This window comes from Dendropsophus ebraccatus, chromosome 1 (assembly GCF_027789765.1).
Source record: "Dendropsophus ebraccatus isolate aDenEbr1 chromosome 1, aDenEbr1.pat, whole genome shotgun sequence".
NCBI classification, from domain to species: domain Eukaryota; kingdom Metazoa; phylum Chordata; class Amphibia; order Anura; family Hylidae; genus Dendropsophus; species Dendropsophus ebraccatus.
In genome coordinates, this window is record NC_091454.1 from 139,382,241 (window position 1) to 139,900,746 (window position 518,506).

The window sequence follows — 518,506 nt, forward strand, 5'->3', positions numbered from 1 at the left end:
ATACACTATTATGTTATGAAACTATTTCCTCATTACAGCTGAGTGGACAATTCTTTTCATCCTGTTACACTGCTCAGTTTACTGGGAACTGGTGGAGGGAAAGCTGTGAAGACAAAGTCACTATTTACTACTGACATGACTGCTGTGTTCAGTTCCCTCAGTTGTTTCTGGCAAAATATGTTGTGTATAGTGTACTGCCCAGTAATTAAAACAGAAAACACTGCATATATATATATATATAATATCTATATCTGCCAGCAGTGTCAGACCGGGGTACCTTGGGCCCACCAAGGAAATTGATTCTCGTGGTTCACCCTACATACATAACTATAAAAAGACCTTTCATGTTAGTACAGCAACTTTGTCTAGAGCTGTCTATAATACCAGCAATGCTAGCACACTGCCAGTCAGTTATACAAAAGTTTCTGTGGCACCATATTCAAACAGCATAGAGTGCCGCATAAGTTGCTTAAAGGGATTTTCTCACCTACATAAAATCGCTGCATCCTGCTCCCACTTCCTGGTTTGGTGGGTGGTTGGGCGAGGGGAACGGGGAGTGAGGACAGGACACTGCAATGCATTACAGGCATTCCTAGGACATGTAGGGAACACGGAACGTGTGAATGCAGCCAAGGACTCCCAGGTGGAGTGAAACACTGACTTGAAAGGAAAGAGCCCTCCGGTGAAATAAACACTCCTTTGATTTGAAGTGCTGTCTGTTGCTGCATCCTCTGGATTGATACAAACCTGGGTCTGGTTTGGTGAGGCGAGCACTACATAATTATCTTCCCATTTACCTGTGCTGCTGCTACTGCTGTATGTGACTTGAAAGGAAAGCCACCAGGGCCGGGAATAAGGGTAGGCCAGGGTAGACAATGGCCTAGGGCGCCATCTCCTGCTGAATTACAGGGGGCGCAATTTTCACCCCCAGCCCCGCGGCGGCAGGCACCTGCTCTTCTTCTCTCTTCTGCTTGGTTCTGAAGCTGAAGATAAACTTCTGACCAATCTCACATGACGTTCAAAGCCAAGCAGGAGAGGGGAGAAGTGCAGGGACAACTGAAGTGAGAGATGCCCAAACCCCCGCCCCCCTCCCGACAGAGACAGATGAGGCATATGTTCTCCGCCCAGAGACAGTGTCATTTTCCACTGCTACTGCTGTGTGGGGGAGTATATGTATGTATCTGTGTGTGTGCTAATGGAGTGTGTGCATGTGTGTTAGTGGAATGTGTGTGCTAAAGGAGTGTGTGTGTGTTAGTGCTCATGTGTGGCTGAGGTAGAACTACAACTCCCAGCATGATCCTGTGTGGCTGAGATAGAACTACAACTTCCAGCATGATCCTCTGTGGCTGTGGTAATACTACCGCTCACAGCATTCCCCTGTGTGGTTGTGGTAAAACTACAACTCCCAGCATGATCCTGTGTGGCTATGGTAGAACTACAACTTCCACCATGATCCTGTGTGGCTGAGGTAGAACTACAACTCCCAGCATGATCCTGTGTGGCTGTGGTAGAACTACAACTACCAGCATGATCCTGTGTGGCTGTGGTAGAACTACAGCTCCCATCATGCTCCTGTGTGGCTTTGGTAGAACAATAACCCCCAGCATGCACCTGTGATGCTGTATTAGAACTACAACTCCCAGCATGCTCCTGTGTGGCTTAGGTAGGACTACGGTTCCCAGCATGATCCTGTGTGGCTGTGGTAGAACTACAACTCCCAGCATTATCCTGTGTGGCTATGGTAGAACTACAACTCCCAGCATGATTCTGTGGCTGTGGTAGAACTACAGCTCCCAGCATGCTCCTGTGTGGCTGTGGTAGAACTACAACTCCACCATCCTAAGCCACCCCCAATGCTCCTCTCCTGGACCAGAGACAGATGAGCAGTATGAGCTTCCACTCCACCTCCTCCTTATTGGTAGAGACAGTGTCATCCTCCAGCGGCAATGGCTCCCTGCGGACCAGATATAGCAGCAGCATATAGTCCGGCCCTCCACCACTCTGAGGGATAGTCAACTGTCTCTCTGTGTAAAAAGTTTAGGGACCCCTGCTATACACTATGTGGAGGCAACCAGGAGGCTATACTGTATGTGGGGCTATACACTGGGGGGCACCATTTGCCTTCTCTGCCTAGGGCACCAAAACTCCTTGTCCCGGCCCTAAAAGCCACCTTTGCATATTCTTTCTTTTCAGAAACTGCCAGTGTAGCATGAATGGCCTGTAAGTCTCCATATGTCTTTATGGTACTCTCCTCAAGGAGAACTTATATCCCTTTGCATTCCATAAACATTTTCTGAGAGGACAATAATTGATTAAATCAGAATTGTTTATTCACCTCCTTCCATTTTACATACATATATATGATTTCTACACTGCCTATTATTTCAAATACTTTTTGGATAGAAAATTCTTTTTTATCCTAATTTTAGACAAGGCAAAAGGAAAATACTTAAATGGCCAAATAAATTAGACAGTGTGTGACACACATTGGGTTTCTACAGTATAAACAAACTTGTCTCATAATACAATAACAGGAAAGAAATCTGAAATAAAAGTGTGTTGATTTCAGTTTAAGGAATGTTATGTTCCAGGCAACCAGTTTGTGCCAGGAACGGTACATTGGTAGAACTGTTGTGCTAGAACATTTAGAACCCTTAGGGCAGTCTGAATTGTACTTATAGAAATGAAAGAACTTTCACAACAAATCTTGTGAAACATTTGTTTTTTACACAATAAATGACACTTCAAGAGGAGAAGCTCTGGGTAATGTTCACCAACAGGAAGCAATTTTTTTATGATGAACACCTTATAGATTTTTTAAATATTAATTTATGCATTCTCTTATTTATTAATTATATTGTGCAGGGTGAATAATGTGAATAATTGCATAAAATTAATGCAGTACTCTGGAAAAAAAAATTAAATTAACATGTGTTAGAAAGTTACACAAGTTTCTAAATTACTTAAAAAACAAATCTCAAGCCTTCCAGTATTTATCAGCTTCTGTATGTCATGCAGGAAGTGCAGTTTTTTTTGTCAGCATGACTCAGAGCTCTCTGCTGCAACCCTTGTCCGTGTCAGGAACTGTCCAGAGCAGGAGAAGTTTTCTATGGGGATTCGCTACTTCTCTGGACAGTTCCCGACAGGGACAAAGGTGGAAGCAAAGAGCACTGTGTCATACTGGAAAGAATGCATTCCTGCTGGACATACAGCAGCTGATAAGTACTGGAAGGCTTCAGTTTTTTAAATAGAAGTAATTTACAAATCTGTATAAGTTTCTGGCACCAGTTAATTTGAAAACTTTTAAATTAAAAGCTATAAAGTGGGAAATATAAAAAGGGGATTCAAGGAATGGTGGGCACATTTTGTATAGTAATTTCAGTGAACTGTTTTCTAATTTTTCTAAATTTGCCCATTATGAAGCTTAGTTTGGTAATGATATTTGTCAAAACCTTTAGGCAAGAGTAGAAAAAATGCAGCAAAATGAGAATGCTTTAGATATAAAAGTGTTAATATTATTTGTATCGATTAATAAAATGCTACTTAATGAAAATGGAAGTTTATCCCAGCTGGTAATGCAGTATCGGCCGGCATAAACTTCACTGACACATGGCCGGGTATGGCTGGTGTCTTACATAGTGTGAACCCGGCCTAACAATGTAAACCAAAGTTTATAGGGGAAAACGGTACAATTAAAAGAAGGCTGTGGTACCCTGTTGGGCTACCTCTAAGAAGAGAGGCACTTGGGTATGGAGTTATACAGGTTCTGTGTGACATTCTGCTCCACATTTAGTGGTGTCCTTACCATTGATGCTTGATTGGCGATAAATCTTGTGACCAGGCAGGCCAAGGAAGTGTTTTAAGCTGGAGAAGACATTGCTTGGAAGGCCTTTTTGTGTGTGGGTGAGTATTATCCTTCTGTAAAAATGCTAGCTGAAAGACCTGGCATGAGAAGCAACACATTTGACTGCAGGATGTCCTGCTCATACCGCCGAGCTGTTTGTGTTCCTTGTATTACTACACAGAGTGACTAACTTTTGTATGCGATGGCTCCCCATATCATCACAGCAGCAGTTAGGGCAGTGTGTGGCTAAGAATAAAGTGCTTACTTACCACAAGACTGCCCATTATTGTACCTGACTGCCATTGGAGATATGGTTTGAGTCAGTTGCAGTCCAGGTTTCTCATTCACAACACCACTACAAATGAAGGTTGCAATAATGGGCAATGTGACAGCAATTTTAAAGGGGAACTCTGAGAAAATTATTTTCCATTAAAAAAATACAGTAAAAGTTATATAGATCGGTCTGTATTCTGTATTACTGTGTCTGCGCAGTTCGGCCACACTGGCACTTGATTGACATCCAGTAAGTGAAGAATGAAGAAAACAGGCTTCCCTGTAATCCACTCTGTCCTCTGCTCCCGCTGCCCCCCCCCCTCAGGAGACAAAGCTCATGTGACCTCCGTCTCACAATAATTTTGATTGCTGAGCACAGACTGAGGTTGCAGATCTGACAGGTGGCGGATATATGGTTTAGCTGTTTTTTTTTGGCATTTGGAATTTTTTTAGACATTTTTTAAACTTTCCCAAAATTTGCCTCTATGCAATTGAGATGTTTTGTGGGATGTTTTATATGCCAAAATACAGACTCATTTTGACAAACAGTCCAAAAGAAGCCCGTCATATATCCCTTTTACATATCTGTAGTGGCCAAAAGGAGTGTTATCTGTAAAATGAATGGCTCTGTGCAAATACAGACCGGGACAGATAAATAACTGAATCCTGTCCGCAGTGGTGGACAGAATTACTGATGTGTGAATAGGGCCTTAGTGACGGTGAACTTAGTATTGTTTCCCTCATTTATTAACAAAGATAATAAGGATTCTGAATGCTGTTATTTTTTTTTAGTGAACTGTGCACACAGGGGGCACACATTACCAACATGATCCAATTTGTTCCATACAGTGCATTACAAGATGTGGGAACAAAACACCTGTCCACTGCATGCGTCAAAATTCAACAATTTGTCCAGGTTTGAAGGAGTTGGAGTTGGTTGTGTGACGTACCATAAAGCCTAATGTACAGTATGTGCAACACTACAGCCTTACATTATAAGTCCCCTATCAGAAGGACAAGGTATAGCTTTACACAAATAAGATGTCTTTCGATCAACAGGAGTGTCTCCTTTGCCACCAGAATAAATAATCTTGTACACAGACAAAAAAATTATGATTTTTTTTGAGTTGGTAATTCATATATTGCACAGTTATTAATGAACAAATGGTGGTGGGGGGTGATATTTGCAAGTGGGAACTCTGTAATATAATCTTAGGAAAAACACATACAAAAAGCCATGTAAGAACACAGCCTTAATGTCCCAATGAAGATATATATTATGTACATATGTGTATATGACAGGGAGATGGTGATGTAGGCTGGAGGGGCTGGTCAGAGATGGTGACATCACTCAGGGAGGTGGGAATAGAGCTCAGAGACAAGATCCAGCCAAGCCTCCTGTGACATATACATTGTCTACAAAGAGAGGGGGAAGCTGGGGAGCTGTAGACAATACATATTTTCTAGTTGTGCTATTTTCCATTTCCTGTCACCAGTTTTATTTGAATACAGATTTTCTTTACCAGAGTACCCCTTTAAGGAAGTGCGCAGCTTAATGACATAAATAGATGAAAGAAACAAAGGACATCTGGCTCACTTCAGAACAAGTATTCAACTACTGTATGAGTTTTGGAATAGTAAATTAGCATTGGGCACATTCTTTATGCTAGCAAAATTGTAAACCCAAAGATTTACTTCTAGCTTTATTTCTGGACCCTACATAGAGCAGTCCAATACTAGAACATTAAACATTTTAGGTTTTCTATTCTCCATTTGACATATGCAGTTTTCTATAATTTTTTTTATTCATCTGAATTTTCATTAGATTAATATAATATTATCCATTTATAGTTGTGTATTAAATAGAATTTCCAGATATGTTTTACAGATTTTCTCCAAGTGCACTTTATTAACCCTAATCAAGGAATCTTACCTCCGTGCTGTAAGCCCTCGCGGGCACGGTCCTCTTCCCCATGTATAAGTCTGCCATCTGCCTTCATGTAATGTGTTTTGATCTTGTAATGTTCTTGTTTGTTAGGGCCCTATTCCACCGGACGATTATCGTTAGCATAATCGTTAACGATTAACGATCTCAAACGACCGCTATTGCGAAAGACCTGAAAACGTTCACTCATTTCCATGGAACGATAATCGTTACTTATGATCGTAATTGCGATCGTTTCTTCTTCCGTATTTCTTCGCTATTGCGTTCGTATCTATTGCGAACGACCGAACGATGTCTTATTCAATGCGAACGATTTGCGAACGTTTTGCGAACGAGCAACGATAAAAATAGGTCCAGGTCTTATAAAGCGATCAACGATTTCTCGTTCGGTCGTTAATCGTTAACTGCATTTCAACCGAACGATTATCGTTTAGATTCGAACGATTTAACGATAATCTGAACGATAATCGTCCGGTGGAATAGGGCCTTGTCATCTGTATAGCGCTTTGGAATTAAGTGCGCTTTATAAATAAATAAATACATAATAATAATAATAATAATAAAAAAGCATATATGGCTTCCTCATGACCTTATGACTCTTCATATTTGCAAACTGGTATTACTAAGCTTTCTTAAAGGGACAGGTCTTCAATGTGTTCCACATTGGCAAACTGGCATGGTGCACATCCATCTGGTGCACTATTCAGAAAATTAAATTACAAGACATCTTACATTTCTGGACCTCACATAGAGCAGAGAAGTACTAGGACATTAAACATTTTATGTGAACTTTCCACATCTGACATAAGCAGTATTCTATTATCTTTTATTCAGAAGAATTTTCATTAGAATAACATTCCATTATCCATTCAGTTTTTCTATTTAATAGTATCTCCAGTCACATTTTACAGCTTAGCTCCAAGTGCATTTCATTGACCTTGTTCTGGGAATTTTACCTTCTTTCTGTATAACACTTTTTTCCTCTCTGTGCTCTATAGTTAGAAAATTTGATTATTAGCAAGTCATCTTAAAGAGACAGGTCATCTAATAGACTGGTGGTAAAAAAAAGTTTTTTGTAGAGGCACAAGCATGGCGTGACAAGTTAGACTACAATGGCAGTTGTTTTACAAAACACAGGCATGATAATTTTTATGAATCTACAACTCTTAGAAGGACCCGATAAATAATAATTAGAGCATGGTTAATGGTATCGCATAATCCAAAAGCCACATAAGTGAAAAATGCTAAACAAGGATGATGATCTGGCCATGTGTCCACACATCTGGTCCGTTCACAGCAGTTTACATTTCTTCTTACCTTTGAAAAAAATCTGTGTTAGAGCCCTATTACACAGGGCAATTATCTGCCCAATCAGTCTGATTCAAGGTGCAATAATTGACCCGATCGTACGATTAACAATGTCGGAGTAACGATTTTTTTTTCATAACCATCAGCGTTTAGACGGTACGATATATTGTATGGAAAATCGTTTTGCGATCGTTTTGCGATCGCTTAAGCCTATCTCACACATTGGTTAAATCGGCGAACGACTGTTCACACGGAACGATCTGCAAATTTTTTGCGAACGACGAACGACAATTTGATAACATGTTGAAAGATCAAAATGAACGATTTCTCGTTCGTCGTTTGATCGTTCGCTGCGTTTACATGTGTGATTATCTTTCGAATTCGATCGTTATCGCGCAAATTCGCACAATAATCGTTACGTGTAAACGCACCTTCAGGCAGATATTGCTTTGTGTAATAAAAACAACAATCAGCTAATCGTTGTCTTTCAGCAGGTTTAAAAATCATCAGTCACCGACACCATCGCTCTGTGTAATAGAAGATGCTTGTTAAAGTGTAGTGACCATAGGGGCTCCAGGTCTTTGTTTATCAGTTGCTGATAGTGCCTTGCAATGCGTCCTGTACATCAAGATGCTTGCATTTGGTTTATCTTTTTTAGGACGGATGTTGATAGTCCTTTCCTTAACATGCTCTCAAGAAGTGGACAGACCTGGCCGCACCATGTGCTTTAAGATGTCAGCCATTAGGTTTTCGCTCGGCCATGATGTTGTGTATTTTTGTTAAAACCACATGCTTGTTTTCTAATTTGTATTGCGGATGTACTGGCAATCTCGCTTGTGTCTTTGTGTTAAAACTTTTGGAAAATCTCTAATAAACTCAGAGTTAACATAAAGTGTAGTGACCATAATAAAAGCTATACTTTACCTCTCCACATTCCCCGGTGTCCTTCCAACCTCTCCCTCTTACTGCAAGCACTGCTGACACTTCTGAAGCAGTCTCTGCAATAAAAGGCCAGTGATTGGCCGAGTAGCTTGTCACACCAGAGATGCCTCAAATGTGCCAGCAGCGGCTGCGAGGAGAAGCCTGAAGGATAGAAGGAAGGCGGAGAGTGTGGACAGGTAAAATTTTGCTTTATTATTTTCTATATATGCAGCAAGGGCTGCATAGACATCACTAATGATGTCCGTACAGCCCTTGCTGCATGATCGCTGAGTCGTGTAAAAGGCTCAGTAAGCTCATTTACATAAAATATCAGACCATGTAATATGGCCCTTAGGCAAGTTCTAGACAATTGTAACATGGATTAATTTTTTGTCAGTTTGGGACAGGATTTGAGAAAGTACAGTATCTTCCTGCGTATAAGACTACTTTTTAACCCAGGAAAATCTCAAAAGTCAGGGGTCGTCTTATAGGGTGGATGTTGAAAAACTTTGGAACCGGACTTGAAAAACCTACAGTTGCCACACACGGTGGGAGGAGCTAAAAAATGGCTGCAACCCCACTGTATGTGGCGACTGTCTAAAGGGCAGAGCAAGCTGCAGGTGTCCGGGGTATGAAAAAAAGAGATATGGTAGAGTGGCACTGTGCCCACAAAAACACTGGTATTACTGGACCTCCTTCTCTGCCTCTCAGATCTCGCTGCTGCGTGATGTTTTTTTAATTAATTTCTATTTGGTGCGCATTGAAAGAGAGGTATTCTTATACAAAGAGTGTATCCCAAACACTATATTTTAACAGGAAAAGTTGGGGGTCGTCTTATGCACACAGTCATCTTAAAGCGTAACTGTCATGTTTTTTTTTTATTGCAGAAATTAGTAGTATAAGCGATTTTAAGAAACTCTGTAATAGGTTTCATCAGCCAAAAAAGCCTCCTTCTGTACTCAAGAAGCAATTTCCCAGCCTCCCCCCCCCGACTTCTTATCTGTGCATTATCAGGCAAACACGTCTTCATTACAGAGAAGCCAGTGAAGACGGGTTCTGCTCTCTCCATTGTAAGCCTATGAAGGGGGGAGGGGCTGAGGGAGATGAGGGAGCAGGAAGAGGTGACATGAAGGTCAGCTGTTTGTAGACTCTCTGGGCACCTAAAACGCTAAATTTAGGTGTCAGAAAGGTCAGTGCTTATCTATGAACTTACTGAGAAAAGATTGCAGGGTGTTGTGCTGTGCAGGACTGCTCCGTGCTCAGTCACTCCTAACAGCCCCTCCCCTCTCCATAGCCACATAATGGAGACAGAAATCCTGCTTCATTTGATGTGAGGGGGGAGGCTGGGAGATTGCTTTTTCAGTCCAGAAGGAAACTCTTTTAGTACATAAAACCTATTATAGAGTTTCTTAAAATCGCTTTTACTGTTGATATTTAATGTTTTCAGAAAAATGACCCTGAAATGACAGTTACGCTTTAAATGAAAAATATGGGTAATCTCCAGTGGCCTAACGTGTGGCTTCCCCATCTATCGAACCACAAGTCTTTACAAGCTGAGTGTCTGGGAGACATTTACTCCCAGAACATGTCGAAATATTTAAAGGGCAACTCTAGCAAAAAATTCAAAACATTCAAATTAACTGGTGTCAGAAAGTGAAAGAGATTTGTAATATGCTTCTACTGTATTAACAAATCTTAAGTTTTCCAGTACATATCAGATGCTGTATGTCCTACATGTCTATATCTAGGTCTATGACATACAGCAGCTAATAAGTACTGGAAGACTTGAGACTCATCACTTAAAGAGACTCTGTCAGCAGGTTTATGCTGTCCTATCTAAGGGTAACATAAACTAGTGACAGAGAAGCTGAACAGAATGATGTATCACTTACATTGTTCTGTGCAGCTGATTCTGAGATTACCTGGACAATAAGAAGTCCTCTCCATTATGTGTGTGAGCCCAATCTTCTTCAATATTCATGCTGTGTATAGGCAGTCAACTGTCAATCAGCAGCTGGAGGGAGGGGTGAGGCAAGAATCCTATTCTCCTGCATATTAGGAGAACAGTTGAACAAAATGATGGAAGTAATACACCGATTTGTTTAGCATTTCTGTCACTAGTTTATTCTGCCCTCATTGAAGGCAGCATAAACCTAGTGACAGATTACCTTTAATGATTTTCCTTAGATAGTCCATCTTTTCGGTCCATTAATGTATTACTTTAAGATGGTAAAACCATGCAATACCTACAGTGCTTTGAAAAAGTATTCATACTTCTCAATTTTTGTTACACTTACAAACTTAAATATATTTTATTTGGATTTAAAGGGACTCTGTACCCACAATCTGACCCCCCAAACCACTTGTACCTTTGGATAGCTGCTTTTAATCCGAGATCTGTCCTGGGGTTCTTTCGGCGGGTAATGCAGTTATTGTCCTAAAAAACAACTTTAAACTTGCAGTCCTGTGCCCAATAAAAGCAGCTATCTGAAGGTACAAGCGGTTTGGGGGGGGGGGGTGTCAGATTGTGGTTACAGAGTTGCTTTAATGTAATAGACCAACACAAACAAGCCAGCAATTGTGAAGTGCAATGAAAATGGTAGGACAATTTTTTACTGCAATTAAAGATGAGGGTCTTTTGGGGTATGTTCCCACCAGCCTGGGGCTGAAATTTGTGCCTATTCTACTTTGCAAAATAGGTCAAGCTATCAGATTGGATGGGGAGCATCTGTAAACGGCACTTTTGTATTGCCATAGATTCTTAGTGAGATTTAGGTCTAGACTTTGATTGAGCCATTCTACAACATCAATATACTTTGATGTAAACAATGCCATTGTAGCTTTGGCTAAATGTTTAGGTCGTTGTCATGTCTTCCAGATGAACTTCTGCCCTTCTGCGGCCCCTAATAGTTTTTACTTGAGGCTTATCTATCTATCTATCTATCTATCTATCTAAAGCAAAAACCCACAGCACACGGATGCAGTATGAGTGAACGGGTGCCACCCCAGCACTATGGATAATTAGTGCGATATCCAGAAATCCAAAAAATGGGTAACGGCACTCCGATATAAAGTGATTTATTTCAGCTCAAAGGAAAAAATAGCAATGTTTCAGTGACACAATCAGCACCGATTTCAAGCTATGAACAGAACCCTGCGAGCAGGGTATTTATACACATGTGCATAGTTACAATTAAGTAGTGCATACACTGCGTGTCAGTAAGCAGTGCGCATGCGTGAGATGTAGAGCAATCTCGTGATATCGCGGGAATATAGATAATAAATACATAAAAGAAAATAAATAATAAATAAATAAAAGAAAAGAAAATATAGAGACATAAATAGCAAAATATGGTGATAGTGTGGTCCCTGGGGCCCGGCAAGGCACCTCAGCAGCACTAAGGGGGACAAACGGAGCACACGTCATTAACACCGATCAGTGTGAATACTGTCAAAGAGAAGAGAAGAGTGCAGCCAACCAATTAGCACAGGAAGCACTGCTGTGGTGATAAACACTTGACAGTTGGATTTCTCAGTTGGATTTCCTACATACCTTGCTTCTACAGATTGAGCCCTCCAGTTCTGAAGTAGCCACCTTTTTATGAATTTGAAAACAAGCTCCAAAAGCCCAGGGGCTGTTCCCCGTGGACACAAAAGCCCAGTTATGATATCGCACTGCTTTCCTGCAACACCCCTATTGACCCCTAGTTGACATCCACTAGGCTTTAATTTGAAATTCATCTACAGAGATGCACTCCTGCTAGGTTATATTCTTTGGAAGACAATCTGTACAAATTACAAAAATAAACCTTCCATTTTTCTCTAATGCCACAAATGGACTATTGTAGTTTTGGTGCACTTTGTTATTGTGGAGAAATATTTTAAAATGCTCCAAATGTACAAATTCTTCTAGATTCGTATTTTGTTTTATCTTTTCAGACAAGATATTAATTTATATTACAAGAAGAGTAATATTTATGATCTGTTGTGCAAAATGTATTTCACCTTTTCGCATTTGTCTTCCTGTGGTTAGAAGGATTATTTGCAGGAAAACTGTGTCTTTATGATTAGAAAGAGGTAAGCCTCCCCAGTGGTATGATTGACTTTAGTGCAGTGACTGCCAGCTTAGTAACTCTTTTAAAGCCATCTGGCAGGTTATTGTCTAAGGACAATGGGCTAGGTTTGTACATTTTTTGTCGCTTCTGAAGTATGTTCTGCACCTTGAACAACATATTGTATAAAACTGTGAACTAATAATATTTTCAGGAAGGTCTAAGAAGTGCATTATACAGTAAAGAAAAATATTGAGAATGTATCACTGAACTCCTTACATATACAGCATAAAGTTCATTGCTGTCTCAATGTAGATGTGTTTCATCCTATACAAAGATGAGTGTATACTGGTAAAAATCAATTTATTTTAATTATGAAGAGTTGTCCATCCTGGTGAATACAAACCAGAATGTATTGCTATCCAAAAATATAGGAAATAATATATAAATAAGGACCACATGTTTCTGTGTTTCTGATTTAATGCATTACCAACTGGAATGCTGTGTTTTGTAGCAGACCTCTACTCTGATGGTAAATGAACTTAAGAATACCAGTAGACAGTAAGGGGGAGATTTATCAAAGGGTGTAAAATTTAGACTGGTGCAAACTGCCCACAGCAACCAATCACAGCTCAGCTTCCAGATCTGGTGAAAGGAAAGAGGAGCTGTGTTTGGTTGCTGTGGCCAGTTTGCACCAGTCTAAATTTTATACCCCTAAACCTTTAATCTCCTGAGATCAGTATTTAGGAAGTATGTAATATGGAATGACCTGTGTACTGGGGGCAACCAACATCCAATAAAGTAAGTAGCTCTCTGGCAGCCATATCATTTGATACAGTTATTCAGAACAAAAACAAACAGCAAAAAGAAGTTAATGGGGCATTTTTAGAAGCATACTAAATGGATCTGTGAACGACACATACCCTCTGGGAACAAACATAGTAAAAACAGATGAAAATCAACGTGGTTAACAACAACTGTTAGGGATGTGATAAAAAAAACTAAGCATTCAGCAACACTAAAGCATGGGGAAGCATTAAAAACTTAGAAAAATATATTGTGTAGACATATAAAAAAGCAAAGATTGCAACAGCAGTGAAAATAATCTCTGTATATTCTTCATATACTAATGTTGATCAGGTTCACTGAAGTGGTCAGGTATAGACTGGACCTGGGGGAGGCTGTGGACTCTGTGTATCTAGTTTTTTCAAGGGCATTTGATATTGTGCCGCATGAAAGGTTGGTCCATAAAATGAGGATGCTGGGACTAGGGGAGAATATATGTAAACGTTTAACTGGAGTAATAGGACACAAAGGGTGGTCATTGATGGAAAATACCCTGAATGGGTCACAGTTACTAGTGGGCTACCGCAGGGGTCAGTGTTGGGTCCACTTCTTTTTAATATATTAATGACCTTATAGAGGGGCCACAGAGTAGAATCTCCATTTTTTGCAGATGACACTGGGTAAAGTAATCACCACAGAGGAGGACAATAAAATATTACAGAGGTATTTGGAGAAGCTCGAGCCTTGGGCAGATAAATGGCAAATCAAGTTTAATGTGAACAAATGTAAGGATAAAAATGTAGTTATGTATCTGGACCACAGAAAAAAAATGTACAAATAATAAAACTGCTTCTGAAAAGGACCTGGGGGTATTGGTGGACAGTAAACTAAACTTTAGTGACCAGTGCCAGGCAGCAGCTGCCAAGATTAATAAAATAATGGGATGCATCAAAAGAGGTATAGATGCTAACATCTTCTGTACAAATCACTGGTCAGACCACACATGAAATATTGTGTACAGTTTTGGCTGAAATAGAACGGTTGCTAAGGAGCGAGACCAGGGTCATTAGGCAAATGGGTGGGTTACATTATCAAGACAGATTATCAAGCTTGGGGTTATTTAGATTAGAAAAAAGACATCTTAGGGGCGATCTAATTGCAGTGTAAGACTATGTTCATACTTGATAAGAGACTTGCCGTTCCGTGATCCGGCCGGGTCATGGAACGGCCGGTCTCAGAAGAGATCATCCCGGCCGGTACTGCAGTACCGATCAGATGATCTTTAGCGCCGCTGCGTTCTGATGCAGGCGCATCAGTGCGTGCTCGCATTAGAACTCCTCACTGCACACAATGGAGCGTGCAGCCGAAGCCGCTCGCTTCATTGTGTGAACTCACGGTTTTCTGCGGCCGCTATTCACTAAATAGCGGCCGCAGAAAACTGACATGTCAGTTTTCTACCGCGCCACTAGGAATCCCGGCCGGAGTGTATACTATGTGTATACACTGCGGTCGGGATTTCCTTATGCGTGCAGTAAGTACCTCAGAAATCACGGCCGTTGTAATGAATTCAGAAACCTACAGCTGTAGTGGTCATTGAACACATGAGCTGTAAGTTTCCGAATTCATTAAGTTCTATTGATTTCAATAGAACAACGGCTGTTGTTGTGCACACAGCGCTACAACTACGGCTGTTGTTTTTTGCAATTGTATAAAATAAGGAACGTCTATTTTCTTCGGCCGCAGTTCGTAATCAACGGCCATAAAAAATAGACTGTTCACACACTGTGTGGTCATCCTGCTGGCCATAGTGTGCATGAAAGTCAATGGTTAATTGATTCTCAGTCACTCCCAAATGGCCAGCAGATTTCTTTGGGGGGAAAAAGAATGTTCCTATGGCCGATAATGCATAATTATCGGCCAAAAGAAATCTTAATACAGCGGCCATTGTTTGACACTCAAACCAATGGCCATGTCAAACAATGTCTGTTGTATTACACTCTCTGAACATAGCCTAAAAATATACTTATGGCCAGTACAGAGATCTTTCTAGTGTAGTGATCTCTTTATACCTTTTGCACCTGTAACCATGACAAGGGGTTATCCACTCCCTTATGTCTAGAGGAAAGAAGGTTTCACCATCATTATCTTGGGGGGGATTTATCAATCCTATGTCTGATTTACATCTGCAAAAAGTCACTGATTTTCGTGCAAAGGACTTTTTGCCGATGTATGCTGATGTACAGAAATGCCCATCTTGATAAATGCTTATTGTTTTTACTCACAACAATTTCAGCAGAAAATCTGCTACATGAGAATTCTCCTTAAGGCTATGTTCACACAACGTATGTGTTGTACAAATCCCGGCCTTAACAACGGTTGTGATTTATACAGCACACGCGTTGTATGTGAAAGCATAGAATCACATAGTATACGCTCCGGCCGGGATCCCTAGCGGCACCGCAAGAAACTGACAACTGTCAGTTTTCTGCGGCTGCTATTCAGGGAATAGCGGCTGCAGAAAACCTGTCCATTGTGAGCAGCGGGGGAATTCTGATATTGAGAAGACAGTTTTTATATATTTTTACATATATTCTTGTAATAAAAAAAAAAGTCAATTACTAGGATAAACTAAAGTATATAATTTAAGCTACAGTACCCATCAGTGGACAGCATTCCGAACGTCAGCCCAGTTCTGAATTTAAAGATAAGCACATTACTGTAGATTTAAAAGGAGGCATTATTTTCTCTGCTTATGCCCTTTTTTCTTTATAATGAACTAGCTTTTTCATTCCAAAAAACAAAGCAAAACACTGAATAATATGTTTTTTTTCACCATGTTATAATTAATTCAGTGGTCCCTCTGGAACGTAGCTTGGCCAAGACAGCATGAACAGGAAGTGCTTTCTGTCTTATCCTGTGCTTAGGTTGTGTCATTTCAGCTTAACTCCTACACTCTTCTTCTTCCAAAATACCCAGTCTTAAAATGTATGTTCACAGTAATGTGTTCGAGAATTTATTACATGTACAGCAATTTATTAATATACTTTTATTATCATATCACTTAGAAGCAGAACAATTCCATAACAGAGAAGGGAAATAAATTAATAAAATTGGACACATAATGATATACCAGAGATCTGCATATCATATACAAGATGGGATTTTGTTGCTCTGCTCTATTATTGGATTCCTCCAGTAAAGAAGCTATTACAACTGTGGTACTGTATAAATTTATAATTGTGATGCAAATAGTAAAGTAATACTATTCACCATTAACATACAGTACACTCTCAGCAGTTCACCAAGATGAAAGCATCATGCTCCGTATGTTTAGTTGCCTTTTTACAAGTGATGTTTGTATGTTTTGCAATGTTAATCACTGTTATTCATGTCAACATGCCTGATCAGGTAATGTATTGTGTATTGTTAACCTCTTCAGGAGCGGGCTAATTCTGGCCTTAAAGGAGAAGTCCAGTTAAACTCGTATTAAAGTATAAAACAAAGACACAGACGGCACAGCCAGATAAGCCTCATGGCCGATTGGCGTCTTGTCTTCGATTTGATGGTGGGTTCTTCTTCATATTTAGTGATTTTATTGAAGTATTGTATTGCCCCCCCCCCCCCCAAATTTATACAAATCACCACTTATTACAGGAAATAAAGTGCTTTTTCCCTGCACTTACTACTACATCTAGGATTCACTTCCTGGATAAAATGGTGATGTCACGACCCGACTCCCAGAGCTGTGCGAGCTGTGGCTGCTGGAGAGGATGATGGCAGGGGGACACTGGGCACTGGAGGGACACTGAGCATCCCCCTGCCATCTCCTCTCCAGCAGCCACAGCCCGCACAGCTCTGGGAGTCGGGTCATGACATCACCATTTTATCCAGGAAGTGAAGCCTTTATGCAGTAGTAAGTGCAGGGAAAAAATAACTTTATGTGCATTTCCCATAATAATTGTATATTGGTGATTTGTATAACTTTTGGGGGGCAATACAATACTTTAATAAAAATTTTCACCGTACTTCTTCTTTAAGGACAAGGGTCATTTTTCAAATCTGACCTGTCTCACTTTAAGCTGTAATAGACGTCCGAAAAAATATTGTCATGATCATTATATTGACTTCCCCGCAGACAACGTCCACAATTTTTTACACTGTGTGCATTGGAGGTCTATCATTCCATTGACTTCAATGCATTGCAAAAACGTGGCAAAAACATTTTAAATAAAAAAAAGCGGATGCCTTTTCTATTTTTTGAACGTAGTGCGAACATAGCCTTACATTGACAGCAATAGCAGATCAGACTCTGCCATAAGGTAGAGCCTGATCAGCTTCCATATTCAGGACATCGGTGGCCTCAGTGAGACCTCCGGTATCCATGGCTACCATGGATGCTGGAATTGCTTCACAGAGCCCTTCTGAGAGCCCCTCTGGTGAATATGGAGAGTTTTCCCTTTGATATTCCTGAGAGATACTGTGGTCATTTTGACCGAAGCATCTGTAAGGTCAACTGTCAGGATTTGCGGATTTGCGATTGACAGTGGTTGCCTGGCTATGATTGATCTAGTCCCGGCAGCTAGGGGGGGTACCGACAGCTAGGGGGGCGCCTGACACCACCCAAGCCTCTGCACTAACTGCTCCCCTTCCCCTACCAGCTAGCACCCACCAAACCCTCCCTCCAGACCCCACTGATCTCGACGCTGCCGGTGCTAGCCCCCTCTGACCCCCACCTCAGCAGGAGGCATTATTACTATGGGGACACATCAGGGTATCATACATTCAGGGGGCAACCCACATACCTACTGATTTTGGTGCAGAATTATTACTGTATGGAGCCTATTGGTGGGAAAAGAGGAAGGAAGTTGCTGGAAAAGTGCGGAGCCTAATGCTGCATTTACACAGTCAAATTTATCTCACAGATTTCTGAAGCCAAAGCCAGGAACAGACTATAAACAGAGAACAGGTAATAAAGGAAAGACTGATTTCTCCTCCCTTCAGATCCATTCCTGCCTTTGGCTTCAAGAATCTGTCAGATAAATCTGTCTGTGTAAATGCACCATAAGATGTTTGTCTGGCAGGTTCTGAAGAGATGAATTGTAGCTTCAAAAAATCATCATTGAGCCCTGAGCCAGGTGGAGAGGAAAAAGGAAAGTGACGTCTCAGATCAAAGAAAACGTCATCTGTGAGTCATTGAATTGTATTCAGTAGAAGCACACACTGCTTCTTCCTAGCAACCCGAATATAGATAAAAGCTCCCCTTCCTTCCCCAGGGTTGAACTGAGTGAGGTCCAGGGGAGCGCTTTTATCAAGATTCGCCCTGTTGCCAAAAAGATCTAAAAACTGCCCTGCCCCATGCCAGCATATCCAAATGAAGGAAGAGGTTAATACTGTAACACTTTATTATATTGCTTGTTGCCATGTACCCACAGTACCATCTGGGCTCCCTTTTGCATATATAGTAGTACCTGGCAAACCATCGCCTCGTAGTGTCTCTGTTCTTGCCGCTATTGTTCAAACAACTTTAAAAACAAATAAAGTAATTTAGGATTATGGCAATGACAAGTAGGCGATACAGTAGGATATCTTTACGCATTACACTTTTGTTATTTCGTACATCTCAATGTATGTTTTTGTGGCATGTGCATGGATTTTCACAAACCCTATTCAACAGTCTCTGCAACATATCTTTTAAGTGTGAACATAGTCATGGTCTTTTCTAAAAAATGAACAATTGGTAATAATAACTGGCATCCACTGTGAAAGTATTGAGACAATAGAACAACTGAGAATAGAATGCATCAGAAAAGGCTGCGGGAAAACCAGTTGGCCAGGAAGTGGCTTCATCAGAAGGAAGACAAAACTGGTGCTGGTTTGATGAAATAGATAAATCATGTACTATTTTAAAACTCACATTGACTGTCTAGAGTCCCAAATGTTCTTTGATTTCAACCAGTATACTTCCTTTTCCTTTCTTAATACCGGAGACAAATGATTAGCTATATTTGCATAAATTGTCTGAATTTGCTTTTTTTGTCAATGAATGAAACAGCATTAGTTCAGTAATATTAGGTACACCCACTGTCAGATCTTAGCTTTATTTATCGTGTTTAATCATATAGTGCCAACATAGTCTGCAGCATTGTACAAAGATTGTCATCACTGACATTTCATCTTGTCCCCAATGGAGCTCACAATATTAACCCTTTAAGGACAGAGCCTAAAATGACCTTAATAAACAACAATATTCAATTTTGCGGTTTCAGTTTTTCCTCCTGGCCTTCTAAGATCTATAACTCTTTTATTTTTTCATCTAGTAAGGGCTCGTTTGTTTTACAAATAAATGTACTTCATGATGGCGCCTTTCAATCTACCATAAAATTAATGATGAAACCCACAAAATATTATTTGGGGGGGGGGGTCTGTGTTTATATAATACACTATACGGTACAACTGACAGGTTATGTTTATTGTATAGTAGTATAGGGATAAGACAGCACTCTGCAGTAGATGTGGTGCTCGTGGTAGGCAATAGTCGAAGCAAGTAGTAAAGGAAAATCCCGGCACTCACTCACTTATTGCAGTGCCACATCATACAGGTACAAACAAGGAGGACGTGGGGTTTCGGCCTGTGGCCTTCATCAGCTGATGATGTGACACTGCAATAAAAGTACACTAAGAACTTGGTGAGTGCCAGGATTTTCCTTTATAAGATTAAAATGGTCCTATTATGACTCATATCACTTTCATCTTTTCATCTACAGGGCTGTATAGGATGTTTTTTTTTGTGCCATGATCTCTAGTTTTTATTAATACCATATTTGTGTAGATGAAAAGTATTGATCAGTTTTTATAAAAAAAATTTATATAACCTGTAATACAAAATGCTCACTCCTGGCTTTTTTTTTTTTACTGCTTTTTGTTTACACCGTTCACTGTGTGGGAACAATATTGTTTTATTTTAATAGATCAGGCAATTACGCACACTACATTATATAATGTGTTATTATTATATATTTATTTATAAAATGGGAAAGGGCGGTGATTTAAACTTTTATTGGGGGAACGGCTATGGCATGTTTTTTAAAAAGTTTTTTAATTTTCACATTAGATTACTGACACTGATCAAAGCTAAGCCATAGCACATCATTGATCATTGTTCTCTGCGATCATTACATAGAGTCTGCCTGTGGCAGACTTTATACATTGATCGCCGAGCTGACTGGCAGGAGGAAGGTAAGAGACCTTTGGCAGTTAGTTTAAAAGATTGGGACCCACACAGTCACACTGCGGGCCTGATCAGATAGTGACAGGAGCTCTGGTTTAAATGCTGCAGGGGTTTTTGGCGGACGGCCCATCATTAACAGTAAGGACCGACTCTATGAAGTGAGCTCAGCTTAATCTCACTTGATAGTGCCGCTGGACCCACGGTACATCATGGGTCCTTAACCTCTTAAGGACCCATGACGTACCGGTACGTCATGGATCACTGTCACTTAAGGACCCATGACGTACCGTTACGCGGGTCCTTTAAGTCCGCCGGTGGGTGCCAGCTGCGGAATGCACAAAGGGTTATCCTTTGCCATTCCGCAGTGTGCACGTACCCTTAGAGTGTATGAAGGAAGGGACACCCAAATCCAGCCCCCAGATGCCTCCCCCCCCCCCCATCCTCGGAGTTAGTGGGAAGATCGTTTGGGAACTGATCTTCCCACTGCTGGATAAAGGTCACCACCACCAGTACGGGGATAACCTTTATACCAGCACCCCCTCTTCCAGTCCCTCGCTGCCCGAGCTACTGTAGCTTGCGGCACGATCCGAAAATATCAGAAGCCGTAATAAAGCCTTAATATTTAGCAGCCATGGAGCGGACCCAGCGCTTCTGGATATGAAGGACCCCGTATTGCACCAGGACAACATTTTCCAGGTGACGTCCCCCACACTGGAGAACGGGAGACCCCAGAAGAAGTGCAGAGTGTGGCGTAACAGGGGGATCAGGAAGGACACCATTTTCCAGTGTGCCACCTGTCCTGATCACCCCGGCCTCTGCATACTGGATCGCTTCAAGGCGCACCACACGTCATTGGGGTTCTACATTATCTAAATTCTGTCCCTTATTCCTATTTCAGGGGTCACGTTGATCCAGGGATTATTCTGATCGCCATTATGGAGTCGGGAAGGAATTTTTTTCCTGTGATGAGGCTACTGTCGTCTGCCTTACGAGGGTTTTTTTTGCCTTTCTCTGGATCAACACAGGTTGATGGACACCTGTCATTTTCAACCTTATAAACTAATAATTGGCCAAATACCCCCAAATAAATTAGAATTGTCCCTTTTCCCCAGCTTAATAGGCATGGCCGCCATTCCAATTAGAGGATGCCACAATGCAATTACAAAGCCTCTGTGCGGCCAGGACAGTAGAAACCCCCCACAAGTGACCCCATTCTGGAAACTACACCCCATAAGGAATCTAACAAGGGGGGCAGCGGGTATATGGCCCCCTAGTGACGGCCACATTTGGGACGTGAAAATGAAAAAAAAATTATTTTTTATTTTCACGGCACATGTTCTACACATGTGCCCATCACCAGTGGGGTCCATATGCTCACTGCACCCCTTGTTAGATTCCTTATGGGGTGTAGTTTCTAGAATGGGGTCTCTTGTGGGGGGTTTCTACTGTCCTGGCAGCACAGGAGCTTTGTAATTGCGACATGGCCTCCATCCTCCATTCCAGCCTCTAAATGGCGCTCTGTCCCTTTGGTGGCTTGCCCTGTGCCCATATGGCACATTATGTCCACATGTGGGGTATTTTCCTGTAGGGGTATTTACCCTACACGTTTTGCTTTTATTTTCTTTTTTAACCCCTTGTGGAAATGGAAAAAAATCAAGGCTAGACCAACATTTAGTGTAATTTTTTTAATTTTTTTACTCTAAATCATTGATCTTGTCTTGATTTTTTTATTTTCACAAATGTGTAGAGCAATTTCCCCTGAGTACAGAAATACCCCACATGTGGACATAAAGCGCCATGCGGGTGCAGGGTAAGCCTCCAAAGGGAAGGTGCGCCATTTGGTTTTTTGAGGCTGGATTTGGCTGGAATGGATTTCGAGGGGCCATGTTGCATTTAAAAGGCCCCTGTGTTGCCAAGACAGTTGAAACCCCCCACAAGTGACCCCATTATGGAAACTACACCCCTCAGGGAATGTAACAAGGGATGTAGTGAGCATATGGACCCCACTGGTGACGGGCACAAATGTGGAACAATGTGGTGTGAAAATGAAATATTACATTTTTAACACTATAATGTTGGTCAAGCCTTGAATTTATCATTTTCACAAGGGGTTAAAAGAGAAAAAAAAACATAAAATGTGTAGAGCAATTTCCCCCGAGTCCGTAAATACCCCACATGTGGACATAAAGTGCCATGTGGGTGCAGGGCAAGTCTCCGAAGGGAAGGAGCGCCATTTGGATTTTAGAGGTTGGATTTGGCTAGAATGGATGATGAACGCCATGTCGCATTTAGAGCCCTCGTGCTGCCAAAACACTGGAAACCCCCCACAAGTGACCCCATTCTGGAAACTACACCCCTCAAGGAATCTAACAAGGGGTGCAATGAGGATATGTACCCCTTGATGACAGGCACATTTGTGTCGTGAAAGTGAAAAAATGAAAATTTTCACTTTCACGTCACATTTTTCCACATTTGTGCCCGTCACCAGTGGGGTCCATATGCTCACTGCACCCCTTGTTAGAGTCCTTAAGGGGTGTAGTTTCCAGAATGGGGTCACTTGTGGGGGGTTTCCAGTGTCTTGGCAGCACGAGGGCTCTGTAAATGCGACATGGCCCTTGAAATCCATTCCAGTGAAATCCAGCTTCCAAAAGCCAATTGGCTCTCCTTCCCTTTGGAGGCTCGTACTGCGCCCGCTTGGCACTTTATGTCCACATGTGGGGTATTTCTGTACTCGGGAGAAACTGCGCTACATGTTTTGTGTTTTTTTTTTCCTTTTATCCCTTTGTGAAAATGAAAAATTGAAGGCTAGAACAACGTTTTAGCGTAAAAAATACTTTAGTCTTTTTTCACGCCATATTGTTCGGAAAATCTGTGAAGCACCTGTGGGGTCCAGATGCTCACCGCACCCCTTGTTACATTCCTTGAGGGGTGCAGTTTTCTAAATGGTGTCCCTTTAGGGGTGTTTTTTAGGTTTCGGCACCCCAGAGCCTCTGCCAACCTGAAGTGGTACAGTCAGAAATGACCAAATGTAACGGAGCCATTGAAATGCGCTAGCCGCTCCTTTATATCTGAGGCTTGTGGTTGTGTCAAATAGCGCAATAGGGCCACATATGGGGTATTTATATAAACTGCAGAAATGGGGCAATCAATATTGGGGTGCATTTCTCTGGTAATAAGTTTATAATTATGAAAAATATTGGATTACAATAAAATCTCTGCACAGAAAATTAAAATTTTCAAATTTCTTACACAATTAGCTTTTATTTCTGTGACTCCCCTAAAGGGTTAAAAAACTTTCTGGATGTGCTTTTGCAGAGTTTAGGGGGTGCAGTTTCTGAAATGGGGTGCTTCGTGGGGCTTTCTAACATACAGTCCCCTCAAATACACTTTAAGGCCAGGTTCACACTATGTAACTGTGCGGCTGTATTTGCGGCTGTAATTGTGCGGCGGTATTTTTGGTGGTTCATGCGTACGCTGGAAAGTATAGGATATACGGCTGCACAGTGCACACTATGTATGAATCTACGTCCCGATCGTAAACGGACCCGTAAAAAATGAACAAGACCATTGTTTGCGGCTGGAAACGCGGCCGTGGATTGAAAGGCGGTCCGTACGGAGTACTTCAAAAATAGCTGGCAATGATGCCGAATGCCGATGCCTCTAATAGTTAATATATTAAATTAATAAAACACATTTTCTTTGTAATAAAGTCCCTTTCGTTGGTCAATAATTAAATGTAAACGATTCCATCATTTTGCAATTAAATATACTGTTAAAATAAATAGATATATAAATAAATGTATATTTATATATATATTTATTTTTTGACAGTATATTTAATTGCACAATGATGGATTCGTTAGAATTAAATTATTGAACAACGAAACTGAATTTAGTTCATCGAAAATGTGTTTTATTAATTAAATATTAATTAGTACAGGAAGCTCCATAAGCCGTTAATTCATATTGCCGGCAAAAGAGCATTCTGTACTAATCATCACTTTACTTTAATGAAAACATCAAATGTTTCTTCTAATTATGTTATCACAATAGCATTATTAGAAGAAACATTTAGAATTATATGTGCGCTCAGCTGATTGGCTGATCGGCTGAGCGCACAAATAATTAGCGGGTCCGCAGCACAGTGACTTCATTGTGCTGCGGACCAGCGAAGAGACAACATCGGGGTGAGTATACAGCTCTCCCCACCCCCTCCCCAGCACTGCACCCCTCCCAGCAAGGAAGGGGGGGTCAGTTAACCCCTTCCTTGCTGGGATGGGTGCAGTCTGACATCAGTCTGGCGCCCAAGGGGTTAAGGGGGATGCAATACATCCTCCCTTAACCCCTTGGGGTCCAGACTGTAAGCAGTGATCTGTAAAGATGCTGCATACTGTAAGGTGCACAACACCGCTCACAATGATGGGTGTTGTGCTCCTGTTTGTGTGTTTTTTGTGTGTTTCTCCCTTTTTGTTTTTCAGATATCGGTATCCTGGGGATTACGTCGGATTCCGTGGACTACGTCGATGACCAGCGTTTTTTTTTTTTTTTTTAAATAAAATGGTCAATGAGGGGTGTGGGGGTGTTTTTATTTGAATAAAAAATTTTTTAACTTGTGTCTTGTCTTTATTTCTTTACTTTATAGACTTAGTAGTGGAAGCCGTCTAATAGACGGAATCCATTACTAAGTTGGGGCCTAGTGTTAGCCGGTATAAAATGGCTAACACTAACCCCCTATTATTACCCCAGTACCCAATGCCACCATGGGTACTGGGAAGAGCCGGGTGCCAGTGGTCCCGGAGCGTCAAAATTGGCGCTCCTGGACCGGGCGGCAGCAGGCTGATAAGATTTAGGTTGGGGAGGGCCTAAACCAATGGCTCTTCCCACCTTGGTGTTACCAGGCTGCTGTCGTTTGGTTTTTAACCCGGCTGGTTATAAAAATAGGGGGGACCCTATGCGTTTTTTTTAAATTATTTATTTATTTAAAAAAAACCCGCATAGGGTCCCCCCTATTTTTATAACCAACCGGGTTAAAAAACAAACGACAGCAGCCTGGTAACACCAGGGTGGGAAGAGCCATTGGTTTAGGCCCTCTTCAGCCTAAATCTTACCAGCCTGCTGCTGCCCGGTCCAGGAGCGCCAATTTTGACGCTCCGGGACCACTGGCACCCGGCTCTTCCCAGTACCCCTGGTGGCATTGGGTACTGGGGTAATAATAGGGGGTTAGTGTTAGCCATTTTATACCGGCTAACACTAGGCCCCAACTTAGTAATGGATTCCGTCTATTAGACGGCTTCCACTACTAAGTCTATAAAGTAAAGAAATAAAGACAAGACACAAGTTAAAAATTTTTTTTATTCAAATAAAAACCCTCACACCCCTCATTGACCATTTTATTAAAAATAAAAAAACGCTGGTCATCGACGTAGTCCACTGATTCCGACGTAATCCCCAGGATACCGATATCTGAAAAACAAAAAAGGAGAAACACACAAAAAACACACAAACAGGAGCACAACACCCATCATTGTGAGCGGTGTTGTGCACCTTACAGTATGCAGCATCTTTACAGATCGCTGCTTACAGTCTGGCCCCCAAGGGGTTAAGGGAGGATGTATTGCATCCCCCTTAACCCCTTGGGGGCCAGACTGATGTCAGACTGCACCCATCCCAGCAAGGAAGGGGTTAACTGACCCCCCCTTCCTTGCTGGGAGGGGTGCAGTGCTGGGGAGGGGGTGGGGAGAGCTCTATACTCACCCCGATGTGTCCTCTTCGCTGGTCCGCAGCACAGTGAAGTCACTGTACTGCGGACCGGCTCTTTATATGTGCGCTGAGCCGATCAGCCAATCAGCTGAGCGCACATATAATTCTAAATGTTTCTTCTAATAATGCTATTGTGATAACATAATTAGAAGAAACATTTGATGTTTTCATTAAAGTAAAGTGATGATTAGTACAGAATGCTCTTTTGCCGGCAATATGAATTAACGGCTTATGGAGCTTCCTGTACTAATTAATATTTAATTAATAAAACACATTTTCGATTAAATAAATTCAGTTTCGTTGTTCAATAATTTAATTCTAACGAATCCATCATTGTGCAATTAAATATACGGTCAAAAAATAAATATATATATAAATATACATTTATATATATATATTTATTTTAACAGTATATTTAATTGCAAAATGATGGAATCGTTTAAATTTAATTATTGAACAACGAAAGGCACTTTATTACAACGAAAATGTGTTTTATTATTTTAATAGATTAACCATGAGAGACATCGGCATTAGTGCAGAGGATCGCAAACCCCGGTAATAGCAATTCATGTAAACTGTGTTCCCTGCTTTCCCAGATGCATCCAGAGGTGTTTGCATCACTTTCTTAAGATTTTATTTGTTATTTTTAGTTGAACCAGATTTCCAAGTAAATGACCGTATGTTTTGAGCCGCATGTCTATTTTGGGTTAAAAAAAATACAGCCGCACAGTTACATAGTGTGAACCTAGCCTAAACCTGAACAGGTCCCTAAAAATATCTGATTTTGAAATTTTACTGAAAATTTGGAAATTTGCTGCTAATGTTTTAAGCTTTCTATTGTCTAAAAAAAATGAAATATAGTTTAATAAATGCCGCCAACATAAAGTAGACATGTTGCTAATGCTATTTAATATATCATTTATGTGGTATAACCATTTTCTGTATAAGCAGAAAAGTTTTAAAGTTGGAAAAATGCATTTTTTCACAATTTTTCATGCTATTTTGGTTTTTTTCATAAAGATTCGTTATGAGTATCGACTCCAATTTACAAGAAATGTAAAGTACAATATGTCACGAGAAAACAATCTCAGAATCAGCCGGATAGGTAATAGCATCCCGAAGTTATTAATGAATAAAGTGACACTGGTCAAATTCATAAAATTTGCTTCGGTCCTTAAGGCCATTTCAGGCCTGGTCCTTAAGGGGTTAAGTGAAAGACTTCCATGACCCATGGGTCCTTAAGGGGTTAAAGGGGTATCTGTCCCTCCCCTTTTTTCCCCAAAATTTCCATGGCGGGTGGGTGAAAACAATTACATCCACTTACCTCCCTGACTCCAGCGCTGCTCCCAGCATCCAGCTGCTCCTGTTCCCGTTCTCTGGACGCCTACAGGTCTGAGATTTATTTTGCAATTAAATGGAATACTCTAAGAAAACTGAACAAATGGGAGGAACATATTAATGTCATATATAACGATTCAGAAATAACATTGTGGTATCACAATGTCAAATGTCAAACTTGGTGATACTGCATTAGTCAACCTGAACCCTGCTACATCTGTATACACTGTCGTACTAATAACTTCTTTATGGATTCTAACAATAGAATAGAATAGTTACTACAGAACAACTGTTATTTTTCACAAGGATCTTTTTTAATTGTTGTTGTTGGGATGGATATTATGTAGATGGAGATTTTTTGTGTTACTCCCACAACACACGTCTAGTACACAGTAAAGGCACACCCAGCTAGACACACAAGTTGTCGGATACACAACAATAGTGTATGGAATCATCTCCGGGAAACAGGAAGAGCGGCCATTTCCTCCAGAGGAAATGTGGGGAGGCTGGCTGTATCTTTCATACAGAACTCTGTAAATCCACACTTGTATCACAGTATGCACATTACATAGTAGAGCAACAACTCTCTCAACGTGCTGTCCACTTGCTTAGTTTTAATCATAGACTGGAATACACAAGGATCTCCAGAGTTTCTAACCAGGGATGTGATGTAAGGTGAGGATACGTAGTAGAATCAGGCTACTTAGAGCTTTTTATTCATTTGCTTGTGTAGTGCATATCACACTGCTTAATATGTTTGCTTATTAGCTCAGGTTGGTCCTTTGCAGAACTGTTCAGGCCTGTAGATTGTATGAAGGGTAAAATGCTTTGTACTGTGTATATGTGGCAGGTCCAGTCTGCAGAAATAGAATATATATGTTCATGTAGTTTTCGTTCTTTAATTGATGTGAATCTTTTATTCCTTTTTATATAATAATCTTTGTTTTGTCAAAATCCATAACGATATATTGTGTCTGGGTCTGTAAGCTGTATTTTGATTACAGGCCCGCTGAATGCTGGCAGTGTCTTTGGTACAGATTTGTTCTACAAAAGCAAGTTGCATGTAGAATGTTATCTGTGATTTACTGTTTTCTCTGTCCATAAAATATATCAAGGGGTTTAAATCAAACATTAAAGGCCTATCTTAGTATTTCACAAATATTATTGCCATTTATCAAGTGTAGTCCTATTAGATTATAGCTAATAAGAAGCAATGTCTTACATCAAAGAGCTTGAACTGTGAGGCTGACAATAATCACAATCCAAGGTCACAGTCTGTCTATTATACTTATATAGACAATACAACATCTATCATCTTATCACATTCCAGGAAGTTTCTAGATCTCAGTAGTTATGATTTGACAGTACAGTCTAAAAACCACATATTTGCTGAAATAAAACAGGGCTTAACTACTAAGCTTACATACATCAGTTAGAAGAATTTTGCCCTTATAAAAGTCACAAGGGGCACTATGGCTATGTTCACACAATGTCAAAAATATTGAAAAGACGGCCGATATTCATTTAAAAAAAAGGTCTGTTTATGCCGCGATTTAACTGACTACAGTGGCAATGCATTGAAGTCAATGAGAATACGGCCGTCCAATGCACACAGCGTATTGAATAACGGACATGTTTGCCGCGGAAGTCAAAATAATTAACATGATCATTATTTTCGGACGTCTTTTGCAAACAGCGGACGTTTTTTACTTGTAGTTCACACACAGTTTTCCTTTTGTCACTGTTCTTTCTCCGTCTTTACTATTAAATTCAATGGCTTTTTAAATTAAGTTCAATTAGTAACCCCAAACTAGAATAATGTACAAACAACAGTCATTGCAGGAGAGGCCAGGCTGCTAAATAACGTCCGTTATTTTAGACCCAAAATAATGGCCGTCATTTTAAACGGAGCTGAAAAAACATTGGGTGAACATAGCCTATTTCTTTATTCTTCATCTGCACTGATTTCATCTGTATAAAAACAGAAAACAATCAGTGTACACTCACAGTCACGCCTACACGTGATTGTTATGTCACGGGTGTGTTATTGACTGCGAGAGGGTGGGGGCAGAAAGTCACGAGATATGACAATATATTACATTTAGAAATGGCATTCATGAAATATAACAATCATTTTAAAAGGAAACCTGTCATTACTCTCATGCTTCTTTATCACAAAGGAATCATCAATGTAACTTCTGCCAGGAACTGGGCTCCAGGTCATTGTGGTGGTCCACCGGCTGACAAATCTCCTCCTTTATGTAAAAAAGAGAGCTTTTTCTATCAAGCCAATGAGGACTGGCCTAATGACTTAAAGTCCCGTCCTGGAAGAAGGAATGGGAAGTGCTGGGGGCCTTATAAAAGTAATAAATACAACAAAATGGGCCAAACAACACATTAAAGTACTTAGTAGTTACATGATAACGGTACGGTACACAAAACATTGCCTGTTTCTTGCCTTACATTTGTTGCTTGTATACTTGCCAATACCACACTGAAGATTACATATAGACTTTTTAACTAGCTAGTATCCTGTGAGAGGTTGTCAAATGAATGAGATGTACAGTAGGCTGAGAGATGCAGATGCTTTGTTGTTGGATGCTGGGTAAGCATAACTGTCTGTAATGTTAGAGGATTTGCATTGTTTGTTGGCTTACAGTATTTCATTTTAATTTAATTAATTAGGTAGGTTTGTAAAAACATTTTTTTTATTATATTTTTAATGTTTTGCAATGTATTATGATGTGCTATCTTATGGGAGATGTATTTAGAGTCTGTCTATTATCTAGCTAATATTTTTCAGTATTGTTACACAGGGCAGTTGTTAGTGGAATATGCTGATTATTGACCTTTGCAAAAGATCCAGCGATCAGCTGATGAAGGAGCAGACAGCTTATCACTAGGCTCATATGGACCTAAAATGATGCAAATGATTGGCTGAACAAATGATCCAGCAATCAATTGCATGGCCGCAACCACACAATCATTGAGCCATGTAAAAGGCTCATTAAACAAGCACCAATCTGCTAGACATTAGTATAATATTTGCAGAGTGGCCAATAATTTATGGGCTGCTTAACAGTCCCCTGATGTCTGTCTTGGGGATGGGGGGAATCAAGCATGTTGAGAAGGCACTATTTATGAACATAGGTTTTATTATTGGATGGAGTCCACAGACACTCACAATTGATGGTGCCAGCCTTTGCAGCTGCCCACCTGCGGCCTCAAGTATCAAAAAGGCATCTAACATTGTCAAGTACACACATGAAATGTGTTTTTTTTTATTGAAACTTGTTGCTATTTGTAAGCATGGTTTATAAAAAGAATCCCTGTGGACTTTAAACACAATACACAGGAAGTCCATCGCTGTGACTGCAGAGAACAGGAATTTTTGAGAGAAACACCCCAATTATTCTGTTTTTCCCAGCATGGTCAGACACCCTTTCTTACAAATATCACACGGTCATTGGATTGTTTCCCTTTCAGTATATGTATATGCTTATATGTATAGGCACAGGCATATCATAGCTATATGTCGTTTTGTAATGAACTAACCAGTCATACTTTCCATGTGCGCAGTTACAATAGCATGCAGCATCTCACATCACTCGCTTGTCTGAAGCTAGCTCTCATTCCTCCTTATTTATCATATACTTGCTGTGTATTGCAGTTTCTCTCCATATGTAATGAATAACACTGAGCTTCTAAAGTGAGCATGTTGTGCAGCTTAGAAAATAAAATTAAGCATTTATACCCCAGTTTGAGTAGAAGGCTAATAGCAATGTACAGTTGTGCTTTTTGGAGAGAAATCACATGTACTTTGCATCTCTCGCCTATCACATTTTAAATGCCTTAGGCATTATTTAAATAAGCTGTGGGCTGACCTGTGAGCTGAAGATCCCATTTTACTGTAATCAAACGCCATCATACAGAGCTAATGTGCTGAAACGTGCCAGACTTTCCACTTTTTGATAATATCACAGTTCTGTACTGAGCGCTTGCTGAGCGTGCTTGTCAACGATAATATAAGACATCAGTGGGCCCAAGGCAAAGATCCTGCTTTTGGGCCACATAAGCTCTTACTCAGAAACATGAAGTAACCTACACATGTTTAATGCCTATGAATAAGTCAGGTTTTTCAAAACAGTAAAGAAATGATTTATTTATTGATATACGCCCAATAATCTATTAGGAACAAAGATTCTATAGAGATATGTACATTTCTTTTTCATGTTTGACAGATGACCTAGTTGACACATGGCAGTTTCTATGCAGTGTTCATTTGCAATCTACATGTAAAGTTAGGCCACATTCACACAACGTATGATACTGGCCGTTCTGTGACCTGGCCATGTCACAGAAGGGTCAGTGTCGGTGAAGTTTATCCCAGCCACTACTGCAGTACCGGCCGGATAAACTTAATTTCTATTGAATTGGGATGCAGGCGCATTTGTGTGCACCCGCATGCCATTTCACCATTGCACACAATGGAAAGTGCATCAGGAGCCGCACTTTCCATTGTGTGAACTGTCAGTGTTGTGCAACAGCTATTCAATGAATAGCGGCTGTACAAAACTGACATGTCAGTTTTCGCTGCGGCCGCTAGCAATCCCGGCCGGAGCGTATACTATGTGTATAAACTGCGTCCAGGATCCCATTGACTGCAGTGCAACATAACTTTTCTATTAATCACGGCAATTGTTGCAAGTCGTCAGTAACGACCGTAATTAATAGAAAATGTATCTTGTGTGAATGTGGCCTAAATGTTAAATCATAGGGGATGACAAAAATAAGTAAAATATTTAGGGTATATTTGCATGCACCATATTTTTTAAAGGAATGTCTATGACTGTTCCATTTAGCTAAATTAGAAACCAAAAATCCATGTACTTGCTGCTGAAAACCATATTCAGATTAATGGAACAGATTTTCTATGAAGGAGTAGAAACAAGGATGGTATAATGTTTACACCTGCCAAGAAGACTGTCTGCTGCAACAATTGCAATTTATTAGTAACAATTTAAGTTTGTGCCCATCCTAAAGAGTTGAAGGATCAGTTGCATATTTAATATATATGAAATTATAAAGGGTTCCTCTTATTTCACCTAGAGCAAAAACCTGTCAACTATGTTCTCTGCTGACAAAGCAAGCAATTGCAGAGTTGAGTTGAAATCATTTTGAACGTGGATCCTACAACCTAAGTGATATGAGTCTTAAGACCCTATTACACCTTTCAGTCCGATAATTGTTCAGTGTAATAACACATGTTGAAAGGCAATGATGAGCCTATATGCACGAAGTTGGATGACTGTGGTCTTTTAACATGTTGAAAGATCAGCAATGGTCTGCAGCATGTTGCTTTATGTAATAGGAATGGTGGCAGCAGACAGATGCTTATTTCAATAGGATGTCCAAACGATCTAAGGATTGTTTGGGTGGCCCCTCCCGCTGCTCCCCATTTGCTGTCTGCGTGTGTACACAGTAACACAAAATTGGCTAAATAAACACATATAGCAAATACAATGGTTACTGTTATATATAGCTTCTGGTGGCCATGAACATATACTACATTGTCCCAAGATACATACTGTAGATTATATGCATCATTGCCAAACATTCAGGGTGCCTTCACACATACCGTATCCGCAGCGGATTTCACGCTGCAAATTCACAGCGAAATCCGCTGCGGATCCAGTGTCATTCAACCCTACTGACAATACATACTCGTGTATGTAAATTAACCCCCCAGCGGCCGGAATGTAATATTGACAGCGGCCAAAGCGTACTGACAGAGGCACCCATCCTCCTGCACAGACCGATCGTGCAGGCTTCCCACCGCTGTGCTGCTGCTGCCGGACACGGCTCTCTCCTCACGGCTCGGGACTCTGCACACCCCGCTCCAGCTTGCTTTGGGGGAAGGGGGCATCCCAAGCCGTGAGGAGAGAGCTGTGCCTGGCAGCAGCAGCACAGCGAAGGGGAGCCTTCTAGATCGGTCTGTGCGGGAGGATGGGCGCCTCTGTCAGTACACTCTGGCCACTGTCAGTGTTACGCTCCAGCTGCCGGGGGGTTCATTTACATACTTGCAGCGGGATGTCAATCAATCTTTTTTAGAAGGGTCTCTTAACAATAACTCAGAATGTCATAATAGGATATATAAGAATCAGCTTTCTAAACTGTACAACCCCTTTATATGCAGTGAGATCAGTGAGTCCCTCTTGTGTTCAACATACCAATACTGTTAAAAGCTACAGTAAAAGCACTTAGTACTCAAATCTAAAACTTCATTTGCTGATATAAAAAAACAGAAGCATTTTGCTATAATATGATTGTTAAACTGCTATCATAGTTTTATGCTGTGGCATTCCTGTTACTTTCTTTATAAAGTACGCAGGATTTAAGTACATAAGTGAGGTGTTTTATAGTTATAGTAACAACTCCAGAGGTTTTGACTCAATTCAAATTCAAGGGGTATTCTAGCTCTTAAATAAGGGCATATTGCTGGCAGACCACAAAAAGTGAGAATAAAGGGGATTGGTGCAGTGCTGCATCCTTTTCTTAGTTGTCCCTATCGAGAGTGGCATTCTTGTCACTTTTGATAAGGGACAGGTTTTTCGGTACATAACTGTATATACCCATTTTAAACAACAATACAGTGTATTCTAATGAAGTGAAGCTCTGGGATGTATTCATGTCAGCCATATGCCTATATACGTTCCTACTGCCGATCCCCCATGTATAAACCTTTCTGACAAGAAGAGTACTTTATTGTGGGCAGGCCTGCTTCAGTGTGAGCACACAATAATGTCCTCGGAGCTGTGGATAATGACAGGCAGCAGTAATCACACAGCTTCCTTTAATTAACCCCTTAAATACTGCGATCTATGGTGATTGCAAAGTTTAAAGTAGTCAGCAGACTGTGGGGGTCTTGATCACTTACACTGACAGAGGACGAATATTTAAAAATACATACCTAGGCCAGGTTCACACTACATAAAAACAAGGCCGTATTTCATAAAACCGTCCGTAATTACGCAAACAACGGCTGTTATTAATGAAATAACGCCGGTTGTTTGCACAATTACGGCCGGTTTTATGAAATACAGCCTTGTTTTTTACGTAGTGTGAACCTGGCCCTAAAGTGTAACAAAACAATGTTTTAAAAAATATTTAAAAGCCTATTCCCAATAAAAGTTAAAATTAACCCCTTTTTTATTCTACAAATAAAAATATGGGGGGAAAAACATTTTTGGTATTGTAGCATGTGGAATTGTCTAATCTATTAAAATATTACAATATTGTTCTCACACGGTGAATGGAGGAAACAAAAAGAAAAAAACACACCAAGATTAATAAAAAGCAATCAAAAATGTTATTTTACATCAATATGATACCAAAAAAAACTATAGATCATGACACAAAAAATGAGCCCCCAACTAGCCCTGTAGTTAGAAAAATAAAAGCCTTATAGCTCTTAAAAGGCAAGGAGGAGAATATGTATGAGACCGGCCGTTCCGTGACCCCGGCCGGGTCACGGAACGGCCGGTCTGTGCCCGGATCATCGCGGCCGGTACTTAAGTACCGGCCGGGTGATCTTTCCGGCCGCAGAGCTCTGATGCGGGCACATCAGCGCGCGCCCGCATCAGAGCTTCCCATAGCCCACAGTGAAGCAAGTGGCCGGAGCCGCTCGCTTCACTGTGTGAACTGACAGGTCTTTCTGCGGCCGAAATTCACTGAATTCCGGCCGCAGAAAACTGACCTATCAGTTTTTTCCGGCGCCGCATAGATCCCGGCCGGAGCGTATACGATGTGTGTACGCTCCGGCCGGGACCCCATTGAAAGTAAGGTTATGTTCCACCCCGCAAAACTACGGCCGTAGTTCTGCGGCGAGAACTACGGCCGTATTTTTATGTAATGTGAACATAACCTTAATGTGACCTGGATATCTGTGCATCAATGACGCTTAGTATCGGCCCCATTCCCCTTATCAGATATTTCTAAATATACGTTTAGGTAGAGAACCTCTATAAAGCAGGCATGGGCACATTTACTTTTTGAGCCCATTTACTTAAAATCAGTATATGTGGTGCATGACTGTGATACATCCATAGCTTAGTTGCTTCCAGTATGCTGACAGTTATACATCATTGCCTGTCAATACATTTCATCATTATACAATGGTGTAGTTAATACATATTGCTGCTTTGGCTGGGTTCACTCATACATTATTCTAGTTAAGGTGGACTAATTAGCCTTTGGGCGTGTTTTTAATTAAAAAGTCCATTGAGTTTAATAGTAAAGACAGTGAAAGGAAAAAAGAAAAACTGTGTGTGAAAAACTAAAAAATAATGTCCGCTGTTTGCAAAAGACGTCAGTGAGTAATTGTTAGAATCATTATTTTGATGTCTGCGCAAATAATGTCCTTCATTTTATACACTGTGTGCATTGGGTGGCCTCATTCCATTGACTCCAATGCATTGCATTGAGGTCAATTTAAATACTGTAATAACGGACGTCTTTTTTTTTTTTTTAAAGCGGTTATCTTTCTCCTTTTTTTTGTTCACTTAGTGAGAACATAGCCTTACACTTTTATTTTGTGACACTCAAAAGCTTTTGAATCCCACAAAATGTTCAGGAAAGGGACTGAATGTAGTCACAGTCATATTAGACTACGTTCGGTCAATACAGTGAGTGAACAAGTTGAGGTCAGATTTTTATTTGTCATCTTAATATTGAAATGTGCGACCTGTGGCTTTAAACTGGACTGCAACTATCAAAAATCACTATACTGCAAAAACAGTATAGCAGAACAGATTAGATGAGAAAATTAGCTCTGCTTAATCTATATTATGTTCTTCATGCAACCTGCATTTTAGTGACAAGAACAGGGCACGGTCGTGGTCGCAGCCATGCCTCCTCCTCTCTATTCTGGTTCATAAGCTACTACACACTTCACAGAATCTACATAAAATCTAACTTTATATAATTGAACTTTCCTGCATAGTTTCCTCAAACAGAACAGTCCCTTCCCTCCTCATCCCCCTCTATCAATTCACACAAATCCTGTGAAAAGCATTCTAACACATGCATAGCCTTCCTCCCAGCGCACGCAGCCATACACCCACTGACTACACACCCCCTTTCTAATCATTTCCTCAACCACTATTTCTTGTCCATCTCACTCTTATCCTCCTGTGGGTGCCTCTATTCCCATTTCCCTTTTTTATTTTCCACTTCCCCCCATCCTTTACACCACCTCTGCTCACACTTTTCGCATTCTCTCTCTCTCTCCTTCTTTAGCAATCCACAACCTTATTACCATGGTGATGTCGTTCTGAGCTCTCTTTCTGAAACTGAAGAGAAGGTAAAAAAGAGAAGAGAATGAGAGAGAGGTAAGAAGAGAGTGCCAGAGAACAGTCAAAGAAAGAATATAGGAGGACAGGGGGGTAGAAAGCATGGTGGCTATATGGTAGGACCAGGGGGTCTTGGAGAATGGAAAGGTGTACTGGGTTGGGTTTGATGAGGCAAGACAGGTGAACAGGGAAACAGGAGAGAGTGGCGCAGAAAGGAGGACTGAAGAGGATGGGTATACAGAAGCGATGAGGAAATATGTGTATATGAGGGAGAACAGGACAGCAGGAGCAACATCTGAGAGGCCCAGATGCTCTCCCCTCTGTCACATTGTGCAGCCTCTTCTTCCCTTGCCTGTCGCATTATGGGATGTATCACACAAATGATTGTCTCTCTTTATGTCTCCTGTGTTTTTTTTTTGTATGAATTGTGTAACTGAAAATGTGTCTTGTGTTGTCGATGTGTGCAGCACTGTGTATGTGGCTGTTAATAAAGCAGCAGTGTGGGAAGGTTCTGTAGCTGCGTGGGGCATGCATGTGTGCGAGTGTGTAGGTGTACAGTATACAGCATCTACGCATATAAATACACGTCATTGTTCACGTTAAACGTCTATAAGTATGTGATTTTAGTCTGCATTTTTATGTCTGCATACAGAATACCCGTTCAATGTGCTAATATACTTGGATACCATTGCAGAGAAAATCAAATGATAGGCACTTAGACTAAGATCAGCGATGTTGACAGGGACTGAGTTCATCACCATTTGAGATTACGTTTTTCCTGTGATGCTATAATTCTCTCCACTATATTGCCATTTCGCCTGCATACTTTTAGTATATTTTTAGTGCTTTAAGACATCTGGGGGGAGATTTATCAAAGGGTATAAAATTTAGACTGGTGCAAACTGCCCACAGCAACCAATCACAGCTCCTCCTTTCTTTCACCAGAGCTGGAAGCTGAGCTGTGATTGGTTGCTGTGGCCAGTTTGCACCAGTCTAAATTTTACACCCTTTGATAAATCTCCCCCCTGGTGTCTTTAAAGCATATGTCCACCATTTAACAGTTTCCGTACAGTAGTAATCTACATAAAAAGTTTGTAAAATAATTTGATTTCTTACTTTGTAATAAGCCCGAGTTACTGCCTCTATTATAGCTGCATTCAAAATTATGCTCCGGAGCTCACCTTTCCCAGCATTCCTTGGGAATCAAAGTCTACACAGAGCTTTCTTTGGACTCTTTTGTGTGTAGTCTACCAGGTAAAATGCATTACAGAAGCTGTGCAGCATTTTGTCCAGTATTTTGGGCAGTATTTGTAGTCAGAATCAGGAGTGGAACTAACAGGAAAAACTATAATGGAAAATTTGCCCAGTTCCTGTGTGTTCATCCCACACCTGGTTTTGGTTGAGAAGAAAAAAACCGAGCAAATATACTGTGAGGAGCAGTCACGGATGGGAATTTATCAAAGCTGCACCTAGTGTAGACCTGGATAAAAATTAGCACCTTTTTGCCAGGTTTGCGCTGTGCCTGCCAAGTGGGTGGGTAAGTAGCACAGCATGCAATGAAGGGGTCTTTCCCTCCCCATGCACCAAATTTACTACAAAATCTACACTAGCTTGGAGCCGGTGTAGATTTCTGACAGCAGCCTTAGATATGCTAGAGTTATTTAGTGGTAAACCTACAGTGGTAAACCTACAGTGGGTAAGAGGGACAGCACTTTACTTAAGATAAATTACCCCTCACTTTCCTTTTTACATGTCCCTCATTTATGATCTGTTCCTGACTTTGCATTCAATAATTGCAGTTATTAACCTGAATGTGTGAACACACCCATGGGCATGTGTCTGATTACAGGTTTGCTCAGCAAGGTGACTAGCAGGACAGTGAATGCAGCTCAGGGCTATAGTACAGGCTGTGGCTATGTTCTGACACTATATTTTAAGGTTCAAAAAGGGCTTGTTTTATAATAAGTAAAATAATTAACAAATTTACAGACTTTTTTTCTGCAAACAGCCCCAAAAATTAGAAAACAAGAAACAAATGGCACAATACAAATCCCTGGCACTACATTTTACAAATGTCTGTAAATTTTGCAGATCTGTAATTTTTGTGGAAGAAACGTCTGTAATGTCCGCAAGATCTGTTAAAAAATATGGCTGAGTAATCATTTTAAACCATTTTCACTTATTTAACGATCACCCTTCCCTTCTTTGCTGATACGGATTACAGATGCAATATGGATAAATTTTTTGCAGATTGCGGATGATTACAGACATCATACACAGTCCTGAAAAACTACTGAACGTGTGAATGTAGCCTAACACAGGAAGATGACTGATCATGGCAGGTGGCAGAGATGATTGTGACTGGCAGCTTAGTGCCAGTCATAATAAGCCATATTCCTATAGAAAAGACTGTTTATTTTGTCATTCTTTTTGGATGAGGAATCATTTATAATTAACTTGTATTTAACGCTCACTGGTTCTGTTCATAGCTCGAAATTAGCAGCTTAGAGAAATTAGCATTCACTGACGCAATGAGAGCAGGAGAGAATGCTTTAGTGATATGTGTACTGTACGAGATCCATTGTCATTCTGAACATTAAGGTCAATGTTGAATTGAAATCTGACCTTCAACACAATAGCCAATTACATGTCATTTCAGAGACTGTAGATTCTGCCAGTGGGCTTTTTCAATAGAAAAAGGGCCATATAACATGATCAGAATAATCTGTTAATGCATGGCGTCGTAGGACATTAGAATGTATGTAAATGTGGAGGTGCAAGAAGCTGGTACTATCCTAAAATAGAATCTAAGTGCAATACATTGGGCAATTGTAGATGGTTTTAGCCTATGCAGCTGCCACAAAGTAGTCTCTAAGGGGTCATTCACATGTGCTGTAATTCATTGACCCTACGGAGCATTAAGCTGTGCAGTGGACTAGCAGACCTCCCGGCATCATGAACTGTACTGATACAGCCAGGACAAGTTTACTAATGTACACAAAACAACATATGTTTGTCTAAAATGAATCCATGAGTATCTGAAACACCAATTGCAGAAAATCTGGCAGTATTGGTGAATTCCCCTCACTGAGGCAATACTTTGGCCTCCATACATCATCACAATGCATATGAACCAAAGCCATCACTATATAATTGTAGACTTGTAGCTCAAGGGGTTTAACAAAAACTATTGTATTACCTGTTATCAGTCGTAGCTATTTTCTACATAGACTCTCCATAATCATAGAAATAAAAGAGGCTGCACAATTGACTGGATTGGTTTGAATAACGGGACATGAGTGGAAAATCCCATGGGCCCCAATTGGATCTGTAGGGCTCCTTCATGGCCATTGGTGAAGCGGTCCAGCCAGCTGTGTTTGCCAGTGCTGAATGGAAATTGTAGTATGCCCTCTGAACCTAGCCTAAGCATTTCATATTCTGGTGCAGCCAATTATTTTATAATTTTATGACAAGCTGAGGAGATAAAACGTCTGGAGTATTGAATTTACATTAGCTGTTCATGTGAATTCTGAATGCGTGGTCCAAAAAGGTATCAGTGAAGGTAAAGGAGGAAATCATTAGGCTGAAAAAAGCATCAGAGAGATAGCAGAAACTTCAAGTGTGATAAATGCAACAATTCTTAAAGGGGTACTCTGGAGAAAAAGAAATGTGTTTTTTTTTTAAATCAACTGGTACAATGAAAGTTAAACAGATTTGTACGATACTTGTAGATAAACAAGCGGCACTCGTATATTCATGCAGTGAGGTCCTTTATTATAGCAATCACCGACACATCACAGTGGAGTACACACAGTGGGAGCAGGGATATTCCACAGGCGACGGCCCGTTTCGCGCTTCACGCGCTTCTACTGGCCTGGTATAACGTCATCACGTATCTGTGCAGGTATTTGTACCTGCGCAGATCACGTGGACCATGCTCATATACATAAAGTGATATAAGTGAAAAACACATACAGTACATATACAAAAACATGTATATAATAATAGTAATGCTGGAGGGTTATACAGGTGTATGCATTAAATTTAGCAATATAGAGAGTATATATATCTTTATACAAAAACATGCATATCGACACGGTCATTTAGACCAAGGGGGCCCATTGCATCAGTTTTTAATATCCATCGAGATCCACGTTGTAACAATATGCGATGGCGATCTCCGCCTCTTTTTGGAAACGCTACCATTTCCAGCCCTGAAAATTGCAACACAGTGTGATCAGCACCATGAATTTGTCTAACGTGCTCAATTAATCTCGGAGCTCCCACACCGGTCTGTATAGACCTGCAATGCTCCCTGTATCTTACATAGAGTGGACGGATTGTCTTACCTATGTAAAAAAATCCACAAGGGCATTGTATCACATAAACAACAAATTTTGTTTTGCAAGTGATGAATTGATGGATTCTATAGTTATCTCCCCCCAATTGTATCCATTTAGAACACATAATGAAGTTACACTGTTTACATTGCCCACATTTATGATTGCCTTTTGGTAAGGCGTTTTTTAGCCAATTATTGGAATCTGTACAGACCATTGTATTGGATAAGATGTCACTCAGTGTTCTCACTCGGCGATAGGAAAGTAAAGGTTTTTCAAGGGTAATGTCTCTGAGGTCGGGATCGGCTTGTACTATATGCCAATGTTTCATTATAGCTGATCTGATGGTATTATTCATTATGGTATGTCTAAAAGAAAAATTAAATCTTTTATTATTGTTCTTAGCTCTGGTGTTATATACAGTAGTGGCGTCCGCCCTATCTCTAGCTTGATCTAATAGATCCCTGGGGTAACCCCTTTCCCGTAATCTAGATTAAGGGAAAGGGGTTACCCCAGGGATCTATTAGATCAAGCTAGAGATAGGGCGGACGCCACTACTGTATATAACACCAGAGCTAAGAACAATAATAAAAGATTTAATTTTTCTTTTAGACATACCATAATGAATCATACCATCAGATCAGCTATAATGAAACATTGGCATATACTGTAGTACAAGCCGATCCCGACCTCAGAGACATTACCCTTGAAAAACCTTTACTTTCCTATCGCCGAGTGAGAACACTGAGTGACATCTTATCCAATACAATGGTCTGTACAGATTCCAATAATTGGCTAAAAAACGCCTTACCAAAAGGCAATCATAAATGTGGGCAATGTAAACAGTGTAACTTCAATATGTGTTCTAAATGGATACAATTGGGGGGAGATAACTATAGAATCCATCAATTCATCACTTGCAAAAAAAAATTTGTTGTTTATGTGACACAATGCCCTTGTGGATTTTTTTACATAGGTAAGACAATCCGTCCACTCTATGTAAGATACAGGGAGCATTGCAGGTCTATACAGACCGGTGTGGGAGCTCCAAGATTAATTGAGCACGTGAGACAAATTCATGGTGCTGATCACACTGTGTTGCGATTTTCAGGGCTGGAAATGGTAGCGTTTCCAAAAAGAGGCGGAGATCGCCATCGCATATTGTTACAACGTGGATCTCGATGGATATTAAAAACTGATGCAATGGGCCCCCTTGGTCTAAATGACCGTGTCGATATGCATGTTTTTGTATAAAGATATATATACTCTCTATATTGCTAAATTTAATGCATAGACCTGTATAACCCTCCAGCATTACTATTATTATATACATGTTTTTGTATATGTATGTGTTTTTCACTTATATCAGTTTATCTATATGAGCATGGTCCACGTGATCTGCGCAGGTACAAATACCTGCACAGATACGTGATGACGTTATACCAGGCCAGTAGAAGAGCGTGAAGCGCGAAACGGGCCGTCGCCTGTAAAATATCCCTGCTCCCACTGTGTGTACTCCACTGTGATGTGTCGGTGATTGCTATAATAAAGGACCTCACTGCATGAATATACGAGTGCCGCTGGTTTATCTACAAGTATCATATACCAGATCTATTCCTGCGGCAGAGCACTGTATTGGTCCACCGACATACAGATCCATTGAGTTGGCTCCAGACTCCATGCGCACTTGACCCAACTGATCCGTGAGTAGTGCCGGATTTTCTTTCTTCTCATTGTTAGATTTGTAAATTACCTGTATTAAAAAGCTCAACAGCTTATCAGCTGCTGTATGCCCGGCAGGAAGTGGTGTATTCTTTCCAGTCTGACATAGAGCTTCCTGCTGTCACCTCTGTCCATGTCAGACACTGTCCAGAGGACAGGAAAGGATTGTTATGGAGATTTGTTACTGCTTAGGACAGTCCCTTACATGGACAGAGGTGGCAGCAGAGAGCACTGTGTCAGACCGGAAAGAATACACCACTTCCTGCAGGGCCTAGGTTTTTTTTTTTTTAAGACGAGTAATTTACAAATCTATATAACTTTCTAGCACCAGTTGATTTGATTTTTTTTTTCTTTTGAGTACCCCTTTAAAAAGAAGAACGGTGCTAGCTAGCTCGACAACACAAAAAGGACAGATCGAGCATAAAGTTGATGATTGCAACAACAAACCCTTTCACAACATCTTGCAAAGTCATGAACACTGTTAAGGATGTAAGGGTATCAACTTTAAAGTCTACAATCAAGATACATCTTTATGAATGTATATATAGAGGGTTTATCCGAAGATGCAAACTTCTGACAATAAAAACAGACAGGCTTGATCAGACATGTAATAAAGTTATGGAAAGAGAACTACGAAGAAAAAGAAGAAAGGTTTGTTATATACCACATGGCCTGTCCAACATAACAGAGGCAGTGTTATAGCATGAGTTTTTTTTGCTGCCTATTGAACTGGGTCACTGGGTTTTGATAGATGATGTGACTGCAGACAGATGCAGTAGAATGGTGCAAAATGTACCGCAAAAAGGATCACAAGCTTTAGGCAAAGCTAACTTTAGGGCCCTATTACACGGGACGATTATCGTGCGAAAAATTGTTATATTGTTCGAATTTAAACGATAATCGTTCTGTGTAATTGCAGGCAACGATCGAAAAATCGTTCGTATGTCGTTGATCGTAGATTTAGATCTGAACCTAAAATTATCGTTACTCGTTCGCTAATCGTTTGCTGTAATACCACGTTCGTTCGCTCAAGTTACGCATTTTTTCACTAATCGTTTAGTGTAACAGCACATTGCCCATTGTTTTCCTGAGATCAGAAGGAATAAACAATCGCAATAACGATCGTATCTAACGACCATCGTTCTGTGTAATATGAAAATTCTAATGTAAGAACTCGACCTAATAGTACAGTTATGGTGTGGGTGTATAGCGAGTGCACTACTTGGTTGGCACCAAGAGACCGGTATGTATAAATATTATTAGTAGGCTCTCTAGCAAAACCCCCTTTAAAAAAAGTGGATTGATATGTTCGATGTTGGATATATATTGTTTCTAAGGGCAACGGGAGTAATATAAATGGAAAACAGTAACATAATATATATATATGAGTCAAAGTTGCAAAGAAAAACACTTTTTATATTAGTAAAATAAGGTTTAAATTCATAAGAACATACGTATCTATGAACATATAAATCTCTGTGTGTAGTTCATAGGATGATCATGGAAATATATATAGTATAGTTCATAATGTAGGCATAAACAGTTTTTGTATGGTATAGTTCATAAAATGGTCAGAAAGATATGGTATTTTGTCCGTATGCGACTTTGCAGGGCCCCTATAAGTCACTGTAATTTATGACCACTGGGCTTAAATTATATTAGTTATCATTCCTCTGTTTATCAATCTGGTATATATTGCAACAGTTAGTAACAGGTGATACACTTGAACAATATATGAAATTGGTGGCAGTCCACCTCTCACCAGTCCGGAGGCTTTGTGTCTGCAGTGTCTGCGGCCGCAGGTTGGGGTGAGCATATAGATGATTATTTAGCTTCCCCTGCTTGAAGATGTTTCAATCCGGAGCTCTCCTCGGATGATGCGTCAGAAATCTTATCTTGAGCGCTGTTATGCTCACAGCGATACACTTAGTATCTGGTTGTCTCTCTCGGTACAGCTGGGCGTTCACCCTTGGCTGGGCGCTACTCCCGTGGTTGCTGTCGGAATAGGAGTGCTTTTAATGCATCCAATATGCAAAGAAAAAGGTAGGTAATAAGGACTGGTGATAGTAGTTTTGCCACAGTGCGTCTTTGTATTGTATTCAATAGATATTGCGATATTGCGTTCAATAGAACGATGCTCCGTTCTTTTTTCAGTAATGGGTTGCAAATGAGTTGCATTTGCAACTCATTACTGAGGAAAGAACGGAGCATCGTTCTGAAACGCGTCTAAGAGTTGCAATATCTATTGAATACAATACAAAGACGCACTGTGGCAAAACTACTATCACCAGTCCTTATTACCTACCTTTTTCTTTGCATATTAGATGCATTGAAAGCACTCCCATACCGACAGCAACCACGGGAGTAGCGCCCAGCCAAGGGTGAACGCCCAGCTGTACCGAGAGAGACAACCAGATACTAAGTATATCGCTGTGAGCATAACAGCGCTCAAGATAAGATTTCTGACGCATCATCCAAGGAGAGCTCCCGATTGAAACATCTTCAAGCAGGGGAAGCTAAATAATCATCTATATGCTCCCCACAACCTGCGGCCGCAGACTCTGCAGGCACAAAGCCTCCGGACTGGTGAGAGGTGGACTGCCACCAATTTCATATATTGTTCAAGTGTATCACCTCTGTTAAAACGGGAATAATTACTACTAACTATTGCAATATATACCAGATTGATAAACAGAGGAATGATAACTAATATAATTTAACCCCTTAAGGACAGAGCCTGAAATGGCCTTAATGACAGAGACAAATTTTATGAATATGACCAGTGTCACTTTATTCATTAATAACTTCGGGATGCTTTTACCTATCCAGCTGATTCTGAGATTGTTTTCTCGAGACATATTGTACTTTACATTTCTGGTAAATTGGAGTCGATACTCATAACAAGTCTTTATGAAAAAAAACCAAATAATGTGAAAAAATGTGAAAAAATGCATTTTTCCAACTTTGAAACTTTTTTGCGTATACAGAAAGTGGTTATACCACATAAATTATATATTAAATAGCATTAGCAACATGTCTACTTTATGTTGGCGGCATTTATTAAACTATCTTTAATTTTTTTTAGACAATAGGAAGCTTAAAACATTAGCAGCAAATTTCCAAATTTTCAGTAAAATTTCAAAATCAGATATTTTTAGGGACCTGTTCAGGTTTAAAGTGTATTTGAGGGGCCTGTATGTTAGAAAGCCCCACAAAGCACCCCATTTCAGAAACTGCACCCCCCAAACTCTGCAAAAGCATATCCAGAAAGTGTTTTAACCCTTTAGGGGAGTCACAGAAATAAAAGCTAAGTGTGTAAGGAATTTGAAAATTTTAATTTTCTGTGCAGAGATTTTATTGTAATCCAATATTTTTCATAATTATAAACCTATTACCAGAGAAATGCACCCCAATAATTATTGTCCCGTTTCTGCAGTTTATAGAAATACCCCATATGTGACCCTATTGCGCTATTTGACGCAACCACAAGCCTCAGATATAAAGGAGCGCCTAGTGAATTTTAACGCCTCCGTTATATTTGGTCATTTCTGACTGTACCACTTCAGGTTGGCAGAGGCTCTGGGGTGCCAAAACCTAAAAAACACCCCTAAAGGGACACCATTTAGAAAACTACACCCCTCAAGGAATGTAACAAGGGGTGCGGTGAGCATCTGGACCCCACAGGTGCTTCACAGATTTTCCGAACAATATGGCGTGAAAAAAGAAAAATTTATTTTTTACACTAAAACGTTGTTCTAGCCTTCAATTTTTCATTTTCTTAAAGGGATAAGAGGCAAAAAAAGACAAAAAATGTGTAGCGCAGTTTCTCCCGAGTACGGAAATACCCCACATGTGGCGATAGAGTGCCAAGGGGGCGCAGGACGAGCCTCCAAAGGGAAGGAGCGCCAATTGGCTTTTGGAAGCTGAATTTCACTGAAAAGGATTTCAAGGGCCATGTCGCATTTACAGAGCCCTCGTGCTGCCAAGACACTGGAAACCCCCCACAAGTGACCCCATTCTGGAAACTACACCCCTCAAGGAATCTAACAAGGGGTTCAGTGAGCATATGGACCCCACTGGTGACGGGCACAAATGTGGAACAATGTGACGTGAAAGGGAAAAAATTTCATTTTTTCACTTTCATGGCACAAATGTGCCCGTCATCAAGGGGTCCATATCCTCACTGCACCCCTTGTTAGATTCCTTGAGGGGTGCAGTTTCCAGAATGGGGTCACTTGTGGGGGGTTTCCAGTGTTTTGGCAGCATGAGGGCTCTGTAAATGCGACATGGCGTTCATCATCCATTCTAGCCAAATCCAACCTCCAAAATCCAAATGGCGCTCCTTCCCTTCGGAGGCTTGCCCTGCATCCACATGGCGCTTTATGTCCACATGTGGGGTATTTACGGACTCGGGGGAAATTGCTCTACACATTTTGTTTTTTTTCCCTCTTTTAACCCCTTGTGAAAATGATAAATTCAAGGCTAAACCAACATTATAGTGTAAAAAATGTAATATTTCATTTTCACGCCACATTGTTCCACATTTGTGCCCGTCACCAGTGGGGTCCATATGCTCACTACACCCCTTGTTACATTCCTTGAGGGGTGTAGTTTCCATAATGGGGTCACTTGTGGGGGGTTTCAACTGTCTTGGCAACACAGAGGCCTTTTGAATGCAACATGGCCCCTCAAAATCCATTCCATCCAAATCCAGCCTTCAAAAACGAAATGGCGCTCCTTCCCTTCGGAGGCTTGCCCTGCACCCGCACGACGCTTTATGTCCACATGTGGGGTTTTTACGGACTCAGGGGAAATTGCTCTACACATTTTGTTTTTTTTTCCTCTTTTAACCCCTTGTGAAAATGATAAATTCAAGGCTAAACCAACATTATAGTGTAAAAAATGTAATATTTCATTTTCACGCCACATTGTTCCACATTTGTGTCCGTCACGAGTGGGGTCCATATGCTCACTACACCCCTTGTTACATTCCTTGAGGGGTGCAGTTTCCATAATGGGGTCACTTGTGGGGGGTTTCAACTGTCTTGGCAACACAGGGGCCTTTTGAATGCAACATGGCCCCTCGAAATCCATTCCATCCAAATCCAGCCTTCAAAAACCAAATGGCGCTCCTTCCCTTCGGAGGCTTACCCTGCACCCGCATGGCGCTTTATGTCCACATGTGGGGTATTTACGGACTCGGGGGAAATTGCTCTACACATTTTGTTTTTTTTCCTCTTTTAACCCCTTGTGAAAATGATAAATTCAAGGCTAAACCAACATTATAGTGTAAAAAATGTAATATTTCATTTTCACGCCACATTGTTCCACATTTGTGTCCGTCACGAGTGGGGTCCATATGCTCACTACACCCCTTGTTACATTCCTTGAGGGGTGCAGTTTCCATAATGGGGTCACTTGTGGGGGGTTTCAACTGTCTTGGCAACACAGGGGCCTTTTGAATGCAACATGGCCCCTCGAAATCCATTCCATCCAAATCCAGCCTTCAAAAACCAAATGGCGCTCCTTCCCTTCGGAGGCTTACCCTGCACCCGCATGGCGCTTTATGTCCACATGTGGGGTACTTCCGTACTCAGGGGAAATTGCTCTACACATTAAATGTTTTTTTTTATCTTTTAACCCCTTGTGAAAATGAAAAAATCATGACAAGATTAATGATTTAGAGTAAAAATTTTACAAAAATTACTAAATGTTGGTCTAGCCTTGTTTTTTTTCCATTTCCACAAGGGGTTAAAAAAGAAAATGAACACAAAACGTGTAGGGTAGCGTCTCCTGAGTACGAAAATACCCCACATGTGGGCATAATGTGCCATATGGGCACAGGGCAAGTCACCAAAGGGACAGAGCGCCATTTAGAGGCTGGAATGGAGGATGGAGGCCACGTCGCAATTACAAAGCTCCTGTGCTGCCAGGACAGTAGAAACCCCCGACAAGTGACCCCATTCTGGAAACTACACCCCATAAGGAATCTAACAAGGGGTGCAGTGAGCATATGGACCCCACTGGTGACGGGCACTTACGTAGAACATGTGCCGAGAAAATAAAAAATACAATTTTTTTCATTTTCACGTCCCAAATGTGGCCGTCACCAGGGGGCCATATCCCCGCTGCCCCACTTGTTAGATTCCTTATGGGGTGTAGTTTCCAGAATGGGGTCACTTGTGGGGGGTTTCTACTGTCCTGGCCGCACAGAGGCTTTGTAATTGCATCATGGCATCCTCTAATGGGAATGGCGGCCATACCTACTTAGCTGGGGAAAAGGGACAATTCTAATTTATTTGTGGGTATTAGGTCAATTATTAGTTTATAAGGTTGGAAATGACAGGTGTCCATCAAATTCAACCTGTGTTGATCCAGAGGAAGGCAAAAAACCCTCGTGAGGCAGACGACAGTAGCCTCATCACAGGGGAAAAATTCCTTCCCGACTCCATATTGGCGATCAGAATAATCCCTGGATCAACGTGACCCCTGAAATAGGAATAAGGGACAGAATTTAGATAATGTAGAACCCCAATGACGTGTGGTACGCCTTGGAGCGATCCAGTATGCAGAGGCCGGGGCGATCAGGACAGGTGTCACACTGGAAAATGGTGTCCTTCCTGATCCCCCTGTTACACCACACTCTGCACTTCTTCTGGGGTCTCCCGTTCTCCAGTGTGGGGGACGTCACCTGGAAAATGTTGTCCTGGTGCCATACGGGGTCCCTCATATCCAGAAGCGCTGGGTCCGCTCCATGGCTGCTAAATATGAGGGCGCTATTACTGCTTCTGATATTTCGGATCGTGCCGCAAGCTACAGGGCAGCGAGGGACCGGAAGAGGGGGTGCTGGTATAAAAGTTATCCCCGTACAGGTGGTGACCTTTATCCAGCAGTGGGAAGATCAGTTCCCGGACGATCTTCCCACTAACTCCGAGGATGGGGGGGGGCCTCTGGGGGCTGGATTCGGGTGTCCCTTCCTTCATACATTCTAAGGGTACATGCACACTGCGGAATCGCGACAGATAACCCTTTGTGCATTCCGCAGTTGGCACCCGCCGGCGGACTGATGCGGGCGCACGTCTCCACACGTGTCATAGACTCCATTCTATGCACGGGCAGATTCCGCTCTCCATCCAACGTGTTCATTCTTTGAATGGACGACGGAATTCGCCCGTGCATAGAATGGAGTCTATGACACGGGTAGAGACATGCGCCCGCATCAGTCCGCCGGCGGGTGCCAGCTGCGGAATGCACAAAGGGTTATCCTTCGCCATTCCGCAGTGTGCACGTACCCTAAATCTGTAAGTGTACCCTGAGGTACGCTCACAGAGTTTGTAGAATTTCACGCCATACCGTGATCTCTTATTGGGACGGTACTGGCGGAAAAGACGTGTCTGGGGGGCAGCGTACGCTACGCTAGCCCCCAGACATGTCACTGGATGATGAGGACGATGAGGATGAATGGAGGAAAAAAGGATCCCCCCATTCATCGTCACTGGCTGTTTCGGTGTCGGAGGCAATAATAACGTATCCCTCTGACGCCGAAAACACCCTGGGGGCCATCTTTATACGGGGACTAGTATATGGGGTATGTAGTGGTGTAGTGTCAAACTTTATTCAATGTAGTGTGGTGTAATGTAGTGTTTTTTACGTGTTTTTTTACAGTAAGTATAAAAAAAAAACCTACGCCAACAAAGGAGTTGCTGATAAATGCCGCACTTATGTGCGGCACTTATCAGCAGACCGTGGCAGTAGGATATAGAAAAAAAACACCCTACGCCAAAAAAGAGGAGTTGCTGATTAGCAGCGCACTTTCGTGCGATGCTGATCAACACTCAGCGGCAATAGGGTGCGGAAAATAGAAGAAAAAAAAATTTGAAAAAAAAATAAATAAATTTTCTACATTCTGAACATCCCTGTAGCTGCTGATAAGTGTATTACACATATCAGCCGCTAGAGGGCAGCAGAGCGCAAAATACGGAAAAAGCCGACGCTGGAGCAGAAAATAGCCGAGAGAAGCCGAACGTGACGTCACTGAAGAAGCCGAAGACCCGAACGAAGACGAGGACGCCGCGAACCCGGAAGACGCCGATCAGGAGCCCGGGACAGGTGAGTAATGTACAAATACCTGCTCTGGACCCCTCGGCTACCTAGCTGAGGGGTCCAGGGCAGGTATTTACTATTTTGTGGGACTCTGATCGCCGTGCCACCGGCCCGATCGCCGTGAACGGCCGGCCGGCCGTTCACGGCGATAGGGCCGGTGGCACGGCGATCACCATTACTTTTTACAGTAATGGCGGTCGGTGCCGTCCTCGGACAGCACTGACCGCCATTTTTTTCCGGGTCATCGGGTCGCCGATGACCCGGAAAGGTTCCGATCGCCGCTATTGGCTGATCTGAATTGATCAGCCTATAGCGGCGATCGTAAGCACGGGGGGTGTTAACCACCCCCCGTGCCGTGAAGCTACGATGGCCTGCTATGATTTATAGCAGGCCATCTTCCCCGACCGCTGTGTGTGAACACGCAGCGATCGGGGAAACATCGGGCGTAAATTTACGCCCTGATGCGCCAAGTACCAGGGCGCGAGGGCGTAAGTTTACGCCCGATGTCGTTAAGGGGTTAAGCCCAGTGGTCATAAATTACAGCGACTTGCAAGGGCCCTGCAAAGTCGCATGCGGACAAAATCCCATATTTTTCTGACCATTTTATGAACTATACCATACAAAAACTGTTTATGCCTACGTTATGAACTATACTATATATATTTCCACGATCACCCTATGAACTACACACAGAGATTTATATGTTTATAGATACATATGTTCTTATGAATTTTAACCTTATTTTACTAATATAAAAAGTGTATTTCTATGCAACTGTGACTCATATATATTATGTTACTGTTTTCCACTTATATTACTCACGTTGCCGATATATATCCAACATCGAACATATCAATCCAGTTTTTCTAAAGGGGGTTTTGCTAGAGAGCCTACTAATAATATTTATACATACTGTTCTGTGTAATATGGTGAACGATTTCAGGTTAACAATAAATACTCTTGTTTGCAATCGTTTATCGTTAGTCATTAATCGTTAAAAATCGCTCCATGTAATAGGACCCTTAGATGAGTCAGTCATCTAAAGTCAACCCAAATTCACCATGCTTTTTACTTTCTGAAGACAAAAGGGAAAGCATAAACATCCACAAACAAGCAGCAGCTGGACGTAATAGAAGCAAAGGTCTGGAAAATAATACAAAGGGAGAAAACTCAGCTTTTGATGATGGTCAAATTTCCATGTTCAGTATGTGCACCCAGGTATTACAGGGATTTTCTAGTCTCCAATTTAAAATGGTCTTAAATACAGAAACAAGTAATGGTCACTTTACCAATACTCTGCTGTTCACGTCCAACCCTTATTGGGTCACCTGTCAGTCTATTCTTCCCAGTTCCTCATGATATGGACATGACTGCTGTAAAGCGTCACTGCTTCCACCAATGACTGGCTGTAAGTCACTTCGGGAGAGATTAGGAAGAGGACCTGGGATGTGTTGAAATGGGTTGGAGTATATCTTCCATCATTCTAAACTTTAAAAAAAAAACAAAAAAAAACAACATTTTTTTTAAAAGCGGAAAACTCCTCTAAAAATTCTTATACTGTATTTATAAATACTTGAGTTTAACCAATAGCTTTTAAGCTTGTGAATAGAGAAGGAGTATGTACAAAAAATGGCTTAATTCCTTAATGGCTAAGACAATATTTTTATTAAACCCCTTAAAATAGAGCTGTAAGTAAGTCTACATATCTATCACATATTGATGGCTTGGTTTCATATTGTTTGACCTTTTGGATTGCTGCACTCTGATGGGAATGTGAATATTTTAATAGGGTAATTTTATTTTGTCTCTCTCTACTGTGTGCAATGTTTTTCTTTTATGAGGACAGATGGAAATTGCTTATGATACCATATTAGAATCAATGCACTGTATTTTTATTTTGTAAGGGCAATTAACTCAAGGGAAATATGAAAAAATATATCTCAATATGTCTTTGATTCAAAAGCTGCAATTACCAAATAATTACTCAAAAGTAACAGTATCTAAGGCACCAGCGATCTAAAACTTTTTTTTTTAATATGGCATAAAAACAAGAAGACAACACCTCAGCCCCCAAAAGGCCCTTTTCAATTTTGCATAGGCTATGTTTACACACAGTCAAAATGACAGCCGTGTTTATTAGATGGCCGTCATTTAAAGTAAAATAACATTGTCTGTGTATAACCACGGCTGTTATTTTAAAATAACAGCCTTTATTTTCCTTTAAATGACGGCTGTCCAATAAAAAACGGCTGTCATTTTGACAGTGTGTAACATAGCCATATAGTGCATCTTAAAAGTTTTCAGGCCCTTTTACTTTTTCTTTTACTTTGTTCTGTTGCCGGCCTTGTCCTATAATTAATAAAAAATCAAGCTTTGTGAGCAAAATTTTAGACATTTTTTCTAAATTCATAAAAGGAAACCCTAAAATTAATGACATAAGTAATCAGTATTTAGTGATTACAGGGTATGCACACCAGGATTTGGGAATTTTCCCCTCAAGCTCTGTCAGGTTGGATAGGGACTGCCAGTGGAGCCTTTTTTAGGTCTCTCCAGAGATGTTCTATTGGGTTTAGGTCAGGGTTCTGTCCCTCAAGGCCATTCACAGAGTTGTCCCTAAATCACTCTTCTGTTGTCTTGGCTGTGTGCTTAGAGTCACTGGGGGACAATTATTAAGACCAGCATAACTGTATGCCAGTCTTAAATAAGGCCCTGCCCCCATTCAACCTGCCAGATTTACCAAGAGGTACACGCCTCTTCTCCCCCAATTTCTTAAGCCCTTATTACACGCCACAATGTGGAAAAGAAGTGAGTACCGACCTGTCGTATTCAGCGGCATGGACATGGACACATTTTCCTATAACTACAAGATATCAATTAAAAATAAATCTTTTCTATGCTGTATGGTCAGGGTCATATTGACAGCTTGTGGTGCCCTAGGCACACGGATTGAATCAGACTCCCAATAGGGCACTTTCACATTGGTTACAAATTTGTCCTGCAAATCTGTCACAAATATGCAGTAAAAATGCATGCATTATAGGTAAATTCTGTTGCAGATACACCATGGATCTTACCCTATATATAGGAAGTGGTGAAATCAATATCAGTTCGCATCATGGCAGCCACAGTTAGATCGAAAGTATTTACCATTTTTTCACTGGTGCTGCCTCCCTCAACACTGCTACCCTGCAGGACCTCAGGTCTCTAGTGGAAAATACAGCCCTGGGTATGGGATGACCATATGTTAGATGAGGGAGATTTTTTAGGTTTTGTTTTGATTTTATGTTTTTATATTGTTTTATTTTTAGTTAAAAATTTTTATAAATTTTTTTTATTTCAAAAATTGAGACATATTCCATGTTCCTCTGCTTTTAATATGTACATCTATATATTATATTCTACATATATTGTATTGCTTCACAAAACCAATGCCACCTTAACATTTAAGCACTTAACACTTACAGGTTGAGGCTATGTTCACACAATGTGCATTTTATGACAAGAATGGCCGTTGTTTTCAATTAAACAATGGCCATTCTTTTCATAGTGAAATAGGTTGCATATCAATGTAAACAACGGCAATGTTGTGAACAACGGCCGTATCAAACAACGGACAATGAGCATGTAATTTATTTATGGCCGTTTTCACTGCATACAACGGCCATTGTTGTGAGTGCCAAATAATGGGCGTTGTTTATACGTTGTGTGAACATAGCCTATAAGTAAATATAGAAATGCATGGAAAACACAGGCTGTTTCCTCTGCTGCTACTCTTTTTAACCTAAGAATAAAATGTAATGCAGGGAAGACATGGTTTCTGTCTTTCCTGCAGCTACTTTTTTATATAATGTAAAACATAGATGATGTAGTTATAGCACAGGAATAAATACATTATGAGGGTCTCTCCTGAACCATCATTGGAAGGACACTCACAAAGGCTAGTTTCAGCAGGGCCGCCGATAGGGCAGTACAACTGGTACTGCCGTATGGGGCCCGGACCCTAAGAGACATGGGGGGGGGCCCCGCCGGCCGCCGCCCCCCGTCCGCTACGCTAGGGGGGCCCGCACGGCCCCCCTTGCCACCTGTTTTTGAGCATCCCGAGAAGCTGCGGCCGCGCAGCTTCTCGGGATGCACTGATCACTTTGATGTTCCGCCCGCACATTGAGCGGGCGGAACATTAAAGCGATCAGAATACAGGAGAAGGACCTGTCAGCGTCCTCCTCCTGCATTCCCTCCCATAGGCTGCCGGCACTTCATACCAGCAGCCTGTGGGAGGCCGGGACGTGACCTCTCCGGCAGGCGTGATGATGTGACGTCATCACGCCTGCCGGAAGTCCTGTCCCTGCGGCTCGCAAGATGGAGCCCGAAGAGGAGGAAGAGCTGCTGCCTGCACAGCGCAGATTAGGTGAGTAGGATGTTTGTATTTTTAGGGGCACCTCTGGGGGCATTATTAGTATATGGGGGCACCTCTGGGGGCATTATTAGTATATGGGGGCACCTCTGGGGGCATTATTAGTGTATGGGGGCACCTCTGGGGGCATTATTAGTATATGGGGGCACCTCTGGGGGCATTATTATCTCATGGGGCACCTCTGGGGGCATTATTAGTATATGGGGGAACCTCTGGGGGCATTATTAGTTCATGGGGGGCACCTCTGGGGGCATTATTAGTATATGGGGGCACCTCTGGGGGCATTATTAGTGTATGGGGGCACCTCTGGGGGCATTATTAGTGTATGGGGGCACCTCTGGGGGCATTATTAGTATATGGGGGCACCTCTGGGGGCATTATTAGTATATGGGGGCACCTCTGGGGGCATTATTAGTGTATGGGGGCACCTCTGGGGGCATTATTAGTATATGGGGGCACCTCTGGGGGCATTATTATCTCATGGGGCACCTCTGGGGGCATTATTCGTATATGGGGGCACCTCTAGGGGCATTATTAGTTCATGGGGGGCACCTCTGGGGGCATTATTAGTGTATGGGGGCACCTCTGGGGGCATTATTAGTATATGGGGGCACCTCTGGGGGCATTATTAGTTCATGGGGGCACCTCTGGGGGCATTATTAGTGTATGGGGGCACCTCTGGGGCATTGTTAGTGTATGGGGGCACCTCTGGGGGCATTATTAGTGTATGGGGGCACCTCTGGGGGCATTATTAGTATATGGGGGCACCTCTGGGGGCATTATTAGTTCATGGGGGCACCTCTGGGGGCATTATTAGTTCATGGGGGCACCTCTGGGGGCATTATTAGTTCATGGGGGCACCTCTGGGGGCATTATTAGTATATGGGGGCACCTCTGGGGGCATTATTAGTTCATGGGGGCACCTCTGGGGGCATTATTAGTTCATGAGGGCACCTCTGGGGGCATTATTAGTTCATGGGGGGGCACCTCTGGGGGCATTATTAGTATATGGGGGCACCTCTGGGGGCATTATTAGCTCATGGGGGCACCTCTGGGGGCATTATTAGTATATGGGGGTACCTCTGTGGGCATTATTAGTTCATGGGGGCACCTCTGGGGGCATTATTAGTATATGGGGGCATCTCTGGGGGCATTATTAGCTCATGGGGGCACCTCTGGGGGCATTATTAGTATATGGGGGCACCATTAGCTCATGGGGGCACCTCTGGGGGCATTATTAGTATATGGGGGCACCTCTGGGGGCATTATGAGTTCATGGGGGCACCTCTGGGGGCATTATTAACTCATGGGGGCATCTCTAGGGGCATTATTAGTGTATGGGGGTACCTCTAGGGGCATTATTAGTTCATGGGGGCCACCTCTGGGGGCATTATTAGTTCATGGGGGTACCTCTGGGGGCATTATTAGTTCATGTGGGCCACCTCTAGGGGCATTATTAGCTCATGGGGGCACAGCAGGGAATCCTACATACAGGGGGCACAGCAGGGTATCCTACATACAGGGGGCATCCCACATTCCTACTCGCTTTACTGCACATAACACCAAACAGCGCAGTTACTATGGGAGCCTACAGGGGGGAGAAAGGGAAGGAAGTTGCTAGAAATGTGCGGAGCCTAAATTGTTTGTCTCGCAGGTTCTGAAAAGATGAAACATATCTGGAAGAAATCATCATGGAGGTCTGGGCCGGATGGAGAGGAAAAGGGAAAGTGACGCCTCAGATCAAAGAAGACGTCACCTGTGAGTCCCTGTATGACACTTTTCTTATTTTGTAGAAAATTATTTAGTAGGGGCGCCCCGAGGTGACAGCTACTACATTATCTGTACTCAGACATATCACTGTGTTATCTGTGGTGTTACATAGGACTGCAGGTGACTACTACATTATCTGTACTTAGAGATATCACTGTGTTATCTGTGGTGTTACATAGGACTGCAGGTGACAGCTACTACATTATCTGTACTCAGACATATCACTGTGTTATCTGTGGTGTTACATAGGACTGCAGGTGACTACTACATTATCTGTACTCAGAGATATCACTGTGTTATCTGTGCTGTTACATAGGACTGCAGGTGACATCTACATTATCTGTACTCAGAGGGATATCACTGTGTTATCTGTGCTGTTACATAGGACTGCAGGTGAAATCTACTACATTATCTGTACTCAGATACCACTGTGTTATGTGGTGTTACATAGGACTGCAGGTGATATCAGGTGATTTCTCCAGGTTGCAGAAGTTCAAACTTCATCGTGCCCTGGTGTGCTGGTGTCTGTATACATGTGTGCTGGTGTCTGTATGTGTGTATACATGTGTGCTGGTGTCTGTATACATGTGTGCTGGTGTCTGTGTGTGAGATCAATTCTAGAGAACTGGCTCATATATCCCATTTTCCCCAGTGGCTTAAAATGTAACCTCTGTTATACAGTTATAAAATTGTAGAACCTAAATGTGAACAAGGTGCAATTCAAATAGACACTTACTTGTATAGCTGTCTCTTGTGCTCTGTATGCAGTGTGTTATATTCACCCTTGCAACGTACAATTTATAGCGTGTCTACAAGCCCAGCGGGGCTCATTATGATGGAGACTAAAACTTATACAAGAGTGAGGTAGGGGTTCCCCTGTATTCAGAATGCTGTTGAGTGCTAGGCAATGCCCCGTCTGGGATTATTGAATTTCGAGGGTCTATGCAGAGCAGGATAAAGACACCTCTGCTGCACAAACAGGATCTCCTAGAAAGCGTTCTCACCACCATGTATTCGCTATCACTGTCTTGGGTGAGCTAAACTAGTCTGCCTGGGGGTGGGTGGGATTTGTATATGCTCACTAACATGGAACAGCCTCATTATATTAGCCGTATCAACATATTCTATGTTAGTGAGCATACCGGGGGGGGGGGGGATATTGGTGAACATATACAAATCAAACAGCCCCCCCAGACCCTCGAAATTCAAAAACCCCAAACGGGGCATTGCCTAGTACTCAACAGCATTCTGAATACAGGGTAACCCCTACCCCACTCTTGTATAAGTTTTAGTCTCCATCATAATGAGCCCCGTTGTACGTTGCAAGGGTGAATATAATGCACTTCATACAGAGCACAAGAGGCAGCTATACAAGTAAGTGTCTGTATGGTGACATTTAAATTGCACCTTGTTCACATTTAGTTTCTACAATTTTATAACTGTATAACAGAGGTTACATTTTAAGCCACTGGGAAAAATGGGGTATATGAGCCAGTTCTCTAGAATTGATCTGAACCAAATTGTACCTCCCAGCAAGGCGTGGGGCGAACACACATTTTTTTTTTTTAATTAATGTGGGGGGCCCAGACACTTTGGTTGTATGGGGCACCGAAATTCCTGATGGCGGCCCTGAGTTTCAGAATTCTCTTTTGGTCAAGATGTTTCTAGTTCATGTGTCATTTGTTACTCATTCCAGACGTACATTTCTTATTCATGAAGACTCTAAAACTAGAAATATGGACATGCACCCACACATGTCTTTTTCAAATGTACAAAACAATATAAGCATACTGTACATATAAATATAGAGAGCCTTTAGTGCTGGTACCTTCTGAATGCAGCATATTTCCAGGAACCAAAAGGCATGATGATGATATACTAGGTTTGGTCTTTTCATTGCTATAATTTAAATACCTTGCTTTGTTTTTATATGTCAGACATTAAAAAGATAATTTATTTGCTCAGATGAAATCATGACTCAGGAACTGAAGTCATGACTGTATAATTAAAGGGAGGAACATCCCTATTATAAAAAACCCAACAGCAAACCTAACACCGGCACCAATGACTGCCCCCCATAGGGATGGGTATCAGGGAACCCTGTTCTGTATCAATAGCGCTGTGCAGCAGTACCTGATCAGAGTAGTGGAAACAAGTGTTGGCGGCAGCAGAGGGGGCCGTGTCGCCCGTTACTGCTGCCATGTACAAAAAAGTATACATTCATTTTAAGTTATATTACAAAGTCTTATTAAAAGCAACGTATGTAAACAAAAATCATTAAGTTCCTTTAAATCCTTTGCCGCCAACATTCCTCCTCTCATAACCTCCCCCTCTACACCCTACATGTATGCATTTTAACCCATTCCTTCCCTGGGTTTGGACCTTTTTTATATGTTTGGTCAGCTCTCCTAGAACACCATTCACACTAGGCAGGAGCACGTTGCTATGGCTGAAATTGCAAACACAAAAACACAGAAAAATGCAACAGCTCACCGCAATGGCAAGATACAGACCCACTACAGACATGAAAATAGTTAAAAGCAGCCCCCCCCCCCCCCCCCCCCCCCCCCCCCAACTGCCAAAAAAAACTTCTACAAAAATAATGAGGCTCTTGGTTACCATTTGCAAACAGTGTAAACCACCCCACCACGATAAAGTCGCCTCATATCGGGGCGGACCCTACACTGTACTATGGCCTCTCCATGGCGTGTAATACGCCTATGCTCTAGGTATGCAAGATCCATCATATACCGGCAAAAGTAATTACACCACCTGGGTGGGATAGGTGGAGTGCGCAACCAAGTAGAGGCAGCCTCTCCTCCCATCTGGAACACACAAAAAAAAAAGACAAGTTTGGTCAGCTCTCCTAGAACACCATTCACACTAGGCAGCCTCTACACCCTACACTTATGCATTTTATCCCCTTCCTTCACTGGGTTTGGACCTTTTTTTATATGTAAGTTCAAATCTATTTTAGGGTACGTTCACACTTACCGGATCCGCAGCGTATTTTCTGCTGCGGATCTGCAGCAGATTCGCAGCAGATTTCATTTGAATAACTGAACAGAGCATCAAATCTGCACCATCAAATCTGCTGCGGATCTGCTGCAGATCTGCTGCGGATCCCGTAGGTGTGAACGCACCCTTAAAGGAGAAGTCCGGCCAAAATTATTTTTTTATATGTTATATATGTTGTTCAAGAACCTAGACCACTTTCAGAACTTTGTAATTATAGCAGGCAATTTACCCCCAACCCATAGCTCTACATAGTAATATTACAATGCCCATGCTGTAAATAATACAAATAATATAGGATAGTTATATGTTATATTCTGAAAAGTGGGGTCTGGTTTCTCAGTGGCTGATAATGGTGTAGATGCCACAGTTCCCTTTAGTGCCTTGTTGAAAGATAGTGCCAGCCACAAAGGCGCAGACAATGACTGAGGAGGAAAGACATAGGCCAATCACCCAAATAATTTATTCAGGCTAACATGATAAACTACAGGCCCTAAGAGTGGGGCATATTCTGATATTCCTGCCTTGGTTACCAAGAGAACTTGTCTCCCTGTGTTGCACATGGGTGCAGGTGCAAACCATAACTCCTATTGATTTGTGCATAGTAATAGAATGAAGCAGGTATGTAATAGAGTTGATACCACACATCTGCAGCTATTTAGACAGCTGCAAAGGAAATCTCAACAAAGATAGAAATGTTCTGTAATTGTTTCTAATTTTATGTTTTTTTCCTGGATGGTTATTGCATCTCTGTAAATAAACAAAGCTCTGTAATGCTCTGTGGAAGTAGCGATACCTATCTATATATGTGCAGTGATATATAACTCCAGTCACTGCAATGCCAGTACAGTAGCATTAGGTGGGCATGGGCTATTACTACTGCATAGCTTCATGTAACAAATCGGCTGCTGCTGTGATTGTTATCTAGAAAATGGAATATGGTCTGTGGTCAGTAGATAAGACGTGTAGAAAAACACTGTCCACATGATTGCTATAATGGGGTAAAGCATATACCGCATCACATTTTAAGGGGAAAATGTCTTTTAGCTACATTTATTTAAACAATGTTTATAGATATGTTAATTACAAATGATAAGAGACAGATTGAGATGCATCTACCTGTCCATTCCAAGGTCAAAATGTTAAAAAAGGTCACCACAGCTACATCTTGCTGTTTATTGTTTTGTCTGTGAGTTTTTTGTTGTTCCAGCATTAAACGTTAAATGATCACGTGCGATAATGATCATGAGTTTGACAATGAAACCAGAAAATGCATGTTTAAAAAGCGCAACAGACTGCTCAGTGTGAACAGAGTCTAAAACCACTGACAAGTGAAGTACCATTACTTATCTTGTTCAGTGCCCCATGTCGAGGTGGAATACATAATACAGTCATTGAACAGTAAGCCCCTGAAGTCAAAGTGTGCTAAGCAGAAAAAATGGGCAGGCGAGAGAATCTGAGTGACTATGACAAAGGCCAAAATGGGACATTTTGTGGGTTGCTCCCGATATACAGTGAATAGTACTAATGAAAAAAAGTCTTAAAAAAAAAAAAAAAAAAGAACAGCAGGCGACATGATTATGGGTGCTCAAGACTCACTGATGCATGAGGAGAGAGAAGGCTAATCTGTCTGGTGGGATCTTACAGAAGAGTGAGTGTAGGACAACATGTTTAAAAAGTCAATGCTATCTATGATAGAACAATGTCTGACCCCTGTCCACCTCTGAATGTGCCTAAAATGGGCTTGTAAGTGTCACAATTGTACCATAATGCAATGGAAGAAAGTGGCCTCTTCTGCTGAGTGGCATTTTCTTTTATATTATGTGGATGGCCAAGTGCATGCCTATTGCTTACCTTGGAAAGGGATTATACCATGATGCAAGCAAGGGTGAGCGACCTAGATACCTACTTGCTAATGGTGTGGTGCCACAGGCTACTTTAAGAGATCTTGAATAGGCTATGTTCACACACTGTCAAAGTGAGTGTTATTTCTTTTCCCACATTGTAAAGATAGGGACAAATAACAGCTGTAATTAATGTTCATGATCATTAATAGCGGATGTTGTTTGGTAACAATGGCAGTTATTTGCCCTTATTTTTACATTGTGGGAAGATAGCCTTAAAGGCACTGTGGGGACCTGGCCTAGGAGTATTTCCATCTCAACTACCAACTATAGTTAAACTTGTAGGGTATGTCATGTTACATATTTTTGCAAATTCATTCAATTAGCATTCAAACCAGATAATCAGCGGCACTCACTTTCTTTATTTCAGCATAAAACGCAGGAGTGTTCCAATGATAGGAGGAGGCTTATTTTGTGGTACACCTAATATGCAACGTTTCCACCGGTGTGGTATGCATGATAAAGATCATACCAGTCGAAACATTGCTTATTACCTGTATGCTATTAGACTCTGCCTTTATCTTGATGTCATAGAGAGATGTCAAAAGTTTTAATTAGTCTGGGTCTGAGTGTTTAGACCCTGACCGATCATTAGAATGAGTGGTGGAAGGACTGCACTCTCTGTGTCAGAGAAAAGACGGCCTCATGGACTTTCATTATGAGTTCCCTTTATCACATGGCATATAGCTGGGAGAGGATCATGCTTCTCCTGGTCTTCTCCCGGCTTGCTCTCACAATCGGTCAGGGACTGAACACTCAGACCCAGACCGATCAAAATTTTTAACATGTCTCTCTGACATGTCAGATTTTTTTTGAAATTACACTAACACTATAACCTGTTAATTATGGACATTTTAGGCGGGCCTAGAATAAGGTATTATGGCTCCCCCGTGCTGGAATCGCGGGAGCTCGGTTTTCAGTTCCTGGTAGATTAACATTAACAAGATCATGACTGCGACATGTAAAAAGTGGCACAAGAGACTTACAAATTGTCTTTCAGATGACAGGATCTTTAGTCCAATGCTTCTCCATTGCAACCGGGGAGCCTTCTAAAGGTCTCTGGGCTTACCCTTGACACCTGAGTACCTAGCCTTGTCGACAGCATGGCTCAATATGCTACACTAGAGGAATAGTGCAGTGTATTATAGTCCCCTTGTGGGACAAGACAAAAAAAGGATGTAAAATAAAACGTAATATAAAAAACTCCCCAGGCTCCAAAAACATAAAACCTAAAAAAAATACACATATTAGGTATCACCACATCAATGACAACCTGAACAATATTGAAACAAAAATTATTTAAAAAGTACCACATGTACATGTATGTAAATTTGTACCACAAAAAAAAAAAGCCAAAAACCCTCATATAGCTATGTAGATGGAAAAATGGAAAAGTTACACAGCTTGAGACGCAACCATGGAGAAAGGAAAAAAAATGTTGGCATTAAGGCCCAGTATGTATGCTAGGGGAAGGGGGTTAATATAGCTTATGATATTGTTCTTCTGAGAAAACCTATAACTTTTCTAGGTCCTCCAAAAGGTGGACAGCTCAACAGTGACAAACACTGGCCCTGTGTTTTGATACCCCAATAAAATCCACTGTGTGAGATCATGTTTATATTGCAGTATTTTGGTCAGTATTTTTCATTAGTATTTGTAAGCCAAGTGCTTATGCAAGGTACTGGACCAAAATACTATTACTATGACTCTACTAGTTCTAATTACAGTTTAGTACATAGTAGATCTAAGAATAGATTTATATGTACCTACTAAACTGTACAGGGAGTGCAAATTCTATGGAAATGCTGTCCCAGATGCCCAACATACTTGTGCTCTTTATAATACCGAGTATGAATTGTATCATAATATATCATATTTGTCAGTATAAATGGATTTGTAATTTGTTCTAGAGGGTTGTAATTACTTCTTGTGTGGCTATGTCTCCTGGGTTTACAATGTTAATTGTGCTTACTGCTGTTAGCAAATTTAGTGCAATGTTCATAACTCCTCTCCTTTGTCTAAATTCCTATTCCCATAGCTTTGTTTTTTTGCATGTACATGACAAACAGCAATATTTTGGGCCAATATATAATTAGATTTTTTTCCACCTGTTTTTTTCCTTATGCCTAAGTTTAAGTTGTCCCTCAGCTAGCAGGCGGGGACAAGCTGATAGGATGTCTCCCATTAACTGCATACAGAACAGGGGATACTGCCTATTGCTCTATAGCTCACCCTCAAAAACAGCAGCAGCATGTAGGAAATTACAGAGCAGTACAGAACAGCATAAGCTGTGGACCCAGCATTCGGCTCATAGATAACAGTTACTAGATATTTCAGCCTTGCCTTTGTTTCTCCCTCTCTGCCTATGTCTCATTTGCCACTAACTCCCCCTCCCCTCTTCAAAGTCGTCTATGATTAGAATGTACTTGATCTCTTAAAGGGGTACTCCTGCCCTGATAAAAAAAAAACTCACTCTTTTTAGAGTCAATTATGAGTTTGGAAGGGAGGGGTTTGCAAGAAGGGAGTCTGATATTACATTGTTTTGTATATTTAAAGGTTCTATTGAGTCTATTGTTAAAATTGCTGTGTCTAATAATTAATTGTGGTGTAGAACATGTCATGCCATGCCTATACTGCTCAACATACTGATTATACTAAAAATGTTATCACTTCTGACATTCGTGTTAAAAATTATACTGATCCTATTTGTCCCCACTGTGAAACCTAGTCCAGACATTATCATTCCACATAACATTGGCTATTCACTACACATTGGGAAAAGTCCCACAAATCACATCACACAATCTATCATTCTTTCATACCAGGTGGCCAATTTTAACACTTCATATTTCATGTGTACACTGATCCACTTAGGTTCGTATTCTATCATAACTGAATGCACAGGCCTTATTTCAATATGCGTTCTTTTACTTTTTATGCCATGTTTAGATTGCTTCTTTAATTTGTAGACAATAGCTTACAGTAAAACCTGTAGAATGGTCCCTCAACATATAATATGAATTGTTTCTGGGAGGACCATTGTATATTGAAACCAGTGTATGTTGAGACCAAAACTCTATGGAAAACTGGTAATTGGTTCTGACACTCCTTTTATAGCATCCAAAAAGAAAGTAAAAATAAAGATTTAAAAGAAAATAAGCAGATCACTAATAATTCTTACATACAATAGTCAGAAAGAGCTACTGGTGATTATAAATAACTTTCTATGTAGAGGACAGGAGCATTTTTAGGGTCCTGTACAGATCACACAGCGTCCCAGAGATATAATATGAAACTGCCCCCACCTGGTGCCCAAAAGAGCAGCTCATCCTTACCACAGGTATGCAGCTCCTCCTTTACCATAGGTAAAGAGCAGTACAGGACATGTAGTATCAAAATGTTCACACAATGTAAGTTCCATACTAATCACGGCCGTTGTTGCAACAGCCGTGATTGGTACAGAACCTTGTTGTGCTGCAGGCCGAGGGAATCCCGGACGGAGTGTATACACAGGGTATACACTCTGGCCGGGATCCCTAGCCGTGCTGTAGAAAATTGACATGTCAGTTTTCTGCGGCCGCTATTCAGTGAATAGCGGTCGCAGAAAATCCTGTCAGCGCACAGTGTGGAGCGAGCGGCTCCGGCCGCACGCTCCATAGTGAGCAGTGGGGAGTTCTGATGCGGGCGCATACGGATGCGGCGCTACAGATAATCCGGCCGATACTGCACTGCCGGCCGGGATTATTTTTTGTGAGACCGGCCATTCCGTGACCTGGCCGGGTCACGGAACAGCCGGTCTCATACCAGATTTGAACATAGCCTCACACTGTACTGTAGAGAGATGCTACTAGACAGTCCATCTCTGCATCCACTTCGGTAATACTGGGGTTTTACCATCAAAATGGCCCATTTTATTGGTCGACTGTCTAATGATTAAATTCTGCAGCAGATCTGGACTGTCTGTAGCATTGTATGTTGAGTTTGAGATGGTCCAGAAAGGAACATTGTATGTTGAAAATAATTTACCTCAGGCAATTGTAAGTTGACAAACCACTGTATATTGGCCATATCTTATAATTAAATATTACCTTGAAGGAGAACTCTGGCCAGGGGAAACAATTTTCTAACATCAGGGGCAGGGGAGAACATAAAAAACTACACCAACTCACCTCTCCTCGTGCTTCTCTATTGCTGGATTGCCGATCTTGGACCCCTGTTGGGCTACGGGATCTCCTGTAGAGCCGACGTCACAACTATGCAACATGATTTTATGTATATTGTATACACTTCCCTCATTCCATTGGAAACGCCCCTAATGGGTGTTTCTTTTTTGTACCTGAGCCTATTTAACCCCTTAAGGACAGAGCCTGAAATGGCCTTAATGACAGAGACAAATTTTATGAATATGACCAGTGTCACTTTATTCATTAATAACTTCGGGATGCTTTTACCTATCCGGCTGATTCTGAGATTGTTTTCTCGTGACATATTGTACTTCACATTTCTTGTAAATTGGAGTCGATACTTATAACGAATCTTTATGAAAAAAAACAAAATAACGTGAAAAATTGTGAAAAAATGCATTTTTCCAACTTTAAAACTTTTCTGCTTATACAGAAAATGGTTATACCACATAAATTATATATTAAATAGCATTAGCAACATGTCTACTTTATGTTGGCGGCATTTATTAAACTATATTTAATTTTATTAGACAATAGAAAGCGTAAAACATTAGCAGCAAATTTCCAAATTTTCAGTAAAATTTCAAAATCAGATATTTTTAGAGACCTGTTCAGGTTGAAAGTGTATTTGAGGGGACTGTATGTTAGAAAGCCCCACAAAGCACCCGATTTTAGAAACAGCACCCCCTAAACTCTGCAAAAGCACATCCAGAAAGTTTTTTAACCCTTTAGGGGAGTCACAGAAATAAAAGCTAAGTGTGTAAGAAATTTGAAAAATTTAGTTTTCTGTGCAGAGATTTTATTGTAATCCAATATTTTTCATAATTATAAACCTATTAACAGAGAAATGCACCCCAATATTTATTGCCCCGTGTCTGCAGTTTATAGAAATACCCCATATGTGGCCCTATTGCGCTATTTGACGCAACCACAAGCCTCAGATATAAGGGAGCGCCTAGTGAATTTCAATGCCTCCGCTATATTTGGTCATTTCTGACTGTACCACTTCAGGTTGGCAGAGGCTCTGGGGTGCCAAAACCTAAAAAACACCCCTAAAGGGACACCATTTAGAAAACTACACCCCTCAAGGAATGTAACAAGTGGTGCGGTGAGCATCTGGACCCCACAGGTGCTTCACAGATTTTCCGAACAATATGGCGTGAAAAAAGACAAAAGTATTATTTACACTAAAACGTTGTTCTAGCCTTCAATTTTTCATTTTCACAAAGGGATAAAAGGAAAAAAAAACACAAAACATGTAGCACAGTTTCTCCCGAGTACGGAAATACCCCACGTGTGGACATAAAGTGCCAAGCGTGCGCAGGACGAGCCTCCAAAGGGAAGGAGCGCCAATTGGCTTTTGGAAGCTGGATTTCACTGGAATGGATTTCAAGGGCCATGTCGCATTTACAGAGCCCTCGTGCTGCCAAAACACTGGAAACCCCCCTCAAGTGACCCCATTATGAAAACTACACCCCTCAAGAAATCTAACAAGGGGTGCAGTGAGCATATGGACCCCACTGGTGATGGGCACAAATGTGGAACAATGTGACGTGAAAGTGAAAATTTTCATTTTTTCACTTTCACGGCACAAATGTGCCCGTCATTAAGGGGTCCATATCCTCATTGCACCCCTTGTTAGATTCCATGAGGGGTGTAGTTTCCAGAATGGGGTCACTTGTGGGAGGTTTTCACTGTCTTGGCAGCACGAGGGCTCTATAAATGCGACATGGTGTTCATCATCCATTCTAGCCAAATCCAACCTCCAAAATCCAAATGGCGCTCCTTCCCTTTGGAGGCTTGCCCTGCACCCACATGGCGCTTTATGTCCACATGTGGGGTATTTACGGACTCGGGGGAAATTGCTCTACACATTTTGTGTTTTTTTTTCTCTTTTAACCCCTTGTGAAAATGATAAATTCAAGGCTAGACCAACATTATAGTGTAAAAAATTTAATATTTCATTTTCACGCCACATTGTTCCACATTTGTGCCCGTCACCAGTGGGGTCCATATGCTCACTACACCCCTTGTTACATTCCTTGAGGGGTGTAGTTTCCATAATGGGGTCACTTGTGGGGGTTTCAACTGTCTTTGCAACACAGGGGCCTTTTAAATGCAACATGGCCCCTCGAAATCCATTCCAGCCAAATCCAGCCTCAAAAACCAAATGGCGCTCCTTCCCTTTGGAGGCTTACCCTGCACCCGCCTAGCGCTTTATGTCCACATGTGGGGTATTTCTGTACTCAGGGGAAATTGCTCTACACATTGTGTTTTTTTTTTATCTTTTAGCCCCTTGTGAAACTAAAAAAATCAAGACAAGATCAATGATTTAGAGTAAAAATTTAAAAAAAATTACACTAAATGTTGGTCTAGCCTTGATTTTTTTCCATTTCCACAAGGGGTTAAAAAAGAAAATGAATGCAAAACGTGTAGGGTAATTTCCCCTGAGTACGAAAATCCCCCACATGTGGACATAATGTGCCATATGGGCACAGGGCAAGCCACCAAAGGGACAGAGTGCCATTTAGAGGCTGGAATGGAGGATGGAGGCCATGTCGCAATTACAAAGCTCCTGTGCTGCCAGGACAGTAGAAACCCCCCACAAGTGACCCCATTCTGGAAATTAAACCCCATAAGGAATCTAACGAGGGGTGCAGTGAGCATATGGACCCCACTGGTAACAGGCACATATGTAGAACATGTGCCGTGAAAATAAAAAATACCATTTTTTTCATTTTCACGTCCCAAATGTGGCCGTCACCAGGGGGCCATATCCCAGAATGGGGTCACTTGTGGGGGGTTTCTACTGTCCTGGCCGCACAGAGGCTTTGTAATTGCATCATGGCAAGTCTCTAATGGGAATGGCAGCCATACCTATTTAGCTGAGGAAAAGGGACAATTCTTATTTATTTGGGGGTATTAGGCCAATTATTAGTTTATAAGGTTGAAAATGACAGGTGTCCATCAAATTCAACCTGTGTTGATCCACAGGAAGGCAAAAAACCCTCATAAGGCAGACGACAGTAGCCTCATCACAGGGGAAAAATTCCTTTCCAACTCCATAATGGCGATCAGAACAATCCCCGGATCAACGTGACCCCTGAAATAAGAATAAGGGAGAGAATTTAGATAATGTAGAACCCCAATGACGTATAGTACGCCTTGAAGCAATCCAGTATGCAGAGGCCGGGGGGATCAGGACAGGCGTCACATGGAAAATGGTGTCCTTCCTGATCCCCCTGTTACGCCACACTCTGCACTTCTTCTGGGGTCTCCCATTCTCCTGTGTGGGGGACGTCACCTGGAAAATGTTGCCCTGTTGCGATACGGGGTCCTTCATATCCAGAAGCGCTGGGTCCGCTCCATGGCTGCTAAATATTAGGGCTCTATTACTGCTTCTGATATTTTCGGATCGTGCCGCAAGCTACAGTAGCTCAGGCAGCGAGGGACCAGAAGAGGGGGTGCTGGTATAAAAGTTATCTCCATACAGGTGGTGGTAACCTTTATCCAGCAGTGGGAAGATCAGTTCCCGAACGATCTCCCCACTAACTCGGAGGATGGGGGGGGGCATCTGGGGGCTGGATTCGGGTGTTCCTTCCTTCATACACTCTAAGGGTACGTGCACACTGCGGAATGGCGAAGGATAACCCTTTATGCATTCCGCAGCTGGCACCCACTGGCGGACTGATGCGGGCGCGCGTCTCCGTCCGTGTCATAGACTCCATTCTATGCACGGGCAGATTCCGCTCTCCGTCCAACGTATTCATTCTTTGGACGGACAATGGAATCCGCCCATGCATAACATGGAGTCTATGACACGGGTGGAGACACTCGCCTGCATCAGTCCGCCGGTGGGTGCCAGCTGCGGAATGCACAAAGGGTTATCCTCCGCCATTGCGCAGTGTGCACGTACCCTAAATCTGTTAGTGTACCCTGAGGTACTCTCACAGAGTTTGTAGAATTTCACGCCATACGTCATCTCTTATTGGGACGGTACTGGCGGAAAAGACGTGTTTGGGAGGCAGCGTACGCTACGCTACCCCCAGACACGTCACTAGATGATGAGGATGAGGATGAATGGAGGAAAGAAGGATCCCCCCATTCATCCTCACTGGCTGTTTTGGTGTCGGAGACAATAATAGCGTATGCGTCCGATACCGAAAACGCCCTGGGTGCCATTTTTATTTAGCGATAGGTATATGGGGTATGTAGTGGTGTAGTGTAAAACTTTATTCAATGTAGTGTAGTGTAATGTAGTGTTTTTTATGTGTTTTTTTTAACATTCAGTATAAAAAAAAACCTACGCCAGAAATGGTGTTGCTGATAAATGCCGCACATATATGGGAGCGCCGGAAATAGCCGAAGAGGACGACGCGAGAAGAGGACGCCGCAGACCCGGAAGACGCTGATCGGGACCCCGGATCCGGTGAGTATGGCCCAAATACCTGCTCTGGACCCCTCAGCTAGGTAGCTGAGGGGTCCAGAGCAGGTATTTTACACCTTGGGGGCACTTATATCGCCATGATCGGCCGGTCGGTCCCGGCCGGCTGATCACGGCGATCTGGACCGTGGCACCGGGCCACCATTACTTTTATCAGTAATGGCGGTCGGTGCCGTCCTCGTACAGCACCGACCGCCATTTTTTTCCGGGTCATCTGGTCACCGATGACCCGGAAAGCTGCAGATCACCGCTATTGGCTGATCTGAATCACCCCCCGTGCCGACAAGCTATGGTGGTCTGCTGTTAGTAACAGCAGCCATCATTACCCGATCGCCACGTGTTTACACGCAGCGGTCGGGTAAACATCGGCGTAAATTTACGCCCTGGTGCGTTAAGTACCAGGCTGCGAGGGCGTAAATTTACGCCCGATGTCGTTAAGGGGTTAAGTGCTATCCTATGTTATGCACTCTGTTTTATCTGATGAAGAGGACATATGTCTTCGAAACGCGTCATATTTGTGCTACACTAAAGAATTTTTTTATTATATTATATTCATTTATTTAAGCTTTCGGCTACTCAGAAAAGCATGTTAGTGACAACTTCCTGGTCCATTTGTCAATGTTTCTGGACTGATAAGAAATTTCTGGATTGACTGGTCACTATGGATGAGACCTTGATCTATTTGTATGACCCTGAAACCAAGGAGCAGTCAAAAGAGTGGTGGCACAGTGGTTCTCCTGGTCCAAAGAAATTCAGGGTGCAAAAATCTGCTACTAAGGTGATGGGGTCTGTGTTCTGGGGTAAGGAGGGTATTCTGCTAGTGGACTACCTTCAAAATGGTTCCAATATTAATGCAAGGTATTACACTGAATTTTTGGCCTACTAAAGGCAGCTTTGAAGTCCAAAAGGAACGGCAAGCTGTCCAAAGGGACCTTGTTCCTGCAAGACAACGCCTCTGCTTACACTGCACAAGCGACCACTGCAAAACTGGTGGAGCTAGGCTTGCAACTGGTTGACCACCCACCTTATTCACCAGATCTAGCTCACTCTGACTATCATCTGTTTCCAGATGTGAACCTCAAGTGAACCAAATTTCACACCATTTTTGATGCCATGGCTGCAACGGATGAGAAGTAAAATCCACGGCACACAGGATAATGCAGAAGTGATGGTTTATTATACAGTGATAAACAGAAGTTGTATACTCCGACCAATGTGAAACATTTAAGCAGTAGAGATCATAACTATCAAGCGAGCTTTCGGCCCTTCCCGGACCTTCTTCAGGCTAGTAGATCTCAGTAGTAGTGGATACGTCTGTGGTCTAGGTGGAGTGTCACACTTGACGAGTAAAGATAACATTTTAGAAGATAGAAGAAGATAGAAGCAAGTGTGTTTATTCACACATCAGGGTACAACAAAATTGCAACGTTTTGACCTATTGGTCTTTATCAAGCATGTAAAGATACCATGTCATATGTAACTTATAGTAAACAGTGTAAAAAAAATAATGAAAAACAGCTGTTAAATTGTGTTTTTTATTTGTACCACCTCATAAAAAATTAAATAAAAAATTATGGTGTCACATGTCCCCCAGAACGGTACAAATAAAAACGTCAACTTCTCTTGGTAACATTTTTGGCACCCCAAGGCTTCTGTGACTTGATATAATGGCTATAAAAAACCTGAAATAAAAAAAGGCCTCAAAATTCACTAGGCCCCTGTCATGGCTACATCCACATATGGAATGAGTGAGTTATATTTCTCAGTATTTGCTGTGTAAGAGGAAAAAATGGCTAAAAATAGATTAAAATTAAATAGCTGCCAGAAAAAGGACATTTTTAAATTTCCCCTCCAACATGCATACATTTCTGTGAAACACCTAAAGGGTACAAACCCACTTGGCGGGTCTGCAGGGAGTCTCCATGCTGCGTTTTTGCAGCGAGACTCGCTGCAGATCCCGGCCCTATACTTTTAATGGCAGACAAACACGCAGCAGGGATGTACATCCCTGCTGCGAGTTTGTCTGCAGCCCGCCCCATTAACCCCCCGGCCGCCGGAGCTGATACTTCACCTGATCCCGGCTCCGGCAGTTCCCGATGTCTTCAGCAAGCTGTACATCCCTGCTGCGTGTTTGTCTGCCATTAAAAGTATAGGGCCGGGATCTGCAGCGAGTCTTGCTGCAAAAATGCAGCATGGAGACTCGCTGCAGATCCGGCAAGTGGGTTTGTAACCAAAGAGTTAATAGATATTGCAGTAATAATTAGTTCATTTTTTAAATTTTTGCGCAAATGTGTTTTTTACAAAAAACTACTGAGTGTATAAACAAAGGTTTACCATAAACATAGTTAAAAGCATTGCACAGTTATTACTTCATAAGATCCCGTTCACGCTGAGTAAAACAGGCGGAATTCAATGTCAGGTCAATGACATGTCAAATCTTTGAGTGGAGAGAAGTGGAAGCGAAGGCTTGCGACCCATCCCATTGACACACAGAGGCAGGCAGGATTCCGCAGCGGGGAGTTCTCCTGCAGAATTCTGCCTGAACAAGAACATACCCTAAATAGAGATAGGTCAGATTTGAAAAATAGGCCCTGGGCATTAAGGCCAAAAAAGGCTGCAGAGGCAAGGGGTTAAAAAAAACTTTTGTAAGAGCTGCACCAATAGGCCTGCTACTAACTCCTCATGCTTGTGTGCCAAGTTTACCTGCTGCTTTGGGGGAAACTAAGTGCTATGCAACCTGCCAGAAACATAACTCATTCATGCATATGTGACTTTTACAAACCCACATGCAAATATTTGATAAATTGGTCGCTTACTGCACTGCTTAGTGGCAGAAGAGCCTTGCTGCTAAAGAAGCAATTTGTAAACTACCCCCAATGTTTGTAACTTTACTGGCATTTAATAAAAATGGACACTACTCACTCCCCCTCCCATTACCATCCCCACCTATTATCTCTTCATAGATTTGTATTGGCAGCTTGTAATATGATCTCTCAGTGAACTGTAGGCCAATGTTGTAAACACAGAAAAGAAGTGCACAAGCCTGGAGAACATAAATGGCTGCACATCGCACATTGTTAATACTAAAGCTTGTTCAACTACATTAAAAACCAACATCAGAAGTTAGTATAATTTGATTAAACCATATTGCCTCATGTACCATGTGCAGGTCTTTTGATACACATGAGTCCCTACACTAAACAACACAGTATGACAGCGATCGCCAACCCCGCAAAGCAAGCGCAAGCAGGGGAGGGGGGCCATAGAATGGCTCTGCAACCCCACTAGGCTGCTTTTTTATCCAGAGTAGTAAACAGTTTTGTGGAGGGGGAGAGCTTGAGAAGGAGGCATTTTTCTCTGCTAAGATATGTTACTAACTTTCCAATATTTGCTTGTACTATTGATTTATGCAACATTTGTTGAAACCATGGTAACCATTTAACTTAACTGTTCACTTGCTGTCCATTGTCATGGGATAAACAATCTTATCTCTCTAGTTGTTTTGACTTCTCTCTGGGCCCTATTCCACGCGCCGAGCAACAATGTAAACGAGCGCCGATCTGCTAGATTGGCACTCGTTTACTGGGCCTATTCCAAGGCCCCAATGATTGTTTAGCGAGGGCTGCAGGGACATCGTTACCGATGTCCTTGCAGCCCTTGCAGCATACATTACCTAGCAGGTCTTCTCCAGCGCTCCGTCTTCCTCCCCGGGTCACGCGGCGCAGCATCAGCTTCGGTGCGGCCTGACTGAGCTGATGCTGCGCACGGGACCCGGGGAGGAAGATGGAGCGCAGGAGAAGCCCTGCTAGGTAATGTATGCTGTTTTAATCGTCAGTCGCCGCCGCACACCACTATTCCACCCTAGCGATGTGCAGGTGGCGAACAACGATTTTAGGTTTGAACCTAAATAAACAATCAGCCGATGACACGATTATCGGCTGATCGTTCTCTCTATTCCACCGAGCGATAATCAGCCGAATCGGGCCAATTCGGCTGATTATCGCTCCCGTGGAATAGGCCTCTCTCTCTCTCTCTCTCTCTATATATATATATATATATATATATATATGTATATGTAGATATTACTGGGGTGGGGCTTTTACATTGTGTAAAGAATATTTAGTATCTATTCTTTAATGCCATCTAGAATTAATAAAATAATTGATAGGGAATAGCTTTTAGAAGTTATTGTTAGCAGTGAAACTGAAAAAAGAGAATAGTAATATTATGTGACAGAAAAGCAGAAGCCATTACCAGAACAAATGGCTATTGTCATGTGTGGTAAGGTAGTTTTTTCTGTAATTATGAAATACAATTTTAGCCTACATGATTGTTAAATAATTATAGTGGTTTTTATTTTAATCTCTTTTATTAGTGCTGTTGTAAAGAATCTGTATCTGTATATAATTACAGTGCTGGGAAAAAGTATTGACCCTCATTATTCCATATTTGATTTGCCAGTGTAAATGGCCTCTGATCTACATTAGATTTTTTGAATAAACCCATAGCATATTTTTGTAAATTATTACCATATTTTTTCGTTTTATAAGACGCAGCTTTTTAGCCCCAGAGAACTTACCTAGAGGAGCTGTAGAACCTGCAGGACCTTTAGTGATGTCACAGTCATATGATTAGTCACATGGCTGTAAAAAAGGGCTCCCTGGAGGCCCCTTTCAAACGTCCAGAAAATCTGTACAGATTTCTTATTAGGAAATTTAGATGGATTTCCAGACCCATAGAAGGCCTACTACCTGTGGTTAAACCCCCCACCCCAAATAAATAAGTAAGTAAATAAATAAATAAAAAATAAGACAATATATCTGACAAAATCAATGTTAATCACAGCGAACCACTCAGTGTGTGCTCAGTAGTCTGTGATTTTCATGAACTGCTGCTCCGGCCCACCCACCAACTGATGAGTGGCAGTGTCCCATGTTTTCCAGGACTCCCCAACTTCGTTAGCCCCCAATACTCAAATGATGAGTGATCCGACTCAAGCATGCTCGAGCTGCAATCATCTCTAGTCACACACACTCTTGAAGCTTCAGATGGTTCTGCTTGCATTAGGGGTGATTCTACTAGAAATTATAAATGGACAAAAATACTAAAAAATATCCTCCTCTTCCTCCTTACTTTCCTTTCCTTTGATGCTGTTTTATCTCACATTACAAAGAATGTAAAAAGAAACCTTCCAGGAGCTAAGGCCTTTTAACATGGCCTATTACTGGTTGGTGGAGCATTCCTAGAAACACTAGTTCCCAACAATCACATCTTAGTGACTAATAAAATTATTATCATTATCCACTGAACATCACCCTGTGTAGCCTGGCCAAGGGATTGCTCAAAGCCTTATGAGCCTCACATGCTGCGAATGTCTAGTATTTTAAGAGGACCATACAGTTCATATAAAAAAGCTGTTGCTATTTCTGCCACAATAAACATATTAAAGATAAAAAATATTATGAATGACATCCGTAATCGCTATATGTCAGTATACTTAGGCCCCTCTCACATATCCACTTGTTCTGTACGCATTTGCAGACCCACAAATGTGGGCAGAATAGGGACCCATTCATTTCTATGGTTCCATACACACATCCATAGATGTTAGGGATCTGTTTTGGGGCAGAGATACATGTGGCCCCTTATTTGCGGTGACTTATTCTGACTTATTCTGAATGAAGGGATCTTGCTAATGTGGACGGCAGTTATTCATAGTCCTGTACATAGCTGTCGGTCTGGAGTCTGGATTTGTACATGAGGACTAAATATGAACAGCAACAAATTTTTGTTAACCTTCCATAAGGCTATAGTACTGGTTTGCCTGAACATTCATAATGGATAAAGCAGCCTTTGCCCATTCAGCAATTCTCACATTCTACATTATGGAAAACCATGGATGGACATCCACAGTGCAGTCTGCAATTGCAGGTTCACAATTACAAGCCTTACTACAGATGGGAGAATGAGGCCTTAGGCCATGTTCATACAACGTATGTTTTGTATAAATCACGGCCATTGTTGCAGTTTGCAACAATGGACGTGTTTTTACAAAACATCCATTGTATGTGCTTAAATGGAATCCCGGACGGAGCGTATACACATAGTAACCTTCTGGCCGGGATTCTACCCATCCGAATGAAAAACTGACATGTCAGTTTTGTGCAGCTGCTATTTCTTAAATAGCGGCCGCACAGAAAATGTCAGTTCACACAATGGCTCCGGCCGCACGCTCCATTGTGTATAGTGGTAATGCACCCGCATCCCAATTCATCAGAAATGAAGATCATCCGCTGGTACTGCAGTACCGGCCGGGATGATCTTCAGTAACACCGACCATTCTGTGACCTGGCCAGGTCACAGAACGGCTGGTGTTTCACAATGTGTGAACATGGCCTTAGAGTGGATTTTCCGCCTTTCATTCCTCACAGACTCCCCCTTAATCTTTATAGGGAATGTTTTTTCATGACCTATTGTTTATATAAATTTTTTTTAAAATAATTTTCCAATTTTATTATCTATATTATAAAATAATACTGAAATCTTGTAAAAATCTTACCATTTTGGGCACTAAGCCTAATAATAGACTGATGCTTCCTATTCTATAGATAAAACATGACAGTGTTCGCCTGTTTATCTTCAAAGGCAGGATTACAATGAAAGTTATATATATATAAGATGAGATTCGGCCAGACACAATAGGCGATGGCCACTGATACCTCTACACAGGTCATAGATCATGCTTAGAAAACTTCTCTATAGAAGTTCAAGAAGTCAACATGTCCCCTTCAGTCTATTGTTCCCTATAGTCCATGTGACTGCTGTAAAGCATCTCTTCAAATGTTGTTAACAGAGCAGGGCAAAACTCAAGCCATATGGTTGCCTCAATAATAATCTACAAAATTTAAATAAAAAAATCTAGGTGACACATTCCCTTTAAAGAGGATATGTTATGAAGATCTATTTCTTCTAGTAAATTCACAGTATTTCGGTATTTTTTCAACCAAAACACAGAACCTGTGCAAATCTTTCCATTATCATTTTTTTCTGTTGGTTCCACTCCTGTTTTTGGCTACAAATACTGACAGAAATTCTGATCAAAATACTGGTGTAAACATTGCCTTAGGCCTTAGTGAGTACTGTAAAGTAACCAGTTGGTATTAGATACCTCAGCTTAACCCCTTAAGGTCAAAGCCAATTTTCGTTTTTGCACTTTTGCTTTTTCCATTTTATGTTTAAAAGTCCATAGCGCTTGCATTTTTTCACCTAGAGACGTATTTGAGCACTTATTTTTTGCGAAACCAATTGTACTTTGCAATGACAGGCATTATTTTTCCATAAAATATGCTATAAAACCAGGAAAAAAATCATTTGCGCTGTCAAATTTTTTTAAAAAAAGGAATTTGTTTTGATTTCGGGGAGTTTTGCATTTACGCCGTTCGCCCTATGGTAAAACTGACTAGTTATGCATGTTCCTCAAGTCGTTACAATTACAATGATATGTAACATGTATAACTTTTATATTATCTGATGGCTTGTAAAAAATTCAAACCATTGTTAACAGATATATTTTCCTTAAAATCGCTCTATTCCCAGGCTTATAGCGCTTTTATCCTTTGGTCTATGGGGCTGTGTCAGGTGTCATTTTTTGCACCATGATGCGTTCTTTCTATCGGTACCTTGATTGCGCATATACGACTTTTTGAGAACGGATCTCCCCCCCCCCCCCGCGATCGCATCGGGGGGGAGATCCGTCCCACTAGACACCAGGGATGTGTTTATCTAAGCATCTAAGTGCAGCTGTCAGGTTTGACAGCTGCACTTAGAGGCTTAATTAGCCGGCGCGGAAATGGAACCGCGCCAGCTAATAGCGGCACTGCCCGGCTGCACATGTCAGCCGGGATCAGCGCCGTTCAGAGCGGGTTCCCGGTGGGACCCCACTCTGAACACCCCCCGCGGCACCATGACATATCAGATATGTCATGGGTCGCTAAGGGGTTAGAGGAAACCTATCAGCCCTGACAGCGGGCCAGAACCCACGATACCCTGGGATACAGCAGTGGACACTTACCCTCTGTTGGCAGTCCTGCTCTGGATGCCAATCCTGCCGCACTCATTATGCAAATGAGCAGAGATGAGTCCGATGCCCATAGGACATATGGACATCGGACTTCTGTCTACACAACATAATCTGCAAGGACAAATCATATCCATGAACAAATAAATGCAGAGATAATCCATAAGTGAACAGCCAGATGGATAATCCACGAGGAAGGCAGACAAGCAATGTCCATAAAACAAGCAGTCATTAGGAATTAGCAGCAAAATGTAGCAACATGAATTAAAAGGAGTGCATGTAACCTTTGATAGCTGAAATTGTAAGATTAGTGTAAGAATATTGAGGATTTCAGAAATGCTCAATCATAATGTAAAATAGTTGAAGAGGTAACGCAAGGATACATTAACAATACAACACGGGAAGTAGGTTTTGTGTGAATCTCAATTTTAAAAATAGACTCATTGGAAGACCTATACGTACTATATCCTCCTTTGCTGTCAGTATCTTTATTCCTCATTAGAGCATTGTATATCTAGATTTCTGGCCCACCAGATGAACTGAACACCAAAGATCACTGCGTAATATCCACTATTAGATCCCTAACCCACTACATACACTAACTCAAACATGTTCTATTTTTCAGTCATGCCATGATTGGACATGATCAGGGACATTTATGAAGGCTGCTCCACTGGCATATGCCAGGGAGAAGGCACAGGTTCGCCCCTTCTCCCTGGGGTACGCCAGTAGTAGCCCATCGGGGGTCGCAGCAAGGTGGGGAGGAGGTGTGGCCTCCTTGCAGGTGTAAATCATGGCAGAAATCTACACCTGCCCAGGCGCAGTTGTAGATGTGTGTGCCGTACAGCAGGCGCAGGTCAGGCTGGTTTCACTGAGAGGCGTGCTTTTCTTATTGAATCTGTCAGGGCATTTGGTGTCAGGGCCTATTTTAAGATCTGAGTATGAGTCTTCATAAATGTCCCCCGATGTGTCTTGGGTGGAACACAGGGTTGGCCAACCTCTCTTAGTGGATTCCTGGCATATTCCATTTTTGCCTCACCTACCTTAGCCAGTACAGATCCCTGACTTCTAATCCATTGCTTGCATCTATATTTCTGTTACACTTTTGTAATGTCATGGTTGTATTTGTGTCTACTCTATCAGCATTTGTGTACAATATTTAGCCTTTATTTCATGATGGGCACAATAGTGTGGCTGCAGGTTATAGAATCACTGTACTATGTGGCCTTAGTGTCAGGACAGTCTGCAGTACAGCACTACTATTTGTAATACTTAAGGCGATGTTCACACAACGTATACTTTCATAAAAGTACGTCCGTTGTTGCGATCAGCAACAGCGGACGTATTTTTACGAAAATATACGTTACCTTGCTGTCTATGAAGCTCCGGCCGCACGCTCCATTGTGTGCAGTGGGAAGTTCTGATGCAGGCGCGGGCCCTATTATGAGTCAATTGACATCTACCTCATAGAAGTTTTCGCCTTCCTAGGCTAGGTTTTAGGCTAGACTTGATAGACCTTTTTCTTTGTTTTAACCTAATCAGCTATATACCTATGTTACATAGGTATATGGACTTTTTAGCTGGTTGTATTTGAAGAGGACCTGTAAACTAACACCCAAAAATTAGATGCTACTATCATGAAATAGCTTAGGGGTGCCCTGACTACACATCTTATAGTTTCTTGATACGCACTTCTGGGGGTGTGGGTTTATAATATGTCTAACAAGTTAGTTATTAGTCACATGGGCGGGCACTCAATTGTAATAACGTTAGTGCATATTAGATGATGGGCATGATTATATAGTCATAGGGTGTGTTTTATTTTGAATGGTGTGTATGTCTAATAGATACCCCATTGACTACACAAGTATGCCAATCACTTGATATTCATGCCCTTTATAAAAATTAAAAGAGAAGTCCGGTGAAAATTTTTTATTAAAGTATTGCATTGCCCCCCAAAAGTCATACAAATCACCAAGTTACACTTTTTACAGGAAATGCTTATAAAGTGCTTTTTTCCCTGGACTTACTACTGCATCAAGGCTTCACTTCCTGGATAACATGGTGATGTCACGACCCGACTCCCAGAGCTGTGCGGGCTGTGGCTGCTGGAGAGGATGATGGCAGAGGGATGCTCAGTGTCCCTCCAGGGCCCTGTGTCCCTCAGTGTCCCCCTTCCATCATCCTCTCCAGCAGCCACAGCCCGCACAGCTCTGGTAGTCTGGTCGTGACATCACCATTTTAAACAGGAAGTGAAGCCTTGATGCAGTAGTAAGTGCAGGGAAAAAAGCACTTTATAAGCATTTCCTGTAATAAGTGTATATTGGTGATTTGTATAACTTTTGGGGGGCAATGCAATTTTCGCACCACTCCTTTAAGTTCACACCCATGTGGCTATTACCTGAATTGTCAGTGAAACTATAAAGCCACATATCTTAGGAACTGGGCGTATCAGGAAATCAAGAAACTGTAAAATGGTGTGGAATCAGAGCACCCTAATCTGTATAATGACAGTAACATGTAATTTTTTTTTCAGATAAGCTACAGGTCTTCTTTGAGGGAGTTAAATGCAAGACTGAGCTTTAAAAAAACAACAAAAAAGCATTTAAAGTTTTGTTGTTCAATTTGGGAAAACACTATTATTGTACCCCATGCATTAAAATTGTAAAATAGTCTTTTTTTTTTTCTTTCCAGGCACCAAAGTCCAGAAATATTTGAGCAGAACCTTAAAGAGGTAATGTTATTTAAAATAGTTACAGTAGTGATATTAAAGTGACTGTAGTGTTGTCATTTGTTCTTTTATAGTTGTATCCATAGTTTCATTCTAGATCTGACACCAAGCAGAACTCACCATGATCCACAAACAGACAATATGTACTGTAGGCCTCAGTTGCTCTGTTCATTCAGTTCATTAGAAATTTCTTTACCAAGTGAAAACAGATAGCTATAATTAACAGCGATCATTGTACTGGATTTTAGAAGATTAAAGAGTAGTTAAGAGGAAACTATCAGTGCTCCAGTTTTTTAGACAGTTTTTTTTTGTAAAAATAGAAAAACAATAGCACTTTAAGGCTATATTCACACCTGGTATTTCCATCAGTCTTTTGGTCAATAATTTTTCAATCAAAATCAGGAGTGGAACTGACAGAGCAAAACTACAATAGGAAGATTTGAACAGTTTCCCTTTTTAAACCCATTCCTTGCTTTGGTAGAAAAAATACTGACCAAAAGACTGACAGTGGGTTCACACTGCTTTGTGTAATCCAAATAATGTATCCATTTTTAAATGATTACTTTTAATGTACACAAAAACCTGGTCAATCATTTTGTTGTATACGCTAAAAAAATCCCTTTTGATCCTTTTTTTTTTATAATGGAAGTCGGAAAAATAGATTACACACAATTGCATCCGTTTTTTCATCCATTTTCCCCCCATAAAATATATACCGACTATATAAATATATATAACTATATATATATAAAATATAAACCGACTGGAAAAACGCAGTGTGAATCCAGCCATGTCTCCTCCTTGCCAGGAGCCCGGGCCCCATAGCAGCTGCCTGATCTGCCTACATTGTACCATTAAACATAGTGGTTCTCAGACTTTGCTCTACCAGATTACCCTGCATTATGGTCACTGCACAGTCTTTATGCTACTCCACTGTCAGATACTCAGATGCCACACTCCTTCTCCAGGAGTCTTCTAGCTTCAGCTGTCTCCTTGGCTGTCTTCACTGAACTCTCTGGAGGTGCGGTCCACTACCTCAGCCGTTTCTGTCAATGCTGCAAATCACATAGCACACTTATTTCCACTGCCCAAACCACAGTCTCACAGGGCAGAACATATATCTGCAGCCACAGTGCCACACACTTCACTTGTCACAGCCCAGCATACACTTTGCTTGCCAACGTTTCTGCTGCACCAACAGGCTTCTCTCTTACACACTAGCAGCTCATCACACACAAGCCATGAATGCTGATGCCTGTATCAATATCAATCATAGCTTATATTCTGCTCCCCACTTGGTGGGAAACTCACCATTTTCTAACGCATGTTCTCACATGTATATTCAGACAGTCCTTTCAAAACCACACAGACACCACAGCAAATGACAATAAAATATACATTTAACTACAAAGTTAATATAATAAAGTGTACAACATAACCATGCCTTAAATGCCTACTGAATAACATAACAATCACAGTCAGAGGGCACCATACTGTCGCAAGAGGATATTTAAGGCCCCTTTCACACATTCGCTAAAACTGTCCAAATGATTTATTTCTATGGGCCGATACACACATCTTTGTGTATTCTGATTTCTTGTCCAAGGCTCTTCAAAGGGTCAAGCATTAACCTGCAAGGATGCTACCTCCAGTAGGTGACACCAGAGTATAAGCTGTCTTCCTTCCCGAGTAAAGCCACTTTGCTTTTTTTTCCCAGTGGAGTCTTTAGGGCCAATAACTAACCAAGTAACTGTACCCCTTTGGGCCCCTCCTTGCAGCAACTTTACACACAACACATACTTACCTTTTGAACTGTCACAGCTTGCTATCTAACATGCTATCTGCAAACAATCACCCTCAACAGTGCTGCTTGAATCAGGTCCCGATAACTGGTAAGAAGATTTGCCTGTAACTTAGGGCCCTATTACACCAACAGATTATCTAAAAAATTTTGAAGCCAAAGCCAGGAATGGATTTGACAAGAGGAGTAATCTCAGCCTTTCCTTTATGACCTGTTCTCTGTTTATAGTCCATTCCTGGCACTGGCTCAAAAAAATCCGTTCGATAATCTGCTGGTGTAATAGGGCCCTTAAAGGCGTTGTCCAGGGGGGAAAAAAATTAGCTCCAGAGCTGGGGCTTCCAGGCTCCTTTGATGTCCGAATTCCCCCCAAAAATGATCTGCTGGGTGGGCCGGTCCCGGTGGGGTCAGGACATCACAGAAGCCCAGTTGAAGCAGAGACCACTAGGATACTGCTATGATATACAGTAATATTTGATTGGTTGGTAGGGGGTTCCATCTGTAGGACCCTGTCTATTCTCACACTATAGAGCTTGCTATGTAGGGAAGGAGCCCAGCTCTATTACAATGTATGCCCCCATGAATCAGAAAGTAAGAGCATATCCTAGTAAAAGCCATTACTTACTATGATAGAAATAACCCGTTATTCCACACAAGTAATACATAAAAAGAAATGCTATAAGCAATACATTTATTGGTTGGCACACACATTCTCATTTTTTGAATATCATTGTATGGGGATGGGGTCTTGAATATTGTTGAGAACAAGTTTCTTCTTAAGCTCCTGTTTATCAGGGGTTTCATGTAGAAAAATGCACTGGTTACTGAATAAATAATGCTAGGGAAAAAACTATTGACAGAAAAATGCTACTCCTGGGTTTAGAGGAAATATGAAAAACTTAAGGGTGCCTTCACACATCCTTTTTGTATGGTGTTTTTAAAGGTCTCAAAAAAAACTGCCAATGTACTTTTTTTCATGCATTTACGTTTTTCTGGTATTTTTCTAGTGTTTTTGACTTTACGTATGAATGATCTTTTTTTGTGGTTTAGGCGTTTTTGTGTGTTGAACTTTTTTATTCCCTCTGCCATCTCATGCCCTACTTGCTGGACTAGAAAATGCCATGTATGTTAGGCAGATTATAAACTTCCATTGACCTCCAGTTAATATCTTGGCGCTGGCGTTTCTGGTGTTTTTATTGGCATTTTCCCAAAATTTTAAGGCAGTGTGAAGCCTAAATGGGCCTAAAGCTGAGAAGGAAGGTTGCAATCCCTCTTCCATTTCTCCACAATAAATTAATCAATCACAATAACAATAAAAAAAATCTTAGTTATACTTTACCTTGTTCTAGGAGATCAGAATGCCAAGAGCAACCCCTATAGCGGTATGTACAGCTCCTGCAAGGTTCATCACCTAGCTTCTAGCTTCCCAGACTAATGAATTGCAAATGGGCCAAAATTGGTGCTGACCTCAATAAGATGAGCTGTTGTACATAGAAACATACACTTGCAAATAATGAGATCCTAATGCTAATGAGATGGTAAGATCCTATGGTTTGATAGTTCAGTGGCAGGGGGATGGTAGGAAAAAAAATATTTTAGCTGGAACTGCCCTCTAAGCACAACCAGAATTGTTAATAGCTGGTATTAAGAGACTATTTCTTGGAAGAAATATATAAGCAAGATTGTTCTACACTCATCGCAAAGCACTTATTAACCTTCACCCTCCAGTGCAACTATTATTAAAACTATTTGTCAGTATCACCCATTCTATTCTCCTATATGGCAGTGAGGTTGAGAACCCAGTATTGCCAATAATAGAACAAACACCCTGGAGACAATATAAACTTACCTACTGATACAAACATAAATTCCTTCCCTGGTTTTCTGAGGAAAAAAAGCAGCTAAACCATAAGGGAAATCAAATTGTTGTACATTGGAGGAACTGAGATTAAAAATGCATATATAGATCCATTTACAAGTCTGGATTTCAGTCTGTCTGGATTACATCTAGTGCTAACAGACACAAAAAATTACAAATCACCCCCTTGAAATGCGTGTGCTCTTAGAGGGAAATTTTTTAGCCCCTTGCTGACATCTTATATGTACAGTGGAAATACAAAGGACAGTATGGCATGGGCTGAGAGCCTAAGCCTTTTCCATATGCAGTGGGTGGCAGCTTTACTATACAGCTGATTTCTGCATGCATCTCCAGTCCCAGCTATTTAACCCCTCAGATGCCTTGGGCAATAGCTACCATGTCATCTTAAGGGTCTACACACTAAATTGCCCTCTTTCCACTCCCCACAATGTAATGGAAGGGTTCTTTGGAGATATCAGGGCAACTTGTGTTCCTTCATTCCCTGGATCAGTGCTGGTCCCAGAGGTCTGACCCCATGGTTCATAAAATAACATCTTAGCAATATGCCATCCTATTAAGTTTGTATTCTGCATTGCTGACACTATGCACTCAGTAGTCAGCAATGCATTGAAATAATAGCAGCTAGTGTAATGGCAAGGAATATAAAATTCATTGCAAACCTTTAGCATTACGGGGTCATTCTGTATTGTAAATGGAATGATGCTGGTTATGCAATAGCCATATATATCATTAGAGTAACAGGGGCTTCACTGTGAGACCAAGGCTTACATAAATTGAAATTGTTTGCCTCTGGAAATCAATTATAATCAGCATTTGGAGATCAATCCTTACAGATTTGTGTTTTATGAAAACATTTACTTTAAATGGTAAACTTGTATATCTGATTTTACCTTTCATTGTTGCATATTTTAAGGCACTTCATGAAGATAATCCAGTGTTAATCTGACATACACATGGTAAGATAGTTCCATTCTTTCTGCGGTGAAAAACACCTACCTCTAATGGAGTCAGTACTAAGCTGGACCTGTTTGAGACTCCAGTGTGCAATTTATAAAGTAGATTATACTAAGCTATATACCTCTCACTGAACAGCAGTGGGTATGACATCACCATGGAGAACTCTTGTGCACAAAAGCCCATCTCAGCACTTAAGCTCCCAGTAACTGTTGCTAGTTGCAGTCATTTCTCCAGCAACATGATTTATAGTAATTAATACATAGAGAAGGAAGGAGAGCAATCTTTGCGAGGTACATGCGCTGTGTCTTCATGGTGCTAGCTCTTTAAGAAATTAATATCCTAATAAATGCTGCATCAGTAAAGCACATGCTGTAATATTACAGGCTAAATTGGATGAAATTAGGTCAACAAATGACTGGAGATCAGAGCACTCACCATTCCTTCCAGTAATTCAGAACATGAGATCTTATCTTATCATTATGGTCTTATAGTTCTTCAGGAGCTGTACCGTGTCTCCCAGAGTCTCCTGCTATGAAACATTAAGAGTCGTATAGGAATTAAAAGGCTCTGTATAAAATTCAAAGCAGTCAGAGATATAGTAAGGAGCCAAGCACCTCCATAGGGGCCCTTTGACTGCTCCATAAAACACTGCACCACATTATGGTAGTACTGTAAGGGTCCTATTACACGGATAGATTTTTAACGATTAACGACTAACGATAAACGATCGCAAACGAGATTGTTTATCGTTAACCTGAAATCGTTTACCATATTACACAGAACGATGGTCGTTATTGGTATCATTACTATGATAGTTTATTCCTTGTGATCCCATCAAAACAATGAACAATGTGCAATTACACTGAACGATTAGTAAACAAATGCGGAATTAAGCGAACAAATGTGGAATTACAGCGAACGATTAGCGAACGATTAACAATAATTTTAGGTTCAGATCTAAATCAACGATCAACGGCATATGAATGATTTTTTGATCGTTGCCTGCAATTACACAGAACGATTATCATTTAAATTTGAACGATATAGCGATTTTTCGCACGATAATCGTCCCGTCTAATAGGGCCCTAAGGCTTTATTCAAAGTGGTCAGAAGAAATCCTCATCTATGCATTTTGACCTGCATTTAATTAAAAAAAACACAGCATAGCTGTTCCCAATTAATTTTATATAGCATTTATGACCTGCTATTAAAACACACAATAAATTATTTATTTTCAAAGAAAACAAAAAGAAACAGTGAATTTTCACAGAAATACATCTAGTTTCAAGTTTTACATACCCAGGTACCCAGTGTTGAGCATGGACACTGTTATTCAGAATGGGACCAGTGAACCATACTCACTGGGTGTCAAACAGCTGCCTCAACAACTCAACAATGCAGCACGCAGTTGCATCTCTCCACACTTGCTAAAAGGGGAACTATCAGCAGGTTAGACTAATCTAACCTGCTGATAGCCCCCTATAGCCCCCGGGACACTGAGGTGAAAGGTATGTGTCATACCTTTCTCCCTGGCTCCGATCCCACACTGTTAGTTGGCGTAATCTTTGGCTGGGAGCACTGTCCCACCCCTACAGTGTCATCCAGCCCGCCCTCTCCATTGATGTAAATGGAGCGTGCAAGCCAGAAGACGCTGTGGGGACAGGGCCGTGCTCGTAAACTACCTATTACACAAAACGATTATCAGCTGTATAATCGCCTTGTTTAATAGAAGACAACGATCAGCCGACATGAACGATGTCGGCTGATTGTTGTCTGTCATCGCCTTTCAACAAGTTGAAAGAGAAACAACTTAGATGGCAACGACATCACTCCGTGACATAGGAGCGGCGGCGGCGGCAGACCGCCGCCATCTTTTACGGGCTGCCGGGACAATCTAGCAATCACCTAGGCAGCCCACCCGCAGCACTGCGCGGCCCCCCTGCTTATACCTGCTCGCTGTCAACACGTGTAATAGCACCGGCAGTGAGCCAGGTACCAGGAGCAAAAGAGCGCTGATCGTCCCGTGTAATAGGGGCTTAACAGTGGCCAATAGATTACGCAGACTAACAGCACTGGACTGGTGTCATACCTTTCTATTCAGCGTCCCAGGCGCTATAGGGGGCTATCAGCAAGTTAGATTAGTCTAACCAGGTGATAGTTCCCCTTTGAGGGCATCTTACATGGGAAAATTATTGTCAGAACAGGCTAATTACTGCACTGTGTAAAGACGCAACGATCAGCCAATGAATGAGCAATAGCATGTTTGCTGGCTGATTACCAGAATTGTGAGTCCCTAAAAATCATCATTGATTGGCCCCACATCTCCTTGCGTAAACATGTGATGTGCACGGCCATGTAAGTGAATTATCACATGTTATGTAAAAAGCATGTTAAGTGTTTCGGGCACAGGTCAGCTAAAAGAACCCCTACTTGCTATTAAAACAACTATAGTGTAAGTAAAATCGGAGGAAAAAATGTAAACACATTAGTGAGAAACAAAAGCAATTAGAAACAACAACGTGGCCTGAAGGCATAAATTATGAATGACATAAGTAATATGATCTAAAGGTGAACTACCCTTTGGGGGATTAGGGTCAATACAAGCATTTGTAGTGTCAAAACACCGCAGTATAAAAGATGCCAATAGCTATAATGATGAGCAGCAGTATCTACCATTTTCTATACGTGCAATAACCTTATAGCTGTGTACACTATCAGCCCTTAAATCACCACTTGTTCAATTAACTCATAATCCTTCAAGAGATCATTAGGACTCTCTGAAATCACAATTTAGAAGTAGTCTTCTGAAGATCCACAATGTGATCTTACAAGAAAATCCCATCAGCTTTGAAGGGTCATTGCAGTGGACAGAGACCTATGACTTCAGAATCTTCTCTTTCCCTCCACTTGCAGTATGCTAACATTCCTTGGTGGCTCTCTGCATTACTACACATTCATCTTAGAGGACATGGGAACTAGATATGTTAAATCATGTATTATTTACTGCATTTAGCTGCCTGTTAACATTTTGGTGTACGGCTGAGTTGTTTTCATGATCAGAAATGAACTCTTTCATATGCACAATGCAGCTCTTATTCTATTTTCTTGTGTTTGCAGAACACTGCAATGTGTCAATAAATCAGGAGCATTCTATATGAAAGAGAATGTATTATGTTCCAGGAGGCAAAGACCTTATAAAATGACACCGAGCCTCCGTTACCACATGATTTCAGCTTTATCACAAGCTTTCCACCAAAGGATGGGGCCATAGGATGTTTTAATGTTTCAAAGCTAGTATAGTTAATTCATGATCATGTGAGTTTGCATAGTAGAAGGATGGAGAGAGGGAGACAAAGAAAGAGCTTTAATAATTCAAAAAAATGCTCACGTTACAGGCATGCATGATGCTTCCTCTCTCCACTCTCTCTATTCAGCCTAGCCGTTCTTTCGTCTATGTTCTTCTGTGCTTTTTACTAAAGGTATTTCAGAGCTTACAAAGATACACAGCTTTGTCTGTTTACCCCAATTTTTTTGCAAATGGTCAGTCTTTCTGCCCTGCTTCATGCTGGCTTCACACTGCCTTATAATCCCGATAAGCGCCAATAAAAACACCATGGCATTTTTTTTTTTTTTGCAAAAACACCAGCCACCAGAGGTTAGCTGGAAGTCAATGGAAGTTTATGATCTGCCTGACACACATGGCGTTTTGTGGGGTGGTGTTTTCCTCTCCTTACTGGTGTTTTTGAGGCTCTTTGGCAGTGTTTCTAAAACGCAGCATGCTGAGTGTGTAGCTTTTTTCTGCAAACTGTGGCATTTTTTTTCCATTGACTTCAATGGGATTGTTCTGATTGTCTCAAAAACACCATTGCTGTTTTTTTTTTTCTGGTGTTTTTTTTTGCAACTTTTGTGGTCCAGTAGCTAGGTCATGTGATGAGGAAAAAAGCTCAGCCCATAAAACACCTAAACCACAAAGAAGATCATTTACACATAAAGTCAGAGATGCTCGATGCTTGTGTACTTTTTTTTTTTTTTTTTGGTTTAAAAACACCAGACAAAAAGTGTTTCTGAGGGCACCCTAATACTGATCCTTTCTCCTTTAAGGCAAAATAGCTGACTGTGGTAAAGACAGGACAAAAATGGCAAAAGAATGACCTCTAATATTATTTAGGGAGCAAAGTTCCTTTTTACTTTCGCCAATAATAACAATTGAAAGATTTTTCTTCTACAGTAAAAAGAAAAATAAGCTGACCAATGCACCTGCAATGATGCGAAATTGTCAAAAATCACAGAAAAATGGCAATATTTTACCCAGATTTAGCAATTATGTCACCATGTCACTTGGAATACCAGCAAAAAGGTATTCTGACAAATACTGTGGCATACCTGTGATGTGCTCATGGGCTTAAATAGACCAAATCCAGTCTACTAGTAAATAAAAAGGGGCTGCTTCCCAGTGGCATTTCTCTTTGTGGGATAGACTAGTGCAGTCTACTATTCTATTCTGCCCGCAAAATAAAATGCTATAAGTGCATGTAACAAATTACGCATGTGTGGGCTTACCTTTAGGTTTCCCTCAGAAACAACTTTTGAGGTGAAAAAATGCAACATAAAATGCCCAAAAAAACACCAGCCATTTTTCCTGCTTTTCTTTTCTTTTTGCACTTTTTCTGGAGTTTTTTCATTTTAGTTTAAATTACGATAGGTATTTTTTTTATATCTGGTGTTTTATCCCCAGTACAGGTCATGTGATTCTTCTCATGTGGTTCCAGGATTTCTACTTAAGAACTGGGGAGGAAAAACGGCAGAAAAAAAATGCGTATGATTTTTTTTCTGGTGTTGTTTTTTTAGTCCCCTATAGAAGTCTATGGGGTTAAAGTACCAATGTTTCTGTAGAAAGATGCAGAACACAGGCCCTGTTTCAACGTCACAAAACTGCAAGCACACTTAAAAACAACAAACTGTGTTTATTTTTTCCCCATTGATTCTCAGATCAACAGTTTTTTTTTACTCCCAAAAATGCCATGCACCAAATTTGTTACATAATACAGTCACATTTTATGTTACACCCAGAGGTCAAGGTCTGACAGAGAGTTTTTTAAGTATAGATCCCTATAAGGCTGTCAGTTTAGATCATTAGATCCATGGTCAGGCCAAGACCTGAAGGTTCTATTTTTCTGCTACAGAGCTTCAAATTGGCTAAAAAAAACCCCTTTCAAATGCAGAACATAAAAAAGCTGCACTGTTGATTGGTTGTTTTAACACAGCTTTTAAGAGGTTTTCTCATTTATGCCCCTTCTGGCCAGTTTGCAGCAACTGGAAATTAGTGGAAAACTGAAAACAGCTATGTCAGCTCTTTTATTCTATTTGCTTACCTATTACTATATATATATATGCTATTTGGGTATACCCCTTTGACATTAAAGGGAATTGTGTAAATTTGCTCCATTGTGTGTGGCTGCAGCAGCCGTTAAGGGCAGCTTACTGCATTTGGAGTTATACACCTTCATTTAAAAAAAGGGGCTGTATATATCTATATGCTGTGTGGCCAATAACGATAACGGGAAAATACAGCACAGATATGTATATATATCTGTGATGTCAGTTTCCAACTCACATGCAGTGTATACTTAACATCAGTGCTGCTTGTGATCCAGCGTCCGGCTCTCCCGTTTTTGGCCACTGCTGTATCTTTAGGTCGCCACCTCATCCAGAACTATTGACAGTCAAAGGAGGTGGTGGCCTGAAGATACAGCTGGTGGCAGGAGGAATGGGGAGCGGGATGCCGAATCACAAGTATTGTGCATGGTAAGTATACACTGCTTGTAATCTGGAAACTGACAGTACATACTGTGTGTGTATATATATATATATATATATATATATATACTGTCAGTTTCCAAGGTTGCTCGATTTTTCGTCCTGTGTAAAGGTAAACAAATGCCGATCACGCTGAACAACTCTTGTTTTCACACAATGACACACATATACACACACAATCACACGGATACAGTACACACATCTATATAGGCAGATCTGTCAATCATTAGACAACAATTTGACAACAAGATACAATATATGGGAATACTGGGAATACTGGGAAGCATTCTCTTTTAGTAGTGGGAGCCCAGCATTAATAGAAGCTGCTGCAGAACATTTTTGAGAGCAAACTTGACAATCACTTGAGACACCACTGACATGCACAAACACACACACACCACTGTTGCAGACACTACTGATACAGACACACGATAGATACATACACACACACACACACAAACACCCTCTAGCTTACAGACTTATCTAAAGTAGATAAACACACACAAACTCTGACATATACATCTATACCCACAGATACAGTGCCCATATCTCCACACTGTAAAATTGAGGACCTACATGTCATGTGATTCAGGTCCTTCATCCCTCTCCTCTGTGTGCAGGATGCTGGAGGCTGATTTGCTGACTGAGTGGCCCTGAATAGAGGATGAGACTGACTGATCATTGATTACAGTAAACTGAGGGCCCTATTACTCCAACAGATTATCTGACAGATTTTTTCAGCCAAAGCCAGGAACAGACTATAAACAGAGAACAGGTAATAAAGGAAAGACTGAGATTTCTCCTCTTTTCAAACTCATACCTGGCTTTGGCTTAAAACAAATCTGTCAGATAATCTGTTGGCGTAATAGGGCCCTTAGTCTGGGGACTAGAGGAGCAGACGCTGCCAGGTCCTGATCCTCTTTTCTGTTCCTTTTGATGTTCAGCCCGCTCACCCTGCACAACAATGATTGGGCTTAACAATACAGTGGTGGGCCCCTCTTCCTGTCAATGCCCCTGTGCAGCCGAAACGGCTACACATGCGGTATATCCGGCACTGCTGTAATGTGATGTATAAAGAATTTAACACATTTTTGCACATTTTTGTCTTTGGGATGTCTGTGCCACCCACAGAATGAAATGAGATTGCACAAGAATTTTACAACTTTTTACAATGCTTCAAATAAAACCCTATGACAACTTAAACACTCCCCCTTTTTAGGCCACAAAAGACAATGGTGGGTATGCCAAATAGTCTTAAACAAACAAAAAAATTGAGAAACGTGTCCAAAATGGACACAAAGACATTAGTAGATTTCTTTCTATGTCTTCTATAATATCCATCTGCATTCTTCTTCTTTCCGAGGGGCTGCGCTGATCATGCCATCAGACCCTTTTCTGTTTAGTGACACAATCTAGACCTTTCATCTAATTGTACTACACTTAATAGTTAGAACTGGGTTGTTTTCTTGGTTTGCTTTTTCTTGCCTTTTGACTAAATGCATCCTATCACTGCATTTCAATCTATTAATACTGCCCTCATGCTGTTCCTATTGTGTGCCGTTTCTTTTAGCGCCCCCTCAATAGTACATAAAGGGAGATATGTAATAAATGCTGCAGCCTAGGCTAGGCTAAAACTTAGACATCATTCTAAATATTATAATGTTATTATACATAATCGGGCTATGTTCACACATAGTATTTCCATCAGTCTTTTTTGCAACCAAAACCAGGAATGGATTGAAAACAATGAAACTGGGCAAATCGTTCCATTATAATTTTAGCCTGTCAATTCCACTCCTTATTCTGGTTTAAAAAAAACTGACGGAAATACCATGTGTGAGCACAGCCTAAAAGTTATTTAGGATAACTACTTCATAACCAGTGGGTTCACCCCTTTGTGACTATTCCTTTACAACACCCCATGTTTTCAGCATTTTTACACTTCTGTTTAAAAAGTATAATTGTCATTTCCAAAAAATTTTGACATGTCATTGTCATGTGTCAAAAATTGTGATCAGTGGGAATCGGGCACTCAAGCCCTCAATGATCACTGAAACACTGAAACAAAGGTGCAGAAGCACTCAGCAAAGCACTGTGCCTCATGATATGTCTGTGGGGCACATTTACTACTGCACATTTATATATGACTGCAACACATTTATTATGAATTTTAGACATGCCTTGTGCAACAAAGGTCCACGTCCTTTGTAAAAAAGAAAAAAAAAGTGCATAGTTTGCACATGGTCCATATGGTCCAAGTGTTGCATAAAATTTCACTCAGAGGGTGGCATAAAAAAAAATTAGGCAAGAAAATGCATTGAAAATGTGTCATATTCATCATACATTGCAAGACAATATGATAAATGTGGTGCATTGTATATTGACATAAGGGAAAAAGTGCAAGCTACAAAAGGGACAAATGATAAATACCCCACTAGAAGTCTGCACACTGCTAACTCTGTCTCCTTGAGGAGGGCCAAACAAACAAACAGTCTTTTAATAAAGACGGACCTCATAAATGACCTTGATGATTGCCACCGCTCCTCTCTGTGCTCGTTATGCTAATGAGCTGAGGTGAGTCTGATGTCCATAGGAAATCACTTTGGCTTAGGTCCCACTCTCCTGGGTGACAGGTTCCCTTTAATAATGGACATTGTTTTGCCGAACCCAGCCTACCCTCAAGAGAGTGCCCGATAGTTACTACCTCCTACCGGTCCTGCCCTGGATGCCAGTCCCATTGCCAGGAAATTGCAGCTGCTCCTTTTTGTGCTTATTATGCTAATTAGCTGAGATGAGCCTGATGTCCCCACCTACTTGGTTTTGCTGTCTGCACCATCAAATAAAGTATAAAAACTGCAAGATATAAAAGTACAAAATGTCTTGCAAAAAAACCCAACAACAACAAAACACAGTGTTCACTGAAATCAAGGAGATCAGTGAAAAAAGTTACAATGAAGTACTCAATTAAGAGTCTCCACTGATACCCCCAAAAATTTAAATATGCAAAACAAGAGTCCTTGGAGCCTCGGTTGCGAGTCTCAAAACACAGGAATAGCCAGATATCTCTAGCCTGTTGCCACAGGGTGCCTCCATGATGGGGAGAGCACCACACCACCCTGATACGTAGCCCCTTAAGTCCCACTCGGTTGCGAGTATTGGAACATAAATAGGGAAACTACAGGCTAGAGATATCTGGCTATCCCGTGTTTTGAGACTCGCAACCGAGGCTCCACGGACTTTTGTTTTGCATATTTAAAAAAAAAACAAAAAAAAAAACAACAGGCCAGTATTCCAAAATAGTCCTTAACCCCTTAACGACATCGGGCGTAAACTTACGCCCTGGCGCCATGGTACTTAGCGCATCAGGGCGTAAATTTACGCCCGATGTTTCCCCGATCGCTGCGTGTTCACACACAGCGGTCGGGGAAGATGGCCTGCTATAAATCATAGCAGGCCATCATAGCTTCTCGGCACGGGGGGTGGTTAACACCCCCCGTGCTTACGATCGCTGCTATAGGCTGATCAATTCAGATCAGCCAATAGCGGCGATCGGAACCTTTCCGGGTCATCGGTGACCCGATGACCCGGAAAAAAAATGGCGGTCGGTGCTGTCCGAGGACGGCACCGACCGCCATTACTGTAAAAAGTAATGTTGATCGCCGTGCCACCGGCCCGATCGCCGTGAACGGCCGGCCGGCCGTTCACGGCGATCGGGCCGGTGGCACGGCGATCAGAGTCCCACAAAATAGTAAATACCTGCCCTGGACCCCTCAGCTAGGTAGCCGAGGGGTCCAGAGCAGGTATTTGTACATTACTCACCTGTCCCGGGCTCCTGATCGGCGTCTTCCGGGTTCGCGGCGTCCTCCGTCATTCCGTTCGGTCTTCGGGTCTTTCCGGCGGTCCTCGTCGTCTTCTTTCGGCTATTTTCGGCTCCAGCCTCGTCATTTTCCGGATTTTGCGCTCTGCTGCCCCCTAGCGGCTGATATGTGTAATACACTTATCAGCAGCTACAGGGATATTCAGAATATAAAAAAAAATTATTTTTTTTTCCCAAATTTTTTTTTTTCTATTTTCCGCACCCTATCGCCGCTGAGTGTTGATCAGCATCGCACGAAAGTGCGCTGCTAATCAGCAACTCCTCCTTTTTGGCGTAGGGTGTTTTTTTTCTATATTCTACTGCCACGGTCTGCTTATAAGTGCCGCACATTGCGGCATTTATCAGCAACTCCTTTGTTGGCGTAGGTTTTTTTTTATACTTACTGTAAAAAAACACGTAAAAAACACTACATTACACCACACTACATTGAATAAAGTTTGACACTACACCACTACATACCCCATATACTAGTCCCCGTATAAAGATGGCCCCCAGGGTGTTTTCGGCGTCAGAGGGATACGTTATTATTGCCTCCGACACCAAAACAGCCAGTGAGGATGAATGGGGGGATCCTTCTTTCCTCCATTCATCCTCATCATCCAGTGACGTATCTGGGGGTAGCGTAGCGTACGCTGCCCCCCAGACACGTCTTTTCCGCCAGTACCGTCCCAATAAGAGATGACGGCATGGTGTGAAATTCTACACACTCTGTGACAGTACCTCAGGGTACACTTACAGATTTAGGGTATGTACACACTGCGGAATGGCGAAGGATAACCCTTCGTGCATTCCGCAGCTGGCACCCACCGGCGGACTGATGCGGGCGCATGTCTCCACCCGTGTCATAGACTCCATTCTATGCACGGGCGGAATCCGTCGTCCATCCAAAGAATGAACACGTTGGACGGAGAGCGGAATCCGCCCGTGCATAGAATGGAGTCTATGACACGTGTGGAGACGTGCGCCTGCATCAGTCCGCCGGTGGGTGCCAGCTGTGGAATGCACGAAGGGTTATCTGTCGCGATTCCGCAGTGTGCACGTACCCTTAGAGTGTATGAAGGAAGGGACACTCGAATCCAGCCCCCAGATGCCCCCAGATGCCCCCTCCCCCCCCATCCTCGGAGTTAGTGGGGAGATCGTCCGGGAACTGATCTTCCCACTGCTGGATAAAGGTTACCACCTGTACGGGGATAACTTTTATACCAGCACCCCCTCTTCCAGTCCCTCGCTGCCCTGTAGCTTGCGGCACGATCCGAACATATCAGAAGTAGTAATAGCGCCCTAATATTTAGCAGCCATGGAGCGGACCCAGCGCTTCTGGATATGAAGGACCCCGTATCGCACCAGGACAACATTTTCCAGGTGACGTCCCCCACACTGGAGAAAGGGAGACCCCAGAAGAAGTGCAGAGTGTGGGGTAACAGGGGGATCAGGAAGGACGCCATTTTCCCGTGTGACACCTGTCCTGATCCCCCCGGCCTCTGCATACTGGATCGCTCCAAGGTGCACCACACGTCACTGGGGTTCTACATTATCTAAATTCTGTCCCTTATTCCTATTTCAGGGGTCACGTTGATCCGGGGATTATTCTGATCGCCATTATGGAGTCAGGAAGGAATTTTTCCCCTGTGATGAGGCTACTGTCGTCTGCCTCACGAGGGGTTTTTGCCTTCCTCTGGATCAACACAGGTTGAGTTTGATGGACACCTGTCATTTCCAACCTTATAAACTAATAATTGGCCTAATACCCCCAAATAAATTAGAATTGTCCCTTTTCCCCAGCTAAATAGGTATGGCCGCCATTCCCATTAGAGGAAGCCATGATGCAATTACAAAGCCTCTGTGCGGCCAGGACAGTAGAAACCCCCCACAAGTGACCCCATTCTGGAAACTACACCCCATAAGGAATCTAACAAGGGGGGCAGCGGGGATATGGCCCCCTGGTGACGGCCACATTTGGGACGTGAAAATGAAAAAAATTGTATTTTTTATTTTCTCGGCACATGTTCTACGTAAGTGCCCGTCACCAGTGGGGTCCATATGCTCACTGCACCCCTTGTTAGATTCCTTATGGGGTGTAGTTTCCAGAATAGGGTCACTTGTCGGGGGTTTCTACTGTCCTGGCAGCACAGGAGCTTTGTAATTGCGACATGGCCTCCATCCTCCATTCCAGCCTCTAAATGGCGCTCTGTCCCTTTGGTGACTTGCCCTGTGCCCATATGGCACATTATGCCCACATGTGGGGTATTTTCGTACTCAGGGGACACTACCCTACACGTTTTGTGTTCATTTTCTTTTTTAACCCCTTGTGGAAATGGAAAAAAATCAAGGCTAGACCAACATTTAGTGTAATTTTTGTAAAATTTTTACTCTAAATTATTAATCTTGTCATGTTTTTTCATTTTCACAAGGGGTTAAAAGATAAAAAAAAACATTTAATGTGTAGAGCAATTTCCCCTGAGTACGGAAATACCCCACATGTGGACATAAAGCGCCATGCGGGTGCAGGGTGAGCCTCCGAAGGGAAGAAGCGCCATTTGGTTTTTGAAGGCTGGATTTGGATGGAATGGATTTCGAGGGGCCATGTTGCATTCAAAAGGCCCCTGTGTTGCCAAGACAGTTGAAACCCCCCACAAGTGACCCCATTATGGAAACTGCACCCCTCAAGGAATGTAACAAGGGGTGTAGTGAGCATATGGACCCCACTGGTGACGGACACAAATGTGGAACAATGTGGCGTGAAAATGAAATATTACATTTTTTACACTATAATGTTGGTTTAGCCTTGAATATATCATTTTCACAAGGGGTTAAAAGAGGAGAAAAAAAACAAAATGTGTAGCGCAATTTCCCCCGAGTCCGTAAATACCCCACATGTGGACATAAAGCGCCATGTGGGCGCAGGGCAAGCCTCCGAAGGGAAGGAGCGCCATTTCGTTTTTGAAGGCTGGATTTGGATGGAATGGATTTTGAGGGGCCATGTTGCATTCAAAAGGCCTCTGTGTTGCCAAGACAGTTGAAACCCCCCACAAGTGACCCCATTATGGAAACTACACCCCTCAAGGAATGTAACAAGGGGTGTAGTGAGCATATGGACCCCACTGGTGACGGGCACAAATGTGGAACAATGTGGCGTGAAAATGAAATATTAAATTTTTTACACTATAATGTTGGTTTAGCCTTGAATTTATAATTTTCACAAGGGGTTAAAAGAGAAAAAAACACACAATATATGTAGAGCAATTTCCCCCGAGTCCGTAAATACCCCACATGTAGACATAAAGCGTCATGTGGGCGCAGGGCAAGCCTCCGAAGGGAAGGAGCGCCATTTGGATTTTGGAGGTTGGATTTGGCTAGAATGGATGATGAACGCCATGTCGCATTTACAGAGCCCTCGTGCTGCCAGGACAGTGGAAACCCCCCACAAGTGACCCCATTCTGGAAACTGCACCCCTCAAGGAATCTAACAAGGGGTGCAGTGAGGATATGAACCCCTTGATGACGGGCACATTTGTGCCATGAAAGTGAAAAAATGAAATTTTTCCCTTTCACGTCACATTGTTCCACATTTGTGCCCGTAACCAGTGGGGTCCATATGCTTACTGCACCCCTTGTTAGATTCCTTGAGGGGTGTAGTTTCCAGAATGGAATCACTTGTGGGGGGTTTCCAGTGTCTTGGCAGCACGAGGGCTCTGTAAATGCGACATGGCCCTTGAAATCCTTTTCAGTGAAATTCAGCTTCCAAAAGCCAATTGGCGCTCCTTCCCTTTGGAGGCTCGTCCTGCGCCCCCTTGGCACTTTATCGCCACATGTGGGGTATTTCTGTACTCGGGAGAAACTGCGCTACACATTTTTTGTCTTTTTTTGCCTCTTATCCCTTTAAGAAAATGAAAAATTGAAGGCTAGAACAACGTTTTAGTGTAAAAAATAAATTTTTCTTTTTTCACGCCATATTGTTCGGAAAATCTGTGAAGCACCTGTGGGGTCCAGATGCTCACCGCACCCCTTGTTACATTCCTTGAGGGGTGTAGTTTTCTAAATGGTGTCCCTTTAGGGGTGTTTTTTTAGGTTTTGACACCCCAGAGCCTCTGCCAACCTGAAGTGGTACAGTCAAAAATGACCAAATATAACGGAGGCGTTGAAATTCACTAGGCGCTCCCTTATATCTGAGGCTTGTGGTTGCGTCAAATAGCGCAATAGGGTCACATATGGGGTATTTCTATAAACTGCAGAAACGGGGCAATAATTATTGGGGTGCATTTCTCTGGTAATAGGTTTATAATTATGAAAAATATTGGATTACAATAAAATCTCTGCACAGAAAATTAAAATTTTCAAATTCCTTACACACTTCGCTTTTATTTCTGTGACTCCCCTAAAGGGTTAAAACACTTTCTGGATGTGCTTTTGCAGAGTTTGGGGGGTGCAGTTTCTGAAATGGGGTGCTTTGTGGGGCTTTCTAACATACAGGCCCCTCAAATACACTTTAAACCTGAACAGGTCCCTAAAAATATCTGATTTTGAAATTTTACTGAAAATTTGGAAATTTGCTGCTAATGTTTTAAGCTTCCTATCGTCTAAAAAAAATGAAAGATAGTTTAATAAATGCCGCCAACATAAAGTAGACATGTTGCTAATGCTATTTAATATATAATTTATGTGGTATAACCACTTTCTGTATACGCAAAAAAGTTTCAAAGTTGGAAAAATGCATTTTTTCACATTTTTTCACATTATTTGTTTTTTTTTCATAAAGATTTGTTATGAGTATCGACTCCAATTTACCAGAAATGTAAAGTACAATATGTCACGAGAAAACAATCTCAGAATCAGCCGGATAGGTAAAAGCATCCCGAAGGTATTAATGACTAAAGTGACACTGGTGATATTCATAAAATTTGTCTCTGTCATTAAGGCCATTTCAGGCTCTGTCCTTAAGGGGTTAAAGTGGGTTTCCGGGCAAAGTGGATTGCTGAGCTATCCAAAGGATACCTAGCACCAGCACCATTCAGCTATCTAGCGCCCGCACTACAGTGATTTGTCTTCAAATCAGGTGTCTGAACCTCATCTATCAGTGACTGATATCCTTAGGATAGCTAAGATGAATATTTTGCCATGTAAACAGGACCCACGGCATCTGCTCCACAGGTTTTTGCAGTTTTTTTTTTATAACCCCCCCCCCCCCCCCCCTCAGTTTCTTATATACCACTGACATTAGTATCAGCGCCTGATACACTAATGACCACAAAGACCAAAAACTGTCACCAATCATTTCTTAATGGGGAGAGTGCTCAGGTTCCTGCTTTATTTACAACTGAACAATCCATTGTCTGCTGCCACCTCTGTCCATGTCAGGAACTGTCCAGAAAACAGCCTCCAACCATCCAACACGGGTCATAGGGCGCAGGTCCAACACAGAAGGTGTATATCCGAATAAGAAATGTTTTATTGTTAAAAAGACCCAACGCGTTTCAGAACCGTATCGGTTCTTTTTTTAAGAGTCATTGACTTTTTAAAAGTAAAACATTTCTTATTCGGATATACACCTTCTGTGTTGGACCTGCACCCTATGACCCGTGTTGGGTGGTTGGAGGCTGTTTTCTTCTATTATTCCCTGGTGGAGATCGGGAGTGGCTGTGGTCCGCTGTATATGTGCTTACGAGTGTTGTGCCTCCTTGTTAGCACAACTCAATTAGGTGAGGGTTGCCTTGCATCATGCTCCTCACTCCTGTCTAGTTGATCCTCGCCATGGAGCTCTGTCCCTCTTCTTTTTTTCTAAGGAACTGTCCAGAGCAGTTAAGTTTTTTAGGGGGATTTGCTACTGCTCTAGACAGTTCCTGTCTGGCAGAAAGATGTCAGCAGAGAGCACTGTGTCAGACTGAAAAGAATAAACCACTTCCTGCGGGACATACTGCAGCTGAAAGCGTAACTGTCATTTTTTTTTTTTATTGCAGAAATCAGTAGTATAAGCGATTTTAAGAAACTCTGTAATAGGTCTCATCAGCCAAAAAAGCCTCCTCCTGTACTCAAGAAGCAATCTCCCAGCCTCCCCCCCCTGACTTCTTATCTGTGCATTATCAGGCAAACACGTCTTCATTACAGAGAAGCCAGTGAAGACGGGTTCTGTTCTCTCCATTCTATCCTTATGGAGGGGGGAGGGGCCGAGGGAGATGAGAGAGCAGGAAGAGGTGACATGAAGATCAGCTGTTTGTAGACTCTCTGGGCACCTAAACCGCAGGATTCTGGGGTCAGAAAGGTCAGTGCTTATCTATGAACTTACTGAGAGAAAATTGCAGGGTGTTGTGCTTTGCAGGACTGCTCCGTGCTCAGTCACTCCTAACAGCCCCTCCCCTCTCCATAGCCACATAATGGACACAGAAATCCTGCTGCTTCTGAAGTGAGGGGGGAGGCTGGCAGATTGCTTTTTCAGTCCAGAAGGTAACTCTTTTGGTTTATAAAACCTATTACAGAGTTTCTTAAAATCGCTTGAACTGTTGATATTTAATGTTTTTAAAAAAATGACCCTGAAATGACAGTTACGCTTGAAGACTAGGGATTTTTAAATAGAAGTAAATTACAAATCTATATAACTTTCTTAAACCGGTTGATTTGAAAGAAAAAGATTTTCGCCGGAGTACCCCTTTAAGGAGATCAGATTGAGCACTAGAATAAAACAGGAAATAAATCAACTAGTGGATCCTTCAACTATCAATTTCTCAAACCCATAAGTGTTCATTAATACTATCACACTGTATCGGTTTGCAGTTGGTTCACACCTATCCAGCAAAAAATTCAGTGGTGCAAGCCGAATGTAGTCCGTAATTAAGCCTACACTATTTATTTGTGGGAATCCCACAGAAAAACAGTACACGCTCACAACTGTGGCAACAGTAGCCACTAGTAGAGATGAGCAAATCAGATTTGTTTTGCTTGGTATGATGCAGAACTGATCTGCGCTGATCTCAGGCTATGGTCTCCATGCAGAGGGAAGATACTGCCCGGGGCTGTATCCATGCCATAGCTGTATCCATGTTTTCCAGGTGGTTCCTGGGCTGTATCCTCCCTCTGCATCCTATACCTATACAGGATATCCTATACCTATACACTCTGGCTTTTTTTTTTGTACCAAACTAACATATGGGCCCAGACTTATAAGTCTGTCTGAGGGAAAACACTGGCTAGTTTTCCTATAACGACCAATTATACATTAGCTTTACTTTCTTAGGCTACGCCCACACAGAGCAAAAGGGGCGGATTACGCGAGGAAATATTTCCGCCTGAAATCAACTGACGCTGAATTCCGAGCAGAATATAAGCAGAATGTAAGCAGAATCCCTGCGTATTCCGCTAGGAAAGTGTTCAGCTCGTAATCAGCTCTTGACAAATTCAGCGCGGAATACTCGAGGAATCCGCGCTGAATCCGCATGCATTCAGCGCTGAAATTCAGCGAGTATTTGGCGAGTAAACTAGACTATACCAGAATATATACTAGAATCCTCCTCCCCCCCTTTTTTCCCCATTTCCGCGCTGATTCAGCGCGTAATTTCCCCTTGTATTACGCTTGTATTCCGCGCTGAATACGCGCGTATTCCGCGCTGAATACGCGCGTATTCCGCGCTGAAACAGAAAATCAGAGCCCTATTGGTTTGTATAGGCTTCCGCTAGCGGAAGAATGAACATGTTCATTCTTCTGGCGGAAAGCAGATTAGTTCAGTGCGGAAATTCCACTGTGTGAACTGCAGAGCAGAATTTCTATTCAACACAATGGAAATTAGCTCTGCACCTATTTTAACGGCTGAAATTTCAGCGCTGATTCAGCGCAGAAATTCAGCTGCTTTTGCTCTGTGTGAACGAGCCCTTAGTGAGCTTGGTAAAATGAAACATGAGCTCTGATTGGATATTGTGGGTAAAATCAGACATTTTTGGCTTCAGACAGGTTTATAAATCTGGGCCTATATGTCTTAACATATACCTCTCTATATTACATACACATTTAGGTATGGTTGGCCCTTTCCTATGTCTCCTATCAAATATATATATATATATATATATATATATATATATATACGCAGCACTTAATTTAGTGGTGTGTGCTGGGTGCCAGCAGTTCCACCCCGATCCTCGGGTGTCTACGAAGATAGATACAAATATAACTGCAGCTCCAGACTTAGTGGCAAAGAACAATGATAGCGAAACAGCAGTAGCGACGTTTCAGTCTTTCTGTTTGGACCTTTCCCCAGCTTGAGAAAGGTCCAAATAGAGGACTGAAACATCGCTACTGCTGTTTCGTGTGTTTCCTTATGGAAAAAATATCACTGTTCTTTGTCACTAAGTCTGGAGTGCTGTAGTTATATTTGTATCTATCTATGTATCTATCTATCTATCTATCTAGAAATCATTGATATGCAGACAATTGGTTCCCCAAAAATAAAGTTTTTTTTTTTTTTTTTTAAATTCTGAATACATGTAGAAAAGATGAAACAATGAGAAAAAACTGAATATGTGATACTATAAGTTACTGTACAGTATAGCAATCAGTATGTGGAGTATAATGTATAGTAACTGCATAAACCTGAAAAAACAGCAACAGTTGGTAGATACAGGATGGAACTGCAGATCCCCATAATGCAGTAGCTAGAAGAGAGAAGCAGGGCTGCTGACAGAGGTCTGTGCTGTCATATGAGCATAGGGCAGTGTTTCTCAACTCCAGTCCTCAGGACCCACCAACAGGTGATGTTTTGAGGATTTCACAGGTGATATAATTATAGTCAGTGCACCAGTAACTGCCACAGCTGTTCGTTGTATGAGATATCCGCAAAACATGACCTGTTGGTGGATCTTGAGGACTGGAGTTGAGAAACACTGGCATAGGGGAAGGGGTGTGTGCTCAGCATGGACCAATCAGGAAGTGAGAATCACAGAGCTGTGCAGGAGGACAGAGTCAGAAACTTTATATACAGCAGTGTGAATGGCTGAGAGTAAGTGCAGGCACTTTTTAGCACCAGTGTGTATAGCTGAGTGTGAATGCAGGCACATTATAGCAGGAATGGAGAGGATGGGACACACAATGGCTGACAGAGACTGCAGGGAGTATGAAGGAATGAGCAGGGCAGATGTGGGCACAGTATAGCAGCACTCTCTGTCCGGAGAGAGAGGGGTTAAAGCTATAAAGGGGTTACCTCCACAGTCCCGTACCCTGATGCAAGCCCCAGCCAAGGTACCACACTGTAATATAGTTCTCTATACATACCCCTCCCCTTATATTACATACACGTGATGCAGGTACACTCAGCCATGATATCGTAGACTCCTAGCAAATTTTCAGTTCTCTATATTACATACACTTACAGATATGCTCAGCCCTGGTCCTATAGTCTATGCTTTCTATTATATATACAGTTCTCTGCCCCCCCACCCTTTATAACACACTATAACAAACACACGTATGTCCAGCCCTGGTACAGGGTACATCTCCCATCACATAAATACAGTTCTCTGTATCCCTCTCCTCTATATAACACACAGGTATGTTCAGCCATGGTACAGCAGTGTATGTCTCCCATCATATATATAGTTCTCTATATGTACACACCCCCATACAACACACAGTTATGTTTAGCCCTGGTACAACGTACCTCTCCCATCATATATACAGTTCTCTATATCTACACCCCCACCCTCTTTATAACACACAAGCACATTCAGCCCTGGTACAGCAGTCTATGTCTCCCATCATATATACAAATTATCAGTATCCTCCGCCCACCTTCTATATAACACAAAGGTATGGTCCAACCCTTGTACAGCAGCCTATGTATCCCATTATATATACAGTTTTCTGTATTTCCCCTTGCTATATAACACACAGGTACGTTCAGCTAGGGGCACAGAAGTCTATGTCTCCCATATCATATATATGCAATTCTCTGTATCTAATGCCCCCCCTCCATCATATAACTCATAGCAGCCTACCTATCTCATTACATATACAGTTCTCTGTATCCCCCCCTCCCCCTCTATATATACCACAATACTACACAGGTATGGTCCAGCCCTGGTCCAGCAGTCTATGTCTCCCATCATATATCACATATGCAGTTCTCTGTACGCCCCCCCCCCCCCTCCAAATTACACAGAGGTATGTTCACTCCAGGTATAAGTACAGCAGTATATGTCTCCCATCAAGCTTTACCAGTGCATGTCTCCCATTATATATATACATCTCCCCCGTATATAACATACAGGTATGTTGAGCCCTGGCACGCAGTCTATGTCTCTCATCATATATACAGTTCTCTTCTATGTCTCCCATCATATATACAGTTCTCTTCTATGTCTCCCATCATATCTACAGTTCTCTTCTATGTCTCCCATCATATATATACACTGTTGTCTTCTATGTCTACCATCCTATATATACAGTTCTCTTCTATGTCTCCCACCATATTTATACAGTTCTCTGTATCCCCCCCCTCTATATACCCCACAGGTATGTCCAGCCATGGTACAGCAGCGTATGTCTCCCATCATGTATATACAGTTCTCTGTATCCCCCCCCCTTCTCTATATACCATACAGGTATGTCCAGCCCTGGTACAGCAGTGTATGTCTCCTATCAGATATATATATATATATACACATACATACATACAGTTCTCTGTATCCCCCCCCTTCTATATACCCCACAGGTATGTCTAGCCTGGTACAGCAGTCTATGTCTCCCATTATATATATATATGTACCCCTCCCTCTATATAACACACAGGTCCATTGGGCCCCGGCCCAGCAGTCTCTCCCGCTGTGTACACGATGCGGTATCTCCTCAGTATCACACTGCCTTGCTGTTGCAGTCTGTGAGGTGGATGCCAGTCACACACAGCTCCCCTCCGTGTTCCATGCGGTTCTCCCTGCAGGAGGTGCAGACCTCCCCCCACCCTCACTGGAGATAGTTGCACTGTCCGTGCTGCGTTTCCCCGTGTGACTTGTCGCAGTGTCCCCCTGATAGTATGCCGCCTCCATGTCTTCTCCCCCTCCGGCCCTCATGCAGCCCCCCACTCCGCCGCTCTCCCCCTGTATTGCATGCAGTCTGTGCTCTCTCTCACCCCCCTCTCTCCCCCTCTCTCTATTAGATGCAGTCTCTCCGCTCCTCCCCCTCTCCTGCTCATGTTGTGTCTCCGGTTCCTGAGCTCCCGGAGCGGACCGGACCCCCCTCACCCAGCCCCCCCAAGGGGCCCCCGAGGGATCTCGGGGCTCCCCGTACCCCCCGCTCCTCTCCTGGGGGAGACCCGAAGAGCCCGGAGCCAGTGGGACAGTCCCCCCAGAGAGGGAGAAGCCCCAGCACCAGGCACAGACACCCCAACATCTTCAGAGACTCCCCAGACTCAGACAGCGGGGAAGAGCCCGGGGACACCGAGAACGGAGAGCACCGAGCCGCCGGCACGCCAACCTTCCGCTCCTCCATTGACATTGATCCCCTGGCCGGAGACAGAGACACCCCGATTCCAGACAGCAGCCACCCTGCCGGAGACACCCCGAGCAGCAACTCCCCGACAAGTGACGGCAGGGATCCCAGCAGAGACTCCTCGGCGGAGCCACTGGGCAGAGACAGAGAGCCCGGCACCGCGAGAGGCAGAGACCCCCCTGGCCCAGACAGAGACCCACCCGGCCGGCGGATGGAAGAGACATCGGGGAACGCGGTGATCATCAGGATCGGCATCCCGGACCTGCAGCAAACGGTAAGAGGCGGAAGCCTGCCCGGTATACGGGGTGTCTGTGTGTGTGTGCATGGGTGTGTGTGTGCATGGATGTGTGTGCGGCTGTCACCGCACCGGATGGTCTGCACACGCTGCCTGCATGGCTGTGCGTCTGCATGTGTGCGGGAGATGTGCGAGCTGCAGGCAGCGTGTATACACCTGGTGTGCCCGCCATCCCTATAGCCAGACACTCAGGTCTGCACAGACCTCCTATCTATCATCTGTCTATCATCTATCTATCATCTATCTATCTCCTATCATCTATATATCATCTATCTATCTCCTATCATCTATATATCATCTGTCTATCTCCTATCATCTATATATCATCTATCTATCTATCTATCTATCTATCTATCTATCTATCTATCTATCTCCTATCTATCTATCTATCTATCTATCTATCTCCTATCTATCTATCTATCTCCTATCTATCTATCTATCTATCTATCTATCTATCTATCTATCTATCTCATATCTATCTATCTCCTATCTATCTATCTATCTATCTATTATCTATCTATCTATCTATCTCCTATCTATCTATCTATCTATCTCATATCTATCTATCTATCTATCTCCTATCTATCTATCTATCTATCATCTATCTATCTATCATCTATCTATCTATCTATCTATCTATCTATCTATCTATCTATCTATCTCCTATCTATCTATCTATCTATCTATCTATCTATCTATCTATCTCATATCTATCTATCTATCTATCTATCTATCTATCTATCTATCTCCTATCTATCTATCTATCTATCTATCTATCTATCTATCTAATATATATATATATATATATATATATATATATATATATATATATATCTTTCTGATCTATCTCTCGTCTGTCCATTGATCCTGGCTCGGTCCTGGATTAGGGATGACTATACCCCCCCCCCTGTAATATTCTTTATTGGTGGGCCCCCTGTGGGTGCTGGAGTGGAGTGGGTGTTGGGTGCTGGGAGTTGCGGTGTCCTCAGTGAATGGTAAGTGCAGTAGTTGGCAGCAGCTGGCCCAGTTCAGTAGTAGATAGTAGAGCTGTGCCAAGGAGGGGGATAGTGCAGTAGATGTGGCTGCCAGGCCATTACACATGCAGTCACTATAGAATCATCTAACATTGATAGCAGCGCTCACTGTGCACTAGACCTGCTGGAGGTGCTGCTGAATCCTACTGAGCTCTCGTACACATTATGGCATGTGTGGGGCTAGTCATGCCAGCTTGGGGTAAAGGATAGAAATCTAACAATTAGTCTAAATTCTGTCCATCCTTTGTGTTATAGCAGCGATCAGCTTTGTCTCCTGCAGTAGCTTGCTGCATAGCTTGTGCTGGAGAGGGCGACACTAGTCTGCTGGAGAATTCACTGTGTTACTGTAATGCTTGCAGCTGACTACTAATATGTGGATGGCAGGAACCATATAGTGCTATGGTTTACTGTGGTAGAACAGAGAGGCATACAGGTGGCGGTGCTTGTCATGCTGGCTACCTTTCCTTATCATACAGTTTTACCATGATTATATTAAAGCTTTGACCTGACACTGCATATAAATGTGCATCTCTATAGATGGCAGATCTTAGTACATACTAGGAGGTAGCAATGCTTCACTGGGATTCCATATGTAGATGGTAGTGCTTCATTAGGACAGTGACAGTGTTTCCCCACAATACAATCAGTGGCTGCTTTACCATTCTACTGTAGGTGGCAGTGCTTCCCCATGGTACCATGGACAGCGCTGTATAATAATACACTATAGATGGCAAGGCTTCAATATGATGATACTGAGAACCTCTAGCCAGAGGGCCACCTGAAATCAATCTCACCCAGGGGGCAGTGCGTACATGTAGTGTAAGTCCATCGAAGTAAGCCTTTGCTCATCTAGGGGGACCAGTTCTGTTTCTATAAGATCCATTCCATTCTATAAGATCCACTATGATCCATTTAGCAAGAAATTCTATCATTCCCTAATGACACATAATGGGTATGTCAGGTTTCCATACATTTGCTGGGTAGAACAACACAGAAGACTACACTATTCTGCACAGTAACATCTAAGAATGGATCAGACATTCATGTGAATAGAGCCTTACAGCATGTATGGGCTGGGGTTGTTGTTGGTCCTTATTAACTATGCTCACACATTAACAAAAGGGTATAGAGTTCTTCTAGTTTTGGGAGTCATGCACACTGCTACAGTTCTGTATAGAATGGATATGTAATGTGGTGTTCCTTGCTAAAGATACTGTAGCTGTATACCTTGCTTTGGATGTCTTGCCATCTGTGCACAGAATCTTCAGTGTATTGCATATGTGTAGCTACAGACGTCTACTGATTTCCCTTATGTAATTTTTTATACAGTAAAGAAGCAGTCCAGAAAATTATAAAGAGGAGTTCAGTGTTCTGAACTTGTTATCTAAGATGCTTTTTCAGCAGCCACACTTTTTATTCACCCACCATTTGATTCATGCCTCCACCTTCCAACATGGTGGAAGCTGTGAACACTGTAAGGCACCAGCTGTTTCCCAGACTGCCTCTGTGAGCAGTAATACATGGACTCATCTCCACCATAACATGTCAGGGAACTCTCCAGTGGGTAATAACTGCTATTATATTGTATAAAAGGAAATGTGAGGTGACCCTGTCCTGCAATATATATATATATATATATATATACTAGAAAATGTACCCGGCGCTGCCCGGGTATAAAGTGTCAGTGTGTTAATTAGATTTGTTCTAAGGTGCCCAGGAGGCCAAGCTAAAGGTATTGTTTCATCTGAGTTAATCAGTGGAATTAGTGTATACCTGTAGTGCATAGTTGAAGGGATTCTGTATACCCACAATGTATAGTTTTTAGGGGTCTCGCATATCTGTAGTGCATAGTTGGGGGGGCTGTATACCTATAGTGTATAGTTGAGGGAGGTCCTGTATACCTGCAGTGTACAGTTGGTGAAGGTCCTGTATACCTATACTGTATAGTTCGGGGGTCCTGTATACCTGTAGTATATAGTTGGTGCTGTATACCTGTAATGTATAGTTGGTGGAGGTCTTGTATACCTGTAGTTTATAGTTTGAGGGTCCTGGATACCTGTAGTGTATAATTGGTGGAGGTCTTGTATACCTGTAGTATATAGTTCGGGGGTCCTGTATACCTGTAGTAAATAGTTTGAGGGTCCTGTATAACTATAGTATAGAGTTGGTGGAGGTCCTGTATACCTGTAGTGTATAGTTTGGGGTCCGATATACCTGTAGTATATAGCTGGTGGAGTTCCTGTATACCTATAGTATATTTGGGGTCCTGTATACTTGTAGTATAGAGTTGGTGAAGGTGCTGTATACCTGTATTATAGAGTTGGTGTAGGTCCTGTATACCTGTAGTGTATGGTTTTGAGGTCCTGTATACCTGTAGTGTATAGTTTGGGGTCCTATATACCTGTAGTATATAGTTGGTGGAGTTCCTGTATACCTGTAGTGTATAGTTTTGGGGTCCTGTATACCTGTAGTGTATAGTTTGGGGTCCTGTATACCTGTAGTATATAGTTGGTGGAGGTCCTGTATACCTGAAGTATATAGTTGGTGGAGGTCCTGTATACCTGTAGTATATAGTTTTGGGGCCCTGTATACCTGTAGTGTAAAGTTTGGGGTCCTGTATACCTGTAGTATATAGTTTGTGGAGGTCCCGTGCACTTGTAGTGTATAGTTTTGGGGTCCTGTATACCTGTAGTGTCCTGTATACCTGCAGGGTTGTATTTACCCGTATGGCAGTGTTATTCAGTCACAGAGTGTCGGTATTGGTCATGTCTGGTATGGGGGTGTTATCCAGTCACAGTATGGCGGTATTGGTCAGGTCTGGTGTGGCGTTGTTATCCAGTCACGGTATGGTGGTATTGGTCAGGTCTGGTATAGCAGTGTTATCCAGTCACAGTATGGCAGTATCGGTCAGGTCTGATATGATGGTGTTATCCAGTCACAGTATGGTGGTATTGGTCAGGACTGGTGTGGCGGTGTTACCCAGTCACAGTTTGCCGGTATTGGTCAGGTCTGGTATGGCAGTGTTATCCAGTCACAGTATGGCGGTATTGGTCAGGTCTGGTGTGGCAGTGTTATCCAGTCACAGTATGGCGGTATTGGTCAGGTCTGGTGTGGCGGTGTTATCCAGTCACAGTATGGCGGTATTGGTCAGGTCTGGTGTAGCAGTGTTACCCAGTCACAGTTTGGTATATCTGTTGTGCCCTGTATATACATGTACTGTATGGATGGAGTAGGGGGTCCTGTATATACATGTACTGTATAGATGGAGTAGGGGGTCCTGTATATACATGTACTGTATAGATGGAGTAGGGGGTCCTGTATATACATGTACTGTATGGATGGAGTAGGGGGTCCTGTATATACATGTACTGTATAGATGGAGTAGGGGGCCCTGTATATACATGTACTGTATAGATGGAGTAGGGGGTCCTGTATATACATGTACTGTATAGATGGAGTAGGGGGTCCTGTATATACATGTACTGTATAGATGGAGTAGGGGGTCCTGTATATACATGTACTGTATGGATGGAGTAGGGGGTCCTGTATATACATGTACTGTGGATGTTGTGAGGCAGCTTCCCTAGCAACCATTGCTCCCTGTGAAAATGAAAGCAGTAATCCTATTGGTTGCTAAGGCTCCAACTGCCTTGTCTGCTGCAGCTAATTATATCACCTGTGTTTGCAGTGAGGAGATTTTCCCATTCATCTCTATGAGGCGCCTCTCTTTCCCCTCCCCCTCCCCTCCTGTACATCTGGCGGGGACGGGAACTTCGCAATAACCTTCCCGGGCACCAGGCCCGGACTGGTAATCTGGCCAGCCGGGCAAATGCCCGCTGGGCTGGCCGGATTACCAGTCCGTGGGCCGCCCGGACTACAAAAAAAAAAAAAAACACATTATTTAAAAAAATCGCCGCTGCGGCCCGCTCCCCTCTGCCCACTCCTGCCACAGCAGCCCGCCTGTCACGCTCGGCCCGCTCCTGACGTGCAATGCAATCCTCCAATGCAATCAACGTGGAGGAGGAGCATGGGGCCGCTGCGGCCGGACGTGATGCACGCGTTGAACGTGCACCACAGCCGGCCGCAGCGGCCCCACGCTCCTCCTCCACGTTGATTGCATTGGAGGATTGCATTGCACGTCAGGAGCGGGCCGAGCGTGACAGGCGGGCTGCTGTGGCAGGAACGTGCTGAGCGCGCAGAGGGCCACAGCTGCAGGAGCTCTACTACGGCCAGGCAGCGGGAGCAGTGTGTGTCTGTGTGTGTGAGTCTGTGTGTGTGAGTCTGTCTGTCTGAGTGTGTTTGTGTCTGTCGGTCGGTCGTGAGGGTAGTGTCACCCTCACCGCCTTGCAGCTCTGCCATCCTCCGCACTCTTCTCCTTCCATGTACCGGCACAGGCAGCAGTGACAGAGACGCTGCCTGTGCCCAATGCGTCCCGCAGGGGCATCTGTAAGGGGGGGAGGGAGAGAGAGGGGGCCATCTATATGTGGGGGAGAGAGAGGGGGGCCTTCCATAAGGGGGGGCATCTATGAAGGGGGACATCTATATGTGGTGGAGAGAGGGGGGGCCCTTCTATAAGGGGGGGGGCATCTATATGGGGGGAGAGAGGGGGGGCATATATAAGGGGGGAGAGAGAGGGGGCATCTATATGTGGGGGAGAGAGAGGGGGCCCTTCCATAAGGGGGGGGCATCTATGAAGGGGGACATCTATATGTGGGGGAGAGAGGGGGGGGGGCCCTTCTATGAGGGGGGAGAGAGGGGGGCATATATAAGGGGGGGAGAGAGAGGGGGCATCTATATGTGGGGGAGAGCGAGGGGGCCCATCTATAAGGGGGGAGAGAGAGGGGGCATCTATAAGGGGGGGAGTAAGGGGGGAGAGAGTGGGGCATCTATAAGGGGGGGAGAGAGAGGGTGGCATCTATAAGGGGGGGAGAGAGAGTGGGGCATCTATAAGGGGGGGAGAGAGAGGGGGGCATCTATGTCAGGGGAGAGAGAGGGGGGCATCTATAAGGGGGGGGAGAGAGGTGGGGCATCTATGAGGGGGGGAGGAGAGAGGGGGGCATCTATATGTGGGCGAGAGAGAGTGGGCCCTTCTATAAGGGGGGGCTGGTGATGTTAGTATATGGTGGTATTAGTGTGTGGTGGTATTAGTCAGTGGCAGTGGTATTATTAGTCAGTGGTATTAATCAGTATGTGCCGGTATTATTATTATAGTGTGTGTATACACTCACCGGCCACTTTATTAGGTACACCATGCTAGTAACGGGTTGGACCCCCTTTTGCCTTCAGAACTGCCTCAATTCTTCGTGGCATAGATACAACAAGGTGCTGGAAGCATTCCTCAGAGATTTTGGTCCATATTGACATGATGGCATCACACAGTTGCCGCAGATTTGTCGGCTGCACATCCATGATGCGAATCTCCCGTTCCACCACATCCCAAAGATGCTTTATTGGATTGAGATCTGGTGACTGAGGAGGCCATTTGAGTACAGTGACCTCATTGTCATGTTCAAGGAACCAGTCTGAGATGATTCTAGCTTTATTAGCTTTATGACATGGCGCATTATCCTGCTGAAAGTAGCCATCAGATGTTGGGTACATTGTGGTCATAAAGGGATGGACATGGTCAGGAACAATACTCAGGTAGGCTGTGGCGTTGCATCGATGCTCAATTGGTACCAAAGGGCCCCAAGAGTGCCAAGAAAATATTCCCCACACCATGACACCACCACCACCAGCCTGAACCGTTGATACAAGGCAGGATGGATCCATGCTTTCATGTTGTTGACGCCAAATTCTGACCCTACCATCCAAATGTCGCAGCAGAAATCGAGACTCATCAGACCAGGCAACGTTTTTCCAATCTCCTACTGTCCAATTTCGATGAGCTTGTGCAAATTGTGGCCTCAGTTTCCTGTTCTTAGCTGAAAGGAGTGGCACCCGGTGTGGGCTTCTGCTGCTGTAGCCCATCTGCCTCAAAGTTGGACGTACTGTGCGTTCAGAGATGCTCTTCTGCCTACCTTGGTTGTAACGGTTGGCTATTTGAGTCACTGTTGCCTTTCTATCAGCTCGAACCAGTCTGCCCATTCTCCTCTGACCTCTGGCATCCACAAGGCATTTCCGCCCACAGAACTGCCGCTCACTGGATGTTTTTTCTTTTTCGGACCATTCTCTGTAAACCCTAGAGATGGTTGTGCGTGAAAATCCCAGTAGATCAGCAGTTTCTGAAATACTCAGACCAGCCCTTCTGGCACCAACAACCATGCCACGTTCAAAGGCCTCACATCACCTTTCTTCCCCATACTGATGCTCGGTTTGAACTGCAGGAGATTGTCTTGACCATGTCTACATGCCTAAATGCACTGAGTTGCCGCCATGTGATTGGCTGATTAGAAATTAAGTGGTAACGTGCAGTTGGACAGGTGTACCTAATAAAGTGGCCGGTGAGTGTATATATATATATATATATATATATATATATATATATATATATATATTACACCAGTAGCATCACTTGGCCGTGAAAGGGGGGAACAAGTTGACGTCTCGCACCAGGGCCCAGAACACATTAGCTACGCCCCTGAAGGGGGCTATGAAATCACTGCTGTATTCTTTTCTATAGTCTGCAGGGTGTAATACTCTGCAGCATTTGTATCTGGTGGCTATATGGTCAGTGTATGGCGGTATTAGTGAGTATATTGGTCGTGTACACTTACTTTTCTTCTGTGATAATTTTGGGCGTTATATATGTAAGAAAATAGTGTGACATAGTAGAACTTTGCAGTGGGGGGGTATTTATATGTGGGCTGGTGGGGTTTGTGTGCCAGGGCTGCTTTTCTTCCCCAGTCCGGCCCTGCCGGGCACCCAATGTATCTGTGTGCCAAATTTGGGGTCAAACGGTTCAGGCGTTTGGAAGTCTATAGAGGACAGACAGACAGACAGACAGACAGAAGGACAGACAGACTTTGATTTTTATGATATAGATATATATATGTGTGTGTTTTCTGTCTAATCATTGTGAGCTTTTCTAGATACTCAGGAGTCAGATACATGTCTCCTGCTGCCCTCTTTACTCACAGATCTTCACCTGATCTATTAACCTTCATTGTCGTAAGTTACTGTCTCTGCTGTGTACCCAGCCTAGGTGTATCTAGCCCAAGGCAAGTTCCTAGTCACCATGCTCCTTCTCTTCCCTGGCTCATTATTCTGTCTATCCTCACACAGCACAGCTTTCTTGTCACCTCCTTCCTTCATAATCTCTAGCTCACCTGTCATCTCTTTGCTTTACAGTCTTCCCATTTCCTTCCGCCACACAGCTTCTCAGTCCTTCCTCTCTCTACTCACTTCCTTCCTCCATCCAGCTCCTGTTTATCTCCTTTCTTTGCAGACTTCCTGTCACAACCTTTTCCATGCACTTTAGGTGTCAGCCCTTTTTTTTCCTCAATCCACACTGTCACTACCTTCTTCTGCGGACTCCATAATATTTCATCCATACATTTATAAATGGCAACACCTTACTCCACTATTCCCCTGTCATTTGCTTCCTACACTCATTCCATTGTCACTTCTTCACTCACACAGCTTCCTGTAGAATACCTATCACTACTTTTTTCACACAATTTAAAGGAGAAGTCCAGTGAATTTTTTTTTATTAAAGTATTGTATTGCCCTTCAAAAGTTATACAGATCACTAATATACACTTATTACTGGAAATGCTTATAAAGTGCTTTTTCCCTGCACTTACTACTGCATCAAGGCTTCTCTTCCTGGATAACATGGTGATGTCACGACCTGACTCCCAGAGCTGTGCGGGCTGTGGCTGCTGGAGAGGATGATGGTAGGGGGACACTGAAGGACACTGAGCATCCCTCTGTCATCATCCTCTCTAGCAGCCACAGCCTGCACAGCTCTGGGAGTCGGGTCGTGACATCACCATGTTATCCAGGAAGTGAAGCCTTAATGCAGTAGTAAGTGCAGAGAAAAAGCACTTTATAAGCATTTCCTGTAATAAGTCTATATTGGGGATTTGTATAACTTTATTTCACCGGATTTCTCCTATAATTGTCATCTTCTTCCTCCCCAGTTTTCTGTCACTTCCTTCCTATACAAAGTCAGCTCTTCCCCTTCCAGTCTCCCATCTCCCCTTCTTCCTCCACACACTCCCTGCCCACTCCGTCCATTGCAATCTCACTGACCCTTACTCCCTTCACACAGTTTACATGTCAACTGTTTGCCTCCCCTCTCTCTTCCTTTATTACTACTGTTGGACTCCTTAATCCAGTCTCCTGTTATTTCCTTCTTCTGAAGACTCATTGTCATTTTCGTCATTTACACAGATTATTTGTCCTTTCCCCAAAGTTTTTACCGTCACGGTCCATTCTTCATAAAACTAAGGGTACTATTACACCAAGCAATTTTCCGACGACTAACGCTTAACGATAAACGATCTTAAACGACCTCTAAGGCAAATGACCCGAAATCGTTCGCCCAAGTACATGAAACGATGAACGTTATTTATGATCGTTCTTGCGGTCGTTTAGTCGTCGCTATTGCGTACGTTTCAGCTGTGAATTTTTATTCCACCGAACGATGTGCGAACGATGAGCGAACGATAAAATGATAAAAATAGGTCAGGATCCAATTAACGATCAATGATTTCTCGTTGGTCGTTTAATCGTTGCCTGCTATTACACTAAATGATTATCGTTCAAATCCGAACGATTTAACGATTTTTCGAACAATAATCGTTCCATGTAATACCACCCTTACTTGTCATCTCTTTCCTCTCCAGTCTCCCCGTCTCTTCCGTCCACCATCCTGCTTTCTGCTCTCCTCCTTTCTTCATTCATTTACTTTTTACTTCCTTCCTCAAGCATAATTTACTTGTCTCTATCTTCCATTGTTTTCCCTGTGACTTCTTCCTCAACAAATTCTACTTGCCATCTACTACCTTTGCAAACAGTCTTCCTAGTCACTTCATTGTTCCACATAGCTTTTTTTTTGTTATCCTGTACGTGGCCTTTCCAGTCTCATCCTCCCCGTCTCTTCCTTCCTATGCATATATCTTCCTTTATTCACTTGGATCTCCATACACATTCTAACCTATCTTGAGTCCCCATGCTCAGTCCTCCCCGTTCCCCAAAACCATATTCCTCTTTCCTTTGCTATGACAGCATTGGGTGGCCATATATTTAATAATAAATTTTTTGGGACATGTCTGGTAATACATTTAGGGTGGTATCCTCTTTGTAATGAAAAAACATATATTTTATTAAAAATTCCACCACTCCTGCCTCATTGACGGTAACCATGGTGGCATGGAAACATTGGATCGGCTGCACTATGCTGTGACAAGGAATTCACCCTTTACATTTTTTCTGTTATTGTACAGTGTTTTTTACATTCACTTGTTACTAAGCAAAACTAAAAAGCTTCAACAAAAAGGCAGAAGTATCCATGTTAGTGTCTGTACACATCAGGCCTATACTTTATGTTCAGTGCATATGCCAGGAAAATCTCCCAACATATGCAAATGTATAACATTGATTTCAATGGTATTCTATACAGTGGGTTATGTGGCACAGTTTTTTTCTGTCATAGACTTGAAACCCACCTGGTGGGAAAAATAAAGTTTTAATACAGGATCCAAAGTGGTTAGCCAAGGCATATCACACAACAAAGGGGCGCTAGATGTAACAAGAGTGTAATGTAAGGCTGCGTTCACACTACGTATATTTCAGTCAGTATATGTATATTTCAGTCCAAAACCAGGAGTGGATTAAAAACACAGAAAGGATCTGTTCACACAATGTTGAAATTGAGTGGATGGCCGCCATTTAATGGCAAATATTTGCTGTTATTTTAGAACAACGGCTGTTGTATTGAAATAATGGAAGTTATTTACTGTTATATGGCGGCCATCCACTCAATTTCACCATTCTGTGAACAGATCCTTTCTGTGTTTTTAATCCACTCCTGGTTTTGGTTGCAATACTGACTAAAATAAACGTAGTGTGAATGCAGCGATAAGCTGGATCCATACAGCAGCTTTAAAGGAAATGATGGCAAACAATAAAAGAAATCTGAAAAAGTAGCTTCCTGCATCAGCCTATGCTAGCAGAGATGAGTGCAGGAGAAGCTCACATGTTATGAGACAGCAGCTCATGAGACAGGTTAGCCATGTTGTGGGTGGACAGAGGTTAGCCATGTTGTGGGTGGACAGAGGTTAGCCATGTTGTGGGTGGACAGAGGTTAGCCATGTTGTGGGTGGACAGAGGTTAGCCATGTTGTGGGTGGACAGAGGTTAGCCATGTTGTGGGTGGACAGAGGTTAGCCATGTTGTGGGTGGACAGAGGTTAGCCATGTTGGGGGTGGACAGAGTTTAGCCATGTTGGGGGTGGACAGAGGTTAGCCATGTTGGGGGTGGACAGAGGTTAGCCATGTTCCTTTGTAGTGCTGGAGTCCTGGGATAACAGCTGCAAGTATGTCCCCCAATGTTTGCATGTATGTTATCACAGTTTCCTAAACATTGTGAGCCCCCATTGGGGACAGTGACCAAGATGGGTGACTACATCCTCTGTGCAGGACTGCGGAGCCGTTGGAGCTGTATACCTATAGGAGCTATGGGGGACGATTTATCAAAACATGTGCAGAGGAACAGGAAAACAGTTGCCCATAGCAACCAGTCCGATTCTAGGTTTCATTTTTAGCAATCTGATTGGTTGCTATGGGCAACAGCTCCACTGTTCCTCTGCACAGGCTTTGATAAATCTCCCCCTATATTGGTTTTATTGTACTGTAAGGATCCTATTCCACGGGCAGATGGAGGCCCGATAAATAATGTAAACAAGCGCTGATCTGCTATACGGCCTGACAATCATTTAGCAAGGGCTGCAGGGACATTGTTACTGATGTCCTTGCAGCTCTTGTTTAAACACAATACTTTACCTAAGCATGTTGCAGTGCTGCTCCTGCGCTCCTTCTTCCTCCTGGTCCCGTGCGCAGCATCAGCTTTGGTGCGGCCTATCTGAGCTGACAGACCGCTCAGCCAATCTTTGACCACAGCGGTCGTGGCCAGTGATTGTCTGAGCGGTCTGTCAGCTCATACAGGCTTCTCCGCAGCTGCTGCTGCGCATGGGACCAGGAGGAAGAAGGAGTGCAGAAGGAGCACTGCAACATGTTAAGGTAAAGTATGGTGCTTGTGGAATTGTCAGTTGCCCGCCGCGCATCGCTATCACTTCGCTATCGATGTGCTGTCGGTGCATGATGATTTTAGGTTTGAACCTAAATAAACGATCACCCAATGACTCGATCATCGGCTGATCATTGTCTGTATTGCACGAAGCGATAGGCCTGATTTTACGATTATTGCTCCGTGTAATAGGGCCCTAAGGCTGTACAGTGTTAGGGCAGTGCTGCTGCTGTCTGTAATATAGAGCGGAGAGAGGAGACTTCACCTCATGGCAGTCACCATTATATCTATTTCTTGCTCAGGTAAACGTGCAGCAGAATCCTGGCTCATTGAGACGCCACCCACCAGTAGGATGGCTACTGTAGTGTATATGTAACCCAGGACTACAACTCCTATCATGTAAATGTGTGCTGGGGGTTGTAGTCCTACAACAGATAAAAGATAAAAATACTAGTTTATTTGATAATATAAGTAACTGGCAGACACTGAGCCACCATGCTGCTCAAAAGACACTTGTAGGAAGACAGACATTTCCTGCCTATGGGTAGCGTAGGCAGGGCAAGATTCAGAGAGGAGGGGGTGGAGCTATATGCTTTCAGAGCTGTGATGTCACTGCTGACCCCTGTGACCTAGAAGTTCTTAATGTAAATAAACATAAATCCAAAAGGCAGCAACAGAGGATGTACGGGGACACAGGGGTGACAACTAAGGGCACTATTACACACAGATATCTGACAGATTTTTTCAGCCAAAGCAAGGAACAGACTATAATCTTTTCAAATCCATTCCTGGCTTTGGCTATAAAAATCTGTCAGATAATCTGTCAGACATCTGTTGGTGTAATAGGGCCCAAAGGGGGAGGGACAGATTACAAATTATTCCCTTTTCCAATAAGAAAAAAATGTTGGACAACCATTTAAATGTTAGACTATCTATTAGTTCACATAGTATGCCAGACACTTCCAGCAAGTCCTGGCCCTTTGTTGAGCGAGGCAAGCCAGTTTTGTGGTAAAAATGACAACATTCTTGCTGCGCACAGTACTACCACTTTGTGCTGTTCTGCCATGTAAGTGCGCTGTTACACAGTAGACGTGAAGCCAGTTGCTGTCAGTGGTAGCATCTGGTTCCATGCAATTGGCTCTGGGAGGAAAGGGCAGAAGCTACAAACTCACTGGCAAGTCACCATGGCAACCTGGTTTTGCACAACCATGTAAAAGAGTCTTGTATATTTTAAGGGATAGGATTCACAGCATAAATGTAGTTGCTTTTTCGGGCCACCTTGTCGCCAACCCTAGGACAGAAAAGGTCAGCACTTGTGTGCTATTCTTTTCTGTGCCTTATGCAAATGCAGCATAACCATAAGACTAACTCTCTTCTCATTGGCTTGTAAAGATGGGATGATAGAGAGGCCTGTGACCCTAGAGGGGGGATGTAAGGTTCATGTGGGGATCCTCTGTATGGGGACACTCCATAGTAATGTCTTCTCACATTTAACCTAGAATCAGCAGTCAAGCTTGAATGTGTTTTAGTTTTTTTGTGTAAACATGATATTGTTGTGGTCATCTGCTGTATATAGGTTGTTACTATGAAGCAACAGGGTCCTTGTTAGGGACACATCTAAATAGTGGCAATGTATGTGAAAATTATGGGCAACTGGCACATAGTTAAAAAAGATGGAGGAAAGGCCTAAGGTTCACTGGAATGCTATAAGAACCACAGGATACAATGTTCACATAACAATTCAGTATACATTATGTTGCCAGATATAATATAACTGCTATTCAGGTATAGGAAACCAGCATCAACAACCATTCATTTCACAGGCCACAATCTGGGAAAGCGGGCTTATAAGTATCAGAGGACTTGTAATCTACCCTACTAAAGCGAGTCTTGACAAAAACATCATATTTTTCACAATGGGGAAGAGTAATTTCTTCTATTGCTCTCGTCTTTCCAAAGCCATTAAACCACAAGTGTATAGTTGGGAACTTTGTTTTCTTCCAAGGCTCTATGAGCTGATGCTCTGTAAGCATTTACCTCTCTTGTATGTGATTGTGACAAAGAAGAAGCCATCAGGTGTCCCAAGCAATATCCCCTTCTAGCACAGATCTCAGGCTGTGTTAACTAATTGTTTAACTATTACAAAGTGTCCAAATACAGTTTTTTCCAACATTTCCTTATTGGATTGTAAATAAGAAAAACATTAACATGGGAAAAGGATGTTCCTTGGACATCAGTAGATAGAAGAAAAGGATGTCATTGTTACCAAATTTGGAAAAATCATTGTACAGTAAATAGTGCAGGATTTGAGAATTCTGAGTGTGTGATACTACTGGATCTATAAACAAAGTCCTCATAGGGAAGTTTACATTAAGAGGTCTTCCCATCTCAACTAATATAGTTAATCTCATAGGGCTTGTCAAGGTAGATGTTATTGAAAATACATTCATTTAGCAATCTTGCCTACTTCTCCTGATTTGCTGCTCTTTCCCTCCCATCGGTGACAGCTTCTTGTCTGGGTTACTGACCACTCTGCTCTAAAAGCAGTGGTCAGGATTATATATGTATTATAGAGGTGTAGAGCTATAGGGGGACATCTATCAAGACATACTTGTGCACCATTACAGCCGGATTTCCAAAGACGCATGCGCCTCCTAGTAAAGCCGGCGGTACCTGACCCCCCCCCCCCCCCCTCACCCCACCCATCTGGCAAGTAGAGGTTACAGCTGGAAAAAAAGCATCTTTATTCCAGGCAGACTCTCACAGCACCTGCCTGCACAACCAGCAACCAGCTTTCAATTACTCTGGAGGATGTGGATGGCGGTGGCCTAAACATGCAGTGGCGGCTGGAGGCTGTGCAGGTGCTGACAGTGTCAAAAAACACACCTCTGTGACACTTCTTTTCCCCAACATGCTTTTCCCCTGAAGATGCCGGATTACAGAGCATCACTGTATAGCAACATATGTATACAATGCTTCTTTGATCTCTGTCTAGGAACTGGCAGCATGGATATATGCATATCTGTGCTGTCAATTACACTTTAAGGTTTTAATATGAAGTGTCTAGTTTGTTTTTCCGTGATACTGTCACCCCCTTTCTGTATAAGGACTTCTCTACACAGCTGTAAAGCCTAAATTCTGCATTTTTTTTATACCTTAATTTATAATATATTTCTTGGTGTTGAGTCCAGTGAAAACTGCTTTTTATCGTTGGTGGATTATGCCACCTGGGTGTGGCTTCATGGCTACTGTGCCACTTTGTCCTGTCCTCATCAGCACCGTAGGCCCCACCCCTCCAATGGCCACTGAGGGGACAGACGCAGATGATGTCATGGAGGGGGGTATACAACACCGATGTGGGCGGGGTGAAGAGGCAAAGTGGTTGCGAAGCCCCAGGCAGGTGGCACAATCCACCAATGATAAGAAGCACCAAACAACAAGAAATCTATAATAAAGTAAGAAATGAAAACTGCAATTTAGGCTTTACTGCTGTGTAGAGAAGTCCTCATACAGAAAGTGGGTGACAGTATCACTTTAAGGATATATGGATAATAAGGAAATGATCATCCCAATCTTTGTCTGATAAATGTCTTATGACAGTATGAACATAACTGAATATAAGGAGATGAATGGGCTCCCACCATACCATTATCTGTGGATGACTGTGAGTGGGGTAGACAGGGCTGTGGAGTCGCAGTCAGTGTAGGAGCTGGTTTTGGTTGGAGTTGGAGTCAGAAAAAATGTACTCCAACTTTAAAAAAGTTATTTTAAAGATCTTTTAAAATTATTAACTTTCATATGAGTTTTATAAATTGGAGTAATATATCAGTAATTAAGCACTGGCCCTATTAGATAGGTGATGGTAAGGGAAAAGTTGGTGATCACTATTTGGCAGCTTGATTCTAAACTGTGGGGGAGATCTGTGCTATTCTCTTCCTGGATGCTGGATGATTGAGTAGTGTAGCAGTAAACTCTGTCCTCAATGTGGTGTTTTCTCTCTGGGAGAAGATTGTGGAGAAATTATAATTAGGCCCCGTCCCCATTCACCCAACCAAATTTGCTAAGAGGTGCATGCCTCTTAGTGAATCTGGTGGGACGGGCACAGAAATCTACACTTGCACCAGAGCAGGTGTAGATTTCCGCCACGATTTCTGTCTGCTAAATCAGGTGTAGAAAGAGATCACGCCTCATCTCCGCTCTGCCGCACCTCCTAGTCTGCCCATCAGGTGAGCATGCCACATGCTGCAGAAAAAAACAGAGTTCTGCAAACCAACAAAAAGCTGTTCCTTTTCCATACACCAGGGGTCCATTTAATATATGTGTCCCTGTGCGCTTTTCTTAAGTGTGGTCTGGCTACAGCAGACTGCGTGTGTGTCTGAGAGAAATAGAGAGAGGGGGGCAGAAATTAAAGGGGTATTCAGTGAATAATCTAGGGAGGACAGGGGGTGGTGGGATCATAATAAAGAAGTCCTATTTACCCGTACCCGTGCCCCTGCAGCAGAGCATCACCGCTCATGTCCCCCCACAGGGCTTCCAATCCTGTGATGTCACAGTCCTACTCAGAAATGTGCACTCAGCCAATCAGTGAATGAGGTGGGACACAGCTGCAGTCACTGACTGGCTGAGTAGGTAGTTCCTTTGGGGCAGTGATGAATCTGGAGCGCAGACACTGACAGAAAGCTGATAAATCTGGGCCTATGTCTGACCTCTTTATCACAGGTATCTGGCATTGTTAGCAGTGTTTCTTTTTGTATATTCAACATTTAGTTTGTAGTGAGTTCTTTAGGACATGGGGGCACACACACAGAGGAGAATCTGCTTTATATCTTTCCTTATTCACTCAGAAGTTGCCCCAGGATCATGCAGGACATTATGAAGAAGCTGTTGAACCAGTTCTACTTCACCAGTTTGATAAAGAACTCCCCGAGTTTCTGACTGTCCAAAGTCAGAGTCGTATTTGGAGTTGGTGCCCAATAAAATTCAGCAATCGGAGTCAGAGGTGAGTATGTTATGTCATCCGCTGTATGATCGCTTTCATCTGATCGTTGTCTGTATTACATGGAGCAATGATCTGCTGCATTGGCCTGATTTGGCAAATTATCGCTCCTTATAATAGGGCCCTAAGTTTTAACTTTACCCTGCACAGCTATTGTTATTCCAGTTTGGTAGAGAATATTACCGGAGACCACAACACCCCTTCTGTGTCACAGGTAGATACAGGGACATGTTAAAAGTCCTCCCTTGTAGGACCTACCGTGACATGCATAAATCCATGTGAACAACTGCAGCCAATCACTGGTCATATGCCATACATGCAGTGCTACTGAGGTTGGTGAATGGTCACAGTGGTCTCCTGCTGGTACACCATATCATTGCTTCAGGAGCAGGGCCTAAACTAGAAATGGCTGGGCCCAATAGCAAACTTTGCTATTTCCTCTACGACTGACCACTAAGCTGTCAAGTGTAGTCATAACTGTGTAACTGCAAGCTCTGGTCAGGAGTGCTTTTAGTTAAAGGGACATTTGCAGAACCCGGGAGGCCTGCTCGGGCACTGGTCCTGCAAACGATGTCAGCTCAGGGGGCCCAGTGTATTGCAGGAGCAGGCCCCTTGATGCAGCAGGCCCCATAGCAGCTGCCATGGCTGATACAGTGGTAGTTATGCCCCTGTTCAGGAGGTTGAAAATAAAGACCTGCGGGGCAATCAGAGCATAAACACTGAAGCAGTGGGGGATTTAAAGGGGTAATCTATATTTTGAAAAGTTATCTCCTATTTACAGGATAGGGAATAACACCCCTGTGCGGTTTTACCACGTTGATGAGCCAAGCCCTGACCTATGTCCCAGCAGTTGGTTAAAGTATCCTATACAGTCTTTTCCAGCTAGCTAAGTTGATGATTAAATAGTTCTTGGTAATGTAACAACGCGTTTTGTTCAGTAAATGGCATAGCTCAAGTATTCTAATTGCCAAATGTAGTCATGTAACGCACATCTGTTAGTCTGTTATTCATTGTGAGCTCCAATTTATCATCTTCTACACATCTGCTCTGTCAAATTTCCACAGTGCCGTCATCCACAACAATAATTATTTTTCTGCATCTGTAGAGTACTTTATGTCATGAAAGAGGATCTAGTTGTGTGCTGAAGTGTGAGCTGGGCTGTGTGGTGAATCGCTATCTATCCATTAGGCTATGAAGTGTGCATTAGCAGTATTAATGGGTTGTTTTAATAAGGTGTGCTACAATGTGATTACATTGGCTTCTTTGGTGTTTTGTATGTTATATGTTTATATGTTATACTTTGATTTCCATTCAAGAAAAGGCTGTGTATGATATTATTAGTTATGTAATAGTTATACTATATATAACATGATAATACCTTTTGCCCTTTTTTATACGCCACGAAAAAGGGGAAGCCTTAACCCCCACTTGCCTGATGGCCGGGTGGGGGTGCGACAAGGCGGGGAGGAGGCGTGACCTCTTCCCACACCTGATTTATTAAGGTTTACGTCTGGAAAGGTGTAAACAAGGCTTCAGAGGCGGTGTAGATTTTTTGCACAATGCCTATGCAGGACTGTCCGGCTCTACCAAGAGGCATACACTTCTTAGTAAATCTGGCCGGGGAAAAGGGGGCAGGGCTTTATTTAAGATTGGCATACTCATACACTATTTTTGATTATTGTCCCCCTTTGTCTTTCGCCTTCTTTATGGTTAGTAGTTGGTTAGTTGCAGTTTTGTTATGTTGTTAAGGACTATTGCTGTTCTATTCATTATTTTTGTACTGTTGCTGTGTTAGGGAAGTGTTACACCGGCCCTTCAGTCTAGATATTGGATTGATGCAGTGACAGTTTGGGCAGCTGAGCTTCTCACTTGTTACCTTGTTATCCTCTCACACATGATGCTTCATCGATTTTCTATTGAAACAATATAGCTCATGTTAGGCTTTTCCTGTAGCTGTGAATTATAGCACGGCCTACAGCATACTTGTAAGAATATAAATGAACCCAAAAGTAGCGGTCAGTGTTAGGTGACTCTTCTCATACGTGAAATACAATCTTACATAAGTTGAATCAAAGTCAGATGCAGAATCAGAACTAGAATAGTCAGTATTGTATTTATTAGGCGTTCCAGATGCCCGGCCCCCTCTAGTGCTTAGTACAGATTCTTGTAAACTGAAAATCCTTGCTCTGTGGCACCGAAGCTAATGAAGACATCATCAGTAAAATGAAGAATTCTATAAATGAACGTTACTGGAGCCCGGGAATGAAGTGTTTGGAAGCATATAGCATCTTTGTAAGATACATGGACATATGTGATGCAAAAGCTGTATTGTTAAAACACATGGGGGCATCCCATACGCCAATGTTAAAAAATCCCCCATCAATGCACAGGCATGCAGAATCTATGTAGAGACGCAAGCCAGCTCACTGTTGATTGTTTAAATGCACGGCTATGCCCCCTCTGTGTGCCAATGCCGTGCCCATTTCCCACCTCTATGGTTAAAGGAAGAATCTGTGCTCTATGAACAGTATTTATTTCCATGGAAAACTATTTGGATAAGTCCTGGGAGCAACTTTTCTTTTGGAAATGTGGTTTCACTTGCCATTTTTATCTCAGTTGTACTCACCAGGAAACATGCAGTGAACGCAGCAGAGCTCATTGGGAAGCATATTTTACTTCTACCTCTTTATTTACCCCCTAAGGGTATGTGCACACTACGGAATCCCAACGAAAAACCCATCACGGATTCTGCAGCTCACACCCGCTCGCAGACTCTGGTGGCCACACGCATTAGCAGCGGTCTGTGTTTCAGCCTGTTTAAAAACGATCAGCCGACATCGTGCATGTCAGCTGATCGTTTTTTTTTATTACATAAAGCGATTATCGGCTGCAACAGCAGATATCGCCAAATATGGCCGATAATTGCTTTGTGTAATAGGGCCTTAAAGCGACTGTACCCACAATCTGTCCCCCCAAACCACTTGTACCTTTGGATAGCTGCTTTTAATCCAAGCTCTGTCCTGGGGTCCTTTCGTCAAGTGATGCAGTTATCGTCCTAAAAAAACAACTTTTAAACTTGCAGCCCCGTGCCCAACAGCCGTGGCCTAGAGCATCTGTGCCCTAACTTTGCACCACCCCTCCGTCCCTCCTCCACCACTGTCTTCATCATTAGAAATGCCACTGGTAGGATTTTTCCTATTCCTCTGCACAGGTGCCTTAACGATCCAGCCCATGTGCCGTATTCACACAACTGATGAATAAGAGACACTTTTAGAATGCAGCTGGAAGCTCAATGGCCATCTGCATGTAAACAGTACCCCCAGAGTGAAAACCACTCCAACTTGGGAATACTGCCCTATGAGGTCAATATTCTTTATTAAGGACATTACAGCTCTTTTAGGGGTTGTCACCTATATACTGCACTGCATATTGGTATTATTTCTTAGGATTATTGTCCTTCGCTTTGTTAATGTAAATTTGCTCATCTCTACTTGTGTGTGGTTTTTCCACATGGACCCCACTGATGAGAACAAAAATGTTGGTGACTATATCTAATAATTACAACTCTCTAATTAAGAAGCAGTACAAGATTTGGTAATGCCATACATTTTTGATAACCTAACAACTGACACCAATCAATATGGGTTATGTACACATGGTGGCAGTGCCTTCAAATCTGCAGATTCCTGCTATGGATTTGTACTTTGTGATGCTGTGGATATGCATGAGAGAAGTCCTATTGTCATTCGGGACCAATCACAGTTTTTTTGCATATTTTGTTTATGATGACAGTAATAACCTAGGCTTTATGTCAAGCAGATGCACAATGCCGTCTGATTTGATGCAGATTATGAGGCAGAAATTGTGTCAGGTCCAAAGCATATGAATAGAGCCTTTCATTAAACTTTTATATGCATGACATAAAAACCGACATTTATTAGAAGTATTCCTCTTAAACTTAACTTTTCATATGTTGCTGCCCATGGTGAGACTGACAGTTCATTCCATACTTGTTATTATCTATTCAGTCTCCTTCCCCCAGTTCTGAGCTGCTTCTTTTTGCTGAAGACACAGAATGCTGTATGTGAGTTGTTCTCTCAGTCTCTCTCTCCGCTCCCTCCTTTCCGAGACGGCTGATCAATTTGCTGATAATCTCACAGTGATTAATTCTCTGGCATTACAGAGTTGCTATAAAGTTGCAGATAGAGACTTGTTTACATCAGTCGTTTTAGAAGGGCTGGTGGAGGAGGGGAGGGGGATACAAAGAAAAGCTCATATTAGCACACAGATTTTTGTGTCTTCAGCATAAAGCAGTAGCTCAGAACTGGGGGGGAGACTGAATACATAATAACAAGTATAGAAGGAATTGTTAGTCTCACCATGAGTAGCAACATATCAAAAGTTATGTTTGAGCGCAATACCCCTTTAAGGCCAGTGTTACTGTACGCCAGTCTTAAATAAAGCCCTGCCCCCAATTATTCTGCTGGATTTCCTAAAAGGGGCATACCAGAGCAGATGTCAATTTCTGCATAATTTACACCTGTTTCCGGATGTGAACTATGATTGAAATTAGGAATGGGAGGAACCAGCCTGCCTGCCCATTAGGTGAGCAGGGCTTCTTCCCGGTGTGTGCCATGGAAAAGGCAGAAATATACATGTTGGCTGTGGCATACGCCAAGGGCGCATTTTTGATAAATGTGTCCCCCCGATTCTATTTAATTTTTGATAGAAATAAAATAGAGACAGAATTCTTTTTAGTGGTCAAGTATGTCCTATGTCTCTTGTACTACCTATGTTTGTCATCATACAATAATCTTACTTTTTAGAATGAATTTAGATTTATTTATTTAGATTGATTTATTTTCTTTCAACACATCAGTTAATCTGTTTTATTGGATACATTGGTTTTCAATTGGATTCCATCATGGTTAAAAGTGATCACTTGGGTCCACTTAAGAGTTCCCATTGGCATTTTTTTAACATGACAAACAGATCCAATCCATATGGTTTTATTATGTTCAGAGGAAACATCCAAAATGCCTCTCTATCGTGCAAATGGCTTCTGATGTCACCATCCCTGCGTGTAATTTGCGTCTAATTTGTTCAATTGCTGATTTTGTTAAACTGCCAATTGTATTTTTCTATGCTGTATGAAATACTAGATGGATTACAAGTAGAGGTTTTTACCATATCATTAATATGTTCCAATGCCTGCACTTTTAACGTACATGTAGTGCTGCCCACATATTTCAAATGACAGCAAACACATAAAGTAACATTGTAAACAACTTTGTGTGAATTACACCCAAGATGTTGTTTACTGCAGTTAGCACTTTGGGGGTGCCTCCAGATACAGCTTTTTTATGGCGCTTTTCTGGCCTCCAAAAAAATACCAGAAGCACTGCCAAAGATTACCTTGGCATGCTTTTTGGTGTTTTTGACTTGAGGTGTCACTTGCTTTTACTTGCCTTTGACATTTTTGAGAAAAATAGAAGAAATTCTATGGAACTTTATGGGAGAGAAATGCCACAATTTGCAGAAAAAAATGCCAAACCCTCACCATGCTACATTTAGGAAATACTGCCACAAAGCCAAGAAAAACAACACATAAAAATCCAAGTAAGTATGGCCTTTCGTAAAATTCTGGCCATAGAGTTTTCGCTTAAAAAAGCCATGGAGTTTTGTTTTTGGTGTCTTTGCAAAAAGTTTAGCCAGTGTCAAACCAGCCTGGAAGGGATGTGGCCAGGAAATAAATACATTGCTGATCTTATTTATTTACGTAAATGTACATTTTGTCTCAGATTGATAAATCTGGGCCGGTGTGGATAAATCAAAGCCAGACATGGGTCCAAAACATGATAGAGGTCTTTTCTTTATTCTGTCCCACTCCTGGTTTTGGCTTACAAATACAGAAGCAAAACAATGATTAATATATAGCATACTGTGTTAGGAATTTATTCAGCACAGTATTCATGTTCTTGTTCTTATGTCAATGCAAATGATGGTGGATAGAGAGATGTGCAATAGATTAGTGTACAATGCTATGAATTCGCTAACACTATAACGCAGTTAGATGGCAGTGCTCTGGCAACAGCGATGGTATAATGAGAATGAGTCTGTACTATAAACCAGTATGGCTGTTGATATAGCAGGCGATAGGAAAAATTATATTAACTGTGGCGTTCGAAGAGAAAATGTGAAAAATGAGGAATCAAGCAGCTTTCTGCTTTCCCGACTCAGTGTGACCACATTATAACTGCTGGAGCTTCCAATATGTAATGCAGGGTTTGTTCCAAAAGTCATAGTGCGAGTAGTGTTCTTGGTTTTTTCTTCACCGTGACATCAATTCATCAGCTTCGGCATTTTATGATGAAAATGTTAGAATATGGTCCCTGTTATTTAGTATATCCACGTAGAATATTGTCCCTGTTATTTAGTATATTCACATAGAATATGGTCCCTGTTATTTAGTATATCCACGTAGAATATTGTCCCTGTTATTTAGTATATTCACATAGAATATGGTCCCTGTTATTTAGTATATCCACGTAGAATATTGTCCCTGTTATTTTGTATATTCACATAGAATATGGTCCCTGTTATTTAGTATATCCACGTAGAATATGGTCCCTGTAATTTATTATATCCACGTAGAATATGGTCCCTGTTATTTAGTATATCCACGTAGAATATGGTCCCTGTAATTTATTATATCCACGTAGAATATGGTCCCTGTTATTTAGTATATCCACGTAGAATATGGTCCCTGTTATTTAGTATATCCACGTAGAATATGGTCCCTGTAATTTATTATATCCACGTAGAATATGGTCCCTGTTATTTAGTATATCCACGTAGAATATTGTCCCTGTTATTTAGTATATTCACATAGAATATGGTCCCTGTTATTTAGTTTATCCACGTAGAATATTGTCCCTGTTATTTAGTATATTCACATAGAATATGGTCCCTGTTATTTAGTATATCCATGTAGAATATTGTCCCTGTTATTTAGTATATTACCGTAGAATATGGTCCCTGTTATTTAGTATATCCAAGTAGAATATGGTCCCTGTTATTTATAATATCCACGTAGAATATTGTCCCTGTTATTTATTATATCCACGTAGAATATGGTCCCTGTTATTTAGTATATCCAAGTAGAATATGGTCCCTGTTTAGTATATCCACGTAGAATACGGTTCCTGCTATTTAGTATATCCAAGTAGAATATGGTCCCTGTTATTTAGTATATCCACGTAGAATACGGTTCCTGTTATTTAGTATATCTCCCTAGAGTATGATGCCAGTTATACAGTATATCTGCCTAGAATATGGTTCCTGTTATACAGTATATCAACCTAGAATATGGTCCTTGTTATTTAGTATATCCACGTAGAATATGGTCCCTGTTATTTAGTATATCCACGTAGAATATGGTCCCTGTTATTTAGTATATCCACGTAGAATATTGTCCCTGTTATTTAGTATATCCACGTAGAATATTGTCCCTGTTATTTAGTATATCCATGTAGAATATGGTTCTTGTTGTTTAGTATATCTCCCTAGAATATGGTGCCAGTTACACAGTATATCTACCTAGAATATGGTCCCTCTTATACAGTATATCTACCTAGAATATGGTCCCTGTTATTTAGTATATCCATGTAGAATATGGTTCCTGTTTAGTATATCTCCCTAGAATATGGTCCCTGTTATACAGTATATCTACCTAGAATATGGTCCCTGTTATACAATATAACTACCTAAAATATGGTCCCTGTTATACAGTATATCTGCCGAGAATATGGTACCAGTTATACAGTATATCTACCTAGAGTATGGTCCCTGTTACACAGTATATCTACTAGAATATGGTTCCACTTATACAGTATATCTGCCTAGAATATGGTTCCAATTATACAGTTTATCTGCCTAGAATATGGTCCCAGTTATACAGTATATCTACCTAGAATATGGTCCCTGTTATACAGTATATCTACCTAGAATATGGTTCCAATTATACAGTTTATCTGCCTAGAATATGGTCCCAGTTATACAGTATATCTACCTAGAATATGGTCCCAGTTATAGAGTATATCTGCCTAGAATATGGTCCCAGTTATACAGTATATCTACCTAGAATATGGTCCTTGTTATACAGTATATCTACCTAGTGTCATGACTGGCAGGCGTAGACAAGACAAAAGACAGTGGGCCCTAGATCTGAACCCACCCACTGTCACCTGCCTACTTGCCTCAGTCGACCCTAAACGGTCGTGGACAACCACGGAGTCGGTCCCTACACTGCGTAGGTGAATACACAAAACGTAGACAGACAAAGAAAACACAATAGAGGATAGTACTAGCAGGGTCAAAACCAAACAGACAACGCAGTACAAAATCAGAAGGAGAGCGGATAGTCAAATGTTAGGCAAGAGGTCAGAACACGGGTAGAGCAATAGCAAGGGGATTAGGACAGGGAACGCTGGGAAAGGAGCAGGGGAGCTGGGACTAGTAACAACTAATAGCCAGCAGGGAACTGAGGGATCTTACTGCTTTTTTCCTGGATCAGAGACTAGGTCCAGCAGCTGATTGGACCAGCCCTGATCCCAGCACCAAGCTCAGCTGAACAGATCTAGCAGTGCAGTAACCCCTGCACAGCCAGAAGTCTGACAGGCAAGGTAGGTGTGGCTGGAAAGTAAAACACAGTTCATTCAGTGCAAACACAGACAGAAATTCAGCGCTTCCTCGGCCGCCCGGCACGGACTGAGGAGCGCAAAGTCACATTTCTAACACCTAGAATATGGTTCCAGTTTTAGGCTATGTTACACTACGTAAAACTACGGCCGTAGTTCTCGCCGCAGAACTACAGCTGTAGTTTTGCGGTGTGTGACATAGCCTTATGTTGAATGGGATCACGGCCGGAGCGTACACACATCGTACACGCTCCGGCCGGGATCCCATGCGGCGCCGGAACAAAACTGACAGGTCAGTTTTCTGCGGCCGGAATTCAGTGAATTCCGGCCGCAGAAAGACCTGTCAGTTCACACAGTGAAGCGAGTGGCTTCGGCCGCTCGCTTCACTGTGTGCTATGGCAAGCTCTGATGCGGGCGCGCGCTGATGCGCCCGAAACAGAGCTCTGCGGCCGGAAAGATCACGGAACGGCCAATCTCATACGTAGTGTGAACATAGCCTAACAGTATATCTACCTAGAATATGGTCCCTGTTATAATGTATATCTACAGTACCTAGATATTCCATGAATGAGAATTGACTAATAAATAAATTCTGATATTCTGTAATGTTTTGGATCTCTTTGCTGGTGAAGACTGGTTACCGAGGACTTGTTATTTGACAGCATCATAGAAATTATGTTTGTTTGTTTTTTTGTCTCTTTGAGAACATACCTAAACATAGATGCCCAAATAATATAGTCCAGAACGCACAAAAGAATATAAATCGAAACAAAGATCCACGAGGATCATACAAAGTGCAGGACAATCATAGAAAATTATAATTCAATTCTTTATTCAAATGATTACATTTAAAATACACAACAATAGATCATAAATGAGAAAAAATAAAAAACAGGGAAAATGAAACTAAACCAAATACATAGATAAGTGAGGGGACATAAAAGTATATTTTATGGAATCATATATTGCACTTGCCTAACAATTGATGAAAATTATAATGACCGTGGCAATGCAGGCAACCTCCACTGAGAAATAAATATTGTACATATGGATAGATAGCAACAAAAAATGGGTTTGTAAACAGACAAAGTCCTATTTAGAACTACAGTTGCTCAATAAAGAAAATACACTGGTGAAATCACCAACAAATAAAGTAGTGTAAAATCTAGGAGGAAACATGCATTGCAACAGGTCCCACTCACCCACTCACCCTACGCACGTTTCGCGTGGCTCGCTTTGTCAAGGGATATGAGTAGTGGGGGAAAACCTCATCCTTTTATCCTGGATGTAGCTAATTAGAGCGCCTCAACACAGGTGAAATAACTCACCCTAATCATAACACCAGAACCGGAGAGTGGAACAGGACGGAGAAGCCCGGAAATACGCGCCGATCATGTGACACTATGGGTCATACGTGACCGGAAATGACGTCACTAAACTTCGGTCACCTGACCGAAGAGTGGAACAGGACAGAGAAGACCAGACCGGACCTGTTGCAATGCATGTTTCCTCCTAGATTTTACACTACTTTATTTGTTGGTGATTTCACCAGTGTATTTTCTTTATTGAGCAACTGTAGTTCTAATTAGGACTTTGTCTGTTTACAAACCCATTTTTTGTTGCTATCTATCCATATGTACAATATTTATTTCTCAGTGGAGGTTGCCTGCATTGCCACGGTCATTATAATTTTCATCAATTGTTAGGCAAGTGCAATATATGATTCCATAAAATATACTTTTATGTCCCCTCACTTATCTATGTATTTGGTTTAGTTTCATTTTCCCTGGTTTTTATTTTTTCTCATTTATTATCTATTGTTGTGTATTTTAAATGTAATCATTTGAATAAAGAATTGAATTATAATTTTCTATGATTGTCCTGCACTTTGTATGATCCTCGTGGATCTTTGTTTCGATTCTTTGAGAACATAGTGGCTCAGGCCTTGTTTCTCACCTACTCCAGGATCACAGGATCATCAAAGGTAAACTGAGATCATGTTATTTTCCCTCCACTGCGACCTTTTGCCTGCTTATACATGAGGGACGTGTTTTGCCAGCAATACATCATACTATCTATGACTCAGACCTGTCTTATATCTACTCACTGCTGCCCTAAATGAAAGACTCTTCTATATTGATAATGCTTTCAATTCTTTAGCCTTTTTGAAAACTCCAGTAAAGACTGAACTGCAGTTAGGCAGCTGTAAGGCCTCCATGTGCTGCTGTACCAATTCCATTAGGTGCTATATATGCACCAAAGCATGCAGGAATCAGTGGAAGGCCCATTTTAGCACTTTTATACAACAACACCTTAAGGCTATGTTCACACTGCGTATGTTTCCGGGCGTAGTGCGAACCGCGAATATACCCACGTAGTTTTGAGGTTGATGCGTTCGCTTGAAAGTATACGATATACGCCCGCACAATGCACACTACGTATGAGCTTACGGCCGGATCGTATACGGCGCCGTGAAAAATGAACAAGACCATTGTTTGAAGATGGAAATGTTGAAACTCATGGCCGTGGATTTCCATGCGGTCCCGTACAGAGTACTTATTTCAGCCAAATTGAATTAGATTTTTAGATCCAAAAGGTTCTGTGTGGTTTACGGGGCTGGGCGAAGATTTCCAAGTAAATGACCTGCCTCAGATCGCTTCGAAACAAGCTAGGGAAGCATAACTGTACTACGGGCGTATGTTCGCGGTTCGTACGCATCCGGCCGTATGTCTATTTTTCCCACGCCCGTAGTTTCAGCCGCACATGTACGGCGGTGTATGAAATGCGGCCGGACTCATATGCAGTGTGAACATAGCCTAAAGGTAAGACCACAAAGTGTGTGTGTGTGTGTGTGGGGAGGGGGGGGGGGTAAGGTGAGTTACTGGTGGTAAACCCAATCAACCTAAGTATACACACTAAGGGCCACATGTATCATCCTGCGAACGGATGATTTTCGGCGGAAAGTGCCGATTTGTGTATTTTATACGCAAATGACCTATTTGCGAATAAAATATTTGCAAATCGGCACTTTCCGCCGAGTACGCCAGGGGGGCGGAAAGGGGGTGTGTAGTGGGCGGAACGGAGGGCGCAGACTCAGAGTCCGTGCGATTTACCATCCGTTCCGCCCAAATATACGCCGAAAACCTACTCCAGTCCTCAGGTGGCGTAGGTTTTCGGTGGTGCGCTCCGGCGCACGGGATTTATGTAGAGGCAGTCCGCCTCTACATAAATCCTCGTAGCGCCGGAGCTGCGGGGGCATTTTTAAGTCCGGCGTAAAAAACGCCGGACTTAATAAATGCCCCCCTAAGTATTTTATCCTTACAAAGCAAAAAGATGAGCTGATGGAATCTGCAGGAAAATAATTTCAGTCCAGAAGAAATCAGGAATTAACATAAGTGGAGAAAACATTTATGCACAGGGATCCCCCACCCCCATAATTTTTCCACTGGCTGCCATCCACTAGGTGGATTGGAGAGTGCCAGGGACCGGAAACCCTAAGAAATTTCCTCTCTTATTAATATAAATAGGCATCTGTCACCTTTTAGATACATTTACACTGTATCTTTTCTGTCCTTTAAAGCGCATTTGTCATTTCGATTTTTTTTTTAACTGATTAGAGTCAGATATTAAAACATTCTTGTTTTCTAACCTGTTTCTATTTTTTGGTTGTAATTTTTTAATATAATTTTATGGACATTTTTCTGGGGACAGCCATCTTACCTGAGTTGTTTTTAACATTACCTAGTAAGCTGGTGATGCAGGTAGAGCAATTTCCATGGACAAAGACAACAATGGGCAGGACCTCTCTTATTGACATGAATGGGAAACATTACTGAGCATACTCTGTGACCATTAAAGAGGTAATTCCACAAAAAGGCGGAGGGGGAGCTGTAAGCGTCACCTATTGAAATGTTCATCTACTGGTATTACTTTTCATTGTAATTCTGTAGAGATTACTTTTTAACAGTCTCCTTAGAAATCTCAGCTAAGGGTTTGTTACACTACCCAAAGGGAAGCAACAAACAAGCACTGATCAGCGAGATCGGTACTTGTTTGCAAAGTCATTATAAGGCTGAATGAATCGCATGGCCAGTTTAATTTCATTGTTATTGGTTGCACATTCTCGGTTTAGACACAAACCAAGGGATTGTGCAAAAAACTTGGGACTTTTTGATAACAAAAACAGGCATACGCTTTGTCAAATTTCCTTTTTGGTCTTCAATGTAAATTCTTGTTGTACTTAGTATAGCTTATACTTATATAACATTTTTTTTTAGCTCTGTTTAAAATAATGTCCGTCATTTAGCAGCCTGGCCTCCCCTGCAATGACTGGTGTTTGTACATTATTCTAGTTTGGGGTTACTAATTGCTGTTTGGGTGCGGCTTAATTACAAAGTCCATTGAATTTAATAGTAAAAATGGAGAAAGAGCGGTGACAAAAGAAAAGCTGTGTGAACAACTAATAAAAAATGGCCGCTGTTTGCAAAAGACGTCGGAAAATAATGAACATGAACATTATTTTGACGTCCGCGGTAATTCAGTACATTGTGTACATTGGATGTCTGTCTGTCCATCGACTTCAATGCATTGCCATTGCAGTCAGTTAAATCGCAGCAAAAATGGACGTTATTTTAAATTGCAAAAGCGGCCGCTTTTTCTTTATTTTTGACGTTGTGTGAATATAGCCTCTAATCGTAACTAAATGTTTCATTTATCTCAAAAAGGTTCTGTGAGAGAGCCAAAACTTCACCTTGTTGTTTGCAAATTTGATGGAATAAATGCATTTTATTGACCTCCTACCTATTGGATTGTTGCAGTGAATTGTTTCTTTTTTAGGTAGTAAATGACTTGGATAGCTACAATATGTTTTCAATCCCCCTTGAGTAATAATACGTGCTCCTGGCTTCAATTGAGCATGGGTATCAGGCATAGGTACCAGACAAGGTGTGGTCATCTTAATGCAAATATGCTGATAGAAGTTTTTCATACCCACTAATCGGCAGTGCCGCACTGATTCAAGCAGTGCCAATTAGCCGTAAAATTCACTGCCCCATTCTGCAGGTATGGCAGTTTTTTGGTATATATGATTGAGCTGTTCAGGTACACTGGAGGTGGGCCAGTGCACTGATATCTCCACCCATCGTGTGACGTGGAGGGAGGGGGGGAGAAATTGGAGAATATATCAGTGCACTGGGGGAGCTGGTCCCACCTCCATTGCACCACAACAGGTCAAATACATATACCAAAAAATGGATGTATCTGCAGAATGGGGCGTTTGATCTCCAGATGAATGAAACCACTTGAATAAGTCAGGCACCACTAATTAGTGAGCTTGAAAAACCTCTATCAGCCAATCTGCTGATAGACTTGCTTTAAGGTTCAAAAACGTAAAGTAATTCTCCTGGTCTTTCCATACATTTAAAGAATCAGCACCATAGTCTTGACTATTCCAGACAAATCAGTCTTCATTGTCTCTGCCGGATCCTTCAGCTATGCTGCAACATATTTGTATTTTTATTAATAGATCATTTCTTTACTTTTAGCATTTCCTAATTTTAGCTTTCATTTCTGCTTTAATAACCTTTGTTTTCTGTAATTTTAGCCAACGCCAAATTTTTACTAACTAATTTATCTTTTTCCGTAAAGGCCTTTTGTATTTTTCCATTTTATGAGTGAAGTCATCTGCATAACAAAGGTTGTTCATGTTTTCTTTCACTGGATCATTGATCATCAGTCAATGTGCAGAGTGAATATGTGTGCCAACAACTGGCTACTAATTCTGGGTCTTAAGCTGACCATATATTTCATATTTCAGATAGCTGGCTTTATTTGACAGATATCTCCTGATCCCCTGCTTGGCCTAACACGCTTGTATTGTATATGGGGAAAAGAAGTAAGGACCCTATTACACAGGGCAGTTATATGCCGAATAGAATGAGTATGTTACAGCTCAATCAGACCACAACGCATAGAGCCCTGGGAGAACTCTAAGTGCACAACTTGTTTCTTGTACCTCTGAGACAAAAAAGTATAAATAGCCAAAAAAGGTTGGCTCTAAAAGGGTTCTCCTAACATATATTTATTAAATGTGACTAATGACACAGTAACAGCACACATATACATATACATTAACATAAAATCATATGACAAGTTGAAACATCCGAAATCATGTGATAGGCTGAGAATTGTGGTTTCTCAGGAGATGGTAAAGCGGGTTATTTAAAGAGGATATACCATCAGGTACACTCTCTTTAAAATTACAGATGAATCGAATGGCGCTGGCACAGGGAAGCCAGTGCCGTGGTCCTTTTTTTTAAACCGTGACCCAGTTCCCGCGTACGGTGCCATTCTATTCAGTGTTACTGGCTCGGGGTAAAGCACTGGAGGCGGGCCAGCCCGTCCCCAGTGGGAGGAAACCCCCGCCCCTCCATGCCAAATATTTACGATCGATGAATTCTGAAATGCTCGTCAGTACCATACAGAATGGATAAAATGCAAGTGCAGTGAGCAATACATTCATTGCAGAGACTATTGCTTCCTCACTCTGAGATGGGAATACCCCTTTAATCCATTTTGTCAGAACTTTCATTGGAATTGTTCATTTGGAAGACCCATTTTCACCCAGGGGCTCTGGCCATTTAACATTTTTATATAGTGCTGGGGCTGCATAGAAAACAACATACATCCTATCCTCCCTAACCATGCTCTTTCGAGGTCTTTGGGTCACATCTTTAGGTCCCCGCCAAATGCTTTGTACAGTACTGCTAAGACAGGCTCATCTCAGCAGTAAAAGCCCGCTTAGCCAATCACTGTTCACGGTGCTGTCCCAATTCAGTCAGTGATTGGCTGAGTGGTTTGTCACTGCTGAGACAAGTATGTCTTGGAAGAAGTGGCTAGAGTGTTTAGACAACAGGAGGACCCTGTGGAAGTGTGGCTAGGTAATAATAGGCTTAAATATTTTTTAGGGTAGCCCAGCACTATATCTCAAATTTTAAATAGTCTAAATACCCTCTTAACTTCCTGGCTTACTAAATACCCTCTTAACTTCCTGCCTGACTTTAGCTGTCGCTTTAATATCTGCACATAATGTCCCTTTCTCATAATGACATTTTTCTTTGTGTAAATGTACACTGTGTAATTCCTTCATACATATCCATGGACAAACTGTACCATTTTTGCTTCATCAGACCATAGAACATTTCTCCAAAACGTAAGATCTTTGTCCAAATGTTTTGGCTTTTTATGGTGGTTTTGTAGCATTGGCTTCTGCTTGGCCTTTAAGGTCATCTTGATACACAACACGCTTTACTGTTTCTATAGATACTTGTATACCTGTTTCCTCCAGCATCTTCACAAGGTTTGTTTTTACTATTTTTTTTACACTTCTCTGTTAGAATATGTGTTTTATGAAAAGAGTGTAAATACAATTTGAACATTTATTCATTATTTTAGAGTACCATGGTTCTGTACTTCTGGTTTATGGAACCTTTAACCTTGAGAGCCACATGTCACATGCAAAGTAAACATCTGAAACAACTTACTAAAACTGAAACTTGCTGCCATGGAATTTGTAGAGGGATAAATACGAGTTTTTATGACTTCAACCTAAGTGTACATAAACTTATGATTTCCGCTATAGTTGCCAGAAGGTGTGATTCACACATTTTCATTAGTTCATTTTCATCAGTTGGGATTACATACAGATTAAGGCTATGTTCATGTGCTGAAATGGCCAAAAAAAGATGGTGTGTGAACATCAGGGCTGTGGAATCAGAGTCGGAGCTAGGACTTTAGCTTTGAAAAAAATCTTGCAAAATTTTATAATTAAATTGTCATATATTATAAATGTTCCTCATCAATATAGTTTATGTTCTATCAATCTAAGGACCTTATTTATAAAAACCAGAAAAGCCCTTTCTCACATACATTTAGTTCCCTCCATATATCAGTAATAAAGCACTGGCCCTATTAGATGAGGGTGGTAGGGGTAATATATCAGTAATAAAGCACTGGCCCTATTAGATGAGGGTGGTTGGGGTAATATATCAGTAATAAAGCACTGGCCCTATTAGATGAGGGTGGTTGGGGTAATATATCAGTAATAAAGCACAGGCCCTATTAGATAGGTGATGGTAAGGGAAAATTGTCAGGTCACTATTTGGCAGTATTGTTTCTGAGCTGGAAGAGTCCATTTTGTGTTGTTTCTCTTCATGGATGCTGGTTGATTGTACTGTATATGACATCCTAACACTAATACCCCCCAAAAATGCAGGACAAATATTTCTTTGAAAAAAAAAAAAATACCATGCTTTATTGGCACACAATTCATGAGATAAAAACTACAGAATAAAAGAGATTTGCTTTATCGCCCTTGATAAAGCAGTACACACAACGCACGTCAAGTGGGTTGTGCGGTGGTAAGATACCAAGGACACATTTGTGGGCTAACACATAGGAGGAGATTTATCAAACTGGTGTAGAATTGTCTTAGTGGCACCTAGCAACCATTTAGATTCAACTTTTCATTCCTCACAGATACTTTGAAAAATGAAAGGTGGAATCTGATTGGTTGCTAGGGGCAACTAAGACAATTCAACTTTACACCAGTTTGATAAATCTCCCCCATAGTCCTCCTTTGATTCGGGTCTGCATATTTGTAACTGTGGGGAGGCCTTCAAGCTATTGCACATATTTATGTATACTGTATGATGTAGCCCCCCTGGTGTGTAGGCATAACTTTGTAGCTGTGGTGCGCAGCAAATACACGTAATCTATGCCTGGCGTCCATGGTATGTAAATTGTTTATCTAAATGCATGCCATAGTATTTATTGATTCTGTTTCAATTTACCCCCACCCACCCCATAGTGGTCTGTTATTGTTTCATCTCTTTTATTCTTTAGTTTTTAACTCATGAATTGTGTGATAATACAGCGTAATATATATTGTTTTTCAAAGAATTGTTTGTCCAGCATTTTGGGTTATTAGTGGTAGGATGTGAGATAGTGTTTATGCATATGGACTCAGTACATATGGGTCTTTCTATATAGGTTTAATGATTGTATATTAGCAGCAGTGTTATATGAAGATATCCTCATATAATAAAGAGAAGCAGGAGGAGAAGAAGAAGAAGCCATGAGTAGTGTAGCAGTAAACTCTGATGTTCTGTCTCTGGGAAAAGATTGTGTGTTTTTCTTCAGTGTGCTATTGCTGCAGCAGGCTGTGTGTGTTACCAGAAGTTGGGAGAAGCTGGGAGTTGTTACCAGAAAAGACCACCTGCTCCATTTAGTCTAGTTCTGAGTTGTTCAGGACATGGAGGCTGGAGACTGGCTGCATCCACTGCGCACACACACAGGAGAAGCTGCTTTATTAGTGATGAGCGAATACTGTTAGATCGAATAGATATTCAATCGAATAGTGAGATATTCGATTTTCATACGAATATCGCACGAATATTCAATAAATATTTGATAAGCGTTCAAGTCCCCCAGCTTCCGGTTTCACCCTCCAAATGGTCAAATAGATGTTTTTCACTAATCGAATACTTGTTCCCATAGACTTAAATGGGATCGAATATTCGAATATTCGCGGGATATTCGTACGAATATTCGAATATCTCACTGTTCACTCATTACTATGCTTTATATCTTTGCCTTATTCCCTCAGAAGTCGCCCCAGTATCATGTGGGACATTACACTGAAGCTGCTGAGCTAGTTGTACTTTATTACACCAGTGTGATAAATAACTCCCCTGGTGTCTGACTGGCTATTTATGAAGGAGATAGAATCGGAGTTGGAAGTCGAAGTTGAAGTCGGTCCCTGATAAAATTCAGGAGACAGAGTTGGAGACAGAACTGTGGTTTTTCGACTCCACCGCCTTTTAGGCTGTGTTCACCTAAAGCAGTTTTATTAAGTCATTGCGTCCCGTAATCTGGGATTTGCTCTTTTATCTTCCATGGCATTAGCCTCATCACTGGTTTAGTTTGGTGCTGTCATCTGTCAGAAAAGTGCAATTCAACAGCTGCGTTATCTAAAGTGGTGTCAGTATGGCTGTTGTTTGTATGATACTTTAGACACAATACAGGAATGATGAATGATAGCTCAGTTGCTGTGCAGTATATATAAACCTCAGGGTCGGTCTTGGCATTTCTGGGGCCCCAAGAGAAGTTATGTCTGGGCCCCCCCCCCCTCGACACGCACTCCACAACAATAGACCGCTGTGTGCTGCCCCCAGTAGTATATACCCCTTGTGCACAGCCGCCAGTAGTGTATAGACGCCTGTGTTCCCCTAGTTATATATAGCCCCCCGTGTGCTCCCCCAAAAGTATATAGACCCCCTGTGTGCTGTCCCAGTTGTATATAAACCCCCTGTGTGCTGCCCCCAGTCGTATATACCCCGTGTGCTGCCCCAGTTGCATATACCCCCTGTGTGCTCCCCCACTAGTATATAGACCCCCTGTGTGCTCCCCCACTTGTATATAGCTTCCCTGTGTGCTCCCCCACTTGGATATAGACCTCCTGTGTGCTCCCCCACTTGGATATAGACCCCTGTGTGCTCCTCCAGTAGTATATAAACCCCCTGTGTGGTTCCCCCAGTAGTATATAGGCCCCCTGTGTGCTCCACCAGTATTATATAGATCCCTGTGTGCTCCCCCAGTAGTATATATACCACTGTGTGCTTCTCCATCAGTATATAGACCCCTTGTGTGCTGCCCCCAGTTATATATAGACCCCCTGTGTGCTCCCCCAGTTATATATAGACCCCCTGTGTGCTCCCCGTTATATATAGACCCCTGTGTGCTGCCCCCAGTAGTATATAGACCCCCTGTGTGCCCCATCAGTAGTATATAGATCCTCTGTGTATTCCCCCAGTAGTATATAGACCCCCTGTGTGCCCCACCAGTAGTATATAGACCTCTGTGTGCTCCTCCAGTAGTATATAGACCCCCTGTGTGCTGCCCCAGTAGTATATAGACCCCTGTGTGCCCCCACAGTTATATATAGACCCCCTGTGTGCCCCACCAGTAGTATATAGACTCCTGTGTGTGCCCCCAGTAGTATATAGACCCCCTGTGTGCGCCACCAGTAGTATATAGACCCCTGTGTGCTATCCCAGTAGTATATAGACCCCCTGTGTGCTGCCCCAGTAGTTTAGACCCCCTGTGTGCTCTCCCAGTAGTATATAGCCCCCCCCTGTGTGCTCCCCCACTTGGATATAGACCTCCTGTGTGCTCCCCCAGTTGTACATAGACCCCATTCTGCTGCCCCAAGTAGTATATAGACCCCCTGTGTGCTGACCCAAGTAGTATATAGACCCCTCTGTGAAGCCCCAGTAGTCTATAGCCCCCCTGTGTGCTCCCCCATTTATATATAGCCCCCCTGTGTCTTCCCCATTATATAGCCCCACTGTGTGCTCCCCCTCCCATATAGTATATAACACAATAAAACAAACACTTATACTCACCTGGGTCCGGGTGTCTCCTCTTCTCTTCACTCTTGTAGCCACAAGGGTTTTCCCTGCGATCACAAGAGGCCGCGCTCCCCTTGTCCTGGCGCCGATGCTCCAGTGATGTCACTGGAGCACCGGCACCACAAGGACAGAGCGGCCACTTATGACCGCAGGGAAAACACTTCCTGCGGCCACAAGAGTGACTGACAGGAAGGGAGCCAGTGGCTCCCGCCCTGTCAGTGCTGCTGACAGGGCGGGGCGTGGGGCCCCCCCTGGATGTTGGGGGCCCCAAGCGATTGCTTGGGGTGCTTGGTGCCAAAGACCGCTACTGATAAACCTTTCACAGACCTCTAAAGTCATGAGCCTGTACTCTAAGTTTGATGTCTTCACCAGGATTCTTTTTATTCATAATACACCACAACATATACAATTTGGCTCAGGTTGAAGTCTACCATCCAAACACCGTTATCGATGTCTAAAGTGTCTACAAGACTGAACATGGTGTTTGGTTATTCGGAACTGCTCATTAATTCTACAGGACAGCTTGTTGGACCTTGTTTGTGTGATACATTTTATCTTAAAGGACTTTTTTGTAGACTCCTGGTGAACTGCAACTTCTAAGGGGAAATGCACTGAGACTTATTATCACATTTGTATGTCACTTGTGTGGTTCCAGTTTTTGGACATTTCTACCCTTTTACTCCCTATCTGAAACATTGGTGAACTCTTTTACTCACATGGGGATCAAAAATTATATGTTTTGTTTATGCTTTTATTGATTAGGTAGATTTGTGGTACCATTTTATTGATTGGTAATAAAAGATATGTTTAGCTTCTTGTTCTATGGTATTGCTTTTTGCACCATTACTGAATCCCCTGCTAATTTGCTGACCTTTTCAGTAAGTTCATAACCAAAGCCCTCTGTCTAGGTGGATAACTCTGCCTTTTTGTGGCTTTTTGTCATGTTCTGCCAATTGAGGCCATGTTCACACGCCGGAACAGACCGGCCTTTCTCTGCAAAGATCATCCCAGCCAGTACCGCAGTACCGGACAGATGATCATTCTGGCCGCAGAGTTCTGATGCGGATGCATCAGTACGCACCCGCATCAGAACTCCCCATAGCACACTATGAAGCAAGCAGCCGGTGCCGCTCGCTTCATAGTGTGCACTGACATGCTTTTCTACGGCCGCTATTCAATGAATTGCGGCCGCAGAAAACTGACATGTCAGTTCTTTGCAGCGCGGCGAGGGATCCCAGCCGGAGCGTATACTATGTGTATACGGGATCCCATAGAAGAATATGCAGGGTGTCTTGGCGTACAAGGTACGGCCGTTGTTGCTGACTGCAACAACGGCTTTACTTTTACGTTGTGTGAACATAGCCTAAGACTGTAAATTCCAAATAAAGGGTCCTGACTGCCATTTTCTTCTCCTTGTCATCCAGTTTCATAAAAGCTGGAACAAGTCTGAATATTGAGTCTTTGGATGTCATTTTAATGTTTGTGGCAACACTTGATTTTTTGGCAAAATTATACAACTGCAGTAAAATTATGCATACACACGTGCAGGCAGTAGTGATCAGCAAATCTCCTTAGAGAGACAGTAGTGATCAGCAAATCTACTTAGTTGCTTCTGTGGTGTACCCCCCAGTGTGATGTTATATTGGAGGAGCAGCCGGTCACCTGCCAGGTGTTGAAGTTTGACGCCACTCCTGTAGTGCTTGGCCAAGATACAGCCAGACCTTGTAGTGTTGTCGCGTGACACCAGTACCTGGAGGGCACACAGGTGTGATGGCACGCCTGCTTTTAGTTTTGAAGGCCGGTTTTACCCTTTTTCCCTGTGGTCAGTGTCCTGCCGGGTTGCTACCGGGTCCCTTAGGATAGTATCACGGATGGCCAGAGTGGTGTAGTGACCCTCCCGGATGATAGGACCCACCACCCACAGAAAGGGGAAATGTCCCAAGGTTGCGGTGTGTGCTCTGTTGGTGGATTGCGAATAATCACAGAATCTTTTGAATATAGTTGAGCTGGTTTACTACTTGTAAATGTGCAGCAGGTAATACAGAGTAGAGCGAATGAGGTTTCTATGGATAAAGCACTGGAAAACACACTTGACAATAATTCCAAATAAATACTTGACAATCTGATCTGTAGTGAAAGTACAACATAGGAGACAGTCGTGTTGACTGAGTAGTGCTGAGTGATACGAAGAAGAGTAGCAGAGAGGAGGATGCCGTGAGAGTCTCAACCCATGTAGTACTGTGCTCAGCTGGGATGTTGGAGAATGAGGTAGAATTCTTAGAAGAAGAACAACAACAACATCAACACCTGTGCCCATGTATTGACTCTGAATCAGTCTTCACATCACCTTATTGCCACTAGACTCGGCTGAACCTTCCTAATGGGTGACATAGGTCCCAGACCTTGTTACCTGGGATGAGCGGAATGCTGAGGGTTCCCTGCTGACACCCGCTGCGAGACAGAGTTCCTAGGCTTACTGCAACTTTGCTCTGTCCGGATCAGTTCCTAGCCCTTTGGCTCTTTTGTGGATACTGTCCTGCTCTGTGACGTCTCCTTGTCCTGGGCGTGGGTTGAGGTTATCTCTGGCTAGTCCTCTCCTAAGAGGAGTTTAACAGTGCATATAGTGTGGAAAGTTGTGAGAGGAGTACTGTCTTGCGTCCTTCCCATGCAGGGTACTAGCTAAGATTGCTGAAGTACGGGGACCTGGCAGAGGGCCAGGGCCCAGATAGGACCACTGTGGAGAGCTATCTGGCTTGTGTTCTTCCTTCACAATGTCCAGAACAAAAAACCTATGCTCCTCCTACACCCATGTGACTTACTTCCTCCCAGCATGTAAAGTGCACTGGGAGTGGGTGGAAGAGTGCAACAGAAGAAGAAAGGAGGGAGATGATAGGAAAGAAGAAAACAAGACTCCTACTGGTCTACAGATTCAGGTGACAAACAGAAAACAATCACCCTTTACAATCCTTCAGCTGTGCAGCTTCCATATACATATACATAATACAGCGACATCTAGTGGTGAACTTAGTACTTCCTTCATCACCATTATAATACAATAAGTACAGACTTTTGCGAAGGGTGTACATTTACGTAACACCCGTGGTAGGACACCGCACTTCTAAACCAGGGAAAAACTAAAGTCCTGTTTATATCACTGTATAGTTTATCCATGAATTCCATGATACAGATGATACTAAAAGTCATAGAACAGCCCTTTGCTGGCCATACCTCAGTTCTGTATATGCTATACTTATATGGGTTTATATGGGTGTATAATATCCTACAGCCATTATGTTGTCCCTTGCAGGATTATGAACTAGGGCATAATGCTGTCTTGTGGATTCAGCTTCTCTTCTTGTTCTGTTGTAGCTAGTGCTTGTCACTTTCTGTAAGGACGCTCAGTTCCTGCATGTGTTTGTGTCACCTCTGTACTGCTTTACAGCACTGCCTACACCTGGAGCTAAAGAATTGTCAATGAGGGATCATTACTGATCAGTTGTCTCTCCCAGCTTTGGATGCAGATTACATACACAGACTGATTAATCTAGAGAAGCAGTTCATGTTCTATAAATCAGTGTATGTAGGATGCAGCTAGGGACAGGCGTATTGCCAAATGCTGGAGTTTTGTGGGATCTGGAGCTCTGTGAATCGGTTTATTTTTGGATTGATTGATAGATGGGGGCTATGGAAGAGCGGTGCATTCTTCCTTCTGTTTTCTTTGTGCTACAGAGGCGTCAGAATATGAAGTATGTCATTAAGTCATGATAAGGAGTGGATACTATGACACACTGCGCTTGCTGCTGGAGCATTATACTGGCAAGGCTGCCGCTGGCTCAGGTGTGTGGGCGGCTGGAAGTCTTGCTAATCTAAGGATTGCTGTGATTCTTCGCTCCAAGGTAGCTCTGACCTGTCTCTCTATATGAAAAGAGTGAGCTTTATAAGGTTACAAAAACCATTATAAGATCGTCAGAAGAGATGCCAAACAATATTAATTAAACTATTATAAATGCTGTGAAATACTGTGTAAAATAATGGGATGTGTACCTACTATTCAAGATCCAGTTGATACAGATGGTTTATTCTAACACAGTATTGTCTAATAGGAAACTCCATGAAAAAAACAGAATACTGCCCCCCCCCCCGACTAGGTATGCTAACACTGACACTTCTGTCATTGAGTTACAGCAAATCACTGAATATTGGTAGCCAGTGGGCCTGTATACTGTGTTTGCCACAGTAAACTGTTCACCTCTGCTTTATCTGACATCTATGCCGTGAATAAGCCACCATAGTTTGCATTTATGCTTATGTTTAATGTATAACCACATAAGCTGATGGTTCATAGGTCTAGTTAAAGGGATTGTGCATGATCCATACTTTATGCAGTTCCATAATATACATAGTAAACACATATGTTTTTATAGCCATTGTGATTCAATGTCACTCCGTATCGGTGTGGCATTGGCATCTCTGTATGTCACTCCCGATTCTTTACAAGAAAGGGGCAGTACATTCAGTTCTAAGTGATCATCACTGGGTTTAATTTTAGTAAAGTACAGAGAGAACACTGCTAATTTTAGAACCTGGAAACACTTAGCTTCAGTGAGATTTTAATGTATTGTACTATTCAGTTTTATTGTAACATGTAATTGTGAAGTACAAATAAAAGGCTATGTACAGCAATGTTTTTTTTTTCTTTTACTGTAGTTAGTATTTTTGATCTATTCATAGCATTTATGGCCATAAAATTAGTTGTTCTCCAACACCCAAAAGTCACAGTGCTTTGTGTTGTGGAGATCTTTAGGCATCCGCACATAGTACTTTCATGGTGCACCTTTCATTCTCTATTTAGAGATGTAATTCCCTTCCTCAGCTCAAATTGGCAAAAAATTGTCAGGTAAGCTTGGCAGCATCTAGCCCATGTTTTCTTCCTATCTTTTACTGGTCTATTAACAGTGCTGAGTCAGTCAGGTTGCGGAGTTTATAGTAGGTATATCCTCTTCATATAGAGTCTGCGGTGGCTTGATAATCATTGCTTTGGAAGAGATCTGATGTAAGACAAGTTGTCTTATTTTTCCAAACTGCAGGATGCCAAAGCCTATGCATGTATTTAGCAAAACCAACAGCAAGAAAAGTACATGCACAATGACAGGCTGCACATCAGAAACAATCTTTATTAGAAAAAACACAATACAATGAAATATTAAACGGAAAGTCACTGAGGGAGACAAGACTCACCTAGGCCACCACAATAAAAAAAATGAAAATACATGGATCTCATTCCTCCTTGCACCCAAGCCCCCACACATGAACACAAGTAATAGAGTGTGTGGCTATAACAATGAAGGGTTCATGGGAGGAAAAACACTCAACGCGTCCTGCTGACTCCTCAGCCTTCTCAAGAGTGAAAATTGGTCAATGATAGCAAGTTTATACACAAACGACAAGGATATAGGACAAGCCCAGTTGTACTTAAACATACCATGTGCTGAGGAGCAGCTGATAAAGCTTTATGTAGATTGGTGCCATGATGGATTTATCAGCAGATAGTGTAGTGGTGTATAATACCAATGGACTACAAGAAAATGGCGATTGGACACTGTGCATGCATGAAATAACATATCATCTGCCCAAAGGACTAAAATCTATCACAATATCCCACGTGTTATAACTGATCACGTAGGAGATAATGTTCACATACATATGATGTGCTTGCACAGATCTGCGCCATTACACATAGGTGTTTAATGAAGCCCATGGACTGCAAGAAAATGGCAATCGCAACAAGCAAACTATGCGCATGCGCAGGTTGAGATATCAGTATCTTCTACCTGCGAAACGAAGTATCGTTGCATATGTTGTCACTAATCACGCAGCAGATTAAACCCCCATAGATGTACATATATATATCTTACACAGATCTGAGCCGCTACGAATTACCTAGCACATGCACATAGAAATCTATATAAAAAAACCAATGCATAGTATATAGACAACTAAGAGATGGCCATCGATCATGACAAATGTGCAGATGCAGAAAATCCTGAAAATGAAAATATCTACCCTGAAACTATAAGTTTTTGCACATATCTTTTCCAGAATATTACACTCACTCAGGTGATCATATCCCATGTATAACGCAATAAATATTCATGTCAAGTACTTGCACAACATATATATATATTTATATATAGAATAAAGCAGGTAGACGGCACTCCAATAAAGTAAATAGGTGCAGGTTTATTCACCCGTATACATACTGCTGTACGTATACGGGTGAATAAACCTGCACCTATTTACTTTATTGGAGTGCCATCTACCTGCTTTATTCTACATTCTGTGGAGTTCACACTTGGTGTCTCGGTGTGACATATTAGCAGAAAAGTATATGTATAGGATAGGATGCTTGCATCCATACATGCATATGTGAGTATACACAATAGATCCATCTAGTGATGCAAATCCAGGTACCATAGTTACTTGCAATTTAGGAGTACATGTAAAAAAAAGTGGAGAGATTATTTCCGCATGTACAGAATCCCCATAAATACAAAGGGTCCAATACAGAGTTAGAGCACTCCTATATATGTATGATGAAATGATGACAAGATATGTATATAACCCAACCACAGGAGTGGTGCACTATAAGTGGTAGTGGGTGAGTGCCATCTGTGAAGAGTCTGATCCCAGCTCTTACTACAAAACAAGTAATATATATCCTATATAGACCAAAATTATCAATTGTGGATACCCTATGCCACAGAAAAATCCTACAAAGAAAAATGTATCACTCAAAATTTATTCGTATCAAAAGAATTCCTTTATTGAACATATTGAAAAGCATATCATGATAAAAACCACATAAAAACTATGTATAAACAGAAATGCAGAAATGGTATGGGTACACCACAGATCCCAACCAGACACTTGGGTTAAAAAGGAAGCGCATAAATAACTAGGGGGAGTATGAGAATAAATATAAAGTGCAAGTGCTCAAGTATACCTCCTATAGTCTCCCTCCCCACAACTACTATTCCTAGGTCCAACCTAAAAAGGGCAATCAGCTTCCAAGAAAAAGTAAGAAACAAAGTGCCGGTGCAATAAATTATATACCTCAATGTCTGATGGTCCGTGGGTCCCTTCCTTTCCCCTAAAGAAAGCTCTCGGCACTCCAAAAGATAAGGTGTATCAAATTGTGTGCTTTATTCCATGAAGGGATACAGCCAAATGCAACGTTTCAGATCCCAACTGGAGCCTTTCTCAAGCATGCTATATATTACATTTGAATCCATATAAAAGTTGATAATGATCAAGTTGATTATGCCACTATGATCAGTATGGTTTAGAAAGCCCCACCTAGAGGTCAGAGTGAATGTGTTTATAGGTATTGGTTTGCTTCCTGTGTGAGCGCATGGATTGTGGTAATGACTGTACTGATTATTCTGGTAAAGTCCTACATCTAAAAATACAACCTAATGACTTTGCTTCTTCTCAATATTTAGAAGTGCCTCCGGCTAAACCCTGATGCTCCAGTTTGGGTGTCCAAACAGCGCATCTTGTGCACCCTCAACCACAGCCTGAAAGACGTTCTGAATTATGGACTCTTCCAGCCAGCATTTAATGGTAGAGCTGGGAAATTCCTTGATGAAGAGCGTCTACTACGGGAATATCCACCTTCTTTGGCCACACCTGTACCCTACCTGGAGGTAAGATTGCTGCCTATTTTACCTAACATCTGATAAGGTCATGGTATAGTATAACTTAATCAGAGAACATACAGTATCAGAAACAGAAACACTTTGGGGGTAGGAGGGGGGGGGGGTTATTAAACCATATATACCTGTTTCCTGGCATACAAATGTTAAGCATTTATGCACACCATGAGGCTTGTGTAACTTTCTCCAGTGTTCTCTTCATTCTCATAATGTTCAGGAATCCCACATATGCATTGCAATACCCACATAAAGGTGCTGAAGTATACCATGGCATGCATTGGGACCCCTGCATGGAGCTAAATATACTGTGGTATACCCACAGTAAACATGTTCACTCTGATGGACCAAATGTAGTCCTCTAGTGACTATGTTTAATCTATTTTGCAAATGTATAATCTATGGCACTTTTGAGTCCCACAAGCTAAAAGTATGTTTGGGAAATGGACAAAATACAGTTGTAAAAGGAAATATACAACTGTATTTGTTATTTAATAATGTGCTTAAGTCTATGGAAACATATCTGTGCAACAAACATTTTTTTACAAAGACAGCTGTTTTTTTGCATAGAATTTAAAATAGAGTTGTATCTGGAACATATCCAGGTTTTGGAGATTCAACTAACAAAGTTCATGGATCTTACATTCTATGAGGCTTGTTCACACATTGAGGGAGATTTATCAAACTCATTGCTCCTAGCAACCAATCAGCATCCACCTTTCATTTTTCAAAGACTCTGTAAGGAATTAAAGGTGGAACCTGATTGGCTGCTAGGCGCTACTAAAACAATTCTACTGTACACCAGTTTGATAAATCTCCCCCATAGTGTTTAATTAGCACTATTGTGCAGCAAATTGTGCAGTTGTGGTAAAATAGTTCTATTTTTGCTGTGATTCCATCAAAATTGAGGCAAAAATAGATTTATTTTATCGTGAATTTAGCAGCAAAATAGTGCTAATTAAAGCCTATGTGTGAAGGTAGGGTAATATTCAGACTTGGATTATATTGGTGAACCTGCTTTTTAATAAGGAGGGGAAGGTTTCCTGTTACATAATGCAGTAATAAATAAGGATGTTCATGCAGAGATTCATAGTTCGCTTTTCTTTGTGTTTTCCATGGCCCTTGTATGGTACAGTTTAGTCTTTTCAGGTAGTTTTAAAGGACAAGTGCCATGAAAAACTTTTTCCCAGTAATTGAAGCACATTACAAAGTTATATAACTCTGTAATATGCTTCAATCACCTATCTGCCTCCCTTCCCTGTCTTTTCCCCCTCCACCCCCCACCAGGAAGTGTCCTAACTCACACAGACCTGATTACTGTCGTCACTGTCACCAGGCAGCTCCTTATTGTAAGGATGAGTCATCAGCAAGAGGGCTGCTCTAGGTCCTGTTACACCAGCCTCCCCCTCCCCAGTCCAAGTGATGGCTTGCAGTTGTTCAGCCAATGGGAGCTGAGCAAGCTGTCACCTGACAAGGCAGGGGAGGGGGGAGGCTAGTGTAACAGGAGAAGGAGCTGAGAGAAGAGCTTGGTGACGGTGACAACAGTAATCAGGTCTGTGTGAGTTAGGACACTTCCTGGTGGGGGTTGGAGGGGGGAAAAGACAGGGAAGGGAGGCAGATAGGTGATTGAAGCACATTACAGAGTTATATAACTTTGTAATGTGCTTCAATTACTGGGGAAAAGGTTTTCATGGCACTTGTCCTTTAAGGGTACTATTAGACTGAACGATAATCGGCTGAATTGGCCCGATTATCGCTCTGTGTAATAAATGCAACGATCAGCCAATGACAACGATCATCGGCTGATCGTTGAGATAGGTTAGACCCTATTTTCGTCGGGCGCCGACCGCGCACCGCTGCGTGTAATAGTGGTGCGGCGTGGCCGGCGACTAACGATATACATTACCCATCCACGTTCCAGGGCTGCTCCTGCCGTCCGCTTCTCCCGGGGTCCCGTGCGCGCTGTAGCTTCACAGCGGCCTGTCAGCTGATAGGCCGCTCAGTCAATCACAGGCCGCGGCGGTCCCGGCCTGTGATTGGCTGAGCGGCCTACCAGCTGACAGGCCGCTGCGAAGCTAGAGCGCGCACGGGACCCCGGTAACGATGTCCTTGCAGCTCTTGTCAAACAATTATCGGGCCATGTAATAGGCCCAGTAAACGAGCAACGATCTAGCAGATCGCTGCTCGTTTACAGTTATTATCGGGCCCTGCTCGGCCCGTGTAATACCACCCTTAGTCTAAATAATAAAATAGGAAATAAACGTGTTTTGTTGTTTAATTAAAGCGCAACTATAAAATATTTTTACAATTTAGTTTTAGTTAGTTTAGGCCATTATAAGAATTTTTGCAATTTAGATTAATTACGTAAATTGAACCGTTTTTTAAATATATGAAGCAGAATGTCCCCTTAGCTGTGTGTTTGCCTCTCTGCTACTTGTGCAAAACTGTCCAGTCCTGCTGAAAATCCGTACATTGCCTGAGGAGCAGTTAGGTACGGGCTGTCAGCAAGTCACATGACAGGCAGTGAGGAGGAGTCTCCTGATCATGCTGCTGTCTGTGCTAGAGCTGGGTGATTGTTACCAGGCTGTGTGGTAAGCAGCAGACCCCAGCTCTCCTTCCTGACATGTGCTCCAGTGTCTGGTGACAGGTCAACACCGGAGCACACAGAAGTAGGAGAGCTCCAGTCCCCTCCCGCCCCTCCCCTGCTTCCTCTCACCCTGCACTGGACGGCAGCCCCCTCCTCCGCAGCTCAGGCTCCTCTCCGGTATCTCTGAGTGTTATGGCCCCCTCAGAGCACATAGAGGGAAGAGTGCTGTGCTCCCCCAGCCCCCACTCCCCTGCATAGTGTCCCACACCTTACTGTAATGCAGCCCTGTATCTAATCCCACTGTGTGGGATACCACCTACAGGGGTGCTGTATCTAATCCCACCGTCCAGTGTGTGCGATACCATCTGCTATGATGCTGTATCTAATCCCACCGTCCAGTGTGTGTGATACCATCTGCTATGATGCTGTATCTAATCCCACCGTCCAGTGTGTGTGATACCATCTGCTATGATGCTGTATCTAATCCCACCGTCCAGTGTGTGTGATACCATCTGCTATGATGCTGTATTTAATCCCACCGTCCAGTGTGTGCGATACCATCTGCTATGGTGCTGTATCTAATTCCACCATCCAGTGTGTGCGATACCATCTGCTATGATGCTGTATCTAATCCCACCGTCAAGTGTGTGTGATACCATCTGCTATGATGCTGTATCTAATCCCACCGTCCAGTGTGTGCGACACCATCTGCTATGATGCTGTATCTAATCCCACCATCCAGTGTGTGCGATACCATCTGCTATGATGCTGTATCTAATCCCACCGTCCAGTGTGTGCGATACCATCTGCTATGATGCTGTATCTAATCCCACCATCCAGTGTGTGCGATACCATCTGCTATGATACTGTATCTAATCCCACCATCCAGTTTGTGTGATACCATCTGCTATGATGCTGTATCTAATCCCACGGTCCAGTGTCTGTGATACCATCTGCTATGATAGTGTATCTAATCCCACCATCCAGTGTGTGTGATACCATCTGCTATGATAGTGTATCTAATCCCACCGTCCAGTGTGTGTGATACCATCTGCTATGATACTGTATCTAATCCCACCGTCCAGTGTGTGTGATACGAACTGCTATGATAGTGTATCTAATCCCACCGTCCAGTGAGTGTGATACCAACTGCTATGATGCTGTATCTAATCCCACCGTCCAGTGTGCGATACCATCTGCTATGATGCTGTATCTAATCCCACCGTCCAGTGTGTGATACCATCTGCTATGATGCTGTATCTAATCCCACCGTCCAGTGTGTGCGATACCATCTGCTATGGCGCTGCTCAGCAGCCAGTGGATGGAGGTACCCAGCAAGATGAGAGAGATAGGGAGGCCACGCCCACTTTCAGACAGGAGGAGACCACGCCCACTATCTCTCAGCCAGGAGTAAAATTCATTTATTATTCTGAGCCAAACAACTGGGAATATCTCAGCAACCGCACAAGATAGGAACGCAGTTTAGGGCTCTTTTTAAAAGGTAACACGTGGGCTTTTTATTTGAGAAATTTCATTTTTTGGCTACTGAAATTATAGTTACGCTTTAACTAAACTCATCTTAGGGCTTTACAATAATAAAAAATGGCGTATTACACGTTATTGCTTCAATGTATGAACTATGTATTTTGTATTGCATGACAATCATTGGACACATATCATACTTACTGCTTACTTGGGTCTGTTCTCTGTTTTTCCATTTTTATTTAGTTCCGCTATAAGAGAAGAGTTTACACACAGACACTACTGGATGACAAGCAGTTTGCCAAACTTCACACCAAAGTAAGTAGGAGAATCATTTATAATTCAGACACTGGGTTTATCAAGGTGAACAGTTTTCCATGTCACCTATAGTCTTGTATAGTGTCAGTCAAATCAAAGGAAACCTGTCATGGCTTTTCTTTCTAGCTGTACCACAAGTCATTTGGGTAGGGCCTGGTAGCTTCTCACCGCCTTACCAACCTTGACTGTTCTCTCTGTATACCCAAACAAGCAGAGATCTATTAATCAAGACTGGTGAGGAGAAGCTGCCAGGGATTGCCCAAATTGTGGTTCATGCTGCGGTGATGACAGGTTTTCCTTAATGGCCTCAAGAACATTTCCTTGTCTTTACAATGGCAAAGTCCTGAAGTCGCTTCCTGCCAGTTTCTGACAGTAACTGGGTTTATGTTACCAGCATAAGTACAATAAGTGTTTTTTTTTCGTAATCAGATTCACCAGCAGTCTCATGTGGCGAAAGGGTCTTCCATATTACAATCATTTTTGTCATTTGCAATGTATGATAGAACGTGTGATATTTTCTTCTCACCTTCTTTTAATCTATTTACTGTTTTCAATGAAAAGTGAATGTCATGTAAAGAATGGGTGAACAAATGTGCCAAAGATTACAAGAAAATGAGGTACATAATTACAACATAAACCTCACAATAGTCCTTACCCCCCACTTGTAGCCATGTTTTTAACAAGAATCAGCAATTAATCCACATCAGACTGTGGAGTCTTCAAAGGATTACGCCCACACAACAATTCAGTCATATAGAAAATGGTACGTTAAAAGAACTGCATACATCTCACTTGTATACGTTTGGACTTAAATTGAACGGGTGCCATAAAGGAAAAGGCTTAGGGGGTGAGACATATTTTATCTCTACGAGTGTGTCATAGGTAATTGGAGCAAGCAGAGAAGCCTGATTACGTATCTGTACAGGATGACGAGGAGATCCACTACAATCATGTTGTCATACGGAGTGTTTAGTCACAATGTACTCACACTACCACATTTTTCAGTAGTCAATCCTAGACATTTTTTTTTTCATTCTTGGCGTCCCCAAAACGTTTGCTGTTGTACAATGTATATTGTTCCAGTTGGAGCTGATAGCTTTTCATTTCAATTGGACTTTAAATATGGAAAGTTCACAAGAAAATTACATTTGTTTTAATAAAAGTGGGTTGTTAAAGGGGTATTCCAGCAACAACAACAAAAATTCTTTCAAATCAATTGGTTTACGAAAGTTATATAGATTTGTTATTTACTTCTAATAAAAAATATCCCCAGTCTTCCTGTATTTATCAGCTGCTGTATGTCTTGCAGGAAGTGGTGTATTCTTTCCAGTCTGACCCAGTGCTCTGTGCTGCTTTAAATATAGAGAATTCACAAGAAAATTAAATTTGTTTTAATAAAAGTCGGTTGTCACACTGTTAAAGGGGTACCTCAGCAAAAAAAAACTTCTAAATCTGTTGGTTGCAGAAAGTTATATAAATTTGTAATTTACTTTAATTAAAAAATCTCATTCTTCCAGTACTTATCAGCTGATGTTTGTCCTGCAAAAAGTGATGTATTCTTTCCAGTCTGACCTAGTGCTCTCTGCTTACATCTCTGTCTATGTCAAATAGCAAATCCCATAGAAAACCTCATGACTAAAGGTACACTTTAAATACCAAAAATGAGCATGTCAATTAATAACGCCCGCTGTTTCACGGAAATCAATGCTTAATTGATTTCAATACACACCCCGAATGGGTCTTTGGAAATAAATATTCCTGCGGCTTTCAGAGCTCTGACGGCTGCAGGAACATAAAAACACTGACCGGTGTTCGGCAAGTATAACAACGGCCATTGCTAAGCCATTGTTATATAGACAGGGCCGTACTAACAGCTGCTGCTGCCCTAGGCACTAAACCTGAAGACGCCCCATCTTGGGGAGCGTGAAGGAGAGAGGTTTCGGTCACATGCATTTCTCTACATGTAGAAACATTGTCTGAATCACGTATTTCATGGTTTTTAACTGCTTAAAACATAAATTGAATCAATGATTAGAGCAGTCTGCATATTGTGTGAAGGAATTCTCACCACAGGATTGGTAGATTGGTAGGTAGTAGCTCCAGACCTGAACAATTCCATCATACCTCCCCCCCCTCCCCCCTCAAAAAGACAACAAATTTAATGGCAAGTGTGAGTGGGAGGTGGGAGACCAAAAAAATAAAAACAAAAAAAAAGTTGTTTCTTTCCCCCTGCTCTTTGGTGCTGCCCCCCTGCAAGGTGCTGCCCTAGGCACCGGAACCACGGGTGCCTAGTGGTAAATACGGCCCTGTATATAGAGATTGTGAACATAGTCTAAAATTGATCCAATGAAGAGTAGTGAACAGTTTCTTATGTACTGAGTGTAAGGGTGGCTTTACACAGAGAGATTTATCTGACATACTTTTGAAGCCAAAGCCAGGAATGGATTCGTGATGAGGAGAAATCTCAGTCTTTCCTTTATGATCTGTTCCCTGTTTATAGTCTGTTCCTGGCTTTAGCTTCAAAAATCCGCCAGATAAATCTCTCTGTGTAAACGCACCATAAGGCCATGTTCACACAACATAAATTATTAATCGTGGCCATTGTTGCTTATTTGCAACAACGGCCATGATTAATACTTAAAGGAGGAGTCTGCCGAACATTAAAATATTGTATTGCCCCCGAAAAGTTATACAAATCACCAATATAGACTTATTACAGGAAATGCTTATAAAGTGCTTTTTCCCTGGACTTACTACTGCATCAAGGCTTCACTTCCTGGATAACATGATGATGTCACAACCCGACTCCCAGAGCTGTGCGGGCTGTGGCTGCTGGAGAGGATGATAGCAGGTGGATGCTCAGTGTCCCATAGGAGTAGAATAAATCCTGGCACTCGCTTGTGTTAGCTGTTTCAAAGAATGTTTATTACATCAATGCTCAGTGCCCCTCCAGTGCCCTGTGTCCCTCAGTGTCCCCCTGCCATCATCCTCTCCAGCAGCCACAGCCCGCACAGCTCTGGGAGTCGGGTCGTGACATCACCATTTTATCCAGGAAGTGAAGCCTTGATGCAGTAGTAAGTGCCGGGAAAAAAGCAGTTTATAAGCATTTCCCTTAATAAGTGCATATTGGTGATTTGTATAACTTTTGGAGGGGAATACAATACCCTGCAGCTTTAACTTACATTGTGCTGCAGCTGAGGAAATCCTGGCCGGAGAGTATACAATTTTCTGACATCAGTTTTCTGTGGCCGCTATTCATTGAAAACATATCAGTGCACACAATGGAGTGTGCAGCTCCCGCCGCATGCTCCATTGTGTGCAGAGGTGAATTAGGATGCGGGCGCACACTGATGCGCCCACATGCCAATTCATCAGAAAAGAAGATTGTTCAGCCGGTACTGCAGTACCGGCCAGGATGATCTTCTCGAACATCGGCCGTTCTGTGTTTTACAAAGTGTGAACATGGCCTAAGAAAGCATTGTATAAGTGATCAATTGATGACATTGTAAGTGTTGTTTCTTGGAGGGAATACAAAATAATGGAGGGTGAAATAAAGTTTGAGTACTTAATGGACTATTTCTCCTATCTACAGAATGGGGGATAACGAGGTGATTGGTGGTCATTGCACAAACATTCTCTATACTCTATATTGCCGATGAACATTTCAGAATTTCTTAATATAGTTTGTTTTTCATTAGTAAATCTTCTATTAGCAGTGTTTAATTCTGGTACTGAACAAGTGACTGCAGAATCAACTGCTGCTATTAGATCACTTTCCATTACATACAGGGACATGCAATCATTCACATGGGACAGAATAGTTGCAGAATTGCTTGCAACTGAAAATCGATTCAATTCTGTTCTATTCAGCTAAATGGGGATGCTTTGGGGGACAATCGCTTTGATATTTGTAAACACTGTTATTATCTATGTACCGATTAAAGAAATTTGCGCAACAAATCTACCATGTTTGAAGTCACCCCCTAAAGCATATTCCTTAGCCTATAGGTAACCTAACAAGAACCAGGTTCCAGAAAAACACAGTTAAAATAAACTCAGTAGACTAAACATGTGAAAAGAAGAACAATCATGGGAAACAAACAAGGAAGCAGAGGTGGCGGGTATGGGGGAGGGGCGCAAGAAGGGTATAAAGTGTGAATATGACTGGCATATGGGCCAAATGCTACATGTGAATGAACAGAGAGTGGAGTTTGCTTCTGCAGTATCTAGACATTAATGCTTTGATCCATATGTTCATTGCATATTTACAGTTTTAATTCCTTGTTCTATAATCCTGTACTTTGCTTGTGCTGGTGCCAGCGTTTACACGGCACAGTTATTTTTCCTCTGCTTTTTTTGTTGTTGTTGTTGCATTGCATATCTCTGTATTAACAGCTCCTCTTCCTATTCACCCCTCCTTGCACCTGCTGCTTCTGTGACAGTGGTGCTCACATTAGACTTGTCAAACATGCTCCCATTTTCCCAGCAATATATGCACAGCGCTAATTACCATAAATACATTTCTGGCAGAAAACACATACTTTGTTATCTGTGTAATGCACTGCCTTATTATAAGGAAGGCTAAGTATTTAATATTCAGTTTGAATAAAGTGGAATCAAATATTTAACGTGGTTACATTTTTAGCTGATATTCATTTATGGAAAATTGCCAGCTGTTTAGTGGTTGATGTACAGTGTACTCTTGACCTAATCACAGTGATAGTAGGCAATATTCAATAACCTGTTACTTCCCATATATAACAAACATGCACATCATGTGCGCATTAAGAAAGTATGGTTTGGACAGAGCCCACTCTATAGTCAACAGATGTCGGTTGCTAGCTGCAATGAAAACTCACCATCAGATGTAAGGATTTAAAGCGACTCTGTACCCACAATCTGTCCCCCCCAAACCACTTGTACCTTCGGATAGCTGCTTTTAATCCAAGGTCTGTCCTCAGGTCCGTTTGGCAGGTGATGCAGTTATTGTCCTAAACACCAACTTTTAAACTTGCAGCCCTGTGTCAAATTGGTGTGGCCTAGAGTACCCATGCCCTAGGATTGCAACGTCTCTCCGTCACTCCTCCCAACCCTCCATCATTGGGAATGCCCCTAGAACAATTTCTCCTATTCATCTCCTGTGTAAACATGAGCTGGCTCGTTAAGGCACCTGTGCACTGATGAGACAGGTGATGAAAAATCCTGCCTGGGGCATTGCTAATGATGAAGAGTGCTGGGAGGAGGGACGGAGAGGTGGCGCATGGCATACACCCTCTAGGCCACACAAATTTGACACAGGGCTGCAAGTTTAAAAGTTGTTTTTTAGGACAATAACTGCATCAACTGCTGAATGGACCCCAAGACTAAAGATTAAAAGCAGTTATCTGGCGTAACAAGTGGTTTGGGGGCGGCAGATTGTTTGTACAGAGTCACTTTAAGACAACTCTAATCCAGGCCATTTAGCCCCATAGAGGCCACAATCAATAGCAATCATGGCATTTAGGAGATGAGTTGAGGGCGTGAAGAGTGCAACCCAACCCAGTGCCGTCCTGAAGAATGCAACCCAGAGCCGTTTTAAAGAGTCACTGTCGTATTTTTTTTTTTTTTTTTTTTTGCAGAAATCAATAGTCCAGGCGATTTTAAGAAACTTTGTAATTGGGTTTATTAGCCAAATCTGCCATTATCTTTATGTAAAAAGCCTTTTCCCAGGTCCCCCCCTCCTTCCTCTTTTTCATCCACTCTGAAAAATCTGAAAATTGTGACTTGTTGCAGGAGTCCTACCCTGTCTGCTCTAGGGAGAGGGGAGGGGGGAGGAGGAAGGAGGGAGTTAGCCGGCAGCAGAAAGCAGATAACAGAGGATTACAGGCACGGAGCTGGGTGACAGCTGTAATCTGAGCTCAGACAGGTCACTGGTGATGGTCAGAAGAGATAACGGGTGAGGGATTTGTAGATTAACTCTTTGTTGTCCTGTTTTGGTCTTTTCTTTAGCTCTCTCCATAGGAGAACAATGAAGACAGAGGGGAGAGCTTCAAACTGCTTTTTCATGATAAAAATGCATTTTTCGGATAATAAACCCAATTACAAAGTTTCTTAAAATCGCCTGGACTATTGATTTCTGCAAAATAAAATTTCACGACAGTGACACTTTAAGTTCCAGTGAGGTGCCAGGCCTACAGTAGGCCACAGTAAAGAGGAGGGAAGGGGCAGGCATTACTATTTAGCCCAACAATGGTATGGCAGGATAACTGGCCTTTTCAGGGCTCTCCCAGAAATCTATCTATATAGAACAGGTTCCATAGAAGTTAGCCTGACCATTGTTATTAGGCGAGAGGGACACTACCTGTTGGAAATGCCTGAACTATTAAAATCTAACCTTAAACTGAATGTACCATCTGGTACATTCGCTTTAATTTGACCCACGGATAGATCGGCGCCGGCGCGGGGAATCTGGTGCCGCGGTGCATTTTTTGCACCACAGCCTGGTTCCCGTGTACGGCACCGTTCAAAAAATGGACAGCGGCACCAGCTTCTCCACGCCAGTGCCGATCTACTCGTGGGTCAAATTAAAGTGAATGTACCTGATGGTACATTCACTTTAATTATCCCAATGCTAGAGTGTTTTTTGTCACTTGGTATAGCAGAAAATACAGTATAAAAATAATAAGAAACTTCCATCTCTCCTAAATCCCTATGAATAAAAATGACAGTGTAAGTCTATGTTCCCAACAATGTCTTTTTAAGGCAAAATAATAGTGTCCATAAATACACAGTTCCAAAAACAGAACAGGGTCAGAATATGGTGGTACAAAACAATTCAGGATTATGTTGCAGCCAATAAATTTAGCAAGAACCTATGAGGCATGAGATATGTTGTGCCTCATACTACAGTACAGTACACTACAAAAATACAATCTGTATTACTACTGCAATTATAATCAATGGCATATGCAGAAAAGTTTCCACTAGATATATTATCAGGTCTTCGTCATAGTTAACTTTGTGATCTGTCCTCCCATTAAACTTTCCATGCCCAGTATAATAGTTAGGAGGAGAATCAAGCATTGTACTGGGAATACAATATTTCATGTTTTAGATGAATGATATATTTACAGAAATTTCTGCTAAAAATCTGCAATACATGAATGGACCCACAAAAGAGCAGTCACGTGTTGCCTTTTAATAAAATAGTAATGTGCCCTTGTGTCCCATGTAGATGTAATGTGGCATTTTGTAGACTTGTTTGTTTAGGCTCCCATTCATAAATTGGTGCATACAATTAGACTTAATTGCTTCCTATTCCTCCCCCTCCTCCAGTGTTTGCCTCATTATTCATTCCTTCCTTGGAGCTGTGTTGTCAGACTGTTGCTTGTAGGTGAGAGCAGGAATAAACCATGTGTTCATTTACATTTTTTAAAAGGTTTTTGCTTCTTTTCCTGGCTGGTAATATTGAGTTAATGGCAAGTAAATGGCAAGCATTAAAAATGATGTAACTACAATAATAATGACTTATAATCTGAGCAAATATACTGTACATGCAGAATGTGTCATTTAAAGGGCTTGTCCAGATTTAGTTTGTTGACTGATAGCTGTGAGTACACCCAGTATTCATTTGGTTTTCAGGGCAAAGCTTTTTGCTGCGTTTACACGTAACTATTATCGTGCGAATTTGCCCGATAATGGTCGAATTCGAACGATAATCGTACGTGTAAACGCAGCGAACGATCGAACGATGCACGTACATTTTGATCTTTCATCAGGTCATCAAATCGTCATTCATCGTACGCAAAAAATTCGCAAATCGTTCCGTGTGAACAGTCGTTCGCCAATTTAACCAATGTGTGAGATAGGCTTAAACGATCGCAAAACGATCGCAGTGCGAATTTTCGTACGATATATCGTACCATCTTAACGCTGATCGTTATAAAAAAAAACACGTAAATCCGACATCGCTAATCGTACGATCGGGCCAATAATCGTTACGTATAAACGCAGCATTTGGCAGCCAAATATGTAGTATTACATGGCATTCATTCAGATAGTTCCACCAAGTTTTGTCTATTTCAGTTAACAGAACAATGGATTATAGTTGATAAAGTAAAGTGGAGTTAGGGTCCTATTACACGGAGCGATTTTTAACGACTAACGATAAACAATCGCAAACAAGAGTGTTAACCTGAAATCGTTCACATATTACACAGAACGATGGTCGTTAGATACGATCGTTACTATGATCGTTTATTCCTTCTGATCTCAGAAAAACAATGGGCAATGTGCTATTACACTGAACGATTAGTGAAAAAATTCGGAACTTGAGCGAACGAACGTGGAATTACAGCGAACAATTAGCGAACGATTAACGAACGATTAACGATAATTTTAGGTTCAGATCTAAATCAACGATCAACGACATACGAACGATTTTTTGATCATTGCCTGCAATTATGCCGCGTTTACACGGAGCGATAATTCACCCGATCGTACGATTAACGATTTCAAAGTAACAATTTTTTTTTTAGAACGATCAGCGTTTAGACAGAACAATATATCGTACGGAAAAATTTTTTGCAATTGTTTTGCGATCGCTTAAGCCTATCTCGCACATAGGTTGACTCGGTGAACGACTGTTTACACGGAACGATCTGCGAATTTTTTTGCGAACGAGGATTTAAGAACATGAAAGGTCAAAATAAACGATTTCTCGCTTGTCGCTTGATCATTTGCTGCATTTACACGTACGATTATCGTTCGTGTAAACGCAGCATTACACAGAACGATTGTCAATTAAATTTGAACAATATAACGATTTTTCGCACGATAATCGTCCCGTGTTATAGGGCCCTTATATTTGCCCACACAGGCCCAGAGTAATCAATCAATGCATCCGATTTTTGTCTCAGACAGATAGGAACTAGAGACGAGTATCCTCGAGTCTGATCCATCGCTTTTAAATCCCGGTGGCTGAAGAAGTTGGATGCAGCCCTAGGGAGTCCGGTAAAACCTATAGCTGTATCCCAAAAAACTATGGCTGTATCCATGTATCCATGCAGCCCTAACTTATCTAGATACCAAGAGTCAAATGCTGAATGATCGCCTCAAGCTGCACTCATCTCTAATGGTGTATTTACACGGAGCGATAATTCGCCCAATCGTACAGTTAACGATTTCGAAGTAACGATTTTTTTTTAGAATGATCAGCGTTTAGACGGAACGATATATCATACGGAAAAATCGTTTTGCAATTGTTTTGCAATCGCTTAAGCCTATCTCGCACATAGGTTAAATCGGTGAACCACTCTTTACACGGAACGATCTTCGCATTTATTGCAAACGACCAACGACGATTTGAGAACATGTTCAAAGGTCAAAATGAACGATTTCTCGCTCGTCGCTTGATTGTTCACTGCGTTTACACATACGATTATCGTTCGAATTTGATTGTTATCATGCAAATTCGCACGATAATCGTCCTTGTAAACGCAGCATAATAGCAACTAATCACAGCTCAATAACAAAAGCTGACATGTCTGATATATCTGGACAAAAACATGCACACAATTTCACTGACTAAGCAACATGGCAACCCCTGGATGAATTTTCTGCGGCTACTGGGGTTGTGGCCTGTGGTGGGCAGTGAAAGCCTATTCACTTGTATGAGTGAAGGGGTCCTGCGACCAGGCACTATTTCTTGAAAGAAAAAAAAAAAAAGTAAACAGAAAATGCTCAGCATGCTGCAATTTTGCAAAACTGCCAAAGAGCAAAAAAGGCAAACACAAAAACATAATGTGGATATGACGTTTCATATTTTCCTACTGACTCCTAGCTTACACCTGGCTGCAGCATTTTTATGTAAAAAAAACGCCATGCACCAATTTTGGCATTCCCATTGTTTCCTATTTTCCTATAACGGCTATTGTAAAATAAAAGCTGTTATTTTATAATGGTGAAAAAATGCCTTATTTTTTGCCTAAAAAAGCTGTTGTGTGAATGTACTGTAGCCTAAAGTTTATGAATGCATTTTTTAATAAATAAAAAATAAATGAAATAATTGTACTGACTTTGATATATCACAGTAGATACAGTAGAAAGCCGTAAAAGACCATTCATAAAAAAATGTGCCTGAGAATTCATTTGACGACTGACTCTCCAGCCACCGCTGCCTTCTCCTGAGCAAATACACAGCAAATTCCATATGATACATGTAAATTTTGCTATGTAAGCCTACTTTTTATGGTTTGTAAATGTTGCAAATGTTTGTAGTGCTCTCCACCAAAGGTACGGTCAGATCTCATTATAAAGAAATAAACTGCAATTTAAAGGGCTGTGAAGACCAAAAACTTATTTCAAATACATTGCTTTAATAAAGTCATATTACTGTGTAATAAAACTATATTAAAAAAGTATGTCTTTTTTTAACCTATATACTAATGTTGAATGGCAGCAAGGGGTGACGCGGCCTCTTCCTCTTTAAGAAACGTTTGTGTTATGGCGGCAGTGCTAAAAAGGCTGCGTTTTGGCGCCAAGATGATGGCCGTGGGAACATAGCCTTACTGTGAAGACGGCATTTTAAAATCTAGCCTTGATGCTATTTTAAGATGGTAACATATTGGTTGAAATATGGACATGCTCGCATCTGAACCTCAAAATTTCTTATGTATTGTTCTTATAGATTTGAAAATGTAATTCCCATCTTTATAATTCTGTGTCTGTTTTGGTCCCTGATTTTTTGAAATTTACTTTGTAGGGGAATCTAAAGAAATTCATGGAGTACATTCAGCTTCAGAATATTGAGAAGGTGACCAGGTTGCTTGAGAGGGGTCTGGATCCCAACTACCAGGATCCAGATACTGGGGGTAAGAGACTTTAAAATGCATTTAGATCTTTAATCTGGTAATCTTTATCAAAAGCCTAAAATCTAGACATCTTCTATGTGATACATTTCTGTGGGAAAATGATTAGGGCATGCAATATTTATACACTTATACTCTTATTCCCTTGTACACATACTTTTTCTGTATTGTAAGAATGGACTTCTGAAGTTCCATTCAATTTTTATTTAACTGTACATTTGTAGAAAAATATTTGTAGATTAGGGCATGTTTTTCACAATCTAGCATGCCTTCAAAAGTATTGACTAGATGTTACTTCACACCTGCATTTGTATTGCCTGCACAATCCCAGGATAATTCCCCAACTGCTTACATGGCTGCCATCTTCTCTAAGGGTGGGTTCACACCGAGGTATCTGCACAGAGAAGTTCCCCTAGATTCTGTCGCTCGCGGCCACGCGCATCTCCACCTGTGCCATAGATTCCATTCTATGAACAGGTGGATTCCACCGTCCGCCTTTTGGCGGTCAGCGGAACTCATGCGACCATAGAATGGAGTCTATGGGACGAGTGGAGATGCGGGCGGCCAAGAGCGGGGGCGAGCAATGGAATCCGCAGGAACTTCTCTGCACAGATTCCTCAGTGTGAACCCACCCTAACAGGACATAATATTTCAAACCACCCTTGGAATGCGCTTCCCTTCTTCATATTTAATACCAAGACTATGAGATACATTAATTACCTTGTATTTGGTATTGCATTTTGGTTGTCTTACAAACTGTTGCCTCCCAGCTGGAAGCCCTTTTTGGAGGTCAAAAGGCACCTCTACTGGTATAATGGAATGAGATAGTCACCTCTGCTCTAATGAACAAATAGGTTAGGTTCCAACGGACGTGGTCCAATTTATCGCCTAAACAATCCTCATCGGGTACAATTAGTTTGGCTCTGCCTGGTGGAAGCTTTCGAATCCTTCCTCCCCCTTCTCCATCCTCCAATCCTTTATTCTTCTAATTTATGTCCATAAGACCCAGTTGGGCCATGTCTTTTTTCTACTTTTTATCCTTCAGCTTAGGTCACACCTTTGTCCATTGCCTTCCCCTTCTGTAATCCCTGTGTAGTGTTCAGCATTCTCGGTTCATTTGCGACCCAATTTATGATGTTCATTTATTTCCTCTTTTTTTTTTTTACATAACACAGGAAATCTGATCAATCTGTATGTTCCCATACACTTTTATAATACTGTACATTTGTTGCTGAGTTTTAACGTGATCTGAATAATAATAATAATTTTTATTTATATACCGCCAACAGATTCCGCAGCACTTCTGGGGGTACCTACATAGACAAAAAATAGACATTACAGAGATATACATATAATTATCCATACATGAGGAGTGAGGTCCCTGCTCGCATGCATGAGCTTACATACTACTAGATCTACTACTAAAATCTTTTTCACATTCACCACACGTGAACCAGGCTTTAGGGTGAATTTACAAATTATGTTTTTGTTGCAGGTTTCAAGTTCGATAGTGAAACTACAGTGTTAATGTGTGGGGTTTAATGCACCCCATTCAATCACAGCAGAAAAAATTGCAATAGATTGTAGACATGCTATATGTATCAGACATCCAGGTCCAGTCTCCTGAAGGCAGCTTTTTAGTCTTGTGCTGGTTGCAAAAAAAGAGACTAAACACATGAAGTCTGACCAGTACAGAGAGTCACAGCTCAAAGTGTCCATCAATCACATGACTGCCTTCTCTGTGAGCGCTCAGATCACCTGGGAAACACAGGACTTCCTGTGTTTAGACTCTTGGGGGAAAAAAGGCAGAATACAGGAAGTTCAGTGTTTTCCATGATAACTAAGAAAAAAACAATCATTTAGCAGCCTGGCCTCCCCCTAGTGCACTGACTGGTGTTTGCTCATTATTATAGTTTGGGTTACTAATTGGTCTTTGGGTGTGGCCTAATTGAAAAGTCTATTGAATTTCATAGTAAAAACAGAGAAAGAATGGTGACAAAAGAAAAACTGTGTGTGAACAACTAATAAAAAACGTCCACTGTTTGAAAAAGACGTCTGAAAATAATTGTCATGATCATTATTTTGACGTCCGCGGTGATAACGTCCGTTATTCAATACATTGTGTGCATTGGATGTCCGTCTTTACATTGACTTCAGTGCATTGCATTGCAGTCAGTTAAATCGCGGCAATAATGGACGTTATTTTAAATAACAAAAAACAACCGCCTTTTCTCTAATTTGACGTTGTATGAACATAGCCTAAAGGAGGACCTTTATCTCCACACAACTTCTTTTTTTGCCTGTTTGACAGCAATCTTTTTGGACAATCGTCATTTTGAGCTCAAATAACGTTTGTTATTGTTATTGTTACTGACAAAAACACTGATGGAAATGCTGACCAAAATACTATGTGTGAACATAGCCACAATGTAAAAATGAAGGCGAATTACGTCCGTTATTACAGAACAGTGGCCTTCATTAATGAACTTGATTATTTGTTCTTATTTCTATATTGTGGAAACATAGCCTTAGCTTCTGCGTTTCTGCAGTTCGTTTAACGTATATATTTTTGTAAAATTATTACTTTGAACGTACACAAAAACATGCTCAACCGAATCCATCCGTTTTGATCCTTTTTTTTTATAATGGTCGTCGATAGAAAAAGGGATCCAAACGGATTGCACACAGTTGCATCCGTTTTTGAGTCAGTTTTTTCATCCGTTTTCTCCCCCCATAAAACATATACGTTAAGCGGACTGCAAAAATGCAGTGTGAACCCAGCCTAAAGCCACACAGTTTGGCATTTGTTTACTTTTTTTATTTTACATTTAGTTGAGTATACATATTTTCTTGGGAAAAAAACACATGTAAACATATATATTTTTGTACAACATGCTATGTTTATCTCCCTTTTGCCTATAATCTTTATTTCTGTGTTTGTTGCCGTTTCATACCGCTCATGTCATGCTTTAATACACAACTCATTAGCGTGTCATCAGTCTTTACCTGTCACTTTAGCTTAGTGTGAATTTCTATACCTGTCTGAGCAGCTTGTATTCTTTTCTGCACATTTAAACCTTTATCTTGTTGAATATTTTAGATGTCTATGATGCTTTGATCATTTGTTTTTGATACTGTTTGTTTTATACCATTTATGTTTTTAGTAATAGATTAGTATTTCCTAAAATATTGTTTTAAGTCTTCATGTATTATTTATTCATGCTCTGATTAAGCCGCTGTGCAGAAACACAGTACCAGGTGCACAGTATTCAGTGTAGATCTCTGACAAACCTCTTTTTATTGAATCCCATGATCGTTATACTTTGAAATATGTTGCGTGGTGTTTTATAGTCTTTAGAACTGTTAATGATGTCGGCTGCATTCATCTGATGTGTATTTAATCTTCCCAGAGTGTCCTCTCACCCTTGCTGCGCAGCTCGAGGGAGGAGCAGAACTGGTTAAGGTTCTGCGGAGCGGTGGTGCACACCTGGACTTTAGAACACGTGAGGGGCTAACGGCTCTGCACAAAGCGGTGCGATACCGCAACCATGCCGTATTAATGGTGAGCCCTTGTTTACATTTTCCAGAAATATAACTTGACAAGAACGATTATTTGTTTTTAGTTGTTTATATTTTTAAGACATTTTGTTTAAAAAAAATAAAATATTTCCTATCTTACATACAGTATATTTGCAGCACTACCTAGATATATCTATCCTTTACTACACAGCTTATCAGAGCTCTTTCCCAGTTTCAGCAGTTTTCACTTATGCCGCAGGGGTGGCTCCATAGTTACATTACTGTGCATGAAACATATATAGTCCAAATAGGTTTGAGACATTTTTCTTTTTCTTTCTTTTTTTTTTTTTTTAGTTAACTAATCTAATTTCTGTCTGTCCACTTTCTTCTCAAATCGAAACACAAACCTTCAGACCCTTTTGGATTTAGGTGCTTCTCCAGACTACAAGGACAGCCGTGGCTTAACCCCACTCTATCACAGTGCAATGGTAGGGGGAGACCCATACTGTTGTGAGCTGTTGCTCCGAGACTACGCTAACCTTGGGTGTGAAGATGAAAATGGATGGCAGGAGATCCACCAGGTGAAACATTGTACTGTTATGGACTACTGAATGTAATATAGTTGCAGCACAGTGTTGCACACTTTAAAGTGTACCTATCATTCTACTTAGTACAGGAGAGTGGCACCATCCTCACCTTTTGGCAGCCTGTAGTTCCCTTTTTCTCTATAAACGTCCCCCAAAAATGCATCTAGAATAAACAGCAATTACTGTAGTAGATAGGGAGGAGGTGGTTGGAGCTGCAGCTTTTCATGTAGTGTTTCAGTCAAAAGGCACACGTTGGAGATGGAAGGAGTGCAGTTCATTGATTAGAGAACAGCAAAACTTTGACATCACACCAAGAAGAGTATACAGAGGAGAAAAAAACAAAGAAACAAAATAAGGAGCTTAGAGGCAATATTTCTGGCGGCACTGGATCTAATATGTATCTGTAGCTGCCCCAGGAGTGATAGCATTCTGCTGTTAGGTTGTGATCATCATACCATAAATTACATCCTGGGTGAGATCTTGGCTGTATGACAGGTCTGATGCTCTATGATAATATTTTCATACATATATAAATAAATATATATATAAATATATAAATATATAAATATAGATGTATATGTATACTTTGCTTGTTGTTTTATTTGAATTGTCTTAAACCTCTCATTGTTTCATTGCTTATTTTACCTACAATTCTCATCTCTTTTTTTGTACGTACTGTGGTTTCATCCTCTGGCCATTTGGACTGTCTACAGTGCCTCACATGTGTGGATCACTGTGCACATCTATCATTGTCTTTCTCCCTTTTTATATGTTGTCTGTATTTGCTGGACATTTTGAAATAGGTACCTATTTTCTTTGTCTCTTCTTGAAAGCCTGCCCTTCTTCTCACTTCTTCATGTGTTTCTCAGGCCTGCCGGTACGGACATGTTCAGCATCTAGAGCATCTCCTCTTTTATGGAGCAGACATGAGAGCACAGAATGCATCGGGGAACAGTGCTCTACACCTTTGTGCTCTCTACAACCAGGTGACAGAATTTTACATATAAATTTGCATATAAAACTGATTCTATGGACACCTATGGACAGTTTGCTTTTTTTCTTCTTTACAGCCTTTACATTTGCTGTGTGAGCTCTATTTCCTCTTTACACTGGTGCACATCCCATGTGGTTCTAGCCTCCAACTGGCTTTTGTGTGGTCTCTTCTCTGCCTACAGCCAGTGTCTGTTCTTTAAGAATTCTCTTCCTTCTTAGAGTATGTTAACACATGCCATCTGTGGTCTAAGCTCATATGATACAATGACTTTAGCTTACTCTCTGGGTTAGGTCATCATATACAGTATAGGGGACATTTATTAAGTCCGGCGTTTTCTGCGCCGGACTTAAAATGTCCCCGCTGCTCCGAGACTACGGAGATTTATGTAGAGGCATAAATCCCATGCACACCAGTGCGTGCGCCAGGAAACCTACGCCAGCTCAGAGCTGGAGTAGGTTTCCTGAGTATTTTTCAGTGAAACAAATGCTGAATTGAGCAGACTCTAAATCCGCGCCTCCCGTTCCACCCCCTCCACACCCCCGCCCCCCTGGCGTACCAGGTGGAAAGTGGCCAGATGCGAATATTTTATTCGCAAAACGTCCATTTGCAAATAAATTTATTTGCATCTGGCCATTTTCCGACAAAAAATATGCTTTTTTAACTAATAGGATAAATGTCCTCCTAAATGTCTCATGTTTATAATGAAAAAGTACTTTTATGTTTTATGTACAGATCATGTTATTCTATGAAATGGTAACCCATAGGACATTGATGTCTTAGGGATCTCACTTACTCTACGGCCAATACTGCAGGGAAATGCTCACATACAGAGTCATTCTAATTGTAAGATGTACTAATAGAATTGGAGCATACATGGTCAGCTTATATATATATCTATCCTTGGGCTGCCTTAGTAACTACAGATGTAAATTCTATATGGATCCTAGCTATTGTGTAAGTACGTGTCACTAGAAGGAATGTCAGTTGTAATGGCTGGGTACTTCCAGTTGTGTACACAGATTTTTTCCAGTTATATCACCCAGCCTGTCCTGCCTGGGGCTCTTCTAATCTACTGTGCATGCTGCTTATCTGTAGCTGCTGGAGATCACAGGTGGATGCAGAACTTCCACTGTGCACCATGTAGAACGGCTGACTGAGCTCTGATGTTTCTCTGAGTAATTACCAGGGGAAAGCTTTATTCATGTGAACAGTTTTCTACAGACTCACAGGGGATTTTTACACATCTGCTTCTTGGCTTATCTCTTTATAGACCTAGTGGTGCAGAAACATATGTGAACTTGGTGCATGTGCTGCCAAATTCACTGATGGAAACACAGGGCATGGGGCACTGCAGGAAAGGGGTGCTACATTTCCCTCACATACCTGTCTAATATAACATGATAATTGAGATATCACACCATACAATGCAAGAGCACATCATTTTTCTCTGTAGAAAAATCCTCATCTGATAGATCTGACCAACAGCTTTAAAACAAGAAATTATTGTACATCATTTTATTAAAACTCACAAAGGATCAAGTAAGTGTGAAATGGAGGAAAGACTCTGGTGCATATTGAATGTTTAATACATAACACATATTGGGATTTTGCATCTAGTTTCCCTTTTCTCATCTTTTTTTTGCTGCTCTGCAGAATAATACCATATTCATTTTTTTTTTTCAAGATGAAATGTCACATCCAAGTATTGTAGAATGTAGGTACTGTAAATTGTGGTTCTTAAAACCTGATGGACTTGCTGGACAATGGCAGGGGATTTGATTTCCACACCTGTGTGCAGAATGTTTGGCCATTAGAGCTTGTGTATTTTGTATCTGCCCTCATCTCACTCTGTTTCTTCCCTAGGAGAGCTGTGCACGGGTTCTTCTCTTCCGTGGAGCAAGTAAAGAGATTAGGAACTTTAACAACCAAACAGCATTTCAAGTAAGGACAATTACTATTTTGTATTCAGACTTGAAGTAGTATTATATTGTTCGAGTCCCATAATAAATATACTTAGAAAAGCTATTGATACCTGGCTGAAGAAATAAATGGATAGCATCAGCTGTATTGTATTGTTCTTCACAGTAGGAAAGTAAATCATTAAAAAATATTGATACAATTGTTAAAGCCTAATTCCGCCTAAAACCTGGAAATTTAAGTGTGACAGCTGTTTACCAAAATAACCCCCACTTCAATTTGTCATGTCCCACCTAGAGCTGTTTAAACAGGGCATATAACAGGGATGGGGAACCTTCGGCCCTCCAGGTACAATAACCATCATGTATGGACAGCCAAAGCTTTAGCTTCGGCTGTTCAGGCATGATGGGAATTGTAGTTTTGCAACAGCTGGAGAGCCGAAGGTTCCCCATCCTTGACATACAGGAACATTCACACTTGGCAGATTTGTTGCCAAAGTATTTGCAGCTGGGAATCAGTTACATTCGTCTGTATGGGGTTGTTTCAGCAATCAGCAAATCCCAACATTCACAAAAATTACTGCTGTGTGTGACTATACCTTCATATAGGAACATCAGGATTCCATGATGCTCTACTCAGTTAAGCTTAACTCACTGTGGAGGTCTGTAATGATGTAAGTGTGGTACAGTAACACCAGTATTGGTGTCATAACATAGGCCCAAATCTTATTGTTATTGATAAAAAATGAAAATCTACATTAGTTTGATTCCACATACAAGTTACTAGGATCCTCCACCTTACAAAGGTCCAGGAAGCTCAGATACGAGGAGCTGTTAGACAGGGTCCTTACACAGTGGTCCATTATTTAGTGCCATTTTTTTATCTTGTTTAGAAAAATAGCCAGTGTTAGTAACAGAAAGAAATCATTGGCAACCACACACTCTACAGCATGATCAGCTTCCTGCGTCTCAGCAGTGTTAGGCATTGAGCACAGAGTTCTATACTTGGCCAAGTGCTTACCTGGAAATAGAATTTAGTGCTTCTAGAGGAAAACATGATCTGTGAAACAGGATCTCACTGAGAAATACTGTATAGAGCCACAATTTGGTCCCATTTTACTAATCTCATTACAAGCCAAAATAGACTTGCTCATGTGCATTAGGCTTAGGATGCTTTCACACTAGCGTCACATGGATGCATTTTTGTTTCCATAATACAATGGGAAGTCCTGACCTGACTGCGGGGCTGATAATTTAAACTGAATCCTGTCTTTAGACCTGTGATCAGGCCGTATTGCGCTAGTTCAAAACTGGCCTTAGGCTATGTTCCCACCAGTATTCTTGCTCAGTATTTTGCTCAGTATTTTTCAACCAAAACCAGTAGTGGATTGAAAACACAGTAAACACACTGCTGAAATTTAGTGGATGATCTTAATTTAATGGCAAATAATTGCCATTATCTTGAAACAACTGCCGTTATTTGCCGTTAAATGACAGCAATCCACTAAATTTCAACGGTGTGTGAACATAGCCTTTCTGTGTTTTCAATCCCCTACTGGTTTTGGTTGCAAAATACTAAACAAAAATACTGTGTGTGAACATAGCCTAGGCTTAGCTCACAATGTGTATGGGTTTTAAAACAATGCCCAGATGCCACAGAAATCCGAATATTTGCCAAAATCTCCAGAGGATTTTCAGGGCTGTCTTTTCTGCAGTTCTGAGTCTTACTTCGGAGACCATGACTGTGCTTTTAACATGCAGTACGGTAGTCAGGATAGAACATTGATACACGGAACACATTTTTTAATCATATTTTAAAGATTAAAAAGTCTGACTTGGAAAATGCCTTTAAAAACACTAGGTTTACAATGCAGGGTCAAGGGTATATTTCTGTATACCAGAATTAAGTATACAAAGATAAACTCTCCAATATCCACAGGCTTACATCTGTCAGCCTTTTGTCTGGTTACATTTTGATGATAGCACTAAAAAGCATATAAGGTAAAGGTACTGTCATTTTATTTATTTATTTTTTTTTTTTTAATAATTGTGTTATAATAGTGGTGGATGCCATCTCTTTTTATCTGCCTTTTTTACACATACTCCAGCTATTTTACATATATATTGCATATATAGTTCAATGACAATGAATTCATTCAATGAAATCCCACAACTATTAAATAGGTATTTGTTGCTCATGAAGTGCCACCATATCTAATATCAGATGAGACATCCAGTAGTAGCGATGCTTGAAGTGCAGAGTGATACTAGTGGCGGAGAGGGTAGCACTGCAGGTTGTTACAAGGACACCCGTGATGTCCCTGTGATGAGCAGATAATCTCTGCCTATCTATATAATCCTTTATTAATCTGGATTACTGTCAGTCTAGTGTCAGATCCCCTCCCACACTGAAACCATCTGTTGGTACACAGCAATATGTGTCATATATTGTTTATTTATGTGTCACAGCTTAATTGAAGTGCTTAATAGTTTATTATGTGAAGAATCAATGGTGCAGAATTTTGGCTTATGACCTGTCACTTGGGGGAGTTCTCTTGAGTTTGGTATTTGCAGAATGAATGCAGGTAGATTATGCACAGGTATATTAGATGCATTTACAGCTATCTGAAGAACAGAAATCATGATCTGCAGTAATTCATAGCTGTTGTTTTACTTCTGTTATCTTATATTGCTGATCTTATTCTGGCTTCATAGGGATCTTAGTCTTATGTCTGTCTAATGTATGGGAGATTTTAACTGAAAACCTCCTCCCCACCTAAGAAAGATGGATTTGTGCAGAAATCCCTGTTAAATCCATTTCCTTAGAATTACTATTTGGATTTAGAACTGTATATTTCAATCAAATTTCTCAAAAAATACTCCCTCCTCCCTACGTTAGAGACGATTTTTTAGCCATTTGTAACACTTATTTTTAGGCTATGTTCCCACACAGTATTTTTGCTCAGTATTTTGGTTAGTATTTTTTAACCAAAACCAGGAGTGGATTAAAAACACAGAAAGGCTATGTTCTTACACTGTTGAAATTCCCAGGGAGCAATGCACCTAGGATTTAACTGCATTGAGCGCTTTTACCGGCAGCTGACAGTGTTATCATTTGGCTGGTCTCCCTGAGATCAGCGATCTGTTTCTCTTATGGCTTTACTAGGCATTGCTCCCACCTAGCCAGTATCCTGCTCCACACTGATGAGGGGCAACACGCCGAAACAACTGTCTGTGGATGGTTACCTAGCCTTGGTTTTTCCCTTGTCATTACATTGACTTATAGGGCCACTTAATATGGTGGTTTTGGTGGTTTCCCTACAGGAGCCACCCCTTGGCTGGGTCCTTCCCAGAGGGATATCTGGCTAGTCCTGTGTTTCAAGACTCTTAATTGAGGCTCCACAGGCTCTTCTTTTGCATACTGTTAAAATTTAGTGGATGGCTGCCATTAAATGGCAAATAATTACTGGTATTTTAAAACAATGCTGTTATTTGTCATTAAATGGCGACCATCCACTCAATTTCAACATTGTGTGAACAGAGCCTTTCTGTGTTTTCAATCCACTCCTGGTTTTGGTTGAAAAATACTGAGCATGAACATAGCCTTAATCTGCACTGCTGTTGTCATAGTACAGACCTCGACTATATACCTGGTGCATAGGCTAGTTCTTGTGCAATCTTTAGGGTGCCCTCACGCAGCAGGCTTTTTTGACATTTTTTTACCCCCCCCCCCCAAAAAAAAAAAAAAAAAAGTCAATGCAGCACATGGCTTTTTCATGCGGTTGCGTTTCTTCCTGGGGGTTTTGACTTTGGGGGTCGGCATTTTTAGCTGAACGTAGACTTCACTGCTAAAGTCCATGTTCGGTTCAAAATGCCGACCCAAATCCATCCGCTCCAGAAAGAAAGAGGTTAACTGACCCCTTTCTTGCTGGAGCGGTTAGCAGACATGGCACACAGAGTTTTCTGTTTGTGTGTTGCTGGGGGGGGGGGGGGGGCATAACACCACAGTCTGGTCCCCAGGGACCGCCTGTTAACCGCCAGTTAACCGCCTGGGGACCAGACTGTGGCATTTTTCTCCCTAAAAAGCGCCATTTGCATAGGCTATGGCATTTTTTAGTGGAGCAGAAGACTTCCATTGAGGTCTATGGAAGAAAAATACCACAGTTTGCCAAAAAAAACACCAAACTCTCAACATGTTTTATTTTGCAAAGAGCCACAGAGCAGTAAAAAAACATCAAGGAAAGAAAAATGCCAAAACAACAACAACAATAAAATATTGTGTGTAAAGCAGATAAAAAAAACTTCCATTGACTCTCAGCTAACATCTGGCTGCTGGCATTCTTGCAAAAAAAGGGGAAAAAAAACACCATTGCATTTTCATTAGCATTTTTAATTTAAAAAAAAGGGGCAGTGTAAAGGCAGCCTTTTGGTGTGTTTACACAGACCGAATATGGTTTGAATTTTCACAATAACGATTGCAATTGAGTAATAATTGGCTTGTGTAAACACAGCAAACGATCAAGCTACAATCGAGAAATCGTTCATCATGATCTTTCAACATGTTCTTAAATAGTCGTTGGTCATTTGCTAAAAATTCGCAGATCGCTTCGTGTAAACAGTCTTTTTAAAGATTCACCCTATATGTGAGATAGGCTTAAGCGATCTTAAAAACGATCGCAATAAAGATTTTTTTTAACGATTTATCTCTTTGTATAAACGCTGATCATTATAAAAACCAAACCGTTGCTTCAAAATAGTTAAACGATCGATTGGGCGAATTATCGCTTCATGTAAACGGATCATTAGTCTCTCTAATATGTAACTATGCTTTACATGAATGCTGGTGAGCTCTAGATCAATTTTTTTTATTTTTTTTATTTCCAGTCCTTAAAGGACACCTGTCACCCCCCGTGCCAGGGTGACAGGCTTCCGACCCCCTGTTAGATCCCCCTATACTCACGTGATCCCGCCGGGTCCCGCTTCCTGAGCCGGTCGGGTCACGGAGATATCAGCGCCCGAAGCCTGGCGCGCGCGCTGACAGCAGAGTCAGATGCCCATAGAGAATGAATGGGGAGTCCGATGCTCCGGCACGGGGGGGGTGACAGGTCCTCTTTAAGTCTGTCAATGGGTCATGATTTTAGGATATTTCAAAAAGAGAACACCTGCACTGACTATATATCACCTTTGAAATACTAAGGACATCCTCACATTATGACCTGCTGGGGGGACCTGAGGACTGCAGTTGAGAAACACTGAGATATCTTTGTTCATTGATATCTTGTTTGAAAGGCTGCCTTATGTCTTCAGTGAAGGTATCACATGACCTCTATAGGTAGAACTTGCTCATTACAGCTGTTGTAGAAAGTAGAGTAGATGCAGATAGCCGCAGATGTCAGGATACAGAATAACTCAAGATTGTGGGAACTGTTTAAAGGGAATGCATCTAGGTTAATTTATTTTCCGTTTTTTAAGACATTATAGATACTGAAATGTTTATAGTTTTTATAGTCTCTAATTTCTGATTTTAAATGTATTATCTTACTTTTTTGTACACTAAGATGGCTACCATATTGCCTGAGGTCATCCTCTGTGTTGTTAAAAGCATTTAGAAACGTGCTTTATATCAGCTACATGGGCATTGGAAACTATAGAATATAGGGGATTCAGTGGAGGTTTTTTGGGGCATACTCTTTCACTTGTGTAGAGGTCAGTATGTAGGAAAGGAGAGGGGCTTAGCTCTGTCCATCACCTATTGTGAATGGCCTGGTCATTTCTTACATGCAGAACACATTACCAGTTGGTCAAATGTTTGTGTGTTTGGGGTGAATGGGAAAGATGGTTGTCAGCTAAATGAATGTTTGGAAGGCAGCTGTTGAAGTGTGTATAGACATCTTCGCTAGACTGAAAGATACAAAATTCCTAGATTATTTTAAAATACACGTAAGAAAATGAAAAAGTAGAAATGATTTTTCTGGTGACATATTCTCTTTGAAGAGGCCTCAAGACCAAGAGATAGATAGTGACATGGGATGTAATATTATCATATTGCAGCATTACATCACGTGTGACCAATAGATTTGCTTCAGTGTGCAAACAAAACACATCCGTTTTTTTATTGGCCACATTTTTTTGTGTACGCAAAAAAGGATGCATTTTATTTATTTTTTTATAATGTAAGTCTATCAACAAACTGATCAAATCGGATGCACACAAATGCATCAGTTTTTTATCTATTTTTTTTTCTTTTTTTTTGCATAAAACTGATGGAAAAAAAATGCAGTGTGAACCCAGCCTAATTGGAGAGATGCTAGATTTTCTAAGTACTGGCTTTATAAGAAAGGATAATCAGCTTGGTGTATGCAGCATCATGCTATAACTATGATAGAAAAAAGACCCCTTACTCCTTAATATAAAATCCAAATCATATGGACGTCGACCATGGGCCTATAGACTTCTATGAGTGCTTTATTATTGCTCTGTACAACTTGGAAATTGTATGGAAACATAATATGAATGTGTGTGCAGAAGGTATCGGAGGGATCCTTCTCCTAGCTTCTATGTACTCAATTTACAATCCATGGACAAGATTAGTGGTGTTGTATGTTTAAAGACAATCCCTTTTCTAAGTGCCTTATAACACTAGGTTCACGCTGCGTTTTTGCATCCGTTTTACTGTATGTATTTTGATTACAGAAAAAGGTGGTCAACCATGTCTTTGTGCACAATGAAAATTTTTTTACATTGTGTGTACAGCTGTTTTGCCGAACTGCGGCCATAAAAAATGACCATCTGTTTTTGCATCCATTTTTCCCTTCAATCGTACACGTTAAATGGACAGCAAGAATGCAGTGTGAACCTAGCCTTAGAGTGCAGGGCAGTTCTTGTTTGATTGCTATAGGCATCTTTTTGTTTCTTTGCACTAGCTTTGATAAATCCCAATCCTGTACTATATATTTTTGTTATCTTAGTTTTGTTTTTATCTCTCTGTGTTAAACCAAGACATGTATCCTCCCCTTTTCTTGAATCACAGGTTGCTATTATCGCAGGAAATTTCGAACTTGCTGAAATCATCAAAACTCACAAAGAATCCGACATTGGTATGTGACAAATCCTCACCATCAGACAATGGAATAAATGGCTCTTTTACAGTTTTATTGCTTTGTGTCTTATTGCATATTTAGATTCAATTCTTATGATGTTTTCACTGATTATATATTTTTTTAGATTGAAATTAAGCTTAGTATGTGCAATTCTACATGTCAAAAATTCCACATTTTATACATTTTCTTTCTGTGTATTTTCTCAATATTTGAAACTGGTGTAAAATCACAGTATTGAAAACTACTATGTTTGACTGAGAATTTCATACAACATTTTCTGTTCTGGTTCCTTTAATTTTTACTTCCCTGCATACCACATACTACTATTTTATTGTGAACTTTTACCATGTCCAAATGACAACGTTTTCTTTTTTTTATTTACTTGTCTAGTGCCTTTTCGTGAGACTCCAAGTTATACAAAGCGCAGACGTGTTGTGAGCTGTGTGGGTCTTTCATCGCCGCGTTTTCTACAGCGTTCTGCCAGTGACAACAACCTCAATTCAGATGGAGCTCATTACTCTCCAGTGCCATCACTCCGTGGTCTACCCCCTCAGCTGCTCTCCCAGGGGCCTGAAACCTCCGGAGGGGCAGCTGTGGGGGATAGCAGCCTTGCGAGCACTGCCAGCTCCCGCAGCACACATAGCCGATCTCCATCGTTACATCGTGCAAGAGAAGAGAGGGATACTGACAGTCACACGCTGCGGAGGGGAAGAGGAAAGAGCAGGTAAATTTATACTTATTATGTTGCTAAATATATAAACACATGCTAGCTACAGGCAGTGCTGCCTACAGGTAGATGTATTGTTAAAGGCTATAGACCCCTTTGCACAGATTTTTTTATTGTTAATTTGTTTCCTAAATGCAAAGTAAAGCAACTAAATAGACTTCCTTAAAAATTTCCTACCACTCAGCTGTTAGTCTGACAAAGATAAGATAAATCTATCAGAAGTACCTTCTGCTCTCAGCATTAAAAAATAGGTGAGTGAGTTACACTCCAGAGGAGTGTAGAGAGAGGAGAGCGGAAACAAGGCTGTTTACTGGGAAGAATCATATAGATTGCACACAAGAGAGAAAGCAGTCTGCAGAAGCTTTAGAAGCAAAAGTAAACCAAATTTTTAATAAGAACCTATGGAGATTTTTTTTTTTTGCAACATAGTACAGTACAAGTACAAAAAATGATTATGGCTCTTTTTAAAAGTGTCTATAGCCTTTAACATTTAAAGGGGTACCCTGGCTCTAAAAAACTTTTTATATTGCTGTCCTTCTGTACAACATAATAAACATGCTATTCTTACCTCACAACGCCCCTTTGGTGTCCTTCTGCAGTGTTTTTGGGTCCCCTATTGAGAAAGACACTGCCACCTCTGAGATGGACTGGTCTTGGCAGTTACAGCCACCTCAGCCAATCCATGACTGAGACAACACAGCGCCAAGGCTAGTGATTGGCTAAGATTGACTGACGAGATTATCCATTTCAGAAGTAGCAGTGAGAGCATTTAGCAGGGTATCCGAAGACACCAAAGGAGGACACTGAGGGAGCGTGGTGAGGTAAGAATAGCATGTTTATTATGTTGTACAGAAGGGCGGAAATATACCAAATGTTTTTCATCAGCGGAGATCTCCTTAGGCTAGGTGCACACTACGCATAAATTCATTAAACAAAGGCCATAGTTGCAGGTTTGCAACCATGTCCGTTATTTAATGAATTTACCCATGCCATTCATTAATATGGAATTCCGGCCAGAGTGTATACACTTTGTATACACTCCGGCCATGATTCCTTGTGGCCGCACTGAAAACTGACATGTCAGTTTTTTGCGAACGATATTTATTAAATAGCAGCCGCACAAGACTGACAGAGTAGACAATGTAAAGTGCGGCTCTGGCCACACTTTACATTGTTGGCTATGGTTAATTGGAATGCGGGCACACCTGAATGCGCCCACATTCTAATTAAAAAGAAATGAAGTTCATCCAGGATGTCCAGGATGAACTTCACTGACACCGGCCGTTCTGTTACATGGCCGTGTCACAGAAAGGTCTGTGTCATACATAGTGTGAACCCGGCCTTAAAATGTTTGTTTTCCTAACAAGCACATTTGAATATTTGATCTTAATCAAAGTAAACAAAAATAGGGGGGCTAACAGAGACAAGAAGCACAGCGGCGCGATCATCAGGTACTGAGCTGCAGGGAGATATCAGCAGGTTCGTTTTCACAAACCTGCTGATAGTTCTCATTTAAAGTATTCCATTTCTTTACATGTTAATGGAATACCCCTATAAAATGTTATCAGTGTGTGATATGTGATGACTTGCCCAGCAAGACTGGAAAAAATACACCACTTCCTGTAGGACATACAGCAGCTGACAAGTACTGGAAATTCTAAGATTTTATAATAGAGGTAAATTACAAATCTCTGGCACTTTCTGATTTAAAAGATTTTTTTTCTGAACTACCAATTTAAAGTAATATGCACATGATTGTGAACCTACAGCATTTAGATTTTAGAGACAAACTACAATAAATTAGTGATTTCAAATAGATTATTGTTAATTGAATCCATACTGGTCAAGCTTAGTAAGCATTGTTATACCTCACAGAATATCTCACTGTATGCCCAGTACAACAATTTCGTCTTTGCAAAAGAAGTCATTTCCAAGTGATAAAGCAAGTTAAACGAAAAGCCCCATGAAACAAAAAAATCTGAGGCAGGCATGGGGGTTGTAGGAACATAATAAAGAAAGTATACTTACCCATCCCCGTGACCTCGCAGCAAAGTCTTTCCAATATCTGCCAGTCACCGGTCTTCAGCAGCTCCTGCTTTTGCAATGTCACGTACCTGGCTTAGGGCGGCGCGGAGATAGGTAAGTATACTTTCTTTATTATGTTCCCACATCTCCTTACTGCCTCTGATTTATTACTTTCATGGGACTTCTTCTTTAATACAATGGCATATAGCTTTTGAGTTATTTAATCTTTATAGATTTGCAGCCTACACTTTTTAGAAATGGCTGTCAAGAATGATTAAATAGCTAACAAACATATTGGGAGTTTATTAAAGAACATAGGTAAGCAAAAAATAAATAGTCTTTAAACACATGTTTTGCAGATAGATAGATAGAATAGGAGGGTAGATAGATAGATAGGAGATAGATAGATAATAGATAGATAGGAGTTAGATAGATAGATAGATAGATAGATAGATAGATAGATAGATAGATGTGTATATTACTTTAGGTCCTCCACCATTATCATATACATATTTAGTTTTTTCCTCATTTGTCCATCATAAATATTATAATGCCAAAAAAAATTGTGCTAAAAAAAAGTCTTACATGACCTGTACTACATTTCAATGTGTTTTAGATGCTACTGTGTCTAGTCCAGCAAGGGACAATATGCAAAAAAATGCTCCATGTGTTGCGCACATTTTTAGCGTAAAAGCAAACAATCTAATAAATGGTGTAGTCGTAGACTAGACAGTCTAAAGATGCACTGGATGTTTAAACCTTCTAAGCCACTGTGATAAATCTAGAGCAGTAAACACGGTCTAACAATCAGGCAGTTTTTATTTGTCCACCCAACTGTGTGTAATGTATGTGGCGCCTGTATCATAGCCTGCTGAGGGTATATCTCTTGTAGAAATGCTTTTTCCTGGATTAGAGCAGGAGCAGTGGAGTTTAGCTTCTTGCATTATCACAGAAATCAGCTTGAATGAAGTTAGGCTTTGTTCACACCGTTGAAATGACAGACATTTTTATTGGATTGCTGTCATTTAACAGCAAATAGTGTCTGTTATTATATAAGAATAACCTGTTGTTATGAAATAACATCCATTATTTACCATTAAATGACGATCGTCCACTTAAAAATGTCTGTCATTTCATTGGTGTGTGATCATAGCCTGATTCTGTCAGAGGACAAAGTGGGAAGCCAAGCGCCACTGCCAGTTTAGTCTAGCATTCAGCAGGGGTCATAACAGTTGTACCCTCCTTGGACATGGGTGACATATCATAGGGATATGCCACCAATCACTGTGATGAGACAGCCTCTTTGTCTGTTTTACATCACTTGAATCCATGTGCCTAAGTGGGTCATAGGGATCTAATAGAGTGTAGAGTATTAAGCTGATTCTAAGAGCCACTTTTCAAGGATGGCCCATAGATTTCAGTGGGTGTAAGTGGGCATCATAACTGCTGCAGAAGTGAACACTAATCAGCTGCCTTTAAAGACATATACGAAAGATTAAGGGTTCAATTTACACATTGTAAATTTGATATGTATTATACCTGTGGAATTTCACCGGGATATCCACTGCAGCTTACAGTACAATACATGCGGATGAGATTTTTCCACACGGAAGATGCCCTGGTGTACAAGTTTTAAAATCCACAGTCATTTTTTGTTATAGATTTGTATAAGGGATTTAATGTAGCAGGGGTTAAATATGGTGGATAGAGGATAGATATAGAAATAGCATAGATTTGTGGTCATGGATTGCTGAGTGGATTTGCAGTGGAAACCTGCCTGTAAATTTTAACAATTTAATGCTGCTGACTTACCTTGTAAGAAAACAGTTGACCACACTGATGATATTTTTGTATTTTGATGTTGCTGTAGACCATAGTACTAGAACAAAGTATTTACAGGAGGCTTAAAGTGTCACTGTTGTTAATTTTTTTTTTTTTTTTTGCAGAAATAAATAGTCCAGGCGATTTTAAGAAACTTTGTCATTGGGTTTATTAGACAAATATGCCATTATCTGCATGTAAAAAGCCTTTTCCCAGGTCCCCCCCCCTCCTCTCCTTTCTGTCATCCACTGCTTAGAATCAGGAAATCTCGACTGTTTTTTCATCAGTCGGATCTGTCAGCTTTATGAAGAGGGGAGGGGGGAGGAGGGAGGAGCGAGATTATCGGGCAGCAGAAAGCCGAGAACAAAGGATAACACAGCGGGGAGCTATTCAGAGCCCTATTCAGAGGTCAGAGAGGTCAGTGAGGTCAGTGGTGACTGTCAGAGGAGAGAGACCATGATGTGGATGTAAATTAACTCTTTGTTGTCCTGTTTTGCTGCCTCTACTTTCTCTCTCCATAGAAAAACCATAAACACAGGGGGAGAGCTTCAAACTGCTTTTTCAGGATAAAAAGTCATTTTTCGGCTAATAAATCCAATTACAAAGTTTCTTAAAATTGCCTGTACTATTGATTTTTGCAATAAAAATTTTAACGAGAGTGACATTTTAAAGGGAACCTGTCTCATCAGAGGCGTAACTTCTAGCTTTTGACCCCAGTGCAAACTCTATAATAGGGCCCCATGTCTACCATGTGTCAATTTAAATACTGGTATCTTCTGAAGGGACAAAGGTGAACTTGGGCTCCCCTCAGGCACCTGAATCCTGATGCTGCAACCCTTATAGTTACACCTATGAGGCTTATAGCGTATGCCTCCCTGGCAGAGTGCAGCATAGGGTAGTGAATTGTATGTTTCCAGTGATCTGTCCCTTATGTTATGACATACAGGCGTTGCATGGCCATTGAAGTCACTGCTGCTCCCACCCCCTCGCTGATGATTGACAGATTTTACTCTATCACTATGCATAGGTGGTGGCTTTTTTTTTTTGTAGTGTGCTAACTGCTTCCAGGTGTATACCTACAGTATACTGCAGCATAAGGGACAGATTACTGAAAAGAGTGTGCCATTCCCTATAATATGCTGCCAGGAAAGAACTATGCAACATATTTCACATATGTTCACATCTATATTCTTTTTGTAGTAAATTGATATACAGAAGGTTTTCACATGCTTCTTTATAATTTATTGGGAATGGCCATCCACACAAATTTCTCGTATGCCAATTTTACAGAAGCCCTGCTTCAGCATATAGAGTACTGTGAGATAAAAAATGATTACATTCTGGATTACAATCAATACTGATGCATTCTCTCACTACAAAGACAAAGAAAAGATAACAAAGAGAGTAAATAGAAGTCCTTTGGCATCATATACTTTTTAGTTTTTTTCAGGAATTGTCTTGTAAATAATTAAAATTGAATTTACTTTTTTTTTTTACTAGTGGGGAAGCAATATCCTGCACTTCTAGCTTCCCGTTCTGCAGAACAGTCTCATGCTGAGTTTTTCATTAGCATTCCTATGATAGACTCAGCAGGACCTTATGCTTGAGACATGCAGGGGAAATTGTATACTCAATTAGCTAATACAATCGTATGTTATTTTAGGTATATGGAAAGGGTCTGTTTCTAGGAATACCTGTAGGTTTAGCTGGATTCAATAATTCAGTAAGGTTGAATTCATTGATCAATCTTAAAACTATTCGGTAAGGCAAGAAACTGATCAAGCACACCCCATGCTTTAGATTTATATTGGTGTAGTCTGTTGTTACAAAGATATTTCATTTATTTTACAGTCAATCCTCAAACATTTATCCCATATGGAATTAGGCCTTTCATGCACATAGTAGATCTGTCTGATAAATATAAAATGTCAGTTTTTAGTGCCTTTCATCTGCAAGTATCTGCCCCATATTATAAGGTTCAGATCTGTTCCTGCGGGTGGTCAGCATCACACTGTCTTTCCTCCTATGATCAACTAATACTGTATCTACTAAAGGACAAGCAGTAAGGAAGAAATATCCCTAAAATAAGATTCTTAGAACAATACCCCAGCCAAAATACTAATAGAATGTTATTTTCTGTTGTCCTGCCTTGTGCTGATCTTAGTAAATTAAGTAGCTAAAAATACAGTACTGCATTTATTCTTAGGAAATCCTCTCCTGTGTCTTGCCAGGATTACCACCATGTTGTCTTAATTACTTTCCTGTTAAGATATTCAAAGACTGGACCAGTACATCCACCATATTGATTTTAGGAGAGTGCAGCGCCAACTATGCATGCTGATAGCCTTGATCTGTCTCACTGTATGAAATAGCTACAATTCATTAAAGAGAAAAGCTTGCCTACTAATGTAAATTGTACAATACACCAATACATGGGATAAACTGTAATAGTTTTAAATAAATATATTAAAAGGTCAATACCTGTATAAACACATGCTTTGTCACTTTTCAGAAAATATAGAATAACCATTACCATACATTTCTTTTCTTCTATATTGTTAATATAGGTGACAGGTCCTAGGTGACGTGACCCAAATGCTTAAAGGGGTTGTGAGAGGCTTAGAGAAATAGCGTGACCCTGACTCCAGTTTGGGTGCGGTTTTGCAGCGAAATTCCATTGTAATGAATTGTGCTTAATTGCAAAACCTCACCCAAACAAAACAACAGTGGTGCTGTTTTTCCATGAAAGCAGCCATGTTTTCTAAGCCTAGATAACCCCTTTAACCTGCACTTATTTGTCCATTGTTTTCAAAATAGTAACTAACAAAAAGCAAATAAATTAATTATGAATTGAACTTGTAACAACCTTGTAAATACACCTAAAAATAGTAATAATAATAATAATAATAATTATTATTATTAACACCTTACTAATATCAGCCAGAATTAGGGGGAGTGCAGAGGGTAGCTGAGGTTACACCAGCCGTTATATGTTTTTCTGAAAGGTCAATCTAAGGGGTGATTTATTGGAATTTATTAGAATTTATCTGCCATGCCATACCTCTTCAGCTACCATTTGCCACTTTTGGCTTCGTTCAAGAAAGATGCTGTTGGATTATCATAGCCTGGCAGCATCTTTCCTAAGTGGAGCAATTCATCCTGGTAAATGGTTGGTGTCTGAACCCCAGATACTATGTTTTTCTTCACATTGTACTGGCTTATTATAAAAAGTCTCAAAATATTACCTCATACATTTACAAAACTAAGGTATTTGTAAATATCTTTTATATAACAAATATTAAACAAATTTCAATTAAAGTGATTAGTAGCCTTATAATATGAAATTTTAGTATTTATTTTCTATTTTAAATATTTACATTTTACTTAGTTTTCTTGGCAAACCAATGCGTAGTAATAATAATAAAAGTGTACCATTCTGTGTCATTACCCTCCAATCCATTCTGTTTCTCTCTGAATACCTTAGTTGTGATGTTGCTTTAGATTTTTCTCGATATGCCTCTGGAGACATCCAAGTTAAGGGAATCTAGTCAAGAAAATGACATGGGTCACGACCTTTAAAACTCATCAAAAAATTCCAATCTATCTAAAGCTGGGTCTTAAGCATATGAAACACAGAGGCAATCAATATCTTACAGAAGGGGAGGGCAGAGTACAAAAAGATTGACTTTTTTAACCATTTGACAATTCTCCAATAAATACCTATCTATCTAGATATGCTCACACATATAAACATTACTGAGACTTTATGGGTGCCTCACATGCAGTCCTTGACTGCATAAAAGGCTCACACATGTTCAGTCAGGACTGGGACTCTTGCGTATATGACGAAGATTTACAGTATTTGTGGTTTGCACTTGTCTAGATAAGAACAGGTTATGAACCAGAGAGATTGAGAGAGAGAGAAAAAAGACTTATCTACTCTCCTTAAAAAGTTGTTTGGCAAACAGACTGCAGATCCAGCCATATAAACACACTATGCTTCAGTATACTTACATAAATGTATATACACATACAATACCTTACTATATTCAGGCAGAGGTATCACCCACATTATTTAAGGGGGTTTTCTAGGACTTTGATATTGAAGAATCACCTTAAGGCATAGGTATTAACATAGCCTCAGTGTGTTCACATGTAGCGAGTTTTGCAATAAATCCGCTGCAATACTCATTACTCTAACACTCTTTGGCTCTGCATTCTTGCAGTGGATTTCCTTTCTGCTGTGGGAATGCAGGGAAAGAAAATCTGCTGTGAGACTTCAGGGCCATAGACTGCAATGGTACCAAGTAATGCAGCAGAATTCACTGTCAAACTCTCAGCGTGAAATTTTCTGTGAAGAAGCACTTCAGGATTTTTTTGATGGAGCATAAGCTTTTATGGTTACTTTTACCATACACACAAACGTAGTCAATCCCATTTTTGTGTGTGCTAAGAAATAATTTAAAAAAAGGATCCGTTTTGATCTGGCTGGCACTGTGCTAGAGGATTTTTTACACTGTACGGTACAAGATGGAATTTGGAGGAGGAAGGAAAGTTTTACACTAAGCATTGAGCTGTGCTACTATTGGTTATGAGAAGCTAAAGATAGGGGGAGAGGGGATATTACCCTGCAGTACTGTGGACTTACATCAGTAGGTAAACTGTTATTTACTGAGCAGTCAGCTGCCCTAAGTTTTGTGGGTGGTCTTAGATAAGAAGGAACTCCTAATTTACTTTTCAGGAACACATAGCACAACCTAAGCCCTGCCCCTTTTAAATGTAATTTGGCCTGTTATTAGAGACAGATTTTCACTGACAACAGGCAGTGGACAGCAGAATGCAGAGAAGTGAGACCTAGTGGCTAAGACTTTAGAGCAGTTTTCTGGGTTAAGGAGTCATTTTGGTAAATTAGGTAAAGGGGAACTATCTGCAGGTTACACTAATCTAACCCACTCATAGCTCCCATAGTCTCTTACCTTCATGCTCAGCACCTTTCCTGTGTAGTTTTAATGTAATCCTGTGTCCGGCTAGGCTATTTGGAGCAATGCCCCCAGAACGCTGATCCGTACCCGACCAGCCCCTCCCTTTTAATGATTTTCAGTTGAGCGGATCGGCGATCTAGGGGGGCAAGAAGAAGGCCTTGTCAGACACTGGATTACATTAAAACTGCATGGGAACAGCATCAAGGATAAAGGTAAGAGATTTAGCTTTATCCTCAGCGCACTGTGCGCAGTAGGGAGCTATCAGCAGGTTGAATTCATCTATAGAGCTGCCTTTAGTCCCCCTTTAAGTGGTTTACAAACATGTTAGAAATAGCACTGGCTATCAAATGGCAGAAGTTGTTTGCAACAACAGTTCCCATTTGGTGCTTGCCCACTGCCATTGTGAATTTTCAGAAAAGGTTTTACTTGGGAGTCATGGCCTCCAGTGGAAAGTATAAAAATTGGTGACAATGATGGGTGAAATCTATACAAGTGTAGATTTTAGTTTGTGATTATAGACAGTCGGACAACCCTTATTTATTAAGGCACTCCATTAGGAATTCAAAGCTTCATTAGCAGAATTCTTTTAAGACTGGAGTTTTGTACTAGTCAATCTCTCTTTTTTTCTTTGTTGCTTGTTTTGCTGCTGGAATGTGTTAACATTCTTCACTATTATATGTTTAACCCATAGCTGCACCAGGATGTTACTGAATGTCCTCGTGTCGCTATGGGAGTTCAGAGGGGGGTCGCGCGGCGACCCCCCTCTGAACTGCCGCGATCCCGGGTGCCGCATGTAGCCCGGGATCGCGGCTAATTAAGTACTTAGAAGCAGCTGTCAAAGTTGACAGCTGCTTCTAAATACTTGCTCATATCCATCCCTGGTGGTCTAGTGGGGGGGATCGCCCCCCGCGGCGCGATTGCGGGGGGGCGATCCCCGCATCCATCCCGGGCGGGGGTCTGCGCCGTAATGGCGCTGATCCCGGCTTGGCATTCTATTGCTTTTGGCTGCAGCAGCCAAAAGCAATAGAACACCGATCTCATGGATTCATGCAGTATAACTATACTGCATGGATCTCTATGAGAGATCAGAGTGCATATACTAGAAGTCCCCCAGGGGGGCTTCTAGTATATGTGTAAAGTAAAAGAAAAATGTATTTTTAATAACACAAAATCCCCTCCCCTAATAAAAGTCTGAATCACCCCCCTTTCCCCATTTTATAAATAAAAATAAATAAATAAACAAACATGTTTGCTATCGCCGCGTGTGTAATCGCCTGAACTATTAATTAATCACATTCCTGATCTCACACGGTAAACGGCGTCAGCGCAAAAAAAATCCTAAAGTGCAAAATTGCGCATTTTTGGTCGCATCAAATCCAGAATAATTGTAAAAAAAAAAAAAGCGATCAAAAAGTCGTATATGCGCAATCAAGGTACCGATAGAAAGATCACATCATGGCACAAAAAATGACACCTACACAGACCCATAGACCAAAGGATAAAAGCGCTATAAGTATGGGAATGGAGCGATTTTAAGGAACATATATTTTCTTTAAAAGGTTTTAATTTCAAATCAAATAAAAGTTATACATGTTACATATCGTTGTAATCGTAACAACTTAAGGAACATGTATAACAAGTCAGTTTTACCCCAGGGCGAACGGAGTAAAAACAACCCCCCCCCCCCCAAATAAAAAAAACAAACATATTTTTTTTCAATTTCACCACATATAATTTTTTTCTGGTTTCCCGGCACATTTTAGGCAAAAATTACATTAGCCATAGCAAAGTACAATTAGTTGCGCCAAAAATAAGGGCTCATTTGGGTCTCTAGGTGGAAAAATGCAGGCGCTATGGCCTTATATACACGAGGAGGGAAAAACGAAAATGCAAAAATGAAAACTGACTGTGTCCCCTAAGGGTTAATGTTTAGCTCCATAAGTCAGTATAAATTTGGCTCCAGGACACTGTGCAAGTACTGTAGCATTTCTTTCTGCCATACTTGCTGTCATACTGTTCTTACAGATTATTCTGTTTATCTGGATGAGCTAGTACATGTACAGATGTTGTCTCACTTAGAAAAGCAGTGTCATACATGCTGAGAATGTTACAGTGTGAAGGCCCTGAGTTGGCATGTTCTTTTTCGGTAGAATATGTTTCAATAAATTAATGTTTTGTTGTTTTTTTTGCAACTTTGCACAACTTTCTTTTGTAACACAGAAACATCCCTTTAAGCACAGTTTACATTTTGTAAGCATCATGAGGTCTGTTGTGTTTTTTTCATTGCCCCTTATTCAATATCTTAGTAATTAGGCTTATCACAGACAATAATACCCAATAGTGTGTGTATCTGCATGTGATCAGTTAGCAGATTTTGGTAGCTTAAAGGGCTTTTCCAACCCTCGTATTTTATACCCTTTTTTCTGTAGCTAAAGTCATGTTATTGTAGGTGATTTTGCACTCAAAAACATATTGAACAATTGGCTCTCAGGCCACATTGGCTGCACTGGTGCACTGAGCATTCCATTCATTCTGGGGTGATTCCCCATTTTCCAGATTAGTAAGGGTCCTGGTGGTCAGACGCCCAAGGATCAGCTTGTTATCCTAGGGGATAACAAGCCCAGATGGGAATACTAGCTTACGAACATAAGAAGTTGCGGCACTCACCACTGTAGTATGAAAAATAGTGCTTTTATTCACAAGTATTCATGTCGATACTGCGATAGATCTGCAGGAACAGACGCCAGGATCACAGCAAACAAACAGGTTACAGCTGTTTCACCCTTACAGGGCTTCTTCTTCAGATGGGAATATGCCTAAAAGGATATATGAATTTGAACACATTTCTTGCCAGTAACTGGTGCTTCAATAAAAATTCTCATTAATGACCCCATAATGTAAAAAAATATTTATGATTAAAGGGAACCTGTTATGTTCAACATGCACATGCAGTCTGATCTGTCAGCAGCATGTTATATGGCAAAAGGGGCTGAGCAAATATATTGTGTGAGAAAAGTTTCACTGTAACTTGCATTTTATTTGTAATAATTTCTATATCTGTTTATGCTAGGTTTAAGAGTCCAGTTGACGGTCCCAATCCAAACTAACAGGGCTCTCTGTATCCATACACAGAAGGCTATCACTTATTGACTAAGTCCACTCATTTGAATCCTAGGCATAGAAAGAAGTCTCAGTCACTAAGTCCCAAGTTATCACAAAACAACAATTTAAAGTGCTCAACTCCTAATGTCCTACATAATGCCTGTAGACTAGATTTTTAGTGAAAGGTTCCCTTTAAGTAGTGATTAATGATCAAACAGTTTATGACATGCCCAATAAAAATATCATGGGCTTCAATTCACTGTGATGAAGTATTACAGATTATATTATTATTATTATTATTATTATTATTATTATTATTATCTCTTGCCAGGTTAAATATCTCTCCAAATGTCTCTGAGTATCAGGATAGCGTATGATGGTTTACAGCAATGGAGCTATGGCAGCCAAGTGCCCAGTGTCCATTCTAGACAAATATTATTGCGCTATACCTTCCCTGATTGTTCTACATAGTGACAAATATATTATTCCTTATAATGATGGGACTTCTTTTCATGCTGATATATTTAATCAAAGAGCTGAAAGGAGTTCATCTCTTCTCTGCAGACTTATATATCACTACTTTCCATGTATAATGATACTTTTTAAAGGTTTTTATACAATTATTTATGCATAATACGTTGAGTACCGAACACTTTTATATAAAGTATCGGTTTCCATTTTGATTTGTTACAAAATAGAACACCTCTTTTCATATACCCTTTAAGAGATCTGACAGGCAATCCATTAGCCTTGCTGCTATCTGTCCTCAGCAGGTGCTTCAATTACCTAGCGCCACGCTTTCTGGTGACTAGCACCATTGATATTGTGTTTAGGTGTCCTCTTTTTAGTGGGACAGTTTATTCAATTAGAAAGATGTCTACACAACATTTAAATGCTGGATTTCAGCGGCAAGTGAGTAGGAAAAACACAGCCTTTTTAAAGTGTCTAGATAACAAAAAGAGGGCTATATTTCAACAAGTTAAAAAGTTTAAATGTAGTTTTTTTATTTGAACAGTATTCCAGAAAATAGTATGGGATTCTTGTGAATAGGACTTAATTCCTTGGGCAGGGCATGGTGTGAGCTGTGTGATTATTCTTTTTGCACCATGATGCTGGTAAAATTTAACACATCAATAAAGAAGACGTTTGTTTCTTCTATCAGTTATGCTTTCATGCAAAAAGTACACACTGAAGCAGTGACTTCTGTCAAATTCTGTACTTTCTGTGCCTGTAGAGTGAGCAATAAAGTATACAATATTGTATGCCTCACCCCTTAACATTTGCTTGTTTGGGTACCAAGCACTGGTCCAGCAAGTGTGTATTAGTGAGTTGCAGTTTACTGTATATATGTATACGTTGAGACACACATTCTTGGTGGCAGCTATATGCATATATATTAATAATGTTATTCTCTAGAAGCTTTTCCTGTGCAGCAACTGTCTGCTTTGTGCTATCCTAACTTAGTATTTTAAATCATTGTTTTTCCACCTTTTTTAATTATCCTCTGAAGTTCCAACCGACTTCTTCAAAGGCAGTCACTTGTAAATGTGAGAAAATTAAGGATAAGTTCATATTGGGCATCAGGAGAAGGGTATGGATGATGATGGCAGCTTAAGTTAGTCAGGGTAAACTCCATTCCGGAGCACTGTAAGGAGCACTGCTGCATCTACCAACTGGACCCTTCTAATGATAATCAATGGAGGGGGGCCGGACGGATGGTGTGGCAGTGCTCCTAACTGTGCTTGGGAACGGAGTTTACCTCAACTAACAGGGCGGGAACGGTACAAAGGATAAAGGTGAGACACATGTCTTCCTCCTCAGTGTCCCCGGTGATATAGGGAGCTATCAGCTGGTTAGATTTGTCTAACCTGCTTATTGTTCCCCTTTAAGGAAAAAGACCTAATGTAGTCATGTAGTCATGTAGTCATGTAGTCATGTAGCTGTATCTCCACACATGCATTTGTAATGCGTTCTGAACAGGGTGAAAACCATGCCCCCATTTCTCTTCCAATAGCCATGCGATGTTGCTGATAATCCTGGCAATATTGTGTGGCTATTTGCCGAGAACTAGGTACACTGTTTCCACCATGTTTAGAATGCATATGTGAAAACACAGCCTAAAAGCAAATGGGTCTGCCATTATATATAAAAGCATACTATACTATATGAATACCAGTGATGTGGAACAAAAACACAGTGTGAACAATGTCTTATATAAACAGATTACAATGGCAATATGACCTGTACAGATTATAATACTGATATTTCCTAAACAGGTTTTTACAATATTAGCTATGACTACAATGTTAGCATTACCTAATATGGATTACAGTGTCAACCTTTTAATCAGATTACAATGTTAATGTTAAGGTGAATGTACTGAACCACTATCACTAGATATCTCCACGCCACCTGATTGGCGCTACCATGCACATTGTAATGGTGTCATTCGTTCCTCCAATTAATGTCCGGTTCCAGAGATCTCTTGCGTTTTGTACTTATGCAGATGTTCGGTTTGGTGCACTGGAGGCAGGCCCATATCCCCTCCCCCCACCGTCCGAATCAAGTCTGTTAGTCTGCTGGCCTGATGCACCACTGAGAGGAGGAGATATCAGCCCATCTCCAGTGCACCAAATCATACATTTGCATAACCAGAGGAGATATCATAAATCGGGCGGTGATTAGAGGAATGCATGGCACCATTACCATGTGCGTGTTGGTGCAATCAGGTAACATGGGAATTATTTGTGTTAAATATTCTAATTGTAGCTCAGTCATGGATACCTTCTAAAGCAGTTACTGTTCTCAGTGACCTCTCACAGAGGTTACTGGCTATAAACAGATTTTCCCCTCTCCAGTCATTTGCATTGGGAGCTTTATCCATTGGTTTGACACTTGTTGCATTCAGTAGACTGGAACAGCGTTGTAATGTAATGCTGTTATCTAGCAGAAACAAATGTCTGTGCCTTTAAACCTGGGTTGTCATGGCAACTAAACAGCTGTTGTCTAATAAAGCCTACATTATACAGAATTTCCATTGTAAATACGGGTTTTAAATAAATTCATTTTCTGTCTACTGTTATTATCGATCCCAGTTTTCACATTTGCGACGGACAAGCTAGAATTAATAGACTTTATAAGAAAATTAATCGACTTTATAAGAAAATGTACAGATCTGCATCAGTGGTCAGATTGGGTGTATATCTTCCCTGATCTCCTCCTTGTCTGATACCACCACTGCGGTCACATAAACCAGCTCTCCAATTCTTGCCCTTTTATCAGTACAGCATTAGTTAGGTTCTGTTTGCATTGGCATAATAGCTTCCATTTTAATGGGAGTCATGTAGGATGTGGCAGATTATGATTATGATTCGATTTTTAATGGATCTTTAAGTGTCACTGTCGTTTGTAAAAACTTTTGACATATCATAGAGACATACAGTGGTGCCTTGGATTACGAGCATAATTCGTCCCGGGGCTGTGCTTGTAATCCAAATCACTCTTAGGGGTGTGTTTACACGTAACGGATCTGCAGAGGATTTCTCGCTGCGAATTCGCAGCGAGATGCGCTGTGGATCCCTGCCCTGTACACTTACGGGCAGACAAACTCGCAGCGGGATCATCCCGAGTTCATCCCGCTGTGAGTATGACCGCAGCCCGCCCTGTTGACCCGCCCCCCCCCCCCTCCCCACCACTGCCAGAGCGCATACTTCACCTGGTCCCCGCTCCAGCTTGCTTCAGGGCTACCTGCGGGGCAGCGCACTGATTGGCCAAGCGGGACATGCCGAAGCAAGCAGGAGCGGGGACCAGGTGAAGTATAAGCTCTGGTGGCTGGGTGGTTAACGGGGTGGGCTGCGGACATACAGCGGGATATGCATCCCACTGCAAGTTTGTTTGCCCATAAGTGTAAAGGGCAGGGATCCAAAGAAAGTTTTCCCAAAAGAAATCACTGATTTGCAGACAATTATTACCACACCACAAAATAATATATATATTTTTTATTCTGAATAACATGTAGAACAGATTAAACAAACTATGAGAAACAGCTGAATGTGTCATATTATAAGTTACTGTACAATTTAGCTATCAGCATGTGGAGTATAATGAGTGCATAAACCTGAAAACCAGCAGCAGTTTGTAGATACAGGATGGAACTACAGATCCCCATAATGCAGTAGCGTAGTACAACAGGCTAGAATAGAGAAGCAGGGCTGCTGTCAGAGGTCTTCTGTGGTCACATGACAGCGATGGGGATGGGGTGTGTTCAGCATGGAGTGTGTGGAGTGTTCAGCACTTTTCTATACAGCAGTGTAAATGGCGGAGTGTAAGTGCAGGCACATTATAGCAGTGTGAATGGCAGAGTGTAAGTGCAGTCACATTATAGCAGTGTGAATGGCTGAGTGTAAGCGCAGGCACATTATAGCAGTGTGAATGGCTGAGTGTAAGTGCAGGCACATTATAGCAGTGTGAATGGCAGAGTGTAAGTGCAGTCACATTATAGCAGTGTGAATGGCAGAGTGTAAGTGCAGTCACATTATAGCAGTGTGAATGGCAGAGTGTAAGTGCAGTCATATTATAGCAGTGTGAATGGCTGAGTGTAAGTGCAGGCACATTATAGCAGTGTGAATGGCTGAGTGTAAGTGCAGGCACATTATAGCAGTGTGAATGGCTGAGTGTAAGTGCAGGCACATTATAGCAGCAGTGTGTATAGATGAGTGCAGGCACATTATAGCAGCAGTGTGTATAGCTGAGTGTGAGTGCAGGCACATTATAGCAGCAGTATGTATAGCTGAGTGTAAGTGCAGGCACATTATAGTAGGAATAGAGAGGATGGGAAACACAAGGGCTGACAAGAGACTGCAGGGACCATGAAGTAATAAGCAAGGCAGATGTGGTCACATACATGCAGCACTCTCTGTGCGGAGAAAGGGGTTACAGCTATGGAAAGATTACCTCCACAGTCCTGCCGCAGCCTGAAGTGAATCTGCTATGATTTGGAAGGTGAGGGAGACTTCCTGGGTCCAGTGCTGTAGACCACCCTATGCAGACCCTGCCCCTCCCCCACTCCCGCTCCCACCCAGTAGAGAGCTCTTAAACCAAAGCAATGCTCTTAAACCAAGTTACAATTTTGAAAAACTTGAGTTTTTTCCAAGTTACTCTTAAACCAAGGTATCACTGTACCATAAAGCAAAAAATTGTCCAACAGCACCTGGTCAAATGTATAATGCCTCTTGTGGTAGTAAAAATAAGACACACGTCAGATGGCCTCCAATCCCAAACAGAGACTGTTAAACATCACAGAAGAACTTGGTCCAACAGCATCCAGTAATGAAGATATGGTGGATCTTTATTGAGGGTATAAACCCACACACCGTATATGCAGCAGATATGCAACAAATACGCAGCAGATTTGTTGGTACAGATTTGATGCTGTGTTCAGTTATTTAGATCTAATCTGCTGCGATTTTGCTGCGAGTTTGCTGCGTATCGCAGCAGTAAATACGCTGCATATACGGTGTGTGGGTTTATACCCTGAAACAACATACACAATGGCTATGTTACGACCCTATTGGATCTCCTCACACAGAGCCAGGAGTAGATCGCAGTTAACACAATCTGCTCAAAGCTTGTTCTCCTGATGGGTACAGGTCTTAACACTCAAACCCGGACTGATCAAGGCTTTTGACATGTTTCTATGACGTGTCAAAAGTTTTTGCAAACAACAGTGACACTACTAGACTACTACAGATCCCATTGGCTTTTACGCACTTAAAGGTTCTATTTGCATAGAACAGCAAAGCATGCCCCACTATTTTGCTGTTCATCAAGCAATACAAATGGTGAAGTGTAAACCAGACCTAAAGAGGCCCTGTTGCAATTTATTTTTTAAAGAAATCAACAGGGGTTGTGATTGCTAGCAGTTTTGCAATGTACTCAATTTTTTTAGTTTTCTATGTTTAAATCAACTTTATATATACAGCCACTGGCTGGGTTCACACTACGTATATTTCAGTCAGTATTGTGGTCCTCATATTGCAACCAAAACCAGGAGTGGATTAAAAACACAGAAAGGCTCTGTTCATACAATGTTGAAAAACTGAAAAAGAAAAAAAAGGACAAGGCACCGGCGCCTGGTGGGATACCAGAGGGTGGATGAGAGAGTGAGAGAGGTAATGCGCTCACCCGGTAGCCACTTGGGCTTGAAGCGTATCACCCTACTTAGGGGTACTGGATACGTTGCACCTTACGGCTGGAGAAAGTGGTGAAAGCAAACAGTGGCTGCCAAAGCTAGATGAACCCACGGACGGGATACTCCCGGATTGGGGGCCCGTAGTGACAGTGTTGCTTGGAGAGAGGAGAGAAAAATCGGGTACAAAGATCCAGCGCTGCCACTGTATGCAGACAATTGCACCAACGTGTAGGAGAACAGATTGCACTTTATTCAGAAAAGCACGAGGTTAACATGTTTCGGGAGACACTCTCCCTTCCTCAGAACAGCATGCATGCATGTGGATGGAACAGTCAGAGTTTAAAACAGGAAAAACCCACCAATCCCGCCCACCAGGGGGAGGGAGGGGGAGTCAAATGACAGAGTGTCAGTAACATAATCAATGAAAAGATGAAACAAAGTTAAAAAACACTAAACATTCAATTGATGAGTAAAATTCATATAAAGATAAAACTATTAGATAAAAACCATTCAGAAATTGGTACATACAGTTCATGCGGGTGGTAGAATGGACGGCAGGGCTCAGGGAGCCAGTATATTGATACCAAACGGCTGTTGCAGTCGCGCAATGTTGAAATTGAGTGGATGGCCGCCATATAACAGTAAATAACTACCATTATTTCAATATACCAGCCGTTGTTTTAAAATAACAGCAAATATTTGCCATTAAATGGCGGCCATCCACTCAATTTCAACATTGTGTGAACAGATCCTTTCAGTGTTTTTAATCCACTCCTGGTTTTGGTTGCAATATGAGGACCACAATACTGACTGAAATATACGTAGTGTGAACCCAGCCACTAAGTGTCTCCCTTCCTGCAAAACTGCAGTACATGCAGTACCGATATTTGGTCGTTTCTGTCTTCAAAAAGAAAGACCAAAAACAGGAAGTCTCAATCCTTTGCACGCTCACAGACATGGTTTGGTATTGATTGACAGCCATTCCTGAGCTCGCACTGAGCGAGACAAGTCTTCACTGCTGCGTGTCCACATTCAGAGAATCCAGGGGGGGATCGCATTGTATGGTCAGCTCTCCTGTTACACAGCACCAAAACCTCTGTAACCACACAGTGACATTATACTGACTTAATTGTTGCTTAAAGGGAACCAATCACGCCGAAAATCCATCTTAAGATAAGGAAACGTGCTGGCACATCACCCAGCACGTTTCCCAAACATCCCCCTGTAACCTCCGTGCCCCCCTCCATCAGTCAGTTATCTTACTTTGAAGAAGTCCCGCGCTGTATGTAATTTTCTGGCAAGTAGTCACGGTGGGCGGAATTAGTCAAGGTGGGCAGAATCAGTCACAGGTCCTGGGCGTCTGTAATGGCGGTCACGTGGATGGAAGGCAGACCTAAAGCACGCCCCTCTGGGCGTGATTACAGCCATTACAGACGCCCAGGACCTGTGACTGATTCTGCCCACCTTGACTAAATCCGCCCACCGTGACTACTTGCCAGAAATTTACATACAGTGCGGGACTTCTTCAAAGTAAGATAACTGACTGATGGAGGGGGGCACGAAGGTTACAGGGGGATGTTTAGGAAATGTGCTGGGTGATGTGCCAGCAGGTTTCCTTATCTTATAATGGATTTTCGGCGTGATTGGTTCCCTTTAACAAAGAGCATTGTCTCCTTGTAAGCTGCATAGTTAATAATATAATTAACCTAAGGGCCCTATTGTATCTGCTGAATCAGGCTGATTCTGCTGCCGGCCGCGCATCGCTACGTGTAATAGCCGTTAACTGCCCTAAGTTGATATACAACCTGCATGATGGACAGGTGTCTTGTCTCGTGTGCGTGTACAAAGGACTGGACTGGCTGATGACATGTCATGTTATTTTTAATGACAGTGACTTTTTCATTAGGTGTTTTAGAAAAATCCCATAGCTCACATGACAAAAAGCCAGGCTTAAAGTGAAAGGGAGTGTGGCATCACGGGATGCGCCAAGATGTGCCAAAATGTTGCTGTAGATTTTTTTGAAGAAAAGTAAGACAAACTCTAGTCTAAAGAGGTGCCAAATTTACCAAACAGTCTGAGCCAACTATTAGCCCACATTGATAAATCTGGGCCACCATACACATTGCCTGTTAGAAATATGCAGCCATTAAAATACCATTTGTAAAATATCAGTTGCAAAAATATACCCTATTAGCTAACCATCTCATTCTGTATAGAAGTCATGCATTTTTATATTTTGATAGGACATATTTTATATAATAGTGGGTCCTTAACATTCCTTCTAGGCTGTTCTTTACTGACAAGTGTTGCAGGATCTCTATCATGTGATGCAATAGAACATTTGCATTGATTGGATCATTTGGTTCTTGACATGACATGCCATGCAGCAGCAGCAGATTATCTGTCAGACCTGTAGATGACCATCCTGTTTTTCACCTTGGAATATTTATGACTTTTCACCAGCAATCCATTATGATCTTTGTTGTTTTGCTCTTATACCACAGTGCACAGTAGAATTTCCTTGAAAATGTACCATGTGTGGGACAGCAGAGGCTCAAGTGACCTGCAATAGCTGTTTATTTTCTGCTCAATGTCACTTCACCTAAGCAAAAGCACAACCTCTTTAGCAGCATACCTCAACAGTCTTCCATTATCTCACTAAGACACATACTGTGATCCAGTCCGGCAGCTTCCTGTAAGCAGTATCCTTGTATCCTAAGCATCATATGAACAAGTCACTTTCTGCCATGCCTGCTAGTGCAGTCTGTACATACATGTGTTGACTCTAATGTGGAGCGGTCTCTCTGCTTCTAGGCAGTCTCTTTCTGTCACACATTTTGCATTAATATTCAGCTCCCATCACACTCTCTCTGCAGTAATTCAAAATCTGTCAGGCAGCCGAGAGAGGAGGGAGAGAGAGTGAAAGTCAGAGGGAGGGAGGTAAGAGAGAGGGGAAGAGAGAAGGGACAAATATTGTTTGAGAGGGAATAAAATAATGATGAACATACCTACAGTATGTGCTAGGAGAAGTAGTCCCCATGGAATAGTGGGCATAGTTAGCAAACACTGGCAAAGAAACAATGACGTGATAAAGAAATGATAGGAAGAAAATACATACGTATGTTACTGGAGATGAGAACATGTTATGCAAAGCAAGGGAAGAGGAAGAAAGTATGCAAGGTAAATCAAACAGATGCATAGCTCAAGTGAGACACTAAATGCTAAGTACATAGGAAAGAGTCTGCCTGGTCAAGAGGAATTTGGGTCCTATCTGTATTGAGCATAGAACATAAAGGATTGGGTAGGGAATAGAGTAGAGGAGGAGGATGAAGAAGCTGTGAGGTTAAACAGGGAAGAATAGATGAGAGAGAGGCCACAGAGATAAGACCAGTGATAGACGATAAAGGGCTGCCTATTGATCAAGGTGAAGATTGGTGAGTGTGGGGCGGGGGTTAGCAGGTCTGGGGATTGTAGAATACTGGGGGGAGAGGGAAGCATGAATGGACAGCCCCCCCTTCCCCTCCCTCTGTCCTCCCTCCTCACTCTCCCCCTCCTCTGCTGCTGACAGTTTAACTGAAACGGCAAAAGAACAGGGAGAACTGCAGACAGCCGTGCATTCCCTCAGCTTCTCCATCCGTTGCTTTGACAGTCCCTCCATCCCTTGATCTCCCTATCCTTGTGTTTATCTTCTTGTATTCCCGTCTTGCTTGTCTCCCCACATCTTTATTTATATCCTGTCCATTCCTCATTGCTCCTCCTCTGCCCTTTCCTATCTCCTTTGGATTGCTACTCCCCATCATTCTGACTCACTATATCTCTGAACAGCCCTTCTGGATCCCTCTTTCAGCCCTTTTACAGTTTGATCTTGTTATTTTTCTCCATCTTATCTTATTCAACAATCACTTTCCTTACCTTATTGCTTTCTTTCTCAAAATGCCCTTTTTTATTTTGATTTGAATTTGATGGGCTGGGTGGTTGGGAGAGGTGACTTAAGGACAAGTAGAGAGCAAAGTAGCCCTCTTTAAGGTTGGGGTAATACACTGAAGGGGAGAAAGTCTTGAAAAGGGTCTTATGAACATTATGAAATTGGGGGAGTGTCTGTGGCCGGGTATGGTGGTCTGGGAGCCCATGACAACTGTTGATGGGTACCACTCACCCACAAAGTTGAGATGTCAGTAAAAGTTTGGAGAAGTTGTGAACTACTGGTCACCCACATGGCACGCCCACATCCACTCAGCACCATCACCTATGTGTTTGTTTACAGCCCCGGGCCCCTGGATACGAGGAGCACCGGCCCTCGGGGGCCCAAAAGAAAACTGTACAGCGCGGTACCTGGGAGAACATTCATAGCAGTGAAGTCATACGAACCACAAGGACCTGGAGAAATCCAACTCAACAGAGGGGAGAGAGTGAAGGGTGAGTGTAAGACTCAAACATTTCATAGTTTAGAGGCCCATGAAATACAGTAATCTTATCGACAGATAAGAGTTTGCCTTGTGTCATACACCAGACTGCATTAAAGAGAATGGCAATAATTACACCAAAGAAGTGACACACAACCATATGGTCCAATTATTGGATGAAATTCAAGTTTAATGCATGGAAATCTTATATGAACACATATTAACAAGAGAAGAGAAACAAATGTACCCCAAAGATGAATGTCAGGGTTTTTGGATAGACTGCATTACATACATTATATGTTAAAGTTGTGACAGCAATGCACAGATGTCCATTGTATGTTATAGAAGCCACATTGCCTCTCCTTTTGAGGTATGTGTGTCACAGGAGCCACTTGCTGCGGTGGAGGCCGTCATATCTCTGAGGTGGATGTACTATAGAAGTTACACCCCCACCACCTCTGTGGTCTGTATAAGAGAATCTTGATCAAGAGATGTGTGTTTAGTGACATATGGCCTTCCGTGAGATGTCACTGCTATAAGCCAGCCTGCATTTCACCAGTTTGTGTGTGTGTGTGTGTGTGTGCATGCACTATATAATATTTTATAGTGTTTTATAAAGTGTTCTTTGCCTTTATAAAAATACGGGTAAAGTATAAGAGCAAATGTGATGCAATAGCTGTGTAAAAAGAATCTGTATTTATATGTGGTTTCTAATATTTGGTCTGCAGTTAACAGGTATAGTGTGTAAATGTATACTTTTCTATAAGTCATTGTGATGTTTTTGTAAATCTGATCACCCATCACCCCCTTCAGATCAACTGTCTGACCTGTGTACTAATCCAGTAAATAAGCAAGAATGGGCTGCACCTCATAATTATTTGTGGAAAATGAGTCCTTTGTTAACATACAACCAATGACCACAGAACATTTAAAACCACTTAAAAAAGAAGAAAAATTCATACACTGGTCCCAATAAGACTGTTAACCGAATGACAAATGTCTGGAGCATAACCACTACTTTTACAAGCATATTTTTACCACATAATTACTTATATCTCCAAATGCTGACTAATGCCACCACTTTGCTACTGAATAAAATCCATTGTACAAATATCACTTTATGCAGTGACCTTATAGGAGGTAGATACAACTCTACACAGACTCTGCAGACCATATACATCACCACAGTGCAGTTACATCCAGTGATTTGCAGGGAGCGTCTTTTCTGAGTAAATCACAGGATGTCTTCTCATAAATAAATCATTGGGGGCTCCTTCTCTGACCAGAGTCACTTACTTTACCTTTTCTTTTCCATTGTGAGGATTTCTGCCAGTCATGACCCGTATCTGCAGAATCTGCCAGACAAACATTTTAGGGTCATTACTTTTGCACCATCCTCATCTCTTTACAAACTTCACATCTGTATTGCCCCTTTGTATCTCATATAGTGGGTAGACTCACCTCGGTTCCCCGTATTGTATGAAGACCCCACTATGCCCCATACAGTATAAGGCCCCTCTATGCAGCCCTCATATAATATAAGGCCCCCCTATGCTGCCCTCATATATTATTAGGCCCCTCTGTGCAGCTCCCATAAAGTATTATGCCCTACAATACTAGGCTTCTCTGTGCCGCCACCACCCCATGTAGTATTTAGACCCTCTGTGCATTTCCAATTTAATATTAGGCCCCTCCGTGCATCCCAAATACAGTAGAAAGCCCGCTCTCTACAGTGCCCATATAGTAGGTGGCACCCTCTGTGCCATCTTAAAGGCGCACACAGGATGGTGTGCAGCAGCCCAGCAGCAGAGCTGAACAGCCTTCTGGGTCCACTGAAGGAACTTTTGGTCCTCCAGAGGGCCAGTCCAACACTGCATACACTATAAATATGTCACATATATGCATACATGTCCAACTTGTCAGAGTTTTCATGTTTATTTAAAATGGAACATGCTCTATCCAACTTTGAATTGCCATGCGCTGTCGGGGATGGTTCTATGCCTACAGTACACATTAGATCATAAGCTGATACAGCTAAAATTGTCTAATGTGTATTAGAGCATTAGAGACCACCCTTAGTGTCCAGGCTGTGTCATCCTGCTCTTCATGCTGAACAATGACCCTGTCCATAAGATGGCCAAACATGGAGGAGCATGTGACCATGCCCACTCTCCAGTGACCTCCATGGGCATATACAGGCTCAGTTGAGGACACTCAGTGGTGGGGGGCATGGTCACATGCTCCTCCATGCTCTGCCATCTTATGGACAGATTCAACATTCTGCATACAGGCCAGGACAGCACAGCACAGCCAGGAGGAGGGCTGCCTAATATCAGCGCTGCAAGGCTCACAGGGAGCGATTATCAGTAAGTGCAGTGTGTGTATTTACTGATAGTATACACTGACCAGTTTTACTGTGACGTGGCCAACATCTTAAGCTGTAAAAAGAAAAAAAATTATATTATTAACCAATATGTTTTTTTTTACTGAGTAAATGGACCTGTTTTTTTGTTCTTTTTTACAGAAGAGGACCTGTGGTCAGGCCACACAAATTAATTTTTATATAATTTTATAGACCTGGGTGCTCTGTTTCCATTGGTGGTTTTAGTTTTACATGATCTGTTTGTTGGGCAGGTAAGCCCCCCTAGGAGCTTTTATTCCAGATAATTGTCACGTTTGTTGGTCGATTTTTTTGTGTTGGCAATAAAATCATCATTGTGGGTGCATATAGCCTGAGATCTAGGGGCTTTACTATTTGGTGAACAATTTGCACTTTACACTGAATTCGCAGATGGGTGCTAACTTTATTGTTAAATAAGCTAATAAGCTCTAAATGCTAGGCTCAGGGAGGGTAATTAGAAATTACATAACCAACCCCCCCCTCCCCCCAAACATGATTCATGCCTCCTGAGCATTATTATTCAAACCCTCCTAAGCCTAGCACACATAATTTTTCAACAGAGTTTCCACCTGTCTGTCGTTTTAGTGAACACTACCATCAACCAAATAGAAAAATGCCTTTAAATTGGGAACAGGGGGCATAGCAATGAGGCAAAAACACAGTGGAATCAATGCAACCAAGGCTATAAAACGATATTTAAAAAATTGGACTCATTTTTTAAAGGGGTTGTACTGTGAAAATCGTGTTTTTTTTTCTTCCCAAATCAACTGGTGTCAGAAAGTTATATAGATTTGTAATTTACTTCTATTAAAAAATCTTATACTTATTAGCTACTATGTTGTTTTATTTTCAGTCTGACACAGTGCTCTCTGCTGACATCTCTGGCCAAGGAGCTGTCCAGAGCAGGAGAGGTTTTCTATGGGGATTCATAGAAAACCGAGACGGAGTTCCTGTCTCAGCCAGAGATGTCAGCAGAGAGCACTGTGTCAGGCTGAAAATAAAACAACATTTCCTGCATGACATATACTGTAGGAGCTAATAAGTAGGGAAAGACTTGAGATTTTTTAATAAAAGTACATTACAAATCTATATGGCTTTCTGACACCAGTTGATTTAAAAGAAAAAGATTTTCACTGGACATCACCTTTAACCACAACCAAAAAAATCCCCTATCCACAAGATTAGGGATAAAAAACTGATTGATCAGCGGTCAATACGCTGGGAACCCATAATTCCTAAGAACAAAAGAAAATTGCTTCCTGAATGAAAAAAATGCTCCCAAAATAAATTAGGTGTCCTTTCATTCTCTGTGGGGCTTACAAGGTCAGTGCTTGGCAGTGTCCTGTAGCCCCATGGAGAATTAGTGTGCGCTGGCTACACACACACACTACATTTCATTAATTTGGAGGACAATGGATAAGTGGAAACACTTCATAGTAGTCATTGATTGTGTTGCTAGAGCTGCCAGGGAAGCATGAATATAGCTTGAGGCTGGGTTCACACTACGTACATTTCAGTCAGTATTGTGGTCCTCATATTGTAACCAAAACCAGGAGTGGATTGAAAACACAGAAAGGCTCTGTTCACACAATGTTGAAATTGAGTGGATGTCTGACATCTAATTGCAAATATTTGCTGTTATTTTAGAACAACGGCTTTTGTAATGAAATAATGGCAATTATTTACTATTATATGGCGGCCATGCACTCAATTTCACCATTGTGTGAACAGATCCTTTCTGTGTTTTCAATCCACTACTGGTTTTGGTTGCAATATGAGGACCCCAATACTGACTGAAATATACGTAGTGTGAACCCAGCCTATGGCTGTATCCATGTTTTCCAGCATTACCTGCGGCAACATACAACTTCTGCAGCTGCAGGAAGTCAAATGTCGAGCCTTCGGGTTCGGAGAACGTTGCCGAACCCAAACAGTTTGACTGGTCCAATTAACACTACTCACCGATTTTAGTGGGCAACATATAATACATTATTTCCTGCAGGGCAATTGAGGAATCGACAGCCTGTTAACAGGCCAATTGTAAAATAGAAAATGTTAAAGGATATCTTGTTTTTTGTGACCAGTCTTGCTCAACTGCATCTAAAATATTTACAGTTTCTATTCTGCTGCTATGTAGCTATATCATTTCTGTTCATCATTGACCCATTGCCATTTGCTAATCTTAAGACAGAGAAAGCAATAAATGAAGGGGAGTCATGAACGTTACTAGCTGGTTACTGATAATCCAAACTTTTTCGAAGGGGAGGGGGTGGATGAAAACAATTAGATCTACTTACCTCCCCATCTCCAGAACTTCAGCCTGCATCCAGCTGCTTTGGTCCCCTGGTCTCCTGCCATTCATCTACTGTAGGGGGGGGGGTCTCGCCTGGGTCTGAAACGTCATGTCTCAAGCCCAGTCTCAAACCAGGAAGTAGCAGGAGACTGGGGGACCGGAGCAACTGAATGCAGGCTGCAGTGCTGGAGCCTGGGAGGTAAGTATGTAATTGTTTTCATCCAGAGAAAAGGCATCCACTTATTCTTTTTAAAATGACGTCCACTATTACAGCATTTTAATTTACCTGAATGGAATGCCTTGAAGTCATTGGAATGACGGTGTATTAAATAACGGACGTTGTTTGCGCAGACGTCAAAATAACGATCATGACAATTATTTGCAAACAACATGTTATTTTTTAGTTCACACACATTTTTTTCAATATCCTTTCACCGTCTGTACTATTAAACACGTTGTTCACAAAAAAGTGAACCAATCACATATTGAGAGCATGTCCAGAAACGTACACCCTATGGCTGTAAGAAGTAAAGCAGAGCAGTTGGAAATATACAAAGGGGTAGTTCAGCAAAAAAACAAAACATTTCTTTCAAATCAACTGGTGGCAGAAATGTGTAATTTACTTCTATTAAAAAAATCTTGTCTTCCTGCTGGCAGTTGCTGGGACTAGGGATGGTCCGAACCGAGTTTGTACGGAGTTCGTACGAACCCGAACCATCCGCAATGATTACCACTGTCTGCCCGCTCCGTGCAGCGGGTGGATCCAGTGGGAGGACCGCCTGGAAAACAGGGATACAGCCATAGCCATAGGCTGTATCCCAGTTTTCTAGGCGGTCCTCCCGCTGTATCCGCCCGCTGCACGGAGCGGGCAGACAGCGGTAATTCGATGCCGAGCGTTCGGGTTCAGCCGAACCCGAACCGCGGCGGGTTCGGACCATCCCTAGCTGGGACCACTTGATTTGAAAAAAAAAAAAGGTTTTTTGTGAACTACCCCTTTCAATTCAATGGATTTGTCAATTAAAGACACATACAAAGGGCAATCAGTCCACATGAACTAGAATAATGTATCAACACCTGTCATTGTAGTGACGAGTGTCCAAAACACATTTTGAACTCAAAGTGACACGTCATATTAAAAAAATGAAAGAAAAAAACTTTATTTGAACATAGCCATTGAGTACACTACAACTTTATTTGATTGGTTTTGTATTTTTTCTGTATATATACTATACAAGGTTGCTATAAATGTAGTGAAATACTTTTTAAGGTCAGCTTTAAAAAAAATCTCTCTTATTTACTCTGTAGGATCTGCGTTTGTGTTGTTTGTTTTGTAAAATGTTGCATTTGTGAAGCCTCCTACAGTATGTATTTCACTGTATATTGCTATTTTATCTTTGTATGATGATTATTTCTATTATCATGTAGTTCTTGTGTGGCTTGATAATTTTTGAATGACTATTTTACTGTGAGAGTGCTGGATGTTCTTGTGTTTTCATCTCATGCTTTTTGTCTCACCGCCTGTTTTATTCTCCATGCTCCATTGCAGATGCTCTCAATCATAACGTAGGTAACTATCATACTCTTGCACAAGTGGATGGTGCCCCTCACCCTTTGTAGTCGTTTATTGCCCTTACCATCTTCCCCTGACCCTGTTTTCTGTTGACAGTTCCCATGTAAAGAGACAATGGGGAGAATTTATCATATTGGGCATGCATAAAAAATTTGCACAATTTTGCACAAGTATGAACTTTGGTACTACCTGCCTATTCAATTTGGGCAAGTGTATTAAACAACACGTGTAAGAAAGAACCACTGTACCTTGTAGCAGATATTTTGGTTTTTGGAGGTCAAAATATAATCTGTTGTGTGCTAGGAGTAAACAGGATTCTTGTTATCAGTTTATCTCTCAGGTTGCACAGAATGGAAGAACATAGCAAAACTTTGGCAGAGTTGACCTGTTAAATGTTTACGTTTTGCAATATTTCAGTTTTGTCACGTGACTTTGTGGGAACAAAAATGAAAAGTAGAACCAGAAATTGTAAATTGGACTCACTGTTGTTTTAGATAATAGGGCTTTATTGGTTTTCAGTCTCTGTATTTTAACATGAATGCTGTCATTTTACGGCAAAGCATTCCATTTATCTTTTTTAATATATGTATTTTTAAAAGAATTGAAGAGAGATGGACATGAATGAATATCAAGCTGAATTTCAACAAATGTAATCCCATTTGTTGTAGTCTTCCTTTTTTGTTACATGTATTTTTTTTTATTATTATATTTGAAACTCCTGCACTGCTATCTGTGGCTCAAATTGTCACCTTTTTAGCTTTTTTTATCCCATTACCCATAAAGGCAGAAAAGATTCTGAGTAGTTTTTATATTTATGTGCACTATAATTTTTCACTTTAACTGAGTCTGCCATAGTTCCTATCAGTGAAACACAAGACAAATTTTAAACCCCTTTTCTTAGTCAGGGACACAGTCATAAAGGGGCATTGCATGCTAAATGCTTCATTACTTAACCACCTAAATTTTTTTCAGAATCGTTATATTCTGGGTAGTCTATGGGTGAAAGGATTTATAGTAATTATCGTAGGGGGGGCCTAAGTGAGGTACGGGGAAAATGCCAGCAACACAGACATGTTAGAGGGGACCAGCAGAAAATTTTAATTATAGAAAAATCAGAGGGTGTTTCTACAAGATATTCCAAAAATGTCTGATAGACGCAGCTCCAACTTGCACCTGTGTGGAGAATAGGGTCCTGCCGCCCATGCACCAGCTTCTTTCCAGGGAATATATCCCTCTGTTTGATGTCTATAAAAACACAGATCCAAGCTAAAATCTCTGCGCCGAGGAGAATAGTAGCCAATCCCATCTTAAAGAGGTATTCCACTCAAACATAACTTTTGATATGTTGTTGCCCATGGTGAGACTAACAATTCATTTCATACTTGTTATTATCTATTCAGTCTCCTTCCCCCAGTTCTGAGCTGCTGCTTTTTGCTGTAGACATAAAAATCTGTATGAGCCTTTCTCTCTGTCTCCCCCTTCCTTCTGAGACCGCTGATGTAAACAAGTCCCTGACTGGCTTTATCTGCAACATTGTAGCTTCTTTGTAGTGCTGAAAGGGTTATTCTGAGTTCAGGTTGCTAAAGAACTCACTGTGATTAACCATCCCAGCATTACAAAGAAGCTTCAATATTGCAGATAAAGTCAGTCATGGACATCAGTTGTCTCAGAAGGGAGGGAGGAGGAGGGGCAGACAGAGGCTTACACACAGATTTGTTTTTTTTCCAGCAGAAATCAACAGCTGAGAACTGGGGAAAGGAAACTAAATAGATATTAGCAAGTATGGAATACATTGTGCCTAGAGATGAGTGAACCTCAAGCATGCTCGAGTCCATCCTAACCCAATTGTTTGGCATTTGATTAGCTGGGGCTGCTGAAGTTGGATAAAGCTCTAAGGTTGTCTGGAAAACATGGATACAGCCAATGACTATATCCATGTTTTCCACATAGCCTTAGGGCTTTATCCAACTTCAGCAGCCACCGCTAATCAAATGCTGAACGTTCGGTTTGGGTGGACTCGAGCATTCTCGAGGTTCACTCATCTCTAATTGTGACACATGTGACCATGCCCCGCCCCCTGTGTCCTCCATAGACATATACAGGCTCAGTGGTGGACACTGGGGGGGGGGGGGGCTTGGTCACATGCTCCTCCATGCTCAGCCATTTTATGGACAGGAACACCACAGAGCAGGGCAGCACAGCCTGAAGGAGGGGAGTCTGATTTCTGCTGTATGAGGTACACAGGAAGCTGCTGTCAGTAAGGGCAGTGAATATACTTACTGAGGCTATGTTCACACTACGTATATGTCCGGCCGCATATTTTACGCGGCCGGACATATACGTGTGAAACTCCAGCCGGGGATTTACGTAAGTTGTGGCCGGCTACGCGATCTGACAGCGGTCTTTTGCTTGATATCTTCGGCTAGCCCCGGACACCCCACAGAACCTTTTGGATCGGCAAATCAAAGTGCAAAAATGAAGAAATCACCACTCCGTACGGGACCGCATGTTACGCTACGGGCGTAAGTTACAGCATTTCCGTCCTGAAACAATGGTCTGGTTCATTCTTTACGGCGCCGCATACGATCCGGGCGTAAGTTCTTACGTAGTGTGAACTGTGCAGCCGTAGATCGTATACTTTCCATTGTACGCAAACTACGTAAATATCCGGCCGCTTATTCACGGAACGCGCTACGGCCGGAAACTTACGTAGTGTGAACATAGCCTAATACTGTACACTGAACTATTTTACTCTAAAGTGTCTAACCCCTTTAAAGGGGTTGTCAATAAACTAGCATTGCATTGAGTTCTATGGGTGTTTTATTTTCTATGTACAATTTCTGTTATTTATGTTCTTCGGCTCAGTCATATGACCACTTTAATGGTGATTTACTTACTTCCTGTGATGTCACATTTAAGACCTATTTCCTGAGTCATCAGGTTGGCAGGGCAGGTGTCCTTCCCATGGGCTAGCTGGAATTGCACATTTATTTTAACCCTGCCCATATAGGCAGCACTAATATTGGAGCTCAGTAGAAGTTGTACAAGAAAGGGGAGCATGAAAAGTAGGAGAGCAGGGACTGATAGCTACCTTGGTGGGTGGCTCAGTGGTTAGTCTAGTGTGGGAGTCCAACAAGCTAGCGATGAGCCCATGATCTGCATGTCATGCTGCCCTTTCTGTGGCAGCTTCTACTGAGCTCCAATATTAGCTTTGCCAGCATGGGCAAGGCTAAAATCAGTGTGGAATTCCAGCCAGCCCATGGTAGGGACACCTGCCCCACCCAAACGATGACTCCACCAGTGATCATGTTCAGTAGATGGAACAGGAAACAGATATTGAATGTGGCATCGCAGGAGGCAGAATGATCATGTTACTGAGCTTGAGGACACGAGAGGAGCTAGAAGAAATATAAATAATGAAAGTGTATATAAAATATACTGTATAACACCCACAGAAGTCAATGCAATGGTATTTTTTGAAAAGGCCCAGACAACCCTTTTAGGTTGGGTGAAAACTAGAGATGAGCGAACCTTGAGCATTCTCGAGTCCATCCGAACCCGAACTTTCGGCATTTGATTAGCGGTGGCTGCTGAACTTGGATAAAGCCCTAAGGCTATGTGGAAATCATGGATATAGTCATTGGCTGTATCCATGTTTTCCAGACAACCTTAGAGCTTTATCCAAGTTCAGCAGCCCCAGCTAATCAAATACCGAACGTTCGGGTTCGGATCGTCTCGAACCCGAGCCCGGTTCGCTCATCTCTAGTAAAAATGGACGAAATACAAAAACGTTTTTTTTAAATTCAATTTGAATAAAATTGCTTTTTACAAAAGAAACTATTTTTACTGCTACAAGCATACCTTAAAAATACAGTTTGAGAACATAACTAAAAGGGATTTTTTGAGACATTATGAATATGAAATAGGATACACTGATATCTTCATATTGGTGCAATAATGAGTGTGGATTGTACAGCTTTTAGCTTACATGCTTACAAGATTTGAGCTAGTTTCATGCACTCAGCTAAAATGCAGTTCTCCAAGGACGTGGCTAAATATGTTGTTCTGAGAGGCAAAAAGTGCTTTGCTGTTCCCTTTATAACAAAACAACATCACACCATGATTACGTTTTTTACAAGGTCCTACAAACAAAAAGCTAATCTGGTTGGAGCATATCTAAGATGTAAAGAAGAAATGTGGCACTCACTGAAGATCTTCTAACCACTTTGTTGCATTCATATCTTTGTGGATGTGGACCCAGGCGATGGCTGTTCTGCTCAGCAAACACACTTCCACTTGGCTCCTGGTTAATCTGGTTGCAAGGTTAGGGGTAGTCAAGGCTAGGATTACGTGCACCATGTGTAGGGGCTAATGGTATCTTCACCTTATGCACCACCTTAGGCTACATGATATAATCACCTATAACTACATTTACATGCAGCATAAAGATTATGCAGGGGACTGTGGGAAGGTTATTATAATTTTCCAATCATTAGAGAGAAATCTGCAGTTAAATCTGCATCAAAATCCAAGAAACAATCCAAATTTAAGGCTGTGTTTGCACATTGTTTTTGAGCCTAATTTTGGCTTTTAATGAGATGGTAGAATTTTTGATTTTTCAGATTTTTTTTTGTGTCTTTCAGGCATTTCAAATGCTGCAGCCCAAAATATACCATTTGGGCTCTTAATGGTCCAAAATACAGGCCAAACAATTAAAAACATAAACATAAAGGTTCATAAACAAACACTCGTTTTACTCTGAAATACAATACAATTTAGTAGTAAAAACATTCTACCATTTTTGTGGCCTTTTTATGAATGAAAATATGGACCAAAATAAGTGTGGCACAAATTTTGTTTTGAATTGTTATACTACTTTTACACAAATACAGAACCTATGATGGAAATAACATTTTAAGAAAAGAACATTTTAAGAAATCTCTTTTATTCACTGCTGAAATAAAATAAAAAAAGTCCTGTGGAAAGATATCTGTGCCGCGTTTTGGTGACACTTTTGGTTTTGGCATATAAATACTAATGCATTATCCAAAATACTGCTGTGTGAAAGACATGAGGCATTTGTGATATGTAGTATACTTTTTTGGCACTGGATCACAAAAGGCATCTTGCAACTTCTGGACTTATTCAGCAATATTCTAAAAACATGACTGCCAAAGTTTATTCTTATCTCACAATAAGAGATGGAGTTAAAGGAGAAGTCCGGCCAAGATTAATTTTTGATATGTTGTTGCTTATGAAAAGTTATACAAATTTCTAATGTACATTAATTATGGGAAATGCACATATAGGGCTATTTCCCTTAATTTAGTAGATCAGGAAGTATTAGAATTCTCTCAGATCCAGTGACGTAATTCCCATGGAGTGTCCAGCAGGGGGCGCTCTCTATATAGAAGTCTATGGGACTTTATTGTTTCTATGGATTTCTATGTAATGTAATGTAATGTAGTGTGGTGTACAGTGCTTTATTGAATGAATACATCTATGGAATACTTTGGGGAGCAAGTGTCCCTGCTCCCCAAAGTATTGCATAAATGTATTCATTCAATACATTAGGATATCACAGTAAGCCCGCCGACCCGCCGCACTCCCGCCGATCCGCCGCATATACACTGAACTACAGCTCCCATCATCTGCAGTATGAACAGGTCATGGGAGCTGTAGCTGGGTAATGGATATCACTTGCCTGCGATGCCACTGCTTATGCCGCCGGGCGCAGGGGGGAGCCGCTCAGTACGCAGGAGCACTCCCCCCTCCTCCTCCTTCCTGGATACCTTCTCCCTATAGCACTGCTGACTCCCCGCCTGGCCGCCGCTCTCCGCTCTCATAGACCGGCTCCCGATGCATCCTGGTGTCCGCACTGATGCATTGGGAGCCGGTAAGCAGTGGCATCGCAGGCAAGTGATATCCATTACCCAGCTACAGCTCCCATCACCTGTTCATACTATAAGCAAATGATGGGAGCTGTAGTTCAGTGTATATGAGGCGGATCGGCGGGAGTGTGGCGGGAATGCGGCGGATCGGCGGGCTTACTGTGATATCCTAATGTATTGAATGAATACATTTATGCAATACTTTGGGGAGCAGGGACACTTGCTCCCCAAAGTATTCCCTAGATGTATTCATTCAATAAAGCACTGTACACTACACTACATTACATTACATAGAAATCCATAGAAACAATAAAGTCCCATAGACTTCTATATAGAGAGCGCCCCCTGCTGGACACTCCATAGGAATTACACCTTTCGTCGTGACGTCACTGGATCTGAGAGAATTCTAACACTTCCTGATCTACAAAATTAAGGGAAATAGCCCTATATGTGCATTTCCCATAATTAATGTACATTAGAAATTTGTATAACTTTTCATAAGTGACAACATATCAAAAATTAATTTTGGCCGGACTTCTCCTTTAAAGGGTTTATCCGGCACTTTTTATATGTTATATAGTGGTGCCTTGCATTACAAGCATAAATCATTCCGGGACTGTGATTGTAATCCAAATCCATTCTTAAACCAATGCAAATTTTTCCATAAGAAATCATTGATATGCAGACAATTGGTTCCACACCCCAAAATAATGATTTTATATTCTGAATAACATGTAAAACTAATGAAACAAACATTTAGAAACAGCTGGATATGTCATATTATAAGTTACTGTACAGTACAGCAACCAGCATGTGGAGTATAATGTAAAGTAAATGCATCAACCTGAAAATACAGCAGCAGTTTGTAGATATGGGTGAGCTGCAGATTCCCATAATGCAGTAGCGTGGTACAGCAGGCTAGAATAGAGAGGCAGGGCTGCTGTCAGAGGTCTGTGTGGTCACATGACAGCAATGGGGAAGGGGGTGTGTTCAGCATGGACCAATCAGGCCTGACAGAGACTGTAGGGAGTATGAAGGAAGGAGCAGGGCAGATGTAGGCACAGTATAGCATCACTCCCTTCCGGGGAGAGAGGTTTACAGCTATGAAGAGATTACCTCCACAGTCCTGTCCCCTGATGTAAGCCCCAGCCTGAAGTGGATCTGCTATGATTTGGAAGGTGCGGGAGACTTCGTGGTCAGAGTACAGTGCTGTAGACCACACTATGCCAACTATGCTCCTCCCCAACTTGCCCTTCCATCCAGTACAGGGAGCTCTTAAACCAAAACAATGCTCTTAAACCAAGTCACAATTTTGAGCTCTTATGTGAGCTCTTAAACCAAAACCAAACCAAAAATCCAAGTTACTTTTAAATGAAGGCACCACTGTAAATATTTTATATGTTACTCTTTTACACAGCACCCCCTCCAAAAGGCAGAAAATAGGATATTTTCAGGGGTATTTTATATATATATTTTTTATTACATTAAAACTCCTATAGCGCTCCTCATGCAGTGACATTTGTATCTATTAGGACAGTACAATGTCTAGTTAATCCCAGGAGATCCCTTTTCTCACCGACAGAATATTATAGGCTGATTTTTGCTGTGACACATATGGTCAAAAAGTGCATACAGTGCAAAGAGCGTATTTAAATTGTGTTCATCAATATAGTGCCTAAACATTTAGCCCAGACAGTATAAGGCTGGTGGCCTGGGCAACATAATGAGAGAATGCTATGGATGCTTAACCGCAGCTTACAGCCCCGGCCCCCTTAAAGCCCCGCACCGCCCGCACGCCCGATCGCCACCCCGCACACCCGCACACCCGATCGCAGCCCCGGCCCCGAGAATACATCACCTGCTCGGGCCGTGGCTGTGTGATGCTCCCAGCTCCCCTGCAGGTGATGTATGCTTGGGGCCGGGGCTGTAAGCTGCGGGCGGCCGGGGGCGGTGCAGGGGTGTATCCGCTGCGTGTATGGGACCCATTGAGCTTCACAGTACAGGATCCGCAGCTGATTTCGCTGCAAACTCGCAGCATGAAAATCCACTGCGGATCCTGCAGGTGTGAACGCACCCTAAGGCTGAGTTCACACTGTGTTTTTTTTTTTTTTTTTTTTGCTCAACCATGTTTTTGTGTACACTAAGAAAAAGAATATGTTTTGATTCATCTTTTCATAATGAAAGTTAATGGAAAAATTGATCAAAACGGATGCTCACAAATACTGTACTTCTGTTTTTTCATCCGTTTTTGCATAAAACGGATGAAAAAAATGGACTGCAAAAATGCATTGTAAACCGGTGTAACTCTTTGTTCTGAGTAAATGTTATCATGTTAGGAACCCTATTCACAGTATTGTCACAGTAATTATGGTGGTTACTTTGATGTGAGTATCTGCTGGACATCATGTCTAGTGAAATTTTGGTTGTGACTTTTTAGGATTACAGCTGTCAACAGAGAAAATGAATGTCTGCCAGATTAATATTTCTGCTGTTTATCATGCGCTCAGTTTATTTTCATTGATGTCTTCCCTTTCTTTCAGTCTATACTAGAAATTGCATTTGTCTTAACAGGCAAATAATTACACTGAAGTATAGCGATACATATATCTATTTTTTTTATTATGCTCTCGTAGTTGTCTCATGCTATGTCTGAGCATTTCATAATATAGTCAGAATGACATGATGTGCATGATCATGTTAAAGTGCCTGCCCCTTGTTTTTGAAGATGTTTTATTTACATTAGGAGGAAGCTTTTGGATTCTTTAAATTCACCCCCAAAAATAATATACATAAGGAAACAAGTAACCACCGAATAAGAAAACACATGCAGAGATTAAATGCTTTCAGTGTATTTTCTTCCTTAGGTTGGAAAAAGCTGTAGACAAACGTTTTCCACAACATCTTTTCATGTACTATTTTTGTCTCAGTCATATTGATTGACACAGAAAATACAATTAAAAAGTCTATAGCAGTGGCACCAAATAATGGCATAAATATGTATGCAACTATGTGACAAAAGCTTTAGTGCTAATGGCTCTATAAAACAGTCAAGGAGAGGAGCATGACCAACAAATATGGAGGACAATAGCAGGGAGAATAGGATGGTAAGTACTTTGAATCAGAGGGAGATGGAGCGAAGATGGTTTGTGATAGGGGAGTCGAATATGGGGCAATGAAAGGATGCAAACGAGTGTCAATCAGAAATATAGGCGCTTGCTTGGAAAGATACGATAAATTGCCCGGATAGGTCACATGAACAATTGCTACATTGTTCATGTGGCTATTAATATTCATTGCTATCAGCAGCACATCTCCTTTTCACACAGAGAGATATGGGACCGATAACGATAGATTTACCGTCACACAGAAGATGCAGTCAGTAATGAGTGGGGATTTGCTCAGTCATTGTCTGATCGTTTACCATGTTACAAAGGTTGGTTATCGGCCGAATAATTCTTTCTAGAAACGTTCGTTGTCGATAATCGGACTGTGTAAGAGGTCTGTAAGGCTATGTTCACACAACGTCAAAAATATTGAAAAGTCGGTCGATTTTCATATTTAAAAAAAAGTCTGTTTTTTGCTGCGATTTAACTGACTGCAATGACAATGCATTGAAGTCAACGGGAAGACGGACGTCCAATGCACACAGTGTATTGAATAACGAATGTTTTTACCTCGGATGTCAAAATAATGAACATGATCGTTATTTCCGGACGTCTTTTGCAAACAGCGGACGTTTTTTTTTAGCAGTTCACACACAGTTTTCCTTTTGTTACCGTTCTTTCTCCGTTTCTACTATTAAATTCAATGGACTTTTCAATTAAGCCGCACCCAAAGTCTAATTAGTAATCCCGAACTAAAATAATGTACAAACAGCCGGCATTGCACTAAGGGAAGGCCAGGCTGCTAAATGACGTCCGTTATTTTAGATTCAAAATAACGGACGCCATTTTAAACGGAGCTGAAAAAAATGTGTGAACATAGCCTAAATCAGGCTGTTACCATTTAACCATATCTGTATAGCTTACTAGTGTCATGTGGTAGGAGGCTTCCTTAACTCCAAGAATGCTTTTTATAAGCCCAGCTAGGGCTTTTTAAGATAATCAGTCACCTGAATGATTTATTTCTATTTGAAAAAGGTCATGTTTTTCTGTAATAGTGTCACCTTTTTGTAAAGGATACTCCACAGAGTATTCATTTCTTCAATGGAACATGTCTATTATTTCTCAGATATAATCTAGCCTTCTTTTTCTTTTATTTATTAATCAGAATATCATTGTGTGATATTTTCTATGTGAAGGTCATCTCTCCTTGAAGAGCTCACAGGATTTGTTCAATGAGTGGTCTAATGCCTGTCCACCAGGACATTTTGGTTATTTGCTTTTCAATCTTTGTGGATTAAGAGATATAGATATTCAGTTGAACAACATCTATATTAGTTCCCAGTAGAGAAGTCCATGGGGTATCTATCAGTCATCATAAAATGCCAGATTAATGAAATTCTGTTTATGATATTATTGTCTGGAATTTAAAAAATAACGTTTTCTGATTTGGTTAGGTGCAGAGTACATCATTTTAAACAATATACAGTATATAAATTTTTTTGGACGGACCTTATTTGAGGTATTTCCCACTAGGTAGACTTACAGAAATAACTTTTGACTAAATTCTCACACAATGACTGGAATGATGGTGTAGAAGGTATTAAACAGTTTTGATCTATGACATTACTATTATTTTAAAACTTTAGGCCTTATTTACATATTCTGTAATTGTGTACGCAATTGCGGATCCGCGGTGATGTACTTGAGTTATTGCCCATTGGTTTCTATTGGGCTATTCACACAATCAGTAGATTACAAGTTCGAAATCTGATGAAAAAAACGCCCCCAGTGCACCAAAGGAGCTAATTTATATATTTTATTTAGATGACATTTCTCTAACACAACAAGACACACAAAGATAACTAAAGCGGTGCCAGAAAGAGGAGGTAGGGGGCTACAGGGACATCAGCAGACTCATGTGCACAAACCTGCTTCCCTTCAATAAAAAGTTATGTAGCTTTCTAATTTGCCCCTCCCCTGTCCATTTTCAAGGCATCTACCTACTTTCAGTGTATTAAAGGGAACCTGTCACCCCCGCGCCGGGGTGAAAGCCGCCCGACCCCCCGCTAGAGCCCCGGATACTTAACCCATCTCGCCAAGTCCCGCTCCTGGAGCTGGTCTCGGGACGAAGATATCCTTGTCAGAAGCCCCACGCACGCGCTGCAGAGATGAGTCTGGTGCACATAGAGAATGTTGGCTCCATTCATTCTCTATGGGCATCGGACGACTCATCTATGCAGCACGTGCGCCGGGCTTCCGACAAGAATATATCCTTCCCGGGACCGGCTCCAGGAGCGGGACTTGGCGAGATGGGGTAAGTATCTGGGGCTCTAGCGGGGGGTCTGGCGGCAGGTTCCCTTTAAAGTAGTCTTGTTTATATCCGAAAGCTGAAATCCTGCATTGTCCTAATACTAATATATTTAACTATTAAAGGAGAGGTCCGACAAAAATTGCTATTTTAGTACTTTATTGCCCCCCAAAAGTTATACAAATCCCCAATATACACTTATTACAGGAAATGCTTATAAAGTGCCTTTTTTCCCTGCACTTACTACTGCATCAAGGCTTCACTTCCTGGATAACATGGTGATGTCACGACCTGACTCCCAGAGCTGTGCGGGCTGTGGCTGCTGGAGAGGATGATGGCGGGGGGGGGGGGGGACACTAAGGGACACAGGGCACTGGAGGGACACTGAGGATCCCCCTGCCATCATCCTCTCCAGCAGCCACAGCCCGCACAGCTCTGGGAGTCGGGTCGTGACATCACCATTTTATCCAGGAAGTGAAGCTTTGATGCAGTAGTAAGTGCAGGGAAAAAAGCACTTTATAAGCATTTCCCGTAATAAGTGGATATTGGTAATTTGTATAACTTTCGGGGGGCAATACAATGCTTTAATAAAAAAATTTGCAGCATATTTAAAATACTCTAGAATCTACATCTATGCCCTTTTTGTTTGTCATTTAGTTGATACATTGAAACTAAAAGGAACCTGTCATCACTTTCATGCTGCCAGAAGCACACATTATCCTAGGGGGTGGGGGCGGGTGTCACCAGTGGCTTCTTTCTGCCCCACCAGCCTTGATTAATAGATCTTTCCTTGTTTGGGTATCGGGAGAGTTCTGAGACACCTAGTAATTGTCTAAAACCAGGAAAACCAAGCAGTAAATATTCCGTTTTTCTGCAGCGCCACAGGGAAGATTAGGGGTCACTCAGGATAAATGCATTGTCTATATAACACAGAACCTAATGGGTCTTCCAGAGTGAGACACAAGCATTGTTGCTGCTATTCAGTCTGGGCAAGTGATCAGGGGATCCTTTCTATTAACACATAATTCCCTTTTGGAGAATATGAAAAATGTTTTTCTTAACTGAACACCAGGGTTACAGAATGATTCATATTGTAGAATGTAAGCAAAATATATTGCAGCATCTCTCCAATTCTTATTCTTACAGAGGCTATTGATGTGTTCTGATACCTTACAGTCAGCTGTGGTGGACATGGTGGGCTGAGCAGTTATTTGTTATGGTGCTGTACATTGCAAGGAACAGAGGAAAAGGAAAATGTTTTTTATGAACATGTTCTTCTTTTTTTATTCCTATTCTCTAATGTTTAATCCAAATGTGTTTCCCCTTCTGCATGTTATTATAAGATACCTTTTCCTGTACTCTCCTGTTTGCTCTACTGTCCTAGTCTTCTCCCTTCAGCATTTGTCAACCAAACAGCATATTACTCACATAAATAACACTTCTCTCCCTTTGATACCCTTGGCCTTGTTTGTAGTAACAATAAGCCCCTCCACCCAAGTCTTATTTATGTGAAGTTTCATGAAAGTCTGAATTTCATCGAAGTATTACTTTCCATAAGAACACAAGATCTTTGATTGTAGACACATACTACTATGAAGGACATTATATGGCAGTAACAAAATCAGACTACAGTGCACCTTTGACATCATTATTTATAGTCGGACATTAATAGATATTTATATGTAATTGTTGTTGTTTAATGCTGAATGTACAATAAAAAGTAAAATGGAAAACTGTGTATGTTATATCTTAAAAGGTGAGCCCCTGAAATAGATGTTTTAGTGGGATTCAAGGTTTTCAACATATTATGGTAATTTTTGGTCAGCGAATGAGTGTGTTGTCATGCTAAAAATATTCATGCACGGCAGATAGGAGATGGCAGTAACGTCCAGATTAACTGGTTAATCTGATGGGTGAAAATATTGCATATAAGATCATTTGCAGTGTCTGTCTCCTGACAGATCTCCACATAAAATGAGGTTAGAGGTTTGGAGTAGTTAGGCTGGGTATCAGAGTAACAGTGATTGTTGGATAAGGATACACATATACAGTCCTAGTGTTGTTCTACTGTAATGCCATTGCTATCTTTACTTGCAGCAAGGATCTGCTTTACAGCAAATCAACTGTGTATTATCAGCTTTTGATGTAATGTGCATGGCTAAATGAACTGCCTAGTGCCAGATATGCCATAAATGTCTGATAGATGGGGGTCCCACCTCTGGGATTCATCCCTGTCTCTAGAATGGAGAGATGGGCACACATATCTGTTTATGTCATTGCCGTCTAGGTCCCGCCTCTCTGCAGCCATTGGAAAGGGCCAGCCTAGAGGTCTAGGCCCCACCTCCTCTAAGTAAACCCATTCCAATGGCAGAGGTGGCGAGGGGGTAAGTGGTGCTGTGGACGTGAAGCCCCGCCCAGATGGCACAAACCACCAACAATAATAAGCATTTTTCACTGGACCAAGCACCAAGAAATCTATAATAAAAAAGGTATGAAAACTGCAGAATGTAGGCTTTAAAGCTGTGTAGAGAAGACCTCATACAGAAAGGGAGTGACAGAATCACTTTAAGTGTGTCCAATAGAAATCACTGTCTTTGATTATGACTGACATCTGACTCTCACATTTTAACTAAAATTGTAGATTAAAGCTCAAAAACACATTTGCAGAGATGAATGTTGTCTGTCATAAACGTACTCTCTGGTACATTCAGCAGTTTACATGTGTGTCCCTTTTTAAGGAATATGTCATCAGAAAGTGACCTATTGCTTAAATCAAGGGAAAGATTTAGCCCATGTCCCCACAATGCCTTTTTTTTGGCCATTTTATGGCAGCCTTTTTGAACAGCTACCTTTTCTAGGTCAAATAACGGCCATTATTTCATAAGGGTGGCAGTTATTGAAATAATTATTTGGACTTAAAATGACAGCTGCCCTAAAAGACGGCCGTCCTAAAAGGTGGCCATCAAATGTCTGAATGAAGACTGTGTGCGAACTCAATAATATTTAAATGCTGAGCTGTGTCTGATTGTTAGGGGCAAGAAACATTCTTAATACTGCTTGATAAATCAGTGGTATGTAAACATTTTTTACGAATGGTGATTTTTTTTTTCTCTCAGCTTTGATTCTGGCCAGTAAACCTGATAATAAGCTGACACTTCCTGTTATGTAGAGATTTACAACACTTTACAACAGTTTCCTCACTATGATCACAGGCAGGATTACAGAAACGGGTGACACCATTGTATTGATAAGACAAGATCAGGTTATTCACAGTAGATGATAGTCAAGCTAAGCCCTCCCCCACTACACACTTTCTGAATAGGTCTCAAAGCGTGCCTTGAAAACTCTCCCATGCAATTTTGTAGGGTTCCCTCCAGCCTACTGTGTCTGTATCCATGGGGCTTGCTGTAAAGCATATCTCAATTCTGTTATAAGCAGCTCAGGAAAGATAGCTTTTGCTCATAAATAAAAACAAAATAATAAAACAGATTAGAAAATAAGTATACCATTTAGAATCCAAACATGCAGCACCCACCCTTATAGATCACTTGCCTTCCGTGCTTGGTAAACAGATTTTTAGAGGAGCAGAAAGCCTGGCCTACAGCCCTCTCACCGTCATACCCATGATTACAAAAAAGACCTTGTTTAGGGATCTGTCTAAAATGTAGATCATAATTGTGGGTTCACATGCATGTATTATAACTGCCTTATTTTTGACTGCCTTTTTATTTACAGTGCTGAGTATTGGTGAAGGCGGATTTTGGGAAGGATCAGTGAAGGGTCGGAGTGGATGGTTTCCAGCAGACTGTGTAGAGGAAGTGCAGATGAGGCAGCCAGATCCACGTCAAGGTATGACAAACAGTTGTCTATGGGAAGGCCTAATATGAGTTATATGGAAAATTTGCCTTGTATCAGTTTGTGCTTCAAAGCTATACAGTGAAATTTGGTAGGACTCACACATGCCCTGTCTTTCAGAAACTCGTGAAGATCGGACAAAGCGTCTCTTCCGACATTACACAGTTGGATCATATGACTCCTTCACGTCCCATAGGTAGAGTTATCATATAGTTATTATCATGTAAAAGCCAAGGAGATATATAAGCCACCATGCTGTAATAACATTTCACTTTGGGTTTTTAAAGTATGACTGGATTGACAGCAAACCGAGTCTTGATCTAATCATACTGTATGTGTGGCCTGCTAAGCTTAAGAGTTGTAGAAAAAGAGCTATGTGATGTGGTCATTACTATTGCTCTGTTGTTTTGGATTTTTACAGCGATTATGTCATCCAGGAGAAAGTTGCGCGACTTCAAAAGAGGGAACTGGAAGGATTTGGTTTTGTGCTGAGAGGAGCAAAAGGTAAGTTCATATTGAATTTGCTGTTATACGCTATGTTCACACAACGTATATTTTGAAATCGCGTATATTGAAATCGACAACAATGGCCGTACATTTTACGGAAATATACGTTGCCTTGTCTTGTATGGGATCCTGGCCACAGCATATACACATAGTATACGCTCCGGCCGGGATCCCTAGCGGCGCCGCCAACAACTGACATCTCAGTTTTCTGTGGACGCTATTCATTGAATAGCTGCTGCAGAAAACCATGTCAGTGTACACTATGGAGCGAGTGGACACGGCCGCTCGGTCCAAAGCGTGCAATGTAAAGTTCCAATGCGGGCGCGCACTGATGCGCCCGCATCAGAACACTGCGGCCCAAGAGATCATCCAGACGGTACTGCAGTACTGGCCGGATGATCTTTTGGGCCGCAGTGTTCTGATGGGATGATCTTTTCAGAGACCGGCCGTTCCGTGACCCGACCAAGTTACGGAACAGCCAGTCTGTTACGCTATGTGAACATAGCCATATACTGTATTTTCTGTATTGACTGGGCGTGTTAAGACGACTTCTGACTCTCAAGAAGATTCTTAGGGGTTCGCCTTATACTCCAGAAGATGTTAACTCTTGCCTGACCGCAGCAGGGTTTACTAGCCTGAGCCCTGCTGCAATCAGGCAGGGGTTAATTAAGGCTAAAGAAAAAAAAACAACAATCAACTCACCTGTGACCTGTTCCCAACAGTCGCGTGTCTCCAGTCCTGTTCCCGGAGCAGACAGTTTGACATGCACTGCCTATGCCAGAGGTCCCTGAAGCATTCAAGGACAGCTGAACATCTCACCGGAGATGCCGGGAGAGCTTCGGAAGAATAGCAAAGGCGCCGGAAGTTCCTGAAGCCTCTGTCATTCTCCTAAAGCTCTCCCGGCAGCTGAGCCTCTCCGTTGAGACGATCGGCTGCCCGGGAGAGCTTTGGGGACCTGGAGAAGGGACTGGAGACACGCGGCTGCCAAGAACAGGTCACGGGTGAGTAGAATAGTTTTTTTTGTTTTTTTTATAGTGGTTGCCCCATACGGTGGGGATGCTGCCATTTCTTAGCTCCTCCTTAGGCATATAAGACGACCCCTGACTTCAAAGAAGATTTTTCGGGGTTAAAAAGTTGTTTTATATGCCAAAAAATACAGTAACTTCTACATCATTGTTATACATGAGAGTAGTGTTCCCACTATATTTAAAATCGGTCTGCCTGGTGGCATTATCATACTAAAGTTCTTATAAGGTTGAGTTTTTGGTCAGTATTTGGTCCTTATTTTAATCACTAATTTGGTCAGCATTTTTAGCCTAAACCAGAAGTAGGCTTAAATCTTTCCACTATAATTTTTCTCCATGATGGTTCTACTCCTTTGGCTAAAAATACTTTGAATATTTGGCAATTTACGCTGTCCTCAGTACTTTTAAGCATGTGGCTGGGGCTTAGCGTAAAGGTCCGAATTTACTACAAAATACACAAGTGGACTAGTAATTGTAATCGAAATCTAGCCTAGATTAGGGATTTTAAAGCTCAGCAAACTGGCAACCCCAAAGTAATGTGGCAGATTTATTAAGAGGCGTGTATCTCATAATAAATCTACAGCATTATCTAAGGTGGCCATATACATAAGATAATTATTTGATCCTTTGCTGATTTTGTAAGTTTGCCCGCTAACAAAGACATAACATTTTAAGGGTAGGTTAATTTTAACAGTGAGAGATAGAATATAAATGATATAAATTTATTAGCATTTTGCATAAAAAAATACGCATTTGATTCCCTACAAACCATTAGGAGTTCTGGCTCCTACAGACCAGTTAGGTGCTCCTAATCAACTCATTAGCTGCATTAAAGACAGCTGGTCTTAAATTGTCACCTGTATACTCCTGTAGACTCCTGTCCACAGACTCACTTAATCAGTTAGACTCTAACCTCTACAACATGGGCAAGATGAAAAAGCTTTTTAAGGATGTCAGAGACAAGATCATAGACCTGCACAAGGCTGAAACAGGCTACAAAAGCATAGGTAAGATGCTGGGTGAGAAGGAGACAACTGTTGGTGCAATACTAAGAAAATGGAAGAAATACTAAGTCACTGTCAATTGACATTAATCTGGATCTCCGCGAAAAATCTTACCTAATGGGGTATCCTGGTTCATGAGGAATGTGAGAGCTCAGACTAAAATTACACGGGAAATTTGTTAATGATCTCAAGGCAGCTGGGGCCACCAAGAAAACTTTTGGCAACACATTGGATTAAAATCCTGCAGCGCTCACAAAGTTCCACTGCTCAACATATCTGGAGGAAGAGAAATGCTGCCTATGACACAAAAAACACCGTCCCCACTGTCAAGCATGCAGGTGGAAACATTATGTTTTGGAAGGTGTTTCTCTGCTTAGGGCACAAAACTACTTCATTGCATCAGTCAATGGATGGAGCCATGTTTGGTGACAATCTCCTTCCCTCTGCCATTAGGCCTGAATAGCCAAATCCAAAGCTTTAGCTGTCCGGGCATGATGGGAATTGTGGTTTTGCAACAGCTTTAGGGCAGCAGTTTGGAGACCCATAAATTAGAGGTTATGCGCACAATAGAGAAGTCTACGAAAGGATTTTTCAGAGATTGGAAAACTTTTAACTGATTAGCTTGTTAGGATCAGGAGTTCTCTGACAATATAAGTTCTTGTTAGTGGTAGTCGTTCTCCAGGTCGTGGGCACAGGTGGTGGGTGGGCTAGGGGGAAGGGGGTTGAGTTCTCAGATTGTATATATTGTACCAGTTTTTATTAGATCCTTGTTGATCTCTGTTTGTCCCCATTGTGAGACATTGGGGGAGATTTATCAAACATGGTGTAAAGTGAAACTTGCTCAGTTGCCCCTAGCAACCAATCAGATTCCACTTTTCATTCCTTACAGAGTCATTGGAAAATGAAAGGTGGAATCTGATTGGTTGCTAGGGGCAACTGAGCCAGTTTCACTTTACTCCAGTTTGATAAATCTCCCCCATTGTGTTTTGAGCTTTACACTATGCCTTTATTGATCGTGGAATGTCAGCCACTGTAACGTATGTATACTTATTTTTTAAGATCGAATCAAATATGGTTACAAAAAAAAGAAGCACATTAAGGATTAAGGTCATTGAGTGGTCCAGTTAGCTAGTTAGTCTCCAGGCCCTAATCCCATGGAAAACTTATGGAGGGAGATGAAATTCCAAGTTGCCAAACGACAGCCTCAAAATCTTAATGATTTAGAGATGATCTGCAAAGAGGAGTGGACCCAAATTCCTCCATATATGTGCACAAACCTTATCATCAACTACAAAAAACTTTTGACACCATGTATTGTCTTGTTTGCCAGAGGGCTCAAACACTTATTTCTCTCTACAAAATGCAAATAAATGTATAAAATTTATACAATGCGATTTTCTGGATTTTATTTTTGATATTCTGTCTCTCACTGTTAAAATTACCTACTCTTAAAACTCTAGACTGTTTATGTCTTTGTCCATGGGCAAACTTACAAAATCAGCAAGGGATCAAATAATTATTTCCTTTATTGTACATGCATGCTCTTTACAGCGAAGGCAAAAAAAAAACTATTTTTTTTTTTTTATTAATTAGATTTTTTACATTTTCCTGTTGGATCTCAATTCATACAATGTTCGATTTTCACTAGTTGATTTTAAATTAAACATTAAAATGTATTATTACTTTTGTCAATTTCAAGTTATTTCAGCAACCGTTGTGGGTTGTCTTTCTTTAATGAAAAGGTACCAACAATTTTGTACACATGTATATTATATACTATGTATTAAATCCACAATCTGAGCTAATACCAGGAGGCATAGCCCCCCAAAATGTTTCACAGTTAGGGAAGCATGATATGGGAGCTTGATATGTGAACACTGGATGTGCTGTAATTCTGTACAATATGGGCTGTTTGTAATAAATAAAGGAATTGTATATATTGCCTAGAAGACTGCAAATATGTTATTCCATTGTACAGTATTCTGAAAGTAGTCGGTGGTAAGGCTGGGTTTACACTACGTTTTTGCACTCCGTTTTTTGCAAAAAATGGATGAAAAACAGATGCATTTGTGTGCATCTGTTTTCATCCATTTTTCCATTGACTTCCATTATAAAAAAAAAAAGGATCAAAACGCATCAGTTTTTTTTAACATACACAAAAACGTAGTCGACCTCATTTTTGTGTCTGTTAGAAAAACAGATTTGTTTGATCCATTTTTTTAATAATGGAGGTCAATGGAAAAACGGATCAAAACGGATGTATCCGTTTTTTGCTTTTCTTTTTGCAAAAAATGGATTGCAAAAACGTGGTGTGAACCCAGCCTAAGCTGTTTGCCCTTACTAGTTAAGCATGATGGTCACAATTAGAGATGAGAACACTTAGAGCATGTTTGAGTTCATCCGAACCCAAACTCTCAGCATTCGATTACAGCTGAAGATGTTGGGTGCAACCCTAGGGAGTCCTGAAAACATGGGAGTGGGAATTAGTCTGACAACTTTAGTGCCTATATTACAGCTGAAAATTCCAGACTGTCTGTGGATCTAATGACCTTAATATTGTATAGCTCTCACTTGAGGCACAGTCAGGTCAGGATTTGTGGCTGTTTTATGGGTACAATATAGCACCTGTAGTACTATGTGTTGTATTTTTTGTTAAGCTGTTCTTAGGCCTTATTCACACGTTCAGTAATATTTTCTAGTCGATTACAGCTGAAGATGTTGGGTGCAACCCTAGGGAGTCCTGAAAACATGGGAGTGGGAATTAGTCTGACAACTTTAGTGCCTATATTACAGCTGAAAGTTTAAGACTGTCTGTGGATCTAATGACCTTAATATTATATAGATCTCACTTGAGGCACAGTCAGGTCAGGATTTGTGGCTGTTTTATGGGTACAATATAGCACCTGTACTACTATGTGTTGTATTTTTTGTTAAGCTGTTCTTAGGCCTTATTCACACGTTTAGTAATATTTTCTAGTCCTGAAACAACTCGCTAAAAATTATGGTTTGGACATCCGTAGTACATCCGTATTGCATCCTTTATTTATTTCCGTAAATTCGTTTTTACTACTGACTGCTTTATACAAGTTAATAAAGTTGAGTAGGTTAAAAAAAAATAGCACCAGTTTGCACAACCCCTAAAATAAGTCACATGATCGCTTGTCAGCCTGTGTTTGCTTAGAAACAAAACCTTGTGACCTATGAGTCATCAGCATTTTTTTACGGAATACAGAAATACGGATGTCAAACAAGTTGAAATCCGTAAACAATCCGTAAACAATTTAATTCAATGAGAGGATCCGTAAAAAAAATCTGGGTCTGCATTTTTTTTTTCGCATTGATTTTTATCCGTTTCATCTACTGATAGTGTGAATAGCCCAATAGACATCAATGTGCACTAACTCGGATATGGAAATACGGATCCGTTAATTACAGGACGTGTGAATAAGGCCTTACTGCTAAAAGTTCATAGTATGGACTATGGCAGAAATAGCAGCATAGTACAAGAGTTAATAGTTATTGTGTGAGTTTATGAATTGTTTGTTTCACATTTATACAAATGTTTAAATACTATGGCATGTTTATTCATTGTCAACATAAATCTTCTTGTAGCAGAGACCCCGATTGAGGAGTTCACACCTACACCAGCTTTCCCTGCTCTGCAATATCTGGAGTCTGTGGATGTCGATGGCGTAGCGTGGAGAGCAGGTCTTAGGACAGGAGACTTCTTGATCGAGGTGTGGAATCGGCATGCAGTCACATATCTATAATTGCTATTGTCATAGAGAGATAGAGAGGGGTCTGAGTGTTCAAACCGTGGCCGATCAGGAAAATGACCTGAGAGATATCCGTGCTCAGCATGTTCTTTCCTGGACTGAGGCATAGACACAGAGCGGGGAGAGGAACGCATGGCAGCGTTTACCCTGACCAATAAAAACCTTTCACATGTCTCTGGGACATGTCAAAAGTTTTTTCTGATGACATGTACACTTTTAAGGCTATATTCATATGTGATTATTTATGCTTCTTTCTTGCATCTGACTTCAGCATCTTCTAATGCAGCAGTGACAGCTGCATGCCAACAGATTTTTTTTTGCTTACAGCACCAGAACATGTGGACACAGTTCTAGAAAATGAATCCTAGAACTTCTAATAGAAACACAAATGTATTAAAACAATGGTAAAATCCTGAAATTTTGTGCAGTGTGGTAAGGGTATGACTTTTTACTATCCCATCACCCTCACATGTGAATAAACTTTAATAAAGTCCATACTAGAATCATACTAGGTCCTATTAAAGGGGTAGTGTGGCGTTTAACATTTATTCACTAAATAACACACATTACAAAGTTGTACAACGTTGTAATGTGTGTTATTTAAGTGAATGGCCCCCTTCCCCGTGTTCCCCCGTCGACTGCCATCTTGGGTCGAACACGTCATCAACTGCTCAGTTGCGATTGGCTGAGCACTGTTATGCTCAGCCAATTGCGGCTGAGCAGCTGATGACGCGCCAGAGGGGTTCGGTCAGGCCGGCCTCCTGAAGATGACACGATCGACCCAAGATGGCGGCCGGGGTCGACAGTAATGCGGTGAGTATAATGCACCGCCCTTCCAGGGGTGGGGGAAACATGGAAAGAGGGCCATTCACTTAAATAACACACATTACAAAGTTGTATAACTTTGTAATGTGTGTTATTTAGTGAATAAATGTTAAACGCCGCACTACCCCTTTAATATACAAATACAATACAGTGATCACTAAGACGTAGCTTTGTTTTGCATACCTTTTGGAGTAGGTTTGAAATATAAGCCCTACACCAAAAATAGGTCCTACCAGTCAGCTGACCTGATCCCTTACACTGGGTGGCTAAGCATCAACCCACCCGTGCCAGACTTGTTATGCTCCACCCCCACCTGCTCAACACAAGCTACAGGGAGGCAGGACTGGTAAGAAGATGAAAGTAGACGACATTGACATTGATAGGCAATGTAAAGTATGAGGACTACCTGCAGAGAGGGGATGTATACAATATGGGGGAAGAAGTACAGAGGAGGGAGGCAGGTATACAGTATGGAGGCCTAACTACAGAGAAGCCTAACAACAGTGGGACATACAGTATGGTGACTAACTACCATATAGAATGGGGCTTGAGTGTAGGGGCATACTGTGTTTCTCCAAAAATAAGACCTTCCATGAAAATAAGCCCTATGCCTTTTAGGAGGAAAAAAGTAATATAAGACCCAGAGTTATATTTGGAGAAATGCAGTAGTTGCCATATCAACTTTGCTTTGCTTTAATTTATCAACTCTGTTTCCTTTTCACCTCTTTTTAAGTTTTTTTTTAATCCAGTAATAGTATATTAATCAGGAATAATTGTAAAACAACTTGAAGATGTATGCAAATGTAATGAAACGCTGAAATTATTCTGAAATGTTCTTTACAGTTTTATGTGTGCTTCCTTAGGATGCTTGTGTCCCAAGGCAACATGATATTTTTGGAATACTCAATACATAAAGCAGCGAAAATCTCTTAAACCACCATCTTCAGCTAAACCGTTTTCACCTGATTCTCTGTAGTATTCTACATTTTACATTTAACTTTACATTTCAAATTTCCAGTTGTCCCTAAATTTTCCATATCTGTACTTTTAGGTGAATGGTGTAAATGTTGTGAAGGTTGGTCATAAACAAGTGGTATCATTGATTCGCCAAGGGGGTGCTCATCTAACCATGAAGGTTGTATCTGTGAGTCGCAAACCTGAGAGTGAGGAGGCGATGCGTAGAAGAGGTAAGAATGCCTGTACATTATTGTATACATATATTGTACTAGAGTGTATATAGCAGTCTCATGTGGGAATTAATTAATCATGCTCTTTTGCTTTAGTATGGTGTATTTTCATATGCTGTGTAAATCTTTTAAACATCTGTTGACCACTACAGCCTAAATTATGAATAATTTATAGGAATGACAATAAAACCTTTTCCATAGTAATCTAAAAATGTAAAGCTCTCCAGGGCTGTTGTGGCCCCAAGAACCACCTGAGCATATTCTACCCAGCTCCAATACAGAGCTATTTATATATGCAGATATCTTTTTTGCATCTGTTTTCTTCTTTACTTTGCTTTGGATGGAAGACAGTTACTGTTATTTTGTGATGAGAACAGAGAGTACAGAGTTATTCAACTATTCGCAAAATGCACATCATATGGTGAACAATGCCCTCCCTTTATTTCCTTTCCTTTTTTATTTATTTACAAACTTGCAGTAGCTGATTCATTCGGCATTCATTCTCCAGCTGGTAATGATGAGCGTACTTGCCGAACATTTGGTTTAATCTAAACCTGATCACTTGGCGTTTGACTCCTGGTGGCTGAAGAAGTTGGATGCCTATGGCTGTACCCATATTTTCCAGTACTTTCTAGGGCTGCATCCAGCTTCTTTAGCCACCAGTCAAATGCCCAGCGTTTGGGTTCGGACAAATCCGAACATTCGGCAAATACAAGCTAGTGATTAGTAGCGGCACAGAGATAAAACTTTCATAGCTTTCTTACTAAGAGATACAGACTTCTCCCTCTCTGGTCCAGTCAACAAACTATAGGCAATTGTTCCAGTATATAATGGGGGAAATTTATTACACACTCTGGGGGACATTTACTACAATGTGCGATTTTTGAGTATTTGGTTTTTACACAGCAAAATAATCACAAGAATTTGGGCAGTATATTCACCTGCTGCTGACCAGACGTAGGCCTGTACCTGTTTTTTAGGGGGGGGGGGTCAGATTTTTTTTTAATCGTCTAAGTAATAACTTGGCGAAAATCTCAGATTATGCACTTTTTAAATCAATACTCAAAATACACAGATTAAAAAAATTAGCATCCCAAAAATATTTACTCATTGAATACTGGTTCATAAATAGAATTTAGTCCCAAAAATGGGCGCAAAAACAGATAGTCACCAAAAAATAGGTGCAACACCCTTGATAAATTACCTCCTCTGTGCCTGTTTTCTGGTGAAAAAAGCCTGAATTTAATTTCACACCTGTTTGTGCAAAGTGAGTAGTAGAGCCTTCTGCAGTTCACTAGGTAACTGCCAAAATTGACACCATATGTTAGTGCAGATTATATATGAAATTTGTGCTATTTGGAATAGATCTCAATTTTAAGCCATGTTTAAATCAATGTTCAGGACATTTATTGTGTTCTTCCTTTGTTTTTGACCATTCTTTCACTGTAATTTACACAACATTGAATGGAACTTTAAAAATAGCCACACCCAAAAGGGTGTTAAAAAGCGGCCGTTGCAACCTAAACAGTGTACCAACAAAAATCACTGTATAAACATAGCCTTAGGCTATTTTCACTGTCATCTTTTGGCCCAATCAATTTTTTTTACTCACAACAGAACAGCCTTTATTTGTTGCCTTGCCTAAAAGACAGGTTTTTTTTTGTAAAAGAGCAAATGTTAAAATAATACATTACCAACAATTTTTTTAAAATCAGTTTCAATAAAAAGGACAAAGACAGGTGTTCTTGACAGTCGTATGTGCCGTAAAATGGCTAAAAACTGCCATTTTTTGTACAAAAGATGAGAAAATAGCTAATAGCTAGGGCTAATAGGAAGTTGGACGATGGAGTGCACACACCATATAGAATAATGTCTGTAATTGATTATGAGCATCCAAATAATGAACATGCTCATGATTTACCACTTGCTTTAGCAAAATACAGCCAGTTTTTTCATTTGTTCGTTATCAATGAAATTTACATTTTTGATCTGTCAATCTTGTGTGGCTACAATTCAATGAATAGCAGACACACAAAACTGACATGTCAGTTTTTCTTGCGGCTGCTAGGGATCCTGGCCAGAGTGTATACTTTGGGGGACATTTACAAAGCATCCGCCCAAGGTGTACGCCAGAGAGAAGGTGCAGATTCGCCCCATCTCCCTGGCGTATGCCCTGCTCGACCAAGGGGCGGGCTGAGGGAGCGTGATAAGGCGCCTCATTTATCATGATTTACGCCTGCTCACTGGAAGCTGGTGTAGATTTTGTACGCCGAGCGCAGGTTCAGGTGCCCAGCTGGATTTACTAAGAGGAGTGCCCCTCTTAGTTAATCCTGCCGGGGGAAAGGGGGCGGGGCCTAATATAAGACCGGTCTTCATAAATCCCCCCCTATATGTGTACACTCCATCCGGGATTCCATTAATTGCAGTGCAACATAAATTTTCTTTTAATCACGACCATTGTAGGAAATCGGCTGTGATTAATAGGATATTCACGTTGTGTGAACTTAGCCTGAAGCTGCAGGCAGTTTGATACCTCTTCAGCTACCTTATTTATTACATTTTATATCAGGGAACTGCAAATACTACAATTCCCTAATATGTGAAGCTTTTTGGAGGAGCAATGTATACTGTTTCATTGTATTTTCTCCTATGTATCATTGAGCTTTTTAATAGCTCCCCTCAAAAATAAAGAATGTTTCCTTTATCTTTAAATATATATTTTTTAATTCCTTTATACAGTACCCATGTATTCTATACAGTTAAAGAAGATACTAGAAATTACTGAATCGGTACTTACTGTGTGTCACCATTTTTAAGGAATATATGGAAATTACTTTTCTTATTGCCAAGGACAGATGCAACTTCATTTTACGACAGCAGGAGATGGCTTATGGGCCTCTGACTTCAAGCTGCTGTAAAATCTGCCTCATCTGTAGTTGGAGAGGGTGGGCTTTAGTTGGAATATAGAAATACCCTGCAGCTATCTTGCCAGTGTTTTCTGATAGCTCCAGCTGTATATTACAGAACTAACAGGACATAACTTTCCAATAACTTTTTATTCCAAACTCTTTATCTTTTAAAACTCATTAAACAAATGAAAGGAGGTAATTCCCCCCTGATACTTTAACTCCACGGCCAGTTTTAGTTGTTTCCGCCTTGTGTTTAAAAAGCCATAGCTCTTTCTTTTTTTCACCTACAGACCCATATGAGGTCTTTATTTTGCAGCACCAATTGTCCTTTGTAATGAGATTCTTAAGTTTTCCATAAGATATGCTGCAAAACGGAAAAACTAGGACTAGTGCTCGCATCTCTATGAGTGCATCTCTATGAGAGTGCTATCATAAAAATGCATAGAAGACAATGACTTTTGTCTCTTCAAAAGCGCTGTGGAGTTGGAACAGTCAGAGCAGAGGTCACATGGGTGCCACTCGGACCTCAATGGGGTTGGAACATGGAATTGACACTGTGCTTAGGGAACCCAGTCAGCCCAGGTGGGTGAGTATACCATGTACAAGCTTGGTGTGTGAGGTAAAACTATAAAAAATCAACAGATTGCATCTGTTGGGTCATACCTGAAGTATACACTAATAGCCATAATCACAGGACAGCCCATAGAGTGTGAACTTTCTTGTGCATCTGTATTTTTGCACATGAAATGAAAAACTTGACAATCTTAGTTTTATTTAAGGAAAACAGCTGACGTAGCTATAATCCTTTCTGTACGTAACAGTGCTCTGAAATCTAATCTGCCACGTTAATTAATTCTTATGGTTATCTGTCATTATCATAAGTGTGTTAAGCTGGTTCCTTTCATGTTTTAAGATCAGATGGTGTTCCTTAATCTCATACGTTTAAAAGAATTGCTGTTTTTACTTTCTGATGTTGAAATGTTCTGTGACACTCTTCCTTGGCTGGTTAAGGCTGTATATGGCTCCAAGTTCTTTCATGGACTTACAATAAATACAGCAATCAAGAAATTATTCGCTCCTCTTTATTATTTTTTTACAGTAAATAGATTTGACAGATGCAATAAATGCTTCTTAAAGGGTATTTCCACACAAAAAAGGCCCTTTTTATTGTTAATCCATAATTGTGTATAAATATAGCATTAAGGTTGATAAATAAGAATAAGCTGGGTTCACACACTGTATACTTCAGGCAGTATTTGGTCCTCAAGTCAGGTCCTCATAGCAACCAAAACCAGGAGTGGATTGAAAACACAGAAAGGCTCTGTTCACACAATGTTGAAATTGAGTGGATGGCTGCCATATAACAGTAAATAACTGCCATTATTTCAATATAACAGCCGTTGTTTTAAAATAACAGCAAAAATTTGCCATTAAATGACGGCCATCCACTCAATTACAACATTATGTGAACAGAGCCTTTCTGTGTTTTCAATCCACTCCTGGTTTTGGTTGCTATACAGCCTCACAAATACAGCCTCAAATATACATAGTGTGAACCCAGCCCCCATCTGTATAAATGTTTTATTTCAGTAGAGTGTATAATATAATCAGTTTTAGTAAGATTCCTCACTGGTAGATATGTACATTCCACCCATATACCTTGTTCAGGGCTCCAGACTAAAAAATTTACCTAGGAGCCATTGGCTCCTAACCTGAAAAATTTAGGCGCCAAATAGAATATTTGGTCGCCAACATTTTAAACCATGTAAAATTAATGTTATGTTAAATGGGACTTACTGTGTGCAGAGGCCGCGGCAGCCTCCTCCTCCTTTAGATTCTCTCTTTTCTTAGTTTGTATATGGTTGTCAAGTTGCAAGTTTCCATGTTGAACGTTTTCAGTCTGACTCAGTACTTCAGCCTCACTTGGCTAGCCTTCTAATGAGGCTTACTCTTCTGAACTTGAACTTAAAGGGAACCTGTCGACCCCCGTGCCGGGGTGACAGGCTCCCAACCCCCCGTTAGAGCCCCCTATACTCACCTCATCGCGTCGGGTGCCGCTTCTGAAGATGGTCGGGTCACTGAGATCTCAGCAGCTGCAGCCCGGCGTGCGCTGAGAGATGAGTCCAACGCTCATAGAGAATGACAGAGCGCTGGACTCTCCCGTCATTCTCTATGAGCGTTGGACTCATCTCTCAGCGCGCGCGCCGGGCTGCAGCTGCTGAGATCTCTGTGACCCGACCATCTTCAGAAGCGGGACCCGGCGCGATGAGGTGAGTATAGGGGGCTCTAACGGGGGGTTGGGAGCCTGTCACCCCGTCACCGGGGGTGACAGGTTCCCTTTAAAAGCTTGCAACAGTCTATACATACTGAGCTAGACTTATGACTGCAGCCATAGTGACCCCCACAAGATGAGTATATAGATAGATATATCTCTCACCTAGTGACTAATGCAAGTGACCCCCTACAATAGACACCTGAGGGGCCCTGATAATAATAATTGTGCATATATCTATCTCCCAGTGTCTGCAGCCAGTTTGCCCTACACTTATAGATGGCCCCCTCCTTTTATAGATGACCCCCTCTACCCCCATTATAGATGCCCCCTCTCTACCCCCATTATAGATGCCCCTCCTCCCCCCCATTATAGATGCCCCCTCTCCCCCCCCTTATAGATACCCCCTCCCCTTATAGATGCCCCCTCTCCCCCCCCCCATTATAGATGCCCCCTCTTCTCCCCCCCTTATAGATACCCCCTCCCCTTATAGATGCCCCCTCTCCCCCCCCATTATAGATGCCCCCTCTTCTCCCCCCCTTATAGATACCCCCTCCCCTTATAGATGCCCCCTCTCCCCCCCCATTATAGATGCCCCCTCTTCTCCCCCCCTTATAGATACCCCGTCCCCTTATAGATGGCCCCCTCTCCCCCCCTTGAAGATGGCCCCCTCTCCCCCCCTTGAAGATGGCCCCTCTTCTCCCCCCATTATAGATGCCCCCCCCCTTTCCTCTATGCTAAGCAATATTTAAAAAAAAACAAACACACAAACTCACCTGACAACCCGCTCCCCCGGCGATCCTCTTCTTCTTTAGGTGCTGTCCCCGGCTGATGCGCGGCTGCCGGGGGTGTCCCGTCCTATCCCCGGCAGCGCGGCGCGTCAGTGAGCTCCCTGTACGCCGGGGCTGTGACTTCTGACACAGGAAGCGTCTCTGACGTGCGCTTCCTGTGCCGGAAGTCAGGGCCCCAGGCAGCTCACTGATGCGCCGCGCTGCCGGGGATAGGACGGGACACCCCCGGCAGCCGCGCATCAGCCGCGCATCTTAAAGAGACAGCGCGCCGCCGCCGGGGCCAGTCGCAAATGGCGCCCAGATTAATTAATCTGGGCGCCATTTGCAAAATGTCAGTCGCATTGGCGACCATTTTGGTCGCCATCTGGAGCCCTGTTGTTCCTTTTTTGCTTATTATGTCCCTTTAGCTAAGAAAAGATTACAGTCAGGGGCGTAGCTAGGATTCATGGGGCCCCATAGCAAAACATCGAAAGGGCCCACCCTCCCCTACACTAATATATATATATATGTACACACACACATACATACATACATACACACACACACACACACACACACTCGGTGATGTGGCCAAAAAATAAAATGTCTTGTGGCCAGAGGAAGAATCCTGCCTGCAGCCACAAGAGTGACTGGCAGAGTAGAGAGACATTGGCTGCTTGCTCTGTTAGGCCACTGTTTTTAACTATAAGGGCCCATTAAGAGCCCTTATAGTTAAATACATAGGTGCAAGAGCAGACTCTCTTTTTTGCTTAACCCCTTATGTACTGCAGTGTGTAAGTGACCCAATGTTCAGAAGACAAGGAGATATCTCCTTGATTGCCCGTGCACTGATAACCCCTGACCTCTTCACGGAGTCTTGCACATTTTCCTACTTGATTGCGGCAGGCAGCCAGAACAGGGGTCAGGGGTTATCAGTGCAGTAAAGCAAATATCTCTTTGTCTTCTGCTTGTTAACCCTTTTTTTGTGTTGCAGCATGTAGGTAAACATTGCGTCACTTACACACTGCAGTACATAAGGGGTTAAGCAGAAGGATACAGGAGGCTCTCATCTTCCTTGTGCATACCTGGGCCCCCCTCCCCCACAAGCCCCATAACAGCTGCATACCCTGCCTCTATGGTAGCTACGCCACTGATTACAGTACAGTCAAATGGGTTCAAGTCATGTAATTTGTATTGCAGTAAAAAGCTATGCCATATAGAATTGTTCTTTAAGAACTGTGAAAATGTGAGCTTGTTTAGATGTGCGATGGTTTAGATAACACCCAATGCTATATAATTGGTTTTCTACTCCACAACGCAAGCTTCAATATTTAATCATATTATACAACAGGGATTACTCACCTTTTTTTTTTTTTATTAGATTGTCAACAACACAGCTGAGGTGAGATTAGTTGATGCAATAGCAATAGTGAATCACTTGTCTTTTGTAATGTAAGACGTTTTACTTTGAAGGTTTTTCATTCCTGATAAAGATGAGTGGATTTAATAAAAGGCAGTATGGGGCAGGACAGCAGCCAGAGAACAGAGTATGCCTAAAAGGTTAAGTCAGACACATAGGAACCGTGGTCAGGCAGTGTCTTGCAGCCATATTTCGACATAAAAAAAATGCATTCATATTATGGTAGTGTGAAATCAGCCTTAGGCTATAGTCACACAATACAAAGTAGTAGAAAGCAGGCTGTACAACCAGTTGGAAAAAATCCCATGTGCTTTATTTCACTCTTGAAACATTTAGGTTCAGAAAAACCTTCCTCTTGTAATGTTCATATAATGTTGTTTCACGACCATCTTTTAAAAATTATGGCTGCAAATAATATAATCATGAATATTATAGACAGCCCCAAATCACCTTGTGTGAACAGAGGCTTAAAGTTAAAGCGAAGAGAATCCTCAGGTTTATCTAAATACAACAACACACAAAAGACAAACTCCGGACGTGAGTTTCTTGAAGTGGCCAGCAAACCCTTATAATTATAATGTGACAAGGAATTGAACTAGATCATGTCATCCAGCCTACACATATAGTCAGCCAGCTCACGTTGACAATTTGTTCTTTGGCTCTTTGCCCAGCAGTCTGCTACCACCAATGCACCCTACACCTACTGCAAATACCAAACTTCCTCTGCTAACAAAATTCCAAAGAAATTATAAAGGCGATTCTTTGGCATTCTGTAATCTCCTTGTTTCAACAGAAAGCATTCATGACTGTTTTCTTGAAACACAGCACAGTACTTAGTACGCACAGCAAAGTGTGTCTGTGTGCGTGGAGACTGGAAACTGGTGTAAATTTGAATTGTCTTAGGTGCCCCTAGCAACCAATCAGATTCCTCCTTTAATTTTTCAAAGAATCTGTGGGGAATGAAAAGTGGATTCTGATTGGTTGGTAGTGCCAACTAAGACAATTCTACTTTACACCAGTTTAATAAGTCTCCCTCTATGGGTACTATTTGTAGCTTTTATTGACGCTATGAGCAGTTTATACATGGTTTTTTGGAATGGTTGAACTACAGGTTCAGCTACAAGGATTCACATGGCCATTTTCGGTATTTAGATGATAGAATATTGGTAAAGTCCTTGCTATGAAGTAATTCTGAGAAATGTAGCAGCACAAGTTGGAACAATCACTGGTCAAGTCATGCATGTTGTTGTTTTTCAAGATTGTAATCCTTAGAAACTGCTATTTTGCCAAGATTGAGTTTGTCATAATTTACAATTTTGCTTCACAGAAGGAAAAAGTGAATGTATTTTAAGATGTTTTCTTAATTCTAAATCTGAACTTAACGTTAGGGGTCCAATTATTCCTCCTACTCACATAATTGCTGCTCTTCAACAGACCTGTCTGCCCTGTTGCAATAGACTCAGAGGACTGCTTGCTCTCCAGCTCCTTCAGGTTGTTTGCCCCTTTGTTATTGATAGAAAAGTGCAGAATTGAGTTTATGACTTTAACCACCTTCAACAGTCTCAAAATTTCTCATTCTTGGTTCCTGAAAAAAAATTTCACGCTTTTATCTAAGGAACCTGGTGGTGCTAGCTCAAGGGCTTGGAAGAAGACTTATCTAACTGATTCATCTCATAGTAATTCTTGATAGAATAAATCGTTTTGTAAATAGTATTATTCTTTACAAAATTTCTATTAGACACTATTAGATACTATATATCATTTTTATAGTGCTATAAACTATTTTATTGCTGCTCCTATCTGTGCAGCCAGTATCCCCCTCACCTCACACTGCACCTATTTGTGCAGCCAGTATCCTGCTCACCTCACACTGCACCTATATGTGCAGCCAGTATCCTGCTCATCTCACACTGCACCTATCTGTGCAGCCAGTATCCCCCTCACCTCACACTGCACCTATCTGTGCAGCCAGTATCCCCCTCACCTCACACTGCACCTATCTGTGCAGCCAGTATCCCTCTCACCTCACACTGCACCTATCTGTGCAGCCAGTATCCCTCTCACCTCACACTGCACCTATCTGTGCAGCCAGTATCCCTCTCACCTCACACTGCACCTATCTGTGCAGCCAGTATCCCCCTCACCTCACACTGCACCTATCTGTGCAGCCAGTATCCCTCTCACCTCACACTGCACCTATCTGTGCAGCCAGTATCCCTCTCACCTCACACTGCACCTATCTGTGCAGCCAGTATCCCTCTCACTTCACACTGCACCTATCTGTGCAGCCAGTATCCTGCTCACCTCACACTGCACCTATCTGTGCAGCCAGTATCCCTCTCACCTCACACTGCACCTATCTGTGCAGCTAGTATTTTACTTACCTCACAAGTTACCTATCTGTGCAGCCAGTATACCTCTCACCGAAAGCATCTATCTGTGCAGTCATTATCTCTCTTACCGTACACTGGGCAGCCAGTATCCCTCTCACCTCACGCTGGGCAGCCAGTATCCTGCTCACCTCACACTGCACCTATCTGTGCAGCCAGTATCCCTCTCACCTCACACTGCACCTATCTGTGCAGCCAGAATCCCTCTCACTTCACACTGCACCTATCTGTGCAGCCAGTATCCTGCTCACCTCACACTGCACCTACCTGTGCAGCCAGTATCCTGCTCACCTCACACTGCACCTATCTGTGCAGCCAGTATCCCTCTCACCTCACACTGCACCTACCTGTGCAGCCAGTATCCTGCTCACCTCACACTGCACCTATCTGTGCAGCCAGTATCCCGCTCACCTCACACTGCACCTATCTGTGCAGCCAGTATCCCTCTCACCTCACACTGCACCTATCTGTGCAGCCAGTATCCTGCTCACCTCACACTGCACCTATCTGTGCAGCCAGTATCCCTCTCACCTCACACTGCACCTATCTGTGCAGCCAGTATCCTGCTCACCTCACACTGCACCTATCTGTGCAGCCAGTATCCTGCTCACCTCACACTGCACCTACCTGTGCAGCCAGTATCCCGCTCACCTCACACTGCACCTATCTGTGCAGCCAGTATCCCGCTCACCTCACACTGCACCTATCTGTGCAGCCAGTATCCCTCTCACCTCACACTGCACCTATCTGTGCAGCCAGTATCCTGCTCACCTCACACTGCACCTATCTGTGCAGCCAGTATCCTGCTCACCTCACACTGCATCTATCTGTGCAGCCAGTATCCTGCTCACCTCACACTGCACCTATCTGTGCAGCCAGTATCCTGCTCACCTCACACTGCACCTATCTGTGCAGCCAGTATCCTGCTCACCTCACACTGCATCTATCTGTGCAGCCAGTATCCTGCTCACCTCACACTGCACCTATCTGTGCACCCAGTATCCTGCTCACCTCACACTGCACCTATCTTTGCAACTAGTATTCTACTCACCTCACAAGTTACCTATCTGTGCAGCCAGTATACCTCTCACCGAAAGCATCTATCTGTGCATTCATTATCTCTCTTACCTTACACTGGGCAGCCAGTATCCCTCTCACCTCACGCTGGGCAGCCAGTATCCTGCTCACCTTACAAGTAACAAACATTACTTAAAGAGGTTATTCAGTTCTACAAAAAATGGCCACTTTTCCCCCTGTCTTGTTTCCAGATTGGGTGGGGTTTGAAACTCAGTTCCATTGAAGTAAATGGAGCTTAATTGCAAAACACACCTTAACTAGAGACAACAGTGGGGTAAAAGTGGCCATGTTTTTGTAGCGCTGGATAACCCCTTTAAATAGACAAGGACATGTAAAATTTTGGTGTTTAGCTGCTTAGCCTGTGGCTTAGTACATTTTGATTAGAACATTTTGGTACTGGAGAAGAAATAGGCGCTTGGATTTGGACACGTTTCAAATCTATTTAAAACACAAATGTGGAGCCACAACTTTAGTCTGTGTGGTTTTCAGTTGTTCTGTGGACACATCTGCTTTAAGCTGCCCCATATTTCCTGCTTACAACAACATGAATTGACTGTGCATGTGCTGACCAACATATCCTCAGATAACAAGATAAACAGTGTATGGCCATGTTCATACTACGTATGAGACCGGCCGTTCTGTGAACCGGCCGGGTTACGGAATGGCTAGTCTCTGAAAAGATTTAGGGCTGCAGAATTCTGATGCAGGTGCATCCATGCGGGCCCGCATCAGAACTCCCCACTGCACACTGTGGAGCGAGCGTCCACAGTACAAATTTCAAAGTTAAATCCCCTGACATATGGCACACTTTCATGTGCTGTCAGTAGAGTCACTGAATATTTTTGATTTTTTTAAACTTCATTAGATTCTTATTTTATATTAATGGATGATGCTTGTTAAAAGTGAACCTAAGATATGCTCTGACCCCTGTAATTAGGTGTATTTCTCCTGAATGGACACTAACAAATGAGCTGTACTAGTGACTGCAAGCTCATCTGTGATAGGAGTCTATTGATGTTGACTAATTCTTGCAGGCATTCTCTAGGGTTAGCCTGCAGAAACTGGTACTGCTCTCTGCTCCACATTCTCCCGCATAATTTTAGCACAGTAAGTTATAAAATGTTGGAACTTTTTAACAGTATAGATTAGTACAATAGCAACATTAATAGCCCTAATAATACTAAATATTTTCACGTTCAGTGTTTAATTGTTGTAATGAACTATGAACCATGAACTATACATGCTAGCCTTTGTTATCCCTTTTAGGCCATGTTCACACAACGTACAGTATGTCTAGCATAAATCACGGCCGTTGTTGCAGTTTGCAACAACGGCCGTGATTTATGCTAAACATAGGTTGTATTTGAATGAATGGAATCCCGTCTGGAGCATATACATATAGTATACGCTCCGGCTCTAATTCCATCTGGCTGCACGAAAAACTGACATGTCAGTTTTCTGCGGCCGATATTCATGGAATGAATGGAATCCTATCCAGAGCGTATACACATAGTATACGCTCCGGCCGTGATTTCATCCAGCTGCAAGAAAAACTGACATGCTCCATTGTGTACAGCAGTGAATTGGGATGTGGGCACACACGGGTGCGCCTGCATCCGAATTCACCAGAAATGAAGATCATCTGGCTGGTACTGCAGTACCGGCTGGGATGATCTTCAGTAACACTGGCTGTTCTGTGATCCGGTCGGGTCACAGAACGGCCGGTGTTATACGCAGTGGGAACATGGCCTAATATTGCAAAGCCGTCTGTTTTTTACCGTGGTTCTGAACGCTCTGGGGATGTTTCAGTTATCAATAGACAGTCTACAAAAAAAATAAAATGCATCATAATCTGTGAAACTGCTAAGCATTCCTACAGATTTTATACTACATATGGCTATTAAAGCGTCACTTCAATGTCTTTTTTCAGAAATTAATAAATATCAATAGTACAATCGATTTTAAGAAACTCTATAATAGGTTTTATTAAGCAAAAGAGTTTCCTTCTGTACTCAAAAAGATGTTTTGCAGCCTCCCCCACTCACTGTCCATTATGGTCTATGAAGGGGGAAGGTCCAGTGAGTACTCCTTGCAGCCCTGCAGAGCAAAACATCCTGCAGTCTTTAACCAAGTTCCCAGGTAAACACTAACCTTTCTGACCTGGCATTTTATGTAGCCAGACAGTCTCCAAACTGCACAGCTGCTTGTCTCCTGTTTCTGCTAAATCACCCCCCCCCCTCGTCCCCTCCCCCCTCCATATGTTATAATGAACTCAGCAGATCTAGTCCTTACTTTTCCTCTTTGTAAGAAAGACGACTTTGCCTGATAATGCACAGATAAGAAGTGAGGGGAGAGGCTGCAAAACAGCTTTATGAATACAGAAATAGGCTTTTTTTTGCCTAATAAAATGTATTGCAGTTTCTTAAAATCACTTGTACTATTTAGTTCTGCAAAAATATTTTAAATGACAGTTACACTTTAAGTAAGGGGGCTTTTTCCCTTCTTCACCTCAGTGCTTATTGTTTCTACCACTAATGATGCAGTTCATTTTCTTTTTTTTACCAATCATTTTTTGTGTCATGTAATTTACAAGGCAGGGACAATAGACATCCCTTCATATAAAACCATCACAGAAAAGTCATCTATAAATAGTTCATAATTTTCTATTTTTTGGGGACCATCTTCCCATTGGAGATCCCCAGTTCTTTGTACCTTATGAGCCAGAATGTAGAGAAACATATAATTTCACAAACATCTTCTGATTGAAATTTGATACAAGTTGTTGGAAAAGTTAGAAGTGTCTGTAAATTGCCAGTGCATATGGTCATAACTCAATATTCTTATGATGAGCCACACAGCATCAGGTAGCAAGCAACATGTTGCTCCGAAGCCACTGGTTGGGGACCACTGTGATGGGTGATAAATGTCTTATTGCTTGAGGTCCCGACCACGGGGTGGAATCCCAGTGGTGTAATCGGACATTTGCCACCAATCCTTTGACTGCAAAAAAACTTCTTTAGTTTGGTGTATGTCTAAATTTTTTTTATATATGAGAGCTTGCCACCCCTCAGTATGAGCCCATCCATTTAAATGAGTGGCATGATTCTTGAAGCCACACCTGTAGTAATCAGTTGGTCTCTGCATTGGCTTGAGGAAGGGTCCTCGAGTTATTAGAACCTCTTTAAAAGTACACACTAAAACTCTAAGATGGCTATACGTTATAGAGTCATTTTACCCAGTTTAATGGAAAGCTTTGTAAAAGCTATAGGGCACATCTGTGGAAATGATGTGAATAAGCAGCCATAGCAACCAGATCACTCAATTCATTGTCAACCTGAACTCAGAAATACCAGATTTTAACTGATTAGTTACTACAAACATCCTTGTTTAATATCTATCTATCTCCTATCTATCTATCTATCTATCTATCTATCTATCTATCTATCTATCTATCTATCTATCTCCTATCTATCTATCTATCTATTATCTATCTCTTATCTATCTATCTCTTATCTATCTATCTATCTATCTATCTATCTATATATCTATCCCATGTCTATGTATTTATCTATCTATCTATCTATCTATCTATCTATCTATCTATCTATCTCCTATCTATCTATCTCCTATCTATCTATCTATCTATCTATCTCCTATCTATCTATCTCTTATCTATCTATCTCTTATCTATCTCTTATCTATCTATCTCCTGTCTATCTATCTATCTATATTGGAATGCTGCAATAAATCACTTACTTTTTTCACTGTTTAACCCCGTGAGTGCCGTGGATTATCTATTTGCTATCTATCTATCTATCTCCTATCTATCTATCTATCTATCTATCTATCTATCTATCTATCTATCTATCTCCTATTTATCTATCTATCTATCTTCTATCTATCTATCTATCTATCTCTTATCTATCTATCTCTTATCTATCTATCTATCTCCTGTCTATCTCCTATCTATCTATCTATCTATCTATCTATCTATCTATCTATCTATCTATCTCCTATCTATCTATCTATCTATCTCCTATCTATCTATCTATCTATCTCCTATCTATCTATCTATCTATCTATCTATCTATCTATCTATCTATCTATCTATCTCCTATCTATCTATCTATCTATCTATCTATCTCTTATCTATCTCTTATCTATCTATCTCCTATCTATCTATCTATCTATCTATCTATCTATCTATCTATCTCTTATCTATCTCTTATCTATCTATCTCCTGTCTATCTATCTATCTATCTATCTATCTATCTATCTATCTATCTATCTATCCTGTCTATTTCATCTATATTATATATTTCTCTGTTTATCTGTCGGAGTAAAACATAGCTTTAGTTTTTTAATTGCATTGGTTATTATCTCTGGAAAATGCATTTTCCATTTTTTTCCATGAAGTGGAGTTTCTCTCTCTATCTAGATAGCAGAATCTTTTTGTCTGGAGATAGTATAAGGTCTTTAAGTATCAGTGTCTCTTTGTGGTGTAGCCTGTCTCTCTCCCTCCCTCCATCTGAAGCGTGAAGCGAGGGTTACCATAGAAACGGAGCAAGAACTGCTAACTGTATGCCAGTGCATTCAGGATAGAGGGAGGGAGAGAGACAGAGGAGAAGATGACTAAAAAGAGGGAGATGGAAAAGATAGTCTAAGGAGGATTGAGAAAATGGAGAAGTTATAGAATGATGAGGAAAAGAGAAGAAGGACACACAGATAAAAGATGTGAAGAGTGTCATAACAAGAAAACATCAGGCTTCTGTCAGTGTTGAGGAGTCAAGTGAAGCTGCTGCTGGCGACGCAGTGAACCTGCATTACAGAAAACTGTTACTATAGATTAATGTAGGCTAGTGCACAAGGTGGCCACAGTGCACCCGCTACCCCGTATGGCTGGGACAGGGCTCCCAGCAATAGGCTTCAAGAATGAAGTCAAGACGCAGGGTTGGGAAGCTGCTAGCGCAGTGCGATCCCTCATCTCGGGAGTATGAGGAGATGGTTTTGGAAAAACGGCGGCTTCTTCCGGACCCTCGCCGCCTGCTGGATAAGACATGTAAGGTCACTTCTCTTTTTCTTCCAGCTCCCCCACCTCCAAAGAGAGCACCAAGCACCACTCTTACCCTGCGATCCAAGTCCATGACAGCTGAACTGGAGGAACTAGGTAAGATTGGGAAAAATTGCTAAATGTTAGGTCACATGAAATGACTAGCTAAGAGTGTTAGGGTGGAATTAATAATTATCTATAGGCTTCTCATGTAGTGGTTTCACCATCTTTTCTCTTCTCTGGGTTGTGGGAATATTCGTATCTGTCTAGACTTTGCTTCGTTGCAGTTTCTCAATTAAATGTAGAAGTAAAACAGGTAATTATGGATGTTAAATGGTTGTAAGGGGCACATTCTCTTGTTGGTGGGCACTAAAAGAAAGGTAACAATCCAAACCTAGGAGATTTCTATGTAGCTTATTCTTTAGTTTGTAACTATTCTATGGTGTACAGCTATTTACTATCCTTGAGGGCAGGGCTGATATTTCCTTTATCTGTATATCTCTCCATACATACCTTTATCTATCTACACAGTGCAACAGTTGCAGTATATTGATAATGTTACATACTTTCATCTAATGTCCTCACTTCTTATACAATGTCCTTTTTTTGTATTTTTGCTTTATCATGGTACAGTAATGTGTATGTCTGTACCTTCAATGCAGCTATAAGGGGAACAAATCATGTTACTTAATAGTCTACATATTTCTGAGTTTAACCATTTAACTATTAGTTAGATAACAAAAGAAATGGATTAATATCAGATTATTGTTGTTATTATTATTATTATTATTATTTTCTGCACATATGAGTTTAAAGCCCCAAAATTGCATTTTGTTTTATTCCCATGGCTATTAAAGGGGAACTCTCAGCAGGTTAGACAAATCTAACCTGCTAATAGCTCCCTAGTGTGCACGGGGTGCTGAGGATAAAGGTAAGTCTCATAGAGGATTTCACAACAGCACTGGAACGGCGCCGAGGATGAAGGTAAGAGACTTACCTTCATCCTCAGCGCTCTGTGCACACTAGGGAGCTATCAACAGGTTAGATTTGTCTAACCTGCTGATAGTTCGCCTTTAAGCATGCACTAAAGAATGTTTAAGAGAATAAACTAGTTTATTACTTTCAGAACGACTAGATGAGATTTTGGTGGCCTCTGATCCCTCCATGAGACCAGAGATTGCTGAGGCTGACTCAAGAGCTGCTACAGTAAAACAGCGTCCAACAAGTAGGCGCATCACCCCAGCCGAGATAAGTGTAAGATTAAGCAGCAACATACTCTTTACACATCTTTATACTGACTACAAGCTCTCCCACATATATATTGATTTTTATGTTATCTTCTCAATCGCTTCATGTTCTTTTTTTCCTGTTTGTCTACTGTAGTCGCTGCTAGAGAGACAGGGGATTTCTTCACATGCAATATCTAAAATCCCTGGAGAAAAAACTCATATTGCTCTCCATCATGGGATGTCTCGGACAAAGTCTGTGGGTAAGCTAAAGCACATCTTTACTCAACAGTGAAAGCTAAACCTCCTGACTACCATACCATAAAGTTAGTTGGTAGTTAGGTATATATGCAGTTTGATAGTTCAGTAACATCAGATTATAATGTGTGTATGTATGAAACATATATTGATGAAAACGGTGATATCTGTCACATTGAAAATGCTGTCTAATCTGCAGACAGCATGTTATAGAGGAGAGGAAGCTGAGCAGATTGATATATAGTGCTGTGGGAAAAGTTAAATAAGCATAACTTCTCATTTATTCCTGTAAATCTTTACTCATTCTGGGCTGAGAAGTCAAAAAAGTGCGGTACTGATTAGGGATTTACAGCTTTTTGTGTATTAGAGTGCTGTCTCTGAATAGATCGCTGAGACCATTTTTGTTGTTATATGGAGCCCTTAATCAATTAACAAATTTATGTCTCAAGCATTTATGATTGACCGCCTTGCTCTCTGTTATATTTTGTATCAATCAAATACTAATATTAAATAGAATGAGACTAGATAAACATATTTCATCATTGGCAGCATTTAGTTTTTCCAATTTTTTGTCTCTATAAACATAAGTAAAGACGTCTTTTATTTGCAGACATTTTTGTAAATTGCTAAGTAGTACTGATCTGCAAGTTTATAAATATTTACCACTATTTCCTATAACACCATCAAAGTTATTATGCCGTATAATTGAAGAATTGCCCATTAAGTAAGGTTGTAATTTTGTGTCTACCCTTAGGTGAAGATGAGAAACTGTCAGATTCATTCCTTGATGGACGATTCCCACGCAGTACCTCCATGCAGGATTCTTTAAGGGAAGGTCCAGGAATTCCACCACCTCCACAGAAATCTGCTCCCCCACCTCCTTCCCCCTATTACTTTGACACTGGGCCACCCCCAGCTTTTTCTCCACCACCCCCTCCTGGTAGGGGGTATGATACAGTGCATTCCAGCTTTAAACCAGGTTATGAAGCCAGACTTCATGGGCTTCCACATGGAATGGGATCTGCAGAGCTGTTAAGCATGGATCGTGCCCTCCCTCCTCCTGACCGACAGAAGCGTGCTCGTTCTATGATCATTCTTCAAGATACATCTCACCTTCCTGTTGAACCTACAAGCATTCCTCGACCTGGCCCATCCCCAACACCTCCAGAAAAATTAAAAAGAAGAAGTCGGGCTATGGACAATCCTTATGCTAATATGGGATTCTTTGCACCAATGAAGCCGCAGCGCAAAAAGAGTCCCCTTGTGAAACAGCTTCAAGTAGAAGATGCACAGGAACGAGCTGCCTTAGCCATGGCTGGGGGTTATTCACGGGATCCCTCACCATCTCGACGCAGCCCACGACAAAGTATGATGGAGTTAGGAAGTGCGCACCATGATCCATTAGGTAGTCCTTTTGCAACAGCACTTGCTGGAGTAATGAAGGAACGTGAGCGACGGCTGGATGAGAAGCGTAAATCCACAGTCTTCCTCTCGGTCGGAGCATTGGAGGGGACACCACCTTCTCCAGATCTCCCCTCTCTGCAACCTTCACGCTCTGTTGATGAGCGTTTGTTGGGGAGTCGTGATGTCCTCCTACCTTCTCCAGGTTCTTCACTTAAGTCTTTGATGTACAGCAGCCCTCATTCTACATTCATCCACCCCCTTACTGGTAAGCCCCTTGATCCAAATTCACCTCTTGCACTTGCGCTGGCCGCAAGAGAACGTGCGCTTTCAGCCCAGGAACCCTCTCCTCCACCAAGGACACCTACACCAGTAAGGAGCCCAGATTCTGACAGAGGTCCTCCACTCTTTCTGGAAATTCAAACCAAAGAGGGGGAGGTGGGAATGGAGATCGAAGGGTCAGCTTCACCCATATATAGCCCCTCTGGGGCTTCTGTGAAAGGCCAGTGGGGTGTTCCACTTAGAAGAGATGGAGAGGGTCGTGCTGAGAAAAGTCCAGAAAGACCTGAGAGCAGGGTGGAGGAAAGGAAACCTATGATTTTAAGCATTGTTGACACCTCTCAGCAGAAAACAGCAGGGCTTATAATGGTGCACGCTACCAGCAATGGGACAGAAGATAAACAACAGGAGTCATCAGCTACCACTGACAAACAAGAGGCCACACAGTCACAAGATACTGATGAGAAAGCTCCATCAAGCTCTTCTTCTGATAAAACTCTTGGTCAGGGAAGCTCAGAGGAGGAAGTAGAGCCTTTTGGGGGTAATAATCTGCCACCAGCCATGCTGTCCTCAAGTGATGAGGAAACAAGAGAAGAATTAGCAAAAATTGGGCTATTGCCTCCTCCTGATGCTTTTGCCAATGGAGTCCTGGTCACCAAACCTGGCACCCCCATCAGCCAACTGTCTCGGCCTGGTACTTTGGCTGTGCCATCTGCCAAGCTGGCTAGTGGTATAACACCCTCAGGGAAGCCTTCTGATGCCCCTATCCCCCATCCAGAGTCAGCTACTGACTCCGGTGTGGAGGAAGTGGACACCAGGAGCTCGAGTGACCACCATCTGGAGACCACGAGCACCATCTCTACTGTGTCCAGCATGTCCACTCTATCCTCAGAGAGTGGGGAGCCCACTGACACCTACACCTCGTATGCCGACGGTCAAACTTTTATACTCGAGAAGCCACCAGTGCCTCCAAAGCCCAAACTCAAGTCTCAACTGATGAAGGGCACCGTGACCTTCAGGGACCCCCTGCTCAAGCAGTCCTCGGACAGTGAGCTTATTGCCCAGCAGCAACTTGCAGCGGGCCGTCCGCGCTACCTCTTTCAGAGAAGATCTAAGTTATGGGGAGATCCAATTGAGAGTCGGCCTCTTTCACATGGAGGCCCTGTGGAAATAGAAAAGCCGTCTGTAATTGGGGAGATTAGTTCTCGACTTCAGCTGCTAAACAAGGACACACGGTCACTTGGGGAGGAGCCATCAATCCCGGGAATGGACCCCGGCAAGAAATCTCCAGTGGTGGCAGCTCGGTAAGAAGAGACTAGATAGAGTAAAAGTTATTTAGATTAAGTAATAGAGAAAAATGACTGTTACAATTGCTATACAATTACTGTATAATAGAAGAAGTCAGAGCAAGATATGAGACAGTTTACTGGTGTGATAAAGTGAAAATATCTAGCTACCATTATAGCTACCATTATAGCTACCATTTTCTTTGTAATCAAGATAAGTGTTTTAGAATTCCACAACATAAAAACTGTATAATATGTCAGTCTGTTCATTATATAACAGTACATATAAGAAGTATTCCTCTCATTCATTTGATATTTTATTGGGGAACGCCCTTGATTATCTTTATTACACAACAGAAATATTAATAATGTCAAAATGAAAACAAATCTCTACATTAAGTACAACCATAAAAGGTTTTTTTGGGGACTTTGTTTTATTCATGGCCTGTCCTCAGGATAAAGCATGAATGTCTAATTGGTGGATGTTTAACACCCACCACCACCAATCAGTGATTTTGCCAGAGCTGCCATTTACAGTTAAAAGAAATAGAAGCAGACAGCCCCATACACTATGCAGTGGTTGTGCTGGATTATTGCAGCTCAGCTGCCATTCACTGTAATGAGAGCTGAGCTGCAGTAACCAAGCATTGCCACTACACTATTGAGCTGCCTGCTTCCAGCTCTGTTTCTTTTATAGGCAACATAGCTCTGGCAAACAACTAAATGGTGTGGATCCTGGAAAATCCCTTTAAACACAATATTGGATGCATAACTATTTATACCCTGCAAGTTGGAGTTTAGATAAGGCACTTTGGCAGTAATTACATCTTTGCGTATAGACAAGTCTCGGTTATCCTCACACAATTTTGCTAGGATCTCTTAAGGTATATTCACAAATTTTTGAAGCTAAAAATATATTTTGTGCATGAATGGGGTAGTTTCTGCAGTATGTGCATGGGTTTCTGCAAACACAGGAACAGATACTAAAAAAATTTTTCTGGTATATACCAGTATTTCTGGTATTTTGTATAAACTATTTTTCTTTTTGGATCAATTCCTGTCTTTGCCTTAAAAAACCGCAACAAGTCTAAAAAACGTATAAACTTTATTTACATGCTTTTTAGATGTGAGTTGGTGGTACAGTTCCGGCTTGATTGAAGCAATGACTGTCAGATTCATTCCTTGATGGACGATTCCCACGCAGTACCTCCATGCAGGATTCTTTAAGGGAAGGTCCTGGAATTCCACCACCTCCACAGAAATCTGGTGTCCATTTTGCATATGCTAAGCTAGGCAGGATCCTGCATCCCCAGCAATCTTGTAAAGTCTAGTTGATTGCACTTTTCCATAATGAATATATGGGACTTCTTACTGCTAAAACTGTAAACAGTGAGAGGGAATTTATCAAGATCCACGTACCCCTACGCTGGTCTTAAATAAAGCCCTGCCCCCATGCCCCACATAAGATTTACTAAGAGGCACACATGTTTAAGTAAATCCAGTGGACCACGTCTCCTCTCCGCCTTGCCGTGCTCCCCCGGCCAGGTGAGTGGAGCATATATTAGGGAAAAGGTGCAGATTCTTGCGCAAATCGGGTGGTTTGTGCAAAAGTCTGTACCATTTTCATGAAGTACACCTAGGCCCACATTGATAAACTCTCCTCTGGATAATTTAACCTCTCTACTGCACCATAACACTAAAACAAGTTGGCTGTTTATAGACATGCATTAATTGTTGTTTATCATATGTAGCTTTCTAGAGATTTGTTGTCATTTTGACATCTGTTTCTTTGTAGGTGTAAAAAGTGTAACTAAATCTTCTGGTATTCAGTGTTGTTAAACAATAATACCTGGAGAAAAGCCAAACTGGGGGGAATTACTTGGTATAGGTGCTGTATATTCTCATGCCTTTTAGTATTGTCTTCCATTCTTCAAAACTTTGTTTGTTATATGTTAAAACATGTTCCAAGGTATTATTTTCTTTTTTTTTTCTTTTTCTTTTTTTTTTTTAGTATTAATGCATCTACACTGTGTGGTATATATCATATTTGTGTCGTGTAGGTTTTTCTCCAAACCAACAAAAGAATTAGTAATGCACCTTTATGTACAATATTTGAGGTTTCTTACAGTCTCCTTTATTAGCATTCAGTTAACTCACTTCCTTGAACCTATACCGAGATGCATGCCACCTCTATTATGTATATGAGTAACTAACACTTATTCTACTGTTACCCATAGGTTGCTTATTCATACTCATCCTATTTATTATTTAATTCACTGAGATTATTTCCTGACTCTTTTAACCATAATACACAGCTTGCTCATTGCATTTTAGTGAGGTGGACAATCTACTCTTGACTTTCATCTCCATTATCCACCATTGGCTGCTTCTGAAATGTTTCTGTTAAAGCTTACCAAACCATTCATTACTTTACTGCAACAAAGACATAAGAGCGTTTTTTTTTTCTAGCTTATAAGTCGGTTTAAAGGGAACCTGTCACCAGGGTAGATTTGTCTTAGAGGAGGCTATCTGAGTTCACCCAGTGTGCACCAGATGGCACTCTGTCATCTGTTGGCACTGCTGAAAAGACTGGATGGAAGGGCATTACAACAAAATTTCCAGTTCTGTGATGGGCATTCACATGCTTTTTAGCAAGTAAATTGTACATTGTAGATCAGAAAAAGTTGTTTACCTGTAATATAGTAAGCAGCAGCTTGGTGCTTCACCATCCCGACACATAAGAAGTGCCAGATCTGCCAATCACTTGCTGAGATGGGTCACTTCTGTGGTAAGTGGTCGGCTGAGTGGGCGCTTTCTGTGCATTGGAACAGAGAGCAGGAAGTGCCAATCAACAGGGATAGTGCCAATGGAAGTGCACCAGTGGGGATCGGAGGCAGGGAAGTTCACCCTTCAATTATATTGATTGACGTGTTTAGCTCTGCTCCGCATCCTAGAGTTACAGTGAAGTATCTAAGTCAGGACATGATCTGCTCTATCAGACAGGCAATTGTAGTGTTGTTCATTCATAGCACTAAAATGAGGTATAGGAATACTTTACTTATCTATAATTAAATTGCAGACAAGTGCTTAATTTTCTATCATGCACTAGAGACTGGAAATGGCTGTCAGCTGACACACATCAAACATGGATAATTTCCCTAGGAGTGGGATGTGCAAGAAGATTTCATTGTGCTCAGCTCAGCAGGCTCCCCCGTAGACTTGGCACACATATTTAAAGTTTCCCTATCATTTGGAAAATATTTCATATGTCATAGGGACTTGTCAAAAGTTTTGACTAGTCACCAGCCAGCTGCATGAGTGGAATAAAGGGATGGATGCAGTATAGGTTATGCGTTTTGTAGTAGGATTACAGAGTAAAGACAGTATATCCTGACAGGACTCCTAGTTGAGACAATGAGACTCCTGTTTACCTAGCCTACGCAGGTAGACTGACAGTATTCTCATATCAAATATCTTGACTAATGCCCCTGCCTACATATGTTGCACTGCCCACCCTCAGCTGGCCCCTACTTCTCCTTTACCATCAAAAGAGAACTAGCTCAGTCATGGCTGCACTGTTGAAATCTGACATATCCTGGGCTAGCAGTTTACTTTAGTATATATAAACAATGGTGTTGTACCCCTAGTTACCATTAAGTGGCGCTGCCTGAGGTAGGAGACTTGAGACTTACTTCATGACAAACATGGCAATGGTGGTTGGGGAAGGCAACTTTCATTGGTCCAGATCTTCTAAAACTATGTGCAAAGTTACAGTAGGCACTCTTTAAATATGCCAGATTTATCAATGTGGTGTGGGCTGATAAATCTGTCACACTTGAAGACTGTCTACTCTGAGGAGGACATGTAATAATAAATGAAAGCGAGAATATGCACAGTGTGTAATAACTGACACCTGTGCAAAAACGCTGCGCAGATGATACATTCATTGTGCAGCTGTTGGTTAAGAAATGTTGTCATGAGCTAACACCTCTTATTGATCTTTGTGACTATTTTATTTACCAGAAAATTTATACACCAGAAAATGTTACTGTATTAAATATCTGAAGTAAGGGCAATCGCTGAATTCTGTAATTATGTCTCTTACTGCAGGAATATCGACTACAGGAAGTGTAGCCATATTGGTTTTCACTGAGGGTAAAACTCTCAATTAAACTTGGTGACAGAATCACTATTGATCACTAGTTTCTTAAAGGGGTTATCCAGCGCTACAAAAACATGGCCACTTTTGCCCCTACTGAGCATAACAGTCAGATATGTTTTAATTATATGAATTGGGCTGTAGAATTATATTTTATGTAAGTCAGTTTTCTGGCTTTTTTGGATCTTCTTTTTCATCATTTTAGTCAGTACGGATGAGTTTTCTGTATTACCACTATACAGTTAGACAATATACACTGTAAATAGAGAAGGACAGCACATTTGGTAATACAACCTGTGCTATTTCTCATATTCAAGTGCATTGTGAATTCATCATTTTTTCTTTATTGATGCAAATAATCGTAAATTGAATGAAATCTATTTTTATATAACAAAATCTTTGTTTAAATTACCATCTAATGTGGAGCACTTTTGAATAAACCACTTGCATGTCGCTTAGACATCCATGTAATCTAGCAGTAACGGTACATTTACTGGCCCCGGATTTCTGCCAGACGTTGCATAATGTGCAAAGTCTGATCAATAATTCAGTTATCTAATCAATAATTCAGTTATAATGGAATAGTGGCTGTCAGATCACAATTACATTATATGTATTACAGCAAATCCCTAGGGGTGTGTTCACACAGTTTGGATACCAGCAGATTTTTTGCACAGAAAATTTTAAGTAGGGGTAGATTCTGCCCTAGACAGTGTTTTTCATAGTACAGCTCTATTAAACATGTAAGGCTGGGTTCACACTGCATTTATGCAATCCGTTTAATGGATCCGTTTTTTTTAACGGACAAAAAAAATAGTGTCAGCAACGTTTTTGTGTTGGTCAAAAAAAACGGATACGTCAATGGAAGTCCATGGAAGTCAATGGAAAAACGGATCAAAACGGATGCACACAACTGCATCCGTTTTTGCAATCCGTTTTTCATCCGTTTTTTTTTTTTTTTTTTTTAAACAGATTGCAAAAACGCAGTGTGAACCCAGCCTAGATGATGTCTAGGTTCAACATTTTTTTTATATGTGGCTTAGTGTCTGGTAAAAAATAAAAAATAAGCAATACTGCAGCACTCAGTCCAGCAGTTTTAAAGGGAATCTATTAGGTGTTATTCTTGTTACAAACTGTTGACAGTTAGCTTTAACCCCTTAAGGACCGGACCAATTGTCACTTTTGTGTTTTTGTTTTTTCCTCCTTTTAAGACCTATATCACTTTTATTTTTCCACCTACAGGGCCAGGCGAGGGCTTGTGTTTTTCAGGAACAGGTATACTTTGTAATGGCATCTTTCAATCTGCCATAAAATGAATGACAGAACCCCCAAAATATCATTTATGGGGTGAATTTGGGTCGAAAAATGCAATTCTGCAAAATTTGGGGGGTTTCCATGTTTACGTAATGCACTTTATCGTAAAACTGCCATTTTTTCTTTATTCTATACATCAGTTTGAATACAGCGATATGCATGTTTACTAGGTTTTCTAATATTTTACTATTTTTATTAGCTGTAAAACTTTTTTTTTGCAAATAGGCATATTTAAAATGGCCCTATTGTGACTCTTATAGCGCTTTTATTTTTTCACCTACGGGGTCGTATGGGGTGTAATTTAGTAACATTTTTTTTCTAGATCAGACGTATTGATCGCTTTTTATTAATTTTTTTAGACATAAAATGTAATTTAAAAAAAGCCGCTTTTTGTTCACACCGTTTACTGTGTGGGAACAATATATATTTTTTAATAGATCGGACGATTATGCATGCTACAGTATATTATATGTTATTTAGCTTTATTATTTTTACGTGTTTTATGTATAAAATGGGAAGGGGGGTGATTTTCACTTTTATTGGGGGAGGGGCTTTGGGACATTTTTTAAAACTTTTATTGTTTGTTTTTTACTTTTTTATAGTCACCTTAGGGGACTTTTACATACATACATTGGATTACATAGACTAATCACTGCTATGCCATAAAATAGCAGGGATCAGTGTTATCTGTGATCTTCTGATAGAGCCTGCCTGTGGCCTCCGGAAGTCAGGCAGAGCAATCAGGACCCCCGCAGACACGGAGATGCTCCGGTCACTTACACTTAAACGTCGCTGTCGTTTAAGGGGTTAATGTCGCGCGGCTGGTCCTCCCAGCTCCCAGCGGGATGTACATTTCCATCCGTTTGCGCCAAGGCCCAGGCTGCGGGGGCGTAAATGTACGCCCTATGTCGTTAAGGGGTTAAGGACAAGGAGACACATGGTACCTTTCAAATATGTCTCTGCTTTAAAAAATCAGAAAACTGCTTTTATTCTCTGGTTCAGGGTGTCAAAGAGGCTTTTGCAAGGTCCTGAATAGCTGCAAGCTGCCTCCTCTCTCCCCCTCCCTGTTGATTGACACTTGGAAGCAGAGTCCGCAGCAGGTTCTGGTATGGGAGGGGGAGTGAGGAGGTGTAACAGTTCTGGAGCACTTGAAAGCTTCTTTCACTCTTCTTACTACAGAATAAATCCATTTTTACATCCTAGAATCTCAGACAGATTTATGAAAGGTAACATGTATCTCCCAGACCTAACAGATACCTAGCAGTGTCAGCAGTTTGGAACGTGAATTGCAGCTGACATATCCCCTTTAAGTCCCACACTCTTCACTGCTTGTTCCTGCTTCCTAAACAAGTCAGCTCAACAGGACATGCCCGCACATTGATCACTGGCCACAGCGGTCTCTCCCTTCAGTCAGCAATCGGCTGAGCAGGTGGGCCCTGTTTAGACCTCTCATCTTGAAAACAGGAACAAGCAGGAAAGAACAGGGGGCTGGAAGGTACTATATTGGCAGGTGCAGAGGACTGAGTTAGGTGAGCATCCATTTTTTTTGTAGATGGGTATGACTTGTCTGTCAGTCTTTTATGAGTGGTACTTTCATGTTTTCAGTATAGTATTTCGTAGTATACCATAACATATGATATTTAGAAATAATTCCTAGGGTAAAGTGTTTACAAACTTTCACTCGTACCCTCTAATAACCATAATTTACATATAATGATGGGTATATTGTAAACAGGACCTGTGGTCAGGATGAAAAATGTAAAAAAACATTTTTATTTTGTTACCCTTGCAAAACTGACTGACATATTCCACGTGTATAAAGAACATTCTCTGTTATGTGAAGAGCCTTTTAAACTAAAAATATCAATTTTCTACATTTGCTCAAGGGGCTGTCAGTCATAGTGCATGTATCTGCAGCGTGACCAGTATCCTTTCAAATCTTCTTATCCCCTTATCCCCTTTTATTTAAAACACGTTCCAGTGACACTAGAAATAACTTGGCATCATCCATCACTTTCATTTCCTTAGACCACTCACAGAGCGCAGTGTCAGTCTGAGCCAGCGCTTGCAGATAAATTTTGGCAGGTCATCAGCCTGGACATGCTATTACTAATCCTTTTTCTTGGCTTATAAAAACAGCAACAAATGGGTGACCAAAACTATCCATAAGGAATAAGAGCATAAAACAAAGTTTTAGAAGTGTTCCTGGCTTTTTTTTTTTATTACTTTACGTAATTCTTGTATTCTCTGACTTTTGGCTTAAAATACAAATGTTACAAACTTGAGAATTCAGATTTAGGCCACGTTCACATATTGTCTGCAGTACCGGGGTTAGCCCTGTGCTGACACTGGTCCTGAGTATTTATTTATAATATAGGGAATCCAACAGTTTTCCCATTATAAATGTCTGTAACATTCAGCTGTCTTCTAAAGGCCCTATTCCACGGAACGATTGTCGGCTGTCTTCGGCCAATATAGGCTGTTACAGCCGACAATCGTCCTGTGGAATAGAAGGCAGCAATCAGCCGACATACTTCATGTTGGCTGATCATTGCAGTTTTTGTTTTTCAACATGCCGTAGCTCCGTGGAACAGGAGCGGCGGCAGCAGACCGCCGCTATCCTTTATGTGCTGCCCGGACGATCTAGCGAACACCCGGGCAGCCCCTCCCGCGTGGAATAGCACCGACAGCGAGCGGGAAACGAGCAAACGAACGCTAACAACGCTCATTTGCTCCTCATAGTCGCCCCCTGGAATTGGGGGCTTAACAGTATAGTTGATCCCAGTCCTTTCAAAGTAGTATGGTATGGCCCACAGAATAGTCTTTTGTACTACGTCAATGGATCCACCGAATAAAACTTTAGGATAACTTTAGAGCATTAGAATAATGATTTGTATTTACTTGTATAGCATGGCAGCCTGTCTATATTGTCAGCCTCTGCACATAGAGGAACCAACTGATTGAAAGAGCTCAAATGATAGCATGTAGTGCATTGTATTGATGTATACACCAATTGTGAAATAAGTGGTGTCAGGATTAAGTATTGGAGTTTACCAGTCTTATTAGATGGGCTGATGACTAAACTGTTATACATTACTTGTCCACATTACCGTTCCCTGTTCTCCGCTTCCTCCCCGCCACCCCATGCTGCAGCTTCTCTGAGCTGGCAGGCCGCTTAGTCATTTACTGGATTTGGCAGTCCCCTGCCAGTGATTGGCTGAGCGGCCTCCGAAGCTGCAGCGCACTGTGACGGAAAGCAAGCAGAGGGCAGGAGGAGATCGGGATTGTGAACAGGTAATGTATGAACAGTTTATTCAGTCATTAGCCGTCGGTTACACATTGCTATTACACGTAGTGATGCACGGTCTCCGGTTGATGATTTTAGGTCTGGACCTAAAGAAACAATCAGCTGATGATCGTTTCATCGGTTGATCGTTGTCTCTATTACACGGACCAATAATTTCTCAATGTAATAGGGCCCTTAGTCTTTACTTCACAAAAAGAAAAAAAAAAAAAAGATTTGACTGTCAAGAAGGGTATGTAAGCAGGATTTTACAGATATATTAGGTGATTGTACGGTTTTCTGTTGTATAAATAATAAATATTTATACGATAAAACTGGATTTATTAATAGTATTAATGAAAATATAAAAAATTACAAAATAATTTTATAAGAAATGCCTGTAGCAGATTATAGATTCAGTAGAGAGCAGAATGGGGAAAGGTTTCTGTATGTTTTGTTCTGTATCATTGGCTGGTCACAACCATCTTGCCTGACTGTAGTTTGGTTAGTAGCTCCTCTGAGCACTCTGCGAGGAGACTGTAATGATATATTTGTTCTTGGTGCTGCAATGTTAACATTTCTCTCTCTCATCCCATTTTTTCACTCCATCTCCTTCCTGTCCCTCTTTTTCTTGCTATATCTCTTTCTTTCTCTCCGCTTTTTAACCCTGCTTATGACCCTAATTTGTCACTTACTGTATCTCTTGCCCCTTTCTTCTCTATCTTGCTGTTTTTTTCTTCCTCCCCTTTGCTCACATTGCATGTTGATCCGCCTCAGACACTCAGATGTTTGGAAATTTGGCTCATTGTGTAAGTCTTTGCATGCAGCCACCAACCCGCGGCAGGCTCTGTCTGTGTGTCTGTCTTCTTCCTTGACCTGTCTTGTGATCTCCAGCCCGAGGGTCGGGGGGGTCAGTTTTCCTTCTCGGAGGTCAGTGAAGTCGTATTTGGGAGTCTATTTTCCTTGTCTATAAGCTTCTAATTAAAAATGTACACAACTTTATAAAAATGGAAGGACAATAAACTTTTATATTAATACTTAATAGTTAGGTCATATGAGAAGACCCTTTTACACATTTGCCATAAAAATAGTAAACCTGTGTATAGATAAGGAAATGCTCCAGTCTTTCCACAGAACACTAGCTATAATGTTTCTTGGGTATAATTATGCCTCATGCTTCCCAAGATGTACAGTACAAGATTGTAGTGTCAGGTGTCAGTACCAGTTATGCTGCCATTTCCTTCCTTTAACTTCTTTTTCCACACAGTTACTAAACGGTGGTAACGTTTGTGAAGTTTGTGTTCCCCTTTAAAAATAAATGGGGTTTTACACGATTCTTTTACAAAAATTCTAATGTGACAAACTAATACACATTTTAAAATATTTGTAACTTTACATAATGCTTGAGTCCATTGTATATGCCATTAGGTTGGTTTATATTTCTGGAATAGATCTCATAGAATAGATCTCATGTAGTGTATAGCGGCAGTAATTGTGCCCAGCTCCTGCTCTTTTTATATATATATATATATATATATATATATATATATATATATATACTTACTGTGTACATGCACATCTAATGACATTGTCATTAGAGAGTTTCACAACACGGGTCCTCAGCAAGTACAGTCAGGCTATTCTGATTTTAAAACTATATAGATGTCTAGATGGTTTGCTAAGGGGATTACAGAGGGAGCAAAAGGTGTAATGTATTGTATTTATCACATTTCCTGTACGCCCATTTGCATGTGGTATGGATACAATTTTCACACGCTACAATGTATGTTGCTATATTCATTTACATCAGCTGTAAATTTTATATATATATATATATACATATATATATATATATATATACACACACACACACAGTATATAAAAACAAATCACATGTGCAGTGTATTGTTCTGGTGTCCTAGTGTGTACTGTACATCCTATGCTGTATGCTCCATAACCTCCATGATAGCGCCATGGCTGAAACACAGCTATTGTCATTTTGTTGACTCTGTGACTATGAAAGGAATTGTAAAGCATGTGTATGTACATACTCTGATCATACTTGTGTTACTGCCGTTTAGTAACTGCCAAAAGACTTGTGTGTTTGCCTCTTAATCTCGCCAGTTTATAGTACACCTTTATTGTTTTTTTTCTTACATCTCCTTGTCTCATTCGAGTATTTTCAATCATTCCCATGCCCCCAGAGCACAGGGTCATAGAGATGATTAAAGGGATGCCATGTTAAAAAGTTTAGATTATATTTAACGCATATTACTTTCTCTCTCCTCCTTGCTCATTCTGTCTCCTTCTTTGTTTTGTATCTTTTTACTATTTTGTTGCATTGGTAACATATGTCTTTACTTATATGACCCCCTTTCCTTTTCCCTAAATAATCATTTCCTACTAACTTTATATCTTTTTCTCCACTTGATTTATGAATTTTTCCTATTTCTCTTTTCTGTTTCCTTTCTGTGCTCTGTTATGTTTGTCCTTTACATTGTTCTTCCTGTTCTCTGCATCTGATTTCTTTCTTCCCTCTCCTTACACATCTCAATCCTGTTGATTGTTTCTCTTTATTGCACCTTCCTTTTCCCCACTACTTTGTCCTCTCTGCTCCCTCTCCTTATATGTTTTCTTTCCCTATCACAGCTTGTTCAGCAGCCTTGGAGAGTTGCACACAATTTCCCAGCGCAGCTATGGAACATCCTACACCGTGCGCCCTGGAACCCGACACCCCTTGACTCGCCGCGCACCCAGCCCTGTACCACCTTCGTCCGAGAGGGTGGAGCCCTTGGGTGGAGCACGTTCCTATACGCTTACACCCCCCACCATACTGAAGTCCTCCAGTCTCTCAATTCCTCATGAACCCAAGGAGGTGCGCTTTGTTGTAAGGAGTGTCAGTGCCCGGAGTCGTTCTCCTTCCCCATCTTCTGGGCATCCCATGCACAGTTCTCGGCCATTCCTGCAGAAGCCCCTTTCAATGTGGAATAAGTATGATGTAGGCGACTGGCTAGAGAGTTTGAACCTTTCAGAACACCGTCTTAAGTTCCAGGACAACGAAATAGAGGGCTCCCATCTACCTGCTCTTACCAAGGACGATTTTGTAGAGCTGGGGGTAACCCGAGTGGGTCATCGCATGAACATCGAGCGTGCCCTTCGCCAACTAAGCACCAGCTGACCCGGTCAGGAGCTGCGGTCCCATCTCCCGGGAGGGCAACTCCGCACCGCTGCGGGGGGAGGAATTACTTTACTTCCACACAAAGACAGTCACTGCTTAGAATACTTAAAACACACACCTACTGATGCACACAAGTCCGGACAGGTAGAGAAAAAAGATTGCCTTGAACATACTGGAATTGGTTCACACTGCTCAGAGCTTGCAAGTGGGACCCATTGCTGTACACACACACATACTGTGACTATTACATGTGCTAGCTTAATTACACTTAACCTGTCACATGCAGACACACTGACACTGACACACACTGACACACAAATGTTGACCCACACATTGACCGAAGGGAGACCATCTACATTAAGTGATAAATCAGATGCATAATATTCTGAAAGTATACATCACATGTAATGCCACAGAAATAATCCTCTCCTTGTGCGGTGCAATGGGGCCCAGTAACTGATCCCCCCCTCCCTCTTTCTGTGCCAAGGAGGGGAGGTGGGATCAGTCACAGGGTCCCAAGGCCAGGCCACTGTGTGTTAATGCCACCTTTTTTTTACCTGAATCAGCAAAAGAATCGCAGTCAGACAGTGAGATCAGTCTGCAGGGGAACGGGGTTGAGCTGCACACCTCCCATACCAAGATCTGACTCAAGTCTTGGAGAGAAATCCATGGATTGGGCTGGAAGAGGCCGCAGGTTCCAGCCACCGCCACTGTGGGACGCTTTTTATGCATCTTTTTAATTAGCTATATATTTGAAGAAAAAAAAAAGGACTTTACCTATATATATATATATCTCATATAAATATATAAATATATATATCTATATATATCTATATACACAACACCCTCTCACTGGACTTTTTATATACATCAGAATCGGGGGTATATAGAGGTATATGCAGATACTGCAGTACCTCATTCTGGGGTTTTGAATTTCATTTGATTATTTTTTATTTCTATTGGAGGTTATGAGCGTTTTTACAATGAACCCCTCACCATGCCACCAGCATTCTTTAGAATGGAACATTCATCTCTACATCCAAATTCCATCTTCAAAAGATCATGTTTGGGATTGTGATCACTGGTTTCTTACTTCATCTCAATTGCATATTTATTTGCACATGGGTATTCATTAAAATTGGGCCATTCATTTAACAAGGTGGAAGATTTGTCCTTAAGTTGTGACTATAATGTCTGACTGTTCTAGGATATTTCTTATTGTGTAATTTTTGCTGAATCTCATTTTTCTTTTATTGTGATATTCAACAGGGGTTACTGCTTATTCTAGCATTTGAGGTGAGTTTTTATGGTTTTCTTTGGTTTCTTATTGGTTGGACGTTTAGTTAAAAAATTGGGGGTCACATTTGGATATCTGGTTTTCATTCAATTTGAAAGCATATTGAATTATTCCAGGGTTTTTGTCTATTCAGGTGTTCAGAATTAGCAATTATTTCCTCACATTGCTTTTTGTGGTTTAGCCGGAGAAAGAATAGACCCCATGTAAACCCTCTGAAATGTTGTACATATTCCCTAAGTAAATGTCACCCAGAGTCTCCCTACCAGTTTAATGCTGTCCCGGAAACTAATGGGGCTGCTGTGGATATATTCAAGATGTCCCTGCGTCCATGGTCAAATCTATTCAGTACCTTGTGTATTGGCATGATTGAGGCCATTGATGAGGGAGGAGGGAGGATCACGGAGCCGGCTGAGTCCTCTCATGTATTGTGTCCCTGTGCACCTGAGGATGGATTACCCGAGGGTGACCAACCTGGATCCGGTGTGCCTTATTGCCATGATAATCGCTTCAGGTCCCTAATGGGGTGAAGCAATGTAATGTTATCCCATTTCCTGCAGTGCCTTATCGCCATTGTGGAGCTTAGATAAGACCCTCTGACTGTGCTACACTAGCAGCTGCCAATACAGCATATAGATATACAGTCTCTAAAATGGAGCTATGGCTGCTGCTTCTCTGACTGGATTTCTACAGCCCAATCCCTACACACCAATGGAGCCTCACGGACAGGGTTGTTTATCCAGTTAACTGTTTGGCAGAGGGATATCAAGGAGCAAGGTTGTTAAGGCCACAAGCTTCTGCAAGGAGAGACAGGACACTAAAAAGTTCAGTGGAAATTGAATAACCATGTAATATGCTTCCCTTAGTGTTACTAAAATAGATTGCTATCCACAGCAACAAGTATTATGAGAAAATGGTCCAATAGAGACCAGTTCAAAAAAAAAAAAGAGTTGGCCCATTGCCGATATACAGTGGAAAAACACTGTACATACTTACACATTTAGTTTTGGTATTTACTTTTGGTATTCCCTGCTCTCCACTTTGCGACATATAGCATAGTCTCCTTATAGAAAGATCTGTTTCATCTTGCAGCATGCAGGAATTTTTAAAAAAACAACATATTTTCTGTAATATGGCCTGACCAAGTGTTATGTTGTTTAAAAAAATGACCACTTCAGAGAAGACTGTAGGAAATATATTACAATGTTTTTCCATGAACAAGTATCTCCACCTAATCTTACCCCATCAAAATCCTGTAGTAAAAAGAAAAAAAAGTGAAAAAAATAAAATAAAAATAATAGGATAAAAAATACTAGACACTTCCATTGATAAAACATTAAGGAATCATATATGAGAATATACTGAAAGCATGAGAGAAATTATGTGCCAAATTGAAGATAATAAAATGTAAAAAAACAGTTTGCATATTTATATCTTTCTATAAACAGCTTCTTTTGTGATAACCCTTAATAGACACTGTGTACAATGTATATAGCCCTATATCTATTCTGTAAAAATGATGGAAAGCTAATCACTATTATTTGTACTACTCCTTTCCCATGTGTATACCCTTTTTTTTAACTATTTTATGCACCATCCTCCACGGTTACACATTCAGTTGCTAGCAAAAATCCATGTGTAACTTTTATTGAAATGTTCTAAGAATTTTTCATCAGAAAAATCCTCTCTTCTTTTTCCGGCTTTGCCAAAGCTTGAAGGGGAGGGACCGATGTTAATGTCTGATTGGGGACTCGGGATCCTGCCATGGGGTAAACATCATCTGGTGCTAAAAAGAGACGGTTGTGGTTTAATCTGCACCTCTCATATCTTAATGTTTTTAAGGCTTTCATAGAGTGTGTGTTTCCCACAGAGCATTGCACAGCTACTGGGGCAGTTGTTCGATGTGTTGACAGTGGACCTGGCGCAAAGGAGAACTAGATAAGGTTGTGACTAAACTGTGCTGAAAGTTACGTTTGGTTTGGCCACAAAAGCAAAGTACAAACTCTATGTACAGGCTCTTGCTTCTCCAGATTCTTTTACATATATGGCTGCATGGGATGGATAGCATGAGCATTACATTATGTTGTGGGACTTTCTGACCAAAGAAAAATATTAGGACATTGCTGCTAGCATAGCCACAGGGCACATTGGAAATTGGTATACAGTTTTTATATATACAATAGGTGTTCTTTCTATTTCTACATGTCCTTTGGGAAACGTGGTGCCCAATTATTTAGGCTGGCCACTGCACATGCCACACAAACTATTCTCAGTACAGTGTTTTCCACAAGAACATCTTGCATTGACAATGAGCACAACAACTTGATTCTAATACACGTAGCCAACAATCATCCAGTTTATTTAAAGCAAAGGATGTCATTTTGCATTTCTAGAAGCCATGCATTGTGACGCCTAACAGTGCACCATTGCAATTTGGCATTACCAAGTTATTAAAAACAAAACTGTGATACTTACATAGAGATGAAGTTCTTACTGTGCAGTGCCATCCTACAGATAGTATACAATGACATTGTGATGTTTTCATGAATCCAGTGTACATATGTCCATGACAGAACTTGCTGGGGAATACTAAGGCACTACTAGAGAATTGGACCTTGGTGCATGGATTTACTGATGCACAGGTTTAACTGATGCAGTTCCAGTGAAATGTCCTTCTTTACAAAATGGTCCTTCTTTACGAAAAGTAGACCTCTTCACTCAATGAAGAGCCTCACTTGTTCACCTCACATAATTAGTTTTAGCACCAGGATGTGACTTTATGCACATTGCCAGCAAACAAGTGTCACAGAAACTAGTAATATACTTCCTGTCCCTAACAGTATTAATCCTTTATTATTCAGTCATTCCATAGAAACATAGAAGATTGTTGGCAGAAAGAGACCACCTGATCCATCTAGTCTGCCCTTTTAGTATTTATTTTCCTATTATCTCCCAATTATTTCAAACTGCAAAATAAACCTACCTAATAATTCACATTCCAGTGCCGAAGACTGTGAAAGGTAGAGGTAAGGCGATGGTGGGCATGTAGACATCACCCATGGATGATGCCTGCTGCTTGAAAAAACATAAACCATCAGGGAGCTTGAAGGATTCCCCAGTGAATACCTACATTGGTATGCTCCATTTTGTACTGGAATTTTATTATTTTTCTAGCAGATTATATTTTCCATATATCAATTATTAAAAGGTTTTAGCAGCGCTCCACTAACCGCCCAATAAAAATGTCAGAAATAACAACTTTTATTTTGAATCATTTCCTCCTATGGTTTTGTGTTCTCAATCTATCCACAAAATAATGTAAGCAACGGTGATATGAGGTTGTGGCATGTGCAACTCTCCAAGGATAACTAGAAACAGTTTACAGTGAGCCATTAGAAACATTACAATGAAAGAACAGCCAGTCTGGTTTACTGAGATCTGCTCACCAAATTGTAGTATATGCTTTTATGTAAATTGGCATCTCATATGCACTGATTTGCCCACTAGTCTGACTTGCACTATGGTTTTTAAGCTAATAAAAGCCATTTCTGGGTTTGTCTCATTGAAGTCCTTTTAAAGAAGTTGCAAGGTCCATGCAAGGTGCTCAACCATCCCTAGACATTCACATGGCTGCTATACAGCTTTCACTTATGCCCCTTTCAGCACTCATGATGGGCAGCTCCATCCTGTGCAGTATATATTCATCTAAATATTGTAGATGCCAATGCATCCACTACATATTATGAGAAGAATGCATGGTTGTATGGAGAATAAACTTGTATCTAACACAGTTGTCTTTCACTAGATGAAGCTCATTTAAAAATTTGTATTATTTTTTATTATAAATGTATTGATCTATCTCAAAATCTATTTGATTACATAGGAAAAATACATCAAGTAAAATACATTAACAGTAATCATTTGTTAATAAAATACATTGACAAGTTAACCTTTCATTTCGATTGCTGGGCTCCCCACCAATCACAAGAATGGGGTTCCTGAATGGACAGTGTTCAGAAATCCAGTACAGCTTGAGTACAGTGGCAGCACCCATACTCAACCACCATTCCATTCAACCAAGCGGATTAGGGATCCTCATTCTTGAGATTGTCAGGGTCCCTGATGTCAGACACCATTGATCAGCTTATCTTGTCATCTTAAGAAAACCTCTTTAATATTGCTGGAGTCATGGATGTTGCATTTTTATTGATACAACTGATGTACTACATAAGTATATGGTAGTATATTGTTGTTAAGAACAATAAATGAAATATATGATCAGTCAGTACCCAGATACATGATACAGATGTAGCATGACTGGGTTTATCATTGCATGATTTGCAAGCGTGTCTCAGTTAAAGGGATTCTTTCAAGAAAGTTTTGGTTACAAAACCACTGGCATGCTGTTGTAGCGCTGATAAATACCTTTGTAGATAAAACTACTTGACTTACTAGAAGTTATAAAACCCTCACTAGCTGCTCATCAGCAGTCATAAAGGTCAGTCGAGGCACAGTTGGTGTGCTATCAGCAAAGACACTGTGACTAGTCGCCACTGCAGAACCTCCCAGATGACCACTGATGAGCGGCATGTGGTGGATTTATAACTTGTTTTCCTTCTTCCTCTCAATGTCTAGAAAGATATTACCTGCACTACACTAGCATACCTGCTGTAGATAAATATCCAGACGGATCCCCCCTATAAACTGGCTTGGCGGCCATTCTATGTAATGAGTTATGCCAAACTCATGTATGCTACATCTAGCAACTTACCCCTGCTCTGCCATATGTGTAGGCACAGTATACTCCACATGTAATCATACCCAGCAATGCTACAGAACATAATGAATCCATGAATATAGCGTGAATTATTTTTCTGCTGTCAGCCAGAGAGAGATCATCTTGTTGGGCACAGGGTTATTCTCTGTAAGTGTTTCTTATTTATTTTATTTGGGCTGGGGAGCGGGGTTAGTAGACTCTATTTAACCTAACATCTGATCTCCTCATATTAATGCCAAAACTGCAAGAATATTTTCCTTGCAAATAATTTCATTGACCCCGTTAAGTGTGAAGTGTGACTCCTTGTGTTGAGGATGTAGTGCGATGCATTGGCTCTGCAGTAATGCCGCTTTTTTTTTCCATAAAGGATAATTTAGACACATTATTGGAGGATTTCATCTAGACGGGTAAATGTGTTTTCCTGCTGGACTAATGGCTATAAGCTCAACATCGTATTGTAGAATGCATTAAGGATTAGTCGAGATTAACATTGGTAAACAGATTGGCGTGCTTCTTCAGATAGCTAGCATAGACTGCATGTAAGGACCCCTGCCTCTAGTCTCTGAGGAAGGATCACAATGGGATGGAAAGCTGTTTTGAGCTAGGTAGATTACTCTCTACCCTTCTGTCATGTAAGGAGGTATCTGTGTAGATGCAGCATATTCCTATTTTAGACTCTTTGTGTGTAAAAGGGATGTCTCGGAAATCTGAAGTAAATCTTTCCTGATAAGTTTGTGTGAGCAATAAATGACAGAGCATTTCACTTTAAAGAGATGATCCTGTGAGAGGACTTAGTCGTGGACTCTGGCAATTCTCGGATTTCATGGGATTTCTGTCAATAGTGAAATGATGTATGTGAGCCAGCCAGTGTAGGTAGCATGCTAAGCCAGTTTTTTTTACCTACTGCTTTTATAAAGCCTCACACATTCCCAACAGTGCTCATTATACATGTCAGCACCATCAGGAGGAGAATATGCTACATCTACGCTAATGAACATAAAATTTGGACTCCATCTGGGTTTTAGTTTAAGGATTTGTGTGAAAGTGTAACATCAGAATACATTCAGACGATAAAACTGTGGGGTGTCCTACTAAGGTGCTCATTCTTGATGCAGGTCTTGATGGAACTGAAGATGCACTATCTAGGTTTTGATGGGGGTCTGGGAATTCTTCCTTGATGTTTGTGTTGGCATCAGGTAGTCTTTATTTTGGTTATGATATTAAGGGCGGGGTGTCTGGGTTTCTTCTCTTACCCCTGCATAGGGTGTTACTTGGTGTGCTGGATGACGTAATAAATTTATAACAAATTTAACCTGTGTCATTGTCTTTATTTTTACATTCTAAATAAAAATATGCTTTAATCCACTGTTGTACTAAACTGCTATCCAGACTTTAGAATAGATCCATCAGGTAAGTTGTTGATTTTGAGTCCTTGGAATCATTTAACAGCCCTGATAAATGTGATATGTTTAATAGAGTGGCAGTTGCACTCAGTAACCTGCGGATCCAGTGCCATTTATCCCTATGATAGCACATACTTGCAGCAGGATTGACATCCCGCTGTAAGTATGTGAGTTAACCCCCCGCAGCCCACCACCGAGAGCATACATTACCTGCTCGGCGACGCGGCTGCATGTGAGGCTCCCGGCTCCGGTCCCCCTTAGCCAATCAGTGCAAGGCAGCACTTATTGGCTAAGCGTGAACGGAGCTGGGAGCCTCACATGCAGCTTAGTCGCCGAGCAGGTAATGTATGCTCTCGGTGGTGGGCTGCGGGAGGTTAACTAACATACTTACAGCGGGATGTCAATCATAGGGATAAATGCTATCATAGGGATAAATGGCACTGGATTCGCAGCGGATTTCGCTGCGAATTGGCAGCATAATATGTGAAGGCACCCTTACACCAGTTTGATAACTCTCCCCAAAAAAGTTCAACTTTGGTCTCGTCTGACCAGAGCACCTTTTTCTACATGTTTGCTGTTTCCCCTGCATGGCTTGTGGTAAACTGCAAACAGAATTTCTTCTAGCTTGTTTCCAAAATGGTTTTCTTTATGCTACTCAGGGCAGGTTTATAGAGAACATGACTAATAATTGTCCTGTGATCACATTCTCCCACCTGAGCTGTCGATCTCTGCAAATCCTCCTCAGTGATCATGAGCCTCTTGGCTGCTACTCTACTTAGTGCTCTCCTCATCTGGGCTGTCAGTTTAGATAGATGGCCATGTCTTGGTAGGTTTGCAGTTATACCATACTACTTCCATTTTCAGATGATGGGTTGAGTGAAAAAGTTCAAAGCATTGTAGCTCATTTTCTTATACAGTTTTTATCTCAGGAATGGAGTTAATTCCAAGAAGGATACGTTTAAAAATATATTTTATTTCTAATCTTTAAGATATACAACATAACATGAAGAGGATACAAATATTTACAAAAGAGTCTCCAAGAATAGGTCCGTGGTCAGTGGGAGGTTTGTAGGGCTGTCAAGTCCTTGCTGGAGGGAATCCTGTATATGTCCACAGAGGAAAATGCCACGTCCAGTCTCATTAACAGACAGTACCACCAATATTTTCTGACCAATCAATAGAACCAATAGTAGAGGTGATCAAGCTACCACCGGACAGTTACCAAACCAGGATCATCTAGTTTCTGAACTGTTCCAGGGTGAACAGACCGGCCAACATGCCCAACGCGTTTCAGTATCAAATGTCGGATACGTCATCAGGGGCTAAACGGTCATAGCGTCATATACGTCATAGATTTGACAAGATAAATAAGACATCACATGAGCACGTAATGCATGGCTATTATTGCATGCCAGTATCTTATATGTGTGTGATGCCAATATTGAAGCGCTGCTGTATCCTGTACTCACTGTACCAACCGTCCAGGTGACCAACAGATATTTATCCCACCGTACGTGACTGATTGCGGGTACTGTATGGTGTAAAAAAGTAGTGTCAGTATGACCAGTGTAATATGTACTGATATGTATTGACTTTTGTCATATAGTACTCACTCTGTCATGTTCAAGAGTCAGCCTGGGTACAGACTCACATCCAGGACCAGTAAACCTGTAAGCGGATACATATATATTGGTATTGCCATAATAATGTGTGCAATACAAAATAATTGCCGTAACAATGTGTGCAGTGCAATATAGTGCCTGCCTCTTGCGGCCGTCATAACAGTAGGATTCAGATACTACTTACAGACAGCGCTTCCTATGGAGACCTGCTCCCGTCCTCCTGTTTCTGCGGAGTCTCGGAAGTGCACGCGGCGGCTTGTAGAAATAGCCGCTGCATTGACAGTTGCGCGTCTGACGTCACAGTGCTTGAAGCAGCGCGCCAAAACTAGGTCACTCCCCCCTGCACGCCCGGTGGGAGTGGACGGTCCCAGCAGATAAACAAAGGATCCGACGTTCTGGCAGTATAGCGCTCTCCAAGGTACTGTATGAATGTGCGATGACTGATATGTCGCCGCGTGAACAAACGGGTAATGTGATTGAGATTACTGGGTGATCCTGTAACCGTCTCTAGACAATTTAAGTGGCAGTTATTTTGCAGAAAAGTCGGTAACTACGTATACATAAGGAGGATGTCTATCTAGCATGTCGGTATATGGTTAGAATAATGGAAAGCATAGGTGACGTGATATAGTTAAGAATCAGGATAAAAGGTAGGGGATGGGCCTATGATGCCCTAATATATCCTATCCTATGTCCCTATGCCTATGTGGGGTGGCCGTCCTAAAAAGGACGGTCCCACTCTGGAACCTAGAGCTATCAGGTCCCTAGGTGTCCCTGTTAACTTGGCCGGCTCACTAACTGTTAGTCGGTCCACTAGGGCCTTCCCTAACTAACTCATTTAGCCAGCATTCTAAACAGTAGGGTAAAGAGTGGCAGTGGTGCCAATAAAGGGCATCTGTTAGTCGTGCTCATATGTAACAGGCAAAGTTTAGAGACTCGTTAAGACCCCCCGGTGTAATGGTTTGTAAAGTGTAGATCCATCTGGTCTCTTTCTGGAGCAGTAGTCTGTCAATATCACCACCCCGTGGGGAAGGCTTAAGGCTCTCAATTGCAATGAATTTAATAACGTCAGGGTTTCCCCCATGATGTTCATGTACGTGTATTGCCAGAGGTGTGTCCCTTTTGTTTCTAACATCTCCCCTATGCTCAAGTATGCGTTTGCGCCACTCCCTGATCGTTTTTCCCACGTATTGTTTAGAGCATTCACAGGTAGCTAGGTATATTACCGCTTTAGTGCTACAATTAATGAATGATCTAATCTCGTAGGTTTGCATAGTCTGTGAGCATGTGAATGATTTAGCTTTCTGTACTGATGCACATGCCCTACAGTGTCCGCAGCAAAAAGAGCCAGTGACCTGCTGTGTATGAAGCCAAGTTTTTTGCACCGCGGCAGGTGGCAGGTGACTCTTTGTCACCCTGTCCTTTATACTTCTCCCCTTTCTGTAGGTGATCAGAGGGTACTCGCTGACCACGTCCCTGAGGTCTGGGTCCAGTCTAAGGATATTCCAGTGCTTCTTCAGGATATCCCTGACCTGCCCGGCCTCGGTGTCAAAGGTCCCTATGATCCGCATAAATCCCTCAGTCTCCTCTCTCTGTCTAGGATTAAGTAGGTCCTCTCTCTGTTTAGTTTTAGCTGAGTTGTATGATTCCCTTAATGTGTAATCTGGGTAACCCCTCTCTCTAAACCTATTTCTCAGATCCCTGGCCTGTCTGTCAAAGTCCTCATCATTGGAGCAATTCCTCCTGATCCGGAGGTATTGCCCCTTGGGTATGCCCCTCTTTAGTGGAAGAGGGTGACAACTTTCCCACCTCAAGAGACTATTAGTGGCAGTTTTTTTTCTATAAATCGTTGTCTCTAGATAGCCCCTTGACGTTTTTGTTATCTTGACATCAAGAAATGTCAGTGTCATGTCGTCTATCTCATGTGTGAATGCGAGCCCTATCTCATTGTCATTGAGCAGTTCCAGAAAACGAGTGAAGTCAGATCTAGTACCTTCCCATAGGATGAATATATCATCTATGAATCGTGACCATGCCAACACACTATCACTAAAGATTTCCCTCTCGTTGGTGAAAACTATGGTGGCCTCCCACCAGCCCAGGAGCTGCTCCTGAAGAAGCACTGGAATATCCTTAGACTGGACCCAGACCTCAGGGACGTGGTCAGCGAGTACCCTCTGATCACCTACAGAAAGGGGAGAAGTATAAAGGACAGGGTGACAAAGAGTCACCTGCCACCTGCCGCGGTGCAAAAAACTTGGCTTCATACACAGCAGGTCACTGGCTCTTTTTGCTGCGGACACTGTAGGGCATGTGCATCAGTACAGAAAGCTAAATCATTCACATGCTCACAGACTATGCAAACCTACGAGATTAGATCATTCATTAATTGTAGCACTAAAGCGGTAATATACCTAGCTACCTGTGAATGCTCTAAACAATACGTGGGAAAAACGATCAGGGAGTGGCGCAAACGCATACTTGAGCATAGGGGAGATGTTAGAAACAAAAGGGACACACCTCTGGCAATACACGTACATGAACATCATGGGGGAAACCCTGACGTTATTAAATTCATTGCAATTGAGAGCCTTAAGCCTTCCCCACGGGGTGGTGATATTGACAGACTACTGCTCCAGAAAGAGACCAGATGGATCTACACTTTACAAACCATTACACCGGGGGGTCTTAACGAGTCTCTAAACTTTGCCTGTTACATATGAGCACGACTAACAGATGCCCTTTATTGGCACCACTGCCACTCTTTACCCTACTGTTTAGAATGCTGGCTAAATGAGTTAGTTAGGGAAGGCCCTAGTGGACCGACTAACAGTTAGTGAGCCGGCCAAGTTAACAGGGACACCTAGGGACCTGATAGCTCTAGGTTCCAGAGTGGGACCGTCCTTTTTAGGACGGCCACCCCACATAGGCATAGGGACATAGGATAGGATATATTAGGGCATCATAGGCCCATCCCCTACCTTTTATCCTGATTCTTAACTATATCACGTCACCTATGCTTTCCATTATTCTAACCATATACCGACATGCTAGATAGACATCCTCCTTATGTATACGTAGTTACCGACTTTTCTGCAAAATAACTGCCACTTAAATTGTCTAGAGACGGTTACAGGATCACCCAGTAATCTCAATCACATTACCCGTTTGTTCACGCGGCGACATATCAGTCATCGCACATTCATACAGTACCTTGGAGAGCGCTATACTGCCAGAACGTCGGATCCTTTGTTTATCTGCTGGGACCGTCCACTCCCACCGGGCGTGCAGGGGGGAGTGACCTAGTTTTGGCGCGCTGCTTCAAGCACTGTGACGTCAGACGCGCAACTGTCAATGCAGCGGCTATTTCTACAAGCCGCCGCGTGCACTTCCGAGACTCCGCAGAAACAGGAGGACGGGAGCAGGTCTCCATAGGAAGCGCTGTCTGTAAGTAGTATCTGAATCCTACTGTTATGACGGCCGCAAGAGGCAGGCACTATATTGCACTGCACACATTGTTACGGCAATTATTTTGTATTGCACACATTATTATGGCAATACCAATATATATGTATCCGCTTACAGGTTTACTGGTCCTGGATGTGAGTCTGTACCCAGGCTGACTCTTGAACATGACAGAGTGAGTACTATATGACAAAAGTCAATACATATCAGTACATATTACACTGGTCATACTGACACTACTTTTTTACACCATACAGTACCCGCAATCAGTCACGTACGGTGGGATAAATATCTGTTGGTCACCTGGACGGTTGGTACAGTGAGTACAGGATACAGCAGCGCTTCAATATTGGCATCACACACATATAAGATACTGGCATGCAATAATAGCCATGCATTACGTGCTCATGTGATGTCTTATTTATCTTGTCAAATCTATGACGTATATGACGCTATGACCGTTTAGCCCCTGATGACGTATCCGACATTTGATACTGAAACGCGTTGGGCATGTTGGCCGGTCTGTTCACCCTGGAACAGTTCAGAAACTAGATGATCCTGGTTTGGTAACTGTCCGGTGGTAGCTTGATCACCTCTACTATTGGTTCTATTGATTGGTCAGAAAATATTGGTGGTACTGTCTGTTAATGAGACTGGACGTGGCATTTTCCTCTGTGGACATATACAGGATTCCCTCCAGCAAGGACTTGACAGCCCTACAAACCTCCCACTGACCACGGACCTATTCTTGGAGACTCTTTTGTAAATATTTGTATCCTCTTCATGTTATGTTGTATATCTTAAAGATTAGAAATAAAATATATTTTTAAACGTATCCTTCTTGGAATTAACTGCATTTATACGTAAGGATAAAACTATTGTGGGATTGGTGTACCCGATATTACACTATTGTTTGATATCTCAGGAATGGCACAACAGATTTAAAAGACAACTGTGATCAATGTCACTTGCCCATCACCACATACCAGCAGGTTACTATGGGGTCAGGTGGTGATAGATTCTCTTTAACACCTCCCTGTCTGAGGATATTGAGTTAGATCTAAGTAACAGGCATTCCAAATTGTATTTTGTTTTTTCTAAGAGTATGCTCAGCCTCAGGGAAAACAAAAAAACAGCAGCTCTATACACTACTTATCTTCCTGGTTCCCCCCGCCATCACCGTTCTTCTGGAGCCAGTCTGGTTGCTCAGCACTTCTTGTGTGTTAGGGTTGGTGCATGGTGTTGCCCACTCAGTCAATCATCAGCCACAGTGGTGTCCTGTCCCAGCTACTGATTTGCTGAGTGACCAATGCTAGGTTCGCCACCTAACACTAGAAGCACTGTGCAGTAGGACCAGCTCCAGGAGAACAGAGGCAGAAGGGTGTAAGGAATGTAAGTATAAGGTTTTCTCTCAAGCTAAGCACATTCTTAGAAGAAAAATACAACTCAGAATACCCTCTTTAAACAATGATTTTGAAGTCATTGCATGTCTTCCTCATTTAGATTTAGAGCGATCCAGTGCTCATGAATTTTAACTTGGGTACGTTTAATGGGGTTGGCCATGTTTGAAGTTAGATGCAGCCATAGGAAGTCCTGGAAAACATGGATGACTGTCTCCATGTTTACCAGACAGCCTTAGGGTTGCATACAACTTCTGCAGCCACCGGTAATCGAATGCCAAGGGTTTGGGTGAAGGTGCTTTAAGTTTGCTCATCTCTAGTGATTACATACAGATAATGTAGTGATCCCATGCTTCAAGTAACTGCAAGCTTTATTGCAATAAAAATTATAAAACAATAGGCCCCTAATATCACACAAAATAGTTCTAACAAATATGCATATAAAGTGTGTGGACAGCAGAAATGAATAGCACAGATTGAGGAATGTTTTCATACTCCACCTTCATACTCCATACTTTCACTTTGGTGCCATCTTCTGGTTCCATGGTTTTTATTATTATTATTATTAAATCAGATAGTTTGTATTGGTTCTGCATATTGTAAAGTGTACAACAACACAAGGGTTGGGTGCAAAATAATCCCAGGAACAAAACATATAAACATACAAAATACATGGCGACGTCCGATGCAGCATACTAATAACATTGAAAATTATACGGTTCAGAAAATACTGACTTCATGAATACAGACCGTTGTATGTCTTATTATATCCCCATTGTTCTAGCTTAATAATAATAATAATAATGTGAATCTAAAGTCTATATAAATTTACCTTACAATAACTAATCGGTCTAAGTATGGAGGTGGGTCTCCCTTTTGTTAGGGGGGGAGCAGACACGGGGTCTCAACCTATTGTGCCCACATTTTCTCACATGTTTTTAATGTTTTCATTTTTCATAGGTATTCTTATCTATTTGAATTAACCAGTTGATATTGGCAATAAAAGAAGACACCTCGGGAGGATCATGTTTCAACCACTGCCTTGCTATAGTTTTCCTGGCTATAAAAATATCTGGGCAACCACTAATTTCTCATGTTACTCCAGAGTAAGGTCATCCACATAGCCGAGGACAGGTATCAGTGGGTTACCCTGTAGTTGTATGGAGTATTCTTGGAGTTGTTTGGAGTTCATTAATAAATCAGAAAGGAGTTTGTCTGTATACTGCAATATTATTAGTCCGGAAGACTGTCCAAGTTGGCAAATGTAGTCCTCTGTATACAAGCCCCAACCTAGACTGCACCACACTCCTTAGGACTGCAAGGCAATACCTTCCAGATATGAAGGATACATCACCTTTTCACTACAATACATTGGATTTGTACTGAGTAGGAGTGCTATAAGAAGATCTATTAACACCTTTATTTCATTACTCTGACCTTCCCTAAAGATTATTGGTTAAAATGACCGGGAGTTCTGGGAGATTTTATTCTTAAAACAAAACTAGGTTAACCCATACAAGCATAGACGTGTGATTGTGCAATAACATCTGCAGCAGGGTGGCCCTGGATTGTTATTGCACAAGTGCAAGGTTTCCGCTCTTAAACAAGCTACGTCACTGCAGGAAAAGAATATGAATACTGGTAAGGAGGCTTTGTTACTGCAGCTATCAGGCGGGCATAGCAGTGCATTGAAGGGCATGGGAATGTCCTGAGTGCACCAAACAACCTTATTGGCTTTATCATATGATTGAAGATTTCACAAAAGCAGCGCAGCAAAGGTAGATAAAAAAAACATGGTGATCAGTGTAACAAGTACTATTATCAGATACCAAAAGGTTAGTATGGGCTAACCTGTTAAAGGGATTGTTCATTAAAAATTGTTTTCTTTTAAATGAACTGGTGCCACAAAGTGCTAGAGATTTGTAATTTACTTCTATCAAAAAAGTCTTCCAGTGCTTATCAGCTGCTTTATGTCCTGCTGAAAGTGTTGTATTCTCTCCAGTCTGACACAGGGCTCTCTGCTGACTCCTCTGTCCATGTCAGGAACTGACATGAACAGTAACAAATCCCCATAGAAAACCTCTCCTGCTCTCCAGATTGTAAAGAATACACCACTTCCTGCAGGACATACAGCAGCCAATAAGTACTGAAAGACTTAAGATTTTTTAATAGAAGTAAATTACAAATCTCTGGCACTTTCTGGCACCAGCTGATTGAAAAGATTTTTTTAACTACACCTTTAATAGCTTCTCTTTAAAACTATTTTCCACCTAAGATTCTGCAGCTAGTCACTGGCCTTTGCAGCCCCAAGCAACAAGTGCATTTAATAAATGAAGCCAGTGATTGGCTTCAGCATTCTGTACACAGGGTCCAATGATGTCATGGTGTGAAGTCCACCATGTGAGGTTCCAGAGCAGAGTAGGACTTCAAGGACTGCTAAAGCTAATAGTGCCTATAGGCGTGCTTTAAGATGTAGCATTTGAAGATAATTTTCTTAACCAGAGGGACATGCTGATTATAACCAGATTATAGCTGGTTGATATTCAGTTTGGCAGAAAGTTTAGTTAAAGGAGAAGTCCAGCCTCCCTGGGGCACAGGGGAAAGTAACAAAGAGTATTAACTCACCTCTCCCCGTGCCTCTTCAGCACCAGATTGCCGCTCCAAGACCCCTGCCAGGGTCTGGATCTCTGGAGCTGCACATGTCAGGACCCAGTGGTCCATCACCCGGGACAGGCATTTTCCCCCAAGTCGTGACATCATCACAACTCAAGGGAAAATGCCTTCCAGTGGGGGTCCCGAAGCTGTTCTCACTGCTCACCACAATCACGGGGAGAGGTAAGTTAGGACTCTTCATTACATTCCCCCCTGCTGCCTGCCCATTTTTAAAAATGGACGGAGTTCCTTTAGGGTAGCTTCACACACACCGTATCGCAGCGGATTTTATGTTGCGGATCCGCAGTTTTGATCTAAATTAATGAAACATAGCATCAAATCTGCACCATCAAATATGCTGCTGATCTGCTGTGGATCCTGTACGTGTGAATGCACCATTAATATTTTTATGGTTAATTTTAAAACAGTTCGTGTGGTAGTAATACTGGATACAAAGTGACACGTGGCTTTTGAGTTTCAGAATTATTCATGCACAAGTTTCTGGTAACAGGAGCATTTTAGGTGAAATTCTATCTACTTTTTAAACTGTCCAGCACATTTTGGGATCTAAGCTCTGCTTTAGCTGCCACTGTAAATGCAACTAATGGGTACTAGATTTCATGTGATAGGACTGCGGTGTGGTCCTTTAATACAAAATCAGCCCGGTCCTGAGAGAGTTAAAATAAAAAACATACCTATTCCAAAAGAGCTCTTCACGCAACATAAAAACTGAGTGATATTGTCATCCCCCCCGCTACTCTATGCTGCACATTCCATATATATCCCTTTCTAAAACTTTTTTCTGCTCTAGAATCGTTTCACTGGTGGACACTGTCTCCTAGTTGGGGCTTTATAGCTGTTGGGCCCCTTCTCTCCTGCTGGGGATAGGACGCCCAAGTGCTGTGAATCTGCACCCAGGTGACACTGTCCACTGATGAAATTAAACGAGTGTGTGTGTGTGGGTGACAGTATCACTTTAAAATGTTGTGCGAGTTTACTGCATAGAATAATGTGCAATAATGTTCTTCATTTTCCCTGTAGGCAATACAGTACTCACCTCTCTGCTGCACAGTCCACCAGAGTCTTCTCTTCATCCTTGAGTGACGTCACTTAAGCGTTGCAGCCCTGGGGAAGAGGGTAGCCTCTTGTGATCACAGCCAACATGCTGCCTGTGGCCACAAGAGTGACTGGCAGAGCACTGTATTTAACTTTAAAGGGGAAGTTTGGGCAAAATAATTTTAAGATACACTACCGTTCAAAAGTTTGGGGTCACATTGAAATGTCCTTATTTTTTAAGGAAAAGCACTGTACTTTTCAATGAAGATAACTTTAAACTAGTCCTAACTTTAAACAAATACACCCTATACATTGCTAATGTGGTAAATGACTATTCTAGCTGCAAATGTCTGGTTTTTGGTGCAATATCTACATAGGTGTATAGAGGCCCATTTCCAGCAACTATCACTCCAGTGTTCTAATGGTACAATGTGTTTGCTCAGTGGCTCAGAAGGCTAATTGATGATTAGAAAACCCTTGTGCAATCATGTTCACACATCTGAAAACAGTCTAGCTTGTTACAGAAGCTACAAAACTGACCTTCCTTTGAGCAGATTGTGTTTCTGGAGCATCACATTTGTGGGGTCAATTAAACGCTCAAAATGGCCAGAAAAAGAGACCTTTCATCTGAAACTCGACAGTCTATTCTTGTTCTTAGAAATGAAGGCTATTCCATGCGAGAAATTGCTAAGAAATTGAAGATTTCCTACAACGGTGTGTACTACTCCCTTCAGAGGACAGCACAAACAGGCTCTAACCAGAGTAGAAAAAGAAGTGGGAGGCCGCGTTGCACAACTAAGCAAGAAGATAAGCACATTAGAGTCTCTAGTTTGAGAAACAGACGCCTCACAGGTCCCCAACTGGCATCTTCATTAAATAGTACCCGCAAAACACCAGTGTCAACATCTACAGTTAAGAGGCGGCTGCCGGATTTTGGCCTTCAGGGCAGAGTGGCAAAGAAAAAGCCATATCTGAGACTGGCCAATAAAAGAAAAAGATTAAGATGGGCAAAAGAACACAGACATTGGACAGAGGAAGACTGGAAAAAAGTGTTGTGGACGGATAAATCCAAGTTTGAGGTGTTTGGATCCCAAAGAAGAACGTTTGTGAGATGCAGAACAAATGAAAAGATGCTGGAAGAATGCCTGACGCCATCTGTTAAGCATGGTGCAGGTAATGTGATGGTCTGGGGTTGCTTTGGTGCTGGTAAGGTGGGAGATTTGTACAAGGTAAAAGGGATTCTGAATAAGGAAGGCTATCACTCAATTTTGCAACGCCATGCCATACCCAGTGGACAGCGCTTGATTGGAGCCAATTTCATCCTACAACAGGACAATGACCCTAAACACACCTCCAAATTGTGCAAGAACTATTTACAGCAGAACCAGGCAGCTGGTATTCTATCGGTTATGGAGTGGCCAGCGCAGTCACCAGATCTGAACCTCATTGAGCTGTTGTGGGAGCAGCTTGACCGTATGGTACGCCAGAAGTGCCCATCCAACCAATCCAACTTGTGGGAGCTGCTTCTAGAAGCGTGGGGTGCAATTTCTCCAGCTTACCTCAACAGATCAATAGCTAGAATGCCAAAGGTGTGCAATGCTGTAATTGCTGCAAAAGGTGGATTCTTTGACGAAAGCAAAGTTTGATGTAAAAACAATGTTATTTCAAATACAAATCATTATTTCTAACCTTGTCAATGTCTTGACTCTATTTTCTATTCATTTCACAACGTATGGTGGTGAATAAGTGTGACTTTTCATGGAAAACACAAAATTGTTTGGGTGACCCCAAACTTTTGAACGGTAGTGTATGTTATTGCCCAACAAAAATTACTAATAGAAACTTGTTATGGGAAACATACCTATAGTGCATTTTCCCTGCACTTACTACAGCATGGCGTGTTTAGGTCTCTGTAAAGTTGGTGATGTCAGTCTGTCCCACAGCTGCAGCAGGTGTTGGCAGTTTATGTGACGTGACATCACCAACTTTAGAAAGACCTGAACGCGCCATGCTGTAGTAAGTGCAGGGAAAATGCACTATAGGTGCATTTCGCATAAGTGTCTATAAGTAATTTTCATAACTTTTGTTGGGCAATAACATATATTAAAATTATTTTGGACGGACTTCCCCTTTAAGCACTCATCAGGAGCACTTACAGTTAAAAGTGCAAGGCGAGGCACCTAGCAGCTGAGTGGGCACCCCCAGGAGCAGGGGCCCCTAACAATTGTCTGGGTGCTAACACTTGCCTTGTCATTCTGCCAAAGGGTATAAGGCAGGCATGTCCAAACTTTTTTCGAAGAGTGCCAAATTTGCTGAAGTGAACATGTGCGGGGGCCGACCATTTTACTTGACATTCTTTGGACCATTAAAATGAATGCAAATAAACTTTTTTTTTTACAAAGTTTATTGAAAACGGCATACTTTTTATAATTAAAAAATCCCGGGGCACACCACCAACCAAAATGGCACAAAATGACACTAAAGCAGGACATATTATACATAATAATAATATTATAGATTCTAAATGTATTTATACTCACTCAGTGTGAAACCTGGGCCTGTTTCGAAAAACACAAAAGGGATATCCTCATGTTTCTCTCCCCCCTGCTTCTCCCCCATCCCCATGTTTCTCTCCCCCCTGCTTCTCCCCCATCCCCATGTTTCTCTCCTCCCTGCTTCTCCCCCATCCCCATGTTTCTCTCCCCCTGCTTCTCCCCCATCCCCATGTTTCTCTCCCCCCTGCTTCTCCCCCATCCCCATGTTTCTCTCCCCCCTGCTTCTCCCCCATCCCCATGTTTCTCCCCCCCCCTGCTTCTCCCCCATCCCCATGTTTCTCTCCCCCCTGCTTCTCCCCATCCCCATGTTTCTCTCCCCCCTGCTTCTCCCCCATCCCCATGTTTCTCTCCCCCCTGCTTCTCCCCCATCCCCATGTTTCTCTCCTCCCTGCTTCTCCCCCATCCCCATGTTTCTCTCCCCCTGCTTCTCCCCCATCCCCATGTTTCTCTCCCCCCTGCTTCTCCCCCATCCCCATGTTTCTCTCCCCCCTGCTTCTCCCCCATCCCCATGTTTCTCTCCCCCCTGCTTCTCCCCCATCCCCATGTTTCTCTCCCCCCTGCTTCTCCCCATCCCCATGTTTCTCTCCCCCCTGCTTCTCCCCCATCCCCATGTTTCTCTCCCCCCTGCTTCTCCCCCATCCCCATGTTTCTCTCCCCCCTGCTTCTCCCCCATCCCCATGTTTCTCTCCCCCCTGTTTCTCCCCCATCCCCATGTTTCTCTCCCCCCTGCTTCTCCCCCATCCCCATGTTTCTCTCCCCCCTGCTTCTCCCCCATCCCCATGTTTCTCTCCCCCCTGTTTCTCCCCCATCCCCATGTTTCTCTCCCCTGTTTCTCCCCCATCCCCATGTTTCTCTCCCCCCTGCTTCTCCCCCATCCCCATGTTTCTCTCCCCCCTGCTTCTCCCCCATCCCCATGTTTCTCTCCTCCCTGCTTCTCCCCCATCCCCATGTTTCTCTCCCCCCTGCTTCTCCCCCATCCCCATGTTTCTCTCCTCCCTGCTTCTCCCCCATCCCCATGTTTCTCTCCCCCTGCTTCTCCCCCATCCCCATGTTTCTCTCCCCCCTGCTTCTCCCCCATCCCCATGTTTCTCTCCCCCCTGCTTCTCCCCCATCCCCATGTTTCTCTCCTCCCTGCTTCTCCCCCATCCCCATGTTTCTCTCCCCCCTGCTTCTCCCCCATCCCCATGTTTCTCTCCCCCCTGCTTCTCCCCCATCCCCATGTTTCTCTCCCCCCTGCTTCTCCCCCATCCCCATGTTTCTCTCCCCCCTGCTTCTCCCCCATCCTCATGTTTCTCTCCCCCCTGCTTCTCCCCCATCCCCATGTTTCTCTCCCCCCTGCTTCTCCCCTGTTTCTCCCCCATCCCTGCTCACCTTCCTTGAGATGCTCGCCGCGGGCGCCGTCCCCCTCACCTACTGGCCCGGACGTGCTCCTCCAATCAGGGGAGACCGGGAGCGTGGTGCATGGCGCACCACGCTCCTGGTCTCCCCTGATTGGAGGAGCACGTCCGGGCCAGTAGGTGAGGGGGACGGCGCCTGCGGCACACTGGTTGGAAAACACTGCTCTAGTGCACGGGAAAGGAAAGCCGAAATCTCGGACATCGCGAGATTTCGGCTTTCCTTTTCTGTGCACTAGAGCAGTGTTGCTGCCGGATACCTGGGGGGCCGCAAAACTTCGGAACGCGGGCCGCAAATGGCCCGCGGGCCGGACTTTGGACATGCCTGGTATAAGGCATGAAAAGAAGCACTTGCTTAGCCACAATACTATGATAAGCCATGCTGTCCAAACATCTATACACGGTTATTGGTGGGTCCAGGGTATGCCAATAAAACATTTTGCACACCACCACCAGCCGCAACTGTTGACAACAGGAAAGAACAGTTAATAAATGAATAGTACTTTTACTTAACTCCAACCCTCCAGTCAGCATGGTGCAACAGAAATCTGGACACTTTTTGCCCACTGGATTCATGACTTTCTTTGTTTTCCTTTGACTACAATGGCATCTGGTCATCTGCTGATATAGCCCATCTGTACTATATCAGCAGATATACAGTATTTATATAGCACCAAATATAAGTATTAATTTCTATTACCCCCCCCCCCACCCTCAAGAAGACATGTAATGAAAGTCAATAAATTATAGTGTATGTACTCCAAAATCCTGCTAGTAAAAAGTATGCTAGAAACACTGCGATGAAAAGAATTAAATAGAAATTGCTGCATCCTAAAGACCTGATAATGATGTTGTCCTGACAGCAGTAGAGGATTATAATAGGTCCTTTTAGGGAGGTAGCCCGGGGCCCTGAGTTCCTGGGGGGCCCATGGTCACCCAAAAGATTTATACTTTTAGGGGTGTATTATCTCCTGGCAGTTCTGCCATGATTTGCAAAAAATCGCTGCTTTTTTACTGCAATTTTGTACAAATCAGGTCGTAATGACATTATCCTGTACTATGGATACCACTATGCTGCCAAAGTTACAGTAGGGTTGGGGTGCCCAAGCTTGGTCAACAGCCCGGGGCCTATGGTAAAGTTAATCCACCCCTGCCTGAGAGTCAATTACTCTTGTAGGCCTGGGAAACCTTAGTCTGACCCAGTGACCCACTATATACTGGTCTGCAAGTAGAGGTCTGTGAATGGGGTAAAGCAGAGTAGATGATACATGATGCGATTAAGATCATACTCCCAGTAAAGAGGTATTATTTACCTTGTCATTCCAGCAGCCCTATACGTGAACAGAAGAAACTTATATTACAGTCCAAACATAGTGATTAATAGTGGTGTATCAAAAGCAAAGTGGCCAGAGCATTGTTGCAGAATATTGACCTTTATGGGTAAGTAACAATTCTACTGCACCACCACACACTTTACAATGAAGTAACACAAAGGAAACATAGAATTGACGCAACTCCATTTTTTATTTAATGCTGAAAGGAAAAAATATGAGCTATGACATGATAAAAGATAAATGCCATTATCCCTTCAGGTGTCCTTTTTGTAGGCTGAAGTTCTTGAATCATAGAACAGAGCAGGTTTTCAAGATTTCATCCCAGCAACCAGAGAACTACTTATAGCACACTTTTTATTTCTTGACATCATTACTGCTATATAGTTACTACTCACTACAGTGTCTTGGAGAGATCAGACACACCTGCACTGCATCTGGACACTGGGATTTTCTTAGTCCTCTATGGTACAGAACCTTAGCTTTTGTGATGAAATGCTCCCTATGTCACACAAGATGTATATGAATGCTTCACATGAAAGCACTTGCATAACAATACATGGCCCTTATAGCCAATGTTATGTGATAGTTATGTGACTTACATATGCTTTTCTCATTCATCTTCATGTAAAGTGTGGGTTCAGTCTCTGCACCTAATGTCTACACAGACTTCATGCTATACATTTTGTGTCTTCATGCCATTAATTCCTTTTACTGGAGGACTGGCATGAAAAGCATAATATAAAGACAAGGGAGAACGATCTGCAGATTCTAGTACATGGTGATGGTGAAATGAGCTGCAGATTGTGAACGATACTTCAGAATGCTTGCTGATACTACAATATCACCCCTCCCAGCTTTTACACAAAATATCATACACAACTGTATTATTTCAGCGTATACTGTAACAGAAAACATTTCTTTTAAAACCTTTATTATATCTACCAGCAACATAGAAAGTACTGACTGCCACAAAATCTGCATTTTTAATAAAGGCCCTATATTTTGGTCCCCCCCCCCCACCCTTCCCACATTTCCTGTTGCTGGAGTAAGTAGTCTGAACCTGTCACATTAAAAAGATACCACTTGGTACTATATAAGATGGATAATGGTGGTATCCAGGCCACTGATATGAGAAAATATAACTAAATGATGAACTACAGGTCAGCGGAAGGAAAGGGACTACTACAGTGGTGGACAAACTGTAGTAAAGAACTGTATATGACTTAAATGCAGGAAGAGTATTCAGCACATGAGCTTCAGACTTGCCAGATCATATATGAATAAAAGGGACACGGCTGCCCATAACCTGAAAGACTTCTTTGATGGCAAAGAAGAGATAATCTACAGGGAAGAGCTAGGCAGATTGTATCATCAGAAAATCAGCCGATCTTTATAAGAAAATGAGTAGCAGGTCATATGGTTAACTGGAATCATTTGCAGGCATAGTGCATGAAAGGGGTTAACACGAGACACTGCAGTCTACCATATGAGGTGGTAATGTGAAATATTCTGCAGTATAAAGCAGGAGAACTGTTAACCCAACATGCTCTGCAGTCAGAAGCAAGGAAGGGGCTACTCTGAGTTGCTCTACAAACTGGAGCAGGGATTCATTTAAGGTGCTCTAAAGACTGTTGAAAGGAAGGGGTTAAAGTGAGCAGAGAAAGCTTATAGGAGAGTAACTGCTGTCAGCTCGTAGGAAAGGGGTAATGTATAATTTGTATAATAGAAATTATAGTATTCCTACATAAGATTTGTGGTAAGGGATGTCAGGGTTCATGCAGGCGCACTGCTTCTTGTGTCCTGGCTGAATGACGGTGACATTAAATTTGTATATATATTTATATGCCCAGAACCTCCTCCCCAATCCCCGATTTAATATCTACAACCCCCAGGTTACTCCAAGTAAATATCTTCTGTGGGACAACTGAATTCCACATGTTCCTGATAGAATTCCTGGAAAGCCCGTCTAAGAAAAAGAAAAAAAGAATGAGATAAAAGTTATCAAATGCTTAAGATACTGCCTAGCCATTATATACTATGTGCAGCAGTTTTCTTATTTAGGTGTCTTATTTAGGTGTATATTATAAACATAGGTTTGCAATGCTCTCGCCCCTTCTCATCTCGGAGGCTCCCCAGACAGCCCCTTTAAATGTCCTAACTGTAGTGTGTGCTTCCTCTGTGAACCCATTTAGGATTTTGTTTGGTGGTTTTGGAACAAAAAAATCCTCCTTAAAGGGACCCAGTCTTCTCTGTTGCCCGTCTGCATCACTGCTGCTTTCCTCTGACTCTTAAATTAACCTCTTTACTTATAGCTACTCCAGGCAGCTGGTACTAGTAGCAGCAGGTACCAGCACCAGCAGGCTCGCAGCCACCTGGGGAGTTGTGTGTTAACTTCTTTACTGATACAGTGTTCTTTATTGATACAGAACACCTTACCTACCTAATTTTTGGGTTGTGGAACTAATCGTCTGTGTTTCAATTTTTTCTTAGTGGAAAATTTGCAAGTGATTTGGATTACAAGCATGTTCCCACAGAAAATCTGCTCGGAATCCAAGGTTTCACTGTATAGTTTTGAAACAAATAGTGCAGCATGACTAGAAACATATTGATTGCAATATCTGCTCATTCTGGGGTTCACAACCTTTCCTGTATGCAGAGGCAAATAGAGACAGCTGTCAATCACTAATTAGACCACCCTCTGGAGTCCTAAGACCAGAATGACCTGAGATTTAAATAAATAAAATTTAGGTTATAATAAATCCTTTCTCAGAAGCCTACATATCAGCCTGCTCAGCCCGTCTTATAACAAACCACTGTGATATGAGATTAAATGTTTAACATGAAGATGGTTTTCAGCCTGTGATTTCCGAAATTTCAGATTGTTCTGCTCAAGGTTCCATATAGGAGTATCTCCTAGTTAAGCAATACAGGCCTCAAAATCATATGGCCAATTTTAAAAATCAACCTCTATATGTTTTTAATTAAAAATAAATAAATAAAATTTTGCTCATACTATATAAGTATCTACAAAATTTAGCTTACCCAACACACTCGGCCACGCGCCGCATTGAGTCTTGGGAAACAAAGACATGGCACGCAAACCTGTTCAAAACGGGGTGTTTCGTAATAAAGCCAAAATAACTGAGGACAAGTAAAAAAATGCAAAGTTAGGAAATTTAGGTAAGAAATAGGAAAGTTAATTAAGAAAATATGTTAGTGTGATGGTAACATAATAAGTCTGGGTTCACACACAGTATATTTCAGTCAGTATTGTGGTCCTCATATTGCAAACAAAACCAGGAGTGGATTAAAGTGGAATCACTGGAGCTACCTAAGTATTAGATACCAATGTTAGGAAGCGGGTTCCCCCGGAGGGAGCCACTAAACTTTATAAGTAGGGCTTGAAGACATGCTCCTCTGCTAGGTATCTTCTAACTACCTCCTATATGTAACTAACTGACAAAGCTGTAGACTTCCTTCAGTTATCAACAGCGACTGTAGTTCAAAATCTATACCATGCAGTTCCCTAACATGTTTTCCCAGTTACTTTTGACTTCTTCATAGTGTTTATGTTAATTTTAGCTAATAAAAAAAGTTGCATTTTATATTACTTTGTAGCCACTGAGGAAAGTGAGATATTTTCTGAGGAGAAATCCTCAATAGTGATATTCAGTGAATTAGTACCTCCCAGGAAGGCAAGGGTCTAATACCTGACAGCTACAATACCTGGCACAGCCACCACAAAAGTAGTATGTTTGTGTACAATGTGCATGTATAAAAAGAAAGCTCTGATGCCCATTTGGATACATAGGATGCTGCAATGGGACAGCCACTCTATCATTCCTTACCAGCTGTTGCGTGGATGGCAACCACAGAAGGAAATGTTTTTCATTTGGAAAAAGTGACTGCAACGTTCATCCTGCAAAACAAATTAAAACAATCACAAGGGCACAGTGATATACTGTGGTGTTACAGAGAAATATCGAAGAGACTCCAGCAACTGATGACATTGCATAACCCTAGGATCATTTATTTAAAGCGCACCTCTGGACAGGGCTTTACGGCGAAAAGTTTTATTGATACAACTTTGATTACATGTGACTTTTTCTTATTAGTTTTTTTCATAAGAGGATTGACAAAATAAATTCTGCCGCTGTAATTATAATTTTTTTTTATAGCTTTCACTGTGCTCTATAATGTTTTATTGTGTGGGTCATTCTGAATGTGGCAATACCAAATATGTAAAAAAAAAATTTATATAAAAATTTATATTGATAGATATTTATCCTTTTAGTTTAGAAAACGTTTCCAGTTAAAACCTTCAACTAGTAGATACTGTAGGATTGAGACACAAACCTGCTGTAACCATTAGGGAATATGCCATGGAGAATCTGGATCTAAAAATACAGACCTTCTTCTTACCAACCTCAGTGATAGCGACTTCAAAGAGTAAGCAAGAATTTTAAAAAAAAGCTTAGTACTATGTGTACATGTATTTCCTACTACTATGGGCCGTTGAAGAGGCATATGCACAAAATGAGAATTATGGAAATTCTGTGTGATTTCTTTGAACTTGAAAACAATAAACACTTTAATATTTTATTCTTGAAGTCCCTTTTACAGAGTAGCGCTTGCAGTCTCTTTCCTCTGTCGTACCTCTGGACGGTCATTTCCCCTCAGAATGAGCTTGATGCCACGCAAGGAAATCTCCAGTTCACAGCTAGCAGGTGGCCGTAGATGCACTGTCAGCTTTCTTGCAGTTGCAATCTAGGTGTGGTATAAAATGTAATAGGACAAGAGTTAATAATGCAATAAGTGACTAATTGCTGAATAATAGGAACCTGTGACAGGTTTCATGCTGCCCAAGCCATGGTAGTGGTAAACACTGACAGACTCCCTTATTACTATGATACATGAGTCAGTCTGAACAGCTTCATCATTTTAGAGCAGTGCTTCTCAAACTTTTTCTACTGGAGCCTCGCCCAACAGACCAAGGCAATGCCTGGGCCTCACCAGACTCACCGAGAGGGCGTCTGGGCCTCACTATCTGTGGTGAAAGTCCATTTAAAAGCTGGAAATAATGCTAGGGCTACCTTTCACTTGTCTCCCAAGCGCTAGATACTAATAAAGCAAGTACAAAATAAATTAATAATATGGCTAAAATGGCAAAAGGACTGTGCAGATCATAGTTACTTTGTGAAAACTGGCTCCCCAGCTGGGCCTCACCAACAACTAGGGGGCGCCTCACTGGTGAGGCCCGCCTCACAGTTTTAGAAGCACTGTTTTAGAGTAATGACAGCTGTAACCTGAGGTAGGTGGCTCTGAGTCATCAGAGTGGTGATTCCTGGCAGTTTGACTAATAGATCTCTCTTATGCTGCGTTTACACAGAACGATTATCGTGCAAATTCGCACGATAATGATTGAATTCGAACGATAATCGTACGTGTAAACGCAGTGAACGATCAAACGAGGAGCGAGAAATCGTTCATTTTGATCTTTCAACAACTTCTCAAATCGTCGTTGATCGTTCGCAAAAAATTTGCAGATCATTCCGTGAGAACAGGTGGTCACCGATTTAACCAATGTGTGAGATAGGCTTTAAGCGGTCGCAAAACGAATTTCCGTACAATATATTGTACCGTCTAAACGCTGACCGTTATGAAAAAAACCCCATTAGTCCAACATCGTTAATCGCATTTTATTTATTACAGACCCTTATGATTAATTTATATATAAGTGTCAGATCTACTTTCTGTTGAAACACATGTATTTCTAATACAAAACATATAACTATATAAATTAACCAGTTCCGTTTATATCCAGTTTTAACTATTATAACGTCTAATACATACTGTGTAAGGGTGCCTTTACACAGACAGATTTATCAGACAGATTTTTGAAGCCAAAGCCAGGAACAGACTATAAACAGAGAACAGGTCATAAAGGAAAGACTGAGATTTCTCCTCTTTTTAAATCCATTTCTGGCTTTGGCTTAAAAAATCTGTCAGATAAATCTCTCTGTGCAAACGCACCATAAGTGAAGTATGTGCAGTATGCAACAGCTGCTGAACAATGTGGAAAGCAATTATAGTACGGGGACAGGGTGGCAAAAACGAATTCCTCTCTAATGGGAGGAATTATCTATGACTCCTGTGCATGCCCTTTCACAGGGCCCATCCCAGACCAACCGATTCTATAATTCCCCTTCACATCAGAAACCGTAGATGCGTAACATATGCGTCCGGACCGCTATGTGATTAATGCAGAATTGTAGAGTCTATTGGTTGGGGACAAACTCGCTGTGGAACCTTGGATACACCTTCCAGCGTTGTCTGGTTGGGATACCCCTTGTGAGAGCTGCAGTGCTTCTGTGGATTTTATTAGAGATGAGCGAACCTTCAGCATGCTCGAGTCCATCCGAACCCGAATTTTCGGCATTTGATTAGACAACCAGACAACCTTAGAGCTTTATCCAAGTTCAGCAGCCCCAGCTAATCAAATGCCGAACGTTCTGGGTTTGGATCGACTCAAACCCGATCCCGGTTTGCTCATCTCTAGATTTTATACATTGAGCTATCAATGGAGTTGTGCCTATGTATAGCACAACTAGGTAAGGTGAGTGAACTCCACTTTACATCTTATGATCGCTCTTGGATTATAGTGATACTGCACCAGATGGCACCCTCTGCTTTTTCTCTTTTTCCCTTTCACAGGGCCAGCATTATACTGTATGTCTTTGCGATACAGATCTTCCACTAAGCCAGTCTGCATTCATATTTTTTTATATGGGGAATGTTATCAGAAGATGAGGTGTATGAGATCTCTGCACCACATGCTATGATCATATGTCGCTGTCATTGGTTACTCTTTTACCTTCTGCATGGCTGCACACAGAATACCATTGCCTTGATGATGTGGAACTTCAACAGAACCCAGAAACTGTACATCAAACATCTGGACCCAAGGAGAATTTCCTTTGATCACTGCTCGGAAAGTGATAAAATGTATATTTATAGAAACATACTCCAGAAAAGAGATAGGTGGCAAATGTAAAACAACTAAGCACCTATACTAATAACAACACAGTAAATTAAATACATAGGTGACATTTAATAATGAAAACAGATGAGTGTTGTATTGGCCTATACAAATCTACCATTTCCAGGAAATCTGTAAACAAATGTTTTCATAAAACTTCACTTTTAGTTTATCGTGAAAATTACCTGTGTAAATTTTAGATACAGTTTTTAATGTTGCAGCTTTCCTACAAAAATCAATGGCGACGCACGTAGTAAATAATGTATTATGTGGCCTAAAAAGTAAATTTTGTAAATTCAGTTTAATGTATCTAGATATGGCAGATAAAATACTGAAGTGCTAAAACTGTTCTCATGGCCAGCTTATAAAAAATAAATACATATTATCAACTACTGTTTCCAGTGTCTATATACTTAGAGGGTATTTAGAGCATATCAACTTCATCAGATTTCACTTCACCAGGAAGAGCAGGTTGGGGAGGCTCTTTTCCAGGTGGTATTATGAAATATTTGAACCAGCAGAAGCTTACCAACATTCTCCTTCACTGGACACACAACTTCATGGGCATAAAATGAAGGGAAGATCCCTCGTTCTCCAGTCCTCATATTATAACCACGACACCATGAACCATCCTCACATTCCACCAGTAATGGATCATCAACATCTAGTTCAAGCTCGTCTTCATGTCGGGGAATAAACCTAAATAACAGATTCACAACCTTTGTATCAATGTATTTTTTTACAGCAGCATTGCCACTTTAAATCTTATCAAATATTCCCAGCAGCTTGATCCGTTGCTACCTTCTCTTTAACTATTGCTAAAGTAGTATTTTCATGCTGACTGCCATTTTTAATTTGTTAGTGCTGAGATTGCTCTGTAGAATCTCTAAGGTTTTTCTTAAGTGCACTAAGACCTATTCACATTGTATAAAAAAATGTCCAGTTGGTGAATTCAATGTTTTGTTAATAGTGAAATACTTCCTTCTCACTAAAGCTGGCCACTTGTGATGTCTCTCGGCCAAAGACTTGTTCAGCCAAAAGCTGTTTTACACAATCCCACCATAAATGTGTACAGTCAGCCAAGTATGCATATTTGTATTTTGTTCATAAGAACAAAAGATTGGGCATGTTAAAATCTGTTTTGCCCAACTCTTCACCCACCCCCCCCCAGACATTAGTCAAGGGGGGAAATATAATACATACAGACAAGTGTTGAGTTCAGAACAGATTTTTCCAAACATAAACTTTATAATGTTTAGGTTAATAAACAGACATGTTTGTAAGTTGGCATAATCCTAATTTACACTGCTTTTGTGGACATCCGTATTGTAGAAGGGTTGGCAGTGTGATGATCACATGTTTGATAGACCCTAAGTGACAATTTATGCAACTGAGACCTTTCTAGTGATGACATTTTATAAGGTCTCTTATTGGTATACAGGTATATTGTAAGCAAAGTTTTTACCTAATAGTAAAAATATTAGAACATAATATTCCCATACCTGAAAACAGCTCTGTGTGTCTGTTCACGCTCTTCTCCATTGAGTACACAAGAAAATAGTCCAAATGACTCAGTGCCTGGGAAAAATACCAAATGACAACATTAATATTCAACAACAGGGCCCAATATAGGCTTAAACATGGCATGATATAAAAACTGTGCAGACACCATCAGAATGAAACAAATATCATAAAGGTATGGAAGTAGGCATTATATAAATCGTCGACCTATTAACAAAGTACTAGAAAATCACAAATAAATGGTTGAACACACACATGTCCGGTAAAACATTAACTTACTTGATGATCGGGATGTGCTGTTAACAAATACATTGAGAAACTTCTTGGAGAAAGGCATGTTGGGCTCTGGTGATGAGTCTTCAGATGAAGATTCATTTTCATGAGCTTCCACATCATCCCCAAAGTCATCTTCTTCCAAGTCACAAGCATCACATGCTCTAAGAAGGTCACTACCATCACTCATTATTGATGTACATCTCTGAAGACTGACCAGCTCAAGCTGAGTGTGCTCATCCACAACCAAAGTGTATTTCATTGAATCATAGGCCAAAGAGTCATCTAAGATTCGAGATTCAGCTGTAGGCCGCTCCATAAAAGGTTCTTCACCAACACAATTATGGTAAGGAGAACTCTTTAGGCTCCTGTAATAAGAAACATCTTCATCTTCCTCACCGGTGTATTCGAGGTTAAAGCCATGATTAGTTTTCGCCGTTGAAATGTCCATTGTGGGTTGATTTTGGTCAAGCTCTTGACAAAGATCATCACAAAGGTCATTATCCTCTAAAATGCCAGAATCTAAGTCACGATCAATGTCCCAGCCATCTCTTCGTTCTTGTAGAATTTGTTCAGTGCCAGGCCAAGGTTTCTGTTCAGCAATGTGTCCTGGAGACTGCGGACGACATTTAGCTGTATGAGATAACCCTTCCAGTTGAAGAGGTAGTCCTTCGAAAATTGGTGTTACAGTGTCACATGAGTCATGCAGAACATATAAACCAGGCCGATTTTCCTCTCTATCATGATGACTAAGAGAATGCTGCAGTGTTTCCATATCTACCAGCTCTATACTCTGGTCTGTTGTATCAAGCTCCTGTGAAGGTTCTTTGGGACTTGAAAGATCAGCCTCAATATCTTGACCAACTGTCTCGGGATCCAGCTCAGATGCAGGAGAAAGTGTATCACATGATGGACTTGTTTGCCTCTGAAAACACTCATCTGGACATGAAATGGGATATGATCCTTCAGAAATCATCTTGTTTACTAGGTTGCTGAGCAGCCAAGGTGAGTCAGAATCTTCACTTAGGTCAGCTTCGGATTCAGAGTCTGAGTCATATTCACTATTTGCATCAGTTTCTGGCATAAGCTTGGGCCCCACAGGTAGGTAGAATGAGCGCCGTATACTTTCCAGACTGCGTTCTTTATTCTGATCTGCTTTCTCCTGACACATGTTTTCTTCTTCATTCCATGCACAGTATTTCTCCTCTGGTTCCATCATTAAAGGCCCACGTTCTTCCTCTTTATCAAGAAGGATGGATTCTTTGATTCCTTGTCGCCCCTCTTCTCCCAGATTATCTGGTTCTGGATCAGAGGTTGGAGAGCTTGCCTCTTCAATGGAGTTGGTGAGGTGAGAGGACCTTCCACTGCTCGACTCACTGGTTAAGTCCAGTTCTGTTTCTGATATTGAGGAGATCATGTTACCAACAAGTCTACCCCCCTCACAAGCAAATGCTGCTTCTATTTCACCTTCTATGTCTGAATCAGAGCCAGGAGAGCTCAGATCTTGACTGCAATGTCCTGTTGGCAGGAATCGACCTCGACTGGTCATATCAGCCTCAATACCCGGATCTGAAGATGGAGATGTTGTTTCATTGGAAGAATTTGATGGATGTCCTCTTGTGTTTCCCCTTTGCTCAGGGCTCAAACTCTCCAGGTTCTCTTGAGGTGGTGTAGATACTCTTAACTCTGATGCCCAGGGCCCTCCTAGGCTAGAGACATGATTTCTGTCTGGTACAATTCTTGAAACTTCAGTGACATCTTCACTATCCAATTCTGTTTCTGCATTATCACTATCATCTTCTTTATGAGTTTCCAGGTCAACATGGGTAACCTGAGTATGGGACACCAGTTCTATAGATTGAAAAGATTGATTATTAATTTATTAAACACTGAAAATAATGTAATACTATAACAGTAAAACTCAAACACAGAAGGGCATGCAACATGCATATTGTACTCTGGAACAAAATTTTTCCTTGGAATGATTGGTGTGCTCCACACATACGTGGCCAGTGTTCGATTCATTCTCTATGGGGCTGCTGAACATTGCTGAGTGCTAAACTTGAAAGTGTTCATCGGCCCATGAATAGAGTGCTGGCAGTGCATGCGAGTTATACACCATTCATTCCTGAAATAATTTTGTTCCTGTTCTTAGGATCACTAGGGGTCCCATTGGTTGGACACCCAACAATCAGCTTGTTATCTCCTACTTTGTGAATAGGGAAGTACTGTATAAGATGTGAATACCCCTTTAAGAAAAAGACAGTGATATGAAAACAGAAGGAAATGGGCACAGTTAAATGAATTCAAACTAAGACAAATGATTTCAGTATGAACATAGAGACACTATTACCCATAAGGAATATATAAAACTAATACAAAAAAGGAAATCCAGGAAGGTAGTTATAGACAGTCATGCAAAGAATGACTCTCTCACCAGTCTCATTTCTCTCAGGATCTGCCCAGCTGTCACTCTGAGAAATGAATCCACCGTTGTTGTTTAGTGTGTCCTGAGATTCAGAGAACAGAAGATCTCAAAATAATCCATTTTAACTGGTGGTACCCAACACACGGCAAATTAACCTTAAAGGGATTGTCCAGTGAAATAAAAATTCTTTAAAATCCACTGGTGTGACAAGGTTACATAGATTTGTAGTTTACTTCTATTTAAAAATCTCAAGTCTTCCAGTACTTATCAGCTGCTATATATCCTGCAGGAAGTGTTGTTTATTTACATTCAGAAACAGTGCTCTCTGCTGACATCTCTGGCCGAGTCAGGAACTGTCCAGAGCAGCAACAAATCCCCATGGAAAACCATTCCTGCTCAGGACAGTTCCTGACTCAGCCAGAGATGTCAGCAGAGAGCAGTGTTTCTGAATGTAAATAAACAACAGTTCCTGCAGGACATACAACAGTTTATAAGTATGGGAAGACTGGAGATTTTTAAATAGAAGTAAATTACAAATCTATATAACTTTCTGACACCTGTTGATTTGAAAGAAAAAAAAAAAAATGCCGGACAACCCCTTTAGGAAACTGTACACTTCCATATACTTTTTAAGGTCAGGGCCACACTAAGGCTTTTATGACTCACAAATCACTTTTCAACAAATGAATCAAATCGACTGAAGATCTTCTGACAATTCTAGCAATTTTTTTTTTAATCATGTTACTTTATCTCTCATCCCAACGTGCATATCATGTATCCAAGACCCACGATACTGGGCAGTTTACTTTTCTGGATGTGCCATGGGCTAATGGCGGCACTTGTGTATATGTGAAGATAATTTGTGGGTCTACCCTTTTATGGTTTGTAAATGTCTCCAAGGATGTGTTAATTTAAGTGGATTCATGTTCCTAAATGTTATTGTGGTAAGTTTATACTATTGACCTTCTTAGTGCAGACACCAGTGCTCATATCTTCTCAATTAGTATTCTACAATTCTACACCATTCTACAATTTAGATGGAAGTTGCATATTATGTTAAGTAACTATGTGAATAGTCAATAAACTGTACAATTCATCTTGTCGTCTAGTTTATACACATTTAGTAAGCAGAATTCTGCTGGGTACCAGATAACATTTTCCATCAGTTCCTATTCAACCCCATTTTACATTTGGTTTATTTGGAAAATTTATAAACTCAAACAAGAACAATAAAATAGCTCAGCACAACTAATATAACAAGTAATTTCTCCAACTTCCAAAACCAGGTGTTGTGTCAAGTATCAAGGGCTTCATGAGTTGTGTCAGATGTGCTAGTGATAAAACATATGAAATACCTGGACTGGCCGCAGTCACAATTTTATGGTGACATGTAAGGAGTAGAACTATAAGAAGCAGAGGCTCCTGGGATTCCTAGCATGGAAGACCCATACAGGTTGATTATAGAGTTGCCACAAAAAGGCAGGAGTCTAGGAAGGCCGCCTATTGATATATACACGAGAATGTATTATAGGAACTGAGCTAAACCTTTATGGTGCGTTCACACCTACAGGATCTGCAGCTGATTTTCTGCAGCAGATTTCATTTAAATAACTGAACACAGCATCAAATCTGATGCAGATCCTGTAGGTGTGAACGCACCCTTAGGAGGTTTTTCTGCGAGCACTGTACTTATTCCAGAACAAACCAAATGAACAGCTGTGGGTTGTATATTTTGTATTTTTTTGTGTCAAGACCTTACCTCCTAATAACTGTGTGGGACTGTTGTGAAGGAAAGCGACTCTGCCCTACTCTATAAACGAAAGCCCTTCATGTGCCATTGATTTCATTGAACTTATATTTACATTTGATTTGCCCCATTTAGTCTGTACAGACCAATCAGACAATTCAATGTGCCAATTAATATTACAATACATAACAAATAATGTGACTCCCCATATGTATAAACAAGATAGTAATGTGTAATATTTTTGTATTTATGTAAACGACATAATCTTTCTAAACTTATATACACACATATACACATTGTTTCAGTATCTCACCTGTGTTCGAGGGGCACTAAGTTTCAGGGTGCACGGCCTGTTTTTCAGGGTATCTTCTGGTGGTAAAGGAGATGGACTTGGTGATGGAGGTGCCTCCACTTGTTTCCTGTTTTCTTGAGGTAGGAGCTCATCTTCCTCCTCTTCCTCATCCTCATCTTCTTCCTCATCAATCATTTCAAATTCCTGGAAATCCTCCTGGAAAGTGCATAGTGCACGGGAAGGATCACATCTTCCAAAGCCAAGACCCTCCTGAAAAATAAAATGAATGAACATACTTCTAACATGAATTGTAGGCGGGGGTAGTCTGTACCTATGGGCAGCCCCACAGGGAAGGGCGCCTGCTCATTTAAGATGATGTAAAAAAAAATGTATAATATGTTTATGAAACAAATAATAGTGACTCTCCACACTATTTATTTTAGTTAATATGAGACTAAGGCCAATTTTACACAAGTATAACACAGTTGCATTTCTGCCCACATATTAAGGCTACAAGTCCTGGATCAATCATGGGTCTAATAGCTCAAACTGAAGCATCCCAAATCCTAGAAATGTAGCTATATTATATTTTTGCAAAATTGATCTAGTACAAGATTTACTGCAGATTTTATTATGCATTAAAAAAGTGAAAACCCACAACCATTGCCCTACATAATCGGCATGCTGCAGATTTAATATCCTATAGAATGCAAATTTTTGTTATGCAATTTTTTTTTCTGTGATGCACAGTCACCTGTTTGCAGCAATTATGGTGTGAGTCTAGGTAAACAGGTCTCTATCAGCTTTCCACACATGAATTCCAATTATCTTCCCACTCTTACCAATTGCATGAATGAACAGCTACTTTAGATGGACCACATTAGTACTTTCATAAAATAATTTATAGTATGATATATATATATATATATATATATATATATATATATATATACATATTTACATAAGTATACAGAATAATTACAAAATTATATAATTCACATTTCAGTGAAAAAAAAGACCCATTGTTCACGGTTCTAACTCCAGCAGGGAATGGGGCTCCATGTCATTAGAGAAGTCCTCAGGCCGCTGGCAGAACCCTACATATTTGCACAAAGGCAGAGATCTAAAGGAAGCCAGTGGACATCAACCTGATGCCTTGGAAGTTACAACTGTGATTTCTCGGAAACAGCACCCATAGTATAGGTGTAATGAAAACTAGTGAAAGGATGCCTTTAGGATGGAATTTTCATGTTAAATGAAAAAAAAAGCTGTCAAATAGGTATATAAAGAAGCCATTTTTGAAATCTAATAATGTGTTCTAATTAGAGATGAGCGAACCTCGAGCATGCTCGAGTCCATCCGAACCCGATCGTTCAGCATTTGATTAGCGGTGGCTGCTGAACTTGGATAAAGCCCTAAGGCTATGTGTAAAACATGGATATAGTCATTGGCTGTATCCATGTTTTCCAGACAACCTTAGGGCTTTATCCAAGTTCAGCAGCCCCAGCTAATCAAATGCTGAACGTTCGGATTCGCAACGACTCAAACCCGAACCCGGTTTGCTCATCTCTAGTTCTAATATCTAAAGTCTGGCAGTCATCAGTGCAAAAAAAAATAAAAAATTACAGCTGTTTCTTTGCCTTCATTGTACATTGTGTCAACAGAGTAGCCTCTTGTATTTGCACACCTGAACACAGTTACATCATAGTTTTTCGACCTTGCTTTAAAATTGTGGATGTTGTTTTGCTCAACAATAAATCTTATCTGAAGCTGCAGGTCTCTAGAGACACCAGCAGTTTTTCCTTCAGGCTTTCCCGGTCTGTTGCTGCATTTATTTTATTCACACACCCATCATGCCTCTAAGGACCTGGTGCAGATAAGTGTCTCCTTTCCTGAGAACGTCAGCAGTGGCTATTCTCTCAACAGCTTAGCCCCACAAGCTTATAAATTATTTTAAGGCTAGGTTGCTAGGTATTTTGCAACAGCAGGCCATGAACAACAAGCGTGTTCATTATTTGGATGGTCGGAATCAATTACAGATGTTATTTTAAATGGTGTGTGCACTGCCAGACCATTTCCCATTGACTTCAATGGAGTGCATTATCGTATTGAAAATATGGCCATATTTTTTCCTCAAATTTACGGATGTATTTTACCTTTATTTTACGCCTATAATTGTTAGTCCGCAGCTTCCCCCATTAGTGCATTGTCATCAAAATTGTCAGGACAATGTTATCAGGGCAGATTTAAAGCAGAACCATTTTGCTCCAAATTTTTAATGAATGTCCCCAATCCATTTTTTATTGGTTTAAAAAGGAACTGTGGTTGGTATAAAGAAAAATATATTTTTAATACAATTATACAATTTATACCATTTTGTAGCTTCTGGTGCCCCGATTTTAACACTGTTTTTGTTTGATAACATATGGCTTGTGTCATATTGGACAACTTATGATCCCACAATTCCAATTATTTGTCTATAACATAACATTCCCACCTTCTAAATACTGTGTTTTTTAGGTCAAAAACTACAGTGAAAAAGAATTTTCTCCAGCATGTACATCAAGGGGGCTTCAAGAATTTTTGGATCAATTCATATTTGATAAAAGTGAAAGAAATACAAATATTTGTCAAAATATTCTCAGCAATCAGTCAAATCAGTCTTTCATGTCCTCATTTACACCATGTATTGATATGTTTCTTGCAAACTCATGGCATTGAATTCAATGAGACAAAGTCCCATAGATCCTTAGACACGTGTACACCCAAATATTCAAGATTGTTTTCCACGTGTAGAACAAAAGGGCAAGATAAGGCATCTCACTTAGACTCATTAACTGGAAATAAAACCAGTGAAGCCTAGTTAATATTTCACCCTGTATGTATTCTACATTATGCGACAACTTGTGCTACATATTTCACAGATTTTTGCATAAAACAATATCTTTTTTCTTTTCCCTTTATATTGTATGTACTCATGTATTTGTACTCAGATGGTAAAACGCAGAATAACATATACTTACCTTCCTTGCTGCCCCTACTGCTGCCATTTTCATACAACAATGCTACAAAGCACTTTGGCGGTTGGAACCGTCTGCTCAGCCAATGTGTGGCTGCAGCAGTGTCCCCCCTTATCCAGACTGAGTGTAGGGCCTCTCTTGCCTGGCCCCCTTAATGACAGATGAGCCTTATAGAGGAGTAGTTGCCATGAAGGCTGGGTCAGGGAGGGTTGACCTATAGCAAATGATTAGCTTGTGAATTCTGTGGGTAGCATTGCTACATAACTTTACTTTGAGAAAGAAAAAATGTATTTCTCTGGCGCACTCTGTATACCCTGTTTCTCCGACAATAAGACATGCCCTGAAACTAAGTAGAGGTTTTGCTGAAATGCTAAGACTTAGAAAAGCTTATGTTTGGAAGCATCCCTGCTGGACAGAACACCAGTGCATGCTGCTGTGATTCTATTTAGCCTCCCACTGTTGTCCCCTACCTTCACTGTCCTTTGCAGAGCAGCTGCATGCAGGACATGAAGACTGTCACCTGCTGCCAATCCCGATATTCCCTTCTGCGGGCGTCACTTGTAAATGTGCAGGCAAGGCATCAAGAGGCCCGTTGCCTGCTCCCATCCCTGTTGTTTCCTACCACCAGATGTAGAGCTGCACACAGTCTGCCGTTATCCCATTGCCTGACACCACGCTGTACGCCATCCCTGCTGTGCTGTACAAATGTGCTGTGTTGAGCTCCCCCTGGTGGCCGGAAGGAGTCACACCGTACACTCTGTTCCTGCTGTGCAGGTGACGTGAATTATTTTTCATGAAAAAATATGACATCCCCTGAAAATTGGACCTAATGCATCTTTGGGGGCAAAAATAAATAAAAGATATTGTCTTATTTTCAGGAAAACACAGTACTGATTGAAAAATCTCCTGGAATGAAAATTGAAGTTGGATGCTTGGCTAACTAGCTTTGGGTGAGCTTTATTGGAAGCAAGACAAAGCAAAGTGAACTAATCCAATTATTTCATTGAGTATTCAAAAGTCACAAGGCACCCTGTGTGTACACATGGCTGATTTTCCATAGTATCTTTTTGACTGTCGTATTTTGTTTTTATTTTACTGTGTGTTAAAATAGCCTAAAGCTTAAAAAATAGTCTAAAGGCCCTATTACCCGGAATGATTACTGGCCGATAATCGTCCCGTGTAATAGAAGGCAACGATCAGCCGTTATGAATGATGTTGGCTGATTGCTGCAGTCATTTGTCCTTCAACATGTTGAAAGACAAACGACTCATATAGTAACGATCTGCTGCCGTCGCTTCGAGGAAAAGTAGCGGCAGCAGCAGACTGATACTATATGCTATGGGCTGCCCAAACGATTTAGTGATCACCCGGGCAGCCCCCGGCAGCTCCCCGTGCTTCTTCCCACCCCCCCACCCCCCTGGACTCACCTGCTCGCTGCTGCCAGGGCATAATAGCGGTGGCAGCGAGCAGGGAACGAGGAGCAAACAAGCGCTGACAGCGCTCTTTTGCTCCTCCAGTCGCCCAGTGGAATACAGCTTTAATGAAAAAGAGAAAAAACATTACTTCTAATGGCTGAATGAAAATTACAGAGGGGACAGAGGGCAGCCCTGTCTGGCTCCCCTTTGTTACCAAAAAGAAGTCAGATGACCATTCATTTGTGTCTGAGCATTAACACATTAAGGCTGGGTTCACACAGCATGAAACACTGGCCGCTCTGTGACCTGGCCGTGATCATCCTGGCTGGTACTGCACAACTGGCTGGATGATCTTCATTTGTGCTGAATTAAGATGTGGGCGCACACACCATAGCTGACAATGGAGCGAGCGTGTGACTTGTCAGGCTTGTGTGGCCGCTTTTTAATGAATAGCGGCTGCACAAAAATGACATGTCAGTTTTCCGTGTGGCCGCTAGGGATCCCAGCCGGAGCGTATACTATGTGTATACACTCCGAACGGGATTCCCTTCAGACTGCAGTGCACTTAAGTTTTGTATTAATCACGGCCATTGTTGCAAATCTGCAACAACGGCCATGATTAATACAAAACTTATATTGTGTGAACATAGCCTAATTTAGCTAATTTAAATAAAACACCCCACCCAACCCACCAGGCAAACCCATTTTGATGTTTCTATAACTACCTACTGTAAATAACGGTTGCTAATCTCATTGCCAACATCTTCACCAATAACCTAATGTCTGTATTTAAAAGTTATATAGGATGACAGCCCTCTATATCCCAAACCTCTTAGCCTTTATCAGAATAATGGAAAATAGAGTTTTAGTTATTGAATTAGGAAGATATCCCATTTCACTGAACTCTCCAATACCTTAAGAAGATTACGGAGAATAATGTCTGAATATTTCCTATGTAAATCAAAAGGTAATCCCTCCAACCCAGAGATGGAATTGCCTTTAATAGATTTAAGGCTGGCTTCACACTGCCTAAAAATCTTGGAAAAGCCAATAAAAACTCCAATGCACTTTGTTTTTTTTACAAAAACACCAGCAGCCAGATGTTAGCTGGAGGTTAATGGAAGTTTATGATATGCCTTATGCACGTGACTTTTTTGGGGCAGCGTTTTTCTCGCCTCTCTGGCATTTTTGAGGCTCTTTGGCAGTTTTTCCAAAATGTAGCATGCTGAGAGTGTGGCGTATTTTTCCTGGCATTTTTGTCACCTTCTGTGGTCCAGCAGCTAGGTTATGTTATAGCAGAGGAAAAAAAGGTTCAACACACAAAAACTAAACCACAAAAAAAAATTATTCACAGTCAGGCTATGTTCACACTGCGTATATGTCCGGCCGCGGCCGGACATATACGCGGTAAACTCCGGCCGGAGATTTACGCTACTTGCGGCCGGCTACGTACGCACCGCGAAGTTACGCCCGTAGTCTACTTACGCTTCCCGAGTGCCCTACGTAGCGATCTGACAGCGGTCTTTTACTTGGAGATCTTCGCCTAGCCCCGGACACCCCACAGAACCTTTTGGATCGGCACAAAAAGCTGCAAAAATGAAGAAATCACCACTACGTACGGGACCGCATGTAACATTAAGGGCGTAAGTTACGGCATTTTCGTCCGCAAACAATGGTCTGGTTCATTTTTTACGGCGCTGTGTACGATCCGGGCGTAAGTTCGTACGTAGTGTGAACTGTGCAGCCGTACATCGTATACTTTCCATTGTACGCAAACTACGTAAGTCTCCGGCTGCTTATTCACGGAACGCGCTACGGCCGGAAACTTACGTAGTGTGAATATAGCCATAAAGACAAAAACACAAAGTTTTTCTGGTGTTTATTTTGGAGGCCTAAAAAATGCCATACAAAAAGGATGTGTGAGGGCACCCTTAATGTTATTTTCAATTCTCTTAAAGAAATAGAAGCATTAAGAGTTTTGAGATTTTTTTTTTTAATGGGTCTAAAGTGTAATAAATGATCAATTTTACTGCCTTTGTCCTCTTAACTTAGTCCTCCTCTTGACTTATGAAAGTTTTTTGCATATATTCCAGTAAAATACCAAAAATATATTATTTATAATTTCTAAAAAAAAAAAAAACAACTTTCATAAACCATAAACCATTTCATAACAAATTTACATTTCTAATAGCAAGTAATAGTCTTACCCCTTTCTATAAATAATAATTTTTTAAAAATACAGATTTTATCTAACCCCTTCCCCCAAAATGACATCCAGGGACGTCATGATGCAGAAGGGCACTGGACGTCATACTGGCCCTGCCTCCCCCTGCTGTCCCTAGCTGCAATCTGTCGGCAGGAGGAGGCTGCCTGGAGAGGAGCCGCGCTCCCCCCTAGGAAGTTAGATCCGCTCCCTCCGCCTTCCCCCGGAACCACGCGAGCGATCGCATGGCTCCGGGGGTAACCATAGCAACCCAGACACTGCGCACTGCGTCTCGGTTGCTATGCTGTCTAACGATCAGGCCCCTTCACTCATCATATATGTACTGACAGCTCAAACAGTTATAATGCATTACAGCACAGATTGATTTGTGGTGTTATGTATTATATATGTGAAAAATAAGTAAAAAAAAACAACGCATACACAATAAATAAAATGAATAAATAAATATATACATTCCCCATTATAAATAATCATCTATAACTAAAATACACGTATTGTTGTTGGTATCGCTGCATCCATAATTACCCCATTTATAAACCTGTTATATTAATTATCCTGCCCAATTAATGCCGTTAGAAAAAATGAAATAAAAAACTTACCAAAGTGACAATTTTTGTTAATCCCTCTCCCTGAAGAAATATAGAAAAAAGCTATCAAAATGTAACATGTGGTTGAGTCAGGTGACGCACTGCGGCCACATATAGGGGATTTCTAGAAACCTTGGAATAAAAGCAATCAATAGTGAGTTGTATTTCTAAGTTAGGATTTGCTGTGTAACAGGAAATCAACAGATCAAAATGCAATAGCTGCCAGAAAATGGAAAATTTCCCCTCATGAAATGTTACTTTGAATACTTTGAGGTGTGCAGTTTTTACAGTGGGGGGATTTATGGGGGTAACTAACATACAGGCCCCCAAACTCCACTTCAGAACTAAACTGGTCCCTAAAAAAGTTAGCTGCAAAATTTTAAAGCCCTCTAACATCCTAAAAAGTTCACCAAATGACGTCACCATAAAGCGGACATGTTGTAGATGTTGCAGTAATAATTAGTTCATGTGGCATGACTATCTTTTTTAGAAAAAGAGAATTGAATATAAAGAAATGTAAAGTTTTCACATTTTTGAACACGTTTTACAAAAATCTACTGAGAGTATTAAAAAAAGTTTACCATGAACATAAAGAAGAATTTGTCACGGAAAAACAGTCTCAGAATAACAGCGATAGTTAAAAGCATCACAGTTATTACTACATAAAGAGAGACAGGTCAGATTTGGAAAATAGGCCTTGGGCATTAAGGCCAAAACAGGCTGCAGAGGCAAGGGGTTAAAGAAAATATTTCAATATAAGCAGATAGGAGATTAGAATAAACCTGTTATTTGTTAGGCTGGAAAGAAGTAGGAAACAAATTGTAAAAAAGTACTGTATAAATGCAAGCTCTCACATGTTGGTCTCAAATAACCCTCTGCTAGAACAAAGACGGGCTGGATTTATGTACAGGCGTACTTCCGAAGTGTCTTTAAATGAATCTAAAGTATGAGGTAAAATAATAAACAATAAATAAACTGAAATAGACTAACCTTGTCTTCTCGATTAACCTTTTGACAGTCATAATCCTGAAGAGAAGACTTGGAACGCAAGTGCGTTCCAGGTTACGTAACAAAATAGAAGTAGCAGAGTCCTATGACTGGGACCCAGGCGGAGAATCGGATCTCCACACTGATGGAAGCAGAGGTAGTGTCAGAGTGGTTGAGACAAGTGTCAATTACAAGGGAGGAGGTACCATGGACTATATTTAAAGAAGCCAAAATGTAGGCGTCAGTGAGCGGCCATCATCAGTGCTGTCCACATGTATATCCTGGCATTGAGTCCCATCAATTGACGAGCGAAACATGCCCCTGAGGATTTATCGCACAAGAAACGCGTAGGACTACAACAACAGGTCTGAATGGACTTCAACAATCCAAACAAAAAGGGAAGTCATTTAATTTATTTTTATTAAATGTATGAAATAAAGAAAAAGTTACGCATGACATAATAAGGGACAAGTATAATAAAAGCACCTTGTTAAAGACTGTTGCAATAAAATAAAAAGAAGGTTATGTGCAATAAGAAAGAAAGAAAAACGAGTGCAATAACTATAGTGATGCAATAGAGACATTGTGCAATCAAGTGATATCTGTGCAATAATATATGCTAGAACGTGCCAGGCTATAAATGAATGCAGGACTACAACAAATTATCAGAGAGATGATGGCCGTAAAAAAAAAAATATAGGTCACATATGAACTTTATTTGTTTGTTTTGGCTTTTTTGTGTCGTTTTTTCGTATACAATTTTTTCTGGACATATTTTTAATACAAGAAATGAAAGGTATATTTTAATATTTCCTGTTTGTCAGTGAACATATTAATAAAAGGAAAGGATAACAATTCATTGATATTATCAGTGTGCATTTATGTACAGGGGCACACTTCTACATACTGTACATTTAGTCACATCTGAGCTGTCTGTGTGACCTTCCTGACATCTACATCTGCTCAGAGCTGGTACAGATTTCAGCTACAATTTACGCCTTTGTGCCAGTGTATTGTAGTAATTGTAGTAAATTCTGCGCAGGGGAAAAGCGCGCATCTTTTGGGGCATGCTGCTTCTCCCAATCTGTCCACATGGTGAACAGAGCGCATATTACAGTTTTCCAGCACATATTACATATTTCCAGCACATATTACAGTTTTGCAGTCTACTGAGATTGACTCCACACTGTTTTAATAGTCATCAAACCATTCCCAAATATAACAATGTATGCATGTGTCTACGTACAGTATGTGTGTTAGTGATTGATGCATGTTCAATGTGTGTGTGTGTAAATGTTGTATGCTTATGTGTACATTATGTGTGTTAATGATTGATGCATGTTCAATATGTGTGTGCGTAAATGTATGCATATCTTTACAGTATGTGTGTATAATGTATGAATTTATGTGCAGTATTGTGTAATTACTATGTACACATAAATGCTTGTACAGCATGTGTGTATATGATGTATGCAAGCATGAACAATATGTCTGTATATGATGTATGCATATACAGATCTAGCCATCATTATGACTCAATAATTGCATCAGGGAGATCAGTAAAAACATAAAGGCAAATGCAACATTGTGATCATGTTAACACAGGCTACGTGTATGTATATATTTACAGTATGTGTATAAGCTGCATATTAAGTATGTGTATTTATGATGTATGTATGTACAGTATGTGTGTTTATGATGTAAATGGGAAAATAAAAAACTAAATCCAAAGAACAGCATTTTCTTCACAAAATTGTGTCTTTTCATTCTGCCATGTTGCATATACTATAATATATACATATATTTTAGTTTTTTTGTGTGAAGTGTTCTTGGTTAAACTGACTATTTGGATTGTTGCTTTCCATATAGGTAAGTACCCTATATGTGTTATATGATGTATGGAGGTATGAACAGTAGGTAATGTGCATATGTGTATACATGTGACTGTTAGGGAGCTAGAAGTATGGTAAGGAGGGTGCTGAAAAGGTGCAGAGCCTTAGAGGTTTGTCTGGTAGATACTGAGGAGACCAGCAGTGGCTGGAAGAAATCATCATGGCAAAATGTATTTACATTCTTATATGATTTGTATTAAAGCATGGAAAAAGAGTATTAAAATGTATTTAAAAGACTGTTGAAGGGAAGTACTACTAAATTAAGAAAATCAGATTAAGAATATTGCTGGGAATTTTTCGCCATAAGACTCTCAAGTCCTCTAATCACTTTTGTTATAAGCTGATTATGAAAATCTTCTCACACAAAGTATATTCACGTTTCCTAAAGAAAGGAGTCTTGGGCTAATAATTAATTAAACATCAGCTATCTGGCCTGGTAGGAAAGCAATAAACGTGAACGGTAGGTGACCTTGACAAATGGTACTTATACAGTCATGGCCAAAAGTTTTGAGAATTACACAAATATTATATTTTCACATGATCTGCTGCCCTCTGGTTTTTATGTGTGTTTGTCAGAAGTTTTTATCACTTACAGAAATATAATTGCAATTATATTATGAGTAACAAAAGCTTATATTGACAGTTAGAATGAGTTAATCCAGCAAGTCAATATTTGCAGTGTTGACCCTTCTTCTTCAGGACCTCTGCAATTCTCCCTGGCATGCTCTCAATCAACTTCTGGACCAAATCCTGACTGATAGCAGTCCATTCGTGCACAATCAATGCTTGTATTTTGTCAGAATTTGTTGGTTTTTGTTTGTCCTTCTCTTGATGATTGACCACAAGTTCTCAATGGGATTAAGATCTGGGGAGTTTCCAGGCCATGGACCCAAAATCTCTATGTTTTGTTCCCTGAGCCATTTAGTTATCACCTTTGCTTTATGGTGCTCCAAAGGCATTGTTGATCACCCAACTGCTCTTGGACGGTTGGGAGAAGTTGCTCTTGGAGGACATTCTGGTACCATTCTTTATTCATGGCTGTGTTTTTAGGCAAGACTGTGAGAGAGACGATACCCTTGGCTGAGAAGCAACCCCACACATGAATGGTTTCAGGATGCTTTACAGTTGGCATGAGACAAGACTAGTGGTAGCGCTCACCTCGTCTTCTCCGAATCCTCCCAGTCCTCAGCAGTCCACTCCCTGTACCTTTTGCAGAATATCAGTCTGTCCCTGATGTTTTTTCTGGAGAGAAGTGGCTTCTTTGCTGCCCTCCTTGAGACCAGGCCTTGCTCCAAGAGTCTCCGCCTCACAGTGCGTGCAGATGCACTCACACCTGCCTGCTGCCATTCCTGAGCAAGCTCTGCACTGCTGGTAGCCCAATCCCGCAGCTGAAACACTTGTCAGAGATGGTTCTGGCGCTTGCTGGTCTTTCTTGGGCGCCCTGGAGCCTTTTTGGCAACAATGGAACCTCTCTCCTTGAAGTTCTTGATGATGCAATAGATTGTTGACTGATGTGCAATCTTGCTAGCTGCGATACTCTTCCCTGTTAGGCCATTTTTATGCAGTGCAATGATGACTGCACATGTTTCTTTAGAGATAACCATGGTTAACAAAAGAGAAACAATGATGCCAAGCACCAGCCTCCTTTTAAAGTGTCCAGTGGTGTCATTCTTACTTAATCATGACAGATTGATGACCAGCCCTGTCCTCATCAACACCCACACCTGTGTTAATGGAGCAATCACTGAAACGATGTTAGCTGGTCCTTTTAAGGCAGGGCTGCAATGATGTTGAAATGTGTTTTGGGAGATAATGACTGTATATAAATCACACTGCATATAATTCCCTAGATTACACTGCAGTGCAGACACTGCCGACAGAATGTATAGAAAATGTATTGACACAGGGAATATATTTTTAATAGAGATGAGTGAGCATGCTCATCCGAGCTTGGTACTCTTTCGAGTATTTGGGTACTCGATGGTACTCGTTACTCGGACAAGCATCTCACGATACTCGAGGAAATAGCATCTTCCTCTTCCTGCATGTTTGGCGGCTTTTTGTCAGCCAATCATCATGCAGGAGAGTCTTTGGGAGCACGTAGCATCACGTGGGAACCCCTGCACGTTAATAGCAGTGATTGGCTGGACAGATCAGATGACCTGGGCATATAAGAATCAAGGAGAGAGCTGCTGTCTGTCAGGGAGAGAGTTAGGGTGGGGAAAGTAGTGTCTGTTAGGAAGGAATAATCCACAAAGATACAATTTTGGGCAACAGTGTAGTGGCGAGCCTCCAAAAAATTGTGTGTGAGAGCTTGACACAGTATGGCGGTGACAACAGATTGACCAAGTTCGACTGAGGTGGCAGGTGAACCATCCAAAAATTTTGCCAGACACAGCATGGCGGTGACAACAGATTGACCAAGTTCGACTGAGGTAGTCAGTCATCAATGAGATTCCAGTCAAAAGGCTGTAGTTGACCCTCCTAAAAATTGTTTTTGAGTGTCTGTAGTTGACCCTCCTTAAAAATTGATTGGAGAGAGGGCGTGTAGGTGGCCCTCCATGAACATTGTTTGAAGAGAGCCAGTTGGCAATCTGAAAAATTGCCTGTGGGCTCAGCGTTTGTGTAAGAAGATATGGAGGAGAGGATACATGAAGAATCTTCATGTTGAGCTGCTTTCCCTCGGTGGAGAGTTTAATTCCGGTGAAATCCAGGCTTTATTTATTTTAATAAGCGTTTACAGAAAAGTGAAGACTGGATTGCCTTGTTTTGGCACATTATACATTCTTCACTTTTTATTGAGACTATCATATAAACAAATAAAGCTACACTCTTTATATAGTAAGTATCACTGCCTTTGTTCTTTTTTTATTCTGGTGGGCTGCATTTGGAAGTAATCCCCACACACTGCTTAAAGGGGTACTTCAGTAAAAAAAAAAAAAAAGCCAGAAGGTGCCAGAGATTTGTTATTCACTTCTTTTTAAAAATAACCAGTCTTCCAGTACTTATCAGCTGCTGCATGTCCTGCAGGAAGTGGTGTATTCTTTCCAGTCTGACAGTGCTCTCTGCTGCCACCTCTGTCCCTGTCAAGAACCGTACAGAGCAGGAGAGGTTTTCTATGGAGATTTGCCACTGCTTTAGACAGTTCCTAACATAGACAGAGGTGGCAGCAGAGAGCACTGTGTCAGACTGGAAAGAATACACCACTTCCTACAGGACATGCAGCAGCTGATAAGTACTGGAAGACTGGAGATTTTCAAATAGAAATAAATTACAAATCTATATAACTTTCTGACACCATGTGATTTAAAAAAAAATACTGGAGTACCCCTTAAAAGCATGCAATAAAACACACATTTCTTTCAGGAGATGTATGTTACAACATTTTATTAAAACCATATCCCATGACTAGAGATGAGTTGACCGTCGGACTTTTGGTACGACGGCATCGGCACTCTCTTGTCATGCCTGTGATCCCGGGCGCATAGTTGCGATCCCGCGAATATGTGGCCAGGATATTCCAGGGATTTCAACATCGATTCCCTGGAATATCCTGGCCACATATTCCCGGGAGCGCAACTATGCACCCGGGATCACAGGCATGATGAGAGAGCGACCAAAAGTCCGAACAGTTCGCTCATCTCTACCCATGACCCTGGCTATTAGTTCTCACAGACACATTTTCACTCAACCCCCTTTAAATTTATGATGGCCTGGATAGCAACTTTGTGGGGGATTCATTACTTTGTGTGCAAACCTTTTCTATCTGCACGGCTCACACCGAGGGGATGTGAAGTGGGCGTGGCTGTATACAAAGGGGGTGTGGCCTCTGCATCCACATTTTTTTGGCCCCCATTTCTTGAATAGAGCCCTATGAATAAGTATAACATACATGCTGGTGCATGTGTGCTGGATTTTATACAATATATTGCGAGTTCTTTTTCTAAAACTTTTTCTATATATAGTGTGCACAGAACCTAGGAGTATGTGCTGGCTTTATACCTCATGTGGCTAAGACTAAGAGAGTGTCTCCCTCCCCTACAATATGCCCATTTTCTGTCGTTTCAGTATATACCTTTGATACTTTCAAAGCTAAAGATGGAAAAATCATGGGCTGTTAGCTAGTGCACATCCACAAATGTAGGTGTAAGAGTTTTCCATCTCATAGAGTCTAAATTTAGAAATTAAAGCTATCCATATAATTTACGGTGAGTAAAGGTCACCATTACTTATATGGAGATGGTAGCTTTGCTTTAAAATTACCATATAAGGATCAATATTGTTCTTAAGGGGTACTCGAGATGGGGAAAAAACATTGGTTTTAAATCAGCTGATGTCAGATCTGTAAATTACTTCTATTTAAAAAAAAATATATATCAAGTTCCCTGCAGGAAGTGGTGTATTTTTTTCTAGTCTTACACACTGCTCTCTGCTGCCACCTCTGTCCATGTCAGGAACTGTCCAGACCAGTAGCAAATCCCCATAGAAAACCTCTCTTGCTCTGGACAGTTCCTTACATGGACAGAGGTGGCAGCAGAGAGCACTGCATCAGACTGAAAATAAAACAACAACAGAATTTTCTCCATTGGTAGATTTGTAAGATTAAAGGGAAATATGCACTATGCTTTAAAGAACGCTGCAAAGACTTAAAGATTACCAGGGGAATCTTTGGTTTCTGCTTTACTGCTTTCTTTATAATACCCTACCTGCTCAGATTAGAGCTGATATAATATATACACAGTTTCATCATTACATAGTGGGGTGAAAAAAATCCATTATGTTCTACCTTTTTATATGTAACACTATCTATCTATTATCTATCCTATCTATCTATCTATCTATCTATCTATCTATCTATCTATCTATCTATCTATCAATCATCTAGTTATCTAACTATCTTACTAAATTACACCTAGCAATGATCTGGTATCTGATTGGCTGTCTGGTTTCTTTATGACATCACAGAGTAACATCAGCCACACATGATAACATACATGAATGATAAGGCGCTGCAGATCTCGGAACTCTTCAGAGTTGGAGTAGGAGTTTAGGTGTAAGTATCACCCCATTCCCTCTCCCACCCTATGCTGAGCCCTCTGCCCCCCAAGCCGGGTGTCTCCCACAGTAGAGAACTTACATTGGTTAGTGATCCACTAGATCCGTAAAAAAAAAACAAAAAGCCACACTAAAAGCATTTCTTCTCCCCCTTTCTGTCACGCACACACCCAGGGTTAGAGATGTAGTCCAGGCCACTGGAATAAGACCGCTAGGAGACATCGAAGGGGACGGGGGCACTTGAGCGGGGGCATGGTTGCATTACTTCCAGTTGCGTAGTCAGTTGAGCTCCTTGGCGCCAGTGGGGAGGCTATGCTCCGGTCTGACCACCTTTGAGCAGCTATGTATGGCTGCTGAGTCTCCTGATCATAGAATATCCTTGTTGTATAGTGTGATGCTGTCGGAGGGGACAGATGATCAGCTGTTGGGTTTCCAATCGGCCTGGCACAGAGAGATTGGCAAGACGTTCTCGAGGGAGGAGTGGTCGAAAGCCTTTATACTCACTCACAAACTTACCGTATCCTCTAGGATACAAGAACTGAATTACAAAGTGTTGACCCAGTGGTACCGGACGCCTGAACGCCTACACAGATGGTTTCCCTCCGTACCTGATACATGTTGGAGGTGTTCTCAAGCAGTGGGCTCAATGCTCCATATCTGGTGGTTGTGTCCGCCTGTACGTTCTTTGTGGCAGGGAGTCCAGGTCTTGTACAACGCGGTCACATCTCATAACCTGACTCTGAGGACAGAAATGGCTCTACTCTCCATTCTGCCTGGTTCATTGTCTACGATTAGGAAGGGCCTACTGGGTTTCTTCCTCTTGGCAGCTTGGCAGATCATTCCCCGGTTGTGGCGGACGACCACTCCCCCCTCCAGACTTATGTGGGCCGAGGCCTTTGTTACACTGATGCGCATGGAAGAGATAAGGGCTGATGAGCATAACCTGAGTAAGAAATTCTCCACGAAATGGAGGATCTGGATAATGTTCCAGTCCTCCCCTGAGATGGCTAGATGGCTAGCTGGTGATAACTCGCTGGGGGGCACGTAGACTCCTGGTCTAGATTCCTCAGAAACTGAGGGCCATGCGGCGATGGGATATCACACCCACTTCTTCTTCTCTTCTATTCCCCCTTCCTCCCCCTCTTCTCTCTTCACCATTCCTGCTTCTCCCTACAGCTGACACTGGACTCTTTGACAGCGCATCAACAGACAGCGATACAGTCCTTTTCTTTTCCCTCTCCCAACACCTTTGTCCTACTGTCCCACCCCCCCCATACCTCCCCCTTCCCATGTGTCCAATGTGTGTCGGTGTGTACATGTCCAACGACCCCGTTGATTGTTATTGTTTTGCATATGCGAACTACTGTTGATCCACCAAGTGCCTATGAGGGCCGCAATTACTATAGTTCCCCTCGGGTTGATTCGACCCTCCATATCTCGACAGGCCTTACGTGACATATTATTATACCAAATACTGTTTTCTTTCTGTTTTGGTTTATGATCATTCCGCTGACATTGTACTTGCATTACTCAAACGCTCTTGCTGGATGCATACCTGTTGTATGTATGTTTATTCTGTAAATGCTTTAATAAACATATATTGAACCATAAAAGCATTTCTTCTCTCTTTCTCAGGTTCTCTTGTTGTATAACAAAGATCACTACAATGTCTTTGACGGTAAGGGCCTGTTCACACTGTCACAGTCTCTATGAATCTCCACTGCAGTCACTAGGACACCATGTGTGAGCCTGTAGGGGGCGCTGCACCCATCACAGCCACATTTACTTCATCCAACCTCCACCATTATTCATATTTCCAACCATAAACATAATTGATGGATTAGAGATTGGGGAGATTTATCCTGCTGTCCTATCGTAAGATGCTTCTCACTGCCCCTAGCAACCAGAGCTCCTATAGCAACCAATCACAACACAGATTTCATTTTACAAGAGCATGTTGAAAAATGAAAGCTGAGCTGTGATTGGCTGCTGTGGGCAACAAGGAGAATCTTACTGTAAGATAGAGCCATAAATCTCCAGCAAGGTACCTGCTGTGTGTTTCTGGTGCTGCCCCCTGCTGGTCTCCCCCTGTTTCTGCTGTGCTGCAAGTTGTTTGTAATAGATGATATATATATATATATATATATATATATATATATATACTGTATATAAATATATATATATATTATATCATCAAGAGTCACAGCTGAAATCTTCTAATGATACTAACTTGCTTTACCCTGTTGTTTTATCATTACAGAAATGGTCTACAGTGAGCGACTTGCACTGTAAGTATCACCATCAATCCACCCCCCACCATCCTACACGCCCCACCCCCACCATCCTCCCTCCCCCGCCATCCCCCACCATCCTACCATCCTCCGTCCCTCGCCATCCACCATGCTCCGCCCCCACCATCCCCCCACCCCCTATCATCCTTCATCCCCTGCCATCTATTCTCCCCACCATCCCCCAACCCCCTGCCATCCTTCACCACGCCACCATCCTACACCGCCCCACCCCTGCCATCCTCCGTCCCTCCCCACCCCCCCCTCCCACCATCCTCCCTCCCCCGCTATCCACCATCCTCCACCCCCCGCCATACACCATCCTCCGCCCCCACTACCTATTCTCCCCAACATCCCCCAACCCCCTGCCATCTTCCACCCCGCCACCATGCTCCCCACCATCCTGCCAGTCTCTCCATGATCCTCACCACCATAGCACCCCACAGTCCTCCCCACCAGCCTTTCTGACATCCCCCCACAATCCTCCCTGCCCTCCCGCTATTCTCTCTGAGCTCCTCCCTCGCTCCCCATTTGTCCGCCATGTAAACAATAGGATTGTACAACCAACATGGGGGAGGGATTGGGTGTTTTACTTATATTGAACATCTCAGTAAATCTGTTTTTTCTTTTACAGCTGAGGATCCAGAACCCTGGGTTGAGGTCCCTGATGAGCTGTAAGTATCAAACCCCCCCCCCCCCCCATACACACACACACACACACACACACCACCACCATGTATGGTAACATCAACATGCCCAGCCTCATGGGGCCGGGGTTTCTGTCATTGTGATAGGTGTCCATGCTCTGGTATAGTAAACAGCCATGCACTGTGCATTGCTGGTTACTCTATGGCCATGGAAGTATATGATGATGCTGTGCATGGCCGCTAATTTCGTATCCCCTATGGCCACTTTTCTCCTTTTACCCCATGGTCACTTATCACCTCATACCCCATGGCCACTTAACTCCTTATACCCCATGGCCACTTAACTCCTTATACCCTATGGCCACTTTCTGAAATAAATATGGGAAGTTCTGTGTATCACTAGTTGTTAAAGACTAATATGTTTCTTATTCTGGTTTCTCCTGCAGATGGCTCTTGTTGGTGCCTCCGTACCCTCAGGTTGTCAGGTATGCTGGAGTCTTCCTTAAAGAAGGAAAAAAATTCCAAACATCTGAATATTTTATATAGCTAACCCTATATAGCTGCTAAAAGAAATTACTAATCATCATTCTCTTTTTTCCTCTATAACAGGATTGAAAAATCCAAGATCTATAAGGACGAAGGACCTGATGAGGAGTGAGTATCACCCCCCTTTTACCTCCTCACCCCCACAGCCACTTATTTCCTTATACCACATGGCCACTTTTGTCCTTATACCCCATAGCCACCTATGTCCTTATACCCCATGGCCACTTTTCTCCTTATACTGCATGGTCACTTATCTCCTTATATCCTATAGCCACTTATCTCCTTATACCCCATGGCCATTTATATATCCTAGGTAGTGTGGGTAGTTCTGTGTATCACTAGTTGTGGAAGACTTGTCAATATGTTTCTTCTTCTGGCTTCTCTTGCAGATGGCTCTTCATGGTGCGTTCAGCCCCTAATGCTTTCAGGTATGGTGGATTCTTCCTTGTAGAAGGAAAAATAATCCAAATATCTGAATATTTTCTGTACATTCCATTTATGTTATGTTATTGTCAGGACTGTATCTTTGCGGAGCATTATGCGCCCCTCGGCTCATGCTGTGCGGCCGAGAAGGCGCTGATTTTCTTGCCATTCTGTTTCTGTGTTTTGTTTTGTAGTGTGTGAACACTGGTTATTTGCTCACCTTGAGAGACACACCCGACTTCACCTGCTGAGTTCTGTCTGGCCATGTCTGGGTTAATCTGTGTTAATCTGTGTTTTGGTTCTGCTGTTACTGACAGGTCTTCCTGCCAGTGATCTGGTTTGTTCTCAGGTGTCTGTGCTTGGAGATCAGGGGGATGGTCCAATGATGTTCTGGATCAGAACCCTGGCCTCCTATATAACTTCCTCAGTCTGGGATATCATTGCTGGTTATTGACTTAGTCTCTGCGTGCTTGAGTTCTGCTATTATCTGTCGTTTCTCAGACCCTTCTGCTTTGTGTTCTGACTATCCTTGCTAGCCGCCTGCCCCTGACCATATTGCTTGTTTTTTGACTCTGCTTATTGGATTGTGATTTTGTACTTTTGCTTCCTGATTGTTGTGACCCGGACTGTCGACTATTCTTCATTGTGTTTTGTCTGTCTGTCTTGTCTTTGTGTCCCACCTAGCCAGTGCAGGGACTGCCGCCCAGTTGCTCGCCGCCATCTTAGGGCGGATTGTGGCAAGTAGGTAGAGGACAGTGGGCGGGGCTGAGCTTAGGGCTCACTGTCTTGTCTTGTCCTGCTGTCCGGATCCTAACAGTTATCCTAACCAGTTCTGTCCTTTACCAGTGGCGGCTTCAAGAAGAACAGCTAGCGGCCCACTCTAGAGCCTATCAGGTAAGACCCTGTACTTTTCTATCAGTCATCACACTGTTTGATCCTCTTACATTAGTGATAGAGACTGGGATAATGTCTCCCAGTCTTTATATAGTTACATATAACATGATATATGTTTTATGTGCAATAGAGAGGAAACTGAAAGTGATTTTAAAAAGGAGCTGAAGAGGGAGTGCAGAGAGCAGAAGAAGATAAGCCGAGCACTGAAAAGGGAGAGGAGGCTGGCTATGTAAGTAGAGAGATGCAATACACTAACATACAGACACATTATAGATCACACCACCATATAGACGTCTTACTGCCCCAATAGAAGACATTGGTATAAAACCTGTCTGCACACACTATATATCTGCACACACAGGCGCCATCTAGTGGTGCCAGTCATGGGGCATATCCTGCTGCACAAAGATGCCACCGGATGTGAAATGCCTGCTGGAGAGTCAGTCAGTGCGCTTCACCCCTGGGGGTCTCTAAAGCTTTTTTCATTTCAGCTTTCTTCTTGTTATTCCTTAGGATAAGATCATTCTTTCGCTGCTGCTGCCGTCCTAACATCATGGACTAAACTGTGAGTATACAAGATCCTTTATGTAGTCATTCCACACAATGCCCCCCTTACCTACTGCTCAGAAATGTCAAAAATAGCAATACATTTTACCACCCACACAGGAGATGCGATCAGCCGCTGAGTGGGCGTTTTCCCCCTCCTCAGCTGATCGCTGAAACCTTTACACCTGGCGATTATTGGCCATATATTTTTAGCAAGACTCCTTGCTAACAATTGGCCTGTGTAAAAGGGGCTTAAGCCCAGCACATTGTCCTACACTTTTAGAGTTAGAGCAGTGTTTCTCAACTCCAGTCCTCAAGACCCACCAACAGGTCATGTTTTCAGGACTTCACAGAGGATATAATTATAGTCAGTGCACCAGTAACTGCCACAGCTGTTCGTTGTATGGGATATCCACAAAACATGACCTGTTGGTGGGTCTTGAGGACTGGAGTTGAGAAACACTGATTTAGAGTGTTACTTGTTGGTACTTTAAGGCTATGTTCATACAACATATGAGCTGTAATAGAAGTATAAAGTATCCTTCACCTATTTGCTTAACATCATTGTTTGGTGTCTCTCTGCTCCTACAGATTTATAGAAACATCTTCAACATCTGGCATCACCATCTAGCATCACCATCTGGAATTACCATCTACCACAATCTGGCATTACCACCTTTAACATCTGGCATTACCATCTTCCTATAACATCTGGCATTACCATCTGCTTATAACATCTGGCATTACCACCTTACCATACCTGGCACCCTCCTCTCCGCATCTGGCAGGCACTGCTAATACTGTGCTGAAGACACATTGGCTGGCAAGCACACAGCACTGGCCCAAGAATGATGACTGACAATCCGGGTACATACACATATACTTCATCCTCTCTGAAATTCATCCTGCTGTTAAACCTTATTTAACCGCAATTCCCCTTTAACTATTGGTTATTAATAAATCTTTATCTTCAACTGCATTTTGTGTTACTTGCATTGTCGCTGCTCATATTAAAATTACTCGGATCATCTAAAACAGGGAGGGGGCAGGGTGTTCTTTACCATTGGGCAGGAAGGTAGGCTGCTGCCCAGGGACCCATCACTCTTAGGGCCTTATTACACAGCCTGATATTTAAGAGTAATATCTGTGCTATTATGGAGCGGGAGGAGTGGGGAGGGGGCCGCAAGGAGCAACATAAGATCATCTGGGTGGAGCATGGAAAACAGCAGTGGTCTGGTGCTGCTGCTCCTATTACATGGAGCAATGGCCAGCAGACCGTTGCTATCGTTATCGAGACTTTGGTTCATGCGGAAAGGTAACGATCAGCTGACATCTTGCATGTTGGCTGATCGTTGCCTTTCTGCATGAGCTATTACACCAAACGATTATTGTCCGGAACAACTGGTTATTGTCCAAGTAAAATATTCAGGTAATAGAAAAAAGATTGTCGGTCTCCAGCTTCTTAAAAATTCCAAATCTTTATTCAAAAATCCACATCTAAAATCAGAGCTTTAAAATCACGCCGACGTGTTGCAAGGTAAGCACCTCTTAGTCATGGCAAAGATAAAATGAATTACAAAGATATAAATGCACTGTGCAAGATGTGACGCTCCCTGTAGGAACCTCCTACAGCCGTGGGTAACACCTGAATTAGAAAAGCGACATGACCTGCTCACATACAGAAAACTGGAAAACGTGAAGCGGAATCAGTAAATGTAAAATAAATCATTCTTGTAATTAAGTTCATTAGGATATCTGGTATTGAACTTGAGTATCCAAAATGCTTCACGTTTTCTCAGCAGATTCTCCCAGTTCCCTCCTCTTAAGGGGTCTATTCACACGTTCCAAAGCACTCACTTGTTAAGTATCAATGAAGTGCCTGGAGAAACCAGAAAGAGACTTACGTAGATTGTTAACCCCAGGATTCCTGATGTCTCCTAAATGTTCTCCTATCCGTACTTTAAGTTTTCTAATACTAAACCCAATATATTGGACATTACATTCCGTACATTCTGCAATATACACTGTGTGGGTGGTTGTGCAATTGATTTTATTGTGTGACTTATCCCTGTGCTACATGAAGTTATGACTTACCGTTTTTTCACAAACGCACACATGCCGCATCGCGGCTGTGCGCATTTGAAAAAGCCCGTAACAGAAAGCCAATTATCCCTGTTGTTGTAACTATCATTTTTATGTAGTACGCTTGGGGATAAAATGTTGCCTATGGTTTGGTCTCTTCGTGCCACACATTGAATACCTGAAGTTAGTATCTGTTCACATTTATGATCTTGGTATAACATAGGTAAGTATTATATTATATAATATAATATTGCAAATATTTTTGTACTGTGGACTATATGTGGTGGAAAAAGTTATACAATGTTCTGTTTTCTCTCTTTGTTGGATGTTAACTCTTTCACTGTCAGTGCTTCTATCTAGCAAATGATATGACCTACTTTGTCTTTCAGCTATTTGTCGCGCCCGATTAATTATATGTCTCTCGTAACCCCTCGCTTCCAATCTAGCTTCTAGCTCTTGTGCAATGTTGTTATAGCTTTCAGTATTTGAAGAGTTGCAACGTATTCTAATAAATTCCCCAATTGGGAGATTTCGGGTTACATGTGACGGATGGCTACTTTTGGCGTGTAGAAGGCCGTTTCCTGAGCTGGGTTTGCGGTAGAGACTAGTATGAATAACTCCATCCACCAAACTAAGAGTAAAATCTAAAAAAAGAAATTGACTCCAGTTTATACTCATGTGTAAACTGAAGATTTAAGGTGTTGGAATTAATATAACCCCAAAAATCTTTGGCTTGTGTCTCTGTCCCCAGCCATACTAGGAGGAGGTCATCTATGTACCTCCTGTACCACCCAATAACCCCTAGATAGGGGTTATGGGCACTGTACAAGATGACTTCCTCCCAGTATGCCATGTAAATATTAGCCAATGATGGCGAGAAACTGGCACCCATCAGACACCTCATTAGCTGCAAATAAAAACTGTCCAGAAATTGAAAAAATTATTAGATTACAAAAAATTGTGTAACTATCAAAATATAATCCTGTAAAATTAAACCATAATTGCTATATTTGCACAGATGAAATTTTAGGGCTTGTAAGGCTCGGTCATATGGTATACTAGGATATAGGGCCACTACGTCACACAATAGCCACGTGCCACCGGTAAACTGAGGCAACTTTTCAATGTTAGATAGTAGACTTTTGCTGTCCCTAATATATCTAATTATAGGGGGTTCACCTGCAATCTCAGGTCAGTTCAGGGGTGCACCACCGTGCTTTTTTAAACCAATTGTTTCTGAGGGTCACCTCCAGGCTCTAACATACGATTTTTTGGAGGCTCGCCACTACACTATCGCCCAAAATTGTCTTGAGGGTCACCACCAGGCTGTTGCTAAGAATTTGGCGTAATGGTGCGATTAGGCAGCCTCAGAGGCATCCATACATGCTGCCCCTGCTGTTTCCTGTCTACTCATTCCAGCCCATTCTGGTCTGGAGTATCAAGAATAAAAATCTGGAGTCATTGCAAAGAAATTTAGAAAATTCTGACTGATTATATTTAACTGTTATGGATGTACCTCAAGAGAGCTGTCATATTGACTGTCTGTTCTGAATTACAAGTTATACGTTTATAGTGCGGACTGAGAATCAAACACCCTGACACACTGATGGTTAAGGTGGATCTCCTTTATTCAAAGATGGCAGCCAGTATATATATCCTGGGGCGTGTGTTCTTCTACTAAGGCTCATGTCAGTACTTCATTGGCTAATGTACAAGAGTAGTTAGTTACGCAGCACTAGTGGTTACTTCTGTAAGCTTTAAAGGGGTTATCCAGCGCTACAAAAACATGGCCACTTTCTTCCAGAGACAGCCCCTCTCTTGTCTCCAGCTTGGGCGGGGTTTTGCTGCTCAGTTCCATTGCAAAGAATGGAGCTTGATTGCAAACCGCACCTGAACTGGTGACAAGAGTCATGTTGTCTCTGAAAGAAAGTGGCCATGTTTTTGTAGCACTGGATAACCCCTTTAAGGAATGTAAACATCTCTACTTGTTTAGAAGGTCAGCGCCATATTGTAATGGCTTCAATAAATATACAAAGTATCACATCCTTAACATTACATTGTATAAGATTTAATCCTAACAGTAATGTCCTGACTTGATGATGGGAAGCTACTATATCATTGCTACAATTTATTTTTTGTCCACATGTGATGCCTTCATTTTGTTATGAGACATTATGAGATGCTGTTAACTTGACCTGCGTGATATAGTACAGACAAATCACTGGATGAGAAACCATTTCTTTCTGGGAGAAGCTGCAATGATAACAGTGGTGAATACATGAATAGCTGGATCAACTGCTGTTTGTTATTAACCTTCTGCTCTAGCTCATAGTGGGACAATCCATATAATGTGCAAACTCCCAAGTAGACAACATGATTGACAGTTGTTCTGTTATTTAATATAATGCATTACTATAGAGTCACATTACCTTGTCACAGTGGTCTGAGTCATAATTTAGTCCGATTCCACAGTCATCTGTAATTTCTGATAAATCTTCATCATCAAACTCCTCCAAACTGATGTCTTGTGATGGCCTAGTTATAAGAAGAGTGATGACAGCTTGTCAGTATCCTGAGCTGTGACATTGTGCAGCAGGGCAAAGGACAAGTATGTTTTATCAGAATAAAAAGTTGGCACTTCTTCAATGGAGGGCTGTGAGACATTAGCATGATATATTTAATCTTCAGGGATTCCCTGGGCACCACCAGCTTTATAGAAACAGTTCAGTAACATTTCCCTCTGCATTTAGACACACTATTCGCTAAGTTTGCATTTCTAGCTATAAAAGCTTGTCAATGCAGATGTGAATGCCCGGTACTTTACTAATGGATGGTTCTTGTGCTTGCCTTCAGGACAATCATTGATAGCATTCCACTAAAGCACAGAAAGCAGGAGGGGAGCCAGTGCACAAAAACAATATTGTGAAACTAGTAGCCATTAACTGTAAGAAAAAAAAAGTTGTACTAGATGTAGTCATTATCAACTGAAGAAATGATATGGAGTATTAAAGGGCATACTTCACAAATAGGTCACATAGGAGAAAATCAGAAAACACCAGGAGCATTGTAAACATAAAAAAAATGTTATGGCTTGTGTGATCAAACAGAGTGATGTATAGACACCATTAAAACCAAAATTCCACCTTTAGGGTGCCTTCACACGTAACGGATCCTCACTGGATTTCACAATGCAAATTCACATGTGAGTATGTAAGTTAACACCCCGCCGCCCGCAGCCCCGCTGCCGAGCCTGACATGCAGCGGCGTCACAGAGCAGGTAATGTATGCTCTTGGCTGCGGGCGGCGGGGGGTTAACTCACATACTCACAGCGGGATGTCAATCCCGCTGCGAGTATGTGCTATCATAGGGATGAATGGCACTGGATCTGCTCTGCAGCGGATTTCGCTGCGAATTCAATTTAGGGGGGAAAAAAAACTAACGTGGGCTCCAGACTCCCCTTCAACAGGTGATGTCAGCAGAGAGAGTGATAAGGTATGTTGAATTACCACTGACAGATCCTCTTTTTCTCACAAAGGAATATGCAAAACATAAATGCTTAGCCAGGCTGAATTCTCATCTGTATTGGGGGGGGGGGGGGGGGGGGGGGTGACATCAGGAGAGATATCTGTTGGTGGAATAAATATTTGGCAAACCAACAGCTATTACATGTGTATGGCTAGTTTACAGGGGCTGTATGTAGAATCATTCCCCCTCCTGGAGACTAACAATTTATCCTATACCTTTTGTCTCCTTCCCTCAGTTTTGAGCTGCTGCTTTCTGCTGAAGACACAAAAATCCTCTCTGCTCTCAACCCTTCCCCCTCCCTTATGAGACAGCTGATGTAAACAAGATCACTGGCTGGCTGTACTGTGTGAAGCTGGGAGGGTAATACGAGGTCAAGTTACTTGTGAAATTACTGTTATTACACACCTCCACTGTACAGAGTCTCGAAACAGTGCAGGGAGTTTCTTACAGTCTCAGAAGGGAGGGGGGAGGAGGAGGTTGAGAGCAGAGAGGGTTTTTGTGTCTTTAGCAGAAAACAGCAGTTCAAAACCGAGGGAAGAAGACGAAAAAGGTATAGGATGAATTGTTAGTCTTCAGGATGGGGATGATTCAACATGTATTTTAACTAAGCAAATAACCCCTCAATGCTGTTAAAAATCTTGATTTCATGTTTGGCCGGAAGAACAATAGACACAATTATGGTCTGGTACAGTGTGTAGAGCTGTTTATACATTTTACATACAGGTACCTCTACAACAAATGGACTGTGCTAAAAACATTCTTTGTCTTTTCATGTAGAATAATTTTATAACTACTTCTATACTCCATGTCTTCTCGTCTTGTGATCACACGACTAATGGACTGGTCCCTGTGCTTTCTGTGCTTACTACTTTAAAGAGGTATTCTAGGCTTGTTGAAACTTTACAGGGGACAGTGAGTAGGGTGATGTCACTGTGGCACTTTCATCTAGGGGCCCGAAGCAGTGGTGGGGTTAGATCTGGAGCAATTGGAGTATGCTTTTCCCTCCTAGTCCTTGCCCCCTGGAATACCTAGAATACCCCATTAAGGCTAGTGTCAGACACCGGCCCACCTGTATCACTCTATCTGAGACTAAAAGCAGACACAGCCTTCTACAGATCGCAGACCATTTTGAAAAATGAAATCTGAGCTGCGATTGTGTCCGATTTATTTTTCAAAATGATAAATCTGGCCCTGTGTTTTTATGCAGTTTTTTGTGGCAGTTTTTTTTATTCCGTTTTATTATTTTTTAGCCAAAGCCAAAAGTCTTCTAACTTTATCTTAAAAAATGACTGGAAAACTGGCATAAAATGCTGTGTGTAAATCCTCCCTTATGCTGAGCCTGAGACTTAAGAAATATTTGACTCTGCATTTCAAGCTTGTCACAGATACATGAACCCTAGTGAGTTGCTGACTTTGCATCATTTAAACTTTATCCTTAAAGGTTATTAATGCTTAACACTGTCCCAGTACATTTTCCCACTACTAGAACAGTATCATTGAAAACTTTAATAAAAAATAATGAAACTCTGAAATCCTGTAAAGTACATATATAGCACATGGGATTGTGGTCCACTTAAGTAGATGTATTTTCCAGGTTATCTGTGCATTCACAGTTAGCTTTAAGTATTGCATATTACATGCACGTACTGACAGTCCATTAGACATACTGTACACACTCAGTGTTCCTCGCTTTACCACAGAATATGTGTTTCTTAAAACATGGGAACTAATTACAGTTATTACCAAGCTTGTCTGTAAGATGTTGTGACTGGAGCGCAGTAGTCAGAAACAACTGCAGGAGGAGAATGGAGGGTTTCCACAGCTGTACAAAGCCTTTGCATCTCACACCCATTTCCTAAATTCTAAGTCCTGCACTTTACATGTGACCACCTTTAAAGGGAACCTGTCACCGGGGATGCGGGCACAGAGCCCGCCCGACCCCCCGGTGCAGACCCTGGATACTTACCCTTTTCGGCGAGTCCCGTTCCTGGAGCCAGTCCCAGATATTTAGATATTTTGCTATTTAAAGTTATCTTAACTGGAGCTGTGGTTAGAGGGGTAGTTCAGTATAAAAAAATCTTTCAAATCAACTGGTGTCAGAGATTTGTAATTTACTTCTATTACAAAATCTCAAGTCTTCCAGTACTTATCAGCTGCTGTATATCCTGCAGGAAGTGGTGTATTCTTACCAGTCTGGAGAGCAGAAGAGGTTTTCTATGGGGATTTGCTGCTGCTCTGCACAGTTACTGTCATGGACAGAGGTGGCAGCAGACAGCACTGTGTCAGATCGGAAAGAACATACTGCAGGACATAGAGCAGCTTTTTAATAGAAGAAAATTACAAATCTCTGGCACTTTCTGGCACCAGTTGATTTGAAATATTTTTTTTCTGAACATCCCCTATGAGTCAGTTAATGATTTTGTTACTGAATTGTTTTGTTCATATACTGTTAAAATTAAGAGGCCATTGCCTAGCTTATGCCACTACTCAGGTATTTCTTATTTTAATGAGTTGTTGGTCAATGCTACAGTTTAATTTACATCACCCATATAATGATTGCACATTGAGAAGCATATTCTCCTAATAAAGAGGAACTGTTTATATGTCCACTAGAGATGAGACATACAGATAGACAGAGACTTTTTAATGGGAATCTAACTGCTGCTCTGACCATAGAGGACTCCCCTGTATGATATGGACATGCTCTAATGGAGTGTGAAGGGAATCTGGGGACAAACAAACATCTGACAGTTTTACTTTATGCCCTAGAACAAATAGTTTCAGACTGTCTAAAAGCACTATATAAGACAGAAAAAAAAATAATCCCAATGGATATTAGTATTAGAATAGACATTACAAGTGGGGAAGCTGCCTGTGCCAAGAGCAGTGCAGCCACAGCATAGTAAAGCAGAGCTATCAATGATTGACAGCTATCCCCACTCGCTCTGCTTCACTATGCAGCACCTGCAGCAATTTTACTGCTGCAATGAAAAAATATTATTACTATTATTTTCTTCAGCTATATTGTAGTTATAAAGATAAAGTTATATATTGCAAAGATAAAAAAACTTAAAAGAAATGTAAAAAATAAAGAAATCATCTTAAACAATAATGCAATTACCATGTAGATTTCATTCTTAGGACCAGTGGGAATCTCACATATACCACAATGTGTTAACACATCCTAATGATATGCCATTGGTGTATAAAACTGGAATCACCCTTTAAGAAGAGGAGACCTTAGAGAACAAACATTACAGGGAATGCCCACTAAGCTCTAAACGTGTAAATCTACCAGCAAGAAAGGAACGCAGATCCTGGAAATATGGCACAATGACAAAATATGGTACTATGACAAAAGATTGTAACATACTGCACAAGTCCGCTGCTAATTCCAATATTTTAGCATTTTTCCAAGAGAGCAGGACAGAAAATGATCTAATATTGATAAATGGCTTCCTGGTATCATTTACATAATGAAGACTAGCTAAAATTACATGCTGACATCTGTTCATCTACAATCCACAAGAAATGCTCATTTATCGCCTAATTGGTGACCCTAAGGGTCCATTTACACAGAAAGATGATCTGACCGATTATCTGCCAAAGATTTATAGCCAAAGCCAGAAACAGACTATAAACAGAGATCAGGTCATAAAGGACAGCCTGAGATTTCTCCTCTTTTCAAATCCATTCCTGGCATTGACTTCAAATCTTTGGCAGATAATCTGTCAGATAATCTTTCTGTGTAAATGGGCCCAGAGTCTGCCGTACAAACCCGGGATGCAAGTGGGATGTTCGTCAACAAATGATGAAAGCGAGGGGCCCTACAAACCATCCAGCAATCTGTACATCAGAGATCTTTTTGAAAGCAAAACAACCCAAAAAAAGTGCTATACAAATTCCACAAATAATCCACCGGCAAGAGATTTTATTGGCACTACATCTCCCAGCAGGCATAGATATCAGGTCCTAAATCCTTAAGGAAGCGCTGGGAAGAGTGAAACGGCCATCAGCTTAGGTTGTAAGGAGAGGTGTCTCCATGTTCCTGGGTGTATGTCTTTTGGATATTGAATAAGGATCAAGTTTTATAGTAAGTGTAGCTGGACATTTCAATTAAACGGGCTTGCACCACGGACCAATGACACAAGAGTGCTTGTCTTTCCAACTACAACATATTACATAAAAATACAGAACCTGAAATGCAAAAAGTAGACTGCACCTCTCAAAATATAACAAAAATAGCCAAAAAGTTTATTTACGTAAATGCAAGAGACAAACAATTAAAATCACTTAAAAACATAAATAAAATTCAATCCACTGGTACTGGTACAACACACAGTGAAACCGGACCAACCCAAATAGATAAGCAAGGTAACAGCCATATTAGAAAATATAAATAAATACCACACAATAGTCACATATGGAATGAAAATTATGGAATTATTGCCTTACCTTTTCATTTTATATGTGACTATTATGGCTGCAGAATTTGACTGAATATGACTTAGCAACCGCTTTCCCCTTGAGTATAAAGTAAAATGGCCGTTTTATTGCTTGAAAAACAGCCCAAAGTACTTAGTGTGCTTTAATCCTGCTCATAGAGCTATGCGTATAATTATATCCATTCTCTAGAATGGCGACAATTGTATACACCTCTCAGCTCTGAGCGGCAGGCTTATATCTTCTATGCCCTGGTTTTTTCAATTACTCAGATGATTAAAATGGTGTGAAATAGAAACACAATAGATATTACAAAGTTGCAGAACACTGCTACCTTATACCTGTCACTTTACGCCTCTCCACAGTTCGCCATAAAGACACAGCTCAAGCATGGAGATCAGGTTGCCGAGGCAACCGTCCACATCTGGTGAATTCCATGTACAAGGCTTATTAATTAGAATTTGTTTGTGCGTGGAACTCCCTGGATGTGGGACGTTGCCAATTTTTCAGTGTGAGTTTCATCTCCATGTCGAACTGTGGATAGATGCGTAGTGAAAGGTGCCCTTCGAGACTATGGGGGAGATTTATCAAACATGGTGTAAAGCTAAACTGGCTCAGTTGCCCCTAGCAACCAATCAGATTCCACCTTTCATTTTCCCAAGAGTCTGTGAGGAATGAAAGGTGAAATCTGATTGGTTGCTAGGGGCAACTGAGCCAGTTTCACTTTACACCATGTTTCATAAATCTCCCCCTATGTTCTCACACAGTAATATAGAAGCAAAATCTGACAATAAAATGCAAATAAAACACATTTTTATTTGGCACATAAATTGGTGCTCTGGCCTGGAACCTTTTTTCACAATTGCTGTGGAGAGAGTGGGTAAAAACAATTACATCCACTGCCCCCCCCCCCCAGCTCCAGCACTGCCAGCCGCATTGAGCTGCTCTGGTCCCCGGTCTACGGACGCTTCCTGGTCTCAGATGGGGCTTCTTGAGATGTGACGTTTGAGACCCACTCAGCCATTCAGCAGCAGAGGCAGGACACCATTTCAGGCACTAAATGGCTGAGCGGGCCTGCCTACGTCTCGTCTCAAGTCTCATCTCAGACTAATGGTGCGTTTACATAGAGATATTTCTCTGACAGATTTTTTAAGCCAAGGCCAGGAATGGATTTGAAAAGAGAATAGATCACCAGTCTTTCCTCTATGACCTGTTCTCTGTTAATAGTCTGTTCCTGGCTTTGGCTTCAGAGATCTGTCTCTATGTAAACGCACCATAAGGGTCCTATTACAAGCAGGGGCGGTCTTGGCATTTCTGGGGCCCCAAGCGAAGTTATGTCTGGGCCCTTCCCCCCTCGACACGTGTTCCAAAACAATAGACCGCTGTGTGTTGCCCCCAGTAGTATATACCCCTTGTGCACTACCGCCAGTAATATATACTCCTTGTGTGCTGCCCCCAATAGTATATACCCCTTGTGTCCTGCCCCCAGTAGTATATACCCCTTGTTTGCTTGCCCCAGTAGTATATAGACCCCTGTGTGTTCCCCGTTATATATAGCCCCCCGTGTGCTCCTCCAGAAGTATATAGACCTCCTGTGTGCTGCCCCAGTTCTATATAGACCCCCTGTGTGCTCCCCCACTAGTATATAGGTCCCCTGTGTGCTCCCTCAGGGGTATTTAGCCCCCCTGTGTGCTCCCCCACTTGAATATAGACCTCCTGTGTGCTCCCCCACTTGGATATAGACCCCTGTGTGCTCCTCCAGTAGTATATGAACCCCCTGTGTGGTTTCCCCAGTAGTATATAGACCCCCTGTGTGCCCCACCAGTATTATATAGACCCCTTGTGTGCTGCCCCAATAGTATACAGACCCCTGTGTGCTCCCCAGTTATATATAGACCACCTGTGTGCCTCACAAGTAGTATATAGACCCCCTGTATGTTCCCCCAGTAGTATATAGACCCCCTGTGTGCCCCACCAGTAGTATATAGACCCCTGTGTGCTCCCCCAGTAGTATATAGCCCCCCTGCGTGCTCCCCCACTTGGATATAGACCTCCTGTGTGCTCTCCAAGTTGTATATAGACCCCATTCTGCTGCCCCAAGTAGTATATAGACCCCCTGTGTGCTGCCCCCAGTAGTATATAGACCCCTTTGTGAAGCCCCAGTAGTCTATAGCCCCCAATGTCTCCCGCCCTGTCAGTGCTGCTGCATGTAACTATGAGTGCTCATTACGAGTGCTCATAGTTACAGTTCAGATGGCAGCAGCGAGTGGGGCAGCGGCCCTGTCCAGCGGTCTTGAGCACAAGAGCGGGGCGTGGGGGCCCCCCTGGATGTTGGGGGCCCCAAGCGATCGCTTGGGGTGCTTGGTGCCAAAGAACGCCACTGATTACAAGGAGCGATTTTTAACGACTAACGATTGCAAACGAGATTGCTTATCATTAACCTGAAATCATTCACCATATTAGGGTGCGTTTACACAGACAGATTTATCTGACAGATTTTGGAAGCCAAAGCCAGGAATGGATTTGAAAAGAGGATGGATCCCAGTCTTTCCTTTATGACCTGATCCCAGTTTATAGTCTGTTCCTGGTTTGGGCTTCAAAGATCTGTCAGATAAATCTGTCAGTGTAAACGCACCATTACACAGAGAGATGGTCGTTAGTTACGATCGTTTACTCCATCTGATCCCAGCAAAACAATGAACAATGAGCAATTACACTGAACGATTATTGAAAAAATGCGGAACTTGAGCGAACGAATGTGAAATTACAGCGAAAGATTAGCGAATGATTAACAATAAATTTAGTTTCAGATCTAAATCAACGATCAAGGATTATTGGGAGGCGGTGTATGACTGGATTAAAGGGAAAGTGGGACTTGGTTTTGAGTTTGGGCCTGCTCTGGGAATTCTTGGGGATACTTCTGGGTTGAATATAAAGGGTAAAACCCTTAGGAAGAAGATACTTAGATGGACCTTTTTTGCTAGACTTATGATAGTGAGACAATGGATGGCATCCTCTCCTCCTTCCTTTCAAGGTTGGGTTAGCTTTGTGAAGAATTATGAAAGGTGGTTTAATGGCGGGGGGAATTGAATTGTAGGGGTTATTTATTATAAAGGTATATATGTTTGGGAAATGGTATGTGTACAGTTCTATATGTATGTATCTTTGTTTCTGTGTTAAGTGGCCAACTCGGGGGGGAGGGGAGGGGAGGGGGGGGGGGAGGGGAGGGGAGGGGGGGGGAGAAAAAGGGAAAAAAAAAAAACGATCAACGACACACAAACAATTTTTCGATAGTTGCCTGCAATTACACGGAACGATTATCGTTTAAATTCGAACAATATAACGATTTTTCGCACAATAATCGTCCCGTTTAATAGGGCCCTAAGAGGTGGCCAGAAACCAGGGACTGAAGCAGCTGGATGCGGGTGGCTGCAAGCCATAGTAGGGCATGGAGATGAAACTCACGCTGAAAGATCAGCAATGTCCCACACCCAGCGAGTTCCCCACACAAGGTAAATTCTAATTAATAAGCCATAATACCCCTTTAAGAAAACAAATAATCTGTCTCTCTACTGAGATCCCATGTAACAGGCTATACTCAGTCCCATCCATATTTTATATAGAGTTGAAGGAATTTCTGTATAGTAATGAATGATGGAGCTATTATTTTTTTGATGTTGGGCTAGAAGCAGTTCACAATTTACCTTGATATCACAATTTTTTATTCCACCATGTAACATTATAAATGCGTCTCTGTCAGGAACTTGCTGTGATACCACAAGTGTATTTCTGTCAGTAAAGTTAGTGTATGTGGAGATCAGAGAGGTAAGCTTCGGTGACATCACCACCACATTGTCAGACAAATAGCTGTCAAAGTAGTTTCAGTCAAAAGAATTTTTGTTACCTTCTGCTTTACCTTCACTGCTGTAACAAAAGCTAGTTCATTCGGGTGCAACATCACAATGCGGTCTCAGTTAGGCTCCTTTAACAATTTGTAGGGCACTATGCTTGTTCCCATGTAGTTGTCACAACTGAAGGGCAGCAATGAAAGATGTTGGCTGTGGTCAGAACCCCACTGTCCTATATACTGTTCTTGGTCATGCTGTGCATGGTGTTCAGCCCTGGCTCATTATTTATGAATAAATTTATTTTAATAAAACTGGAAATCTGATATGGTTATTATTGTGACATGATATGGTTATTTTTGTAAGGAAAAAGGCTGACCAGCTTCATGTCAGTAAACAATGGTGATGGTTTCTTGCTCTCAATACATCTCTTTGTCTCTTATTGTGAAAATTTTTATTTCTCATTTATTTTTTTTCCTCAGGGAGATACGCCACCTACTGGTCTGACAGTAACTTACCTCCTTTTGTCTATTAAAACACATGAATGCTTTCAGGAGGACAGGCAGAAGTGTCACTTGTAGCTTCTGCATAGTCTGTAACATGGCTCCATGTCTACCATGTGCCATTTATAATACTGGTGTCTTCTTTTGGGGAACCTCCCATGTGCCAGGGCTCCAGTGCGATCACTACCTCTGCACCCACTATAGTTATTCCTCTGCTGACAACTATCTAATGCGTATGACCAGCCTAAGAGAGCAGATAATGTTCACTTGATAAGTAGTAAATGTATTACAATGCAAGCCCAATGTAAAATGCTTAGCTAAAGAATGATCTCCATTCACTTATAAAGACCTGACCTGTATCCATATCCTCTGTTAGGGTGTATGGAAATTATATCTATCCCCTCACTCTGCATCCCCCTGTATGAGCTACAGTGGAGAGCCACTCTAACAGAGCCGTCTGTCTATGAATTACTTGGTTTCCATCTATCTAAATTGCTGGCAGGTAATGCTTCATGTCTCCTACAGCATCCACTGCTAGGGAAATGTATAGCTAGGTTATTCTCAGAGACCACATACATTACAAAACTGCAGAAGCATCTACTCTCTTTATTAAGTGCAGCATAAAAAGAAGGTTAAGGACTCCTTTAATTCAACATTTTTTAGATTACTGGTTTACAAAACATATGGTCCACAAGTTAAGCTATTAAGACTTAATTCCACGCAGTTATTGAGAAACATAAATCCAGCAAGCAAGAACCGTAACGAGAATCCTTTAGTAAGTAATAAAAAAAATCTACTGGGAGAATTTACTATCACAGATATAAAATGTTTTGCAATTTCTTAAGTGAAAAGCGTCCTGTCATGTAGATTTCAGCAAATTTACAAAATTAACAATTCTGGGGCATCTTTTATTAGAACATGTGCATTGTGTCATTCTATTGTAAATAAATGGGCACAACCATTTCCATTGTCTAGTAATAGGTCATACACCTACTGCTGTCCACACAGTGCTAACAGAATCAGGCTATGGCTAAATTCACACTAAAGCTATCATTGCTGACAGACGTCCAGAAGACATCCAAAATTTGCAGACACTGGCTGTCTATAATGATTATGATCATTATAGACGGCTATCATTAGTAAATTTTGAACGTCGTTTTGACGCCCAACGCCAATGACGGCCACATTCGAAGTGTGAACTTAGCCTATATATGTATGTTACTGACAGAGGAAATGGCAATGTTTAGTGGTCAGTTTGGTCATATATTTTCAGGCAGAATAATAAAAGAATGACACAATACAGTATTCAAATAAAATGTGCTCCATCATGTATTTCAATACAACCAATATGATTTCATGTTTATCAATACAAACATTTCCTGAAAGAGATATGTCAGGAGTGGTGAAAGGTCCTCTGGAAAATTCTTCAATGGCTGTAGAAAGACTAATGGTGCGTTTACACTGAGAGATTTATCTGAGAGATTTTTTAAGCCAAAACCAGAAATCAATTTGAGAAGAAGATAAATCTCAGTCTTTTCTTTCTGGCCTGTTTCCTGTTTATAGTCTGTTCCTGGCTTTGGCTTCAGAAATCTGTCAGATAAATCTGTCTGTCTAAACACACCATTAGTTATTAACGTGAAAAGTATCTCCAAATTATTTATTCATAAATTGGGTTTATTGTAAGGTACGTAATGGAGTTTCATTAAATCAGTCAGTGACTTTCAGCAATGAGAAAGAAAATCTAGTAATAGACATTAAATCCACTAAATCCTTAAACCATATTCACATACTAATCCTGTCTTTCAGAAGCGGAAGCTGTGATCAGTCTATTAAAACCCAGAAAAGATCAAATGTAAGTTGGTTTAATGAAAAAGGCTAATAGGCATCACACCATTATACCCAGAGGTTTCTGACTCTAACATAGCTTGGTTTTTATCCTTTTTTTTTTCATTCTTTACTTTCTTCCTCTTGTGACTGATGGTGGGCAATAAATCAGGCTTCAATGCTTAGATATTGATTTCATGTTATGAGTCATTTCCTGCTAAAGAAGCCTTTGTGAGTCTGCTGTGTGAGCCAATAGGATTTTGCACTGGAATTCTGCGTTAGGTTATGTTTCCACACAGTCTTTTTGCTCAATATTTTGCAACCAAAACCAGGAGTGGATAAAAAAACAAACACAGAAGCGCTATTTTCACACAATGTTGAAATTGGCCGCCATTTAATGGCAAATAACAGCCATTATTTCAAAACAAAACAACGGCCCATAATTGTAAATTCTTTGGGTGGAGAGTGGAGGCCCGCAAGAAATCCCAATGAAAATATGTGGCAGGTGAAAATATGTGGCAGCACAGGCTCCGCTTGAAATTCCACCACTTCTGCTTAGTGTGAACGGGCCCTAGCAAAGATATCACAGATAGAAGTTGTAAGGGTTCATTTACACAGAAAGATTATCTGACAGATTATCTGCCAAAGATTGAAGCCAAAGCCAGGAATGGATTTGAAAAGAGGAGAAATCTCAGGCTTTCCTTTATGACCTGATCTCTGTTTATAGTCAAATCGTTGGCAGATAATCTGTCAGATAATCTTTCTGTGTAAATGGACCCTAAGATACAAATAAATGGGTGGGAGCACATACCCAATTCCTGCAGTCTTCCACAATCCACAGCATAAGTCAGGAACTTTATAATATTTTATGCCTAAAGACCCAAAACAGAGTCTTACTGGCTTACATAAAAGTGATATATCACAGCCCCATTTAGTAGGATAATCACATAAAATTATTTTATTAAGAAGAAAATGGAGGGATGAAATGTTCTTTACTGCAATAACTTACACCGACAGACACAGAAACAACAATGTCATATACATAGATTAAATACCTACCAGTGGACTAAACATAAACCTGTCCTAAATTATATACATGCAATGCCTACAGTGAGTAGGGATTGGAAACACTTGTGATCTTGACTGCATCTATTAGAATAGCCCTAAACAGCAGCAGCACTATGAGTAGGTTTTCATCCCTTGCTGGCTCAAAGAACCTTCTGGAGAGTGGATTTCTAATCGGATCCATATTTACCTGTTATTGAAAACCTGCAGCCAGTTGCAGAATGCTGCAGATGTAACATCATGAGTTTTGTGGAATCAGCCATCTGCCTTTTCTACCATTATGGTATGCATTATACTGATTACCTTTAATGTCTGTTATTTTTAGAATAGGAGTTTCTAAGTCACATTATATAATCAATATATCTTCTATGATAGCAAAACAATAAAATGTAGACTCATGACAAACAGAAGAAATGCCTCTGCTTCTATTTTTTGCAATTTTCTACTTGAAACTAATCTTATATTGGTAATAAGAGCTAAGCACCACCCTTAATCATATTATTCCAACTCCATCACTGCTAGATGGGATTCATAGTGCTAAGTAGCTCATGCTTTTGAATGGTGCAATAAAATGTAGAACCAGATTACAACACAGCAGCATTGGTGGACACAGACAACAGAGGGCTCCTGTGCAGGAACCTCTAGTGCTCTAACAGCTCATCAGCTTGTAAAGATTGTGTTGATGGGTTAAGGTAGGATTTGTTGGGGAAGTGAGTCCCAGCATATGGGGGGAGCAAGGGGAAAACTGTGAAGACGGTGGTGCGAGGCAAGAGAAGAGCACAGATAGGGATCTTGTGAGGATCAGAGATTATATGAAGGGCAGTATCAGGAGATCAGGTTACAGATATATGGAGGGGACAGGTTGTAGACGGCCTTGTTAGCAGTTTAAGCTGAATTTGCTGGGTGATAGGTAGGCAGTGAAGGAAGAAACGGAAGAGGAGGTGGGAGGTGGATGATTCAGGCAGTAGAGTTAGGATTGGACTGGAGGGGAGCAGAGGTGTTACAGGAAAGGCCACAGAGGAGGATATTGCAGTTGTCTAAATGGAAGATGATGAGCATTTTTGTGTAGTCAAATCTGAGCCAAAAACATTTGAGAAAAGTTCAGTCTCTGCTATTCAATCTAATGTACTTTTGAACATTTCTACCAATTTTTGGGTGGTTGTGGGCCCCTTTACATTCTGGGCCCCTTTTCCGCTGCACAGAATGTATTTCCACCCTTGCATAGCAGCAAGCCATAGTCAGGCTGAGGCAGCATAGCCCTGAACATTACAATTCTTGGTAGTCCTAAGCTGAAGACAACAACAATTACGTTAGCTGAAACTCTGTGTAACACAATTGTGTGTCTATGACACATTATATTAGGTTATTAAAAAAACACAGTTACACAAGGAAATGAAATTTGACTCATCCTTTCCTACAAACTTCTGATTCCAACAAGCTGAAAACATACAGTACGTCAGAATTATATGGTCAAACACTCACCACTGGAAAAGCAATTTCCTGCCATCCAGACAACTAAAAAATAACTCACCTCTTATTGTACATAAATAGGAACATCATACATGATTCACATGACAAAGCATAATGGTAAATTCAGATCATCTTAAGACTCTTTTCACATTGGGTTTAAAGTATGGACTATAGATATATATTTGGAGACTGTTCTGATGTAGACTTGCTCCATTCACTTATCTACAGATCCCCCAGTGCAGTGCCTAATATAGGACATGTTACAACACCGAACCACTAAGGCTGCCCAATAATAATGGCAAATGAAATCCCTCCACACTGACAGAAGCATTAGCAGTAACTCTTGCAGGCTTCTCATTGGTCTTTGTAAGACAGTATGAGTTTTCCCCTTGTTTGATATCAATGGCTTGTTGACATATATTTATTCTGCCATCTTTCTACAAACATAGCTTTTTCACCATCCAAAACTCATGTTTAGTCTCAATATCCATCCAACCTTTTCCCACATGATATTAGCTAATCGCAAGATATCACCTCTGTAATCTTTTTGAAGCTGAATCTGTCCCATTTCATCCACAGAAGCCTGAAGAAGTCCTTCAGAGTTTTCCTAGGCCTCTTAATGGGCTCCTTATATTGCTAATCATTCTCTGGGTAGATTTATTATGCCATATCCTATTATTAGATGACTGACTATACTGTACTCTAAGAAGTATTTTCTTGTGTTCATCCCTAACATTTCCATAATATCCTTGGCATTGAAATGCCTTTACCTCGCTGTCTGTGCCACTTGGACTTTCCCGGTGAATTTATACCACAGACGCATCACAAATCTGAAGGAATCTCTATTTAATACTTATACAAACTCTTAGAGGAGGATTCCAGCTGTGTACTTTTAAAACAATGGCTTCTTTTTTCAGGACACGGATAACATACAGGATACATGAAGGTAGATTCTATGCATTTTGGCCTGTCCTTTATAATAACCATGTCTTACTAAAGAGGCCATTGTTGCTGTTGGACTGTGATGTTGCCCTGCACCTCCATGCACAGACTCAGTATAGTAGGTGGTTAGAGCTGGACTTAGCTTTCCATTTTATATTTACTATAAAACCAGTTAGTTATTCCAGCAGTGATGTTGGTAAGTCAGAGTAATAGCAGTAAATAGTTTAATAATTGTAATGGATGTAGATGTATTTATTATTTTAATTGTCTATTTTGCTTGTTATAGGGGTAGAGGTGGTAGGGAAGGTTTCTTGCCTTGTTGCCCTGTCTGACAGTCAAGTTACACAGCTTTGATACCTTAAAGACAACATTTTGAATAATAGTTAACAACTTAGATTCAAACTGGACAAATATAAAAAAATTTTTAAATGAGCTCTGAGACCAAAATAAAAGTCTGTGTTTATTGGTGCCTTCATTGTGTTATTAGCTTTATCTACAATTCATATCCCAGAAAAGGCTTTCAAATAAAATATGTTAATAAAAATGTATAAAATTAGAATGTGTTGTGTGACTGGGGACTAAATCAGTATATAGTGTTTCCATGTAAGCATCCTGAATCTCTTACACACTGCCTCCCTGGTGTGGATATAGGCCCAGAGTACTGTGCAGATTACTGCAGCAATGCTATACAGTCCTACATACTGGGCATTAGGGTAACATGGTCATATTTACTGCATTGTGAGCCAAATACCATACAGTGGCACAACAGGAGGAATACAATAATATGCGGATGCCAAGGTCTATGCAGAAAGCCGTACAATGTCCTTCAGCATTCACTAGTTGTCAGAAACTGATGTTTTGTCCTTCATTTTGTAATGTAGGTTACATATTAATTCTCTCATTGTAGACAGTAGAGTAGATATTGTAGCTGTGTGTACCCAGACAATACAGGTAGGTGGACAGGGCTAAGAGCGTGTAGAGGCGGTAGTATGGTCTAGTGGCTCTTACTATGGAGGGTACAGGCTCTGTATCATACACATCATGCATTGTGCTCTGCTGCTATGGAAGGCTGGTGTTGTTGTTCTGTTTCCAGTGTCTTAAGATGTCTGGCACAGGTCCCAGTGCAGTCACTGGATAACATGGAGGACAGACGTGTCCTATGATGTAATGTGAGTGCCCCCAGCACATGGCAGGAGATGGAGCAGTGATCTGTGGGCACACACGCCTGCCATCCTTACCTACATACCACCATGACATAGGAGCTGGCTCTCACCTGCAGCCCGGGGGGTCGAGGGAGTGGAAGGTGGAGAGAGAAAACATCTCAGCTCGATCCGCCATCTTCAGCCACAGAGGAGATGGACTGGAAGCGGCTCATACACAGACACGCCCTGGGGACAGGAGCAGCACAAGAGAGCCCGGGCCTCCGGGGAGAGCAGGACAAAGAGGGCGGCTGCGGGGGACGGACAGCGCCCAGTGACAGCGCCCAGCACTCACACCATGGAGCCTGGCAGCAGCAGCAGCACTCCTGCCTCCTCACTGATCGCGATGGCCGTGCTGCGGTGTGATGCAGTCACATCCAGGAGAGACTGCACAAGCTGGTAACCAATACACAGACTGGGGGAGGGGAGGAGCGGGGAGGGGCTGCAGGGATGAGAAGGACGCCCAGGTAATGCCCAGCCAGGGGACCAGTGATGGAGACGAGGGAGCGCCAGGAGGAGAGGAGCTGTCCGCTGCCTGCTGGTGCTGAAGCTGCTGCTGCTGCTAGTGGCGCCCACATCCAGGGCTGCGCATGCGCAGCTGCACCGGGCTCACGCTCCACACTGGCCGGGGATATCTGCGCCACATACAGCTGGCACCACTGGCACATGGGCTGAGGAGCACTGACGTCACCTGATGGCTCAAATCCCCCAGATTAACAATAACCCAGAAATGTAAGATAAGCCAGGAGCCAGCTGCTGAGGGAGGGCTGCCAATAGCTGCTGCCCAGGAGGGCACTGACAGCCTGCATAGTACCTGCTGCTGCTGCCTCCATTACTGTCAGTCACCATGCATGCTGCAGCCCCCTGTAAGGGATTCATAGAAGGGAAGTCATGGCTGTGCTGTTAATGACTGGCAGAGGAATATTACATGTGAGAAAAGTAGTGTACCTCTATGCAGTCAGCAACTAGGAATAGGCAAATGATGAGAGCTGGGCCAGCTGGGCCATATCACAGCAGCAGCAGCAAGGGGCATCTGTGGCCGGGGCTTTTCCCTAATTGTCACAGCTGTGAAAAGGGGAGCAATTCTGATGTTACATCGCTGCCCCCTGGGACACACTCTGTATGATGTGTCTGCTCCATGGGTAATAGGGTGGCTGGGATGGGTGCTTATGCAGTGTTGCAGCCAGACACCTTACAGGGAACCAATCAGCACCATTATGCTCATATAGCTCCCAGATGCAGCAAACATAGAAGATTGTCGGCAGAAAAAGACCACTGGGTCCATCTAGTCTGCCCTTTTAGTATTTCCCTTCTTATTATCTTAGGATAGATATATGTTTATCGCAGGCAGGTGTTCATTCAGTTATTGTAGATTTACCAACCACATCTGCTGGAAGTTTGTTCCATCTACTACTCTTTCAGTAAAATAATATTTTCTGGTGTTGCTTCTGATCTTTCCCCCAGATACCCTCTCACTGTGTCCTCTTGTTCTTGAGTTCAGTTTTTTAGTAAAACATTTCCTTCCCTTTAGTCCTTTAACATACGTAAAGATTTCAATCATGTGCCCCCTTTCCCTTCTTTCCTCCAGACTATACAGATTCACATCCTTGCGTCTTTCCCGATATATATTATGCCTCACACCCTCTACCAGTGGACACAGTATTCCAGGTGTGGTCTCACGAGAGCTTTATATAGCGGGATCATATCTCCCTTTTTCTCATGGTTATACCTCTAGTTATACTAGAATATGCTTAAAGGGGTTATCCAGTGCTACAAAAACATGCCTTTCTCCCTCCCTTGTCTCCAATTCAGGTGCGGTTTGCAATTAAGCTCCATTTACTTCAATGGAACTGAGTTTGAAACCCCACCCAATCTGGAGATGTGAGGGGAAAAAGTGGCCATGTTTTTGTAGCGCTGGATAACCCCTTTAAGGCTGTCAGAATTCACTACCCCTAGTGCTCAAACACAGCTCCTCTGCCATATGTTTGGTGTCCTTGTCAGTAACTGTAATTAGTGGGAAAACATCTTTTATTCCGATGCACGAGGCAGGGGGAGAGTTGGTAACTAGTCATCTGGGAGGTGCCTAGGTGACTAGTCACAGCTCTCTGCAGAAGTGATTGACAGGCAGAGAGACCCATTAGTAGTCGCAGTAGAATAGTTCTTTACTTGTATAAAACATGGTGGGAGAGGTGCTTACAAGCTTTGTTGGCAGGTTTCTCACAATGGTGCATGTGAGAAGGTATCCCTTTTACACACTGTAATGCAGCAGATGTGTGGGGGTTTCTCCTTGTGCTGTGCAGTACAGTAGTACTCATGAAGCTTGAGCTGCCATATCCTATGGCAGCATGCAGGTTTGTACAGACACAAGAAGTGGAAGGTAGATATAAGTAATGAGTTCTGCTGAAGGCCCTTGCAGGTACCAGGAAAAATAAAGGGGCTCAAAAAGAAATTCCCAGCTCACCACACCTGTTTCCAAATTCACTCCACCCAGTGGTTGGATAGTTAAGGTGCGTTTACACAGACAGATCTGACAGATTTTTGAAGCCAAAACCAGGCACAGACTATAAACAGGGAGCAGGTCATAAAGGAAAGACTGAGGTCTCTCCTCTTTCCAAATTAATTCCTGGCTTTGGCTTCAAAAATCTGTCAGATAAATCTGTCTGTGTAAACGCACCATAAGTGTTCTCCACAGGTAACACAAGAAAGGCAGTTCCAACAACTCGTGCACCTCCAAAGTTTCTTTATTTACCTTCACAAGACATTAAAACCCCACGCTTGTGATATGACACATTTCCATTATATACTTGTCTTAATCACAACAATAAGGAGGCCCTTATAAACTCCTCTCCAGACAACCGTTCCTTCTTGGAGGTAACAGAATATCACTCTTTCTTGAAGATGGTAAAGTAGTTTATATCCCCTTAGTACAGACTGAAAAAGTCACCAGGGATACTTTGCAAGAGTCTATGCATAACCCACATGCTCTCCCAGTTTAGGATTTGTAAAGCTGTTCCTCTGGTATGAAGGCCACAGAATAGAACTAGTCACAGTACAGGATTTTTACTATGTTACATTGCCACAACACTTCAACCAATATAGTTTTGGTAGCAGGGACTGCATCTGCATATGTCATTGTCCCTTGGTTCCCACATCTTTTTTACATGAAAAAAAACAAACCTTCTTTAGATAATGACAGACATTACTAATAATCATGATCACGAATAACGACCGTCATTATCAAAAGACAGATCTTTTTCATATAAAAAAAAAACACGTTGTGGGAACATAGCCTTAAGCCCCTATTCTACGGAATGATTATCGGCCATTACGGACGATAATTGTCCCGTGGAATAGAAGGCAACGATCAGCCGACATAGTTGAAAATGTTGAAAAACAAACAACTGTGATAGCAGCGATCTGCTGCTGTCGCTCCATGGAAGAGGAGTGGCGGCAGCAGACCGCCACTATCCTCTATGGGCTGCCCGGACGATCTAGCAATCACCCGCGCAGCCCTCTGCTGAGTGTAATAGTGGTGGGGGCTGTTGGCCCGTGGAATAGGGCCTTTAAACTTCATCAGAAAAACCCTCTAAATCTCTGTGACAGCTCTGGTTTAAAAAGAACCAATCATCTCATATTAAAGGGGTATTCCACTAAAGAGCCAAAAAATGAAATGCTCCCAAACCTAGCTGGTCCCGAGTATTATAAGCCATATCTTGTTTTTCTAGCTGCTGCTGTTCCGGAGCTACAAGTTTTTCTAAAAGCCAATCTATATCAAAGATGCCAAGTACCCGCCAATCGCTGGCTTAATCGGTTTCTGTTTTGAACTGTAAACGAAATATCTGTAATCCACAACCACAACCACTCTCATACTTATTAGCTGCTGTATGTTCTGCAGGAAATGTTTTTTTTTTCAGTCTGACACAGGGCTCTCTGCTGACATCTCTGGCCGAGACAGGAACTGTCCATAGGAAGTTTTCTATGGGGATTCCCATAGAAAGCTTCTGCTACTCTGGACAGTTCCTGTCTCGGCCAGAAATGTCAGCAGAGAGCACTGTGTCAGACTGAAAATAAAACAACATTTCCTGCATGACATATAGCAGCTAATAAGTACTGGAAGACTTGAGATTGTTTTAATAGAAGTAAATTACAAATCTATATAACTTTCGGAAACAAATTGATTTTAAAGAAAAAGATTTTCACTGGACAACCCCTTTAAGTATATCCTCTCTATAGCACACCTCATGAAGTTAAAGGGGAACTCCAGATAAGAAAAACTTGTTTTCTATTAAAAGTACATTAAAAGTTATATAGATGTGTCTATACAATGTATTACCGTATCTGTGCGGTTCTGCCACACTGGTAGCTGATAGAAATCCAGGAAGTAAAAAAAAAAATGGCCCCTGTGCCATTTCACATTGTCTCCGGTTCCCACTGCTCTCCCACCTTAGGAGACAAATATTCCATGCCTCTGTATCACATTGTGTGTGTTTGCTGAGCACAGGCTGATGATGCAGACAGGGGGCAGGGCGTGATGTCCCAGGAGGCTTGGCTGGATACCCCAATCCCCTGAGTGATCCACCATCTCTGACCGGCCAGAAGCAGGTGCAGCACTAATTTTACTGATTGTGGTGGGTGGGGGACTGTGATGATCAGCTGAGGGAAAGCATTGCATCCTGGGAACTGCTCAACCAGGAAGGACAGAAACACAATACAGAACCCCCCCCCCCCCCCCCCCCAAAAAAAAAATAAAAAATAAAAAAAAACACAAATGGATTTTTGGTAGTTTCAAAACTGGGATAGATAGGTAAGTAATGCGTTATGCTTCTAAAGAAGTTTCATATTTTTTTTAACCTCCTGGAGTTCCCCTTTAAGCAGTAATCCATCAGATTACCACTGGGCTTAGTTCTCTCCCTTGTGGCAAATCCAGCTCCTATGCTGTGATCTCTGGCTCCTGTTTTCACATAAATCTATCTGTCACTGTTTGTATCCCTCAACACACAAACTGGACTCCCTTTCCTGATTGACCTCACTGCAGGACAACAAGCAATGTTGTGTGCTGGCACTTCTGGCACTCTCTAACTGCCAGACAGAGGTAACTAATTAACACTTGACAGTGACAGACAAGCTTATCATGGGCCACATATTCATCTACATAAATAGATCAGAGATAGGGATGGTCCGAACCCTCCGAGGTTCGGGTTCGTATGAACCCGAACGCTCGGCATCAGATTCCCTCTGTCTGCCCGCTCCGTGGAGCGGGTGGATACAGCGGGAGGACCGCCTGGAAAACTGGGATACAGCCATAGCCATAGGCTGTATCCCAGTTTTCCAGGCGGTCCTCCCGCTGGATCCGCCCGCTGCACGGAGCGGGCAGACAGCGGGAATCATTACCGAGAGTTCGGGTTCGTACGAACCCGAACCGAACTCGGTTCGGACCATCCCTAATTAGAGAGATAGAGAGAGATAAAAAAAAAAAAAAAAACGGTTTCCTTTTTCCCTATACTGTTCTTTCCCTGCCCCTAGGCCACATGCTCACTGATTGGTGTGATGACAGCGGTGGGCGGGGTTAGAGATGAGGTGTTACAGGCTGCCTGGCAACAGAAGAGACTGAATTCATGTGGCTTTGGTCTCAGAAGAGAGGAAAGGACAGAGGAGCGAGACCACATGGAGCAGGAAGTCAGAATGTGCTGCAGACAAACAGCCCAATTCATGTATTAGAAACCTATTACAAAGAAGCTTAGATTATGGGTGGGGATTGAACAGGGTTAAATTTTAAGTGGAGAATCCCTTTAAGTGATCCTATTTGACCCGTATTGTATTTATAAAGATACAGGCTGCTTTGCAGTCTGTATCTAGTGCTTCACCTAATCTCTGCCCTGATACTGTAATGTCGGGGCACCTCCATCTTGGTGATGTCACTGGGTTCCATCGCTGGTAAACAGTATTACCACCAAGATGGCAGTGCCCCGACATTACAGCATCAGGACAGAGATTTAGGTGAAGTAAGGGGGCCGTCCGCCGGCCGATAACTGCATACTGTCAGGTGAGGAATGAGGGGGATCGCCACACTGCCGCCAATACCCTTGCACTCCCTGGACAGGTGAATCTTGCACTGACCGGGACTGGGGAAAAGAGCCCACCACCTCCCAGCTGCTGGGGCAGGGCACTCAGTAATACAAAGCGAACTTGTGCTAGATAGCGCAAGGTCACTGTGTATTTACAGAGCGGTGTGCAAAGAATCATGGCATTCTATCCCACCACTCTGCATGCTTGGAAGTTCCGCGCTCGCTCCGACTCTTTTGATAAGAGCCGGCATGAGGCCATAAAGAAAAAAAATAATGAATTATACTTTGAAAAAATAAATAAAGCTAACCAGTAATTGCATGAAAGAATAAAAAAATAAATAAGATGTGCTGTGACTGTACAGCTAACTAAGAGAAAGAAGTGTCTGTGTACTACTGGCAAACAGTCATTCTCCATTCTCACCCCTAAAATGGAATGAGAAATAGCCGTGCACCACATAGGCGCTCTTAGGGGCACAATTAAAGCCCAGAGAACACTTAAATCTTAAAGTCACCACTGTGAAGGGTTAATATAATCCAATCATCTTACTGTCCGAATATCAGATTGTACAATATAGCAGCTCTACTCTGACACGCCAAGGACTGGATGATGGGCACATTAAGATTCTCTAATCTCTCATTAAAAAGAGCCCAGCTGAACCTTGGCCTCTTCCTAATCTATTAGATGCCAAATTACCAGAAATCCCCAAGATAATTAAAAATATTTTTTTTAAAAGACACAACAGCCACATGTAAGGCGAAGCGGTATATATACAACTTACCATATTGTCTTTCAAAACTGTAAGACAGCCAAATACTTTCAGTGGGAGATTTACAAGATACAACTGCTGGGACTTTTTTGTCATGGGAAGATTTCCGTCATAAGTATAATCTGCAACCCTCTCACATACCACAGTATAACCAAATAAAAAACATCCTTACTGCGTACAGTTATGGAGGCAGAACGGATTGGAGCCTTTGACAATCTCTTTCTGGCCCCACCTATCCAAAGCTCTCTTTCCTCCCTTTTTAAGGAAATACGACCTGTATCTCAGCAAGGTTTATTGTCTCAGATTTTTCAACATAAATGGTCGTTTATTACATCTTCTGAAGATTCAACTTACAAGATTCTGACAGGATCACAATGTGTTCAACTAGCCACTCTAAATATTTTGTTAAGTACACTTTCGTTTTATTCATAAAGCAATTTATGCAATTCATCTTGTTCTATTAGTATCTCTGAAATGTCTTTTAAAACATAGGTTGTTGGATACCATTCCAACTCTTTCTGAAATTATATCTGCATTAAAAGAAATATCCCACTGGGAATTGCTAGATATGCTATGTACTAAAGAAAAAACTATGAAATTCTTTAGGAAAAAATTGAGGAATTTTTTAATCCATGAATTCACTTTGGAGGAACCTGTATCTATTATGACTCATGGGAGCACTCAGGCCCCATTCACACGTCCGTGTCAGTTTTTACTGTCAGGAAATCCTGATCAGGAGGCCTTAAATGTCATCAGGAAAGTATAAGGATTTCCTGACAGTAATCCGTTTTTACCATCAGGAAACCATCAGGAAAAACCTTCAGGATTTCCTGATGAGAAAAAAAAAAAATAGTTCTTAATATGGTCAACAAAAATCACAGGTACCCACACAGCCCCTAGTGTACCTGTATGGCCACAGGCTGCAGAAGTACAACTCCCATCATGGCCTGTCAGCAAGGCACGATGGGAGTTGTACTTTTGCAACCTGGATGGCCACAGGCTGCAGAACTACAACTCCCATCATGGCCTGCCAATAGAGGCATGATGAGAGTTGTACTTCTGCAACCTGGATGGCCACAGGCAGCAGGAGTACAACCCCCATCATGACCTGTCAGCAAGGCATGATGGGAGTTGTACTTCTGCAACCTGGATGGCCACATGTTGCTAAACTACAACTCCTATCATGGACTGTCAGTGGGACATGATGGGAGGAGTAGTTCTGCAACCTGAATGGCCACATGTTGCAAAACTACAACTCCCATCATGGACTGTCTGTGGGACATGATGGGAGGAGTAGTTCTGCAACCTGAATGGCCACATGTTGCAAAAGTTCCGGACGAAAATAGGACCGGTTCTAAAAAATCTGGTTCTATTTTCCGGAACGGACACCCTTCCGGAAAAATCAGGAAGGGTGTCTGTGCCTAATGAAAGTCTATGGGTCCGGAAATCCGTCCGGATTTCCTGATAGGAAATCCGGATGGATTTTCCGGACGTGTGAAGGGGGCCTAAAACTGGTGTATTTTTTATAATCTTTTATGTTATGCCCCTGTGATAGCAACTTGGATGCAACAAGAAAAAAAAAAAAAGAAGATTGCTTGACGCGATTCATTTATTGTTTATATTTAGTGGTTATTATGTTCTTTCTAAGGGCCCTATTCCACCGGACAATTATCGCTCAGATTATCGTTAAATCGTTCGAATTTAAACGATAATCATTCGGTTGAAATGCAGTTAACAATTAACGACCGAACAAGAAACCGTTGATCGCTTTATAAGACCTGGACCTATTTTTATCGTTGCTCGTTCGCAAATCGTTCGCATTGAATAAGACGTCGTTCGGTTGTTCGCAGTAGATACGAACGCAATTGCGAAGAAATAGCGAAGAAAAAACAATCGCAAATACGATCATAAGTAACGATTATCGTTCCATGGAAATGAGTGAACGTTTTCAGGTCTTTCGCAATAGCGGTCGTTTAAGATCGTTAACGATTATGTGAACGATAATCATCCGGTGGAATAGGGCCCTAAGTCTATACCATATTGGTATTGGTTACTGAATACCTATTGTAAAATGGCTGTTCATGTCTGCATGTCGCCTGTGGTCTGTATTAAATGCATTTCCTAAAGAGTACAAACACACACACCGTATACGCAGCAGATTCGATGCTGTGTTCAGTTATATAGATCTAATCTGCTGCGTATCTGCTGCGTATCGCAGCAGTAAATACGCAGTGTATACGGTGTGTGTTTGTACCCTAATAGTGTAATGTATGTAGGTCTTTCTATATCGTATGCCACAAATAACTTTAAAAAAAAATAATTAAAAAATTTATATATATATATTCATTCCAATCATGCATGTTTTCAAAAGGAAGTTGAAATGACAGGTACCAGGTGTTATCCAGCACTACAAAAACATGGCCACTTTTCCCCCTCTCGTCTCCAGATTGGGTGGGGTTGTAACTCGGTTTTATTGAAGTAAATGGAGCTTAATTGCAAACCACACCTGACCTGGAGACAAGAGAGGGGGAAAAGTGGCCATGTTTTTGTAATGCTGGATAACCCCTTTAAGCATATTCAGATTATTGTAACAAATGCTTGTGTTTACAGCAGGCTGTCTTGTGATGAATGATGACACAAAAATAGACACAAGACTGAATGAAGAAGGTGCTGTGACCGCATTGATGCAATAGTCTGTTGTGAAACAGTATGTTCTGCCACAGATCTTGATAGAAAACTGGCAAGAGTGCTGCAAGAGGGTAGTAGGCAGGGTGGGGAACTTTAATGACTTGCTGAGGGAAAGCAATGCATTCTGGCAACTGTAGTACTGTGGACTGGCGGCCAGTACTGTAGAAATAAGACCCCCCAAAACAAAGGGATTTTTACATGATGTCGGAGTACTCTTGTCCTCACACTGTTGAGGGTCTTAAGCAGATAGAATGCCAAGCAAATAGATAATATATTTTACTGCACAAACAATAGACAGCTCTACATATTACAGAAAACATTTATGGTGAAGGGAATTTCAAGTTTGTGATAAGGGCCTAAAACATTTTGCTAAAATGCCTTATCTTGAACACAATTGTCACTTGTCAAGTGAGACCAATGTCAAAGGCCATATCTTTATCAAGCTAATAAGACCATTCCATGGTAAGGAAGTAAGATAACTGTTGGCTGGAATGTACTATTCTGACTTTTTTCATTACTGCTGCCCATCAGTTGGTCCCTGGTCACATTGTTTCATAAAAACTGCGAAACAATGTAGCAAAGACCACACTTAAGTTTCACTAAATAAACTATAACTTATAATTGTCTCACTTAGATGATCAGATTTATTTGTGTTGCAGCAGGTCCATGTAGGCTCCTGTGAGAAGATCATCCTGGGAAATCTTCAGAGAATTCATCAGCTCGTGTGCTATAAGATCCCCATTCTCTGCTGTCTGTGATTCCATGAGAACAACCTACATAAATAAATCACCATGGGAGAAATAAATCATCAAAATAAATACCAGACAGTTTTTGTAGACAATATTATACAGTATCTAAGTGACAATCACTCACGTACACTCACCGGCCACTTTATTAGGTACACCATGCTAGTAACGGGTTGGACCCCCTTTTTCCTTCAGAACTGCCTCAATTCTTCTTGGCATAGATACAACAAGGTGCTGGAAGCTTCCTCAGAGATTTTGGTCCATATTGACATGATGGCATCACACAGTTGCCGCAGATCTGTCGGCTGCACATCCATGATGCGAATCTCTCGTTCCACCACATCCCAAAGATGCTCTATTGGATTGAGATCTGGTGACTGTGGAGGCCATTTGAGTACGGTGAACTCATTGTCATGTTCAAGAAACCAGTCTGAGATGATTCTAGCTTTATGACATGGCCCATTATCCTGCTGAAAGTAGCCATCAGATGTTGGGTCCATTGTGGTCATAAAGGGATGGACATGGTCAGCAACAATACTCAGGTAGGCTGTGGCGTTGCAACGATGCTCAATTGGTACCAAGGGGCCCAAAGAGTGCCAAGAAAATATTCCCCACGCCATGACACCACCACCACCAGCCTGAACCGTTGATACAAGGCAGGATGGATCCATGCTTTCATGTTGTTAACGCCAAATTCTAACCCTACCATCCGAATGTTGCAGCAGAAATCGAGACTCATCAGACCAGGCAACTTTTTTCCAATCTTCTACTGTCCAATTTCGATGAGCTTGTGCAAATTGTAGCCTCAGTTTCCTGTTCTTAGCTGAAAGGAGTGGCACCCGGTGTGGTCTTCTGCTGCTGTAGCCCATCTGCCTCAAAGTTGGACGTACTGTGCGTTCAGAGATGCTCTTCTGCCTACCTTGGTTGTAACGGTTGGCTATTTGAGTCACTGTTGCCTTTCTATCAGCTCGAACCAGTCTGCCCATTCTCCTCTGACCTCTGGCATCAACAAGGCATTTCCGCCCACAGAACTGCCGCTCACTGGATGTTTTTTCTTTTTCGAACCATTCTCTGTAAACCCTAGAGATGGTTGTGCGTGAAAATCCCAGTAGATCAGCAGTTTCTGAAGTACTCAGAACAGCCCTTCTGGCACCAACAACCATGCCACGTTCAAAGGCACTCCAATCACCTTTCTTCCCCATACTGATGCTCGGTTTGAACTGCAGGAGATTGTCTTGACCATGTCTACATGCCTAAATGCACTGAGTTGCCGCCATGTGATTGGCTGATTAGAAATTAAGTGGTAACGTGCAGTTGGGCAGGTGTACCTAATAAAGTGGCCGGTGAGTGTATATCCAAACAAGAACACAGAGACTTCAATGTAGCTCTCTAAGGGTAGTTTATAAAGATAATGGGCTACATCAAACCTGATGCACTATTCTGTATGGCAAAATAACATATTTGTTGGAATATTTCCTTTTCACCAAGGAAAGATAGGAAAGTGTGAGATACATAAGACCGCCTTACATGCTTTATAATCACTGCCACACAGTTAAATACTATTAAATAATTCTTCAAAAAGGACATGAAAGTGACTGGGTTTGAGCTTAGATATGTTGTTTCAGAAGATTTAGCTCCTAATACAGCATTAAATGCCTAGTCAGCAGATGCCTTGTACATCCTCAAACTCACTAACAATTCAAGCTGTACATTCCCCTTCTATGCTTTTCTATCATAGCCTAGATCCCAGCATAAGGTATACCTTTATTTTCTACATGATGCTGTTTTGACATTCTTTACTTAACTAAGTACAATATTTATGTCTAACACATATGTTATGTAAAATCTAAATTCATATAAACTATATTACATACCTCTAGCTCTACAAAGTCTCCTAAATCTTCCACTCTGTCGAGGTGAATCCTGGTTTGTCCCACCAAAAACAGAAAGCGTTCTTTTACAACTTTACCACGGACTCCTAGAGCTTGAGTCAATACAGCCTGGGGATATAAATATAAATCTATGCTGTATATGTGTTTAGAATTATTTTAGGCTGCAGCATGATGACAGATATATACTAACCCCATATACCTCCAATCTATATCATAAAAATGAATAAATAATGAAGAAAGTTCCACCAGCACATTCTGCAGTTCTTCCCTACTCCAGTGCTAGCAAATTATATATGTCTGGTTCCTTTGTTCAAAGTTATATAACTTTGCAATACACTTATACTACAGAATGTGGGTGCTTACATGTCTTTTTGCACTCTGTACCCCCTGGAGGAAGTGATGCATTTTCTAACATCCTCAATGATACTCTACCCTGGTTTTGGTGTTGCTGTGGCCATTTTGTGTCAATATATCACTGCACTGGGATGACCCCCTGTTGCGGCTAGGTGCTGATGTAGGAGTGCCTTTATGTCTCCTCCTACATATTCATACACTGGCTGTTGGCCAGTAAGATTGCAGGAATCTGCAGATTCCTGCTGTGATTGGTGCCGGCTCCTCTCTCTGAAGTTGTCAAAGATTGTCTGGCCGGGCATATTCTAAGCACTTTCTGTAATGATTGAACCCAGTCAGTTCTGTCCTTGCAAGAGGAGCATCGAAGGGGTTTTTATTGCAGGGACAGAACTGATGGAGTTCCTTCATTACAGCAAGTGCTTGAAACATGTCGGGCCAGACTATCTTTGACAGCAGCTGCAGCAGAGAGAGAGGAGCTGGCACCGATCACAGCAGGAATGTGCAGGTCAAGATTGTGAATGAAAGTAGCAAAATAATGCCAGTAAGTATATTAGGCTTATTTTGATGGTCAAATTTGTAATCCAGCATGAGTCAGTTACCCTAGTCGCAAAGCTTTATGCACACAGCTGATTTACAGCTTCCTAGCAGAACTAATAAATGGCATCTGAAGGGCCAGTGTAACTCTGTAGCAAAGTGACTTATGCTTGATTACAAGTTTGACCATCAAAATAAGCTTAAAGCGAGACTGTACCCACAATCTGACCCCCCAAACCACATGTACCTTCAGATAGCTGCTTTTAATCCAAGATCTGTCCTGGGTCCGTTCGGCAGAAGATGCAGTTATTGTCCTAAAAACAACTTTTAAACTTGCAGCTCTGTGTCAAACCGCCATGGCCTAGAGTGACTATGCATTAGGCTGACACAACCTCTTTGTCCCTCCTCCCGGCCCTCCTCATCATTAGGAATGCCCCAGGCAGCTTGTCTCCTATTCATCACCTGTGAGAACACGGCACATGGAGTGGATCGTTAAGGCACCAGTGTAGTTTTCACTGCAGAGGAATAGGAAATATCCTGCCAGTGGCATTCCTAATGATGAGGAGGGTGGGGAGGAAGGAGAGGTGGTGCAAAGGTGGGCACAGATACTCTAGGCCACAGCCGTTAGGCATGGGGCTGCAAGTTTAAAAGTTTTATTTTTTTAGGGCAATAACAATCACCTGCCAGACGGACCCCAGGACAGATTTTCGCGTAAAAGCAGCTATCCGAAGGTACAAGTGATTTGGGGGGGGGGGGGGTCAGAGTCACTTTGATATACATGATCCTGCTGATTGTTTAACAACATAATCACTATCTACTAGTGTGTGGGTCGCATTACCCCATCCCTGCACTCTATGAATTACTATATGTAACTTAAATATACATAGTTTCTGAGTCAATATTTTTAATCTTTCTAATTTTTTCACTGTACATTAACCACTAGCTTTGTGTAGAGATTATGCAATAGGTTAACGTGGCACCCCTTGTATGTTGAGCAAGTAGACATTACTGCAGGACTAAAGCTTGCAGCCTGTATCATCACTATAGAGGATATGTTAGCTTCTGAAGCTTCTGCACTGGTCACTGAAAATGAAACATACACTTTTTCTGTTGCACAGTAAGGCTGGGTTCACACAGTATTTTTGCTCAGTATTGTGGTCCTCATATTGAAACCAAAACTAGGAGTGTCCTGCCACCCTCTTCTCTCTCCTTTTACCCTCTCCCCTGTCCTGCCACCCTCTCACCTTCTCCTCTTACCCTCTCCCCTCTGTCCTGCCGCCCCTCTCCGCTGCCACCCTCTCCTCTCTCCTTTTACCCTCTCCTGCCACCCACTTCCCTCCGTCCTGTCGCCCCTGGCCTGCCACCCTCTGCTCTTACCCTCTCCAATGTCCTGCCGCCCCTCTCCCCTGTCCTCTTGCCCTCTCCCCTCCGTCCTGCTGCCCCTCCGCTGCCACCCTCTCCTCTCAACCTCTCCCCTTTGCCTGCCGCCCCTGCCCTGCCACCCTCTCCTCTTACCCTCTCCCGTCACCCTCTCCGCTGCCACCCTCCCCTCTCTCCTCTTACCCTCTCCCCTCCATCCTGCCACCCCTCTCCTCTCTTTAATTACCCACTGTCCTGCACCCTCTCCCCTCTTCGCTGCCACTCTCTCCTATCTCCTCTTACCCTCTCCCCTGCCACCTTCTCCTCTCTCCTCTTACCCTTTCCCCTCCATCCTGCCACCCTCTCCCTTGGATCAGTGGTGGTATAGTGTCCCCTGCCTCTGCCCCTTTTTTTCAGCCCCCCCCCCCCCCGGTGTGCCCCCCAAATTTAAAAAAAAAACAAACAAAACACAAATAAAATGTAAAAATAGTACATAAAACACACACACTAAGTTACACGTGTAAAAGCATAACACTTACACACCCCTAATATGGTGCCTTCACACCCACCGGAACCGCAGCGGATTTCACACTGCGGATTCCGCTGTGGATTCAGTGTCAGTGCATCCCTATGAGAATACATACACGCAGCGGGAATGACATCCTGCTGCATGTATGTAAGTTAACCCCCGCTGGCTGGAAGAATACATCACCTCCCCACTCCGGCTTGCTTTGGGGGTTCTCAGCAGGAAGTCCCGCTCAGCCAATCAGTGGCTGCGGCGGGGCAGCGCATTGATTGTCTGCACGGGACCAGCAGACTCCGGGAGCCCTGAAGCAAGACAGAGTAGGGAGCAGGTGATGTATGCTTCCGGCCAGTGGGGAGTTAACTTACATAGTCGCAGCAGGATGTTATTTCCCCTGTGAGTATGTATTCTGATAGGGATGCACTGACACTGGATCCGCAGCAGATTTCGCTGTGAATCCGCTGCGGATCTGGTGTGTGCGAAGGCACCCTAAAGAAAAAAAAAAAAAAATGGCCCACAGGTTGTTCTTGGCTGAGAAGGCATACGCCTGAATTGCATCAGATACTGAGACAACCAGTGAGGGAGAAGAGAAAGATCCCTTGTTGCTTCCTCATCGTCATCATCATTTAGTGATAAGCCCCCAAGGCGCCACCCCAGGAAGCCCCCTCAAGTGACCCAACGTGGACCCCAGTCCCTGACACGTATGAGCCACAGATTCCTGAGTTCGTTGGGGTCACTTGTGGGGGGTTTCCAATGTTTTGGCAGCACAGAGGCTCAGCGAACCTGACATGGCCTTCATTTTTCATTCTGGCAAAATCCAGCTTCCAAAAGCCAAATGGCGCACCTTCCTTTTCGAGGCGTGTCCTGCGCTGTCATGGCACAATATGTCACATGTGTGGTATTTTTGTACTCGGGGGAAATTGCTCTACAAGTTTTATGTTTTTTTTTTCTTTTAACCCCTTGTGAATCTGAAAAATGTAAGGCTAGACCAAGTTTTATGTGGGGTACTCCTGTAATCGGGGGAAATTGCTCTACATGATTAGTGGTTTATTTTTTCTTTTAACCTCTTCTAAGTTACACCAACGTTTTAGTGTAAAAAATGTAATTTTTTATTTTCTCGCCACATTGTTCCACATTTGTGTCTGTCATTAGTGGTGTCCATATGCTCAGTACTTCTTGTTACATTCTTTGAGGGGTGTAGTTTCCATAATGGGGTCACTTGTGGGGGGTTGCCAATGTTTTGGCAGCACAGGGGCTTTGTAAACCCGACATGGCCTCCATCCTCCTTTCTGGCCAAATTCAGCTTCCAAAAGCCAAATGGTGCTCCTTCCTTTTGAAGGCGTGTCCAGCGCCCACATGGTACATTATGTCCCAATGTGGGGCATTTTTGTACTCAGGAGAAATTTCTCTACAAGTTTTAAGTTTTTTTTTCCTTTTAACCCCTTGTCAACCTGAAAAATTTAAAGCTAGACCAAGTTTTAGTTTAAAATTTTTTTACATTTTTCAATTTCACGGCACAATGTGTCTGTCACCAGTAGTGATGTCACGATACCAAAATTTTGTGTTCGATACAATACTAACTTTTTTTTTTTCAATGCTCCATACCAATTCGATACTTAAAGGGGTTATCCAGCGCTAGAAAAACGTTGGCCACTCCCCCCCCCCTCTCGTCTCCAGGTCAGGTGTGGTTTGCAATTAAGCTCTATTTACATCAATGGAACTGAGTTTGAAACCCCACCCAATCTGGAGACAAGAGAGGGGGAAAAGTGACCATGTTTTTGTAGCGCTGGATAACCCCTTAATAAATTATATTTAAAAAAAACAAAACAAAAAAAAACCTGCAAAAATAGAAATGCCCCCAACCCGACTGTCAGGTCCGTACAAAGCAATTTATGTTCCTTTAATTTTATTACTTTAAAAATAAAGTTTACATTATTTGAAATAAATGGGCCTAAACAAATTGCCCTATTCTGATTCCTAACTATTTTTTACCTTTTAGCTTGTCTGGCTGGGGGGTGAGGGGTTCTTTTTTTTTGCTCTGTGATCTGTAGTTTTATTTAGTACCATGTTTTTGTGTGATACTGAATTTGGTGGTTTCTGCGCTTTCTCTGTTTACCATGCATAATCTGGAAGGAATGAACAGTATCACTTTAGCTGTCAGGAGGATGATGGGGGTTGTAGTCATGTAACACACAAAAGCTCTCAGGGGGATGATGGGGGCTGTAGTCATGTAACACACCAGCTATTAGGGGGATGATGGGGGGCTGTAGTCATGCAACACACACACCAGCTATTAAGGGGATGATGGGGGCTGTAGTCATGTATCACTCACACACACACACCAGCTATTAGCGGGATCATGGGGGCTGTAGTTGCACTATTCCTGCTGTCAGGGTGACCAGGATTTAAGCGGCAGGGTAATCTACAGCCCCCTTTCCCAGTGAGAGCCAGGCCGACCCCCTCTTCACCCCCCTTACATTGCTGATGTCCTGCCGCCTCTCCTCATGGTGCTGTGCAGCCAGATGTAGTTGCCGCATCTCCTCCTCACCTCCCCCGCCTCCAGCCTTCTCCTCCGGTCTCCTCTTCAGGTCCGCGCCTGCTGCTCTCCCTCTGCAGCCGCCGACCCTGCTCTGACCTTTGCACTAAAAGGTTTAATGACTGTAGCCAGCGGGATCGCGGGCCGCAGTCATTAATAGCAGGGGTCTGCAACACACAGTAGCCGACCCCTGCTGCATATGGAGGGGGTTAGGAGAGGGTTAAATGCTGTTGTCAGTGTGACAGCGGCATGTATACAGCTAAATAGCCGGCACATGGGATCGCTGTGTGCCGGCTATTTGAATTTAGCAGCGATGTTAAGGAGTGAGGAAGAGACGGTGGGTGGACAGAGGAGGTGACAGCAGGGGGGAAACGCAGAGGACATGACAGGCACTTAGCTTGTTGCCTGCAATGTCTCCTGCTGTATACTCTTTGATAAGCCGTGCTGCTGCGCGGCTTATCATGAAGTATCGAATACCAGGAAATCCTGGTATCGAAACGAAAATATGCCCCGAAAATCGATAGTAGAATCGATTTTTCGGTGCATCCCTAGTCACCAGTGGGGTCCATGTGCTCACTATACCCTTTGTTACATTCCTCGATGGGTGTAGTTTCATAAATGGTGTCACTTTAGGGGTGTTTGTTAGGTTTTGGCACCCCAGAGCCCCTGCCAACCAGAAGTGGTACTTTAAAACCTGGCAATTTGTAAGGAGGCTTCAAAATTCACTAGGTGCTCCTTTACATCTGAGGCTTGTGGTTGTGTCAAATAGCGCAATAGGGCCACATATCATATATTTCTATAAACTGCAGAAATGGGGCAATAAATACTTTGGTGCATTTCTCTGGAAATACGTTTTCTATTATGAGAGATATTGGATCACAATATAATTTCTGCAAAGAAAATTGAAATTTTCTCACACACTTAGCTTTTATTTTTGTGACTCACCTGAAGGGTTAAAAAACTTTCTGGAAATGATTTAGAACAGTTTGGGGGGTGCAGTTTCTAAAATGTGGTGATTTTGTGGGGCTTCATAAAATACAGCCCCCTCAAATACACTTCAATCGTGAACTGGTCCCTTGAAAAATCAGATTTAGAAATTCTTGTGAAAATTAGGAAAAAATGCTGCTAAACTTTGAAGCTTTCTTTTGTCTTAAACAATTGATGGATAAAGTGACACAGGTCATATTCTTGAAATTTGGTCCAGTCCTTAAAGGGGAACTCCGGATAAGAAAAACTTGTTTTCTATTAAAATTACATTAAAAGTTAAATATATGTGTCTATACAATGTATTACCGTATTTGTATGGTTCTGCCACATTGGTAGCTGATAGAAATCCAGGAAGTGAAGAAAAATGGCCCCTGTGCAAATCCACATTGTCTCCTGCTCCTTCTGCTATCCTCCCTTAGGAGACAAATCTTCCATGCCTCTGTCTCACATTGTGTGTGTTTGCTGAGATCAGGCTGATGATGCAGACAGGGGGCAGGGCGTGATGTCCCAGGAGGCTTGGCTGGATCCCCCAATCCCCTAAGTGATTCACCATATCTGTCTGGCCAGAAGCAAGTGTTGCACTGATGTCTCTGATTGTGCAGAGGTCTGCAGTGAAATTAGGGCTGTGTTCACACATGTTGGAGTGTCATTGCAGTACTGCAGCGTATTCACAAAAATGATGCAGTAACACAAGTAAATGATGCCTAGCGGTGGAGAGGATCAGAGCCATACTGTGGCGCTCAACTTTAAAGATAACAGATGCTTGATCATAATATGTGCGTGGAAATGAAAAAAAAAAATAAAAAAAAATAAAAAAAAATAAAAATGGTCTTTACTTTTTTCCAATATCAGCGTTACAGGTAGAGAATACAGTGTGCTGTGTGGTGTTACAGGTAGAGAATACAGTGTGCTGTATGGTGTTACAGTTAGAGAATACAGGGTGCTGTGTGGTGTTACAGGTAGAGAATACAGGTTGCTGTGTGGTGTTACAGGTAGAGAATACAGCGTGTTGTGTGGTGTTACAGGTAGAGAATACAGCGTGCTGTGTGGTGTTACAGGTAGAGAATACAGCGTGCTGTATGGTGTTACAGGTAGAGAATACAGCGTGCTGTGTGGGACCACAATGAAATCATAAATTACTGCAAATAATTCATTAACACAATGAAACTGCAATGTGTGAACACAGCCTAGATGTTCTGCAACAGCTTTGGGCGGGGAATAGGCAGGGTGGAGGACTGTGATGAACAGCTGAGGGAAAGCATTGCATTCTGGAACCTGTAGTACTGTGTACAACTGATAAACCAGGAAGTGCAGAAACACAAAAGAGAACCAAACCCCCCAAAACAAATGGATTTTTGGTAGTTTCAAAACTGGAATAGATAGGTAAGTAATGCTTTATGCTTCTGCAGAAGTTTCATTTTTTTTAACCTCTACCTGGAGTTCCCCTTTAAGGCCATTTTGGGCTCCGTCCTTAAGAGGTAAAGGGCATGTGGCACCTAGATTTTCTTTTGCTGATTGGGTCCAGATACTAAAACGTGTTCATTTATTCTAATCTGTTTCTATTTTCTAACTGTAATTTATTTTATGTTATTTTTTTCGTACATTGTTATGGAGGCTGCCATTTTGCCTGATTAGTTTTAAAAGCATTTAGTGACATGCTTATGGCAAACCAAACCATAATCAGACCACAATTCCATTACTGTAGTCCATTTCTGGTCTTTGTTTTGGTTTAGTGTGTTTGGACGTGGGAGGTTTATTTTTACTTATTTTTGGCTTCTTTGGTTTTATGCTTTATGGCAAAACTCATGGACCTAGACAACAACAGACCCCGTGAGATGAACTTTACTGAGCATACTCTGTGACCTTTGAAGAGGTCATTCCAAAGGGAGCTGCTATTGTCCTATACTGATGCTCTATCTACCAGTGTCACCTGTTGCTGTAATTCTGCTCATCCTACCCCAAGATGAATTCTTTGAGTGGTGTACTTTCCGAAATGGGGTGACCTTTGGGGGGGATTCTATTCTGTAGACATTACAGGGGCTCTGCAAACGCACCTGGTGCTCAGAAACTTCTTCAGAAAATCTACACTGAAAATGCTAATTGGCGCTCCTTCCCTTCTGAGCCCCGCTGTGTGCCCATACAGTGGTTTATGCCCACATATGGGGTACTGTTCTACTCAGGAGAACCTGTGTTACAAATTTTGGAGTACTTTTTTTCTCTTGTTCCTCGTGAAATTGAGAAATTTCAAACTAAAGGAACATATTATTGGAAAAATTTCATTTTTACTGTCTACTTTTGAATACTTTCCTCTAATACCTGTGGGGTTAAAATGCTCACCACACCCCAAAATGAATTCTTTGAGGGGTGCACTTTCCAAAATGGGGTGACTTATGGCGAGATTTTACTCCGCTGGCACTACAGAGGCACTGCAAACCCACCTGGCGCTCAGAAACTTCTTCAGCAAAATCTGCATTGAAAAAGCTAATTGGCACTCCTTCCCTTCTGAGCCCGGCTGTGTGCCCATACAGTGGTTTATACCGACATATGAGTTACCTTTTTACTCAGGTGAACCTGCGTTACAAATTTTGGGGTACTTTTTTTCTCTTGTTCCTCGTGAAATTGAAAAAATTTCAAACTAAAGGAACATATTATTGGAAAAATTTGAGTTTTTCATTTTTACTGTCTACTTTTGAATACTTTCCTCTAATACCTGTGGGGTTAAAATGCTCACCACACACCAAGATGAATTTTTTGAGGGGTGCACTTTCCAAAATGGGGTGACTTATGGCGAGATTTTACTCCGCTGGCACTACAGAGGCACTGCAAACACACCTGGCGCTCAGAAACTTCTTCAGCAAAATCTGCATTGAAAAAGCTAATTGGCACTCCTTCCCTTCTGAGCCCGGCTGTGTGCCCATGCAGTGGTTTATACCGACATTGAGTTACCTTTTTACTCAGGAGAACCTGCGTTACAAATTTTGGGGTACTCGTGAAATTGAGAAATTTCAAACTAAAGAAACATATTATTGGAAAAATTCGAGTTTTTCATTTTTACTGTCTAATTTTGAATACTTTCCTCTAACACCTGTGGGGTCAAAATGCTCATCCTACCCCAAGATGAATTCTTTGAGGGGTGTACTTTCCAAAATGGGATGACTTATGGGGGGTTTTCTCTCTGCTGACACTACAGGGGCTCTGCAAATGTACCTGGCGCTCGGAAACTTCTTCAGCAAAATCTGCAATGGAAAAGCTAATTGGCGCTCCCTTCCTTCTGAGCCCCGCTGTGTGCCCATACAGTGGTTTACGCCCACATATGGGGTACCGTAGTACTCAAAGAGAACCTGCGTTACAAATTTTGGGGTGCTTTTTCTCTCATGTTCCTTTTGAAAATGAGAAACTTTAATCTAAACGTATATATTATTGGAAAATTAAAATTTTTCATTTTTTTACGGCATAATGGTGAATACTTTCCTCCAGCCCCTGTAGGGTTAAAATGCTCATTATACCCCTAGATAAATTCTTTAAGGTGTCTAGTTTCCAAAATGGGGTCACTTATGGGGGTTTCCAGTATACAAATCTCCTAAATCAACTTAAAGGGAACCTGTCACCCCCCGTGCCGGGGTGACAGGCTCCCGACCCCTCGTTAGAGCCCCCTATACTCACCTAATCCCGCCGGGTCCCGCTTCTGGAGGTGGTCGGGTGACGGAGATCTCAGCCGCTGCAGCCCGGCGCACGCGCTGACAGATGAGTCCAACACCCATAGAGAATGACAGGAGAGTCCAGCGCTCCGTCATTCTCTATGGTTGTTGGACTCATCTCTCAGCGCGCGCGCCGGGCTGCAGCGGCTGAGATCTCCATCACCCGACTGGATCCAGAAGCGGGACCCGGCGGGATTAGGTGAGTATAGGGGGCTCTAACGGGGGGTCGGGAGCCTGTGACAGGTTCCCTTTAAAAAAAGAACTGGTCCCTAAAAAAATCAGTTTTGGAAACTTTAACGAAAATGTGGTAATTTGCTGATAAATTTCTAAGCCCCGTAACACCCTAAAAAAGTAAAATATGTTTATGAAATGAAGTCAGAATAAAGAGGACATATCGGTAATGTGACTTAGTAACTAATTTATGTGATACGACTTTCTTTTTTTAGAAGCAGAGAATTTTAAAGTTCATAAAATGCTAATTTTTTCAATTTTTCATGATATTTTGATGTTTTTCACAAAAAACACACAAAGTAGTGACCAAATTTTGCAACTAATATAAAGTGCCATATGTGACGAAAAAACTATCTCAGAATCGCTAGCATACGTTAAAGCATCACTGAGCTATAAGAGCATAAAGTGAGACAGGTCAGATTTTGAAAAATGAGCCTGGTCTTTTAGGTGCAAATAGGCTTGGTCTTGAAGAGGTTAATATTCATTCACTAAATAACACACATTACAAAGTTATACAACTGTGTAATGTGTGTTAATTAAGTGAATGGCCACCTTCCCCGTGTTCCCCCCACCCAGTGTGGTGCATTATACTTATGTATTAGCTGTCGACACCGGCTGAGCATAGTTATGCTCAGCCAATCGCGGCTGAGCGGCTGATGATGCCGCAGAGGATGTCGGCATGAGGGACGTCTGGAGCAATCTGGCCGGGCTCTTGAAGATGATGCCGTCGACCCAAGGTGGCGGCCGGGGTCAACAGTGAATACGTAAGTATAATGCACCACACTTCTGGGATGGGGAAGAACACGGGGAAGGGGGCCATTCACTTAAATAACACACATACCAAGAGTTGTATAACTTTGTAAAGTGTGTTATTTAAATAAATGTTAAACGCCACACTACCCCTTTAAAAGCAGCTCAGGGGATACCAAAAGACTAGAAACCATACGGACTGGGAGAAAACTGGGTTTGGTCCTGTGACATCGGGCTTGCAGGGCCATTCCATGGCCTCCCTACCCTGCATGTGCACGCATGCGGGGTTGGCGGTCGCTGACCGACACAGTGTGGAGTTAGCGTAGGGACCCGTGTTAACCAGGGGACCTGCATGTGGTACACGGGGCAATATGGTTTGATCAAATTATATACCAACATCCTGGTGCTGGTTTTTAAAAATAGCCTAGCATTAGTATCAGCCATAGGTGGGATGTGCAGCCGCTCCTCTCTCTCTCTGTCGTACTAGAAACCATACCTCAAGTCCATGAGGGTCAGCTGTGTTAGAGATTGAGTAGTTTGACAGCTTTGGTCCTAGCTGATCAGGACGCTCGTAGTATATTAGTTGACCATTACCATCCTGCATAAAGACAGAAACAAATCCAAACTGAAAGTAGGTCATGTGTTTGCTTTTTGTTTTGCTCCATAGCCCAAGAATTCTTCAGGATTATTGGCAATTAGAAGAAAATACATCTATACACTACAATAAAGCAGTTATAAAATAAGCACAGATGTCATAAATTAAGTGGCTGTTTAGTTTAGAACCTATATTTTTTATATAAGGGGATTCTGACAATAGCTGAAGATCCTTTATTCAGTACCCTCAATGATTAGCCAGAGTGGAAAGCAACTACAAGGAGCATCTCTTGCCCTCTAGAGGAACTGGAAGGTCCATGCATTACATTGACAGCCCAGTGTTTTTAATGGAAACTATGTAACGCCTAATTTTCTGATCACCGCTGGGAGGCACATAAATGTATAAACTAAATAAATATAATATTAAAGGAGAAGTCCGGTGAAATTTTTTTTCCCCCATTTCCTCCCCACATAAAAAGTTATATAAGTTCCTAATGTACACTCATGTCAGATTATAGCCCCTTACCAGACTTTTCTCTGTGTCCCCAGCTGCCGGAAGTGGCTTACTTCCGCATTCTGGGCTGACGTCACGACGAGTGCAGGGTCCCTGCTGCAGCTTGGGTCGTGATGTAGGGCTGACCACGTCACTGTGCAGGCGTTCCTATGAGCTGCTGGCACGCCTCCCAGCCTCATACATATGCATACAGAAGCCTCCCTCCTGTGTAGAGGCACCCGTTCTGTGTAGAGCAATCAGAATGCTGATGAGGAGGGGGAGGAGCGAGCACGATGGAGGGCTGGAGCAGGCAGGCTGGGAGCTCCGTGTCAGCTGTGACCAGAACGCTGACAGGTGGGGGCTGCAGGGGGAAGGAGAGAGCATGGCAGGCTGGAGCAGGGTCACTGAGAGCTCGGTGCTCTGCTGCAGGGGGGGAGATACAGCATGACTGGCTGGAGGAGGCTGGGAGCCTGTGTGTGTGCTGGGATGAGAAGGGATGGGGTGGGGGCTGCTGGGGGGAAGGAGAGAGCATGGCAGGCTGGAGCAGGGTCACTGAGAGCTCCATGCTGTGCTCAGAACGGGAGGAGCTGTGCTGCAGGGGGGAGATACAGCATGACTGGCTGGAGGAGGCTGGGAGCCTGTGTGTGTGCTGGGATGAGAAGGGATGGGGGCTGCTGGGGGAACAACACATGACAGGCTGTGTAGGCACACTATAAAGACACTGTGTGCTGTGATCAGAAGAGAAGGAGAGGGGGGTTGTGTATAGTACCTGCTGAATTGTAAAGTGTACATTAGACACTACAAGTGATGCCACAGAGAATGCATGTGGCAGGACTACAGGCTAAGCATTAGGGGGGCTGGTAACATTCAGGGGGTGGGACACAGAGCAAGGCTTTACTGAGTGGGCTGGACAAGCAGCAGAGGGGAGTATACAGTGGGCGTGACAGGTACAGCAGCAAGGAAGAGGGGCTGGGACTTCTGACAGGAAGTGTGGAGAGACCAGCTGATAACCAGAACAGGCGATGTGGGGGTCCTAGAGTGGCGATTTGGGGCTCAAACTGTTACTATTCCAAAGGGGGAAAAGATCCCTTGTTTATTTGGTGATTGGTTTTTTTGAACAGACCCCAGAATTCTCCTTTAATGATCTCACACAGTTAATGTCATAAAAATACCAAACACCAGAAATGTGTTTTTAAAATGGGATGAAAAGGTCAGATGATACCAATAAAAAGTACATACCATGACACAAAAAAATTAACACCTCTACCTGTCTGTCTCAGTTATGAAACCATCACAGAAGAATCCGTTGCAGATCCCTTAAGTGTCACTTTCAATAATATAATGTCAGTCCCGCTGCAAGAATGTTATCTCATTGAAAACGACAGGCAAGGGATCCGCAGTGGATTTTGCTAAAAATTTGCAGCATGAAATCCGCTGCGGATCCAGTGTGTGTGAATCTTGCTTAAGAGAGAAGACAAGAGACATAGCAAAACTGTCCAACTTTATAAGAGATGCGAGGACTGTCAGCCAAACCTGAAAGTCTCTAAGCTTAAGGCGTCCTTTTGTGGTGTTAAAGAAAACATCTCTCTGCAGGATCTTCTCCCCGTTGCTTCCACTCAGCTGCTGGCAAACCTGAAGAGTGCGGTCCCAGTCATGAATTCTTGCTTTTACTTCTACGTTTCGTGGCATCTAGTACAAGATCAATGATCAATGACTAAATAGTGATATCATCTGTATTTTGTATTATCACCCTCTGTATTTGTAATAACAGGCCTCTCCTTGCCAGTCAATCAACCCATGGAGCACACTGACAGGACAAAGAGTGCCCAGTCACAGCCCAGATGACTAGTTCTCGCCTCTCCCTCTGCCTCACGCGCAGGATTAAAATGCATTTTACTCGGCATGAAGACCACAGATCCTAGAACCCCTGACACCACAGGAGACCTGGCTGCGAGGTGTGTGCAACCGTTCTGGGAGCCCAATCAGCACAAATGTGATAACTGGTTCCCTTTAATGTACAGGGCAAGATTACAACTGTCAATATTGGGAAACATTACTCTTTAAGTAAGAGAGACTTTGCCAAAACATAATGATTTCTCCCTCTCTGCAGCAATAGATGTAAGCCAGGGCAAAAATCATACAACTGCTAAATAAGAGAAAGACAATTATGTAACAGGGGCATGGGTGATTGGGAAGGTGGTGGAAAGGTGAAGGAAATCATGGGAGGCAGGAGAGGAAGGTAAAAGGGGTTCTCCAAGATTAGAAAAGTCACAGCTAACTTCTTGCAAAAAAAAGCACCACACCTGTTCTGAGATTATATGTGGTATTACATGGCTTCTGTTTCTAAAGGAAAACACACAGAATTTAGATTTAAACAAAATCTGTATCCTGATAGGTAGGGATTGTTCTGGACTGTGTTCAATTTATCTTTACAAACATTTAAATTTCAAAATACAGTATAGCATCAGAGCGTACAAGATCACCAAGAGATCTATCAAGAGATGACCTTCTCATCAATTGGAAAGGAACAATTAAAGGGGTACTCCGGGCAAAACATATTTTTTAATATTTTATTACATATGGAAAGTTATACAAATCACTAATATACACTATTTATGGGAAATGCACATAAAGTGCTATTTCCCTCACTTTAGTAGGTCAGGCAGGCTCACTTTCTCAAAAAAAATGTGACGTCACGTCTCAAGTGCATGTCTTCCGGCAGGGTCCAGCAGGGGGGCCATGTACAAGTATAGACGTCTATGTATTGCCTTTCCGTGCTGGCAATGTCCTCCCTCCCATCTCTCTGTCTCCCTCCCGGTCCCGTGCAGGGGGGTGAGCTTTGCTCATCTGCCGCTCACCCCGCTGCACCTCCTTCCAAGACGCTGCCCGTGCCCTCCTATCCTCTATGACTCCCTGTGGCTCCGTACCCGGCCGCCCGGTCCCGTACAGGAGCACTCACCCCACCACCCGGTCCAATTGGGGTTAGAGCTCCTGCGCCTCCTCCCGTCTTCCGTGTGCCCCTGCGATCCCCTCTGCACCTCAGCGCTCACCCCGACCGCTTGGTCCTGTTCGGGGTAAGCGCTCCGGCACCTCCTCTTGTCCCCTCTGTTCTCCTAATCCATCTTGTCATTCAGCCCCTGCAGCCCCGTGCCTCAGCGCTCATCCCGCCTCTCAGTCCCATCAAGGTGAGCGCTCCTGCATGGGACCAAGAGGCGGGATGAGCGCTGAGGCACAGCGGGGCACTAAATATATTCTTAGATATTTAACCCCTTAGGGTGCGTTCACATGTAACGGATCCGCAGCGTTACACTCTATGGCAGACAAACTCGCAGCAGGATGGACAACCCGCTGTATGTCAGCAGCCCGCCCAGTTAACCCCCCCCCGGAGGGTATACATCACCTGCTCCCCGCTCCGGCTTGCTTTGGGGGTTCCTGGCACGTCCTGCTCGGCCAGTCTGTGCAGGGATCCGCAGTGGATCTCCCTGCGAATTTGCAGCGAGAAATCTGCTGCAGATCAGTTACGTGTGAACGCACCCTTAACATCCCAAGACGTACCTCTTACGCCATGGTGGTGCAAGGGGGGTTCAGAGAGGGGTCGAGCCGGGCCCCCGCTCTGACCGCCACCGGCTGCTTATCAGCAGCTGGGGAGCATCTCTATCAGCCAACGCGGGCTGCTTGCCACACAGGCTTATTAAGCATTTAAATGCAACTGCTAAACCTGACAGCTGCATTTAAATGCTCTGAAAAGCACTTCCCTGATGTGATCCCTCCTTCTGCCCAGGCCAGGCCTCAGCATCCCAATGACGCTGATCCCAGGTCCGCAATCCATTGCTCTGGGCTCCAGCAGCCCAAAGCAATGTATCACGGATGTCAATGATCAGTCATTGAGCAGAGGTGATTTAAACTTTTATTGGGGGGAAGGGCCTTTGACATTTCATTAGTCACGGCTCCTGGGATGTAGTCACTCCCTTCTGCACTGCAATATGGCCTCTCTGGGCATGATTCCCAAACCAGGCGCCAACATTGAGAGGATGCCTAGAGAGATGGGATTGCAGCAAAGAGGGGAGTGACTACAGCCCTGGAGCCGTGACCAGATGAGGGAGAGACACCACCCACATGATTAGTTATTGCTTATTTGCATACAGTACAGGAAGAAATTTGACTATGTTTTTGGAGACAGAGATAACAGGAAACGAGCAGCTTATATAATCAGAAACACTGCAGCATCCTTTATAACATTATTATAGCTCGGAACTATAAATCTTGATGATTGGTTTCCATGAAATGCGTTTTTCTATTCATTAAAGGGAACCTGTCACCCCCCATGCTGGGGTGACAGGCTCCCGACCCCCTGGTAGAGCCCCCTATACTTACCTGATTGCGCCGGGTCCCGCTTCTTGATCTGGTCCGGTGACAGAGATTTCAGCACCCAAAGCCCGACGTGTGTGCTCCTGAGATGAGTCCGACGCTCATGGGCATCGGACCGATCTCAGGAGCGCGCGCCGGTCAGGTAAGTATAGGGGGCTCTAGTGGGGGGTCGGGAGCCTGTCACCCCGACACGAGGGGTGACAGGTCCTCTTTAAATCTACTAAAACAGAAACTGTGAAATGGACATAAAAAAGCAGAGTAAACCAGAGCTCTGACCCCTGAACGTTATCAGGAACAGACTCCAGCTCCTTCATAAATGGCCAGTCAGACACCAGGGTAGTTGCACGCGCGGCCTGCTGCAGCCATAGTGCACAAACACAGCCTGCTGCAGCAATGACACACAGCCTGCTGGAGCCATGCAGTAGCGCGCACACACACAGCCCGTTGCAGCCACAGCGCGCACACACAGCCTGCTGCAGCCATAGCATGCATGCACACACACACAGCCTGCTGCAGCTATAGTACGCACACACACAAACAGCCCGCTGCAGCCACAACACACACAGCTCATACACAGCATAGCGCGCGCGCACACACACATACACACAGCCTGCTGCAGCTATAGTACGCACACACACAGCCCGCTGCAGCCACAACACACACACAGCTCATACAGCTCACACACAGCATAGCACGCACACACACACACACACACAGCCTGCTGCAGCTATAGTACGCACACACACAGCCCATACAGTAGCCATAACACACACACAGCATAGCGCGCGCACATACACACACATACATGCATACATACACACACAGCCCGCTGCAGCCACAACACACACACAGCTCATACACAGCATAGCACACACACACACACACACACACACACAGCCTGCTGCAGCTATAGTACGTACGCACGCACGCGCACGCAGCCCACTGCAGCCACAGCGCGCGCACACACACAGCCTGCTGCAGCCATAACACACACACACACACACACTGCTGGAGCCATCACCCTGATTTCTTATCCCATCCGACTCTCATTCTGTTGGACTGCATATGGTGATCTTTTCTTATTTTTTTCTATTCTGCATCATTTGTGGTTATATTTTGTTTTACCGGGTCTCTGTCTAGGGAGAGATGTTGGATTTCTGTTATTGTACATACAGTCCAGAATCAGGTCCAGAATCAGATCGGAGCGGCGGCGGGGGGGCAATCGGAGCGGCAAGGGTGGCTGCGGCTGAGCGAGGGGGGGGGGGGCGGTCTGCGGGCGGGCCAGGCTGCGGGCGATCGCAAAACGATTTTTCCGTACGATATATCGTACCGTCTAAACGCTGATCGTTATAAAAAAAATTGTTACTTCGAAATCGTTAATCGTACAATCGGGCCAATAATCGCCTCGTGTAAACTTAGCATAAGGGGGAGATTTATCAAAGGGTGTAAAATTGCCCACAGCAACCAATCACAGCTCCTCTTTCATGTTACTAGAGCTAGAAGCTGCGCTGTGATTGGTTGCTGTGGGCAGTTTGCACCGGTCTAAATTTGACACCCTTTGATAAATCTCCCTCTTAGTGTATGTAGGAAAGTGTTTTCTGATTTTAATAAACAAGGGGCTTAGATTGATAGAACATAAACTATACTAATGAGGAACATTTATAACATTCATATTGAATTGGATTATAACATTTTTAAATACTTTTTTGAAAAGCTGGAGAAGATACATTTTTCCGACTTCGCAGCCCTGGTGTAAACCCCTGCCGAGGGACGGAGGGACTTGGGTCAAAAAGAGGGACACTTTGGAGATATGTGTACTGTATGTGATAAACATCCATGTGCGCAGACATTAGTCACCTGCCCCGCATACACCGGCTACAGTAACGAGCCTCACCTCAGAGTATGGAAAATTCCCGCCAAGCCTCAGAACATCACACGCGCAAATGGCGTGGCTTCGCTATGCAGGCTGGCGGAAAAAGTCTTCGACATAATGGCGGCCGCCATAGTCAGCAGTGTAGCGTCTCACACTAGAAACATAGACAGACGGACAGATCCCGAAACGTATGCGCCCACTCCATAGAGTTGTTGTGTAGATCACGTGACTGCGCCAAGGCCGTAGTCCGCTAGCTTGTCAGAATGATGTACAGATAGTGGGCGGGTCCACGTTCTGATTGGCCAGAAAAGATGTCAGTCGATAGATCCTGACTTCCGGTCTGACGAGTTGAGTTGAAATAGTATCACTAGTACCCTAATTGTGTGTGTAGCTGTATGTGACGGTCACTAGAATGACGGCGCTGTGACGTGCGGTACCGGTGCTCTATTAGTAGCTCCTGCAGGGGGCGGGATGGCATCTAGTCCCCGGCATGCCCCCTGCTGAGCAGATGATGGGGTGGCCGCTCTGCTGCTGTCACTGTGCAGAGTCAGATTACACGGGCTGTCAGTGACGCCGGGCCAGGAGAGCAGCCGCATAGTGAGCCATGGCCTCCGCTAACGGGGCTGCGGTACCGCTGTCCCCCGGGGGGCGCCGGCTGGAGCTGAGCGAGGAGCTGCGGAGGAGAGCGTACACTCTGTGCCGGGAGTACCTGCGGGGGGCGTGGCGGAGCATCGGGCCCGAGCACATGAGGGTCTCCGTGGTCAGGTAATGTCCCCTGCAGTTACACTGACGGAAGGGCTGCTGTTCACACTTGTGCGTCTCCTGGGCCACGTGGACTAGCATGGTTTGCAGTGCTCTACAATATCCAGGTATAGGGGCTGTGCCATCAGAGAGGGGGCCACGATGGAGATCAGCTGACTGGCCTCACTAACACCATGGCGAGCAGCCGACTGGCCTCACTAACACCATGGCGAGCAGCCGACTGGCCTCACTAACACCATGGCGAGCAGCCGACTGGCCTCACTAACACCATGGCGATCAGCCGACTGGCCTCACTAACACCATGGCGATCAGCCGACTGGCCTCACTAACACCATGGCGATCAGCCGACTGGCCTCACTAACACCATGGCGATCAGCCGACTGGCCTCACTAACACCATGGCGATCAGCCGACTGGCCTCACTAACACCATGGCGATCAGCCGACTGGCCTCACTAACACCATGGCGATCAGCCGACTGGCCTCACTAACACCATGGCGATCAGCCGACTGGCCTCACTAACACCATGGCGATCAGCCGACTGGCCTCACTAACACCATGGCGATCAGCCGACTGGCCTCACTAACACCATGGCGATCAGCCGACTGGCCTCACTAACACCATGGCGATCAGCCGACTGGCCTCACTAACACCATGGCGATCAGCCGACTGGCCTCACTAACACCATGGCGATCAGCCGACTGGCCTCACTAACACCATGGCGATCAGCCGACTGGCCTCACTAACACCATGGCGATCAGCCGACTGGCCTCACTAACACCATGGCGATCAGCCGACTGGCCTCACTAACACCATGGCGATCAGCCGACTGGCCTCACTAACACCATGGCGATCAGCCGACTGGCCTCACTAACACCATGGCGATCAGCCGACTGGCCTCACTAACACCATGGCGATCAGCCGACTGGCCTCACTAACACCATGGCGATCAGCCGACTGGCCTCACTAACACCATGGCGATCAGCCGACTGGCCTCACTAACACCATGGCGATCAGCCGACTGGCCTCACTAACACCATGGCGATCAGCCGACTGGCCCACTAACACCATGGCGAGCAGCCGACTGGCCTCACTAACACCATGGCGAGCAGCCGACTGGCCTCACTAACACCATGGCGAGCAGCCGACTGGCCTCACTAACACCATGGCGAGCAGCCGACTGGCCTCACTAACACCATGGCGAGCAGCCGACTGGCCTCACTAACACCATGGCGAGCAGCCGACTGGCCTCACTAACACCATGGCGAGCAGCCGACTGGCCTCACTAACACCAAGGCTATCAGCCGACTGGCCTCACTAGCACCATGGCGATCAGCCGACTGGCCTCACTAACACCATGGCGATCAGCCGACTGGCCTCACTAACACCATGGCGAGCAGCCGACTGGCCTCACTAACACCATGGCGAGCAGCCGACTGGCCTCACTAACACCATGGCGAGCAGCCGACTGGCCTCACTAACACCATGGCGAGCAGCCGACTGGCCTCACTAACACCATGGCGAGCAGCCGACTGGCCTCACTAACACCATGGCGAGCAGCCGACTGGCCTCACTAACACCATGGCGAGCAGCCGACTGGCCTCACTAACACCATGGCGAGCAGCCGACTGGCCTCACTAACACCATGGCGAGCAGCCGACTGGCCTCACTAACACCATGGCGAGCAGCCGACTGGCCTCACTAACACCATGGCGAGCAGCCGACTGGCCTCACTAACACCATGGCGAGCAGCCGACTGGCCTCACTAACCCCCTGGCGAGCAGCCGACTGGCCTCACTAACACCATGGCGAGCAGCCGACTGGCCTCACTAACACCATGGCGATCAGCCGACTGGCCTCACTAACACCATGGCGATCAGCCGACTGGCCTCACTAACACCAAGGCGATCAGCCGACTGGCCTCACTAACACCATGGCGATCAGCCGACTGGCCTCACTAACACCATGGCGATCAGCCGACTGGCCTCACTAACACCATGGCGATCAGCCGACTGGCCTCACTAACACCATGGCGATCAGCCGACTGGCCTCACTAACACCATGGCGATCAGCCGACTGGCCTCACTAACACCATGGCGATCAGCCGACTGGCCTCACTAACACCATGGCGATCAGCCGACTGGCCTCACTAACACCATGGCGATCAGCCGACTGGCCTCACTTACACCCTGGCGATCAGCCGACTGGCCTCACTAACACCACGGCGATCAGCCGACTGGCCTCACTAACACCACGGCGATCAGCCGACTGGCCTCACTAACACCACGGCGATCAGCCGACTGGCCTCACTAACACCACGGCGATCAGCCGACTGGCCTCACTAACACCACGACGAGCAGCCGACTGGCCTCACTCTTAGGGATGGTCCGAAGGTTCGTATGAACCCGAACGCTCGGCAGCAGATTCCCGAGCGGGCAGATCCAGCGGGAGTAACGCCTGGAAAACTGGGATACAGCCTATGGCTGTGGCTGTATCCCAGTTTTCCAGGCGGTCCTCCCGCTGGATCCGCCCGCTGCAAGGAGCGGGCAGACAGCGGGAATCATTACCGAGGGTTCGGGTTCGTACGAACCCGAACCAAACTCGGTTCGGACCATCTCTACTCACTCTGTGTTGTCTGGTAACATAGACATATGTCCGGCTGGTCTTCCTGGGAGAATCCCTTTAATGGGGTCTGTCAGGATGGGCTGCGTCTGGTAGAGGCCTCAATGCTGGTGTGAACAGAGTCTTACAGCAGACCTGATCAGCCGTCACACTGTATATGGGGTAGATTGGCACAAGCTTTCATTGCCCTCTAACAATCTATCATCTCCAGTACACACAGACCTGCCATCTCTGAGGATTGTTTCCACCTTATGTAGATGGAGCGGAGTTCAGACACGGCAGGTTTTTCCTGCTTACTTTGCACAGCCCACATACACCATGTTCCAGCACAATACACATTGATAGGTTTCGGACAATGCGTCACCTTTCACCTGGTCAGTGATGAGAGAAGCCACATGTAACACCTGCAGAGTCCCTTGTGGATTTGTGGCGGCATCTGTTGATGAGTAATTCTACCCTGTGTGGACGCGCCCCTGCCCTGTCTGGACGTACCCCTGGGCTGTATAATACGGACATGATCTAGCATGCTCTAGGTTGGGGTCATTAGACCAGTGGGCTGAAATTTGCATTACACACATGTGAATGTGGTTAAAGGCATGACCCCATGTATGTAGATGGTAATAGATTTGTGATTTACTTCTATTAAAAATCTCTTGTCTTCCAGTACTTATCAGCTGCTGTATGTCCTGCGTATCCTCCAGTCTGGAGAGCAGGAGAAGTTTTCTATGGGGATTTTCTACAGCTCTGGACAGTTCATGACATTGACAAAGGTGGCAGAAGAGAGCACGGTGTCAGACTGGAAAGAATACACCACTTTCTGCAGGACATACAGCAGCTGATAAGTACTGGAAGAATTGAGATTTTTTTTTTTTTTTTATAGAAGTAAATTACAAATCTCTGGCACTTGCTGGGACCAATTGATTTAAAAGACAACATTTTTTGGGTGAACTCCCCCTTCAATACTACATCTCTGTGGTTAGTTCTAAGGGAAGCCCAGCAGTAAGTGTGGCTGGGTGACTAACAATATGAGTCCCTGCCTTTAGGGACATACTCTATGTAGTGTGATCCAGTATCCTGTAGATGTGCCGCTGGTATACATGGAGAATACATTAATAGCCCCTTTATTTGGAGGGGAGATGCTCACAGTGCTGGTGTGCAGATAGTCTGTAAACTGCGACATCTCCTAGAAGAACACATGATCATATCCCACGTGCTCTCTGTTTCCTATCTGCTGACCTTAGCACAGTGCTGCTGATGTGTTATTTGCTGCTTTCCCCCCTGCTCAGCACTAGCTCTGACAGTGACCTCTGTTTACATGGCAAGTGCAAAGTCTACAGATGATAGACCAGTCCCTTGTGCCGTAACCAGTGACCTCCCCCGCCATCTTACTCCTGTCACGTATATAGGATAGATAATAGCAGTTATACAGCGTCCTGTCTGCTGTAATGACACAGTCTCCACCCTGTTCTTCTAGACTATTAGTAAGGTTCATAAGTGTAGGCTGTATAAATCAAGGGTACACTGTGATGAATGTAAATTGCAAACTTGCTTTATATTACATCTACTGTTGATTTAGACTTTGAAAGTTATATTATTGTATGCATGCCAATGCATATAGGACATGCAAACTCTTGGCGGTATCCGTTACTCCCATAAACTACAGAGAAGGTGGCTATATAGGTGCGCCACCACCTTGTCTGTTCTTCTCAGGACTGCTCCACAGAAATGAAGGGGTCTTACAACTGGAACCTCCACCATCAGACGTTTATGGCATCTATTGTCACCATACCAAGAATGTCATATCAGATGGGAGTACCTTCTTGGTAGTATTACAGTTTGGCAACATGGCCCTATAAACAGAGATGGTTGAGCAGATTCCTATCACATGTTACTGTCTGTCTTCATGTTGTTGTGGCCCACTGGCTGAGGTTTTCCATTACAGCCCTCTTCCTATGTGTTCCCCTGCAGTTTCATGAAGGTAGCTGCAAGGTCATGGGGAAATAGTGAATCAACTGCTGGAAATGTCATACAGCAGCTACATACTATGGCCACTTTCTTCCAGAGACTTGTCTCCAGCTTGAGTGGAGTTTTGCTGCGCAGTTCCATTGAAGTGAATGGAGCGTAATTGCAAATCGCACCTGAACTGAAGACAAGAGTCGTGTTGTCTCTGAAAGAAAGTGGCCATGTTTTTGTAACACCGGATAACCCCCTTTAGATGCAAACCACACCTGAACTTTAGACAAGAATGGTGCTGTCTGGTGCTGGAAGATAGTGGCCATGTTTTTGTAGTGCCCCTTTAAGGCTGAGCTCACACATTCTATTTGTAGCCAAAACCAGTGTAGCTGACACAGAAAAACTATAATGGAAAGATTTGTAAATTTTTCCTTTGTTTTGGTTTTGGCTAAAGATACTGACCAAAGTACTTCATGTCCTCCCATCTTAGGGACAGGTCCATATGCCGCAGATGTTTCCACCACAGGTTCTGCCATAAATCTGCAGCAGTGCCACATTAGCATCCACATATGTTACATGTGGATTGTACTGTAGTTCTCATCTCTGTACATTAAAGGGGTGAGATTCAGCAAAGAGAATGTGCGTCCAGTGTTTTCTGGGACATGTGGCCTAAGTGACGTAATCCTAACACTGCATAGCATGGTTAGAAATGGGACTTGTCTAATGCCATTTACAGGATTACATAGAGGTAATGGAACGCTTGGATGGTCTGCCTAGATATATCCTCAGTGTATGTGTAACATAAATTCAGCCCATAGAAATATTTTCTCAACTGCACCTTTTGTAAAGCAACCTCCACCTGTTGAGTAGAAGGGACAGAGGTGTATAGGAGTCTTTGGGATTCTGTGCGGGTTTTCTTTCTTAATTTATGACAGGAATTTTCAGATCTTAGTTCATCTTGTGTGTTGTTCTTTAAGTGTCTTTGTGTTGACCCTAACCATTGTACCATGTTTGTCTTTCAGTGGTGGTCTTAGTAACCTGCTGTATAAGTGTAGTCTCGTAGACACCGTCCAAACACAATCCACAGAGCCACGACAAGTGCTGCTGCGGCTCTATGGAGCCATCCTGCAGGTGATGTATTTTTCTGATACACATGTATTTCAGTACTTTGTATATATGCGACAATGTGAATAACGGTGGCTCTGTCTAAACAAAGATGTTTCTTTATGTTTTGCAGGGCGTAGACTCTCTGGTTCTGGAGAGTGTAATGTTTGCGATCCTTGCCGAGCGCTCATTGGGTCCCCGTCTGTATGGTGTTTTTCCACAGGGTCGTCTGGAAGAGTACATTCCGGTGAGACACTGCTGGAGAGCCATTTTATTATAGCGTTTGTCTGAATTGGAGGTCAGATGCGGGTTGGCATATAATCCTGTTGGCCAACATACAGCATCATATGTTTCAAAAATCTGAAAGTGATAGGCCAACTGGCCAGACAGACAGCGGCATACCCTGCTCTAACCATAGGGAACACATGCATAGGTATGGTGGGGTTGGGAATAATAGATGACAGCTGTCTACAGTGTGTGGCCAGCCTTATTACGCATTTAACTCAATTAAAATGGTATTCAGTGAGGCTTTGGGCACACGTTAGCATGTTTTCATCAGTTTATAGAATGTCACTGAAATGTTAGTATTTGTTTTGTTCAGAGTCGTAGACTGGTGACCTCAGAACTTAGTGTTCCTGAGATTTCTAGTGAGATTGCTCAGAAGTTGGCTAGGTTCCACATGATGGAGATGCCATTCAACAAAAAACCGGTGTGGCTGTTCAGCACTATGGAAAAGTAAGTTTTTCATCCTTGTAATAATTTTCTGATTCCTTTTAACCGCGGCTGTATTATATTACATAATATCCAGTTCAGGATATTTAAGTTATAGTCAATACTACCTGTGACTGGACTAAGGGCCCTATTACACGGGACAGTTATTGTGTGAAAAAATCGTTATATCGTTCGAATTTAAACGATAATCGTTCTGTGTAATTGCAGGCAACGATCGACAAATCGTTCGTATGCCGTTGATCTTTGATTTAGATCTGAACCTAAAATTATTGTTAACCGTTCGCTGTAATTCCACATTTATTCGCTCAAGTTCCGCATTTGTTCACTAATCGTTCATTGTATTGCTGGGATCAGATGGAGTAAACGAACATAGTAACGATGGCAAAAACGATTGTAGTAACGATCGTAACTAACGACTATCGTTCTGTGTAATATGGTGAACGACTTCAGGTTAACGATAAACAATCTTGTTTGCGATTGTTTTTAGTTAGTCGTTAAAAATCGCTCCGTGTAATAGGACCCTAAGGCTGGGTTCACACTGTTTTTGCTGTTCATTTAACTTGTATAATTAAACAGTAAACCTGGTATAACGTATGGAAAAATGCAGTGTGATCTCAGCCTTACTTAGTATGTTTACCACCAGTATGCAGAACTGCAAAAGCTCAACTCCCTTAATATTTTTTTTGTCTGTGACAACTTGTCTTTTCCTCTGCTAAGGTAGTCTAAGGTCATTGCAACAAACACACGGCTTTTTACTTGTATGTCATTGACTTCAGTTCAAACGCAGCAGCATTGAAAGCTCAGGCAGATGGAAAAAAGCTACAAAGTAAGAACACTTTCAGTAATAGAAGTATGAATAGTTCATTTTAATTAATAAAAAAAAATGCAAAGTGAATGAAGAGAAATCTAGATCAAATAATAGATTGATGTGACCGCCTGTTGCCTTCATAGCATTATCAATACTTCTGGGTACACTTACACATGGTTTATGAAGGAACTCAGCAGGGAGGTTGTTCCAGACATCTTGGAGAACTAACCACATATCTGTGGATGTAGGCTTGCTCAAACAGTTCTGTCTCTTCATGTAATCTCAGACTGACACCATAATGTTGAGATCAGAGAACTGTAGGGCCAATATTATCACTTCCAGAGCTCCTTGTTCTTCTTTGAGCTTCACGTCATTCTTAATGACATTGGCTGTATGTTTGGGGCTGTGGTCCTGCTACAGAATAAAAAATTAGAGGCAATGTAATCAAGCATTTTTCCACACCTGCTTGAACTTCTGCACAGTGCTGCAGCTACCCCAAAACTTATCATCTGCACTTTGCCCAGTTGTCATATTTGTAATATTTTGCACAGAATGGTGACTTGTACTCGGCCGTTCTGGGACTGGAATGTACAAGAACTGTATTTGCTAGTTGTGCAATGCTTTTTGCTTTGTAATTGGAATAAGAGTCACTTGTGAGACTTCAGCAGCATTCCAGCTGCTTGCATTTACAGGAACACATCACTGATGTCTGGTAACTGCTCAGTGTGCATTACACTCTCTTCTAGGTACATGTCTCAGATTTCCTCTCTATCCTTTACAAAGGCTGATCTGGTGGAGAAGTTTAACAAACTGAAGAGTTTTCAATTGGAGGAAGAAATGAAAAGTCTTACGTAAGACAAAGCAGCTGCAAATAATTTTGCATCCTCCATAGAATAGTTGGTCACATGGGGATACTGTTTATTGACTCCACCTTACTGCCTCTTATCTTTACAGGCTCCTGCTGGAATCCACACCTTCTCCTGTTGTATTTTGCCACAATGATGTGCAAGAAGGTGGGTGACCATCTCCTCCTACTAGAAGCCCTCAGTCAATACCCATTTTTCTTAGCATTTGAGGCCTTTCAACAATTGTTGGAGCAGAGTTTCCTATTGTAAACATGAGTAATGTGCATAGCACCATTTCCTGTGATGAAATGGGAGAGTATTGCCAAACACTGCCCATAAGTAAGCATAGTTTTGTAGTACAAGTTTGATGCTTGAAACAGTGGTGCAGATTGAGCTATCTTAAGTTCAAGTACCACTTGGTGCACTGCAGAATGTGAACGAGCTGTTAATATTTGCAAACTATTTTGCAGCTATCCAATACATTTAAATACCCACACGATTAATTGAGCCTTGTTGAAGGAGAAGTACAGCAAAAGTTATACAAATCACCAATATACACTTATTACAGGAAATGCTTTTTTTTCCCTGCGCTTACTACTGCATCAAGGCTTCACTTCCTGGATAAAATGGTGATGTCACGACCCGACTCCCAGAGCTATGCGGCTGTGGCTGCTGCTGCTGGAGAGGATGATGGCAGAGGGATGCTCAGTGCCCTGTGTCCCCCTGCCATCATCCACTCCAAGTCCACTCTGGACTTCTCGCTGTCAGTATGTGCTTTAACCCCCCCGCTTCCCGCAGCCCTGCCGCCCGAATCTACCATCCTCGGCCACATTAGTCAATACTCGGCCGCATTAGTCTATCCCTGGCGCATCCTCCCATCCCTGGCCGCAGCCCGCCGCCGAGAGCATACAGTACCTGCTCGGCGGTGCGGCTGCAGTGAGGCTCCCGGCTCCGGTCCCGCTCAGCTGATCTGAGCGGGACTGGAGCCAGCAGCCTCACTGCAGCCGCGCCGCCGAGCAGGTACTGTATGCTCTTGGTGGGGGGATGCGCCGGGCTGAAGAATGTTGCCGGGGATGGGGGGGATGCGCCGGGGATCGGAGATGCGGGCGGCGGCAGGCTGAAGGATGTGGCCGGGAATGGGGGGATGCGCCGGGGATAGACTGATGCGGCCGGGGATGGGGATGTGGCTGCGGGGGGGGTTAAAGCACATACTGACAGCGGGATGTCAATCCCGCTGCGAGTATGTGCTATCATAGGGGGTCAATGGTGCTGGATACGCAGCAGTTCTCGCTTCGAATCCGCAGAAGTGAGATCCGCTGTGGATCCGGTAGGTGTGACGGCACACTTAGTTAGGTTTCTAATGAATTTCTGTAAATAATAGATATATCCTATAGAGATGCGCAAATATACAGTAATAATGAAGCAAATCACTTAAGGCTCTATTACACAAAGCGATTATCGGCCATACTTGGCTGACTACCAACCATTCCGGCCTGATACTCACTTGTTGAAAGGTCACAATCAGCTGGCATGCATTATGCTGACACAATTAGATCAACAAGCTGAAAAAAAAGATAACAGCACATCGACGGTCTGCCGTGAAACACTCCGCAAAATATGAGCGGCAGGAGCAGACCGCCGCTCTCTCCACGGCTACCCCTCCCCCCCTCGATGTCTGTGCCTGCTATGGCAAATACAACGAACGGGGAACGTTGAGGAAGCGAGAGGTAACCTGTCACGCTGGCGCCTGTGTAAATATGGCCTTTAGTTAGCTCAGCAGCCTGCTGCTCTGGCACAGGCTGCAGAAGAAGGCGGAGCACCTGGCCAGCGCTGGTACTGACTACCAGGGCACCACTGTGTGTGAGGAGGGTGATAACTACAACTACCAGGGATTTCACTGGGGGGGTTTATCTACAGCTACCAGGGGCATCACAGGGGGTTAACTTCAATAGCAGGGGCATCTGGGAGGGAGCAATACTTTGCCTTGCCCCGGTTGCTGCCAACCCACACTATGTCACTGCCGCGCACAGTATAACATTAAATGGCCAAGTAGTGTATGGCCCGCAAATGATTTTATAAATGCTAAACTGGCCCTCGAGAGAAAAGGTTCCCATCCCTGATCTAGCAGGTCTGTGAATGGTCTAGACATACTGTAGTCTAATTTATACATCATACTCATTGATGTCTGGCATGAATGCGCTTTTGTTAAGAGAAGATCTTGTTTTTGTTCTCCACATTTGATGAAGTTGGAGCGGTATTAATTAACATGGCTATACAAGTGTAAACTATTGTAAAAAAAAAAAAAAAAATGTACCGTGATTTATATATATTTTTTTTTCTTGAGGTTTGGTGACTGGTATGTTTTGATATTTCTTGCATGTCTACTACAGGGAAACTTTCCTTTGTGAATATTGGACCAACATGTACCCTTGCATAATATTTTTTGGTTGAGTTACATTGATCACTAAAATTCTGTGGGCCAAAGTATTCAATGTTAATCTTTTATGGTACATGTATTAAAGGATAAAGTGTCACTTAAAAAAAATGTCCTAGAGACTTATTCAGACCCGCACAAATCTCTAGAACGCGTGGAAAGAAACACTTGGCTGCATGCTTTTCTCCTCGTCTGTTTTCTGCAGGTGACATCCTATATATACTTCTATAAAACATGCCTCTTCTCATTTGTTCTGACTGGAAATCTGATCACTCAGAAACCCACCAATTAAAATTTAAAATAATTGAAGGCTTTACAGAAGTTATATATTTTGTTTATATAATATTAAAAATACAAGAACATAGAATATCAGAATATAGAACACAGTATCCCAGACTCTGTATCTTATTTACAGCAATGCAGGGCCATTGCATGCTGTGCATATGATGTTAATTGAAATTGCAGCTCTTAGAGTGTGTGTGTGTGTGTGTGTATATGTATATATATAATATATACGCAAAAAGGGTTCCGTGGAGCCTCAGTTACGAGTCTCAAAACACGGGAATAGCCAGATATCCCTCTCTCCAGAGAAGGAAGCCCATTGCCAAGGGGTGCCTCCTAGTGGGGAGAGCACCAAACCACCCTGATACGTAGTCCCTCAGGTCCTCACTCTGTTGCGAGCTTTAGGACCTAAATAGGGAAACACCAGGGTGGCCCCTGTGAGTCAAAGTCTAACTCTGTGGCGAGTATAACGACACAAGACAAGGGTTACCAAGGCTAGGCATCCATCCACAGACTGCAGTTTCGGGGTATTTGCCCCTCGTCAGTGTGGAGCAGGATTCTGGCTACTGGGGCAATGATAAATAGACCAACAAAATACAACAATCACTGAACTCAGGGAGAACAGTGAAAAATTCCAATGGAGTACTCATTTACGAGTCTCCATTCTCTGGAGAGAGGGATATCTGGCTATTCCCGTTTTTTTGAGGCTCCACGGACCCCTTTTTTGCGTATTTAAATTTTGTATGGGACAATCAATGGAGACTCGTAAATGAGTACTCCATTAGAATTTTTCACTGTTCTCCCTGAGTTCAGTGATTGTTGTGTTTTGTTGGTATATATATATATAATATACACAGTGTGTGTGTGTGTGTATGTGTATATATATATATATATATATATATATATATATATATATATATATATATATATATATATAATAAATTAGTGTGTACTATTTTTTTACCAAGTCCTATTAGTAAGTGAAGTTATAGATGATACATATCTTCATAGTATAGTGTGGTTATCATAAGGTGCAACAAGGCAACAAGCTGAGGAAAGGATATATAGTGCTGTCCTGAAACGCGTCTAAAGAAGTTGCAGTGTTAAAACATAAGCTATTTGTATCCTGATATGTATGCCGCAATCCCGAAACAGTTGATCTTTTATGCAACATCACAGCGCTCGTGCCGGATACAGGCCTCACACTGAAACCTTACCAGATAGTGTAAGGGGGAGAGCCCTGTAAAGTGCTGATCAGCCTACATGGACGCTGCACGCTAGCGAGGTGAACGCTACCTGACAGCGCATGATTCTGCTGCACATGCACAGCCAGCACCTGCGGATGCAGAGACAAGGCCGGCTCCAGCATTTATTACAGAGTCCACAACTACCCATACCCTGAGAGGACTACAGGAGCAATGAGCAGTGGTCATCCACCTTATGATAACCACACTATATACTATGAAGATATGTATCATCTGTAATATCACTTAATAGGAGACACCACCTGTTTTATTCTTAACGAAGCTAAATATATGTATACTAAGAGCGGCAATTTCAATTAACATCAGAAACTCAGAAACTGTATGCACAGCATGCAAGGGCCCTGCATTGCTGTAAATAAGATACAGATAGTCTTATGTCGTTTATGTTTTTGATATTTTATATATATATTTTTTATTTTCTTTATACTGTTTACATAACTGATACTGTGTTCTATGTTTTCTTGTATTTTTAATATTATATAAACAAAACATATAACTTCTGGAGAGCCTACCATTCTTAAAGGACAAGTGCCATAAAAAACTTTTTCCCAGTAATTGAAGCACATTACAAAGTTATATAACTCTGTAATATGCTTCAATCACCTATCTGCCTCCCTTCCCTGTCTTTTCCCCCCTCCAGCCCCCACCAGGAAGTGTCCTGACTCACACAGACCTGATTACTGTCGTCACCGTCACCAAGCTCTTCTCTCAGCTCCTTCTCCTGTTACACTAACCTCCCCCTCCCCTGCCTTGTCAGGTGACAGCTTGCTCAGCTCCCATTGGCTGAACAACTGCAAGCCATCACTTGTCACATCTCACTTGCTTATCTTCCCTCAGACTGACTCCGGCACATAGGCAGCTCCCCCCTCCCCTCATACCCTCTCTCCTGCTGCCCTGGACTCAGTGAAGGAGTCATGTCACTAGAGAAGATAAGCTGAGCAAGCAGAGTCACCTGACAAGGAGGGGGAGGCTGGTGTAACAGGACCTAGAGCAGCCCTCCTGCTGATGATCCTCACAAGAAGGAGCTGCCTGGTGACGGTGACGACAGTAATCAGGTCTTTGTGATTTAGGACACTTCCTGGTGGGGGGTGGAGGGGGAAAAGACAGGGAAGGGGGGCAGATAGGTGATTGAAGCACATTACAGAGTTATATAACTTTGTAATGTGCTTCAATTACTGGGAAAAAGTTTTTCATGGCACTTGTCCTTTAATACTACAATCACAATTATTGACTGGTTCTATTAGATGCAAAACTAGGTAGTGCACTCTAAATTTATATGTGTGTGTTTGTGTGTGTATGTATATATATATATATATACCAAGTGATTCATATACCTCAAGATTGAGTTTACCACTTTTATTTTCATTCAATCATAATTTATGATGTGTCTGAGTTTGTAGTCTCGTTAACACATTTAAATAAACTAACGCCCAACCAACATTAATATCCGTTGGGAGCAGCAACAAACAGGGCATTTTAGGCCTTAAATTTTTTTTACCCATTCCCATATGACTGCAACTATACCGTACCAGTGAATCTAATTATAGGATATATACTTTGTATAGATTTTGTGATGACTACTGTAAGGTATGTTCTTCGTGTTGAAGGTAACGGCTGTGTCTTTCTCTTGTAGGAAATATCCTGCTTCTGTCATCTCGGTCCTCCCACCCTACAGATAAACTTATGCTCATTGACTTTGAGTACAGCAGCTACAACTACAGGTCAGACCAGTCAGCACTGAGCTTGTTTTCACAGGCAATTACTAGGTTTTATCCTTTTGTAAGTCCTTTCCCATGTTTCATATTAGAGCATACAGAAGTGATCTTTTCGGACCATCAGTTTTAGCTAGGGTGCATATATGTTATACGGTATGTATATTTTTAAATATCTAAACCTGGCAAACCTGTCAGTGCAAAAATAAGTTTGTTTTTATTCTATGGTAATAGATATATATTTTTTTTCTGTACTTGATGGTTAAGGCAGCCAAGCTGAGCTGCAACTTTATACTGGCACAGCAGTTAAGAAATACTGAGGTAGCGGCCACTAACATACTACATTTAGTGGTGCACTACCCTTTTTGCACGGACAAAGACCTGTTCTTCTACACTGCGCAGAAAAGCATACAGCACTTTAGTCTTTGTTGCTCATTTGTGAGAACCCTTGGTCCAGCGAATGTAGTGAGTGAGCGTCATTGCAATCCCCATCAGCACTCTCCTCTGGGTCACTGTGCACGGGCTGGGTGAGGAGCACCTGGAATAAAACAGAATGATGATAAATAAGTACTGTGTATATTGAAAGGGTTATCCAGGATTTAATAAAAAAAAAAAAAGGCTACTTTTTTTTTGCAAAAACTGCACCACGCCTGTCCTCAGGTTGTGTGTGGTATTACGATTCAGTATATTTACTTCAGTGTAATGGAGCTGCAAAACACCACTCAAACTGAGAACAGGAGTGTTGCTGTTTCTGGTAGAAAGCAGACATGTTTTTCCCTTTTTTAGGTACTGTGTCACAAAGACTGACTTTGTGACTTGTGCAAGGAGGGAGAGATGATGTATAGTGATGTTGGGTTGCAAAGAAATAAAGTCCAGGGCAACATTTCGGCCATAAAGCGTTTGCAATGTTTTGGTGTAAAACCTTTTTTCGGGTGGTGTCACTGCAAAATGTACAAAACTGCTGTATCACGTTCATTCCTCTTCTCAGAATCCCTAAACCATGTATTTTCCAACATACAGATTCACAGACCTGTATTTTGAATAACTCGTACAACATGTAGCTAGGTGTCTGTACTGGGATTTATTTGGTGTGGGTAATCTTGTGTAAGAAGTGTCTACTAAACCCTAAAAGCTGAGGCTTTTCATTAGCTGCTCCTTGGGTATTACCAGTACATACAACCTGTTAGGGTAGATTCAAAACAGTTTGGTCGTCCATGGCACATATGGCTTGGCAAACCGTAAAAATGCCTAATACAAGCATAGACAGGTACAGTCCCCATTGATTTTAACGGCCGGAATATAGTCTACCGGTGACTACTTTAAGGTCATTTCCTGAACATATACATGTGGCTTGGTGTGGGAAATTATCTATAGGTAGCCATTATTCTTAAATACATTTGGGCAATTAAAGTCAGCAGGGCCATTTCACGTATGTGCAGTATCCTGTTTTCAGTTTGCTGGCACAGTCCCATCAAGCTGTTTTGTTGTATTTGTCTTCTTTCCTGGTGTAGTGCTGTGCTGCTGTGAATAGTGCTGTGCTGCTTATGGCCAAGAGTGGGTCTGTTGTGTGTATTGTCTGTGTTAGTTACAGCTTGGAAAAATGTGAGACATTCCATCTGCGTGCCAATAAGCCGGAGTGTTTTTTCTTCTCTTTTTACTTTGGTGCTGTATTTTATTTCCTTACATGTATTTGTTTTATGCTTTCTCTTTCTCATATTCTTACGGTTATTTCTATTTTCTAACCCACAGAGGATTTGACATAGGAAATCATTTCTGTGAGTGGGTGTATAATTACCATCATGACGAGTGGCCCTTCTACAAATCACAACTGAGTGACTACCCCACACGGGAGCAGCAGGTACTTTAATATTTGACTAGAAATCACACAAGTAGTTTTATTGCACTGGTAAATATAGAAAACGTATTTTAGCCTTTATTAAATGCCGTGCAAGAAAAGAATCACCCTTCCAAACTGTAAGCCACCACCTCTCATGTGGAGCGTCCCTTCTTTTTCATCTATAGTTATTGAAATTCATGCATAATGAACTTGTCACATTAATATTATGTTTAAAGCTATGTTCACACACTGTAAAATAAGGCAGTCATTTTTCAATATAATAATGCTCCCCATTGAAGCCAATAGGAAATTGGTCGTCAGGGCTTTTATTTTAGAGATTCTTGAAGCCTCCACACTCAGCCTTGTTTTTTTTTTTTTTGTTTTTTTTATAATATATTTTATTGACAGCTGTGACATAATAAGGCACATACAGTTGTGAAATTAGAAGTAAAACGATAAGGAAAGTAACGCGCATGTGAGTATAGTAAAATGGTGATAATACAATATGTTGTAGAAAAGCCTTTTTTAACAAATCATTACATACGGAAACGTACAGAACAGTATTACCATAAATCACTAATAGAACAACAATAATCAACATTTTCACCTCAAACAATCATATATTGCAATGAAAACTATCAATATGATATGGCAAAATAACTTATGATAGAAGAAGAGTATAAGATTAAAGGACAACTCCGGCGGGACCCCCCCCCCCCCAAAAAAAAAACAGACACCATACTCACCATCCCTCCGGTGACGATCGCCACTCGATTCGTCCGCCTCACCGTCACCTGCGTCCGCCGTCCAGCGATGTCTCTTGCTTCCGGGTCCATGAGAGAGAAAAGGCTGCCAGTGCGCTTGCGCACCGGCAGCCTTTTCATTGGCTGGAGCGCATCACATGGCTTCCAGCAAGCTCAGCCAATCAGGGCTGAGCAAGCTGGAAGCCATGTGATGCGCTCCAGCCAATGAAAAGGCTGCTGGTGCGCATGTGCACCAGCAGCCTTTTCTCTCCCATTCACTCTCAATGAAGACGCCGAAGAGGAAGAAGACCCGGACTCCCCCCCAGCTCTGACGTCACCCGACACCAGAGAAGAGGACCGTGACGACCGTAATAGGTAATGTATACATTCTTTAACTTCCGGGGTGGGGGGTCGGGGGTCGGAAAGTGGGGGAAGGGGGCCAGACCGGGTATTTAACCACATTACAAAGTTATATAACTTTGTAATGTGTGTTAAATAAGCCAAAAAATTTTTTCGCCGGAGTTGTCCTTTAAGAAGGTTGGAGAGCTCTTTAGTGCGGCCATGCAATACCACAATATGTCTTTAAATTGATTCATCATTTTTTTTCTCTCTCCTGTGTCAGTCATGAATTAGAAATGGTTTCTATTTAGACATAAATGTTTTAGTTGATTTTTCCTCGGACCGTATTATGTCAAGGAGTTCCCAATAAAAAATATCTTTCAAGACAGAGATGACTTCAGAAATAGATGGGATAGTGTCTAGTAACCAGATAAAGTTAAGTGAATGCCTTTTGAGGAAACCAATGCTTTTGATGAACGGGCAGTATCTTTTTTTAATAAAATGGAAGAGATAGCTAATAGGAAGGAGAGGTATTGCATGACGTCATGTGGATGATAGATAGGGCCGTATAGAGTCCCAAAATTCTTGGACACGTGAACATGACCATGCACAACGAAACAAGTCCGCCTTAGAAGCTGCACACTTCTGGCAACTGGTTAAAGGGAATCTGTCAGCACCTGGGCTGGTCCCGAGGTGCTGACCGTGTAGTGAAGGTGTGTGTCCATAATTGTGTGTGGTACCTTTCTTGTAGCCAACCGTGCCATGCTTTTTTCATAATCTTGCCCATAACTTGCGATACAAGTGTCAAAGAGTAATATTAACGAGGCGTTCGTGCCGCACATCGGCACACCTTACCACGCCTCCTCCTTTTCCGTTCATATTGATTCAGGCCCGGCCTCCTGTGTCCCAGTGACATTGCTGACAAGTGGCGCGCGCGCCGACTTGCCAGTTTGTGCATGCGCCCTGGATCTGTTGGTCTGTGCGCTCCTGAGTTCACGCGTGCGCTGTGGTGCCGAGGAACAGCGCGGGCGTGCTTAGGGCTGAAGCCAATGCCCTCAGCTGATGCCCTCAGTGCGCCTGCGCCACTCCTCGGCACTACAGAGCATGCGTGAATCCGGCCTCAGAAGTGCGCAGACAACCAGATCCAGGGCGCAGCAGCTCACCAAGCCCCGTCCCACACAGAACGCTGTGAGCTGCTGCTGAGAGAAGGTGAGAGCCGGCCGGCGCTGCATATCTGAGGGGTACGCAAGGTTTGAAGGGGGAGAGGGGGTGATGTATTTGGCATCGGAGGGGGGGATCAATTACTGAGCGCTGCATAGCTCACCGCCCGCTGCCCGACCACAGCCTGACCCCCTGCCCTGGGGGGAATCAATTTCGAGCTGTGTGGAGTCTGGCCAGTGCTCCCGGTCACCAGAAGATCGCCGGTCCGGTGATGACATCATCGTCGCCATACCCTTACTGCCGCTGTCTATCTTTCTCATTGGCAGCAGAGAGCTGATCCCTGATTAGCTGGTACGCTCTAGCCAGCCAATCAGGGTTCAGTCCTCTGTCTACGAGAGGAAGTAGAGCTGGGCGCAGGCTCAGTACGGGTTTGGTGACGTCACTGGACCGGAATGGAAGGAAAGAGGGTACAGGACGTCACAGGTAGTAAGAACATCGGCGGCCATGGAATCACGTGACCAGACCAGTGATCTCCCTGGGCAGCCAACTAAGGAAATGTAAGGATATTAGGAAAGGGTTAACCTTGGTTAACCCTTTTCATAGCTAATTTATTGATTTTTCCCTGGAATACCCCTTTAAGTCTGCCATTGCAAAGTACAATTAGTAACACAAAAAAATAAGGGTTCATGTGGGTTTCTAGGTGGAAAAAATGCAAATACTATGGCCTTTTAAACACAAGGAGGAAAAAACGAAAATTGGCTCCGTCCTTAAGAGGTTAAAACCACTGGTACATGTAAATCTGGATTTTCTAAATATATTAAAGTATCATCTGCAAAACATGTCAGTTTAATGATTTCAGAACCAACTTTTATGCCAGAATAAATATTAGAAGATCTAAAGTGTCACGCAAGAGGCTCCATCGCTGAATTAAACAAAGGGGATAGGGGCATCCCTGCCTTTTTCCTTTTTGGAGAGGAAAGCTATCAGAGAGGAAACCAGGAGTGTGAATTCTAGCATTCGGGGAAGTGTATAGAGTGGATATAAATTCTTTAAACTGGCCAGTGATGCCTATAGTCCAAGCGATTTTAAGAAACTTTATTAATGGGTTTATTAGGCAAATATGCCACTATCTGCATTCAAAAAGACTTTCCCCAGGCCCCCCCCTCCCTCATTCACTGCTCAGTATCAGGAAATCTTGACTCTTTTACATCAGTTGGGCCCTGTGTAACCTATGGAGAGGGGAGGAGGGAGGAGGGAGACTAGTCACCAGCAGAGAACAAAGGATTACACAGCAGGGAGCCGCCGAAAGCCCCTAGAGGTCAGAGAGGTCAGTGCTGACTTCAGAGGAGAGAGCCTGGCGATGTAGCTGTAAATTAGCTCTTTATTGTCCTGTTTTGGTGCCTCATCTCCCTCCACCCCTTCACTCTCCATAGAGAACAATGAAGACAGGGGGGAGAGCTTCAAACTGCTTTTTCATGATAAAGATGCATTTTTCGGCTAATAAACCCAATTACAAAGTTTCTTAAAATCACCTGTACTATTGATTTCTACAAAAAATTTAAACAGTGACAATTTAAGTTCCTGTGTAGCCACTCCCAACTTATATTATCAAAGGCCTTTTTGGCATTGATGGATAAAAGACCCAGAGAGTGGCCAGTCAACTTGTTTTATGTTGCCATCCATCCTCAGGGGTCATTGGCATAATTCTCCTGGGAAAGCAGGGATTTTTTCACGAACACCAATGGTGGCAAACATGGGTCCTCTGTTTAAACGGTCACACATCTTAATAAGCCTTGTGCATAGTAATGTGGTTTAAGGACCTACCTAGTGCACATATAGAATAAAAGACTGGGACTAGCACAGTATGTATAGAATAGAAAGGAGGGGGCATTCTACATGAAGCTGACATGACTGCTATTAGTTTGAAAGGCCGTGCACTGTGATTTTCTATATCAGTGTAATATTATAGGAGAAAACTTATATAAGTAAAAGCAAATAATGAGAAATTGCTACAAAAGCACAGTTGTCAGGATCACCAGGTGCAGTCAGATGCCTCTTCAAAGAATATAATATTAGTATTGTGTACATTTCACAGGAAGTCAAGTGCACTTTCCAATTGGTGGCTCTAGAAAGCTAGAAGTTTATTACAGCAGAAAAAACTCAGCATCCTATGATTTATAAAGACCTATGAAGAGATTAATCACATAGAATTGATGATTTTTTTTTTGTTTCCCCTTAGCTTCATTTTTTCCGATCTTACCTGTTAGAAAGTTGTCCAGAGCTTGGTGAAGAGGAGCGGCGTGTTCAAGAGACTGATATGATTACTGAAGTGAATCGGTAAGAAACCTGTTTGTCGTTTGTTTTCCTTTATTTTCACTCCTCCCTCTGTCACCCTGTTAGATGCTGTGGTTACTCCACTCCACCTGTAGGGGGAGCCCAGCAATATGTGACAGCCAACTGCAGCTATGGATGGCATGGGCACTGCTCCTTAGCCACACCTGCCCTCAGTTTGTGTGTGGTATTCTAACTTGGCCCCCTTCACTTTAATGGAACTGAGCTGCAGTTTCCCCCCCCCCCCCCCCCCCCACACACACACACACACACTAAAGACAAGGGTAGCACTGTTTCTGGAAGGAAGCTGCAATTTACTTTTAATCCTGGATAACTGCTTTTAAAGGAGAAGTCTGGCGACAATTTTTATTAAAGTATTGTATTGCCTCTCAAAAGTTTTATACAAATCACCAATATACACTTATTACGGGAAATGCTTATAAAGTGCTTTTTTTCTCCCTGCACTTACTAATGCATTAAGGCTTCACTTTCTGGATAACACGACCCGACTCCCAGAGCTGTGTGGGCTGTGGCTGCTGGAGAGGATGATGGCAGGGGGACACTGAGGGACACAGGGCACTGGAGGGACACTGAGCATCCCTCTGCCATCATCCTCTCCAGCAGCCACAGCCCGCACAGCTCTGGGAGTCGGGTCGTGACATCACCATTTTATCCAGGAAGTGACATCACCATGTCATCCAGGAAGTGAACCCTTTGTGCAGTAGTAAGTGCAGGGAAAAAAAACTTTTTTAGCATTTCCTGTAATAAGTGTATGTTGGTGATTTGAATAACTTTTGGGAGGCAGAACAATACTTTAATAAAAATTTTCACTGGACTTCTCCTTTAAGATTTTACGCCGATCTACCTTAGCTGGCAGTTATACATCAGAAATGGATGATAACAATGCTCAGCTGAACACTGCTGCTTTATTTTAGCTTTACTATTTACTATGGCAAGAGATAGGTACTCCACCCTAGACCACAGGGTATACAGAAATGAAACCATTTACTGCCCATTAATTCCCCTCTTTAATCTCTTCTTTGCTGTAGACAATCAGAAATACTTACATTACTCCTTTTCGATGCCCTAGATGGAAATCAATGTTGGCATTATTTCTTTCACACCCTAAACCATCAGGGATACAGACATTAACCTCTTTAGTACCTTAGACTTCCTGAGATATAGTAAACCTTTATCACACTAGAACTGGAGTTATTTAATATGTTATCCAGTTGCACACAGAATCCAGGCAAATCTGACTGGTTTATAGCTGATTATTAGGGTGCTGTCCTTTAATATGTATCTGATGCAGTTCTTTATTGCCTGTAACTTCCCCACTCACTTACAACAAAGGTTTAGAAGGAACATTGGTCACAGGGAATCTCAAACACATGTACACAGTCTACAATGTGCTTTCAGTATTTGAGTATTTGTATTATTTTTACTGGATTTACCTTTCTTTACCTTGTGTATTTTGCCTTCTAGGTTTGCTTTGGCTTCACATTTCTTCTGGGGTCTTTGGTCCATTTTGCAAGCAAAAATCTCAACTATTGAATTTGGATACCTGGTGAGTGTGTATACAGATGGAGTAATATGTGCAGGCATGTTTGGTTAAATGGCTTGTCGGGCATGGATAGGGTGGAGGTTCCTGTGCTTTCAGTGATCAAACGTCATCAAATCCTAGAATGCAAAGGTGGAGGGACAGACTCCAAAATGAGCTTTTACAGAGCTCCTACTTGTTCTGACTCACAAACTTGCATAGTTCAATATGAGGGTATATGGACATCATTGGTCACCCTTCATTGGGATCTCTTTATAAGTAGCCTAACCATTAGCTGATCTATGTCAACTGAGTCATTTTGTACTTTCTTTTAATTCTATCCAGACTTTAGGAAACAAATGAAAGGTAGTTTTTTATTTTTGCATTAGCTTCCACCTGAAATGTTGAGGTCCTGACATCCTATTGGTCTGTGTGGTGAGGCCCAGGCATTACATTGCTCTGTTGGGTGAGGCTCCAGTAAAAAAAAATTGAGAAGCCCTGCAATACCTGATCACGGACCAATAAAGTTGCTGTAGTCATTCCCCTCATTTTCCTGGAAATGGCGACACTCTTGTCTACGCTCTGTATTACATGGGCTGTATATTTGTGTTGCGTTTAGCCCAGGGGCGTAGCTAATGTCTCCTGGGCCCTGGTGCGAGAGGCCAACTTGGGGCCCCCCCCCCCCCTCCTTTCACGACCAAGTACAGTGGTGCCTTGGATTATGAGCATAATTCGTTCCAGGACCGTGCTTGTAATCCAAATCCACTCTTAAACCAAAGCAAATTTTCCTATAAGAAATCATGTAAATGCAGACAATTGGTTCCACACCCCAAATATATTTATTATTCTGTACTGTACAGTAATGAAGAGGATGGGAAACACAAGGGTGGACAGAGACTGCAGGGAGTATGAAGGAATGAGCAGGGCAGATGTGGGCACATACATGCAGCACTCTCTGTCCGGGGAGAGAGGGGTTACAGCTATGGAGAGATTACCCCCCCACACAGTCCTGTCCCCTGATGTAAGCCCCAGCCTGAAGGGGATCTGCTATGATTTGGAAGGTGTTTAGAGTACAGTGCTGTAGACCCCGCTATGCAGGCCATGCCCCTTCTCCACTCGCGCTCCCACCCAATACAGGAAGTTCTTAAACCAAAGCAATGCTCTTAAACCAAGTCACAATTTTGAAAAACTGTGAGCTCTTCAACCAAAACGCTCTTAAACGAAGTTACTCTTAAACCAAGGTACCACTGTATGTATATATATATATATATATATATATATATATATATACACACACACACACACCAAGACAGATATTACCTATTACTGCCATACTGTTACCGACCAAATCCTGTATACTGAGACCAATATTACCAGTAATACCAGTATATAGGGAGGAAACATTACCGCCACACCACAACCACTACCATCACCACCATATTGTTACTGACCAAATCCAGTATACTAAATCACCTCATCCAGTCATATAGAGGTGGCCCCAGCTCTACACAGGCTCTATACACCATATACATTACACTGCAGTTATATCAGGTGACTCACAGGAGACGTCTTTTCTGATCGGAGTTCTTTCCTTTTCATCATCTTCTCCATCCGTCCTGGGCCGTTATGAGAACTTCTCCGAGCCACGAATCCACAGAATCTGCCAGACAGACATATTAGTCTCCTCACTCTGACACCATCCTCATCTCTCTACACAATGCACATCTGTACTGTCCCCTTTACACCCTCATTTAGTGGGTAGCCCTGACTCTATGTGACCTCCTAATATATGCCCCCCTCTGTGTATTCCCTCTCCCCCTATGTTGCCCCCCCAAATAGATGGCCCCCTCTACCCCCTCCCTTATAGATGGCCCCCTCTACCCCCTCCCTTATAGATGGCCCCCTCTACCCCCTCCCTTATAGATGGCCCCCTCTACCCCCTCCCTTATAGATGGCCCCCTCTACCCCCTCCCTTATAGATGGCCCCCTCTCTCCTCACCCTCCCTTATGGATGGTCCCCTCTCCCCCCACCCTCCCTTATGAATGGCCCCCTCTCCCCCCACCCTCCCTTATAGATGGTCCCCTTCCCCCCCCCCCCTCCCTTATAGATGGTCCCCTTTCCCCCCCTCCCTTATAGATGGTCCCCTTTCCCCCCCTCCCTTATAGATGGTCCCCTTTCCCCCCCTCCCTTATAGATGGTCCCCTTCCCCCCCTCCCTTATAGATGGTCCCCTTTCCCCCCCTCCCTTATAGATGGTCCCCTTTCCCCCCCCCCCTTTATAGATGGTCCCCTTCCTCCCTCCCTTTATAGATGGTCCCCTTCCTCCCTCCCTTATAGATGGTCCCCTTTCCCCCCCCCCCCCACCCTCATAGATGGCCCCCTCCTTTCCCCCCACCCTCATAAATGCCCCCCTCTTCCCCCCCACCCTCATAAATGCCCCCCTCCTTTCCCCCACCCTCATAGATGGCCCCCTCTTTTCCCCCCACCCTCATAGATGGCCCCCTCCTTTCCCCCCACCCTCATAGATGGCCCCCTCCTTTCCCCCCACCCTCATAGATGGCCCCCTCCTTTCCCCCCACCCTCATAGATGGCCCCCTCCTTTCCCCCCACCCTCATAGATGGCCCCCTCCTTTCCCCCCACCCTCATAGATGGCCCCCTCCTTTCCCCCCACCCTCAGAGATGGCCCCCTCCTTTCCCCCCACCCTCATAGATGGCCCCCTCCTTTCCCCCCACCCTCATAGATGGCCCCCTCCTTTCCCCCCACCCTCATAAATGGCCCCCTCCTTCCCCCCCACCCTCATAGATGTCCCCCTCTTTCCCCCCACCCGTACAGGCTGATAAAAAAACAAAACTTAACTCACCTGACATCGCGCTCCCACGTTGATCCTCACTCCTTCGCCTTCGGTCTGTCCCCGGCTGCTGCGCGGCTGCCGGGGGTGTCGCGTCTTATCCCCGGCAGCGCGCGCATCCCAGAACTCCCTGCGCGCCGGAAACCGGAAGTCAGGGCCCAAGGCACGCAGGGAGTTCTGGGATGCGCGCGCTGCCGGGGGTAAGACGCGACACCCCCGGCAGCCGCGCAGAAGCCGGGGAAAGACGGAGCCAGTCTCTTGTGACCGCAAGCAAAACAATGCTTGCGGTCACAAGAGTGATTGATCGGGGGGCCCCGCGGGCCCCCCTTGTGGCGGGCCCGGTCGCGGCGGCGACCCCCGCGACCACGGTGGCTACGCCACTGGTTTAGCCTATATGCACATATACTAGTTGTGAAGTAAGTGTAGTAAGTGTATCTGGCTTGGCTGCATGTATTTCCTGACTTGGCATATTCATGGATGTGTTATTAGTAGGGAATAACTGCTGATGAAGAGGCTAATAGATGCTAGGTTGGTGTTCTGTAGTTATATGCTATCTTCTGCATGGAGAAAAACAAACCCTAAGCACCATAGATAAGCAGTCACAGTTTATTTCTCCTTTATACTAATGAATCGTGTAAGAAACCCTAAGGGATAACTTTGTCTTCTTTTATCGTAGGATTATGCTCTCTCCCGCTTTGATGCATATTTTGAACAGAAACGTCTGTGGTCCTGAATTTCAAATGACTGTCCATCCAAAGGGTCGACTTTTCAACCTGTCATTCTCAGCTTATACCCGTCCAGCCGCGCTGCTACAAACTCTAGACACCTCATGCCAGCTGGGAGTATGCCTACTGCACTAATATCTACATGCTTTTATTTCTCTTACTCAGTCTTGTCTTTCTGTAAAGCAGCCTGATATATGCTGTATGTTTTAATAGAATCTCTGAAGTCTGCTTATAGCCCTATTTCACGGAACGATTATCGTTCATAGACTCGCTCCAACAACCGCTCGTTAACGAGCACTTGACGTTTTTTTTAAGCGAACGATAACACATAATACGTGTGGGAACGTGAACGATATCTGTAGTGTAACGATTTTTTTGCGTTACATCGTTACATGGTTGTTTAAAACGTGGGGAAATGTAGGTAGACATTTCAAGAATGACTGAAAGATTTTTTTATTCAACGAAAAGATTAGCGAATTATTGTTGAAAGACCAACTATTTTTTTTCGACATGTTGAAAAAAAAAAAAAATGAATGACTCAATGACGATTTCGCTGTTTTCGTTCGCTCGTTTACAGCTATTCCACAGAACAAATATATTGTTAATGAGCGGTCGTTTGAACGATTTTATGAACGATAATCGTTCAAAAAAGTTCCGTGGAATAGGGCCTTTACAAGCTGCACTTCCACCTTTACACTGTTTGTTATACTGCACTGATTTTCAGTTCATTCATCATGTAGTCTACAGAATTGTACTTCCAAACACGTTTGAACTTATGCATAGTCACCGTTTCATCGTATAGCCTATGATGACACTTAATAGGTTTCTCAACATGTACTCATTTTATTCTATCTGGACCTAGCTTGCTCTGTCAAAAAGAGAGACCAAGCCTTATGTCACGTAATACAGTTATCACGAGAAATATTCTATGTTTAAAGTGACACTGTCACCCCCATTTTGCATTCTTACTTCTCTACACAGGTGTAAAGGGTAAATTTAGCAGTTTTCATACTGTATATTACATCATATGTCATGGTGCTTGTTCCAGTAAAAAGTGGTCTTTTATCATCTGCAGATTGGGATAAGTGGTCGGGGCTTCACGGGCAAAGCATCACTTAGACCCGCCCCCTCTGTGGCGTCATCGCCGCATCGGCCTAGACATTTAGGCCGGCCCTTCAATGGCTGCTGAGGGACGGAGCCTATGTGCAATGACGTCACTTATCCCAATCTGCAGATGATAAAAGATCACTTTTTACTGGAACAAGCATGACCTATGATGTAATATAAGGTATGAAAACTTAAAATCTAGAATGTATGTACAAGTGTTGCTGTGGTTAGTATGTGTTCCCCCTCTCCCATGTCATACTGCAGGGGTCTGGGGATAAGATAACTGGTGGAGTGTTGTACCTGTCTTTTGTCTTTTTCATGTTACTTTAGGACCTTTTAAAAATGTATTGCCTTGTGTAATGTCTTTTGTACTGTGGGCTTGTAATGGGCCTTTTACAGTGGCCGATTATCGGCCAGGAGAGTTGCTAGAAATGCTCCTGCCGCCAAGAATCTGCCTGTGTAAAAGGGGCAGAGATCTGTTGAGGACCAGGAAAACACTGGGCAAATCTAGGTGGTCGGTGCTTGTGTGCAGCCAACAGATTAAGTGTAATCTGACTTGTAATTGGTTCTTTTCAACAAGCTCTGATTGACTACTGTATAGTTGACTGGTATGTGACTGACTGTAATCTGCCTTTTTTTACTTTTACACAGACAGACTGCTGTCAAATTTCCATCTAATCGTATCTAATTTTTATGTGTAAATGGCCAATGTATCAGAATTCTATTTCTTTTGCTAAAAAACTGAATGATGTCCTTTAAAAAGTTGCCTGTCAGCCACCTTCGTAGTAGCACATGAATGTCATGTAAAGGGTATCTTTACCCCTCCGTGTCAGCATGTGTATGTAATCATTCCAGCTGCCAATGGAGAAACGCTTCTGCCGTGGAGGGGTTTTAATGTGTGCTTGGCTGCTTCAGGGTGAGCAGCCCCACACGTAAATTTTCCAGGAGACGGCATAGTGACAGACCGTTTGGATAATGCTACTGTCTGCAATTAACCCCTTAAATGCCACAATATAATTGCTTAATAAGTCTCCTAGGGGGACTTATAAAGTGTTAAACACAAAAAGTATCACAAAGCTTCTCCTCCAATAGAAGTTTGAAGTATCCCCTTTTCCATGTTACAAATAAAAATGTGTGGGGAAAAAAAACATATTTGGTATTGTAGTGTGCAGAATAGTCTGATCTAAATATAACACTATGGGGGAGATTTATCAAACATGGTGTAAAGTGAAACTGTCAGTTGCCCCTAGCAACCAATCAGATTCCACCTTTTATTTTCCAAAGAGTCTGTGAGGAATGAAAAGTGGAATCTGATTGGTTGCTAGTAGAGTTGCGCGGACTGTCGGACTTTTGGTCCTACGGCATCTGTGCTCGATCGTGATGCCTTTGATCCCGGGTGCATAGTTGCGCTCCCGGGAATATGCGGCCAGGGTATTCCAGGGAATTCCAAATCGATTCCCTGGAATATCCTGGCCGCATATTCCCGGGATCGCAACTATGCACCCGGGATCACAGGCATGACGAAAGAGCAAACTGCTTTCGGACCAAAAGTCCGAACAGTTCGCTCATCTCTAGTTGCTAGGGGTTACTGAGCCAGTTTGCTAAATCTCCCTCATTGTTCCCACATGGTAAATAGTGTAAACGAAAAATACCAAGGTTGATGTTGGTTTTTATTATTATATCAATTATATCAAAATTTTCATGTACACCAATATGGTACCAATAAAACTATCAAAAATGAGCCCCCCAACCAGCCCTGTAGGTGGAAAAATAAGTGTTATGGCTCTTGGAAGGCAAGGAGTAACACTGCTTCAGTGTGACCTGGACATCCGTGCATCAATGGCCTTTGCTCATGAAGGGGTTAAAGACTCCTTACAGTTAGTTCTGTATATGTAAACCCGTCAAAATGAAAATACTGATGTGTGAGTTTCTGATACCTCTGTATGCCTGGGCAATGGCATTCATCAGAGGTATATCTCCAGAGCTGCTCTCTATGTTTACCCCCAAACAACACGCCGAATCAGGCTTTTATAGTATAGACCATTAAACCGCCGAAAATATGTCCCCAAATAAAATGTAATCGTTCCTTGGGCTATTGTTCTTGATCTAGCCCAAAAATGACTGCAAATACAGATATAAAAAAACAGCTAGGAGACAAACATGGCCTAAAAGCAGCTAAAAGGCTAAAAAAAATCAGTGACATCCTTGTTCTCTTTATACAGGAGCAGTGTCTGTTAAATTACACCTAGTTTGGGGACCCCGCTAAACACCTGCTCATATCCCAGGTCCTGGACGTTGGTCATCTGACATAAGATGAAAACATTTACTGTCTGAGAGGTTGTCTTATGAAGACCTGTTCCTGCATGGGGCCCGTCCATGCATTACACGGTTGCTCCTTTTTAACCACGAATAACCGCTATGTTAATACTACATTTTTAGTAGTATGTATGGCTAGATGTGTCATTCTGCTGCCGGCTTTGGTTTATAAAGCTGTTGTTGCCTTGAGTCAAGCTCTATAGCTGCAGTTATTCCTGAATTTTTAGGCTTTGAGTGAATGCAGGCTGTAACTTTAGCCACTGATTTGCAGTGGTGAATTGCTAGCATCTTCTATCAGCTGCAGAACAGTGTCCATATTTAGCATGGGAAATTTACAAAGCTTTGAACAATTAAAGAAACACTTATGCTTTGGTTGAAATGCATGTTTTCAGATCTAACATGACAATACGTATCAGATAGACGCTGCTACATAAGGCTGCTGATTATCTTCAAAGTGACTCTTTCCGTGACTTGTCACATCAGTCAGTGTAGAGGCCCTTGATGCCTCACTTGCCTTCCTTCATTTTACAAGGGAATGGTTATGTTTAAGAACTCAATTCTTTCTCTTTTTTGCTAGTCGTTGTACAATGACTGAATTTAAATAATGCCAGTATAATTTATGCATTTTTAAAAAATAAAAACGTTATCTGAATATAGTTTTTCCTTTATTTTTTCAATCTTATGTGTATTGCTGATGCCTTTCTCGTCACTTAAGTGCCAGAGCCACTTCCATACCACACACCAAGTGCCAGTAATAGGAACAGGACAACTGTGCTTCAAAATGTGCAAAAGCACCCCTTCAGGCCACTGGCAGATTAGGCAGGAGAGATTCAGTGATGGTATTCTGTCATTTCTGCTGAACAAGTAGTGCTACAGTGTAAAAGCTTAAAGAGTTTAAAGAGAGATTAAACTGACTCTGTACCCACAAACTGTCCCCTCCCCCCCCCCAAACCACTTGTACCTTTTGGATAGCTGCTTTTACTCCCAAGATCTGTCCTGGGGTCCGTTTGGCAGGTGATGCAGTTATTGTCCTAAAAAAAAACTTTTAAACTTGCAGCTCTGTGCCCAACAGCCGTGTTCTAGATTGTGTATGCATTAGGCTGGCATACCCTTTCCATCCCTCCACCCCACACTCTTAATCATTAGGAATGCCCCTAGAACATTTTCTGCTGTCTGAACATTGCACAGATGCCTTAACGATCCAGCCCATGTGCGGTGCTGACACAGGTGATGAATAGAAGACAATCTGCCTGGAGCATTCCTAAAGATGAAGAGGGCGGGGAGGAGGGACAGAGAGGTTGTGCCAGCCTAATGCATACACAATCTAGGCCACGGGTGTTGGGTACAGGGCTGCAAGTTTAAAAGTTGTTTTTTACGACAGTAACTGCATCACCTGCCGAACGGACCCCAGGACAGATCTTGGATTAAAAGCTATCTGAAGGTACAAGCGGTTTGGGGGGGGTCAGTGTTTTTTCAGGGAATTTTTTTTTTTTGGGGTCGTTTAGTTAAAGCGACTCTGTACCCAGAGAAAAACCACAATGTTTGGCCTGCTGTGATTAAAGCGACTCTGTACCCATGATCTGACCCCCTCAAACCACTTGTACCTTCAGATAGCTGCTTTTGATCCAAGATCTGTCCTGGGGTCCGTTCGGCAGGTGATGCAGTTATTGTTCTAAAAAACAACTTTTAAACTTGCAGCCCGTACCAAACGGGAGTATCTGTGCCCCAACTTTGCACCACCCCTCCGTCCCTCCTCCCCACCCTCTTCATCATTTGCAATGCCACTGGAACATTTTTTCCAATGCTTAACGATCCAGCCCACGTTCAGTATTCACACAGCTGACGAATAGGAGACAATCTGCCTGAAGCATTCCTAATGATGGGGAGGAGGGACGGAGGGGTGGTGAAAAGTTAGGCACAGATACTCCCGTTTGGCACAGGCTGCAAGTTTAAAAGTAGTTTTTTAGGGCAATAACTACATCACCTGCCGGACGGACCGCAGGATAGATCTGATTAAAAGCAGATATCTGATGGTACAAGCGGTTTGGGGGGGTCAGATTGTGGGTACAGAGTTGCTTTAATCACAGCAGGCTAAACAGTGTGGTTTTTCTCCTATAGACTTCTATAGGAGGGTAAAAATACCTGTATAAATATCATGTCTATATGCATATTGGTGGTTTTCCCAATTCCTCAATAGAAATTCTGCAATCACGTGACTGAAACAACTTTAGGAATTTATACTTAAATGAAAAAAAACAAAAGAAAAAAAACAACGTATAGCAGGAAAAACATCTGGCTGTTTTTTTCCTAGGAAGTCTGAAAGTTAATTTCAATTCATTTTTTTTTTTTTTGCTTTCCCTCTTTCCCTGAGACTTTCTTGCAGAAGTTTTGTGAGGGTTTTCTGTAAAGCATGTTTTCTCAATGGCCTGTATTCATAACATTATCTCATGGTATCAATACTATCCTTAGAAATATTATGGTATTTGCGGTCCTAATGTTTGCCTCCTGATGCTACATTATAGTGAAATACCACTTAAAATTTCAGTGCCCTGAACTTCATGCACATGCTGAGAAGCAAATGTATGTACAGTATATGAAAACTGGAAAAGGCCAACCACCAAGCTTGTGTTCCCCTTTTCAAACTCTCCATTCTCCATATTATCCTGGATGCAGCAGCCAGGCTCTCCCTTCTGTCTATCAGCTACACTGATGCTTTCACATCCCCAGTCACTGCATTGGTGGCCTAGTCACTTCACTACAATACAATTTCAACCCCTCATGCTCACCCACAAACCTGTACCTTATCTGATTCCTTTCCTTTAACACACACACTTCTACCTGGGGTGGACACAGACTTTTTTTTTTTTTTTATACAATGATGAGTAAAACAAAAAACTATAGCTGTTTATTATATTTCTCATTGTTGTATTTAAAAAAAATAACTCAGTAAGACCTAATTGGGAATTCTTTGCACTTATAAATGATATGTTAATGGGAAGAAAATAAAAAAAAATTATAACTATATCTCATTTTCATCAGGGGAATTAAACCAAAGAAAGAACTGCTGGTGGTCTCCAGACAGGTGATTTACGCCTAGACCACAGCTCCCAACACAGACTGGATGATTCAACTATATCTGATCGCAAATCAGTCCTCTGTTGGTAGATACTGGCTGATTGCTGAGTAAGCAGGAGGCCAGGCAGCATTGATTATTTGTGAAGAAGAGTAAAGAGGAAGCAGTGGTTAGGAGTACCAGGGTATGGCAGATTCGCTGAGCCACAACTTCTCACTGACTCTTCATTACAGTAGGAAGCCTGAGATTCCACATAATCCACTCCACAGTAAAATTAACAAAAGGAAACATGCTCACAAGGGGAGTGCCAGCTACAGCACACTGTTAGCACCAGTGATAGGGCCTGGGTGCTGACTAAAGATGAGCGAACCAGCCGAGGTTTGGGTTCGTATGAACCTGAACTCTCGGTGTCTGATTCCCGCTGTCTGCCCGCTCCGTGGAGCAGGTGGATACAGCCTGAGGACCGCCTGGACAACTGGGATACAGCCTATGGCTATGGCTGTATCCCAGTTTTCCAGGCGGTCCTCAGGCTGTATCCACCTGCTCCACGGAGCGGGCAGACAGCGGGAATCAGACCCGCAGGTTCGCTCATCTCTAGTGCTGCCAGATTTCCATTTAAACAAAAGTAAGGAGTGAGCTTACAATCTAAGGATGACATACCAGTCAAAAAGGTGTTTTTTATTTGTACAATGATCCAACCATTTCTGATACTAAAGTAGTACATACAAAATGAAATAGCTGTATTCGACTTCCCACAGGGGCTTCTCCTTGTGAAAAATAAAGCCCAGATTCAAAGACAAACTAATTGAAAGAACTCCACTCTCCAGCTCCTTTAAAGGGACTCTGTCAGCTGAAATTCTCATTCTAAACTGCTGACACTGTTACATAGCTGTCTGGAGACACATGGTACCTTTCATGTTTCCAGCTGTACACCAGCACACAGAAAACTGCTTTTATTCTCTGGTGCCTAAGAGGCTTTCCCAAGCTCCTGATATCCAGTAAACTGGAATGTCTTCTCCCTCACCCCACCTTCAGTAAGGATGGACCAGTAAGGAGCCTCTTTGACTCTTTGTACTGTAGAATAAAAGCATTTTTTGTTTTTACCTTCTGGAATCACAGACAGATATATGAAAGGTACCATGTGTCTCCTTGACCAAACCACATCTATCAGTGTCGGCAATTAGGAATGTGAGCTACAGCTGACAGAAGCACTCTTTTTTTTTTTTTTTTTTTTAAATTTGCTCCCCCTGCTGCACGCTGACACGTATACTCACTAGAGATGAGTGTATTTCCCGAAGTAGGGGTTCGTATGAACCTGAACTATTGGCATCTGACTCCCGCTGTCTGCCGGCCTAAGGAACGCCTAGAAAACTGGGATACAGCCATTGGCATAGGCTGTACCCCAGTTTTCTAGGCGTTCCTTAGGCTGTGTCCACCCGCTGCACGGAGCCGGCAGACAGCGGGAGTCAGATGCCAATAGTTCAGGTTCATACGAACCTGAACTTCAGGAAATCCACTCATCTCTAATACTCACCAGCGATGATCAGTGTCCCGCGGCGTGGCTTTGTTCCGGTGCTGCAGCGCCGTTAAAGTCCTGCTCATTTGCATACAAGATTTGCTGCCCTGCCCTCACTAGTCAAGCAGAGCTTACTCCTTCGGGACACAATTAAGGCCTGGCAGCATAGTCGACGGCTCCTAGGCCTTCCTATCCTGATCAGTGCACATACGGCACCCGGAATTCACTCAGGGCCACCACAACTCAATGTTCCGGATTTGGAAATTAAGGGGAGTGAGAACTGCCGGTGATCTTATGAAGACCACGGAACGCAGGTACCTGTCGTTTGCAGAAGTACAGGAGAGCTTTTCTCTTCCGCCCAGTCACTTCTTGGCGTACCGACAGATACATGGGTTTCTCTTCTCCAGATTACGGGACTTACAGAGTGAGTTGGCATCCAACTCTATATCAGTATATATGCGGACTTCGGTGCCGATCCACTCTGTGTCCTATTTACATGCCACTCTACGCCTGGTAGCACTAAGGGGAATGGAGTCCTCGTTATTCAAATATTGGAAAGATAAACTACCCTTACCTGACCTACATGCTCTGACTCTCAAGGGATGGGCCACAGTACGCAGGGCTATCGTCTGTGAGCAATGGAGGGAATCACAATTCCGCATCCTGCATCACGCCACATATGGGTTCACGTTTCCGCGCACTCCGGAGCACCCAGACCGTATCATAGCTTGCCCGAATTGTGGGGAAGCAAGGACAGACCTATATCATGGGCTCTTTACTTGCCCCCTAGTACAAACCTTTTGGGGGGAGGTGGTTTCCCTTCTTCAGGGAAAGCTGAATCTCACGGTCCCTATTGATCCCCATCTTATGATATTACATATACCGCCAGAGGGGTGCGCGGTGATGTCATTGGCCCATACTTTCCTGCTTGTGGCAAAACGCTGTCTCCTGTCTAGGTGGCTCACCTCTGATATGCCCACGGCTGCTCATGTAGTACAGCAAGTTAAACATTACCTACTGATGGAACGTTTGGAGGCTGAGCCATCTAGGGAAAGGAGAGCGAAATCCTTCTTCAAGAAATGGAAAGCCTTTATAACTAGCTTTCTAGATGAGGCTGAAAGGCAGAGGGTGGTGAGACCTTTTCGTAATACAAGGTGGTACTTATTGGCGGATATTGCTGGTACTCTGGGCAGATTACGTCTTCCTGATTAGGCAGCGTTGCCGTACTTGCTGAATATAGAGGGAGAGGACTATGGGCCGCGAGCATTGGGGGGGGGGGGGGGGGGGTTGTTTTGTTACAAAGTTTGTTACAAAGATTGTTACAAAGTCTGTTATTATCTCTGTATGCCTGGAAGGATCGAGATGTGAGATTTCCTTCAACAAACTCCTGTATATTCTGTAAACTTATGAAAACTAATAAAAATATGTTTGGAAAGTCCTGCTCATTCGCGTCACCATTCCGGTGACCACTCTTCTGTCTCCCATCGATTGCAGGCCAGAAGTCATGCTCTCCCATAAAGAATGCATTGGAGAGCATTACTTCTGGCCTTCTATCGATATGGAGACAGAAGAGTGGTCAGATAAACGGGCGCGGGACTTGAACAGCGCCACGGTTAAAAAAAAAACAAACAATCCTAGTTGCTTTCTATTTACAGAAAGTTGTAATCGGGACACAGTAATTTTATTCATACCAGCTCACCTTGGAAAAGTACAAAGTCAATACGTCAGCTTGTTTAGCAATGTGTTTAGTATAATAAAATACACAAGATGTATTTTACATGAAGAGCTGCCTTGAAGTTTGTAGTTCTTCAGTCTGTTTCTCCTCTCTATACACTCTCACTAGGAGTTCCTTCTGCCTGTCAAAGCTCTGTTTGGTCTCAGGTTACACTGGCTGGTTTTTGGCAGGGAGTCGGACTTAGAAAACTCCACACATGCACTTGACGCTGAAGGACACAGAGGACGGAAGGCAGCAGCTGCGTAGCTGTGTGTCTATGCTTCTGTGTGCTTGTGAATCCCTGAAAACAGTGTAACAGGTGGGTTCCTATTGTAACTTTTCTCTATAACATATTGTTTGCAGATTTATGGTTTATTTCTGTGTATTGGTGAATGCTGTTGCGAATACCATATTTAATGCATTTGTATTATACACACATGATACTTTGCCAGCTATGATGATTTGTCACTTTATATTATCATCATGGAGGAATAGATGTGACCTACTTGATAATAGAGTTTGTCTATAACCTTCTCTACTTGTTTTAGTTTATTTTCGGTACTGGATTGCCTGTTGCCTGGCATCTGCCTTTGTTTAGTTTGAATAGTATTTAAGCCCTAACCACATGAGAACCCTGCATTGCACATTTATCTAAAAAAAAATCTCTCAGCACCAGAGACGTGTGACCCTTGAGCACGCTTGAAATCGTCCACACCTGAAGTCTCTGCATTTCATTACTGGTGGCTAAAGACCTTGGATGCAGCCCTAACACTGCCTGGAAAATAGGCTACAGCCATAGGCTGTATCCATGTTTTCCAGGACTCCCTAGGGTTGCATCCAACCAATGCTGCACAATCAGATTCAGAGACAATTCTGAGCATGCTCGAGGTTCGTGCATCTCTACTCAGCCCATCAGTCAGATCTATCCGTAGGGTTACACTGAGGCCTAAAGCGTGTCCTTTTGGCTTCTGTCAGACCTGTATATATTTGTATAACATTCTGACTGTATAGGTGTAGCTCACTATGATTTTCTGTGCTGAGACATCCCGCAACATGTTTGTTTGTTTTTTATTTACTGTATCTCTATATACTGCCAAACATTGGAACCTTCTGTCAGAGATATATGTCTGCCAATACTCACATCACATATGTTTAAAGGAGGTGATGGTCATTTCAAACAACTTACTTCCATTTGGTAACTCATGTGATTCATAACATATTTGAAAGTCACTTAATTTACCACAAAGATAAAAAAGCTGTAAAGTCTTTGCCACTAGGGGGTCTCACGTCCCTGCAATCTGGTGTTTACTATCTGTTGTTTGGCTCAGTTCACATGCAGTAACACAGGAAGTGGTGGTGGGACTTAGCTAGTGCTATGTGCAGGAGAGAGACAGATTGTAAGCTGTGCACATGCAAGCTGAGCCTGTCTACCATCTCCAGAGGATCCCACGTGTCACTGAAAGGGTTGTCCTGGATAAAATAAAATGTAACTATGCTGCTGAGGCTGCGGGGGACATGTCAGTGATATATACTTACCTCTCCTGCTCTGCCGCTGCTGCCTTTAGCAGTGATTTCAAAACATCCTGTGATGTGCTGTATACTGTCTATGCTGAGCTTCCATGTTTCATCCGAGAAGCACGTCACTGCATGTTTTAAAATCCTGGTCAGAATGGGACCTGGCGGGGCGGGATAGGTAAGTATGTCCCCCGCAGCCCTGGCAGCATAGATAAAGGCTTTGCTCGTATGAATACCCAACCATAAGTTTCTGGGCAGCTGTCCCATGTATAGATCTCTCTTTTTGTATATGCGCAGTGTTACCTCATGCGCAGTGCAACAGTAACGTTAACTTGAGGAGCCCTACAAGTTTAACTATGTTAGTTGAGATTGAAAAATCCCCTAAACGATAATACAAACATACAGTAGTAAAGCTTCATAATAATAATTATAGCTAACCAAGCAATAACATTATAATATACTATTGAATCTCAGTAGAAAAACAAACAAACAAACTGTGAAGTGTACCGGTCATTTCATAAGGTTAAAAAATATTAAGAATACACCCATGGTTTCATAATCCTTCAACTTAAAAATGACCACTTTTTGGGAAGGTTATTTTGTATTTTTGAGAAAATAACTAAATAAACAAAAATCATTACAACTAACCTAACAATGGAGCATTGTCTTTCAGATGACTGCACCTTATTGACGTAAATGGCCCTTTGCCCAAAACAGAGTACAGGCATATATTTTGTTTAGTTTTAGATCATTATTAAAGGGATACTATGCCTAAAGTTTACATTACATACGTTAATGGATCTATCGCTTTCTCTTATCAGCATTTCATGCTTGTAATATTTTTGTTATTAATAACTAGCTCTGTGCCCTGCACAGAGGCATTGGTGAGGTGCAGGAGGAGAAGACAAGCAGTGATAAGGGATGGAAATGCTGGGCCCTTGAGGCAACAAGCTCTGTCGTCTGGGCACTTGGTTCTCATTTATGTATATGACAAGTACAAATTGCTCTGCTCACAACCCAAAGTTACATAGTTACATAGTCAATACGGTTGAAAAAAGACACATGTCCATCAAGTTCAACCAAGGAGGGGATGGATACAGGGAAGGGGGAGGGGTGATAGGTTCTATACATATGCATTTATATTATTTTGTTCTAGGAACTTGTCTAGCCCTGTTTTGAAGCCCTCTACTGTTTTTGCTGTGACCAGATCCTGGGGTAGACTGTTCCACAGATTCACAGTTCTCATGGTAAAGGCGGCTTGTCGCCTCCGGAGATTGAGCCTTTTTTTCTCCAGGCGGCGGCAGTGCCCCCTTGTCCTTTGAGGGGGTTTTACCTGGAACATCTTTTACCCATATTTCTTGTAGGGGCCATTTATATATTTAAATAAGTTAATCATATCTCCCCTTAAACGTCTCTTCTCCAGACTAAACAAATTTAATTCTTTTAATCTCTCCTCATAACTAAGATGCTCCATTCCCCTTATTAGTTTAGTTGCCCGTCTTTGTACCCTCTCCAGCTCTAGAACGTCCCTTTTATGAATCGGGTTCCAAAACTGGACGGCATACTCCAGATGAGGCCGCACCAAAGCTTTATAAAGCGGTAATATTATATCCCTGTCCCGAGAGTCCATGCCTGTTTTAATACATGACAATATCCTGCTGGCCTTAGAAGCAGCTGACTGACATTGTGTGCTGTTCTGTAGTCTATTATCTACAAGTACACCCAGATCCTTCTCCATCAGCAACTCTCCCAGAGTAACTCCCCCCAGGACATATGATGCATGCGGGTTATTAGTACCCAGGTGCATAACTTTACATTTATCCACATTGAACCTCATTTGCCAAGTGGACGCCCAAACACTCAGTGTGTCTAAGTCATCCTGTAACATCTGCACATCCTCCATAGACTGTACTGTACTACAAAGCTTGGTGTCATCTGCAAAGATAGAAACATTGCTGTTAATTCCATTCTCAATATCATTAATAAACAAGTTAAACAGAAGAGGGCCCAGTACTGACCCTTGAGGTACACCACTTATTACCAGGGACCATTCGGAGTAGGAATCATTGACCACCACTCTCTGGGTACGATTATTAAGCCAGTTTTCAATCCAGTTACACATTAAACTTTCCAAACCCATAGACTTTAACTTTAACCCATCAGACGTCCATGAGGAACTGTGTCCAACGCTTTAGCAAAATCCAGGTACACGATATCCACAGCTGCGCCCCCATCCAGGCTTCTACTCACCTCTTCGTAGAAACATATCAGGTTGGTTTGACAGCTTCTGTCCTTAGTAAAACCATGCTGGTTATCACTTATAATACTATTAGCCACTACATATTCCTGGATGTAGTCCCTTATAAGCCCCTCAAATAGTTTCCCCACAAAGGACGTTAAGCTTACGGGTCTATAGTTACCTGGGGAAGTTCGAGAGCCTTTTTTGAAGATCGGCATTACATTTGCCTTACGCCAGTCCCTCGGCACAATACCAGTCAGCAAAGAATCACGGAATATTTCATACAAGGGTAGAGAGATTACAGAACTGAGTTCCCTAAGAACTCTGAGGTGTAATCCATCAGGCCCTCGAGCTTTGGTTACAAAGAGCTTTGGTTTACATTGAGTTTATTTAATTAAGTTCACTAATCTAAAAGTATGGCTGTAAAGAGGCTTTTTACCTTGCGCTGGGACCCCTAACATGTGAATCCATCCAAGGATTCCCTTTAACAGATCCCCTTTCTAGGGAGTTTCTAAGTTTTTATTAATAAAAATTATGAAAGGAAGATTAGACAAATGTCTGCACCCACTGGGAATGCTACATGATTGGGGGTATTGAAAAAAAATACCCCTATTTATCTGAGGTTCTGCTTTTGGTTGCAGAATATAGTGGATAGGCCTCCTCTTGTCAATGATATTATAAGCTTTGCCCGCCTGCATCCTATAGATTGAGCTGACCCGTCTTAGATATGTTTTTATTAACTTCCTTAAAGGGGTTGTTTGCTCAAGAAAATTCCTGTCCATATGACCTTGTTAGAGCATAACGACATTGTAGAGGTTGTCTCTGACACTCAGTTGTCTCCATTGTTAGCTATACTGTATTATATGGTTACACATTAACCTCAGTGGGTGCTGTGTAATGCAACCAGACCCCTTATCATCAGCTTAATTTCCTTTAAGTCATAGTTGGGTTGTTTTGTGATTTATTAATCTGGCTATGCATTGGCGCACTATATAACCTTTTATAGCTATTAGTTGTTATCAGGAGCTTCTAGCGCATACAGTAAATGTCATTTAGCCTTCTCTTCCTATACTTACTGTACTTTGAGAGAAAAGTCATCACCATGACAAAAAAATTCTTTCCTCTGTAATGATTAATTCTGAACAGAAGTGACTTCATGGGTCTAGTGTAGGATTATACAAAGTGTTAAGTTCCCCCTTAAATTATACATCTAAATATACAAAATATACATCCTGTTTCTTCACTCATCTTACCCTTTATAGTCTGCTTTGAATCTGACGTCTGTTTTTTTCTAACCTTTCACATACTTGGACTTCATCCAAAGGTTCCATGTGAAGATATGTTTACACGTTGTGTTGTTGCTGAACGGGTATGAGGCTGTAAATGCATCGACAGGCCAGGAGGACGCTGTAAAATATTGTTAGTGGTATTTAGCCAGTTATATAGAATATTTACAGTAATATACAAAAAAAAGTACACTGTAAAATTCTATTTAATTCAAGCATCTAATGTCTTACAAGATGGGGCTGATGGCCTCACGTCCCCACGGTTTCTATCCCCTACAGCCCAGTTGTCAAAAATTCTGCCCCCCTGCTGTTGCAAAATTACAATTCCCATCATGCCTGGGCAACCAAAAGTGCTGGTTTCTGGGGAATAATGGGAATTGTAGTTTTGTAACAGCTGGAGGATCAGTATAATGCAGGCGAAGACCAGCAGTGCTAGGGGACGGAAATGTCGGTCACTTGAGGTAACTAGTGCTGGGTGCTTGCTTCTTATTTCTACCTTTTTTTTATTTGGGTAGACAAATCTAGTGGGTATTGAGTGTTCTGGTTTTCTGATGATTATAGTATAGCATGCACCCCTGGGAGACTGCATTTACACCTGCATGAGATTATAGTGTTTGGGTTTGTTCAGGGGTTGTCTAACAATTTGCTTTTCTTATGTGTGAAGGTCACAAGATGGCAGAAGCTCACCAGGCTGTGGCCTTCCAGTTCACTGTTACACCTGATGGAATTGATCTACAGCTGGGTCGCGATGTTCTGCGACATCTCTACTTATCTGGGCTGATTGCCTGCAGAAAACGGCTGATTACACTTAAGGTGACTGACAGTATTGTAGTGCTCTATGACCTTGATGTAACAGGTTACTCTGCAGTATGTTGTTCACACAAATACTAAACTGTCCTGTTACATTTATGTAAGGTTATATCACTTACAATAATGTTTCATATGTTTTTGCTTGGTTGTAAGTGAGGTTATTCTTCATCTGTACAATTGGATTATTTGCTTTAGCCCAGATCAATGCTATGTAATATGTGCAGCTGTACTAGATTATGAAGGTTATATACAACATCAAGAGTATAGCAAAATGATTATAAAGTGCTTATAATGCTAAACAACATGCCTAAGCTTGGAAGAAGATTACTTTTTTATTAATGTCATTTGTCATATGTGTCACAGTATAAAATGCACTAACAAGATACTAAAAAGTTTGCACAAGGTCAGGCAGCAGCTCCCTTACTATTTTTGAGATTAAGGGTGGGTTCATAATGGAATCGCAGTAGATTTCACGCTGCGAGTATGTAATGTCATTCAAACTGACAGTGCCGGGAATCACAGCGGATTTTGCTGTGAACTCGCAAAGTGAATCCCACCCATAGGGTACGTTCACACATCTCGAATCCACAGCGGATTTCTCGCTGCAGATCCCAGCCCAGTAAACTCTATGGGCAGACAAACTCGCAGCAGGATGCACATCCCACTGCGAGTTTGTCAGCAGCCCGCCCCGTTAACCCCCAGTTGCCGGAGCCTATACTTCACCTGGTCCCTGGTGTTTTCACATCCCGCTCAGGCAATCAGTGCCGGGAGCCCCGAAGCAGGCCGGAGCGGGGACCAGGTGATGTATAGGCTCCGGCGGCCGGGGGTTAACGGGGCGGGCTGCTGACAAACTCGCAGCGGGATGTGCATTTTGCTGCCAGTTTGTCTGCCTATAGAGTTTACTGGGCAGGGATCCGCTGTGGATCCTGTACGTGTGAATGTACGCGCGCGCGCGCCTCCCATAGACTCCCATTATGAGCGGGAGGCTAACGGCATTCCGCGGCGGACAATTCCGTCGCGGAATTCCACTAGCTTTGCTCAGTGTGAACGGGGCCTAACAATGAAATAAAACACAGAAATTCATCCGATGGTGAACGCCACCCCATTCACCTCCCCACTGCGAAATGCATGGCACATGTTATTCTATCAAAAAGATGTTTATCTCTTACATTACAAGTAACTTTCACAAGCTGGTGTCCTGCACAGCCGACTGCTCTCCCAGACACCCATGGCTAATGACCAACCACAGTGATTTCATTGATTTTGGTCATTTAATCCCTAAATGCGATGACTTATGCTGCGTTTACACGGAACGTTTATCGTTCGAATTGATAATCGTTCTGTGTAAACACAGCAAACGATCAATCGAAGAGCGAAAAATCGTTTATTTTGAACTTTCAACATGTTCTCAAATCGTCGTTTGTCGTTCGCTAAAAATTTGCAGATCTCTTTGTGTAAACAGTCTTTCAAAGATTCACCCTATGTAAAAGATGGACTTACAAATTTTCTAACGATTTATTTGTCTAAATGCTGATCGTTATAAAAACCAATTCGTTGCTTCAAAATCGTTAAACGATCGATTGGGCGAATTATCAATTCATGTAAACGCAGCATAACAGTAATCATGGCATTTAGGTGGTTGTCTGACAGGTGTCCATCATATTTCACATGCATAAATCTACTAATAAAGTTTGCAATGCAGTGCAATATAAAAAAAAAAAAATAATATTCCCCTTCAAGTAAATATATAAATCAATCACCTTTTGGAAATGAACAATTTATTAACACTATTGGTCCCACGAAGTGCATAAGGGAAAATGTCAGAATTGCTAAGGAATGGCTGATTTTTTTTTTTTTTCTACTCAAATGATTTTTTTATTGTTTCCATAGTTAAAACAAAGTAGCACAATTCACAATATATAATCCCCCCCACCCAGCCAGCCAGCCAGCCACCCAGCCAGCCAGCCACCCACCCAGCCAACCACCCACCACCCCACCCCAGCCCCATCTCATGCCCCCCAGCTGAATGTTGGCAAAGGCTCTGGATATATTATCAAAGATTGACCTCCCACGAATGAAACCCACCTGTTCTCGTGACACCAAATCCGGGATCACCTCGGCCAATCTCCTTGCCAAAACCTTCGCAAAAATCTTGCAATCTGTATTGAGCAAGGAGATCGGCCGATACGACTCAACCAGTAAGGGGTCCTTATTTTTTGGGGGGACAAGGACAATATTGGCCTGTCTCAGAGTCTGGTAAGATGCCTTTACTACAGGATTCATTAATTATTGCCAATAATCGTGGCATCAGTACCTCCCCATATTCCACATAGATCTTAAAGGGAACCTGTCACCCCCCGTGTCGGGGTGACAGGCTCCCGACCCCCCGTTAGAGCCCCCTATACTTACCTAATCCCGCCGGGTCCCGCTTCTGGAGGTGGTCGGGTGATGAAGATCTCAGCCGCTGCAGCCTGGCGCGCGCGCTGAGAGTCCAACACCCATAGAGAATGACAGGAGAGTCCAGCGCTCCGTCATTCTCTATGAGCGTTGGACTCATCTCTCAGCGCGCGCGCCGGGCTGCAGCGGCTGAGATCTTCATCACCCGACCACCTCCAGAAGCGGGACCCGGCGGGATTAGGTAAGTATAGGGGGCTCTAACGGGGGGTCGGGAGCCTGTCACCCCTGCACGGGGGGTGACAGGTTCCCTTTAAGAGGAAGGCCATCAGATCCAGGTGCTGTATCTCCTGTCATGCTCTTCAATGCTTCCCCCAACTCCCCCAAAGTAATAGGGCTGTTTAGTCTAACCCTTTGTTCTTCTGAGACTTGGGGCAAAGAGATTTTGTCAAAAAAGGAGCTATATTCTCCCTCAAAAAGGGCAGAATCTTTCCCATACAGCTGAGAGAAGAAGTCTCTAACTACTTCTCGTATCTGTCCCTGATCCCGTGTAACATTCCCCTGCACCCCTTGTATAGCTGCGATATGGCCACTCTCCCTTTGCGCTTTCAATACATTAGCCAGAAGCTTCCCCGGCTTACCTGCCTCTACGAAACGTTTCTGCCCTGTAAAAAAAATTTTTTGTTGCGCTTTGTCTTTGAGATAGTCTGAATAAGCTTTTTGTGCCCCTTTTAGACCCTCCACAGTAACCTCACTATTATTTTGTGCAAATGCTACCTCTGCCACCTTAATTGCCTCCTGCAGGTTCCTCTCTTGGTCCTTAAACTGCTTTTTTTTCCGGAATATTTCTCGGCTGAGGAGCCCCCTTAGAAACGCCTTAGATGCATCCCACACACAGTGTAGACTTGCTGATCCCATATTAATATCCCAGAATTCATTCAATTCGTTACCAATTTTCCTTTTATCATCAAACAGTGTTAACCAATGTGCGTTAAACTTAAAAGGTTTAATAAGATATAATGTGTGATCTGCCACGTCTATTTTCACTGTCATAGGAGAGTGGTCTGATAGTGAGCGAGTCTCGTATCTCATCCTTTTCACCCAGCGAAGGGCCCCCTCATTACCAATAACCACATCAATCCTCGAGGCGGATCCCTTGGCTGGGCAGAAACACGAGAATTCACATTTATTCCCATACAGGAAACGCCATACATCATACCAACCTACCTCCCCAGCTATTTTAGCAATGGAAGATACACCTCTCGTAGTCTTAAGCTTAGGGCCTTTCCTGTCTAAGCATATATCAAAGACACAATTTATATCGCCGCATATGATCAGCGGCAGATCCTCTTTACCATGCAACCAGGACAGTAATTCAAAAAATACCTGAGGGGAGAAGGGCGGAGGAACATAGAGAAAGGCAAGCACCATTACTTTCCCATAAACTTTACAATGCATAAACACGTATCTACCTCGACCATCTATTTTTTTAGCAAGAATCACAAACGGGATTTTATGATGAACATATACCGATACCCCAGATGAATATGAGTTATAAACCGAGTGCAATTCTACTCCTGCCCATTTGCGCCTCAACCTGCCAGTCGTTTCCTCTGTCCCATGGGTTTCTAAAAGGCAGACTACCGCGGGTAGATGTTTATTCACTACATCAAATGCCGCCACTCTCTTGGTCCTCTCCCCCAATCCCCTCAGGTTCTAACAGAAAATATCAAAACTCATTATATCTTAGAGCAAAAAAAAAAAAAAAAAAAGAAGCACAACCCCCGCCATGCTTCCCCCCCCCTCCCCACCACCCCCCTTAACTGACCCCCCAAGGAGATTATCCATATCCCAAGAACGGCCTCTTTCCATAGCCAGTCAACGGCCCCCTCCCCAACCCCCCCTCCTCCAGATTCCCCCCACAATAACACATTTCATATCATTAAAGGCCTTCTTTATCCAGCCATTCAACTGCCTCTATAGGAGAGGAAAAAAAACGCAGTTTGGCCGGGAATATTAATGAGAAAGTGAGGTCGGCCTGGTGCAGTCTTTTCTTTATATTTCTAAACTGCAACCTTTTGGCCTGCGTGGCTTTGGAAAAATCCGGGAAGAGGGCAACACGCACACCATTATATGTGATATCTTCTCTATTTCTTGCTAATTTTAAAGCCTTGTCTCGGTCCCCTGAGCAGACAAACTTTACAATCATCGTTCTAGGGGCGCTACCAGGGGGGAGGGGTTTCATCGGCACTCTATGTGCTCTCTCCAGGCCATATAAAGCAGAAAAAGAGTCTCTCCCGAATACTTCCACCAGCCATTTCTGACAAAGCTCCACTGCATCACTCGACTCTGCCCCCTCTGGTAGCCCCAGTATCCTGACGTTAGCCCGCCTAGACCAATCTTCAAGATCTGTAACTTTCTCCATATTAACTTTAAGCTGTTTCTCAAAGTCCTTCATTTTCACTTTCATCTCTGATATCTCAGACTCCAGTGTGGGAACCGATTTTTCCAGTATATCCACCTTCCCACGAATCTTATTCAAGTCATCTTTTATAAGTGAGACATCCACCGCTAACATGTTTACATTTAGAGTAAGCTCCGCCAGAGATCTACTACAGCTGCACACCTCAGCCAAGATAGCATCTAGTTTATTGGCTGTCAACGCAGTCTCTCCCTCCTCTACTTCCTCTCCCCTCTCTTCATGCAGCGCAGTAAATCTTGAGCCTGATAACTTTTTCTCGGCCCCAACTGGAGACGGGGAGCGCGATGAGGCAGAGGTTATTGTACAGTTCAGGACAGAATCCCGACCAGCCAGATCCACCGGATCCCCGACCGGCCAGTCCACCGCCCGCGGCACCCGCCTGAGCCAGCGCCGCCGTGCCGACCCCCCCCCCCCCCCCGGAGCGCCACTGACCACCAACCCCCCCGAGCCCACCACCAAGCACAGTCCCCTTGCCAAAAACTCCAACAGCACGGAGCCTTCCATCATCTCTCACCAGTCAAAGGGGACCGTCCAGGCCACAGTAGGCACCATTTCCTTAGGCGCGCTGCCAAGTCCTCATAATCAGGCCCCTTCCGGAGCTTCCTTATAGGGCGGCTGCGTCACCTGATCGGGCCAGTGTGTCCTGCCCTTGCCTGCAGCGTCCGTCCCATTCCCCCACCTGCGATCCTGCAGATTAGCTTCACTAGCGGTACGGGCAGAACCAGCTCCGACCACCTTCTCCTTTTCCACGCCATCTTCCGGTCAATACTTGCTCCTCCGGGGGGCCATGGACGCGGGACCCACAGGCATCTCTCGGGCAGCTTAACCGGGCCTTCAGCGTTTCCCCGGCTACGGCAACATCGCGGCCTCACAGAGGCTCCAGGGGAGAGGGAGGAGGAAGGGCGGAGACCAGGACAGCACGTCCTACGTCATGACGTGCTGGCGTCCCTAAGGAATGGCTGATTTTAGAAGTCGACGTGTGAATGTACCTTAAGGGTATATTCACACGAACGAATCTCGCTGCGAGTCCGGCAGGTCCTGGCAGTTCCCACACACTTTCCTGCTCTCCCGTCCGGCCAATCAATGTGTTGCCTAGCCGCAGCCACTGATTGGCCGGACGGGAGAGCAGGACCTCGGACCCGTGCAGCAAGGAGAGGTAATGTATGCTTACAGCGGGGGAGCCGGGCGGGAGCAGAAGGGGTTAAGGGGCGGCAGAATTACATACTCGCTGCGGTCGTTCAGACCGCAGCGAGTATGTAGTGTGTGGGAACTGCCAGGACCTGTCCGTAAGTGTGAATATACCCTAAGGGTTTTTTCTGTCTAATAAGTTACCTCCTATGCTGCGGGATATCCACATTATTGGACATATCTAGCCATGGGGGTCTGACTGTTAGGATCTCAAAAATGGGGATCTCATTCTTTTGTTAGGGCCCTATTACACATACAGATATCTGACAGATTATTGAAGCCAAAGCCAGGAACAGACTATAAGCAGGGATCAGGTCATAAAGGAAAGACTGAGGTTACTCTTCTTTTCAATTCCAGTTCTGGCTTTGGCTGCAAAAATCTGTCAGATATCTGTTGAAGTAATAGGGCTAGTGCTTTGCACGTGTGCATTGTCCTGGGAGCTTATGGTAACAGCCAAACACTGTAGTTTGTTTAGTGCAGCCGTTTCCTCAGCTTCAATAGAGAATGAAGAGAGTGGTGGCACACTGCCTCAATCTAATGGAAGACTGGGGTCCCCATTCTCGAGATCCCGGGGGCCTCCACAATCAGACCTCTGGCAATAGGCTAGTTATTCCCTAACTTGTAATTGAGGACAACTTTGTCAGATAGAAAACCCCTTTAATACATTTTTTTAATTTTTTTTTTTTTAATTGTAGTAAAACCTATTAAGGATGCCTTTAAGTTTACATCCATATGACTACCTGTTATTAATGTATTTACAGAGCTCTGTGCTAAGTGGGGTATATCCTGCGAGCCCCTCCACCTGGTTTGCTGTTGTCGCTGTAACCCTCGGCTCTTTATATGGAAATGTGGATATATCATTTGGACTTGTTACTAAGATCAGCAACCTCTTACCACTACAGTAAGTCACCATAACACAACTGATGAGATAACCAGCAGTTTCTTAGCTTCTCTCCCAGGGTGGTTTCCACACATGATATTTTTCCAGTATAGAAGGATATGTTTCCACTTTTGAGCCTATTTTTGCCTCATTTTAATCTGCATGTTTAGTCATAACCAGGAGTGGTTCCTAAACACACAAAAGGGTGCATATCATTTCATTATAGTTTTTCTCTGCGTCCTTTTTCAGTTTCTAGTTTTGGTGAAAACACTGAGCAAAATTACCAAAAATAAGGCTTCAAAAATGGGTTAAAAACTGAGAGGTAACACAGACACACAAAGACCTATTATCATGGTATGGTTTATCAAGTGTGTCTGCACACCCCTCAAACTGTCTCCAATATTGACTTATTTATTCATATAGGACAATACTGCAGTACCTTGCAACATTGCCACAATTAGTACAAGGTTTAAAAGCACAAGCCGGCATGTAGCCAGGGCAGGCCTTAAGGTAATTGGCACCCTGTGCGAAACTTTTTTTCGGCGCCCCCCCCCCCCCCCCCCCCACACACACGGGTCTGCTGAGACCCCCTCAAGGTGTTATAAAGCTCCTACTCCTCCAGACAATATCCAGCACCCATCACCCCACCCTCCCAAATATTACCGCCACACCACAACCACTACCATCACTATCATATTGTTACTGACCAAATCAGTATACTAAATCCAATAAAACAAAGTACCAGACTACAAGTAACAAATATTACCACCGCATACTGACTAACACCACCACATACTGACTAATACCACTGCTGTTACTGAATAACACTACCACATACTGACTAACACCACCACTGATACTGAACAACACCACCACATACTGACTAAAACCACCGCCACTACTGAATAAAATCCTCTGTACACAGATCACTATAGAGGTAGAGCCAGCCCTACACAGCTCTGTACACCATATACATTACAGTGAAGTTATATCCAGTGACTCACAGGAGACGTCTTCTCTGATCAGAGTTCTTCCCTTTTCATCTTCTCCATCTGCCCTGGGCCATCATGAGAACTTTTCCGAGCCACAAATCCACAGAATCTGCCAGACAGACATATTAGACTCCTCACTCTGGCATCATCCTCATCTCTCTACTAACTGCACATCTGTATTGGCCCCTTTACACCCTCAGTTAGTGGGTAGGCTGACTCTATGTGACCCCCTTATAGTATATCCCCCCCCCTGTGTAGCCTCCTTATAGATGGCCCCTTGTTTAGACTTCCCTATATATGGCCCTAAGTGGATCTCCATAAGAACCACCCTCTGTGTAGTCCCCTTATGGTATATGGCCCCCCTCTCTGTAGCCCTCCCTTATAAATGGCCCCCTCTTTGTAGTCTCCCTTACAAATGCCCCCCCCCATGTTGTCCCCTCTGCCCCTCTTACAGATGGCCCCCATGTTGTCCCCTTTGCCCCTCTTACAGATTCCCCCCATGTTGTCCCCTCTGCCCCTCTTACAGATGGCCCCTCTATGTTGTACCCCTTATAAATGGCCCCGTGTTGTCCATCCCCTTATAGATGGCCCCCGTATTGTCACCCTTATAGATGGCCCCCCTGTGTTGTCCATCCCCCTTATGTTGTATCTTCTTATAGATTGCCCCCTTATAGATCGCCCCCCTTGTTGTCCCCTTTATAGATAGCCCCCTTATGTTGTCCCCCCTTATAGCTTGCCCCCTTATGTTGTCCCCTCTTATAGATTGTCCCCTTACAGATTGCCCCCTAATGTTGTCTCCCCCCTTCTAGATACCTCCCCTATTGATTGCCCCCTTATGTTGTCTCCCCCCTTATAGATGCCTCCCCTATTGATTGCCCCCTTATGTTGTCTACCCCCTTACAGATGCCTCCCCAATAGATTTCCCCCTTGTTGTCTACCCCCTTATAGATCCCCCATATAGATTGCCCCCTTGTTGTCTACCCCTTATAAATCCCCCCTATATATTGTCCCCTTGTTGTCTCCCCCCCTTATAGATGCCTCCCCCATAGATTGCCCCCTTGTTGTCTCCCCCTTATAGATGCCTCCCTATAGATTGCCCCCTTGTTGTGTACCCCCTTATAGATTGCCCCCTTGTGTACCCCCTTATAGATTCCCCCCTTGTTGTCTCCCCCTATAGATTGCCCCCTTGTGTACCCCCTTATAGACTGCCCCCTTGTGTACCCCCTTATAGACTGCCCCCTTGTTGTCTCCCCCTATAGATTGCCTCCTTGTGTACCCCTTTATAGATTGCCCCCTTGTCTCCCCCTATAGATTGCCCCCTTGTGTACCCCCTTATAGATCGCCCCCCTTGTTGTCCCCTTTATAGATAGCCCCCTTATGTTGTCCCCTCTTATAGATTGTCCCCTTACAGATTGCCCCCCTAATGTTGTCTCCCCCCTTATAGATACCTCCCCTATTGATTGCCCCCTTATGTTGTCTCCCCCCTTATAGATGCCTCCCCTATTGATTGCCCCCTTATGTTGTCTACCCCCTTACAGATGCCTCCCCAATAGATTTCCCCCTTGTTGTCTACCCCCTTATAGATCCCCCATATAGATTGCCCCCTTGTTGTCTACCCCCTTATAAATTCCCCCCTATAGATTACCCCCTTGTTGTCTCCCCCTTATAGATGCCTCCCTATAGATTGCCCCCTTGTTGTGTACCCCCTTATAGATTGCCCCCTTGTGTACCCCCTTATAGACTGCCCCCTTGTGTACCCCCTTATAGACTGCCCCCTTGTGTACCCCCTTATAGACTGCCCCCTTGTGTACCCCCTTATAGACTGCCCCCTTGTGTACCCCCTTATAGACTGCCCCCTTGTCTCCCCCCTTATAGACTGCCCCCTTGTCTCCCCCTATAGATTGCCCCCTTGTCTCCCCCTATAGATTGCCCCCTTGTGTACCCCCTTATAGATTGCCCCCTTGTTGTCTACCCCCTATAGATTGCCCCCTTGTTGTCTACCCCCTTATAAATTCCCCCCTATATATTGCCCCCTTGTTGTCTCCCCCTTATAGATTACCCCCTTGTTGTGTACCCCCTTATAGATTGCCCCCTTGTTGTGTACCCCCTTATAGATTGCCCCCTTGTGTACCCCCTATAGATTGCCCCCTTGTGTACCCCCTTATAGACTGCCCCCTTGTTGTCTCCCCCTATAGATTGCCCCCTTGTGTACCCCTTTATAGATTGCCCCCTTGTGTACCCCCTTATAGATTGCCCCCTTGCTGTCTCCCCCTATAGATTGCCCCCTTGTGTACCCCCTTATAGATTGACCCCTTGTCTCCCCCTATAGATTGCCCCCTTGTGTACTCCCTTATAGATTGACCCCTTGCTGTCTCCCCCTATAGATTTCCACCTTGTGTACCCCCTTATAGATTGACCCCCACCCCACACACACACACACACACACACACAACTCACCTATTCCTCGTTCCCCCGCCGCGGCTCTCGTCTCGTCCCGGCCGATGCGCGCTCTCTGGCACCGCACACACCAGTGACTTCAGCGCACGCTGGGGCCGGTACTTCCTCCCTGTGCAGGAACTACAAGGCCGACGGCTTACGTAGAGGTCACTGATGCGTGCTCTGCTGGGGAATTCCCAGGGAGCACGCATCAGCCGGGGGCGTACTGTCCTATCAATCTTGTGACCGCAAGCAGTCACAAGATTGATAGGACACAGTAGGAGGCGCACGTGGGGAGGGGAGGCTGGGGGAAGCCACCACAGGAGGGGGGCGCCGGGCGGCCAGCTAGGGGAGCGCTCGGGCAGAAAGACAGCTGTCTCTCTGCCTCAGCGCCCCCCCAGCTAGACGGGAGTGATGCGCCCTGTGCAAGCGCACAGGTCGCACACCCCAAAGGCCGGCCCTGCATGTAGCCAATATAAACATTAAAGAGGTGACAGCACTAGCACAAGCATCACAGCCCCTTCAACCAAATGATCAGTGGGGGTGCCAGGAATCAGACCATCACAGATATATCGGCAATATTTATGGCCTGTCATGATTATAAGTCATCAGTTGTTAAAGGCTAGATAACCCCTTTAACAGGTTTATATAATTATCCAGTTTCTCGATATTCCCTCCCATTCCTGAGATATGTGGCTTACAGTTTGACAATTCAGGGGAGTAGTCATATGGATGTAAACTTAAAGGGGTTATCTGGTGTAAGAAAATTATTTTTAAATAAAACTATTACCCCAAGACATATAACTTTCTAGTATAGTGGTATCACCAATAGTACGGGCTTCAGTGGCTTTAGTGTTATTCACAATTGGCAGGAAATGGAAGACAGCAGAAGTACAAAATGTGTTCCTGCCCTTTTTTGTAGAGAATGCATCATCCACTGATGTCACAGGGGGCTTGGCTGGATCTGGTCTTTGAGGTTTAGCCTCACTCCCTGATCTTTTCTTTATACCTGTCGGTGGATGATACAAGCAGCGCAAATTCCCTGTGTTTATTCTTCATTATTTTTTGGTTTGCCTTTAGAGCAAATGTATATAGTGAGAATGATGCCCACCATGCCCCTATACTGGAGAAATGTCATAATACCAACTACTATTAGGCTGGGTTCACACTACGTATATTTCAGTCAGTATTGTGGTCCTCATATTGCAACCAAAACCAGGAGTGGATTAAAAACACAGAAAGGATCTGTTCACACAATGTTGAAATTGAGTGGATGGCCGCCATTTAAAGGCAAATATTTGCTGTTATATTGAAATAATGGCAGTTATTTACTGTTACATGGCGGCCATCCACTCAATTTCAACATTGTGTGAACAGATCCTTTCTGTGTTTTTAATCCACTCCTGGTTTTGGTTGCAATATGAGGACCACAATACTGACTGAAATATACGTAGTGTGAACCCAGCCTTAGAGTGTATGAGATTTATTAGTATCAGCGGCTAGTCATTTGATCTTGCTGTTTGCCTCTCTGCTTCTTCAGGGACGTCAGTGCTTGTTGTGAAAACAGCTTTTTGTCCTGCCCATGTTCTTCTTATGTTTTGTATCTGTACATGTGTTATATCACCCATCTGGTGACAACTACCTTAAAGCATGATATGACTTTGGAAATAAAGTTATTTAATGTTAATAAAGTGCCAGTTACATAATTTCTCAGTTTTTCTAGACTCTACTTGCATTGTATACATTCATCACTTTCATTGCCCTTTCTATGTCATCATCTGTCTTATAATAGATCTGTGACTTCTCCTGCGTCCCGAACTGTGGCCTCTGCTGTGATATTCTCATCAGGAGTCTGGGTCTCTGGGATCCTTCTCTACCGCCAGCTTCTGCGCATGCTTCTTTCATACCATGGCTGGATGTTTGAACCTCATGGAAAAAGAAGTTTAAAAACAAAAATCTGGGGAGTAAGTCTAAAAGTGTTCTTTGTTTTTTGTTTTTTTTTTTAAACAGATTTTTTTTGTTGCCCGCTTCTACAGCAACATATTTTTTTTCTTCTTATACCGAATTTATGGGGAGATAGCATGTACCCTGTACCAGAAGCCCCTTCTTTGTGCTTTGTTATTGAAGTAAGAAAACTTAACACAATGTAAAAGGCCTTCCTCCCTCAATTTTATATATACTGTGTGGCATAAGGTGCTTATACATTATTATAACTGTTTTTTGCCTGTTCTATTATGGCCCTATCTGCCTTGACTGTACTTTTAAATCCCTAAAAAAACAACAACAAAAAAACAAAACAATGGATTTAGGAGAAAATTGAACATAGCCACTGCAAGATTATGTGTATTCCATTAAAATCAATGGATCCAGCGCAGGTGTGTATTGGTATACATTGGTATATCATTCTAACAGTTTGCTGGTGTAGTGCTGTAGTTTCCAATGTGAACCTAAGCATATGCATACATCTGTGCCCAGGAAACTTTTAATCCCGAAATGAATAAAATACTAAGTATGCTGAATCATTTTTCATAGCACTAGGATATCAATCCCTCATTCTCATTAATACCAGCTATAGGTAGCGTTTATATAGTGTGTGAGCATACTGTAGCCATAAGATGGTGGACAGCATGTTCAATGGTCCTAAATGTAATTATTTAACCCTTTTGTTGTAGTTGTCTTTGTCATATTTCCACATTTCTTTTGAGTGTTTATCCATGCTGCCAGTTCCCTACTTAGCGGGCATCCCAAATGTACTTTTACCTTGTCCTTGGGATCCCGTGTTTTTGGAAAAACCGCACTTTATTTCCAGCTGCCAGTGTCAGAGGGGCAGGTCTGTGACATTGTCTGAGCCTGTCTCTCTCTGGCCACCCTGCCTCTTCCAGCTAACATTGAAATCCTCCACAGCCAAAGATGATCCAGCTGTCAATCATTCTGGAGGAGGAGGGGATGGTCTGAAGACACGGCGGTGACTGGAGAGCGGGGTGGGCACAAACACTGCCCCTGTGATACTGGCATTTTAAAATTAAGTGCTTTTTTCCAGAAAACATTGGATCCCAAAGACAATGTAAAAGTAGAGGATGCCCACTAAGTAGGTAACTGCAAACTGGTTTTCCCTTTTAAAAAGGTTTTAAAAATAAAAAATGCTGTCATACCCTCCTGGTCCATCACTGCTCTTGGTTTCTTCCAGGTTGTATGCTGTCTCAACCCCACCCCTCAACCCCATTTAAGCCAAACAGTGTGTCCAACCTTAGTCACTGATTGGCTGAGCAGGCAAGTCCTGTGATGATGGGACAGCACACAGCCCGGAGGAAGTAGAGGGCCGGGAATGTTGCAGCCTTTTGTCTTAGGCTGACAGCTATCAAAGAAATATGGTGACCTTTAGTCTAAATAATCTGTCCGTGAGGAAAGTGACTAAGCATGTGTGTCCCTGGCCCTATTATATGTGACTCCTGTTTCTGTCTCTCATTTGGCTGTTTTGAAAAAAGCTCAATGTTTAAAGTGTCACTGTCATTAAAAATTTTTTTTGCAGAAATCAATAGTCCAGGCGATTTGAAGTAACTTTGTAATTCGTTTTTTTAACCGAAAAATGCATTTTTATAATGAAAAAGCAGTTTGAAGCTCTCCCCCCCTGTCTTCATTGTTCTCTATAGAGAGGGGAGAGATGAGGCACCAAAACAGGACAACAAAGAGTTAGTTTACAGCTACATAACCAGGCTCTCTTCTGACATCAGCACTGACCTCTCTGACCTCTCAATAGGGTCTTTAAGGGCTCCCTGTGGTGTTATCCTTTGTTCTCTGCGCTCTGCTGCTGACTAATCTCCCCCTCCCCTCTCCATAGCACTGACAGGGTCCGACTGATGTAAAACAGTCGAGATTTCCTGATTCTGAGCAGTGGATGACAAAAAGGAGAGGAGGGGGACCTGGGAAAAGGCTTTTTAATAAATAATAAATAATAATAAACTCAATTACAAAGTTTCTTTTAAATTGCCTGGACTATTAATTTCTGCAAAAAATTTTTTAAATTTTTAAAGTCTGGCCATGTGAAAAAATTGACAGCCGGTCACAGGCTCCTGGACCCCCTCCCAGAAGGCATTTTCCCCAAGTTGTGATAACTTCATTACTTTTGGGAAGATGTCAGACCAGCTGATGGATTGCCTATGAGCTAGTCAGTGATCGCAGCGGTGTTCCGCCCCAATCACTGATTAGCCGAGCGGGCTGGCTGCCAAAGAAGATCCTGTAGCCTTGTGGGGGTCCCAGAGCGGTGAGCCAGTGCTGGAGAGGTAAGTAGGGATTGTTTGTTGCTTTCCCCCTGCCCCAGCTGGCTGACATTTTTTCACATGGCCTGGCTCCTCCGGTTTCTCCTGTTCCCCGTGAAAACTAAACAGTAACATACCTTGGTTTATTGTCCTATTCTATAAAAATTTTTAAGCTGACTTCCCATGTGGCATATGGTACACATTTTGGAGCTCATTTTGGCCTATAAAAGATTTACATCTTTTTCTGTGTTTTGGTGGAATATCCTTACCAAAATGACCTCATAAAAATAAGCACCAAATACCGAGTGACGCATGTGAACCCAGCCCTAAACCCTAAAACCAGACAGGAAGAAGGAGGCCAGACAAGGCTCATCTGAAACATAGAGAAGATTTCTCTATGTATGTTTTAATCTTAAGGTTATCTTAATTTTTTTGTGTGCATTTTGTATGTTTAAATTTGCAGTATGTTCCCCTAACCAGTAATTTTCATTCTTACTTTACTACCACAGGGCTGCATGAAGATCATGGCTAGGCGGCAGCCAATGCTCTACAGTTTCCAGATGTCTCTACCAAGGTTGCCTGTACCAAGTCTAGAGGGCACTATAGACCGGGTATGATGTGTTGTGCTTCTTCTAGCAATACGCTATTGTTATGCTTTCCTGAGCTACTGTGACAAACTAGATAAGAGATCAGTTTTACTGGTAAAGATGCTTTTTATTGAAATACTTTTTTTTCATGCATGCTGTGTATTTGTGTTGATAAGCCAAAAACTTCCAAGAACATGAGATTGTACTGTAAGAGAGATTGTAGCTGACCAGTACTGTCTATTTCTGATTCCATTGCAGTACCTACAGTCAGTGCAGCCCTTACTGGATGAAGAAAAGTTTAATCGCATGAAGGAACTGGCAGAAGACTTCCAAAAAGACTTAGGACGCAAGCTACAAAAATACCTTCATCTTAAGTCTTGGTGGGCAACAAATTATGTAGGTGCAGTATATGTCCTGTTTAGTAGTACTTACATAAGCTGTTTTGGCACATGATTGGCGCATGATATTCGGAAATTAAGAAGTAGAGATGTGTGAACCTAGGTAGGATTTCAGATGATTAAAATTCATTGTATTACTGAACTGTGAGCACTTGCCTTTCCTTTCTAATAATAAAATTAAAGAGGTTCTCCGAGTAACAGTGAGAAATCCAAAGAGGGCAGGGGTTGGGGGGGGGGGGACATCATAAAGAACCTCTACTTACCCATCCCCAAGTTCCTGGTCCCACAAGAATTACCCGCTTAGCCAGTCAGTGACTCCAGTGGTGTCCCATAACATGTATAGTTGCATTCTGAATTCTAGATAGGCATTAATCAGTGTGGTCAATGCCTATCCTTAAAGGGGAACTCCAAGCAGTCTTGTTTAATAAAAATCCAAACTGTGCAAGGTTCTTACCTATGTTCCCCCTGACACGATTGTTATTATAAGGGCCCATTCACACTATGGAATTGTCACCAAAATTCTGTGCGGAACCCCCTTTGCGGACTCTGCGCTGAATTCTGCCTTCTATCTGCTCTCCGCACCTCTCCGTTCATTGAATTGACATGTCAATTTTTCAGTTGTGTGAACGGGCCTTAATATGGAAAAAATATCTATCTGCATTATTTCACATACTACACTTTGTATTTCTTACATTCTACAGGTCAGCGACTGGTGGGAAGAGTATATTTACCTTCGTGGTCGAGGGCCAATAATGGTGAACAGCAACTACTATGCAATGGTAAGACCCTATAAATACTATTCTTGTAGGGTTAACATAAGGTGTTACCACACTGACAAAATACATACAGCAAATATTCTATCTTTCAAATTTCATGCCACTTCACAATACATTAGGGCTTCTAGCTGTCTTTAGCGAGTTCCAAGCGCATTATACATGTAGATAGAGATGATACCAATCCTTTGAATGATGTGTTTATAAATAATAAAGAGAGCCAAACAATACTTTATAAAGAAACATAAATATAAATCTAAGAATACCTTTTACCAGTGAGAACATACTACAACCAATGACTGATAACAGTTTCGTATTACCATTGACTGACTATGCTCACAGAATGAAAGTCAACATTGAAGGTTTACAAATAAATCCTGAAACCGGGATGTCTAAAACTTAGGACAACCACCCCCTCAATACAAGTTGCCCAGAGAACAGGTGTGCAAATATCCCAGCATGTAAGGAATCTGCATTTTGTTATAGATCTTTTAACCAACCCTCAGACCATATGACAGAGCATATGAAACAAGCAGTGGCAATTTAACTTAAAGGGGTTGTTCACGGAAAAAAAAAAAATCAAATCAACTGGTGCCAGAGATTTTAAATGTACTTCTATTACAAAATCTTAAGTCTACCAGTACTTCAGCTATTGTATGTCATGCAGGAAGTGGTGCATTCTCTCCAGTCTGACACAGTCCAGTAGCAAATCCACATAGAAACCCTGTCCGGCTCTCTAGAGTGGAAAGAATACACCACTTGCAGAACATACAGCAGCTGATAAATACTGGATGAATTGAGATTTTTTAATAGAAGTAAAATGCAAATCTCTGGCACTTTTTGGCACCAGTTGATTTGAAATATTTTTTTTGTGCTATCTTATATTTATCAAATAGGTCAGATAGGTGACAAGTGCCCAGAATGCTGGGCTGAGCTGCATCGTTCACCTTCTGGGTCCCCCTCCTTGCCTTGGTTGGCCTGTCTCCAAATGATAGTTACCCTGTCACAGATTTTTTTCTGTGCATAGAGTTTATTAGTTGACATATACCGGCATTTGTGTCTGTCAAGTAGGATTTTATAACTGTGAATCCAACCACAAACCAAGCAGCTCGGGCTGGAAATGCCATCCATGCTATGCTTATGTACCGCAGAAAACTGGAGAGAGGCCTCATACCACCGGTAAGTGAAATCATGGTAAATCATAGCATAGTATGTTATATCTTGTTAATTAAATGACAAATGTTAGATTGAAGCTAAAACATGCGCAATGGCCATGGAGTACAGAAAAGACAAAACATGTTTGATCTAGTCCTTCCATATAATCCCCTTCTGTCTACAGGTTATGGCTCTAGGCATTGTCCCCTTGTGCTCATATCAGATGGAGAGAATGTTCAACACTACACGGATTCCAGGAGTGGAGACTGGTGGGTACAAATATGGGAGCAGGAAGACGCTTATTGATTTTTACTATAATAAAAATATATGCGTTACCTGTGTGGATGGGTTTTCCACTTTTCCAGCCCAAGTACTGGCATTAATTTTTTATTAAAATTATATTTCACACATTATATGCTGCAGATTTTATGCTTTGTAAAAAAAACTACATAAAATCCACATCATAAAATATGTATACCATGTATAAAATATGTGTTACTTATACTACAGTTGGGAAAGTAAAAAAAAAAAAAACTTTTATAACTGTTCATCTCCCTAAATCAACTTTTCAAAATGCCATGTAAGAAATCCCCATAAAATACACAGATACATAGGCTTGTGTGCGTTTCTATGCAGACCACCTTCAGCACCTTGTTGAGAGTCGCCACATATGCGTGTACCACAAAGGTCGCTACTACCGGCTATGTCTATATGATGACAGAACACTCCTCAGCCCACGGCAGCTACAGACACAAATTCAGCGCATTCTTGATGACCCAAGCCCACCGCAACCGGGTGAGGAGAAGCTGGCTGCACTCACAGCAGGGGACCGGTGAGCACATAGCAGTAGGAGAATGCTGGATAGAGAAAATTAAATATGCATTTGCTATTAGCTGCCATCAAAACGTGCACCACTCTCAGAGAGAGTTTCTATGGAATCTATTAGACAGTGACCATGTTATGTTCAAGTACTGGCAAGTGCAGATTTAAAACTCGCAATTGTTGCAACATTTTAGTGCATGCATTGTTTTGCAACTAATTTTGACACGGTTTACACCAAAGACTGCACATATGCCTTGATAAATGTAGCCTGTCCCTATGATCAGAAGAGCAAACTAGATGCTGTACTTTTACAACTGCTTAAAATGTAGCATTTCCAGGCAAAGTCTTATGCCTGTTTTATCAAAGTTGGAAAATTATGTTGATTACCATGTTTTGTCTTTTTTGTTTGCCTCTTTCTTTTCCACACCCTATATGCCCTCACTAGCTTAGAGTAATGGCTGAATTCTAAAGTTTGAGTGCCAATAAGGTGTAGGAGAGCTGGTTTGGTTAACAACAACCCATGTACTTCTCAAGCTTTGTGTTGACTATACAGATACAGATAAATTGCTTAGCCGCTCGTTTAACAAACTACAATGATTTTTGATTTTTTTCTTTTAAAGAATAGGCTTTTAAATGAGAAGATAAATTTCTATGAACAGTCAGTAATATGATCGTAATTACTATAGTAATTATGTTTGAATATATACTGTGAATTATTGTAATTGCGTTCCTATGTACACACTGTGACCGATTACACTGAAAGATGAGAATGATTGACAATGATTTTGAAGTCAGCTCAAAAGATGCGATCAACGACATACGAACAAATTTTTATTTGTCATTCAACCATCGTGTTTATACCAGGAGAGCTAGTTAGTTTATGTGTTTACAAGGTTGTAACCATTTCTGTTTGGCTGATAACATTGCTATTAAAAGATAAGAGCCATATTCCACGAAACAATTATCGGCCATATTCGACCGATATCAGGCTGCCCGGACGTTCTAGCGATCACCCGGGCAGCCCCCCCACGCAGCTCCCGGCGGCCCCTTCCACACTCACCCGCTTGCCGCCGTCGTGCGGAATAGCGGCGGCAGAAAGCGGGCAACTAGGAGCAAGCAAGTGCTGACAGCCCTCGTTTGCTCCTCGCTGTCTGCCCATGTAATAGGACCTTAACATATAGTAAATGTGATCAAAGATTATCTAGAAAGAATTCGGATAAACATTGTACTCATCTAATCAAAATACATTTACAATAAACATATTCAGATTTTACTTTGTAATCCTTTTCTTCTCTTTAGAGTTCCTTGGGCTAAAGCTCGGGCCCAGTTCTTCAGTCATGGTGTGAATCGTGTGTCTTTAAGTAGCATCGAACGGGGTGTCTTCTTTATCAGTCTGGATACTGAAGAAGGAGGATATCAGGAGAATGACAAAAACTCCCTAAGTGTCTATGCAAAGTCTCTGCTACATGGAAACTGTTACAACAGGTAACTCACATTCATTATTGGCTGGAAATGATGCCAGTATGTAGGCTTTGCAGTCAGCAGCCTGCCACTTGCACTTGTGTTATACATTGTCCCCCTAAAAGTAATTTGACACCTGTGAAAGAAAAGGAAAACAAATTTTATTCACCTTCAATTGTGGAGCCTTCATGAGCAAATAGTGTATAAGTTTACACAGAGAGGCCTAACTACTATAGATGCACAGAGGGGGCAGCACCCGTCAGTCTCTAATTCCCAGTTTCCTGGGTCTGTCTGGGCAAGGCACATTTTGACAGTCACTGCTTACCTTCCACTTGTGAATCATGTAGCCCACTGTTGACTTTGAGTACTTGAGCTAGCTGGATATATCATGTATGGATACTGTCTAGTGATAATCAATGATTTCAAATGTTTAAAATCAGTATAGTATGTAAATAGACTTTAACAGTACTTCTTTTTATTTCAGGTGGTTTGATAAGTCCTTTAGTCTGGTTGTTTTTCGTAATGGGAGGCTGGGTCTGAATGCTGAGCATTCCTGGGCTGATGCACCAATCATTGGACACTTGTGGGAGGTACTGTCTTAAAATAATTTTAATTTCATGACTTTCATGACAAGGGATAAAAAAAAAATGTCTTGTGAGATAGATAGATAGATAGATAGATAGATAGGCAGACAGATATATAAGCAGTGCAAAATTGGAAGTATAAGGGCTCCATTATACAGGGCAGGTATTGAACAAATAAGCCAATGTTGCCCTGTGTAATAGACCCAATCAGCTGACAAATTAGCAAATGCTTGTTTTCTGGCTAATCTTATCTTAAGCTGGTTTAAAAACAAGCTGCACATCTTCCTGTTTAAAATCTGCTATGTGGCCGACAATGATGGAAGTGAAGGGCCACACAAAGGATCCAGAAATTGTGAGGTCCTGCCTGTACAATAGTTAAACGACGCCATAGGCTCCTTACACAAACACCAGTGTATTATTTCAGCACAATACACAGGTCTGCCTGTATCTAAAGGCTGCATTACACAGTCCAATCTGTGTCAGTGAGCGCTGATCTGTTCATGTGATATTCATGCAGCCCTTTGCGTTGGTCAGCTATTACAAAAAGAGATATGCTTATTACTTGATGTGCGGCCAATTTTTGACATGTTAAAATACAGCAATCAGCCATATGCGCGCTCATCTGCTGATCACTGTCTCTATGAGATGGAGAGATATTTGCCTGATGTGGCAAATAATCTCACTGTGTAATAGGCAGCACTATAAAGGTCTTTGTAGCTAGTGAACATAGTAATTACAGAACGGGGCAATAGTTCCTCTAATCTGAACCAAACAAGTCAATTAGATATGCTACAGCCAAATACTTAGTGCAGCACAGTGACATACACCATTTAACATAGGTATTTGGTAGAGGGTCAAACCAACCTTTTTCTTTTCTCCCAGTTTTAGGCTTAACAATAGTTTTGTGAGGAGACTGAAACGTTGCATCATGTTGGATGCCTTTTCATGTTTTATGTCTGAATAAACCCAGTCATCATTAACACTGACTGATGTGCTACATGTTTTGAACTTCCCGGAGGAAGGTCTGGCTAGCTCACTGACGTTGAGACATGTGATGGTGTCTCTGCAGTGTTTTTGCATACTTGAGTTCTCAGGGGGCAATGTCCTAGATACACTGACGTGATGGTCTCTGATGTGTTTTGGTTGATCTCCCTGAGGTCAACCAGCGTCCTTTTGAATACACTTACTAGGCGTTACTCCCACTAGCCAGAATCCTACTCCACACTGATGAGGGGCAAACACCCTGAAACAGCTGTCTGTGGATAGATACCTTGCAAAGGTGGTTTCCTTGACTGGAGACATTCCTTGGCTTGGTTGTTCCTTCCTGGAGGAAGGTCCGGCTAGCTCACTGATTTTGAGACATGTGATGGTGTCTCTGCAGTGTTTTTGCATACATGTTTGAACATGGACTTTGAGCAGGATCTCTATCTCACTGGCATTGCTTCTTCGTACTGCACTTGAGACAGCTGGCCTAGAGGAAGAGAAATGAGGGTGTAGTGAAGGAAAAGTCCCCAGATGTCGGGTTACAGTGACAATGACTAGGACCTAAAGAGCACAGCCACAGTCATATTTGTCAGGACCCATGAATCTTGCTAGGTGCAATGCTATATCTGACCCAGAAGTGCTACACGCAATGTCCTCCTGTTAAACAGTAATAGTATTAATACTGTGTGAACAGGAGACCTCTGCATGCAGTGCTGCTGCAGCAGCTGATCAGCGTTATTAAATGGACAATGTCAGTCAACCACGGCAGTGCTACTCACATAGGTCCCCTGCTCTATACTCAAACTACAAATTTCATACAGTTGGGCTAAGCAGCAGAATCTGTGGTAGCCCTCTTGTGATAATTCCATCAATCATATATGGGAAATAATTGGTAATCCCAGTGGACAACCCCACCAGGAGTCTGTGCTGCGGTGGGGTTGGTGTGGAAGCATTGATGATAGTTTTGCACAGTGCTAGAAAGTGTTGAGTGCCTCCATTGTAGAAGCTATATTGTAAAAACAAAGGTTTATTATGAGAAAACTGCAGCCAGCATAACCGTCTAGAGTTTTGGTCTTTAAATTGTGCTCCTCCATTTTTAAGTTAAACTCCCTAGCTTCCATTTTTATAATTGATCTAATGCCTCACTGTGTTGCCACATCTTTTTTTTCCTCTTCCTCTAATCCATCTAGTTCATGCTGGCCACAGATTATTTTGAATTGGGTTACACTGAAGATGGAAACTGCAGAGGAGATCCTGGACTTGCATTGCCACCCCCATACAGACTACAGTGGGACATTCCACCCATGGCAAGTATTTTTAGGCAGAATTAAAGAGTACCTGTCATTAAAAACAACTTTTGACATGTCATTAAGCATGTCAAATGTAATTGATCGCAGCAGTGCAATCCACTCACTTGCTAGTTCCTACAATGTAGGCTCTTAGACTTACATTGTCGGAATTAGCTGAAGAGGAGATATAGCTAAGGAGTGAAAGACACTTCTACCCTGCTCTCTGATCAGAACACGTCTCAGCAGTGAGTCCCACTGTGATCAATAACTTTAGACATGTCTGGTGACATGTCAAGAGTTATTTTACTCTTTTAGCATTTTAAATATCTATTAGAAAATTGAAAGTTTTTAAACCAAATAAAATTGGTAGAATCAAATCTACACTATTTTACCTACAAATCACATATTTGTGCATCACTGTACTTTTATTCTCCTCCTTTGATCTGATCACTTCCTGGTTTCTTCTCTAAACTCAGGCTATACTTTGTAACTTTAAAGTGACACTGTCACCTCCTTCTTGCATTCTGACTTATCTACACAGGTGTAAAGGGTAAATTTAGCGGTTTTCATACCTTATTTTATATCATACGTCATGCTGCTTGTTCAAGTAAAAAGTGAACTTTTATTAACCATTTGCCCCGCCCCTCCATGTCACCATTAGCCCATACCCCCCCCCCTGTTGACCATTGGAACAGCCTGGCCTAAAGGTCTAGCCCCCCCCCCCTCTAGGTGGCCCATACCAATGAGCATCAAAGAGGGCGGGGCCTTTGTGCTGATGACGTTACGGAGGGGCGGGGGACAACTGTTTCCCACAATCCGACTTCTTTGCAGTTGTGACTAACTGAAAATACTTCCAGGACTGAGGCCAGAGGACCAGGGGATTGAAGGTGAAGTGTCAAAGAGATGGGACCTATCATTCCATGGGCTCTAGCTCCTCTACGTCTCACAGTGCTGTATGCCCTCCCCTTTGCATAATCAGCGTCATTCACTGTGCATACCCTACAGTGAGGCATAGTGGTGATAGGGCCCATGGAACAATAGGCAGGCCCCCACCTCCTTTACACTATTCATGGCCAAACACAGGCCTATTTTTGTGAAAATAACAACACAGACACAGGTAACAACATGTTCTGAAAGCTTTTATTGATATCTGTCCAAAGTGGCCTGTGGCTGTCAGGTGGGAACAGCTTTGCTCTAAACATATTTTTAAAGAATTTTTATGATTCCTAATTATCTAATTTTGGCACCTCACTGATCAGCAATTCATGGTCTATCTTGAGAATGGCCATCAATCACTTAAGCCTGGATAATCCCTTGAGGCTATGTTCCCACAATGGTGACAAATGACCCAATAGTGCAAATAATGATCAGAAAGACGGCAGTTTATTTTAGATAGTGGAAACATAGCCTTAAAGTGTTTGGAAGAGATGTGAAGAGCAAAATTCTGTTTTATGAATCAAATGTTCTGGCTAATACCCTGATATACCCAAAGATTCTGTAATAAAGTTGTGTTTGTCTTGTAGTGTCGAGAAGTTATTGAATCTTCCTACATCACAGCTAAAACACTGGCAGATGATGTGGATTTTTATTGCCTCCGCTTCACTGACTTTGGGAAAGGAATTATAAAGAAATGCCGGAGCAGCCCTGATGCCTTCCTGCAGATTGCGCTTCAGCTCGCCCATTATAGGGTAAATAGACCACCTGTACAGTAGGTACAGTAGGTTTTACAAAAGATTGAACTGGAAAGCAGTTATACAGAAAAAGAAGTAGATGGAGGGTATACTGTGAGAAGACATAAATATGTGAGCCTGTGATTCGGTAAAGTAAGCTGTCTTTAGGACTAACAGACCTTCATCTAATGGCTGTCTTCCAAAGAAACACAGCCCTATAGCAGTAAAGGTATGGTCTGTTATAGGGGTTAGAAATACACTGTGGCCTGTGACCATAAGACTGAGCCCTAATCGACTGTCTGGTAGGAATTTTAGCTTAAGCATCATATCTGTGCACAGGGATCATCAACTGTTCTCAGTATCTGTATCTGTGCTCAGTATTTTGGTCAGTATTTTGCAACCAAAACCGGGAGTGGATTGAAAGCACAGAAAGGATCTGTTCACAAATTGTTGAAATTAAGTGGGTTGCTGTCATTTAATGGCAAATATTTGCTGTTATTTCAAAACAATGGCTGTTTTAAAATAAGTATTTGCCATTAATTGACGGCCAAACAGCCGAAACAAACTAAATCCGTTTCCTCTCTCTTGTCTATGTTATGGCAGGATAAGGGTCACTTTTGTCTGACATATGAAGCTTCAATGACTCGCTTGTTCCGTGAAGGTCGAACAGAGACTGTCAGGTCCTGCACCTCCGAGTCATGTGCATTTGTAAAAGCCATGGAGGATCCCAATGAAACTGTGGGTATATTATATTATTATTTCATTAGACTTAATCCTATAATAAGATGTATTTACTCTGATCATCATCCCTATCAATACAGAGAGAGAATCGCACGTCTCTTTACCGAGCTGCAGCTGAGCGTCACCAACTTATGTATCGTTTAGCAATGACAGGGAAAGGTATTGACCGTCACCTTTTCTGCCTCTATCTTGTATCCAAATATCTGGGAACCGAGTCCCCTTTCCTACAGCAGGTAAGAACTTAATGCATTCTGTTACTAAGTTACTATACTCAAAACCTCACTGCAGCCTGCCCTATAGCCACATATCAGCAGGTTAGATGTTTATTCTTATTCCTTTAAGAAAAAGACGACACAAGGCAATAGATCTCACTGTAAAGCTGGGTTCACACTACGTATATTTGAGGCTGTATTTTTGAGGCTGTATAGCAACCAAAACCAGGAGTAGATTGAAAACACAAAGGATCTGTTCACATAATGTTGTAATTGAGTGGATGGCCGTCATTTAATGGCAAATATTTGCTGTTATTTTAAAACAACGGCTGTTATATTGAAATAATGGTAGTTATTTACTGTTATATGGCGGCCATCCACTCAATTTCAACATTGTGTGAACAGATCCTTTCTGTGTTTTCAATCCACTCCTGGTTTTGGTTGCTATGAGGACCTGATTTGAGGACCAAATACTGCCTGAAATGTACGTAGTGTGAACATAGCTTAACTCTGCAATGAATATAAGGGTCCTTTGAAATTGGCTTAATTTCATGCAATTTAGCATTCCCAGGAATGCTTATTACTGATAATCGGCTCCTGTAAATGGCCAGTGATCAGCAGACAAATAAACAAATATTAATTGAAACCAACTATATTATTTGGGTGTTGCTGTAATTGCATCATAGTAGGAAAGTGATCAAAAGATCATGAACCTTATTTGCCAGGCTGCTTCCCATGGCATTGGGACTATTGTGTCAGCAGCATCGAACATTTTTACCTTCTTTATGTTTTGATTTTAAAATGTGTATTTCTAGAAATACAGTGAGTTAATGCATCAGTGAATTTCAAGACAAACCATCCAGCTTCTCTTATGTGACTTCCAGGTGTTGTCGGAACCCTGGAGACTGTCCACCTCTCAGACTCCACAACAGCAGCTAAAACTATTCGATTTAGAAAAATACCCAGAACACATTTCTGCTGGAGGAGGATTTGGACCTGTAAGTTATTGGGGGGGGGGGTTGATCAAGTTAATATTTTGTTCCTAATTTTAAATTATTTTTTATTTTACATACACGTAATAATAATAATAATAATGGTGGCTTTGCAGACCTGGTTCAATTGGCGCTGTGAACACTGTCATTGTTACAGCAATGAACTTGTGCACGTCTTATATGACTTTTCATGTTTATATGCAATTAATCTGAATAGCTTGAATTATAATGCGTGTATCCACTTAAACTACATTCACACATGAACCATGAATGCTTCTAGTCATATTTTACATACCTGTTCAAATAAATCTGACTGTTCCTTTTCTACACTTATAACTTACAAAGTGAAGATAACTTACGTTTAAGGCCCTATTACACAAGGCGATTACCGACCGTTCCGGGCGATAATTGCTTGGTGTAATTGGGCTTGTTAAAAGGTCATGATCAGCCGATCTGAACAATGTCGGCTGATTGTGATCTTTCAACATACTGAACAAAATTATCAGCACAGCGTTGGTCTGCTGAGTGTCGCTCCATGTAATAGAAGCGACAGCAGCATACCACCACTCTCCTCTACCGGCCATCCGGACGATCCAAAGATTCCGGCTGACCACCCCCGCACCCCGCCCTCACCCCTGGGAGGTGCCCTGGGCCCTTCAACATCATTTGCATAAAGAGGCTTATATCTCAGCGCTGAACAAACTACAGAGAAATGGCCTATTCAGCCTGTACTTGTTTGCACCCATGTTTTCCTGCAGACAGGTCCACTTTAAATGGAACATATATAATTTATAAGGGTGTTATTTTATACAGTAAAAGTTCCTGCAAGAATGCAAAACCACTATGGTTGTCCCCATTGATTTATGTTATTATCATTACCTATTTACAGGTGGCTGATGATGGGTATGGTGTGTCGTACATCTTTGCAGGAGAGAATGTCATCACTCTGCATATTTCTAGCAAATTCTCCAGCCCTGAAACGGTACAAGTCCTTTTTCTTCTTTATAATTACCCAATAATGACCCTTGCATTGTTGTCGAAATTGTGCGTAAAGCCTAGGCACACATATAATTAACAGTGTGTTAGCGTTTTGCAAAGTAATATAGCTCTGTGTTATACTGCTATAAGTAACACATATTATTAGCAGTAATTTAATAATTATAATTATTATAATTATTTAATTTCAAGGCAGCTATTTTGAGGACCTCAGGCAAATGAGGTGAAATTAAAACCCAAATGGGGAATAGGTATGTAGGGTAGGTAGGGTTTTTTTTTTTTAACTAGACCTGTCAGCAGAATCCACATCTAAGAAGCAAGACACATTAGCAGCATTACATGTGGGCATGGGTTCACCTGCACACAATGATCCGGATATATACCCGGGCTTACTTCTGAGATGTGGAGCAGGTGTGTGTATATCCTGATCATCGCGTGCGAGCGAGACCATGCCCATACGTGACATTCAATAGCTGCACAATGTTTGATATGTCTAATATTTTGATTTGTAGTGACAGTGTAGTGATTTAAGAAATATTGTGGTGCTACTATTGCCTGTTAACTGTATGATATACTTTATAATCATGTCCTAAACTAAACTAGTTGCTTTATTCAGAACATTTAACAGCATAAAGGAGCAATGTCAGATGCCTGCTTTTTTTTGGTAAAGTACATTATAACGTGTCTAAGGAGCTTCAGACTTCGAGGCTTCAGTAGAATGTAGTGCTCTGGAATTAAGTGCGCTTCATAAATAATAATAATAATAATAATAATAATAATAATAATAAATGCCAGCTCAGACAAGTAGGACCATTTTCTGCAGCTAACTTACTCCTCATGATTTGCTTTTTCTTCAGAACTCTCACCGTTTTGGACAAAGAATCTGCCAGTCCATGCGTGATTTGGCTGACCTCCTCATTGTCCCTGGGGGTAAACGCTGATACCCAGCCACTCTACAAGATCACATGGCACATCACATAACCTATGTTACTTTTTATTCACTTGAAGCCTAACTATCTTGTTCTAGAGAAAGCAATTATGCAAATGTCTTGTCTTACTTATGATAGTGACACAATCAGTATATTGCTAGGACACAATCAATATATGCTTGGATACTGGTACATGCACTGGAAAAAATGAATGAATGTAAATAAATTTTATTATGCCAAACAACCAAATAGAGCTGCCTGTTCTTTCTGCACGTATATAGTCATTCAAGCACACCGATTCCCAATAAAACCAATATTATCACAGTACTTGCTGAACACCGACTACTTGGGTAAAAGTATTTTATTCAGATTTACAGTGTACAATAAAAGGCTCATATAGTGACCCGCCTCCTGGCATTTCACAGAGTATGGTAAAAGCCTTACGGTTTGTATTTGCAGACAAAATGGTTTTGTTTTGTACATGGAATATCATTCCACTGGCGGAAACCTGCAGACAGAGAACAGGGAAAAGTATGAACCACATACTTATTTAGTACTAGTTTTATGGTACATTTAGGCTACATTCCCATGTCTGTAGTGCAGCCCGCGACCTATGAATGTGCGTCAGTAGTGCTCTATTGGCACTTCATTAACATAGCGATCCGGGCCACAAATCCCAGTTCGTTATACATGTCCTTTTTTTTTGTGGCATGGATTGCAGACCTGTACAGATGTGTGAACGGGGCCACTGACTTACATTGGTTCTATGTCCAGAACAGAACTACAGATGTGAAAATTCAGACAATAAACAGTGACATCCCTAACCTGTATCAGTGTTTCCTTAATTCTGGAAACCCTGAATATACCTCTACATTGGCATACCTAAAGTGCCTTCTTATTTACAAGGCAGTGAGTAGGGGGTAGCAACAGGATGTTTTTTTTTTTTTTGTAGGTTAGGAAAAGGAGCCATAATTGTTTAGGTGACACTCTTTTCAAACTCAAGTTATGGCAGGAAGAAGTCTTCATGGCAGTCTGAACCATATAGCAGAAAGGAACTAAGGCCAGATTCACACATCTGCATCTGTGGACCCGCAGGTACAAAAAGCACTAAGGATGTGCATCCATAACCGTCCGCATTAGCATGGATTCATTCATTGAGAATACGTGATCCCATTGGTGCTACAGATCTGTGTTAGGGTTGTCATCCGTGCCGCAAAGAAAAAGTAGTTACGGGACAGGGCACGGGCCCCTACATAGACCCATGACACCTATGAATGGTTAGTGAATAGCTTCAATCCACCCCCTCCAACCCCCCCCCCTCCCCCCAATGTGGGCCTGGGCAACAGCCACAGCATTATAAAATTTGATGATGTATTTTGTCTCACTTTTTCATACATCATTTTCTGAAAAACAGAAGCTGCAGAGGCTGTCATCTCACCACACCTGGGATCCCTCTGCATACCCAGTTGAGAAGAGAGAGAAACAAGACTAATGGTCCTTTTACACACAGCGATTATCATTTAAAAATTTAGGATATTATCCTCTTTTCCTTTGTTTTTTCCCTCCTCTCTTACTATTTCTTCTTCTCTTTAATCATCCTTGGAACTTTCTCCTGTTAATTACTCTTAAATGTTCTGTAACACTTGGCCATGATATTATATTGTGCTAACTTACTGTGCTAATACCCTTTTATTCTATGGACATATCTATTTTGAGCCTCCTGGCTTATGATTGTCATTTATACTTTGTTGTCATTTTTATTTCAATAAAACCTGTTTTCAATTAAAAAAACTAAAAAGATCAAAATACAGCTAACCATGAAACAATGAGTGATAATTAATCGTGGTCTTTCCACATCGTCACTGTTTGGTTGCGATATTTCGCAGATCGGTTTGTCTAAACAGCCATTCATAGAATTACCCTGGTGTGTGGGTAGTCCGAATTTCTGGAGCGATTTATCTTATCATGTAAATGACAATCGTTTCAAACTGCAGCCAGGCACTAAACAATTTTCAAACAATTGTTTAAGTGATTTATCTGCTCATGTAAAGGACCATAGCATGTTCACTTCAGTTGGTCAAAGAAATTACTTTCTCGTTTTGGGTTCTCCAGAAAAATATACTGGGCATTACAGTCCTTGATCTGGAATGAATATTACTTACCTGTTTCTTTAGTCAGCTCCCCACAGTACTCAGCATTATTCAAGTTATTAGGCTCTCCGCTCTTCCAACTACGATAATTATACATTGATCCATCATTCCATTTCCAACGACGGTTCTAAGACAGAGTAAATATGACATAGAATGAACTGACAAAGCATTAACTTACACAAATATGTGGTTTATTTTGACGTTTCATATTGGTGTAGAAAGGCCCCTGTAAAAAGATGGGACGTATTGGGTAGTAAGAAAACTATCAGTTTTTAAAGACAGGATAAAATGTGAAAGTGCATGGATTGTGATTGCTAGATGACTGGTCTCCAAAACAGCAGGTTGTGTGGGGTGTTCCCATTATGTAATGTCAGTACCTACCAAGGACAACTGTTGAGCTGGTGACAGCTTTAAGGGTGGACTAGGTGCATTGATTATGACACAGAAAAGCTACTGTATAACAAATTGGTGTAAAATAATTCAGACTACGATAAAAGTGTGCCAGAACACAGAGTAGGAGATTTATGAAATCTCTGCCAGTGGCGTACACCAGGGAGAAGGCGCAGATACTTACTTTCTCTGTGACGCACTCCTACCATGACCTCTGCTTGCCTAATGGGCATGCGGGGGGGGGGGGCATGGCAAGGTGGGTTGGAGGCGTGGCCTCTTCCCACACCAGGCATAAATCATGGCAGAGATCTACACCTGCTTAGGAGCAGGTCAGGACGGTTTCACTAAGAGACGTGCTCCCCTTAGTGAATCCAGCAGGGTAATTGGGGGCAGGGCCTTATTTAAACGTCCCCCAGAACGCTGTGTAGCTGTACACTGGTCCGAGTGCCCATGTTGTCCACTATCCTTCTCCAAACATGTCTATAATGAACAGGGCAACATCAGAACTAATTTAAACCATGGTCATAGTTTTGATGCAGTTTTATTAAAGAAAAGCCTAGACTGCGCTTTTTTTTTTTTAACTCCTAAAGGCGTCTGAATTTTTTTGTGTCATATAATGATAGTATTTGTTTAGTTGATGACCACTTGGTATTTACACAGGAGCTGCAATGATTGAAGCTATGTATTTGGTTTGGTCATTGTTCACGTTGTAGCCTTTGGTTTAGGGTCAATATCTACATTTTTTACTACTCTCACCTGTTCAGGGTCATGAAGTCCAATCCAGATATCTACATTAGGAGAGTAAGCAGCCACATGACTTGCAATAATGGATCCTTCTGATTCATCTATGATTGAAGCCAAATGTGCACCATGTCCATAACTGACACACTCAAACTGCAAGGCAATAAGCTTATAGGTCAATAAAAAAACAGGCAAAGTGTAACATCTTAATAATTCTTGCAAGCTTCCTGCTCTCTTGTTTTCTCACCTCAGCTTCAGACCAGGGCAGTTTAAACCGGAAATATCCATAACAATGAGATTTGTAGAAAAACCATCCAGGAGGACATGAAGAACGAGGTGCCCCTGTGTGAAAGATTAAGGTTATTCATAGTTCATGTAATATTTGTATATTAGTAAATGCTGATGAAGCACTACAATCTACTAACTCTACAGTATATTACATTTTTAGTGTATAGAAATGTATTTTAGTGTAAGAAAAGTGGTAGGGTGGATTCTAAGAAGCCTCCTAGGTAGACCCGAAGAACAGCAGTAAGCTTGCAGAATACTGGGTTTGGGATAATACCACCTCCATGTCTGTAACCTGACTGCCTGCACAGTTGTCTTTTTCACTTTAACATGTTGATAATTTCTAAAAAAAAAAATCAACAGTGATTCTCAACTTTTTCTACAAGAGGAATTTACATAAAAAAATGTAATCGATACAACAAAGGCATACTATGCCATGGGCTTGGTCATTGTTCACGTTGTAGCCTTATCCGGGACCTGACTTAAGTTAGATAGCCCCTTGTGTGAAACTCTATGGCTAATTTTTTTTACAGTTTTTTTACCTCCTTGCATGTTAGTGTAGCAAATTGCAGCCTACTAAAGTCCATGTTTCCATGTTGTGGTTGTTATATCGACTCCAAATAGTAAAATTTTGATTCACATGATTATAACTTTTTTTAGAGCTTTCACAATTGTGTGTTTCTGAATATTAAAGGGAATCTATTGGATGTTTTATCACTTTGAACGTAACCACTATTGGTTTAATGTCAAATCTGCTGCAGATCTGCTGCGCATCGGTCGTGTGTGTTAGCACCCTTAAAGTCTATGCATGCTAAGTATGCTGTAGGTTGATAAGACAAAAATGACGACATATTCCTCTCACACGCTATTCTTATCTAGTCCATTCTACTTACCTTCTGAGAGAGACACCCCAAGGATCAAGCAGCCCAGAAGGGCAAATCCCAAGGAAGACGACATCCTGAGTACAAAAACAATGTTTACAGTATATGAAATCATTTTTAATGAATAAAAAATTTTATGATAATATTAATATTTAATATAGTATTTTAGATATTATAAAACTGAGTGCATAGCAGCCACATCTGGGCTCTGCTACTTTTAAGGGAACCGGTGCGACCCCCGGATAGTTACCCTTTCCAACGAGTACTGTTCCTGGAGACAGTCCCAGGCGCGCCGCTGAGATGAGTCCGATGCCCATAGAGAATGATGGCTCCATTCATTCTCTATGGGTGTCGGACTCATCTCAGTGGCGCGCACGGTTTCGGGCGCTGATATCTTCGGCCTAGGACTGGCTCCAGGAATGGGACTCGTTGGAAAGGGTATCCGGGGGCTGCACAAGGGGGTCGGGCGGGCTCTGTGCCCGCATCCCTGGTGACAGGCTCCCTTTAAGGGAATGTGTCATCAAAAAATTATTATTATTTTTATGTTAAACATATTTTTTAAGAATTTTTGATGACTTTTTTTCTTCTTCTAATTTTCCATTTAACTATCTGTATTATAAAAGATTCCTAAAATCTTGCCGTTCTCATTCCCACAACTAGGGCAATGACTAAGCTGAGACTTCCTGTTCTATCTGTGGTGCTAAGAGGAGGCTGCTGTAAAAGGATCTGTACAGCATTACAGCGACAGGTGACACCAGTACATAGAAAGAACCAGTATAAGACTATTGTAGCTCCCTGTGGAATGACCTCTTTACAGGTCACAGAGTACGCTCACTAATGTTTCTAGGGGACAGACTGTTTATTGTTGTCTATGTCTTATATTGTACAATAGCACTAAGTGAGGTATATAGATAACATACTAATATTTTGCATTACTAATCCTCTAATTGTCCCTATCTGTATTTTATCATTAGGATGTAAAGACTTACCTGTTACAGAAAGTAGACCAGCTCTGTGAGTGAGAAGAAATGTTTTTGGAGGGGATATTTATATGGGCAAATGCTACTCCTTGTGACCTATACCTTCTAGGAGGAGGGAAATATGTAACAGATGGAGAGCAGGTAATAGACAGGAACAGGCAATAAGGATATGGCTATTACAGCTATCAGCAGTAGGGCTTTACCCTCACACCCTTATGTTATACATATCCAAAAACTATATAACACGATAATCATAAAATACTGTTCAGGGAAGAAAAAGAGTGCTGCACCTCACACCTATGGCTGATACTAGTACCTCTTGGCTGCATAAAAAACATCAGAATTCTGTATTTGAATTGATCAAGCCACACTGCCCCATGTACCATGTGCAGGTATCTGATACACATGGGTCCCTACACTAAGTCCACACTAAGTCCACCCCCGCAGGAGTGCACAGTCAGGGAAGGGAGGCCATGGAACGGCCCTGCAACCCCCATGCCACAGGACCAGACCCAAAAATGCCACACCAAAACCCAGCCAGCATCACCGGCGGAGGAAGCTGCCCCCAAACAGCACAAGTCTGGATAAGGTATTGCACTCACCATAACTATCAAAGATAGAATGGGGCAGACAGGAGGGATTAAAACCATGAGCACTCAGGTGTCTCCTGCTAATTGCGGTCATGTGGGTCTCACCAGGAGGAGTGCAAAACACGGAGAAAAGAGAGAAACAAAATAAGGTTCAGGGAAGAAAAAGAGTGCTGCACCTCACACCTATGGCTGATACTAGTACCTCTCGGCTGCATAAAAAACATCAGAATTCTGTATGTGAATTGATCAAGCCACACTGCCCCATGTACCGCGTGCAGGTATCTGATACACATGGGTCCCTACACTAAGTCCACACTGTTCCGGTCAGCGACCACCACCCCCACAGGCGTGCACGACTCCGGAATTACATCCCAGAGCCGTTTAAGACCACTGCATCACAGGACTGGAATGAAACCTGGGAAGCTTACCATAGACGGAAGGCTATGGAAGAACAGATTGTGGTGGCTACTACCACTGACTCTAAAGCTCCACCAGTACCTGAAAAAGTTGTCAGACGGAGACCCGCTGCTACAGCTACTTCAGCCAATCCTGCTGCAGCCGTGTCAGAGGTATGCACAGTGTCCCAGGTGCAGCCCCAGGTCACCCACAACATTGCTGTGACCACAACTCCAACGCCAATGACAACCACAGCTACAGCATCTACCATGACAGAGGACTGTTTATGCTGTAAGAGGCTTGGAACCAGGAGGCTTCATCCAGCACAACCCAGGAAGAGATCCACAGCTGCATCTCTCACCTACTAGCACTCCCAAAAGCACTAAAGAGTGTGCCCCAAGACACTAAAAAGGACGCTATGCAGTCCCTTTAAGCAGTTCGGCTGAGCTGTTTGTTGAGCCATGTTGGCTCAAAATTTTTTTTGTGTTTTCCCCATGTTTGCAACATCCCTGTTTAAGCTCCTGCACCCGGCCTAGCCGTGATTCCCTTTCCCTTTCCCTTTACCCCCCTTTCTTGTGAGGAACAAGCCTAACCGTTTGGAACTGACGCATCATAGCACCAATGGACAGATGCATCCAGTACCTCAGGTTTTATTGTGGACGATTGTATTATTGCCCAAAACCAACATAAAAAACAGGAGAAATGACTATTGTGGTATTACCCCCTTTTCCACTATTTTCACTTAAGTTTTATAATATATGTATGTCCCACCACGGGTGTTGCTATTAGTTACACCCTTCGTAATAGCCTGTATTTTTGGATGTAAATGGTGATGTAGTAGTAACCAAGTTTTGCCACAAGATATTGCTATTGTAAGTATATGTACTTAGTTACTGCACAGCTGTAGTATTGAAAGGGTAATTGTTTGTTTGTATGTCACATGGATCTGTGGACCAATGAGCATGTTTTCTTCTATCCTATAATTTCTCTCTTTACTTCTTATATATGCACTCTTCAACCATTCACAGCCCACCTTACAGGGGCTGTAGATAGGAAGTCACGTGGGTAGAGGAAGTGTAGAGGTCTTTTGTCGCTAGACTCTGTAGAGACCGGATGCAACCTACCGTTTCTTCTCAAGTAACTCCACTCAGCACTATGCAGTGTTGAACCCGTTACTAGAGAGGACAAGTCAGAGATCATCTCAACCTACACAGTGGACAAGGAGAGTCACAGTGCAGGACAGTATTCATAAGAAAAGTAAAGAAACTGATCCGAATAGTGCAAAGTTGCTAGAAGCTTATGAACTCTATCTCACAGCACGGGTGTAAGCAGGGAACTCTCAGCATTCTTCTCATCCCAGGTAACAAGGTCTGGGGCTTGTGTCAACCACTAGAATGGGTACCCGACACTGGAAGCGCAATAGGTGGTGCAAAGACAAAAGAGTTAAAACACGGGCAGAAGTATTCTCTCTCTCTTCTCAAGTATTCTTCTATTTCTACCTCCTTTGTTCTGGCAGAGCACAGTACTACTTGGGTTGGGACTCTCACAACATCCTCCTCTCTACTCTTCTGATTCTTCTAAGCTTCCCAACACGCAACTCTGTCCACGCTACTGTACTACTCCCTATTCGCTCACTACCGATCTGGATCTAGAACTATTGAGTGTCTTATCAAGTGTGAAGTATTCTGTCAATGCAAAGCTGTATGACCTGCTGCATTCAAGTATCTTCAGAGTAAAACTGATTTTATTTATGATAAAGAGACTCTGTGATTCCTCACCAACACAGTACACATCCATTCCTTGGGTCATCTCCCCTTTCTGTGGGTGGCAGTGCCAATAGTCCGGCTGGGTAACTACTCCACTATGGACCACCGTAACAAGAGCCCGAGGGACCCCACAACAACCTGGCAGGTCACTTTCCACAGGGGAAGAAGGTGCAACCGGCCCTTTAAACTAAAAGCAGTTGTGCCACCATACCTGTGTGCCCAACCGGCACTGGCGTCACAATGCAACATCACTGGGCCCGGCTGTATCTTGGCCAACCACCATAGAACTGGCGTCACACTTTACCATCTGACAAGTGACCGACCGCACCTCCTCCATACCACCGCAGAGGTACACCACATGATTATCACCTGTAATGGCCGATAATTGGCCAAACACGACCAATAATGGCTTCGAGTAATAAGGCCTTTAGTGGAATTAGTTGCAGATTTGTACTGCACCACATCTCACCTAGCTGTTCACTCAGCATTCATGACAAAACAAATGGACCACCGTGACAAGAGCCCAAGGGACCCCACAACAACCTGTCAGGTCACTTTCCACAGGGGAAGAAGGTACAATCGGCCCTTTAAACTAAAAGCAGTTGTGCCACCATACCTGTGTGCCCAACCGACACTGGCGTTACGACGCAACATCACTGGGCTCGGCTGTATCTTGGCCAACCACCATAGAACTGGCGTCACACTTTACCATCTGACAAGTGACTGACCACACCTCCTCCATACCACCGGAGAGGTACACCACACGATTATCACCTGTAATGGCCGATAATTGGCCAAACACGACCAATAATGGCTTCGCGTAATAAGGCCTTTAGTGGAATTAGAAATCACAGATGCACCACCTCGTATGGGCGTGCAATAACCACGGTCCAAATACGTCTAAATTATATTTAATTTCCCAGAATCACGTATAAAATCTAACTTTTATTAGATATGCATTAAAAGTAAAAAATCTATTGTCATGATCGCGCCTGAAAAGGCATCAGTGCCACGCTCTGCTGCGAAGATTAGACCTCTGCGCCAAAGACTGCGATTTTGGCCATAATCTTCCATTTATTCTGTGTTTAGTTTGCCTTGTTTTTGCCCTGTCTGAACTGTGTCTTATTTCTTCTGGTCTGCTAATTGTTTTCCCTGCCCCACCCATGTCTGTGCTGCTAAGTTTCCTCTGGTCATGTAACAGTTAACCTGCCTTGCCTCAGTGATTGACAGCTGGTCCCTCCAATCATCTTCTGGACTTGGTTCCTGGTGTCCTATTTAAGATTTCTGTTTCTGCCTGTGCCTTGCCGGTTATTGACTTAGTCTCTGCCTGCTTGTGTGGTCTGTTTTCTGGTTTCTCCTGACTCCTGCTTAGTATTTTTGACCTCCCTTGTTTTCCGCCTGCCCCTGACCTTATTGCCTGTTTTCTGACTACGCTTTTGGATCTGATTTTGTACTTTTGCTGCCAGACTGTTGTGACCCGGATTGCTGACTATTCTTATTGTGTTTGTTCGTTTTGTCTTGTCTATTGTTTCACGTATCCAGGCCAGGGATCGCCGCCAAGTTGTCCGCTGCCATTTTAGGGCAGATTGCGGCAATTAGGTAGGGACAGTGGGAGGGGCTGAGCTCAGGGCTCACTGTCTCTTTGTGTTTGGTGTGACTGGTCCTGACATAATAACCGGCCACACAATATTTTTTTTAACTCCTTACCTGTGGCCAGTAATGGATTCCGCACAGGAGTTATCTGCCTGCTTTGAGGGTCTTGCTACCCTCGTTTCTGAGCTGGCCAATCAGGTCCAGCTATTAGCCCAGCAGCTACCAGCTACCACTCCTGCCACCCCAGTGGTCACGCTCAAGGAGCCTGACAAGTGTTCAGGGGACCTGAACACATTTTTGACCTTTAAAGAGGCTTGGCTTAGTCACCCCACCCCTAGCTCCTTTGAACAGGCCATTGCTCTAGCGATTTCTATTGATCGCACACTAAGACCGCGCCTAGACCACCCCTGTGTCATTAATGTTCCTTCTTCTGTCCCCTCCAAACCTCTGCCTACTATGTCTTGTCCTCTGGTCACCATGGAGGAACCTCCGGAACTGGGCAAAATTAAAAGATCTCTGGCCCGTAAGGAACTCAGAAGAAGGAATGGACTCTGTTTTTACTGCGGAGAAAGTGGACACTTCATCAGTTTTTGTGCCAAGCGTCCTTCAAGGCCAGATCATCAGCGTCCAGATGACTACCAGGAGGGTCATCTGGGCGCCCAGGTGGGTGTAGTTGTTGTGCATTGTCCCGCTGATAACATGTCAGTAAGTTCGGGCAATGTGGAAGTTGGCTCTGTGTGTCCCGCCGAGGATACCATGTCTGCTAATTTGTGTAAGGTGGAAATTGGCTCTGTATGTCCTGGTGATGGTACTAGGTCTGTGTCCTCATGTAAGGCAGAATTTGGATCTGTGTCTGTTATTGATTTGAGCAGTTATGGGAGATCTGTCAGACCAGTTACCTATCTCTTGGAGTCTGATTCTGATGAGTGGGAGACGGACGATGACATTTCCAGTGACATCGAGACATGCATTGTAAGAGGTCCTTTCCCTCCTAGGTCTGGTGAGGGTCCAGAGGCCCCTCATAAAAGGGGGGTAATGTCATGATCGCGCCTGAAAAGGCATCAGTGCCACCCTCTGCTGCGAAGATTAGACCTCTGCGCCAAAGACTGCGATTTTGGCCATAATCTTCCATTTATTCTGTGTTTAGTTTGCCTTGTTTTTGCCCTGTCTGAACTGTGTCTTATTTCTTCTGGTCTGCTAATTGTTTTCCCTGCCCCACCCGTGTCTGTGCTGCAAAGTTTCCTCTGGTCATGTAACAGTTAACCTGCCTTGCCTCAGTGATTGACAGCTGGTCCCTCCAATCATCTTCTGGACTTGGTTCCTGGTGTCCTATTTAAGATTTCTGTTTCTGCCTGTGCCTTGCCGGTTAGTGACTTGTCTCTGCCTGCTTGTGTGGTCTGTTTTCTGGTTTCTCCTGACTCCTGCTTAGTATTTTTGACCTCCCTTGTTTTCCGCCTGCCCCTGACCTTATTGCCTGTTTTCTGACTACGCTTTTGGATCTGATTTTGTACTTTTGCTGCCAGACTGTTGTGACCCGGATTGCTGACTATTCCTATTGTGTTTGTTCGTTTTGTCTTGCCTATTGTTTCACGTATCCAGGCCAGGGATCGCCGCCAAGTTGTCCGCTGCCATTTTAGGGCAGATTGCGGCAATTAGGTAGGGACAGTGGGAGGGGCTGAGCTCAGGGCGCACTGTCTCTTTGTGTTTGGTGTGACTGGTCCTGACATCTATTAAAACAAGTGGTCTACACATATGAAATCGGCACTTCACAACAGATCTAGGGTGTTGACCCTCTGATAGACTGGTATACTTAGGGATAGATTAGCCCAGATGTATAAAGATGGAACCAGACTTCAGAAAAAATTGCGATAAACAAGTATCTCTGTCTCAATCCAAGTCTCTACACGTTTCACCCAGATATGTCCCTGGGATCATCAGGAGACCTTCACAAAACACAATGGTTACTGTTTAGAGATTATATAGAATTGTTGTGTTTAAATAAATAGAAAAATCAGATAAATATAGAAAAGGGTATTAGACAAGTGGGGATATAGTGTGTGTACTCTGTGTGTGCGTCGGGTGTTCACCCCGGCCCGGCCTCCGATAAGCACTTGGAGCGACAGGTCAGGATAACCCCAAGACACAGACAAACCACACACAATCAGGAGTACACTTTTATGGCTGCAGTATTATACGTCAGAAACTGTATGTATGACCAATAGGGATAGCAATGACCTTCAGAGACAGTCCTTTGGGGTTCAGGTTAGATACTAGTATCCTATGATGTCACAAGCCACATGTAAATATGATAACATACATAACCTCTATGATAATCTATGGCAACCATGCATATACTAGCTATGTCTGCCGAGTACTAGAGGAACATCCAATCCTGGAAGATGAAAAAAGTCTCATACAGCAGGTACAATCACAGAAACTGGCAAGTGCATGAAGCATATATACATACAGAGTACACACTATATATAACCCCACTTGTCTCCTACCCTTTTCTATATTTATCTGATTTTTCTATTTATTTAAACACAACAATTCTATATAATCTCTAAACAGTAACCATTGTGTTTTGTGAAGGTCTCCTGATGATCCCAGGGATATATCTGGGTGAAACGCGTAGAGACTTGGATTGAGACAGAGATACTTGTTTATTGCAAATTTTTCTGAAGTCTGGTTCCATCTTTATACATCTGGGCTAATCTATCCCTAAGTATACCAGTCTATCAGAGGGTCAACACCCTAGATCTGTTGCGAAGTGCCGATTTCATATGTGTAGAACACTTGTTTTAATACATTTTTTACTTTTAATGCATATCTAATAAAAGTTAGATTTTATACGTGATTCTGGGACTTTAGTGGAATTAGTTGCAGATTTGTACTGCACCACATCTCACCTAGCTGTTCACTCTGCATTTATGACAAAACAAACCACACAAAATGCTAATTGAAGATAAGAATTTCGGAGCACATTTAATAAGTGGTTTCTGCACACTACAGTATACATAACAAATCCATATCTGGCCTTTCTTGTAATCTTTTGGATGAGGGGGAGCTCTCAAGTTTGGCTGTATGTGCCACTTGACAGAGTGCAATGAACGCACTGAGAAGGAGATTGGGTGCATTTACTTCAGAAAAGGGAGGCCTTTTGGATCCTGCAGTTACACACAAGCTCCACATGGTTTAAATATTGATCTTTTTTATATTTATGAAGGCATCACAACATTTGTATATCTAATTCTGATCACGTTGCCAAGTGCTTGCATTTCCCTACTTAGCATTCGGTCACATGGTTTTGTATGTTCCACCCATGTTCTGGGGCTCTTCCTAAGTAGGGTGGCCATTATATCCTTCTCTGTAAGCATGAAACATTGTACTGTTTAATTGCCATGACTAAGGGACTTCATCTGGAAACACACTGGCATGTTTTTTTTGTCAATGTTTGGAGTTTTTTAAGAATATGAAATAAAGAGTTTGGCTTTTAAATTTTGGAGTTGTGGATCCTCTCAACTACAATTTACAAGGAAATACACTTCACACAGCATAACACGTCTTTACATAGACAGCATACACAAAACAGCTAGGGGACAGGTGCCATTCTAAGCCCAGCCATACAGACTGGGTAAACTGTATTGTAATATTATTTGTGTGCTTCTACATGTTACTACCTCCTTTAGATACAATAACCTGCATTCTGTGTACCCACATAAAGACCATTTTTTCTTTTCAAACATTTGGCTGGAAAGAGTAAAAGAAGTTTTAGGGGGAGAATAGAATTTTTTCCAACTTTTTTTTTCAAAGAATCTGTGAGGAATGAAAGGTGGAATCTAGAATCTTTACAATGTTCATAACTATTTTTTTTTATATTGCGCAGTTTGTTGTGCAAAATCTTTGTTGTTAAAAAGCTGTATCCTTTATTTGTTAATGGACTATTATAGTTTCATCAAATCCATGTTAAAGGGGTTATCCAGCGCTTCAAAAACATGGTGTCAGGAACTCACCTGACCTGGCTCCTGCGGCGTCTTCTTGAGGCTCGGCTCTGGCGGCCGGCTCGAGAGCGCGCCGGCACTCCGCCCGCTGGAGCCGAGTGACATCACGGAGACCCGACGGCGTCCCTAGTAACCGGGGACGCCGCGGTCTCACGTGATAGTCAGCCGGCCGGCACAGCTGATGCGGCTCTCGTGCAGGCTGAGTGGCAGATGGCTCTGCCGCTCGGCCTGCAGCGCTGCAGCTGCATTGTTGCAATCAGCGTCTGGTTCGGGCTCCTGATCCAGTATAAAGTAAAGTCAAAGCCAGTTAGTAATCGCTGGCTATTAGTTCATTCTGATCCCAGCTCCCCCTGTCCTATTCCTGCGAACCCCGTCCTAATTCCTTCTGCCTGACTTACTCGTGTTCTGACCTCCGCCTGACTTTTGACTATCTCTTGTGTTACTGACTTTGTACTGCGTTGCCCGTGTGGTTTGATTCGGCTTGTTCCACTATTCTATATTGTGTTTTGTCCGTATTGTTCTGTGTTTCACTTACGAAGCGTAGGGAACGCCTTCGTGGTTGTCCGCGACCGTTTAGGGTCGACGGAGGCAATTAGGTAGGGTCAGTGGGTGGGTTCAGATCCAGGGCCCACTGTCTTTTTCCTGTCTGTGCTTGCCAGTCCTGACACATGGCCACTTTCTTCCAGAGACAGACCCTCTCTCGTCTCCAGCTTGCTGCTCAGTTCCATTGAACTGAATGGAGCTTAATTGCAAACCGCACCTGAACTGGAGATAAGAGTCGTGTTGTCTCTAAAAGAAAAAGCCCATGTTTTTGTAGCACTGGATAACCCCTTTAATCTTTGTATAACTAACATTTTACAGTATGATTTCTATATTGAGTCCTTCTGGTTTTCCAGATCTTCGCTTACTGACATTCTGTAGGAACCTTCATTGTTTACTTCTAGTGAATAACAATTGGAATAACCGAATGTTAATAGAAAATGACAAAATTGAAAATTAATGTTAGGCAAAGTGAGTTTATTATCTCATCCTGAAAACAAGGTAAGAAATAGAAAAAAAAATCAAAAGTGCTTAAGCTTTAAAATAATTACATATTGGACAATCAAGTATATTCTATGAAATACTGCACATTAGATCAATTTCATCCCAGATGTCAAACTTGAGCTACAGTTATTTTTCGGTAGCAGGTCCTGAGGTATTCCATACCTCCCAAACATGAAGCAGATTATTGGAGAGGCAGTGGCAAAATCTTTAGGAGGTCAAAAGACACAATGTAAGTCTATATTTAGGGCAATTTCAAGGTATTGCATTTTTTGGCCATCCCCATTCCATATGCTCTATTTATTCGCAACCTCCCACTATTAGGAGATATCAGCACCATGAACAAACATAGAAACAAAGAAGATTGTCGGCAGAAAAAGACCACTGGGTCCATCTAGTCTGCCCTTTTAGTATTTCCCTTCTTATTATCTTAGGATAGATATATGCTTACCCCGGGCAGGTTTAAGTTCTGTTATTGTAGATTTACCAACCACATCTGCTGGAAGTTTGTTCCAAGCATCAATTTCTTTAAGAAAAACTTAACATCTGAAAAACTGTAAAATTAACACTCTGGGTAAAATTAAATAGTTGTTAACACTGACTCACTAGAGGCATATAACATATCAGCACCTTCATTTGGTTTTATTCTCCTGAAGGAGTTTTGTTTTTGTTTTTTGCAAGTTTTCCTTGTGTGAATTGCTGTTGTGCTATGGATTTACACAGAAAGATTATCTGAAAGATTATCTGCCAAAGATATAAAGCCAAAGCCAGGAATGGATTTAAAAAAAGGAGAAATCTCAGTATTTCCTTTATGAACGATCTCTGTTTCTAGTCTGTTTCTGGCTTTGGCTTTAAATCTTTGGCAGATTATCTGTCAGATAATCTTTCTGTATAAATGGACCCTTATATAACTGGATTGGCCGCACGAGTTGTCATAACCAGGCTTCCCTTTCTGACATACATCAGTGGTTGGGGTTATATAACATAACTCAGAACAAGGCAAGTAAAGCAAAGTATTTTACGATATACTGTGATTCAAAAGAAGGCATTGGAATATACCATGTGCCTCTATCTTTTACCATTGATGTATTCTTTATATATGTCCTATAAATTAGTTTTACAGCATAAAACAGCAATGTCAGATGCCTCTAGGTAATGACAGTACAGCCTACAATAAATGTAAGCTAAGCAATAAGTGCCATTCATTGCAGTGCGTTTTTAAGCAAGGTGCGTTATAAAGTGCCTGAGGAGCTTGAGACTTGGAGGCTTCAGTAGAATGTCAGCTAGAACCATTTTCTGCAGCTAACTTAGAATCTTGCGGGTCTGTTTGTCCTCGGAACTCTCACCGTTTTGGACAAAGTATGTGCCATTCCAAGCGTGCTATGGCTGACCTTCTCACTCTTGTTCTTCGTGGTGAACTTTGATACCCAGCCACTGTACAAGATCACATTACACATCACATAACCTGTCGTATTCACTTGAAGCCTAACCTGCTTGTTCTAGAGAAAGCAATTATGTAATTCAAGCACACCAATTCCCCATAAAGCATGATATTATAGCAGTGATTACTGAACACCATAAATATTGGTAAAAATATTTTATTAAGATTTCCAGCGTGCAGTAAAAGCTTCATATTGTGACCCTCCTCCTGGCATTTCCCAAAGTATGATCATGTTCTTACGGTTTGTATTTGCACACAAAGTGGTTTTGTTCTGAGCATGGAGCATCATTCCACTTGCGGAAATCTGCAAACAGAGAGAAGGGGGAAGTATGAACCACATACTTATTCAACACTACTTATGTTATATATTTAGGGGGAATCTATCCAGATGCCCCTGAGGCGTACGCCATAAATAAGGGGCAGATTTGACCCTTTTCTGTGGTGTACGCCAGTCATATACCCCGCTTGCCTGATGGGTGGGCAGGTGGCATTGCATTCTCCCACACCAGATTTATCATGATTTACGCCCGCTCGCAGGCCTAAATTATGATACAAATCTACACCTTCTCCCGAGCAGGTTTATTGTAAGTGCAGGTAACATGGTGTGCAACCTTTACCTATGTCTACAGTCCTCCTTGTATAGACATTGAGTGTGCACAGGAATGCACAAACTTAGTTTAAAGGTTTCTTTCAGAACTTTTATATAATTGAACAAATGAAAGTTAGTTTTGACTTTGCCTTTGAAAATGAATGATATAGACAGTCTGGTATTATCTGGTCAAAGGCAACTATTTTCTCAGCTTGGATTCTCAAGGACTTTGAGCAAAATATACTGGACATTACAGGCTTTGTTCTGCAATAATATTACTTACTTGTTTCAATGGTCAACTCCCCACAGTTCTCAACGTTATTCAAGTTATTAGGCTCTCCATTCTTCCAAGCACGATAATTATACATTGATCCATCATTCCATTTCCAGCGACGGTTCTAAGACAGAATAAATATGACATAGAATGAAGTGACAAAGCATCAGAGCAAACTTACACAAATATTGCCACATGAGAGCTATTGTAGCAGAAATCGCTGAGTAAGGCAATGCTAGCTATGACAGAAAACTGAATACATTACACAGTTTGCTGTATAGCCACAGGCCTCCCAGAGTAATGATGCTGACCCCTGGCTAGTGCCAGAAGAACACCCAGTGGGCACTAGACTTGGATGATAGATCAATGGAAAGTGGCCTGGTTTGATGAATCACGTTTTCTTTTACATCATAGAGACTTCAGGATAACATTGCATTGTCTGGTGCTAAATTAACTTGTACTGCACTCGGCAGTCATGGCAAGTATTGGTTTGTATGGTATTTGTTTTATATTGACATACATTTGTATTCTTGGGGCATGGATTTGATGCAGTTTTCTTAATGACAGGAGCCTAAGCTGCTGACCATTTTTCCTATGTGTAATGGCAAAAAAAAGTATTTCTTTGGTTGCTGAGCTTCAATATTTGAGTCTATACCTACATATTTGGCTTAGGGCCCTATTACCCGGAGCAAATAACTCCCGAATCAGGCTAATTCGGGCTGATATCGCCCAATGTAATAAAGAAAAAAAAGCTGCCAAAGAGCCTATCATCTGCTGTTTATTGTCTTCTAACATGTTTAAGAATCATCGGCTGCTGACCATGCATCGCTCTGTGTGCATGCTGATGACAATGTAAAGTAAAATAGTAAAGATGCATGCTCACCTGCCCATCTCCCTGGTGTCCTCCTACCTGTTCCCTGCTGACCAGAGCCACCTCTGAAGCTTCTGCATGCATCTCTGAAGTGACAGGCCGCTCAGCAAATTACTGGCTGCGGTGCTGTTCTCTCCAAGGTTAGTGATTGGCTGAGACACCTGTGACTTCAGAGACGAGTTTAGAAGCTTTAAAGGCAGATACGGACAGCGGGAAACTAGCAGAAGGACATTGGGGTAAGTATATACTTTATTACTTTCTACCTACAGCATTTTGCTAACAGCCCATAGTCAATATCTATAGTAAGTGTTATGACCACTCTTACCTGCTCAGGGTCATGAAGTCCAGTCCAGATATCTACATTGGGGGAATAAGCGGCCACATGACTTGCAATAATGGATGCTTCTGATTCATCTAAGATTGAAGCCAAATGTGCCCCATGTCCATAACTGACACACTCAAACTGCAAGGCAATAAGGTTATGAGTCATTAAAAAACAGAAAATGTGCAATATCTTAGTAATTCTTGCAGGCTTCCTGCTCTCTTGTTTTCTCACCTCAGCTTCAGACCAGGGCAATCTGAACCGGAAATATCCATAACAATGAGATTTGTAGAAAAACCATCCAGGAGGACATGCAGAACGAGGTGCCCCTGTGTGAAAGATTAAGGTTTTTCATACCTCAGGTAATATTTATAATGTAATATATTGTGTATATAAGTGTATGGAATTGTATTTTGGCTGTGGAGATATTGTACAGTGGGTTATGGAAGCATCCTAGGTAGACCTGAAGAAGCCAAAGAGCCATGGTGCGGTGAGATGAGTCTAATTCTTCAAGATTTTATAAGTGCACATTTATTTTCTATCTCTGAACAACAACTCGTATGATTCTTAGCTCTTTCTAGCTGGATACAGCATCTTCTCCTGGATATCAAATGGATATCAAATGGATATATCATTACTGCCTAATAGTAGGGGGTCTCTTTATCTATCTACAGTATCTATCTATCTATCTATTTATGTAACAGAAAATCTAAGCAGCACTGCTCAAAAATGTTCGGGTGCCAGCGGTCCTGGATCCTGACCACAGATCGTTCCCAAATAGCAAATAGATAATCCACGGCACTCACGGGGTTAAACGGTGAAAAAAGTAAGTGATTTATTGCAGCATTCCAAAACAAGACACTTGTTTTGGAATGCTGCAATAAATCACTTACTTTTTTCACCGTTTAACCCCGTGAGTGCCGTGGATTATCTATTTGCTATCTATCTATCTATCTATCTATCTATCTATCTATCTATCTATCTATCTATCTATCTATCTATCTCCATCTATTAGGACAACATAGAGTCTCCCTTGAATAGAGCCTACATATACAGTAGGTCTGCTATATAATCTTTTTTAGTTGCTATAAAGAAAATGCCAATATACTTTAAATACATGCTGCTCCTATCTAGTCTATTTTCCTTACCTTCTGAGAGAGACACTCCAAGAATCAAACAGCCCAGAAGGGCAAAGCCCAAGGAAGATGACATCCTGGAGACAAAAATAATATTTAGATATAATATTTAGATAAATGTATTTTTGTAAAGCAGGCAATGGTGGTTTATTAATATTATATGGCCGAGGTCTACAAGGCATGCAAAGACAGCAGTTGCATCTAGGCCCTGGTGGCAGAGGAGGACCAAAGCTCTTCCTGTGCCATAAGAGACATTGGCAAATGGGACATGTACAGGCATTTTTTTTTTTTACATACAGTGTCTCTTCTAGTTTACAACAGTCCTGTAGCAAAGCTAATGTGATAAGATTTCTATATCTAATAATAACACTAGTATGTCCTATACTAGTATGACCTATAATCACAGGACATTTTTTAGTATGACTAGTATGACCTATAATCACAGGTCTTTTAACTGCCCCTATCTTACCTGCTCCAGAAAGTAGACCCGCTCTGTAAGTGGGAAGAAATGTTTTGGAAGGGACCTTTATATGAGCAGATGCTACTACTCGTGACTTCTGAGAGGTGGGGATTGTGTAACAGATGGAGGGCAGGTAACACAGACAGGAACAGGCAATAAGGATATGGCTATTACAGTCAATTGTAGGGCTTTAACCTCACACCCTTATGTTATACATATGAAGAAATTATATCAATAGTTACAAAGACTCTTGGTAAAATAATCTTGGTGTCTTCTGAAATATCCGTAGGTAAATTGTGTAAGAAGGTTTTCTGTGTTAGGGGGCCTTCACACCTACCGGATCCGCAGCGGATGTAACGATGCAAATTTGCAGCAAAATCCGCTACAGATCCCTTGCCTGTAGTTTGTATGGGAAGACATACTTGCTGCGAATTCCTGGCTGGACGTCCCACTCAGCCAAACAGTGTGCTGCCCCGCCGCAGCCACTGATTGGCTGAGCAGGACATCCAGATGATAGGAGTCCATGAAGCATGCTGGAGCATGGAGCAGGTACAGTTTGCTCCGGCTGTCAGGGGGGTTAACAGGTCGGCATTTACATACTCGCAGCGGGATGTCAATCTCGCTGTGAGTATGTCTTCCCATATACACTACAGAGAATATAAAGGGGGAAGGACAGTCGATAAAATATAACTTTTATTGTTTCCAAATATAAAATATTATTTCCACAAGGTGTATAGTACAATGGTGAAATTATTTACATAAATACAAAAGTGACGGTCTCAAGTACGTCTGGGAGTCTCCTTGTCTACTATTCAAGGTTCAAACCACAAGTATCCAGTATTATAGATACTACAAAGGTTAATCACTATAAGAGACACAACCAATCTCCTTAAACAGATGGAGAGGACCAAGCACCGGAAATGACCAACTAACAAGTTACTACCCACTGTTAGGCTATGTTGCCAATTGCACAGAATGGGAAGTCAGGTAAGTCATGTATCAGTCAGATCCACCAAAAGTACCAATAAACCACCTCCAACGCGTTTCAAAGACCAGTGTCCGTCTTATCATCAGGGGCCAGGTGGTCACAAATGTATGGTACAAACCGCAATCGTAAATTATCATAAACATGTATAAACAGTAATAGCAGAGTCACATGTTAATTGGGATGGTGCTTCCAGTGGGGACCTGAAGTGGCCGTATACTCACTACCCAGGGAGCATCAAAGACCTGCTGGTAAAGTGTCCAGAATAATGCAGTGGCTGGTGCTGGACACTACAAATAGAAACAAAAAGGGAGTCGTATGAGAGCCCTGCACAAGCTGTGTTATGTAAGGTAATGCTTTGCCATACTTACTCTAACAGCAGGATAAATAAGCCAAAGTATGAGTTAGCCACTTTGAAATTCAACACTGATCCTGAATTCCCGGGCAAAGAAGCACAACTTAAAGCGGCTATTGAGCGCTTTCAATATCATCTTAAAGAAAGAAAGCATTCTCAATTTGCCCGGGACGTACAGGATTTCAGAGAAAATCGAGCATACTCGGTTCTGGAAAAAAATCATAGACAGAAGGAACAGGACACTGAAGTGTCCTCTTCCGACACAGAATTTTCTGAGTCTGAATCTCGTACCAGGGAGGGCTCTGGTAAGACTGGCACATCAAAAAGAGGGGGAGGCAATAGATCTACTAGTAGGGCTCCCAACGTAGGCCAGTCAAACCAGTTCCAATGTGGGGACAACCAGGGCCGTATTTACCACTAGGCACCCGTGGTCTGGTGCCTAGTTTCCCTCCTCCAGTTCAGACTTGCCAGTAAATCTGGTGTCTTTTCCAGGGGGGTGGGGGGTATGGTGGTATTGGTCAAGTCTGGTATCGCCAATAGGTGCGTGAAGATGGGGCGTCTTCAGGTTTAGTGCCTAGGGCAGCAGCAGCTGTTAATACAGCCCTGGGGACAACTCCTTACCTTCTTCTTCCTCTCAACCTATTTTAGGCATGAAAACAGGGAGGGGGAGATATGGTCCTCCTTCAAGAAAACAACCCCCTCGGGGTACCAAAAGCAATTGAGGGCACCCACTGGATCATCACAGATTATGAACCTATCCTCATATCCACTCACACCAACACAAGAACAGGTCCTTCTTCAAAGTCTTTCATTTGTCCCCACAACTAATTTTGATCCGTTTGTGTGGACAAAGGACCTTCACTTATTTGCTAGAAAGTTACGTTGGCACAAGCTGTTTAAACATAAGGATATCAGAGAGTGCCAGGAACTAGGCATCACTTTAGAAGACCTTGGAGCGGTTAGAGACCTGACAGACCTTCTTGAATCAAACGAGACACCCCCAGGTTGTGGCCCTTTTACTAATTGCAAGCCCAAGAGTACACGATTCCCCCCAATAGGAGACATCTCAAGTATTGAGATTTTCATAGACCTAGTAGAAAGAGACCTTAAAAGGCTAATGCCCGCTTCTGGATACACTAACCTGACACATGGGGAGAGAGAAGCACTAAAAGAACTCCAAAACAACCCCCACTTAATTATTAAACAGGCGGACAAGGGGGGGAACACAGTGTTACTAAACAGAGAAGACTATGTTGAAATGTGCCACAGACTCCTTGATGACAGCCAAACATATGAGGTACTACCCGGGAACCCGACTATTACGTACAGACAGCAACTGGACCAGATTTTGCATAGAGCGAGGGGGGCCAACTTGATTGATGACAACGAACTGGGGTTCTTACTCCTGAAATACCCAGTCACCCCAATTTTCTACGCCCTACCAAAAATCCATAAGGGGACTAACCCACTAAAGGGTAGACCAATAGTAGCAGGAATTGGGGGCCTCTCGCAAAACATAGGCATCTATGTAGATAAGATCCTGAGAGACTTTGTCTTGAGCTTACCCTCCTAAACCAGGGACACCAGTGACCTGCTACAGAAACTTGAGTTCCTAATTGTGGAACCAGAGGTACAACTGGCAAGTATAGACGTGGAGGCACTATACTCCTCTATCCCGTACGACCAGGTATTAAGGGCTGTTGACTATTTTTTGTCATCAAGAGGTACACATATGCGAGCGCACAACCTTTTTGTGTTGGAACTTCTGGAACTAGTGATGAGCGAATAGTGAGATATTCGAATATTCGATATTCGTACGAATATCCAGCGAATATTCGAATATTCGATCCCATTAAGTCTATGGGAACAAGTATTCGATTAGTGAAAAACATCTATTTGACCATTTGGAGGAAGCTGGGGGGTTTGAACACTTATCGAATATTTATCGATTATTCGCGGGACAGTATTCGCTCATCACTAATTCTAACCAAGAATTTTTTCCTGTTCAATGGGAGGTTCTACCACCAGCTCAGGGGTACAGCCATGGGTAGTCCATGTGCGCCTACCTATGCTAACCTACTCCTGGGCTGCTAGGAGGCAACCACCCCACTCTCGGATGAAAGGGAACGATTTGGGGAGATGGTTCTATCCTGGGCCCGCTTTATAGATGATATCTTCATCCTCTGGTCTGGTACAGTAAACGATTTTTCTGAATACATAGCTGCCATCAACATAAACTCTTTTGGTTTACATTTCACCTTTGAGATTAATGACTGCACACTAACCTTCTTGGATGTCAGGATCTTGAAAACCTCTCGAGGATACCTTGACACAACTATCTACAGGAAGGAGACCTCTACAAACAGCCTACTGAGATAGGAAAGCTGTCACCCGGTGCCCCTAAAAAGGGGTATTCTGAAGGGTCAATATCTCCGTCTCAGGAGCAATTGTTCTAGGGAGAGTGACTTCAAGACACAAGCAAATGACTTGAGACTTAGATTTCAGGCTAGGGGATATCCGGACTATACATTACGTAATGCATACAAGTCCTCCAAATCCAGAGAGAGAGAGAGAGAGAGAGAGAGAGAGAGAGAGGAACTGCTATCACCCAAACCTAAGACGGAGGAGCAGGGAGTTATGAGAATCATAGGGACTTTCGATAGGGCATCACAAGAAGTGAGAGATGTCCTTTCCTGCCACTGGAATATCCTGAGACTGGACCCAGACCTAAAAGACGTAATTGGGGAACGCCCACTTATTACATATCGAAGGGGGAGAAATATAGGGGACTTGGTCACACATAGTCACCTCGACCCCATTCCCAGGCCGAACACCTGGCTCCATACGCTACAAGGTAGAAGGTGCTATGCCTGTGGGCACTGTAAGGCCTGTGACCACGTGACCAGAGCAAAACACTTTAGGAGCACAAGCACAGGGAACACATACACGATTAGCACTTTTCTCAATTGCAGTAGCAAAGCAGTGATCTATGTGGCTACCTGTACCTGCGAAAAACAATATGTAGGTAAAACGATCAGGGAGTGGCGGAGAAGAATTCTTGAACACCTGGGAGGCATCAGGCACAAGCGGGACAACCCCTTGGCGAGACATATTCATGAATCTCTCATGGGGGCAGCCTGGGTTGCCTCTCATTTACAGCTATAGATTGCCTTAAATCCTCAGCTAGAGGAGGGGACCTTGATAGAATTCTACTACAAAAGGAGAGTAGATGGACCTATACTTTACAGACTGTATATCTCCCCAAAGGGTCTGAACAAAACCATCAACTTTGCCTGCTTTATCTAAATCACTCACTGTTTGAAGTCGCACTGGCTCTATCAGGCAGTTAGGGACGGTCCTAGTGGACTGCGGACTGAGTTAGCTGAGCCAGTCGTTCCAATATAGGGCATACTAGGGTATGACAGGATAAGTTCCTGTGTGGGACCGTCCTTTTTAGGATGGCCACCCCACCTAGGCACAGGGCCTATTGTTGGGATTTCTAGGGATACTATAGACCCCCTGTTATGCCAATCGACTATTTCCTGTCTAATCACCACCCGCTAGTCATTTGAGTCATCTTTCTCCCTATGTGTCCAGCCATATCTCAAATGGTTACGGATCGTGCCACGCCTACACTATTTGACAACGGGTGATATGTCTAATTGGAGTTATATCAGAATAATAGCTGACCTTCTTTTAGCCAATATGTCAAATAAATAGCAATATCAGCACTAACTAGGAGCCCCCCTGATAGAAATTAGCTACATCCTAACCAGAATCAGTAAATAACCATTAAGCCTGTTTTATTATTGCAGCGCTGATGAATTATATTGAGCGGCTGAACGGTGTCCCCCGTCTCCGGAGCACACTCTGCACAGACACGCTGCTCTGTTTACAGTACAGGGCGGGCCACTCCCACTGGGCGGGTTGGAGGAGTGATTCGAATCTGGCGCGCTCTGGTGGTCGCTGTGACGTCACACGCGCCCGAACACGCGTCCCCGCTACTTAGCGGGGCCGCGATTAGCGCTCCCGGAATTCTGCCACTGCAGGATGAGGGGATGCGATCACACTAGTGGACGGATCAGAAAGTAAGTATGTCCCCATTGTGGGTGTTTCGCTTGTGCGAAATAGATGTTGAACTAGCTAATACAGCGATTATCCTGTCTCTAGATTAGGCTCCCACATGGCTTGGCTAACTCGCACTTTGGCTTATTTATCCTGCTGTTAGAGTAAGTATGGCAAAGCATTACCTTACATAACACAGCTTGTGCAGGGCTCTCATACGACTCCCTTTTGTTTTTATTTGTAGTGTCCAGCACCAGCCACTGCATTATTCTGGACACTTTACCAGCAGGTCTTTGATGCTCCCTGGGTAGTGAGTATACGGCCACTTCTGGTCCCCACTGGAAGCACCATCCCAATTAACATGTGACTCTGCTATTACTGTTTATACATGTTTATGATAATTTACGATTGCGATTTGTACCATACATTTGTGACCACCTGGCCCCTGATAAGATGGACACTGGTCTTTGAAACGCGTTGGGCGTGGTTTATTGGTACTTTTGGTGGATCTGACTGATACATGACTTACCTGACTTCCCATTCTGTGCAATTGGCAACATAGCCTAACAGTGGGTAGTAACTTGTTAGTTGGTCATTTCCGGTGCTTGGTCCTCTCCATCTGTTTAAGGAGATTGGTTGTGTCTCTTATAGTGATTAACCTTTGTAGTATCTATAATACTGGATACTTGTGGTTTGAACCTTGAATAGTAGACACGGAGACTCCCAGACGTACTTGAGACCATCACTTTTGTATTTATGTAAATAATTTCACCATTGTACTATACACCTTGTGGAAATAATATTTTATATTTGGAAACAATAAAAGTTATATTTTATCGACTGTCCTTCCCCCTTTATATTCTCTTTTGACAGTGAAGGATCTACATTATACTGTGGTTAGATCTCCCAAATTAACATTGAATATTTGCATATACACTACAGACAAGGGATCCGCAGCAGATATCACTGTGAATTTGCAGCGCAAAATCCGCTGCGGATCCGGTACGTGTGAAGGCACCCTAAGGGTATATGCACACTAGGGAAATCACGCGGATAACTTGCTGCAGATTCCGCTGCTCATCCCACTTCACTGCCCAGGCTCCATTCTATGGTCAGGCGGATTCTGCTGTGTGCCCAAAGAATTAACAATTCTTTGGGAGGACGGTGGAATCTGCCTGTGCATAGAATGGAGCCTATGGGACCGGCGGAACTTCAAGCGGGAGCGAGGGGCGGGGGAAATCTGTGGTAAGTTATCCGCGTGATTTCCGTAGTGTGCATATACCCTATAAGTAAAAACAAGTGCTAGCCATTGATGGATGGTCTCCAAGGTCAATTTGTATCATATAATTTGGCCCTACATACAATCCTTCTGTTTAGGTATTTTCTTTGCTTTTACTATATTAAACACACATATTCTCGAAGATCCTTAGATGTCTTTTTGGTATACTAGATGAGAAATTAAGAGAGGTGTAGACTCCTCTATAGTAGAAACCAGTGCTGCAGATTCATTCATCTTACTAGCAAGCCTTTTGAAAGGTTTTTAATGGTTCATGTTCTCTTTCTTTTATGTAAACTCCGGGGAACTCCGGATAAGAAAAACGTTTCTATTAAAAGTACATTAAAAGTTAAATATATGTGTCTATATAATGTATTACCGTATCTGTCAGTCACACTAGTAGCTGATAGAAATCCAGAAAGTGAAAAAAATGGCCCCTGTGCAAATCCACATTGTCTCCTGCTCCTTCTGCTATCCTCCCTTAGGAGACAAATCTTCCATGCCTCTGTCTCACATTGTGTGTGTTTGCTGAGGTCAGGCTGATGATGCAGACAGGGGGCAGGGTGTGATCTCCCAGGAGGCTTGGCTGGATCCCCCAATCCCCTGAGGGATTCACCATCTCTGACCAGCCAGAAGCAGGTCTTGCACGAATTTCTCTAATTGTGCAGAAGTGTGCAGTGAAATTAGGGCTGCGTTCACACATGTTGGAGTGTCATTGCAGTACTGCAGCATATTCACAAAAATTATGCAGTAACACAAGTGAATGATGCTAAACGGCAGAGAGGATCAGAGCCTTATTGTGCGGCTCAACTTCAAAGATAACAGATGCTTGATCATAATATGTGCGTGGAAATGAAAAGAAAAAAACTATTCTAAAAGTTCTTTACTTTATTCCAATATCAGCGTTACAGGTAGAGAATACAGCGTGCTGTGTGGTGTTACAGGTAGAGAATACAGCGTGCTGTGTGGTGTTACAGGTAGAGAATACAGCATGCTGTGTGGTGTTACAGGTAGAGAATACAGAGTGCTGTGTGGTGTTACAGGTAGAGAATACAGCGTGCTGTGTGGTGTTACAGGTAGAGAATACAATGTGCTGTGTGGTGTTACAGGTAGAGAATACAATGTGCTGTGTGGTGTTACAGGTAGAGAATACAGTGTGCTGTGTGGTGTTACAGGTAGAGAATACAGCATGCTGTGTGGTGTTACAGGTAGAGAATACAGTGTGCTGTGTGGTGTTACAGGTAGAGAATACAGTGTGCTGTGTGGTGTTACAGGTAGAGAATACAGTGTGCTGTGTGGTGTTACAGGTAGAGAATACAGCGTGCTGTGTGGTGTTACAGGAAGAGAATACAGTGTGCTGTGTGGTGTTACAGGTAGAGAATACAGTGTGTTGTGTGGTGTTACAGGTAGAGAATACAGCGTGCTGTGTGGTGTTACAGGTAGAGAATACAGCGTGCTGTGTGGTGTTACAGGTAGAGAATACAATGTGCTGTGTGGTGTTACAGGTAGAGAATACAGTGTGCTGTGTGGTGTTACAGGTAGAGAATACAGCATGCTGTGTGGTGTTACAGGTAGAGAATACAGTGTGCTGTGTGGTGTTACAGGTAGAGAATACAGTGTGCTGTGTGGTGTTACAGGTAGAGAATACAGCGTGCTGTGTGGTGTTACAGGAAGAGAATACAGTGTGGTGTTACAGGTAGAGAATACAGTGTGTTGTGTGGTGTTACAGGTAGAGAATACAGCGTGCTGTGTGGTGTTACAGGTAGAGAATACAGCGTGCTGTGTGGTGTTACAGGTAGAGGATACAGCGTGCTGTGTGGTGTTACAGGTAGAGAATACAGTGTGCTGTGTGGTGTTACAGGTAGAGAATACAGCATGCTGTGTGGTGTTACAGGTAGAGAATACAGAGTGCTGTGTGGTGTTACAGGTAGAGAATACAGCGTGCTGTGTGGTGTTACAGGTAGAGAATACAATGTGCTGTGTGGTGTTACAGGTAGAGAATACAATGTGCTGTGTGGTGTTACAGGTAGAGAATACAGTGTGCTGTGTGGTGTTACAGGTAGAGAATACAGCATGCTGTGTGGTGTTACAGGTAGAGAATACAGTGTGCTGTGTGGTGTTACAGGTAGAGGATACAGCGTGCTGTGTGGTGTTACAGGTAGAGAATACAGTGTGCTGTGTGGTGTTACAGGTAGAGAATGTTACAGGAGAAAGAGTCGGTAATCCAGCACTTGAAGCAGAGAGATTCGTTTATTTTTTCAATGCCAAATTTACAAACAACACCTAAGTGCAGTGACCCCACAGGACGCGTTTCAAGCGCATGCACGCTCTTGATCAAAATGTGGATAGGAGACTGTGGATAGGAGACTAGTTAATTTTCCCGGGAATACCTCTTTAAGTTCAAGATCAAGTGACAATACACATTTGGAAAGTTGCTATTCTGTAAAGCCCCTATTCCACGGGGCGATGCAGAGGAGCAAACGAGCGCTGTCAGCGCTCGTTTGCTCCTCGTTCCCCGCTTGCTGCTGCATCTATTCCACGTATCGGCAGCGAGCAGGTGGGTACGGGAGGGGCCGTGGGGAGTTGCAGGGGGGCTGCCGGGTGATCGATAGAGGATAGTGGCGGTCTGCTGCCGCCACTCCTATTCCACGGTCGTTTGTTTTTCAACATATTAGAAAAACAAGCAATGCAGCAATCAGCCGACGTGAATGATGTCGGCTGATCGTTGCCCTCGATTCCACGGGACGATTTTCTGCCGTAATGGCCGATATTGGCCGAATACAGCCGATATCGTTCCGTGGAATAGGGCCTTAACTCCTGTGGTCAGTAACACTTGTCAGAAAGCAACATGCTATCTTTATAATGTAGTAACAAACATAAGCAGCAAACACACACACACAGTTAAACCGATGAAGATGAAATATTTATTAAAACAACATGAAGGAAAGAACACGTGGTAAAGTGACATCAAGGCTTGAATTTACAGACATAGTTCTTGAGCCCTCCACATCCAACATCATTCCATTTCTTATATTCTGAAGAAAGAGATAGGAGACTGTTAGATGTATTTACACATACAGGTTCTAATGCTTGTAAGAAAACAACCGTGTGGCCTGCCATTTGAAGCTACTGTAGCTTGTGGAAATAGCAGACTACCATGTTGTATGTATATTCATTATTCTGCTGCTTCTTTACACAAAAGGTCCAAACAAATAAGTGTATTAATGTATACAATCCCTATAGATAAACATGGCGATACACAGTTTTTTTTTACACTATAGTCTCAGAGCATGAATTCATTTTATGATTTTTCTATCACATGACCATTGCCTGACTGCAGCTGTGTACAGAAAGTCTGCGTAGCCTTGGCATTAGCAGCAGAATGGCATATGCAGCATATCTCGGTAACTCTTACCAAGGACAGCAACTCCAAATGCCATTTTAGGGAACACAGACAACATAAAAGGGTGCCATAGAAGAGTCACATAGGATGGCTGTTTCTCTATAGTACATAGTAAGGTATTTAGTGAAAAATATTGCTAGATTACAGTGAATCATAGGGGTTGGAGTCGCGTGGCCAACCTTTACGGTGTTACGTTCATCAGGCAGTCTGTTTAAGGGTGCGTTCACACGTACAGGATCTGCAGCAGATTTGATGGCGCAGATTTGAAGTTGCAGATTCAAGGCAAATCCAATCTGGACCATCAAATCTGCTGCAGATCCTGTACGTGTGAATGCACCCTTAATAAAAAAAAATTTTGATTTTGATTTGAACATTCACTCACTTGATCCATTGGCTAGAACCACACAGAATTCTTTTCCCTTGGCATTATCTGGAACACCATTTTTCCAGGCATGATAATTAAACATGGATCCATCTGTCCATTTCCAGCGGCCATTCTGCAAAGTACACCAAAGACAGTTAGATATAGCAACTCTAGCTTTTATGATAAGGAGACTTCCTACTTAAAGTGTTTTTGTGGACAAAATAAACCGATGAACTACCCACATGATAGGGCATCACTGATCACTAGAGTGCCGACACCCAGCACTCCGCAAATCAGCTGTTCAGTGCAGCAAACAGATCAAGAAGAAGTTGCCTCTCTTCACCATGTAGTGGCCAGGCCTAGTTACTTAAGCTCAGCTTCTGTTCACTTGAATGGGAGTTGAGCTGCATTTACACATGAGCGAAATGGCCCCATAGACTAACATTTTGCAACACTCTCGATCACATAAGAGAATGCAGGCTTTTCTCCTGGCTCGTTTTCCTGATGTTTCTATGACATATCAAAGGTTGTTGTTTTTTTTTTGTGACTGCCAATCTTAAAGAATGAATGTTACTAACCTTGTCGGGGTCATGTAACCCTATCCACACTCCATCTTTGTCCTGGTTAGCGGACACATGACTTGCAATGATTGCTGCCTCAGAATCATCCATAATGGAAGCTAAATGGGCTCCATGACCATAACTTCCGCACTCATACTAAGAAAAAAGGAACATATTTCATATGTGAATATTTTATCTTGTGTTGGTAAAATAAAGCCTATAGAGTGGAGATAAGCTAACAACGTGCTGTAAACAAAGAATCTAGTAAAAGAGTAAAACAAAGCATCCTCAGTGATATGAGGCATATAGGGGGAGATTTATCAAACTGGTGTAAAGTGAAACTGGCTCAGTTGCCCCTAGCAACCAATCAGATTCCACTTTTCATTCCTCACAGATTCTTTGAAAAATGAAAGGTGGAATCTGATTGGTTGCTAGGGGCAACTAAGACAATTCTACTTTACACCATTTTGATAAATCTCCCCCATAGTGTAGTGTATAATGTAGGCAGCATCCTGCATTTATCCAGTTTTAATGGAATGTGCGCACTAACAGACAGAGCATGGAGGACAGCTGACATCTTCCCCATGTTCTGTCACGATGCTGTGTGTTAGGATGGGTTGCAAGATGCAACTATAATAAACTGCCAGAGGCCATGTTTAGTAAAGTATAAATAACCATCCACACAAAACAGCATATTTTAGCATATACTAATGTATTTTTATTACAGTATTTTTATAATTCCTCGAGAACCCCCTAAACTACAATATGATTGGCAACACCCCCAGATGTTGTAGTTATTCTGGATAAACAGGCATTATTCTAGTTCATGCATGTGAGGCTCCCTGCTCCCCATTGGTCCCCATCAGAAAAATCATTGCTGTCTGTGCACTGATCGGCCGATGGGGACCGCCAGGAGCCTCGCATGCAGGCTGTGGGGGTGAGGGTGGGGGTGGGGGGTTAAAGGCGCTGGGTCACATTCTGGCAGTGGAACAAAAATTCCACTGCGGGTATGTGACCCATTCAACTTCACTGTACCAGGATTCGCAGCGAATTTCGCTGCAAACTCGCAATGTGAAATCCGCTATAAATCTGGTATGTGTGAAGATACCCTATTACAGAGAAACATACCACCAAAGTGCTTGCTGTTTGAGCAAATTTCTTGTATCATCCATTTATTACAGGAACCTACATTAAACATAAGATACACACAGCACTTTTGCAGCTTATGTCTATTTCAAACCTCATTTATACTCCAAGGCCCAAGTCTATCCAATAAGTAGAGACGATGTAAATCAGGGGTAGGGAACCTTGGCTCTCCAGCTATTGCAAAAATACAACCCCCATCATTCCTGCACTGTACTGTAGTTGTAGTTTAGCAACAGCTGGAGAGCCAAGGTTTCCCACCCCTGATGTAAATGATGCTAGAAAAGGTTGGTGTGATCAGTGCAGCATTTTACAAACCTGTATAATTTGTGTGCGTGTGTGTGTATTAACTGTATTAAGACTGCACAGACTACAGATAAAATATATGCCGCCTTCTGAACAAATGAACTGGACAATTCCATATTACAACAAATTCATATAGATAGGTGTAAATATTTTTTTACTAGAAAACATTAAATCATTTACCTCTGCATCAGCCCACTTAACTGGGTTCTTGCCAATAGCATAGCAGTTTGATCTGTAGAAGAACCATCCAGGGGGGCATGAAGAGCGGACAGAAGCAGCTTGAACAGAAAAACAAAAAAAACTACTTTTACTATTTTATTGTAGTAAATTAAAGTATTCCACAAACTATGTGTTACATTCCTCAACATTGGTCAAAGGGGTATCAATTCTTCTTATGGAGAGCTCATCATGAAGACGTGTGGAGAAAGTCTTTATGATGAACTCTAAGGAAAATTAATACCCCTTTGACCCATGTCGATAGACCTCTCACTAGCCAGTCAGTACTCTGCTCTGCCCTGAAGAGGGGCAACAACCCTGAAACAGCTGTTTGCAGATGGGAAGTCTTTCCTTTTGGAGAGATTGCTCGGCTTGGAATAAAATCCCCAGTCAATGTTCTAAGACTTCTAGATTTAATGACACTTCACTCGTAGGGACATCTCTTTGCTCAAGAGGTGTGAGAGCATTTTTTGCATATCTTTGCTCCTCAACAATAAAATTGCAACACCAAGGACAAGTTGGAAGGTTATGCAAATTGTGCAAGTAGGAGGTGTCAGTAAGATCTACAAATGATCACATTTCCAAGCACCTAGCTTCAATCTGTGGCATGTGGGAGGAACTTCAATAGTATAAACGCTTGGACAAAAGCAATTTTTTCAGCCACATAAAAGCTTAGAAATAGATCATGTCAGTAGAGTATGATTGTACAATGCTTTCTGATAACTGATGTTGAAGTGAGAGACCTTGGTTTATAACCAGATATAGATGTTTCATTGAGTTCACGTCACTGCTTTCAAGGACTATTATGGTGCATAACAAGATAGGATGACAATAAAGGCTGGAATGGAGGTCTATAGTGAGAGATTGGTCTGGAGACCATGTGGGCAACGATATGAAGAGGCCTTGACAAGGCAATATCACACCAGTCCTACATTCAGAATTATGGTGGTATAATTTACGGTAGCCCGCCCTCTCTAGCCTACATTGCCAGGAGTTGTTTATCAACACAACAATGGCAGGCCGCATATTGCTTGTGGGCAGCCTTCTTATCCTAAATGTGTTACCATGGCCTGTAGCATCTCCGAAATTATCTCCCATCGAGCACATCTGTGACTTTATTGGTCAGTAATTGCAAAGGGAGCTGCCAGCAGCGGATCTTAATGAGTTTCGTGCCCAAGTACAGTCGGTGTGAGAGAATATTCCTTAGAAAACTATTAACCCCTAGACGACCCGTGCCGTACCGGTACGCCAATACTTTGTATAGTGTTATGAAGTGAGCTTGTGAGCAGTTGGGCCCCTACCATTAGTGACAGACCACAGCAATCAAACTGCAGCCTGTCATTAACTCCTTAAATGCTGCAATCGCTGTGTTTATGTGTAAGTGATAGGAACAGCTCCCATTTGCTTTCCCAGACTGCCAGTCCAATTGGTGATCTTGTCTTAGAGCCTGCCTTAGGCATAGAATTGACCAGTGTATGCAACCTAATGATTGCAGGTAATACTTTTGCGGGGGGACTTAAAAAAAATAATGTAATGTAATGTAAAATAATAATGTAAAAAAATAAAAGATAAAAATGTTTTTAAAAATGTGCCAAAGCCCCTCCCACAAATAAAAGTTAAAATCACCCCCTTTTCCATTATACAAATAAAACATGTAAATATAATTAAATAAGTTAACATATTATATATCATAGTGTGCTTAATTTTCAGATCTATTCAGGTATAACAATAGTAAGTTCCGTATGCTGAACAGTGTAAACACAAAAAGGGGAAAAAATGCCAGGATTGCTGATTTTATGTTACATTATATATAATAAAAAGTGATCAAAATGTCTGATCTACACAAATATACTAATACTGATAAAAACTAAAGATTATGGTGCAAAAAAATGACATCCGTAGGTGAAAAAATAAAACCGTTATTTCAGTCAAAATAGAGCCATTTTTATTATAACTATTTGCAAAAAAAAAAAGTTTTAATGTAAAAAAAATAGAATAAAACATTAGAAAAGATATACAGTGGTCCCTCAACATACAATATTAATTGGTTCCAGGACAACCATTGTATTTTGAAAATATTGTATATCAAGACCGAAATTCTATGCCGCACAGGACATGTAGTATCACACTATACTCCGTAGAATCACTACTAGACAGCCAACCAGTGCATGCATTTAAGTGATACTAAGGTTTTAACAGTAAAATGCCCAGTTTCATTGATTAATCAATGATGCCATTACAAAGTACACTTGTTCCTGAAAATAGTATGGCCCTGTAGATGGAGAAATAAAGGCGCTATAGCTCTTAGAAGGGGAGGAGGAAAAAAGGAAAATGCAGAAATGAAAATTGGCGGTCATTAAGGACATTTTGTGTTGGGTCAAGAAGGGCATGTAAGTGTGTCTCTGTGTGTGGTGCTCATAGTCAAACTAGATTTTATTTTTCATCATTTGCATATCAGTAACATTATTGACCCTGTGATTTTTAGAATTCCATGACATTTTTTTAACTTAGTGTTGCAATTTAAGTGTTGAATGGAGCTGAATTGTAACACCACATGCAACGTGAGCACGGCAGGTGTGGAGAAAAAATGTAGCTGTGTTTATCTAATCCTAGAAACTACTTTAAGCTTTTTGGTATAGACCTACTATATAGTCATGACCTACTGTATAGTCATGCTAGACCTGTTTGTGTTTTGAATCCACTCATAGTTTTGGCTTAGAAATACTATGTATATGTCATTCTATTATAAATTTTTATCTTTATATTTTAAATATATTATGGCTAAAAAATAATGAATGGAGCAAAGTGTTGACCAAAATATACAATGTGAAAGCATTCTTAGAGCTGCTTGTCTAAGAACATATAACATGGATAGATCCTATACAGCACAGGTGTCAAACTTGCCGCCCTCCAGCTGTTGCAAAACTACAGATCCCATTAAGTTTGGATAGCCAAAGTTTTGATAGGAATTTTAGACTTGCCACAGCTGAAGGGTGGCAGGGCCGGACACATGTTCTACAGAGGTATTAAAAAAGAATAACTCACCTTCTGTGATCCCCGCCATAATGAGTAAAGATCCCAGGACAGCAAAGATACACCCTGAGAAGACAGCCATTGTGTTTCTAGTGGACCAGGTTGTGGGAGTAAAGAAATACTATGTAGTCTGATGTTTCTTTACAAAAGTATTGGAATATTTTTTTTGTTCTCTGCCACTCTTATAGTATAGACTTACAAGGGTGGTCATTTAGCCTGGGAGTAGTCTTTGGTCATAGTGAGTCAGATATCGGAAAACTACATATGTTACATGGATTACGGCACACATGTATCTGTGCCTAGGTGCACACCCAGATAAGCACATGACATCTGTTAACCACTGCTAATAATAGGAAAACAAAACTATCTCCTTTACATTCAAAAATAGAAAATAATAAAGATTTAATATATTAGAAAAAAATCTTAAAATATTTTTTTCTTATGTATGTAGTCAATGGAAAACTTTACCCTCCAGCTTAGAACACAAGACCACAAGCACTGTATAATTTAGACAGACATAGGCTCACATAAAATCACACAATTGTAACACTTTTTCATCATTTGCACTTTGAGCTGACATATAAAATTTGTGTGTGCCTGGCAAAGAGGTAGAGTGTAGATCCTATGGGCTTGTCAGGATCATGCCGCAGTATACTCTAGCAATGATTGTTGACAGGTTGCCAACATATACTGTGGGTGTAGCCTGAAAATGTAATGTAAACTTAGCCTCGCCATATCACTGTACCAAAAATTGTAGGTTACATTTTTTTACTTTAGAAAGTTTGCAATTTACCTTCATTATTTATTTATTTTTTTTAGTTATCATGGAATACATGCCACTTCCTATTTTCTGACAGTTTTTTTCCCCTAAAAAACAAACAAACAGGAAACAGTCAGAAAACAAGAAGTCATGTGTATCCCAGGCCATCTGAGCGCTCAGAGAAGGCAGTCATGTGACTGATGGACACAATGAGCTATGACTCTCTGTACTGTACTTGACAGTAAACTAGATATATACCATTAAAACACAAGTAAAATAAGTCCCAAATCAGAAAATAGTTAAAAAAAAAAAATTGCCCATAGTTACACTACTTACTGAATCATGTAGTGTAACTAAAGTTAAAGGGGAACTCCAGACTGGGGTCATTTTTATTGTACGGCCGGGGAGGGGGCGGATGTAGAAGCCGCCGGTCACTTACCTCCCCAGTTCCAGCGCCAGGTATCGGATCGGGCCCCGTTCTCCTATCCGGCTGCCACTTCCTGGTCTGAGCTGCGGCTTGAGATGTGCGGCTTGAGGCTTGAGCGGCCGAGGCGGGTCTCTGCTACGACCTCTAAATGGTTGAGCTGCCTTGAGATGTCCCGTCTCAAGCCGCAGCTCAGACCAGGAAGCGGCAGCCGGACGGGAGAACGGGGCGGCACGATCTGGGAGCCAGCACTGGAAATAGGGAGGTAAGTGACCGGCGGCTTCTATATCCGCCCTCTCCCCGGCCATACAATAAAAATTACCCCAGCCCGGAGTACCTCTTTAATATTATTGGTATTGTTCTCAGAATCTGAGCTGTGATCTTTCCCAATGACTAGACATTTCTATAAGTTTAAAACTTTATTTAGATGGATTATTGAAGCTGGCATTAAGGCAGGTGACATATAATTGCAACAAAGTAGGAATTTGCTTCTTTATTAAGGCTGGGACAACCAGGATGGTAGTTGTTACAGCTGCCTGTGGGTTGCAGGGTTGCATGAGTAAAGGAGCTGCGTGAACAGGCAATGTGATGGATGATTCCTGGTCCTGTTACTGGGAATTGCCATGTAGCCCCAAGTCTAAAAGTGCATGTTAGCGGCTTGGTGTACATTCACCATTATTTCCTTTCACATGCTGCACTTCTATGTTCAGATTTGTTACACTTGGAATCTTCATTTCCTGTAAAGCTTTAGATGGTTTGGGGAAATTTCACTTTAAAGCTTGTAACAGTGAATTCAATGTATTACTGCATAAGCTCCACATAATTAGCAGGGAAAAGCCCACGGTGCCCCCTGCAGGATCCACTCCACCATCCCTCGTCAATCATCTCGATATCTGTGATAACATCCTGAGGTTCAAAAGAGATCTCATCATCGCCACCTGTGAAACACAAGCCCATATATATTCATCTGTAGTCATGGGAAAGACAGTCCTGTAAATGTCTTACATACCTCAGATAGGTACAAGGGCTTCCAACTAATGGCCTAGGTGTTATACACATGGTCATATTATGGCGCTATACAACCTCTGGGCGCTAATGCACCTTTATATGTCATACAGAGGCATACTGAGTTTTCTTTCCGTTACATGCTCCATTGGATGCCCTGTTACAAGGATTTTGACACACAGTGTTTTTGGAAAAACTTTGCAGCTTTTACTTCATTTTTTTGGTCCAAAGCTAGAGGTTGATTCAAAGAAATGAGAAATAAAAAGGAAAGACTTATACTTCTGGCTTTGGCTCAAAAAACTGCTTAAAGGGGTTGGCTACCGTTCAGTGCACAGTATTAGTAAGTGTACTCACTGTATATACTGACAGCAGCTCCCTGTGTACCTCATAGAGCTAATATCAGACTTTCCTCCTCCAGGCTATGCTGCCCCACTCTGTGGTGAGTCTGTCCATAAGATGGCCGACATGGAGGAGCAAGTGACCATGTCCAGCCTCCAGTGTGCTCCACAGGCATATACAGGCTCAGTGTTGGACACATGGTCACATGCTCCTCCATGTCCGCAATCTTATGGACAGACTCACCACAGAGCAGGGCAGCACAGCCTGGAGGAGGGGAGTCTGATTTTATCTTATTTATTTTAGCCAAGATTAGAAGTGGGTCAGAGATACTAAAAAAGGTGCAAATCTTTCCACTATAGTTTTAGGCTATGTTCCCACTTGCTGAAAATAGGGGCAAATAACGGCCGTTGTTTTGCAACAATGGCCATCATTTGCACTTAGCTTTATCTTGTGGGAACATAGCTGTACTCTGTGATGGTTACTCTTCTTGTTTTGGCTATTAAACAAAAAACCTGACCAAAATGAGGACCAAATACTGTCTAAAATACTACATGTGACTCATGTAGAATGTAACTGAAATTAAAGGGGTTGTCCAGTAATAATAAAGATGTTGTCTATGACAAGCGGTTATTTCCTGTCAGCATGGCAGGTCAGTGAATGTTTGCAAGAACAGGGTGGTGACAGATACTGGGGTGGTCTGGATGCAGCACAGGAGTGAAACGAGTAAGTCTACTTGTTTCTTATGTCCCCCATAACCCCAACATTATCTTTAAAGGGGTTGTCTGGAGAGCAGAGATGGCTGAAGCCTTCTGCTCCCCAGTGCTCACTTCCTGAGATTACATGTCTCGGAAGTAAGCCTTCTGAGTTGTAGAGGGGCGAGTCCTGCCATATCAAATAGCTGCACAGTGTCTCTGATATTGCACTACTATGTTTTAATTGTGCATCTGCTTTTTACGCTTGTGGACTTGTGATGAATTTTAATGGACTCCAAATAAAGATTTAAAGTTTTACTCTTGGAAGTGCCAACCTATCTTCTTCATTATATCGCTGTTGGGGAGTTGGAAGCCCTCAGGTTGAGCACCCACCAGGTGAGCCGAATTAACTTTGAATACTGTGTTTCGCCCACACATGATGATTGTGACTTAGCCCCTTCAAATCTTGGAGGGAGGGGGGGCTTTCAGCCCCATTAAGCGGAGGACTGGAGGCTTTAGCTATTTTCTACTCCCTGGACAACCCCTTTAAAGCGATTCTGTACCCACAAACTGCACCCCCCCAACCACTTGTAGAGTCGGATAGCTGCTTTTAATCCAAGATATTTCCTGGGGCCCGATCTGCAGGTGAAGCAGTTATTGTCCTAAAAACAACTTTTAAACTTGCAGCCCTGTGTAGAATTGCCGTGGCCTAGAGTGTCTGTGCCCTAACCTTGCACCGCCCCTCCGTCCCTCCTCCCCACCCTCTTCACCATTAGGAAGGCCACTGGGAGGATTTTTCCTATTCATCACCTGCGTGAACACAGCACATGTGCTGGATCGTTAAGGCACCTGTGCAGTGTTCAGACAGGTGATGATAAGGAGAAATGCTGCCCAGGGGCGTTCCTAATAGTGAACAGGGCGAAGAGGAGAGACGGAGAGGTGGTGCAAGCCTAGGACATAGACACTCTAGGCCACGCCAATTTGACACAGGGCTGCAAGTTTAAAAGTTGTTTTTTTAGGACAAGAACGGCATCATCTGCCGAACAGACCCCAGGACAGATCTTGGATTAAAAGCAGCTATCCAAAGGTAAAAGCAGTTTGGGTGGGGACAGATTGTGGGTACGGAGTCGCTTTAATTTACCAATTTATAGCGAACAGTGACGTTATTGCCCCATTTATATGTGCTGCTGATTGGAATCCAGGAAAGAACAACTGCATAAGTACCAGTAACACTTGCATGCAGCTGGTAGTTTTGGCCTTTTATAAAATATTATGCACCTATATTGTTCTGTATTATCTTACAGTATAACAGCTTCTGTTTATCATACCCTGAAAAAAAGGTATCCAGAAGTAAACCTCGATACTTTTTTTTTATTTGTAGATATACTATATACTACCAAGTATATGTGGTGTCAATATCAACTACAATGTGATATAATTTATAATAATTGTTAGTTTTAATAAATGTCTGACATTATTCAACTCAACAACTTGTCCCCTGTGACCTTATTTGCCTGATGAAAAATATAATCATCTTACTAAGCTTACTGTGACCATATGGCTGATATGCTGTTTATTTAAACAGATATATTTGTGGAAGTGACGCATGTCCTGGTGACATAACACCTGGGGATCAGGGTCACTGAACAGATACTCAGTTCAGAAAGAATAACGCATCACATCATGTTTGCAGTGTTCATTTGCCATATGTATTGAAAAATCTCCCAATCACCTAATGGAAGCCAATCATCATTTTAACCTCCATTTGGGTGGTTTTCATTGAGGGTTTTGTTTTTCTGAGGAATGGACCATGGGACTCTATGTATGAAGGATACCATGAATTGGTATCTGTTATAGCTATATTGTGGAGGTGCCTGGTCCAGAGTCCCTCAAAGTAGACCCCTGCTGTACACCACAAAAACATGATGTAAAAAGAGCCCTATGCAAACTGAGAACTGCTGAGAAAAATACTAATTAAGGCTATGTTCACACATGATAAAATAAATAAAAGCAAAATACAACAGCACAATAGATATAAAACATGGCTGTATTTTGAAGCAGAAAATGTGATACATTAAAGTCTATGGGGGACATGTATCATGTGGCGGAATGTGTATTTTCGGCGGAAAGTGCAGTTTTGCGAATGATTTTATTCGCAAATGGTCTATTTGCGAATAAAATATTCGCAATTCGGTACTTTCCGCCAGGTAGACCGGGGGGCGGGGAGGGGGGTGCGGACTCCAGGTCCGCTTCAGTCACCATTCTTCTGGCGGAAAAATAAGCAGGAAACCTACTGCAGTCCTCAGCTGGTGTAGGTTTCCTGCCGTGCGCACCGGCGCTCACGGGATTTATGTAGAGGCAGTACGCCTCTACATAAATCTCCGTACCGGCGGAGCTTTGGGGACATTTTTAAGTCCGGCGCAGAAAACAAAAAAAATGTCCCCCTATGTCTTTGTAATAGGTTTGAGGGCCAGTTCACACTGAGCGAACTTCCAGTCTAAATTGGGAGGCACGCCCTACCATTGGAGAGCCCTAACATTCAGGCACTGCAGGACATTGAGCACTTTCTCTCCACTATGGTATACACAGACCTATGTACAGCTGTATAGCAGAAAATTTAGATGCTTTTAGTTGGTTATACGGACCAACTTAATAAGGAATGGCAGAGCAAGACCAATATAAAGACAGCTTACCTCCTTCATAATCATACAAGGCAATTGCAGTGATCCCTGAGGTTCTTTTCTGTTTAGATGTCTCTGAAAACAGATACAGTACATATGACTTAGTTATTACCTATTACATACCTATTACATTATAAATACTTTATTATACCATATAGGTAATACGGTATAGTATATGCATATTGAAATCTATCTTTAGAGCACCTCAGGCTGGCCTTAGGGTCTAATTGCAACCTCAATATCCATTATAGCCATGGGCATGTATGTGTCCATCTGTCTATTGCTATATTCAAGGTTGTATGTAAGTATGCCACACCAGTATTGTTCATGTTAACTTTCACTTTTTCATTTTATTCTCACCAATTTCACCCTCCTGTGGCAATTCTTCATATAAAAAATCCTGTTCAGCAACTGCGACACCCATGTTTTCATAGTCGTCAGTTTCTTCCTCTTTTTGTCTGGGTGGAGGGTCTGGGATGGCCTCATACTCTTCTTCTGTATCAGGAGGGGGTGCAGGAATGTCTTCATAAGTGTCATCCTGATCAGGTTCTGGACTGGGTACAACATCCTTCATCATTTCTGGGATTCTGGGTGGAAGAACTGGAGGTGCCTCGTATTCAGACTCCTGTGATATCTAAATAAAATAAGGTTGTAATAAATATGTAAAATGGCTATGATGCTTCCATTTTTAATCTTCCAGCCAACAAGAAAATACTTACTTCATGTTCGGGAGTTTGTGGAGTCACAGAAATACGGGGAACTGGCAAAGGGACAGAGACTGGAGCTGGCTGCTTCTGAGACTGGTCAGTGTCCGAGCTTTGCTGAGTCTGTCAAAAGAGAAGAGGTCATTATATCTTGCATGACACCTGCATATATGATATAATGTGTTAAAGTCATTGTAAAGCCTGTAAGAATTGATGGCCTATCCTCTGAATAGCCATTGTTATTATATTACTATGGGTCTGACTCTCAGCGGCCCTGACAATCAGGGGTCACAGTGCTTGTGCCTGAGATGCAGTTCTAAACATATAGTTTTGCTTAAATTTACTTAAAGGAGAAGTCCGGTGAAAATTTTTAATAAAGAATTGTATTGCCCCCCCAAAGTTATACAAATCACCAATATATCCTTATTATGGGAAATGCTTATAAAGTGCTTTTTTCCCTGCGCTAACTACTGCATCAAGGCTTCACTTCCTGGATAAAATGGTGATGTCACGAGCCGACTCCCAGAGCTGTGCGGGCTGTGGCTGCTGGAGAGGATGATGGCAGAGGGATGCTCGGTGTCCCTCCAGTATCTTGTGTCCCCCTGCCATCATCCTCTCCAGCAGCCACAGCCCTCACAGCTCTGGAAGTCGGGGCGTGACATCACCATTTTATTCAGGAAGTGAAGCCTTGATGCAGTAGGAAGTGCAAGGAAAAAGCACTTTATGTGCATTTCCCATAGTAAGTGTATATTGGGGATTTGTATAACTTTTGAGGGGCAATACAATACTTTAATAAAAATTTTCGCCGGACTTCTCCTGTAAATGAGGCAAAGCTGCAATTTGTCCAAGCTGAATAACCCCTCTTAATGTTCTGTATGTATATGTTAAAGTTAAACAACAACATTCTTCACAATTACAGTATTTATCTGTTTATTTATTTTAATTCATCTACTTGATAGTCCATGTTATAGATATGGGACGGTCATGTTCAGATAATTTCTTCTCTTTTTTGCATTGTGGGACACACCAATGAACATTATTTAGTTATATAAAGAAGTCACTTACCAACACAGTAAAATAAATAGTGCATTAAAACAGCCACGTAAGGGTGTTCATTGAGATGTCATGTAAAGGGGGCACAGCGAAGGGGATTTAGATTGATGGAAAACCTAGCTATTTCTGTGTTACAGAATGGTGTGTGGTGGAGGAATACTGGTGATTTATGATGACGTATGGAATGCTGTACTACTTTGTTGTGATTGGCCAACTGTATTATCGGGCCTTGGTTTATAAGTACTTCTGTTTAAGGTGTAATCCCTTCTGTAAAGAAAATGCTAAAAGGATCTAAAATAGTATTATTTCCTTCCTGTTTCTCCTCCATTCTTTTACCACCTCTCTTCTTGGCTCATAACACTACTTGTTTAGAAGGCTGCATCATAATGTGTTAACCATATTGATACTGATGCTGTCAGGGAATGTGTCACTACTGTAAAGAAACACAGAAAACTGTTGACAGCTAAAGACCACCTAGTCTATCTAGTCGTCCCTTATAATATTTCTTACTCTTTTAGTAAAGTAATACTTTTTCATGCTGCCAGTTTACGCTAAAACACACATGTGTGGATAGCAGCAAGCAGAATTTTTATTTGTTTTCCTCACCTCCCTCTTTACTTGTGCTTCTCTTTCCATCTTATCTTTCTTCTGTCTCCTGGTTCTCTCTTCCTCCGCTTTCTGACGGTTTTCCTCTTCTGCCACTTTAGCCATATTCTCAAAACGAGATCTTAGATTCTGAGCTCCGCTTGTCACTGGAAGTATTTTATGCAGAGTAAGAATTCAGTATTTTTAGGGAAAATGATTACCTATGTCATACATTTATTGAGTGCTTAAAAGTCCTTGGCCGTTACTGGACATCTGACACAACATCCAAAATAAAATAAAAAAATCATTTAACCAGTGCCAGTCATTTTTTCAGAAGTGTAGAGGGAAAGATTCGTAAATGATGGTCTGACAAATCGAAGGAGAAGTCCGGCAAAAATTTTTATTAAGGTATTGTATTGTCCCTCAAAATTTATGCAAATCACCAAAATGCACTTATTACGGGAAATATATATATATATACTACTTATAAAGTGCTTTTTCCCTTTTCCTAATACTGCATCTTCACAAGGCTTCACTTCCAGGATAACATGGTGATGTCACGACCCGACTCCCAGAGCTGTGCGGGCTGTGGCTGCTGGAGAGGATGATGGCAGGAGGACACTGAGGGACACAGGGCACTGGAGGAACACTGAGCATCACTCTGTCATCATCCTCTCCAGCAGCCACAGCCCGCACAGCTCTGGGAGTCGGGTCGTGACATCACCATTTTATCCAGGAAGTGAAGCCTTGATGCAGTAGTAAGTGCAGGGAAAAAGCACTTTATGTACATTTCCCATAATAAGTGTATATTGGTGATTTGTATAACCTTTAGGGGAAAGCAACCGCCTTTTCTATTTAAAAAGACAGCCATTATTGCCGCAATGTAATTGACTTAAATGCCATGCCCTGAAGTCAATGGAAGGTAGGACGTCTAATGCACACAGTGTATAAAATGACGGATGTTGTCTGCGCGGAAGTCAAAATAATGATCATGTCAATTATTTCTGGACGTCTATTGCAAACAGCGGACGTGATTTTTTTAGTTGTTCACACATAGTTTTCCTTTTTTCTCTGTCCTTTCACTGTTTTTACTAATAAATTCAATGGACTTTTCAAGGCCAAGGCCAATTAGTCCGCCTAAACTAGAGTAATGTACCAACAGCCATCTTTGCACTTAAAGGCGGCCAAACAGCGAAATGAAGAACATAACTTTTTTCTTAAAAAAATGAGGAGGAAAAAAACGTGTGAACATAGCCTTATGGTGTTATTGAGACAACTCTGCAGCACTTATATTTTGTAGAAGTAGTACATGCGCACAACACTTACTGGCTTCCAGAGGCTGTGTTTTCTCATATGCAGAACTGGGTGATTCAATCTCACCAAAGCCTGCAGCAGACTGTGAAAAAAAAGAATGTAAAGGTGTGATATTACAAAGAGCATGGTATTATTACTAGATAAGTCCTATTGAGTCTGTTGCTAATTCTGACCATACATAGCCACAATTAAAAGAACACAGTCCAGTACAGTAATAGGAAGAATAGTGTCATGTAATATACAAATAACTAGTGCTTCCAATGGCCAGCATCAACTATATATGAGGTCACCAGAATCAGTTAAAGAAAATCTGTCAGCTCCTGGGCCTTACCTAAGGTGCTGACATTGTGCTGTAGCTGGCAGTCCTCTAGTGAGCATGATTTCCGTGCACAATTTCAGGTCTCCTACTGTACTTAAAAGGCTTGTTGTTTGTGCCACACTGACCACTTTTTCCCCTCCAACCTCTTCATGAATAATCAATGCTGCCTGGCCTCCTGCTCGCTCAGCTGTCAGTCAGTGTCTCTCATTGTAGATCAGTCCTCTGAAGGCAGGTTATGTCTAAAGGAATCACTCAGATATAGATGAATCTCAGGAGTGGATTGAAAACATAGAAAGGCTGTAGAAACACTGTTGAAATTGAGCGGATGGCCATCAAATATTGTTGTTTTAAAACAACTGTAATTATTTGCCATTAAGTGGCTGCCATCCACTTAATTTCAACAGTGTTTGAACATAGCCTTTCTGTGTTTTCAATCCACTTCTGGTTTTGGTTGCAAAATTCTGAGCAAAAATACTGTGTTGGAACCTAGCCTTAACAATGATACAATGATAAAAAAACAAAGACCTCTATTTCATGTCCCTCAGGGGATTGGAACCAGAAACTGCTGGCAAGTCCCTAGACAGGTGAGTTACCCTTGGACCACAGCCCCTACACATTTGGGGTCAGAGGTTCAACTATATCTGAATGTTTCTTTCAGACATAAACTGCCTACAGAGGACTGATCTGCAATCAGAGACACTGGCTGAAAGCTGAGCGAGCTGAAGGTCGGGCAGCATTGATTATTCATGAAGAATAGGGAGGAGGAAGGAGTGGTGAGGTGTGCCAGAGTGCGGCACAAACAACTCCTCTTTGACTCTTCATTACAGTAGGAGACATGAAATTGTACATAATCCAATGCACAGAAAATTACCAAAAGGCACCATGCTCACTAGGGGACTCCTCAGGTAGGGAGCTGACAGATTCCCTTTTAGCAATATTTTACATAACATATTAGATTTTATGCAGTATGAGGCTATGTTAACACACAGCAAACAAAATGCCAAGATACGATCATAGGCTATGTTCACATGGCGTAAGAGACCGGCCGATCCATGACCCGGCCGGTCTCTGCGAAGATCATCCTGGTCGATACTGTAGTACCGGCCGGATTATCTTTCCGGCCACAGTGTTCTGATGCAGGCGCATCAGCATGCACCCGCATCAGAACTCTCATAGCACACAATGAAGCAAGCGGCCGGAGCCGCGCGCTTCATTGTGTGAACTGACAGGTCTTTCTGCGGCCGCAATTCACCGCATTCACTTCAATAGGGCGCATTATTACACCGAAAATACAGTATTTTTATTTTATTTTATGTTGCGTTAACATCGCCTTTGTCTCTGTTGTCTCTTACTTTGTCCACGCGGTCTGTTTGCACACCATATCGGCCTCCAAACCCTTTTGCATAGTCTGCAATAATAAATATACTTTAATCATTAGCCTATAAAATCATAGGCCAGAGGTGAAGTGAATGACATTGGCTATCTTGGTGTCAGTAACAGTGTCATGACTAATGGTGTGTTCACACGTACAGATTTTTGGCAATTGATAAAAACAAAGCCAGGAATGGATTTGAGAAGAGGAGAAATCTCAGTCTTTTCCTTATGACCTGTTCTCTATCTATAGTCTGTTCCTGACTTTGGCTTCAATGTTTGCATTAGAAAATCTGTCGGTGTAAACACACCCTAATGGTGCTGATACACCTGAAACACCACGGATGTAAATAAGCACAGGTCAAGTTTGTTTGTGAAGTTATTTTTAACTTTTTTAAGACAATAAAGTTGAAGCGTTTCTAGTTACTTCTAGCTAGATGTTTTAGAACAAAACCAAGTGAGCACGTTTTCCTTGGATCAGTTTCATTGCGAATCCACATTAAATAAAAAAAAACATATCAAGTGATCTGAGTGACTTCAAATGAGACTAGTGCCCAAATATCAAACAATGCCAACCTTGTGAACAGGAGGTGCAAAGTCAAAAATTGCAGCTGAATACACTTGTGCTTCAACTAATGTTTATGAATGCACCTTAGCACAGATATAACAGCAGACGACCTGTATTTGTCATTACTGTTTATAGGGAACAGAAAGGCAAGACCAAAGTGGGCCAAAATTGTATCACTGAATTAAGCAGTGGAAAATATTGCCAGGTCAGACATTGTGAGGACACTTTACCTGACCCGTGTGACCCGACTACATATAACACATTATTTCTATGCATTGTTTGCCTTTATAATAAAAAAATAAACATTGTAATATGATTAGTGTAGGAAATGTTACCTGTCTGGGATTCATGAAGTTCTACTTGTTCTTTATGACTCCAAGCATGAGCTGATTTATCTTGTCTATCTTTCTGTACCCCAAATTTCCCCCCAAATCCTACAGAGTGATCTGATGAGACAAAAGGAACAATAATAAGCAATGGCTTGTTGTTATGTGCAGCCAAATAACAACTAATGCTGTACATGTAAGAAATAAAGAATATAAACCATTGTGTTGTATACAAGTAGTGCATTGTTCATGCCTCTTTATATATACTAGTAAATAGCCTCCATAATACATTGATCACTTCTTGACTAGAGATGAGCGAATCTCGAGCATGCTCGAGTCCATCCGAACCCGAACTTTCGGCATTTGATTAGCGGTGGCTGCTGAAGTTGGATAAAGCCCTAAGGCTATGTGGAAAACATGGATATAGGCATTGGCTGTATCCATGTTTTCCAGACAACCCTAGAGCTTTATCCAACTTCCGCAGCCCCCGCTAATCAAATGCCGATCAATCGGGTTCAGATGGACTTGAACCCGAACCCGGTTCGCTCATCTCTATTCTTGACCCATTGTATCTGCCATGTATAGCTCAACAATCTCACACGTATACATGTATGAAAAAGGAATTTCTGGTTCTAGACTTTCCTTATTATTGCATGTTGGAAGTTATTATTAAATGAGTTTTCTGAGACCTTGCTATTGATAACCAATCCTTAAACCATCAATGCCTATTCTGTAGAGGTCTGACTCCTGGCACCTAACTGAAGAGTAACAATAAGGATGGCATGGCGCTCACTGGTGCGCAAGGGTCAGATGCCCACCAATCACAGAAAGCCCCTTTCAACAAAGGGGAAACAAAAAATATGGCACATAGATATGTATTATTACTGTTTCCTCATAGGAAAAATGCACCTTATGTTGTTATTACTAATTTCCCATCAGACTCTGTGTTATTAATGGTGATCCCATGAGTCTTTTCCCTACAGTTTAACTTAGTGAAGGTTCCAAACCTCACCAAAATACTGTTGTATACAAGTAGCCTAAGGTAGGAAACCAAGGCAGTATAGTCCTTACTCTATAATAAAAAAAAATAGATACAAACTTATTCAGTGAAATATCTCCTATTATCACATATTAACATCACTGTGCTCATACCACTGCCAACTCTCTTATATGCCTTTTGCTATGCCACTGGGGTCCCAATGAGTTGATATAATGTACAGTATATATGATTGCTATATATATATGATCCCCATTTCACTACTATTTACATACACTGAACAGTCACTGGAAGTTCTAAGTCTGTTTCTTGTAAACATAACACATCCTTACAGCTTCTTCTATTACTAACCTTGCTGGGATGAATGCTTCTGTAACTGCTCCTTATGTTCAAATCCGACGGCAGACTGAAAAAAATATAATCACAAAGTGATGTATAAATTATATTCACTGTGTTTAGAATTCTTAGTTTTGGTTCCACAACCAAATCAATGATCCTGATTGGTGACTGTATCCACAATAAATGACCTCATATGAATTGGTGAGTGCCGTCCGATTCTTCTATCCACGTTAATGACAATTATTGCTACAAGAGACTGAGCACCCCAGGGTCAGACGATGTTTGTCCATATTATGTTGGCAGGTGTTCACACTCCGTTTGCACACCACGTGGGATAAGAGTCATGGTGCATAAAACTGTGCCAGGTTTTCACTTCTACCTGCTTCAAATCAATGTATCATCAAGCTGTTCGTGTACCAAGAACTAGAGGGGGCCGGCTACTGTACATTATGCCACCCCACACCATATTCCTGTGTGACGTTCCCTTGTGAACAGGGCCGATTCTAGCTTTTCTGCCGCCTGAGGCGAAAACTGACAAAGCGCCCCCCCCCCCCCCCCCCCCAGAGCAATAGTGTATGGGACACCACTATAGATAACAGTGTGCTCTGAGCGGTGACCAGATTTTTTAACTGTTTTAGCCACTATGGGCCCCCTGGGAGCTTCAAAACAAACAACAATCTACAACTGCTGACCTCAGGAGCCAGAGAAGAGCCATAAAACGGGCTGCTCTGTTAACTCTTTCAGTACTGCAGAATGTAGAGTATTACTGTGCATCACTTACATTCTGCAATACAGAAAGAGTTAACAGCAGAGCAGAACATTACTTTTATGCCTCTTCTCCTGCTCTTGCACTGTGCTGAGGTCAGCTCCGAGTTCGGCAATGCAGAGAAGACATAATATAGCGTCCCCGCTGCTAACTTTTTCTTTTCTACAGTGTGTAAGTGATGCAGAGTATAATAACTCTGCATTATTGAAAGGGTTAACAGCAGGAGACACTATATCTATGTCTTATGTGATGTGAATACCTGCGAATACGAGGCTTCCAGTGCCTCCTCAGCGCTTCTCATGAGGCAACTGACAGGAAACACGGCCGGGCACTGAGCCGTAACTAGTTGTAATGATAAGGACACAGGACGCTGATGCCGCCCCCCTCAAGGGCTGTGTTATCTGCCGCCTGAGGCGAAGACTTCACTTCGCCTCATGGCAGATACGGGCCTGCTTGTGAAGGCCTCTTCATGGTGTTACCAGACCAACCTCCAGTTATTACTGCATCCTGGACTCATCGCTGGAGAGGAAAAACCTCCTTTTCAACCTCCATTGCCATCTTGCTCAGCAACATGACCTTGAATTCTTGGTGTTGCAATTTCAATGTTAAGAAGGAAATGTCCCCCCTGGTCTTACACCTGAGATTACGCAGAGTGCCATAATGTACAGTAGCCGGACACCTCTAGTCTTCATTCTAGGTAACCTAACAGCTTGGCGTTACTCTGATTTGGTCATTGAAACAGTGATATGTCCATTTCTCTAAAGTGTCCCAGGAGCCATTTATCAATAACACAACACCATGTGCATGTTGCTTGTGCTACTGTGACCATAAGGGTCCTTTCACACATACAGCATCTACAGCAAATTTAATGCTGATGATTTTATGCTGTGTTCAATCATTTAGTTACATTGATATCTGCAATATTAAATCTGCATCCCATCCTGTATATGTGAATGGACCCTTAAAGAAGTCCAGCGAAAATTTTTATTAAAGCATTGTATTGCACCCCAAAAGTTATAAAATCACCAATATACACTTATTACGGGAAATGCTTAAAAAGTGCTTTTTTTCCCTGCACTTACTACTGCATCAAGGCTTCACTTCCTGGCTAACATGGTGATGTCACGACTCGTTCCAGCTACTGCCTCTATCTCCCTGCTGCAGGGGGCTCAACCTCCACTCTCCCCAGCTGGAGGACACCACCCCCCGCATGCCCACTTCCCACCCCGCCCGGCGGGACCTGCTCGGAAGTCCCCTGGGTGGCGGCAAATTCAAACAAGCCAGTGCTCAGCACCATCTTTACACTTCCGCTGCTGTATCTCTCCCCCCCACCAGGACTCCACTCCTCACATCCACCTGCTGGTACTCTGCTAGGGATGGAGCGGAGTACCAGCAGGGGGATGTAAGAAGTAAAGTCCGGAGGAGAGAAAGACAGCAGTGGCTGTGGAAAAATGGTGCTGGGCACTGGCCTGTTTGGATTTACCGCCTGAGGGACATTCAAGCAGGTAGAGTGGTGGCAGAGTCCCCTGCAGTGGAGAGATAGAGGCAGTAACGGGGAGATAGAGGCAGTAGCTTGGATGGGTTGGGACATCCCCTTTTTTTCAGGAAGTAAAGCCTTTATGCGCATTTCCCGTAATAAGTGTATATTGGTAACTTGTACAACTTTTGGAGGGCAATACAATACTCTAATAAAAATTTTAGCCGGAATTCTCCTTTAAAAAGAAGCAATAGCCAACTCCCCCCCCCCCCCCTCTTAAAAATAAGATGTAATTATCATGAAGTGCCCTGATTACACACCTCTTTGCAGTTTCTTGATATGCCTTTCTGGTCCCAAGATATGAGGGTTTATAATTTGGCTTACAATTTACATAATAGTCAGATGGGCAGGAATTTGGAAGGTGATGGGAGCTATTAGACAGTCAGGGGGTGTGAATGTTTTACATTGAGCAAAACGTCTTGTGCAAAGCGTCTTGTGCAAAACAAACAAACCATATTGTTTTCTAACATTGGAACCTATGAGCAATATATGCCACTGTATACCTATATAGTAGTATATGCTGGGAAATCCATCCTTGTATACTTCTGATGGAAGGCTCAGATGTGTACCTGTTACATGACATTTACTTTACTTATCTCTTACCTGCTCTATGTATGTAACTTTAGTCATCAATAACTTCTTACTGTGCAGCTGTCCTTTCTCTATCAATAAATAACCATAGGCCCTGTCCACCCTAGCTGTAAATACTTTTGTCTTGTGTCATTGTATTACCTTGTCCACGCGCTCAGTCTGAACCCCAAAACGTCCTCCAAAACCTTTGGAATGATCTGTGTAGATAACAATGAAGCTCTGATTCCACATAGTAGATATACATGATTATCAGCTGGCGGGTGGGAAACAGGTGAGGTTGTAGAATTTCCATAGCAAACAAGTGCTATCTAGTGTGTTCTCATGTGGAGCCGTTCACATTCTTTATCTGTACCTCACAATTATGGCTGCATTTATAGTGCATTTATATGGACCAAAGATCACTTCTGTTTTCCTCCGTGTGTTTATTATTTTATGGTGAATTATCCAATACTTTTAATTGTCTTAAAATGTACAGTATGTGTTCTAGTACAGGTTGTGAAATGAATCCCAAGTTGGTACACAGCTACAATGCACATAAAGCCAAGTAAACACATTAAAGGGGTTATCCAGCGCTACAAAAACATGGCTCTTGTCTCCAGTTTGGGTGGGGTTTTGAAACTCAGTTCCATTGAAGTAAATGGAGCTTAATTGCAAACTGCATCGGAACTGGAGACAACAGTAGGGGGAAAAGTGGCCATGTTTTTGTAGTGCTGGATAACCCCTTTAAGGTTTATATGCACAGACGTATCAAGCTTTGCACCTAGCACTAACCAGCAGGAAGAAACATATTGTAGAAGCATAGAAAACATAGAAAGTTAAAAATATTTGAGCAAGCACTCCCTGTACACAAAAAAGTGCAACTTTTTAACAGTTTGTGCCTTGTGTGCCATATGGGCAGGAAGGGGGTTTAGCATTGTGTGCGGGGAGGCATGTCTTCCCCATATGCTCAATTTATCAATATTTCTGCCTGGATTAGCCAAAGTATAGGCTAAAAACCTACATCGGTTCTGAACTGGCATACATATTTTAGCCAGCTGCCCAGCAGCACACCAAGAAAACTTTTAAATAAGTGTAGTGTAAAAAATGCTGGTTATTGATACATCTGCCCCTAAATGTAAAAATATATATTTTAGCATATACTGCTATGCTTGTGGTACTATGAAAAGTAATCTTCCCCTGCAAATTTCCCCATTAGAGTAACATGGTTTTTGTGTCACAGCCATGGCTGTGTTCCTCTTTAGTTCAGTCCGCACTAAGGTATTGATTGAATGGGGATATACCATTGGTCTTATACCATATACGAGTATGGGGATATAACATTGGTCTTATATAGATATATGCAAGTTGCACATGCAATAAACTGTACAGAGGATCAAACAATTTTTTGGTACAAAAACACAGGGTCTTTGGGGAGAATGTCTTTAAAGGTGGTGTAGTGAAATACCTAGTCACAAGATTTCACAGTTATTTATTATTTATAGAGCTCATTATACACCGAAAAAATTATACCAAATGAAATTCCGTCAAACTGATGTGTGTAATCGTTGTAATCGCGAAGGTGGGGATTTGTTACACTTATTGTGGAGATGCCCGAAATTGCACCGATATTGGAGTAATATTAAAAGTGTGATAGAAGACAAACTAGAGATTGAGATTGGTGAAGATCCCGGACTATATCTGCTATCTGATTTAACAAAATTAGAATATTCTGTTAAAAAAAAAGGTATTGCATAAAGCTCTTTTTGCAGCAAGGATGTGCATCCTACGGAAGTGGAAATCACCACAGGCCTTGGTAGTAGGGGAGTGGAGAAGGGAGATGTATAGAGTTATAATTGCTGAACAAATAAAAGCAAACAAAAGTAAGAAAGTTCAGGAATTTTAAAAAACATAGGGTGTATGGATGAATGAGGAGGGTATTGATATAAGTGATGAATAGGGGAGGGGTGGGAGAAAGGGTGGGAGAGAGGGAGGGAGTGAGGGGAGATTACTTTAAAAATAAATTTAGTTCTTTTTTTATTTATTTTTTTTTTTGTGAAAAGAGGTAAAGCCTAGTGATTTAAGGATTTGGTGATTGTGAACTGGAGACTGGATCGGAGACCCCCGAAAGAGCATAATGATGGGACAAGGGGTGTAGCAGAGATCTGGTCCCGCTTTGGGGGTAAGGAGGACGGGCTGGTAGTGGCCTAGTTGGAGGCGTGGGGTCGAGCGGAATACTATGGGAGGAGCCATGGACCTATGACGCTTGATTACCTAAGAAATTTAAATAATGAGTAAGTTTTAATATCAGTTAATAACTTCCGGTTAAAGCATAATAGGGGTGATACGGAGAGCCCTTGGTTCTTTATATATGGATCGGGGCTTGAAGTGATGCCCTTGAGTCTGGGAGTTTACTATTATTGATATCAGTTAAGGTTCATAACGATAAACTGGAGTGTGATTTAAGGGGGAGTAACAACGGGGTTTAGTGGTTCATTATACGTGCACTTCTGCCTCGGAGTGAAGATCCCCTATATATATGCGTACATGTACTTGTTGTTTTTTAGTTTAATAGTTGTTATAATGAGTATTTCAAGTGACTAGGGGTACCTGGCGTCAGAATGGTGACCTGACTCGACCTTACAACCCTGTGGGTCCATGTCCTTCCGTCCTCCGGCCTGACTTGTGGGGGGATTCTCTCATTAGAGGAGGGTTCTTCTCTTCTGTGCTCTTCTTTCTACTTTTCTGGGGCTGTCTAGGTTACATCATGGGTAAATAACTAGTAGGGGGTAATTAGGGGAATGGGGGGGGGCCCTCCAAAACAGTCTCTGGTAGGTTGTACAATGTTATGGTAATTGAGTATAGGAATAGACCAATGAAAGATCAACTCAATGTCTATGTAATGGGAATCAATGGCAGAGAGAAAATCTGAGAGGATAATGTTTAGAAAGAAAAATGGAAGATATTTAAAGTGTAAATATTTGTGGTTTGGATTTTGCCTCTTTTATATACTTATTTTATTTATTATTTATTTTATTTTTTTTTGGGGGGGGGGGAGGGAGAGGTAATTTTGTTGTAATATATTGTGATATGGCGTTTTTCTTGTCTTGAAATGTAAGTAAAGATAAAATATTTAAATAAAGATTTATAAAAAAAAAAAAAAAAAAAAAAAAAAAAGGTATTGATTGAATGGGACTCCTATATTCTATTCATGAAATTGCACTATTACTTTTTGGCCACAAGATTCCACCACTAATTATTCTCTATATTATTTTTAGCACATTGAGTCTACGGGGGTTAACATTCTCTATATTATTTTTAGCACATTTAGTCTATGGGGGTTAATGTATTTTATGATATTATGTTAAGCAATTGATTAGCAGCCATGTCCCACTCCCACAGCCTATCAGGGACACCTTTTAAAAGGTTCTAACCAATGGGATGTCATGCCTTGTTTTCCAACAATAGGAGACTGGTCCCAGCTTCCTGTATAAAACTCCTTGTCAGTTCCTGGTTGGTTTGTAGCTTAGCAGCTGTAGTGGTAAGTAATGTATGATACAAGCTGTGTCTTTTCTCACAAGTATCTACAACAGTATTATGGCCTGATAAAACCTACAGTGGTAACTGCCACAAAAATGGACTCCATCTGTCTATGTCTGAGGTCACTATTCTCTATTCAAGTTTTCTTCAAGAAGTCCTTCTGCTGACCGGAACAATACCCAGTGTGTTGGTTAAGTTGCAACTAAAGCCGAAGTACCCTATTGACTATTGCCCAATTCCCTCAGGTAATCTTGAAGTATTAGCTCCATCTGGATGCCCTAGCCAGGGGCCCATATTCCTGGATCTGGCACTCTGTGATCTATTCTGGCAAGAGGTTGTATTCTCTGAACCATAAGTACAGGTATCTTCTATCAAAAGTGGACTCTGTGCTTACAAAAATGCACCACATTACAAGGGACATTAGGGATAACAACTTCACCTTTAACAGGCTGGGACCCAGGGAGGGCATATACCACTTCAAGCACTGTGACAAATGCCACAGTGGTACAGCAACGCACTGCCCTCCAAGTTCCACCCCTTGGTTACCACATGTTGGCTTCACTTACCTTGTTGTGATGAATGCTTTTCTACTTGAGCCTTGTAATCATATCCAACGGCAGACTAAAGCAAAATAACATATATGTATATTACGTATAAGAACTACTACTGTTGGCACAATGACTACTAATAAAACAGCCACTTTAAGGCTATGCCAAAAAAGGGGTCAGTGGAGCCTCAGTTGCGAGTCTCAAAACACAGGAATAGCCAGATATCCCTCCAGAGAAGAAAAAACGGTTGCCAAGGGGTGCCCCCCCAGTGGGGAGATCACCAAACCACCCTGATACATAGCCCTTTAAGTCCCACTCGGTTGTGAGTGTTGGAACATAAATAGGGAAATACCACGGGCTATCCTTCGTGGCATTTATGGTGCTATAACAATCACAGTAAAAGAACATAATTTTTGCCGCAAAATCACTAAAAAGAACACTTCTATAAATTTTGCCATTGATAAAATGGAAAGGTGAAACACTACAGGCACAATTTTTACACTGGGGTTTGCATTAAGTACATTTGCATTAAGTATTTAGTCCTCGTTTTGGTCAGTATTTCTAGGCTTACTGCTGGTTTTGGTAAAAAATGCTGACCAAAATTAGCTTTAAATTGAGGACTAAATACTGACCAAAAATTTCTTATGAACCCAGCCATAGACTATGTTATGCTTTGTGCAGTGTCTGAGGGTGCAGTCATCGATTCTGAGAAGTCATGCAATGTATACAATGTGTTTTCTGTAAGCAATTTTGATGGCTCAAAATTCCTGACAGACTCCCTTTAAAGACATTTCTTGCATCTTCAGGATTCCCTCTGACACAAATTTTGCATAGAATTTGTGGGGGTTAAAAAAAGAAAAGACCACAAAAATTAAATGCCTAAAAAACTACCAGCAGTTTTTCCTGCTTTTTTGGCAGTTTTTTGGGGGGGTGTTTTCTCATTTTAGTGTAAATTACTATAGGTGTCTTTATCCAGAATTTCTATCCTGGATGTCTATCAAATAAATGGGGAAAAAAGGCCAATATGCATTTAGACACAATGGGGATGGAGGGGGGATTTATCATAATGCGCCCCTGCTCATCTGATGGGTGTAGCCTCCTCCCGCGCCTGGAAACAGGCATAAACTAACAAAAAATCTACACCTAACTGATCTGATATTGATGATCTATCCTGAGGATAGACCATTAATGCATACGTCCCTAAAAAACCCTTTAAGTAAGTTCAATAGAATCATTATACTGTATAATCTGTGAGAATTACTTACAGAAGGCCAATGTTGAGTCCTGTTAGTTTGCAGAGTGGAACCCATAAAAGCCATACCACTACGGCAAGCAAATATTTTCAGCAATTGTTTATTGTGGCTAAATCCTTATAACTTTTACATGTACCCTGTATTATTGCTCCACCATGCTTTTCCTTACCTTATCACATCTCTCCTTCTGTACACCATATTTCCCCCCAAAACCTTTGGCGGCGTCGATCTGAGAGGAATGCTTTTCTACGTCTGCCCTGTAGTCGTGCCCCAGGGCACTCTGCAATGTGAGGGGATGAGAGGTAAATCACCAGCAGTCATTCTCAATCAGCAGTATTATAGCATAGTAATCTAACTGTACAGACAAGCTCGTGGAACTGTGCTCAGAGATGTCAGAGCTTTAGACTACACTTTAACATACTGCTATTATTATAGTCTAATTTATACATAACATTTCCTTTATTAGTTCACTACTATTAGCTAAAAGGTATAGAACTCCTTCCATCAGTGGTTGGCAATAAATATATAGTGGCATACACAATTGCATTGCATGCCCTTTATACTTGTACCTTTATACCTAGGAAACAGTGATTCTGGCCCTAGTCTCCTGTATACATCATGTTCCCTCCACAGGGATGTTGTACCCACCTGCCAGATAAAAACTGCCAAGACAGACGGTGTAAGTCAACAGAGTGAGGACACTGATCAATGCCCTGGCTGCTTTATCTCATATAACATGGTCTACTACAATGATTTCTATGATATTATGTTATATCTAGCATTTGCCTTAATCAGTATTCCTTCCCTATTAAACCATACTATACAGCCAATGCATCAAACGTTAAAAGCTGCAACATTTTCTTATGTGTAATACTCACTTTACAACATGTACCACAACTTATGCAATTCAAGAGTGCCATGAGTTTTAAGGGACTAAACAGATGAGACACCCAGTACATTGTTCTTTATGGAAAGGTGGCAAGTGGCTACACATACACTGGCAGCGTCTTTAATACTGAACTGGAGGTATAGAAACAGTGAAGAATAATAGGGAATGGCCACTACTTTTTTAAGAACCGGGAAAATGCAACTTATTATTCAAATTAGTGTGCATCAGATGTCGACCTGTCATAAGTGTTTTTAAAGGGTAGCCTATGTAAACCTCCTTTGGGCACTTGAAACCCAGATGTAGCTATGCATATGCCATAATCAGATCTGTCCTCACAGCCGTGTTACTTGTTAATGGTGTCAGACATCAACACAAAGCACAGTAAGAAATTCAGTTGTAAAGATGGGGAAACTTCCATTTGTTAACTTTACTTCCACACTCATATATGAAAAAAGATGCAATATCAGTTATTTTCTCAGTTAGTAAATATTATATGCTGCTACCTACATAGTGATATACAGTAACAATCCACTCTGTGGCAGAAGGTTAGGAGAGCAGCTGCTATTGGAGTCAGAACAGTATGATATGTGACATTGCCATTCCAAGCTTGGACATGGTGTTCTGGAATCCATGCCAGCCCTACTGCATACGGTATAGGTCACTCTGCAATTATGTCTAAACAACGAAAATTCTACGACAATGTTTTTTAAGTCATCCTTGCCCTTGCATAAGGTAATACAAGTAAATGACCTCTAAGTGACAATCATGTTATGTTTATGCAGTTCCATGTATCTTTCTCTCCATATGTTTTTTTAATGTACGGCAGCATCAAAGGGGTTATCCAATGATAAAACCCCCATCTGATCAAAACTTTTAACATGTCTATGTGTTAAAAGGTTTTTAAAGTGACAGTAATGCTTTAATATGTGTACTTGTTCTGGTTAGCGGTATTGAAAGTTTCTACTGCTCCATCTAATTGTACGACGACAGGAAAACAAGGAAATAGCTCATGTTTTCCAGGACTCCCTATGGCGACATTCAACATCTCCAGATGCCGGAAGTCAAATGCCGAGTGTTTGGTTTGGGAGAGCCTTGCCGAACGCCAACACTCAACACTAATTGTTGATGTTACTTGGATTAATTTAAAATGTTCGCCTGCAGGTGATCAATGGGAGAGAAAGCACGAACTGTTTAAAGTGATATTGTCAGCCCTTTGCTCTATGTCGGGTTCCCTGCTCCATTCACAAGCTTAGATGCTGCACATTAGATATACATCTGTATAAAACTTGTCTGTGTATTCTTTCTGCTCTAAAATTGCTTCATTTTATCAGTGGACAGTGTCACCTGGGCGGGGCTTTATGACAGTTGAGCCTTCTCCCTCAGACAGGAGATGGGGCCCAACTGCTGTGAAGCTCCACCCATGTGACACTGTTAACTGATAAAATGAAGCAACAGTAAGGGGGGGGGGTGATGGTATCACTTTAACTTTGCATTACTCTTTTAACTCTGGGTTCACACTGCATTTTTACTATCCGTTTAACGTATACATTTTATGAAAAAAAAGTATGTAAAAATGGATGCAATTGTATGCCATCCATTTGGATCCGTTTTTCCATTGACTTTCATTAAAAAAAAAAATGAATAGAAACGGATGCATTGTTTTTAACATACACAAAAATAAGTTTGACCACGTTTTTCTGTCCGTTAAAAGTAACCAAATAAAAACGGATATGTTAAACAGGAAGAACGTAATGTGAACCCAGCCTTACTGCCTTAGTGAGGGGGCTCTTCTCCACTGAGTGTGTCAGTGGAGAGGAAAGTTTGTCATTTATCTATCACTTTGAGAATTTCTTCCTGTATAGTGAAAGGCCTGGTGGTATATGTTTGTGGATATCTTTCTGCTGGAATGCCCGACATTCTTTTTTACGTCAGATTACAAGGATATTTCTTTATATGAGAGAGAGGCATAAATTAGATAACAGGGTATGGCACATAGGATGCCTTACAATAACCTGCGGCTCCATAAGGAGAATACACCCTGATGAAATATTCACAGTTACAACAACAAAGACTTAGTTCAGAATGACTGTATAGTAATTCATGTGTAGTGTCCTGTTAAGCCTGACACAGATAAATCCACACTTTAAAGATTTCCTGGTAAACCCTATTAGAATTACTTTAAGTAAACGTAAGCTGGTTTCAGCCCAGCTCAGAAACTGAATGCTTTATGACTGACAAGTCGTACACTGTCATTAGGTTACTGAGTTAAATTATTTGATGACGTTTTTTTTAAATTGATAAATGTGTGTACAATAGTAATAATACTTCCAAATTTACCAACAAAGAGAGAGAGAGAGAGAGAGAGAGAGAGGGGGGAGGGGGGGGGTGTAATGCAGATTACCTTGTCCATCCTGTCTCTCTCGGTTCCAAATTCTCCTCCATATCCATATGATGCTTTGGGTCCCTGCTGAAATTCTTTCTGCTTCAGTTGCTCATGTTCTTTAGACACATTACTTCTTAATGCCTTTATGCTTTTCAATAGACAAGAGTAAGGCACGTGTTAGGCCCCGTTCCCACTGAGCAAAGCTAGCGGAATTCCGCGACGGAATTGTCCGCCGCGGAATGCCGTTAGCCTCCCGCTCATAATGGGACTCTATGGGAGGCGCGCGCTCCTGCCCTGTCCGCGCTGAAGAATGAACATGTTCATTCTTCAGCGCGTATAGAGCAGCAGCGCGCGCCTCCCATAGAGTCCCATTATGAGCGGGAGGCTAACGGCATTCCGCGGCGGACAATTCCGTCGCGGAATTCCGCTAGCTTTGCTCAGTGGGAACGGGGCCTTATACAGAAGAGAATCTGCCTATTAGTTACTATTAGCCTTTGCTTAAAAAAACCTAGCATAATAATAATAATATTAATAATAACAATAATAATAATAATTTTTATTGTCACTGATCAGCCGTACGAGGAGGAACAATAGCTTCTTCCCCCTTTTGTTTACCATGGGCCAGGTATAGCAGATTAGTCCCATTTACTTGAAGGACAAAGCTGTAGTAAATTGTAAGACCAGACACAGCTGCCACTAAAAATATAAAGGTGAACCTGATAACATTGATTTTATTGGGGTTATTTATTCAGGTTGTGCGTGGTATTACGATTCAGCTCCATTCAATTCAATAGAACTATGCTGCAAAACCCACACCCAAACTGGAGAAAAGACTGGTTGTGTTTCTGAAAGAAGGAGGCCATGTTTTCTAAGCTTGGAGAACTCCTTTAATCAGTTGATGAGATACATAAGACTCACTCTACGTGCTGTGGACGACCAGATCCTTGTACAGTTTTTGCCCCCCATCGCTGCTCTTCTTCTGTTATATCATTCTGTGGAGAAAAGATTTGTATCAGCTTAGAGCAAACAACTTCAGTTATCCTACATTTCCCTCTCTATAACCAACTGAACTGACAATAGCTAATAAGGATACAGATATTTTTATGATAGAGAAGTAAAAAAATATATACTGTACAGTATATGTTTTTTAACATGTGATTCTATGTATGATGACTTGAACCCAGTGCCATCTAAGGTATACATCGGACATTTTGTCAGCTAAAGTATACATGTGAATGATGTTGCAAAATGAAGTGTAACTAATACAGATAAAGGCTATGTTCACACAGCATTTTTCAGGTCCATTTAAATTGATGTCCATCATTTTGAGTCCAAAATAATGGACGTCATTTAGCTTTATGGCCTTCCCTTAGTGCAATGATGGCTGTTGGTACATTATTCTAGTTTGGGTTACTAATTGGCCTTTGGGTGCGGCTTAATTTAAAAGTCCATTGAATTTAATAGTTAAAACTGAGAAAGAAGGGTAGCAAAAGAAAAAATGAGTGTGAACAACTAATAAAAAACATCCGCTGTTTGCAAAAGACGTCCGAAAATAATTATCATGATCATTATTTTGACATCCACGGTGATAATGTCCGTTATTCAATACATTGGACATCCATCTTCTCATTGACTGCACTGCATTGCAGTCAGTTAAATAGTGGCAAAAACGGACGTTATTTTAAATTGCAAAAGCAGCTGCATTTTTAACGTTTTGTGAACATAGCAAAAGACAGTTCTTACATATAAAAGTCAAAAGAGTATCTGGAATATTGTAAACCACTCTACACTGAGGACTCTACACTTGCACAGGAACCTTCATTGAACCATCTTTTGTATCAAAAGTAGCCGCTCATCTCCCAATGTAAATGGAACATGTTGTGGGCAATGTTCTTTAAGCCTGCACAAATTATATATATACTGTATATATATATGTTGCAGTAAAATGATAGAATCAGGGATTTGATCAAATCACTAGTGATTTGATCAAATTCCGGGAAATGATGGAATGGCCAAGCCCTTCCATCATTCCCTGAACAAAGTCAGTGATTTGATCAAATCACTGACCCCTTTCAGGGAAATGATGGAATGGATTTTTATCATTTCCCCTGCAACATACCTCCTGTTCCCCATTTGCTGTGTGATGCGGCTGCTGATGCCTCCTGCTCCTGGCTCTGCTCCCCTGTCCACCTCCAGTCCTGTGTGCTGTGTAATAATGCCTCCTGCTCCCCGCTCTGCTCCCCTGTCCGCCTCCGGTCCTGTGTGCTGCTTGATGATGCCTCCTGTTCCTGGCTCTGCTCCCCTGTCCGCCTCCGGTCCTGTGTGCTGTGTAATAATGCCTCCTGCTCCCCGCTCTGCTCCCCTGTCCGCCTCCGGTCCTGTGTGCTGCTTGATGATGCCTCCTGTTCCTGGCTCTGCTCCCCTGTCCGCCTCCGGTCCCATGTGCTGTGTGATAATGCCTCCTGCTACCTGCTCTGCTCCCCTGTCCGCCTCCGGTCCCGTGTGCTGCGTGATAATGCCTCCTGCTCCCCGCTCTGCTCCCCTGTCCGCCTCCGGTCCTGTGTGCTGTGTGATAATGCCTCCTGCTCCCCGCTCTGCTCCCCTGTCCGCCTCCGGTCCTGTGTGCTGCGTGATGATGCCTCCTGTTCCTGGCTCTGCTCCCCTGTCCGCCTCCAGTCCGTTGTGCTGCGTGATAATGCCTCCTGCTCCCCGCTCTGCTCCCCTGTCCGCCTCCGGTCCCATGTACTGTGTGATGATGCCTATTGCTCCCTGCTCTGCTCCCCTGTCCGCCTCCGGTCCCGTGTGCTGCTTGATGATGCCTCCTGCTCCCCTGTCCGCCTCCGGTCCCGTGTGCTGCTTGATGATGCCTCCTGCTCTCCGCTCTGCTCCCCTGTCCGCCTCAGGTCCCGTGTGCTGCAAGATGATGCCTTCTGCTCCTGGCTCTGCTCCCCTGTCCGCCTCCGGTCCTGTGTGCTGCGTGATAATGCCTCCTGCTCCCTACTGTGCTCCCCTGTCCGCCTCCGGTCCCGTGTGCAGCTTGATAATGCCTCCTGCTCCCGTCTCTGTTCCCCTGTCTTCCTCTGGTCCCATGTGCTGTGTGATAATGCCTCCTGCTCCCGTCTCTGCTCCCCTGTCTTCCTCTGGTCCCATGTGCTGTGTGATAATGCCTCCTGCTCCCGGCTCTGCTCCCCTGTCCACCTCCGGTCCTGTGTGCTATGTGAGGATGGCTTCTGCTCCTGGCTCATCTCCCCTGTCCGCCTCCGGTCCCGTGTGCTGCGTGATGATGAATTTTGCTCCCTAAAAAGGATCAGCTTAGCTACCTGTTTAAGCTACCCGTTTCCTTGGTAATTAGTTTTTAATTTTTTTTTTTTTTTTTCGTTTTAATGACTATTGTCATGTTACTTAATAAATATAGACCCTGGTGACTCCTGACTCGTTCATTCCATCATTTCCCTGGCTTGGCCATTCCATAATTTCCCGCGATTTTGATCAAATCCCTGAATTCTATAATTTCACTGCAACATATATATTGTTGTGCTTTTGTAAACATAGAGTCAATGTATGACATGCCATCTTATGATATACAGTGGCATATGTCAGGCCTTTACAATTGCATTGTCCTTTATAACTGGTGCATAGGTTACGATAGTTCCCAGATGAAACAGTAGAAGGCAACGTGACTATAGTCTTAGAAGGGACAACTGGACAATTATATTTACTTTTAATATTTGCTTTTGCTCTTGTGTTATTTCTAGAAGGCAGAGGCATACTCATTTCTGAATGGTTGCTATAATTACAAATTATTGCCATCGGGTTGCCCTGCAATATAGTAAAAGTTTGCAGATAATAAAGTCGTAAAACTCACCACAAAATCTGGATCAGTTTCCCAGTCATCACCTCCTGCAACGTCAGTTGCTGCTACGTTGTGTCCCACGGCCGCTTTCCACATCTATAGTATTTAAAAATAATATGGGTTCAGAAGTGAATGCTGAGGTCATGTAAGCCTCCATAATAGATGGTTCCTGTAGATAAACTATTGGCACTTATCATTGGATATAGACAACAATGCCATCTCAAAAACAATGGAAACAAGTTATATTTGATATAAACAGTGAATACTAAAAGTAAATCCTAAACGAATGACAATCAACATGAAGCTCTGCCAAGAGAAGACTAGATTTTACTGTACCACAATGGAAACAGTACAAACTTCTAAAATAATTTCTGTAATTGTAAATAATAAAAATCTGGATATACACATGAAATAAGTCAGACGAACTTGTAAATTTCAATCAATCAATCAATTGAAAATTACATGGGAAGAAATGTTCATGATGGCCAAGGGTAGACCGATGTCTGCAAAAAAGTGCCCAGCCAGGCTGGATCTGTTTAGCTGTGGTCCATGGAAACACAAGTGTATAGTATTATCAACCATTGCCCAGTTTGTGTAGGCTCATTGGCCCAGATTTATTAAAGGACTTTAATAAATTTAGACTGGTGCAAACTGCCCACAGAAACCAATCACAGCTCAACTTTAGCTGTGATAAAATGAATTTTACACCCTTTAAAAAATTACCCTATTGTGTTTTTTGAAGAAGACGTTTGGCCAACCCTCCAAAATACAGTAGATGTTAATAAATCAGTTAATACTTAGATGGGTTAGATTAGGTCCTCTTTATCTGCCACTTTAGTCTGGCATGTTGTTGGTGAGATTGTTCATATGAACAATTCCAACGACAAGTGATTGTCCACATTATGGTCGATCAATGTAATATTGTAAGGTATGTATATAACCTTCACAGTCCAGAATGTTTTTTAACCAGGTACTAGCCACATGTCCCTGCCGCAGAAACATTTTTTAAGGAACTGTGTGGTTCTGATATTTGTGTATAGTATGGTATTTTTGCCACAGGTTTTAGTATAGTTAATATAAGCGTACAATGTTCATCTTTTCACCAAGGTTCGTTCTTTCCTATGCAGGCCAAGGACCCCCTTTTCAATGTATTGGCTGCTGCATGCCCAGGCTTTTATCTGATACCGTGTGGACAGTGCAAATGCTGCAAGTAACAAACCCTGGGACTTCAGCAAATATACCATGCAGCCTGTAAGAGGAAGTTCTGAGCAAATACTGTCTCCTTATATAGCATAGCACATAACCTGTGGGAGCTTAGGAAACTGGTTTGTTCTAGTTCTACACAATGTTCCTTTCACAGCATATAGTCTCAGTGTTATAATAGTATAACAAAGGTATTCTATAGGAATGGATTCAAATGGCAGTCATTATGTCCATTCATTGATAATGGATAAAACACAAATGACATACAGCAGGCTGTCTGTTTCCATGATATAGTACAAACTCAAGCATGGGCCCTAAATAATGCAAAACCTGTAATATAATGGTGTGACCCTTGCTCCATAGCCGTAACTACCATTGTAAAAGGAAGGGCTTTAAAAAGCTGCATATAACTGAGTTTTACACAGGTCAGGAAATGAGTCATCTCACAAAATCAGCCACCAAGGATCTTATATGGACGGAAAAGAGGCTTATAATTTCATATACTGAATGTACAGTATGAGTATTGGAGTTGTTTGCCATTCTGTTGCACTTCATCATATAACACAATATCTTATAACAATGGCCAGAGCGGCAGATGATGTCCAGACAGGGCCAGATAACAGAAAATGTCTGTTTCTGTCCAAGCCTATATTGCTAGCTCAGTGCTGCATGGTGAGGCTGGGTTCACACTACTTATATTTCAGTCAGTATTGTGGTCCTCACATTGCAACCAAAACCAGGAGTGGATTAAAAACACAGAAAGGATCTGTCCACACAATGTTGAAATTGAGTGGATGGCCACCATATAACAGTAAATAACTGCCATTATTTCAATATAACAGCCGTTGTTTTAAAATAACAGCAAATAACAGCCATTAAATGGCGGCCATCCACTCAATTTCAGCATTGTGTGAACAGAGCCTTTCTGTGTTTTTAATCCACTCCTGGTTTTGGTTGCAATATGAGGACCACAATACTGACTGAAATATATGTAGTGTGAACCCAGTGTGAACTATTTTCATGATTTTTTACAAGCCTTTGCGACCAATAACTAGTATGGATAACAGAGCTGGCTACTTTAATAGAATATGGTCATCTAAAGTTTGTGCTGCATATTTAGCCATTATTATACTTGATGTTTCTGATGGCTTACTCCAGCACTTATGTTCAATGCTATAGAACATGAAACTCCATTGCTATAGCAATACAAAAGTTTAAATCGGTTGAGGTCTGGTGTTCAGAGCCCCCACTGATCTGCAGAACCAGCAGAGAGAATTGTGCGGCTGAGCGCTTCTCTTCCTGCGTCACTGCAGTAGACTTTCCCATACATTTCTACAGAAGTCTCCTGTCAGGAGTACAGATCAGGCAGAGAACACACTTTTCCTAGCTGGATCCAGAGATCGCTGGGGGTTTGAGCACCCAGACCCCAACCGATCAAACCATTTGACATATCTCTAGTTTGTATACAGTGAGAGACCATTCAATCGAGCCCAGCCCAGTGGGGAGATGCCAGCAGATGAATCTTCGGCCTGTTCACAGCTGGTGTTTAAACTGTAGCACATTGTAGATGGTTGTACTAAGGGAGTCTGTAAAAACTGATGTCATGTTCCCTTTAATGAAAAAACACTGTGGTGCGACAGAGCGGTGGTCATTTCCAGAGACTTAAGATTTCATAGATTTTTTTTCTTGCTGAATTTTATGATATTGACTGGACACCATTATGTCTATTCTTTGTTAATATTCAGCATTAAGGAGCATTTGCATTGCTACAAATGACAAAAAGAGCAGGTATTATTTTTGAGAACATACAGGACTTCATCTGCCATTGTCACTGGCCCCTCCTAATGACATTGCTATCGCTATCTGTGCACTTGCTATAGTATACAAGGAAGGAAAACAGGTATACAGAGTGACAATTACTTACCGCGTTCACCTGCAATTTTGTCTCGTTCCTTTTATATGAAATTTTCTCTTGTTAGTATGCAATAGTTACGTTTCTTTCCTTTTATGATATGTAGGTGGTTGCCTGTTCCGTCTTTATAGATTTCCTGCTGTCATAGTTCCTTTCTTACGTGAAATGGCTGTAAAAATTCACTTCCTTCTCTGTGGTTTCTTTTTTCAGTGTACAAAATCATTGAACACTTCCCCCATACATGTTCATGTCCCTTATTATGAGCACAACCCACTGAAATATCTAACAAACTGTATCCAGTAAAAACTAGCCTTTTACCAGACAGCCCACTGAAATGCATGCAGCTACTCGAAAAGGTATTCTTTTATGCCAAGCACCCCAGGTCCATCTGTGGGATCTCAGCTCATGGACCCCCATTAACCAATGGGTTATTTCAGTAGCATGGACAACCTGCTATTTAATTATTTTTTGCAAGCTCTATTCAAATAAATGGGACAGTCACAACAGAAAATCTGTCGTGTGTGAACATTTACATTTTAGTGCTGCTCCCCCAGCAAACAGGAACCACCATCCCAGACTGCATGTTAGTCCTTCAAATACTATTTTAGTAAAGCTGACTTGTGAGGAAAGGTGGTATTGAATGGATGCCACTCTGAAACAATGGCACTTACATTTGTTGTCCAACCCTGTTATTGATAACTACAAACCATGAACACGTGGCATACACATAGGTCATGCAGTTTGTTTGTTGGAAATACCCCTCTTAGATAATATTAATACCCAACTAAATACTAAAATAAAAATAAAAGAAATTGTCCAATACTGTAGTTGTATCTTAACTAGAGAGGATTGAAGCTCGAGCATCATTCGGCATTTAAATACTGATGTATCCATGTATCCATGTTTCCCCCCAACTCCCTTGGGCTGCATCCAACTTATTCAGCCACTGGTTTTCAAATGCTAAAGGATCAGCCTTGAGCATACGCTAGTCCGATCATCTCCTGATTAGTATGCCCACCATTGATCAATATTTGTGTATAGTTTACACAAAGCAATGACAAAACATGTAAAATGCGCTTTTGTTACTTAGGGTCATTATTGCTCGGCAAATTTTTGGGGAGGCTGCTGTGTCTTTCTTAGATGATTCAAACCCTTGTTGTACTGTATGTGTTAACAGGAGTATTCACTTCAATAGGAGATGCAGTAAACCTATACAGCCACCAGTTGGGGCCCTTATAAGCCTTATTAAAGTGTACCTGTTGTTTATTTATTTATTTTTTGTGCAGAAATTAATAGCACAGGCGATTTTAAGAAACTTTGAAATTGTTTTTTTTAGCTGAAAAATGCATTTTTATTATGAGAAAGCAGTTTGAAGCTCTCCCCCCGTCTTCATGGTTCTCTTATGGAGTGGGGAGGGGTGGAGGGAGATGAGGCACCAAAGAGTTAATTTACAGCTACATCACCAGGCTATCTCCTCAGAGGTCAGCACTGACCTCTCTGACCTCTGAATACAGCTTTCACACAGCTGTGTAATCCTCTGTTCTCTGTTGCCGACTAATCTCCCCCCTCCCCTCTCCATAGAACAGACAGGGGCACGTCTGATGCAACAAGACGTGATTTCCTGATAATGAGCAGTGAATGAGAGAGAGGAGGGAGGGGGGGACCTGGGGAAAGTCTTTTTGAATGCAGATAATGGCATATTTGCCTAATAAACCCATTTATAAAGTTTCTAAAAATCGCCTGTACTATTGATTTCGACAGTGACACTTTAATCTTATTTTACAAGATCATTTAGGAAGTGAACGCTGATTGGTTGCTATGAGCATAAAAAGGGAAAGAAAAAAAGTTTTTCTTTTGGAAGGTTCTTCTTCCAGCTCTGCCCTCTGTATACGCAGGTGCCATGGTTCTGGCAAATAGCTGATCAGTGACGGCACCCTACCAATCTGACATTGACTGCTTATTCTGAGTATAAGCCATTAATATACAAGTCCCGGAAAACCCATTTGAGTTCAAAGTTAGACTGTGTTTTTATAGTTAATTATAGTTAATTGGGTAAAAATCATCAGATTATCTTATAATAACGTATTCTATTGTTTTCAGACAAAAAATGGTCATTAGTGCATACATAAAGGAAAAAAAATCAGGCGTTAGTCCGCCGCAGTCCGTGACTGAGCGCGAGCGGCGGATTATGCAACAGTTTCCGTCATTTTTCAGCAGTGTGCACATACCCTGCCAAGGTAGTATCCTAGAGTATTACCTGGTGGTGTAGTGAAGTCCTCCTCTCCAGCTAGTGACTACATTTGGGTCATTTTCTGAATGTGTGTACCTGTTTGTACTCAGACCTTGCAGTAGAGTGCAATAGAGCCGGGTCAGAGTACAAATACGCATGTTAGAAAAAAAACAGAAAGTACTCTGTAGCAAAGTTCAAGCCATTCAAGCCAAAGCGGTTACCCAGGCTTAGAAAAACGCATTTTTTTTCTTCCAGAAATAGCACCACTCTTGTCCTCCGTCTGCGTGTGGGTTTGCAGCTTTTTTTTTTCCCCAGTAAAGTGAATACAGTTGAATTGTAATACCACACACAACCTGGTGCCAGGAGTGGCACTGTTTTGCAAAAAAGTAAGGGTGCATTTTTTTAATCCTGGATAAAGGTACGTGCACAGGTTCATTCTTTGGATGTATGGCAGAATACGCCATGGAGTCTATGACACGGGCAGAAAAGCGCGGCCACTAGAGTCTGCGACCGAATGCGGGCTGCGGAATCTGTAACGGATTTTCCGTCGGGATTCCGTAGTGTGCACATACCCTAACTCCTTTGAGACAGTTTGAAACAAAGACATAAAAAATGAGCTAAACCAGTGGTGGTGTACACTTAAAAGGCCAAAATCTGCTCCAATATGAATTCCTATTATGTTCAATGAGATGCTGCGCTATAGGTTTTCCTAAAGGAACTTTAAACCATGTATACAGAAAAAAAGTCATCACCTAGTGACGGGTTTTCACGTGGAAACTGCATTGGGTATGCAACTAAGACTTGCCAAATCCAAGGCATAGGAATAAAAAATGTGAACTTGCCCTGATTCTATTTCCTTACTGCAGCATTTTATTAAATAAAGAACACACAGCTTATAAAATATATGTTGTATTTGCTACAACAAATCAGAATACTTGCTTTTTTAAATTCTGTTTCAGTGAATCATACCAAATAGCACCATCTAGTGAATCAAAGAATTTTAACATGTACATGTATATATCATCAGATTATGCCTTACTTGTAGCAACTCTACCCATATCCAAGGAATATGGGATGAGAAGATCAGACACACAAGGGGGCGGAGCTTTATCAAACTGGTGTAAAGTAGAAGTGTCTTAGTTGCCCCTAGCAACCAGATTCCACCTTTCATTTTTCAAAGAATCTGTGAGGAATGAAAGGTGGAATCTGATTGGTTGCTAGGGGCAACTAAGACAATTCTACTTTACAACTGTTTGATAAATCTCCCCCAATGTCTTTTTTTGGCCGTTTATCACCAAAAAGACGGTCACCCCCAAAAAATGACTTTCAAAGCATGGCTGTTCTGTGCAAATTACGTCCGTAAAACACCAGCGTTCTGGCGCCAAAATGATGGCCGTCCAAAACAAAAAACGTCCATCAAACGGCCAAATAGGGATTGAGATAGTGTGGTCATAGCTATAGATTGTAAGCTTATGTGAGGACCCTCTCTTCTTGTTTAAATAATTAGTGTGTAATTCTGTAAAGTCTGCTGGCTTATGTACTCCCAGATCTGAAAAGCAAATTTTAATATGTCAACATCCACCATATTAAACAGCTTTGTGACTACCCTACGTAAATGAATGTGACGGGCAGGGGAAGGCATGTATGAAGTGGGCTTAGCAGCTGAGTAGGTGCTGGCTGCTATCATCACACTGGTCTTGAAGAACCGATAAAAAGGAAAAAAAAAAAAAAAAAAAGTTACTCAATCTATTCTCTGTAGGAAGGCCAATTGGTAGACCAGTGTGTCTCAATTCCAGTCCTCATGGCCCACTCAACAGGTCATGTTTTAAGGATTTCCTTAGTATTTCACATGTAATATAATTATACTCACACATGCATATGCATCACAGGTGTTCTCTGTATGGGATATTCTCAAAGCAAGACCTGTTGGTGGGCCATGAGGACTGTAGTTGAGAAGCACCGTGGTAGACCATTCCTTCCAGTCCACCAATCCCTTCGAGAAAACCTGAACAGTGAATAGAATTGTAAGCTAACACTTACATCACTTTTTTTTGTGTGTGTAATGTAGAAAAAATAAGTCAAAAAGTAGCAAAGGTGCTGAAAATCAATTTTGTCTGTTTTATTCTAACTATGGCTTTAAAGCCTTATTATACCCTCAGCTCCTCATATTAAGCAGACATGGGAATGTATATATTATAAGAATACAGACTTTTTTTTTTTTTTTTTACCAGCTGCTGAGGTAGCCTGTCCATAGTTCTATCGTAAATCATGTTCTTCATGCATTATACCTCCAAGCTTTACATTTCTACATACATTGTTTGTTGCATCTGTCTCTCCTGAACAATTCACCCAACTCTTTAACCCCTTAAGGTCACAGCCAATTTTTATTTTTGCACTTTTACTTTTTCCACTTTATGTTTAAAAGGCCATAGCGCTTGCATTTTTTCACCTAGAGACCCACATGAGCCCTTATTTTTTGAGAAACCAATTGTACTTTGCAATGACAGGTATCATTTGCGCTGTCAAATTGAAAAAAAAAAAGGAATTTGTTTTGATTTCGGGGAGTTTTGCATTTACGCCGTTCGCCCTATGGTAAAAGTGACTTGTTATGCATGTTCCTCAAGTCGTTACGATTACAACGATATGTAACATGTATAACTTTTATATTATCTGATGGCTTGTAAAAAATTCAAACCATTGTTAACAAATATATGTTCCTTAAAATTCCTCTATTCCCAGGCTTATAACGCTTTTATCCTTTGGTCTATGGGGCTGTGTGAGGTGTCATTTTTTGCGCCATGATGTGTTCTTTATATCGGTACCTTGATTGCGCATATGCAACTTTTTGATCACTTTTTATTAATTTTTTTCTGGATTTGATGCGACCAAAAATGCGCAATTTTGCACTTTGGAATTTTTTTGCGCTTACGGCATTTAAGATCGGGAATGTGATGAATTAATAGTTCGGGCAATTAAGCTACTTAATATGTTTATTTGTTTATTTATATTTATAAAATGGGAAAAGGGTGATTTGGACTTTTAATAGGGGAGGGGATTTTTTTTATTAATAAACATTTTTATTTTTATTTTTACTGTAACTAGAAGTCCCCCTGGGGGACTTGTATATAAACAGCACTGATCTCTCATAGAGATCAATGCTGTGTATATACTCAGCAAAGATTGATCAGATCTAATGCAGAGCCGGGATCAGCGTCATCCCGACGCTGAGGCCCGGAACGGGCAGAAGAACGGATCTCCGGATCTCAGGTTTGACAGAACGGATCTCAGGTTTGACAGCTGCACTTAGTGGCTTAATTAGCCGGTGCGGCAACGGGACCCGCGCCGGCCAATAGAGGCACTGTCCGGCTGCACATGTCAGCCGGGATCAGCGCCGCTCTGAAATCCACCCCCCTTCCCCCCCGCGGCACCATCACATATCAGATACGTCATGGGTC

At 42.2% G+C, this 518,506-nt stretch overlaps 8 protein-coding genes across 15 annotated transcripts; 3 read left to right on the forward strand and 5 right to left on the reverse strand.

The window, feature by feature from the left end:
• Positions 1 to 28,086: 28,086 nt before the first annotated feature.
• Positions 28,087 to 272,411, forward strand: SHANK3 (SH3 and multiple ankyrin repeat domains 3). Of its 3 annotated transcripts, none has more exons than XM_069979855.1 (24): positions 28,087 to 28,130; positions 81,470 to 81,509; positions 106,964 to 107,569; positions 152,482 to 152,685; positions 157,007 to 157,078; positions 167,820 to 167,928; positions 171,336 to 171,487; positions 171,858 to 172,025; positions 172,901 to 173,017; positions 174,889 to 174,966; positions 181,972 to 182,038; positions 182,432 to 182,765; positions 205,153 to 205,304; positions 226,594 to 226,707; positions 226,834 to 226,909; positions 227,135 to 227,217; positions 232,862 to 232,986; positions 234,902 to 235,037; positions 250,962 to 251,042; positions 252,052 to 252,179; positions 252,309 to 252,414; positions 253,164 to 255,393; positions 264,909 to 265,061; positions 266,781 to 272,411. In XM_069979855.1, exons 3-24 carry the CDS (start codon positions 106,964 to 106,966, stop codon positions 267,307 to 267,309), a joined length of 5,820 nt encoding a protein of 1,939 aa, XP_069835956.1. In that variant the 5' UTR covers positions 28,087 to 28,130; positions 81,470 to 81,509; the 3' UTR covers positions 267,310 to 272,411. The 3 variants fall into 3 exon arrangements, with proteins under 3 accessions (XP_069835956.1, XP_069835973.1, XP_069835965.1); XM_069979872.1 differs by having other exon boundaries at positions 264,909 to 264,940; positions 266,781 to 266,953; XM_069979864.1 differs by lacking the exon at positions 264,909 to 265,061.
• An 18,879-nt stretch (positions 272,412 to 291,290) lies between these two features.
• Positions 291,291 to 345,516, reverse strand: MAPK8IP2 (mitogen-activated protein kinase 8 interacting protein 2). Of its 4 annotated transcripts, none has more exons than XM_069956301.1 (12): positions 345,059 to 345,516; positions 328,597 to 328,702; positions 303,583 to 303,831; positions 301,532 to 301,604; positions 299,101 to 300,945; positions 298,803 to 298,878; positions 297,830 to 297,999; positions 297,136 to 297,245; positions 294,918 to 295,028; positions 294,110 to 294,180; positions 293,304 to 293,402; positions 291,291 to 292,227 (listed from the first exon to the last, which is right to left on the reverse strand). In XM_069956301.1, the coding sequence occupies exons 1-12, from the start codon at positions 345,121 to 345,123 to the stop codon at positions 292,155 to 292,157; spliced, it is 3,048 nt and encodes a 1,015-aa protein (XP_069812402.1). In that variant the 5' UTR covers positions 345,124 to 345,516; the 3' UTR covers positions 291,291 to 292,154. The 4 variants fall into 4 exon arrangements, 3 of the variants coding, with proteins under 3 accessions (XP_069812402.1, XP_069812401.1, XP_069812403.1); XM_069956300.1 differs by having other exon boundaries at positions 297,136 to 297,248; XM_069956302.1 differs by lacking the exons at positions 328,597 to 328,702; positions 345,059 to 345,516 and adding an exon at positions 306,585 to 306,645 and having other exon boundaries at positions 297,136 to 297,248.
• Positions 345,517 to 375,767: 30,251 nt separating this feature from the next.
• CHKB (choline kinase beta) lies at positions 375,768 to 401,723 on the forward strand. Its single transcript, XM_069979906.1, has 11 exons — positions 375,768 to 376,204; positions 381,798 to 381,906; positions 382,013 to 382,126; positions 382,481 to 382,614; positions 384,166 to 384,270; positions 384,374 to 384,432; positions 389,879 to 389,966; positions 391,707 to 391,815; positions 396,277 to 396,374; positions 397,854 to 397,935; positions 401,435 to 401,723. The coding sequence occupies exons 1-11, from the start codon at positions 376,044 to 376,046 to the stop codon at positions 401,489 to 401,491; spliced, it is 1,116 nt and encodes a 371-aa protein (XP_069836007.1). The 5' UTR covers positions 375,768 to 376,043; the 3' UTR covers positions 401,492 to 401,723.
• A 9,603-nt stretch (positions 401,724 to 411,326) lies between these two features.
• On the forward strand, positions 411,327 to 445,529 carry CPT1B (carnitine palmitoyltransferase 1B). Of its 2 annotated transcripts, XM_069979885.1 has the most exons (19): positions 411,327 to 411,528; positions 416,914 to 417,062; positions 423,885 to 424,024; positions 429,224 to 429,395; positions 432,197 to 432,298; positions 432,533 to 432,670; positions 433,374 to 433,451; positions 434,517 to 434,624; positions 434,785 to 434,869; positions 435,237 to 435,432; positions 436,722 to 436,907; positions 437,368 to 437,473; positions 439,642 to 439,758; positions 441,264 to 441,428; positions 442,014 to 442,148; positions 442,232 to 442,384; positions 443,248 to 443,361; positions 444,245 to 444,337; positions 445,209 to 445,529. In XM_069979885.1, the coding sequence occupies exons 2-19, from the start codon at positions 416,922 to 416,924 to the stop codon at positions 445,290 to 445,292; spliced, it is 2,313 nt and encodes a 770-aa protein (XP_069835986.1). In that variant the 5' UTR covers positions 411,327 to 411,528; positions 416,914 to 416,921; the 3' UTR covers positions 445,293 to 445,529. The 2 variants fall into 2 exon arrangements, with proteins under 2 accessions (XP_069835986.1, XP_069835995.1); XM_069979894.1 differs by lacking the exons at positions 411,327 to 411,528; positions 416,914 to 417,062; positions 423,885 to 424,024; positions 429,224 to 429,395 and adding an exon at positions 430,683 to 430,701.
• Positions 445,530 to 445,626: 97 nt separating this feature from the next.
• LOC138799120 (regenerating islet-derived protein 4-like) lies at positions 445,627 to 450,800 on the reverse strand. Its single transcript, XM_069979930.1, has 6 exons — positions 450,717 to 450,800; positions 449,740 to 449,804; positions 448,809 to 448,903; positions 448,577 to 448,714; positions 447,443 to 447,557; positions 445,627 to 445,788 (listed from the first exon to the last, which is right to left on the reverse strand). The coding sequence occupies exons 2-6, from the start codon at positions 449,801 to 449,803 to the stop codon at positions 445,721 to 445,723; spliced, it is 480 nt and encodes a 159-aa protein (XP_069836031.1). The 5' UTR covers position 449,804; positions 450,717 to 450,800; the 3' UTR covers positions 445,627 to 445,720.
• A 10,876-nt stretch (positions 450,801 to 461,676) lies between these two features.
• On the reverse strand, positions 461,677 to 465,281 carry LOC138799127 (regenerating islet-derived protein 4-like). The gene is made up of 6 exons (XM_069979940.1): positions 465,197 to 465,281; positions 464,740 to 464,804; positions 463,826 to 463,920; positions 463,595 to 463,732; positions 462,408 to 462,522; positions 461,677 to 461,839 (listed from the first exon to the last, which is right to left on the reverse strand). The coding sequence occupies exons 2-6, from the start codon at positions 464,801 to 464,803 to the stop codon at positions 461,772 to 461,774; spliced, it is 480 nt and encodes a 159-aa protein (XP_069836041.1). The 5' UTR covers position 464,804; positions 465,197 to 465,281; the 3' UTR covers positions 461,677 to 461,771.
• Positions 465,282 to 474,769: 9,488 nt separating this feature from the next.
• Positions 474,770 to 481,166, reverse strand: LOC138777538 (regenerating islet-derived protein 4-like). The gene is made up of 5 exons (XM_069956303.1): positions 480,906 to 481,166; positions 477,825 to 477,922; positions 476,214 to 476,351; positions 475,654 to 475,768; positions 474,770 to 474,903 (listed from the first exon to the last, which is right to left on the reverse strand). The coding sequence occupies exons 1-5, from the start codon at positions 480,973 to 480,975 to the stop codon at positions 474,836 to 474,838; spliced, it is 489 nt and encodes a 162-aa protein (XP_069812404.1). The 5' UTR covers positions 480,976 to 481,166; the 3' UTR covers positions 474,770 to 474,835.
• Positions 481,167 to 482,477: 1,311 nt separating this feature from the next.
• On the reverse strand, positions 482,478 to 515,175 carry LOC138799135 (hematopoietic lineage cell-specific protein-like). 2 transcript variants are annotated; one of them, XM_069979950.1, is made up of 16 exons: positions 515,079 to 515,175; positions 509,719 to 509,802; positions 506,772 to 506,845; positions 505,872 to 506,001; positions 502,751 to 502,861; positions 501,347 to 501,401; positions 497,406 to 497,461; positions 494,383 to 494,437; positions 493,044 to 493,154; positions 492,122 to 492,177; positions 490,463 to 490,532; positions 489,158 to 489,303; positions 487,514 to 487,621; positions 487,155 to 487,428; positions 486,807 to 486,869; positions 482,478 to 483,015 (listed from the first exon to the last, which is right to left on the reverse strand). In XM_069979950.1, the coding sequence occupies exons 2-16, from the start codon at positions 509,800 to 509,802 to the stop codon at positions 482,879 to 482,881; spliced, it is 1,530 nt and encodes a 509-aa protein (XP_069836051.1). In that variant the 5' UTR covers positions 515,079 to 515,175; the 3' UTR covers positions 482,478 to 482,878. The 2 variants fall into 2 exon arrangements, with proteins under 2 accessions (XP_069836051.1, XP_069836059.1); XM_069979958.1 differs by lacking the exon at positions 515,079 to 515,175 and adding an exon at positions 512,834 to 512,935.
• Between the last annotated feature and the right edge of the window lie 3,331 nt (positions 515,176 to 518,506).

Excerpts from the sequence above, each read along its gene's own strand:
- LOC138799127 (XM_069979940.1), bottom strand. The coding sequence starts at position 464,803 with ATGTCATCTTCCTTGGGCTTTGCCCTTCTGGGCTGTTTGATTCTTGGA. Across the intron at positions 463,921-464,739 it reads TGGAGTGTCTCTCTCAGAAG|GGGCACCTCGTTCTGCATGT; the intron begins GTAAGGAAAATA and ends TCTTTCACACAG. Across the intron at positions 462,523-463,594 it reads GACTTCATGACCCTGAGCAG|AACCGTCGCTGGAAATGGAA; the intron begins GTAAGAGTGGTC and ends ATTCTGTCTTAG.
- LOC138799135 (XM_069979950.1), bottom strand. The coding sequence starts at position 509,802 with ATGTGGAAAGCGGCCGTGGGACACAACGTAGCAGCAACTGACGTTGCA. Across the intron at positions 497,462-501,346 it reads AAAGCATTCATCACAACAAG|ATCATTCCAAAGGTTTTGGA; the intron begins GTAAGTGAAGCC and ends TTATCTACACAG. Across the intron at positions 489,304-490,462 it reads AACACAGCCTCTGGAAGCCA|TGACAAGCGGAGCTCAGAAT; the intron begins GTAAGTGTTGTG and ends AAATACTTCCAG.
- SHANK3 (XM_069979855.1), top strand. The coding sequence starts at position 106,964 with ATGCAGTCTCTCCGCTCCTCCCCCTCTCCTGCTCATGTTGTGTCTCCG. Across the intron at positions 173,018-174,888 it reads TTTGTGCTCTCTACAACCAG|GAGAGCTGTGCACGGGTTCT; the intron begins GTGACAGAATTT and ends TTTCTTCCCTAG. Across the intron at positions 227,218-232,861 it reads TGTGCTGAGAGGAGCAAAAG|CAGAGACCCCGATTGAGGAG; the intron begins GTAAGTTCATAT and ends ATCTTCTTGTAG.
- CPT1B (XM_069979885.1), top strand. The coding sequence starts at position 416,922 with ATGGCAGAAGCTCACCAGGCTGTGGCCTTCCAGTTCACTGTTACACCT. Across the intron at positions 417,063-423,884 it reads AACGGCTGATTACACTTAAG|AGCTCTGTGCTAAGTGGGGT; the intron begins GTGACTGACAGT and ends ATGTATTTACAG. Across the intron at positions 435,433-436,721 it reads GCACTCACAGCAGGGGACCG|AGTTCCTTGGGCTAAAGCTC; the intron begins GTGAGCACATAG and ends TCTTCTCTTTAG.
- CHKB (XM_069979906.1), top strand. The coding sequence starts at position 376,044 with ATGGCCTCCGCTAACGGGGCTGCGGTACCGCTGTCCCCCGGGGGGCGC. Across the intron at positions 382,127-382,480 it reads GTCTGGAAGAGTACATTCCG|AGTCGTAGACTGGTGACCTC; the intron begins GTGAGACACTGC and ends TGTTTTGTTCAG. Across the intron at positions 384,433-389,878 it reads CCACAATGATGTGCAAGAAG|GAAATATCCTGCTTCTGTCA; the intron begins GTGGGTGACCAT and ends TTTCTCTTGTAG.
- MAPK8IP2 (XM_069956300.1), bottom strand. The coding sequence starts at position 345,123 with ATGGCGGATCGAGCTGAGATGTTTTCTCTCTCCACCTTCCACTCCCTC. Across the intron at positions 300,946-301,531 it reads TCCTGAGAGAAATGAGACTG|AACTGGTGTCCCATACTCAG; the intron begins GTGAGAGAGTCA and ends TTCAATCTATAG. Across the intron at positions 298,000-298,802 it reads ACACACAGAGCTGTTTTCAG|GTTTATTCCCCGACATGAAG; the intron begins GTATGGGAATAT and ends TCTGTTATTTAG.
- LOC138799120 (XM_069979930.1), bottom strand. The coding sequence starts at position 449,803 with ATGTCGTCTTCCTTGGGATTTGCCCTTCTGGGCTGCTTGATCCTTGGG. Across the intron at positions 448,715-448,808 it reads TGCCCTGGTCTGAAGCTGAG|TTTGAGTGTGTCAGTTATGG; the intron begins GTGAGAAAACAA and ends ATTGCCTTGCAG. Across the intron at positions 445,789-447,442 it reads GGAGCTGACTAAAGAAACAG|GTTTCCGCCAGTGGAATGAT; the intron begins GTAAGTAATATT and ends CTCTGTCTGCAG.
- LOC138777538 (XM_069956303.1), bottom strand. The coding sequence starts at position 480,975 with ATGGCTGTCTTCTCAGGGTGTATCTTTGCTGTCCTGGGATCTTTACTC. Across the intron at positions 475,769-476,213 it reads GGTTACATGACCCCGACAAG|AATGGCCGCTGGAAATGGAC; the intron begins GTTAGTAACATT and ends TGTACTTTGCAG. Across the intron at positions 474,904-475,653 it reads GGTTCTAGCCAATGGATCAA|AATATAAGAAATGGAATGAT; the intron begins GTGAGTGAATGT and ends CTCTTTCTTCAG.